At 41.1% G+C, this 512942-nt stretch overlaps 3 protein-coding genes and 1 long non-coding RNA gene across 22 annotated transcripts; 3 read left to right on the forward strand and 1 right to left on the reverse strand.

Annotated features, from left to right (window-relative positions):
* The first annotated feature begins 78923 nt into the window (after window positions 1-78923).
* MBNL1 (muscleblind like splicing regulator 1) lies at window positions 78924-274859 on the forward strand. 17 transcript variants are annotated; one of them, XM_054040206.1, is made up of 13 exons: window positions 78924-79240; window positions 121435-122378; window positions 236622-236792; window positions 238171-238263; window positions 245114-245146; window positions 247445-247645; window positions 254184-254441; window positions 255655-255708; window positions 256516-256669; window positions 263631-263666; window positions 264382-264476; window positions 267946-268020; window positions 271400-274859. In XM_054040206.1, the coding sequence occupies exons 2-12, from the start codon at window positions 122205-122207 to the stop codon at window positions 268000-268002; spliced, it is 1326 nt and encodes a 441-aa protein (XP_053896181.1). In that variant the 5' UTR covers window positions 78924-79240; window positions 121435-122204; the 3' UTR covers window positions 268003-268020; window positions 271400-274859. The 17 variants fall into 17 exon arrangements, with proteins under 17 accessions (XP_053896181.1, XP_053896195.1, XP_053896194.1 ...); XM_054040220.1 differs by lacking the exon at window positions 121435-122378 and adding an exon at window positions 165847-165878 and having other exon boundaries at window positions 78928-79240; XM_054040205.1 differs by lacking the exon at window positions 78924-79240 and adding an exon at window positions 87827-88040.
* Window positions 264483-434198, reverse strand: LOC128843405 (uncharacterized). The gene is made up of 3 exons (XR_008446261.1): window positions 434082-434198; window positions 382900-382975; window positions 264483-266733 (listed from the first exon to the last, which is right to left on the reverse strand). It is a non-coding gene; the product is annotated as an uncharacterized LOC128843405 (long non-coding RNA).
* Window positions 352058-386075, forward strand: LOC128843404 (uncharacterized). 2 transcript variants are annotated; one of them, XM_054040222.1, is made up of 5 exons: window positions 352058-352102; window positions 361814-361981; window positions 365576-365741; window positions 383665-384639; window positions 385569-386075. In XM_054040222.1, exons 4-5 carry the CDS (start codon window positions 384090-384092, stop codon window positions 385745-385747), a joined length of 729 nt encoding a protein of 242 aa, XP_053896197.1. In that variant the 5' UTR covers window positions 352058-352102; window positions 361814-361981; window positions 365576-365741; window positions 383665-384089; the 3' UTR covers window positions 385748-386075. The 2 variants fall into 2 exon arrangements, with proteins under 2 accessions (XP_053896197.1, XP_053896199.1); XM_054040224.1 differs by lacking the exons at window positions 352058-352102; window positions 361814-361981; window positions 365576-365741 and having other exon boundaries at window positions 383281-384639.
* Window positions 434199-469424: 35226 nt separating the features above from the next.
* On the forward strand, window positions 469425-479260 carry P2RY1 (purinergic receptor P2Y1). 2 transcript variants are annotated; one of them, XR_008446268.1, is made up of 3 exons: window positions 469425-469884; window positions 471203-472542; window positions 475974-479260. XR_008446268.1 is itself a non-coding variant. In XM_054040284.1 (2 exons), exon 2 carries the CDS (start codon window positions 471273-471275, stop codon window positions 472362-472364), a length of 1092 nt encoding a protein of 363 aa, XP_053896259.1. In that variant the 5' UTR covers window positions 469425-469884; window positions 471203-471272; the 3' UTR covers window positions 472365-479260. The 2 variants fall into 2 exon arrangements, 1 of the variants encoding a protein (XP_053896259.1); XM_054040284.1 differs by having other exon boundaries at window positions 471203-479260.
* The last annotated feature ends 33682 nt before the right edge of the window (window positions 479261-512942 follow it).

The raw sequence follows: 512942 nt of genomic DNA on the forward strand, positions 1-512942 counted from the left end.
TCAATTGTTCTCCATGTCCACTGAAGCACAGACAAGAACTAATGGGCTTAATTTGCAGCAAGGGACATTTAGATTAGTGTAATGGGGGGCACTCACCTCTCACAAGTGCCCCCAGTCAAATGTGTATTGTGACAAAGTTCCTCCTCTATCTTGGTGGGTCCTGCGCTTATTGGCGGATTTTCTCACCTCAGAGATTCACCATGTGGGTTGGGGAACAGCCCAGAGACCTTCCCCTCTGGAAGAACCCACAGTCCAGGTCAACTGGGAGGAACCCGGGCCCACCCTCTACTCTTGGTTCCAGCCCAGGGCCCTGTGGACTGCAGCTGTCTAGAGTGCCTCCTCTAACAGCTGCATGACAGCTACAACTCCCTGGGCTACTTCCCCATGGCCTCCTCCAAATACCTTCCTTATTCTCACCACAGGACCTTCCTCCTGGTGTCTGATAACGCTTGTACTCCTCAGTCCTCCAGCAGCACACCCTCTTGCTCACAGCTCCTCACACTCACACCACAAACTGAAGTGAGCTCCTTTTAAAACCCAGGTGCTCTGATTAGCCTGCCTTAATTGATTCTAGCAGCTTCTTCTTAATTGGCTCCAGGTGTCCTAATTAGCCTGCCTGCCTTAACTGTTTCTAGCAGGTTCCTGATTACTCTAGTGCAGCCCCTGCTCTGGTCACTCAGGAAACAGAAAACTACTCATCCAGTGACCAGTATATTTGCCCTCTACCAGACTCCTGTACCCCACTGGTCTGGGTCTGTCACAGTATATACCTGAAGTGTTTCTCTATTTCCTCTGCTCACAGTGCAATTAGCCGCTGTGCTGGTCAGGTGGGTCTTCGGTGACTCAGCCCTCCGGCCAAGTCACACTCCGTCCATGTGACAAACAAAAACCCCTTCTGGGGTACACAATCCAAAATGTCCCCAATGTCCTGCAACCCTCCCTGGGCTCAGTCTTCTAAAACAGTCCAATAGGACTCATCACGGTACCCTCGCTTGGTCCAGTAAGTTGCAAGGCTCCTACTCTGGAATTGAACAGTACCCCAATGGCTTCTTCCCTGGGGACTCCTTGCCTCTACTTGAGTCCTCAGTGACCCCAGCCTTCCTGCTGAGCCACCCCTCTTGGGCTCAGTTCACTGATCACAGCTCCCTGTGGAGCTTCCCTGGGATGCCACAATTCTAATTCCCTTCCATAGGGCATAGCCACTTCCTCCAGTTGCTGGTGGGGAGAACCTGGTCCCACCCACTGCTCCAGGTCCCAACCCAGGGACCCTTTAAGTAAGCAGCCTTGTGCTGCGTCCCTTCGGTAATTACTGCTCTGTTTCCCTGGGCCACTTTCCTGTAGCCCATCTTAGTTGAGTTCCAGCAGCCAGCCAGGAACTATTCTCTTGCTCCCTTGATCCTGGTCAGGAACTATCTGCTTTGGCCCTTGCCAGGAGCACCTCTTGCTCCACCAGTCCCTGCTAGCAGACTGAACTCTCTGGCTCTGCAGCTCCTTTTATATGGGCCTGCTGGGCCCTGATTGGCTGCTCCCTGCAGCCACTCTAGTCCTCTTGGAGGACTTCTCTACTGCTCTTTTCCTGGGACAGGTATAGCAGGACCCTGTGGCCTTCAGCAAGGGGCCTGTGGGCCTAGTCCACCCTATCACAGTTAGTTAGATATTAGGGAAAAAAATTCTAACTATAATGGTAGTTAAACTACAAAATAGGCTTCCAAGGGCAGTCTTGGAGTCTTCATCATTGGAAGCTTTTAAAAATACGTAGGATAAACACCTGCTAGGGATGGTCAAGGTCCCTTCCAGCCCTTCATTTCTATGATGCTATGATCTGCACTAGCTTTGTGGGACTGGCTAGGGTATGGTGAAGTCTTGAATAGGTCCTGGCACACAGCATGGCTTGAGTCCGTTCCCCCCCCCCCCCCCCCCGCATCTTCCCTCTCCCCCCACTGTTTATGTAGGAGTCTCTAGGTTCTGGAGAGAAGTGCGCTCTAGTGGTTACAGAACCTTCTGCCCGCTTTTTCCCTAGTATGTTCTCCTTCTGTCCCATTCCCCTAGGCTGCACCCCCCCACAACCTGCCCCTGACACCCCCCCCTCCCACTCCTCACCCTTTGCATTCAGGTCAGGCAATTCCCTCCTCCTTCTCTTACACCACCACTACCACCGTGTCTGGGTGCCAATAGAAGGGGCATTGAGAGTAGATGAGAAATAGTCTCCCTACTCCCTTCTGGTGCAGTTGGGAGGAGCAATTGCAGGAAAAGTCCTGCTCAGTCCTGGGCTGGAGCACATGCACTGATCTCTGTGGGGGTAGAATGTGCTTAATGGAGAATCACAGGAGTTGTCTAGTGTATAGGGGTCAGGGCCATGGTTTACTGCTGGTGCTGCTCAGGGAATGCAGGCAAACAATAGTGTTTTCTGTGTATTAGTGTGAATAGCTGTTCCTTCTACCCTCTTCCTCCACTCATCCTCACTATAGACAGTTAAAAGTTAGTCCATAGTTCATATGTGTAGCAAAAGAGTGTGTATGTAGAATGTGTGATGGCAGCAGGCTTTGTGGGATCTGGTGACATTATTCAGATTGGTAGTTGGGAAAGAAAAGGATTTTTATATTGGATTGGCTTTACTTATGTGTGCTGCATTGTAACTGAGTACTAGTGGTAGATTTTCTGAGGGAGCTGCTTGTGGAAAGTTTTAAGACTCTGTGAGAATAAGACTAAAGGTTCAGTCTGTCCCTAACCATCTCTATTTCTGCCTCCGCGACTAAGCCCTGAGTGGTAAGAATCACTCACAGGGGGGGGGGGGAAGTGAGGATTTTAGAGCCTGAATTTATGGGGTGCTGATGGCTTCAGTCAAAATCTGTATGAGCTACAAGTGCTCAGCACCTCTCAAACTCAGACCTTTGACTCTTAGATTCTGATTCCATTCATATGCCTTCTATAGCTGTTGTTTACTGAAGTTCCACTATCAAATGCAGTAGTTTTTATTTCGTACTCTTTAAAACTGTGCGGTAATTCTTGCGCTTTGTGGTGTGGCTAAAGTGAATAATGGATCAAAGAGAGAGTTTCAAAGTGAATAATGGATTGTAGGTTTGGCTTATGTTGAACAGAGTGCTCTGACAGATTTTTGCTCAGGATTGTGATGGGATACCAATAGATTTGTTCTTGTCACGCATTGGCTAATGGGATTCTGTCCCTATATGTTTATAGTTAGCTTAAATATGCAACAGTGCCACTAAGGGTGGGTTTTTTTTTTAAAGCAAAGAATTTAGGCTGTGAATTTGTAGTCTGAGCGACCATCCTCTGGAGACTGATTACCATGGTAATCTTACTGGGAACTGCTGGCTGAACTGAAATCAGAAGGAAAGATCAAATACTGGCTCATTCTTCATTTAATCATTCAGTCCTTTTGACTTTCACATGGGAGAGTGGAAATCTAATGTGAAGTTTGGACGGGGGGATCTTTTTATGAGAACAGACAGGATTTTTTTTTTAAATCACCGTGTACTTAAGAGGAACTGTTTAAGAAAACAGAGAAACAAATAGCAATTCAGAGGTTTCAAGCGAATAAAACAGAAAATGTGGTGGCAGCTCCATTTTTTCTTAATTCCTTTTCCTACAGTTGGTAAACTTCACTATTGAAATATGATGATCCCCTATGAAATGTGATCATCTGGACATTTAGGAAGCTGGTGTGCAGGGAGTTTTCTGTGCCGCAGACTATAACTGTTTTGTAGCAGCTGTCTGGAAGAGCAGCCTTTGGAAGGAAGTCCTCATGGGAGTTCAACCTGTTGTAGAGCCTGATGCACACATCAGTGCATTCTAATTAATGATACTTTGGGAATTAGAAAAAAAGAGGCATTTTTATATTTTGCTGAAACTCATGTTACTTGAGACTGGACTTAAAATATCTTGTACATTCATTATTTAAATATTGAAATGTAATTCCTTTCAACCATACAGTATTGTTTACCATAACATATAAATATTAGATGTATGTTGCTGTCAAACATATGTTAACAAGTCCATCTATTTCTTATTCAAATTCTCCTTGTCTGGACGATTATTTGAATGATTTGCTCTTTTTTTCCATTTCAGTTCTAGTTCTTTATGTAAGGTGTGAGTGCTGGTTACATCCATGTTACCTTTCCTATATGTCCGTAATGTCCCAGGACAGTCTGAAAGTATGAATTTCTAGTGAAAGGCTTTACCAATTTTGATATAGATGGCGTCATTTATTGCACATCCTTAAGTTACAGACTTTCAATGTCTTGCAGGGTTTTTTCATGAAGCCATCTGGTGTTCTGTGACTGCTTTGTCTGTCTGAGTCCCCACAGATAACTCATTTGCTCACTTATCTAATTTCAGCCAATAGGACTGCAGTATGAGAATATAGGGAGACAGTTCTGAGTTACCTGCCATCACTCAGCTGTGAGCTGAGTTGTTCTTAGAGAGGCAAGGGGGAGAAGAGAAACAGTGAAGAAAAGGGGGGATGGTTAGAATGCTCCAAAACACCATTCACAAACATTGACATTCTGAATGGCTAGTTGGTTTGACCCTGGTCATGAACATGTATGTGAATTGGTGTTATTCACTGAATGTTTGGGGGATAGCTGGTTTTCATACAGATTAGTGTGTCTATTAGCACACAAATAAGAGCATCTACTATTCATTCTGGTCATCTGCTAGTTGTATTGTGATACTTCTATTTAAAACTTTTATCATCCAGTCAGTGAACAGAAATAAGACCACATGATTTAGGTGACCAATCACAACAATCAAAGTGCAAATGAACAGTGTGCTAAATGCCCAAAGGCTGAAAATTGTTTGCAGAAACTACTCGTGAACACTTAAGGTAAACATACATCCATAAACATACATCTGTTCAAATATTACTCACAAACAGAAAAAAAAAGTCTAGATTTGTTGGAGGGTTCTTTGTTTTTTGTTTGCAACTAATAGTTTCCTAAGTCTGTCTGAATGTATTGCAGTAACATTAGAGTAAGTGTTACTGTTATTACTAAATTTACAAATTATTCTGCTTCAATATGTGTTTAACACTTTTTCCAAAGTAATGGTAAGAGTGTGTGTGTGATGTGAGTCGTGTTCTCTCTCTCTGGAAGTGTTAAACCAGCTGGAGAGTAAGTGAATGAGTAACAGGTGTAATGGTGTATTTGCTTATTTCCTCTGGCAATGAAATGGGTTACAGTATTGTCTACAGACAGACTTAGGAAACTATCAGTTGCAAAAAAACCCACCCTCCAACAAATATAGACCTTTCCGCCCCCCCCCCCCCCCTTCTGTTTGTGAGTAATATCTGAACAGAGCTGGATTCCCTGAATGTATGTTCACCTCAATCAGAAAGGCAGGAGGTGGGACGTGTGTTCTGACATGGAGGGCATTATTCCTAGAAGAAAATGAGTGGGAAAGAATTAGTATATTTATTTTAGAATAATAAAGATGAGGTATGTACTGTATCTGTAGAATGCACTCTGACATTATATTTAGGGCCCTACCAAATTCACAGCCATGAAAAATAACTCACAGACCATGAAATCTGTTTTTTTGTGTGCTTTTACCTTATACTATACAGATTTCACAGGGGAGACCAGCATTTCTCAAAGTGGGGGTACTAACCCAAAAGGGAGTTGCGGGGGGGCGAGTTGTAAGGTTATTTTAGGGGGGTCATGGTATTGCCACCCTTACTAATGATATTTAATGTTTAACTTGTGACCTTTTAAAAGGGAATAAATACTTGTAGAACAGATGCCTGCTGAGGGGAGAAATAGCTCATTGACCAGTACATAAACTTCTCACTTCCAATGCCGTGGGTGAAACTAAATGCTGTGGTCCAAATCTATTCCCTAGTGAAGATCTTCCCACATTAGAAAGAACACTCCCAATTTGCAGCCCCTCTTCAGGAGAGTCCCAGTACTTGAAATAACAGGTGTACGTGTAAGCCGGGCAGGATTGAGATGCCTAGGCAACAAAATGCAGAGAAGCTTGTATTACCGTGCCAACACTATTTCTATTTTTGCAGTTAGGATTATTAGCTCAGGGTTTCAAGTACAACCGGGGGGGGGGGGGGGGGGGGGGACGGACTCAGGCAGATCTAAATCCCCTGTTCAGTAATTAATCCACTTTATTTATGTATAATGCATATAGACTAGTCTTTTCCTCTGTGCAGTGCTGTAGGAAAAGTAGGCTTGCTGGACATATTTAATGTTACTAAAAGTAATGTCTTTTTAATATGAACTTCAAGTTGATAATGGCATTTATCATACCCTTTCCACATTTGAAACTAGATTGTTGGTCACTTATTTCTTTATCAGTCTTTTCTTGTATTCAGTTTTGAACAACTCACAAAAGTCTGAGGCATGCTATTAGGCTGATTGTTCTGTAGTTTTTACAATCCGGAGTGGTGGTCTTTTTAGGCTATGGAAACACAGTGAGATTGTAAAGTCTTCTGGCAATTCCGTTGTCTCAAACATATCCTTCATTAACTCTGACACGTCTTTCAAGCTGTCATCACCTATGCTTTTTAACAATTCAGCTGGTGTTCCATCACAACCTCATGTTTTTCCATTTGGAAGTCTTTTTATTTCTGCCATGATTTCTTCATGCATTATTGACTGGCTTATTTGATACATCTCTAGTTGAGGTTTTTCAGGCTTATCACCACATAATTCCTTGATATAGTCTCACCATCTCTTATTCTTGTCTATATTCTTGTCTGTCAAATATTGTCCATTTTTGTCCTTAAAGGTCATATTGATCACCTTTCTTCTGTAATTGAAGGCTCTTATCTTATGATACATCTCATTTTGTTTGTTCTCTTTATCCAATGATCCAATTATTTTGCATTTAGACTTTAACAATCTGCATTTATTCTTTACCATTTTATTTAGTCTTTGGTATTCCTCTTTTTCTGTTGTTGATCCTTGGGCTCTTTCATACCTCTTTCATATGTTGACATCCACCTGCACTGATAACTCAGAAGACTTGTGACAAAGTCATCTTGACCTCTCCAGAATGTCTCCCTTAGTGACATTAATTTCTCTCCATATATTGGCTAGCTTCCCAGGTTGATTCAGTCCCCTTACATTCCGATCCCTGCAGTTGCCAATTTCACACATACGGCAATGCAGGGCACCAGTTCATGCTGAGGACCACTCAGACTGCATAGCAGTTGAGGAATACTAGGTCAGGTTATAGTGGAATAATTTGGGGCCAGTACTGCAAAAGGGCCCCAAGAGTCAAGTTCAGCCAGTTTTTTTCAGGTTGGAACCTTAGTCTTTAGCCAAAAGGCTTGACCCACAAGGCAGCAGGCATTTTGAATGGTGGCCTGCACTTGGCTGTCACAATACCATATTTGGACACTTGTGGCATTTTATAGGGGCAGCAATGCCATCTGCTGCTCCACCACACCCTGTTAGTACTTCCGTCAAATTGAACTTGAAGGTCATATTAGAAAAATCAATTGAAATGGGGAAAACCGTATACTTGTGTTTTTACTGACTTCCAAAAAGCATTTACCAGAACGTTCCACTACAAATTGCTCTCCATATTAAATCTGTAAGGATTGATGGAGACAAACTCTGAGTAATAAAACAATTATACTGGAATCAGAAGGCAATTATAATGGGAGATTGAGAGGAGTGAGACTAGGGCCATGTACACACTACAAACCTACGCTGACCTAAGTTATGTCAGCATACAGCTGCCACAGTTAGTACGTTATACAAAAAACGAGTTTTGTATGACACTGATCATTGTTTATGAAAAAAGTTTTTCAAAAGGAAACTCACTGTAGCAAGAAGAGGGAATAAGCTTTGCATAACTCCTTAGAATAGCTTTCACATTGCTTAACACAAAACTCATGATCTGCCTAGGAATCAAAATGAACACTGCCTTAATTATTGTATGTCAGAAACTTGTTCCACCATCTTGGAAAAACATCAAGGAAGAAACAGCTATCTAACTGAGCGGCTTACTGCATATTATAGCATTATTCAAACCACATGGTTTGTCACTCATGTTACCATTTTCTGGAGCAGCATTTCCTGGGATGAAAACTCTGTATAACCCTTTGCACTTACTTAGTTGTGATCTTTATTTTTATAAATTTGGTGTTTCACTTCATGCCCTGAAAGTGCAACATGCCACATACATTTCTTTGTTTGTTCTGGTAGATGTGTTGCCTCAATCTAGTAGGAATTTTTTACGTTATTTTGCTTCTGCAAAAACATGGTCAATGTTTAAACAATAATTAAGGCATCACTATGTATAGAATTCTGTTTGCGCTTTAGGTCTAATGTGTCTTATTCTGACTGTTCATTTTAGGTGGGCTTCCCTTTGATTAGGCCAAACAGTCCAAAACAGTAATTGAGCTTATAACTGAATGAGGGATAAACATTTGTCTTTAAAATACAGGATCCAAAAGCTTACCCATCATTTATATGATCATGAAATACAATGAATGTGTAACATTTCCCCTACTTCTCATTCCAATTCATTACTGTTGCATCAGTTATATAAAGCCCATTAACAATGCTGCAGTGAATACACTGTACTAAACCAATGTGTGTGTGCAACATGTTTTACAGTTAGGGTTGTGGCATTTGGTAACCTAGGACAGGTGCATCATTTCACAGCTGGCTTTTCAGCTGTGACATACTTCCTTGGCTACATCATGCTTATTTCTTTCTGAGGAGCAGGGTACATGTCAAAAAGTGTTGCAGTCCCCTCCCAAGTTTTGTAAATGCATTTTAATTCAGTTGATATTCCTCATTTCCAGTTGTGATAAATGAAGGGGGTGGGGGAAGGGGAGCTCCCTTTTATGGACCCAGCCAGCTTGCTAGATATAAAATCCCCTCTTAGTAGCTGTTCTCTACTTGCTTTACCTGTAAAGGGTTAAAAGGCTCACTGCAATGCATAGGTAAAAGGAAGTAAGTGGGCACCTGGCCAAAAGAGCCAATGGGAAGGCTAGAACTTTTTGAAATTGAAACAAGACTCCCCTTTTGTCTGTCTGTCTGTCTGTTGTTCTCGGAGAGAAGCAGAGACAAGGCTGGAACTATGCGGTAAGAAGCTTGGGGCCAGGTATGAAAATCATTGGTATCATATCTAGAAACTACTCATTTGAAATCCCAGATATGTAAGTAGATCAGGAAATGTCTAAGAAGACGTGATTAGGTTTATCTCCTTTTATTTCTTTATGACTTGTGGACTCCTCTGTGCTAATCCCAAATGCTTTTGTTTCCTTGTAACCTTTAAGCTGGACCTCAATAACGTTATTCTTGATGCTTAATCCTTGTAAGTGGTCTTTTTAAATCTAGCAATAGATTTCCAGATGTATTTTCTTTCTTTTTGTTTTAATAAAATTTACCTTTTTTTTTTAAGAACAGGATTGGATTTTTGTGTCCTAAGAGGTTGTACACATGATGTTTAATTAGCTGGTGGCAACAGCTGATTTCCGTTGTTTTTCCTTTCAGCTCTTCCCCGGGGGGGTTAAGGGGCTTGAGGGTACCCCACAGGAAGGAATTCCCAACTGCACCCCTGGGTCCTCAAAGGGGTTTTGCACTTGCGTGGTGGCAGGATCTACCCATCCAAGGTCAGAGAAAAGCTGTAACCTTGGGAGTTTAATACAAGCCTGGAGTGGCCAGTATTAATATTTAGAATCCTTGTAGGCCCCCACCTTCTGCCCTCAAAGTGCCAGAGTGGGGAATCAGCCTTCACACCAATGCATGCTGTTCTGAAACTATTAGAATCATTATTACTTCTAATTTATATTGTTATTATGTACAATAGTTATCTGTTACTGACTTTAAAAAACAAAACAGACATGGCTGAGAGTGATGCTCATTATCTTATGTTTCAACAATTCCTTAGAATGTCACAAATGCACATGATATCCCAAATACTGTATTTTGCATCTGAAAGTCTGAGCTAGCTGGAAGCTCTGTATAAATTGCACTTAGTCAGATGGCTATAATCAAAACCTGACCAAATTTCCTTAGTTTTGAATTTCAATGAGAAGATGAATCTTGGGAGAGGATTTGGACTGGTCTGCAGACTCAGCCCACACTTAGTACACTTCCTATGTAGCCCTAGATCTTCTTCCACCCTACAATCCAGATGTTTCTGGTCAACACTTGTCTCCCAAGACATCACTGGATTAGGGAGCGTGGCCTACTATGCCCTCTGAAGATGTAGAATGGAATAACAAACCAGCCTGTTGTCTCAACTCTTGGAAACCTCTGGAGATTAAAGGTGGGAGTAGCAGATAAAGGATTTTTTCACTCAGAAGATGGCGCCAAGTAGGTGAAGGAACACATGGCCAGATGTCAAGGAGAGGTGTGTGTGTGTTCAGACTGGGCAGAGCGCAAAGAATATTAGACAATAGTACAAACCCTTGTCTGGCTTGAGATTTCAGGTCTAGTGCAAAAAGCCCTGATTTAACTTTTCATTGAGTTCTTGCATACCTTTAATCAAATCTTGGTATTCCATTTTGTAACCCGAAACCAGGACAATTTCACCTATTGTGGAATTTTGTTAAGAAAGTTTGTTTCTGGTGTAATCAGGACACAGACATATCATGCTCTTCAGCAGATGCATGCTATCACAGGTTGAAAAAAATATAGTAATTGGAGAATGGTCCATTAGCAAATGATGCCTTTCTGTACATTATAGTACTCTGACTACCCTTTTTAGTAAGGAGTTCTCCTGCCTCCCACTAGTAGTAAGGTTTTGTAGTTATTAATATTTTTAAATGGATGGGAAAATAACACGTATATATATATATATATATATACAAAATAAACATTAGAATTTTTTTCTTGACTTTTGAGGTATAAGAGTCAGTATATTAAACTGTATAAGCTGGAAGAGAATCAGACAGACCTAGATTAGATTTTTTTTTTAAATTATCCTAGTACAACATGCAATGAAATATTGGCCCCGGAAGGTACCAGATTGTATACCAGGTACAGCGAAGTACAAGAGTGGGGTGTGGGAGGCTTCAAAGAGCTTTCAGCCTCACTGCACCCTACCGTGCATCCAACTGTTTAAGGGATGCGGAGGAAGTGGAGCCAAAGCTCCCTGCCCACCCCCCACTCCCCCTCTTCCCCCCCTCCCGTGCACCACCCTGTGGAACTGCATGATCACAGAGAGGAATGCATGATGCATCTTCCTGCGTAGTGGTGCACCATGCGCTCCCTTTGTGTGGCTGGGAGCTCCTGAAGTTACTCTGCCTCTAGGAGATCTTGTACTATCCCCAACATGGACCTGTATATGGGCATAAGTGAGGACAGAATATGCCCCATTGGGGCAAATCCTGCTTACTTAACTCATGTGAATGATCCTATTGATTTTAAGTGTCCCATTGACCATTATCAAAATGTCAGAGCAGCCTTTGCATATTTTGGGTGGGCTTGCAACAAAGTTGTTTCCTCTCCACAAATGTAATTAACTTTTAATTTAGTGGGGTTAGTGAATTATCTTGACATTTGGGTAAAATCAGACACGGACTTTCAACTCTTTCTGAAACTAGTTTCAAAAGGAAGAGGTTTTTGCTTAGATCAGTGTTTCCCAAACTGTGTTCCACAGAACACTGGTGTTCCACATGATGTGAATAGGTGTTCTGTGAAAGATTCTTGCACTTGATTTTTGTACTACGCGCTTTCCAGTTAGAAATTGTTAGTTCAAGTTATTTTAAATTTGTATTTTTTTGCTTTGTTTTATAAAATAAAATATATTTGCACATAAATAACGCAATTTTTTTACTTGAAAACTAAACAACTACAAAATAATATTATAAGTGTTCCGTAGTAGGCTAAAATGTGTTTGGTGGTCAAAAAAGTTTGGGAAACGCTGGCTTAGATATTTACTGTTTATATCAAATAAAACAGGTTTTAGCTCCCAGATGTCTAGTTCCTGTTGTGCGCTTTGCGGGAATCCATAGGTTAACTCCGTGGAACTTTATAAATATGCTCAATGGTGTAGAAAACATGGAGGGAGCTGCTGTCTCAGTACTAAGGAGTTTGCAATCTGAATTCAACATAGTGTCATTCAAAAAAAGGAATATTATACATACATGATGCATTACCTGGAAACAAAGACTTCATGCAGTCAGTAATTTTTGTTTATATTTCCCAGTGATTGGGGATTAAAACTGAAAGGGATTCTACTATCAAGAGAGGCCCCCTTCATGGGTTAGTTAACATCCTAAGTTTCTGTGGTAGACATCTCCTTTTATGCGGTGAAGGAATACCATGTTTACAAATCCTTGGGTTTATGTTTAATTCAGTAGTGGTTATACAGTAGGCCAAATCCTGTTTGCCTTACCCAGTGAAAGTTAGACCTTCAGCCTTTGCATCATGTCTGTTTTATGCATGTGTAATATTGTCTTTGCTTGATTTTGCATTAAACTTAACTTTAGACTGTAAATTCTTTGGGGGAGGCACATCATGATTTGTCCACCACTGTGCACATTTTGGGCAGTCTGTGAATAATAACCTAACCCACATACTAGATGTGATCACTTCCCTTATCCTGCAGCTACTATAATTCTCCTTCAAGAATGCAATGCTGTTTCGTGATTATGGTAAATAGGAATCTTTCTCACTCTGTCCGTAGAGCTCACAGCCAAGTTGTTTCAAGGACAAGTGCTTACAAGGATGCTTCCAACTTTTTGTATTCCTTATGGTGTTGCATAATACTGTCTATCAGGTCATCAAGCTGACATCATGACTATTCTCTTCTGTTCTTGGATGGTAAGATAGTTGTTCATTTCATCAGAAGATGTGTTGAGCCTGTACCTAAGTTTGTTACCCTAGTTTTATAACCTAATCTAATGCCCTAAGCAGACAAATAATAAAATCATATAGATTATAGGTGGAAATGAACTACTAGAGAATCACTATCTTCTTAGTCAAATATCAAAATGAATCTTTAAAAGATTTCAAATGTATTGCAATTATTTTTCAACATGTTTTAGTAACTGTCTCTCCTCCATCTAGCTAAATAGCAGTCATTTTATATTTTGGATATTTGCATGCTAATTCAACTTTTAAACTGTTCATTGTGTGCTCTTTTCAATTTTTTTTAGCAACTTGTAGTTCAGAGATATCCATAAAAGATAATATAACAATGAAATAGAAACATCTTCTGGGATTAAAGCAATAAAGTAATGTAAGCCACACCAGTGAAGCCATTGAAGTTGTACCAGCAGAGAATTTGGCCTGCAGTCAATAATATAGCTCAATAACTTTTTAAAATCTGTTTGGGAGAAGATTTGTTCCTTATGGCATCAATAGAATATTATTCTAATATTGTTTGCATAAACTTAAACACAAGTGTCTTAAAATTAGTCAGGAAAATGTTTTCATATCTTTGCCAATGAATCTTTATAAGTTATTATATACATTAGCCAAACAAGAATATTCCTGTTTTTGTAATCTTAATTGGTTTTAAAACTGATGTCATTGTGTATGAGCTCTCTTTGCAAGCAGCAAACAATTTCCTTCTCTTTTCACACAAACAGATGTGGAGAGTCCTGCTACTGTTGTACTCAGAACTCATTCAGTTATTTTTTTCATAGCAAGCAAAAAAGATGATTGGTATCACAAACTTCCTGACAGGGAGACTTCTAATACTATAGAATAGTCTTCCAAGGGAAGTTGAATAAGTCCCATTCCTGGAAAATTTTAAAACTAAGTTGGACAAAATACTACATAAGAAAAATTCCATTCTGGCAGGTGTATTGATTGGGTGGCCTAACGGCTCTCAGTGCCAGTCCTACAAATTTTGACTTACAATGAACAAAAAGTTGAAGTAGTGAAGTGCCAGTTCCCCTATGCAAGTGATCCCTCTTAATGATATTAACCTCCAATTTACACCCCTGTTCAGTTAGTTATTAGCCTCCTCTTGTGTCATGAATCCCTCCAGGACTCCTTAATCTCTCCAGGACAAATTCCACCCCCATTTCTTCCCCCTACCCACCTCCAGCCCCTGTTTTCCAGGATGCACTCTTTTTCCCATTCTCCCCTGTAGCTGCCTTCCACCTCCATCTCTCCTTTGGCCCCCAATCAACTTCTCCTTCCCTCCCACCCCACTACACCCGTCTCTTTGCCTTCCCTCTTTGGTTTGTCTCAAAAAGCCCTTCCCAGTACACTTTCTTGTACTCGGGGAGATCTTACTGTGTAGCTTAGGGTGGAATGACTCTGACTCCTGGGAAGTTAGAAGGAGCACAAGGGGATGAACGCTTCCTGATTCCACTACTTCAAGGGGCAGAAATGCTTAGAAGTGTTGCTGTGCTAAAATGTGCTGCAGAATAGTGAGGAGCATGAAGCCTTGCATTGCAAATACAAGTTGAAGGTATGCACATTTGAAGTCCAATGAAATGTCCCATCAGAGAAATGGAAGAGAATTAATTAGGAAACACTAACAAGGGCTTCAGAACTACTGAGTGACTGATAGGTATTGGAATTGTTATATCTTTGCCTTGATCTTTTTTGAATGACTGCTTTGGTTCCCTCATTGAACCTGTGAAACTGATGTATAAAGACTGCTTAGTTTTATCTTTACTTTAAGATGTATAGGCTTTGTGTGCATGCCTACCAAATACAGTGATTCAGTACTAATGTGCTAAAAATAATTCATAACTACATTATATTCCTTTACTTCTCCAGAATTTCTATCTATCTATCTATATAAAATATGCCCACAGAATGTTATGTAAACCTGTCATGGGAGCTTCTTACAGCTCAAGGACTAGTTAAGGAGAGACAGCAAGTGATGTTTATGCAAAATTTCTCTCATACAATAGATTCCTTCTTAATTGGAGGAGAGATTTGGGTTTTCATAATCCTACATTAATAAACAAAGCTACAGGAAGACTCGGTGCCCAAAGGAGCTCTCGCCACTCTGCAAGTGCTCATAAGGTAAGTAGTATAAACATGAATTCTGCAATTATAAAGTGATGGGGGGGGGGGAAATGTTCAGGGACAATTTATTGGAGTCTTGAGGGAGTTGCAGGTTGCTGATGGAACTCAATCTCTTTCATCTCTTGGTCCTAGGATTGCTACCTATTGTGACAGACCCAGACCAGTGGGGTACAGGAGTCTGGTAGAGGGCAAATATACTGGTCACTGGATGAGTAGTTTTCTGTTCCCTGAGTGACCAGAGCAGGGGCTGATCAGGACATCTGGGCTTTAAAAAGGAGCTCACTTCAGTTTGTGGTATGAGTGTGAGGAGCTGTGAACAAGAGGTGCAAGGAGCTGAGAGTGAGAGGGTGTGCTGCTGGAGGACTGAGGAGCACAAGCGTTATCAGACACCAGGAGGAAGGTCCTGTGGTGAGACTAAGGAAGGTGTTTGGAGGATGCCATGGGGAAGTAGCCCAGGGAGTTGTAGCTTTCATGCAGCTATTACAGGAGGCACTCTAGACAGCTGCAGTCCACAGGGTCCCTGGGCTGGAACCCGGAGTAGACGGTGGGCCCGGGTTCCCCCCAAACCTCCCAATTGGCCTGGACTGTGGGTTCTTCCAGAGGGGAAGGTCTCTGAGCTGTTCCCCAACCCACATGGTGAATCTCTGAGGCAAGAAAATCCGCCAACAAGCGCAGGACCCACCAAGATAGAGGAGGAACTTTGTCACACTATCCTAGTTCTGATGGGGCTACCTTGGCAGGCTGGTCATTAAAAATATCTCAAGAGCCAGCTGCGAGGCATCACATTACACTGCAACACAGTTGTCTTTATATCACACTGTGCCAACTTTGTCCCGGGGGTGACATATAAAAAATGACTGTTTGGCACACAGCTGGCCACGGGAGCATCACCCTGAGATATAGAAACACTATCGATATCTTCTCCTAGGCCTGATATAACTATTTAATTTAAATTTAATTCCTCCCACTGAACTGTATAGCAGGAATAAAATCTCAATTACAAAGCGAGTGCTGGTGTTTTCTTCTTGCCACTTATTTCAGTGGGGAACAATCAAATGTCAAATAAATTACATTTCCAAAAATAAAAAAGCGAACAAATAGAAGATTGCTATTTTTCATCCTCTGTGTATATATACTGGATAATTGGATGTGGAAATCCCAATGTAGTCATTACTTTGCTACTTCACAATCTACATGAGTGGAAGTAATATAAGGAGAAGGTAAAATAATACTGCATCACTTTAAAGATTACTCTTTGGCTTCTGGAAATTGAGAGAGAATTTAACTGTTGGCCTTTAAAGGAGGCAGAGCTGTAGAAGGGACAGAATAACTCACAAGGAGTTTGGAAGGGCTGTTTCAGACAGCAGTTGTTGGCTTCACATTCCCTTGTGAAAAGGGACCAACAATTCTCATCCCGTTTTTCCCATCAGTCACAATCCTGCTGAAGTGGGTGAGGAAACGCCCATCCACTTCAGAGGGCTCAGGGTTTGACGTTTAATGCCAGCCAACGTTCTTTGTTCCAAGACCAGAGTGCACTTAGAGGTATGCTGATTCACTGACCAAAAAACTTTTCCTGCAAAACCACTCTGTTGCCAGTGTAACTGCGTCTACACTAGGGCTTTTGCTAGTGTGGAAGTGTCATTTAAAACAAAATCACACCCCTAACCAAAATTATTATACCGGTAAAAGTTTCAAGTATAGACCTGGACTAAAGCTCATGAACATTGTGCAGCAGCCACATGGAGCTGACAGGAGCATTCTTAAGCAGGGTCTCTTAGTCCACCTTTAAGGGGCAATAGCTTGTGAATGCCTTGCAAGTAGTGTGGAAAGTGCCTCCTCCCTGTGTGAGTGCCATGGAAAGTGGGGACTCATGTCTAGGAATCCAAACAGGGAGTCTGGTAACTTGCAGGCAGCACTCACCCATTCTGTTTACCAGGGGATGTTTTTTCATATGGAAAATCTAAATAGTAGTAACCCCTCTGTAACGAAGTATGGGACAGGGTAATGGACCTGAGGGAGAGGCTCTCAGGCCTATGCTTTAAAAATGTAATGTAAAGCGCTTCCCCTTGCTCAGTAGCTGAGCTGTAGATTGGTGTAGTCTGAGAGAGGCTGGAGGAATGAAAAATGAAACTGTGTTCTTTTGGGGATGGAGCCACCTGTCTCCAGCTTTAGGAGGGACTGGCACTGTTGTGTGAGATCTATAGCTGCCTTCGTGTTTTTTCTTTTGACTTTGACCATGTATTTTTACCTCATTTATTGTGAATCCCCTCCACCTGCCACTGTTAAAATACTCACCAAGAATATCATGTGGTACAATATTGGCGTTGTCATTTGTGTCTCATGTCAAATATAATTGTTTTGGGAAGGAGGCTTAATCTGGCTGTGTTTATAGCATGACTAGGACAGTGGGGTCTTGATCCGGACTGATGGCTTTGGTTGCCACAGTAAATTAAATACTAATGTTCTTAAGAACTGTTCTAAGCTGCTCATCTTTCACTAGGGACAGTGGCAGTTACCTGAGCAGCGGAACTGGTCTGGTTCTGCTGCACAGTGGAAGGCAGGATTTCAGAGGCTTCACTGGGAGTACATACCTCTTTGCCTAGTGTAGAGCATACCATGCTTTGGGCCAGGCTCAGGGACTGACTGACTGCTGCTTTTTGTGGTGTGGGGGGGTCCTCTTATGCTGTGGAGGGGTGTGTTAGGGTCCTGAGGTTAGTGCAGCTGCAAAGACTGTGTAGCCTGGGAAAGGAAGGATTCTTTCCTCTCCCTCAGCCCATAAGGCATTTCCAGTCACCTAACCCTGCCACTCAGGCTGTGCTCTGGGTAGTTTGTTTCCCCCAAGCTAAAATTAAAACTTTGCATTTTACTAATCACTGTCCATAAGCAGACATGTCTCCCTAATCTCACAGTAAAATTACCCAGTCCCTACACAGAGCACAATGTCTCACAGTATGCAACTCTATGACATGGGGACAAACTTCCAATACGAACAGGTCAGGTTTTCCCCACTAAAAATATTTCCCTAGGTATATATACTGTGACATAAATATTTTTGCTCATAGGCCCTGATACTTCAGCAATTATAGGCATTTGCTACAATACATAAAATCCGTTATGCTCGTCCTTTTTAAATGAACTCACTAAATCTGCCCTGCAAACTAGTTTAATGGAAACTACATAACTCTGGAGAATGTTTGTTTGTGTATCACAGTAGGAGAAAAAATATTACAGCAATTTTTTTTCAGAGAAATCTATTTAGTTTGGGTGAGAGCACCCTTTAAAAAGAGTGCTCTGATTTTTATCACTTTTTAAAATGCCAGAAGCCTCAATATAATTCACTGTAGGATAACTTTTTTTGAGGTTAGAATTGCAAATCAAGAATCAAATGTTAAACTTTATACAGCAGTCCCTGCTACCACATAATAATATGCAAGTTCTTTGGATTTTTCCTTGATACAATTTTCAACTCAGCTGTGACCATCCTTTCTAATAGCTTTTGCAGGAAGTGTTGATTTTGATTTTGCAGGAGAAATGTGGGTTTAGAATCCAACAGTGAACTATTAAACTTAAGGCGCATCATTATGAATGCTTAATATTTTGTAATGTCAGTGGACTATCTGCAACAGTAACTATACCTTCATGAATTTAAATCTCTCCATAGAGTAAAAATAAGTTTTGGATTGAGTGAGCTCACTTTGCATATTTTTCATTATTTATTGCTCATAAGAGTGTACAGTGTCATTTTCACAAAGGTGTCTTGTTCAGTTTCTAAAATAATATTGCACACTCTGTAAACTGTTGTTCCAAACCTGTGCAAATTGAGTTTTGTAGGACACTGTGTTTCTCTTACAGCAGTCTCAGCATCATGTCCTTCAATGCAGTTGCTGTGGGTTTTTATAAATATAGCCACATTTGCCTGAGTATTGTCACTGCCTCAATCATGGCTGCAGATACTATGACAATATCCTTTTAAACTTCTTTTTAATTTTAGGGAGCCATTTTTTTTCTTCTAGACTAATTGACTTTATTGTAACTGTGCTGCTCCGTGGATTTAGAGTAAAGACAATGGTAGTCTCCCTGTTCTGTTCATTTCCTTCTCCCATTCTGTCTTCATGTCCTCTTCCATGTTGTCCCCTGTGCCTGAAACAACTTCTGTATCCTAGCATGCTGTGCTCCTTCTCTCTCATCAGAATCCTCCTCACAACAGTCTTCTGCTGACACATCAACAAATGCTAACCTCCCTCTGCACATGCCATTGTCCTCTCAGGATTGTATCTTCACCCTTCCTTTCAAAAGAATCCCTGCCTCTCACATGTACTACAGTGCAATTTTAAGTTATAGTTCTCATCTGTGTTTCCCAGTGTCCGTCTCTTTTTTTTTTGTCGGATCTGCCTGTCCTTTAGTCTGTAAAATCCTGTCTCTTAGCTATGTCTTGAACAGTGGCAAGCAGCATATATCAGTTCTTTAAAAATGCTGATAATATATTTTGCAGGATATTATGGGCCTTAGCTACCAAACAGGAGAGGTTGTTACTACTTAGAACTGGTTGAAATTTTTCCATCAAAACTTTTTTCAATAGAAAATTGGGTTTTTGAGTAAGTAAAAACTTCTGTGGGAAGTTTCTGCTTTCTTTTTTTTGGTTACCAAATGATTTTTTTCCCAGCTTTTGATTTTTCAGTGAAAGTCAGTTTTCTGCAGGGGAAAATGGTCATTTTCCAATCAGCTCTATTCCTCCTCAGTTCACCACCTTCTAGCTTTTAATGCAGCAAAGTTCTTCCCAACCATCCTCCCTCCCCTGAACCTCCTGAAAGCCACTTTCTTTTACTGGTTTTTCTTGTTTTGTCTGATGCATTCTGGGGAAGATAATGATTAAAACATATTTCACTTTACTAGTCAAAAACACCACTGTAGTCTACTATCTGACAAGTTTCATGGCATCTGGCTTATTCTGGTACCTGGTGCTGCTTCTTTGTCTGACCTCCTTCCATGTGTTCTTCCAATTGTTCAGCAGTGACTTTTACTTCTAGATGTGCTTTTCAAAGGATGGAGGGACAGCTGTGTGCTCTAATTTTTAGTCTTAAATCTTCTCTACATAAAGGCTGTATTGCCCCTTCTTTAGCCCATCTTCCATAACATTCTCATCCTGGAAGAATCACATCTGTATTGTCCTTTATTCTGTTAGCATCAAAACCCTTATTTGTCTATTGATTTTCCTGTCGAAGCAAAAAGGGCTGGAATTATCTCATTTATTCTGAAGGACAAGGTGGGTGAAGTAATATCACCCCCCTTGTCTCTCTCAATATCCTGGGACTAACATGGCTACACCATCACTGCAGACATTTATTCAGTGGGCACGTGAGTGTGCTGTGCCTTTCTGAGACTCACTAGGTCAGTGGCTCATCTGGGGCATTAGTAGATGGTATTATAACAAAAGCTGCAGTGTCTGCAACAGTGGCTGATAAGTCTGCAAAAAAAATTTTTTTTTTACATGGTTAGGTTTAATTTTAATTATCCAGCTTTTTTGTTTGCAGCTTGATTCTGACAAAAAAAAAAAAAAAAACTCCCCCAAATTTACCATCTGAAATGCTACATCAACAAAGTGTGAAATGGGGGTGATTTTTTTAAATCACCCACTTCAACACCTTCCCCCCAATGGCAATAGACTAGAAAAGCTTTAAAAAACTGCCTACAAGTGAAAGGAGAGAATAGGATTTGGCCAAATCTCCTGACTAAATGTAAGTAAAGGAGATATGACCCTTATTTTAACCTTGAATTAACATTTTCATTGGTAGGACACTTCGAAAGAGATCCTGACTTTTATGCAGTAAGATTCTTCATTTATATTAGAATTATAATGAATCTGGTGCAAAATTACCCGTCAGCATAATAACCAGTTTCTTTATTTTATCAAAATAGACAGGATTAACTTCTAGATACCTAATTAAATAATAAGGCCAAAATTTTAAAAAAGGAAAGACTTTGTTCATGCAACTTTTCCCATGCAGTCATTTGTAATTAGGTAAACTCTGTCTGATTTGTATGAACAAATGCAGCTTGAACACACAATTTAAAATGTTTGCCCTTTCAAATCTTTGGGGTGCAAACTTAGAGACAACTTTTGAAAATTTTGGCCCACATTTGTATTAATAATCAAATATAAATACATAATGTTCACCTACTGGTATTTTTGTTTTATGTGGTCAGATCTCCTGAAGAGGTGCGCAAAAAATAGTTGAAATATTTAAAATAAGATGTAACTTTTGCCAGTCTGAGCTATGAATTATGAATGAAGAGGTGACTTTTTTTCCAAAGCTTTTCACAAGTTTTAATCACTGTTGCAGTGATGCAGAAAAAAACGTATGCACCCAAAAGTGTCTCCATTGGGTGCTTTCTGCTGCCACACAGTCTGTCTTGTGCACTAATTATTTCAGAATAAAGTGATTTTTTAAAAAATTCTGTCATAGAGTACCCACATGGGGAGCTATTCTGGAATAGCTGTTGCAGAATACTGTATTCCACATGAAAGATTCTGGTCAATTTCCTTGTGTAGACAAGCCTTAGTACTGGAGCATTAATATTCTGCCAATACTTCAGTGTGAATTCCATTGAATAACATTGAGTTCTTGGGGTTTTTTTAAATCCTTCTTTTCTGCAAGGCAGAACTCTTCAGGAAGGTTTTCCTGTATCAGTAAAGCTTACAGTGACCTTGAATTCACGATCCGTAGTAAATAAAACCAAGCATACTGAGTGTTAAACAGCACTTTTACTGTATAGCATGCAACTTGGATAGTCAGATAGAAGTTGCACAGAGAAGAAAAAAGTTAAAGCAACTAACAGCAAACTATAAAATTTTCACTATGCTTTTTGGATTAACATGACACTTACAATACTTCATTTTATAAATACTGTGTATAAAATGTCATTTCTCTTTTCAATGTTTTCTTCCTTTTTAAAGTGTCTTTTGTTCAGTTTACTGTTATCAAGCACACAATATTTTAATGAACTACCTTATATTATAAAATGACAAAGGAACATAAGGCCACAAGTGACTAACTTTGGCTAATGGGAACTTAAATTCTACCTCTATAAGAAATTATATTCTAATTGCAAAAATAAAAAAATATATATTATATTTGGATGATGTGACTTGCTGCTGTAAAAACATTGACAATCATGAATTAAGAGACTCAGCTCTCATCTTCCACATGAAAGTCACAAGTGAGATATGAATTTGACATCCAAGCTAAGAAATTGTAGAGAAACAAGAAATCAAGTAGAAATTCAAATTTCTTGTGTGACTCTTGCAAGGAAAATATGAAAGACACTTTCATAATGAAGTGACTTTTTGCAGAAAAAGGAGTTAGAATATTAATGACATGTATATCCAAGTCAATATGACTTCAAAGATGAAAATTTATATCTCCCTAGAGAGAATAGTGCCATTATTATTCTGAATAGGTGAATAAATGTTTATGATGTACTGCATGAAGAACAAAGGAAGGGAGGAAAAAGGGAAATCCCCTACTGGTAACAAACACAGTCCTAAACAGATTGAGCTTTCAATATTTTCAATATCTTCTAGAGTAATTAAATGTATAACTTGTTGCACGTTACAAACCATTACCGACTCTATAGACCATTCCATGACGTGCTAAGAACCTCTTGAGAAATGACAAATCACCTTAGCCAAAACTGTCTTCATTGGGAATTCAATTCTCTCAGTAAGCCATCACTTTCTTTTGGGGATTGGACCTAAAGATAGTAATATCATAGGGGCCCAGGGTGAAATCCTGGCCCCATTGAAGTCAATGGTATTTGCGCCATTGTGTTCAGGAGTGCCACATTCAGACCCCAAGACCATACATACAAGGTACAGTAATTCTAAGACAGTCCAAGTCTGAATTAGGTTACAATCCAGTTTATGATGATGGCATCACAGTATTTCAGTCTTGCTAAAATGGCATTAGGACAAGAACTACTGGGAAACTATACACCAGTCAGCCTAACTTAGATAGCTGGAAAGATACTGTAACAAATTATTAAACAATCAATTGGTAAGCACCTAAAGGTTAATAAGTAATAACCAATATGGATATGTCAAGAATAAAGCATGCCAACCCCTCCTGATTTACTACTTTGACAAGAGTCCTGGTTTAGTGGGTAGAGGGGAAGCAGTAGACTTGATATATCTTGATTTTAGTAAAGCTTTTGACAATCCCACATGACAATCTCATAAGCAAACTAGGAAAATGTGGTCTAGGTTAAATTACTATAAAGTGGGTATACAATTGGTTAAAAAAATATATTCAGTAGTTATCAATAATTTGCTATCTAACTGGGAGGATGTATCTAGTGGGGTCCCTCTGGGATCTATCCTGGAGTGGGGAGTATGCTTATAAAATTTGTAGATGACACCAAGCTAGGAGTGGTTGCCAGCACTTTAGAGGACAGGATTAGAATTCAAAAATGACCATGATAAATTGAAGATTTGGTCTGGCCTGAAATAAGATGACATTCAATAAAGACAAGTACAAAGTACGATGATTAGGAAAGAAAAATCAAATGCAAAAATGGGGAATAACTCACTAGTCAGTAGTACTGCAGAAAAGGATCTGGGGGTTAGAGTGGATCGAGAATTGCATATGAACCAATAATGTGACAGTGCAAAAGGCTAATGGGAGTGCTGTCCATAAGACAAGGGAGGTAATTCTTCCACTCAGATACTCTTCAGATAGAGTATTGTGTCCCGTATTGGGTATATCACTTTAAGAAAGATGTGGAGAAAGTCCAGATGAGGGCAACAATAATAATAAAAGGTTTAGAAATTTGATCTATGAGGAAAGGTTAAAAACTGAGTATAGAAAAATGTAATCTAGTATGAAGAGACTGAAAAATCACCGGACAGAAGCTAGTTTACACCATAATCAACAGGAAGCGCTAGACATATTGTGGCATAGATTCCAGATGCCAACATACAGACTTCCACGTGAAATTGTCAAGTAGAAGCTAGTGTGAGGAAATGAGAGCTCCCCAGAAACCTTAAGAAGGACCCTTAGCAGGTAGGGCAGAATAGTACATCTCAATGCCATGGAGCAAGGGAAGCAGCAGCAAATGACAGAGAGGAATGGAGGAAGCGATCTTCTGCCCTCTGTACCAAAATTGGCATGCAAAGTTTTAAAAAAAACAAAAGCATAATGTCACGGTAACTATGAAAACTGGGCTATTGCTTCTTACATCTTAAATACAACTTGGTTTCTAGGAAAGGAAAGACAATACAAAACATGCAAATATCTGTATTTTCCTTTGTAAAATTTTGTGTATTGTTTTATTTCTAGCAGAAACATAATATCCATTTTGGCCTTCAACTAATGTCTCTGCAAAACAATTCAGAAATAATGGAAAATGTGGATCTTATGTGTATTTTTCCACAAATTTAATTTTTTTAAACTACAGAACCTGTGTTTTGAAGATGGTTCCCCAATGTGTGAGTTAAACCAATGTAATAAACAGTTCCCCATCTTTTCCTTTCCGCTCCTCCTTTTGGGTCACTATGAAGACACAGGAGCTATGCCATGCATAGGATTGCTCCTTGCCCATCTTCCTATCAGCTGGCCAGCACTGCTAAATGCTTTCCCGAGCAGCAGCAGAAAGTTGTATACTGACCCATTTGGTGTTATAATACTGAAAGGAACCTGAATTGGCTCCACAAAACTCAGGATGGATGAGTCTGGTGGTCTTGCCTTCTGTTTTGTTTTTCAGCAGAAAACGGTGGCATTCCATTTGGCACTTCAGAGATGAATACTTGATTCACGGGGCAGCACTAGACAGGTACAAAAATTAGCAGTATAACATATGCAGATTTGTGCTAGAAAGTTTTGGAAAAGATTTCTGCACAATGCTGCCAAATGATGCCCACAAATGCATGTAGTAGCTCCCATTGAAGCTAAAAGTAGTTTTGTACATGCACCCCAGGGTAAGATCTGGCCCCAAATTAGACCTTTGGGGGCTAAATTCCGCAGTCTTACATTCTGTGAAATTTCATTCTCCTTAATGGGACAGCACAGGGGTTTTTAACACTAGGCTGAATTTGGCTCACGATCTTTAACTGCTGTTTACATTTCAATAAGAAAAAGGTTAATATATTAAAACACATGCTTTTTGCTAACATTTATGTACCTTAATATATAAAATTACTACACATACTTTCTTCTTAGGGGAGGGTTATGAGTAGCATCACTCTAGTCCTTCAGTCACTAAGATTTTCTTAAGGAGGGACTTTTGTACTGAGAAAACACAACTATACCTTACCTGAAACCAAGATCCACTCCACTCTGAGGCTTCCAGGTCCTGGTTGAGGAAAGTCACCTCCCAAGTGCCAAGCTAGGTTCCAGGAAATGAGCATCACCACAACCAAGTTTGGACCCACAAAGTCAGCTCCGTCCCTGCCTGTTCTGGTTCCATTAATTCAGCTTTGTTGCTACCAGGTCCAGCCCTGCAAAGCCAGCTCCAATCCAGGTCCTATGTATCTAGGTGGGAAAACCAAAGCAAAGCACAACTCCTGACTTGAGTCCCTACTTTCTTGCTGAATAGTCTACTACCCGTCTACTACCTTTCACAGTTTTTCTCACTTACTTAAATGCACCATTTAACATCCCTTCCAAAAAGAGCAACCAAACAAATGAAACACTCTACAGAAATGCACTGAGGTGAAATTTTAAATTAAGCCTGCTACACACAGTTTTTCCTCTTTCTTCTATAGGCAGAGCAGAGAGATTCTTTTCCTTTTAAGACTTTTTTTCTCTGGAGCATACATGTGTAGTCTTCTCTGCAGTTCCTGTTCAGAGCACTGAGGATAGGTACTTAGAGGATGAATATATTTGGATCCAGCTATTTAAGAGTTAAAAACAAGACTTCTAAGGGCTGGTCTTCACTATGGGGGATGCTGCTGCAGTGAAAACCCGCTAAATCGACGGCAGAGCACTCTCTGGCCAACCCTGGTACTCCATCTCTCCAAGAAGAGTAAGGGAAGTTGACCGGAGAGCGTCTCCCGTCGATGCAGCGCAGTGAAGACACAAGGGTAAGTCGACCTAAGATATGTCAACTCCAGCTGTGTTATTTACGTAGTTGGAGTAGCATAACATAGGTCAACTTACCCCCTGTAGTGAAGACAAGCCCTCAGTGAGTAACTGCCTCTGAACTAAAATGAGAGAAAAGGAATTGTATTTTGCAAAATACCTGAATGGATAACATGATCCTGTCTCTAAAGTTTTGGAGTGCCAGAGTACTAGTTTAACAAGGGGGGCTTATAGTAACTGATCTTGCTAGACACTTTTTTTAATGTCTATATCAGGGGTCGGCAACCTTTCGGAAGTGGTGTGCCGAGTCTTCATTTATTCACGCTAATTTAAAGTTTCACGTGCCAGTAATACATTTTAACATTTTTAGACGGTCTCTTTCTATAAGTCTATAATATATAACTAAACTATTGTTGTATGTAAAGTAAATAAGGTTTTTAAAATGTTTAAGAAGCTTCATTTAAAATTAAATTAAAATGCAGAGCCCCCCCGGACTGGTGGCCAGGACCTGGGCAGTGTGAGTGCCACTGAAAATCAGCTCACGTGCTGCCTTTGGCATGTGTGTGCCATAGGGTGCCTACCCCTGGTCTATATCTTTACACACACCTTGACATCTGGGTGTTTGGTCCTTATTGACATAACATGGTTACAGGTCAAAGTGTAAGTATTAATCAAGTTTATGAGGCAACAGATTTATATTTTTCCTGGAGAAGCAGTAAATGCCATGAAAGAAAACATTTCTTACATTTGCAAAAGTATATAGTAAAGCTGAATATGGCAAAGAAACTTCAACACGTCATTCCTCAATGTCTTACATTTCAGTTGAGGGTGGAAAGTACATTACTTAGAGTCACAATCATTTACTTGCTAAGCTGCTGAAAAGTCTGAAACACTACAAAATAAAATTATTTTGTTTGGCTTAAGCTTTCCTACTAGCAGCAGTCAAAAGTATAATTTACTCCATTATCTCAAGAAAAATATATTTTGTCTTCTAAAAAACTAGTGGTTAAAAGAAGAGTACAGGGGCAGAGGGAGTTATGTAATTTGGAGGCAGCATAGGCAGAATGGAAGAGAGTAATACTGGATGATCAACTGCGCAAAAAAGAATGAAGTCCCTCTAAAGGTTTTTATCTACCCAGTAAATCAAATTTCATGAACACTGCAACCATCTGTCTGATCTTGCTATGTCAGCCCAGTAACCTTGTCTACTGAAACCCTAAGGACATATGGAGATATAGAAGTTCACTTAACAGTTCAGGTATTTTGAGTCAGGCATGCTAACTATCAACAGACATGATTAATAATGTGTAAAATGCGTGTGAAACCAGTAGTTCAGGGCAATTCTTCCTGCTAGAGAGATACCACTTAATTTGTTATGCAAGAAGTCTATAATTGAAGTCCTATGACAAAGGTCTCACCACTAACATGTGAATAAAAACCAAATTATAAAGAAAACCATTCCTGATTACCTATTTTTATTTAGAAGCACCACAGTTCAGAAAAAAGATGTAAGGAAGTACCATTATCAAATAAATGGACAGGAACGTAGTCAATGCAGAATCATGAAGGTGTGAAAAGTTTGGTGGAGTCATAAGCCCTTTATTGCAGGAGATGCATAGTCCTGCAATAATATGCAATTTGTTGCTGTAGTTTTTGTAGTTCATTTTATAGGTTCAAATGTGCATTCTAGTTACCGAAGTTTGCAGTCTTTACAACTGGATATGGGGAGTGAATTGAAAATGGCAGACATTAGATGAGTCTTCAGCAGGGCCTGTTAAACCTCACAGTTTGGCCATAGGACTTCAGAATAGACTTCAAATAATAGCACTACTTATGTATCAAGTAAACTTGTGGAGGACATGTGCTTTAGTTTTTAAAAGACAGTATTTACTCTCAGTGACCAGACAGTGGCATCTGAAAATATGATTTTCCCCTTTTCTAGAGCAGGAAATAAGTATGGCAAACTAGTTATCTGTTTGCAAATGTTGATTATTTGTTGGTGACCACTCTATCTTTATGGGTTTTAGGTAGGTCCTACATATTCAGTGGTTATTAAACATCTTCTTAAATTCTTGGTAACTGAGACTATAGCAGTTCTTAGGTAGATCAGATTTGGACACTCAGTATGTCTATGCTGCAGTTAAACACCTGTAGCTGGTCTGTGTCTGCTGACTCAGGCTTACTGGGCTCAGGCTACAGGGCTGAAAAACTGTGATGTAGACATTTGGGCTTGCCTGAACTCTGGGACACCATGAGGGGGAGGGTTCCAGAGCCTGGGCTCCAGCCCAAACCTGAACATTTACACTGCAATTTTACAGCCTCGCAGCCTGAGATCCACAAGCCCGAGTCAGCTGAAGGGCCAGCCACTGGTGTTTAATTCCAGGGTAAGACATATCCTAAGCCCCATATTTTTAAAAGCACATGCACAGAGTCTGTGAGAACAGACATGTGCACCTGACTTGTGTGCACACAAGTTAGAGTTGTGCTATATAGATGCATGCATGCACAAAACATCAACTTGCAGTTTTGGGTTGCCATTGTGCAAATGTACATGCACACTTCTGAATATCTGGGCGTAAAATTCTTGACCATGTTTATTATAACAATAGCTTTTAAACTTGAAGTGAGGACTATTAATTTATAGCAGAACACTTTTTTTAAAGTATGTTTTGCAAACTATAACTGCCCTACTGGGAATAGGGGCATGTGGTCTCTTACTTAAGTTCAAAGGCTAATGTTATTGAAAATAAGAAAATAAAAAATACTTTCTTTATTATACACACACACAGCAAGAAATGCTGCCTACTGTAGTTTCTGTGGGAATATAGTGTTATCAAGAGATTAAATCTTTTTGCCAGTGTTGCACTTTAAATGCAGCCTCGTGTAAAGTTTAAACTATGATCGTTGTCTTCCCTGCAATAAATTCAGCCATATATTTTGCTATTTTCTACACTAGTTATTGGATAAAATTTTTAGACGTGCCCAAGTCCTATTTTCAGACATGACTTAGGCATTTAGGGTTCCAAGTCACATAGGTGCTTTTGAAGATTTTATACATAATGTTGTTGTTTTTCTCCAGCAATAGTGTTTTATACTTACAATATAAAAGGAGGTAAAATGGAAATACTTTTAAGACACAAAGCATGCCTTTGCTTTTTCACACACCTTCCATCAGCATTTTCACTTGTAAGTTTTTATAACTGTCTTTGACAGTGAAAGTGTTACACATTTTTCATAATGTTGAAACCTGTTCACTATAGATGCCGTGCATTGGAAACTGTGTCAGGAACTCCTGCACGTAGTAATACTGGGTACTTATACAGGCCTCTCTGCCTTTTGTATCAGTTGACTTGAATTTGCATGTTTCAAATGTTTGACCTCTCTTTATATTCTTTGCAGTTAGACTTGCTTATATCCATCTCCATTGAAATGCACTCTTCACAAATAAGCCAGATGCTCTAAGTTCTCTGACTACATTATTTTTCATTATATTCTCTTTTTTTCTTCTAATTAAGATTTTTTTTCCCTTCTCAATCAATCATCCATTATATTAGTGCTTAAAAAGCTGGGGATTCAGCACTCATCCCTGCGGTGTTTCACCATTAACATCTTCTTGGCTTGATACATTCTGTGAATGACTGTTCATGACGATCTTGTCCTCTGACCAGTTTTTTAGTTCAATTTGATGAGACACCTTTTTATTTATTCTATGAGTCTAGACTTAATAAAACGGATTGGTAAATTTAAAAATTCATCAGTCCATTCAGAATATCTGTATTGTATCTGCTTCCTCTCCCCTCCCCCGCATATCCCCATTATCTACCCTCAAAGTTCACAGAATTCCTGAAGTGTAGTCAGGCATGACCTCCCTTTCCTGAAACAATGTATTTTAAGAAGTGCTTCCATAAGTGTTATCCCCAAGTGACTTAGTTAAAATAAATATAATCCTCTCTTAGCTCCTTTTTGTTGATGTTACCACAGTTGTTTTTCCAGTCACATTTGGATAATTAATATCCCCCATGTTCCATGTTTTAGCCTTGGTACAGACTTTTCTTGTGTACTGTCCCAGGGTAGACCTTGGAAATATGTAATTGCTTCACATTGTTATCCTCCACTTTGTCCTCTGCTGATTTAGCACAGAAAGTATACTTTTTCAAGGTAGCCTAGAGAAAAAATGTAATTTCTGTATAAGTGACCAACAATCTTGCTATGTGCTTTGTAAAATGTTTGCTTAAAATCATGAAGAGAAGATGAAAATGCTTTAGTTTATTTTCTCCCATCAGTGAAGACCAGAGTTTGCTTTACTTACTCAGGTTGAGTAGTGCTTTACTATGTATGTAATACAATTTCAAGTCTCTAAATACTGACTTTTTAATGGCAAATACTGTATGTTTACTGTTGTCCTTTACTAGAGGCACTGTATATGCTCATGTACCTCTCTTGTGGCTAGTCCACAGAGGCTATAAACTCGAATTACTAAACCTAACAGAGATTTTCTTTTAGTTTCCTTTAGTCACTCATAGGGGTCCAAGTTACTGTATGTGAAAAGACATGGCTGTGAAGCTCATATGTGAGCAGTATACTCGCAGACTTTAACATCTACATGGTTATAGAATCTTTAGAAACTTGATGACTGTTACAAGAAAGCAAGGCTGTATGAAACTGAGTTTTCCTCAAATATCACTATGTCTCAAAGGACAGCAATCTGAAAGAAGAAAATTGGAATCCAGCTCTTTATGTTGAGGAGTGCCCTACTCAGCAAGTAATAATTGTAGGACTGACCTTGAGAGGTCATCTAAGTATTCTATACACCATCCCTGACAGGTGTTTGTCTAACCTGCTCTTAAAAATCTCCAATGATGGAGATTCCACAATTTGCCTAGATAATTTATTCTAGTGCTTAACTACCCTGACAGTTAGGAAGTTTTTCCTAATGCCCAACCTAAACTGCTGTTGCTGCAACTTAAGCCCATTGCTTCTTCTCCTATCCTCAAAGGTTAATGAGAATAATTTACCTCCCTCCTTCTTGTAATTACCTTTTATGTACTTGAAAACTGTTATTATATCACCCATCAGTCTTCCCTTCTCCAGACTAAACAAATCCAATTTTTTCAATCTTCCCTTATAGGTCACGTTTTCTAGACCTTTAATCATTTTTGTTGCTCTCCTCTGGACTTTCTCCAATTTGTCCACATCTTTCCTGAAATGTGGCACCCAGAACTGGACATAATACTCCATCTAAGGCGTGGAGTAGAGTGGAAGAATTACTTCTTGTGTCTTGCTTATAACACTCCTCCTAATACATCCCAAAATGATGGGGGTGGGGGTTGTTTGTTTTGTTTTGTTTTGTGACAGTGTTACACTGTTGACTCATATTTAGCTTGTGATCCACTATGAGCCCCAGATCCCTGTCTGCAGTACTCCTTCCTAGGCAGTCATTTCCCATTTTGTGTGTGTGCAACTGATTGCTCCTTCCTAAGTGGAGTACTTTGCATTTGTCCTCATTGAATTTCATCTTATCTACTTCAGACCATTTCTCCAGTTTGTCCAGATCATTTTGAATTTTAATTATATCCTCCAAAGCATGTGCAACCCCTCCCAATTTGGTATTGTCTGCAAACTTTATAAGTATACTTTCTCTGCCATCACTTAAATCATTGATGAAGATATTGAAAAGAACTGGACCCAGAATTGATTCCTGTGGGACCACACTTGATATGCCCTTCCAGCTTGACTGTGAACCACTGATAACTACAGTCTGGGAACGATTTTCCAACCAGCTATGCACCCACCTTATAGTAGCTCCATCTAGGTTGTATTTCCCTAATTTGTTTATGAGTAAGTCATGCTACACAGTATCGAAAACTTTACTAAAGTCAAGATAATTCTGCCTTTAATTAAGGCAGCAACAGCTCCATGGCTTCCAGAATCTCAGCAGTTGTCTGAAGTAAGTACAGAGCAGAGGCAATCACATTGAAGCTTTTCACTAGGATTTGTTGTGAACTTGGAAAATAATATCTTGATCCTGTTAAAGAAACTGATCAGTCTGGGTGTCTATTCAATATCCAGCCTGTATCTAGTTCCAAGCATATATTTCCATGGTAGTAGAATAACTAATAGCACACATGGGTTCTACTTCTGCTCCTTTTAGTGGAAAATTTCTACAACTTTTAAAGATAATCCCATAGCTGCTAGAGCTGGGTCTGCTTTTACTGTTGTCTACTGGTGAAAGGTTGTTATGATAGTGGAAGCTCAAAATGGAGACCTGAAAGCAATGTTTTTCTAACAAAACAGTGTCAGACTATCTCTGTTCTAAAGGGAATCCCTCTCCAACCCTAGAAAGAGAAATCTCACAGGGAAATTCCAACACACTACAGTCACTACTCTGAGAAGCTGTGGACTGATGGCTCATTAGGAGACAGCTCTGGGATCATGGATTAGAAAAAAGAGGAGCTGTCCTTAGCTCCTCTCTGGCCTGAAAGGTAGAGACACCACCACCGTTTTCATCTGGAAAACTCTACTGGTGTGTCTTCTATCAAGAAGTAAGTTGGGACCAGGAGCTGTACAGTAGTTCTGAAGGTATCTGCTGTCGTGGATAGAATTTTTCCTTAAGTCCTTGAGACTGACACATCTGCGGGTAAGAGAGGGATCAGGAAGACAGGATCAGTTTCCAGAAGCTGTTGCTGACAGTGTTCTTTCAAAACATGAGTATTCCAGCAGACCTTAAATGCATGTAGTGTCTAGAGAATGGATCTGTTCACAGTAAGTGCTTACTCTAGCACATGGGAAACTGCTGCTATTGATAGATCAGGAGGGCGGCAGACCTCATGGTCTGAAGTTAAAGCCATCGAGAATAGCAGAACAGAAAAAAAGAGAAGCGTTAGCAAAGAAAACAGGCTGTGGTTCAAACATGCGGCCACGTCTGCCCAACATGTGGACGCATCTGCAGATCACTCTTCGGTTTACTTTCGCACAAGACGACACACTGAATAAAACTGACTCTCTTATGTCTACGATGATGGGAGACTCCAACCATCTTTAGACTGAAAAGAGAGATTCCATAGCAGGTTCAGAGGGACTTTGGTCTATGAGTTGGAGACGGAATCTGTTTTCCAGTTGCAAATGCTAACATACATGATCCCTTCCCAGTCTTTGATCCATAAAGTGCAACAGAAGGTAATTTTTCCCCTCCTACATCAACTATTCTGGTAATGAGTGTAACATGGTATGCAACTGCTCTTGTTACTACAACCCTTTGAATCTTGAAAAATACTGTTTTCAACCATTAATTTGAATCTCAAACAAATGTTGGATTCATGCCATATTACTATTCCTTTTTCGTGATCATTGTATGTACAGATTTTGTTGGCTTAGATATTTGCAGAATGGTTCTTCTTCATGAATGCAATCCTGGCCACAGTGAAATCAAGGGAAGTTTTCCATTGACTTCCAGGAGGATAGGATTTCACCCCATATGAATACCCATATTTGCACAGAAGCAAAGTTATTTATATCTGAACAAGAGTATTCACTGTTTGTTTCCTATTTGCTATTTATTTTTCTCCTTTATAAAAAGTCTTCTAATCAGGGAGCAAAAACAGCCTTGTGACTTAGGTGACCAATCTGCACAATGAATAGGAGCTGAAATGACTAGTTCACAAGCAACATATTTAAACTATCCAACCAATAGCTACGAATAACAAATAAAGTTGCAGTATTCAGATTAGTTTGTGAACAATTTGAAAATGCCAAAACAAGCAACAAATATAATAATGAAAAATTTGTTTAACTAGAAACCACCCACATTTGATGTTAAACAGCAGAGATGTAAATTACACAAAACAATGTGTCAAGTGGGAGTGCAATGATGAATATATCAGCAATGTTTACGGTCTACTTTTTTGAGGAAAAAAATATTTTAGGAACATAGTGAGTGACATAAAAGATTAGAATATGAGTCTATCTGATCCATTTTCTGGCCACCAACATGAGTACCTGATACTTTAGGAAAGGGTAGCCCCTCCTGAAACCACAGTATATTCAGACAGTTGTATAGTATTATATAGGTTTTGATGCCTATAGGATGTAGGGAAGAGAATATTTCTTTCCCAAGCTCTTCTTGCATGTAGACACTTGAGGAAGAAATATTTTTATAATCTGAAAACCATCTTTATGACTCTGCATTCTTGTGATGTGAGAATGATAAACTACCATGAAAATGGGGGAAATTTTCAGAAAAGATCATTTACAATATATGTTAAAACAGTGCCCAAAACTACAGCATATGCTTGTTCACCTGAACACAATTCAGGAAAGCGCAAACTGTTCTTACAATGCTGATAGAAGTAGTACGGATTTCAGCTTTGAACAAAGACTATCTCAAGCAGTCGGGGAAGGCAACATAATAGTGATGTGAAAGTGGTCGCTATTGTGCATTCTCCATGTGCTCAGCATGATCACAAATAGGCTGCAGACAGGGCCAGCTTTAGGCACCAGCCAAGGAAGCAGGTGCCTGCAGCGGCAAATCTGAAGGGGCGGCACTCCGTCCGTTCTTGGGGCGGCGCTCCATCCGTTCTTGGGGCGGCACGCCGTCCGTTCTTGGGGCGACACGCCGTCCGTTCTTGGGGCGGCGCTCCATCCGTTCTTGGGGCGACACGCCGTCCGTTCTTGGGGCGGCACTCCGTCCGTTCTTGGGGCGGCGCTCCGTCCGTTCTTGGGGCGGCACGCCGTCCGTTCTTGGGGCGGCGCTCCATCCGTTCTTGGGGCGGCGCTCCGTCCGTTCTTGGGGCGGCACGCCAACTTTTTTTTTTCTCCCCTTCTCCGGCAGCACTTCAGCTTTTTCTTTCTTCTTCTGCGGCAGTTCAGTGGCAGCTTTTTCATTTTTTCTTCTTCGGCGGCACTGCTGCGGCTGTTTTTTTTTTTCTTTGCTTCCCACTTGGGGCGGCAAAAAAGGTAGAGCCGGCCCTCGCTGCAGATGCCAGAGATAGAGCTGTTAATTTCCAGTACAGCGTATTGCTATATTTATGCAGCTCCAGGAACAATGTTCTTGGATGCTCTCTCTCTTCTGTGGGCCACGTACTAATAATCTGGTATCCTAGCACTTCAAACCAGCTTCTCCTTTGGGGCACTCATACCTGATGGCAGTGTCATCATTACCATGGTTGCTGAAAGATGGGCCTTCCAAATCCACATCATCGTCATCAACATCATAAAAAATATTTTACTTGTTAAATTCAGTTAAGTGGTGCACAAACTGTATAATGAAAACCAGGAGGTTTCCAAACATCCATTAATCAAATCAAAGGCTTGAACTGGTATACAAAATTATCATAATCCAAAACCCAACATCAGTTTTTTAAAAAGTGCATAAAATGTAGACATAAAAAAGAATTTAAAAAGTTTTCATTTAGAAGGATGTCATTGATGGATTTTTACACACATTAATGAGAAGAGCTTTCCATACTTGAGAGTTCTTGACTCCGATCTTCAAGATTATATCCAAGTTGTGAAGGATGGCTAACAGCAGGATGTTATCTTGTTAATTGCATGATGGTATATGAATCTAAAGAGGGGAAGATGAATCCTACCTATGGCTAACTATGTCAATACATGTTAGCAGGAACCACTGATCTCTACTCAGTTATGCACACCTTCAGTTTCATTTTGAAACTTACTGCAACTCTAACAGAGACATTTAAACTGTTCTTCAAAGAAGTTATAGTATAACATATCTTGCAAAAAGGATTGCCTGTTGGCAAGTATAAGGGTAATCCAAACCAACCTCTCTTCCAATCAGTTCACAAAAATCAGGAATTATACACCACAAATAAAACTGGACTGATGGTGAGAGAATTTTTATATGAATGTTCATAATCTCCCCCCTTCTTGTGTCTATATGTTAAAATAAATAGTCATAGAACATCTGATGTATTCTACAATGCTTAAATCTTTCCAAGTGCAATAGGTTTGAACTTACATGTACACTTCCCCAATATTTTAAAACGATGGAATTTTACATCAATGTCATTACAGTTGACAACTAAATTATATACTTCATGAAAAACATACCATCAAAAATAGTATTATGTTTTACTCATAGCAGTTCTTCAAATCATTGGAACAAGGTCCTTCTGCCTCAACTCTGAAGTTGTCTGTGTTGAGCTGATCCTTTATGCATCTATTAGATGCACCCCTTCACTACTCCACTATTCCTTCTGCAGCTTTTCTTTGGCTGAGAAAGCTGCTTCTTTTTGTCTTTCCTTTCAGAATAACAAAGATTTCCCCCCTTTTTGGATCTTACCACCACCACTGTGTTCAATGATTTAGACTAACTTGGGTTTAAGTTAGGATTAGATGCTAAACACTTGGTTGCCAACAAAAGTTAGTCACAATAAAAAACCCGAAGCATTAAAATAAGATGTAATATGACCATTTTAAAAGGAGGCCAAATTGTTGTTAAATGGCAGATAAAGGCTCTATAACTCTAAATAATATTTATAGCCTTGGACTGTGATTTCGTGAGATCTCCTAGCTAATCAGGGTTGGGGCTGGTTGGGCCTTGGTTGGGAGATCTCAAAGGATAAAACAAGGTCAGATCAGTATTAAATCAACATCCCATTTGGGCTTGGAGGCACTGTGTTGTTAAAGATGTTATCTTTTCAGTAAGGGGTGTTGACCAAGCATGGTCTCATTAAACCTCTTTCAGAGTTTGCATTTTTGAAGTATCTGTGCTGCAAAAAGCACTAAGAAAAGAAACATCCTTGCATTTCCCCACAACCCCATTCTTCAGATCATCTATCTAGAGAAAACCCAACTTTTTAATGCAGCTTTTTTCAAGGAATAAAACCCCCAGTTTTTAGAATAGGAAAGCTGCCCAGAATGCATGATTGAGAAGTGTATGTGAGATCTAGTGTGCCTCCATGTACTCTGTATCATCTTAAACTCTTTTTATTCTTAGTATTCTGGCTTTTGGAGTTTTTCCAGTGTCAGTTTTCTGGATAGTTCCGAACGTGTGTAGCAGGGCGGTTACTCCATTCCTGGGATAAAAGGAGTGGCCAATCAGGGCACAGCTGGCCCTGATAAGAGGGCTGTGAGTAAGGAGCCGGGAGAGTCTCACTCCTGCCATGGTGTGAGAAGGACCTAGCTGCCTGGGAGAGACAGGGTACCTTCGGCAGAGCAGTGTTGGGGAAGGGGCAGGCTGAGCTGGAGAACTCAGGCCTGGCTACCTCCCAGGATGAGGCCTGGCAGGAAGGCCTAAGGCGGTAGTGGGGCTGCAGGGAGACAACTGGGCTAGAAAGGCAGCAGGTCCAACCCACTTGCCAATGATGAGTGGCCATTATAGATTGCAGTTTGCCCTGGAGAAAGGGGGCTAGATGACAACTGGCAGTAGCCACTGAGGCAAGGTGGGCATAGGGGGAGGGGGTTCCCCTAGAAGGGGAGACCCAGAGTGTGGAGGCACTGCTGTGGGACAGCACCCCAAGGTAAGGGGCACTGGGGTCCGCGAGGGACATGGGGCCAGAGGTGGTGGAGATGAGGAAGCAGGTACAGGTAGGGAGAAACCAGCCAGCAGGAAGTGCTCTGAGGCTGGAAAGAGCTAATTCCTGGACTACCAGCAGGAGGTGCCAATCCTGTGAGTCGGCAGTCGGTTACAACATGGAATCTCCAATAAGAAATCAGGCAATGCCAAGAGAAGCTTTGAAACCAATGTTAGAGACATCAAAGAAGGCTTCTCTTGCTCAGTCTCCTCTATTTCACATGCAACCAGCGTGGCCATGGGTTTTGATCTCAGTTCTTCAGGGACTTTGCATGTAGTTCTTGTGTAGTCCATGAGTATGATCAAAGCTCCTCACAATTTATTTTAAGCAGGGTGCTGATTACAGAAATGATCAACTGTGTAAGTAACCTGAGAGGCAGCATGAGGAGCAGTGAGTAAAGAATACTGGCATTTCTAGGGTTTTCTCCTGATCTTTCTCAGCACAAGGGAAGGGTTGGGGAGGAAGAGAATATAGCTAACTGGGCAGATTCATCCCTGATTTACCACTGTTTTCAATGGAGTTACACCAGAGATTGATTTGGTTCCTTGTAGCAAATATGTGAAACAAATATTGCAACACTTAGTCAGTGCAGTGCACCAAAATTATGCTGCATGCCTGCATCCCTACTCAGTGATGAAGCTGTTCTCATGCTCTTTGGGAACACTGAGTGAAGGAGATTGCTTCTAGTTAAGGGTTTAATTCAACTATTACCAAAATGTTGTCACTTCTGCATATGTGTATTTGACACTGTAGTGAGTCGGTGTGGCTCCCCTCCTGCCCAGAAGAGGGAGCCCACGTGCCGGCACCAGAGTGGGTGGGACCACCACCGCCTGTCCCCGCCCCCCGGAAGTCAAGGGGCGGGACAGGAAGTATAAAGGCCGGCCGCCAGAGCTCGGTTGGCGGCCAGCCACCACAGGGAGCAGACGTGCGGCCGGGAGCTCCCGGCCAGGAGACCGTCGAAGACCCTAGCTGGCCTGAGCTACCCCGGGCCCGCTACGAGGAGGAGCCGCCGGAGCCCGTTCACGCCCGCCACTGGGAGAACCCCTGGGAACCGAACCCCGCTAACCCTGAGGGTGAGACTGGACCCGAACCCCTCAGCCCCTGCTGCTATCCAGAGGAGCCGCCTGAGGACCATTGGCCGGACTTCCCGGCAGAGCTACCAGACTTGCCGCCGAGCCCGGGCAGAGAGGAGCCCATGCAGGTGGACTGGCCCGATCCCGGCGCAACGACCGAGGTAGGCTGTGAGGGGGAGCACGGAAGTAGCCCGGGGGTAGCCGACCCCGGTCCGGCTGCAACTGAGTGTGAGCCTATGTCAGTGTGTTGCGGTCTGGATACCCCACTGACCAGCAGCGGCAGCAACCGCTGTTAGGGCCCCGGGCTGGAACGCAGTGGAGTGGGTGGGCCTGCGTTCCCCCCTGCCACCCTCCGTACGGGTGGCAGGCTTCCCCCTCACCCAACGCTCGGCTACAGAAGCCTGGGCCTTGAACTATTTGCTCGCTCAGCTCCCTGCAACAAGGGCCTGAGCTAACTGTGTTTGCCCCGCCCTGATCCAGGGCCTGGGCTCTGAACTATTTGCTCGCTCAGCTCCCTGCAACAAGGGCCTGAGCTAACTGTGTTTGCCCCGCCCTGATCCAGGGCCTGGGCTCTGAACTATTTGCTCGCTCAGCTCCCTGCAACAAGGGCCTGAGCTAACTGTTTGCCCCGCCCTGATCCAGGGCCTGGGCTCTGAACTATTTGCTCGCTCAGCCCCTGCAAACAAGGGCCTGAGCTTAACTGTGTTTGCCCCGCCCTGATCCAGGGCCTGGGCTCTGAACTATTTGCTCGCTCAGCCCAGCAAGCAAGGGTCTGAGCTAACTGTGTTTGCCCCGCCCTGATCCAGGGCCTGGGCTCCTGAGCTTTAACAGTGGTTGCTCCGACTCTGCACCAAAGAGCCGGAGTTTCAGGACTAACTGACTGCTTATTCCCAGAGTAGTGAGTCGGTGTGGCTCCCCTCCTGCCCGGAAGGGTCGAGCCCCGGCTAGGACCTACTACAGACACCTTTAAAAATGTTGTCCACTGTTGATAAAAGAATAACAGTTCTTTCAAATCAGATGAAAAATTCATGCTGTGAAAATACAGCTTCTGCTCAGAAGACACTGATTGCCCTAGCTATTAAAGATAATAAAACGTGGAGCAGCAGGGTTGACAAATTAGAAAACAGAGCCAGGATCACAAACCTCAGACAGATTGGCGTGCCAGAAGGAGAGATGGTTGTTTTGAAACTTGGACGAAGGAAATACTGGTACAGTACTGTTTCTTTTGGTAGATTTTATTTGGTACTTTTATCTAGGAGAGCTGAATACAGGAAATAATTTCACCCACCCTCTTCCCAAATTGTTTTAATCATCTTGCAAAAATGTGACTGTGAGCTACAGAATTCAAAACCTCTTAAGTAGTGGGCAGTCGGGAATTCAAAAGTAAGAATGTTGGGATCTATCAAGGTTGCATACCTTCAGAGCTGTCACCAAGGAATGTTGTCTCAAGAGCTTAATGCAAGGAGACCTCATGGCTGAGCTTTTAAAAAAATGGCTGATTTTTGAGTGCCTCCGTTTCTGGGTGCCCAATTTGAAATGCTTTTAAAGGGGCATTTTTTGAATAGGAAGTTGTCCCAGGTCAAGCACACAAAATCACTAATTGCTTTTTTAAAATCTTGATATGTATTTTTATCCCTTCATAGGACAACTTACTATTCCTGATTTTTGGATCAGTCAGAGATGCCCATAATTTTTTTTTCTTTATTTTCTATGATCCATGTGTTGCCTTCATGCATCTTCAATTTAAAAAGAAAGAAATGTACTCCTAGTCGTATTCTTCCTCCATCCTATTACATTTGCCTATGAAGTCTTGCTTAATGCTGTGAGCTAATGGTATTTTACACAATGAATTTCCTGTGGTTAAATATAGGATATGAAATCAACTTTAGTTCTTGCTATTAGAATATTGCATATAATTTGTATATGTGGATATATTATATGAATACTAATATTTATATGTCAAATATACAAATTATGTTTTAACAATTCTTCCTATTTAATTTCTTGACCTCACTGTAATGATATTCACACATTTATTATTCTCTGTAAACTTTGAGACTCCAATAATGACAGAATCAAGTAACTGGGCTTTCAGATTGGCCACAGGAAACCTCAAGTGGCTTCAGCTTTGGGAATTAGAAAAACAAACAAACTTCAGTGCACAGAAACAGCCACCCTCTCTAGAGCCCTACGTTATACACCAGAAAGCTTTTCCAATATTCTTTACACTTCTATCACATAGTATCTCCATGCACCTAGTTGCCTGTAGTTTTTCTTCAATGGATGTTTACTCCTGTGGTCACTGTTAAGAAGTCAACAAATACCACACAGTGCTATCTGGGAGAGTGTAGTACAATTCATTAGGAAAGGTACAATTTCAGAGTTCTTTCTAACATCCTTGGCATATAAAGCAAAGTTCAGGATGATCTGGCAGCAAATATGAATGCATAAAATGCTTGTGATAGGTGTGAGGCTTTGGAAACATGGAATATTCAAAATCTACTGTATTGAGATGTGACCCAATGCTATGGACACATGGAAAATTCAAAGAGTATTGCATCACTTTTATAAATGTTATATGTATTTTATGGGCTTTTTAGTGATTATATTCCTGGCTCAATGGATGAGCTAACAGGTGTGTCCTGCAGGAATTCAAGTCAGTGGGAAGTAATTAATGCAAATTCCCAATGCTGAAACAATGCAGGTAACAAATTTTCTGAAGTTGTGCCCCCTGGTTCAGGAAGCCTAAAAGTACAAAGGACTTGGAACTGTATAAAGTAAGAGCCCTGACCTGGTAGAAATGGTCTGACACTTGATCCAAAAGCGGACATGAGGATGTGGTTTGGGCTCTCAGTGGAAATACATTATTTTAGCAAAATAGTGAAAAAACTTCAGAAATAATTGGGGCAGCAGAAAGTTTTCTGCTGGTGGCTGGAGTTTTCATCACCAGACTCTGATGTTGAATGTACATGCTATTGCTCGGCACCAGTACGGTGGGCTGGATTTAGTCATTAAGATTTTAATGTGTTCTACCTTAAAAGACAAGGTCCTGCTGGCAAATAGCTGGAATATATCTTTGTTTTTCTCCCCATGTAAGCCCAAGGGAGCATCAGTTTACACCCTGATTTGTGTGACACTTCTGAGGTTCCAGAACACTGTGTGGGAACAGTAAATACAGTTCAGCCTTCTATCAGGTTATGGTCAGAGGAGGAGTCTATACTGTGTTGCTTTCTACACAGTAACTATGGTATGAGAAGGTGCTTAAACTTACAAATATCTGTGTGAAGGAGGAGTGGGCATATTTTCAGAGCTGTAAGTGCTTATGTAGGCTCATGGCTGAGAATGTGCTCTGGTCAAAATCATCTTGGTGTGGTGGTAGGCCGGTGTCAGGCTCCCACACCACTTAAACCCTGTGGTGGGACTGAGCAGGATAATGGGCTGCTGACTGAGCAGCAATGCAGTGGGACCGCTGCACTTCATGTGCATTATGAATGGGCTCCCCACACTTCTTTGTGTCTGTAGTAATTTATGCCCTCCTGCCACCGCCATCACTGCCACCACCACCACACAAGCACATATACCGATTAAAAAGAAATCAACATATAACTCTCACTAAATATTAAAAACAGTAAGGCATTGATTCAAACAGAGCCAATGATCCACTGTAATAAAAGCAAAAACAAAACTACCATTATGGTCGATGCTTACAATTAAATGTGCACGCCACGTCATAGCAAACAGATTCTCGTACGGATGGCAACAACTTTGTATAACGCTATGCAAGCTTCACAGAAATCCATCAAAATGCACAGCACCATCTAAAGTCATATGCACAGCGCCATCTGAGGATCTGATATGTCTGGAGCTTTACTAGTTATTCATTGCTGTGTAAGCACATTAAGGTTTTTTTCCTAAAGCTTCTCATGCCCTCCCCTCCCCCGAATACATTCTGGGCTCCTCCCAGGGGGTGCCTGCCCCCCAGTTTGAGAACCTCTGGTTCAGGTCATTACACTTTGACAAAGTGGTAGGGTATATGAGCCCATTTGCAGGATCATGTGGAATGTTTAATTACAAGTTACATCTGATTACAAAGCAGTCTTTGGAATATATTGGTTGGTTGGTTCTGTTTGAGTATGTGGCCCTTGATAAAAGCACAGTTTCTGTTTTTCTCGTTTTCCTTTTTCCTTGATTTAATAATGTTTTCATTATAATGTCAGCTCTCTCTCTCTCTCTCTCTCTCTCTCTCTCTCTGTAAGTATGTCTACACGTGCAGCGGTGCTGCTGTACTGATGCAGCTGTGTCACTGCAGCTCATCTGGTCTATTCTGACAGGCGAGAGCGCTCCCATCAACATCATAAAAGAAGCTCTCCTGTCTACACAGCGCTGTGCACATGAGCGCTTATGTCGGTGTAACTTATGTCTCTCAGAGGGGATGGGGAGGTTATGCACACCACTGAGTGATATAAGTTATGCGACAAAGGTGTAGTGTAGACATAGCCTGAGAGAGAAAAGTATGAATGAGAGCTATTTGGCAGGGAATTCAAATGAGAGTTCTTCATTGTTAAATTATCGAAGTACTTGAGTGATGTCAAATCCTATGTGCTGTTGCATAGCTTAAATGTTCTTCTGTGTGACTGTATTTGCCATGAAACATCACTTTATTGCCACATCACTGCCTACAGGTGGCGTGATCCAACGTAAGTATTTCTTAGTCCAATTAGGTGCTTCTAGACTGGGATGAATTAGTCCGATTTTCAGAAGCACTGAGCACCTACAGCTCCCACAGAAGTAAATTTGAACTGCTTGTCCTTAGCACATCTGAAAATCATGTTTGTTATTTATTATTTATTGTGGAGGGGATGCGTAATCCTCAAGATTTATCTCCCTATGAAATATTATTTGAAGAAATTACTTTTGAACCTCAACTAATATGACTGTTGAAATCTAGGATAACAGTTATTCCTTGAGTAGAATACGTATATCCAGTGCTTTTAAATTATACCCTACAAATGCAAAAGAAGAAAAATTAAATTCTGCTACTGTAAAAATATGAATCACATATCAAAATACAGCAATTTAGCTGAAATACCTTTTGTCTTTGACAGGAATATAAAATTACCCTCATGTGAAATACTTGACAAATACCAAAACCAATTTTAAAATATTCATAGGAAATTAAAAATCTGACAAGTGTTTTGATCAACAGTAGATGATCATGAGGTATGTGCTAAGGCTTCCAAGTTGTTAATGTTAGTTGGTAATGGCAAACTATTGGTAATGGCCATTTCCCCCCCTCTCTCTGATGTCCTCTATCAAATAAAATGAATAGAGATGGGGATCTCATTCTGTTTGCTTGAAGACTCACAACTTCTCTTGATTTATGTGAGAATTTTGGTTGTTCAGGATTTTGATAGATGTTAGCTATTTAAGTTCTTGAAAAGAGCATCATAGATTTTTTTTTTAATGCATGTGTTTGGAGGACATTTTACAACAGAGAATAACAATTTCAAGATAGGTCAAGATCTGGGTCTAATAGGATTAATGGTGTAATTTAAAGCAATGAAAAGTTAGGAAGTGAGAAGTTTACTTAAGATACAGGCAGTCATTAAAGGGGTTAAACACCAGTAAGCTGGGTTGGAAGAGGCAACACACTAGAAATGTGTTGCAAACGCACTGTTGAATTTATCCTCATAAAATATAAATTCCTCATTTATCCTCATCAGCGAGACTTCCAGTACATATTAGTTTGTAAAGTAACTTTATGCTCTGGGAGCTATTTGCATGGATGCGTCTAAAAATCTCTGGAAATATGAATTTGGTTCCAGTCATAACATTACAAGACTTTATTTCAAGCTCATAATAGTAAGCTTAAGTAATGTCTAAATATTTGGATTAAACCACAATATCCTATTTTCAGCTATGAACTATAAACTCTAATACACGGATTCCTCCTGCAATAGCATAATTATTCAGTAGGACTGTTCTATACAGCTTTAAACTCTGCTAGCTATAGCTAATATTAAAACATAAGTTGCAAAAAGAAGTAGGGTTTGAATTCTACCCTGCTGCAGTATTGGGGCATTCACAGCAACTTAACTCAGCCATTTATCTGGCATCTCTGGTTTGAGTGGGGTGTGCAACTTAAGTGTGCAATTATATTCTGCCTGTAATGTTTGAAACTTTGTCTTTTAACTTTGGTGAAACACTGAAATGTAGAATTAAGTGAAAATTCATTCAGTTATAATGACAAAATGGACCCGCAAAGATCGTTAATTGCTTACTGGTGAATTCTGTACATGATATCAGAACTCTGAAAACCTAGTATTCAGTTTTTGATCCTGTTTTCTTGTAGGCATGTGTTACTTTCATGCAGAATATGTAGTTTTAAAAATCTGTCAAATTAACATTTTATAATATTGTACCTATTGCTTTCACATGGCTCACACCCAATTTTAAATCTGGAGATCTAGGGCTACCGTTGTGCCCAGTTTCTGCAGGGACACAGACTAGAAGAGATTCTTTGCACTCTTTCCTCTCCCTTTCCTCCTCGGGAACCTAATGTAAAAATATCACAAGGTCAAGTATCATTTCACTCAGTGTCTTTTTATTTATTTTGTAATAGTCCCATCCATTCGAAGTGCTAGCTGACTTCTGGACAAACACTTCTGGATTATTCAAGTGGTTAATCGCTGTTTTGCCAAAAAGAAAAGCCCTGCCTCCTCATTCTTCAGTAAATGAAAATATCTTCTCATGGACAGAAACGTTTCATTGCACAAATAGTCTTCCATTTTTAACATTCATGGAATTTGGCATGAGTTGCCTAATATCAAGTCTAATAGCAAAAACCTAGTTTAACCCATCCAGTATTCTGTATTGGGTTCACAAATCCAATACTAAGCTTTATTACACTAGTACTATGTTTGCAGCTGTGATTTCCTCAATTGTTTTATAGACATATCTTGTATGTTTTCCCAGGAACCTGGTTGAATTATAACTTTCTTTAGATGTCTACAAGGAAGAAAGATGGAGGAGAAAATACTATCTGTATTAGTTTTGTTTATAAGAACATTCTTCGGCTGTGGGCCAGAAAAATATGCAAAGCCGTCTACCTTATGTATAAATGACTGTTTTGGCACAGTGCCACCTAGAGTTGTGCAAGCATAGAAATGGAGGTATGAAAAATATTCATTCCTAAATCAGGTGCCTTAAGAACCACCTATCCAAAGAGGAGAATGCTGCTTACATACTTTCCTCAGAGCAGTTCTAATATGCCTGCTAGAACTTTCTCAGACAGTAGAAATTTAGGAATCTTTAACAGGAATGTTAAAGACAAAGCTTCAAAGATTTGGCATAGATTTTGTTGGGCTGAAAGTTCCAAGATGTGTTTTGAACTAGTTGGACCATTAGTTCTTGTTGTGCTCAACTGACTTTTCTTGAGGTAGCACTTCCTCTGAATAACTGACAAGAGTAACAACTATAGTCCTGGAAATGCTTTATCAGTGCAGCAGGAACCTTACAGCCAATGGGAGGAGTAAATTCAACTTACTGGATTTTTGGAGTGGTGTCCATATTGCCTCGGGCTTTGACAATTTATACTTAAAGCCCAAAGCAGCCTTCTAATATTTTGTAACAGCTCAGTATGTGATCTCTGAAATACAAAACACCTTTCTGAAGTTACCCACTCAAATACCTGGGTATTGTTTTGTTAAAAACATTTTTACAATAAGCATATTCTTTGTCAAATTAATGGAAAGAATAGCATGTGGTGGTGTGATTAATGCCTGTATCCTCAGGCATATGCACTAGGAGGTGGAATTAAGATTCCTCTGACATGACTGACACTGGCTCCATTCATAGCCATGAACAAATCAAGAAGGGCCTGACTGAGCAAGGTCCTTAAGCATGTGCCTAACTTTAAGCAGGTGAATAGTCACTGAAGTCAATGGGATTTGCATGATGATGTGCTTTTTCTGAATTGGTCCAAATTCTGCCATCAGCACAAAGAAGAACTATCAATTTGCACTTGAGGACAATTTGCTCTTTCAGCCAAACTCTCCATCTGTAAAATGGGTAGTTATTAAATTAGCCCCAATAAATTATGACAGGCTTACTATACCATGAGACATGCTGAAGGGCTGGAGTCAAGGTTCTGCTCCCCCCCGGCCATCTGCATGTGGGAAGAAACATAGCAGCTCTGCGCAGTACACAGAATGGCACATAGACACAAGGGAGTAAGTTGGTGTTTTACATCCCCTTTATTTCCTTGCACTTGTGTGCAGGAGAGGTCACAATCTGGCCCGCTGTTGTCTGTGTTTTGTGGTTGGTTGTCCAAGTTGCATAAGAATGGTACTGCTCTTTAAAAAGACAAATACTAAATTACAAATAAAAAATAATGCAGATATGACACTAAGTTTTAGACAAATTAAATTTATTGATGAATATTTTCATAAATACTTGGCAAAAGTGCCAATTGTCATGACTAACTAATATGATTGCAACATTCATAACAACTGAACTTGAGGGTTTTACTTGCAAAAATACTTGTGAATCAGATTTTCTGCTATTCAACTAGCTCTTGTAATGGGCTCATAATATCTAACAGTGTTTCAAGAATGTTATGAGCATTAATTACTTACTGTTTGTAAAGCACTTTGAAAATAAATGCATAAATGTCAGGTATTAATGTTGAAGATGATCATAATGTGTCCCCTTCCTTGAGGCCTTTTTATATGGTTAACCAGTGGGGTGAGGTGGGGGGAAAATTTCCTCCTGGACTTGCCAACTTTACTCCTTAACGTTTTACAGGGTCAATTTAACACAATATACTACCTTTCCCAGAGTAAGCATCCTGGATCTACAGTTCTCCTAGACTCTCCTGATTTATGTGTAAGAGACTTTGAAAATCCACGCCTTGCTTTTTTTGCATCAGCATAGGATACTATCACCAGGCCATTATGTTGGACTATTATTGAATTTGCTGATGAAAAGTAATTTCTGTTGGTCACTTTTCTAACACATATTACATACTTTTGGGTACTTTTTAAAAATGTATTAATGTACTTTATAAACTAATCCACTCTGTCATTTTTAAGATATAGAGGTGGAAAACAGTGTCTGAAACCAGAACACTGCCCTCTTTTCTGAGTTTTTTAAATAGCAAATTATGTAAAATTATTATTTCAACTGAAGCTAATTTATTATTCATCCAGAAACATTTGTGTGTGCTCGGCTAGCGACACATATAAGTGAAGAAAACAATAGATGAGCTTTGGCATTTATACAGTGGCCAGAACACTTCCAACTTTGGCAAGAAAGTGCTTGCTGACTTTATGATTAAAACCAGACAAGAAGAGATTCCACAAGGATAAAAACTCATGGCACTCTATTTAGGAAATAAAAGAAGGCGCAGTAAAAATAGAATAAAATGCATCGGTCATAATCGTAGTTGAACTCCCCCTGCTGGACACTCACCAGGTGGCTGTATTTCGATTCCAGCACTGGACCCTGTGTGCTTAATGTGCAGGTACTGGCTTGACCTCTCAAGCTCATTCCCGCATTGCAGACTCCCTGTCTGGTATCACTTCTAGGGCATGGGACCCTGGCTGCACTGGTCATGCAACCTCCCCAGCGTTCCACATTTGCAGGTTCTCTAGATTATAGTTTGACCCTTCAGGAACATGTGATCGTTGGAGCAAGTAACACACAAAGACTTTGCAGAGAGATTTCTAACACAAACACACTTTACACATAGCCAAATCACAAGTGACTTACCCAAGGAAGATAAAAACTGCACACAAAACCCCTGCTCAGTCTCTTCACCACTATTAAGTGTTCTTTGGGATTTAATCAGTGTCTTTTCAGGCTCCCAAGACCCCCCTCTCTTCTGTCTTTCCTCATGCCCAGTCTTGCCTTCTTGTTCTGGGTGGTTAGATTGCTACCAAGAGTAGGCCTTATCCTTTTATATCTTTCAGTTCCCTCTGCCATGTGACCTTCCTGGTCAGCCTCAAAGTCTTTACCAGGTTATCTGCTGCTTGTTTATTGTCCATCTGGACTGTAAAAACTGGTTTCTTGCGGCTTTGCCCAAAGTCTTTAGCATACCCATTACATTGCCAGGCAAAGTCAGTCCATGGTAACAACCCTTCATTGCTCAGCATTGTTCACCTTGTGTCAATACCCCTTGGAATTTCAGTTCAGTATGTAGGCAAAAAGACAACAGGGAAGGCATAGGACAGTCTTACACATGAAAGATGCTTACAAAACAAAATGGTGTAGATGCCTACAGAATATACTAAATCAGGAGTGGCCAAACTTACTGACCCTCCGAGCCACATACAATAATCTTCAGAAGTTCAAGAGCTGCAAGACACAAACAGCCTGCCCCATGGGGCAGCACCTGCTGGGGTGGAGGACTTCTGCCCTGATGCCTCCTGCGGGGCTAATGCCCTTAGACCCCTCTCCCTGCAGGGCTGAGGCCCCTAGTTCCACCACCCTGCCACAGGGCAGATGCCCTGAGCTCCAGTCTTGTAGCGGAGAATGGGGGAGGGTGCATAGGGGTTCTGGGAGCTGCACTTTAACTGTAAAAGAGCCGCATGCATCTCACGAACCACGGGTTTGGCCGCACCTGTACTAAATTGTCACAGCATAGTTTTTATTAAATCACATGTAGAAAGACCCTTGAGAGACTTGGTGAAAGATGGATGGAGAAATGTCTAAATAATGGTTCTCCGTGTGGTTAATGTGAACTTGAGAAAATCATTCTCTGTTAATAGAAAGTAAGTAAAGGCATATGTGAGTTATCAGTTTTGCTGGCTTATTATACTGGAAATCATTTTCTAATCTATCTTAAAAGCATAGATGTGTGTGGGGAGTACATGTCAAAAACCTAACCAGCTTAGCTAATGAATTGCTGGGTGAATTTGGGCAAGTGATTTAAACTCTGTATCTCAGCTTCCCCCTAATAATAAAGGGATAATGATACTCACCCACATTTGCAAAAAGCTATGGTGCTTTTCAAGTGAAAAGGTCTACACAAGAGCTATGTATTACCTTTACTATCTATTATCTAATCTAATGCATCTGATCTTTTCTAGTGTAAATATATGTTATGAATTGCCATAAAGTCTAGGCACCAATCACAATTGGCTCGCTTGTGCCTAAGAAGTCCAGCCCTGCAATGGGGATGTTTGCACCACGTCAGGGGAGTTCAAGGAAGAACTGGTCCTTATGAAGGCACAACACCTCATTGAGCTTCTTAGTATGTAGGAGGGGTGCACAAGCTACATCATCCTTAAGGACAGGGCTTACATTCTTATAGAGCAGTGGTTCCCAAACTTTTACAGCCAAGTCAAATCTCTAAAATGTCAAATCTCGCGAACCCCCTCCTAAAAATGAATATTTCCAGGGATTTTCTCCTTTACCTGAGTATAAATTATAAAAGCAATGATCTTGGAAATATAAAATTTGTTTTTATGACATGCTTATTACACACTATTTATTATTTATCATTACAGTATTTTTATTACATTATGAAAACAGCAACACTCTTCCAAGATCTCACTTTCGTAGCTTGTATCACTTTGAATAAGCCTGTTATAAGACAAGGCTCATATGTTTCATCAAGGAGTATCAGATGTGAAACAGCATGAAGATATTTAAGAAGCTAACTCAAAGAGTTCCTCCTACACAAGCATTCAGGTCTTGAGCACTCCAGGCAAACAACGCACGTTACAACAAAGCTTAAACTTGTTCTTCATAATAATTTTAAAAACAATACTAGCTGCCTATTTAATTTTAAAAAAGCAAAAAATATCCACCTCCCTTTCCATTTCTTATAAGGAGTCTTGAAGTTTAAATCTCCTCAGTGTGATAGATATGCTTGCTTTGATCTGCTTAGCTCTTGGAAGTCCAGGGGCTCCGGGCTGCTGGCCCTGTGCCGGGGTCCCTAGGGACAGCTCTGTCCGCCATTAGGGAATTTTTCCCCGAGAACCCCCTGTAACATTTCGTGAACCCCCAGGGGTTCACGAATCCCAGTTTGGGAACCACTGTTATAGAGTATTTCCTGGAGCTACCCACATTTCCTTCCCACCTCCCCCACCCCCATGCTATAAAAACTCCAGGGGGGGGTTGAAAATATTTAGCGGCGCTCCACCTCTGGATAGCTCCAGATGAATTTAAGGCCTGCTTAAGAGGAAATGAATAGGATGATAAGCAAAAGGTCTCCAATGAAACTTGTGTGTATGTGTGTGTGAGAGAGAGAGAAAGAGAGATGAACATTTGGCACAGATCTTCAACAAAGAATTAGCTGATAGCTCATCTAGACAGATTTTGTCAAGCAAATTGAACACTTAAAAGCTAAGTGGTATCTAACTGAACATAATATGCTGTGTAACAAGATATCTACTGTCAGTAAGATGATATACTGAATGTATCTCTACTATATACTAGTGATTGGCACCAAATTTTAAGTCTAGAATATCTGAATGGTAAAAGCCCAAGTGCTCAGGCTTCATGTCTGTTTAAAATCAGTATTCAGTATAATGTAAACAAAGTTTTTATCAGCTCGATAAGGCTGAGTAGTAGTAATAATGCAGTATCTGTGTTTGGTAAAGTACAGGGTACCAACAATAACACTGTTTCTGGCTTCTTTAAGTAAGAAGAGCATCTGTTAAGTATTTTGGATAGTAACAGACATGGTAAGGAAAGAGCACTTCAGAAAGTGGATACCAAAACTGCTTGGCTAAAAGATAATCAGTTTTTTTTTATTTTCATAATTTCACTTTGCATAATCCCATTCCTCTGATGTAATTGGTATGTTGCAGATATTTTGGATACTCTTACTGAAGAGTAGCATGGTCATGTGTAAGGCCATTTTTCTGTGCTGAGTGATGTGTTAGCAATAAAAAAAAAATACAATTAAAAATTAAAAAAACTGCATTAAAATAAAGTTTAGTGTCTGATGGAATTGAACATGGGAAATTCAGAATACAGACTGTCAATGCTACCTCACTTTGTCACACTAAGGTATTACATCTAGAGCATATACTTTAAAACAGTACCGCCAACTCTTCTGTGTCTCTAATAAAGCTACGTTACCAAGGCATTTATGAGTCAGTCTCCAGATACATTTTGAAGAATTTTTAAAAAATATTTTGGTTTATTTACTAAATGCTCCAGATAAGTAGAGTATAAGGGGACAGCCAAGATTATCTCTAAAGTCAATAATCTTTGTTATTTTTTTCTAGGTGCTGAGTTGTGAACATACCAAATATTGCCAGTTCCATCCTGCTAACAATTTTTGAAGGGGCCATTAAATCATCTAGTGTGACCTCCTGTTTAACACAACCCATAGAAATTAATCCAGTTATTTTTATATTGACCCCAGCTTCATGTTGCATCCTCCAGTGAACATGGAGACTAGCACCCAAGAAAGAAAGAAGGTAACTCCCATTTTGTTTTCAAAGTTGCATGTATTTTAACTTTTCTTCTTTTAATATCCTTCTCTAATATCCTACAGGGCATTAATAATAATGGGCCAAATCCTAAGGTCCTTATCCAGTTCCTGCTACATCATAACTTAGGCAAAACTCCCATTAGAATCAATGAGAGTTCTGCCAGAGTGAAATTTTACTTTATTTTTAAAATTAGGCCCAATAAAATCTCATTTTTTATGAAGTGCCTTTCCCCAACTGGAAGATCCCTAAGTCCTAAACAAGCTGCAAATTACTTTACCCTCATTCCCAATGGGATGGAATGCAGTAGCTTTTTAACAACCTGTAGTGACGCTACACATGAATAAAAGAATTACCAAAGAATTTTTAATACTCTGGAAAAATATTGAAAAAAAAGGGGCACCTGACTTATTTATACTGATAGGCTTATGTGCGGCAAAATGAATGCCGATTTATTACAGTAAACAGGAGCCTATGTCTGGGGTCAATGGAAACTTTTTTAAACATCTTGCATAGTTTGTTTGAGGGCCCAAATTTATCATCATTGCACTGACTATCAATAAAAAATAGATACGTTGTCCAAAAAGAGGGGGGGAATGTATAATGTGTGCAGAGAATTTCTAATGCTGAAATAGGGATAGTAGAATGAAAATTTTAAAAATTGCCTCAATGCATAGCAAGTAGTGACATTTATTATCAGGGAAAGAAAAATGTGGGAAGCAGAATGGCTCAGTGTTTCAGCTTCTGCATATTTCTTTTCTCGTAAAGAAGGACAGCTAAGTATTCTTACAAGAACACTCTAGCAAATCACACTACATTGTTAATCCCTGATAATGATTTCCCATCAGTAATCCTGTGTGGTTCTGTATCAGTGCCACTATGTATTCTTTTTATTGTCTCTATTTTCCAATTATTTCACTTTGTCTGAATATTCCCCCTCTCTCTCCCCCCCCCCCCTATTTTTTGTTTGTTTGCATAAGTGTACCAGTTCAACTGGTGGCATTTATACAGATACACTTGAGGATTTCCAACAGGACAGCATCAGGAATTAATATTATCCAGTGATTTGTTGTTCTGTAGACCCATTTTTGCAATAATATTTGGCTGTCCTATGTTGAAAAGGGAAGAAATATGCAGAAATGTGGAAACATTCTACTTATCACATTTTTTAAACTTAATTTCGTATTTCTCTGGTAATAAACTAGGCAAATGGATCTCTAAAGACTAATTCCTTTTTATGGCAAGTAACCATGTCAGCTTTAAAAAAACAAAACAAAATAAAAATGCTACGTTTTTTTTGGGCAGGCATTTTGATCATTTTCCTGTTAAAGTGTTTATGTCTATCCCCTGACACTATAGCTCCCAAAATACCCAAATTTTGGCACAGAGCATGGATTGCGTTTTGTTCTCTAAACTAGTGAGAACAAAAAAGGAAGAATATGTCTAAACATTTAGTTGTAATCATCTGTATAATATCCTTTGTTGATTTTCCAAACAAAAGGTCATCTTCTCCTCTTGATCTTTGTGTAGAACTCCTGTTGAGCTCAACAGACATGCCACAGATGGAATGAGGGTAGAACTTGGCTATTTACACAAATATTTGTTAAATGACATCTACGGTAGCAGTCAAAAGACTTTGAAGTACTTAACAGTATAAACAATTATCCTAGAAATATTGTGTTACTTTTGCTGCTGCAGAGAGTACTGTACAGTGTGCAAAAGCATGTATTTCAGCCTGGTAAAACATTTGTAACAGAAACTTAAGCTGTTCAACATTAGCTTGCTAAAGATTCATCACAATCTACCAAAACTCTCCTATTCAAGCCAGGACGGTGCAGAGAGCCATAAAAGGGAAGGAATATAATTTCATTTGCTGGCTCATACTGCTGAAATGCTAAAATGAGAGAGTAACAGAAATTGTTTCTGCCAGATCAGACAGAAGGAGTGTGAAACAATATATACAAAAACATGTAAATTAATGTAGCATTTTCTTTAGCTGGAGTGATAATGCTATTATCATGAGACCTTTTGAACTTCCACATTAAAAAAATATGGTATTCTCTCTCTGTTACTTTTAGTTGAAAACACTTGTGTTACTTAGAAGTACATTTATGTTCTGTACATGAAAATGAAATTACATTATAATATACTACAGGCTTTTTTTCACTTTAAGATTATACTTTAATTCTGACGTTAGTGTCAGTTTTCCTCATCGACAAGAATTATGCTTACTAGCAATATACTATTGTGTGAGGTCCTTTAGTCTTACTATACATTAAATGCCATGTATTTTATAGTAAATGTACTTACACTTACTCTGCTGTTGTTAAAAGGCAATAAAACACTGTTAAAGTGATTCAACAAAATCAGTATACAAATTACTGTTGTGTTTTAAATTATGATAGTTAAGATCCATTAGCAAACATCTTGTTTCTTGAAAATGCTGTATATAGAAATAGTTGCTATGTACTTTTCAGAGTGCAGCTTACAGTTTTGCAACAAAATTCTTTGTAAGATTTGATTGATTTGGATCACATAAAAATAAGGTCCTGTGAAGCCAGGGAAACACTATGATAAAATGCGAGAGCTTTTAAACAGAATATAACATTTACTTATTTTATTATTAACACAGCAGCATGAACACTTTTACTTAAATATTAGAAGTGACTAATAACTGGCTGGGTACAATGTCATATCATGAAGTATTTTGTTAGTATTTCTAAATGTGGCTATTAAGCTATTTGTCACTTACACTCTAATTACAATGTAAAAATCTATTTAATCCCTAAAGTACACAGCAGCATATTATTTTACTTGTAAAAATAAAAAGTCAGAATGTTTGACCAGACATGTTTGTATTTAGTTTTTTAAATTTTGTATTTACTCTAAAGGGGAATGGGCAGGGGAAGGAAATGCTGAACGTTACATTTCAATACAGGCGTGAAATCCAAAGTATAGCTGTTTAGTCAGTGTGGGCCATGTGCTGCCCTGGGCTGCATGGATCTGTGTGTGTGTGAGAGAGAGAATAGAGAATCTTTTTCTTCCTATTCCTTCCCTGCAACATCAGGACACATTTATTTCTGAGTCCTCAGGAGATCACCAGGATGAGTGCAGCTCAGCTTCCATGATGATTGATGCATAATGATTCTCAAGGGTTGTCATTTGCCAGTTGGGGAGGAGGCCAGGTCCCCAGCCAACTCCACACTGGTGTTAGGCAACTGAACACTAATCCTGTTAAATAAGGAAATAAGGTACATGCAATATTGTGTCATTCCTACTCCCCTTGGACCACCTTGGCTCTGAACTCATCCTGCCTTCTATAAATATGAAGCCGGTAGTACTCTCTTTCCTGCCTCCTCCACCTTGTCCCTGTACATCTATTGGTTAAGGGCCTATTGTTAACTGGAAGAGCTGTAGAGGGAGGAAGCTGTCCCTTAACATTGGGCCAGATCACCCTTCTTGTCATAAAATTCTTGTGAGGGATCTGGAGAAGGAGTCTTCTTGAAGAGCCACTTGTGGAGGTCCTGCCACACCATCCATGATAGGAGAGGGAGGGCAGGACTTGCCACTGTGACCTAGTGTGTCCTCAGGGAGCAGCACAGATTTGAGGGCATATATTGAAGCCTGGAGGCAATGTACTCCCACACTAGGTCAGACCCCAAGGATTTTCCATGTTCATCCCCTCTTCCTTAGCTATGGCAGAAAAACTACATTAATGCCATGCTACCAGAGATATCATGGCTGACGCTAGAACTTCCTGGAGGGGGCCTGAAGGTGCAGGCTGTATTTCTGAGGGTACTTTCAGAACAGTAACTCATAATGTCCAAGAAGTACCTAACAAGACTGTAGCATGTTAATTCAGATCAGTTACTTCTAAATATGTATGTTGTTACCCATTATTGGCCTAGTATTTTGGCTAAAGAATAACTTAAAACAGAAAAAAAAACACAACCTCTGGCATTTGGGGTACAAAAGCACCTTTATTTATCCAATTCCAGAATGAGTCTCTAAATGAAATTAAGTTATTAGAGCATGAACAGATTCCCCAAATTAACTGATATGATTCATCATACTCTGGCATATGTTTTAGCCTCTGGAAAAACTGTATAGTATTCTATGCAGGGAACACATGAATCTCACATGCAGTTGTGTGTGTGTATAGACCAACAGAAGACTTTTGTTTTCAACATTGATGGTTTATTAGTATTATTGCTCAAGTAAGTGTTCATCTTATTTTATTTTTGTTTGTTATAATTAACAGTAGGATATTCCTAGCATGCAAAATAGGTATTTAACTTCTTTTGGGCAGGGGGAAATTCGAATAAAATGTGACAACAGAAAATATTTTTATTATCTAATATCATGCATTTTTTGCTAGGCTAAAAGCTGTCTATTGAAATGAACTTTCTACCCATCATATATCCAGGGCCTGATACTTGGAACTCCTTATTCATTTATTTCTTGGAGAATATTAAAACTTATTTAATTTTTTTTTTTTTAAATAAGGTCTCCAGGATTTGGCTCGTTGTAACCATTTTAGGTGCTTAAATGCTAGAGTCATGAGTTTGGTACAAATGGACGGGTAAATAGCTTGATATTTGTTATACTTTTGTCATATTCTTTCCCTTATTTAGTAGCCATATGAAAGCTGTTCAGCAGTTGTAGAGTATATTGTTTATACTGGGGCTTTGGCTTAAATGTACTGGATGACTGAAGAAGGCTGTAAATTTTAAATTGTTAGATTAGTGGACATGAACATAAAAAGAGAAACAAGCATGAGATACTTTTCTCTTTTTCCTGCTGATATTTCCTTTTTAGAAGGGCCTATGAAGCTATCTCTAATTAACATAACCTAGTGAAGCTTTTGTGATAGATTTGGTATATGTCTGAAAAGAATGTTATTTTCGCCAACCTAAATCAGTACTTGGGAGCAACCCAGAGACTCTGTTAAGAATTAATCTATCCACTACTTATTATGTTAACTCTTCAGAGGATAAGTGAAGATGTGTATGCATGAAGTTTACCAAAGAATATATTCTCTAGCAACTAATGCTGGTGGAGAGTCTACCAAGCTCTTTGTTGCCTAAACTAGTTCTGCTATATTGTAGGCAAAATTCTCTTTAAGAGTCTCTTATGAAATTGCAATTGCAAAAAGTAGGCTAAATGTGTGCAACTCAGAATTACATATTGTGGTATGTTTTGTGCAAGAGATGGTCTACACATCCATATTTGTCCACTTCTGTTAGAGAATTTAAGTTGCAATAAAGACAAATATGCAGCCAAATATGGGAAATGCATCAGGTTGGGAAAACATTTTCTGTAGCCCGTAAAAGTTCCATAATGCTGTAACCAAACTTTAATTGCTAGCCTGGATTATCCATTTGGCAGAAAAAGCCATAGTAGGCTTGTGGCAGCATCCACCAGGCAAGTCATTAAGAATTAGAGCTGTCCAAAAAACTTCCAACCATTAGAAAATGTGAAAAGGTGGGAGGGGGATGAATAAAAAATGTTTGTGAATTTTTTTGTTGCAATTTTCCACTCCCTCCTCCATTTCCACTCTGAACTAACTCTAGTGGAAATATATACATATGTGAAACATAGTTTGACCGTTTATTATCATTTCATCAATAAGTAATTTCAGTTATTTTCTCTGTGGTGATGGCAGGAATCCTTCAGTGTCCACACAGATGATGGTTATTCTGGACCAGTTTGTTTTCATGGTTTCCCTGCTTATTGTGGGGCCATCCTAGGTGGTTTTGGCACAACTCACACAACTGGCTACTCTGTATTTGGAATGAGATTGGCACTGGGGGAACCCTTGTTGTGGATGAATCATTATCCCCTGCAATGTGGGCTTGAGAGGCATGTTTCTGCCTCTTTTGATGGTCTGCTCTTGGAGGCTGAAGAACCTTGGGCAATTCCAGGTAGCTGTAAGGAAGAGTACGGTTCAGTCTTCTGACCATCCTATTCATGGTTTAGTAGGACTGTAAAATCAACTTTTGTACTCCATTGTTGATACCGGGCCCTAAATGCTCTCTCCGCCAACTTCCGCCTTAGCAATCATCGTAGTTCATTGATGATGTGATGGATGAAACATGAGGGTCGACATTAAGGGTAGTAGAAATTTTGGGATTAATCTGATTAATGCTAATGAAAGGGATTAAGGAAATAAAAAGATAAGGATATGAAATTAATGATGTCTCTAAAATCATTGAGATACTGACATTTTTTACAATTTGTTTTTAGCAGGAAAAATAAAAGATGTAATGAAGACCTTCTAAAATAAGCTAATCATATTAAAGAGATATGGAGGGAATACTTGAGAAACTCAGACCTATCAGAAACATATCAGGAGGGCTGGAAAATGTGCATTTCAGTCTGTTAAGGAAATTTGCCAGTGAACTTGCTGAATCATTAACAATAACTTCTGAAATTTTATGCAGAACTGGGCAGGTGCTTGGCTGCAGAAAAGCAAATATAGTACCAATATTCAATTGTAAAAAAGAAAAAAGGAAAAAAATGATCCTTATCTCTAGTAAATTGAATTCCAGTCCCTAGTAAAATAATGGAACAAATATTAAGACAGAAAAAATACTAAAGTATTAGGGGAAAATGGACCCATAAGCAATAAGCAACGAGTGTTTATAGTGAACAATTATATCTGCATTCTTTTCAAGCATTTGATATTGTCTCATGAAATCCTACTTACAAAATACGTGTAATTTGCTAAGGCTATGAAAACTTGCATATAGATTAAAAAGGGAATGATGGACCATAAACCATGGCTAATTATCAGTGGATATTCAGTATGGTGCCACAGTAGTGTGGGCTAGATCCAACCCTGTTTGACATATTTATTCATACTCTGAAAGTGGAGGGTTGATGAAATTATCAGATGATACTAACTGGGTAGATACTGCAAACACCAATGAATACTTGTGTGTTGGGCCAGGAAGATTTGAAACATGGAGAGGGTAACAAATTAAGATTCAGCTTGAAAAACATAAACTAATATATCTAAGGGTAGATGATCAGACACAGATAGTCCATGGCAAAGAGAAACCCACTGTGATGGGGGTGTATAAACACCACACTGGTTAATCATGGGTTAACAGAGCCTGAGTCCATTAGGTGGTTGTTAGGCATAATTAATGAAGAAGAAGAGAGAAGTCTGGGAGACATGAAGCCTGGAGTTTGAACTAGAGGGTCCTGAGCCAGAAGGACATCTGGGTGGCCAGGGGTAATGAAGCCTGGGCTAGGAGGCACAAGCCCAAGAGACTGAAATAGTAAAGCCTAAGGGGTGTTTGGAACTGAAGCTTGAGAGACTTTCAAGGAGAAAGAGAATCATTCTGCAGTCACTCTTTGGGGAAGTAGGGTAGTAGGAAAGACTTTTGGAAGGAAGGCCTGCAGGGTGAGGAGGAAGCCTGGGGAGGGAAGATACAGGATTGGAGCAAGTTCCGGTGGCTGACTCTGGGACAAGGGTAGGAATCGGATCTGTGGGGAGAAGCTCTGGGAAGTGTTGGTTTTTACAAAGAGACCAGGAAGGGGTGGGGAGAAAGACCTGAGGAAAGGCTAATGGCAGGAGTCCAAGCTGGTAGCAGCAAAGTTTCTAATACAGCAGACTTTGGCTACTCATCTCAGGGTCCCTGGATTGGAATCAAGTGTAGACAGTGGGCATAAGTTCCACTACCTTCCGCTGGGAAGGTGGAGTGACACCCCCCCGATGTAAGGGGAGAAGGGCAATTCAGAGCCTGGAGAGAAGAGTATAAAGATCACGTGGTCCAAAGTCGGAGGCAAAAGACTTGGCACAAGGTCTTAGAATTGTTTGTTGGACTCTTGTTTCTTGGATTTTATTACCTGAGAAGGGGTGAACTTCAACATGACCCGGACAGAGGGCCACAGTCAACAGGGGCTCTAGAGAGAAATCAGTTGCTATACCACTCCTGGCCATTAGGGGCCTTGCCAATGGTGAGTCAACCTTTCTACATTGGTTTGGAAAGCAGCAATTCTGAAACAGATCTAGGGCTGATAGTAATCACCAAGTTAGATATTTATTTGCAGTGCAATAAGGCAGCCAAAAAGGCCAACATGGTTTTTGACTGCATTCTCAGGGCATGTGGCAGTAGGCAGGTGAAAGTTTCTCCTCTGTACTTACAGGGGAAGGGTAGCTGGAATATTGAGTTCTGGGCACCACAGAACCAGAAATATATTAACAAATTGGAGGGAGATCAGAGAAGAGCAAAAAAAAAAAAAAAAAGATAATGGTTAGCAGGACTGAGGAAAGTTTACAGGAGTTAATATTTAACTTGGCTAAGCGATGACTAAAGGGGAACATGAAAGCTATCTAAAAGTATATGAAAGATTTGAACATCAAAGATGGAGAAGATTTATGTAAGTTGTTGCACGGGGGAAAACTAGCAGTACAAGTATGAAACTAAAAAAGGAACTTTTAGACTGAATACCTGGAAATACTTCCTGAATAAGATGTACTGAAATGTAGAGTAATTTCCTCAAAGAAGTCATGAAAAGCCCATCATTTGGCACATCTAAGACAAGACTGAACAAAGCAATTGAAAGTGTACTCTAGGAAACAATTGTTCTTGGCATCGGGATGCCATTGCTTAATATATTTTTGGATAGCATCTTTAATATCTATGAATCTAGGGTTCTAATTTCAGCAGTATGTAATTGGGCTGCCAGAGCGGTGTAAAGGGACTTTGGTGTAAAGGAGAATGAGGCCACTAAATGGTCGAAAAGCTCTTCCTCGAGAAGTCTAGCAGCAACAGTGATGTTGTAATAACTAAACAGTATTCCTCAGGAAATAATAAATATGCATTTGTTTGACAATCCATTTGTTTAAAGTCCTTGGGATTTCAGAGAAATTAAAAGAAATAAATCATGATTTCTCAGAAAGAATTTCTAGGATTCCTGGTGCACTCAGAAATGATTACCCAATGACAGAGAGAGAGATAATTTTAGAGAAATGTCAGACAATATTGCAGTTTGAAAAGAGTATCTCAATGGGAGCTAGCTGTTGTTGTGGGTCAGATACTGTTGTTTTGATACTAATAAATACCTAAGAGACAGATTGCTTAGTATTCTTACCAGTCTCTCTCATAGCATCTTAATATTAACAGAGCCCTTCAACATTTACTACTGCAACTGCAAACAATAAATATAAATTAGAAAAATTCAGTGGCTTGGAATTCACAAGCCAATTTAGTTAGAATATCAGACCAAACGCATTATCTTGATTTCACCTTCTACTTACCTTCTCCAGTATTATGAAGAAATAGATGCCTCAAAAAAAGGCTGGTTGCTGCTTTTAAACACTACACTTACAATGGCATTTGTTCAAGGAGTAAAGTAGTCTTGAGTATAAACAGATTAGAAGTATTAGCTGTTAGGAGGGGTTTCAGTCAGTTCCTGCAAAGCTCCCTCTAGCTCAGAATCCATGTGCTGAAAAACAGTAGTCACTATTTAAATTGTACATAGAATATACCCAATTCCTTTGTCTCCAAATGCTATACCAATTGAGCTAAAAGAAAATCTCCAATAGGTATCAGTGGCAGTAAGCAATTTACCTTCTAAAATACAAATCACAAGAGGGCAGTGGTTCTTACAATAATTGACTTTATGGTATGCTTTCCATCTAAAGATCTCAAAGCTCTTTACAAATATTCACAAGTTACACATTCCTCTCATTTCAGCAAATCGTATCCTTGACCATATGGAGTTCATAAGATTCAAATCCCACAATTGAGTCCCAGTCTGTAATAAATTAGATGCAGATAGCTATGGTATAGCTGATGACTATGATATCTATATAGGTATTCGGCACATGGAATTATGAGAATGTGGACAGTGCAACAATTACTTAAACAAGAAAAGGCGGTATGAGAAAGTTCTACTCTGCCCCCAAATTAGTGTTAAAAATTCTGTTTGTTTTTTTTTTTAAATAAAATCACTGGTTCCTGCTATCAGTTCACTTACCAATAAAGGAAAACTTTTTTCCTAATTTTGGGTCTGCTTGACATGAGATGGAGCAGGAAGACAAAAGCTGTTGTCTCGAAACATTGAGATGAAAATGATTGAAAAGGGATGCTTTATCGCTAGACTGGAGAGAAAAGAGATTATCCATATGTTTCCCACATTTCCTCTCATTCAGATAATTGTTTCCAAATTAAATCAAGGAATCCCTTCTCTTTTTTTTACAAAAATTAAATTAAACAAGCCTCCCTAACTAATTGTTGTTAATTATTGGTGCATAAGTGGAGAGAGTCAGAATACATATAGACTGGTTTTTAAAAAGCAGAGTTCAGCGATCGGACCAGCACACAGCACTCAGTTTGGTTTTTTTAAAGAAAATACTAAGGACATTGATCTATCTATTAAGAACAGGAAAAAAATGAACAGTCCAGGCTCAATTTCATGCTGGTGATGATAGGCTGGGTTTTTTTCCCTTCAATCCTCATTGAGGGAAGAGAATTAGAAATAAAACAAGTTACAAAGAATATTTGCTTAGCTCTGACCATTTACTTCATTCAGAGTCAAGTTACATTATTAACTCTGAAACCGTGCAGCACTACTATTTTTTTTTACTGTTTAAAGAAAAAAAACACTGAAAATTCAACATATTAACTTGTAATTTGAGCACACAATTGTTCTTCCCTTTTTTTTTTACTGTCATGTGAATAATCTCTCTCTGATCCACGTTTGTGCATGCTCATTCTCTCTCACATACCCTCCCCTACACATACACACACTGAATATTAAGCTTCCGTATAACGTATATTGGGTTACATACTCTTCCTTGTCTACGCTAAGAAGCTACTGTGTTGTTAATCTGCACTTTCCAAAAGATATCAGCTAATTTCTTATGTGAAAAGAGATAGAACTGGTTTCTGTATTTTACCCTCAACCTGGCCAGCAAAGTTGATTTTTGCATTTAAGTCCAGAAATATCTTCTGTATTCAAAAAAGAATTTCTTTTATCATTTAGATAATGGGTCCTATATTTCAGAGAGAAGTTAATTTGCTTCTTTTTATATCCTGTGGATTAGACTGTCCCTTTACAGCACTGCCGTGGTGGGTCCAAGGCTGGTAGAATTCTTTTGGGGGAATTGGGGCCATGGTGGCCCATGTAACATGTTCTCCCCACACCTAGGACCAGGCTTACTGACAAGGGTAAAGGGAGGTAGGGTCATCCATCATCCCTCCCCTTCCTAACTGCTTTGTGGAAGTTAGCACCAATGTTGGCATAAGCCTGGAGCAATCCTTGCTCCCTGAGCCAAAGTACTGGAACTGTGTCTGGCCTCTGTGTGGGGATGCAAAGGGTCAAAGGATTTTTGCCATTGTTCCCCAACTTGCATGCCTGTGTAGGGCCAGGCTCAGAATGTGTTTGAGTCTATTTTTAAGTAAGGATTCTCGTCCTACTGCAAAATCTGGACCCTAAGGATTGGTCATAGGCTCAACATTATCAAAATGGCCTTTCATGGAAGCCTGTATGATATCTTCCTTTGAGGTGCTTAGGTACTAGAGTGCGGCACTCTTCTTTACTGATGTGGGTTGAGCAGTATATTGTTGCCTGTGATATATGTAGGCAGCAGGGGGTGCCAGAGAGATTCCTCTGCCTCAAGCACACACAGAAACAGGTGCTAGATGTGTAGTCATGTTGCTTAATGCGCTACTGGAAGGCGCTCAAATACTAAGGCAATGAGCGGTACAAAATGTTTAGAAAATAGTATAGAAAAGCACCAGATGGGCATCTCATAGGACTGATTTTTCTCTTACACCATTGGAAATTGGGCTTCTCCAGTTTTCACCAAAATCAGTAGGGTTTTGCACATTGATGCCTGGAACAGTCCCTGAAATTTTGATCAGAAGTGGTATTCAAAAGTTGTTGCATAACAGACAAAGTGAGTTGCCATTGAGTTATGTGTGGGGCCTTGCTTCACTTGTCCAATTAAAGTCCTGATCCTGCAAGCTGCTTGACTCATCCTGAGGATGCTCACTGCCTGCCAACTCCTATTGAATTCATCAAGCAGTGGGGATGCTAAACACCTCAGAGGATTTGGCCTTAAATTCAGATATTCAAGAAACTCCCAGCTGTGCTCCCTCCATATTCCCTTAATTGTGTTGGAAGTGAGGAAACTTAACTGTGTTTCCTTAATTTCTAGTTTGTACCATTGTTATAACATATTCTGATGATGTTTTAAGGGACAATATATCCTTAACCATGACCCTGTCTTAAACACTTTTGTCTGGGAATTTGTACATTACTGTGGGCATATTGTTCATGCATGGCTGCTGGTTATACTCATAAATTATGTTCCATACAGCAAACGATTTAACAAGGCCATGTCATTGCTTTTAGTACCATGACAACAGAGCATCAGGAAGTGGAAAGAGGCTCCGGGGTTGAGAAATTTGTGGTAGCAGAAATGTTAATTTAAAAGTGCTTTTGGTATGCCAAGGCCCTTCACTGCTAACACTGTCCAATGATAAATGAAAGGAAAATGCATATTATTATATAGCAGTTTATAAGCATTAAAACTTACAGCACTAGAACTTGATTTGTTTTCCAAGGAAGATATTAGCAAGAATATCCTGACGTCAACTTCCAATGAGATAATCTGCCTTATAGACATCATTCTGTGGTACAACAATCCTAGCAGACAACTAATTTTTTGAAACACGTGAGTGATAACAAATAGGTAGGTTGGAAAATGCTATGACACACAGACAATGACTTGGTGTTACATGAGTAGTGATGTTGTAAATTAGCAGCCAGGTAAGGAAGAGAAATCACAACAATTTTTTTTTTTTTTTGCTCACAGAAACTGAATACACAATACTTAAAGACCATGAAATTACAGTTAGGGATTATGTCAAGCAAAGAAATGTTTAAAGAATTGAAGCTTTTGATTTGTTTTGTGCATTTCATAATGATGGAATATTGAAAGAGTATAATTTTATGCTGTCATTTAAGAGGCACACAATAGAATTAGGGATGTTGGGGGTGAAAGACAAACTGTAATGCAGGTATGTTCAGCTTTCTAGTTCTCTCTGGCCAAGTAACCTTCAGAGATGTATTGGATTCAGAAGTATCACCTATTTGGCTTTCATCGGAGTCAGCTTGTGATGATAGTTGCTACTGCTGATTTGTGAGGCAATAAAAATAATAATAATAAAAAAAGATGTGGGAGAATATAAGCCACTTACAGAATGAAGAAAAATGAAAGCATATAATATGACCTTGTTTTGATGCTGTTAGCCTTTTTCTGTTTAATTTGGACTTTTGAATTGGTACTTCTTGAACTGGCTTAAATCTGATTGGCTTCAGCATACTCTGTGTTTCCTTACGGAATTTTTCAGTTTTATTTCTAGTTACTGCTTGGGATGTGCCATGCTCTGTTTTAGGTTCTATTTTGTTCAGAATTAAAATGTTTTTTTTCCAGAGATTTCAGTATCATGTATGTGCAGATAATATCCCGTTATACTGTTCATACTGTAAATACTCTATAAGGAAGAACAGGAGTACTTGTGGCACCTTAGAGACTAACAAATTTATTAGAGCATAAGCTTTCGTGGACTACAGTCCACTTCTTCGGATGCAACCGAAGAAGTGGGCTGTAGTCCACGAAAGCTTATGCTCTAATAAATTTGTTAGTCTCTAAGGTGCCACAAGTACTCCTGTTCTTCTTTTTGCGGATACAGACTAACACGGCTGCTACTCTGAAATCTATAAGGAAGATTATTCTTATGCATTATATTTGTGTGACTCAATCACATTTTCTTAACAAAAGCAATAATGAGTTACTCCCCAGAAATAAGATTGCAAATATTGTTTTTATTAGCTACCTTTGGTAGTTCTTTCTGTATTCCAGATATTGCTTGTGATCTTGGAGTCGTCGTCCTGGTCCATGGCTAAGGCTCCTACATGCTACAGTGATACTACTACTAATAAACAGAATTGTAATGCTACTACCAGGTATCAATGACAGTATTTAGGGTCAGACATGATTTCTGTAGGGGGGATCCTTGCTAAAATAAATAAAGCAAATCAAGCCTCCACCTAAAAACTTTCTCCTTAGCTTTAGGTACTTGCAATTTAAATCTTTTGGTCACCTTGCCAGGTGTTTCTTCCCCATTGGCAAACACTCAAGAATTCCTGGGAATATAAACCATTACTTTTTATTTGGGAAAACATAATTACCATATATTTACATTAAAAAAAAATAGCAAAACCCCAGCAATGTGTTGGGCTATGACCAACCCTACACTCCCAATTATTAATTGCCCAACTATTGAGGCCCAGAATTCTTATTCAGAAGACAACCCCACATACCTGAAACTTCATTCATTTATTCAATGGTGGTCAAGTAGGCATCATGGGGTGGTTGCCCTATGGTAGTTGTCAGCGAATCTTGTACCACTAAGTCCTGCTCTGACTTGCGGCTACCCATTCTGTTCTCAGAATGTCAGCTGCACCAGCAACTGGGTCCAGTTCCACAAAGTCAGCTCTGCTGCAGCCAGTCCAGTCACACAAGGTCAGCTATGCACAGGAATCAGAATCTCTGGATAGGAAACGCAGAGCAACTCAGGACCCCAGGGTGAAGTCCTGCAGGTCTTATAGTTGAATATGGGTTCCTTTCTCAGCCAGAGTCCACTACCTAGCTCAGGGTGACCAGTGAAGGGTATGTATTACACAATGCATGTACCCTTTCATAAATACATTCACATTAACAAATTATTATCATTCATAAAATCATAACATAAACTCCAGATCATGCAACACAACACACTATATGCAACTGTAGGTAAGCAAAATTGTATTTTATAAAAATAATACCTGCCAAGAGCTTGAGTTTCCTCTTTCTTATATGTGGGGGATGCAGACCTGACCTTCTGAGTCTGGGATTTACAAAAAAGATTGACAACCCCTGAAATCTAATCTTTGAGGTTTGACCAAGTGGTTTATAGACTGAACATCTCAGTCTCTTTAGATCCATGAGGTGGAACAAACCTGAGGGTATCAATATAATATGTTATATCAGTTTGCTTTTGTACATCTCACTAACTGTTGAGTTCACAAATATCTGCTTTAAAGTTGTTGTGTTCATATAAAAAGATCATACTCACATGACTTTTAAAGCATAGTCACATGACTTTTAAAAAATACCCTATCAGTTTCTCCCTTACTCCTTAGAATCATAGAATCATAGAATATCAGAGTTGGAAGGGACCTCAAGAGGTCATCTAGTCCAACCCCCTGCTCAAAGCAGGACCAATTCCCAGTTAAATCATCCCAGCCAGGGCTTTGTCAAGCCGGGCCTTAAAAACCTCCAAGGAAGGAGACTCCACCACTTCCCTAGGTAATGCATTCCAGTGTTTCACCACCCTCCTAGTGAAATAGTTTTTCCTGATATCCAACCTGGACCTCCCCCACTGCAACTTGAGACCATTGCTCCTTGTTCTGTCATCTGTCACCACTGAGAACAGCCGAGCTCCATCTTCTTTAGAACCCCCCTTCAGGTAGTTGAAGACTGCTATCAAATCCCTCCTCATTCTTCTCTTCTGGAGACTAAACAATCCCAGTTCCCTCAGCCTCTCGTCATAAGTCATGTGCTCCAGACCCCTAATCATTTTTGTTGCCCTCCACTGGACTCTTTCCAATTTTTCCACATCCTTCTTGTAGTGTGGGGCCCAAAACTGGACACAGTATTCCAGATGAGGCCTCACCAATGTTGAATAAAGGGGAACGATCACGTTCCTCGATCTGCTGGCAATGCCCCTACTTATACAGCCCAAAATGCCGTTAGCCTTCTTGGCAACAAGAGCACACTGTTGACTCATATCCACCTTCTCGTCCACTGTGACCCCTAGGTCCTTTTCTGCAGAACTGTTACCTAGCCATTCGGTCCCTAGTCTGTAGCAGTGCATGGGATTCTTCCGTCCTAAGTGCAGGACTCTGCACTTGTCCTTGTTGAACCTCATCAGGTTTTTTTCAGCCCAATCCTCTAATTTGTCTAGGTCCCTCTGTATCCGATCCCTACCCTCTAGTGTATCTACCATGCCTCCTAGTTTAGTGTCATCCTCTTTCTTATATGGGGGGGATGCAGACCTGGCCTTCTGAGTCTGGGATTTACAAAAAAGATTGACAACCCCTGAAATCTAATCTTTGAGGTTTGACCAAGTGGTTTCCCTTTCCCTCGCAGTATTAATTATTAATGACATTTGCATGAAAAAAGGATTGTTCTTGGTCAGGAGTTGCTTTTGCTGATTTTTGTTTTGTTTTGTTTTTGCCTTCTGAAATCATGCTCCTATGTATGTGATACAATATCTCCACAGCAACAGGTCACAAACAGAGCACTATGACTTCAAGTGAGGAACATGTAGAAATCACTGATGGGCTGCCAAGCAGCAAAGATTTTGTTTCAGTATGAACACAAGGCCAAATGTGAAGCTCTTGACTGGAATGTAGTCAGTCCTTTTTCAGGTGAATTTCCACTGAAGACATTGTAAGTCTGCTTGGGTAAGAAATGCTGTGCCTGCAGTACCAAATCCTGACTTCTGCAAAATGAATTAAATCCCATAAAGTGATCTGCGGAAGAAGAAAAATCAGGTGCAGAACGCTCCTGAAAAATATCCAGTAAGGGTTAAATTCTGAAACCCTACTCAGCACCTCATTGTTCTCTCCCCGTTTGTGCTTGGAGGTGAAAATTACTCCACAATAGTACAGGATATCTATTAATTACATTCTTCTTAAGAAATGAATGTAGCATATGTGAATAGGTGTATGCATGTATACATTGAGGAAGGGGGGCAAGAGTGCACTGTTTGTTTTAAATAAGGATCTTCAGGATCCAGTCAGAAGACGTGACTTAAACAGATTCATGAGCTAAAAGAAATGTTGTCCCTAATGACTGCATGAAATAGATAGGGTTGTGTTTCATTAAAAGACAGTAGCATGAGGTATGGGCAGAACAGACAGGAGTACTTTGTCACATCTTTTTAAAACAGAGGTGCATGATTAGATTGGATTAGTGTGTCAGAATATAAAAGTTGTTCACCTTGCTGGGGCTGCCGTTTGTGGGACAGATGGCATTTCTCTCCCCTCTCTTCCTCTCCCTCCTCCCACCAGCCCCATTCCCTCTATTTCTCCTTGCAGTTATCTCATGGGCTATAATTTGTGCACCACTACATTGTCTTTTCATTTTGTAGCTGACAATCTAGTATCAAAGAGCTTTAAAATCTTTGGGTCAGGACATGCCTACACTCACAGGTTGAATTGGTATTTAGAAACTGAATTAAATTCTGGAGTTGTGGAGTGCCATTTAAAGTGTGTGTGTGTGTGTGTGTGTGTGTGTGTGTGTGTGTGTGTGTGTGTGTGAGAGATTGGGGAGCATAGATTTGCTCCATGCAGTACGCTGCCTCCACAGTCTGATCCTCTTCTTCCACTCTCAGGTGACCCCCCCACCATCAACAGTCTGATGACTCTGTGCCCCTCCCCACCCCCCCCACAGGTGTCAGTGCAGGTGATGGGGGTTAGGAGTAGTTCAAGGCCTCTTTGCCTGTTAGCTTCCCATGAGGCCCTACACCCACCTCGTCTCAGGAGCCTCCCTCAGCCCTTGAGGTAGAGGAAGCCTCCCTGCAATCATTGACACACAAGCCCCTGCCTTTCCCCTCATGAGTCACTACCCCTACCTTACCCCCTCCCAGGAGCCTGAGCCATTGAGGAGGGCCCCCTACTAGCTCTTGGCTGGAGCCCCTGCCTCCTCCTTACTCCTCCCTGCTGGCGAACCTTGGGTCCGTCTGTCCTGCTTCTGACCCCTGGCACTGAGAGGAGCCGGAGGCTCAGCCACCGTGGTTTTGGCACGTTGAGGGCCTGTCACACCAAGTGGGACCTGGGTGCTGCGCCAGCAGCGCTCCCAGCCATGTGACCTACGTTCTGTAGTTAGAAGATTGCTGCATGGCTGCTGGTGTCACTGGCATGCTTGCCATTTATGGTTTCTGGTTGAAATGTGCCGGGGGGTTGTGTTTTTTTCCACCCCCCATAAATGTGAACATTGCAACTGGCAACACACAAGGCCTTAAAAAAAATGGGTAGGCTGGTCAAAAAGTGGGAAGGTGGCAACTCTCAGTGCTTAAAAGTGGTTAGGCCATGGCACAGGTGGCCCCCCTACTCCATGGGAAATGAAATTGGTACAGCCCTCTTGTCTGGATGCTCTTAAGTTGATTTGAATGCCTCATAATGATTTAGCTTAAAACATTAAAACCAATTTAAGAGTGTCCACACAAGGAGGTTGTACCAGTTTAACTAAATCAGTTTCTATGCTGGTATAATTGTACTGCTAAAGCTACTGTGACATACCAGGGTAGAATCCAGACCAGTGGGGGATTGGGTCACCTCTGCCCTGGAACCTGGGGTGCCTTGCTGTTATAGCCCCCAAACTGGGCTGCTCACAAACAACCACTAGCATACAGATCACTCCAAGATGTGTTTGTGTAACTGCAGCCTGCTAGTCACACCCTGGCTCTCACCAGTCTGGGTTATACTGCAAGGTGACCCCAACACACTCCCAGTCCTAGAATTTCCCCGAGAAATGTATGTTTTGTACTGCCCAGCCCTCTCCTAGACAGTCCAAATATATTATGTTCATTATTCCTTTAAGGGAATAATATACACTAACCTATTATCTTAAATACAGTTGCCAAGACACTTTAATTTAAACACACTGGATTAGATAAAATCTCTCTTTGTAGTTAATGAACTTGTTTTACTGTTTTAAATGAATACAAGTAATGAGACATAAAAGTCAGAAATAGTTACAAGAAAAATAAACACTTAACTAGTGCGTAACTCAGAGGTTCTCAACCCATGGCCCAATCTGCTCATAGCTGCGGCCTATATGACATCCTCAGGGCCATACAGGTAGTGTGTATATATATTGTGTGGATGTAGCCACATAACTCATAGAGAGCTGCAATGGTAAATAGGTTGAAAACCACTGGCCTAACTGAACAAACTATATTAGATTCAAACAAAATTTCTCACCACATGCTTCTAGCAGATTACTGACCAAACACTTTGAGTCAGGACACCTCCACCAGAGTCCAACAGCTGTTTCCTTTGTCTTTTCAGGTGGAGAGAATGCAATGGTCAGGGAGACAGACAGGGGTGCATTGGTGTATATGACCCTCCGTTTTATAGTTTAAACATTTCCAGCTGAGAACCAAGAGACAAAGAATCAATGTGGAAGGATGTTCCCTGATGTTTTTTTTCCCCAATCTCTTTGAGCTTTCTTTGTTTTCCCTTTCTGCTTTGATGACTCTATATACTGCTTAAATGCAAATTAAGGCAAGAACATATTCCTTTGTTTAGGACTGATTTGTTTGCCAAATTCTGCTGGGTGGGGTTATGGGGTTTGGAACATGTGTTAATAGCATCATACAGGGGAATCTTGCAACTCCATTTATACTATTTCCACGCATATTTTATCAGGGTAATACTGACTAGCAAATTATGAGTTGTCAAATGATACAAGGCATACCCTGTACAAAGATTATTACAGTAGTTTGTAGGGTGTGAAATGAATATAGGGGTGTATTTAATCACAATTTCACTGATATAACCCCTCATGTGGGTAGTGTTATTCCAGAATAAGAATGTCCACAGGGAAGGTTACACTGGTATAACTATAGTGGTATAATTATAAAGGTAGCTGTACCAGGAAATTTCCCTGTGTAGACAAGCCCTTTAGTTAAATCAGTACCACTTTTGTGTGTAATCAAGGCCCTAATCCTGCAGACTTTTCCCCTGCACATAATCTTTTCTCATGCATGAAATGTTGTTGAAGTTCACGGGACTATTTTCATTAGTAAGTTTTAATCCTGTGATAAGGTTTGCAGGGTCAGCCTCTTTGTTTTCTTGTTAAGTAATTAGCAGTCGATAACCCAATTCGTGTTCTGGAATTGCTGTTTTTATTACTTTATTTAATGGATACCCTTCTAGGATATATAGTCTCATGAGGGTTGCAGAACTTAATGAGCACTTCTAGAAACTTTGTTGATTCAATGCTGGGTTTTGGTATGAACTGTACATGGAGAAAATACCAGGGATTAAAGGGCTCTTTAATTTCCAGCCTGAGATTCTTGTTGTGCCTCCCTTTGTTAGATTACAGTCAGATAAATGTGTGCTTTATTTCTAATTTGAATTTTTAACGGTGAGGGTGATTAACCATTTGAACAAGCTCTGAAGGGAAGTGGTGGATTCTCAAGGTCTTGAAGTCTGCAGATCTAGACTACTGTAGATGCATTTCTGAAAAGATATGCTTTGGTCAAACACAAGTTATTGGGTTCAATAGAGGAGTAAGTGGATTAAGTTCTATGGCCTATTATACACAGGAGGACCGACTAGTTGAACTAGCTGGTCCCTTCTGGATTTAAATCTGTTAATCTATGTGGACATCTACTTCCTGGAACTGCTTTTCTTAAACTCCTACTTTTCAGAAAATTCCCAACAAGACAAGCCAATTGGAGTAACTGGAACATAATTTATACAGAAGGGAAAATCTAGAAGGGCTGACTCTTCAGTGGTTGCACACTGCTTGAATTTTACACTTGAATTAGAGCTGGGTGAAAAAATTTTGCGCTAAACTTTTTCTCCCCACAAAAATGTGGATTTGGATTGACTGAAACAATTCGTGAATTTGGGTTGAATTAAAATTGTTTTGGTAAAAAAATAATAATAAAAAACCCAGAAAGAAAAACATGTTCTGATTTTCTTCAATTTGTAACTCCTTTCTGTTTTCGAATTTTACCGCAGTATTTTTTTTAAAAGATTAAATATAAAACAATCTTTTGTTTTGGGATAAACAAAACATTTTGTTCAAACTAAAAAAAAAAGAGGGGGGAAACTGAATTTTATCAGTTCGGCCACTGAATTGAAAAATAAGTTATTAACACAGCCCTATTTGTAGACAAAATCCATGCTGAAAAATGATGCATACAATAAGTTATGTTAGTGCATGCTCCTTGAAAACCATGGGAATACCTGTGTGAGGAGTGGCTTTGAACCTCTGTGCTGGCATATCTTACTTATCAAGGCAATGTGTAGTACCTTAATAACAGGGGGAAAGATAAGAGTGTACTGAACCAGACAGTAGTGATCAGGAAGGGGGGAAAAAAGGAAATCTCAAACTTGGTGGCCTACTTATCTTTCAGTGATTGTAAGGTGAAAGATTAGACATGAAGTGTCTTCTTTGGAAGTGTCCTTTGAGATAAGAGCAGCATGCTGAGACGCTGACATACATCAGCTGCCCATACCCCCTTTGCAAGCAACTCAATAAACTCCAGGTATCTAAGATTTTTTGTCATTACAGATCAGTCCAGTTTGCCTCTTAAGCAGTTCAGCTTAGTGTTCAGCCCGACTATACAGCTTTCTAGGATTTGCCTACCCCAGTGGGCTGCATATATTTTCACCTTGATAGGGCCCTTTATTAGGTAGTATAGAGAGCTAAAAAAGGAGAGCTTAATTTAGAAAAAAAAGGAGCCTCCCCGTATTTAATTATAGAGTCAAACCCTAAACTCATAGTCTGACTCTCTTCCAAAGTCTGTACTATAGGGCAGATCCTCAGTTTGTATAAATCGGCCTAATTACACCAGCTATGGAGCTGGCTAAATAATTCTGAGTAGTTCTGTCTTTCATTAACTCCTGCTATACCAGGCCTGTTAGAATACCCAGGGATTATTCTCTTTGAACCTGATCCTGACCACTGAAGACTCTCATTGACATCTGCAAGCTTTGGATCAGACGCTTAAAAGCAAATTCAATATATAGGAACTCCTTGCTTAAAGTCGTCACGGTTAACGTTGTTTCGATGGTAAGTTGCTGATCAATTAGGGAAGATGCTCTAAAGTTGTGAAATGCTCCCTTCTGACATCATCGTTTGGCAGCCACCTGTTTTGTCCACTGCTTGCAGGAAGAGCAGCCGGTTGCAGCTAGCTGGTGAGTGGTTGGAACTAAGGTGGACCAGCGGCCCCCCCTATCAGCTCCCCACTCCCCTAAGTTCCCTGTGCAGCAGCTGTCTCTCCCCCCACTGCCATGTGCTGCTCCTGCCCTCTGCCTTGGAGCTGCTCCCAGAGACTCCTGCTTGCTGTACGGGGCGGTGGGGAAGGGGGACTAATGTCAGTGTGTCTCCCCCTCCCCCTGCACCTCACTTACCCCATCTTCCATAGAGCGGGGGCGGGGGACATGATGGAGGGAGCTTCTAGGCAGTAGCTGCCCTCTCAGGTCTCAGCAAGCTGATTTAATTAACAAGGCAGTGTACTTAAGCCTGGGGTCAGCTACTTAAAGGGGAAATGGGCATTTTTTCTGTCATACACAGGGTGTGTGTCTCCTTCAGTCCTCCCTCCTTTCCTGCTGCCTTGTAGAGTGTTGTGAGAGTTAACCCATCAGGGCTCAGTCAATTGCTAGTTCATTTAGCAGTAAGGCATTCACTGGGAAATATCCCATCCTTTGACTCCTCCACCTCAACCAAGCTCCACAATCATCGTCACTGTGTACCAGTATTAAATTGTTTGTTTAAAACTTATACTGTACTGCATGTGTGCGCGCGTGTGTGTATATATATATATATATATACATTTTTTTCACCAGACAAAAGACTATATTATAATATATATATAATATAGTCTTTTGTCTGGTGAAAAAATTTTCCCTGGAACCTAACTCCCTCATTTACATTAAATCTTATGGGGAAATTGGATTCGCTTAACATCGTTTCGCTTAAAGTCGCATTTTTCAGGAACATAACTACAACGTTAAGTGAGGAGTTCCTGTACCTAGTGGAATGGGTAGGTACAGAGGGTCACATTTTCTGCTGATATAATTCCATTGAAGTCAGTGGATTTATGCTAGCAAAAAAATTGGCCAAGAGCATCTATCTAACTATTTCACTGTTCACAAGAGCACAATGACAGAAATAGGAAGGATGGCCAAAGATACTTTAACAGTTAAATTAATCAAGCTTTTAGTGATATAAATATAAAAAGATACACGGTATATAGTATTTTTCATGCAAGTCAACACCCTCTTCTTTTTCAAATACATCCTAACAATCCCCCTTTGAAAAGCACATGAATAATAAAGTTTAAATAATAAAAATAATAATTTAAAATAAAACAAAACCCATCTGCCCCTCCCCCACCATCTACATTAGGACTTTTCATTGTGTTCTGTCTTTTAGACTGTAAACTTTTGGGACAGCCTTTATCTGTGTGCTTTGTACCATTTTTAGCCCATTCACAAAATCAATAATAATAAGGGATCTCTAAGTGTTTCACTTAAATAATTATGTCTCACAACTTAAATAGGAAATATTTAACATCATCCGTTGTAAACAGCAGTAAACGGAGGCAGAGAGAAGTTTTTTGACTTGCCCGAGGACACAAAGAGGAGCAAAAGCCAGGGCTGCTGACTCAGATCCAAGCTCTGACCATTAAACCACATTGCCACTCAAACATGTTTTTATCAAGCTTCTTTGTTTGTTTAAAACTTATACTGTACTGCATGTGTGCGCGCGTGTGTGTATATATATATATATATATACATTTTTTTCACCAGACAAAAGACTATATTATAATATATATATAATATAGTCTTTTGTCTGGTGAAAAAATTTTCAAATCTTTAAAAGATCCTAACATTGTCAATGTGACGATATATAGCTTTAATAATATTTTTTGTTTGGCTTTGTAACTGGATGGATGCAAGTTTGTAAAGCGTCACCTGATTTTCAACAGTGAAATAGAAAAACTGTGTAATACTAGATGCCAACAATCTAATACTTTGAACCTCCCATCTCCCGAAGAAACCATTGTCTTGGACACCTAATCCTTTCAGAATTTACAGTTAAATCCCTCTACCTGTGAAATAAGAGCAAATATTTATTATAAATGCATTGTGTGAAGAAGCCTATTTATTTCTACTGTACAGACTACATATAATTTCTTGATAACAGGTACTTGAAGTAAGGCATTCCTAGCACTCAAAATATTGATAAAACCACCTGCAAGGGTTAAAATAAAGCTTATTTTCTTCAAGTAAATAGGACTTCATGGAGTTCTGTTGAAGGTGATTCGTCCCCGATTTCTCTTCTCCTGTTCTCCTTTGGAGACTCTCCTTTGGAAACTTTCCCTTGGATTTCCCCAAATACCCACCCAGGCTGTTTCCACGGCATGGTGGGGATTTGCACAAATCATAATTAGTTAATAACAATGTGGATATGCTTCCTGACCCCTTCCCCATGTGCAACCCCCAAGGCACTGGTTCTGTGAGCACCAGAGGAAGAGGGAAATGGTGCAACAGAAGTGGCATGTCTTATAGCCCATGTTTTTGGCCCTCTGCCTATATCTTGGATCTCAGTTTTGCTGGTTATGAATGACTAAAGTCCTGTGGCTAAATACCTGGACGAACTGACTTCTTCTAATCACAGACTCTGCATTTAGTGATCCCTTATGCAACATGATTCTTTATTGAAGCTAAACCCAATTTTTTTAAAAAAGAACAGATTTCAATCAACACATTCTGCCAGGAGATCAGGTTTTGGTATGTGGGCACATGTCTGCATGGCGGGAAAAATTTGAACTATATTATGGATTTTCATTCTGAATATTCCATTTATTATGGTATCTTATACCCCCAATGGTCAAGCGGGGAGCTCATGTGCATGAGCCTTCATGTAACAAAACCAGCATTCTGACATGGGAGGGCTAGGGAGAGAGAGACACAGAAATGTGAAGAAAGAACAGGTCCTTACACTGCTACTAAAAAAATAAAAATAAAGCACATTTGTGAACTGGCATTCTTGAAGGAGGACAGCTAGGCATCTGTTTCCTTCTCTTCTATCTCTATAATAGCCTTGCCTCCCTTTCTAGTTTATCACTTAGGTATTTACACTCTGCTCACCTCCATGGTATCTGTGGATGGGGTGAAGGAACTTCAGCCTGGTGTCCCACTTGCCTGACGCAGGTGATGGCTCTGTTTTGGAGTTATGTTCCGAGTGCACAGCCCCTTATATTCAGCTATGGAGACCAAGCATGTGCCAGGTCTTCCAGTCATTGTCTTCAAGAGCCTGTAGGCAGAGGCTATGGTTTGGCAGCCACATAGTTATTATGTAGTTGCCTCTGATGATGATTGATGTATTTGTATGATAGCAATTAAGGAGTCCCAGCCAAAGGCTCCATTGTGCTAGGCACTGTACAAACCCTTAATAGAGACAGTCCCATCATGAGCACAGTGTAATTAGGAAAGACTAGCAAAGTGAGTCAGTTTTATAATCCCCATTTTACGGGACAATGAGGAGCAGAGAGATGTGACCTGCCCAAGGTCACATTGGAAGTTTGTGGCAGAGGCAGGAATTGAACCAGATGCCTCAGTCTCAGTCTAGCACCTTAAACACAAGACCCTCCTTCTGTGTATGTGGGAAGTGTTTTCTACGTCAGGTTATGTGTAGTGCTGAGCATCTTCAGAGCGATGCTAGGATGCAGAGATCCAGCCACCGCTACACTCTACTATAGAATGCAACAGGATCAGAATTTGGCAGCTGTGTTGCCATCTGCAAACCAATCACCCTCACTTTCACCTTACCCTACAAGGCCGTAAATCCCTCCTACTGGATGGGAGAATGTTGAGGAAATTTAGCAAGGAGAACCACACAAAATTCCCAATGGAGTGGTCCTTCCTCACACCCGTCCCTCCAGATTTTTCCACATGAGGCCAACATCTGGCTCTGTCATTGAATGATTGTTTATTGTACTGTGTATTCTTGCTCTGGAACTCAGCATAGCATCATCATTTTAGGTAACATCCCCTTGCACTTGGAGTTTAATTAAAAACTCTGTAGTTTTATAAACCTACTTAGTGACCAAGACATTAGATTGCCTGTACATATTATTTCCCCTTTATAAGTAAACAATAAATATTTGCACATGTTTACAAAGAAACAATAGTTTTCACATCGCTCCATATTTTTTAGACTTTAATTTTTTAGAATTAACAGCATTAATTTTGTTAACTCCAGTAATTCATTAGGCTGCTGTCCATCTACTTGTAAAAGTCTTGTAGAATTAGGGTGACCAGATGTCCCAATTGTATAGGGACAGTCCTGATTTTGGGGGCTTTTTCTTATATAGGCACCTATTATCCCCCACCCCCATCCCAATTTTTTACACTTGCTATATCTATGTAGAATTCAAGAAGTGAATTGATAAGAGTGATGATCAGTTTATTCAGCTAATTTTATAATGTCTCAAATATGGCTGCTATACAAAAGTTTGCACTGGAAGTAAGCTGTCATTTGTGCAGGAAGCCCAAAGACTATAGTAGCTGTAATACAAATAACAAAAGAGGTTTTAATATATCTTGCCTGCAAAAGTCTTTCATATTTAAGACTTTGCACCTGCCCTGTGATGTTGGTAGCTTAAGCAGGGTGAAATGATAGTCTGTAGATAGTAGCAGTTTCAGTTTTGCAAGGCTTTATCGGTTGCTAACAGACAGCTCTTCAAGAGGAAGGAAGTACAAGACCTGAGGACAAAAAACAAACAACCCCCCACCATCACCACCAAGTTTCCAGGAACACTTGTTGATCTTGCCAGGCAGGGCAAGTCTGTCTTTTAGACCAGATGTCAGTCGTCAGATTAGCAGTTAGGCCAGACACTAAACATTTTTAATTGGTAGATTTTAAAACACAAGACCAAGAGATCGTTCTTTTAATGTGGACTGTACATGTTAAGTTACAGTAGCTGCTTTAATTAGGGATGTGGCTTAAAATACAAAAGTACTTCCTCTAGCGTCTTTTTTTTTTAATAGCTGGAAGTAATTTTTGGTTCTTTAAAAAATACATATGCAAACCACAGCCTGTTGCCATGGCTACTACTGTATGCTAATGTGAATAGCTTATTTCACATTCTTAAACCTATAGGGTTGGGGAAGCATAATTATTCTGGTCTTTCACTATTTCCCCTTTAGCTAGGCCACCATCCTTCTACTGTGAAGAAAGAATGTTGTAATTAGCCCAGAGTGCACAGCAGAACAGAGCTCTTCGAGGTGGTGGTGGCTGTGTCACTGTATTATTTAAGCAGCTTTAAGACCTAACCTACACTTGAGGCAAAACAGGTAAGACCTGAGCTCTCCCATGCTTATTTGATTGTGTAAGTTGACATTAGAATTATGGAAAACTCTACTAAGCTTTAGTAAGTAATTCTGGAAGTAAGTAATTCTGGACTGTTTGTATTGACTGGAACTTTGTCATTTTGCATCTTGTGATTTATATTAACTGACTGAAGATTTTAATAATAATTTATTATAGAGACAAGAAATTGGCACTATCTGTTTGGAAAAGAAACTTTTTTTGATGTGAAAACTATAGCTAACTAAAAACTTATATTCATTTTTATATCAGAACTGAAAAATTTTACTTGTGGATAATCTGTTTAAATTATATTTTCCAAACACTATTTGCAAATGAAGTCCTGCTCTTGCCATTTAATTCCTGTGGGCAGAACCGGACATCCATGCAGAGTCCATTTGGGGTTCTGGACAGGCAAAGGGGCCGCCTGCATGATCTGATTAAAGGATCCTGGCTTAAAACAAACAAGCAAGAAACCATTTTGGTGGCTTTTTCACTGAGCACTATTTTTTTATTTCCCTTGTATCTTACTTCTCTCGAACTCTCCAAGCAAGTGTTCTGATGTGTTTAAACCGATGTGCTGACTGTTTCACAATAGCTTCCACTTTTACTACTTAGTAATAGTATTTGGAGTATAGTTTTATATTTAGGATGAGAACATAGTTGCCTTGAGGTATTATCATAGAGTTATTTTATTCCTCCTTTTCCTAATGGCGCTAAATCCTGCTCATCATTCCTGTTGACCCTAATGATTAAGTGGCAGGAATAAGGTAAGCAGGAGTTGGTATGAGATGTAGATACTGTTCCAAGTACATTTGTAAAATCTAATATAAATTAAAAAGACATTAATCCCTTGGCACCTGAGCTCCTGATTTCCTGGTATGAAAGATTTCACTGCCAATGAATGTCCCACCAGTGTTTGGTGATTAAATACTGTGTTGGAATGAAGCCAGAGTCCACCTGGGCTGAACTCTTGCACTTCTCATGACAGGAAGTCAAACTAAATGGAAGTGGACCTCCTGTTTCTGACAGCTGAATTCCAGAACTAATTAAAGAATAATAAAGAAATCACCACAGAGAACCCAAGGGATATAGTGTATAGGATAATTATGCACTCTAATACTGATAGGGTGCACTTTGCTCATTTATATGCTTGTAGACTAGTGGACATTTGTCTAAATATTTTACTACTTTAAAAAATTAATTACTGTTTGCCACCAGTTACTTGCAGATGCAGTTTATGTCATTTAGATATCTAAGAACCTGCTTTATGGGTGCTGGTCAGACATTGCTGAAAACCAAATCTTAATTGTCATAGTTAACTCTTTAAGCTGAATATGTTTGTAAAGAGATAATCAGTGTAGACACCTGAGCACAGGAGTCATGTAAGAGAAACATGGGCAATGAAGTATTTAAATTGTAAACTCTTTGGAGTAGGAAACTTGTCTTCATAACTGTCTCTTTCTAAAGCTCCTAGTATTCTGTTGTAGGATAAAAAGTAAAGAATTAAAAATGAGGTGAGTCGTGTTCTTATACCAGTTTGTAATAAAAGTGTGCAGGACTGCATTGAAGTAGATCCAGAGACAGGAGTGGAAGAAGGACACAAAGGAGGTGGTTAGTCATCATGGGGCATTAAAGGGGAGTGAGTGAAAAGACACATGAGTAGCGAGGTAAACTGGAGCAGAATAATTGCCAACTTTTGAGATGTTGGTAATAAGATAAATAGCTGGGTATACCCATCTTAGTTACATTTAACAACTAGATATTTCTTGATTTATATTAATATGTAGATGAAACAACAAATGACAGTCAAATGTTCTATCCAGATTTCATATTGTAGAAATGGGACCAATTAGTTTACTTCAAAATAATGCATCCAAAAGGTGAGAAAACTGCCTCAGTTTCTAGACAAAGTTTTTATACCATAATATACAAAATAAAAAATAGTGCACAGATCTAAATTAAGCTTCTTCAAGACACTGGTATAAACAGGTGTTGTAACTTAGTTGGAAAATAAACAGTCAGAAAGCATGCACTCAGCAAGGTTTTTTCCTCTCAAGTGATCATGTCAGCTTTTATAATGATGTCAAATAAACAGAAAAGAACAGAAAACTCCTCAACTAAGCTTTCAAGTTCTAGAACCCTTGGTGTAGTGCCTGACCTTCCTGAAAGCACTCTGCTTCCAAGCAGCTGCTCTGATAGACCTTCATCAGAGCACCTTGGAAAGGGAATTAAACTGAGATTAACCCCTTATTTACCAAGGATCTGGTTATGCTCCTGCAACCTATCACAAGGAGTAAATTAGTACACATCAAAAATCTAAAGGAAAGAAGCAAAGATGAATTATCAGTATTAGTGACAGGACCTACAACAGAAGGTAAACTCTTAAGAGAGCAGAAGGAAATAGGATTGGTTGAACAGATCGTGTTATTGGTCTGCGAGAATCAATACAGCAGAATTCCTAATCAAAATTGAAGAGAGTGAGCTAACAAGGAATATATGGGAAAATAAGAAGACAACCTATTGAGTACCATTGAGAAAAAAACAGTACTCCCAAGTCCTGCTAATTAATCAGAGAAAGTAGCAAACCTCTTTGGCTTGTGCAAAGAAACTGAACGGAAGTACCAGGAGGAAGTTGTTTTACACAATGATTTAAAAATTTCAAAAAGTCACGAAGGGTTAAGATATGCAAATAAATCAAAAATGTATTAAACAGCTGCTGAGTTACCACGAGAGGAGCTATTCTTTTCCATTTATAAGGTTGTATGAAAATATGCTCAGGTCAATTGGATCTGAGTTATAACCAGCACTGGTCAGAATGAGGAAAGGAAACGCTGATGTTCAAAGGAAAAGGCAGGGGTGAGACGGGCAAGTCGTAGGTGATGTACAAGGCAGAGGAGCCAGCTTCTCCAGCTCATTTGGTGGAAAACTTTTCTAAGGATGAAGCAAGTCATCAGCAGCAATAGAAAGGGGTACATCAAAATGAGATTGCTGTGGGCTTTCAAAGTTTGAGACCTAATATACTCACTATGCCCTATGGGTACTTTCGTATGACTTATCCATGGATAGTCCATGGGAGACACCTCTGGATCCACTTCTTTTTTCCTCAAGCAAAACAATATTGGTCACTGGCACCCCATACTGAAGAAAAGGGACAGAGATGAAAATAAATATATGGCCCTGAAAATGGGAGATTGCTCTGTGAAAGGAATTCATCAGGGCACCACTGCATGACCCACAAGGGGTAACAGAATCCAGCTGAGTGTGTTGCTGTGGTAACCAATCACTTCAAGTCCACAGAATCTATTATGGGGTTAAAATTCAGAATAGCAGGAATAGAGGAATGATCAAAATGCAGAATAAAAATCATCAAACATCATACGATACAGGTGACAAAGTCATTCAGAAAGCTACTCATCAAATTCTTCCAAATAAAAGGAGGATAGGATGGCTGGTACAATAAAAGGCACTGAAAGGCACTCAAAAATGCTGGGGAAAAATGTAGAAACATACCCACTACATGTTATAATAGCTGAATTGGTCTAAAGTAATGACCTGAACCTTCAGCCAGAAGTAAGGACCAGACCAACATTACCTAAAATGATATTTAAGGACTGTTAATGATTTAAACCAGCAAAACTAGAAAAATCTGCGTTAAAGCAGCCACTTTGTCGGGGGGTTCTGCCTACAATAGATATTGCTGCAGTCTCAGAATATCATAATATAAATTCTGATGTGAGATTTAGTCATTATTGAGGTTTGTAATTTACATGCATCGACAGAGTTTCTTTTGTTCTATTTTTCTTTATTTTAAAGAAACAAAGTTTAAGAAATCAAATTCTCTTCCTTTTCCAAGACTTTGCCATAACCATACATAATAAGTTTACAAAGACCATTCTATTACAATAATGCACTATACGTATGTCTTTGAGTGTATACACACTTATTCTTTTATATATATTTGATAAATGACTAGACAACCTTCTCCAAAAATGGAAATTAATAGACAAATTAAATAGCATTACGTAATTTTAAAACAATAATCATATAATTAAAGCCTTTACATTTTAAAATTGCAAGGCATTATAAAATATAGAAAATATGGCCCTGATTCATAAAGCACTTAACACCCTTTGTGTGCATGAGCTTAAGCACTTTGCTGGATCAATGATTATATAAGTTTATGCATTTAAACCATTATGGGATACTTTTGTTCTGTTTTTACAAAAAAACACCCTCTGAAAATCCACTAAAAATCCCCACTACGTAGGGCCTGATATTCTGCTCATTGACAGTTTTGCCATAGACTTCATTAGAAGTAAGATCAGACCTAAAGTGGACCTTAATATGGCCCTGCTGATTTTTAAATCCCTGAATGGTAAGGAACCTACCGATATTAAAGACCTTTGCACTCTGACTCCACCTTCTGTCTTTGACTAATTGGCCTATCATTTAGTTGAGTGACAGAGACTGTAGAGATACAGAAAATGTTATTGTACTGGCTAGAAGGTAAACGTTTTCTAAATTGTTCCCAGTGGGTTTGAAAATTGGGAGAAACAAAGGATTTTTTTAAAAGTAAGTTTTTAAAAAAATATATCTATGTATCCATTTAAAATGAGTCAGTCGCAATCAGTAAACAGTTGCAATGTTTTGAAATGAGTTGCTAAACAAAATGTCATCAGGAAGAAGTGAAAATAGCTTTGTTTTTTCTAGCTGGAGCATGATTTTTAAATTGGTAGCAATGCCAAAGTTAAGATAAAAGATTCTACCATTGCTTTATTAAAACAGTAATTTGTTTAAGCAAGGAACTTAAGAACACAACTTACCTGAAGCATGCAGGTTAGTTATGGAAACTACCTAAAAATGGTACCCTTTTTATTTTTAAGTAGCCTATTATCTTAGAAGAGCTGGGAATGGAGTAGGATGCATGTCCTAAAAAAGCAGTGCAGATCAAGGAAAAGGGTAAAGCTGCATAAGATTCCTACCTATGTGTTTGCATCTTAAATACCATTGTGATGGGCAGATTAAATGGATGGCTAGATGGGCAGAGTCAGGGCTGGCTCCAGGCACCAGCCTGGCAAGCAGGTGCTTGGGGCGGTCGCTCCGGAGAGGGGCGGCACGTCCAGGTATTCGGTGGCAATTCGGCGGACGGTCCCTCACTCCCGCTGGGAGCAAAGCACCTCCCGCCGGGAGCAAAGGACCTCCTGCCGAATTGCTGCCGCAGATCGCGATTGCGATTGTGGCTTTTTTTTGTTTTGTTTTGTTTTGTTTTGGCTGCTTGGGGCGGCCAAAACCCTGGAGCCGGCCCTGGGTAGAGTGTGAATCACCTGCATAACTTCAGCTGGTTTCCCTCTTTCAAAAAGTAAGTAAATGCCAAAAAATCTGGAGTGGAAATTTTGACATAAAGTAGCTTTAAGTTATGCCATGTATCTATAGTTAATTGTGGGTGGTGCCAGAAGAATTCCTGGGTTTGTATTTATCACACCAGCCCTCTGCCCATCAAGAAATACTTATTTACATATCCATACAGTCCAGTTTTCAGAGTTAGACACCCAATTCCATGTTTGGACATTCAAACTGGCACTGAAGTTCCTTATGGCTTTGAATACATGCTTCAGAATGAGCCACCATGATCCAATTACACATAAATAATATGGGGAGGAGTGGAAATCATGCCTTCCTTTGAAGAATCATGATGAACTTATGCAATGGCCCCTATATACTATGATGGTGGGTGACTTAAAAATGAATGCAATAATAAAAATAGCTTCCTAAGGCCTGATCTACACCTAAAACTTAGTTTTAAAGAAACTGGTTATGGTACTCAGGTGTGAATTGGGTGAGATGTAGTTAAACTCATAGACTCATAGACTCATAGACATTAAGGTCAGAAGGGACCATTATGATCATCTGGTCTGACCCCCTGCATGCTGCAGGCCGCAAGACCCTTCCCTGGACTCTACCGTTGAAGTCCCCAATCCTGTGTTTTAGTGACTTCAATCGGCTGAGACCCTCCTGCTAGTGATCCCTGCCCCATGCTGCGGAGGAAGGCGAAAAACCTCCAGAGGCTCAGCCAATCTACCCTGGAGGAAAATTCCTTCCCGACCCCAAATATGGCGATCAGTAATACCCCGAGCATATAGGCAAGAGTCAAGTGGTATTGACACAGCTAGGTCAATGGAATAATTCTATCAAGCTACCACCTCATGAGGGGGTAGATTTACTACAGCAATGGGGAAAAAAACCTTCCGTTGCTATAGCAAGTGTCTATAGTACAGCACTACAGTAGCATAGTGTAGACATATTTTGTGTTGATATGAGCATCCAGGTGTGGAGCTGGGTGCCCTAAAATAGACATTCATGTTTGAAAATTGACTCCACAGTCAGTCAGACACTCAGACATTTTTATATTTCACATACAATATGTGTGATACTGCACAAGCCACTTACATTAAACTCTCTGGGTGAAATGTTACCCCCATTGACGTCAATGGCAAAACTCCTCTCGACTTCAAGGGTTGCACCCTTATTGTGTGTTGGTAAAATATGACAGTACACAGCTTTGTGAAACAATGCTGTCATTGTATTTTAAACCACTTGGGGCTATATAGTGTCTGACTTTGTGCAAGTACATAAAGTTTGGAAAGGTTCAAAAGGAGACTGATGCCATGGTGAGGTTTAAGTTAATTTGTTGGGCCCCATAGCCCAGGTTCTAGTTTGGATGCCTGAGGTGTTGGAGTAATCCTTGGGGTATTTAGTCAGTAGCTGTGGCATGGCTTATCTGCTTCTTCCATGGCTAGTGGCAAAGAATGAAGTTGTAGCTTTTTTGGTAATAAATTGATTCTCTGGTGGCATAGTCAAACTAATTCTGCAGTAACTAAGACCCTGATCTATTCAGGCAAATGCTTGTGCAAATGTGGAGATCTCATTAAATCAACTGGACTCTGCATAGGAACAGGGACCAGCCACATAGATTGCTGTGTCAGGGCCTTGCTCTCTTTGCTAGAAATGGTCAAATGGCAATATTCATCAAATGAATAATTTTTTGAAATCCAGGAAATGTTTCAAATACAATTTTAGAGGAGTAATTGCTTTCATTATTCATCTTACTTACTCTTTATTCATGCATGGGGTAGTGGCACCATTGCGCTATTTCCTGAAACCTAGGTGCAGTGTATTGACACTTGTAGGTAGTGTTACTCTACAATATCATACAAGATCACTGTAAAGATTATTTTTCCTTATCTAATGTGCTGTTCCCTACCCCAATATTACCTGCACTTGCTCTCTTCAGGAGCTATGGAAACACCTAGCTAAGATCCAGTGGCCCAGAAATAGAAGCATACACAGTGCTCTTTATTCACACTGAGGAAGGATCAAAAGAACTCTTAGTGGAAAAACAAAAATTCACCTTCACCTTGACTCTAGATCTGGAGTTGGGTGACCATTTTTCCTGCTTCACTGAATGTGGAAAGAAATGTGTGTTTTATCTCATTAGAATTACATTGTTGAGTTTTCGGGGGGAGGAGGGAAAAGTGTAACACCCACATAGACCAACATAAAAAGGATTTAAAAAACATCATAAGTACAAGCTGAATTAAAAACTCCAGGCCAAATCAAAGTTTATAATGACTGGTAATTTTAGGGAGAAATTGGGCTTTTAGCTGGATTTTTTTGTCATTTTCCTCCTGAATTATTGAAAGGTTGGATCACGGACACACTATGAGTTAGAAAGTGTGTGTAGTGGAATACAATAAGGCTAAGGGTGTGATTATTTAAACAAACAGAAATTTTTTTGAGCCCTGGAAAAATACAGTGAAATGTTCCTGAGACTAGGAAAAAAGGATAAAATCTACATCTGCCATTTTTAAAGTTTTTGTTGTTGCCAGAATCTGTAAGGTTGGGAATATTTAACATTATTTGTTTGTGCAAAAAATGTTGCATACTTGCAGTGGGTACTCTTACATACATTTCCTGTAAATTTGCAGAGCTGAAGCCAATTGGTTGCAACCGAAAGACAGTCTTTTGCAGACACAGTGCCTGTGCTTAACTAATCACATTGGTACGCTGTACAGTGAATTTTAAGCAGCAGCAATTTACTAAGCCGGGTAAAGTCTGAGAGCTTGGTTATATTCTGCATCTAACCTTCAGTCTAACCTTGCAGCCTGATCCTCACTGTGTCTTTGAGAATCTTTTTAAAAAGGGATTTACTCATAGTCTGAACAGACGGTCCATCGGAACAGTACTGTGCATGTGTCACATCTTCACTATAGTTCAGAGGTTATAATGTTTTACATATAAGATGGAATATACCAACACTAGCTTTTAGGGGATGGTTTTTATCCAGATACCTTTTTATACCACATTTTTGTGACTGTTCTGCCAAGTAATGCCAGTCTGCAGTGGCCCACGGTTATGTATTTGTGTCAGTCCCTAGTGTTTCACGAAGGCAAAACGCTGCAGTAGCATGAAAGCATTTTTTTTCCTTCCCCCTTTGCATTCTTAAGGCTCGACAAATACGCCCAGTGCTTCCTGGTAGGTTTTGCTGAATGGGGGAGGGGCAGTGCAGGCAGCGACGGAAACCAGACATTAGAGATAAGAGTGTGCACAGCTCTATGCAACAGTCTTTTCACTGCAGCTGAGTGAGTTGTGGCTATCGTCATGCTTCTGTGACAAGGAACTGACAAGTTCACTTTTCCAGTCTTTTGTCATCTTGTAATAATGAATCCCACAATGCCTTGGGCAATCTGTCCACAGTCTGGTTGCCTCTGAAAAAAAATGTGAGAGGTAAGTTTCCATTTCCACAGTCTGTCTCTCTCTCTCTCTCTCTCTTAAATACAGTCTTTATATTTATTTATATATTTTCGCTGTGCAAAATGTAGCTGGCTGAATGAGGAAGTGAGATTAGGCTTTCACTGACTTTCAGTTTATCAGGCGGGGGCTGGGTTACCACGGTTTATGGTTTCATATCACACACCATCTATAGCTAAAAAGAAAGCAGTGGGTCGCAGTTGCAGTTCTGCTTAAAGCAGCCTCTTCCTGTGAGTGTTCTGCACGCCCTGTCAGATCGCAGGGGGTTTTGCAGTCCTCAAAAAAGAAAAAAGAAAAAGGCGGGGGAGGAGGAAGTGAGAGAATAGGAAAAAACAAACAAACAGGTGCATATAAAGTGTCATAATCGCTTAATGATCTTTGTTTGAAGGGAACACAAGATGGAACAGCAGGGGCTCCTAATTGCTTGCAAAGATTTTTCAGAGGGAAAAATTCTCATCACTTCTTCTCAGTCTGCCCTCTAGCTTGCTTTTCATATGGGCCAAATATGTTCAGGGAAAGGTTAATTCTCTGCCTACTGCACATAAATTACGCATGACATGTTTAGCTGTGTTTCCTTATATGGAGAGTGCTGTATTTCAGTACAGTATGTCTTTTGCCAAGTTTGCAGGGTGGAGGACGCCCTGCATAAGAGGTTCTTTTAATTTATTTATTTATTTATTTATTTATTCTGTTTTGTAGTGCGTCACTCAAACTGTAAGAAAAGTGAGTGTGCACACTGGTGTACAGGAGCTAAAGTTCGGTTTGCATAGTACCATTCACTAAGTGTGAAATAAACTTTAAAAACTATTTTGATTTTGATTTTCATTCAAAGAAGGAAATTATGAGGCTTGTTTTCTGTTCAGGGGCTGGAAGTTAAGATTAGCACTATGCCATAAGGAAATATTTTGACACAAAATTCTGTAACAGTAGCAACGTAATTCAGTTTAATTTTTTACCTTCCAACTAGTTTACTGTCATTTGGGCTGAGAGAATCTAATGGAACCAACTTGTACTTTGAAGCTCTGAAGTCCCATTGAAAATAATGGTGCTTCTAAATTGTAAATTAAACAGTTACATCATTTGGTCTACCAAAACTGAAATGGTAGGAATAGCTGAAAAGTTCAGTAACTGTGTGTAGGTATATAGGTACATGCATACAAGTGCACATTATATCTATACAGCAGCATATTAATATATATAGTGTGCATATGTAAATATAGTGTGTGTATGTATTGTAAACTCATACATACCTAAATGTCCTGGTCATATTTAATAAATACATGTATGTATGTGTACATATAAAATTATTATAATCCTTTGAAAATTATCAGGTAAAGAAAAAACTTAGATCTATCCAAGTTATTTCTAGAACATCTGTCAGTGCAATATATGTTGCCAACATAATGGATAAAGGAAAATCAGTTGACATAATTTATTAGGACTTTCAGAAAAAAATCTTTGACACATCTCAAGGGGCTGCTAAGGAAATTAAACAGTCATAGGATGGGAGGGAAAGTACTGTTGCAGATTTGAAATTAGCTTAGAGGTGGAAAAAAATTGGAATAAATGGTCAGTTTTCAACATGTCAAAAGGTAAACCATTGCTTTTTTCAAGGTTACATACTAGGGCTATGGTAGTTTAATATATTATTAGTGACCTGGAAGAGGCAGTGAACCATAAAGATACAAAGTCTGCAAATGACACAATTTAGGAAAGACTAGAGAAAACTGTGAAGAACTTCAGAGGGATTTAATAAATCTAGGTGAATGGACTGCACATTGGCAGATGAAATTCAGTATGGTATTGTTAAATGTACATTGAAAGGAACAATTTGAATCATTCACACACTTTGAGGTTCTAGATTAACCATAATGACTTTGGCTCAAGACCTGAAGGTTACTGGGTGAAAGCCTTTGTTCAGGATGCAGTGATTGTTTTTTGACCAACAAAACAAAATATTAGGATGTATAAATAATGGGCTAGAAATATTATAATGACATTTTATATTAATCAGTGATGCACCTTGACTGGGAATTGTGTATTTGGTCCTGGCCACTTTACCCCAAAAGCATGTCACAGAAGCAGGAGAGGCAAGTGACAGACAAATGATTGGAGGCACAGAGAGACTTCTGTGTGAGGACAGAGTGAAAAGATTCAGTATTACTTTAGACGGAAGATTAGTAAGAGAGGACATGATACAAAATAATGAATGAAATAGGGAAGGTAAATTGGGTTTTCCTTTACTAAGAACATGAGAAGAAATAATCATCGAAATGGAAAAATTGATAAAAGGAAACCCTCTTTTTACACAATAATAATTAACCCGTGGAACTTATTACTGCAAGATATGATTGAGGCCAAGAGGTTAGTAGAATTCAGAAAAAAATTAGACACTTCTATGGACGATGAGGACTTACATGGCTACATTTGATAGAAAAAAATCTCCTGTTTTTAGAAGGATTAGGAAGAAACTTCACCTATGAGCAGGTTATTGGGATTTATTTGCATTTTCTCTCTGGTACTGGCCACTGTCAAAGATAGGGTCCAGCACTGGGCATTCTATTGGTATGAAACAGTATGACAATTCCCATGTTTTTTGTAGATGACAGTGAAAAGTAAATTGTATAAAGTGAATAACTGCTTCTGCTGCCATTTAAACCAATGGCAGAGCTCCTGATTTCAGTGGAAGTAAGACTGGACCCTATCACATTTAAAAAAAAAAAAATAGTGTCAGGCTACTCCCTTTTAGAGCAAAATACATAAGCACATACATTATATATGCAATGAATTGATGGTAAATCTGTGCACGCAAGCTCAGCAAACACAAAACCTAAAGTAAATGTTTATGTGATTATTATTTATTTAGTTGTTTGTTTATTTTTATGGTAACATCTACAATGGGCTAGACACTTTGCAGACAGACACCCAGATAACAAAGCTTGGTCCCTCCCCCAAGGAGCTTCCAGTCTAAGAACAGAAAGACAAACAAGTAGACAGGTTAGAAGAAAATGGAACAACAAATAAAATTATATGCTGTGTAGTTGTAGCCGTGTTGATCCCAAGATATTGGAGAGACAAGGTGGGTAAGGGAATATCTTTTATTGGACCTCACCACCTTGTTTCCCTAACAAATAAAGTTATCATAATATGCACTGTAGTCTGTATGGCAGAAATGGGTCTTCAGGAGCAGATGTGTTCAGGATGATTGTCTTGTACTAAGAAGCAGATGAGTTGGTGGACAGGGCAGGAGAATTATGTGGGGGTTGGAAGTCCAGGAAAAAATCCACTCCTAATCCACAGGTGAGGCCAGGCCTGCTCCAGGGTTTTGGCCGCCCCAAGCAGCCAAAAAAAAAAAAAAGCCGCGATCGCGATCTGCGGCTGCAATTTGGCAGAAGGTCCTTGCTCCGAGCGGGAGTGAGGGACTGTCCGCTGAATTGCCGCCAAATAGCTGGTCGTGCCGCCCCTCTCCTGAGCGGCCGCCCCAAGCACCTGCTTGCCAGGCTGGTGCCTGAAGCTGGTCCTGGATGAGGCATAGGGAAATGCAACAGCTCATAGCAGAAACTGTGCTTTTTGGGGAAGTTCTATGGTTTGTGTTATATAGGAGGCCGGACTAGATGATCATAATGGTCCCTTCTGGCCCTGGAATCCATGAAACTCTATAGTTGCTAAGATAGCCTGTAGGCTGGAATAGAGGCCATGGTCCCTGTACACCTTCTCTGTGGGTGCGAAATTCTTGATGTAGTCCTATGTGGAGTATAGGATCATGTCCAAGAGGTGAATATAGCTGAACTGCTTAGTAATAGTGGCTATAATATAATTACATTTAACATATCTAAAGGGTAAAATACAAAAGAAACCCTTCACAGTCTCATTTAACTTAAAAAAGGGAACTACACAAAAATGAGGAGGCTAGTTAAATGGAAATTAAAAGAAACAGTCAGAAGTAAAATGCCTGCAAGCTGCATGGAAACTTTTTAAAAACACCATAATAAAGGCTCAGATTAAATGTATACCTCAAATTAAAAAAAAAAAAAATCAGAGGACCAAAAAATGCCACCATGGCTAAATAACAGAGTAAAAGAGGAAGTTAGAGATAAAAAGACATCTTTTAAAAATTGGAAGTCAAATCCTAAATTGAAATGAGCATAAACTCTGGCAAATCAAGTGTAAAAGTATAATTAGGCAGGCCAAAAAAAAGAATGTGAAGAGCAACTAGCAAAAGACAAAAAAACTAACAGCAGTTATTTGAAGTACATCAGAAGCAGGAAGCCTGCTAAATAATCAGTGGGGGTCAATGGATGATCTAGGTGCTAAAAGAGCATTGAAGGAAGACAAGGCTGTTGCCCAGAAGCTAAATGAATTATTTGCATTGGTCTTTATTGCAGAGGATGTGGTGAAGATTCCCACACCTGAGCCATTCTTTTTAGGTGATAGATCAGAGGAATTATCCCAGATTGAGCTGTCAATAGAAGAGGCTTTGAAAAAATTGATCAATTAAAGAGTAATAAGTCACCAGATGATATTCACCGAAGAGTTCTGAAGGAACTCAAATATGAAATTGCAGAACTACTAACTGTGGTATATAACCTATTTCTTAAATCAGCCTCTGTACCAGATGACTGAAGGAGACTTTTTTTTTTAATGGCTCCAGAGGCGATCCTGGATATTACAGGCCAGTAAACTTAATTTCAGTGCTAGGCAAACTGGTTGAAAATATATTAAAGAACAGAATTATCAGCAACATAGATGAACATGATATGTTGCAGAAGAGTCAACACAGCTTTTGTAAAAGAAAACCATTTCTCACCAATCTATTAGAATTCTTTGAGGGGGTCAACAAACGTGGGCAAGTGGAGATAGTGCACTTGGACTTTCAGAAAGCCTTTGACAAAGTCCCTTACTAAAGGCTCTTAAGTAAAGTAAGGAATCATTGGGTAAGATGGAAGGTCCTTTCATGGATCAGTAACTGGTTAAAAAATAGGAACAAAGGTTAGGAATAAATAGTCAGTTTTCACAGTGGAGCAAGGTTAATTGTGGGGTCCCCCAGAGATCAGTACAATCATAAATGATCTGGAAAAGGGGGTAAAGAGTGAGCTAGCAAAGTTTGCGGATGATACAAAGTGACTCAAGATCGTTAAATCCAAAGCAGATTGCGAAGAGTTATAAAGGGATCTCACAAAAGTGGGTGACTGGGCAACAAAATGGCAAATGAAATTCAATATTGATAAGTGCAAAGTAATGCACATAGGAAAACATAATCCCAATTATACATACAAAATGATTGGGTCTAAATTAGTTGTTACCCTTCAAGAAAGATCTTGGAGTTATTGTGTATAGATCTTTGAAAACATCTGCTCAATGTGCATCAGCAATCAAAAAAGCTAACAAAATGTTAAGAACTATTATGAAAGGGAGAAACAATAAGAGAAAATATTATAATGCCAGTATATAAATCCATGGTATACCCACACCTTGAGTACGGCATGCACTTCTGGTTACCCCATCTCAAAAAAGATATGTTAGAATTGGAAAAAGTACAGAGAAAATGACAAAAAATGATTAAGGGTATGGAACAGCTTCCATATGAGGAGAGATTAAAAAGATTGGGACTGTTCAGCTTGGAAAAGAGACAACTAAGGGGGCATACGATAGAGGTCTAGAAAATCATGAATGATGTGGAGAAGATGAATAGGGAAGTGTTATTTACCCCTTCACATAACAAGAACCAGGGATCACCCAGTGAAATTAATAGGCAGCAGGTTTAAAACAAACAAAAGAAAGTACTTCTTCACACAACCAGTCAACCTGTGGAATTTGTTGCCAGAAGATGTTGTGAAGGCCAAAACTGTAATGGGGGTAAAAAAAGAAATAGATGATAAGTTAATGGAGGATAGGTCCATCAGTGGCTATTAGTCATGTTGATTCAGGGATGCAACTTCATGCTCCAGGTGTCCCTAAACCTCTGAAACTGGGACTGGACCACAGGGATGGATCACTTGATAATTGCCCAGTTCTGTTAATTCACTCTGAAGCTTCTGGCAGTGGCCACTGTCAGAAGACAGGAATCTGGGCTAGATGGACCATTTGCCTGACCCAGTATAGCTGTTCTTAGGTTCTTATAGTAGTTTGTGGCCAGTATAAGGGTGACCACAGTGGCAACATTGCTACCTTTTCTCGAGTCATCGCCAGAAATCCCTCTTCATGCACATCCCTCTCCGCACCTTCACAGAGGTGTTCTAGAGACCAGCTGTACCACATTTGGGAAGTGCAGAGGCTCCCTTCACTCCTGTTTTGACAGCTGTATTCTCCCATATAATGTAAAGTCAACAGTCTCTCATCCTATTATTGTGTATTTGTTCCTATTTCCAGCTAAACTTGGGAAAATTGAACAGTAAAATTTGTAAAAAATGAAAATATATATTTTTGTAGCTGACAAATAATTCAGGCTTAATTTGGTTTTCATTTCAGTCAAAGATTCAAATTGGTTTTTATTTTGCCTTTTATTTTCCCCTTAAATGATAATTTGTTACTTAGGTAAATTAGAGACCCTCCACAACTAGAAATTCTCCATGTTATCCTGTTTTGAGTCTGTTTTTAATTTTGTCCAGTTCTGTAGCTATAAGTAATAACACAAAAAAAAAGTGCAGTTCAGTGTGTGATCACTAACTAACACTGAATAGTAATTAATATAAAAATCAAGCTGTAACCTAGCCATTATTCTGCCTAGTGTAGCGAGAGTAAGGACTGAATCAGCAAGGAGGCTAAATTCCCTTTTCATCTCCTACACATTGAGCCCCACCAGAACACTGACCGGTATTGGGAGGCAGCTTGCACTTCTACTGGCTCTTGTAGTACATGTTCTGTGAATAAATTCGGGGCTTTACCCTCTTCCATCTTCCATCCCTTTCATGAGCATTTAAAAATGTCACCCTTTGTGGAGGAAGGGAGGGCCATGTTTACATGCACTTTATATTATTCAGTGGAATCCATCCTGCAGAGCAGGGAACTTCTACTGGACTGATAAATGTTAAGGCCCTGGGACTTTAGGTAGTCCGGGTTAGTAGTTTAGCAGTAGCACTCTTTATTAATGCTTCAAGGCTTGCTTGCTCACTTGCACTGTAGATCCATGGAACTTAGAAGCTTTTAAAAGTAAACTTGATCTACAGGAAAAGGGGATTGATATTTGCTAAATATGTGCTTCATGTTAGACAATCCTCCAAGGAGCATTGATCTGTGAGAATGTTGCTCAGAGGGGCCTCTGAAAGTCCAGGAAAAACAGGGTTTATGGACTAAAAAATACTAATCCACAGAACGGAGAGGTGGGCAAGATGTAATTTATTGTCTGCAGCCAGAAGGAGAATAATTAAAGAGAGCTCCATGTTTTCTTGTTTTGTATGAGGGTATAGCAGCCAGTATACAGGCTGAACACCTCCTATTCTCTGTTTTTATTTGCTTACAAGTACTGCTTGAGTTCTGCTTCTGGATAGTTAATACAGAGATGGTAATAACACAGGAAAGACCTATAATTAGGAGGATGAGACTTTACACCTCTTGATGACCACAATAGTGTATGATTGCTACTTAGAAGCCCTTTGGAGAAAATACAACTGTCATACTCCTAAAAGAGCTAAAGCCAAGACAATCATATTAATTGGTATAAAAATAGACGTAGCAGTAAATATTCATGCTCTTCAAAGGCTTAATATGTGTTTTCCTTTGCTTTATGTATATTTTAATGAAAATGCTATGAAGATTGCTGTAAAGAAATAATTTTACTGTTAGCAAAGGCCAGTGCATTGTGATGAAACTGGGGAAAAGTCCTTTCTTTTTTTAAAAAGATCTTCTGTGATCTCTAGATGTTATCCAGCTTGATGCAATTTTATTTAGTACTGTGTATTTTCATTCCTGTAGTACAGTGGCATTATAGTATAATATCAAAGAATGGGTCCAATCTCACAATCTCTTGTTCCTTCTGAGTAACGGGTCAGTGGAAAGGGCATAATGAAATTTTATCTATGCATGCGTTATGCACTCAGATACTGTAGTGAAACCTATCTGTCTATTAGAGAGAGGAGTCTGAGCTACAAGAATTGGATTGCAAAGTACTAAGATATTCAGATCCAGGATTTTGATTTGCCCAATTATAGAGGTAATAATGGTTAGCCATGACATTTGGTTTCCATAACCAGGCACAGATTCAAATCCTCTCTCCCTGCCCAGGTTAACCATGTTCAGATCCAGGATTTTACATGCCATCTCCTATGTTAGTGGCTAGAGGGATGACTAAGAAGCTTCCCCATGCTTACATGGCTGCTCACATTACTCGTCTCTACATTTTCTGCTCCCTGGGGACCATGGAGACTGCTCACTGCTTCTCACTGATACAGACACATTTTAAAGTTATTTTTCTAAGTAATTCAATAAGAAAAACAACATGAAAAGAACATTTTCTTTCTATTAGGGCCATGATTACTTACCAAAGGCATAAGCATATGTCTTCTCTTTTATTGCCATCTTCATGACATTTGGCATCTGTTCTGCCACCAATATACAAGTATTACTCCATTAGTGTCAATGGGAGTTTGTGCATTTAGTAAGGGGAAGAGCTGAACCCATTACTGCTATATTTGGTTTGTGATTCAACTTTTAACATATGTCTAGTTGGTAAAGGATTATAAATTGAAGAGGTGAGGATTTTGGCACGACATGTCACCCAGGAGTTTAGTTCCTGTTTTTGCGTATTAAAATAAATAAGGAATACTAGCTCTTGCCCTGGTATCAAACTTCTTTTACCAGCAGTAATCCGCCCAGGACAGCAGTATGTGGGCATCTCCTTATTCAACATTTTGTTTAAATACTAAGGAAACTGACTTATCTATTTTTAAAATGTGTGCTGGTTAATGCTGGTAATGTTTTTCTGCTGTTCCCTGAGGCATCTCTGAAATGTTCATTCATGTTTTCAAAAGAAGCTGTCTTATTACACAACATATGTCTGTAACAACTGTCAAACAAACCCAACCATTTCAATTGTATATGGTTCTATAGCATATACATCAGTGATTCTGGGCATATATGACTCCCCTTGAAGTCAGTGTACATTAGGCCATTAGTGGATAGTTTCTGTGAGTCCCTGTATTTATTTGGTTATTGTTGTAATTGTTCAGTGTACATCAAACTCATGATAAAATGCAGGGATGTATCAGGAGAATTATTTTTCCACTGAGATAAATTATTTTTAAAAAGTCTACATAATGTCTGCTTCTATATCTCTGAAATATCCCTCAAATTATGTTATATGCTACATTATCATTACAGAAGATTGCCTGTAAAGTCTGACTTTAGTGCAGCACGCTGGGACAACTGTATCTTTAAAAAAATATAAAGTTAATAGTTTCCCATATATATAAATGCAATATTTCACATTCAGTAGAAAACACAAATAAATAAATAAATTAGTGTTACTGTTCTAATTATAGCTTGTTTTCAATGGGATGATTGCTACTTGCTTTTAATTCAAAACATCATTAGCAAATTTAAAAGATAAAAACATTTCTAATGTCATTAAAATGTTAAGTTACTTTACTGTACTGTAAGATTAGTATAGGGCTGGATTAACCCTGCCTGACTTAAAAAAAACAAAAACTGCAGAAGTGAGGAAAAAGAGGGGCAAAAATTGACACTTGTTCCCTTAAAATGGAACAGGTTGGACAGGGCTATATGACTGCCAGCCATCTGTTCTACAGTGAACGTATCCTCACATATATTAGCAGTCACTGAGATGCTTCTTCAGTCTAGTCACCCACAGTCTCCCCTGGCAGCACTGATTCCACAGGAGCCATATTGTTACTAGTCAAATCACCCACAACTTCGCATTAGCAGCTCTGAAGAGAATGTCTCAAGAGTTAATGCTATGTCTGTATGCATATGCAAGAGGTCAGCTGGGGAAGTGGAGGCTGGATAATTCTTAGCTACTCCCTTTAAACCCCTACTCCTAAAGTCTTCTGGAGACTGATCTTCATGGTGCACTTGTGGTTGGCAGGAGTGGGCAATGCAACAGAGGCAGCATTCTACCTCCTTTCCTACTTTCAAGAGGAATTCAGCTTGAGTTGTGTCTCCTCTTTATGGGATTTGGGGGAATTTTGTGCCATAGGGTGGCCTGATCCTATGAGATTTGCGTGGCTGCACCCTTACATTCTCACAGAAGGTCTCTAAAGGCAGTGGAGTTATCATCTGTTCATACAGATATGTTTTATGGTTGGGCCCTTAATAGCCAGTTTAAACAATGTTAGTTCTTCTGACTGTTGAGGCTCTTACTCATTGCCAGAGAAGCGTAAAGGTGCCTTAATGTAAATGAGAATTCAGCCCACATACCTTTGAATTGTGTGTGTGTATATGTATGTATATGTTTATGCATTTATATATTTGAGATTTCAAGCTTTGGTCTGTGATATACAGAAGGTCAGACTAGATGATTTGGTGCCTCCCCTCCCCCAATAAGGGATTCATAGAAAATTAATATTGTGGGACACCTCCAGTGTAAAAGCAAGCTGGACATAATTTTGTATTTGAATCAGAACCAATTTTAGCATGATAAATTACATGGTAGATTTGATTTAAATCATGATTTAAATCACTAGTCAGGAATACTCGATTTAAGCATGGATTTCTACATAAAAGTGCATTCTTGTTGGTTGTTATAATCTTAATACATATTCTTCACAACTCAGAGATAGATGAGACCCAAAATGGATCTCTTTTACGGCCTGCTTCCATTATAGGTTTTCCCTTCTAGTGAGAGAATGGTATGGTAGATCTCAAATCAACAAAGGCTACACTCAGAAAGACCACAAGACTTCTGGAATATGCTGCTCAAACCATTTCACTTTTGTTTCTGCTGCCTGTCCCTCCCTTCTCACATTTATCTCCAGACTTCTTCCCCTTGTCCAGATCTATTCCGCCCCCAACAATCTTCTATTCATTGAACTTTTTGAAACTTTGCACTTTTAGAGAGAGGTAAGGGACTGACTCTGTGTACACAAATTTGCAGAGGGACAGTAGGGTTGAGGTCCATTATTTCTCACCTCTGTGCACTATTTATTTATTTAAAAACATTTTTGCTGTTAACAAGCATGTTATCTCTGGAGACACAAATCCACAGTTTGAGAACTGCAAAACTAAGCATCTCTGATGGTATCTTCTAGACCAGGAGTCGGCAACCTTTCAGAAGTGGTGTGCTGAGTCTTCATTTATTCACTCTAATTTAAGGTTTCGCGTGCCAGTAATACATTTTAACATTTTTAGAATGTCTCTTTCTATAAGTCTATAATATATAACTAAACTATTGTTATATGTAAAGTAAATAAGGTTTTTAAAATGTTTAAGAAGCTTCATTTAAAATTAAATTAAAATGCAGAGCCCCCGGACCGGTGGCCAAGACCCAGGCAGTGTGAGTGCCACTGAAATTCAGCCATAGGTTGCCTACCCCTGTTCTAGACTGAACACTGAGTCCCATTGGGTAGATAGAAAGATTAACCTAAATAATCTATACAGAAGCTGTGGAACCCCATAAAATTGGGTCCCTAATCCATGAACTATTGGAACTCATTTACAAAACTTTTCTTAAATATTACATGAATATATTCTCATACTATAGAATTAGAATTTATAATCCCTATTCCATGATGAGATAGCTTTGAGCTATAATGTATCTTATTTAAAACTATCTTTAGATAGTTTTTCTCCTCAGAAAGCATTTTATCAAAAAAATCCGATTTAAATTAAAAAAATCAGATTTTTTTTATTTTTTTTTAAATAATTGATTTTTATTCACCCTTATAAATTAGTATCCGAAAGCCTAAAATCTGTATTTTATACAACTGTACAGTTTAAAATATGAAATGCAATATTAATCCTGAAAGTACTCAGGTGCCATACTGATGGCATTTATTACATCCATTCATTTATGCAGACAGTAGTGATGCTTTTCTAGGTGTATGGATGGTAATTTACATTTGAATATGTTCAATATTTTTTTCTGTTAGAAGCTATATGAATGCTTTATTGTCTGGCAGTGTGAGAAGCTTCTGTTGCAAAAGGACCCTTTCCCTGGTCATTAACATTAAATTTATAGTTGGGTTCTGATAAAAGTGTATCAGTTACACTTTGATACACAAAATGAAGTTTTTTAACAGAATATGCACTGATTTTTTCTTTTAACTTACTACACCATGTTTTCTATATCTTGTAGTAAGAAGTTTAGATTTCATGTGCCAAAAGATTAATAGACTTAGCAGACCTGTCTGTTAAGCTTAGTGATGATAATGTAATAAGTCAAGAAATGGTCACAGATCATTTGGTGAAGCAAAATATGCATCAGAGTTGAATTCAGAACAGGCATATTTTGAAAGACAAATCAAATGTTATAACTAACATTCCCTGACTTTGCTAGCTAATCATACATTCATATGGTCTACAGTGCTTGAATAGGAACTTCAAAAGATTCATAGTGCGTTCGATATGCATTTAATATAGTGAAGATAACTTTCAAAAGTATTCCGTCAATTAAACACATGTGCAAGTCCAAGTGGTATAAATAGGAATTCACATGCCTAGCTTAGGACCATACATAGCCCTTAGTTTTTACATTAGGCCAGTTCCTGAACTTCATAAAATCAATATAGAGAAATCCTGAGGCCCTTAGTCAGGCAAGCTGTCATTGACCTTGGTAGTTCTATATATTTGTATTCTACTATGGACTTCAATAGGAGTTTGCTTGATTTTAAAAAGTGAATAAAACGAGTTATGAATTGCATTCATTATCTGAACAGGTAAGAATATTTACTAAGGAAAGTGCTTTACTTAGAGGGTAAAACTCCTACTAGCTTCCCTGGGAGCAGGATTCGGCCTAGAGCCTAAAAATGGACCATATTCTAAATCCTGGAAAGTATGCACATGCTGCTTAACCTTAAGCTTGTGAATAGATTTCAGTGGCACTACACACATTAACAATTAATAATTAATCACATAATTAAGTGCCTGTCTTGGGGCTCAGAGCGCTCAGCATCTTGCAGATTCAAGCTCTAAAATGGTTCATGATAATTTCTGTCAGAAATTAATAAAAACATATAGACTATGAAGGTTTTGAAAACAGTCCACGGAGTATCAACAGCTTCATAAAACATAGGCTGAATGCAGATGATTGCTTCAGAACATAAACGTTTTACAGTGTCTGATGTCTTCTTGCATCACACTCCAAAATTAAACTTCAAGGTCTAGAATAATAAAGTAGCAATAATTCAGTCAAGAGATCCAATCATGTGTGGTAACTGACCAAAAGGTTTACTTCAAACCCTACTTAAATTAACTTTTAACACGGGGTTATTCAGCGAAGCGCTGGTCTTTGAAAGGGACAGCAGTTCAACTAGTTTAGGATAGTAAATGGAATGAATTTCATAGACTCAGTTATACAGATCACCAGACTAACTATCTAATTTTATAGAGTTTAGCAAAATTGACACTATTTCTCAAGAGATGTAATACTAAGTCTTGAGATTTAGCACTTCTTGCTGAGAGGTCATCCCCAAGTTCTGAGTCCACAAGGCTTTCATTTCAAATATCTGTATTGCACATTCTGTGTGTGTGTGTGTGTGAGAGAGAGAGAGCGAGAGAGCGAGAGAAATACAAGTTGTGGCTCCATAGTTAAGGATGAGTTGAGCTTTTCACTTAAAGCAAGTGAAAAGCTCAACGCTATATGATAAATGAAAATACATCTTTGTATCCTCAGAATTATAGCACTTGCTCTTTGAGAATAAAATGAATTTTGTGAGAATATACAAGTACATCTGTTAGTTTGTTTACAAGTTAAAATTAATTAAAGATTGGTTAATTAAAGATTGGTTAAAATTAATTAAAGATTTAAGAAGTGTAGTACCTGGTATCAGACCTTTTGTTTGTCCCTAATGATCTTAAGAATGGAAGAACAGAAACTCTTCAAACTTCCCATACAGTTAGAATTCAAAAATAAAAAATTGTGCATAGCGTATGTTGAAGAATTTGTTTAGGATAACTGGTCATTTTTCCCATTATATTTTTGTAACTGAAAGATTTTCCTTCAGCACAAGCTGAGGAATAAGAGTCTACCACACAGAATTTCACAAAGAACTGACCTTTTTAAAAAATAGCTACCATCTTCCATTGTTCTCAGTGGGACTAAGGTATAAACTATTTTTAGCAAAGATGGCCATTGTCTCTGTTCACCCATTCGATGGGGTCTTTCTCTCTGTTTCCTGACAGCAATAGAGGCTGCCATCTTCCCTAAGGGACCTTAGCTTCACTTTTATTCAGAACGATGGGAAGCAGTGGCCATTTTGAAAGAGGGTATCTTAACCGAGGTAGTTTATAGCTTCAATCCCATTGAAAACAATACAGTAGAACTGTACAGTAGAACAATACAGTACTAACAGTTCAGGAATGGAGGTTTTTCATAACTCTGAAATGTTTGTAACTCTGAACAAAACATTATGGTTGTTCTAAAAATTTACGACTGAACATTAACTTAATAGAACTTTGAAACTTGACTATGCAAAGGAAAAATGCTGCTTTCCCTTTATTTTTTTAGTAGTTTGTTTAACACAGTACTGTCCTGTAATTATTATTATTTTTTTTTTAATCTCTGCTGCTGCCTGTTTGCATACTTCTGGTTCCAAATGAGGTGTGTGGTTAACTGGTCAGTTCGTAACTCTGGTGTTCATAACTCTGAGGTTCTGCTGTATGATGATGTTGGCAATTTAAAAAGAAGGCAGTCCTTTGTGAATTATCTGAAGTAGATTTTGCGTACCACCTTCTGCTGAATTAAGAACTTTCAGTTATGAAAAATGACAGCAAAAATGACCACTAATTTTAAATATTTCTTTTTCAAAACTACCCATTAATCAAATGACTTGAACTCTGCCCTGTAATGACACCATGAAATGGTAGGGGAATAAAAAAAGTCTTTAAAAATCAATTTAATCCAACCTGGGACCACAAAAAATAAGATGTCTTAGTTAAAATTATATTGTTATTGCATTGTATCAATGTAAGTTATTTGTACTGACGGCAAAGCTAAAGTTATTTTGGGTTCCCTAACTGTGTATTTGCATAACTTAACAGGAATTCTTTTATGTTTAACTTTAATTCTGAATTTCTTGGGTTCATAATGTTAATTTTTTTTATTTTATGAATACCACATTCTTTTAGTACATATTATTGATATGTACTCTCAATCTTAACCCAATTTCAATGTAATTTTTGGTTGGGAATATATATGTGTATGTGCATGCATATACATATATATGCATATGTATTCGTACACAAAATGTATTTCTGTGTTATAAAAATATTTAGTTGTGGACATTCTTCTTGCAAATAACATCATGTGCCATCTGCTGCGTCAGCTCTGAAAAATAGAGCAAATCTATCTGGAATTTGCCCAAAACAATCTGCAAAATGTTCTAGAGAGGTTGAATATAGTAATATAGAAAATAGCAAAATCCAGAAATAATCCCACCAAATCATAGAGGGTTATCCCAAACAGTCCTGCAAACCATACCACAAGGTTCCATAGCGTTTCAAAGTTATGGCTTTGAAATTCAGTGCATTTGGGGAATTAATCTACATGGTACATAACTACTTTACAAAGGGCCATTGCAACTTGTCTGAGGTGTCTGCGGGTGGTATATGTCACTGGGCTTTGCTCTATGAGAGGTGTCTGGGTGTCATCTTTGCTTGTGGTAGTTTAAGCTTGACCATCTGAAGGAGAGGTAAAAACTCACCTATGCTACCAAGGTGGAGGAGAAAAGAGCTATTTTCCCTGTTTGGGAGTTCTGAAAAGAAACTGCCGTTCCCTGCTGCTCCCTCTCCCCACTGCTGGTAGTCTGTGAAATTTGTTGTGGTCTCTGCCTACTCTTCTCACCCCATGCTGGAGCTATTATCAGTGAAAGAACAGGGGCTATCTCCATCTGAGGCTACGTCTACATTACGGGGGGGGAGAGGGGGGATCGATTTCAGATACGCAAATTCAGCTACGGGAATAGCGTAGCTGAATTCGACGTATCTGATCCAACTTACCCCGCTGTGAGGACGGCGGCAAATCGACCGCTGCGGCTCCCCCGTCGACGGCGCTTACTCCTACCTGGGCTGGTGGAGTATGCGCGTCGATTCGGGGATCGAGACGCGATAAATCGATCCCTGAGAGATCGATTTCTACCTGCCGATCCGGGTGGGTAGTGAAGACAAGCCCTGAGTCATAAGAGGAGAAGTTGGGAGTCTGACTGTCACCCTGCAGTTGTTATGATCTCCTGCCAGTGGTGTCATCAGAGCTTTGATCTCCCAACCACTCTCTCAACCAGGATGTGAACTAAAGATTGAAAACTGAGAAACTCTCTCAGAATTGACTAGCATATTAAAATTAACCTAAACTGGGGCTTCACTTTAAGAGAGGCTTCACTTTTCTTACACATATGTGTGTGCTCCATACTTAAAGTTGATTTTGTTTTTAATCTGGACTACTTTATGGAGGTGGAAGAATATGAATATAGAAATGAGTGCTCAGTAACACCATTTATAAATAACTCTAGCTTAACGTATTAACAGTAGCACTGTCTTTGCTATGAGGCAATACAGTGACGCCTGTTTCAGAATAAAGTATGCATTTCTTTTAAAACCCGAATAAATTGCTTTAGAAAGAAAAGAAGTTTGCTTTATTAATTGGGTCTAGATGCATCACATTCTTCTACAGTCTTTAAATTCCATTTTTCCCAGGGGTACCATAGAGTGCTGTTTAGGCTTCAGAAGCGTGGTGAACCAGGCAGATTTGTCAAGTTTTCCAAGGAGATTGCCAAGCTCGAGGCAACAGTAATTAGGCCTGGGCTCACCTTAAAAATATATGCTACCATTCCAACATTTTGTTTAATATTCAGCTTATGAATTTGGGTATAATGGCCTCTTTGCTTTAAGTTCTATTCAGAAAGTTTACACCACTCATTTTCATTGATGAGTGCCTTGGCATTTGTCTGATGACATGCACTTACAGTCTGAAACTTACACTGGCTATTTCAGGCAAGGTACCACTTTACCCATGCCATTCAGTTTCCAGGGAACAAAAGTCCAAACACAGTGATAAACACAGAATGATTTACATATGAGAATAAGTAAAAAGCAGTGTTTTGCCTAGGGATATATGAAGCTGCAATGAACTAAATTTTTCAAGTATTTGGAAGTCTACACATAATTCTTTCTTTTGTATAGTTAGCTTTAAAAAAAAATCTTCTTTTATACATAACCTTTTAGGGAAAATCCTGCAACCCTTAGCACTTACTCAAGCCAAACTCAAGCTGAGTTTAGGATTTCATTCATAGTGCAATGAAAAATAAATGGCAGTGAATCAGTAACAGTAATAAGATAGTATATGATATAGGTAAAAAAATAAAAAACACCTGACAAATCAAAGAAGAGATTAGCGTTTGCTGGTTCTAAAATGAACATTCTTAGTTTGTATCTCCATTGAAGGAAAGACTCACATTGACTCCTCTGGGTGTTGGATCAAACTCCTATATTTTATAAATAGCCTACCACGCTGTAATAAGAAAACTTTTTTTTTAAATAAATGCACCATTATTCTTTTTTCCAGAAGAAATAGAGGACTTATTTCTGATCTTTGTTTTTTTTTAAATAGTTAGTGAAGGCAAAAATTAAAGACTCTGACCCTTTTCTTGTTTTGTAAGTACTGTAGCACTGGCAGAATCAGTGTTTAATGCAGAGTTGCAGATACTTTTGCTATATTTTAACTTTGTTTTTTTGCTGTTTAGTATTCTGTCTCTGAGTCTTCCACAGTCAAGATATGTACTAAAACCTGCTTTGTTCTTGTTCAACCTTTTCAGATAGTATTTAAGAATACTCCACTTTCCCGTGTCATGCTTAAGATTGCATAAAATTCCATTTTTCAAATAGCAGTTTTTTAAAGTTGAGAGAGTGCAAGTTCAACTGGATTTATACTGAATAAATTTAGTGTATTGTTAAGTTTCTCTATTTTCCACAGTTATCGTTCCTAAAAAAGTTATCTTTTAATAGAATTTCAACCGAATATAAAAGCTAATTTCATTTTTCCATAGGGAAAACACTATGGAAAATTTGATAAATATAGCAAGTTAGACAATAGGGAGTGCAGGTAATACTTTGTACTCAGTGCAGATTTCTTCTAAGGCGCAATGTGACCTTTATAAAAATGGGGTGAAATATTAAGAACATTAATTGACAATACTGGAAACTTTGAAATTGTTTAGTTGAGAATCATTTGATGTTTGCTTGTCTGAGGGCCAGTTGTGGTGCTTGAACATGGCTATAAAGAACATGGACCCACACTCTGTCAATCTGTTCAGCAGAGAATCCTCTATTGAACAGTAATGCAGGTGACACCATTTTGCAATGGCTTCTTGGAAGAAAGAGGTTAGAGATGTTATATACTTAAGATGCCCTTTCCCACCATCTATTCAAAATTAAGCAAGACATAAATCTCTTATAAGAGGCCCTGATCCAGAGCATTTAAATGTAGGCTTAGCTTTAAGCACGTGAGTATTCCCATTCAGTGGGCTAAAGGCCCAGATTTTTAAAGGTATTTAGCTGGTGCTGTGCTCAATATTGCATTACTAACTGATTTAGGAGCCTAAATCCCTTATTTTAAAGGGATTTGGGCACATAGGAGCCTAAATCACATTGACTGTCAGGGGATTTAGACACCATTGCAATGCTGAATGCAACAATGCCAAAATCTGGTCCTAAGTGCTTTTCTGCATTAGCATTTTAAAATGCTATCTTTTCAATTATTTTAATAAATCAGTCTAGCCAGGAACTAGATTGCAAATGGCATAGAACATTAACAATATTAATAAAGTTCTAATAAATAAATAATACTTTAATAGTATTTGTGTAATGTAACCTTTAGTTTTTAGATATTTCTTTCAAGTTCTTTAAATATATTTGATTTCTATGCGTGATCCTATGGCAAGTTTACATTAATGAATATAACTTTAGATGGCCCATTTCACTAAGAAATGTGGTAAAACCATATTTTATATGAAGCTGCAAGGACCATTTCTTCTGCAGGAAGGGCCTACATCTATGTTACATTAGGGTGACATGCATTGTATCTTGGTTGTTGACTACAAAAAAGATTACCTACAGAGTATCTCCGTGGAGAGGGGGAGAACACAGTTTGCTTATGTCTGTCAAAAGACAGGCTGTTTGGAAACAATGTCTTGGTGTTATTGAGACCATGAGAGTCTTGGGTACAGGTATCCTGCTTTAAAGCAAACTGTTGGTGAGTACTGTTACCAGGGTCAAACGCAGCTATGTGTCAAAATGATGAATTCCAAAACATAACTTGTCCTGAGAAATAAACAAGCAGAAGTGACACAACAATGCTGTTGTATTCAATTACAAGGGATGCAAAGATGTAGGGAAAAAAGTGGGGGGTGTTCCTGTTGGTTTTGCCTGAGAAGTACTTCTGATTGAGCGGGATATTCTGATCTGAGCGATACTCTGAGAAGCTCAGAAGATAGTTCAGATGGCTCCCAGCCATACTGCTACCATAAATAGATCAGTGCAGCTGGTTACAACCATCCAGATCCATAACCTGGAAATGGCTGTTAGCAGAGACCCGGAAGGCACAAGCAAGAGATTTTGTGTGCTTAATAGTGACATGGGGGTGGGGAGGGAAGGTGTTGGCACTGGACTTTGCCTTCCACTGTGCTTTCCCTTTCTTTTGGTACATGCTTGATTTATTAAGGAGTGCAACTTAAATATAGACCAACTTCCAGATATGAGCCTAGCGGTGATTTTGTGTAATACACAAATGATGTGGGTCCAATACAAAGTGATGTTTTGCTCCTCAAATAATTTTATATGTATACATTTTATATTGCTATATAATAAATATAAACGTATTAATTAGCCATATCTCTTCCTTTTCAAACTAAAGTGGCTGAGTCCTGATGGATTGAGTCCTATAGATTTTTCATCTCAAAAAAGAACAGTTCCATCTCTTAGTTCTTTTGTTCCTTATCAGTGTTGACTAATTAGGAGCTTTATCCTGACTCCCTAAAATTCTTAGACCCTGATCCTGAAAGCACTTATTCATATGTTTAACTGAAATCAGTGAAACTACTGCTGTTTTCAAAGTTAAGCATACTGTATAATAATGATGCCTATGTTTGGACTGAACTCTGTTCAGCCAATGGAAACTGATATTTAGGACTGTATTCAAATATCAGTAGCCTCTCAGTATACCTAAGAATCAACTAAAGGAAGTTTAAAAACCAAAAAAGTCATATCTAGGCTTTAGAGTCTTATACAAATGTTGATTTCAGAATCCCAGTAATTTTTTATTAATCCACAAATAGGATTTTTAATATGCCAGATGGGTATATTTAGTACAACTAACAAAATAGAATATATGATAATGAAAGTACAATAGTTATTGTAATATACAAGATATTCTACTTCAGACATTGTCATACTTAGAGAAGTTGATGTTTTGAACTAAAATGCATTCATCCCCATATCCTACCCTACCACAGCTGCTGGGGTAAATTTCATTCAGAACATTTAGCTGTGTGACTCCTGTTAAGGTTAATGGGAGTCATACAGCTATATATATATGTCCATACATTAAACTGAAAATGTTTTGCACTGACTTAGTGTGTCCTATGTAAAAAGTTCCAGCTACTGAAATGTTTGCAGTTTTTAAAATTGAAACAAATACACCTCTACCTCAATATAATGCTGTCCTCGGGAGCCAAAAAATCTTACCGTGTTGTAGGTGAAACCGCGTTATATCGAACTTGCTTTGATCCACCGGAGTGCGCAGCTCCGCCCCCCCAGAGCACTGCTTTACCGTGTTATATCCAAATTCGTGTTATATCGGGTCGCGTTATATCGGGGTAGAGGTGTACATCAAATGGGTATAAAAAGAATGTAAATAGTACAGTATCCAAGAGTTTTATAAGAGCTGGCAGAGGAGCTTGCTGGGCTGGTAATGCCAATTTTCAATAAGTCTTGGTTACAGTCTATAAGTATTTACGTGGGAAACAAATATTAATAATGGGCTGGTCCGTCTAGCAGAGAAAGATATAACAACCCAATGGTTGGACTTTGAAATTAGACATATTCAGAATGGAAATAAAATGAAATTTTTTAAGGGTGAGAATCATTCATCATTGGAACAATTTAACAAGGGTCATGGTGGATTATCCATCACTGACAATTTTAAAATCAAGATAGGATGTTATTCTAAAAGATATGCTCTAAAATTAATTTCAGAGTAGCAGCCGTGTTAGTCTGTAGTCCACGAAAGCTTATGCTCTAATAAATTTGTTAGTCTCTAAGGTGCCACAAGTACTCCTGTTCTTCTTTTTTTTGTAAAATTAATTTGGGGACATTCTATGGCCTATGCTATACAGGAGGTCAGACTCGATCACAATGGTCACCTCTGGCCTCAGAATCTGTTAATCTAGTGTCAATATTTCATTTCAGTTTTTAATTTGAACTATGAACTACAGTACATACATATTATAGTATGAACTACAGCTGCTGAAATACTGGTACATATTAGGGATTAGGATCAGACCCTCATGGAGGGCAGATTACAACACATCTGCCTATAGTTCTGTTGCTTGCATCTTGCTCTGAATCATCTGGTGCTGGCCACTGTTGGAGACAGGATACTGGACAAATTGAGCCTTGGCAATTCCTAATATTCTACAAATACTAGGGTTTTGTTTCAATATAAGTGCGTTAGCATTGGCAAATGCTAAAGCTTTGAAATTGGTCTGAATGATTTGTTCAATAAATGCAGCATAAATTCAGCTTGCACCGGTTTGAACAGCCAACTAGTTTCTCCTGTTTTCAAATAACTTTGCTATATTTTGGCAGGATCATATAGTTGCTACAGTATTTGCCCCTTATTCTTTAATTAAATGCCCGGACTGTTGAAGATTCTGTTTTTATTTTGGGAGTGAGCAGAATGTGTTACATTGTATTTGTTAATAACCAAATTCAGGCCCGTTTTCCTTTTGCCTTCAAAGCAGATGTAAAATAAAGCTGCCCACATAAGAACCTGTGATGAATCATCACTCTTGCCAGGACCGTTGATCATGTGCTATGTACTAAAATGTTTTGATGACCTCTGGTCCTGACCTGGAAGGCCACAACCAGGGAGGACCAGAAGAGCATGTGAACTGTACCACATTTTGAAGACGAGGAAGTAGTACATATTTGTGTAATTAGATTCCTGAATTTGGCTCATTACAAAATGTAAAGGAAGGGAAAAGATGTATAGGTTTCAGGTAGGCTAGACAAGTAGCCCATTGAACCTCGGGTTCAAATTCCAACTTACTTGTACATCAAAAATAAATGTTTTTGGTGGTCTCATCCAAGTCTCTAGTTCATAACAATATCGCCATACACAACTTGGCACAATTCTGCAAGACTGGAATATGCTGATTGGCACTGGAAAAGTGTGGGTGTTGCCAGGTGCATTAGCAGAGCTATGTGGCGAGGCTTGCTGGCTCGAGCAAATGCTACTAGCAATAAGTACTAATAGTAGTAGTATTTTTGACATTTATATAGCATAATCCAGTGGGAACCCAGGGTGATCACCTCAGGATCATTTTGCCTCTTACTGGATTGCAGCCATTCTGGGATGAAACAAAGCCATTCTGTGCAAACGATGCTACATGGCAGCCCTTTTAGGAAAGGGAGTTGAGAGCAACATATTCAGTTTCAACTAAGTGGGGACATTTGAACAAGTTGTTCTAAATGAAATTTATATATTCGTTGATGAGCACTTAGATATTAGCAGATTTTCTCCTGTGAAAAGTAATATTTTAAATAATTATAGGGGGTCAGAATCTTGGTGTTACATAACATCCAAATGACAGCATCCCCAGCAGCACTTCATCCTCTAGACCGATGCTAGGGTATTGGTTTAATTCTGTGATAAGGGAAGCTCCTATTAACTATAATCGTGCAGGATCAGGCCAAAGGTTGGGGATTAAGGGCTTGTTTACATGGTGCCTTAGTCCATACCCACCAACTCACTAATCTGCCTGTGTGGACCCTCCTGGTACACAGTAAAACTTCCCTATTGTATGTTAATGTAGTGTTCTTTGAAACGGACTAATTTAGAGAAATTTTAGTGCGCACCACAGGGTCCACATGGGCCAGATAGTGTGCAGCATGCTAGTGCACATTAGAATTTACATCACAGCTGGTGTGCACAGGGTACTGTGTAGACAAGCACTAAAACTCAGGTCGCTTGACTCTGTGCTGTAATTGCTAGACAAAGCAGTTGGATGGATGTCCAACAGTTCCAAGGAAATGCTTTGGTTTTTCTTAGATCTCCAATACTATTTAATGAAAGTTTTGCTATTTTAATATAATTTTTTAAAGAATTTATAGTGGAATGCTATTTTTATATGTCTGCCTCATATGACATATTCAGATGCATAACTGTATGTCATTTAAGGGCTGACTGGTTATGTTCCATAATTCTCTATACACAATTGTTATATTTTTATATCTTGGTAATTTGCTTTTAAATAATGTTGCCAATAAGTTCTTACCTACCACCAAAATTGGTCTTAAAAATAAACCTGATTGGAATTCTGTATGATCAAAATGATATATCTAATGGACTTCAGTCAGACTGAGTAAAGTCATATATGTATGTAAATGTTTGCAGAACTGGGGCTTAAGGCCTCAACACAACACACATTTATGGATGAGTAAAGTTACTCATGTGAATTGTCCCAACTCAATGGGACTGCTCATGCGCATAAAGTTACTCACATGCATAAGTATTTGCAGAATCAGGGGTTAAATGTGTACAAAAATCACTGCACCGTTAAATGCACCTCTGTGGTTGGGAGCACAAGTGTGGTGCAGACAATCAGAATATGGCATTCTGTGGGAAAAGATAAATTCTGGACCAGCACACTTGTGTGCAACCTTACTGTTATGAAAAGATTGAAAGGATCATTAATGTCCAGATCAGACAAGACTTTAAAGGCAGATTCTTATTTTTTGCAAATAAATAGCTCCATTCATTTGAATAATCTTATCTTTTGAATCTTAAAATCTTTATATTATAGGGCTATGGTAATAATTCCATAAGTATCTATTTACAGTGAACCTCAAAGTTATGAATGCCAGAGTGACGAGCTGACCAGCCAACCACACATCTCATTTGGAACCAGAAGTGTACAATCAGGCAGCAGCAGAGACAAAAAACAAAAAACCCCAAGTACAGTACTATGTTTAAACGTAAACTACTAAAAAAATAAAGGGAAAGCAGCATTTTTCTTCTGCATAAGTTCAAGGGTGTATTAAGTCAATGTTCAGTTGTAAACTTTTGAAAGAACAACTATAATGTTTTGTTCAGAGTTACAAACAACCTCCATTCCTGATGTGTTCATAACTCTGAAGTTCTACTGTACAGTATCTATTAAAATACCAATTTATGCCCTGCTCCAACTTTCTGAAAAAAAGCTTTTTGCCTACATTTCTCATATGTGCTCTCTAACCAAAGGAGGATCTGTTGGTATAAATGGATGGTTGATTAGAAAAGATAATTTAGATATCCTGGATGAGAATTTGAAAAGTCTTCCAACTTTGTTTTGTAATGATGTATCCTAAATCGTTTGGCTTAAGGAGAACTTTTAAGTGTACATTTGAGGTTAATCAAACATGTTTTTGACATGTGAGAGTTTGAATAGTCAATGGATTTTTACTTCTTGAAAAGCCATCTACCTTTTTATGTTACAGCATATCGCTTAAATAGAGTGGTCTAAAAACTTCTTTTGTTTTATACATTAGTCCCCATGAGGACAAAAAATATACAATTATTTTTAATAAGATTGGGTAAATAATTTCAAAATTATACAATCTGACAGTTTGAGACTGATTTTGGTAATGTCTCTGAGCTCAATACCCAGTTTAAGGAACTATTTTTTTTAAACAAAAAAATTAAAAAAATAAGAAAGTTCCCAAACACAAGCTTTAGTTGTTGAAGTTCTGAGAATAATTATCAGCATGCAGTAGTAATTAAAAACAAAACAACAAAACTCCGTCTGTTAATTTGTTTTGTAAATGTTACTTGTAGCATGGTTTAAATCCCACTATGCCAAGTTGATACAAAATTCTACATGATTTACAAAATCAAGTGCATATTTATAGGGATTGAAATATGGATATGGTTTTGTTGACAATACGTATGCACCTTTTACATATTAAGTGAAGCCAAATCGTGTATTTGTGTTTGATATGTATGTAAGATCAATAGAAAAATAGACTCTAATCTAACACATTCCAGCATGCCGTTACCTGCCCATATATCTTACAAGTTGGAAGGGTGTAGTAGAAGTCAGTATATATGCCCTTCTAGTTCAGTTGTACATATTTTTATTTTTCTATTTCATCTGATGCTCTGTTGTATGCACTATAAATTAGATGATATTATATGTGAATGTGTGTGTCCAAAATCCCAAATTTTAGAATACGCTCAGATATGTACAATAGGATGAAAAAATTGTTTAGAGTTAGGTTTTCATTTTTATTGTGAAGTTTCGTATTTATTGGTATAGTAAGATTGTAGTTGCTGTTTGAAAGAAAAAATACATTTTGGGCTTGTGCAGCATTACTTTTCATGTTGAAAATAACATTAACTTGTATAAATTAACATTAAATAGTATAAATTTAGAATAAATCGGACTACAGGAATTGTACAACAGTGCCAGAATGGCAATTATAGTTAAGAATGAGTTCCCGTTTTTATTGTGAACTTTAATTTTGGGGATTGAGTCCTAGAAAGCTGCTGATTAAGACTTACTGTAAAGAAAATGTTCATGGCTGAATTCAAGCAAGTAATTTTTGGGTTGTAGAGTTTCAAAAAGAATGTTTGAAGCTGCCCTTGGTTTCACATTTATCCATTCTTTGTAAGGTCACTGTCAGTGCAAGGTAAATTCACAGTAATAATAAAACAATACGTTCAAACTTGGGTGCCTTAAATTAGGGACCTAAATCCATAGTTAGGCACTCATGTAAAAATGGTTTGATTTCTAGGGTCTCATAGGTTGTGAAAATACTAGAAACATTTATTATCCGTTGGCCTGATACAAAGTCCTCTGAAATCAATGAGAGGTTTTCCATCATAGACTCAGAGTCATTAAGGTCATAAGGGACCATCATGATAATCTAGTCTGATACCCTGCACACTGCAGGCCATTGAACCTTGCCAACCCACTCCTGTAATAGACCCATAACCTCTGGCTTAGTTACTGAAGTCCTCAAATCATGATTTAAAGACTTCAAGTTACAGAGAATCCACCATTTATACTAGTTTAAACCTGGAAGTGACCCATCCCCCACACTGCAGAGGAAGGTGAAAACCCTCCAGGGCCTCTGCCAATCTGACCTGGGGAAAAATTCCTTCCCGACCCCAAATATGGTGATCATTTGGACCCTGAGCATGTCAGCATGACCTACCAGACAGACACCTCAGAAGTCTCCCCATCTCCAGCTGTTAGGGATATTTGCCACTAGCCAGTTGCAAATGGGCCACATCCCATTGTAGGCAATCTCATTATACCATCCCCTCCATACATTTTCAAGCCCAGCTTGAAGGTAGTTAGATTTTCTTGCCCCACTGCTCCCTTTGGAAAGCTGTTCCAGAACCTTATTCCTCTGGTGATTAGAAACCTTCATCTAATTTCAAGCCTAAACGTGTTTGATGGCCAGTTTATATCCATTTGTTCTTGTGTCAACATTGGTTTATAACTTTAATAACTCCTCTCCCTGCCCGGTATTTATCCTTCTGATGTATTTATGGAGAGCAATCATATCTCTCCTTGGCCTTTGTTTGATTAGTCTAAACAAGCCAAGTTCTTTGAGTCTCCTCTCATAAAGTAGGTTTTCCATTCCTCTGATCATTCTAGTAGCCCTTCTCTGAACCTGTTCGAGTTTGAATTCATCTTTTTTAAACATGGGGAAACAAGAATTGCGCACACTATTCCGGATGAGGTCTCACCTGTGTCTTGTATAATGGTACTAACACTTCCCTGTCTCTACTGGGGATACCTTACCTGATGCATCCTAGGATTATATCAGGGGATCTCAAACTGAGTGTTGTGGGGGGTCACGAGCTGTCAGACTCCAACCTCAAACCCCACTTCATCTCCAGCATTTATAATAGTGGTTAAATATAAAAAATGTGTTTTTAATTTATAAGGGGGGGGGGAGAATCGCACTCAGAGGCTTGCTTTGTGAAAGGGGTCACCAATGCGAAATTTTGAGAACCACTGAATTACATTAACTTCAAAAGGCATTGGATCATACCTGTGTGCCAAACAAAAACTATTTTACATTAAAATTGTTTCTAATATAACATATGTTGAATTGTATATTTACAATTCAAACTGACTAAAGTATGGAACCTGATTCTGCAATCTTCCTCCTGATAAATTTAGTGCGGAGGTTGTCTTCTAACTCAGGAGAGTTAATATGGGGTCATTTTGTTGATGAATTCTCTTATAAATCTTGACTGTTCTCTTTCCCAGCCCATTCCCTTGTGGATGATAAGGGCTGAAAACGATATACTTGAAATCATACTACATCCGAAAAGCTTCGAATTCAGAACTGGCAAACTATGTTCTGTTCTCAATAACAATATTTTCCGTAATGCCAAAATGAGAAATGTGCCTCTTAATTTTTCTAGGACCTGATGCTTTGTGGGTCTAGTGAGAACTAAAATTTCTACAAATCTAGACCAATCAATGCCTATCAGATATGTCTATTTTCTAAGAAGTTCTGATGTTATTCTTTTGGTATTGACTTTTCTGACAATGTTGTGAGTATGCGAGTTGTATCTCTCTGGTCATCCAGCAAGACTTGTTTACTTCAAAATTTCAGACTTAGAAAGAGCACCAAGAATAACTTCAAGTTCTGTGAAAGAGCACACTGAAAACGCATGTTGTTCGCTCTATCAGCTCTGAAATCTGTGGCCAGTTTGATAATTAGCCTAATTTTTTGTTTTCACTTAATCTTGTGACATTGCTATAATCACATCTCTCACTTGGTCCATGATGTAATTATTGCATTCCTTTCACATTTATTGTTTAGATATCTTATTGGTAATCGTTACATTAGGCAGTGATATTTTGAAAATGCTATAATTTGGTCAGTTTTTTATATTTCTTGATTTAAATTGGGACTAATTTGGCAACTGCAAGATGTGAGATTACATTAACAATGTAAATAATATATTAATTTTACTCCATTTCCCATTCTTACTAGAATCATTGTCATGAAGATAGATTCATGTTGCATAATTCTGTTCTTGCTGACAATTATCATGACAGTGAGATTAGCTTTTCTTGCTTCTTTTAGCCCAAAATAGTGTAACTCACTACTCTAACCCTTTTTTAGTGTTGGGCATTTTGATTGTGTCTGGCCTGTACATCTGTTTCTATAAGGCTTCTGTAACTGCAAATGGAGAAAACAGGAATGTCCAGCTACTCCAATTATAGGAAGAGTCAAAACAATGGCTCCCTAGGGAGTATTTTTCAGTATAAATAAGGCATTCGTATTCAGATACCTTATTCCTTTGACAAATTATAATGAGAATTGAAAAATACTATATCGTTAATCCAGTCGTATGACACTTCTTTGTAACAGTAATGAGAAGTGATAGAAATTGAACACATTCAATCACAAACTGGAAATCATAACTGCATGATCCTCTTCTGTGTAACTTTAACTTTTAAGCATTTTCAGTTACCATTTGAATACTTGTTTTGATTTGTGACGCTATTCATAACCATTTGCATTGACCCAGTTCAACAGGCAGTTAAATCTGATCAGTTTCACTTGAGGAATGATTTTTCAAGGATATGATATTTTCTCTCCACATATGTATTTAAACCTCTCCAGAGAAGTACATCTTTTATTTGTCTTTATTGCATTTCTTTAGCTTGCATCTGCTTTTTTAAAGCTGGCGTGTTCATATTTTTCTTTGGTTTTCATTTAAATTCCGAATAATTGATGAGCAAAAAACAACAACAACAACATTGCCAAAAAGTAATGACTGTTACAGACCGGCAATTAAAATTCAGATTTATAGGTGAAGTGCACATCAAAAATGAGAAAGCACACCCTTTTGTGCTGAATGCCCTAATAACTGGCCTCTAAGGAGCTTCACCACAAAAGTCTAACTCTTCTTCCCTGAAGCTACTGTGGTATTTCCTGATTAAGTGGAGATAGCCTGGAAAGAGTCATCACAAATATGTGAAGTCTCATTGCAGCCATGCAGTCCTTTGGTATTTGAAATTTCACAGAATGATGCCTTCTTGGATATCTTCACTGAACCAGAAAATACCAAGAGAATTTCACATGGAGGGGGAAAATAGCTTGGAAGGTTTGGTAAATATATTTTTGCACTGTGCACCGTCCCCCTATCCCCCCGCTTGTTTAGTGGAGACATTCAGCACATAAATTTGGCCTTAATTTGCTCTTTGTTTTTGCTTTGCAGATTATTTTTAAGACTGACTCTGAGGGCTGTATTTTCAAAAATATTCATTAAATTCTATCCACAAGTAAAACAAGTAATTGTACCAGTAAAATGTGCATTTCTACCAGTACTATTTGACATTTGTATAACACCTTCACTCAGAAGATTTACAAACATCAATGAATTAAGTCTCATGATTCCTCTGTGAGAGAGAAAGTATTACTACTTTCATTTTACAGATGGTAAGATGAAGAACATCAGTGGGAGTTTTACCATTGACTCAGTCGGGCCAGGATTTCATCCAGAGAGATTAATATAAGTGGTTTTCCCAAGATCACACAAAAAGTTCATTACAAGACCAGGAATAGTATCTCCCAACACATATCTCCCAACTCACAGCCCCGTGCTTTAGCTGCAAGATTATCATTACTCCGTTATTTGTGCATGCAAAACGGTACTTTCCTGTGCAAATAGCCATTTGCATAAGCAGTTGCCCATTTTTCATGTACAGATGCATATTTTCCTGCACACTTACTGATTTGCATGTGTCCTCTCATGTTTCAAGGGGGGCAACTTAAGCAAGTAGTTTTGAAAACATGGCCCTTAGTCCCTTTATAGTATGGCATAAATAGTATATCAGCTGATGTTCTAATACACCTCAGTATTTAGGCACAAATAGTTTGTACTATGGGTATTATGTTAAATAGACAAAAGCAGGAAAATTAATAGTTGGGGCTATATCACATCTTTAATATAACTTGAGGGGCACCTGTCAACTGGATCTACAGCATTTTGGCTCAAGCATTTTTAGCTTTACTCCCATATGTAATACTGAGACTGAAATGCCTCTGATGAAATATCACCATAAAATATTATGCTCTTCCATACAAGACTATCATAACACGATGAAACATTGGCAAATCAGTTGTCGGCAATAGATATGCAAATTGATAAGGCAATACCATGTCAACTTGATTAGGGCCAAATTCATCTACCATAAAATTGTGATAAATTGGGAATACTCTCAACATATGTTATTGGCCCGATTATCAAAACCTGGCCTTTTTTTTGCACCCTCAAGGTCTGAATGGAAATAATTGCTGGCACAAGGTTGCATCCAGGGTTGTTTGCCCCTGAATTTTAATTCGGTTGGACATCTGAATATTTAATGCTGCCCACAGAAAAGTTACCTCGATGGATTTGGTCTACAACACATGGCAAGCCTGCTGAGTGTAGATATATCATAAATGAAAATTGTGTCTGCGGATAATTGTGTCCAAAATTGTTTGCATATTTCTGGTTGCTTGTACAAAATATCGTCTTGGTTAAGAATGCGCTGAAAAGCAAGCCCTATTTACAATTGAATTTATGGGGTATATCTTTTAGTCTCCAATTCAGTTTTATTCCCCGTCTATTTTGGTATGCTTAAAACAAACTAGCCCACCACCACCCACTTCCTTATTGCTTTGCAACCATGCTAAAGTGACAAGCACTGTTTCTAGAGCTCCATTTCTGCTGATGTTGTTAATGATGCTAATGTAGAAAGAGAAAAGTCTGCTGTTTATGGGGGTGTAGCACTAGAAGCATAGAAGTGTGCCGTTCTGTCACCTAAAAGAGATTGGACAAGTGTAGGATGTGTTAGGGCTCATGCTGCAAAAGAAGATAATTTAGAATTGAGTTATTTGCAGGACCTTCTTTTGCCCTGTGTCCCATTAAGTCATTTGAGATCAGCTGGGTTGTTCTTGTTCACTGTCAGTTTGAATAGGACTAGGGGCTAGGTCCCAGTCAGGAACTCATTTCCTGAGGATGTCAGTTGAAGGCTCTCTGAAGATGTTTTCAGGACTTGTCTTCCATATTTAACTTAGTTTTTTCATGGTCATTGTAACTTCCTCTGTTTCTGTATCTCCTAATTTGAGAAGAGGGAGAGGGTTCCGTTTATTAATTGAATTATTTTTATATTCAGCATCCAGGTGTCTTTTTCGGAGACTGACTCTTTATAAATTATTTGAATGCTCAAAAGATCATCTGCCATCTTGGATTTGCTGACGAGGAGCAACTCCTAATGTCCATTTCTCAAAGTTTCAAAGTTTAGTTTTCTAATGCAAAACTTGTTTAGCATGGACATAAGGTTAAATGGATAAACTGAATTTTTCCTCAATACTTCTCTTTTTACTGACCTGCAGAATAGAAACGAACAACCAAACTGCTGAGTTACCATATTAGTATATGAAAGCTTGCAGTTGTATACAAACAGTAACATGTTTTTGTAATATCTTGCAATATGCAGTTTTTTATTAATGTTATGGCAGTCCATAAAATAAACTCAGACAATAACAAATGTAGTCTTATGTCACTGGAAGCCTAGCTGTCTGTTAAAACAGTAAGATACTCATAGTAAATAACTATAGGTCTTTTCCCAGTAGAACTCAGAGGTCATTTGAATAAATAAGCATTTCATAGCCTTCAATACAAGCTTTTGTCTTAAAGGAAGCACTAATTAAATCCTGGGAAATAAATATATATTTCATTTAAACTATGAAGATTGTGCTTGAAACTGTTAAACATCAGGAAATAAACTTATGAATTTTAATGTGTTTTTGTCTATAGCAAGACGTGCTGCAGTTGTCTTGATTTTATGAAGAATAATAATAAAATCATCAAATTATTCTGTCAAAGAATGTCATTTCTGTTATAAGGAAAAGTTAGCTGTTTCCACAAAGATATCATTTGAATATAAGTTGCTCAGAGGTGCAGAGTTAGAGGCATATACGTAAAGCTAAGACCAGCAGGCATCAGCTCACGCCACCACTTTTATTTAGAGGAGTGTCATTCTGAAGTGCATCATGCTGCTTAAATCAAATTCTGTGATTAATATTTAATGTGTCTGTGATGGAATCACTTTCTCCCCTGAGGTTAACTTACGTTTTGCCAGACATCCTGACAACACTGCAATTCTTATATTCCCTGTATGACCTGGGCTTTTCCTTGAGAAAGGTCAGAATAAAAGGTGCTTTTGTTCATATCTAGCCTGCCGGTGATATATTGACAAAGTGTCTGCTGGCTGAATGGAATAGTTTTACAGTATTAAACAAGTGCTGATTTCTGTGGAGAGGCAGGACTTATGGTTTAGAAGGAAGTGAATTGGTTAGGTCAGGAGAATGTACCATTTGTGAACTCCCCCTTTCCTTTTATATTCATGTGTCGGATACAGTAGACGGTACGCTGGCTGTGCTCAAGGCAGAACTGGAGAGAAAGCAGCTTGAAAGTAATCTGCAGTTTGAAAGCTTGCTTTTTTCTATAGGGATTCTACAGGCGCTTGTGCTTGTGTTGGAGGCTGTTTTAAAACTAACATGGTTTAATCCACTAACTGCATGTTGGGTAAATTCAAAACCCACATGCTCGTCCTCTTGCAGTGGAATAAGTCACATCTGATGGACATTTTCTGTGCTTATAGCATAGTAATGAACGTCTGACAGGCGCGACCTTTCATAAGACAGCCCACACTATTGGCTTTCTGCCCAGAATATTGCTGCAACACTATCTGTGATTGGTTATCTCTCTATCATGCATTGCTTCACAAGGGAAAACGGCCCCTTTTTTAATAAATCTACGATGGCTGGCTGCAATATGCTACACTGTAAGTATCTTGTGTGAAAGAGACAGACAGACTATAATTCTGCATAGTAGTCTATGAGCACATGGCAAGGCTGTTATGCTGTGGGACCTCAGTGGAATGCTGCTTGGTAAATTTTAACGTATTTGTTTTTTCTACAGGTTGGTACTAAGAAGTGCCTTTCCTGACGTCTCTGCTGCTTGGAACCGCTTCTAGAGCAGTCTCTGCTTTTTGCCTTGCTTGCTGCCAGCTAGACTGCGACGACAGCACATCCACCCTCCACCTCTAGCCCAGACACCCCCATTTCTACTTACAATCAAGAGAAAAGCTCTAAGTATCAGGCATTGCCCCAGGCTGCTTTAGTATAAAAATAAGTTTGCTGAAAAAGTAAGATATCTTCTGCCAGAAAATCAAGGAGAGAAAAAAAAATTCTCGAGTGTTGCTCTAAACTGCTGCATCTGTCTATGCCAAACTAATCAATACCGATTGCACCACAAAACCCAATTGCAAATTCAGCTGTGTTGGAGATTACCTTTCAGACAACTTTACTGAAAGCAGCTTGGAAATTCTGTGTCAAAGGGTCTGCCACGTTTTCATGCTTGCATTTTGGGCTCCAAATTGGCACTCGGAATGGGTTACTGAGAGCACAAGGCTAGTTTCAGGCCACACTTTTTAACATTCATCTTACTTATGAACCTAGCATTTCTTTTAAGTACAAAACCTCTTTCCATTAGCAGTTTCATGCTGTGAATTTCTAGTTGGAAACCTTTTCTTTGATATTGTGACAACACAATTTTACATGTACTTTTAAAGTAGGGTGTGGGGAAAAAAGTATTTTGGAGGTGACATTTTCATCATTTCCAATCTATCAGTTTGGCTGTTTGTTTGTTTGTTTCACTGAAAATTTTAACTACCTGTAAAAAATCTAAACATGGCTGTTAGTGTCACACCAATTCGGGACACAAAATGGCTAACACTGGAAGTGTGTAGAGAGTTCCAAAGAGGGACTTGCTCACGACCAGACACGGAATGTAAATTTGCACATCCATCGAAAAGCTGCCAAGTTGAAAATGGACGAGTAATCGCCTGCTTTGATTCATTGAAAGTGAGTAAATATTATATTATTTTCAAGGATAAATAGTTAATGAATGAAGCAATTATAATCGGCAGAACCATAGCGTCTGGGAGATATGGATTGCTGTCTGTGCTAGTATGGAGATTTATGGCTTTTTTATTGCTGATTTGTTGGTTTTGTTTTTCTCAAGGGATGGGGGAGAGGAGAATAACGGGGAAAAATTGTAACAGAGTTCGGGCTCTCTGGAATTGGTGTGGTTACAGTTACTAGTTCCTTAACCCTAAATTGTTATTGGTCTGCAGCTGGTGTAAAAAGCAGCATATATTTTGTTTAGAAATAGCAAAGTCATAGTAGAGATTCTTTTAAATAAATAAATAAGTAAAACAGACTGGAAATGCAAACCATGTGTTCTAAATGATGATTTGTTGTTGTCTTGTAACTGCATGTGGATTGTTGCTGGCTCTGGACAGTAGGCAGTGCATTTGAGATTAGTATTTTCCTTCATAAATTAGCATGGCTACTTCTGAAAGCATCTTTTTTTTCATTTTTTGGACTTCCATGATTTTTTCCTTCCTTCTTACAAATATAATTATTTAATGAAAGAAGTGATGCATTCTTTGGAAAACTTAACTGAAAGCCAGGTATCTCCAGTCATGCAAGGACAACTATAACAGCGAAGTTACAGACTTACTGCCACTTCCAAAAAATATATGCTAGGTACACTGTGTAAAGGATAGGACTGGTATTTTCAACTATCTCTAGTTTCAGGGGTCCGTTGTGAAACATACAGATTTCCAGCTCCTTCTTTTCATTCTTTATTAATTAAATAATCCCAGACTTTAAATAGCCTGCCCACAGACTGTAACTTAATACTGCACAGAGTCATAAATCAGAGGCTGATAGAAAAATTATGTCTCTTTGTTTTCTCTAGAATATAATATTGCTGCCCTTAAAGCCAAATCCCAGGAAGGGGAGCAAAGCCTGAGTATACCGGCATTGCTGTGGACAGAAATGTCATGGGCTGAAGGAGGGAATGTTCTGCCTTAGCAAGAAGGCCTTAGTAGGCCAATTGTATAGCCAAATCAGTATCACAGCTAGAACAGGGCAGCAAATGGTTTTCCCATCCCACCAAAAATTACGAGATTTCAACAAGTTTTCTGGTTCCAAAATGGAACAAAAAGTCAAAATCTTGAAAATTTCTGTGAACCAAAAATTCTAAAAAATGTGGTTCAGATCAATCAAGCATTTTCATATAAATAAATTTGAAACCTTTTGTTTTGACTGTGGCCCTTTTTAATGTAAAAACTGTTTTATTTTTCATATAGCTTAAATTTTGAGATGAAAAGTAATTTTGATGCGGCAAACAGGATTTTTATCATTTCTAAAATTTCAGAACAAAATATTTTGACAATTTCTAAGCTTTTTTTCCAAAATGTTTTCAAGTTGAGAAATTTGTCAGAATAGACCCTTGTCAAAAGCCAAACTTTTCATGGGCAAATCGGCATTTCCCAATGAAAAACATTTCACCAAAAATTCCCAATCAGCTCTAGTCAGAGCTTTGTGGCATTTAGATAGCAGTGGATACAACATACTTCTTCCTCTATGTGGTAGGCTTGATCTAGTGCATATGCTCTGTGCATGGGCTTAGTCCCTGCCACCATGATGAGCCAGCTCCATTTTCTGCACTTGTGGTGAGTTGTGAAGCTCTATTCTTATTATTTTTAAAAAATATTCATATTGTAACTTAGATATCTGATATTCAGGTTTAGCTCATGGAACTCAATAAAATGCCTCGATATAAAAGAACTTAAGAATTGAAATTCATTTATTGTTAAAACACCATAACTAGCTACAACATCAACATATAGTTTAATTTCTTAGCTTCTACTCATTTGACTGTGCAAAGTTTCACATCCCCACTCCTGGGTTGCTCCACTAGTCTTAAGTTTAAAAAAGAAAGTTTAAAATACAGCAGGTTCAGAAAAAATGTAAAAAGACTGAAAATGAGACTCCAGCGTTCATTAAAAACAAACCATTGAAAACCTTAATATGGTTTACAATAGGAAGCTTCCGCCAAGTCCATTATAAATCAGCATTGCCACCAAAGAACTGTGATTTCCAGGTTAGAGAAATACCTTAAAACGTTCATGCTTAAGGCAGCAGTCAGGCCAGAGGAAGTGTGTTATGGGGGATAAGGCATAGCACTAGAAATCAGGAAGCTATTCTATTCCAGGCTGTGTTACTGACTCATATTACTTTGGGCAAGTCTCTTCTCCTCAGTTATCCTTTCTTTGTAAATTAGATAATTATCTCCTTTGTAAAGAGCCATGAGATCCAGGGGTGAAAAGGACTAAGTATTATATGACTCTGTGTTATCATTTCAAAATACTAGGTGGAGGTGATCATTCTTGTTGACCAGGTGGAGTCATTAGAGTTGAGTGGGTTGTAAACTGGGGCAGAATTTGTTCCAAATATTCTTTTACCATTGAAAAATATACTATTTAATATGTAGGGCCCTACCAAATTCATGGTCCATTTTGGTCAATTTCACTGTCGTAGGATTTTTAAAATGGTAAATTTCATGATTTCAGATATTTAAATCTGAAATTTCACAGTGTTGTAACTGTAGGGGTCCTGACCCAAAAGGGACTGTCGGGAGGTTGCAAGATTATCATATGAGGGTCATGGTATTGCCACCCTTATTTCTGCGCTGCTGCTGGCAGTGGCGCTGCCTTCAGAGTTGGGCTACCAGAGAGCAGCAACTGCTGGCCGGGAGTCCAGTTCTGAAGGCAGAGCCGCCACCAGCAGCAGCACAGAATTAAGGATGGCATGGTATGGTATTGCCACCCTTATTTCTGCGCTGCTGCCTTCAGAGCTGGTCCCTCGGCCAGCAGCTGCTACTCTCCAGCTGCCCAGCTCTGAAGGCAGCAGCGCAGAAGTAAGAGTGGAATGGTATGGTATTGCCACCCTTACTTCTGCGCTGGTACTGGCAGGGTGCTGCCTTCAGAGCTGGGTGCCTGGCCAGCAGCCACCACGCTCTGGCCACCCAGCTCTGAAGGCAGTGCAGAAGTAAGGGTGACAATACTGTGACGCTCCCCCTACAATAACCTTGTGTCCCCCCCATAATCACCTTTTGGGTCATGAACCCCAGTTTGAGAAGCTCTGGTGAAATCTGTATAGTATGTAGTAAAAGCACAAAAAAGACCAGATTTCAGCAGGGGGGAGACCTGATTTCGTGGTCCGTGACACTTATTTAATGGCCATGCATTTGGTATTGCCCTATTTACATGTTTACATCTGTTAACCCCAAAAGGCTTGCTATGGCCTGAACTTCATTCTGCGCCCTGGTCAAAGCTTTGTGCTGAACGTCTCTGCAGGTGTCAGATGGAATACAGCACCAGTTCTGTAGCTCCGTGGCCATTATTACCACCTAAGAGAGTAGACCAAACTGCATTAGTAAACTCACATATAGTGTAATCTGGCTAGTATATGTTTTATAAGCAGATAGTTGAGATGTGGTTAAATTAGATTATTCTGACAAGTGCATGAAAATCCCATTGGCAGTTTGAAAATGAAATATAGTTCTTTACTGAATTCCCTGCCCAACTCAACTAGCAGCAAAACACCTGCATTTTTTGTGTGTTTATTGGGCTAAAAAGGTACTGATTATTTTGGATTTTTCCCCCCAAAATCACAATTCCTATTTGTCCCGTGGACTTTTTAAACAGATGTAGTAAAATGTAAACTACATGCTTTATATCCAGATTTAAAACATTTAAATAGTTTCATATATACTTAGTATTCTTACTCTTTACTAACACCTCAGTGTCTCTAAAAGCTGACTATAAAACCATTAACCTTTAAATAGCTATAGAATCATTAATCACCTTATCAATGCATATAATAATAATAATAATAATTAGTAATGAACAATTATCTGAATAGCTCAAATTATATATTGGAAGTAGGCCAGAACATTAGAGTTATGGAGTCTTGTTAGTAAATTGGCAATAAATCTCTAATTCATATGATTTAAAAAAATTATCTGACAAGTACCATAGTATTTTAAAACCTTGTAGCTTTCTAGCTTGTGTGATGAGATGTGCGCTAGGTATTGCAGAATTCCTGTAGTGCCTGTCTGTAAGAGTATTTGAGTACAAGGTGGATAGAGCCTATGTACTTTTCTATATTTAGAACATTAGACAGGCAAAGCAAATATTTTCTATCGGGACCCCATGAAATGGCAGTACCATTCTGCTGTGCTGTTTCAGACTTTGGCCACACTCTCACGTGCCTTACATTTAATATACTGGAGAAGAGTTTCTGGCTTCAAAATTAAAATGTAATTCATTACAAGTAGTAAAAATATTAAAGAAATTGTACATTTATATAAAGGAAAATCGTCTCTGAGTTGTGCCTTTTCAGTTTAGACAAAAATGAGTTTGTTTTGATAAATGAAAATGATAGATGTCTATATTTGTGGTTAAGAGAGAATTAGAGAGCCAGTCCTGAGACTGTTTCCATTGCTGTCATGTGACTACTTCTGTGATTAGGGGCTTTGAGTAGTGGTCTCCAGTGTAGGAAACATTCAATGTATGCAGTGAATGTTGGTTCACTATTATTAAAACCTGCAGTTCTTTTTAAGGCAAACTCCCCGTGATTTCAATGGACTGGGTAAGAACTGCAGGATTTGGGCCAAATAAAAGATTATCCTTTTAATGCTAATATTCGCCACAGAAGCTATTGCTTTGCTGATAAATCTTTGGTCCCTTAAGCTTATAGCATTTCCAGGATTTGCTACCTCATACTCAATATCTATATCCTGATGAGATATAAAATGGGTTTGGGCCTAAACTTGCCTTCAGCAGATGCAAAATCATGAGCAATCATATTCCCTTGTGACTATTTTTCTCTGTTTTTCTTCTTTTTTTAACATTTTCAGTAAAAGTTAGATGCTAGAAGGTTCAGGTATTCTTGCAGTGTTTATAATCTATATAGAATTTTTAATGGTATAGTTATGCATATGAGATCCATAGATTACACAGTATTTTAATGCTTAAGATTACACTCCATTGTAAAGACACCTCTTTTGCAATATGAACTCTCAGACGCTTCATAAATTCATAGCAATGTTCCACTTATTTACTGAGAAGCTTCAAAATGTTAGAAGTAATATTTTGACTTTGTAAAATATATGAATTCATTATGGATTAATCTGCAGAGAATCTCAATTTTCCATTGCCTGAGAGATGGAATTATTAATTATGCATATCTCCACTCTTGGTCTCCTTAAATTAAAAAGAAAAATAACACTTTTGGGGCCTGATTTTGCACTGGGTCATACCAGTATAAACTCACAGAATCAGGCCCTTATTTATTGATTTGAGTATAACATACAAAGAGAGAGAATATCATTGCCATATACAAGTTAAGTATCAGAGGGGTAGCCGCATTAGTCTGAATCTGTAAAAAGCAACAGAGAGTCCTGTGGCACCTTTAAGACTAACAGAAGTATTGGGAGCATAAGCTTTCGTGGGTAAGAAGTGAGGTTCTTACCCACGAAAGCTTATGCTCCCAATACTTCTGTTAGTCTTAAAGGTGCCACAGGACCCTCTGTTGCTATATACAAGTTAGTTACACATTTCTTTGCCTTCTTCAGTATACATCTGCTAATAGCCTAAGCTTCCAATTGGGGGAAAGAAATTGGAAAACCAAAACAAGCAAATGAAGTGGGAAAATGGGATGTGAGGGGGAAATAACCCACTTAAAAAAGCACACATAAAAGTTCCACTGTGGGACTATCAGTGGCATTCAAAAATCTTACCAGCTAACCCAGACAGAGTTATAGCTCAGTAAGGCATGTTTCATATTAAATTGTTAAGCTCTACATCTGCAGGAAGACATTAAAATATTGCAATTATACATTTACACTGTTTCATTTATAGAGAATCTAAATGGAAGAAACTCTGAATAGATGCAGATACAGTAGTAAAGAGGAAAACACTTTCTCATCTGAGAGAAATCTGTAAAGACACAAAATAAAAATATATTAAAAAAACAGTCTTTTGACAGCAAAAGTTCACATTCATTGACTTTTATCCAAAGTTAAATCTTCATATGAGGGATCAGGAGCAGCCTCTGAAGCCTCTGTCCTTTTCTGCTGAACCAAAATCTCTGCTTTTTCTACATTTCTAAATACAAATGTCTGGTTTCCAACGTTCACTCTTAATTTTGCTGGATACAACAAATTACATTAAGACCAACACCTTATATCTATTGTTCAACTTTAAAGAAGCAATAACATCTTTTCGTTAGGACTGAAGAATAATGATAGTAGTAAGGCTAGAACTCAATTCTAGAAGTAGCAAACATTAAGGAAGTAGTACCTCGTGTATTTGTTAGGAACTTATGCATAACTGCCAGAAATTCACATAATATGAGGACAGTCTGTGGAGTCTTAGAATCAGTTGATTTCCTCCCTGATAGTCTCCTGGCTAAGATCAAGATGACTGATCTACAGTCCTACTGGCATTTTATGATTTAGCTTTTGCTGAAAATAAACTTCCAGAATATTTATTGTTTGTAGGAAAATCAGCACTTCACAAATTCTTATTCATGGCGTTATTGTCTAGCTCATCTGTTTCATATGGCATGACTTTGTTCTCTTTGGGCAGAGAACTGAAAGTCCCTTATGAAATGGCACAGAAGGTTTGGAGTTCACCTCATTGTTCATGTTCACGCAATCACTGGGAGAAAACTTTCACTTGTTTCCTATCTGTGGTGGAAATGGAATCTTACTAAGTAACTAATCTTTTGCAGAATAATTCTAGGCTTGTTTCAAGTCAAACTGTCCAGCCTCTCAGCTGGAGAGGAAAGACAGCAGTTCCCAGTTCTCAAAGGCAGTCAGCCCTCTTGGAGTAAAGAAGGCTTCCTTGGAAAGCAATTAGTTTATTCATGAGAATCCTGCAAGTTTTCTCTGCTTCTTCCGCCCTTAAGTCACTTTCAAAGTGGGGAAAAAAAGAGGAAAAAATAAAATTAAAGAATGAGTGGAGCATCTCAGAAGCATGTCTGTGCTCCAGTCCTGCTGGTGCCACCTTTACTTTTAAAGAGGACTAGAACACATTAGAGCTTAAACTATACAGGTTTTTCACAAATGCTAATTGTTTGGCTGTGTCAATTGCTGTACTTAATATATTGAATATAGTTCTCTTTCCTCTTCTAGTAGAATTTTGTCATAATGCCTGTGGGAAATGAGTTGATGGTCTCAAGTTCTTAGTGGGCACATGTCTGCCTCACTGAAGCCATAGCCATGCTAATTAGCAAGCTTATTGGGCGTCGCAGCAGAGAGGCCAAAGGATCGAATGCTCCTAAAGATGGAACTGCCCTTTAGAAGTAGCATGTTGGCAGGGTTGTATGTGGAAGTTTTCACTGCTAGTGACTGTACTGGACCTGGTCTGTGGATAAATAAAGCATTTCCATCTTCCATGCTATGAATCCAGCTCCTTTCACCAGCACTATATTTACTTAAATGAAATACATTTAAAAACAAAATTAACAACAGAGATTCCATTACGCAGACTCAAATTTTTGCTTTTTTATGGACTTGCACAGCACCATTTATTTTCACAGAAAATTATAGTGATGGCAATAGAGAAATCTGTATGCAATATTGACATGACGAATATTTCACAACTCCCATGGCACCGCTATCTTCAATGGGGAATTTCTAAATGTTATATTCAATTTAATAGTAATTATAGCTATGGATTTGTAGTAGAATGCAGGTCCTCAGATGTTGGGCCAGGCCAAGCCAAACATATAGAGGAAGGAATAATCTGATTTTAAAATTATGAATGATAAAGTGTCAGTATAATGGAGCCCAGCTATTATATTAATTGCAGCAGTATTTCTGATTAACATATTTAATTTTCTTGGCAGCTCAGGATTAAGGGTAAATCAACATTAAGCTTCATTTTAATTGGTGTAATAATGTCACCAATATAAAAAGCCTCTGAATTTTATCTAATGGGAAAACTAAAGGATAAATCCTTCTCTATGTGCTCAGCCCAAGTAAATCCTCTGGATGCTGGGGAGTTCTGTGGAGCGCAGGAAGGGGAAAGTCTCCTCCTTTGAAACTGCAGAATAGTACTGGAGTTGCTCCATAGCAGCCACTCCAACCTAAGGGCTGAAGTAATTTCAGTGAGCCTTGGACTCTCGCTTCAGTGGGATAAGAAACTGGAGTATCAGCAGTGCTAGTGGCTCCCCAAAGACCCACTGTGTCATGCACTTGCACTAGAAGACACCCCCAAAAGCTGCTAATTTACTTTAATCGCCACTTAGTAGACCTCAGCCAGAACTTCCATTGGGCTAACGCGTCAGTAGAAGTTTTGCTGTAGTAATAATTTGCCTGTTTTGACCCGACTGCCTGTTGTCTGAGCAAGATCTGTTAGATCAATTATTATCCCTTCGATATTGGGAGGTAGGATTTCCCAACGTGCTATGCTGTGGCAAAATTCATTGGCATCGACATGGGAACTCCCAACCCGCTGGTGCCAAGGGGTAGAACTGATAGCTGAAATCTGATCCCAGAGAAATAGAACTATTTTTAATTTGTGCTGAGTCTCAGGATACAATGCTGTTATGCCAATGCAGTTAGACATGTTAATGGATATACGTCAAATATAGTGGAGTGATAAAGAGGCTCTGTTTTCACATCTTGTATTTTTCATCATAAAGTTTCAGTATAATTTTTTTCGTGGTTAGTGAGAATACTAGACTAAGGGCACTCTTTGCCAGCAGTGAAATCTGGCATGTTTAATCCGTAAAATATATTCAATATTGTTTTCTAAGTATAGTCTGTCACAGAGTTTCCTGTGATGCTAGAGGTGGTATTGATATTCTGATTGGTGTCATTATTGGTAATTGAAGGAGTTTACTTAAAATGTTTAGACAAGGTAGCTCTTTGAGCAATACAGAATGTCTAAAGGGTCTAGTTGTGCTAGTGGCTATGAAGTGCTATATAGGCTTTAAGGGTTTGAGCCTGTTGAAATCTGTGAAAAGACCCCCTTTAGCTTCAGTGGCCTTTGGCTCAGGACTTAATTTATTAAAATAATATAGAGTCAAGAAAAAATGATAAGAATAAATATTTGAAAAATTTCAATTGTTTGGGAAGGTCACACTATTAAGGCCAAGTGATTCCACTGGGATGACTCATACTTAAAATTAAGCACATGTGTAAGTATTTGCAGGACTAAGTTTGTAAAAGGGAAAAGGCCTATTGATAAAATGGCATTTTATTTAATTGGTCATTTTGTACTCTAATAAAAGTAAGTAAGTAAAGTAAATCTATGTATTTATGTCTGAATATTGGTGACATCACAGCAGAATTTGTGGAAGCGTTCGTGATCTATTGCTAACTTTGAGCACTCAGCAGGTGAACTTCCAGAGATCTGCCACACATCATCCATCCATCTCCTTGCTGGTCATCCTCTACTTGTTAACCCTCCACCATTTCTTTCATAATAGCTTTCTCAAGGTTATGTCCATCTCTACGCCTAATGGAAACAAAGTACATCAGTTTGCATCTGTTGATTTCTGACATCAAGGTCTGTTTTTCTCCAATGATAGTTCTAACTGAGGGATTAGTCTTTTTTTTCCATCCAGGAGATATACAAGAGTCTTAGCTAGCACCACATTTAAAAAGCTTCAGTTTTTTTCTTGCCAGCAGCATTAACTTCCCACAGTTCACATCCATAAATTGCTATGGAAAAATTTAGGCTTTTCACCACTCTCACCGTCATAGATTTTGACATGCCATGGTTTTTCTATTCTTTCTTTAAAGGAGCCTGCAGTTGAGTGAGCATCCCTAGTCGTCTTCTGATTTCTTTGGAACAGCCTCCTTGGTTGGATATATATGAACCCAAATAATTTAATTCAGCTACTGCCTCTACAGCTTATCCTTTGCTAGTGATGTACACTTGCATCCTGTTTTTGTTAGTCATGTCAATGTACGTGCATTTGGTCTTCGTCACATTCAGGAATACTCCTTATTCCTCACTAACTGCTTTTACAGACTCCATCATTTGTTGCATTGCTTCAGTGGCAAAGAACATCATGTCATCAGCATATCTGATATCGGTTAAAAAGTGTCTGCCAATGGAAATCATAATGTACCATAGGGGTGGCTTTAAATTTTTCCCCTCAGCTCTTTGCCTTTGATGGAATTGTTGTCAAATGGATCCAGGTGTAGCCCAATCAGAGCTTTAAGGAAGCCAAAACTACCCTGAGGTTTTAACTCTTAGCAATGATAGCCTACATCCACACTGTGATCTAGGTGTGTGTTTCCCAGCTTATGTACACATGCTCACACTAGTTCTCATTGAGCTAGCATTAGTATAAACAGTAGTGTTGTCATGGTAACACGGGCAGCAGCAGTGAAAGCCTGCCGGCTGTAAACCTACCTGAACCCCATGGGTATGTACTCAGCACAGCTAAGCCATGCTGCTGCTGCCCATGCTACCACAGCTACACTATTTATACTCGAGAGCTATTGTGAGAGTGTGTACCTGAGCTGGGAATTACATGCCTAGCGCATAGTGTAGACACAGCCTTACTTACTGTTTTTGAGGTTCCCCATGTATACAGACTTCCACATCATCCTCTTCTCTCCCCAAAAGGGATTGCTTCAAAACAGAAAAGACAGCATCATCCATTTTAAAAGCTCAATTAATTATACTTGTTAAACAGTAGTAGGCAACATCACCTTCGACTGAATTTTTATAAGTGTATTATACCACATTTGGGAAAACTCTAACAGGTGCCTGTATGTCAAAATGTATAATAAATGCTATTATTCCTTGCACAATGTATTTATGCTAATAATATACTTCCTATCCATACAGTATGCTATAATATATCTGATACAAGGTATTTAGGCTGTGGATCAGTTTTCTGATTTAGGTACAATAAAAAAAATTCTCTGGCTGCAGTGCTAGGAAAAGGCTACAAAGCTCCTTCCAATTAGATCTTTCAGAGCCTGAATGGCCTGTCACAGGTTTTTCACTGCACAGAAGCCTGACAAATTTTTAGCTGTGTGTAAAATAACTACTGGTATAATGGTTCAACGCAGGCACACATTCTGGCCCCATTCCAGAGGCCAGAGAACAAGAGAAGACTCATTTAATTTAAAGCTTAACAAATTTAAAATGCATAAAATAAATGACTCTTTTATAAGATATATTCTATGTTTATGGGGCTCGCTGTTATTGTTGAGACCAATAGCTTTAATTAAAAAAAATTAGACACTTAGGGCCCATTTCTGTTCTACCAAAGAACAGAATTTAGCCCTTACTGTATCAGCTGTTACTAGTTCAGAATAGATTACACAGAGAAATAAGGCAAATTAAAGTTTGAAAAGCTTCTTGGCTTTTCTATCATTTTCAATTTTCTGCATAAGCACTGATATAATCAGAATTTAGAACCAACTTGTGATGGATAAATTACATCCGTAATTCAGTTTATGTGTGTTAGTGCATATTCAAAAGGTAATCTGCATTCAGATATCTCTGCTTGTCCAATACGCTGTTAAAATCTTTGCTACATTGAAATGAGTCAGGTGAAATCTCTCAGATTTATGCAGTTATTATAAGTGCACAGAAATATAACTGGGGCTGAAAAAAATCCTTGTCTTATGAGCACTGAATGAAGAGACCAAATACAAACTAGCCTACGCCTGAACACTACAGGAAACAAAGGAATCTTATCCTTCTAATTTATTACATATTATTTTTAGTGTTTATTGCACACTGTTAGTGTACATTGTGCTGTACAGAATGTAAAAGTAGATACTTCCTCTTTACAGTCAGCTCTGACGATACACTTCTGCTATATATGCCCAGGATGTCCAGTCTCAAAGTGCTACCTATTTTTATTACAAAATACAAATTCCTTTTTTTGGGTGGAGCATTGATGAACCGTTGCATAGAAAAAGTGATTTTAAGGGTTTATTTAAAGATGGTCATTCAGTGCCCTAGAGGCACAAGTTCCAAATGTAAAGAGATGCATGGAAGAGAATGTGAAGGAGAGAACTGGCGGTAGATATGATAGAGGGATTTATGAGGTCAGCTTGAGTGGGAAAGATATATTAGGAGAGATGTGTGCAGGGACAGAGTTATCCAGGGTGTTAAAGGTGAGTACAGGAAATTTGAGTTTGATTTGGGTGGCAAAATGCTAATGAAGGGAATTCAAAGAAAGGAATAACAAATTCAGAGCCGTGGGAGAGGAAAATTATTTCAGCAGAACATTTTGTATAGGCTATGGCAGCTGGGATGAGCTGAGATCTGGACAGGCCTGAAAGAAAGAGGTTTTAGTTGTCACAGTGAGAGAGAATCAAAGTATGTACAAGATTCTTATTGGACGGATTTATCTTAAGTAGCTCCCATGGGCCTTGTCTTTTTAATTGGTAGGATTATGTGTTCCAGAATAAAGACATTGCCCCTTCCAAGGGAAAAGGAATTGAGACAAACCTCCAAGAGAGTAACTGAAGCACACTCATATTTTACATTTAGGGCTCTGTTAAGAGTTGTCTGTGTTTGCGTAAAATACCTTTTGTTGCTTTAGCCTGAAACAGCGTCCCTTTTGTCAAGTTAAGTGGAATCCAATTAAACTGAAGGGTAGCTCAGAGGAACTCATGATATGGTTTATTGGACAGATAGTTCTCATGTTAATAAGCTTTTATTGCACTGAGATCAATGTATGTGTACTACAGACTGGTAATAAATAGCAAATATATATATCGGTACAGTGCAACCAAAGCCCAAATCTGTAGAGCTTTTTAGGTGACTGGACTAATATAAAAATGCTGTTTAAAAGAACTGTATCAAGTGGTTTCAGCTAAAAGCCTGGCTTCTCTTAAAATAGTTATAAATAGTGACAGAACTGTAACCAGATTGTAAGGTGAATTCCAGCTTTTCGTTACTTTGAAATCTAGAGAAAAAATAGCCATTCTTTTTGTGGTGATTACATCAAAATCACGAGTTGAACAGGGCTGAATGGTGTTAACTGTTGCTGGGGGGAAAAATGGAGTTAAAAATCTTAAGATCATCTTTTCCAGCAAGGCTATTCCCAGGTTGCACACCAGACCCTAGTGCACATTCCTGGCGTCTTTATTAATTATATTGATGCACAAACAGGAGTTATTTGTGTTTTATGCAGGGTGGGTAGAACAATATTTGTCACATGGAAAATAACAAATTTGAGGAAGGTAATTTAACGTTTAAGAAGAACATAGATTATAACAGTGACAAGAATTTCCTTTTTAATGTACACAAACATTAAATAAATTGGAGGGCTAGAAATCCAGCTAGGATACAACTAAATAGTTAAGAAAATCAGTGTACTCACCAGGGAATTAGGGATTTAGGGATTATTTCAGAAGAATAAGGAAAAAGTCATTATTGGATGGTTAAAGTGAAAACCTGCATCCAAAGATAGGATAGTGGGATCGATCATCAGAGTTACTGAATAAAGATCAAAACAGTATTTATTGACCCTGGTTAAACTCAGTCTCAAATATTGTATTTAGCTTAAGTCATATTCTCACAGGATCTGAAGGGTAGTGTTGCTCTGAAAGGTTGCTGTGTCAGACAGCAACCTGAGTTGTCTTAGATTTGAAAAATGTCTGTTATCAGTATATCTTGCATCTGAAGATGGTGATCTTGTTCTCACAAAAGAACAGCAGACTTTGAGGTAAACTGATTAAAAAATAGTTAAATTAGTCAGGAGTCGATAAAGCAGAATGTAGTAAACTGTCTGGATGATTACAAAAATGACAAGGCCCAATTTAAAACCCAGCCATTTTTTAATAAAGGGAATTCAGGTAGAATGTTCATTCAGACTGTAATAAATATATGTGGCCTGGTTTTGCTCCTATTGAAATCAATAGTACTTTTGCCATTGGGTTTAATAAGAGAAAGATTGGGCTACACTGCATACATTAGCATAGAAGCCCAGTGAAGCAAATTAAATAAATGAATTTAAGAGACAGCTAGACATTTATCTGAACAGAAGAATGGTGGAACGGTACAGTGTGCAAATAGAGAAATGAGGCCAAGATTGTACATACATAGGAGTGGCCAACCAAATGGCTTTTTCCTATTTAGTAAAAGTACTTTTGTCCTTAGAATACAGTTAGGGGCCAAAAAAAAAAAATCATTGTGAAAATGTTGCACACCTGCCTTTTCTGGCACTATTACTTTTCTTTTACAAATTCACTTGGTTGCTCAGTTTATGAAATCAGAGACTAAGATGTGTGAGATTTCACTTGAATATTACCTTCCTAAAGCCTTGATATTAACTGCCAAGCAAACTTAAAGTGTACATGTGGTCAGCTTAATTCTATAGCATGTTTTGTGTTCAGAAATCTTAAAGTGATTCATGCTACTTTGAAATCATTTATCTGTCCACCAAGTGCAATTTTAGAACTATACAACCTTTCAGACATTCTTTTCAGAAATAGGTGTATGGTTATATTTAACCAGTTAGAGACACTTGTAAAGGTTAGTGTTTACAATTCTTTGGTCACCGGTCACATATGACAGCTACATATATTGCTAGCTGAAAGATATGAGTTAAAGTAGCTATGAGTAATTAAAGCATTTTAATGGGAGCGGTTTGTTGAATGAGTCATGAGGCGAATGTATCGAAGGATAATTTGTATGCAGCATTCATCAGTTCCTGTTTTAAAAACGTCTGTATGTTCGACTGTAGTATACAACCAAGTAATACAAATGATGACTTAAAAGATGAGAATAAAGCTGTTTTAAAATGATATCTTATTTGGGTCTAAAACACTCCTTGAAATGATAGTACAGAACCAGATCCTTAACTGGTGTAAATTGGCATCCTTTGGAGTCAATGAAGCTAAGTGAATTTAGCTCAGGATCACATGCACAGTTCTGAATATCAGATGTGATCTAAAAACACATTTTTAAAACCAAAAGGTATAAATCTATCTTCAATTTGAATGGGATATCATTTGGACTATAGATGGTTCTGATTTTAAATTTATTGCAAAAAAATCTTAAATGAATACGACTTCAGTTATCCAATAAATTCAATTATCCCACATTCCCTGGTACTCAAAATATGTCATAAATGTTTGTTAATTACCATGAACATTTATTTAATTATCTGAATCTTAATTATCCAAATTTAGGGACTAATCTTGGGTGCTGGGCAACAGAAGTTGTTGTTATTTAATACTCATATTACAGTAGTTCCAAAAAGCCTCCGTCAGGATCAGGGCCCCATTGTACTACATTTTTATACAAACATAAAGAGATAGCACTTGTCCCAAATAATCTGCAATCGACGGCATCCAGTCCTGAAAGCATTTACACATGAGAGCAAATTTACTCATGCAAGTAGTCTCATTGAAGTCCCTAATTAATTAATTCAGTGGGATTACTCACATATATAAAGTTATTCATCGGCTCTAATGTTTGCAGGATGGGTTCCTTGGATATTTAGATGAACAAAATTTGGCTATAAAGAGTTTTCTTTAAAAAAAAAATCTCTGCACAGAAGGAAAAAATGTCATTTACAGTTGCTGTGCATAGAATATTGAATGTACTAGATCTGTTAACTAAGTCTTGTGTTTTCAGCATCTTTAAAAATCAGAAATTGTTTTTTATCTTATGTTCATTGCAAAATAAATTCAACTAATTTTCCTTAAATCTGGATTTCTATAACTTTTTATATATTAACAAAGAGGTCCATAAGAGAGGTTTTTAAATTTTATTTCAGGATGCAAAAAAAAAAAGATTTAGAGTTGCTTATAGTTTTCATGTGCCTGTACTTAACTGATCCCCCTGTCAGAGTTGATTAAAATACTGATGTTCTGATAATGCCAGCCCCCCATGTGTGTGTTCCAACAATTTTCAATAAAAGCGGACAAAATGAATAAATTTTGATACTGGATGAGACATAAGATGCAGGGGAAGAGGGAGCTGATGAGGAAGCTCGGTGAATCACTTTGAAACCAGAGCAATCTGCACACTTGTCAGTTAGCAGTTATTTGCAAATGTATTCTTACTGCAATTGTGGGAAAATACAATCAAACTGGAAGCTGTACATTATCTAAACCAGAGAACTTGCCTCATAAAAATGGCTGGGTTAATCTTTTTAAAATCCTCTAGAAGGAATATTTTATGTGTTAACTACAGGCAGACAAAATAATGGTCTTTCCTTTTCTCTGTATTTTCCTGAGTCACAGTGGGCTCATACTTCTTTTCCATTCCATGATGTTGTATTTCCCCACCAAATCACCCCTTTTCACTTTCCATGATTTAGCAACAGAAGGACTGATAGTCTGCAGACTAAATACTGGTTCAGGACCTGTATATGGACTTGGCCTAGAAGAGCAGAACTTCCATGGGAAGGTAGATGAGGAATCATCTCTGCAAGCTCTGCTACCTTTGGAAGAAGATATGAGCACAATCTGAAAGTTCTGTCTTTAAAAAGGGTAAAAGCCTGGCTATATCTGTGTGGAAAGGGGGAGTAGAGGATGGGTGCTGAGCTGAACCTCCACTTCCAAGCAAGGCACTTAAGAGGGAAGCACAGTACTAGGGTTTAGCTGCCTGGTAAGTGGAAGCTGGATCCAGATCAGGTAGTGCAGCGTGCTGACTTAGGTGGAGGATCAGGAGTGTGAGCAGACCAGGGAAAGACAACTGTCCATCGGCAAGGGCAGGCTGAGTGCCAGGTTGATCTGGTGGTGAGAACCAACACTTCTGATGTTGGACAGAGGGCTGAGACAGTGGAGGGCTGCTGCTGAAGATGTAATAATTACTAATAATACCTAGCTTTTATATAATGCTTTTACAGATGTGGAAACTGAGTTACACACAGGTGAAATGACTTGCCAAGGTTGCCTGGCAAGTAACTACTGTTATACAGGGCCTTCCATGAACTGAATCACCAGCACAACACACACATGTCTGTCTGTCTGTCTAATCTATCTATCTAAAATGTGGTATACCATGCTCACATCCTACGTGTATCTGACTGCTCTCTCTCACTCTGCAGTGACCTAGTTGTTCAAAGAACATAGGCGCCAACTTTCCCCGGCGCCAGTGGGTGCTCACGTCCCCCTGGTCCCATTCCAACCCCTTCCCCAAAGTCCTTGCCCCAACTCCGCCTCCTCCCTGCCCCTATTGGACCCCTTCCCCAAATCCCCGCCCTGGCCCCACCTCTTCCCTGAGTGCGCCATGTTCCCCCTCCTGCCCCTCCCTCCTAGTGCTTGACACGCGAAACAGGTGTTTTGCGGCGGTAAGCGCTGGGAGCTAGGGGGGAAAAGCGGGCACATGGCACGCTCAGGGGAGGAGGCGGTGGTGAGCTGGTGTGGGGGGGCGGGGCATTGAGCTGCCGGCAGGTGCAGAGCACGCACCAATTTTTCCCCAGGGGTGCTCCAGCCCCGGAGCACCCAAGTTTGTATAGAATCCTGGAACAGCTGAGAAATTTGCAAATAAGAGGCTGTCCTAATGAAGTCCCAAACCTGCACATTTTCTCAGTTTTTAATAAGTTTAGTTTAGGATGGAACAATAGGAGAGTATTTACTGTGCTGCTTTTAACTGAGAACATTTTGCTATTCAAGTACCTATCTGTAGTCATATTGTTGTTAGTACTTACTATGTTCAAAGTATTATATGAACACAGACTGATTCTACTGCCATTTGAGTCATAGCACGTCTCAGGATTGACCTCAGTGGGAGCAAAAGCACATTAATTATGTAATGACTTCTCACCACTGATCTGTGTAGTAGGTTATTATTGTTAACTCCATTTGACTGAAGGGGAAACTGAGGAATAGAGGTGAAGTGACTTGTCCAAAGCCACACAGTGAGTCATTGTTAGAGCTGTGATTAGAAATCAGGAGTTACTGGTGCCTGGGCCTGTGCTCACACCACTAGGTCAGGCCTCAGTTTTTATTCCTTTAAGTTTTTTGAATCACTGTTAGTCATTTGTGCACAGAAGAAGAAGGATTTGTGGAATAGAAAGCCCACAAAATTTGTGTTTGTTACATTCTCCTCTTTATCGTACTTCCATCTGTGAAAACTGCAGTCATGTTAGTTCCTGGTGCCCTTGGACAGCCTTAATTACAATTAAAGCAAACTGCTGTTTGTGACTCTATATCCCATGCAAACCCTGCAACTCACAGTCTCCAGCAGTAGGATTAAGGTGGAAGAAACAACTCATTGTCAAATTCTCTCATCCCACGTAGTAACAGAAGTGGAAAGGGAGGCAGCTCATGATCTGATTTCTCTTTCTCCGGCCCTGGGAGGCCATGTATTTTCTTATGGCCCTGCATGTGGTAAGGATGATCCTGGTGCTGATCTAAGAAAGGAAGAATCTATTGTAATGCTCCTTTTGCACTTCTATGGTTGAAGTTTTGCCACATTTCCATGATCAGCTCCTGTTTTCAGGGTATTGCATTTTAACTTTGTTGTGAAAAGGTTCCTGTGTGGCAATGAGTTTGCAGGCATGTTTCTTTATTATATGGAGCACTGGGGAAGGAATACTGTGTAGAGAAGTCAATCATCCAAAGCCCATTGAAGTCAGTGGGAGTAAGAACATAAGGATGGCCATGCTGGGTCAGACCAGTGGTTCATCCAGCCAAGTATTTGGTCTTGCAACAGTTGCCAGTGCCAGATGCCTCAGAAGGAATGAAGAGAACTGGGCAATTATTGAGTGATCCATCCCCTGTAATCCAGTCCTAGCTTCTGGCAGTCAGACTTTAGGGACACCCAGAGCATGGGTCCCTGACCATCTTGGCTAATAACTACTGATGGACCTATGCTCCATGAATGTATCTAATTCTTTTTTGAACACAGTTATACTTTTGGCCTTCAGCATCCCCTGGCAACAAGTTACACAGATTGGCTGTGCATTGTGAGAAGTAGTAATTCCTTACATTTGTTTTTCATTCATGGAGCATAGGTCCATCAGTCATTGGGTGACTGCTGGGTTTTGTATTGGGAGAAAGGGTAAATAACACTTCCCTGTTCACTTTCTTCACACCATTCATGATTTCAGAGACCTCTATAATATTCCCCCTTAGTCATTATTTTTCTAAAATGAAAAATGCTAGTCTTTATAATCTCTCTCATATGGAAGCTGTTTCATACCCCTAGTCATTTTGTTGCCCTTCTCTGTACCTTTTCCAATGCTAACATCTTTTCTGAGATGGGGCGACCAGAGCTGCATGCAGTATTCAAGGAGTGGGTGTACCATCTTTTCATGTACTGTGTATATATATCTTCCTACTGTATTTTCCACTCCATGCATCTGATGAGGTGGGTTTTAGCCCACGAAAGCTTATGCCCAAATAAATGTGTTAGTCTCTAAGGTGCCACAAGTACTCCTCGTTGTTTTTGAAAATATTAAGGAGGGTTTAGTCTTGTACTTAATGCTGCATTCTCTTGTTGGAATATATTTGTATGCCAACTGAAATAAAACAATATAAAAATTATTTCAGAAATGACTACCTTGTAATATTGCTCGATAGTTTCTGATGTTTTTAAAAAAATGTAAATACCTGAGTGATTACACTTTAAAACTGGCTCCTAAAGCAATTTCTTATGATAAAGGTTTCCATTAAACATTTTCAGTATTCACAGTAATAGGAATCATTCAGGCCTATGGGATAAATACTAGGCGTCAGATCCTCAGTTGATGTAAATTGTCATAGCTTCATTGACTTCCAAGTGATTTCTTAAAGTCTATTGATTTGAAGTCAGTGTTGTCAGGAATTGGGGCCTGCAACAGAGCCAGTCTCTGGGCAACCTAATTAGTGCAGCTGGCCTATGGTAGACTCCTTGATTGGTTCTACTGCCTGGTTGGTTGGAAGAGTCAGCACAGTGGCTCTTAAATCAAGGGAGCAGCAATAGTTCAGTGGTTGCTCAAAGAGATTTGCCCATGGCTGTGATTGTTCCTGTGCTAGCTTTTCCCACACTGCTCCTACCTTGGAACCGGTCCTGCTCTTGCCTTGCCTCACTCCAGATAACCGGGTCCTGAGCTTTGGCTTTGATTTCCTGACTTCAGACTCTGGCTCTGACCACTTGGCCTGGCTGCCCATATCCTGGTCACTGACACAATGGACCTACGGCAATTTAAACCAACTGAGGATCTAACCCTAGAGCTGTGTAAAGCTCAGAAGCTTTGGAGAGGTTCTTTAGGATCTTGTTTAAATGTTCTCTGGTTTGATCGACATGTGTTTGCATCCCTCAACTTTGGCTTTCAGTTTTAGTTTTGAACAAACCCCAACTTCAAAGTTAAACATTAAAACGAAGCCATCAGGTTTTTCCTGGTCTTGGGTTCAGAACCGTGAATTTCTTATTATTTGGATGCAAAATTATAACAAGGCCCAAATTTGGTCAAATATGGGCCCAAGTTCACTTGAAAGTATCATCAGCCTTAAGTGGAACTTCCATTTAACCTGTTCTGAGACACGTTTGTGGTTTACGATTTTGTTGTGAATATTTTGCACATATGTTACATTTGTTAAATGCCGATAGTGTGAAATTAGGCTTTGATATATGGGTACACATTATTGCATTGTTTGTAAGGGGTATGTGCGTGAAGGTAGTGGTTAATTTTACTATCTGTGCAATGTTTTACAGGTACATAATCATATGGCAGTAAGCATACTCCAACCTAAAAATAGTTGTGTGTTTGTATTGTTACTTACAAATCTACACGTTGAAGCGGATGGGTGGCTGCTCTGGGTGGCTTACTGTTTTTTCTAACCGTATTCATTTTGAATATCGTTAGCTTTTTAAAACTATATTTAATTATCTTTTGGATATTGGATTTATTAGTGTGAAAAATGCAGAAACTAATTGACAGCATATGAATAATAGCTATGCCAAACATTGTAAAACTCTGTTACAAAATAATTGGAAACCCAGAGCTTTGGGCTAAAGATGCAAACTTGCTTCCAGTGAGTCAATAGCAAAACTCCCGATAAGAGCAGAATTTGGCCCCTGCTATCTCCTTTTCATTGTTGATGCTCAAGATAAAGTAATAAAATATGTTTAGTTTTCAAATACGTATCTTAAAACAAGGCTCAGAATGAAAAACAAAACGTTTTCATCATATACACCTCTACCCTGATATAACGCTAGGATAGCCATAGTGAGGTCACAGCTGCAAGAAAAGGCCGTAACCTCATTGTAAAGGGTAAATTATAAGAAGCAGTCCTGGCAGTCGCTACTGTCTGGAAATCTAGCAATACCTCCACCATATGAACCTCCCCAACAAATGACAAGTTGTAGTTAATCAGGAGCATAGGAAATGGTTGCAATTATACCATCTAGTTGTTTCTCATCTAGCTATTATCTCAGTCTTAATCCAGCCAGCTAGCCTTTATTAATGCCTCATTCTTAATTTGACATCAGATAAATCAAACCACTGCACCTTTGGAGGAGATGGAGATAAACTGCCTGTAATCAGTATACCTACAACTCCACAACCTATGCTTTCTCATTAATAGCCCCTTCCCAATGATCCCATTAAATATTGCATTTAAAATGTAAAAAGTTAATTATACAAGTTTATTTCCAACTTTCACTGTCACACACAAATACCCAATCTTTATCTGGGAAGGTGAGGGGAAATCTTCACAGCCCTTTTAATGACGATAGAAGGCAGTTATACAAAGATAGCAGTGTAATTTAGGAAAAATAGTGTCTGTGTAGTCTTAACAACTGGAAATTTACAATTGTTTGGAGTAGAAAACCTTTACAAGAAGCTCCCTGTTTCCTACACAGTTCTGTAGTTAAAGCAGTGTTTCATCAGAAACCGTACAAAGGTGTAAACAGAGCCTGGAAATACAATGATGTAACCAGTCTATTTCTTGCATGATAATTAATACTTTATATTTTTTAGGAATGGAGGAACCAATCAGAATGAAATAAAATCCAGATTGTTTGTTATATGAGCTTTCAAAATATGTTTTAGTTTTTCTTTTCATTTTGTTTTGCGTTGATTTAAATTTTTGCACTCCCATTTCCTAGATATGTCCAAGACTAAAGGCCAGATCCTGTTTGCTGAACTTATTTTATCAAAGTCAATGTGAGTTTTTGTGAGTACAGTATGACAAGCAGGATTTGGCCCTGGAAGTGGAAAAAAAACACCTCTGTACAGAGGCCCCGGGCAGCCCTATGAACCAGCTGTCTTCTAATAGTGAGATTTAAGTTGTGCATAGGCTTCATGTTAGTTGTCTGAATTAGGAGGAATTTTACCCCGTGAGAGAAAACTATTCTTATTGTATTTCCAATGTAATTGAGAATGGGAAGTACTATAATTTTCACAAGGTAACTTGTCTGATTTCTGGATTAAAAAGTTTGGAATAAACATCAGTTAAGCATCCATGTTTGCCTGTTTAAATGAGCTGATTTTTTTCTCCCAGATTTAATGCTTGTCATTAATATTTTCCTACTATTTTGTATTCATTGTTGCATGCATTAATTCTTGGTATTTGCAGATTGGTAGTTCTGTGGTTTACCTTACAGTTTAACCAATTTAAGCTTTATTAGTTATAAAAACAAGAGCAGCTAGACATGTTAGTCAGCAGAGTCAAAGGATTTTAGGGACCTAGAAGTATCACTGTGAATTATTGCATAAATAAGCTTAGCTTCTTGCATTTGGAATCAGAGTAGTGGATTCTCATTCTCAACCTGAAATATGTTTGTTGGATAATTCATCTTATAAACCTTTTTTATATAATGAAGTACAAGTTTCTTTAAAATTGTAGTCTATGTGTGGCACAAAGCCAAGACTAGCTAGAATGCAGACTGTTTCTTTCTCCTCTCTGAGACATTGTGCGCTCAGGACACAATGCAGGTCATCGACACAGTAGCTTGCAGATCGCATTGCAGATGTAGACACCTACAGTAGTCATTGGATAAACAGATATTCCGTTCTCTTGTACTCAGCTCCTTTTTGATATATTAGATATATTTGACCCAAGAGGTATTTAAACTAAAGAAAGACAAAATTGAAAATTGCATGCTGATTAGTAAATAAACACACTTACATCATTGTAGTTTATTATAATCCAGAGTATATATTCTGATCATTTCTTAGTCTTTCTTGTGTTTGCCCGATCAACCTTACCTGGCAATCTGTTTCATGTTCTTATTGTCCTGTGAATGGAACAGGAATTCTCCACACATCTGGTCTGACAAGAGTAACGAGCTTGATGCTCATCTATTTTTATTTCACACGACAATTTTTTTAATTTTTTGTACAAGGGCTACTATCAAGATATTTTTCAGAATTTTATACTTGATTCTCTGATTCCAGTAATCCTTAGGATTTCAATGTGGGGATCTCTTTCCCTTCTCTTTGTCTCATTCCGTGTGTGTGCATTCTTGATACAGTATTTTTTTGGATTTCAGTTGATTTCTCTTGGTACAGTTACTGACATTTTCTGTTTTGTGTACATGATCCTCTATTTCTGCAGCTGTTCTCATTAACACCAGCACAGTAGCAGTTTCTTTCTTTGCATTAAAAAAGACAATGTATGGCCCAATTCTGTTCCCAGTTACTATGCTTTAAATGAGAGCAGAATTTGGTCCTTGTGTTTTTGAAAGATGTGGGATTGACAGCCTTTTGAGATGAAAGTTATTATTCATGGAACAAGTACAGTATGGGTAAGAGCAGTGGCATCCGTAAAGCATTACTATTACCGAATGTAGTGTATATTTATCAATAATATATGGCATTTTATAGCTTCAAAATACTCTGTAATATATTGCTTGTAATATCGCTACCTTCTCCTGCATCCTGTAAAAGGATACTCCTTAGCACTTTGTCTACTGGAGGAGAATCTCCACCAAGACATGTGAGGCCTGTGGTTTTGGAGTAGAAGCAACTGAGCTCTCTTATGATCATGCTATCCTGAGTGACCTTCTTGTGTGGCGATATGATGACCATGAATCACTAAGACATGTAACATCATGAATCTTAAGACCCCTGTACTTCAGTTTCTGTGGCCTCTCTGTTGAGACTTGTAATGATTGCAACAGGTACCAATCAACTTATCTAGGTTGTGCATTTGTTGTGTTTTCGTTGCTGACTAGTTGGCTTCCTTGCATTTGTATTTAAAGGAATCCTTCAGGGGTATCTTTGCCAGCTGGAAGGATCTTTTGCTGAAGGGTTCAGAAGTGTTTGCCTAATTCCCAAATTTGAAAAATGACTGCTGCAAGAAGTGGAACAATATTACTTTTCACAAGATTTGGAAAATGCTTTCCGATTTGATTGATTTCTGTGGAGTAATGGAACTAGGTCAGCTGTCCAATACTGCTTATGTCTGAAAGTCTTTTCCCCTTTCTTTTTTCCTCCCCCTCCTTTTATTTCTGTTCTATTTATACAGCTGTTCTGTATTGATCATTTGATACACAGTCCAATAGGTTAACTGTTTTTTGTTATGTTTGTTTCAGTGGGCTTGAATCAGGAGTGTGTGTGTGTGTGTTGATATTTTAATTATACGAATTGTTATGGTGCTTTCAGTATGTTAATAGTAACAGACCTTGTGACCACCAGTTGGAGGATATTGCTGTAGGGACTGATTCTTTCAACACTTATTAATGGACGTAGCACTAACAGTCTGAAGTCTCAGCTTCAGAGCTAGAACTCAGGCTGGACAGTTTAGCCATTTCTTTATACAGCTTGGGCCTTTGATCTCCAGTCTTCAGGAACAGGTAGTCAGCAGATAATGACCCACTTCTCAGGGCTTAGCTTCAAAAGGCTGGGTTTTTGCATAATTGGAGGAGGGGAATCTGCATTAATGTCTTTAGATATTCTCCAGGAAATCCACTTAACAGTTATTCTCACTAAAGTCGCTGCTTCTCTGCAACATTTCCAGTATAGTCCTTTGAACTCCCAGGTCTCACATCTGTCACATCTCCTCCCTAGAGGTTACACCTAATCCTGGCCTGCACTGATACATAACCATTCATTTAATACACTGGACCTCAATGTTACTTAAACTTAAATCAGGTCTCCCAAAGATGTGGCAGGACATTGCCTTATCTGCCATACTCAGCACTACAGTTGAGGCCAGATTTTCAGGAGCCCAGAATGTCAGCTGCTGAGCATTTATGAAAATCTGACCTTTATTAGGTATCTAAATTGAAGCTGACCTCTCTGAAAATCTGTTCCTATTGGTGGATTCTGAACACTTGAAAATCTGATCCTGACCTCTTTGGAAAATGTGGCCTGTGATGTCTGTTTCTGGCTGTTGCGTAAATGCCAGGAGTAGAGATTGTCAGAGCCTGGATACCAAAGGTCAGCTCTCCTGTTGCAGGTACAGGATACAAAGGCACTAGACAGATTCCTGCTACCCAGGGGTATTTTTGGTGAGTGATTATATACATGTGAGGAGAAAGGGAGAACTGGATGTTGGTGTACCGATGTCATCTTGTTCAGCACTGCCTCTGAAGCCCCATACTGCCTCCCTTCCTTTCACTGGAGGAAGACATGAAGCTTCCGGGGTTGTACCAGACAGTACCAGTGCCTCAGCCTGATGCACTACCCCGTCTTCATTCCCTACTTAAAAGCCTCTTATAGAACAATAATTGTTTATAAATGGTGGATAAGACTTTTGCTCATTATAACTAAAAGTTCACCTATACGATTTTCAATATAGCAAGGTTTTAGTATAGAGAGATCTTGCTCACCTTGTCTTTCTGTGGCTGGCTCCAGATATGGTAAAACAATATACAGTCCCACGAGGAAGGAGCAAAAGGCTATTTCAAGTCTACTTTATTTGAGTTTTATGCTCAGAATTGAGCATTTCTCCTTTCTCACTGATGTGTGTCCAACATATTAAAGGAGAATTTAGATTCTTAAAAAGCAAACATTTGAAATGCTTTCCTGGGGCTCATCCCAAAATGCTGACGGTCTCACCTCTGCAACTTTGATTTCACCTCACACACAGCCTGTATACAGAGGAAAAAATTGCATCTCAAATGAGATCACAATACACTGATTCTCATTCTGAATATTACTTCTTGTTTCATCAGCTCAGTTGGCTCCAGCACCTGGAAAACTTTTAATTTCCCACATCTTCGTGGCAGAATATTTTAAGCAAGGACTATCGAAGCCTTTAGGTTATAGAAAGCTTTTTGAACGTATATGTTCTATAGATGATATCAGCAAAGATTGAACATCTTTCTTCGTTGAATGGTGAGGAGTAAAAGAAAGTGTTGAAATGTCTTGTAGTGAAATGTAAGCTACACTGTTTGTATAGACTCCACCTCACCCAAAATGATTGCCAGTGCTACCCAGAAATAAATCTTTTCCTTTCACGCCATTGCATTCAGGTTTTTGATTTGTCTATCTGATCCTGAATGAGGCATAGTGTTCCATAAACAGTTATCTGAGAGGGCCTCATGTTTCTAGGCCTCCCTACATCTTTATATTTGGCCTGGGTATATCATAGAAAGAGTGACTTGCAAGTTCAATGTGTTTAGCAGAGTTCTTACTGGCTCAAGCTGAGGGAGGCTCCTTTTTGGCTAATCAGCTAGAGCTGTTGTCTGCAGAGCAGTAGAAAGCCAGTTTCCGTTTTGGCTGTGGCAGAGTGAATGTGGGCTGGAGGGGGTGGTGGTTATAACAATCTGTGCACCACCTATGGCCAGGGTTGGCTCCAGGCACCAGCCCACCAAGCATGTGCTTGGGGCAGCGCCTGGAGGGGGGCGGCCCGGCGGGGCCCCGGCCGGGCTCGCCGCCCTCCTCCCGGCGCTCCGGCTGGTCGGGGAGAGCGGAGAGCCGCAGCGGGCTCGCCGCCCTCCCCGCCAGCGGAGAGCGGAGAGCCCCAGCCAGGCTCGTCGCCCTCCCCCCGGCGCGCTGGCCGCCGGGGAGAGTGGAGAGCCCCGTCCGGGCTCACCGCCCTCTCCCCGACGCTCTGGCCGCCAGGGAAAGCGGAGAGCCCCGGTCGGTCTCTCCGCCCTCCCCCTGGCGCTCCGGCCGGTCAGGGATTGCGGGCCCGTGGCCGGGCTCGGCGCCCTCCCCTGCCGCGCTGGGGTGGGGTGGGGGTGGGGGTGGCTTTTTTGCCTAGGGCGGCAAAAAAGCCGGAGCCGGCCCTGCCTATGGCAATATATAAACACCAGTAATTGGCTGTCTCACTCACGCATTCCAACCAGCAGTTGAAAAAAAACCCTCCTAAGTAACAGGAGTAATAACAAATTGTCATTACAATTAGGGAATAAGTACAGAAATTCCTGTGCACCTGCAAATAGATATTTATTAGCAGTGGATTATTTTTCATACTTTCTTAGGATGACAATAGAAAGTTATTAATATAATAGTACAGTAAAAATAACACCTAAGTGAGATTTTGCTTTCTGATGATATACGGGTGACTACCTATTGGTTTATTATTGCTTTTTTATTTCTCAAGTCTTGATACGGCTTCTTATTTGACTGTGGTTGAATGGCATTTCCAATTATTTGGTGTTTGTGTAAATATTTCACTCCTGTCCACAGGCATTAATACCATAGGATAAGTATGAATCAGGAGATTAGTGATGACTTATGCAGCTGTTCACCTCTACATCAACAGTTCAAATCCAGCCAAGGTGGTAGTTCCCAAAAGATGTTACCAACTGCTGTTATAGGTCAAGTGGGTAGTTTTTTAGGTACAAAAAATACCTCCACAACTGTTAGCAGCCTCAGCAGTAAGCAAGGGGCTGAATGGAGTTGCCGTTCTGGCACATTCCATGGTTTTCCCCATGTCTCAGATCCTTTCCCCTTCTATGTTTACAAAATCAGTCTAGGTAGCATGGACTGGTTAATCTTCACCTCTTTCTGTATAAGTCTCATGTTCCCCACCTCATTCAAACCAAAGAATTTGTAAGACCCTGCAGAGGGTAAGAAGTTGCATCCGTCATTTACATATCCCTTCTACTCTGCTTTTGAGGGAGACAAATCCTGAGGTCCTTACACAGTTTACATACATTTTACATCAAACTACCACTGACTTCTTTTTCTTAATAAATACTCATCAAGGAAGTCAGTATTTGGTTTTAAATGATCATCCAGCTCAGGGCTTTTGCCCCAACTATTCCCCATACCTATGGCTGCTCTGAGGTGTGTATTCCTCATTAAAGGACCTAGCCCAGTGATAGACAGGGACTTGCTGGCCACCACTTTCCACAGCTCCCATTGGCCGGGAACAGCGAACCGCGACCACTAGGAGCTGCGGGGAGCTGTGCCTGCAGACGGTCAACATCAGCAAAATGTCTTGCGGCCCGCAATCAGATTATCCTGATGGGCTGCATGCGGGCCGCAGGTTGCCCACCACTGACTAGCCCCTCCTGAATAGGGCAGTGGATAGCCTGATGATCTAGATTTGTCAGCTAGAGATGCTCAACAGGTTTAGCGTTCATGCAGATGTGTTTCCTTATGGGGAATGTTGCTGTCTAGGACACTCCATGTTACAGCTCTTACATAGTTCTGGCTTTGTTTCCTGATTAACCACTGTACATAGAAAATGTAACAAATATGATCTCTGTAAATAAACAGCTCTTCTAGCAACAATGCAATTTCTTATTCATGTTCACATGGCCACTTCTCCAGCCCCACCCATCAATTAAAAAATGCTCTTTAAGCATCTTCCACTTCTGTTTGTTCCCCTTTCAAAAAAGCAGCAACTCTATTATCCACAAATGGACAAAAATATTTCAACTTTCAGAGGTGACGCTCTTTCCCCCCTCTCTTTGGAACAAGCACCATTTAAGGTCCAGTCCAAAAAGCCAGTGAGACAAAGATTGTTTTATCATTCTGACCACCTTGTCAAAAATCTACCACCCATCTTTTGTGTAATGTACAGACAAAACATTGGACACCTTATTTACAATTTTCTATGGCTAAACTTGGTCCCTTAGTTGCAGAAAAGTCTACCAGCTCCATAATAAGTGTGAGTATTAGCAGAAGAGATGTAGTTCTGGTATTGCTGAGGGAACCTCTACCTAAGCATTTAAATAATAATCCAGAAACAATTTATTTACCTTGAGATAGGAGCTCCATTTTTATAGCCAAGACTATTCAGAAACTTTGTAATCAACAGTAAGAAGATAGAGGACCTGTAAAACCAGCTGATGTCATCTTGTGTTCTGAATTATAATTACACTGCCCTGGTATTGATTTTCTTTATTTGCATACCATAGCTTACTGTGGAATTTTTGTTCTTCTATTTCATTATCATTCAGTTTTATGTAGCAAGTAAGCAAGGCTGAATCAGTGGTGTAAACAATGAAAGGATACAAAGGATGTGTGTTTACAACAGCAGTACTTGTTTCATATGGTTTAATTAGTCAGGGTAGACATCTGTCCTATGGCTTTATCTTTGTAAAATATTGATCCAAAAACTGGCAATAAGGTCTGGAAAGCACTTAATATAGGAAATCACTCTCAGGTCATGTACAAAACTGTAGGAAGATAGAAAGCCTGTCAGTCAATCTGAAGATGAGCTCTGTGTAGCTTGAAAACTTGTGCCTTCCACCAACAAAAGTTGGTCCAATAAAAGATATTACCTCACTCACCTTGTCTCAGTCAATCTGACTGCATGGCTGAGTACAGTACGTCCCGTTTCACTGCAACTTTAAATTGTGCAACCAAAGAAAAATAAGCTTGTAACAAGAATTTCTGCATCAGTATCAATAGAAACATTCTATATTAGTAACTTTTTAAAAAAATAAATTTTTAATGATTAGGAGCAGTGAACTGATATCAATCTAAGGCAGCAGTTCCTGAACTTTTTATTAAGGCGACATACCAACTTCATTTTGTCTTTTTTGGGGACCCACCGTTACCCCATAGCCCCCTTGCTGTCACTCTCCCAGCCCTGCCCCCTCCTGAATTCCCAACAGGCCCTTCCCTCCCCATGTGCTGGCCGCAATCGCTAATAGGCTGCTGTTGACTGTGCTCACTGGCTCCAGCCGCTTCCTCTGCTCTGCTGCTGCCACCTTGATCCTGCTCCCCACGCCATTGCCTGCTTCCCTGGGAAAGTGAGAGCATGGGAGGCCATGAGCACCTCCAGGCTATGCACAATCCACATAGACCTTTCCTATGACCCACTGGTAGGTCATGACCCACCATTTAGGAAACACTGATCTACGGCACAGAATTATGTAACAGCGCTGGATAATTAAACTGAATACATATTTTACTGTTTTATGGTGAAGCTAAAACCATGTTAAATCCCCACAGACTATATATTACACTAAAAATAAAGGCCGAATTCTACTTTCTTCATAAGTACCCCCACTGAAGATGATGGAGATACTGGTTGAGATATACCCTACTAACTGAGAGCAGAATCTGGCCCTTAGAGTTAAGCCTGAGTAAGTAGGCATTTCAAATGTGTGTATATCCTGGCTCAATCCACATATGATTCCCATTGCCGTTAGTTGGGGTCACACATGCACATTGAGGGGAGAATATAGCCATAGGTATATCTGTCCTGGGCACCGCAGGAAGACAACAAGGTGCCAGGAATGTGATTTAACTAGGCTGGAGCTTGAATAAGTTAAATATCTGGAACTATCTGGCAATAATTCATCCAATCTTTGCACCACCTGCTGCAAGACTGCCATAAGCCCCCCTCCCCTCCCAGTTAACCTGGCTCCAGTGCCATTGCTGGGATTCCATCACCCTCCCCTTGTCTGAAGGTTAAGTGGAGAGTTGGGAAAAGGGGATTGTCTCCTCCCTGACAGAGTGTTAGGGGCCCCAGCCTGTTCCCCGCCTTCTTTAGGAGATGTCATCCTCTAATTTCCTTCCAGTTCGGGTTTGTCTGGGAGCTGGAACCCCTATTATTATTCATTTATTTATGTGTATCAAACAATTACCTGCACTGGGCACCTGCCAAGTTACAACATAACTTCCCTACTGGGTCCCCAGGCTGCTGAGAGGGAGGTGAAAACCCACCCTACCCTGGCCCATCTGTCAGGGAGGAAAATGTCCTTCCCAGCCCTAAGGAGGTAACTACCATGATGACCCCAGCCAGCGCCGGCTCTAAGCACCAGCATTCCAAGCATGTGCTTGGGGCGGCACTTCTCAAGGGGCGGCATTCCGGCCCTTTGGGGGCGGCACTTTTCAACGGGCGGCACTCCGTTGTTGGTTTTTTTTCGCTCTGGGCGGCAAAAAACCTGGGGCCGGCCCTGACCACAGCAGGACTCAAAATACCCAGCCCTACTGTAATCCTAAGGCAGGGGAGATGGGTGAAGTCCTTAAAGGGAGCAATTACTTACCTTTCCCCCAGCCCAGATAAAGCCCCCTCTTATTCTTATTCTTAGGCTGTGGAAGGGACATTAGCAACCTATACTATACCAAGATTCAATAAAATGAGGTAAGAGAAGATCTTGAGCTTTAGCTCTGAATTCGCTTGAATGTGTAGTTATAAATTTGTTTTCATTTTAAACAGTTTTGTGGTTTGATTTTTCTTATAGATTTTTTTTTCAATTAATTGCTGTCTGATACCCAGAGCTCCATTTTTATGGTGCTTGGAAGATGCTTGGCAGTGAATAGTTTTGGTTCACCATCACTGCATAGAACTTTGATGTGATCCTTTGTAAATACTCTTTCTAAGCCGTTACCAGATGTTGTGTCGTGCTGAAGAGTGGAGCCAGTATAATGAACCCATGTCTTTCAGTAGGTCTGTCACTATGAATGTGTGCATGGTGTTCTAGCCAATTTTAGATGTTAATGACTTGGGTGTTTAACATGTATTTATTAATATCAATAAAAGCTCATCCCCATTACATCTAATGCTGGCAAAGTAAAAAATGACAGCAGAAATTTAAATTCCTTTAAGTTAAATAACCAACACTTTCTATTAATTGATTTATTTGTATGAGCTAAATGTTTTAACACTTTAAAATAATTTGCTGTATTCACTTTGAATGTGCATTCTTGCTAGGAACTTGGATGGTAAGTGTGAGTCCAAAGAAAATAGTATGCTGGTAATGAATGCATCTCTAAAACAAAGAGTTTACAATAGTAACCCTGAAAAACTGTAATGTATAGTGCCAATAGCTTTTAATCTCTGGCCACTGATTCTAATCCAGCCCATTTGGTTAAATATCCTCATGACTGAGCTATGTGTTGTGAGTTGGCTGTTTCAATCCAGTTCCTTACTGAGATGGTGTCTACACCAGAACCACCACTAATTGGGGTCATTATTATTAGTTTAATCAGAAAGGCAAAGGATTGAATTAGATCCGAATCTGAACTACTCACTCACTCCTGGAGGCAGTTGCTCCTGAAAAGGGTTGAGAACTTTAGGTGACGTTTGTATTGACTGAAATTCTATGAAGGAAGTCAGACACATAATGGTCCCTTCTAGTCTTAAAATATATGTGGCCAGATGCTCAGCTGGAGGATTGAAGCCAATGAAGCTGGGTGGGGAGTGGGACTGTAAGGCTATATCAACACGGTAGCTTATTTGCAAGGATTTCCCACCATTGTTAACACTGGTACTGGGAGAAGCAGAAACCCTAATGGAGGCAAGGTTCCTGTGGATGCCAGACTTTTTAACATGGTATTGTCAAAGTGGGCTGATTTTTGCACAGGTTGTACCACTACAATATTGAAATGTTTGTGTTTCAAACAATGCAGATGAACGTATTTTTAAAATTCCCAAAAGGAATGATAAATAAATAAACGCAGTAAATTTATAGAAACACTGAGCTTGTATTTGTATAAAACTGTATATTTGACAGTTTTTACCCATCATTGGCCTTGTAAATACTGTACTCTTAAATGCAAAAAATGAAGCTAATGCAAGGATGAGGTTGCCAGGTTTACTGTCCTCTTTAGTTTCAGAGTAACAGCCGTGTTAGTCTGTATCCGCAAAAAGAAGAACAGGAGTACTTGTGGCACCTTAGAGACTAACAACTTTATTAGAGCATAAGCTTTCGTGGACTACAGCCCACTTCTTCGGATGCATATAGAAAAATCACAGCCAGTGTGGAACCGAACATCCAACACTATCTGTGATTTGGGGGGCGTGTCATAACTATAAAGGGAAGGGTAATAGCTGTCCTGTGTACAGTACTATAAATCCCTCCTGGCCAGAGACTCCAAAATCCTTTTCCCTGTAAAGGGTTAAGAAGCTCAGGTAACCTGGCTGGCATCTGACCTAAAGGACCAATAAGGGGACAAGATACTTTCAAATCTTGGGGGGGGAAGGCTTTTGTTTGTGTTCTTTGTTTGGGAGTGTGTTCGTTCTCGGGGACTGAGAGGGACCAGACATCAATCCAGGTTCTCCACATCTTTCTAAACAAGCCTCTCCTATTTCAAACTTGTAAGTAAATAGCCAGGCAAGGCGTGTTAGTTTTCCTTTGTTTTTCTCAACTTGTAAATGTACCTTTTACTAGAGTGTTTATCTTTGTTTGCTGTACTTTGAACCTGAGACTAGAGGGGAGTCCTCTGGAAGAAGTGGGCTGTAGTCCACGAAAGCTTATGCTCTAATAAATTTGTTAGTCTCTAAGGTGCCACAAGTACTCCTGTTCTTCTTTTTGTCCTCTTTAGTGTTTTTGTAGTACAAATATTTTATTATCGATGCTTTTAGCAATCACTTTTATAAACTTAGTATCAGAGGGGTAGCCGTGTTAGTCTGTATCCACAAAAACAACAAGGAGTCCGGTGGCACCTTAAAGACTAACAGATTTATGTGGGCATAAGCTTTCATGAGTAAAAACTCACTTCTTCAGATGCACCTTAAAGACTAACAGATTCATTTAGGCATAAGCTTTAGTAGGTAAAAAACTTATGCCCAAATAAATCTGTTAGTCTTTAAAGTGCCACCAGACTCCTTGTTATTTTGATAAACTTGTTATTCCAGTATGGTAGTTATAATGAGAGACTACGTGGTTTCCCAGTGAACTACTCTTTCTGATTTAAATCTTTGTAGCTGTATCTCATTCTTATTGTTCTATCCTGTGTCCATTATATACCTTCAGGGGCCGTCTTTTGAAGAGCATAATGGCCAGTGTACTACAATATGTTTTTGTGGAATAGTTGCATTAGGTGAGGTCTTACTTGGCAAAGTGAAAACTCCTCCTCTCTGATTTATTGTCTGTCCCTCTGGCAATGCAACCAGCTATTTGATTTTACCACAGCTGTGCATAGCTTATGGCGTAGAGGGTGAGGTTTGAAGGATTGTTTATTTAGTCAGTAAGCATGTATTGTATATCAGCATTAGCAGACATTTGCCAGTTAGGCTTTTGTTTCTTGATACATTAACCTTCATTTATCTATGAACTTTTCCATAATTGTGGCCTCATTTCTTTCTTAATCTCAGCTATGTATGCTTTAAAACTAGTGTTTCTCAATTTTAAGAGTCTGTTTCCTTCCTGTTACTTGTATTTCTGATTCCCACTTTGTTTACCACTGAAATCTGAATCTAGATCTGGACAAATCTTCATTATATTAATTTTTAACTAGATATAGAGTAATTGTTAGGCATGGTGAAGTCCGTCTTTCTCTAATTTCCAATTGTTGCTTTATGATAGACTGTTCTTCTTCTTCTTCTTCTTTTTTTTTTTTTTGCATTATTTGCCTAGCAGATAAGCACAATTTATTGGAGAAATCTCTGGTCTGATGTTCATAGATTTTTTTTTTTTACTTCCATAATTTTTTAACGTTTATTTTTCCTTCTCACATACACCTAGCCCTTCCATTTACCAAACGAGAGTATATGTTAAATGCTAGCTTTGTATCTTTGATCCTGTTCTTTTTTTAAAGATTTGTTTCTGCTGCCTCTTCTATCGGTTACTGTACGTATCAATAGTCTATACTCTGTAAGTCACTGCACCTTGTATCTTTGAGGCTTCACAAATTTAAAAGATTATCTGACTATTTGCTTTGATTTCACTTCATTTACACACACACACTACCCTTCCCCCCCAAATTCCAATGCTTGTGAGAAATACCTGTTCAATTTGATCAGTATGTTGCTTGAGACCCTTTTCAAATCTGTTGACTTTATGAAAAAAGTAGTGTCCGGCATGTTCTCCAACTTTATCAGCTGGGGTTTGGTCTAAATTCCACTGTTTGAGCTACACTAGGCCTACCTTAAGTTTCCTTTTTACTTTTATTTGCATAAGATACTCTTCATCCCGTCATGAATTATTTTGTATTGTTGCTGTCTACTGCATTCCAAGATTGAGTCAAGTGATTTATTTGTATACTGTAGTCTATAAAGCCCTTTGGAATTATTTCAGATTAAAGAATAATGATATCTCATTTGTCATATATGATTCACTTTCTATAGCTATTCACAATAGTTTTGGATGTTGCTGATACTCAGTAGATTGCATGAAGAGATTGTGTTTCACCTATAGAAATATGTTGCTTCCTCAGTTCTTCCATAATCACTATCCTAGTTAATTCCAGGGTCATTGAAATTTTCATAATTAAACTTATCTCTTAATTAACACGATAGCTTATTTCAAGGCCTCCTTGATCTACCTTAGTATTTCCTGATCTGATCTCTTATTTTCCTCCAAAATTTGTCACTTTGAGTAGCTGCTTGTTTTTTACATTGATCTAGGTTTTGTCTGTTGTACTACATACAATACAGCATATCATCCTTTTATTTTTTTTTAATGTTTCAGTCAGTCTTTAATCTGTAACAGCACACTTCCTTCTGTTCTGTTTTTGTTTATCCCTCCTATAAATTTTATGTTGATGTTTCCATATGCCAGTCAGGTACCCTTTTTAGCTCAATTGAGTTAGCCCAATTAGTTCTTATTAGGGCTATCAAGTGATTAAAAAAATTAATCGCGATTAAAATCCCGCTAACAATAGACTACCATTTATTTTAAATATTTTTGGATATTTACTACATTTTCAAATATATTAATTTCAATTACAACACAATACAAAATGTACAGTGCTCACTTCATATTTATTTTTGGTTACAAATATTTGCACTGTAAAAACAAAAAAAATGTATTTTTCAATTCACCTCATACAAGTACTGTAGTGCAGTGGTTTTCAACCTTATTTTCTGGCAACCTAGTTGAAGAAAATTGTTGATGCCTGCAACTCAACGGAGCTGGGGATGAGGGGTTTGGAGTGTGGGAGGGGGCTCAGGGCTGGAGCAGAAGGTTGTGGGGGGGGTGAGGGCTGCGGGGTGGGGCCAGGAATGAGGGGTTCAGGGTGTGGGAGGGGGCTCTGGGCTGGGGCAGAGGGTTGGGGTGCAGGAGGGGGTCAGGGCTCTGGGCTGGGGGTGCAGGCTCTGGGGTGGGGCCAGGGATAAGAGGTTTGGGATGCAGAAAGGGGCTCTGGGTTTGGGGGGGCTCAGGGATGGGGCAGGGGATTGGGGCACAGACTTACCTATGGCGGCTCCTGGTCAGTGGCGCAGCTGGGATGCAGAGGCAGGCTTCCCGCCTGTCCTGGCACTACAGACCGTGCTGCGTCCCAGAACCGGCCAGGAGTAGGTCCAGCTCCTAGGTGAAGGCGTGCAAGTGGCTCCATGCGGCTCTCACCCACAGGCACCAACCCCCAGCTCTCATTGGCCGGGAGCCGGCTAATGGGAGTGCAGAGCTGGTGCTCGGAGCGGGGGCAGCGTATGGAGCTCCATTGCCCCTCTGCCTACAAGCCGGACCTGCTGGTGGCCCCTTCTGTGGCGCAGTGTGGTGTCAGAACAGGTAGGGACTACTAGTTTTTACTGGCCAGCTGCCAGGGTCCCTGGGTGCTGAGCAAGGCGATCCAGTCAGGGCCGGTGCAAACTAGGTGGTTGCCTAGGCGCCAAGATTTGGGGGCACCAAAAAGCGGTGCCCCCAATTTTTTTTTACAGTGTTCCTGGGCTGGGCTGCGGGAGGCGCGCTGACACATGTGGCTCAGACTCCCTCTCCCAGCGCAGAGGCCGCTCCACTTCTCCCACCTCCCAGGCTTGGGGCACCAATCAGCTGTTTGGCGCTGTAAGCCTGGGAGGGGAGGAGAATTAGAGCGGGGGTGGTGTGCTCGGGGAGGAGGCGGAGCAGAGGTGAGCTGGGGTGGGGAGCTGCCGCACGGCTCCCTGGAGGGGGGGAGCTGGGCAGAGAGGGGGGAGCTATCGCGAGGGGGGCGCCTGAGGGCGGGGAGCTGCCACAGGGCTGCGGGGGGGGGAAGGGGGGGGCAGGGTGGAAGTTTTGCCTAGGGCTTGAAACTTCCTTGCACCGGCCCTGGATCCGGTGCCTTGCATTCCGCAACCAGTATTGGGTCGCGACCTGAACTTTTAAAACCACTGCTGTAGTGCAATCTATTTGTCATGAAAATCAAACTTACAAATGTAGAATTATGTAAAAAAAATTGCATTCAAAAATAAAACAATGTAAAACTTTAGAGCCTACAAGTCCACTCAATCCTACTTCTTGGTCAGCCAGTCACTCAGACAAACAAGGTTACAATTTGCAGGAGAGAATGCTGCCTGCTTCTTGTTTACAATGTCACCTGCAAGTGAGAACAGACATTCACATGGCACTGTTGTAGCTGGTGTTGCAAGATATTTACATGCCAGATGCGCTAAAGCTTCTATGTCCCTTCATGCTTCAACCACCATTCCAGAGGACACGCTTCCATGCTCATGATGGGTTCTGCTTGATAACGATCCAAAGCAGTGTGGACTGACGCATGTTCATTTTCATCATCTGAGTCAGATGCCACCAGCAGAAGGTTCATTTTCTTTTTTGGTGGTTTGGGTTCTGTAGTTTCCTTATCAAAGTGTTGCTCTTTTAAGACTTCTAAAAGCATGCTCCACACCTTGTCCCTCTCAGATTTTGGATGGCACTTCAGATCCTTAAATCTTGGGAGTTTTCACTTTGCCAAGTAAGACCTCACCTTGTCATAGCTACTTTTAGAAATCTCACATCAGTACCTTCTTTGCATTTTGTCAAATCTGCTGTGGAAGTGTTCTTAAAACGGACATGTGCTGGGTCATCATCGGAGACTGCTATAACATGAAATATATGCAGAATGCAGGTAAAACAGAGTAGGAGAGATACAATTCTCCCCCCAAGGAGTACAGTCACAAGTTTAATTGATGCATTATTTTTTTAACGAGCATCATCAGGAATGAAGCATGTTCTCTGGAATGGTGGCCAAAGCGTGGAAGGAGCATATGAATGTTTAGAATATCTGTCATGTAAATACCTTGCAACACTGGCTACAAAAGTGCCATGCAAACACCTGTTCTCAATGTCAAGTGACATTGTAAATAAGAAGTAGGCAGCAGTATTTTCCGTCAATGTAAACCAATTTATTTGTCTTAGCGATTGGCAGAATAAGAAGTAGGACTGAGTGGACTTGTAGGCTCTAAAGTTTTACATTGTTTTGTTTGAGTGCAGTTACATAACCAAAAAAAAATCTGCATTTGTAAGTTACACTTTCATGATGAAGAGATTGCACTTCGGTATGTGTATGAAGTGAATTGAAAATACTATTTCTTTTGTTTATCATTTTTACAGTGCATATATTTGTAATTAAAAATAATATAAAGTGAGCACTGTGCACTTTGTATTCTGTGTTGTAATTGAAATCAATATTGAAAATGTAGAAAAACATCCAAAAATATTTAATAAATTTCAATTTTGATTAATCGCACTTATAACAATAGAATAGCGATTAATTTTTTTTTAGTTAATTGCGTGAATTAACTGCAATTAATTGACAGCCCTAGTTCTTATCTGGCTTTCAGCACTTGCACTTCCAGTTCTGCATTCTTGTTTTAAATACCTTGCTTTCCCCTCCCACTTCTCTTTCCCTCTAGCTTTCTCTTTTGTTTTTTTTCCTTCCAGAAATGACTAAGCTTCCTGTTATTCCACTCCGTCAATTTTTCCCCCAATATTCTTTTCATGTTGAGCAATATTTATTTGCCAGCAGCTTCCTTTGGAGTTTTCCTACTCTGTCTCCGTTGTATTTCTGCTCTTTTGCCAGTTACTTTTTATTATTAGCAGACATTATGTCCATGCCTATGTTACTCAATTGAGCTCATGTCCCAAAGTGAAGAAGAAAAATAATAATCTGAAATTATTTTTCTCATAAATTCACTGTCTGTCAGAAAAGACTGTCAAAGCGTATTTTCGGAAAACTCAACTTTCAGTCTCCTGAAGATATACACTTTGCATTTTAATATAACAGATCTTTCATCGTCACTATGTTTTATATACTGTGTCTCCAGTGGGATTACTCAGATATGTAAAGTTACTTGTGTGGAATAGTTTGCTGGACCTGGTCCCCAGAATGCAACTATGGAGTTTCTACTGTGCATTCTGAACTTGCTATTTTCAGCGTTAACCATCTTCAGGACTTTACGGAAGTCTGTGTGTTGCTGAACTTCTTTTTTTTTCTTCTCCTGGCTGCAGTACTCACTTTGTGTGGAAATTAACACCTTTTAGCCTCTTAAATTATTATAAAACCCTGGTATTTAGTAAAATCCTTGTCACAACTATAATAAAAATTAGATTTAGCTTTCTGAAACATAGAGCTGATCACACGAGATTTAAACTAGGAACTTAATCACCATAAGCACTTCTTTGCTAAAAATAAGAATGAAAGTCTCCTCTGCGCACAAAAGATCTCAAGCCTAAAAGCTCCGAGAATTCACTCAAGCTTTCTCCACACTGGAAAATTCTTTCTTGGTGTAATCCAGCAGTAGTTGAAATCAATGACAAAATTCCACATTGTTAAAAGAGAGAAAGACCATCAAGGACAAGCTACAAAAAACAAAGCAATAATCAAGATACTGTTGATGAACTGTAGTAGTCAGAAAAAAAAACAGAGAAACATCTGTAGCTAGAACTGAAACACATAATTTGAACTACGTGTACCTCTGTGTGGCATTAATGAACCTTTGTGAAACTCAGCATGTCTTCATGTGGTTATGTATCCCATAAATTTTGCTTTAAGTTTGGGGTTTCAACAAGCCCCAAAACTCAAAGAAACATCTGAATTTCCAGCTGGTTTGCATCAAAATCAGATGCAATATAATGATTTTTGAGGTGTGGTTTTGCTGTAGAACCAGAAATAGGCCCACGGTTCAAACCCCATTTTGTAATAAAACTCAAAATCGAATCGATTTTAATTTACTTGGGAACATTTTGTTTAGACACGAAAAGAAGACTACTGTCATAAAATATCTTCCAAAATATTTGTACACTCATTTAAAATACATTTTTGAGAACAGTATGTGCACAGAAAATGTAAACATAGCACAAATGTATGCATATAGTGGAAAGGAGCCAGATTATCAGCACCACTCCAGCATCCCAAAGCCAACTCATTCCAGCAGCTCAAAAATAAGTTTAACTAACCCCTCTTTTGTGGAATCCTTGGGATTGTGTAGACCCACCATAGATGCTGCTATATACCACTCCCCTCCCAATGGAAGGGTTGTGATCAGTTGAAAGGACTTGTGGTTGGAGCATCTCTATGCAGCCATGGGCAGTCAATATAGTTAGAGCAGCCCCGGCTTAGTGCAGATCAGTTCAAGAATCCTGGTGCCAAAAATGTGTTGTAAAGCCACCTTTGCCCTCCTTCTGCTTCTGTTCTTGTGAGCACTGTTTATCCCTAGATTTAGCAGATTTGCTGATAGTCCCTGGAGAGCTGGCTGGTCACATGGTGCTGGCTGCCCTCGTTTCCAGCTGCTCCTGTTGATGACCAGGCTATTCACTGCAACAAAGAATTGTGGAGGGCTGTAAACAAGCAGCATCTCTGATAGAGGCAATTGCTACATAAGAAGAGAATAGGAAACAGGAGATGCCCTGGGACCAGTGGGAATACAGCTGCCAGCCACGAGTGGGATAAGACTGTCCAGGTATGGAAGGAATGAGGTAGCCAGGCAGGATGAGTAAATGGAGAAAAGTACCAGATAGCTGAAGAGCGTGTCAAGGAAAAAAGGGATTCCAAGTGGAAGGAACGTATGTGGAGAGGGAAGTAAGGAGAAGAGGACTAGTTGGTAGTGAAACATGTGCAAGAGAACAGGTGGGAGACCAGAAGAGGTGAGAGAGAACAGGATGAAATGCTGAGCATTGCATTAATAACAGATGCATGTTCAACATGTTTTAAACATTTTGTATTCCATGTAATCCATTGATATGGTTGCCACAGGGATGTTATGGGAGGGGAGATAGTCAACAAGACAATCTCTTTAAGATGTGGTCCATTCTATGAAAAAAATTGAGAAGCCCTGATTAGCAACAAAGGGTAAAAGTACAAATGCCTGGTGAAAAGTACATAGCAGGTGGTCAAAGCAAAGTACAACCAGGAACTAATAATGTTTTTATGTACAAAAGAAAAAACCTGGTGTCTCTGCCTGTAAGAAAGACTTGGGCATATTTTGATTTAGCTCTAAAATCACCAGCATAAATCTGGCCTAGATTGGTAGTGACTGAAAGTTGATACTGTTTGATAGCTGGGTTCCATGTGCAATGAACTGATAGCCCAGTCCAGTTCTGTCTGATAACAAAATCATCTACAGCCTTAATTGGCCTCAATTGGCACCTTCGTTGGCAATCTCAGCAAAGTCGCCGAAGACTGAACTGGGCATGGAGACTAGTGATGGAGCTTGCTGATGCTGTCCCTTCACCAGAGGGATTACTCTCCAAAGCTTAGTCAAGCCAAGATTTGACAAAATAGCTAAGCACATGCCTATCTTTAAGCCTGTGAATTCCATTGACTTCAGTAAGTCTGCACCCACACTTAAAATTAGGCATGTGCTTAGGTACTTACTCACTTAGAGTCTCCATGCACACAAATGCCTTTTGATACCAGGGGAAGTTTCAAACACGTAGATGGAAGAGACTCCCTAATCAAATTTACAGTTAATTGCTTTGGAAAAGCAAATGTGCCTGCCATTCCGAATGTATGTTTACACTAAAATCAGCAACAGCAAATAACCTAAGTAAAACAGGGCTGTTTGGGGTAATAGTATAACACATGGGGGAAGAATAAACAAGTTATTTTTGTATATTAGAGATGACCGTGGATAAATGACTCGTGGCTCTGCTTTGCTCTGCTACTTGTGACTTATGCAGTCATCCCCAGCATGTAAAAATAACTTTTTTATGCTCCCTATTTTGTGCAATCTGTATTACAAGATAATTATTTTCTATCACAAATGTTATTTTGTTTATGTTTTACTAACTAAATTAACACTGTTAGCGTGATCAGACGTTTAAACTGTGCTGTTACTGCACAGTGTGGGGGACCTGTGCCACATGACAGAACAGACTCCATTGGCTCTACAAAGAATTCTTCAAATTAGCTAAGAAGTTCCATAGACTTAATGCAGAGAATCACATTTGAGCACTGTTCAACCATTGGAATCCAGTACTATCTTCCAATTGATTGGACTGTCTGCTCTCTAAAAGGAAATGCTCCAAATCATTGTTTTCAGCAACATGCTTCAGCATGTAGTTAATAATATATGGACAATGAAAGTTAGAATAATACTGCAACTTCATGAATAAGCAAGATAACGTAAATGTTGAAAGTGTGCCTCCTTGGAGTTAACGCAGTCTGGGGTTTACGTTACACAGCTGACGTTCATTCACCTACTCCCAGCAATAAATTCTAAGTGTATTGATATAGTTAATTATGCATCAAATACCTATCATGCCATTTCAGTGCAGCTAATGGGTGTGGTTGGTACTCAGCACTTCTGAAAATCAGCCCACTTACCTAGGAGCCTAACTGCAAATCTTAACCTGAATTCATTGACTATGAATGGCTATAGTAATATTTAAAAACCCAGTTTACGAGTTAAACAAAAGGAAAATCCCATATTGAGAAGTTTTGTAGAATTTAATAGCAAATTAGAACTTTCTTAGAATGTTTAAATTAACCTACAGAATTTAATAGATTATTTGTCAACAGCATGATCTTCAGTTTCTATTGGCTTCCTTTCTTTTTTAATTCAGTAGGACTTTTTCATAAAGGAAGTGAGTGTTTTAAACATGTTACAGCTTCTTACATGGAGATCACATTTTAGATATAATTTTTATCAGTGTTTTGCTTACACAGACATATCTTTCTTAATACACATTTTCTACCTGGCTGCATAAAAGCATTTGCCTTCACGTTATTCGTTGCTAAGCAAGCTAAAATATATGCAGGTATATCGTTCAATTTTGGCTAGAGTGTGACTGACTGCAGATTTCAAATACAATCAGAGGGAAACACCCCCTTTTGACTATAAAAGGTAATAGCACAAGTCCTTGTAATTTGTTATTTGTAAACTTATCAATAGCTGTTCTCTGTAGGGATAGTAACCAAGAATGCTTTGGCTAGCATTATGCAAGGAGCTGCCTCCCCAGAGTCTGCTCCGGCTTCTGCTGTTGCTGCTTCCATTTTTGCTGGCCAAGGAAAAGCTGCTGACTTGGCATCCTTTGCAACTGATAGTATTGCAAATATTCAAGACATGAGTAATGGGTGACTTCTGGATCCTTACCAGAGCAAGAGGAAGCCGTCTTCTATCTACTGAAGGTAAGGAACAGAGATAGCTAATGGATGTTGGTGAGTGGCTAGGGCTTATTGAATAATAGGCTGGGGAAAACATCCAGACTCTGTGGAACAGCTTTTAGGGTCAGATGGAAGGAAGGAAGTCAAAACAACATCCCTTAAGCTTACAATTCTCCCTTCCTTTAGAGTGTCCTAACTGATGTTACACAATCCCATCTGGGACAATTTTAGTTACATTTAGGCAAACTGGGTGAAATCCTCGTCCCTGAAGTTTTTAACTGACATCCACAGGAGTGTTGCCATTACTTCAGTAAGGCCAGGATTTCACACACTGTCTTTATTCCTCACATAGTTTACAGTAAGCTGCCCAGTCTGTATTTCTGTTTTTTTCATTCAAACAAGTTATGATCTAATACCCTGAGACTAGATTATCCTAACCTTACTCACTATAAGAGAGCTGTACTTTTTTAACTAATCCCATTGAAATCAGTGGGTCTATTTGAAAAGTGCTGACCTCTTTATGGTGAGTGAAGGTCACAGACTCTGGCCCATAGGCATGTTCTTCCATCCTCGCCCTTTTCTGTAGCAATTTCTTTCTTTCTTTCTCTCTCCTCCATCCAGCACCTTCCCTTCCCCCTCACTTTTCTTGTGTTTTGCTGTCTTGCACATTCTTTCAATCCTTCACTCATCCATGTCCATTACTCCTTTCTTCCCTCTCTGGTCTTCTCTATCCCCATCAGTCCTTCCATCCTTTTCGTCTTGTTTTTTTCCCCCCTTTTCTCTGTAATTTTCCTAGCTTAGTGATTAGTTCTTCATAGCCACAAAGCTAACAGGCTCAGGAGACTTCAACAATTAGGTCCTTGTTGCATTTCTTACCAGCTCACACCAAGTGGAACCGGATCTAGCTCCCTGCATTTCCTAGTGTGCTCTGTTTCCCGGTGTCTTAGCACAGTCCACCACCTACCCTCTCGTAACCATCACTAGCTTTCTCTGCCTCCTCTCAAGTTTATCTCTCACACTCTCTTGCCTAGACAAAATCACACCCATCAGCCTCTCCTCCCAGCCAAACATCTAGGTTGCTTCATCTTTCCTTTTCTCTTGTTGGGAGTGGGTGTGTGGGGGAAAGGGGAGCAGTTAAATAGAGTCTTACCCAGGCTGCCCATAGTGGCCCCTGAACGGAAGAAACAGGAGGAAGCATTGCATGCCTTTGCCTTTTGCTTCATAGCTATTTCACAACCAGGATTTGTGCCTTAGAGCTGGGAACAAGCTGGAAGTGTTGGTGAGTGTGTGTGGCTCACCAAATTATGCTGTTTGTATCATGCAAGCCAGAATTGGGGAATACTTCCCACACCTTTTTATGATTTATAATTGATATAATTGTGATGATGCCTAGAGGCCCCATTGTGCTGAGCACTATACAAACACTTACCAGAAAGACAATCCTTGCCCCAAACAAAAGCTTTCAAAATCTAAATAATTTTAGGTGTGTGTGTGTGTGTGTGTGTGTGTGTGTAAGTAAAATGAAGAACAAAAAAGAATTGTTTGCCCCACAAAAAAACTGGTAGATGGCGAAATCTTTTCATTTATTTTATCTGAAAAGTTTCCTTGAGAATTCTTACACATGATATATTTAGATAACCTATTCTTCAGTTTTTTTCTAAAATGCATTTATTCAATACTTTAAGTAAAATCCAATCTTAGCCATGATTTACAGTAAGGAGTAAATCTGTCTCTGAGTCTTACAGCACTGTGTGGAACATAAAGGTCCAATAGTGCACATGCACACACCCACATGAAAGAGGCTAAAGCCATGTTATTGTTTCACGTGCAGTAGGAAGGACACAAAAGAGGAACGATGTTTGGTCACAGACAGCTTTCTTCTCTTGCACATTAAAGGAGGAATACAAGTCCAGTTTTCTGGCAGCGCAGTCTTTTTTCTTTGTATTATTGCCATTGGATTTTGTGTTCAAAAACACAGAATTAAGCTTTTTTAAAAAATTAAATGAGGAAAAACTAAAAAAAGTCAAGGAGATTTATTATAAAGCTCCGTAGCCAGCAGCATTTTTTTTTCAGTATAAAATGAAGGGGAAAGGCTTCAGAGACACATTACCAGCTTCTGCTGATGTTGCAGCACTGAAATATGACTTTAAAAAACAAAATGTGACTAATTTATGGACAACTATGGGCTTTAATCACAAGAGTAATTCTATCTCATATGTTCAGACTACAAGTTCCTTTGACTTCAGTGGATCTGCTTGTGTGAGTAAGGCTTGAAGAGTTGGATTCACAATGGACCTTGAATATAAAGGGACCATTAGTTATCCAATTATAGAGCCACCAGGGGCGGCTCCAGGCACCAGCGCAGCAAGCGCGTGCCTGGGGCGGCAAGACACGGGGGGCAGCCTGCTAGTCACCCGAGGGCGGCAGTCAGGGGGCCTTCGGCAGCGTGTCTGCGGGAGGTCCGCCTGTCCCACGGTTTTGGTGGCAATTCGGTGGCGGGTATGCCGAAACCGCGGAACCAGCAAATCACCCGCAGAAATGCCGCAGAATCCGCGTGACCGCGGACTGCCCGCAGGCATGCTGCCGAAGGCCGCCTGAATGCCGTGCTTGGGGCGGCAAAAACATAGAGCCGCCCCTGAGTGCCGTGTGTGTGTGTGTGTGTGTGTGTGTACAAAATTGCAAGTGCACAATTAGATGACCTATTTTACCAGCCTACTGGACTGTTCCTCAAGTGTTTTGTCTATAGCAAACTAGGTACTTTTAACTAAAGCAGCTCTACTGAATAGACATTTACAGATGTAAATAGATCCATGTGAAATAAAAAGAACATCAGCTGCTCTCAGGTTTTCTGAAGTGCTGCAACCTACAAAACAGTGAATTCTTGGCACAGCATGCAAATGCTGCAGGGATACTACAGAGTCTATAAAAATTGTTACATAAATTTCTTATCTTTGCAACTGAAATGGACAGTGAAGTTACTACTGACTCCAATAGGATCCCACTTACCGTTCTGCATTTGCAAAATAAAACAACTTATCTAACAGTTAATTCTTTTTATGGTACTTTTTATATATTCCATTGTTCAGTTTGATGATTATGATTCTGCGTGGAAGAGTTCAGATATCACAAAGCTGCTTACATGAAGTTTTCCAGTGGTAGAGCTAGTGTGGTGTTACGTACATTTCAGTTTACATCATTCCTTTTCACCTGGATTTGCTTTGTTCTTTCCTCAAGGACTCTCTTGAATTAATTTAATTAGCATGTTCATTGTTCAGACAGCTGTGGTAGAAATCACTGTAGGCTAAAATGTTCTGTTGGATCTGTGGGGCTCCTTTTGAAGTCAGTGGGAGACGCACACCCAGACTGGAGTAAAATGTGGCCAATGAACATTCAGTGTTGCTGTTAAATACCTCTTTATTGGTCTGGCATCCTTGGAAAGAAGTTCTAATGCTGTCTTTTTCAGAACTAGATATTTATGTTTTGGGCAAAAACAGAATTGCTCCGATCCATCCAAATTGTAGGAGACCCATAGGAGAATTAACAGGGTTTTACAGCAATTCAAATGAATAGAGGAACTTTAAACCAGTTTTTATTTATAGATCCATAAAATAACCCAGTACAATGTCTCTAGTGAATCTTCGCTATCCAATATAACATATACTTCTTAACACTCAAAGTCAAAAAGCCAATATTTTCAGTGCATCTCCTGGTTTCTTTAACCAAAGCATGGCAGACCAGTGTGATCAATGTCTGCTTTGTCCCTGATACATTTTAAACAAGTGACTAACTTATAAAATACTGAATAAAGTTGCAGTTTGCTCCTAATACAACAACAGTAAGGACCAAAGGCTAAAACAGTGGGAAATCCAGTGTGATCCAGTGTGTTTTGCAACACGATGTATTCCTTAACGTACAGGCATGGGCCAGGATTCTAATATTTATACCAACTAGCTGAACTGTTCATTCAGGTAAGTAGAAGGTATACATTAGATTGATATCAGCTCATGTAAAGTCTGATGCATGCTAAACTGATTCTGCTAAACAATCTGGGAGTGCTGCATTGTTAAAAGCTATGCTGCATAATTCTTAGGACCTGGTAATATATACAGATCTACAATGACTTAGAAATCTGAAATAGATCTCTCTGGCTTACTCCTTAAGAAGTTCATTACTGTGAGGTATCTGGTCATTTAGGGTGAAATCCTGCACCCACGGATGTCAAGGGGAGTTTTGCTGACTTCAGTGCAGTCAGGTTTTCACCATCAGTGCTTAGAGATTTGAATCCCTTTACCTCAAAAACAACAAAAATACTCAGCAGAATATTTTCCTTCATTTATTACAATGTCTAGAAGACTCAGACTTTTTGTTTTCTTTCTGGTAATTTTAATTTGTGTTTCTTTCATTGAATACAAAGTATGCTGCTCAAGATGAGGTATTTCTTGTGAATCAACCAAAATGTGAAATTCAATTGGCTACATATGAGATCTGCCTTCTAAAGAGAATGTGGGGACTGAGTATGTATTGTAGTACCATAACAATATACATACGCAAAATCAATGCTTAACATGAAATAGTACCCACATGTCTTGGTTGATTTGGCTGTCTCATCATAAGGCACAAATCAACTCCCCATTCAGAATTCCAGCTTGTGAGTACTGTGTCGTCTGCCAGTTTTCATCCTATATGTTTTTAATCACTAATGGCTATATTACTGAGACACCTTCCTCTCTGATATGGGGTCATCTGTAGCTGTCAGCAGCTGAAGTTTGTACTCACAATGTATGAAATTTGTATACTTCCTCAATTCCTTTCCACTTGCCAAGTGTTTCTTTTTCTTCTGTCTTTATTTAAAAAAACATGTAACCTTTTTATATATGTTAATGGTCTCATATAATTGTCGGAGACAGAGCTCATGACAGTTTTCTTTGGCTAAGATCCTCCGAGTTGCTGGGATGGGAGCTGAGCAAATCCATTGGGGGAGCTAAGGATAAGAATAATTCATTTCCCCAGGCTGAGGAGTATCATCTGAGGTGCTGGATGGAGCCTTCTTCTTTAGCTGGAGTAGGCTCCATTGCATACCCACACCCTGAATGGAGAACTGGAGGGTTTGTACAGCAGCTGCTGCCATGCAGGAAGCCCACATATAGCTGAGCCAGGCCGAGTGTGCATGCTACTTATGTGTATTCCCATCAAGCTCTGACCGCCTCCCCCTTGCTCAGCAGAACAGCATTGGCCCTACTCCTTGGGGAGAAGAGGTGAGAGATGGATTTTGGCTTTAGTGAAATAGTCAAAGCTTCATAATTAAGAGAAAAAAGTGTCATATATAAAAATAAAAGCTGTTGGCACACTGCACTATAAGGCAGATTCATGATTCCTGTCTGTCGCTTTGATTGGTATTTGATACTGATCATCAGAATGTTAATTATTAACCAAATTAAGCCATTCATTACTGGAAATCTAAAACATCGGTCTGGCTTCTATAGTTCATCAGCCCAGGTTCTCTCTTTACTTCTCTCCCATAGTACGTGATATCTCTGAACTGTTACTTAACTTTGATAACTTATTTCATGATGCATAGCCCTTTTCTGGAAATAAGGCACAAAGGATCAGATTCTTCTACTTTCATACAATCCCAGTCATTGTAGTGGAGCTGCACAGATGTAAATTAGATCAGAATTTGGTTTTGATCTTAGGGCTCAAATGTGTCATGAGGTCACAGCCCCATGCTGGGGACAGTGACAAAGTGAATTGCTGCAGTGTTAGCTCAAAGACGCCTAAGGCACAGTGCCTCATGGAGTTCTCAGGAGGCAAAGTCACCTCATCAACCTTCAGAACTTATGTACTTTCCTCAGAATCCTGTCTGCCCCCTGCCCTTCCCCACTCCAATACCACAGGTAGCCAGAAGCAGTCCATCTGCTTAAAGGAATTCTGGGACTGCAGTGGTGCCCAGCCCCTCTCTGCTGCATAAAGGGTGAAATATTCCTTGTGCCCTCCCCAGTGATGTACCTGCTGCAAGGGCTGACTTCCTTGGGTTTTGCAAATCTGTCAGCTAAATCCAATGGAAAATCTTACATTGAGATATGATATGTGGGTTTGTAACATACTCTGAGCAACTCAGATCCCAATATCAAAAAATGGATTATCGTGGTCTATAAGTGTATTATCTGTGATAGATGACATTGTGAATTTAAAAGCTTTTTCAGATAAGCCCCTGGAAGCCAGAATAAAAATAATTGCTGGCACATTTTTAAAGTGTGAGGAGAAGTTGTATTATATGGCATGCTTCCTAATGAAATGAAAGGTGAATGTGTGTAAGTGAACATGTTGCTCTCTCTGGATTGGTTGCTGCTTGGATAGGATATAAAGATTCTCTACAGTTAATGGAGGTCTTCCTTTAGCTCAAGTGGTAGTGTTCTGGTTTTATTGGAGATGTAGGACTAGGGTTCTAGACCTGCCTGTGCTGGTGTGTGCAGTGTATTCCAGAGGTGTAGTAGCCTCTCTGTAGTTAAGGTTGAAAGCAGGATTTCATTTTATATGGCCAATTTTGGATTTCCTTTTCTCTCTCCCATCTCCAACAAAAGAGAAGGAAAAGATTAAATCCTTATCCTTTCTGATTTTAAGAGCTGAGTCTCATTGACAATGTATTCTGGAAATTTTGAATAAATTGAACATGAACTCTTCAAGATTAAAAACCTTAAAACTGGCTCCTTTTTAAAATGCTGGAAAAGTCGCTAATATTTCGGTGCGTCCCTCTGTTTGTCCAACAAAATCACATTGCAGCGCAACACTGGAGACAGGTGGATTTTGACATTGTCACACGCAGTAACCGCTTTCAGGGATGTAAACAATAGAACGTTTAGGGCTAAAGATGGCAGCCCCCTTATCTTGGTGAGGACTCACTTGCACAAGTAGTCCAATTGACTTCAGTGGGACTACTCCGCTAAGTGCTCAGCCTGAGAACAATCCTGCCCTTAAGAGATTGCCATTGTTTGAAAACTAGCCTTGATTCTCCATCATTGAAGCTGATGGGAAAAAAATAAAAGCCCAAAGAAAAATATTCTATGACAGCCATTACCATTGATAAATTCCTACACCAGCCAAAGCAAAGGTACTGGACTGCTGTATTGCTTGTCCTGGGAAGCATAGGGACTGCATGATTGCTCAGCGGGGTGGCACCCACAGAGCAGCTGAGCATAATCTAATCTTAGATGAACAAATAATGAAAAGGCAATTTGAGGCTGGTTTGTGTTGAGCCCCTCCATTTCCCCTTCAAAAAAAAAAAAATATTTTAACACTAAGCAGTGAAAACAGAAGCAGCTATTTCTGGCTGAAAGCATTTTCTTCTGAACAATACAAAGTTAACTTACTTATTGAAGCTTCTTCAAGGAGGTGGTGGCACAGTCACACATGTTGCAGTTTAATGCCCTGCAAAAAGTGCTGCAGAAAAGCTCTTGCCCCATCGATTCCAATGAGTTTTAAACGACTACTTTGATTTATTTGTCTCTTTCTTTGTCCGCTGTTTCCACTAAAGGACAGTAGAAAGTGAGTCGAAAGCTATTTAAGCACAGAACCCAAATATAACGCCAGCATAACTAAAAAGGATACAGACTTTATCAATGATGCATGTGCTCTACTTTAAGGTAAAGTATTATGTAGTATAGTTACAATGGGCTAAATTAATCTCTGAAACCCTGTGCAGTTATACCAGCAATTAATTTGACCTATGCATCCTATCTAGACCTTTATTAGATGGCTAAGTATCTTGGGGGGAAAAGTCCTCCGATTCAGTCAAATCATTTTTATGAGCAAACTGAATTACCTTAATTTAACCACAGTATCAGTAGAGCCATGCAAATCGGCGGATATCCACTTGAGATCCGTGGATCAGATGTGGACAGGGCTCTAAGTATAAGCAGACTGGCATAAAAGGGTTAAAATTTTAGCATTGCTGAGCCCAGAACACAAGTTGTATGTTAAAGTACAAAAATGTTTTACAGTGTGTTCCGAATAATTATTTAGTTGCCATGTGTGTGCCGGTACAAGTGATACCTATTTGGCTATTCTGATGGACCTAGAAGCACTATTTTTCTACTATAATGCCAGAGACACGGTCTGTGTTTCCGTCTCCTGAGATTTCTCCCCCTTTTCCTCCATATTGGCTGTTTTCAATTTACTTTCCAAATACAGTATGTGCGCTGTAATTAGGTAGCATGTTTTGGATGTTATTGAAGCAATATGTTTTCAGCTAAGTAAGTTTACTTTTTTGTAAAATTTCTTACACATGTGGGTGTTTAGCCACCTGAGTGTTCTTTGTTTTCCTAAAAATATACTCAGGTCATGTCATTCTATTTCAGTTCAGCAGTTTAAAATACATAGTGATACCCTGCACTTGGTGGGGTTTTATAAAAAGAAAAATGTGTTGGATTTATTTTGTCTACTTGGAACTAAAAATGCTAGCAAACTCTCACACAGCTGTGAGGAGCAGAACTCATATTTAATTGGACACTTCAATTCTGTTGAGTAATGTTTCTTTTAAAAGTAGGAGATTAAGGTTTCTTTTTTCAAAACGACTTCTTTTTGAAGAGTGAAGTTTTGGTAAGAGATAGGTTCCTAATATTGAGCTTGATTGTGAAAGTCTTGTGTGCATGGAATGTCCATTAAATTTAAATGGGAGTTCTGCAAAATGCAGTGTGTGTAGGATCTGATCCATTGTCTAATTGTCTTTGGTATTAAATGAATATAATATAAACAGTGACTTCTTAGGACATTTTATACGGACTTTCAGCACATGGCTTATTTTGTAGCTAAACGAATCTGAATGAAAGCACCTATTTGTTTTTCCAGGTAAAAAGAATAGTCTGTGTCCTTGAGCCACCTAGATTTATGTGCAGGGATTCATTTGAACCTCTATGCATTTGCTCCACAAAAATTCACACTTCCTTTGAGTTTTAGACTGAAACAAAACTGGAATCTCAAAGGCAAGCAAAACTCATTAGAAAGCACCAAGTTTCCCTGGTTTGGTGCTAAAATTGTGTGACACTGGATTTCTACTGGCTTCAGTGTGAGATTCACGAATTGGTTCAGATTTATTTGAATTTGGGCTCAGGTTCATTGGAATCTTTCAGTGAACTTGAGCTAAATTTCATATTTGTGATATGCCCCAGAACCAGCCAAGCGTCACATGCTTTTTGTGTTTATATCCCAAGTTTCCCACAGCTCTGTCCTCTCTCACTCTAGTTAGGTCACAGCTGAAGATGAGTTGGGTTTGCAGTGCGTTGATAGCGGTGTTGAGAAAGCTTGCACAATACCTACCCCATGTCATGTCTATTAGCCCTGCATTTTTATGAGCACTGAATTCATATAAAACACCCTTTAGCCTACACAGAGAATTTCATAAGATTCTGAAATATTATACACTTCTATAAAACTCTATATGTGACTGTTAGGACTATATTGAAATACATTTGGTCAGTCTAAAATCTTTGGGGGATGAGGGAGTGTTTATGCCTGGCTCTTCCAATACAAATGGGAAGTGTGGTCGCCCTGGGTTTGGGGACATTTATATGGAGCAGAGGTCTAGCATTACTTAGATATTGTTGTTTTTGTCCTTTTGATCCAGATCCTTAACTTTCAATAACTGGATCATAACGTATCAGAAATGCACATGTGATTTTTGGGTTGGAGAAAAGAAACTTTTCTGACAATTTAACTGTCTTTACCTACAAGCAGACTGTGTAGCCCAGTGGGCTGCAGCTTTTGACAATAGCAAATTGAAGCTGGGCCTCAGGCAAGAAGTCCCTTCCCTACCCTGAACCATTGTACAGTATGATCCCCTACACAGTTGTGGAGTCAGCTATGCTCATTTCCTGGGGCCAGCACAATGGGTGATTCTGACCCCAGGATTGACTACCCATGCCCAGGCAACGAGCCAGTATGGTATATGGATCCTCAAGTAGTTGCACTTTCCTCATCATGAGTAAATGATGAGGCTGTACTCTCTACATGTTAAGCAGGTTTAACCCATTGCTTTGGCACAATGAGCCACTTGATTCATCTGCCTCCCCAGCTCATGCTCTATTGACAGCCCTTAGCCGCATCCTCAAACACACATCTGCCTGGACCTCACACATCCCAAAGCTCTGTCTGTCAGATGCACGTCACTTGGATGGAATAACTCAGTCTGCTATGATACTGTCTAACTAGAGGCAAGAACTAGCCACTAGCCTTTTCTGCTGATTGGTTATCTTCCTTCATCTTCCAGGTGCCTGAAGATAACCCTCCAAAATCCACACAGGCCACCCCAACATCATCACAGAGAATGCAACCTAACTCAATCCAGTATTGCCTACAATGGGTGCTGGAACAGATCTTCAAGCCACCTTAAAAAGCCATTCTTGAAGATGGAGTGGGGCCATAAGATGGCACTGTCTAATAGGAGAGCCAAGGGTTGTGCTCATTTCACAGCCAACAAACCCTTCCACTAAGGGTTGAGATGAGCACAAGACAGCTTCTATGCAGGATGTCATGCAGTCCCATGTTCTTCTGGCTGGCCAAGTATCTGACACTGTAGCGGCAGATTCAAGTGCTGTCTGTATGGAGAGTAGGAAGAGGCTATTGCAGAGGCAGCAGGGAAGGAAACGGCCAAGAACACAAATTGACAAGCAGTGTGGCACAGGTCTGGCAGGGTGCTACTGTTCCTATGCCATTCATTGACCTTATAGAAACTGCAGCTGAAGACCATGAAACTATAGCTAAAGACCATGACCAAACTCCTATTGAATTCACTGGGGCCAGGATTTCACCCTACAAGTATTTACAGTACATGGCAAGAAGGAATAATAATAAGCATATATGTACTGCTTTATAACAAGTTAACTAATGTAAAGCTTACTCGGATCAAAGTCCTGGTATTAGAATGCCAAAACCCAGGGCAGGCACTGCTGTTACGCAGCAGATAAAAGTGATCATTTTTGCTGTTCCCTGTTGATGCATATTAAAATCATCTCCCTTTTTCCCTATAAGAGTCCGCCTGTTCACAAACACAATTGATCCTTCCAGCTGAGATGTGCCATCTGCATCAAAGTGCAGGGTTGTGACCGTTTGGATTGGGTAAAAGATGCTTTCAAATTCTGAATGAGATTTTATATTGCTTCATTGGAAAACACAACAGAATCCTTCAAAACAGGCTTGAGATACTTAAAACAGCTCATTTGAAATTAGAGTATGTTGAGTGGAACTTTACTCCAAATGAGTGAGACCTGCAGGTATGCTACACATTAAGGGCCTGATTCCACCAGGAGCTGAGTACCTCCTGTGAGGTGCCGAGAAACCTCAACTTCCATTAATTTCAATGGGAATTGTTGAAGGTAGGCATCCACTAGGACAGAGCTCTGCTGGCCTAAACCAAAGATCACTGATGCGAACAGGAGTCTCCATTATCTTTAATGAGCTTTGGATCAGGCCCTAAATGTTTTCTATATGGTTTTGTTCTTTTATATAGGAAGTGTAGTTCCAGTGGTTCCAATACTAAACTTAAAGGTTTTGCACCCTCGTTCCAAGTTAACTTGATAAGCCTCTGCTCAGAGCAAGGTGCTACAGGATAAAACAGTCCATTTTGCGGGTAACTGGTGACAGGAGTGATAGGAGTGGCTGCTAGGGTTACCATACGTACGGATTTTCCCAGACATGTTCGGCTTTTTGCTCAAATCCCCGTCCGGGGGGAACTTCCAAAAAGCCGAACATGTCCGGGAAAATGCCGGCATCCCTGCCCCCGTCCCCTGCTTACCTGAGTGGCTCTGGCAGGCTGCGAGCTGCAGGTGGATTCCCCACTGCAGGGGCGGCTGCTGCTGCTCCCCCCAGACACCTCAGCTCTGTGTAGCTGAAGAGCGGAGCTGCCCGAGCGCTACAGGCTTCACGGTTTGCTGGGCAGCCCCCAGATCTCCAGACCCTGTGCCCCGGGCCAGGCACTTCCCCAGCGCAGCCGGAGCCCGGGAGGGGAAGCGCCCGGCCCGGGGCGCAGGGTCTGGAGGTCTGGGGTCTGCCCGGCAAACTGTGAAGCTAGTAGCGGTCAGGCAGCTCCGCTCTTCAGCTACACAGAGCTGAGGTGTCTGGGGGGAGCTGCAGCCGCCGCCGCTGCGGGGGAATCCGCCTGCAACTCCCCCCAGACACCTCAGCTGTGCAGATGAAGAGTGGAGCTGCCCCAGCGCTACCGGCTTCACGCTTTGCCGGGCAGCCCCCAGACCTCCAGACCCTACGCCCCCAGCCGGGCGCTTCCCCTCCCGGGCTCCGGCTGCGCTGGGGAAGTGCCCGGCCCGGGGTGCAGGTTCTGGAGGTCTGGGGGCTGCCCGGCAAACTGTGAAGCCGGTAGCGCTCGGGCAGCCTTTTTCGCGTGGCTGGGAGGGAGGAGGAGGGGAATGCAGGGCGCTCAGGGGAGCGGGCGGAGTTGGAGCAGGGCCGAGGGTGGGAAGGGGCGGGGCAAGGGCCCCGTGGAGTGTCCTCTTTTTAAAAACCTTTAGTATGGTAACTCTAGTGGCTGCAAAAGTGGTTGTGAACATATGCAAAAGGCTCACTTCCGTGAATTTTTAACTCTCAGAAATGCCCGTTTAGGAAAAGTATTTGCCTGAGAGGGGAATATTGCCAGGAACAGGAAATTAGAAAGCACTGAAGAAAGGAAGTATAAAAGCCAAAGGTAGCAATGGGTGAGAATTTAGAGCCCAATCCTGCCAGATGCTGTGTGCCTGTTGCAAAGTGTTGAGCCTCCTCAACTTGCATTGCCAGCACCTTGCAATAGCATTGGGCCCCAGGATAGCAGTAAGTGCTGATCTTTCTACTGCAGCCATCTGTATTGCAAGAGCCTTGTCATTGACTTTCATGGCTAGACATTTTGTTTGTTTATTTTTAATAACTTTTCCCCACTGCCTGTTTCTACTTACAAGCATTAGAAATTTGGTTCTCTTGAACGGTTTGACTATGATTTGAACATGCAACCTGAAGCACCAATCCTGCAAACTGCTGTGCACGAGGAGACCCCTACAGCTGCACAGAGCCCTCCTGCCTTCATTGGGACTCCACGGAGATCTGCCAGTTGAGAGCAGCTTGAAGATTGGGGCTTCAGGTTGCATGTTCAAATCTTAGTCAAACCGTTGGGGCCAAGCGAGAGTCGTACCCCAGGACAGTTTATATTTGACTGTTTCTGTATAAATTATGCTGTTCCATGCAGGCTGAAAATTTACACCATGAATAATGCATAAGTTGCAGTGTAAACACTCAGTGTAAACACTTTAGTATCAGGTATAAACTATTGAGAGGATTTAAAATCTGTTACAGAACTTGAGATACTGCAGTTTTCAGAACTAGAAAATAACACTATCAAATACACAGCAAGTTTTAAAATCGCTACTTGCTAGGCAAGGAAACAGAGAACTTTGTAGTTTTTATTTGGATTATGCTAATAAATTGACTTGGCATGTTCAGGACTCTATTATATGCATGGTTTCAGTCAGGCCCACCGACTGCAGTTCCGGGCCCCTGCTGGAGCCCAACGAGCTGCTGGGTTCACTCTTCTGGCTTCCACATGCCTGCCCGGCTGCCTTGGCCGCCGTCGGTACCTCCCCGCGCATGCGCCGACTTCTAGATTTCCCAGGGTGCTTGACCCCCCGCTCTGTCCTAGGCCCCTACCTCCAGTGCCCCACTCCACCTCTTCCCATCCCTGTTCTACCCCCGAGGGCACCCCATATACAACTGGTGCCTCCCCATAGTGGGGGGGCACTATCTAAAGGGCAGGTCACGTGCCCAGCCCAGGGCCACCGCGCTCTCCCTGCCCCATGTTACCTGCAGGGGTGGGGGCCGCTTTGTCCTCCGGCTGCATCTCCTGGCATGTTCTGTCGCTCTCCCTGGCGGGCAGGAGCCCAGGAGGAAGCCGCTTTTAACGCCGGTCCCTCCCGGTCGCTGTTCTGCAGCCCTGCCCGGCTTGGGAGGAGGCGGCTTCCGCTCCCCACCCGGGAAGCAGCAGCAGTGGTGGCTGGGGGTCCCAGGCCCTTTTAAATCGCCCAGGCCCCTGGGCAAATGCCCCCTTTGCCCCTTCCTTTCAGCAGGCCTGGTTTCAGTTCTGTTGTATCGGCTTGTGACTGGCAATGTAGACAGCTGTGCTTTAAATCAACTTCTGTTAACTAAAGGCCCAAATTAAAAAAAATAATAACTGAGCTTTAGATTTAAATAGCACTCCATGTATTGGGTGAAAATGGAGAACAATTTGTCATAAAGTTATTTTTTTAACAAAGCTGTTAATTCCACGTGCAAAAATGTATTGTGTAATTTTGAAAAAATACTTTCTGATTTGCATCTTACGACATATAGTAAAGCATAAGATTTCAAGCTGTATCCTCATTTTACTCAGGGCTTGATCCTGCTCCCATTCAAGGCAGTGGGAGTATTCTCATTGACTTGGATGGGAGAAGGATCAAGCCCTCAGTGAGGTTATTATAAAATATAAACATGTACATCATGTAACAAACCAAATTGCTTAGGGGCCAACCCTGAAAGGGGCTGAGCACTTCCTGTTGACTTTAGTAGCAGTTTGAGGTCTGATCCTATAAACATTTGCTACCAGAAGTAATGCTCATTACTATCTGTAGTATCATATAAATCCAGCGTTACTTCTCCTGGTAGTAAGAACTTCTTCCAATAGTAAGTGCCTACAGGATTAAGCCCTCAAAACATTGAGCATGTTATAAGAGAGATTCAGCAAGTTTCATTTTTAGATACCCAAACAATAACCCAGTAATTACTCTACTGCATAAGAATCAGTGTTGGGACTGTTAGTCATCTATTTTGTCACCTATGGCAATAACATGAAACATTTTCCGTTCTTACATGGCATGCCCTGTTAGCTGATCAGGAACCCTTTCTCATGTGCCTCCCTTTGTAAATTTCTGGTAATTTTTTTATAAAAGTCACTTACATGCCAAAGACATCTGCATAAGTAACCTGGTTTCTGCTATACTTCCACATTTTCCCTTATTTGAATTATGTAGCAGTGTGTTAGCGTTTTCTTAATTGAATACTAGGTATACAGTGCTCTAAGATTTTCAATATCTAGAGAAGAAAGCACACATTTTGGCACACATTGTAGCAAGAATCATAATGCAGTTTAGATTCCACTGTTATTTTGTCTCTGAGAAATGTTATGTTTCCTGCTCAATTTCCTTTGCTACATTAATTCTACATGCATTAACTAGCAGCTATTACTGTAGGCACTGAAACTAAAAATACACCTTTAACTCTTTCCATGAGTGAAATAATTAATATTAAATAATTTGTTTGTCTTATAATTGCTGAAAGATTTTTGTTTTGTTTTGCTCTGTTTCTTTGACTGGCTCTAGTCTGAGCTCTTTCTTCACTCAGCATTTCTTTCCAAAATGCTTTGTGTAATTAAATAATACAACAAATGAGTTAAATTATTGTTTTGTTTTGTTTTTGTTTTAACAAAGGAGTGGGAGAATAAGAAATTAAGAGTTACAGGCAAAGAAAAATTGGATTTCCCACAGGGATATGAAATGAGATGCAGAGTTATAGAGGAAGAGAGTTACAGGAAGTCCATTCCAGACAACAGGAAGGGGAAGGCTCTCATGCCAAGCAATGGCAAGCTAGTGTGTATTTTGGCGGGAAAAGATTGAAATGGAGAGACAATGAGGAGCCTAGTATTAGAGGCATGATCCTGTTGAAGTCAAAAGGAGTCTTTCCATTGACTTTAATGGGACGTGTATCAGCTCCTTTTGCGAAGATCTACACTCCTGCTCTGGCCCCTTTATGCTGGATAAAATGGCTGAAGTAGTGTAAAGAAGATCTGGCATAGGAATTGGGCATTATAGCTTCAGGCTGATCTCCTAGCTCTGGTGTAGAATGTGTGCTTAGGCATAGGAAGAGACTATTACAACAAGATAGGCTCCCAGGACTGTGTAAACTATACTGGGGGCCATTCCAGCCCTGAGAGCAGCCTGGAGTCAGGTGGGTGTAAAGGTGGCGTAAAGCCACCATAGCCCGTCCTTGTCACACATTGTAGCTCCGGATTCTGTGCTGTGACTTACAGGCAAAGCACAGAATTTCACCCTAGATGAGCAGTATGAGAGGTAGAGAGAAGCGAGGTCTGTTGGGTAGGGAGGAACTGAGTCTCTGGAAGATTTAAAAGTTATGGGCCTTCTTCCAGAGTTGTCTGTATTTTAAAGAAGCCTCATTGAAGGCACAGGAACAAACTATCCCGATGTGCAGAAAGAATAGTAAATATGGCAGGCGACCAGCTTGACTTAACAGGGAAATCTTCGGTGAGCTTAAACACAAAAAGGAAGCTTACAAGAAGCGGAAACTTGGATAGATGACTAGGGAGAAGTATAAAAATATTGCTCAAGCATGCAGGGGTGTAATCAGGAAGGCCAAAGCACAGTTGGAGTTGCAGCTAGTAAGGGATGTGAAAGGTAACAAGAAGGGTTTCTACAGGTATGTTAGCAACAAGAAGAAGGTCAGGGAAAGTGTGTGACCCTTACTGAATGGGGGAGGCAACCTAGTGCCAGATGAAGTGGAAAAAGCTGAAGTACTCAATGCTTTTTTTGCCTTGGTCTTCACAGACAAGGTCAGCTCCCAGACTGCTGCACTGGACAGCACAGTATGGGGAGGAGGTGAGCAGCCCTCAATGGTGAAAGAACAGGTTAAGGACTATTTAGAAAAGCTGGACGTGCACAAGTCCATGGGTCTGGATCTAATTCATCCGAGGGTGCTGAGGGAGTTGGCTGATGTGATTGCAGAGCCATTGCCATTATCTTTGAAAACTCATGGTGATCTGGGGAGGTCCCAGATGATTGGAAAAAGGCAAATATAGTGCCCATCTTTAAAAAAAGGGAAGAAGGAGAATCTGGGGAACTACAGACCGGTCAGCCTCACCTCAATCCCTGGAAAAATCATGGAGCAGGTCCTCAAGGAATCCATTTTGAAGCACTTGGAGGAGAGGAGGGTGATCAGGAACGGGCAAGTCATGCCTGACCAACCTGATTGCCTTCTATGATGAGATAACTGGGTCTGTGGATATGGGAAAAGCGGTGGATGTCTTGACTTTAGCAAAGCTTTTGATATGGTCTCCCACAGTATTCTTGCCGGCAAGTTAAAAAAGTATGGATTGGATGAATGGACTATAAGGTGGATAGAAAGCTGGATAGATCGTCAGGCTCAGCTGGTAGTGGTCAACAGCTCAATGTCTAGTTGGCAGCCGGTATCAAGTGGAGTGCCCCCAGAGCTGTCCTGGGGCTGGTTTTGTTCAACATCTTAATTAATTATCTGGATGATGGGATAGATTGCACCCTCAGCAAGTTTGCGGATGACACTAAGATGGAGGGAGAGGTAGATATGCAGGAGGGTAGGGATAGGATCCAGAGTGACCTAGACAAATTGGAAGATTGGGCTAAAAGAAATCTGATGAGGTTCAACAATGACAAGTGCAGAGTCCTGCACTTAGGACGGAAGAATCCCATGCACTGCTACAGGCTGGGGACCAATTGGCTAAGCAGCAGTTCTGCAGAAAAGGACCTGTGGATTACAGTGGATGAAAAGCTGAATATGAGTCAACAGTGTGCCCTTGTTACCAAGAAGGCTAACGGCATATTGGGCTGCATTAGTAGGAGCATTGCCAGCAGATCGAGGGAAGTGACTATTCTCCTCTATTCGGCACTCGTGAGGCCACATCTGGAGTATTGCGTCCAGACTTGGATCACCCACTACAGAAAGGATGGGGACAAATTGGAAAGAGTCCAGCGGAGGGCAACGAAAATTATTAGGGGGCTGGGGCATATGGCTTATGAGGAGAGGCTGAGGGAACTGGGCTTATTTAGTCTGCAGAAGAGAAGAATGAGGGGGGATTTGATAGCAGCCTTCAACTACCTGAAGAGGGGTTTCAAAGAGGATGGAGCTAGGCTGTTCTCAGTGGTGGCAGATGACAGAACAAGTGGTCTCAAGTTGCAGTGGGGGAGGTCTAGGTTGGATATTAGGAAAAACTATTTCACTAGGAGAGTGGGGAAGCACTGGAATGGATTATGTAGGGAGGTGGTGGAATCTCCATTCTTAGAGGTTTTTAAGGCCTGGCTTGATAAAGCCCTGGCTGGGTGATTTAGTTGGGGTTTGTTCTGCTTTGAGCAGGGGGTTGGATTAGATGACCTCCTGAGGTCTCTTCCAACCCTAATCTTCAGTGATTCTTCTGTGAGTCCTACTCCTTTTGAAGAGGATAGCATAATTCCCATTTACTTCAATGAGCATAAAATGAGTCTGAAGGATAGTTTTGAGCTGGAAACGGTTGGGAGGCCAGTAGAACTATGACAGTGGTTGTTGATGGATTTCCTGTTCACGTGTATGTGTGAGAAAGCAGGGAACAGCATACTGCACATTCCTGAGATTTGGGACTAGGGGAGGCTGTAGAGAAGGGAAGTGCAGTGGTTAATTATGTTTAACTTTACAGCAAATAAAATATTCGAGAACTAAAAGAAAAATAATAATCAGCCCCACTGTTTTAATTACAAACACTTGTCAATAGGAATTCAGGAAAGAACCTAAAGTTCAGATACAGTACATTAGTCACAATCAAACAACCATCAATAATTAGTAAAAATAGCTGGATTTTGTTACAGTCCACAAAGTATCTTGACTAAAATGACAAAGACAAGCATTCCACTTTTACGAATACAAAAAGGTTTTCATAATTAAGTTTTTAATTGCTCTGACTTGATCACTCAAGGACATTTTCAAGGACAGGTCCTTGCTGATACCTCCTTTGATTGCAGACAATGGGACAGAGCCTCAGCCCCTGCTAAAGCTACTCACTCCTTTCCAGTGACTCAGGTGGGCGAGGAGTAGGATTGTAAAGGGCTAGAGCATACAGCCAAAATAACTGAGAGCAGCCCTGAGACTCAGAGCCACATGTGTAAGCTTGCACAGCTGAGGATCTCATCTAGCCCTCTGTTCATAGCCAATTACCACCAGTGGCTACATCTTGCTTTCACTGACTTCCATGATAGTAGGATCAGAGCTGTAGACACTTCAGTTGCCAAAATGAATATATGCTATAATAAGAATATAGTATAAACATTTTCAAGCACTGGGAAATCAAAATATGGACAATTACATAGAATTATCTTAAAAACTGCCTTCAAATTATTATTCTTATAAAAAGTCATTTCATAGGACTGTGCAGAAATGCAGGCAAGCACAGCTGTGAGCTTAGTTATAGCATTATAGATATAAAATTGTTGGAACAACATACAAATAATGAGCTACAAAGCTTAGAGGGAAATTCATTTTATGTATAATTAAAATATCAAATTATTGAAAAAGTATGTTAGATATTTTAAAAGGGATCCTTTCTTTTTGGAGTTAATCCAGGACATTATCATCTATTTATCAAATGACTTCTATTAAAAAGGAGCAGTGCATTTTGCAACTGTAATTCCCTTTGCATTTATTTGTGTTCTGATACTGTAATTTTCAATGTAATGACATATCATTGCCATAAAATCACACAAGGTATTATATGCACCTTAAGGGTAGGGGAAAATGTTTTCCCCTTTTTAAATAAAGAATTAACTATATATGGGGTGAGTAATTCTTTCCTTTTCACCAGACTTTGTTGTAAAAATTACAGCTCAAGCTCTGTATATACATCTTAAAGAGATCAGTCAAACACTTAAGCCATGTCAAAATATATTTTAATCATTGTTCATAGAGCAGAAGGGTCAAGCCACTGGAAAGAGCTGCGCTGAAAATACAGTTGTGTTGCTTTTGCATTCTTTTAGAGCCAAATCTTTTACACATGTGAATAGTCCTTACTCATGCAAATAGTGCCATCAAACCTATAAGTGTTATGGGCCTGATATAGGGCCCTCTGAAGTCAATGGAAGAAATATTCCCATTGATTTCAATGTGCTGTGGCTCAGGATAAGAGTCTGCAGGATTAGGTTCCATACTGTGGTAATTGTAGTCCCTTTAGTTGGCTCAAACAACCCTTCCTTCCAGTACCAAAACAATAACATGTGAGTCTGAATAAGCATGAGAGGGACATGGGTGTAAGTGCATGGTCTAGAGAAGCCTGCAGGATATGCGCATTAATTGTTGTTGTTTGCTGCTGTTATTATTATTAGTAGTAGTATTTTATTATTTTTATTATTATTTATTTGTATTATGATAGCATCTGGGAGCTCTAGTCATGGACCAGAAACATGGACCTATGCTAGGCGCTGTACAAACACAGAACAAGAAAAATATGGTCCCTGCCCCAGAGAACTTACATTCTAAGACAAAGATAACAGAGGGATGCAGATGGACAAATGGAGGAATACAAGGAAACAATAGTGGTCAGCATGATAGGCAATGGTCTCAAGACACCAGCAGCCTTAGTTAAGGCATCGACATATTCAGGTATACTAGCAGTCTTCTAACAAATGTATTGTCCTGCTTGTATTCACCCAAAAAAAAAACCCCATAACTAAATAGTGTAGAGAGAATATATATCTTTGAAATGGAAACTTTTTGTTTTTTGAGAGGTTGTGAGGAAAATGGGATGAGCAAATTCTACTGTTCTGCAGATACATTCACATATGTAATGTCAATAAAACAGTATGTTTTGAAGCATATAAAGTAAGCACTGAATTATGCCACTGTCAAATAGAAAAGTTTTGAGCGCCAGAGAATTTATGTTTTGGACAGACACACAGTTTTTTTAATATTGGAAAAGCAAACTGAAACTGGTAGACAGAGAAGGAGAAGGATAGTTCCAGGGACTGGCAATGAGTTTTAGAGTTTTTGACCTCTAGGTCAGAAATTTATACCTAGCATAGGACAGAAGTGACTGAAATGCAGTCATCAAATGGCTGTTCATGGTTTATTTGAAATATATCTGTGGCCTCAGTCTAGTTCCTCTTGATCCATTTAGGAGTGCAAGTCTCATTCAAAGCACTTAACCACTTTTGAAAATTTCACCTCAGGTATCCAGATTGCCAAACCATTGATCACAAATGGCTCCAATTGATAGCGGTGTTCTCAGTTTCAACAGAGACACCAAGAAGTGAGAGGATTTGGAAACTGAACTCTTTTCTGGTCCTGGTCACCCCGTTCCCCCCATTCAGGGTTGTAGTTATACTGGAAAATCTGAAGTCTGTGCATTCTGTTCAGAGAAGAAATAATGGCCTTTTCCAGGGCATCAGCACCTTTACTAAGCATTAAATTAACGTTCTTTTTTTAAAAAATTGAGGATTGGACCCTAGTACCTAGTTATGTAGTCAAAATGTTAGCAACTGACCTTCCCAGCCCCCTTCACATTAAGGGAATGACACAAAGGGACCAGAGTGAGTGATCAGCCACTGGCCCAAGGTGTGGCATTTGTTAGTTTTTCTGAGGTGTATATTTCCTTTAAGTATTGTTTATTATGAGGATTACATAATAATTGTCTGTGTTGCACCTGGGCAATATCGCCAGGAAGGGAAAGATTTTATAAATAAATGGTCAGACTGTGATACTGTTACTTATGTAGAGTGATGAATGGAACTACTCACAGAGTAAAGCACTACTCAGCGTGAGGAAGGATGTCACAATTGGGTCCAGAATTCTAAATTTTACATATGTACATTGCAAACTGATTTTTTAAATCATACAAGCAAGCTTTTTTATTTTTAAACTAGCAGTTCAGCTTTAAAATAGCCTCTATAATAGAGAATTCTCCAGTGTATTTATACTTGGGTGAGGATACTAATTATCCAATTCAGATTTCCATGACAACCATCTTACTTTTGTCCCCAGGTAGAAAAGACCATTTAAAGTGCCAGTGCACAACCAAAACAAGCTTAAAATGTTATAGTACCTCATTTATGTATATATAAACATTTTTAAAATAAATGACCCTATAAGACAAACTTTTAAAATGTACACTCAAAACAATGAATTCCTAAGCTGTAATGGCATGCTTTTTGGAAACACCTTATGGCACAATAGCAACTTGACACTGGTGATGAGTTTCAGAGAAATACCTAACACATAGACATCTGATATATAATCATTATATACTGACTAAATTAGACGCTTCTCTTCTTAAAGTATAACAACTTCAGAGGACTTTAAAATATGATTGAGCTGCTGCTGGAGGAGTATAAATATACTCCTGGAGGTGTATAAATAAATAATGATAATATATATATTTTAAATTGTATATGTGTATATAGATAGATACATTAAATAGCAAATATAGTATAATCAAGATGCACACATTACCTAGGGTTTGAGCCAGTGTTCATTGAAGTTCATTGAAGGACTGGCATTTGTTCCCTTAAAGAAATGTAGGGCCTTGCTTTTGTAACCATATGCTCCCTTCTCCTGAGCAGGGAGCTCTCTTTCATTTGTTTATAAAGCACCTAGCACAATTGTACTAATAAACAACTTAAAATACACATCTCCGAAACACCATACAGTATCCATCCTTTAAAGAATTATTTTGGGCACCGTACTGTAGAACTTCTGTATTTTCCTTCATGCAATACTGAAGCTGGAGAAAAGTTGCCCAAGTGTTAGCAGCATTGCAAATGTGCTCTACAAAACATCCGTTAAACAATTGCAGTCAGTTGGAAATGACAGTTCAATTGCCTAGTACAGATTTTACTCATTTTCTCAGAACTGTTAGTACCTTAAAGGAAGACTAAGGACTAAGTAACTAATTTTCAAAGCAGTTGACTATTTCATGGTTAACTGGGTTGAGTCATCCGCAGGGAAACTGTAGACAGTAGACAGAATTGTTGATAAAATAATCCACAGTACCTGCAGCTGGCTTAGCCTTGCACAGTGGTTCTTTGTTCAAACCCTCTTGCTGGTCTGTACTGTGCAAAGCTTTAATGATAAATGGAGTAAATCCCTCATGTGTTTTACTCAATCTTGAAGTACTCTCACTGCTTTTACTATTAAAATGATAGTTCTCAAATACATTAGGTTAAGGATCATATGGATTAGTAGAGATTGCTACCAAAGGACTGTATGGCTTTAGGATTATTTTTCTCTAAAAAGTATAACATGGAACCATTTTCTAGAGAGTTATTTGGAAATCTGTATAGTTTTCCAATATTTGCTGTCATTATCCACGTGTGAAACTATACGCATAACTGTTGGCAAAATAACCCAACCTGACAAATTGCTTTTGGATTTTAAAAGTAGTAGGGAACTGGATTTTCTTACTCACTAGAGACGTGGAACATTGAAATCCCACATCTCCTGCAGGACTGGATGTATTTTGTTGTTTGTTTGTTTTTTTAACCAGATTTTTTTAACAGTAATTCAGTGTTATTCAGTGCAAATCCCCTGCAAAATTGATGTCATTTTAAAATATCAGGACTATAAATCTGAGATGATATAAATAAGTCCAGAATTGATATTAAAATCTACTAAGGGGTTAGATAAATATTTACATTTTCAAATAGGTAAATATTATTTGAGGCATTTTTAGAATGGTTTTGAAAGGAGGCATTTAATTGGCTGGTGAAGATTCCTCCTATATGTTACCCAATATAACCACTCAGGTTGAGCCTACTTTAAACCAATCACTGAAAGTCCCATTACAGATACTGTACAGACTAGTACTGCCACCAGCAAAACTCCCATAGAATTATTAATACATGTATGTTTCTTCATAATTATACCCATGGTCTAAGGGCTCTGTTCTGTGAGCTACTTGAGAGTACAGTGGGAGTTGGAGGTATTCTTTGTTTTGCAGTATCAGGTTCTGAGCAATTATACTAGGTGATAAAGGGATCAGACCTGCAGTCCGTACAAAAGTGGCACTTCTGTTGACTACAGTCGGTGTTTTGCCTAAGAAGGACCAAATGATTTGGCTTTGTGTTTCATGAGAGGAACTGAAAATATAGCTAACATGCCTACAATCGTGCTAGTTTTAAATAGATGAAAGGGAAGAAAAATAATGGATTGTCCTGAAATATAGTGTGGACCACGAATATTTTGAATAATTGACTTAACTAAAAAGATGCCAAAAGAAACTTCTAATATGTCTCCAATACGGAAGGAAACCTTTTGTATTTAAAAACCCATAAAGATTGCATTCGCAGTGGAATCCTAACTGTAATAAAGATTTAATATTTTTATTTACAGCATATTAAAAACAAACAAACAAACAGAAAGATGTCATTAAGTGGTCACTTTAGTGTATTTTATGGTTAACCTGGTTATGAAAGGATGTACACAAATAATGACACAATATAAAAATCATAAGTGAATCTATTTAACTATTGTAACAGAGATAATAGCATGACAAAAATGTGAGACAAACTATTTTAGCAAATTTGCAGACTAAACAAGTCTGCTCTTAACAAATGAAGTATCTGTCCATTCAGTTGTATGAAAATGGTTAATTCCATGTTTGATATCTAAATATATTGAAATATTCCTGTATTTTACAATATGGAGTAAAATTAGGTTTTCTTATCACTGGGACGCCTACACAGCCTACTGTTTTATCTGATTTTATTTCATGATTACATGGGCAATGTTCAATTATTCATGTTTTAGAAAATATAGTTGTAGCACTGCCATTATTTTCTCTGCAATGTGCCTTATATCAGGAAGAAAGAGAAATTATTTTGCAAAGATTGAACTAAAAACAAATTAAGATTTTAAATGGGAGTTCGGTTCTTATGCGTTGCAAACAAAACCCATGGAGGTAGATTCCTGCAGAGCTCATATTCCAGTGGAATTTAAGAAAACTCACCTACACAATTGATCATATTTCAAAGTAATGTGACATAATTTATCACGATTGGTGAATAAATCACTTGTCCTTATCAGAGGACAACCAAAATATATTTTGAATCAAAGACACAGATTGCTTTTCTTATATACATTGTGACACCCGTACGTGCTGGTGTCAAGCTGCGCCACCATGGCTTCCACAATTGATGGCAGCTCCCACTATCAGAACTGGGTGGAAAACAGTTTTCTTGTCCTAAATCAGAATGAAAAATCAAAATCTCAAAAATGTTTATGTATCAGAAGTAAAAAGTCCCCCTGCAAAATTCAGTTCCAGTCAGTTGAAACCTTTCATTTTGATTTTGATTTTTTAATTTTGATTTTTTTTTACTAATAATAACTTAAATTTTTAAACAAAAAGTTGTTGTTTTGAATCAAAAAGCAGATTTTTTTAAACATTAAAACAGAACATTTCAAAACCTCTTTCAGTTTTTTTTTTTCAAAATGGGAAACTCATCAAAATGGACCCTTTCCCATGACAAGTTTCAGTTATGACAAATCAGCATTTTTGACAGAAAAACATTTAATCACATCGTTCCTGACCAGGTATACCCACAGCCCACTTTAAATGGCACGCACACTGCAAAGGCTGTATTTCTGCCCTGAGCCCCATGGGAATAACAGGCAGGAGTGTCATCTGCTGCCTTCCCCTTCCCTCTCACACAGATTCTTGGAGCTAGAGAGCACCCTCTATGTGGCTCAGGAGAAGGGAAATGCACAGGTGGGCAAGATCTACATGTGGAGTGGTCTCACAATTCACACATACAAGGGACGCAATCTGGTCTACAGCTTTGTCAATCTTATTTAAACAAATTCCCAGTGGCATACCAGACAGTATAGCTGGCCAAGAAGCTTGAAATGATGTGGGTTTCAGGCAGGGCAAATCTTGCCATCCCACCGTTAATGTCCACATTGGCTGAGTAACAAATACAGGTTTTGAGAAGAAATTTTTCTTTTATCACATTTTTAGAATGCATCATCTCAATAACTTACATTAATAAAACAGTGAGATGCTATTAGGTTTCTGTGTGATGGATATAAATTTGTGTCTAATGTGAGTGATCTACTTTGCTAGATACAGTTGAGTTAGTTATGTTTTCTGTTAAACTTGCATAACTCTCCAGAGATCTCTAGCACAATATGGCTGTAATGCAGAGCAGAATTTGTTCCTTGGTTTTTAAGGAAGTATCAACTGCGTAGCACTAGCAAGCATGAGCTACTCTTCCATGCGTCACAGAAACCTGCTTTTTCTCATTTCCAAAACCTGCATTTATGGAGGCTGTAACCTTTGCAATTCCTGCTTCACAAACTGAATTTCAATATTAATTTATTTTGGAAATGTATTCAACATTACTTTACAAATATCAATTTTTAAAGATTTTGAAACTACCAAATTGCTATGAAAATGAGAGCTCAGAAGGCAGAACAAACAAAATTCATCCCTGGAGTTAATGGAGTCACCTGACGGATGAATTTGGCCCACTCTTTCCAGTCAGGTATGTGCTAATTTGTTCTTGTTCAAGGTAAAGGACTAGGTACACTAAAGCTGTTGTACCAGTCAGGGATCATTGTCTCAAGTGCCTTGCATTTTTCATTGGAATGGAATGGCTCCTAGAGCCGAACTAACCTGATAAAAGCAGAAAGCTCCACAATTATAAATACATCATGGAACCATATAGCCTGTTCAAAATGGGGGAACGGGTGTGGAGACACCAAAGAAATACATGCATGATTTGTGAAATACTCAATGGATGCATCTACCTTTTACTCACTGGGCTTTAGGCATTAGCTTCTGGAAAAGGACAGTTTAGCAGCAGGCTTGGACCTTGAGCCTAGAACTATCTTCTGATACATCCTGTGAAGTCAAAGGGAGTGGTGCACACATTGGAGGGCAGAATTAGGGCTTCATTGCAAGGGATGACGTTCATTTTAAGAAACATTGGGCCAAATTTATTCTTGGTGAAACTCCACTGAAACCATAGAATCATAGAAATGTAGGACTGGAAGGGATCTTGAGAAGTCATCAAGTTCAGCCCTCTGTACTGAGGCTGGACCAAGTAAACCTAGACTTTTTCCTGACAGATGTTTGTCTAACCTGTTCTTAAAAACCTCCAATGAGGTGGATTCCACAACCTCCCTTGGCAGCCTATTCCAGAGCTTAACTATCCTTTCAGTTAGAAAGTTTTTCCTAATATCTAACCTAAAACTTCCTTGCTGCAGATTAAGCCTATTTCTTCTTGTCCCCATCTTAAGTGGACATGCAGAACACTTGATTGCATTCCTCTTTATAACTGAAAACTCTTTGAAAACTGTTATCAGGCCCCTCCTCAGTCTTCTTTTCTGGAGACTAAATGTGTCCAGGTTTTTTTAGCCTTTCCTCATAGGTAGGTCAGGTTTTCTAAACCATTTATCATTTTGGTTGCTCTGCTCTGGATTCTCTCAATTTGTCGACATTTTTCCGAAAGTGTGGTGCCCAAAGTTGGACACAGTATTCCAGCTGAGACCTCACCAGTGCTTAGTAGAATGGGACAATTACCTCTGTGTCTTACATGCGACACTCCTGTTAATGCACCCCAGAATACACCTCTACCTCGATATAATGCTGTCCCTGGGAGCCAAAAAATCTTACCGCATTATAGATGAAACCGCATTATATCAAACTTGCTTTGATCCAGCCCCGCCCCCCCCCCAGAGCACTGCTTTACCGCGTTATATCAGTATTGATGTTATATCGGGGTAGAGGTGTATTAGCCTTTTTTGCAACTGCATCACATTGTCAACTCATGTTTAATTTGTGATCCACTATAACCCTCAGATCCCACTCCATCATACAAGTCATTAATGAAAATATTGAATAGTACTGGACCCAGAACTGGCCCTGGTGGGCCCCCATTAGATACGCCCTTCCAGTTTGACAGTGAACCATTGATAACTACTCTCCAAGTTTGGTCTTTCAATCAGCTGGCCAATCACCTGATAGTAATTTCATCTAGACCACATTTCCCTCGATTAATAAGGATTTCATTCTCCAAGGCTTGCACTTTTCCTGAGTACTAAATTCATAAAATTAATTCAGAGAAAACAACGTATATAAATATTTTAAGCCCGTTTAGTGGTTGGTATAACTTGCCTGGCTTTTCTCTGAGCCATCCCCAAAAGGGAAAACGGCATTTACAAACAAAGCAAGAATCTTCCTAAAATACACAGGTGAAAAATAAATGGAAGTTATTCAAGATTTTTAATTCAGTACCATTACTGGTCAATATAGACACTAAATTACTTTTATAATGTGATGATCTCTGGCCATAGCCTGTAATTATTTTTCCACTATATTATATGCTGATCCAAATTCAGAAATGCTTGCTTATGTTTTTTATATCTGTTTATACTGGTATAAATTTGGGTCATGAATGTAAAGCGACCCTCACTGGGCAGCAATAGCACAAAAAGGCCCTTTTTTTTAGCCTTACTAATAAAACATAAAATCCTTCAGTAAGGAAAAAATATTAAATCAATTATTGAAATTTGGTAATAACATTGCTTAGCTCACTTAATTGTATAAATGAGAATAGCTGATTGCAGCTTTTCATAGCTAAAATAATGTGTTGTGGTGGTGGTTGTTTTGTTTTATTGTGGATGGGATCAGCTGGTTGAAACCCTGGCATGAGCAAGCTGTTCATAATGACATACCTTAAATAAAACTGAACAAACCCATTCTTTCAAGCAGTGTTTCTGCACTGCAGCAGAGCACAAGAGTGAACTGAAATGGTGAGAGTCTGAGCTGGGGTAATCTGCAAGTCAATCATGCTTAATTGGCCTAATAAATAAAAACACTACCTCAATTATAAAATTCCTACCAGCACTGTCATGTTTTCATTGATTAGTTCCTTCTCATTTACCCAACAGAGAGACAGTTTTGCATCAAGAAGTGACATGTTTTGGATACCATTCACTGCCTTGCAAAGCAGAGTTACTAATTATAGTAACCTCTCTTTATTCAGTGGTACTTTAGCAACAGAGTGAGACTAGCATGACTTTGCGAAGCAGTTAGCTCCACATGTTATATCTTAACTGAGAAAAGTTAGGAAAATTCTTTGGGGGGCAACTATTTGCTATTTGTTTTAAGCTTAAATGAGACATTAAGGTCCCAGTTCAACAAAGTAGTTAAACACACACCCGGTTCCGCTGACTTTAATAAGACTTTTTCTCTGTTTAAAATTAAGCACACGCTTTGTAGGATCAGGCCATTGTGCTCAGCACCTTGCAGGATTGAGTCCTTGTGGCTGTTAAACCCCCACTGACTTCATTTAGGTTGCGTTGGATATAACAGCCTGATCCTTTACTAATGAAGTCAATGGGAGATTTTCCATTGACTTCAGTGGCATCAACATTGAGTCCTAAATGAGCACAGATTTTAGCCAGGCAGGATTAATCAGTGACTGAGGGTAGGAGGATTTAGCCTCATAAAAATAACAAAATTTGCTCAGTTTAAAAGCCCTTTAAAGGCAGCTTAATGCCTGCTCCTACTGAAGTCATGCAGACTTCCATTGACATTCCTGGAAAGTAGGATTTGGCCTGATGTGTTGTGCTGTATCTGCTGAATGTCTATAATTTTTTAAAAGAAAAAGTTTCAGAGTAACAGCCGTGTTAGTCTGTATCCGCAAAAAGAAGAACAGGAGTACTTGTGGCACCTTAGAGACTAACAAATTTATTAGAGCATAAGCTTTCGTGGACTATAGCCCACTTCTTAAAAGAAAAAATAATTCTTGTACAGGATTTCTTCAATTAGTGTCTCTAAATAAGTGTGCAGGCACTAACTGTATGGTTTTGTTTGGTTGTATTTTGGGTCACTTAGGGGTTGAACTCAGCTGTGCATGGCCTTAAATAAGTGCACAGGTTGGGGGCCTCTGTGCAAATGCGGGACACAGTGGCTGGATTTCTAGAAAGCACAAAGAGAACACAGTTTGAGCCAGTGCTTGATCCCCAGAATTGATGGGGAGGTAGCAGGGGAAGAATTTCTTACTCCTTACTGCTGAGATTCAGAAAAGAATAGCTTAAAGGTGATTTCCTGCTTCTAGGGTCTTTCTAAACAAGGATGGTTTACTGAATTAGGGTCTAAAGGAACAATAGAACCCTTACTGTTTACTGAAGGAATTTACTGAATTTATATACACGTGTTAAAATCAATAAAGGCAAAAGTTATGTTAACACTTTTAAACCTTGCATTGTTAACACTGTAACTAATGTATTGGTTTTGTGCCACAGATTTGTAAACTGGTTCAAATATCTTTAAGAAAATCTGTATGTTGCTATTTATCTTGTTGTACCAATCAATAGGTATTATTGCATTTCTGCAATTTTAAAGAATTACAGGGCTATAAAAATCAGTTTCAGTTGTGAAATTCTCAGGGCCATCATCATAAGTCAAGAACTTTGAATTTTGTACTTTTCTTTAAGAACAGAATACATACATACTACAGCACCTTCATTAAAATTCGGGGGGGGGGGGTTGTCGGTTTATTAGTTTGGGGGTTTTTAGGTCAAAACTGTTTTCTTCTTTTCTGTGGTGAAATATATAACACTATATTACAGCGTTAGACTCCTTTAAAAGACATAGATTTAAACTGGTGTGAGGGTTTGAGAAAATCAGTCTGATACGCAGGCCCGGGATTTTTTGTTTTGAGGGGTTTTTTGTGTTTTGTTATTTATTGCTTATGTTAAACAGTTTGATTTTTAGAGAGAACTTAAAGTCAATGAAAAATAAAAACAAGGAAGAAGTTAGGGCTACAAGAACTTCATAAAGTAGAGTAGAACTGATTATAAAAATAGCCTCTGAAAAAAGATTCTTATTGATATATTGAAACATATCAAATAAATCTCCCTGATAAAAAATGAGGAATCCTTGTGGCACCTTAGAGACTAACAAATTATTTGGGCATAAGCTTTTGTGGGCTAGAACCCACTTCATCAGATGTATGAAGTAAAAAATACAGGAGCAGGTATAAATACATGAAAGGATGGGGGTGCTTTACCAAGTGTGAGGTCAGTCTAATGAGATAAATCAATTAACAGCAGGATACTAAGGGAGGAAAAATAACATTTGAAGAGGTAAGAGATGCCCATTACAGACAGTTGACAAGAAGGTGTGAGTAACAGTAGAGAGAAATTAGTATTGGGGAAATTAAGTTTAGGTTTTGTAATGACCCAACCACTCCCAGTCTTTATTCAGGCCTTATCTGATGGTATCTAGTTTGCAAATTAATTGCAGTTCTGCAGCTTCATGTTGGAGTCTGTTTTTGAAGTTTTTTTGTTGAAGAATTGCCACTTTGAGGTCTGTTATTGAGTGACCAGAGAGACTGAAGTGTTCTCCTACTGGTTTTTTGAATGTTATGATTCCTGATGTCAGATTTGTGTCCATTTATTTTTTTGCATAGAGACTGTCCGGTTTGGCCAATGTACATGGCAGAGGGGCATTGCTGGCATATGATGGCATATATCACATTGGTAGATGTGCAGATGAACGAGCCTGAGATGGTGTGGCTGATGTGGTTAGGTCCTATGATGGTGTCCCTTGAATAGATATGTGGACAGAGTTGGCACCGGGGTTTGTATCAGGGTTTGGTTCCTGGGTTGGTGGTTTTGTTGTGTGGTGTGTAGTTGCTGCTGAGTATTTGCTTCAGGTTGGGGGGCTGTCTGTAAGCGAGGACTGGCCTGTCTCCCAAGGTCTGTGAGAGTGAGGTATCGTCCTTCAAGATATGTTATAGATCCTTGATGATGCGCTGGAGAGGTTTCAGTTGGGAGCTGTCTGTGATGGCTAATGGCGTTCTGTAACTTTCTTTGTTGGGCCTGTCTTGTAATAGGTGATTTCTTGGTACCCTTCTGGCTCTGTCAATCTGTTTCTTCACTTCACCAGGTGGGTATTTCAGTTTTAAGAACGCTTGATAGAGATTCTGTAGTTGTTTGTCTCTGTCTGAGGGATCGGAGCAAATGCAGTTGTATCTTACAGCTTGGCTGTAGACAATGGATTGTGTGATGTGGTCTGGATGAAAGCTGGAGACATGTAGGTAAGTATAGCGGTCAGTAGGTTTCCTGTATAGGGTGGTTTTTATGTGACCATTGCTTATTAGCACTGTAGTGTCTAGGAAGTGGACCTCTTGTGTGGACTGGTCCAGGCTGAGGTTGATGGTAGGGTGGACATCGTTGAAATCTTGGTGGAATGTAACCCCATGGGCATATACTGTTTGTATATTAACAGGTCAAATATACATAATATATAGCTGCTATAAAGGGGTCTGATTTTTTTGCTAGTCAAGAGCAGACACACTCTTGAGCTTATGAGGTAAGCAATGGGATTACTGTGCATACAATTGTTGTATAGAGAAACATTTTCACTGACAATCCTTTTCCTTAACAGGCTCATTACCTGAGCCCAAATCAGAATCTTTATCCCTTCCCTAACCCCAGGCTGAGCCATTATCAGGTTCCCTGCCTTTCTCCACAACTAATGTGGCTGGAGTTAAAAAGGCAAAGGCACTGTAATGTCCCAACATTCAGCACTTCAGTGTGTAACACCTGCTGCAAGTTCTTAAGTTCTTGCTATCTCAGCAGCAGATTGTAGTCTTGCACCATCAACAGAGAGTGCTCTATGGAATGTGCTGCAGTCTTGTACCAATGGGACTATCACTCAAGACGAGAGGGTAAATCAGTCCCCATACCCATTCATTTATTTCCATCTCTGCAAAGACAGCTACTGAAAGGGTCAATTAGTGGCCTTTGATATTCATTTTTGTTCCTTGAGGATACCTATTGAAGTCATTTCAGCCAGGTCACCAGAAGATAATGACTTTCAGTCACTGTTGACCATGTGTCAATGCTAACAATCTGAAACAATCCGAAACTGAGCACCAGATTCAAATATTTTAAAAAGAAGAATTTTAATTGTTCCTTTCTGACTTAATCCATGCTCCCACGCAGACAAAAAAAATTGCATTCCTAATGAGATCATGATGCAGTCATTTCATTTTGAATCTTACTTTATGGTTTCAGTAGTTTCCTTTGTTCCTGCAATTGGAGCCATTCAGTCTCCTTACTAGGTGATGTGTGCTTTGGAACAACTTTTCATTACCAGTTGAATGGGCAAGCAACAGTTTTAAGATTATTATGAGGAGGGGAACCTATTAGGTAAGCAGTTGTCTGCTAGCAATCCTAGACAGAGTGATACGCCAAAGTTCGACTCATATAAACAGCCTTCTGCAGCTCAAATTTAAATGTCATCTCTGAGTTGTACTGCAGACTATCCCACAATTATTCTCTTATGTCACCTAAGGCTCAGCCCTGTAGTCTTCACTCATTCACCAGTCCCAATCTCTTGAGTTATACCTGAGTAAAGACTGTACATCTTGACACTTTGTTTGGTTTTTACAGTGATATAAAGTGTTCACTATTTGACAGATGTGTCCTCACCAACCCCCGCTACCTCACTCTTTCCCCTTCGCTCAGTAACATACACAAAGATCTTCATGGATGTGGAAGTATTATCTTGGAGCTAAACTAAAGCATAGAACGGGCAATCAGGAGAGGTGGAGTCTGTTCCCATTTCTGTGACACACTGCCTATGCTTCCCTCAACCTCTCTGTCCCATTTATAAAAGGGGTTAATAATACCTCCCTATCAGGGGTTTTCTGAGTCTTAAGACCTGATCCAATCCCCACTGATGTCAATGGGAGTCTTTCCAATAAATTCAATGGACAATGGATCCGGCCACTGATTGTTAATGTTTGTAAAATACTTTAAAATTCTCTGAGAGAGATGAGGTAAAACATGCAAAATATGATCATTATTAACATTTTTTCTTTTCTGCCTGTGTGAGATATTATACTCTGCAAAAATATCATCTTCCTGTTTTCCACCTGTCTCCATAAAGCATAGTGTGATCATTCATCTGAAGGGTTCAGTAAATTGTCTTGTTATGCTACATTTATTTTTAAGTGGGGACATATCTAAAGGTTACGGAAGTAGTTAGCTTATAGTTTATTATTATTATTATTGGGAAATGCCAAAATCTGATATAATTGGGGATATAACTGAAAGTGCAAAATCAAATTAGAGTTTATATGAATAATAATGAACAAAAAATACTGCTTTCAGTTAGGAAGATGAACAAGCTCTTGAATGCCATCTTCCAGTCATTCTCTGTAGATTTTCTATTTGTGATGAAAATGAGTAACATGAAATTCCTTACTTAGTAATGTCACTTATTTTGGTTGATGAGTTGTTAAGGAAAATTATCTGCAGGTAGGGCTTCATATTTTTGCCAATAATTAACAGAAATAATGTGCTACCTTACAGTTTAGAGACGGCAGTTGTGCCTCTGGCATCCATTTTAGGAATATGAGAAGTGTCATGCCATAGAACATGGTAAAAAGTAATTTAAGTACACAGATACTATTAGAAAATAGCTCATCACCATTCTGTGATTTTATGCAGCTACCATAAAATAAACAGTCGTGTGCTACTCAGTTTCAGCATTTAAAAAGAAAATATTCCGCAAGAGCACTCTGTGAATAGCTTTGCCATCATGCTGTGAAAACATTTGTTTCGAGGAAATTTACAATACTGTACTATTTTTGTGGGTTATTCTTTTTTTAAATTCTGAGTCTACATTAATCATCAAATTTTTTCCTTAATATTTCTCCCATTATTTTATCAGTCCTTCACATTTCCCTCTTTTCCTTCACTCTTTGGCTAAGGATTTAAGAACTGATTTATGTGCTGCTGATTGTTCAAACCCTTCACTGGAATCAATGGCTCAGCATCTCATGCTTGCAGGGTGTGTCTATGGCACAACTATGGTGCTGCTTCTGTGCTACTGTAAATGCCATAGTGTAGATGCTTCCTATATCAACAAAAGAGTTTTTCTGTCAATCTAGGTAATCCTTCTCTGTGAGAGGTGGTAGCAAGGATGATGGAGGAACCTACACCTAGCTGCAGCTACATCCGGAGCAGGTGTTAAGTTGACCTAACTACAGAGCTCAGGGTGCAAAATTTGTTCCAGCCCTGAGCAACGTAGCTAGATCATCCTAAGTTTTAGGTGTAGACCAGGTCAAAGACCCTTATTGAATGGAGTATTTGCCATGAGCTCAACTGATGTCCCTGGGGCTTAAATCAGAGTTGAGTTTAATCAGCACAGAGTTGGGGAGTATCTGAGAAAATATATTTTATCTAGCTTCCTGTCATTTTTATTCTTCTGGTGTGTAACATGCCATGTAACATTCCTGCCAACTCAGAAATTCTAAAAGCCATGAATGTTGACAGGTTATAAAATGCAGCTTGTCTGTCGAGTATGTTAATGAATGTACTAAACATGCTATTTAGTATGTTTTCCAGTAATTCAAGCAGGATCCTGCAAGGTTCTGAGCACCTCTTTTCAAGTGCTGATCATTGTCAGCTCCTGAGAGTTTTTGAAGGCATTGCAGGATTAGGTTCCTAGTTATTACAAATAAGAAACTTTCTTAGCTTGCTTAGTCCAGTAAAAGCTATCACCTAGAACCTCATGGTCTTCCCCCCCACGCCCTATTTGACTACTGGATGTGTATGATCTGCTGTCTCCTCTTGTTACATCAGCAGAAAACAAAAAAGTTCTGAGAAAAAAAAGTCTGCTGGAAAATGTCTGTGCAGATTTCTGCGTGCTGTGTCAGAGACCGATATCTCAAGGAGTCAGCAACAGCATTGCGAGCAGTATTTTCTCAGCTCTATTATATATTATCAGAGAGCAACACTACAGTCACTCAAGCCTGTCGAGGTGACGGATCCACAGTGACAGCTCCCATATTTGCTTTGATCAGCTAGCCCGGGGTGTCAGCTTGAGATCAGAGTATATAGGCTGAAAATGGGCAGGATGTTATTGTCAGGGAAGTGAAATTGATCTGTCATTCACTGGACAATTTAGATACAATTTACCAAACAAGAGAAGTGTGTATAGGGTGGATCAGAATGTGGTGATGATAATTGTGAAAACAGATGAGGTCTTGAAGGGCTTTTTGAGCTGTTAACAAGACAGCTAGACTGCCACATCTATCATCATCCACTCTCTTTTAGGCTAGCAAGTCCTTTGACTTCTTGCACATCACAGGAGAGTTCATTTTAGTTAATGGAGAAATACTTTTCACAGAGAGAAATTAGTTGGTTTGAAATATTTCCTATTTCTGTTTTGCTAATTCATTTTGCTAAACTGAGGCAGCCTCAATTGTTTGTCTACACAGTTGGAACTGTAGCTGAGTTCCAGAATCCTGATAAATTATCTCCAGTTACCAAAGTGCTCCTTTCTTAATTGGTGCAAACAATACTGAATCAAAATAAATTGTCTGCAAGAATATTCAGTATTACTAATACAGCCAGTATTACTAATCTTAATAATCAGATTCAGTTGATTTATTTTTTAGGGGTTATTACTGTCACCCATGATTCTGAGGAAGCTTTTGGAAGTACAGTATTGTATTTCAGTGATGGGACCAAAGTTTCAGTCTCAGCCCTCCACTTTTGCATGTCCAGGTACTTGCACCCACTATATTGGGTATGCATCTGTTTTCATTACTGAAGGGTCATTGGCATGTAAAGATCACGCAGCTGGTCAACATAAAAAAGTTAAGGGACAGATCTCTACAATGTTATGTTAACAGTATAAAATCATACATTTGCATCACAGTGTCTGATCTATTACATGCTTCCTGCTTGGAAACATGCTTTTTAAATCTGATCAAATGCTCCCAACTGGGCATGTTTCATCACATTAGATAATAGAAGTCCCTTAAAACAGTGGTTCTCAACCTTTCCAAACTACTGTACCCCTTTCAGGAGTCGAAATTGTCTTGCATACACCCAAATTTCACTTCACTTAAAAACTACTTGCTTACAAAATCATAAATAAAAATACAAAAGTGTCATAGCACGCTATTACTGAAAAATTGTTGACTTTCTCATTTTGTCTGTATGAAATTTTAGTTTGTACTGACTTCGCTAGTGCTTTTTATGTAGCCTGTTGTAAATCTAGGCAAATATCTAGATGAGTTGATGTACCTCCTGGAAGACCTCTGTGTACCCCTGGTAGAGAACCTCTGCCGTAATATACAGGATGAGTGATCATGCTCTCAACAAAGAATGCTCACTTAATCAAAATCTCTTAACATGAGTAACAAGTTTTTGTTGTCTTGAATTTGTGTGAATTCATTGCTCATGAGACTAAGGCTGTCATCACTCCAGGCAAAGTGTAGGTAGGTGCTGGGAGTGCTCTAGTCATAAACTGAAAAATCCATGCCAGTCTAGTCCTTGGCTTCACTGCTGATCTTGCCAAACTGTGTGCTGGTTTTGTGATTTTAACAAAAGGATGAGGTCTCCAAACCCATTTCCCCTTGAGACCCTAATGCAGAATTTGAACCTAGATCTTCTTCAGTGAAGAAGCCAGTGCACTGAGAACACACGATACCACCATCCTTGTGCGCCAGACACATAACTAGGATAGGTTAAATGGCATTTAGGAGATGAGTGCTCAACCTTTTCTCTCTGGAGACCTGAATTCACAATCTGGATTTAGGTCACAGGTCAAAATGACTGTTTGGAACATCCAGATACCTGTTTATGGGTCTTACAAAGTAACCACGCTGTTTGACACTGGAAGTAGTGTCCACTAAAGAGAGGCCCAGGACTGGAGTAGTAGATGTGTTGCTGCAAGTGAGGTCTAAAGTGCATCAGCAGAGCTGCATAGGGAAATTTGGACATTGCCTTCCTTCACTCTCTCTTATTCATTCAATTGTTGTAGGTCTCTTACTTTAATGACAGTCTTCAAAAAGGTTCTGTGCAGAATGACATAGGCTTTACTTGTGCAGGGGCATAGCACTGATAAGCTTTGAAAATGCTAAATGAAAGGAGGGATGTGCAAGCAGCTGGATACCACAGGCTTTGCACAGATGTGTTTCAAAACAAGTGAAAACCGAATCAAATTCCTCTTCAGAGATGACTGAGGTTAGTCAGTGATTTACTGTGAATCTGTCTAGAGATCCAAATATGAAATACTAATTGCAAAGGAAACAATGGTAACTGCAAGGTGATATCATGTTAAATAAACTATTTCCACTGTGGGCCCAGTTTTCAAATTTAGGCAGCTAAACCAGGTGCTCTGCTTTCATACTTAACTCCAAACAAATGCTTGTTTTGTATGCCTCAGTGCTCATTTACATGCAAAAATGTGGGATTTTAGCATCCACATTTGAAAACTAAGCTCTGTGGTTCCGATTCTGATCTTGCTTACACTGATTTTGCACTAGCACAGATCTAGTCATATAGCTGATGGCAGTGGAATTTCTCCAGGTTTACGCCAGTATACATAAGTGAGATCAGTGTCATTTAAAATAGAGGGAACTGGCAAGTGTACAGGATTCTCTGAAAAGCCTCACATGGGGCACAGCTCTGTAGCTATTCCATGGTTAGTGGTAAGGATACTGTCTTACTCCATATCTGCCCAGCACACAGTTGCTCAGACTGGATGCTGACCAAAAGAGGTGACCCCAAAATTTTAAATACAATAAATATTGATACAATTACTATTTCACACAGTATTCAGCAAGTCCTGTATGGGCATCACTGAAGAGACTCTTCTGGGATGAACACGTTTATTTTCAGTTACATTCAGATGCTAAGAGCTTACTAATATCAGTTGTTTCAAGGCAAGGGCTGTTTGTGAGGGTGGTAGAAGGGGGCTTGCAGTGTATAAAGCTAGCTCTTAACAGTACATTGGTTCAAACCCCGCTTACAGCCAGAATTCTTTATAAACATGGATGGAAGAGGCGATAGATGGTTGAGAGGCCCTACCTCCCTAAAAAAAATTCTGTTGAGCCAAAATTACTTAAGCAGTTATGGACAATATACTCTGTGAATGTTGATGAAATAAAATGTGTTGTAATGGATGATTTGAATAGTATTGTGACAGACTAGACCAGGGATCAACAACCTTTGGCACTTGGCTGGCCAGGGTAAGCACCCTGGCTGGCCGGGCCAGTTTGTTTACCTGCCGTGTCTGCAGGTTCGGCTGATTGCGACTCCCACTGGCTGCGGTTTGCCGCTCCAGGCCAATGGGGACGGCGGGAAGCGGCGGCCAGCACATCCCTCAGACCATGCAGCTTCCCGCCGCCCCCATTGGCCTGGAGTGGTGAACCGCAGCCCGTTGGAGCCGCGATTGGCAGAACCTGCGGACGCGGCTGGTAAACAAACCGGCTCGGCCAGCCAGGGTGCTTACCCTGGCGAGCCACATGCCAAAGGTTGTCGATCCCTGGACTAGACCAATATGACACTATTTTTTTTCTTTCTCCTCAATTAGCTGGAGAGTAGAAGCCTGAGCTTGGGTGAAAGGTTCCTGACCCTTTTTCTCCTGCAACCCCAAAGGAAAAAGTACATCCCCAGGATGAAATAAATATTTATTATGAGATTTTGAAGGGTGTATGTATGGTAGTAATTGAATGATAATACTTGTAAAAATATTGAGGAGCATCTGCTAAATGAATTTTTATTCTATGGAGAACAAGAGCTCTTCTGAGCTCCTTGACCTAAAGATATTTTGAGAGTGGTGTTATCTTTCTTTCAATAAAAAGGATGTCACACAGGGTGGCAGGGTTTTGCTATTGACCCTCCCTGTTAGCAATTGCTAAAAGAACCTTGCATAAAGCTGCTGAGTGAATTCTGCTGACTCACTGTGGCCGTAGAGGCCTGTAACTCCATCAGGCTGTCAGGAATATGAATGCTATTCTCTGCACAGAGCAAATTTAGGGTAACCAGGTGTCCGGTTTTTGAACGGAAAACCCAGTTGAAAAGGGACCCTTCAGTCAGCACCACCAACTGGGCCGTTAAAAGTCCGGTCATCAGTGCTGCAGCAGGCTAGTCCCTACCTGTCCTGGCTGGCACTGTGCTGCGCCCCGGAAGCAGCCAGCAGGTCCAGCTTCTAGCCAGGGTGGGGAAGGGCCACGGGGCTCTGCATGCTGCCCCTGCCCCGAGCACCATTTCTGCATTCCCATTGGATGGTTCCAGGCCAATGGGAGCTTGGGGGGGCGGTGCCTGTGGGTGAGAGTGGCGCATGGAGGGGGAATGTAATGAGCAGGGGGCAGGGCCTTGGGGAAGGGGCGGGGCTAGGGTGTTCGGTTTTGTGCGACTAGAAAGTTGGCAACTCTAAGCAAATTAGGGTCTGGAGCAGCAATGTCTGAGCAGGGAAATCTTTGCAGCAGACAGCCTTGGGAGTATTACTTTGTGGTGGTGTTTTTTCAACTAACAATACAGCCAAAGCACAAGTAGATGGTAAGATTGGGCTATTTATGGACTGTCTATGCTTTGTTTTTAAAGCACAGTGGGAACTCCACCTGCTCACAGAGATCCAGAGATGGGGCTAGATTGTGCCCTGGCCTAATGTGGATGTGCAGGGCAGTTGACCCACTCTGTACTACTGTAATTGCAGCTCCAGGCAAACCAAATGCTCCCCGCATGAGGAAATGGGTGAAGCCGTGGCTCAGTTTCCCCTTGCAGGCAGGCCAGTGGACCTGGCAGGGGAAATATGCTGTGCCCTTTAAAGGGCTAATGTAGATTACTCCTTGTCAGTGCAAGAGGAGAGCACCAGATGAATTGTGTGTCAGTGGGATGTCCCTGGGAAACAACGTCCCCAGGGGTTACTACTCAGGCAACTCAGCTTATGTAACACCCTTTACTCAGGGCTTTGCCTGAGGCTAGTTCATGGTTAGCATGAATTTTCTGAGTTGAGTAAAAGAGAGATTGTGCTTGAGACTTACCAGAGTAGTTCAGTTACATAGTACAACACATTAGAGTAACGGAATGAGAGGGGATTTATATAATCTTATTTACTGAACAGTAGGCTTAATGTATAACAGAATAGACAAATATCAGTGTGAAATAATTTGACCTTAAATCCTCTTAGCTGGAGAGATGTAAACCTACAGTAGTTTTAAGCAAAGTCAGTAGGAAACCTTCCCCTGCTTCAAAGAAATCAAGTGGAGCCTTATCTGTACCAATGCAGAATTAGGAAAGCAACGGTCTTCCAAAACTCTGTTTTCTTCTGCCAAATACATGTACTATAAAAAGCAAGACTCATTGTTTATTTCTAGCTCCCCTCAATTAAAATTGATCAGTGCAGATTAAATTTCATGCTAACCTGCCTGAGCAATTAGTGCGAGGGCACAGTTTGGGTCCCTGGTATATAGGCTGACTGCAGTTAAATTGTGATTGCTCTGAATGTACAACATGCAGCGATAGCAAAAAATATTTACTTGGATACTAGGAAAAATTATGGTAATTGGATAAATTAGTTACTCAAACAGGGAAAGCATAACAGCGGATAATACCGGAAAGGAAATGAGGGCCGCAGTGCAGAGGCACTCTGGAAATGGGAAGATGAATGGCTAGAGGCCATGTAGGTATATTGGATAGGAGGTAAACCATTGCATGGACCAAAAGAGAGAGAAACTGGGAGAGGGGAAGATTCCCAGGAGGAATTCAAGGGACAAGAGGTCAGTTATTCAACATTCTAAATGAGTGTAGCGTTCATAAAAGATATGGACTGATTCCACTGGAAACTGAAGACCTCTGATGTACTTATCCACAGATCAGTTTCATACAAACAATCAGCTGTGCATATTTTCCCATAATGTCATGCCAGTGTGTCTCAGCCTTGCCCTGGAAGAGCCATTTCTAAGGAGGAAACGGTAATTCATTCTCCACTACACATTCATTGCTTGGCCTCTCTACTGAGACTGCCAAGAAATGTGCCTAATAGTGCCAATTATGATAGTGAGTTTAGTTTTTTTTTAATTTGGACACTCTCGCTAAGAACTGATCGTAGTCCAGCAATTCCTTACATGTAGGCCACAGATAATTAGGTCACATAGGCCGCCAGGTATATGATAATGAGACTTTAGGCCACCACTTCTCTGGGCAAGAATTAAATTCATGCTCCGCAGAAGGAAGGCTCCATATCTTTGTCCATCTCCTGAGTTGTCCAGCCCTGTAAAGCTTAATCCCTTTAACTAAATGAACTTGAAACAATATTTTCTGGGACAGAGTAGTGAGTTTTGAAATGGAATACACACATTTCTTCTGGAGAGGAATAGATGAAGTTTGCCAGTAGGTTACATCTTGAAGCAAGCAATGGGGGAAGGAAGATTTTTGTTTACTGGAGAACAGAGGATAGACTCCAAAGTCCAAGAGGAAAAGCTGACAATAGTGATAGAGTATTCAAATGTAGGTGTGTAGTCTTTTGTTACTCAAGTTTTCCCTACGGGCTCTCTGCAGCTCTTTCAGTGTTGATTTCCGCATTTCGTCTCATTGTCTCTTTGAATTTTCCTTTTGCCTCTAAATGGTGCAGCCAATGCGTGAATGGTGCATCCTTAGTCCATCTGTACTATCAACTACAATACAGTCCATGGTGCAGTTGATGTGTTCCTCTTAATAATCCTAAGTAGGGCGAATGTTTGTGCCACCTCTCCTCCTGAGCTTCTCTTAAAGAAACATTGCTTGTGTAATGGAGGAATGTAATAGAAAAGGTTGGATATTTAACACATTTCCTAACAGTGTAATGGAATAATGTGTTATTGAAAACTATCAAACTTACCCTGAACATTATTATCCTAGGAGGAAGGCAAGATGGGTGGAAGCTATGAAGGAAGAGCATTTTAGGATGCAACTAATGATGAACAACAGTTCAAAATTGTATTAGAAGGTGACCCTTGTGAAGCTCTCTTGAATATTTAGAGCCTTTGTAGTAGCCATCTTATATCTATATCCTTTGTTGTTGTTCTAATTATTGACGTATTCACAGCAGAAGGAGCACATTTGTTGCACAGGAAACTCAGATAATATATGATAGGAACTCATCTGACCAGATTTCTGGTAGCGAAGTAGCTATTCTTCTGTGTATCTCTGCGGAAAGTGGATAGTAACTTTGGCCCATATACTTTCACCTGCTGTTGGAACAAAGCTGCAGAGAAAACCTGTTAGGGATCTGCAATGGAGGACATTGTCCTGTTCTCCACAAGACTATCTTTCTGTCTGCCAAATAGGCATCTGACCCATAGGCAGGGCAAGAAAATTAGGCAGGTTAGCAGTGGGGAGGAGCTTGCAGTAGCATGTTTCCTGTCAAAATTGTGGTAGATCAGCATGCAAAATCAACAGAGATTATGCTGCCTGAAGCAGAAATTAAAAGGAACCTGTTATCTGAATTTTGACCATGTTAAAAGTAGATTGTAGGGTTATATTTTACATGAAGTAGTTCAAGTATGTTAACACAGCATTTTGTGTATTGTAATTCACAAGTATAAATCTTAAAATAAGCTTCTGCATCTTTAGTCCATCTGTGCTATCAATCACAGTACAGTCCATCATATTGTAATAGATTGTGTGTGATTCTGCTAGATGGAATCAGAACCGTGAGTCTTGTGGGCCATATACAGCTAATAGCTAATGGAGATTCTACTTTAGCTCAAATGCTAAGGGCCTTTACTTTTGGAGAAGCAGGTTCTGAGTTCTATCCACGCTAGCACTGTGATTTTATGAATGGCTACGTTGTACAATGTAGCGATAACCATGAAGTATCTAGGGGTAGGTCTGCATTGCAATAAAACACCCCATGGCTGGCACATGTCAGCTGATTTGGGCTTGGGCTGGAACCCAGGCTCTGGAACCCTTTGATGGGGGAGAGTCCCCAATCCCAGACTTCAGCCTGAGTCTGAACATTTACACTCCAGCTTTATAGCCCCACAGCCTGAGCCCTGCAAGCCTGAGTCAGCTGACACGGGCCAGCCATGTATGTTTTATTGCAATGTAGACAGACCTCAGGTGGGCACAGATTAGTTATATTGGCTTTTGCTGTGCGATTTGAATTCCGTTGAAGCCCAGATGCGTGCGGATGAGCTTTGGCTAAACTAAGGGAGTATGTAAGACCTGGCTATTGAATATGTATATCTCCTACCCTCCGTTGAATAGAACCAGAGCTCTTCAGCTGTTTGTCGTAAGTACTAAAATATTCAAGTATTTAGAGTCTATGCTTTTGGAGCAGGAGCAGGAATTCTACCAATATGAAGTTCCAAGGCAGCCTGTTTTGCTACACTAATTTGTTACACTACTGAGTGTCACCATTGACAAATATGCAGCAGTTTTTAATGAGCAGGATTTTTTTTTTCTTTTTAAGATTATGGGTCTAATTCTGTCCTCAGTTATTTTGGATTTGCACTGGTATAACTAAACATGCTACTTTATAAGGAAACCAAACATAAAGTAGGACATATTATATATTTGCAATTGCTATCTGATAAGATTCCAAGTTCACAATTTCAAGGAAACTTTGAACATACACACAGTAGTATTTGCAGCACACTCAGTTACATGTGGAGAAAAACATATTTATGCATGACTATTGAATATATCTGTACACAATTATTGTGCATATCCAAATGCCCTCTGCACATACCAGCGTGGAATTTTGCACCTTCATATATTGTATTTGTATTTTGGGAGGTGTGTCTTATTTTAATATATCCAACATTGATGAGGATTTATTATTTTAGAAAAGATATTATTTTTGTAGGAAAAACAAAAAAAAATCCATACGTCAGCTTCCCCTGTTCGTGTATCTACAAACTCCAGCTCCAATGGAAATGCAAGGGAAAAAATGGGGGTGAGTAGGGAAATGAGCAATGGAAAGATTTTTAAAAGCTGTTATAAATGAGCTCACTGTATCCTTTTAGGTTTACAAAAATAAATTAAAGCAAAGATATTGTTGTCATCCACTACTACTGGCTAACAAAACAAAATGGCTGTAGTTTATTTAGGGTTAATATTTTTATGGACTCATATATGGTTACCCAAAATATATAAACGCCTGGTGCATGTAACAAGCTTTATTTTTCTCCCTGCATTTTTGTTGACTTGAATCGCATCTGCTTAAAAAAAAAAAGTTTAAAAAGCCCTCTAGACCTTCATGATGCTAATGCTGGTATTGTACCCCAGAACTGCAAACTAAGGGCAAGATCCTGAAACCCTTCCTGCATTTAATAGCACCTTAATTTCTAACGAGTCCTGTTGACTTCAGTAAGTCAATAAAATCACTGGGAATGCTGGAAAGTAAGGTGTTATTAATCTGGCCCTAAAATATGTAGGTGTGGGGATTTTTGTAAATCTGTTTCATACACACAATATTTCTTTAGCCAAAAAAGGTGTGGCTTTTGGATATTTGCCTTGCTTTGGAGTCAGATGCATGCCCGCTTACTCACTGAGAATGGAATTTGTACCTTTCAAATCAAGCCAATGTCAGTAAAATACATTCAGATAATTATTTTTGTTTAACTAAAAATTCATTTTGAAAATGTATGCTCAGAAGATCAGGGACATCAGAACAACTGCCACAATAGTAAAAGGCTAGCAATTTATTATTATTAAAAAAAAGTTTTAGATTGTATTCTCTGTCCTCTACATCCACAACAAGAGACGTGTTTGTTAAAGTGCTTTTCTAGGGATAGCTCGTGGTTTGAGCATTGTCCTGCTAAACCCAGGGTTGTGAGCTCAATCCTTGAGGGGGCCACTTAGGGATCTGGGGCAAAATCAGTACTTGGTCCTGCTAGTGAAGGCAGGGGGCTGGACTCGATTACCTTTCAAGGTCCCTTCCAGGTCTAGGAGATAGGATAGGAAAGGAAAGCTATCTTTGGGTGTTTTTGCCTCAAACAAATCGAGGTGTCTAACCTCTTGGAGAAGGGTTCATGTTTTAGCATGATTACGGTTTTGAAGAGGACTTTGATAAACTGGGCCTGATTCTGATTTCACATATGCTGTTGTAAATCAGGAGTAGCCCCATGGAAGTCAGTAGAGTTATACTAGCATGAGTGAGATTAGAATCAGAGCTAGTGTCTTTTTAGCACTGGAGATCAGAAAATATGTATTTCTATTCTCGATTTTAAAATTGTTTGCCTCCTTTGTTCTCCAGATGAGCAAATCAATCAGCTTTTTCTTTCACGGGATTAGTAAAAAGAATATTTTCCATTCCAATTGACTCAAACATTTACTTGATTTGGTTAGCATTGTTTTTCCCCCAAACGAATCTCAACACAGAGTGGTAGGCAGAAGGGAGAAAAGCAAAAAGAATAATGAAGTATATATGATGATAAGGCATACCAAAAGAGATAAATACCAGGCAGCTATAATGCAGTTTATTTGGGTTCTGCTTGATAGCATTGACCTACCATACTAGAAGTATAGTGCAGAAATATGAGAAACAAAAGAGTGATACCAGTGTGAGTTTCCCATGGAAACCAGAAATCCAATTTCTACTTAAAAAGCAAATTGGGGAACGTGTCAGTGGAACAACTTCATTTTCCATATTAGCCATTCTATGTCCTGATGCAGTGTAAGTATATAACAGTGGTTAGTTTAATAATAGTATTAATGAAATTTAATTGCATCTAATTTGATATAATGATACTGTGATAGTATGAACATCTAGTGAATATAAGAAACTTTTTCATATTTTTACTTTGATTTTATAGTATAGGCTTTTAAATACTAGAGGATAATTTGTCTGGTTTCTCTCACCAAGACACAGAAGCATAAATGGTACATGAACTCTTTTGATACATAATACCATTAAAGATGCATAAAGATTGTAGTAACAGTCAAAAAGTATTTACAGAAATTAAAGTGTGATTTCAGGAGAAAGCCTTTTTAAAATGTTTAATGGGCTGATTCTATGCCTATTGAAATATATAGAGGTTTTCTCATTGATTTCAGTGGTAACACTAATGACCCTAAATGTTGTTATATGCAGGATAATATATTTAACCATAAGATCACAAAGCATTAAAGTGGGGGAGGGGCGTAAAATCTAGATTTGTACTGTTATAATTGAGAAAAATACTTGGCCCACATTTCCATTTACATTTGTTGCAATTAGGAAAAGAGGGAAGTTCATGTAGGATAGGTCAATCAATGGCTATCAGCAAAGATGGTCAAGGGTGCAACCCCATACTCTGTGTGTCCCTAAGCCTCTGACTGCCAGATGCTGGGACTTGACAACAGGGGAGATGGATCACCTGATAATTGCCCTGTTCTGTTCATTCCCTTTGAAGCATCTGACACTGGCCACATCCTTATGTTCTTCTGGACTTTATTTCTACTTCTGCGAACAAGGGGATATACAGTAACTCCCCACTTAACGTCTTCTCGCTTAACATTGTTTCGATCTTACGTCCCTGCTCAATTACAGAACATGCTCCATTTAAAGTTGTGCAATGCTTCGCTATAATGTCATTTGGCTGCCTGCTTCGTCCACAGCTGGCAGCCCCCCATCAGCTCCCCTACGCCCCCCCCCCAGTGCCTCCCGCCCGCCAGCAGACCCCACGGATCAGTGCCTTCCTCCTCCTCCCCCCACCTCCTGCCCGGGGCAATCAGCTGGCTTGCAACGTTGAGGAGGGAGGGGGGAGGAGCGAGGAGTCACGCACAGGCTCTCCCTCCCTCCCCTGCCTCCCGAATGCCGCAAACCAGCTGATTGCCATGGGCAGGAGGCAGGGGAGGGAGGAAGGAGCCTGCGCACCAAGTCCTCGTTCCTCCCTCCTACCTCCTGAACACTGCAAGCCAGCTGATTGCTGCGGGCAGGAGGCAGGGGAGGGAGGGGGGAGGAGTGAGGACGCAGCGTGCGGAGTAAAGGGGCGGGAGGGGGGAAGAAGAAGCAGGTTAAGGGTGGGGGTTTGGGGAAAGGGGTGGTGTGGGCGGGCCGAGGGTTGCAGAGTAGGGGAAGCTGCTGCTGCTGCGCAACGTGCTTCTAGCTTACAGCACCTTCTGCCTCCTTGCCTGCCTCATCGTCTCCAGTGCCAGTGGGCTGGGCCTGTGTGGGGTAAGGCGGGGGCACTTCCCAACTATAGTACTGTACTGCACTGTATGGCAAAAAAAATTTCCCTGGAACTTAACCCCCCCCATTTACATTCATTCTTATGGGGAAATTGGATTCGCTTAACATCGTTTCACTTAAAGTCGCATTTTTCAGGAACATAACTACAGTGTTAAGTGAGGAGTTACTGTACTTGATAGATCATGTCCTCAGCTGGTGTAAATTAACATAGCTCCATTCACTTCAGCATTTTCGATGCATGTACACCAAATGTGGACCTGTCCCAATGTTCTCTAGGATAGCTCCTCTCTACACACAATACATTTTCTTATGCAAATGACTGAACTGTTAGCATAGCCAACTCATATGATCTATAGTACGTATTAAAACCTGTTGCTAAGGCAACAACTCTTAATTGGAGAATTAGCATGCCAGCAGCCTGTTTTCTTTGAGTACAATGCTATATTAAGAATCTCAGATAAAATGGGAAGGTAGGTTTTTTGTGTGTGTGCGCATCATTCTTTATGTACAAGATGTTTATGGTCAGGGACTTGTTTTGCTAATAATTTTACTCTGTGTACTTGGAAGCACTGCACATTGTTTCAAACTAAGAAGAACCCAGTTCCCAAAACTCCTTACTGAGTGAAATAGTTCTCCCTCAAGTGAATAGCTCCAGTGGGACTATTTGTGTGAGTAAGATTTTGCTGGATTGGACCCTCTTAGTCTAAACTTACTCTAGCAACCTGTTATATGTCTAACAAAATACACAGAATTAGTACAGACACTTCAGACTGTTCCCTGAAATTGTGTGAATGGCTAATTGAGTTTCTCCATATGAGCAAAAGAAGTTCAGCCGAATACCTTAGGGAAAGAACAAGCGTTTATTCAAATAATGTTTCAGCCCTTAATAAATAGCATATTTGTGCTCTTTAGTTCTCCTATGTCCGTGAACATCTGTAGAGATACTTTAATGGTACAGAGTTGGTTGATTTATGAAAAACAAGAAGCTTTCCGATTTGCTTTTTATAAGCAATAGTTCTTGAATAAACACGGAGCAGAATGTTATAGCAAGTATTCTGTAACTTGGGGTATGCTACTGCAGTGTTATAAAAATAGCATAAGTAAACAGACCCAGCAGGCAGGCGCAGGCGCATCTTACTTTTAAGACCTTCCCAGGCCAAATACAGCTATGAAATGTGTTCTTATATATGACTATAAAATAAATATTGCCTAATTATAGCAGAATAAATAAATATTACACATTGGATACTCAAGATTATCCTGTTTAAAATGAATGAGCTGAGCTGTGTTTTAAGGTTGCAAAGCATACAGTGCGCCAGCTTGCTGTTTATTTTTGCTGTTTTTATATCACTGCAGTAGCAAAACCTTATATGATACTAGCAGTAATGTTATGCTTTGTGTGCACTCTACAGTGTTTACAAAATGAAACCCCATGACTGTGATCTTGTGAAATAATAATCCTCATCTAGAGGTGGATCCTCTAGAATCTGGTTTAAAAGGGAAAGCTGTGCAGAGCACAAATGGAAAGCAGTCACTCAGGCTTTTCTCACTTAAAAATTCCCACATTTATCTTTATCATTTATCTTTGTAATGAGGCATTATCTCCATTTGTCCAAGGTTGAGCAAGGTCAGAAAGGAATTTGCTTGTTTTCTCCATTTATCATAAACTCTGATATACAGCTTAGAGATGGAAGAGATTTACTAAATCATCTAGTCCCTCCCTGCTAATGCGTGATTGTTTACATCTGTACATTTTCTGTTGTGTTATCCAGTCTAGTTTTAAGAATCCCAAGCAATAGGCTTCCACCTCTTCCATGAGGAGATGACAACATAGACTAATGGAGCTCAGAGTCAGGGTGTATTTCCTGATGCTTATCCTAAAATTTTCTTTTCTTAATTTCATTCAGTTGTTCCTAATTATACTTCTGTGTACCACTCTACATAAATCCTCTGTAATCTTAAGTTTTACACCTTTAGTGTATTTGTAAATGGTTACACACTTGTTCTGTTGTCATCTTTCCCAGCTCTCTGTATTTTAGCTCTCTGAGTCTTGCCTCAGAAGTGATTCCATCCATGTGATACTTGTCTTTTTTTTCTAAGCTCTTTTAAATTTATAAAATTCATTTTTGGTAATGTAGTGCTCAGCGCTGAATGCAGTGGTCCAGGTACAGTCATTCGGGTGCCACTTAAAGAGGGTCTGTTACCTTCCTGCAGCGTGACAGTTTGTCTGTGGGCAGTCAGTCCAAAACGGCTTTGGCTTTTTTTTGCATCCAGTTTGCACTTTGCAAACTCATGTTTCATTTGATAATTCTGAGGTCTCTTTTAGCATTACTAATTCCCAGATTTTGTCCTCTTTCGAATGATCCCCTGCGTGTTAGCTTGCAGTTTTCCTAGCTGAATCTAATGGTTATTTTTGGCCCTTGCTTCTAAATCATACAAGTCCCTTTGTATTATTGTTCTGTCCTACCTGATGTTTGCAAATTTCAGAATGCCCCTTCACATATCCCCAAAAAAGATAAATAAATAACCACACATTTATCTATCTATAAACTGCTACCAGCTAAAAACATACTTAGAAAATAATGTTGCCGTGTACAAATGATTGCAGTATAACCTCCTCCCAGCGAGGGCTACTAGAATACAAATAACATTAATGAATAATAATAATAATAATTAATAATATATCTATATTGTAGGATAGATTCAAGGCAAAAAACTGTTATTACTAGCCTGAGCCATGCAAGAGAATGGGGGCCCAGGAACTGGGCAGGGTAGCTGGAAAGGGTGAATGAATAGACTCTGAAGTGGACTCTACCACTCCTCTGAGCCAAGAATGATATTTTGTACAACTTGGATGACATTATTGTGCAGTGTGAACTCAAGCTGAGCTCATTTCTGTACAGGACAATGGGTTTGATTTGTGCTCGAAGAACCCACACTACAAACCTCTGGCAACAGTAAGTTTGCCTGAAAAATGTGGGTGTAATGGTACAAAGTATATGTAACCCCCACATACACTCTGCTAAGGGAGTTAAGCCTGGTGAGTACCCCCAATGTGGAGTGACCAGAGGAAAAGGGGGTGGGGCCAGTCCAGCAAAAGATGGGTTGATCTAGCACAGTGGTTCTCCACAGAGGGTACATACCCATGGGGGTACACAAAGCTCTTCTAGTGGGTACATCAGCCCATCTAGATATGTGCCTAGTTTTACAATAGCCTACATAAAAATCATCAGCAAAGTCAGTACAAACTAAAATTTCATATAGACAATGACTTGTTTATCATACTGCTCTATGTACTATACACTGAAATGTAAATACAATATTTCTATTCCAATTAATTTATTTTATAGTTATATGGTAAAAATGAGAAAGTCAGCAGTTTTTCAGTAATCGTGTGCTGTGACACTTTTGTATTTTTATGTCTGATTGTGTAAGCAAGCAGTTTTTAAGTCAGGTGGGGTACACAAGACAAATGAGACCTCTGAAAGGAGTACAGCCACTAATCTAGCAGAACTCCGGGGTAGCCTCTGCCATGAGACTCTTGTGGCACTCAGGTGGCGTTTACACCTGCTCTCTGCTGATGAAATCCCTATTGGAGAGTGGCAGAAATGAATTTCTGCTCCAGTATAGCTGTTCCTGTGAGTACAGATAATTTGTACCCACAGGACTGAATGAGCTGTGATATCAGATTGCTAATTAGAACTCATTTTTTATATCAACACACAGGGACTGCCAAGAAAGTTTTAATAAGAAGCCAAGATCATCAGCATGATCAATTTGCTATTCTTCCCTTTGCAATTTGAGCATACAGTGCTAGTACATTTTTAACTTTTTGCCCCACATGCATCTAAAGGGATGTGTCTGAACAGTCTGTACCTTATCCAGTTACTGAAAACAATAGATGTTTGTGAGATTTTGGAGCCATCTTTAAGGCCTGTGTCCATACTTTACAAACCTGGGTATCTAAAAGTCTCCTAAATAAAAGCTTTAATTTAGATGCTTAAATATGGATTTATTCACCCAAGTCTGAAAATTTTCATCTGCATTTACTAAGTGGCCTCAACCCAGCCTCTAAGCTAGTGGCAAATTTTTGGCACAGACTTATTAAAGGAAAGATAGGGAAGCAGAACTAGCAGCCCTCTGGGTCCCTCTCAAATTTAAGTATATGCCAATATATGCCAGAGAGATAGATGCCACATTTAAAGGAACTAGAATTGATCCAGTCTGAAATGATTCATTAAAATCACATAGTGGGAGCAGGGCCATTTGGGTGCCATTAGTTTATAAATCTGAGCCTGAGGCTGGTTTCAGCAGTGAGATTGCTGATATAATCTCTGTTGCTCTAATGTTGTTTCAGGGAATATGAGGAGGATTTATAACTGCCCTTTGAAGATTTTTACATGACGCACAGTTTTGCAAAAGCAACCTGTGGCTAAACGTAGGATGCCCTTGAGTCTTATGGTACAGTTGTGATAATATACAGCCTGCATTGTAGAATCATTAGTGATATATATTTTTGTCGTCTAGGGTAGCACAGGGACACAGAGGGTTCTGTAAACACTGAGCAGGAATTGTTTTCTGTTTATGATGCTGTTAAACAGATATTGATATCTGTGGATATTCCTTGAAACATTCATTCAAGAAAAAAGGAAAAGCTTTTTGTCCCCATGTTACAAAAACATGGCTACAATTGGCCCCCTTGGTGGCAGTTGCAGAAGTGAATGGCAGGTTTGTTTGCCATCAAACGTGAAAATCAGCATCACTTCTAAACTTAGTGCTGGTTCGGGAAAACAGCCATGTACTGCATACTGGGAAGCATTGTATATTAAAGGAGGAGAGAAAAAGCACGAAAGGGGGAAGGAGTTGATCCAAAAGAGAAGGTTGCACTTATTTTTGTCTTTTGTGTGTGTGCACGTTTAGAATAGTCAGGCACAAAAGCAAAGCCAGCACTTATTTAGCAGATCACCCCACTCTTGCAGACCTTGGCAGCGCTATATGAGCTACATTTTCACAATGAGAAATTATTATTGGATGATTTCTCCGAAGCACTTAGGTCTTGATTGTTTTCTTCCTGAACCTGGGCATGCTCGTCTTCTTTCTGCCTCATTGCAGTGTTTGGCAAATACACACACTTTACTGAGACCTGGCCTGGAAAATCCCACTCCTAATGTTTGATTTCTCCTTTATTCCTCCTCCAGCTGGGCCAATCCAGCTCTTATTGAAGTTAATGAGAATTTGTCCATTGACTTAAATTGGAGTTGGATTGGGCCTCTTACAAATACCACTAGCTTTCAATGCTATAATGCCTTTGCAACTGTTGACATTATTGCTCTTTTCATCAGGGGTTGTTTTGTGTGTGTTGGAGATGAGTTAGATTATTTTTAGCTTGGCATGTGAAAATCCAGAAGGAGCCTTTTTCTCATCTTCAGCATGCTCTGGTGTTGGAAGGACAGTTTATTGAGGTTGCAGTTTTCAGTGATTCGGAAGGGACACTACTGGATTGTACTGAGATTGTCTAGCCCACATTTCCTGCCAGCCAAGGCTGTTTCTTAAACACTGTCTTATGGTGTAGACTGCCTAATTATGGATTCTTCAGAGGTGCCTCCTCACTGCCTCAAAACAAAAGTCAAATTCTTCAGCCTCATTTTGTCCATATTGCAGGCTGAAACAGTGACTAAACACTCCTAAAAGGAAAACTGCACTTAATAGAGAACACAGTTTCTGTTTCTAGGCAAACAGTGTTCAGTGTTCAGTGCACATATTCATAAAAAAACCAGACAGCACAAACTTGTGGTTGAAGTACAGGGCTGTAAATCAGGGGATCTGGGTTGTATTCCCACTTCTCTGACTCATGTTAGTAGGGTGCTCTAAGACTAAATTAATGTTTGTAAAATGTTTTGAGATCCTTTACTGTCAGGCACTATAGAAATATAAAGCATTATTAAGTAATGCTGGTGGGATATAACATACATAAGGAGCAGTAACTTTATTTTCTCCACCCCAAAATATATTATCTTTATTTTTAATATTCAGTTATTTGTAAGGGGCATTTGTGGCCTGTTGTTCACCTATGGTTCAGAGCAAGAGTTTCTGAGACCACTTGGGTATGTCTACACAACAAAGAGAAACCTTAAGCTGCGGGGCTGTTTCATCGCTGCATAGACTTCTAGGCTTCGGCTGGAGCCCAGGGTCTAGGACCCTGTGAGGTGGGAGGGTCCCAGAGCTGGGGCTCCAGCCCACGCCTGGAAGTCTACACAGCTATGAAACAGCCCCACAACCTGAGCTCCGCAAGCCTGAGTCAGCTGGCATGTGCCAGCCATGGGGTTTCTTTGCTGGGTAGACATATCCTCTGAGAACATTACTAGTCACTCACTAGGTTAACAACAGATCTACCCTTTTTATTCAATGAACATCAGTGAAGAAATGAGATAGAAATATTAAACTTCAATATTTACATTTCCCGAATACAAGATTCCTACTGACACTCAGTGGTGTCAGCAGAGCTGCCTCATGGCTGGCCCCTCCCATTCTCCCCAGACACTCATGAACATTCCTGGCCTGGTTTATCTAAGGACAGCTTTGGTCTTGTCTGGCCTGTCTTGAACAACCCTTCTGGTGCTGTTCCCTCAGAATGACATTGGCATTGTCCAAAATCTGCCCTTCACCAGGTTGCTTGGGTGGGATAGAAGGAAGTATTGTTTATGTACGTCTTGGAGAAAGCATAATGGGCCATAGTTTGCATTCAGATATGCGCACTCCTTTGGCCTTGTAGGAATCTAAATTAGTAGATACACATAATATTAATTTAGCAACAAGCCCTGTGATTGGGGGGGAAAGCAGTAGATGTGGTATATCTTGACTTTAGTAAGGTTTTTGATACTGTCTCGCTTTACCTATTCAAACAAACTAAGGAAATACAAACTAGATGAAGCTACTATAAGGTGGCTGCATAATTGGTTGGAAAACCATTCCCAGAGAGTGGTTCACAGTCAAGCTGGAAGGGCATATCAAGTGGGGTCCCACAGGGATCAGTTTTGGGTCCAGTTCTGTTCAATATCTTCATTAATTATTTACATAATGGCATAGAGAGTACACTTGCAAAGTTTGCAGATGATTCCAAGCTGGGAGGGGTTGCAAGTGCTTTGGAGGATAGGATTGAAATACAAAATGATCTGGACAAACTGGAGAAATGGTCTGAAATATGTAGGATGAAAATCAATAAGAAAGGAACAATCCATTGCACAAATACAAAATGGGAAAGAAGTACTGTGGAAAAGGATCTGGGGGTCATAGTGGATCACAAGCTAAATATGAGTCAACAGTGTAACACTTGCAAAAAAAGCAAACATCATTTTGGGATGTATTAGCAGGTATGTTGTAAGCAAGACACGAGAAGTAATTCTTCCATTCAACTCCGCGCTGATTCTGGCTGCCAATTTTAGGAAAGATGTGGACAAACTGGAGAAAGTCCAGAGAAGAGCAACAAAAATGATTAAAGGTCTAGAAAACATGATCACTGAGGGATGATTGAAAAAAATGGGTTTGTTTAGTCTGTAGAAGAAAACACTGAGGAGAGGACATAACAGTTTTCAAGTACATAGGTTGTTACAAGGAAGAAGGAGAAAATTTGTTCTCCTTAACCTCTGAGGTTAGGACAAGAAGCGATGGACTTAAATTGCAGCAAGGGCAATTAGGTTGGACTTTAATAAAAACTTCCTAACTGTCAGGGTAGTTAAGTAGTAGTATAAATTGCCTAGTGAGGTTGTGGAATCTCCCTCACTGGAGATTTTTAAGAGCAGGTTGGACAAACACCTGTCAGGGATTGTCAAGATAATACTTAGTCCTGTCATGAGCTCAGAGGACTGGACTAGATGACCTCTTGAGGTCCCTTCCAGTCCCACAATTCTATGATTCTACTAAAGTGAATCATATTTAAGAAATGGCTTCAATGGGATTTTTGTGCATGTATCTGTGTGGATTCTTTGAACTTTTAAAACAAGTCTTAATTGTTCCAACTTCACCCTAACACATCTTTCACTTGCTTGGAAACCTTTCCTCACAAATAGCACTTGATTATTGAGGAATAAGCAAACATATATCCAAATGCTATAGCAATGGAGAGGTGGTTCTGTAAAGTGGCTTACACTGAAATGTGGTCTGTGAGCTTTATGGACCGGATCCAAAACCCACTGAAGTCAATAGAAAGACATGTGGATTTCAGATCAAGCCCTAATTGCATTTACATTATAACCGTTATCTTCTCTGGTCAAAGAACAGGCCTTTCCTGTTTACTTCAGCTTGAATCCCATTGATTCTTTTCCTTTCTTTTCCCCTTACTCACACTCACAGTAAAATACTAAGAATACTGAGAAAATTATAACATTTTAAATAAATATTTTTCATTTTTACCAAAAAATGAGGCGAGGCGAGGCAGACAGACAAGTTGAGTAAAAAATAAATAAAATCAGTTCTATACTGGTGGCAGGTACAGATATTTACTTTTCTGTGTTTTTTAAATTAAAATTATGTCATTATGCTATAACTAGAGCTGGCCAGAAAATGAGAATTTTCCCTGTGAAAATTTTAACAGGAAAAAAGTCCATTCAAAATGTTCATGTCAGAAAATAATGGTTTTCCCACTAGATAATTTGAAAAGTTATGGAAGTGTGGAAGTCTATTTTCTGATTCGTTTCCAATTTTTTTGCCCATTGGAACAGGTACAAAGTGTGGAAAAATGGGCTTTTCCCCACTTTCTGACTGTTTTCCAACTGGAAAAAAAGAAGTCAGTATTACTTCATGATACAAAACCCTGAGAAAAGTTAGGTATTTCCCAACAATTTGAAACAAACCTATTTGTAAAATATAAAAAAAATTATTTCCACCTCAACAGGGTTTTGGGTTTTTTTTAAATATGGAAAATTTCATCATAAAAGCAATTTCTTTTGTGGGGAAACATTTATTTTTGATAAACCCAATTTTTCAACTAAAAATATTTTTACTGCCATTGTTGATAATGATAATATGCAACAAAAACCTGTGATTTTTGTGTGTAGGTGATAGCTTTTATAACTAAATGGATCAAGAACCTATTCCTAATACTTTCAGCTCTGCATGTTTGTTGGCTTTTTAAAAAAATTCTTAGGAAATTATGCCAGGCCCAGTAAGGGTAGAAATAGGTCAACAATGCCATTTGCTCTCATGTAGGATTCTATGATAGGTGCCTCTGGCCATTCTGGGTCATTCTCGCCTATGGTTGAGCTTTGAATTGGACTCTTCTTCCAGATCTCACCGTGTGGCTGTTGCTGTCTTTGCAGCTGTTCCTGCACGTGCCTTTTCACAGGGGGGCGGGATAGCTCAGTGGTTTGAGCATTGGCCTGCTAAACCCAGGGTTGAGAGTTCAATCCTTGAGGGGGCCATATAGGGATCTGGGGCAAAAATCTATCTGGGGATTGATCCTGCTTTGAGCAGGGGGTTGGACTAGATGACCTCCTGAGGTCCCTTCTAACCCTGATAATCTATGATCTATGATTTATTTGATGCTTGTATTTCTGGCCTGGATGCAAATCCAGCTCCCTTTGAATGATGTCATCTTGCCTATGTGCTCTAGAATTGCTAGCAACACCAATCTTGTGCAACTTACGTTTGGGCAGCATGGTAACTTCTGTTTTTCTCTCTCAATAGTAGTAGCACTGTTTGCTATATTTTTTGTCCCAGTGCAAATGAAAGCCATACTTAGGAGAACGTGCTTGCAGGGCCTTATCTCCCACTGACTTAAGTCAATGGCAAATCTCCCACTGACTTAAGTTAACTGGCTGTTAACAGGCATAAAGTGAAAGACTGATGTGGACATAAGTACTTTTTTTGTTTCAAGGGCTTAGTATGTCATTGGGTTATAAAACCAATTCTTCTGAGTGCCATCCACATCTCCTGGGAAGTGTGTTGTGGAGAGAGATGTCAGCTTTTTGGCCAAGTGCCACTTATTGGTGTTAAATGGCATCTCGTAGGATATTGTTGAATCTCTGTGAGGAAAGAAAATGAAGTGATTTATGATGTAAAAAAAAAAAGGGTCAATCAATGTCAATATTTCAGTGTTATATAGAAAATATATTTCCTCTTCCAGCCCCCACTCATAGTCTTCTTCAATTCTACGTAAGTCAGGTATTTAAACACTAGCAATTATGTAAATATACACAACATGGGCCTGATCCAAAGCCCAGCCAAATCAATGGGAATCTTTCTATTGACAGTGGGCTTTGGATGAGGCCCTTCTATCCTGAGAAGTACCAAATGCTCTCAACACAAGTCCCACTCAGTGGGGATTGAGGGAGCACAGTGTCTCTCAAGAGTTACTCAGCCTCTCACAGGATCGAATGCTTAAGGGCCATAGTTGCAGCATCTATTGGCCAAGATATTATTCCTGATAAATCAAGGCTGTTACAATGAACTTGCTTTTTGTGGGATGCATAAAGTAACCTGCTCCTAAATCATCTGTAACTGTAAACATTCAACAAAAGCATGCACTCCCTATGCAGGGAGGTGGGGCAAGTAACGCACTCAGCAATTGACTGGCGACTTGATTTTTTCCCTCCCCTTTAGCATAATAAAATATACAGGACAGTGCCCAAGTATAACATTGTAAATACACGAGAGAAAAGCAATTCTGCAGTGGTATCATAGTATTCTCTTGTACTGGGCAAATGCAGGCCAGCTACTTCTAATCCCAGTCACCTACTTTTGCCAAGGCTAGACAGTTTAAAATATTGCAGACATAACGCTGCCCTAATTTAATGACACTCAGGCTGGTTGTTTAGCACAGCCTGGGCTTTCAGCCTAAATGTCGTTGATATGATAGCAAGAGAAAAACATCATGTGATAGCCGTCTGTGCTTTCCCCTCTCACTTTCACATTCCTACTTATTAAGATACATTGTTGCCATGGCTGACATTACCAGGGCTCACAACATCGCCATATTTTTTATCTCTTGTTTTAATACATATTTATGAATAGTCTGCATAGAAAGTCTAATTACAATATCAAACATTTCACTATCTTTGTAACACTGTTGTCAGGAGTCAAGCACTTTGAGTGTTGTAAAGTGGTGTTATAATATGGGTAATCCGGTATATGGGAGCCAAATTACATATTGTGATACAGTAGCCTTATGGTTTTATGAAAAATTACTCAAGGATGGTGAAATACCGTATTTTGACCAACTAACATATATAGTGCCTGTGTTTTAACTATATGAGTAATGTAAATTGGCAGTAAAATCTGTCTAATTGGTTTGCTTTATATGCTGTTTTTTGGGGTGTCACGTTGTCTAGAATGGATCAAGACTGTGAGTCCTACCTCAGGGTAGATTGTCAGAAAAGGGCAGACACCCCAAATTAGTGCTATGTTCTATAATTTGATTTCACCAAGCCAGTAACAAATGTGAACATCTGGATCACTGTAACAGTCTTACCCTGGAGTCACAGACAGTCCCTCAGATAGAATCTCCAGTGTATCATGCCACCTAGACAAACTGGACTTAGTGATAAATGGTCAATCACACACATCAGGTTGCTTCCAGTCCCAAGAGACCAGTCACTTCAGATCAATTGGTAACCAATAACAATGCCGGTAGCCAGTCCTGGAATAAACTATCTAAAGGTTTATTAATTAGAAATAAGAGAATTATTTACAGTTTCAAACAAGCAAACATAGGGTAGGAGGGCTATCTCCGGGTAGGAGCGATAGCTCAGTGGTTTGCGCCTTGGCCTGCTAAACCCAGGCTTGTGAGTTCAGCCCTTGAGGGGGCCACTAGGGATCTGGGGCAAAATCAGTACTTGGTCCTGCTAGTGAAGGCAGGGGGGCTGGACTCGATGACCTTTCAAGGTCCCTTCCAGTTCTAAGGGGTAGGATATCTCCATTAATTTTGACAGAACAAGGAGCAATGGTCTCAAGTTGCAGTGGGGGAGGTCTAGGTTGGATATTAGGAAACACTATTTCACTAGGAGGGTGGTGAAGCACTGGAATGCGTTACCTAGGGAGGTGGTGGAATCTCCTTCTTTGGAGGTTTTTAAGGCCCGGCTTGACAAAGCCCTGGCTGGGATGATTTAGTTGGGAATTGGTCCTGCTTTGAGCAGGGGGTTGGACTAGATGACCTCCTGAGGTCCCTTCCAACCCTGATATTCTGATTCTATGATATACACACAAAGGAGTTACCATCTAAAGAGTGACAGAGCTGTAGTGATCTGTCTATTCAATGTATCTTTTAGGGCAGACCCAGGGGGGACCTCCTTGGGATCTTTAGCTTCAGTTTGGTGTCTCTAGACCTGTCACAGTTCAAACAGCAAAAAAGATGAAAAATCTTCTCATCAACTACTTTTATTTCCCTCTTCCAGCATTGAAAGCGATGAGAGGAAGCCTCCTGCATATATACTCCTCCAGGGTGCGATAGGGCCATTAACCATTAATTCCCTATTAATTCCCTATCTGATTTTGATAGTCCTTCTGGATGGGCTGGCGTGGAAGGTCAATTCCCATGCCTCAGTTCACAAGTTCAGAGCAAATATTTTCAAAGTTATAAAGCAAAATGTACATATTTTCTTATAACACGGAATACAGACATTATAAGTGTGATTAATGTATGCAGCAACTGACAAGCATTTCACAGATTCTAAATATTAAATACATTCTTATAAGACTAAAACCTATTCTGAGAAAAACTAACATATGTCAGAACTGGTCTGGTCTCCAGCTATAAGTTTGTCAGTTCTCAACTAACACCTGCAGTCTGGGCACGAGCTGGCATCTGGCCTGCCAGTGTCACAGCAGTGCTACCGGTATTCCTTAGCATGAATATGTTTGCTAGTTGCCTAACAGTAATTTGACCTCTTCCAAACTTTGAAAAGGATGCAACATGATTAGATATGTTAAGTTGCTAATGCACCTGAAATGTGATAGCTTTTCTTTGGAATAAACATAGCATGGCATCAGTTATAGAAGAGTTGCCCTTCCCTCCTAGACAAATTTCTTTCTTACATGACTTTTAAAAGTCAGATTGTAGCATTGTTTTGTATTATTTAATCCCAAATATATTTTAGTTAAGAATAATGACTTTGCATGGAGAGGAAATGTGCAGAAAAAACATTCATAACTGCTGATACACAGATGGTATCCTGACTCAGGAGATGTTGATTATTATGGCCAGATCCTCAAGACTCAGCCCTAATGGATGAGAACATTTGAGTAATAAACTTGGTTAAGATGCATGTATTCTGACTTTTCTCATGCTGCATATTGAAGCACCGCTATGCTTACATTCCAGTAGCAACACCATAAATCAGTTCTTTGCCTGACATCTCTGCTTGTCTGTAACATCTGAGGACAGAAGGAGGGGGAGCTCTTTCCCGGTAGCTCCTCATTTACCGTCAAATGCATGTTGTTGAAGTATTATAATATCCAAATTATCTGTCTGGGCAGATTTTTCAAATAACAGGAAATGTCCGGGGTTTTTGCAGATCAGAGGCTGCGGCTCAGAAAGAGCCCCGATTGATCCGCTTCCCAATTGGTCCCTCCCTAGCATCTGCAGTTGATTGGTCCATTCCCCTGCAGCTACAGCTGCCAAATCCCACCCACCCAGACCCCAGCTCCCAGCCCTGGAGGGGGAGGGGTCCTGCAAGGAGGTGCCGACTGACGGCTGTTGCTGTGTCCTGGGTTTGTGCCAGTTGCCCTGCCACAGTGAGTATCCCCACCAACACTGTCCCCCACCTCCATTAAGTACCCCTCCAGCTCCCCCAATTGTACCCCCTCCATGCAGTGTCCTCTTTTGGGGAACCTGAAATATGCTAATCCTACTGAGACTAGTGATGCCATACATCCCCACCACCTCCTCCCCCTCTTCCTATCCCCTCATGTCCTCTTAGAGTGCCACAGCCATTTACATCAGAGAGCTAAATGTTCAGTCTCATTTATGTATAACATTCCAGATGGCAGCTATTAACCTAATTCTTTTCCAGTGACAGTCTAGATTGTAAAAGAAAGGACAAAATGACACTGCATTTTGTCTCAAATATCAGAATTGTATCTTGATATTGCATTATATTTCAAATTCTGCAAGTCAGGTTCCACCAACCAGTGTTCTTCTTTGGTTATGTGATTATAAATATAATACAGCCACGTTTGCCTGATGTGTTCTCGGGGCATTTGATGCAAGTTTCCTATGATGGGGTCTGCCAGGCATTTGATGAGGTCCCAGAGCATTTACTGACTCTCCCTCTCTCTCCTTTGGCATACATCTGTCTCTTTGGGGGTGGCAGGAATTAAAATTAAAGGGAGCTTGCTTCAAGACACAGAAGTGGTTCAGGTGTGTAATGCTCCTAGTGGTGATGCAAGTGCATGAGTACCAACCTCGGGGCAGATTGTTAAAAATGAAGGCACAAACCCCTAGTTGGTGATGCATTCTAAATTTGGATTTCACCAATCAACTGCACCAAATGCAGACTCCTCAGGCACATTAGCAGCCTTAACACAGGAGTCAGAGAGAGTCCCCTTGGGTACTCCAGTCTGTCTTGCCACCCAAGTGAGCATATCTCTGTGATAGATGGCCCTTTACATGAAGAATCACAGCAACGTTCAATTTAGTCCTGATCTCAAAGGATCAGTAACTTATCCCAGGTCAGTTGCACTTTAGGTCTCACACCAAAGACAATGCTTGTAGCCAATTCTGTAGTAAACTATATGACGATTTATTAAATAGATAAAGGAAATTAGGGAGTTGTTTATAAGATTCAAGCAAGCAAACATAGACAAACCAATGAGTTTACAGTCTAAGGTTTCAAAAGGAAATATAGGTTTCTATAATCAGCAAGCTCTTTTTGACCTTTAGGGATAATCCAGGATAGGCAGCTGGGGATCTCTTGCTTATGCCTGGAAACACCTTGTCCCTGCAGAGTCCAAGCAGCATAGATATACCTCATTCCTTTCGTTTGGGGTTTTTATCCCATCCTGCCATGTGCTTTGAGCTGCAAACTTGGCTGATGGGAGGAATCCACTTGCATCATTCATCTTAATGGGGAGGAGTGCAGAAAAAAATAAGTCTTTAGTTCTTTTGTTGACAATTCCTTCAGTTTCAGTTGTAAGATCCACCTATAGCCTGTCAAGTATTGATGGACTTCCTCTTTTGAAAGGGGAAAACAATTTCTGTAGAAGAGCCGCTCTTCACACAAATTAATGTCCCTCTCCTGTCTGGTGATTCATACAGTCACAGAGGCTCACAATACAACCGCTCAAATATTATGTTACAATATGGAACACAAATATTATTACAAGTAAGATTAATGCATGCAGCAACTCACAGTCATTTAATAGAGTCTACAAAAAGAAGAACAGGAGTACTTGTGGCACCTTAGAGACTAACAAATTTATTAGAGCATAAGCTTTCGTGGACTACAGCCCACTTCTTCGGATGCATATAGAATGGAACATATATGCATCCGAAGAAGTGGGCTGTAGTCCACGAAAGCTTATGCTCTAATAAATTTGTTAGTCTCTAAGGTGCCACAAGTACTCCTGTTCTTCTTTTTGCGGATACAGACTAACACGGCTGTTACTCTGAATCTAATAGAGTCTAAACACTAAACATTTTCTTAGAATGCTAATATTTATTTTATCAATATTTACCTACAAGTGAGCTAGGCAGAGTCCAGCTATGTATCTGTCAGTGTCCACTTGGGACATGAGGACCTTGGCATGAGCTGCCAGCATCACAAGGTGAACCAGTGACATTTCCCTCTTTGTAGCTCATCTTTTAAAAATCCCCCATAAAATGGAAGGAGTGAGAAAGAGACCATGAAAATCTATAGGGAAAATAGGAAAGTAGGAGACTAATCTGTGTCCACATTGTATCTGTGAATCAAGTTCTTTTTTAGTCTAAAATGGGGTAACTCAAGGAGTGCTCATACTGTAGTTTCACTTTACTCATTTGACAGTAATTAAGTCTGATTTCTACACTGCTTCAGTGTAAAATGTCATCTTTCAGGCAGCTAGTAAAGATCTGTGATTTTTTTCTGTAAGTCATTATCAGGGATCATTAACATGGATTTTAATATAAAAAAGTTAGAACAAACTAAAAATGGTCCAAAGGTGCTGATTCTTTTACAGAACATTACAACTTATATTAAATATGATTGGAAACTCATGTACTGAAATGAAATTGGTTTATTTGTGCAAATTTGATTTAAATACCTGTCCATGCTGTCGGTGTGTTGCTAAAACATCAACCAGGATCAGTCAGCTCGAATGAATCTTTAAAGATTAAGGGCCATATTCCCTCCTGAGCCAAGATAGCTTGGTACAGGAGAGTGGGGGATGGGAGACTTCAGGTTGCTGATTACAACTACATGATTCTTAACTTCTCCTGACCCGTCTGACAAATATAGCAGCCTAAGGGCTGCTCTATACTTCTGACAGCTGGCTATAGTCCCTAAGGAGCGGAGCTTTGTTTCATTACTGGCTCTTCCCCTCCCTCCCTTGACCTAGCTCTGCCCTGGGACATTACAGTTGGCACAGGAGCCAGCCCCACCAGCTTTTATGCCTGTTGGAAGTTCCCATCTGCTAGGGGAATTCTCAGTTTAGTAATCCTGGTCAGATTCTGGCTCCTTTGTGTTACTTAGTGTCAAGGAGCCAGACTGCAAACTAGAATCTGGCCCATAATCATCTGGAAATGTAATAGCTATGCCTTCCCTTTAAGACTTTGAGAATTATGCAACTAATCCCCACAAGCACTATCACTTGTTGACTTAGGGGCAGATGTTTGAAGGTACTTAGGTGTCTATCTCCCATTTATTTCAATGGGAGTTAGGCACCTAAATACTTTTTAAACATCTGGCCATTGGACTTTAGAGTGAAAGTTGAAGTTATGTGGGGTGATGACATTACTCCAGCTTCAAAGGTGTATCAGAACTGCTGTAATGTCATAGGCTCACAGGAGTTGAAGATTAAAAAGACCTACTAAACCAATTGCATCCTTCTGCACATGCACGACATATAGTCCTGTGCAGAAGGATGGAATATATCCGATTTGAGGGCATGTTTTTTTCAGCTGTATTTATAGCAATGTTGAAAATTGAGATTTATGTACTCATTTTATGCTTGAAATAACAAGCTAAAATTCAACACTTTGCTCATTTATGGATTTTTATTTTTTTATTTTTATGTTTATAATGTACCTCCCTCCCTCCCTCCCTCCACAAATCTCTAATATTTATTACGTAGGATTTGATTATCACATAGTATCCTAATCTTCATTTGAAATATTAAACTGGGTCCTCCAGATAGTCAGTTTCAAAATGCTACATTATTTGGTCAGATTACACACACAATATTTCATATCTTGTCTACAATGGTAATTGTTGCATTTTTCTCCATTAACTGCACCCTGACTTTATTTTTTTTACCTGCAGTTGACATTTGAGGATATATTGCAAGGGACAAGGACACCATCCACAGCTTACTATGTATACCATTGGCCTGTTTTTTAAAGTTTTAACAAATCTTTAACTGTTTGAGAGCAGATGTTCTCAGCTAAATTGTCATCTGCCTTAATTTGATCAAACGTATTCTGTCACTTTGACAGTCTAACAAGGAAATCCTTTTATTCATAGTAGAATCATAACACTACATATAGCCATTAACTCAGACTTCCCCAATTGCCATTTAACTGTATCACACCATTATGGAGAACAAGGACTAATGGGCTGATTCTGCTTTGAGTGGACTGACTCAGGTATGAGTCCATTGACATAAATGAAGTTAGGTGGCTTTGAAACCAGTATAAGTGATAACAGAATCTGGCCCGAGAGCTTTAGACCCTGATTCTAGCCCAGACGCTGCCCTTATACAGCCCCACTGACTCCGTTTGTACTCTGGCCAAGTGCAGGGATCTGTGGCCAGCGTGTCTGGCACACTACAAAGATGTGTAAATAAGAATCTCACAAAATCTTCACAATGGCTGGAGATGTACCAAATGCAAACTAGCAAATCAGTTACACTTACATAGTATAGGACAAGAAGCAGGCCATGCATGGGCCTCTCGCTCCAAATATGTATGCTCCAGGGATTGTTTATGCCAGAGGAATGAAGCCCCTGACTGTGTTCATTAGAGACCAGATCCTCAACTTGTGTAAATTGGCACAGCTTTATTGAAGTCAGTGCAGCTATGGCACTTCATACTAGTGGAGGATCTGGCCTTAAAGCTCTCTTTGTGTGCTTCACCACTCACCCTCCATTTGCCCCTTCTTCTACCTAGCTCTCTATCACCACTGTATCCTGATCTGTAGTGTTGTACTAAAGACCTGCTACAGTGACCTTTTTTGTACATAAAAGTACAGAAGTGATTATATGAAATTACTTACTGTGAAATTAATTACTTTTAACATGTGAAGAACCTACAAGTGGAGCTTCTTTTCGGCTTGCCTGCCTTCTCCATTCTCAGAGTTGTATGTATTCTTACTATCCATCCAGAGTTTCTAGTCAGATACTAAAGTGGATAATGTAGCTCGCTGGATTGGAGTCCCCTCCCACCTATAGGAGCCATGCTGCTGGGGAGGAAGGAATCAGAGAAGCAGCTTAGAGCAGCCTTTTCTTGGGAATGAGGGTTCCTTTCCCGGGGGATTCCCAGGACACAAAGGGATAGAAGGCTGCAATACGGTACTCTGCTGCCTTCAGGATTAGTCCAAACTTTCCTGTCTGAGGAGAAAATTGCAAGGAAACTGTAAAATTTAGTTTCTGGGCTTCCCAATCTTTGTTCTGTGACCTTTTTAACCCTTACGTCTTTATTTTTCTCAACACTCTTTTAAATTTTTTTTTAAAAAGAGTTAAAACAACATTGAGTCAGACTTTAAACTAATGAAAGAAAGGAGGATTTCATAAAGTGACTCAGCAAAACAAAGCTGACACATTGCAGTCCTCTAGCCTAGCTTAGGTAAATACTCACTGCATCACAGCCACGGTCTTGTGTTTAATGCCGCCCATATATTATGTCTTCTAGATAAAGCCATGTCCTGTTGTAGCATTAGACAGGATTATCTCTAGGTGTCAAAGCTGAATAAGAAATCTCTCACTTTCCTACCACCCTAGCTTGCAATTTCAGATTAGAATTTCTTTTTGGAAGAGGAGAATTTTATTTGGTTTTGGATGTGAACTGTCTTACAGATCATCACAGTCTTGTTAAATTTCTGCAGTTTTTAGTTAGATACGATACTTGGCCAGTCAGATCCTCCTTATGGTGGCTTGGAACATCATGAGGGAATTATGTTATATTTATGCCACAGCGTATGCACTGTGTAGATACATACATTCTCTGTGTGAGATCTTCATTGATTAGATGGCTTAGCAAAACATATATATTGAGATATACCTATCTCATAGAGCTGGAAGGGACCTTGAAAGGCCATGGAGAGTTGCTTTCTCTGCCTACATATGGATGGTCAGGGCCTACAGCAGATCCCAGGAGATCCATGGGACTTGGGGGCCCCTTGCCTTCACTAGCAGGACCAGTTTTGCCCCAGATCCGTAAGTGGCCCCCTCAAGGATTGAACTCACAACCCTAGGTGTAGCAGGCCAATGCTCAAACCACTGAGCTATCCCTCCCCCTCATCATTGAAGGAACTTTTTTTGTGGAGATTGTTAAAAAAAAATGCAGTCCATAAGACAGATATAATATAATTTGGGGGAGGGGAGTAAGTAAATGTTGAATATTAGGAAATACCAGTTTTTGCTATTTAAGGATGAGACGTGTTCTTCTATGAGATGGACAGAGAACTCTAAAAACGTCATAAATGTCATAAAATTTGATTTCTTCAATTTGTTCAAATTTACCCTTGAGTGCATTTAAGAGTTCAGGTACAATGTAGGTACATTCTTAATATAGCCTTCCATTCATGTGTTTCAAAAAAGAATAACAAGATATTTTTAATATTAAAGTGTATATTTTGGGGCTGCAAAATGGCCCTGCAAAGTCTGCATTCTCAGTGTCTCAGCCCAATCCAATTGCCTTACGTAGGGGTGAGGCTAATGGAAATGATGGTGGACTGTGTCCCCCAGATCCACATGCAGAGGGGATTCTCTGAGGCATGGATTGTCTCCTCCCATCTGGTAAGCAAGGTCAGCTTCCTACAAGGAATGGCCTTCTTTCCGACTTCAGAGAGGGCTCTCTGCTCCTGCGATCTCTGTGAAAGACTGGGATGGAAAGAGAAAAAGGGCAAGGACTAGGTAAGCCAGGGGCAGGAGTGTCCCACTCTGTCTCTGTGGACGTTACCTGGAAAAGATAATATAAACTGGGGCTGGATTATCTGGAGCTTTTCTTTAGAGCCACTTCCATTGTCTCCTGCTCCTCCCCCCAAAAGGGGTCCCTAGGGCAGCTATAGCTGGGGAAAGCCCCTGCAGCAGTGTGGCTCCAAAGAAAACATGCCACGGAGAGTTGCTTTCTCTGCCTACATATGGATGGTCAGGGCCTACAGCAGATCCCAGGAGATCCATGGGACTTGGGGGCCGGCCCTGTGACTCATTCCAAATAGGGGTAAACCACACACCCCCAGCAGAGCAATAAGGGATGAACTCCGTTGAAGGGATTCTCATTTAGATTTCCTCCATCTGATCCCCATGCCACAGGTTTTACTGTGGGAAGGGATACTCTGGGGAATTTGCTAAGGCTGTATTAACTCCCACAGCCATTGTGATCCCTGCTGAGGGTATGGATAGATGCAAAATCGGGAGGTTGGGAGCATAAGTTCTTCTCCCTCCAGACAGGTCCACAGCTCCTCATCATGGAAGTATTTTTGGCTTTCTGTAGCAAGGCATCTTTTCCCTAATATGCCTCAGCCTGTCACAGAACCATCGTCCATGACCTTCTGAGGACTGCTAGCTCAAAAAGCTACAAGTATGTCTCTCAACTTGACCAGCGAGATAGTGCTATTGTTTGTTTAGTACCTGCATCTTCATTTTTTCTGTATATTTGTGACTGTAATAAATTGGTATATATGTTTATCCATCCTTGCTCTGGATAAACAGGATTCAGTAGATTGAATCTTGTAATGGAAACTATATTTCACTCATGGAAATGTTCTAAATAATTATAAACAGGTGCTCTGAAATATACATTTTAGTGCAGTATTCTTTAGAGTGACTGCAATGGATACATAACCCCAAAGCAATTTCAAGAATTATGTAAAATCCCATTATCAGATATACTGAATTATGCAAAGATCATTGAAATGCCAATTGGCTCACTGTGAAAATGAGGTTCATATATGTTGAGCTGCCAAGAGTAGAAAAAGATAGGTAGAAAAAAAAGTTGTTGTTTTTTTTACTTAAAAAGAGAGTTCAAATTAGCTTTGTAGTTTTTTTGAGCAAAATTCAGTATAAGGTCAAACTATATTGAGTTAATTTGTTTCCTGAAAAAGCAAAGCTAGGCCAGATAAAAACAGCTTAAATTGAGGCTCTGTTTTTCTGTCTCTGCTCCTGCTTTGATTCATTTAAAAGATTAAGGGAGGAAGCAAAAACTCACAGTTTAAGAGATCTGTTCTCCCAACAAAAGATTTTATTCTCCTTGTATTTTTGTTTTTTCAGTTGATTTAGTGTCTCAGAGGAAGAACGGGCTTCATTGTTGAAAGTTTAAGAACAGTTATTGCATAGGGCTTTTCAATGATGATGTTTTCTAACCTCAGTGATATGAAATGTAAAAGGGATACCATCTTAAAAATCATACTTCTCTCTGGTAATGTTTTATCTACTGTTGTGATATGTGTTGTTACAAAAATTACTATAACAGAGATTTACTGAGGGAAATTGTTTTTCCTGCTTTTCAGTGTGTTTACTTTGTGCATTTGGCAGCATTTTGTGTGTACTCAGTTTTATTCTTTCTCCTGTATATTTAGTAAACCCAGCATTTTCCAAAGTGACCTGTGATTTTAGGTACCACCTTTTTGGATGCCCAACTCCGGAAACCTTCGGCCTAGTTTTTAGAGTGTACCGCTTGCACAGTTTCCAGTGACTTCAGCTGGAGCCATGAGTGCTCAGCACTCCCAAAAACGAAGCCTCATAGTTTCACAAGCTGGGACCCCAGACTTTAAGAAAGGCACCCAGAAATCAGAGGTCACTTTTGAAAACATTTTCTGAAGTAATTTTCCTTTGTTACGTGTGGGGTCTTTCATACAGCACCAGGGAAGAGAGAAACAGTTCTGAAATAACAAGCAACGTTGTCTTCTTAGCAGGGGGACTCTGGGGTAGGTGATGTACCTGAAATTACTTCTGCCTCATTTCTTAAAAAATGTAACTGAAGTTCACATTGATGCATCCTTTTAATCCAGACAAAATTAGCATGTCCAATTTATTGTATAGAACATGCATATTACTGCCACTGTTGGTTTCTGCCTCTCATAGATGGTGTGTGCCACTTCAAAAAAAATGTATTTTATATGATAACCTTTTCCTTTCATTGCTTCCTATTCCCCTTATTGTAATGCAAACAAATCAGTCTTTAGCATGTTGAGAATAGTACTTGTACTTTCTTGGGCTCACTTCTAAAGTTGGACTGTACTTCAGTAGTTGGATGTCTGGCTGTATAAACTTTTGCCAATGTGGAGACTTGTGGAGGCAGGTCTGTGGGTTACATTAGTGCTTTGACTAGGGCATTTTTAATTGAAAAAGATTTTGTAACCACAGAAAACAATTAAGTTTTCTTTTTAAGGAACAAACAAGTTTTCTTTTTAAGGAAACAGCATTTCGCTCACTTTTAGCAACAGTGGTTCTCTGAGAACATGCTGTAAAACATATAGTTTAGTGATACTACTTTAATGCTATCATTCTTTATTTGTTGTTGCTCTTATAAATATTTGGTTATCCAAAGAATTAGCTGTTTTTTCTCCCTAGATCTTTGGTTTCTCTTGTTTTGTAAGTGACATAATGAAGGTAGATATTCCTGTGGCTGTTTTAACACCAGTTATGCTCATTTCTCCTATGTTTAGGGTCGATGCTCAAGAGAGAACTGCAAATATCTTCACCCACCCCCACACTTAAAAACACAGTTGGAGATAAATGGACGCAATAACCTGATTCAGCAGAAGAACATGGCCATGCTGGCCCAGCAAATGCAACTAGCCAATGCCATGATGCCTGGTGCCCCATTACAACCTGTGGTAAGCATGTTTTCAACTCTTATTTATCAACAGGACAACATAGTGAAGAGCCACAGATAATTATAAAACGAGTTATTGCAAATAGACTAAGACTGATGATATAAGATAGCCAGTATCAGATATCTAGTAAGATGCCAGTAAAATTTGGCATCAACCACTAAATGATGGAGAAATCAAATACAATAAAATGCCTTTCTGTAACCATTTTTAGTGCTTTATTTTACCTTGTATGAACTGTACTTGGAATAATATTATTTCTTGTTTTGTTGATTTAATTATGTTAATTTTAATTTGAAAAAATGTATGTCCATCCAGAGTGCCAGCAAAATAGATTTCCTTTGCACAGTTCACATGCTATAGGAATTTTAAAATTACTACATTTTCACAGTACGCTGTTAGACAAAGTTCAAAGCTGGCAGTTAGACCTGTGTGTTTAATGTAAATTTGACATGCAAGGTCAACACATCAGGCTTGTCAGGCAGAAGGATCAGTAAATTAATTCCATTTTTTAAAATGTCAATAATAAGGAAAACCTATCAGAAATCTGTTCTCTGGTTACAACATGACCTAATCATTAATACATATTGCCTGTCCTACTTTTCTGATACCTTGCTTAATATGCACATGGCAGTGTATCACGTAAGCTGGTCTCCAAGGGGATGAGTTAGTTTATATTGCTGCAATGATCCACAGCTCAGTGTATATAAATATGACTGTCATCAGCCAACTATATACATACGCAGTTGGGGAGTTGAACCCACAGTGCAGGACACATCGCTGATATAATTCCACTGAAATCAGTTGAGTTAAACTGAGGATAAATTTGGCCCCCAATCCTTCAGGTCCAAGCCACTAACTCAATTACTGGAGGGCACCAAAAAAGATGAACAGGACTAGTGTGTTCTATGCAAAAAAGTACATTAGGCAGTCCACTGCACTGCCAGTTGCAGGAGTTCTTTTATTTCATACATAGGGATGAAGGGAGGTAAAGTGATAGCCTATGAGAAGTGAATGGATGGAAAACGCTACATCTGCACTTTCCCCTGTTTGTTCCCCAAGCATCCTATCTTGGTTGTGGGTAACTTGATGAAATAGAATTCACCCTTGGATACCTTCCTTTTGCCTGTTTCCCTAGCAGACTGCATTAATAATTTGTGATTTTCTTTTTAACTTGATTTTTATTTTAAAATAATGTAGTAATAATTTAAAATTCCTAAATGTAAAAGTAGAGACATTGCAAAAATCAGAGCAGTAGCAAGAACTATCATAGTTGTGTAAAACAGTTGCAAGGTCCCACGCTTGCTGGGTTTAAAAATATCAGTAATTTTTAAAACATATTTTAATTAGTTAACTCAATACAATTATTATTCTCTCATAGAACTATATGCCTCAGTCATTCCAAAAAAGAGGGGGGGAGGGATCTCCATATTACATCGACATTGATACCAATTATCAATACCATACGTTCAAGGTGAGAAAATATTACATTTTAATTTTTGCTGTGTTGTGATAGGTCTTTCTTCAAATTAAAAGTAGTACTAGTTAAAGCAAGGAAATTAAGTAGACTGACAACAGCATACTAACTCCAGAATGTTAAGGTACCATACTAACAGTGGAGATGACATAATGTTATCAAAGTATAACCCAGACAGTACTCTAAGATGTGGGCCTACCAAAGGCCTCAACCTGTGAGTTGGTGCACCCTGTCTTTTGCTTGCTTTCTAATATGAAATAATCCCATTCTTTGTACCAATGAACTAACTCAAATGAAGAATATGTCTTGTGGGTTATATCTTCAAAATAGCCCCAAACTGGTCATCCAAGTTTTTGAACATCCAAAACCATAGATTTGTTTGTGCAAATCCAAGTTTTGGACCGTGCAAGAACTTGGCTGTGCAAGTTTAGGATGCTTTGGAAAAATATTGTCCATAACACATAATTGATTTGTATAATGCAGTATAACCAAACACAGCTTCCACTTGTCCTTTGCTTTGCACATACTAATGTATAGATGCTAGAGTTAAGCTGTAATGACATTTCTATTTTAAAACAATACTAGAACAATGATTTTCGGCAAGATAAACAAATGGAAGTAACATTTACTTTAATATTAAAGTTGGTAGGTCAAGTTCTGCCTTTTCTTACATCCATGCAGCCCCAAATCGGGAGCAGAATTTAGATCAATTTATTTTAAAGCATAGCACAAAGCCTTCTGTTTGTGTTCCAAAAAGCCCTTTATTTAAGGGACAAAACTCTTACATGTGCAATTTTGGTATGTAATCACTTGAGTGCAAAAACAATAGAATTTATTTTTTTCAAAAGCCATGTGCATTCAATATGTGCATGTACAATAGGGGGTTTTGATGCACCAGCGATATTGTCTGCAAATGGATGCCACTCTAATAATCTGGCCCTAAAATTGTTTAATGGTTTCCTGAGCATAATTGAAACAGATGTTATTACAGAGTATTGTAGGAAAAATATATATGATCCCATTTGACTCTGGTTCTTGTTGCCTTGTGTTCTGTTTACTAAAAATCAATAACAAATGATTTAACAAAAGCGAAATAAACTAACTTAGCGAAGAACCTGAAGTGAGGAAGTAAAGTGATAGGATCAATTCAAAAACCATACTTCTGTTTGACAAACATTTTTAATTATTTTTGATACCAGAATTGGCTGTGAATACTATAACTGGAAGAGATTAGAGAAAAAACATTTTCTCTTTTTTTTTCAGTTTATTTACTTCATTCTTTTGTCAGCCTTTATGTATAATCTATTTCCTCTGATATAATCCGTTTCCCCAAGCTGAAGAGATTTCATATGCTTAAAGTTAAATATGTGCATAAGTATTTAAAGCACCAGGAGCTAAAATTATAGTTTTTAATAAAACTTTTCTCAAAGTGCCATAGAATCTTTGTCACTTCAAAACAAAACTGCTTCAGTGCTATCAGTGAAACATTATTTAGATTTTCTGTACATTAACAGTTATTGTGAACTTTTTATACACACAGGCCAGCATTTTCAAAATAGCAGTCTTAAATTGGACTCCTAAACCCACATTTAGGCAATTAAGTGTGGATTTTCAAAAGCACCTAGGTGACACAGGAGCACAAGTTTCATTGACTTCAAACTAAAAACTCTGATGGAGGAGTATATCCTGGTCGAAGCACTTCAGCTTTCTTGACTGGTGGAAGTTCAGTATCTTGGAAGGTGGTGTAGGTTACAAATATAGCATGGACTATTGCTTATCAGTTTTGTGTTTGGGTTTGTGTTGTTCTCACAACAAGGATGTTAATGAGGCCCTGGACTTGTCTTTTTCAGCACAGATGAGCATTTAAGTATGAAAAACATTTAAATAAAAAAGTAGGAAGACCGGTAGACCCCTGCAAATCCACGGACATCTACTTTCTATCCGTGGCCCTTTTTTTGTGGATTGGATGTGGATACGAGTTTTGTATCTGTGCAGGGCTCGAAAGACGGGATCATTAAAAAAAATTGGCAGGGGATTTAGGGACAGATACTGAAATTTCATTTATGAAATGACTAGATTTCAAGTTGATGCACCTCTTCAATGTACTAAAACAAAATTAAAATACCACATCAGCTTAACATTCCCGATCTTAAATTCCTGAGCCTTCCAATTCAGCCTCTTCTCTCACTTCTGCTTATTTGCATTTTCTAGAAACTTTTGCTGCCTGATGGATAGAGCTGGGCAGTAAATTGTTTCTGACAGTTCAGAATGTCTCCCAGTTCTCCACACCCCACAATTGCCAATAACCTGGTAGTTGTTAGAGCATTCACCTGGGACATGGAAGACCTATGTTCAAATCCCTCCTCTAAATCAGGTAGAGTACAGATTTGAACTCAGGTCTCTTCCAACCCTGGTGAGTGCCTTAGCCCCCAGGCTATTGGCTACTCCAGAATGGGTAAAGGCTTGCATGTGTGTTTTCACTCTCTCATATATATTTTGACCAGAAAGTCCCATACGGGATCCGAGAGAGCTTTCTTGATGAAAGTTTCAAATCTGGAACGTTCCCAAGATCAATTGCAGAATCAGCATAGTCTGACCAAAAAAAATCTTTTGTCAAAAAATTCCTGACCAGCTCTACTCCTGAATTTCTGAAAAATGTAATAAACATGAAAGAGATATTCTGAAAATACTGTCACTTTAACACCCTTCCCCATCCTAATGCAAAATGCATACATCTATGGAGAACGCTCAGACCAAGCAGAGGGTCAGAAGCAATGGTTCAACAGTGCTGAAGCATTGTCTGTCCAATAGCAGTATTTATTCACTGCTACCCCTCTACTGGTGGCAAAGAGAAAGGTAACTTCAAATCTGCATTTGGGCATGTGTCAACTTTTAATAGTTTTTCTTGGCAGGCAGGGAGGTGGGTAGGATTGAGCCAGTGAGCAGGTGACCACATCCATCAGGCTTGAAAACTTGAATCCTGCACAGGATAGTTCCAGGCCCTGATCTAATGCAAACATTTTGGAGAGTGGGAAAGAGAAGAGGGGATATAAGCTTCTCCAAGCCCTAAGCAGTGTTTATCCTGAGCCTCTGAGTCCATCTCCTCTGTTTCTTCATTGTGTTGATGGCTAGTCCCTAAAGCTTATGTAACATTTGAGGGAAGTCTAGCAGGATAAAATACAACAGGCTCGGTCCCACTTTATGAAAAACAACATTTTAAGGTGGCAAAATTCTTCTTGTGTTTAAGCCATGTTAGAGTATAATCCAGGAAGATACCTATTTTTGTACTCTGTATGTCAAGACGGTCCGCGGTACATAGGATAGCTTTAGAACACTAATAGCTGAGGAGAAATCCAGGACACAGTCATCCAAGGTGGGTCATCATGGGTGTGGGGGAGGAGTTTAGCTACTGTAAAATTCATGTCCTACAGATAATCATATCTGTGCAAAGTGAGTAAAAAGTATTATTAAAATTAGTGCCTAGAAGCTCCAGGCAGGATTGAAGTCCCATTTTGATAGACACTGTACAAATACATAAGGTGACACAGTCCTTGCCCTGAGGCGCTTACAGTCTAACTATGGGTACGTCTATACTACCCACCGGATCGGCGGGTAGTGTTCGATGTATCATGGATCGATTTATCGCGTCTCGTCTAGACACAATAAATCGATCCCCAAATCGATGCCCATACTTCACCTCATCAGGAGGAGTAAGCGGAGTCGACAGGGGAGCCGTGGCGGTTGACTCGCCACTGTGAGGATGGCCAGGTAAGTCGAACTAAGATACTTCGACTTTAGCTAAGCGAATAGCGTAGCTGAAGTTGCGTATCTTAGTTCAACCCCCCCTGCTAGTGTAGCCCAGGCCTACGTGTAAAACACTGCTGTTTTGACTTGCTTACATTTTACATGGGTAAAGTATGTCACTGCACAAGGCTCAACACAGTGGAGAGTCAGAAAGAACCACATCTGCAAACCCCACAGATATATACTAATTCTTCTTTCAGCCTTCTCAGGGCATCCTCCTTGTACTTATCAGGATTGCCTAAGATTCTTAAATTAGTGATTTGTGCTTGTGAACCAGGCAGAGCCTCTAGCCCATGAGTGCTACCAGTGCTGGGAACAAATTTTGCTTCCAGTGAAGTTTCAGTGGGAGCAAGTTTGTGCTGCCAACGCCCTGATATTGTGTATGGACCTGAGGGTCCACTGCTTATACACTGCCAGAAAGTTGTGTCCCTTGATTTGACTATAATTGTCAGCCAACGGTGCATTCTATAAAGCTACCTGGGAATTTATTCTAAACTGTGAAACAGTGTGAAGTTTTGATCATGGATCTCTCTTTCATTTCCATCCTGCTCCCCAGCCAACCAGCTGCTGGGACCTTATCCTCCCCCCCACCTTGATTGAGGGTGAAGAGATGGTCTGTAATGGGAAGTCTTCAGCAGCATATGCCAGTACCTTTACTTTCGGAGGCTTGTTGATTAAAGAAATCCCCTTTTTGTTGTTAAAGTAATAACTTAATATTGCAGGCACAGGTAGCAGCTACTGAAAGCTATATTATAAATTGCCTGTCTCATAACTTTCTCAGATTCCTTTTTTATGAAAATTGCCATGTTTGGTTTCATTGTGGAGGTGTTGGGGTTTTTTGTTTTGTTTTTATGTTGACAAGTGAGCCAGTTTAGCCCATTCTGAATTATTCTAGCTTGCGAACACATTTCATATGTGTTCTGATCAAAACTGGCCATTTTGTATGTGTATATTAGAAGGTTTCTGAACTCTTTATTAGCATGGGTTAAGGACGTGTTTATTAAGGATCATTGTACTAAAGCCTGTAACATTTGCAAGCTGAATAGGGTTCAAGGAACCCAGTGAGTTGCAGGCAGCTGTATTGGAGCGTGTTGGATTACAAATGAGTTTATCGTATCTACAGATCCTGGAATGTATTGGCATAAACAAACTCAAGTCAAATAGTTCTATGTTGTATTTATTTACTTTTGCTTTGAGGATCCAAGGAAATTAAATGTAAACATAAAAAAATAGAAATAATTTAGTACCAAGATTGGAAAAATTAAGCTCTCAAAAGTCATGAAATTCCCAAAGTAAAGGTTATTCATACAATGTTAATGCAGTCTCATTATCCGGCTTCACCAGAAGGAGGGCAGGAGACACTGGATGTGGTTTAATTAGGCCGCAACTTTATTATTAACTGTCTGGGGGTACCCAATAGATAAAAGTTTTACAGTGCAGATGACTCCATGATCATTTCAATAGTTACCCAGGGGCTTCTGTCCACCCACCCTCCCCGTCCATTCTGCTCCGCAGCCAACTAGCTGCTGGGACCTTATCCTCCCCCCACTTTGATTGAGGGTGAAGAGATGGTCTGTAATGGAAGGGTGGCTGGCTCCCTACTATTGAAGCCAAGAACCCGCAATGTTTCCGTTCCTTTAACAAACGCCTCCTTTTAAATCCCTTACCAAGTCATTTATCTGATCATTGTATTCCTTCCCTACAATCTTGCACCTATGCACTTCCCCCTTCCCCCTTCCCCCCCCCCGCTCTTCCAGCCCCCTGGGGGGAGGGGGAGAAGATGAGTCAACATCCTCATGCTGACCTGATCTGTGTCTGCAGCAACTTCCGCGCCTTTGCCCTTAAAGAAGTACACAACTTCCCCTGACAGGCTAGACAACGGCCCCCCGGCTTGAGGTGCGGTGCGGTCATTGTCAGATTTTGAAACATATTGTGGGTGCAAATAGTTGCAAGAAATATTTTGTCCCTGCTATTATTTGTATGAACAATTTCTGTTGCTTGAAGATCTATCTACATGACATATAGGCACAATGAGGGGTTTAGATATCTGGGCAAAATTGCTGTTTGAAGCCACAAAATTAGATGCATAAAGAGAGAGGCCCAGTTCTGCCTGAAAATCAAGTCTTCCTGTTTTCCTTGTTCACTGTAAACCTTAATGTATTTATTGTTTGCTTTTAATGTTAAGATATATGGGATATGTAATGAGACCAATTTATCCTTGTGGGTGGAGCTGTTTGGAAATTTTTTGTCGAAATGTTTTTTCATTGAAAAATGCCATTTTCATCATACTGAAATATTTTGAAAAAAGTGTCTATTGTGATGAAAATTCCCATGGAACAAAATTTCAAAATAAAAAGAAAAATTTCAGTTTTTAATTTCATATTTTTTAATTTAATTTTTTAATTTTAATTTTAATTATTTAATTTTTTTTCATTTTTATATTATGTTTATGATTTTACATTATTTCACGACCAGTCCATAGTACTCTGTGTCAAATTGTCAAACTGTTTCAGTGCAACACAAACAGACAATGAAGGAAGAGCTCTGTGTAAGCTTGAAATCTTGTCTTTCACCAACAGAAGTTGGTCCAGTAAAAGCTATGACCTCACACACCTTCTCTATCTAATATCCTCAGACCAACATGGCTACAACAACACTGCATAGTATTATGTCCACTTTACAGATGAGAAAATTAAGGAATATCATTATAAACCAGTGGCTTCCACAATAGCACACAATGAGTCAGTAGCAGAGATGGGAATAAACTATAGGAGTCCCAACTCCCATTCCTCTGCTCTGACAAACTATATAACCTCCTTGCCCACAAACCCCTCTTCTGACTTACTCTGGATTGTACTAAATCCTTGTATAAAGGATTTAATGAAATGTTCTCAGCAATAGAAGCTGAAGCTTTGTGGGAACCCAAGGAGTTTCCTTGACTTGCTGTGAAGCAATGTTTTGCCTCTACCTTGTATCCCCTTCCCTCAATTTGTTTAATTACAGAATGTGAATTAATATTTTATTTCCATTTATTTTGGCACAGTTACAAAATGTCAACTTTTTCAAAGAAGTTATGGTTTGTATATTTTTTTACCTTGTTTCTGTATCATACTATCAGATACTGTTTATGTTGATCAACCATATCATAGTTTATTTATCTTGTTTAATCAGAAACAATTAGTACCAGGTTTTGTTGGATATATTTCCTATATTAACTACACATAAAGTTTATGGAAATATTGTGATAGAAAGGAATGAATAAACTGAAATCTCAGGGACCTGAAGAAAATAGTTATTATAAGTAATACACACTTATTCTTTGGAGAAATCTTTGGAGAAACTTAGATGTTAGGCTTAGTTTTTAGAGTAGAAAAATGGACAAATATTTCTTTGCATGATAATATATATATATAATCTTCTGTGTGTGCAGTTCTCAGGTGTAACAAAAATGGCCTCAGCTCATCTAGGTAGCAAAGGTGGCTTAACACCATCTTTACCCTACTTCATCATGAGGCCAGCTAAGAGATAATTTAGCCTTGGTGTAACTGAGAGCAGTCTCATTGGTGCTGTAAGTTATGCCTACTCTTAATGGTTCTCTGGGGCTCCTGCACTGTCTGAGAATTGCTCCCATCTTAATGTATAGAGCTGGATTTACACACCACCTGGGAATTCCCCAATCCAGGGGAAATGCTGTGCTGCCTGCTTATCGCAGCTTTAATTCACCTTTGCACCACGAGAGTGCAAAGGGACTTTAGGCTGGGTCAGTATAATTAATTATTAATCTGATACAACAAATGTATACAGCACTTTGCAAAGTACCTGTAAGACAAGGTTCAGAATGATTTGAGGCTGCTTTTGTAAAATCAGCTACACTTCTCATTGCAGTATATTCCTAATTATCTAAATAGAAAATGAATAGAAAAAATATTATTTACCCTATAGTTGGTATATTGAGTTGAAGGAGGGACTCTTCTAGCCATACATTGCTATCCATATAGTCACAGCACTAACTGGCCAATCCTGTTGCTTGATCTCTTTTACTAATTTTTCCATCTACTAACAGTATATTAATGAAAAGTACACTGTACATTAGATGGAATTTGTCAAAATGAAATTAATCTGCTGCTACTTACACTAAATTTGCCTGATTCTTTGCTCATTGACGTTGATGAAGATCCAGAAACTTCAGAGGATTTACTTCCAGTTTACACCCCCGTGCTTTGTAAATGGTCTTTGTATATATTGTCCCCTTGTCCAATGTTTAAAATGATATTTTTGGCTCCTGTCTTGCTAAGCACTTGAGTCATTTCTTAGAGAATACAAAAACATATACTTGTATAGCTTACCTGGCTAAGAGAAAACACAATCGAGAAAGAGAAAGGGAGATCCGTTAGGTGTTTAGGTACATATTCATTTGTAGCCTAAGAATACAGGTTTGAAGAGCGCTTTCATGATGCATTTACCAGCTATTCTACTCAGATATCAAAAGTACGGACTCTGGGTTAAATTCTGCTGTCAGTTATACTGATGGAGCAATTCCTTTGAATTCAGTGGAGCAGTAGAGTTACTTCAGTTTTACACCAGTGTAACAGCACAGAATTTGGTCTTACAGTCGAGCTTCTGCACCCTTTTAAGTTCTCCTCGCAATGGATGAACTTGAAAGAGCCTATGAAGGCTTCAGTTGTTGGCTTCAATATCCAGGGCACTGAGATTGTTCGTTTATTTCCTACTGAATATCTGGATGGGCAACCTGCTTAGTTTTACCAAAAAGAATGGTTGTTGTTGCTGTTATATTCTGATCTTGGACCTCTTTTATGCTGGTGTAATTCCACTGCCTTACTACCTATTTACAGTAGGGAAAATAAAAGGAGAATCTATGTCGGTGCTGTTTAACAATGACTGAATGTAAGGATGCCTTTTCTCACCCACTGAGATTCCTTTCTCATTTGTGGATGTTTGTACACACTTCAAACATGCACATGAGGGTATCTGACATCACAGTTGTAAGATGCTTTTCTTACACGGCCATGTGGGAGTGCTGACTTGTGGCCAGGCTGCTGAAGGGGTGATAGAGTCAAAGGTCAGTCGTACTACTGTCACGTGTCATATGCATGTCATAATTACCCTTTACAGACAAAATGAGTGGGGAACTTAAAATTGAATTCCCTCTTAATGGAATTTTTACTAAATGAGTATATTAAGATTCCATATATCTGCTGTATATTCCTTAATGTTTTGTTTGTATTAATAGCAAAAATACACTGCTATCATGGGTAAAAAGACAGCCAGAACCAGCCACTTTAGAGTATATGGTAGAACTTAATATATTGACTGGTATAAACATTAAATAGTTGTTTCTTCTTTTTTTTTCCAGCCAATGTTTTCAGTTGCACCAAGTTTAGCCACTAATGCATCAGCAGCCTTTAATCCCTACCTGGGGCCTGTCTCCCCAGGCTTGGTCCCAGCAGAGATCTTACCAACTGCACCGATGCTGGTTGCAGGGAATCCTGGTGTCCCCGTTCCCGCAGCTGCTGCTGCTGCTGCACAGAAATTAATGAGGACAGACAGACTGGAGGTAGGAAGTAATATGCTTTATTTCCTATTATTAATCTTATGCATTAGTCTCCTGCATCTTCAATTCTGTGCTTGTGAAGGAAACTAACTAAACACATAAATTACAATCCAGATCAGGGATGTGCACAAGGCCGGGGGAGGTGAGAAGGCGCGGGGAGGCCCTGAGGCTGTGGTGGGTGAGGGAGAGAGCGAGAGCCTCCCGGCCCTGGGGTCACAGCAGGGGGAAGCAAGATCCTCCAGTCCCCAGGAACTGACAGCTCCTCCAGCACTGAGCCCACACTCAGTGGGGTCACAGAGTGAGCTCCTCCAAAAGTGGTCAAATTTAAATTCCTGCGCATGCCTCTGATCCAGGCAGTTAATACGATGACTTGATAAAAGCCTCTGAACAGATTGTGACATGACCTTCATGCTATAACTTCATAACACATACACTTTTCTCACTAAAACAAAAGCAAATAGGTACCACTCAAACCTTTTAAGATTTGCTAAACCAAACACAAGAGTAGCAGCACCTAAGAACTATGTAAATGGGTGTGATGGATAGATATTGATAGTCAGGACTTGGTATAATGATACTTTAACTACCTGTATAAGAGATCTTCTTCAGCTTCTAGATTTCCTTTCTGGGTATATACTGCTTGAATTCCCTCAGAGGCCTCCTGTTTATCTTTTGCTACAGCCCTAATAAATTCTATTCCTCTGTAGCTGTTCTTCTCCCTTGCCCTGAATCTTTTCTTATCTAAAATGCCTGACAGTGTTTTCGACACCTTATGATGTCTGTGGCAACACAGGCCCTGAGCCAGCACTGTGCTGCAGACTGTCAAAATATGCTGAAAGATGGCTTTCCACCTAACCGTAGTTATCAGCATAGTCTGCAGGCTGGTGTTTATAATCCCAAATTGCACAGACTTGATATTTATAATTAAATGTTTAGAAAGGTTAAAAGACCATGTTAGCAACCTGTCATTTGCTTTGTTGTTCTGTTTCATGCTTTTAGTAGGGTATTCAGATACTGTGGTCCTCCCCTAAAAAGGCAACATTTAGCCATAGTTATCACTCAATGATATCTGTAACCCCAATTGTTTCCTATGTTGTGTAGTAACTTTGACAAATGAGAACTTTTTAGTACCAATTTCTACATTCGTTTATAGATAAAAAAAATAAATCTGTAACTCCCAATCCTGCAAACCCTTAATCACATGATAGATCTTTAATCACACAGGTAGTGTGATTAAATTAAGAGAGACTGATGTTCATGTAAGTTAAAATTTGGGGAGTAGATACTCAGCTGCTGTAAATCAATTTACACCAGTTTTGGATCTGGCCCTTCAATAACAGTACTTGGAATAAATGTGAGAGGTAAAAATGATGATCGCCATTCCAAACATTTTAAAATAAAGTAATTCATAACTTTCTTGCTTTTCTGCCATTTTTGGGACCTGCATCTGGAGGAGATCTGTCTCCTTATATGGAAATTAATTCCCTTCCCCAAACTCATCTCATGATTGCTAAATTGCAATTTAGAAAGTTGCAAGTTAGAAGCAATGTAGAATATCATCCAGAGTGTCATCACGCTCTGAACATTTCCCAAGCTTGTCTGAACTATAATAAGAGTTTAGATCACCACAGTTTCCTCTTTTGAAAGATCACTTCACTTCCCTTTTTAGAGACTTATTTCTTTTCTTTGTTTAGGGGGAGAGTTTTCAGAAACCCAGTCAGATCACTTGTGTAGCAATTTTAGACCTATTCGTGCATTGTTGACTCTTCAGTTACTTCCAAAACATCAAGGAAGGTTTTCTTTTGATGACTTTTACATCACAGTGGATACTTGCCAAGGATGAATTAAGACCAATGAAGATAGGTAAATAAACAATGCAGGGACCTAAAATGAATCTCAGAGAAGAGAGTGCTGCCATGGCAATTATTTTAGGATCTCCTTCAGAGTGCTGGCTAAGATCAGCTGATCTACTTGGTTGTGTCATAAGCATGCTGCACTCTTTTCACATTCAGGGAGTTCCAGAAGGCATGGTGCCTTAATGGCACAATGTGACCCATAACATATAGGAAGCTCCTGAAATTTGGAGCTAAAGTCAGTGGATCTTCAAAATGGGGCATTTGGTCAAAATGTGCTTGTTAATGTTTTTATGAGATTTTTGTTTAAAAACATTAGCAAAGTGACAAACCAAATTCTTCTACAACAGAGTGCTGTTCTCCTCCCAGAACACCAAATGGCATTAACCAAGAGCTAAGAGACATTTTCAAAATTTAAAAAGCCCCAGAAAGCATCTGAAAGCAATAAACTTTAAAAATGGCCAAGCAGGTTTCCTTTGAACTTTGAATGAAAAAAGAAAAAGAAAAAGGAAAGAAAAGTTACGGCCAAGTTACAAACTCCTGGAAATAGGCATTGGGACTTAAGAAATTTCTCATTTGTCGCAAGTTTCCTGATGGAAAATATTAATTATTTGAGAACTTGTCCTGGATAGGTCTTCACTTTGACCTGAGAAAACTTTCACAACAGAGGAGAGAGCAGAGCTTCTTTCCCTCTGATAACATTCACTTGTGAAGTAACACCACCATACTGATGGCCCTTCTCAAAAGTTACATGGATGTTGGTGTTTCAGGGAGTCCTCTTGGGAACCTTGGACAGTTACATGGATTACTCACATTTCAGCCACATCCCCCATATTCAGTGGCACAAAACAGGAGAATCCTGTTCTGAAGCAATGGCCATTTGAACCAGAGCTTTTACCTCTGTCCCTGCTCAGTTCTTCACAGGTCCCCACTCATTCCCTGCCCTTGGAGCTTGCAAGAAATAATCCTCTACCCCTCGCTTCAAGTCTACTCTCTGCCTTCCTGTTCACGGATTCTTCTCCACCTTTGCTGTCTGTTACAAATAACAGCATTACGGCCTGCTTCAGCAAAGCATTTAATTTTTATATGCTCAATTTAGTGGAAGTAAATTCCTTACCAGCTTTTGCTAAAGTGAAATAAGAGTGTCTACAACATAAGGGTGTTGGCTGAATCAATTTAACTAAACAGTTTTTAAACTGATTTAGTTAAATTGCTACAATTTTCTTGTGCCGCCAAGCCCCTAGTTACATGTCTGTATTAAATCAGCCAAGAGACACTTAGGAGTTTTTGTGCTGTCTGCTTGCAGTGGAGCTACTGTTGCGTTGATCTGAGTGGAGAGATGTGGTGAAGTTCAGAATGAGAAAGCAGAATGGAGGAGAAATGCCTGGAGGTGTCCCTGCCTTCTCAGACTGATTAGACAATTTTGATATGCCACAGTTTGTTCTGTTGGATTCAGGGAGCCATCTGTACAAAGGAGACTAGCTATTTGTGTTAAATGGAAAATAGGATGTTGCTAGTAATTCTGCTTCCTCTGCTATTTTCACTGCTCCTGAAAGCAAACAGTCAGTCTGCTAGTTAAGCCAGTTTTCTGTCCTTCCAGTGGATTTGTTGAGACATTTCAAGACAGTGTTCTTTTTTTATCCAGGTGCTTCCCATCTTTGGATATTTTTGTTTTGTTTTGACTGTGATTCAGACTATATCTGAGTTCACTTAGTGGTTCCTCTACAATTATATACTAACCTTCCCTTCTCTCCTTCACAAAAACAGAAACTATTCTTATGGAATCTGATTTATTCTTCTTGTAGAACGTAAGGACATGAACTTATTTTGGTCTGGCTTCTAGAATATCTAGCTTTTGCATGTGAACACTCAGGGGCAAATCTTTCCTAGTTAGCACCTTATTGACTATAAAAATGCTCTGCTGACTTGTAAATCTTGACATGTCTTTGATCCTACTCAATGAAAAAATGTGCTTTGTCTGTACGGCATGTACCTGGCTGTTCTTTAAGTGAATTTCTTAATATCATTTGAAATTATATGATTATAGACTGGTTTCAGAGTGGTTCATGGCTTAGCTCTCTGCCCTTGGCATTGTCCAGTAAAAAAAAAAAAAAAAAAGACGGGATTTTAGGGTCAAAACTTGAAAATTACTTGTTCTGTTTTCAATTTTAAAAGTATATTTTCAGAAGTGTTGTACTACATTGTTCATTAAGTTAACACACATGCTCTAGGAAGCTTAAATTAAGCATGTTCTATACCTAAAAGCTTTTATTCCTTTGATTACATTCCTAAAAGAAAATTAAAACTATCTGGTTTTAAGACAGATATAGAACACAACTGTATGCAATCCATAGGAGTCCTTGAATCAATGTGAATATCCCTGCAATAAAGCTGATGATTGTTACTAGTAAAAGGATCAACTTGAAATGTTTTGGAGGTTTTGTTTGGTTCAGCTAATCATGCAGAAGTTTGGATGTTTAGCTAGATTTAACCATACCAGTCAGTCTGGAAATCAAGATGGAGATTTCATGAGATTAAATTTTCCCAGGAGATTTCCAATATATCATACATTTAGCTGAAAATACCTTGAGTAGAAGCCTGCCCCTCTCTGTATTTCTGCTTCTGGGCCTGGCAGAAATCAGGAAGTAGACAAGAACATGAAACAGAAAAGGGAAAAGCAAGGAAAGAGTTGACTGAACTTTTCTGAATTTCAAAAAAGTTTGTTTGGTTTCAGTGTGGATCATTTTAAAATTTATCCAAACATTGCAGATCTGGCTGAATTGATGCATCGGACTCCTTTGAGCTACTGCTTCTTATCTGAGAGAGAGAGAATTTTCTCATGACACAGTGTTTTTTATTGCCAGAAAAATGTAATCCAGAGATCATTGTAGATTTTAAGGGCATAGGTACCTGGGAGATCTAGCATAGCTGTCACAGTGAAAAAAATACAGCATTTTTTACATTTAAAACATGCTGTAGGTTGGTAAAGTCGCTACTCAGTGTAAAGAAGCAAACAAAGGGAAACTATTAGATATAGCCTGACATCATCACTTTGGTAGAATAACCGCCTAAATATGAACATAAAGATAAAGAGAGTCTCATTTGTGGCCTTGACTATGGAAATATGCGAGACACACGGATGGGCAAATCTGCCCCCAAATGGAGGACTTTCCAAATACCTCTGCGACAATGGCCAGACAAAATGTATGCTCCGAGCTGGCAAACTCACAATAGTGCTGCTATTACCCTCTAATAGAGCCACTTGCTCAGTTTCATGAGCTGTAGGTAGGAGTCTTAGATGACATCTGATTGAGGTTTTAAGGAGTACAGAGAGTTGAAGTGTAGCCGGAGAGCTAGTGTAGATGAAAATCAAAGAACACTATTTGCGTTGTTGTAAGGATCAGAACCAGACTTCCTGAGGAAATGCTAATGTTCCAAACTCGTTGGCACCCACCTTATAAGAAAATTGTATCTGTTATATTAGTTTTGTTCAGTGTGCAAGTTTACCTGCTTGTGAACCTTTGCATTTTCCAAAGGGTTTTGGAAGTTAATATATAAAACTCATTGCTGTGATTATTATTGGTCATGATTTGTAAAGAGTTGACAATAAAACTAAAGTTTGAATGTAGTTCCCTTAAATTTAGGACTTGCAAAGTTAGTGAGAAATAAGCCCAACGTTTTGATGCAATAAATGAAAGGAGGTTACCACTTAGAGAAGTTACTGTTCTATTAGTGGGGGTTGTACATCCAGTGAGGGATTTTCGTAGTTTTTGGTATCCAATGGAAGTTTTTGTAATTGGAACAACTAGTCAGGGTGTCCATTCTCCTGTGCCAAAAGGAATATCTGGATTTCTGGTTCTTTAAGCTTTTGTTTTGATTGTCAGGAAGACCTCTGAATGCTTTGGTTGCCCCTGTATTGTTTTTTTCTAATGATTACCTATCTACTCTTAATCCTACATGGGATAAAAAAGGGGGTTGGTTAGCTGAAAGACTGTGGAACATGAGGGAGGTTCAGAAAAAACAGACTATTGGTTGTTGTGTGTTTTTGTGCCCTCTTGTGTTAAAAGGATGGAATAGCTGAGAGACTTCATTAAATGCTGTATTTCTATTGATGCTCATTGCTGACATAGCTCTATGTAAATATATATAAATGATAGAGATAATAGTATGTAATGCATTGAAGCCAAAAATGTAGCTTGTGGGATTGATCTCAAAGGATTAGGAAGGTCATTTTGACAATAATTGTACATGTTTAGCTTAATAAAACAATCCTTAACAAATAGTTCACTTTAGAAATGTGTTTTACAGTGAAGTAGTTTTGACCTTGGCTTATTGTTTCAATTATCATTCAAGATTAACGTCATAAACACATTTTTTCAAAACTAGTACGTGTTGATGAATTGGACCAAATGTAGCCAATTATAGAAATCAATGGATTTAGACTCTCTGGGCTTGATTCACCTTTACTCAGACTCTTTTATACCACATTGGCAGTATAAAGGGACCTCTAAAATGAGTTCAGTATGCCAAACTTCAAGGCCACTTTGCGCTACCAGTTTTTGTTTTTGAAAGAGTTCCCTGAGATTGCCGACTATATTTTACACCTTCTCTGTGATCACTTTTCTCAAGTCAACAATGTCGTGTGATGCCCAGGCACATTAACTGGTTTTCATTTAATGATGCTGCAGGTATGTCGAGAGTATCAGCGTGGCAATTGTAATAGAGGAGAAAATGATTGCCGGTTTGCTCATCCTGCTGACAGTGCAATGATCGATACCAACGACAACACAGTTACTGTCTGCATGGATTACATCAAAGGGAGGTGTTCACGGGAAAAGTGCAAATATTTTCACCCTCCTGCACATTTGCAAGCCAAGATCAAGGCTGCCCAGTACCAGGTCAACCAAGCTGCAGCTGCCCAAGCAGCAGCTACTGCAGCTGCCATGGTGAGTCCAGAAGACACCTTCAAAATGTAACATTGATGATAAAAAATGATTAATTTATTAACTATTCTTGCTGAAGATATGTTTGTTCAGGTATCCCATTCACTACACAGTGTAATGAGCTTTTAGAGCATGTGATGCCAGATCTACTCTTAAATAGTTTCAGACTTAAAATATTTTACTAATTTTTGGCAGCTGATGTATACAGGGGTGTGTGTGTATGTATACATACATGTGTGCACTTCTATGTAGACTCAAAATATGTATCTATCTATTTATATAGATAGATATAGATAGTGTGTGTGTGTATATTGCTATAAATCTCCATTTATAGGGATCATTATTTCTGTCTTTAAGTATATCCATATAAATTACCATTAATGGTATTCCTGTTTCTACACTAAACTTCGTTTTCCTCTTCTTTAATCTTGGGGGGGGGGGTTTACCACCAGTAATATGCTTAAAAATTACTTAATTTAAAAAATAAGATCTGAAACTACTTAAGAGTAGGTTTTCAAGCAAATAGACTGTAACATTATTTGAGGGAGATTTAATCATATTTTGTTCATCTTAAATATTATGGTGTGGATGAATAATTGCACAATTAGGGATGCTTGAATATGGCAATTACATGGAGTAGGAAAACATTTGAAGGTATTAGAAATTAATACAAACAGGCTATTTGCTAAAATGTATTCTTAAAGTAAATTTTTAATGTGATCTAAAACTGATTTTAATGGGTCCAGTCTTTGTTCCTTGCTTAGCTGTTAATATTGTCCTATATTTTTACATAACTACATGATGTGACCATTAAAATACTACTTCATGTAAAACATGGTTTGATATCCATAGCATAGTACAATGAACATGAGAGAGGCCTTTTTCTATGTTTGTTTATGGATACTTGAGCAAAAATACAGAAGGCAGACTCTCTTTCTCTCTCCTTTCACTCTTTTCTGTTAGATTATCTTGTTTGTAATTAACTACATAGAGGTTGTATCCTCACAATAACAACTTAGTAGTGCCTTTATTGTGCATGCTTAGTCTTGTTATTCGTTGTATATGGCATTCCGATGATTTGTTTTTTATTTGTTTTTTCTCACCTACCCAAAAATGCACTGCTGCCCCCATGATGCACCTCTGCTTGCTGTTTATGTTAATGCGCTTGAACCCCACTGGCCCATTGCCATCATGTGCTCGCTGCCTGCTAATTAAGACTCAGTCGGCTGTCAAATCACTGAAGCGACCCCTCGAGGCAACCTTTGACCTGGTACTATGACCTTTCACCTTTTAGCTTGGCATGTAGCTTTATTGTAGATACACTTTTTTTTATTAATTTGTAAAATATTGAAATACAATGGAAAACTGAGTGTGGTTTCCTGTTCCAATTAGTGGGAAAGAATACAATATACACATAAATGTATATGCCAAACAAATGTTCCTAAAGCGCAGCAGCCCACATTCAGTTTAACCACCTTTTAGAATGTTGTAAATGTTGTAAAGTACTTTGAGGGCATTAAAAAAGTATTTATTACTGTATTTTTATGTATCTGTTTGCTTGGCATGGCTTAGTGATATTCTTATGTAGATTTAACATTTGTAATGCAATGTTAAAGTACCAGCATGCTTTGGTACATTTTTGCATGTCTAGTTAGACTTTGGGAACTGTGGGTATAATTTTTAATATTATCTTATCTGTTTCATTCACTCTGTGAGATTACTATTAACATTGCTTTTATTTGTCAATCCTCATGGAGCTAGCAGTGCAGCTTTCTTTTTTCCCAATATTGTTGCTTCTTACTGAAAACCTGAAGCTTTATACAATATTTTAGCACATTACTATAACATAGAGCTCCAATACATTTACTTATACTACTTTATTGTTAGACTAAAGTAATGCTTCCTTTTAAAGCTATTACCTTGCCTTTTACTTGGTAGTTAAGTCTGCTCTGGTGCTTGCTTGCTCATGGATAAACATGGTGCTGCCTGACTCTTTTTTGCCTTCTACTGATTTTTCTTTTTTCTTTTTCTTTTTTCGGACTGGACTTTATTTTTTTTATACTCATCCACCGTTCAGGGAATTCCTCAAGCTGTACTTCCCCCATTACCAAAGAGGCCTGCGCTTGAAAAAACCAATGGTGCCACCGCAGTCTTTAATACTGGTATTTTCCAATACCAACAAGCTCTTGCCAACATGCAGTTACAACAGCATGCAGCCTTCCTCCCACCAGGTAAGTATCTCTTTAGTTTTTGTAGAGCAAAATATGCCACAAAATTAGTGTTCAGTGTTTGTAATAAACTTCTAAAGGTATCTGGATTGATAGTCATTGATATATGCACAGTTGTAGTAGGATGTTTTTTGCTTAGACTGACGAAAGGAATTAAGGGGTGTTTGTGATCAGGTAGGGATCTTGTAGAATGCTGTTTCTGTGTATGCTTGTCTTGGAAGCTGGGTAGATGTTCTCCAATCTAATATGAAAATCAATATTTTGGAAGCACATGATCTATCATTTCAAAACAGATTCTGAAATCTGTTCTCTTCTTTCTCTTTTTCCTAATTAATACTTTATTACACATCTATTGAGCTATTTTGTATTATTCCTTTTTGCTGTAAGACCCCTTTGCCTTAACTTATTTAGCAATAGTACTTCTGAACCATATCACTTTGTAAAGGGTGAGGTTTTGAATTTTACTTAGTGATCATGAAATGCAGTTAGATGGCATTACAGCTAAACTAATATGGAAGCACACTGAAAGTGTACCTGTAAAAGAAATCAGACACCAAACATTTTCTATTAGTTTCAGTGTGAGCAAGATAGAACCCTCAGTTGTTTTTAGTCAAGAATGATAAAATGATACCTAATATTTTAGTCTGATTGTTGCAGAGCCCAAACCTGCACTCATTACTTCTAAAGAAATCTCGCTGCAGTCAATTTTTGTTGCATAAAGTCTGCAGGATTGGATCTATCATAAGTTTGTATCACTACTTGCTTCATAAAAATCCATATTTCCACTTTGTTTAAAACTCTGCTATAATTGTTTTAGTTAAATTGTGAAAGGCAAATTTTAACGGCAAAGAACTGGCATTTTAAAAAATGTAGGTAACAAAAATGAGAACACTGGCTATCAGAAACAGAAAAATCATTTCCTAACTATTTTGACGTGTTTCAGCCACATCAGCATGATTGACTCTTACCGCTCCATTTTTGGTGGTGTGGTCTGTCATTCAATCAACATGTATACATGTAATCTACATATATGGAACAGCTACTTGACATGAGGTATAACTTCTCTGGAGCCACTGAAGCCCATTTGGCATCTAGGGTCTGATTCAAAGCCCATTGAAGTCAATGGAAAGACCGGGAAAGACATTGATTCCAGTGACCTTTGGATTAGGCCTCTAATGCACATATTTAAAAGAAACATTTAAAATGTATTTACATAGTAGACAATCACAGTCCATCCTGCAGGCTTCGCATATTTTAAAAGCTCCCCTGATCTTGGTTAGTGCTGTGCATCTCTGGTAAGGAGCCCCTCAGCTTCCCTTAAATCAGTGGGGGTTTGGCACCTTGGCACTTTCAGCCCCCACAGAATCGGGCCCATTACCATCAGGATCATTAATGTCATTTGTATAAATAAAAATGCAGTTGCATCACATAACTGACAGGGAATGTCAGCAATTAAATGGGGCCTTTCTCGGTCCTTACTCAGGCAACTTCATATTGAAGTCAGTGGGCATTTGGCCTAAGTAAGAACTTCAGGACTCATTGAAACTCCATTGGGACTCTGGAATCTGCATTCAGAGGGGACAGGCTAATGGTTTCAGGATTTAGCCTGCACAAGCTATTGTACCAATTCTGCTTTTCATTTTTTTATTAAAAATTACCATTAAGGGGCAGACTAGCACCCTTTTTAGTTTTCCATTGATCTGATGCCTTCACAGAAACTTTAAAACAACATTATTGCCCACTAAAATAACACTTTTTACTTTTCTGTGTGGCCCCCAGTTTTTATGGAGTTAAAATTAGTTTAATTCTTGTTTGTGCATCATTATCATTAGTGAGGTCAGCACAGCTGTGGAAATGGTATTTTTCAATCAATTTCCAACGGAACCAGGAGGAGAACTTACAGCATATTTTTGGGAGGTTCACACAACAGTCCCAGTCCTGAGAGGTGTTGGATGGTCTCAAGCCCATTGTCTTGACTTCACATGGAGTTGAGGATGCCCGGCACCTCCCAAAAGGCACTTGCCACATTTCAAGATTAAGTCCTTTAGTGGGAGTCAAAGGGGCTCAGCACCATTCAGGATCATGCCCCAAAGAGTAATGACTGGGGTTTTTTTTAATTTCTTGATGAAATTCACCAGAGAGAAGAGGCCCCAGAGGGCAAGACTCTCTCCAGGACTTGTACATTAAGGATGTATGTGATCTGGAGGCCCTTAGATGGGCCCTCTCATCTGGGCTGAATTTCATATTTGGCAACAATGTTGGATTTGTGTTTCAAACACACCTAGACATTCCCTCCACATTCTAGAGCTCAGATTCAGCTGTCTTGCATGGAAAGGTGCATGGAGGGAAAAAAGAGGATACATGTAGTACCTAAATCTCCAGTTGCCTCCAAGCCCTGTCATGGTCAGAGCTGCACCCAGACTCCTGTGGGACAGGGTCTGTTGGGAGTGCGATCAGAGCATTTTAGCATCCATCCCTTGTGTCTCACACAGATAACTACCCCTACCTTCACAGGCTTTGGAAAGTGCATGCTGGAATGGCAGCTCTGCCACCCTTTAAACAGGTGCCGCACATGCTTCCCCTCAGGCCTGGCCAGTGTGAAGGATGAGGCCAAGATCTTATTGCTCTCCAGCCTTTTGTCAGGAGTTGACACCAGTGGTACTAATAAGGAGCAGTGGTAATGCTCCCGGTGAAAAGAACAAGAGGGTGAAGGTTCCTGGTGCTCCCTCACTTTCACTTAGGCACAGAGCAACTCACAATCTAGTCCTTAATCTGTACCTGTTTAAAGTGCGATAGGCCAGAATCCAGCTGTAATAATTAGGGCCCTGCCAAATTCACAGCCATGAAAAACGCATCACAAACCGTGAAATCTGGTCTTTTGTGTGCTTTTACCTTACACTATACAGATTTCATGGAGGAAACCAGTTTTCTCAAATTGGGGGTCCTAACCCAAAAGGGAGTTGCGGGGGTGGGGGGTCACAAGGTTATTTTAAGGGGGCCGCAGTATTGCCACCGTTTGCAATTGCGGAGGCAGGAGAGCGGCAGCTGGTAGCCCACCAGCAGAAGTGAAGAAGTAAGGGTGGTAATCCCATATCATGCATCCGTATTTCTCGCTGCTGCTGACGGCGGCTCTGCCTTCAGAGCTGGGCTCCCAGCCAGCAGCCACGGCTCTCCAGCTGCCCAGCTCTGAAGGCAGTGCCACTGCCAGCAGCAGCTCAAAAGTAAGGATAGCAGTACCGCAAACCCCCCTATTCCTCCTCCTCTGGGAACTAATTTTGCTCCCCTTGAAATATTAATGGGAGCAGGAGCAGGCTCCGTAACACTAATTCTTCATTCAGATTGAAGCACTCCTGTTCTCTACTGATAATCTGGTCTATGTGGTGCTTTCTAGATTTAACTGAATAAAAAAACTGAGTGAACAGCAAATCAGAAGTAGGAAACATATATATAATGAGGAAAAGGAACTGCTTAAAATCCCAGTGAAAACAGAGTATTCATCAAAATTACTGTATTCTCTCTAAACATAATTTATCTGAGAAATTATAATCAGTTAAATTAACACATGCTTGAAATCAAATGCTGCCTTGTGCTGCAAAGCCAAGGAACATTTGAACTAGCAAATTCACTATTCATACATTCTTATTAGTAAATCAAAGCTTTTGAAGTCAAGATTAATATTAAAGGTCATAGCAAAAATGTTTTTTATTATTGGCAAGTGGGTCCTACTGCATTATGTCTTCATATTTGCAAGTTATTGCACTCTAGCTAGTATTTTCATTGCTGCCTTATGTTCATTTGCTGCAAATCCCTCTCAAAACTGTGTGTACTGGTTATAACATTAATGATGATGATAACGCAAACTAAAATTTAAGGTGAAAGCTTTACAGTTATATTTCAGAGAATCATTACAAAAAGCTAACTCTTGTTTTCAGCATGTAGACTTAATTATGCATGGAATGATGTAATATACTAGGTATAATAAAATATGTAAAACATAATAAATAGGGCATTTGTACATGTCTAATAACATAGAGTGGCACAGCTTTCAGTTATACTCATGCAACCGCATTGACATCATGGAGGTTGTGTGGGTGTAATTGAGAGCAATGTGTTTAGCACATAGTTTGTAGTGCAGGGCCAAATATTGGGCCACATATTCGCTCCCACAAGTAGTCCCATTGACTTCAGTAGCAATTCACCTGTGAGTAAAGCAAGCAGGATGAGGCCTTTCCTTTAAATAGCCCTCCTTTTAAAGATCTTTCATGAATAATTACATTCTTTTTTGTTTAATAGAAAGAATAAAATAATTAGAAGGATTAATGATGCCATTTCTCCAATAACCTTAAATGTGTCTTCTAGTAATAACAGGCATTAACTTCCATATTATCCCCCAGCATTAATTATATTAATAACTATTTTATTTCACCAAAAGACCATGGCTTTGGCATTGTGCAAGCCGGGGCAACATGGCTTATAAATCTATGCACCACATAGCACAAGCTAGGAAGATAACATGCATCACCATTCAGGCGCAATACTTTCATTTTGTTATTGCCATATTGTATCCAGGTAATAGTGTGCAGTGGTGTTGTAGCTGTGTTGGTCCCAGGACATTAGAGACAAGGTGGGTGAGGTAATTTCTTTTACTGGACCAACTTCCGTTGGTGACAGAGACAAGCTTGTGAGCTTACGCAGAGCTGAAGAAGAGCTGTGTGTCAGCTCGAAAGCCTGTGTCTCTCCCACCAACAGAAGTTGGTCCAATAAAAGATATTACCTCACCCACCTTGTCTCTCTAAGGTAATAGTATAGCTCCCACAGACAGTGTCATTCAGAGTCTGTTTCCAGTTTCATATGATCCCCATTTTCAGGACTTCATTATTTAATTTATTTTAATTCATATCAGAGTAAAATTATCTAACAATATGATTAAATAGGGAAGAAAGTCTTTTTAAAAAACTTTCAGTATGATGGAACATGAAGAATTGGGCCCTTTGTTTATAGTGCTATAATTTTTAAGCTTCAGGTAAGAAACAAAAAACATGCAAATACTGATTTCTCAATATGGAGCTAGCTAAAATAAATGAGATTGCCAAAGTACTGGAATTTGAAAACTGGCAGTTGGGCATGCCTAAAAATGTAGTGCTTCTATTGACATTGATGTCTCTTTGGAGAATTCATTTCTTATTAATTAATTATTATACCTCTACCCCGATATAATGCGACCCGATATAACACAAATTCGGATATAAAGCGGTAAAGCAGCACTTCGGGGTGGAGGGGGGGCTGCGCACTCCAGCGGATCAAATCAAGTTCGATATACCGCGGTTTCACCTATAATGCAGTACGATTTTTTGGCTCCAGAGAACAGCGTTATATCGGGGTAGAGATGTATTTATATAGCACAAAGAGAGTGACAGGCTACAAGATTCTCTCTCAACTGAACAATTATCTAAGTACTATTGATGTTCTACTATGGTCAATGGGCCCACAGACCCAACAACATATGGTCAGTAAAGGTGTGTTCTTCAGTGTAGAAACAGTGCCGGTCAAGTATGCTTAGCTTGTGCTGGGGGCTATGTGGGAGACCTGCACTTTTTATCCTGTATTTAAAATACAAAATAAATAATGTGAGGAAAATCAGAGTTAAAGCTGACACTTCATCTTCAGCTTACCCCACAGTGTCTACATATTGTAAATAATACTGTATGCAAAATTACCACTGCCCTTACTACAGCTGGGCAAAAATTTAGCAAAAAATGCAGATTCGGGTTGACCAAAACATTTGCAAATTGTTCCAGTTGTTAAAAAAGAAAAAATCAAAATGTTTGTTTAAAAGTTCAAAATCAAAATAAAATGCTTCATTTCAAACAAAACATGTCATTGGACCCAAGATGAATTATTTTTTTATTTTTTGGAACTGCCAGTGAACTGAGAAACCATTTCTTCATACAATCCTAGTCCTAACACCTATGCAGTACCAAGACACATGAGATTCCTCTAGAGGGGTTGGAGGAATAAAGGACACAAGACTAACCATGGGTCGAACCATCCCTTCCTATGGGAAAACCCACATAAGGTAGCCCTGAGTGGAAACTCCATGAGGATCCATCCCCTCATGTAGTCCTTCTCCCCTATATTCCGCTGGCCTGCTACAAATGTGGTGGATACTCAGAAGAACTGCTGGGGGGCAGGGCCATCTGCACAGATTCCCTGCCCTTCCACACCAGCTCTGGCCCCTGGCAGGCCCCCCACAACTGTCTCTGGCCCCATCTCTTCCTGGGACAACTGCAGAAAAGAGAACGTTTCCCTTAGCCTGCTCCAACTCTCAACCTGCGCACTCTCCTCAGCAGCATCAGAGACTGACGGGTTTAGGCAGGGAGAACTCAGTGTGGAGGATCCCCTGTGCATATGGATTGGAGAACGGGTGAAACAATCCCACTCCTTCATTCTTTATTATCCTGCATATCTCCATATAATCTTAGTGCTAGGATTAACATAATTTTGGGTGCTGGCTTACCCTGAGAGTGTTCAAGATAAATAACATGTTTGATCATTTCCTCTAATCTTAATAAAATATAGATTAAAAGAAATATACATTTATTTTTATGCTAACGAAGTTTGTCAAAAAGATAAAAAATGAATGAGATTAAAACCGAATTTTGAAATAAGCCTCTAGACCTTTTCTAGTAATATTTTATAGACAAATGAAGCTATATAGAAATAAAGGCAAACAAAATGTACCAGCACACAGTTCAATCAGCTTTTTTCTTCACTTAAGACTAGTTCTAATTGATCACTGTGCTATTGTATGATTTGATTGTGCTGACAGTTACATGCCACTGTTCCCATAATAACAATTTTTCTTCTTTGTTCAAATGAAATTTTCTAATTACACGTGTGATGGGTTGTTTTAATTCTTTTCCCTTTTCAAATCCACCTTCCTGTTGCAATGCATGATGGGCAGGCTCAATATTGTGCATGACACCCGCTACAAGTGTTGGTAGGTGCCAGCTTTGTTTCTTGATTATCTTAAACCTGTGGTGCAGCTCACAGACCCTCAAAATCCACTGCTAGGTTTTAACTTACAGCTCTTGTGCCAATCCATTCCCCCCACCCCCATCACACCCTCTGCACTAACACCTGTCAATTAAATGCAGTTGTTTTATTTAATTGACATGGACACCTAGAAGTTGGATAGTAGTGTTCTGAATTGCACATTTTTCCTTGGTGGATTTTGATTGGACTATGAGTTTGTGTTTAGAAACTATCTTGTATTAAGTAACATACTGTATCTTACTATAGAAATATAAAATATACTTTCATTCAAACTGATTAATTTTTGTGTGGTAGATACTTGGGTTGGATTTTCTTGTTTGTGTTTTTGTTTAGACATAAAAATGTAAACATAAGGACATTTTAAAATACTTTGGTTGATTTCATATTGAAACAATTGAACTTGTTTGTTGATTTTCTTGATTTGATGGTAACAAGCATTTTTCCCTTTTTTTCCTCTTTCATTTCCCTTTCTCCCCTTCTCCCTGGAATGTTGTCCTGCTTTGCACTGTGATTGCATGTCACTCGCTGGCAATGATGTCTCGTCACATGGCTTATTGCTATGATAAATACCATGCTCAATTATTCTATCACATGTTGCCATGGTTCCCATACTGCTACACTCTTCTGTATGTTGGCTTATATGATTTTCCTTCCGAAAGTTCCCATGGTGCACGGTGCTACGCCAGCCACTGTGTCTGCAGCAACAACATCTGCCACAAGTGTCCCCTTCGCTGCAACAGCCACAGCCAACCAGGTTTGCTAATTTACAGCTTTGTTCCTTAAAAACAACTTGAAATTGGTGCTTTTCCTGAGCATGGGGGTTCTGATTTTACTTCTTGTTGGCCTACACATTCTCTCTAAGAGCTGTAGCATAGCTTAGTAAGCTTTTGTCCAGGCTCAGAAGGTGCTACAGCTCCTTTTCTGATGCTAAAAATATTTTACATGAGACTTTCTGATGCAGTCTTGACATTTCATAGGCCATGTAGCTTATTTATCTTTTCATAGATCTAAAGAGACAGGCATAGTACACAGAATCCAATTTTTCTGTGCACATAAAGCCTGCAGTTCTTTTGCATGCAAAACTCTGGTCAAAGCCAGTGGGAGCTGTGAGTGGAGGGATTACAGGATCAGGAATTTAAGAGTCTGGACATGTTCTGAATCTCTTCAAAAAACAAAACAAAAACATTTGTGCTTACGCCACCCAGAGGCACACTTGTAAATCTTTGTCTTAACTTGTGAATTAGTTAGGAGAGGCCTCATTAATTTTATAATGGACAAACTTTAACTAACTGAATGGCCATTATAAACTTGACTAAACTCTTTCTAAACTACCACCATGAATGTTGATGCATAAAATAAGGATGAAAATAAATGCTTAACAAGCTAAACCGGAAGTTAAACTTCTCCTTGCACTGCCACAAACAACGCTGTAAAGATAAATGTTGTGGGCCACATTTACATGGGTGCATCTCCCATTTACTCCAGAGGAAACTGCACTTACATAAATGAGGATGGAATTTGGCCTAGTGTTTTAGCTCAATAGATTGATGTAGTATAAAACAACTGAATTTTTAACATAGTTGGAACGTTAAATGTAAAGAATAAAAACATTCTAAAGACCATTTCCTTTCTCTTTTATTTAAATCTATCCAGAAATAAATTTTATAAGTCATACTGCAAATTTAGAATTCAGGCACATTATCATTGTGCTAAAAACATAGCACCAAATTCTGTGCTAAAATGCAAGTAGTGCTCTCAATCAACTCACTGGGAGGCCACAAATGCCTTTACGGTGTTTTTGTTTGTTTTTAAAAATGTCCTTAACTCAGTTTCCAATTTTGTGGGGGATGTTTTGCATTCACAATTAATTGCAGAAGTAAATGCTAGTATTTAAGGCCAGGATTTTCAAAAGTGCTTAACTTTGACCTAACTCTGCTTCAATTAAACTCTGAGCACTTTTTAAAAATCCAATCAGGTAGTCGGAGCTCTGGACAGTAGTACTTGTGCCTGAAATCTGTTGCACCTGCAGGCAACTGCACTTGTAAAATAGGATGCTAGTTCTAGAAATCAGGAACCTGTTCCTGCAAAGTGTTGAGTGCTGTACATTTTTCATTGAGAGTTGAGAGCTCTGAGCCGCTTACGGGGTCAGGCCCCGAGCCTTAGTATTTGCCCTGGAGTATCCTGTCGCTTGCTATGCACCACCTTTTTTGCTAAGCCAACTGTAAACTCTTTGGTGGCATATACAGTAATTGGCATCTTAGCCATCATACCTGAAAATCACACTGGTATAATGATTTATAGGTGTGCACATCAGATTCCCTTGTGTTATTTAGATATTTAAAAAACCCAAACAATAATCTGGTCAGTTTTCACAGAAGCTGAATGTAATTTCTCACCACATACCTCTTTTTGCTAGAGGAAAAAAAGACTTAATTTTGTTTTTCGGTGAGTAACTAAGTCTCTCACAGATTTAGCCCAGAATAAGAATAATTTAATATCCAGGAATACTCATGGAGAAGTTATCATTCTTGCAAATAAGTGTCAGCCAAATAAATCTACTGTATGTCAGACATATCTTAACAGCATGAGTCATTTACTGCACAATTCAAATAATTTTGATTGTATAGCCTGCATACCCCTAAGAATTGCTGGCGTGAGCAAAACCACAAAATGCCTGTTCTTTATGTGAGGTACCACGCATTTGCCCAAAGAGATTGTAGGGAAACTTTCTGTTGCACAATGACCATTTCATGCATATCCTCCCTGGACCCTCATAACACACTTCAGTAAAGTATTGCAGCCAAACCTCAATATATACATATATAATTAATATATGTATATAGTATGTAAGCAATGCTGAAATTGTTTAATGCCACACAATGCAATGCGCATGCATGCGGAAGGTCTTAAGATCTGGCCCTTCATCTTCATTGACTGGTGTTGAAGGTCCTTGGTATGTTTCGACAGCACTATCCCTGATGCTTCTACACAGTTGGGTGCAACATCTTCTCCTGCAGCAGTAGACAAAATGGTATGAGAAGCTTCATTATGCTTGGAGCACATTTCTGTGCAAGTTGGCAATGCTGTAAAACTGTATAAAGATGACAGGTAAAGAGAGGGCATTAGAGGTGGAAAAAAAAAAACCAACCGCTAAAAACATTGAATTTGTTTTCGAGAAATATTTCCACCCTCCCTTTCTTTTGCAGGTTTATGTATCAAACTTATTAGCTGATGGGAAATATAACCTGTATGACTGTAAATAGCTGTTAATCTTGAAAAAATCAGTATCACATCATATTGCAGGGCTTGTTTTTCTATACATAAATGCGTCTTTCCACTTCCCAGTCCTGTTTGTGATGAAAGTTTATGTACAATTCCTTTAACATTTGTAATTCGATGAAAACACAATACTGTTTTCCCTCATTGATGGCCCTATTCTGCAAGGCCTGTGTATATGCACTCCCACTGACTTCAATCTATATGCCACCCATTGGAGGCTTGCAGGATCGGGCTCCAGAGAGATGGTTGACTTGTGTGCTTCTTTGCTACTTCTAAATATTATCTTGTGGTTTTAATTTTAAAAAAATACTATGGAAAATGAGTTGATAAACTTTAGGAGCCATTGCAAATTCTATTGACAAAGGCCAACATTTTGAGGCTTGTTCACTAGTTTGGGGTGCCTTCCTTTTTTGGTGCCAAACTTTGACACTTTGTACCACACTTTTATAGGGGAGGAGGTTCAGCTCAGCTCAACTGTGGGTCTTCACCCTCTGTGAAAACAGCGTACAAGGTATCTTAAGTTTGGCACCCAAAAATGGAGACACCCAAAGTTAATGATCACTGTGCAAAATTTAGCTGAAGTTGTTTAACTGTAGAGTTTATTGTTTCAAATGAAATACCCAAATCACAAACTTTGTGTAGGCCAACAAAAAGGGCTCTTCTCAATTACTGCACTGCATGAACTTTTGTAGATTTTAACTTCTCTTACTTTCTAAACAAACAATAATACTTATTTACATTAGTCAAACAGTACTTACCACAATGTTTTTCAGTTTTAAGTTGCTACTTTAGCACTTCAGTTTACTTTAACTTATAGTATAAAGTCCACCACCTCACAGCTGATCCCCACTTTTCTGAACCGTTGTTATGTTCTTTAATAAAATGTTCTCTCTCTTGGTTGATTCGTTGCACATGTTATTCATTGTTTACGTTTTTACCTATAGATACCCATAATATCTGCCGAACATCTGACTAGCCACAAGTATGTTACACAGATGTAGACATTTTGTCATCAAACAGTAAGTTTACAATGTATTGCTTGCATAGTTTTCATACTCTCTTTGTGTATGTGTATAACTTGGCATTTTCAGGGACATATTGGATTTTAAAAAAATAAAAGTTATGGAAAAATGTTATGAAAGAATTGATATGGGTTTCTTTGACATTACTCAACTTCTGGCACATGTCAGTCACAGTATTCATATAGAAATGATTTTTAAAAAATATTACAGAAACTGACAAGTGTGTGTGTGTGTGAAATGAGTTGGTGATTTCAATCTACCCTAGTCAACAAAATCACAAGGCTGCCACATCTGGCATTAACAATCACCTTTGCTGACACTTTCAGCAGAGGCCAAGGGTCAAACAGGCAGAAAGCTGAACTCCCCTCTTCCCAGAAACAGATCTCACAGATTCTGTACAGCAGCTACTCAGTAGCCTGTAATTTACAATACTTACCAGAGTTCCCGCCACTCTGCTTTTGCAGGTGATGTACGTGGTGGTGGAATCAATAATCTCTTTCCTATCTCACCTGCAACCCAACCCTTTCTGCTAGCATATTTGGAGTTTGTGCAGAGACTCTTTTCATAATGTTGAACGGTGAGGAGACCATTCCTCAACCATTAGGCTTAAGTGATGTTGAGAATCTTGCTTCCAGCCTTCTGCATTTCACCTTTAATTATGTGATCTGCTTCTTAAAACATCAGCCTCCCATTTTCAGGGGGCTCAGGATGTAGCGAACTCAGTTTCTTTTTATCTGCCCTGTGTTTGTCCCCTCCAAAAGATACAGCAGTTATCAACTTTAAATTAATGCTGTTCATACCCCAAGTACATGAAAGGCCTTTTGGGGAGGGGAGGCCCCAGGTTGTTAGCACTGACACTCACTGTGATGGGGCACCAGTATTTGCTCTAATACCCCCCACTTTATTAACTGGAATTGGAAACCTGCAGGAGCAGGAAGTGTCATGTTAATTACTGTTGACTCACTATGGCAGGTATAAGGAGGTGGAGTCTGATAAGCCAAGTCTACCCCAGTGATTTAGCAATAATTGACCTGCAGCTCCCTGTAAGGTTCCAACACCTTCTAACAGGGTAAAGTAACTGGAGAATGCTGCCATCTCATTCTAGTGCCATCTTGCTGCCCTGCTAGGGAAAGTAACCCTGGGACCAGTCAAGCTAGGGGGGAGGGATAGCTCAGTGGTTTGAGCATTGGCCTGCTAAACCCAGGGTTGTGAGTTCAATCCTTGAGGGGGCCACTTGGGAATCTGGGGCAAAATCAGTACTTGGTCCTGCTAGTGAAGGCAGGGGGCTGGACTCAATGACCTTTCAAGGTCCCTTCCAGTTCTAGGAGATGGGATATCTCCATTATTATTATTATTATTATAAGCTTAGAATGGGGCTCATATAGTATTATTTTGGAATGAACTCTCATTAATAAAACCAGAGTTTATTAAATGAGAATTTAGGTTTTGTTTGAGACTGGACAGAGGCACCACTATCTCTTATGCCCCGTGGGCCATATTTGGGACAAGTCTCTTTACTGAGAGTTGCTTTAGAAAGACCTATTAAATTGCAGTGTCTGCTAAGCCAGACTCTGTAATTGAGAATGAGAATTTAATCATCAGCCTAACTCAGCCTGTGGCTTCTCTTGAGTGCAGGTTGCCAAATTATGATAAATTATGTGTGGTATTTTTGTGAAATAGGTTACATAGTAGAGAGAAGTCATGCTGAGAATACAAGCTCAATTTCTACTTGCATATGTTTGGCTTGAACTACAGTCCTAGATATTATGTTTCAGATCTTTATAATTTAACCTTTCTTCACAAAGAAAGACTTTTACTTGACTTTACCTGTAGCGATTCCCCCCCCCTCCCCCGATCTTTCTATGATGAGATTCTAGTTTAAATTTATGATTTGGGCTGTTCTTTTTTGTTTCTGTCTGATATAGTATCTTATCCAACTACACTAGGCTAACTTAATAGCTGCAGCAAGTAAATATAGCTCTTCACTCCCACGCCCATCCCACTACAGAGGTACTGCCTACTAGTCAGGTTCGAGCTGTAAATAACTTATCATTCACTATGGCCAAGATCCTCTGTGGTATTTAGGTACCTAGTTGCCATTTTTATCAATGATTTGCATAGCCCCTTCATTGTAATCTTTCTTCAGCAGAGGAGAAAATTTATTCTTGACACTAGTTGATGATCAATCCTGAAGGAAAAGGATTGATACCCCTTGTAACTTTTATCCTAGCTGGAGTGATTTCAGATATTATTGTAGTCATAGTCCAGTCCTTTTTAAAAAAATTCACATTAAGCTATTTGCCTTAGCATTATCCTACAACAGTGACTTCCACAGGTTAATTTATTATTGCATTTAAAAACTACTTCCAGTTATTCCTCTCCCCTTACTTGTCTCCTCACCCAATTATATCATCTATTTAATTTCTCCTGATATAAAACACCACCTCCCCTTTCTCAGTTTCTACTTTTATTGCCATTCTCTGGGCCTTTTCTATTTCTGCTATGTCCTTAATGAAATGATGTGCCAAAACGGAATGCTTTATTAAGGTGAGAATGTACTATTGATTTAATATATGGAATCATACAAGTTCCTTATTATTCTGTTAGGCCAATTTTTTCAAATTTTCAAAAGCACCTAAGTGACTTAGGCCCAAAGCCTCAGGCACCTAACTCCCAGTGATTTCAATGGATTTTAATCCCTTAATGGCCTAAATTCTATTTTCAAAACGACAGGCACTTAAGTGTTTATGTCTCTGGGAGTCACTGGGACTTTGGCTCCTAAGTTGCTTAGGCACTTTTGAAAATGTTACCCAAAAATCTTGGTCCCAACAAAGTCAATGGGAATACCGTCTACTGACTCCGTATACTCCAGTGGGACCAGGAACATGGCCCCTAACACAAAGCCAGTAAGTGAGTGGTATATTGTTAATCCTAAGATTTTACAAGGTAGAGGAGGCTATAAAATACAAGAGTTGGGGTTCTCAAACGAGCCGTCAGCCTGCACCCGCAAACCACGCTTCTCCTCCAGCATTTATAATAGAGTTAAATATAAAAAATGTGTTTTTAATTTGGAAGGGGGGGTTGCACTCAAAGGCTTGCTGTGTGAAAGGGGTCACCAAGGCAAAAGTTTGAGAACCACTGTTCAAGAGCAACAGGATACAATTTTATTATACATGGTCAATATGTATATTATGTCTAATATGTCTGCAAAGTAAAACTTTTCTGTGAAGAAATTATTTGAGGGACAATCCTGTAGCCTTTTTGTAAGCAAAATTCCTCTTGACTTCAATGACAGATTCGCCTCATGTTGAGATTGCTTTAAGGAAATGAATGAAAATGCTAAATTCATTTTCTTTCTGCCTGCTTCCCTTTCTAGATCATACTAAAGAGAAAAGGACAGTGTGCTTGGATAGAGAAAAGGACACGAGCATTAGCCATAATGTATATACCGTCAAGCCACACACAAAAATTCCCTCAGCAGTAAGACATCCACATACTGCATGTTAACAAGATGAAACGACAACTTGGAAATCCACTGCACACTGTTGCCTATATACTTTGTACATTTAATTGATATTTGTGCTGAGGTGATCTTATTGTCTAAATCTACAACATTGTCTATCTTTTCTAGCACAGAGGTATGCCTATATATTTAAATATGCATACATAGTCTATTTCCTACATAATCATATATGTCATCTTGAAAAGACAGACTATGATGTAATCATAAATCTATTATGTATTGGTACGTCTGTAGACCAAGATATAATTTTTTAAAGTAAGTTTATTTCTTTCAAGGTTTACAAATAACAAAGGTGCACCTTGTATTTAAAATTGCCATTATAGATGAGAGCGTGCATGCACAGTAATTTTTGTTTAAGAGTAATATTTTTAATGTAATAGATTGTAAGAAGTGGTAAGAGAGGTATCTGACAGAGATGAATGTGCCAAGCAAAACCACAACTGTGTATATTTTAAAGCACATCAATGGCTTTAAGTACCATGTTGTTAAGGATTCTCATGAAGTGCCATAGACTGTACATCAAATTAGAGTATTATTTCTGCAGTGTTATTTTCAGAGCCACATTTTTGCTTATTTTGTTAGTACTATTCAGTCAAAGGCACCATTCTGTTTCAAAACCAAAGCTGTCTCAGAAATGGCCGATTCAACCTAAAATAAAAGTAGACAACAGAAAAACCAACTATCAGTACAGATTAACGTAACACATACTGGACATATAAATATATATAAACTATTTTAAGGCATTGTAGTGTAAAATTTATGCATATTATACTAAATAACTCAATATACAAAAGGGAAAAGCCATTTCTGAGACACACAGTAACAAAAATGTTTGAGGAACTTATTTTGCTTCTATTTATAGCCTCTGTCAAAAGTCAAAAGACTATAAATGCTTTGCAGAGATGAATTTCACTTTTGCTTAAAAGTTTCATCAAAGTCACACTTCAAAATAGTGACTCTAAACAAAGAAGAAAGAAGCACTGACATCAGATGCATGATAAACCAAAATATGAAAAAACTGAGATGTTAATTAGCATAGAATTGGGTGGGTTAAATACCTGGGTGAGTTTTGTGATTTTTTTTTTTTTTTGGTTCAGATTAACTGCTTATAGCCTTAGAAAGCCTTTACAAAATAATAATAATAAAAAAATAGATGTGCATTCAAGTTTTTAAGAATGGATTCATCCAAAGGAATTCCTTTTTGTGGTTTGGATGTTGCAGTTAGTAAAGGATATTTTTGCTCTGTTCAGCAAACTGCTGAAGTGGGGGCCAGGTCACTGGTAGTATAGCATGGAGTGGAAGAAGTGTGAGTTCAGTTATAGAACTTTCCATACTTCCAAGTTTACTGCAAGTTTTTATGCTTGAGAGAGATGCTTTCTAGTATAAGAATGATGTGTTGATTTTACTGATTGTACTGTACATCTATTAAAGCCTTAGATTATTACATTACGGGTTAAAACCCATACCAATGTAATTTCAATCGTGTTAAGAAAGTATAGATGACTTCACATGTTATTGTAGTTACTTACATTACAGAATATTACTTATTTTTCTTGTTAAAATGTAGTTTTTATTTCTTACATTTATTAGATCATTTTCATTTTCTATTACCAGTTGAATACCATTTCAGTTTATAGAATTTTGTTTTATTAGACTATACTGATGACTTTTTCAAAATACAAAAAAAAATAAAAAAATTAAAAAGTAGGTTTTTTTCTTCATAACATATTCAGTTTTGAATTTACATGTAGTGTCATGAGTATTTGTATTATTGTTAACTAAATGATTTATATTTTACTGATTTAATATTACAATGTAAGAACGTCAGTCATTGTTAGTTCTTGTCTAGTTTTCATTAAAAGAACAAAGATCTTTTATATGGATATCTTATAATTATATAATCATTGCTAAGTAAGAAGTTCAGTTGTTGCTATCGCAACAATCCTGGCAGACAATTGAATAATATTTTGATGATTTATTTTGTTTGTAATTAGTTATTATAAGAAAATCTAGTTCCTAGATATTAGAATAAAATTTATTTTCTACTGTATCCATTTCAAATGTTAAAATATTGTTTAAATATTTTTTGAAATCCCTGAATATCAGGCCTTGTTATAAATAAGCTGCATAATCAATAGATCAAGGGACTTTTTGTTGATAATCCAAATACTCAAAGTTTACGTAACAAGAATTAAAGCGTGTGTGCAAACTCTTGAGGGTTGATTATGCTGCAGTTTAGCATGTGGGAACGTATAGAGAGAAGGTTGACTTTTTGCACTTCTGTATATAGTCAAAAAAGAGAGAAACCTGTATAATAGTAAGATCTTATTTTGAATAAAAATGTCTATAATTACAAGGAGTTTTGTTAAGGCGAATAAAATGACAGGCTGAACAAAATTGCTTGCAAAAGTGGCACAGAGTTAGCACTCCATACCCCTTCAAAAAAGTTGCTTTGCTTTATGTGGACAGCTTGTAGTTTGCCAGGATTTTTTCAGCTGGAAAGATATGCCATCCTTCCAAGATCTCATGACTGACAAAAGCTCCACTGGTTCAAATCTGCCTGAAAATCATTACTTTAAAAAAAAAAATTAAAAAAAAGCAGGTACTTCAAACCATCAAGGTGAAATCATGGATTAAATATTCCGTACATTATTCAAAAACTACTGCATGTTTAAAGTATCAAAAACAAAAAAAAAATAAAAAACAAAAAAAAATAAAAAACAAAAAAAACAACCAACAACTATATTAAGGATATATTCTATTCAAAGCCGTTTCTGACAATTTCAGTGGTTTATTGTTCACAAAACAAAAATCTTCAAAACGGATATTGACTTTCACAAAAATTAAATCATGAACAGGCAAACCAAACAGCACACTGTAGCTGTAGTTATGTGATTATTTTTTATTGTAATGGTCCTGTTCTTTTAGCAGGTGAAAAACAAAAACCTATCAAATGTTACCATTTGAATGAAAAGCACTCAAGAAACCATGTAATTACATAAGCCAAAGCTGAAAATAAAAATGATTAGGCCATTATTTTATCTGGAATATTCAATATTCACACTGATTAATTAATAATGTTGCACTTACTTGCAACCCTGCAACTTTCATCTGCTGAAAGGACAGATGTGCTTGGTTTTACTATTATGTAATCACAGACTTACTTTTTGCTTGTAGTTGCTGCAAATTATGTACTCTGTCCTGGGCTGCAATTTGTTTCCATGCTTATTTTATTATTACTGCTATAGTTGACCTTGCTGTATGGAAAAATAAAGTGAAATTGCCCTAATAAAACTTCTCTTTCTTAATTATATTTTTCTATTTCAGATTAAAAATTACATTTGTTTTGTTTTGTGTGCATTTTTAATGGATTCACACATTTTTGTCCAAGGGGGATTATTTAAATGAAAAAGATTCTGTCTGCTCTCATATTTTTAATTTACAGTGTACATCATATTACATATGCAATACAGACCATGAAACAGTCTATTATATCCAAATCAGACATTTGCAATCCTTTACAGACCTGTCCATGCATTACTGAACATTCATTTTCTGAGTTCCTGACTTCATAGATTCATAGATTTTAAAGCCAGGAGATACTGTTTTGATCATCTGATCTAACTTTCTGCATAACACAGGCCAGAGATCCTTACCCAGTAAGTTCTGCAAAAAGCTCATAACGTCTGGTGGAGCTATAGCATATATTTAAGAAAGATATCCAGTCTAGATCAAAGAATTCCAGTGATGGAGAATCCGTAATTCAGAAGTTCCAATAGTTAATTACCCTCATGGTTCAAAATGTACACCTTATTTGTGTATCTTATTTACACCTTATTTGTGTAGCTTCAGTTCACAGGCGCTTCATAAAAGCAAAATATTAAAAGTAGATTATTTCCCTAAAGAAGGTTATTTCTGCTTCCTGATAATTATATTTATTCAGGGAGGCAAAGTATTAAATTGTTGAGGATTTTGTCCATTCAGTGTTGTATACATTGGAGACATGAAGCCATATCATGCCAATCATTTTTGAGTAGCACACCCCATGGGAAATTCTAATTACAAATTGATGGTATTATAGAGCACTGGTGCCCCCAAGAAAAATACCAACAATGTCTTGCCAGTTACCCACATAAGGGCAAATCCTAACTGTACCCCTGCGGGACCTTCCAAACTCTCATTTTTAATTAATTTGGTTTGTTTTTTAATTATGTGACTTTTTGGCACCTGGGAACGGGGGCTAATAGGACTGGCTACAGTCAAGCAGAATGTGGCCATTGCCTGCGGAATTATCACCACACTTAGCTCAGCTGCTACACCTCCATCTTAACTGCAGAAACCCTCATCCGAATCTGGTCATGTATCACTTTGGGATGTGGTCTGGCCATTGTCCAACAGGGCTCCATCTTGCAAATAGATTCACAAACAGAGATTTCCACTCCCATGTGGAATATCATTGAGGATCCATGTGTAAAATCTATTTGCAGGATTCCACTCTCTGCCTCCCCCTTTACCCCCCATTCTGTTTGTTAGCCGTCCAACCTGTGCTATGCAATGTTATATTCATGTTAGTTCCAGGATATCAAAGACACAGGGTGCATGAGGTAATATCTTTTACTGGACCAACTTCTGTTGGTAGGAAAGACAAGCTTTCAGCCTACACAATCAGCAGACCTGAAGAAGAGCTCTGTGTAAACTCAAAAGCTTGTCTCTCGGTCTCCAGCAGCAGTTGGTCCAATAAAAGATAGGCCCTCACCCACCTTGTCTCTCACATATGCTGGCATTTGAAACTGTGTGAAAGGTGAGTTATTTTACCAACTATGTTGTTTAGCCCTGTATTAAAACTCCTGTTTACTCAATGCCTAAGTTTGGAAGTTGCAGCTAAAGGCAAGAGATTCAAAGGTTCTAAGGCCAGAAGGGACCACTGTGATCATCTAGTCTGACCTCCTGTATAACACAGGCCATAGACCTTCCCTGAATTAATTCCTGTTTGAACTAGGGCAGATCTCTTAGAAAAACACATCCTGCTAATTTTAAAAAATCACCATCGATGGAGAATCCCCCACAAACCTTGGTCCATTGTTCCAGTTGTTAATTCTCACTGTTTGAAAATGTGCGCCTTATTTCTAGTCTGAATTTATCTAACTTCAGCTGCTAGCCATTGGATCTTGTTTTATCTTTGTCTGCTAGATTGAAGAGCCCATTGTCAAATTTCTGGTTCCCATATAGGTACTTACGAAGTGTGGTCAAGTAAACACCCCTTAAGCTGCTTTTTAATAAGCTAAATTGATCACTATAAGGCATGTCTTCCAATCCCTTTATTGTTCTCATAGCTCTTCTCTGAACACACTCCAATCAATCAACAGCCTTGAATTGTGGACACTAGACCTAGACACATTCCAGAAGTAGTTGCACCAGTGCCAAATACGGAGGTAGTATAACCTCTCTACTTTTACTGAAATTCCCCAGTTTAAACATCTATGGATTGCATTAGTCCTTTTGGCCACAGCATCATATTGGGAGCTTACATTCATCTAATTATCCATCATGATATGAGGCCGCACATGGGTACTACTTGGTCATTAGTGAGCAACAGGTTACCTTCAGCTGAGCTTCCCTGCTCTCATTATACAGGTGTTCAGGGCAAAAGCTATCACAGTAGTTAAGGCAAGAAGAGTATGGGCTCGTACCTGGGTTTATAGGACTGGCTTGAGTCCCATGCTGGGGGAGTTTTCTGTTTACGTTCTATTCGTGTTAACTGATTTTATTCTCTCGATCCCTGGAGGAAAAGACTTGATGCTCTGTGATTGGTTTTGCTCCTGCCTAGTCAGCCCACCAGTTGACAATGCTGATTTCCAATGAGTGCTCCAAGAGGGCCAGTCAGTGAGTGTTTAACCGGTTCAAATACAAACTACTTATACCTGTAACTCTAACAGGGTGGCCAGCCCATTTAAGACCCAGGTGGCTTGGGGCCAGTCAGCCTGCTGAATTAGCCCTTCCCTGCTATGTCTGTGTAGGGTTTGGGACTTAAAAGGAGGAAAAGGCATCAGAAATGGAAGTCCCTGGGCAAAGCTACCAGTGGAGGGGGAGAGAAGGCAGGTAAGTTATGCTGGCTGAGGAAAGGTGCTGTAGGGACTTTTCTGTAGCAAACCCTGAGGAGAGAAGGCAGTCAGAGAAGAGAAGAAGTCCTAAAGATTAACAACAGGGGGGCTGGCCTCCAGAGGAAGGCACTGCTCTGTAAGCAGAGTGGGGAAAAGACTGTGTACAGCTAAGTTGGGGTGAAGCACCGACAGAGGGTTACTTTGGAGCCTGAGTTGGAAGAGGAGCCCAGATGGGGCAGACTCCCCTGGCTGGGGAGGAATGTGGGGAGGTGGCAGCTGGACAATGAGACAGGCCATTGCCAGTGGGAGCCTGTGTAAAGTAGGGAGTTGAAGGCGGAGCCCAGCGGAGCAGGAGACTCTTGTTCTGATGTATTGGAGTGGGGACTAAAGGACTCTGTCCCCTTGGAAGGGGTTGAACACTTTAAAATGGCTTCGCTGGACAGCATCTGGAGTAAGCCAGTGATGGTTGTGGGGAAACTGAGGTAGTGCTGCAACCCTGGGTTTTGCTGAGCGTATTTGCAATTAGTGTGGTTGGGCAGAATGTAATTATTTAGTAACTCTAGAAGCAGAGGGCCTGGTTCTTAGCTCTGCTATGCCAGTCTTGTACTGAGGCAAATATAGTTACCCGACAGGGCCTGATGCTGATTAATGGCTGTTTTTACACAACTGTAATGCCTGTATGTTCAGTAGAGGTTACACTAACCTAAATGAGACCAGAATTGGGTCTATAGGGCTTCTGTAGATTGTGCTCTTTTACTGGAATCAAATGTATATAGCAAAATTATGCTTCCTACTTTTATAACAATGAGCACTTATATAGCACATTACAAACCAATGCATGTTCACAGCATTATGCAAACATTAAGGGACAAAATCTGCTCTCGGTAGCAGTAAATTTCATATACACCATAATGCTGTCCCTATTTTTATAGCTAGCATTGATTGACCGAATTATTGGATGTGAGGAAAAGAAGTGCTCAGAAGATAAAGGTAAGTGCAATATATTATTTATTTGAATGGCAAGAGAACCTTGGAGCCCCAGTCATGGACCAGGGGCCTCATTAGAATCATAGAATGTCAGGGTTGGAAAGGACCTCAGGAGATCATCTAGTCCAACTCCCTGTTCAAAGCAGGACCAATCCACCGACAGTGTTTTGTTTAACCCCAGTTCCCTAAATGGCCCCCTCAAGGATTGAGCTCACAACCCTGGGTTTCGCAAGCTAATGCTCAAACCACTGAGCTATCCCTCCCCTCTGAAGTCTAGTCATTAATATTTTACATTTGTCCACTCTTCTAAACCAAAGAGGGAAGATAACCAAGGTGTAGCGAACAAGGGGATTGTGATACTCGGAATACAACATGTCAGTAGAAGTGCTAAGTGAAGCCAAAAAATTGTTGCCATACAGCAATTCTGACACTAACTGCCTGTAGCGCACACACTCCAGGTCCATGTGCATTGCCCTTCCATAGTTGTTTGACAGATATCCCGTTTATAGAGTGTTTCCTCTCTCTTATATGCTGCTCTGTCAAGAGCTGCCATGTCACTCAGTCAACTGCACCAGTGCTCTATCCCAGGAGGTGCATTTCCAGTGGGGTAGTGTCAGATGATTTGGTGGCTTGAAAGAATGAGGGTTCCTGTGAGATTCAGGTTGGCAGCCCTAGAGATAAACTAATCAGGACTTACCTTTTGTTCCAGCCAAACTTTAATTCTGAAGAGTACCTCTGTCTTCCCAAAGGGTCCTGATTTTTGGACAGCTCCATCACAGCTGTAACACTATTTAAAATGTATAGAGAGGGCCCAGAAGTAAACCTGGGAATTAGAATTCCTTCTACAGTCACACTGAGGGACACAGGATAGGAAAAAGTTGTTTAGGGGTTGGAAGGAAGGGAAGGGTATGTACCCATCTTGTGTGCCAGTTGTTTGGTTGTATTAGTATGAGTTACATAATATACATGGATGGATGTAGGGAATCCTCCATGACCACAACACTTAAACATCTCAACTTTGGACATACAGACTAGAGAGAATTTTCTGGTGAATCAGACAGAGGCTTCTGCCAAGTGGTAGCCAATTTCATTGCCTGGCAGGTCAGTTTCTCGAAGAAGAAATTTGTATCTTGGCATCAGGGAATTTTCCTAGTGTAATTTGCTTTATTTACAGTGAGAGCAGTAGATGCCTGAAACAGCAGTGGTCAAACACCTAGGAAATTTCTCCTTCTAGGAATTCTAGCAAAAAACCAGTACCTGGTTTTCCCACTCTGCTCTAGGTACTGACTCTAGTATGAGAGGTTACATCACAAACCCTTCTCCTGTTTGCAACAAACCCCCAAAAAGAAATTGTAAAAGAAAACTAACAATAATATAGCATGTCTTCGGAGACTGAATATAAGAAAAAGAATTTGTAAAACTCTGTGGAACATTGCCACCTGGTGACTTCTGTCATAATAATATTATGCCCACTGCTTTCCCAGTGCTGTGTGGTTAAGATTGGCAGGGAGATTCCTAAATCCTGATTCCATTTATACTGAAATGCCTCCATACTTATCCCCCTACACCTGTGACCTTTATTGAGGAAGGGACATACTGATGCAGCAGGCCTGACATGCTCTCCAATTTTAGCAAACCTGGGGATTCCAGGACTGCTATTGCAAAACACGACCAAGGTGATTGACTAATAAAGGTCTAATTTGTAGGAATAGCTAAAATCAATCTCTTTTGGAGGGTGGGGTGGGGCATACAACTTGTAACTGAACATCAAATGTTTAAAAAAACCATCCAGACTAAGCATGAATCAAGTCCAAATTTTTGATAGTTAGAATGAACATTAAAGAATAAATAAACCAACAGATTCCACTCCTCTTTGCTGTTCTGAGGCTTTAAGAAATGAACTGAAATCCCTCTTGTAAAATAGAACTGTACAAATATGGATTACTGCAAAACTGCTTTCTGCTAAGTACAGCTTTCCTTTCCAGTTTGAGATGTTCATTATCTCCAATATGAACACTGACGGGGACAGTACTACAGAGAACGACAGGTGTTGAAATGGAAAATTACTTGCCATAGGCAGCAAACAAGTAATCACAATCTTACCCTTTGTTCTGCAGACTTATAAATGGAGCTCTGATTTTTCCAATCTTTAAGATGGCTTATGGGCATGAGAGAATGCTGTACATACAGGGAAATCACTTGAGCACAATCATGATGGGATTGTTTGTTTTTAATCAGACACTACTTTTTAATTTTGTAATAATCAAAAAATACATTTACCTATAAATGATAAGTGATTTGTTAAATATTTTTAAGGACTTGTGAAGTTCATAAAGCTGCAATATGCTTTTTAAAAAAAATCTACTGTTTTGTCTCCATTGCTAAAGTAGCTCTGACTAGCATAGAGTTCCAGTAGATGTCAGTGTTGGAATTTGGTGAGCTCTGGGAATCTGTCCAAGCCCAGTGCCATACTAAACAGATGGACAGTGTAAGCAGTTCTTAGAGCATCACCAAGTAGCAAGGGTATTTGGGAAAACCTGCTTGCTGAGGGACTTCTGGAATGCATGCTACCTTGCTAGATCGTGCCTTTGTTTTAAACAGTGAAACATCATGTGATTGTATTATAAACTCCTCTTAAATGCTGATGGTGTTTCCTTGCTATCTGAGGGGGTATCAACATAAATGCTCTTTTTTTTATTATTATTTTATTTTGCCTCATCTCTATAACACGCATACTGAATTTGTGCCCAGAATGTAATGAAGAGAGAACTTTGAGCCTCCTAAGGACTTGAAGGGTTTTAATGACAGAGTTTTATGCCGATGCTCTAAACAAAGATCACAGGTCATGGATGTGAGTTAAGGAACAGTGTCAAAATCAGAAAAGCAGCGGTCCCTGTTAGAAAGGAGGAGTTTAACAATGTTTATACTAAAATATTTGTTTGGCTGTCTTGGACCAGATTGTATATTGGTGTAAATGTGAATGAATTTGGGTCAGGAATCTGTGCTTAAGAGTTCTGCTTGGCCTTGTCTTTCAACTACTTAGAGATTTACTTCACTCTTTATGGCATTATTGATAATCCTACAGTATGCTACAAGACTATTTTCATAGCTGTTATTGTGACAATAGGCAGCTCTTCAGTGATAAAAATGTTGTACAAGCCTCTTAGCTGGTGGCACCACCAAGGATAAGATGATTGTGGGGGCGGGAAGGGGATTAAGAGTGCAAGCAATGTATCATTTGAAAATAAGAATTGTAATACAAATTAAGGGCTAGATTCAAGGCCCCACTGGGATTCGCAAAACCCCTGCTAAGCTGCTCTTGAAACCTGTAGGCACAAACAATTGCTCACTGCTTAAACTTTTGCAGTAAAAGTTTCCTAGGCACTTATGTTTTGACCACTGATCATGTGCACTGTAGCCGCATGGTAGGAGTCTGGACACCTAAGCCCCAGTGCAATGCACAAACTGGAGGAAGATTGGTATTGGTGGTAGAGTTATGGGAGGAACACCTATCAAGTAAGCATGCTCAGACCTCACCTACTGTTTTGGGCCCCTATAGGTGGGCCTACCCAAAAAGGCCAGGTGGGAGGATCACTCCTTCACAACTTTTAGCCCAGTGGTTAGGATACTCAGCTGGGTTGCAGCAGACTCCCAGTTCAAGTCTAGGAGAGAGGAGACTTGACAGGTACTTCCACCTCCCAACTGAGTGCTCTAACCACTGGGCTCTGGGATCTTCTGATGTGGAGCTCCTTCAATCTCTCCTGTTGCACTGTTGATAAATAACAAAAGAATCACAGAGCCAGAGGGAGAGAACAAGCATGGGTGACTTTGTACCCTAGTGATTAGAGCATTCACCTGGGATGTGGGAGACCAAGAATTCAGTCCCCCTGCACCAATCTTTTATTATTATCCACAGTGGAACAACTTCAACAGGAGAACCAAAGAGAGTCCGTCCCCCCCCCCCCATATCAGCATATCCCATAGCTCAGTAAGTAGGTCGTTCACCTTGGAGGTGGCAGATCCCCGGTCAAATTCCTTCTTCCATTCAGGGGCAGAGGGGACTTGAACTGGGAGTCCCACGCATTCCAGGTATGTATCACTAACCAATTTGGGCCGGGTGCTGATGGGGTGTGTAACATGAACACTGATCCATGCCCCCCCAAAGACCTATTTGGAGGAGGGATTCATCTTTGTTTCAAAAACAAGTATCTTCTTCCTCATTTAAAATAATAAGAATCCAAACATAATGGGCAGAGATCTTCAGCTAATGTAAATCAGTGTCACTCCAGTGACCTCTGCGGAACTACCCTGGTTCTCAGTAGCTGAGAATCTGGCTTTAGCAGCCAAATTCTGCTCTCCTTTGCACCAACATTAATTCAAAATAACTCTCCAGTGGTTAGTGGAGCCACGCTGGATTTATACCAGAGTTACTAAGAAGAGAATTTGGCTCTATGTATTCACTTTTTTCCTTCCTGGGTGATTACTGTGACCTGACAGTTCTGGCATAACTGGGATTAATACCCTAATCTGCTGATTCTCTGTAAATGGCTGTGTGAATGAATAAACTGGACTCCTCTTGTTCTCCACAGACAATACACAGCCTAGGTAGTGTCAGTGCAAATTTACCCATACTGCTCTGCGGTTGTGCCTTAACCCAGACTTAGGGGAACCACTTCCCTGTTTGTGCACATGGTGTTCTATGGGGGGGCACATTGGACACCTTTTTCTTTCAAGCATTGTAGTTGCCGGGAGTAGAGGGTGTGAGTCACGGTCTCTCATTCTTATACCACTCTCCCCTCTTTGAGGGTTACACCCAGCTGGGGTGCAGGTGACAAGCAGTCTCTTGTGCATATGAGACTTGAACTGTCTCTGTGATTAAATGTAAATTTCTTATTCACACCTTCCCCCGCCAGAGAATGGCTGCTTAAGCAAGTGATAGCCCTTAACACTTGGCTAGGGCCAATGTCTTTGTCTCTGAAAAACTTGTTTGTGTGTGTTACCCAGAATTACAGCATATTTTAATAATTATCATAGAGTAGAATCTCATAACTTCACAAATATTTCAACAGAATAATGATATTCAGCAGATGATAACTTTTCAAATGATATCTCAAAAGGCATAATTGTACAAAATGTATCACAGGCTTGTAAAAGTCATGAACAGAATAGTGTAGACCATCGCTACACTACTGCAGGGTGGCAGTATGATACACTGAGGATGACATAAGTTAAAGAAGTTATTTTCATCTCTATCGGCTATTGGTGTGACTCTTCCAGCCTCTCTTCTTTCCTACCCCTGTCCCGTCCTCCCCCCCGGCCCGATGATGGAGCTGGCTACTTGTCAGTGTAGGCATATCTCTTTTTCAGTTGGCTGTTCTACAGACTGCTGTAATATGGGCCAGTCAGTCATTTATGTGTGTGTTTGGGGGGGACGGGGGACGGGGGGGAGGAGGGGAGCTGGGGGTTTGTTTGCGACTGTTTGCCATTTAAAACAACAATAGTATCAAGGGTACTCTCTGTAATTTTGGACACCAGAGTATAAGCAATTAAAATGTTAGCATGCTGTACTGTTGCCAGCTGTTCAGTACTGGTTTTAGGCCACTGAAAACTTGTCACTGATTTAATACACTGCCAATCATAGGATGGAAGGGAAATCAAACATGGATTGCACGCTTTGTTAACAAGTCCTGTCCATCTTTCAACAATAGAAGAAAACGTTGTTAGTTTAAATCTTGATGGAGACTGAGTGGGCTGTTTGGGTACATAATCTCTGCAATTTCTTGGAATTGCAGAAGTAGATGGTCAATATGCTCCAATACATGTTCATGCTGTATCCTCCATGTGTTGCAGAACTTGATTACTGTCTAATAACTCATCTTCCTCACCTGACCTCCTGGGTTTAGCAAATACTTAAATAAAGTTCCAACTCCCATGCAACTCTGAGACCTTTCCATTTACTTCAGTCAGAGTTGGATCAGGTTGAATGAATACATGGCACCAAAGAGGCAGATAGGACCATTGAAGTTTAAGATTCCAAAACAATTAGAAGTTATTTCAATCCGAGTGTGACAGCTACCCTGTCTGCTCATCTTGAGTCAACATGTATTAGTCAATAATGCTTCTTTATGACACTGACTTAGAAATCTCAAGGTAATTGGAAATTTAGCAGATAGTGACGCCCCACCTTTCATTAAGAGTAACGGTACAAGTCTGATATTTGTCCTACTTTTATGTAGCCCACCTCATCACAGCAATTCACAACTCTCGCAGTGTGTTGGCAAATCTTTCTTCCTGGCATCTGGGTTCTCATCTTGTCAGTAGCAAGATTATAGTTCAGACCCAGATGGCTAAAAGGCAGTATACACATAGCAGATTACCATACAGTGCAGCAGAAGATATACATACTCTTTATCATAACCCCTCTTATTTGGGACAGACTATAAATAACAGTATGTTAATGTAAGCACCAGAGTCAGAAGATTTAGAGGAATGGAGCTCTCTGCTCCCTCTAAAGGGGAGAAGAAGAAAAACCAGGTCTGGCCAATTCTCTTTCCATGAATTATAATGTTGCTTACCCACAATTCCGCCAACTGAGTTTTGTTGCTTAGTTTGAAATTTTGTTTCTATTCTAGATAAGAGTATTATTACTGTGCTCATGAAAGGGAATGGGAATTGTACAGGCTATGCTCTGGAGTGAGCGGGCCACGCTGACTGAATGGATAGTGAACTTTGGCTTGGCAGCAAAATCCACTCTGTCCTGAAAGAGAAGGAGAAGGGTGCTGGGCTAGAGACGAGGGTTCTAACCCCCGGAGCGAGCATGCTGTGTAAGGATTCTGTTTTTTGCCTTGGGATGTCCACCTGGCAATTCTGTGCCCAGACTCAAGTAGCAAAATCACTGGTGCAGAGTGAGCTGATACTAGCCATTATCGGAGATGTCCAGTCATGTCTTTATATTAACATAATAGTCAAAACATGGTTTAGTTTTTTATAAAAAACTAAAGAGCCACTACTATTTTATACTCCTTGATCTAGAAAATAAGATTTCCAATCTGTAGTATGCAATTTTTTTCAGCATTTGCATTTCATGAGAAACTCTGAACATATTTATTTTTTTTTTTCAATCTGAATTGGAATGACAGCAAACTTCTAAATGTCCAAATATCCCCTGGAACAGAAATTCCATGTTTTAACCTGCTCTCTTTTTAGACAGCAAAAAGGATGGTGCTAAAAACTGTCATGCTGCTATAACTTTAGCACCATCTAGCTAACTCCCACAGTAACTCATTCCATCTGGGCAGATGTAGGCCAGGAGAAGAGGCAGAACTAATATTGGGTTTGGAGGATGGGATTGACTGGAGATTTGGGGGGAGGAGAGCTGTGGGGATGACAGCTCCTGCAGCAGGGGCCAACATCCGCTTGCCCAATAAACTTTTGCGAGTGGCAACACTGTCCATGATTTTTGGGGCATCTGACTCACGGTTTTTGGTAGTTAGTACTACTGCAAATATAACATTAAGTAGTATGCTTCTCAAGTGTCATTGCAGTACTTTGGTCATTACAGTTCCATACTCTTCAGTCCATTCTATGTAACCATCTGCCATAAATATGAAAACATTGGCAATAATGTATTGCCAAAATAATTTTATTTTTTAATTAGAAAAATACCCTTAATTCTCAAAGTATTTCCTGACTGGGGGTCCTCTGGCACTTTTTTTTTTAAGGCCAGAAGGGGCCACTGTGATCATCTAGTCTGATCAACTGCACAGCAGAGGCCATAGACCTTCCTTGAAATAAATTCCTGTTTGAACTTACACTTACAAGCCCTGATTCTCCAGGGCTGTTGAATCTGTCGGGTATATTATTCTGTTTCATTGTGACTGCAGTGGAACACCACAAGAATGCAGCAGCCCGTTCGGGAGTGCAGGAAAGCACTGAAGCAGCTAAAACACTTGATAGGGGGCACATAGCACCTCAGGGGATTAGTAATTGGATATGGAGTCTTTCACTTCTAGGTCACTCATATCCAGCTCAGGAAAACGGGAGCCAAAGCCCGTACCATCCGACAGCTGTTCAGTGGCTTGTGTCAGACTGAAACATGCAGCTATTTCCCAGTGGACATCTGTCCCCATCACACAAGCTACCATTACAAATGGTACTAATTGGCACTCACCCTGATACGCAGTAGAAAGAACAAGGATTAAATGAGCACGAACTAAACATATATACAAAAGCACAAAGAGGTACAGTCCATGTATTCCCCTCCCCCCCCCCCCCCAAGGAGCCGGGGTACAAACTCAGACTTGGTTTGTTCCATAACTTCAAAGGGGCTTAGGCCATGCTTCTCTCTTCACCATTTCTTGTTAGCTAGCTTAGGCAGCTCTTGAGTCAAATCACTGGCACTTGTAAATCCCATTCCTTGGCACCTAAGTCTCCCCATGCACTGTGTAGGGAGACAGGGTGCCTAACTCAGACTTGTGAATTCCACCATGGTGCTGAGCAGTTAGGCACTGCAGTCCCCCTTGTGAATTCCACCCTCAATGTTTGTTGTTTTCCCTCTTTCCTTCTCTCCTTCCAATTCTCCTTTCTTCTGCTATATTCTGTCCTTTCCTCACTCTTTGAATCTCTTCCTTCTCTTTGGCCTAAACCCTAATAATTGTCCCCTCTTGACTAACTCCTTCTCTTTTCCATGGTCCCACCTTTCACCTCCTATCCACACCCAGGCTCCTCTTCCTAAAATTCCAACCATACACAACCCCACATCCCTGCAACTTCTCATTCATAAGCTCAACTCAAGATAGGGTTGTCACACTCAAACCCAGCTACAATGGATCGACACGAGGCACTGGTTTGGACAGCAGCAGTGGGAGTATCTTTCTCCTCCAAATGTAACTATAACTATCCAGTTAGGCCATGCTCTGTAAATACTCAATGGAGCCCAACAGTTCTGTCAGACACCAGTTTCTTGACCTGCATAGTTACTTATTGTACCTGTGCATATCTTTGTTTCAATCCTTCAGGTGATGAGGTATTTGAAATATTTAAAAAAAAATCTGAATGATTTACACAATAGGTGGTAACAAACACCAAAATATAGAGCTATTTCACAAGAGGCTGAGGTGGCAAATACTTTCCTTTTACACTGGGGAGTTGCAGTAGAATAAAATAGCAAGAAATCGGCATGAATCAGGTTGGGTGAGTTGCATGGAAAGGAAAGGTCACACCACAGTGGCATCCTTTGGTGCTGTATAACTGTGCCACTGTCTTATGAAGCTGCAATGTGGAATCTTGCAGCACGTAGCCTGGCGGGGGGGGGGGGGGGAGGAGGAGGGGATAGTAAGAGATGAGCAGTCCGGACAGTAATTGTTCTCTTTTTCAATCTTTGGCATAAGAGGGCACCGTATATAGCTGGGGAGCCTTCCACGGCAGTGGTATTGTCAATTTCAGGAAACGTATAGCAAGAAATCAATCATAAGCATGTTAAAGAACAGGAGCTAGCACCAGTAGACTTTAAAAAAAAAAAAAAAAAAGTTTGCACTGATTTAATGTTACTGTACAGAGGGTCTCCTGGGACATATAGGCCTGATTTTTTTCAGATGTGCTGCACACCCACAAGGTCATCTGAAGTGGGTGAGGCAGCAGGTGCTGATTACCATTGAAGATCAGGCACATCATGTCTATAAAGCTGCTCCCTGCTGCCTTCCCTCCACACATCTAACCTAAATGCGTGCATTCAGATTGAAATTTGTCTGTGTGTACCATAATCTAATTTAAGATAAAATCTAAGCCCAGATTCTCACTGCATCATATTTCCACTGAAGCTATGCCAGTTTATGTTGGCTGAGAATCTTTCCCTTTTGCTTTGTTAGTACCCGGTAGTACACTGCAAAAATCTGAAGTGGCTAGCAGCTGGATAACTCCCCCAACTTCAATGGCAGCAGGGAAAGGTCCCTGTAGGGGAGCTGCCCAAACAGCCCAGTAGGAACATTTCCTATTGGTTCCATAGAGAGAGAGCCAATCTCCCCCCCCCTCTTTTTTGTAGACTTCTTATAAGAATCAGTGAATTTCCATAATAGCATAAATGTTCAGCCAATGCAGAAATGAGAAGTATACCCAAAGCACAACTGTAAATCACTGGATTAGTGTGGGTTGTGGTGTGTGTGTGTGTGTGTGTGGTTTTTTTTTTTTTTTTTAAATCACTAAAGGCTAAATTATCCAGATGAATTAACACATCACAGGAAAATAGCCAATAAATGGAGACCCAAATGTGAAGAAATACTATGGTAATTTTAATGAACTGTATATTACACTATTAAGCCACAGCCAAAAATTCACTATAGTCAACACACCAGCAGGGTGGAGCAAAGCGTCCCTTAATCATACAATATCATCAGCATGTCAAAATAGCCAGCTTGAAATTTCAGCGTGAGTATTTCATTCATAAATTCCTGTGATGGGTAGAAAGAAAGGGAGAAAAAAGTCCAAGCACTTTGGCAAACAAGTTGTGGTATCTATTGGAAACTTATACTGCACTTAAACAAATGCATGGTTCCCTTTAAGAGCAATAAGACAATTATGGGATGGAAAAAAACTGGTTAAGCCCTTCTGACAGATTTTTGTCATGTTAAGTTAACATTCTCTGTAAGGTGGGAGCTATGTATTTCATTAGACCAGGGGTAGGCAACCTATGGCACGTGCGCCAAAGGCGGCATGCAAGCTGATTTTCAGTGGCACTCACACTGCCCAGGTCCTGGCCACCAGTCCATGGGGCTCTGCATTTTAATTTAATTTTAAATGAAGCTTCTTAAACATTTTAAAAACCTTATTTACTTTACATACAACAATAGTTTAGTTATATATTATAGACTTTTAGAAAGAGACCGTCTAAAAAACGTTAAAATGTATTACTGGCACATGAAACCTTAAATTAGAGTGAATAAATGATGACTCGGCACACCACTTCTGAAAGGTTGCCGACCCCTGCATTAGACGTTTCCTTTCAGATACCTGCAGCAAGAACTAGGGTTGCCACCTTTCTATTGCTGGCAACTGGACCCCTGAGGCCCTGCCCCTTTTCCACCTCTTTCCTGCCAAGGCCTTGCCCCCATAACTTGCTGCTCTACCCTCCCCCTGTCACTCACTGGGTTGTCTCCACCTTCTCTCCCCCGCGCCCCCAGAGCTGGACCACCTCTGCTCCAAGGCTGGGGTGAGAGCTGCTGCAGCCTGACAAGGAGTCTGCCTGTAGGTAGAAGGCAGCCCTGGGTTAATGACCAAGTGCCTCCCCCTGCCCCGTGGTAACTGGATTGCCATATAAACCTAAATAGAAGCCCATTTTACTGTGGTCCATTCAGAGGCACATTCTACCCTGGGAGTCTTTTATCTCCGTTATCTTGGTCCTAGTTATGTTCTCAGATGCTCAGGATTCTCACTTGGAGTTCATTTGCCTCTTATCTCTGTGTGTATTATTCACAGGTTGAGGATCATTCATGTTTTTCCCCCACACCTCATTGTAGCCAAACTGCTAAAATGGCTGGCTCATATAGTTCCACTAGTTAAAAAGCCTTTTCCTCTGTGATTTGAATGTGGTGCTGCTTTCCTTAATGGACCCTCCTTTTGAAACTCATGTTCATTATGTAAACTCTATAAAAATGGCATGTAATGGCTATTACTTCCTCTTGCAGAGAGTGAAATACAGGCTTTGATGGTGGGCCCCTATGTGATGTATTTCCTAAAGACAGAGTTACCTAAGGCCACATGCTAAATTTGTACTGAAAATTGTTTTAGGATTTTCATTTACATAGATTTATCTTAGTATATGTCCTTCCCAAACCCTGTGACTCTCCTGTGGAGACAAAGCTTCATATCTTTGATGCTCTTAAAGCTACATCCTTTTGCCCTTCTAGAACAAAGCCATTTCAAAATCAGCTGCTTGTTGTTGGTAATAAATCCAAGGGATGGGGTGTTTCCTCCCAGAGGCTCTTGAAGTGGGTTTTGGATTGTATTAAGGTCTCTTATATAGTGAACCAGCTAACTCTCCCCTCCCAAGTTATGGCCTACTCTATTAGGGCTCAGGCAACACCTGTACTTTGTTTTAGGTGTGCCCCTATTTCTGAGATTTGCACTTCTGTTCATACACTTACCAATCCTTACTCCATCACAGCTTCTAGATGAAATGCCCAATTTGGCACATCTGTACCCTATGTTTGTTTAGATTGGACTTCTATCCCCCCACCTCCTTATAAGGCAACTGCCGGTCACTCACCTAGAGTGACATTCATGTGGACAAATACTTGAAGAGGTTACTTAAAGTAACTGGACTTCTTCTTCAAGATGCTTTTGTCCACACAGTTCCAGTGACTGCCCTCCTTCCCACTAACGCAGAGTGCTTACCTGGATGTCTGTATTATTGAAGGCAATGAGCAGTCACTGGGAGCTGCTGTGCCCCTTACACCAACAGGAGGGGGTTAAGAGGGTATACAGGACACATGCACTGCCCCAATGGACACTACTGGCAAAAAGAACCTCATGTGAGGATGCACACACCTGCATTGGGATCCATGTGGACAAACGCATCTCAAAAGACTCGGTTACTCTAAAGGAACCTCTCTGCTACTTACTTGGGCTCTCTCTACCATTCCTAATCCAAAAATATACTTGTTTTGGATATCATTTTTTAATCTATCATAACCTTTGTTCTGCCTTACTATGAATGCTGGCCTCTTCTTTGGCTACACCACTTAGCATTAGAACTAGTGGGACCCACTAGGGCCTAATTTTAAAGTTCAAGAATGGGCCCAGTACCTTTTATGATGCATGATCAAAATAAATTAAAGCATGACCTTTCCATTCCTGATGGCTGCTTTCCAACACTGTCTGCACCCTTCTATAAAAGCTCATGGGTCACTTTATCTAGTATTACTTGTAAATAACCTGGCTCGGCTTTACTGGTATTATCCTCCTGAACTATGGGTTCTGCCTCTCTAATTTTTCTCAGCTCAGTGCAGTCAGTCACCAGACACATTGCTTTAAAACTTATCTGATGGTTTTCTTTCCTAATCTCTATTTTCATGTCCCTAGGCATAATTCCAACTGACCTTCATTTTTTGCCTCTTCTTGTTAAGCTTTTGTTCAGCTTTGATTCCTATTTCTTCCCACTGAATCTCCTCACCAGTCAGACATACATTTCCCTCTCAACAAAATATCCAAGCTGTGGTAAAGTTTTTGTAGCCAAGAATATTTACATGCCCAGCTGAATGTGAAAGTAGGTTTATACACATCCTCCCCTCCTCCCAAATGACAAATATAATAATAGAAACCCAAAAGATTACCAAGATGAGAGGGACAAAGAGCAATACAAATCTGCAACAAAACACAGCCTCTCAGAGGGGTAAACACAAATGAAGAGAAGACAAAAGTTACTGGTAAGGTAACTTTCTGGGAGCCTCCATACTTTTATTTCATTGTGCTGCTGTGAGTAAACACAGGCTTTCAGCAAACCTTCATGTGCTTCCTTAAGGTTCAGGAAGTTTTGGCTGTTAATTAACTTCTGCAAATGTTTCACAACTTCTGAGTAATCCCCTCCACCACCACCCCCCCCCCCCCCAGCACGGTGAGCTTCCGTTGGCCTTGTGTTATATTTTGATGGAGAAATAGAACTCAAAAGTTCCCCCTCCTTGAACTAGCCCAGCCCTGACATGCACACATGTGCTTTCTCTCTCCTTCCCAGCTTTTGCCGTCTTTGGGGGTAGGCCTGCCTTCTAGCCTCTTCTCCCCCCCCCCCCCTTCCACTGTAAGGGGCCCTACCATTTATTCCACTCCTACTCCACTAAGTGGCCTGTAGGTTTGTCATTTTATGCAACCATAAGACTTGAAACATGCCCTGTTGCTGCTGCTATTTGACTGTGCTGTTAAATGTGCTTGGGCTGAGATGCCCCACAGTGCAACTCCGAATTGCCCTTTCCCAGCTGTTAGCTACGCAATGGAGTTCGTGTCTGTCAAGTGACAACATCAGCATAGGGAGCTGGAGTATTTCCAGTCATGCTGCTGCAGAGAATGGGGATAAATTGGCTGCCCCTCCCCACAGGAGATTATTTTCTGAAGTATAATTTTGTGGAAGGATAATAAACATGTATCAGGTTTGATCTATGATAAATTCTATTGACTAGGTCAGTATAACCAGTACAATATTATAGCATGAAGCTGTTTGAAGAAAATCCTGGTTTTATGCCATGAGGCATCCTGTGGTGTGGAGTGCAGGGTGGCTACAGTGTGTGTGGCCAGATAGAATTTCCAGTGTGAGGCTGGGACCATTCCAAATATGCACTCCTATATATTCTAGCAAACAAGATTTACAGACATATGAACCATTTTGCTGCAGGGCCCTCAATGTGAGAAGGAAAATGATGAGACTAAAGACCCAATAAGCAATTGTTTTTTTTTTTCATAATTGTTATATTTACGTGGAGTAGTCTGGAAAGCTAACATGGCACACACAAAATCTTTCAGTGCAACCCCAACCAGTGGGGAGTAAGTCTCTCTATTCAATGCATTTTGAATACAGCAGCACTTTTGAAAATCCCTGTAGGGTGCCTATTTGCATCCTTAGGTGCATAAATACCTCTAAAACTCTGACCCACAGTGTGTCTGGTTCCCAGCTGACCAGTGAAAATCTATTGTTTTCCTTCCCTACTTAACACTGACAGCCCCAGTCACTCTGCATTCTGGAAGGATGATGGACTGATTTGCTTGGAGCTAAGTCAAAGGCTATTGTCTGGGAAAATTTTTAGAAAAAGAAACAGTGGTACATTCAGCTGAAATTTTGACTTCTACTTCATGGGGGAGAATTCTGCCATTCTGATGAAGGTCGACACTAGATATTTGCTGGTTAACCATCTTTAATTCAGGAAAAGCCAAGAATGGCAGTTTTTATAATTGCCATCTCCAAATATCGATGGGTTGCTTATTAAAAGCTTGACAACTAGTTTGAAAAATGGAAACATACTTCACTTTGTACCAGGTTACACTTATTTACACTATGCAGTGTCATGAGATGTAACATACACCGCAATTATCTGTTACTGTGCAACCTGGGTAATTCCCTGGGCAGGGAGGAAAGTTGGCCAATCTAACACAAACAGCTGTAAAAACAGGACTGTGTGTCCTTAATTTACACCTATTTCCCATAAGTAGCGCATTTCTCATGTGTAAGGTGAGTGTTTGTTTATTTCCAAATAGCCTATTAGGAAGTCAATGACTGTACACTATTAGAAAAGTATCATCTCCTGTTCACTTCAACAAAAATATTTTTGTCAATGCTGCGATTAGTCTTGTGAAGTAAGAAATATTCTGAAACATTCCCATTTGACTCACTTGGTGTGGGATAAAGTTCTAAAGCAGTATGAACATTCTATGATACATGTTAGCCATCTTTTCTGGTAGAGTGTATAGCCTATGGATCCTGTCTCACTTACCCTTTTCCCCACATGCCAATCATCAACTGAGCAGATGACCCGACTCGTTAAAACTCCAAAAGGAAAAAACAAAACAAGGTAACTTATTCTTCCCTTTCTGAACTCCGATGTCCACTTATAGGTGGCAAATGAAGATAGGTGAGTCCTTTCCATCTCTAACGCCTGCTAAATCCATTCCAGGCACTTGCTGGAGACAGAAGTTGTATTGCACACTAAATTGTGGAGTGTTTTTTTTTTTGTGTATGTGTGCGGTTTTTCTTTTTTTCTTTTTCATAATGTTCTATATTGGCTTGTAGTGCATGGTGCCATATGATAGCGCACTAACCTTTCACTTCTGGAGGTCTGACTCTAAATCTTTTTTGGATAACAAGCAAAAATGAATGCAGTGATCTATACATATTCCAAAACCCAGATGTAAACTGGTATGAGTATCAGCCATACTATAGTCCACAAAGGCCTTGGACTAGAATAGCAGTGGGATTGTAGGTTAGCACTGAGCTGTATTGGCAAAGATGTATTGGAAACTTGCTCATGCTTTAAGTACACCAGGCTATTGGTCCCTTTGGGCAAGTCTACACTACAGTGCTACGTTGACATAGCTTCAGGGCATCTGGTGAAGAAGCGCTATGCCAATAGAAAAGCGTCTCCCATTGGCATAATTACTCCACCTCTGGGAGAAGTGGAAGATATGTTGGCGGGAGAGATCTCCTGTTGACGTAGCGCCAGTATAGACAGCGCAAAACATGTGTTGCTGGGGGGACTAAGGGGCTTTTTCACTCCCCTGAGTAAGGTAAGTTAGATTGACTTAAGCAGTAGTGTAGACCCTAACTTAGATTCATTACCTTCACCTTTTAATTTCCTGAGCAGGAATAAATTTATTACATCAGAAATGCAGTATGGATCACATGCTGGAGTCATAAAAAGAGCACAAGGAAAAGGATGGCTTGGCCTAAAACATTTAGGGTTCATAGGGTCTAGTTGGGATGAATGTGTACGAAAACCCAGTAACTGAACAGCTACTGTCACTTCTGATCTTTTAAGATGGGTTGTTTTCAGCTTCTCATTTAATAGGGTATTTCTGCCTGAGGTCAGAAGACCAAGAAGTATGACAATGACTCAGTGAGCCACATACTATAAATACTCTTAGCCTTTCTCCACAAAGTCACTCCCTTCACTGCCTTGCCACATATACAATTGTAGAAAGCAACTGTACAATGCTTTAGCAGGCACTGTACCAGTCACTTGTATAACTCTGTAAAGATGGGGGGGGGGGGGCGGAAGAGAGATCATACTATTGTTATCTGAAAGGGGGGAAAGATTGTGATTTTATACTTTTTGGGAGGTAAATTGTGTGTCAGCTAAAATGCTTCCAGCTATGAGCTATAGAGTTAGGCCATGTGAATAAGCAGTAGCAACCAGACTGTATGTAAGGCAGCAGGGCAAAGAAAAATAATGCTTATACAGCTCTTTGCAAGAAGTATTATACATTTTTAGTGACTGGATGCCACTGGGCCAGCTCAACTCCAAGGTTAGAATTTGGGAATTCTGATTTTTACATGAACCCCAAACTGCAGTCCAGATCTCACTATGGATCCAGCATCTGAACCAAAATGAAGCTGGAGGGTATCTGGACTTGGAATTCTGGTTTGTGCCAATTACTAAATATATTTTGCGTGTGACATAAATGGGGAAATATTTAAGAAATCAGATACTGCACCTGTGCAAGCAAGATTATTATGGGTAATATTTAAGAGGGGACACGGATCTATACTCTAGTTTCTTAAAAGCTAAAAATCTTTGTTTAATTTCAGGAAGGACTCAACCCTGCACTCTTCATTCTGTCACTACCTAAGGAAACCTCTTGAAGACAATAGTTACCAGGTTTTCAAAAGCTCAGTGGGCTGGGTGCTGAGCTGTGCTGAAAATGTGGCCACATGACTCTCAATGGGAGTGGCTGGATGCTGAGTGCTTTTAAAAGCTGGCCCTTCTTTAGTTGCCAAAATGGGAGCTCAGTTTTCTTGAAAATCTGACCTTGAGTTTTGCACGAGTAAAGACTGCAAAAGTAGGCCAAGGTGTTTATTTGCTGAGTACTTCAATGGTATTTACAGCAATACGTGGTGGTTTTACTCAATCCAATTTACTCACCCTTCTTTTTACTGATTGACGAAAGGTTTAAAAAAAGTTCATACTGGGCCAATAGGTGCTCTCACATACACCCTTACACCGCCAATGACTTTCCCAGGGATGGTCAATTAGCGGGACCAATGCTCTAAGCCAGTATGGCAAATCTTCTAGTCCTATAGTTAAGCTTTACATTCAGAGCCCTGGTCTACACTATGAGTTTAGGTCGAATTTAGCAGCATTAGATCGATTTAACCCTGCACCCGTCCACACGACGAAGCCATTTTTGTCAACTTAAAGGGCTCTTAAAATCTATTTCTGTACTCCTCCCCGATGAGGGGATTAGCACTGAAATCGACCCTGCTGGGTCGAATTTGGGGTAGTGTGGACGCAATTCGATGGTATTGGCCTCCGGGAGCTATCCCAGAGTGCTCCGTTGTGACTGCTCTGGACAGCACTCTCAACTCAGATGCACTGGCCAGGTAGACAGGAAAAGCCCCATGAACTTTTGAATTTTATTTCCTGTTTGGCCAGTGTGGCGAGCTGATCAGCACAGGTGACCATGGAGTCCCAGAATCACAAAAGAGCTCCAGCATGGACCAAACAGGAGGTGCTGGATCTGATCGCTGTATGGGGGAGACGAATCGGTGTTATCAGAACTCTGTTCCAAAAGACTAAATGCAAGAATATTTGGAAAAAATCTCCAAGGGCACGAAGGACAGAATTTTCAGTTTGATATTGGATATCCAAGATGTCTAATGTTGTGAATCTTTGCTCAACATCTCAAAAGTGAGGGTGCACAAGTTTGTGTAGTTTTGTGTGCATACAAACATTAATGACCACAAATACTCTGCTCTACACGTGCATATAGATGGCAATGTGTGTGCATGAAGGAGCTACTCGTAAATTGAAAGATGCAAGAGTGTGGTTTCTAGAGCCCTGTCTACACTACGATAAAAGGTATATTCTTAACACATTATAAAACCCTAGAATAGAAAAGGTAAGTTTTAACATGTTAGCTGGTTGAAGAAAACCCTACAGTAACTATTTTTAATATAAGTACAACTTGCCTTTTCTACATTAAAAAGCCAACATGTTAGCAACACACCTTTTTCCTAGCGAAGGCAAGCCCTCCTGTATGTGCACATTTGCAAATCTCTCTCTCCTCTTCCTCCCCCCACCCCCCGTATGGATTAAAGAGTCTCTTCCAAATATTGATTGATTTCAGAGAATTAAAAACAGGTCTCTGCTTTTGATGATTTCCTGGCTTGCTAAAAGCCTAGACGTTGTGGAGGGTGCTAGGGTTTTGTGCCCCCCCCCCCCCTCCATTTAAAATGCAGTTTTCCTTCTTAATTGAACAGAATAGTCAAACAAATACACAATCTTTCTTTAATGTAATTGTAAGTCTATAATTGTCATCCAGATGATGGGAGAGTGCTTCTAATAAGTGGCCCAGTCTAAAACTTAGAATCATGACCATTTCTGGTATGTCAGAAAATCAGTCAGTAATGAACTCTCAAATGATTTTTTTCCCCCCACTCTCTTTTCAGTACTTGCCTAATTCATATTTAGAGACGAATACCAAGCACAATAAAGAACAAAGAATGAGACAGCACTAGACAATTCTTTTCCCTTGAACTGCTTTTCTTAAGCTACCCTAAGACTGGAAGAAAGCAAATGTGACACCAATTTTTCAAAACAGAACAGGGTGTCCTGGCAATTACCATCCCATGACAATTTCTTTTCCTAAAAATCTCAAGGCACACTTATGATTTTTTTTTCCCTAATAAAATATCCAGGACTTGATTCAGTCTGGAGGCACAGGGTGAAGTACAAGCAACTCTTGAACCAGTAAGAGTAAACTACAGTATGGCAGTATATTTTTTTCAAGGGCCTTTAGGGCTAAAAAAACATAGCACAATATTATCTTAAAAGCCTGCATGAAAATGTAGACGTGTACATATGGCCAGGAGGCCTACAGGAGCCATTATCCCCTGTGCAAGGGAATGGACCATGCCAGTCCCTACACTCACTGGACTGCTGGGACAGCTGACTTTACGCACCTCTGAAGATGATGATCAGAATCTCTGCACTGGGGATTTCTCTGCACTCGGGATTTGGGCAGGGATTGTGCCCGAACTCTCCTAAAACTAGTGGGATTAGCTCTACACCATCCCCATGCAAGGCTGCACCATAAGCCATAGAGCTTTTTTAGGGGGGCAGAGGCTGGCCCGAGACTGGAAAGAACTAGCGCAAAATCTAAAAACCACCACAACCCTTCTGTGCCAAGTGACAGTGCTGTCATTAATACAAACAGCACAGCACACACATGCATGCACACCCAGTTTGAATGTATATCCTTTTAAATATTTAATAAAAATCACACTTTTCCCCTTAAGGAAAGGAACTGAGAAAGAGATAAGAACCACATATGCTACATGTTAATTGCATCAGTTAGAGCCACTGGACTGCATTCAGATACCATGGTGATGGCTGCAGTATAAGAACAAAATAGGACCCAATCCGGCTTCCAGTGGTGCCAGTGGCAAAACTTCCATTCCATTTTGCTGATAGCCATACAGAAGAAATAAGGCCTTTATGTATACATGCGAGTCAGTGCAACCTCTGTCCTGAGCAGGATGTGGTCCTGGCTCACTCAGCTCAGCAGAGCTGTCAGTCTATTCCTGGTGCCCAGGAATCTGAAAACCCTCCCTGTTCTCAAGTCCATGGGGGGCTAGCAGGGGAATTCAGGCCTTCCCACTCAACTGGGTTCCAGCTCGGGGCTAGACAAGCAGGACCAGGGTTTGCCAACTCTGACAGTGCCCGAACTTCTTCCTACCTTCCCTCAAGCCTCTGCAGGCTCTTCAACCTGTAGGTCCATTTGTCTTCCTCTGCGATTTTTGTCCCTGGGCAGCTCTTTAGCAATTTGCTGACAGGAGTTCCTTTCTCCAGCCTTCTTATTCCTCTGTTAGCAGCCCCTCTGCTTCCCAGACCTTTTATCCTCCCAGCTGCTGTGAGGTTCCCAATCAGCAGTGGCTGGCTGTGCCTGTATTAACCCTTTGGTTGTGGGGCAAGTGGTGTGTGTGTGTGTGTGGTAATACATCCCATGACAATATACTACAGAGAACGCTTTCCTCATAGCTGTGGTATACAACAACATGGCTGTTCTCTGAAGATAGACATCCGCTAGCAGACAAACAGTTTTTGATCAATCCACTCCACCCATGCTCTAACTACGAACATTTTGAAAATAGCAAGTTACTGTCCCTCATATGATACAAGTTCTGCCACTGGAGCATTTCCCAGTCCTGAAACTCTGTCTATAGGGATATACTTCAAGAATACTAATATCTCTTTGATTCGTTTGAAATAAATTACAACTAATAGGACTGTAGTTGTTACTACTTTAAAATGTTCCTACCAAAATTATCTTTTAAGTCTTATCTTTCTTTTTCTATACAACAAGAGCCTGATTATTATTTTTTTTAATTTACACTAAGGCACCTATACACTGCGGTGGCAGTATGTATACTTTACACCCACTTTCAAGCCCCTTTATTCTGCCAGAATGCTGCAAAGAGGCCTCAGTGTAAATGAGAATCAGGCCCTAAAAGTTCTTGTTTGTTTTTTTTTCTTCATATTTTACACTAGATGATCTCACTGGTCCCGCTTTGTCCTGTGAATTCCATCTACCGCCTCTTTTCTGCTTTAGAATGGTGAAAATACTTCAAGCACAGAGTTAAAAGGACTTGATCCCAAGGTTTTCATGAACAAAGTGGGGGAACTTTGAATTAAATAACTGTTCTAGCTACAAAAGAAAACCCTCTCATGTGCCATTGTTACTCAGAACTAGCACTAAAAACGGACTTGAACAGAGTTTTGCAAATCTTTCATAGAGTTTCACAGCAGTTATTCAAATCCCACCATCATGTTAACTTTCACTGCTTCAAAAGGGTTGACCGTTTATATATAGTCTTGATTATGATCATGTTTTCACTGCAAGTTTTATTTGCTGTTGGGGAGGATTGTTTCCTCATAAAATAACATACCGGAAATTAGTATGGTGTGTATATAAGTCCTCGCTATCTTAGATGTCAAAAGCATGTGCTAAGACTCCACTTCCTGAAAGGATTGTGCCACTAGAACCAAGCATGGCATATGCAAGTCTGTTAATCTTGTAAACCTAGATCATCTGCTATTGTTTATAAAAGCAAAAACTCATAATAAAAGTCTAAAATGACACAGAAAAAGAGACCAGAGCATGGGGGGAGCGGGAGCCAGAATACAATATGTTGCATATATGCTTTATATCTTAAAGCTTTTGTTCTTCTAAATTTAATTCCTTATGACTCTTGAGTTCCCAAAACTTTTCTAGGTTCTGTAATCTGAAAGGATGATCTTTCCTGATTTACACAATAAATGAAAAATAATGTATACAGTACCATCACACCACAAAACTTTAACAGACAAGGTATTAGTAGGCAACAATGCTACTCCAACTTCAATTGTCAACAGAAGGGAGTTTTTACAGAGTCCTTTACACAGAGTCCTCTACAGCCAAGCGCTGAGGTACAATCGCATCTGCTCCAACCCCTCAGACAGAGACCAACACCCCCAAGATCTTCACCAAGCATTCGCAAAACTACAATATCCTCACAAGGAAATAAGGAAACAAATCAACAGAGCCAGACATGTTCCCAGAAGCCTCCTGCTACAAGACAAGCCCAAGAAAGAAACCAACAGAACTCCACTGGCCATCACCTACAGCCCTCAGCTTAAACCTCTCCAACGCATCATCAGTGATCTACAACCCATCCTGGACAACGATTCCTCGCTTTCACAGACCTTGGGAGGCAGGCCAGTCCTCGCTCACAGACAACCCGCCAACCTTAAGCATATTCTCACCAGCAACCACACACCGCATCATAACAACTCTAACTCAAGAACCAATCCATGCAACAAACCTCGATGCCAACTCTGCCCACATATCTACACCAGCAACACCATCACAGGACCTAACCAGATTAGCTACAACATCACTGATTCATTCACCTGCACATCTACCAATGTTATATATGCCATCATGTGCCAGCAATGCTCCTCTGCTATGTACATTGGCCAAACTGGACAGTCACTACGTAAAAGGATAAATGGACACAAGTCAGATATCAGGAATGGCAATATACAAAAACCTGTAGGAGAACACTTCAACCTCCCTGGCCACACAATAGCACATGTAAAGGTAGCCATCTTACAGCAAAAAAACTTCAGGACCAGACTCCAAAGAGAAACTGCTGAGCTTCAGTTCATTTGCAAATTTGACACCATCAGATCCGGATTAAACAAAGACTGTGAATGGCTATCCAACTACAGAAGCAGTTTCTCCTCCCTTGGTGTTCACACCTCAACTGCTAGCGGAGGACCTCACCCTCCCTGATTCAACTAACCTCGTTATCTCCAAACTGATTCTTGCCTGCATATTTATACCTGCCTCTGGAAATTTCCATTACATGCGTCTGACGAAGTGGGTATTCACCCACGAAAGCTTATGCTCCAATACAACTGTTTGTCTTAAAGATGCCACAGGACTCTCTGTTACTTTTTACAGATCCAGACTAACACAGCTACCCCTCTGATACTTTACACATTGTAATTCATCTTAAATCAACAGTTTGGGCTAACTTTGGGAAATGCTGTAATTACAATAAAAGTAATAGAGCATAGAATAAAGTATAGCCATGAAAACAGGCATGCATCGGTAACAATCTTGCTTTGATTGTCAGTCTTCATTTTGCAGCACTAAATCCCAGTTGTACATAGTAATATCACCTGTACCCAACTCTGACTGTTGGGGAGTGTTATACCAGCTGGCGACACTATAAGGCTATTGGATAGTCTGCTCTTTACCCCCAGGGGTTTAACCAGTGCTTAATTCTATTTCTTCCTGGTACCACAAAACAAATGACACCAAAGGAAATGAAAATATATTTCATTGTGTTCTAATTTGTAACTAAGTTTCAAGGAGAGAAAATGATGAATCACAAGCCTTAGGAAATGTTCTTAGGATAATCTAAAGAAGCTGGACTCATGCCTTCAAATATACCATCTGAAGATAAATGAACATTTGATGGACTATGCCAGACTGCCTTCCAGGTCTTAAATTATCTCTGAGTACTATGACTTAGATCACAGGTTCTCAATCTTTTGGGGCTTGGGAGTGGGATGCACTTGGAAGCCCTGAAGGCCTGTCATGACCCAGTAGTTTAGTGCAAAAAAAAAAAAATCTGGGTTACTAAATATTTTTTTGCCAATGATATAATGTACACATTAAAATAAGTGCTAAATACAGTACTTACAAAGTACTATATTTTAATATTTCATTCAATGAGTAACCTGAGGTTGCTTCTCTTTGAGGCTTATCAAAGTTTGGTTTTGATAATTGGTAATTGTAGCCAGTGCAATCTTAAGGTCATGCTCAACATCCAGTTTGTTCCTGCTTTTATTTTTCAGTTGATTGAAGGTTGAAAATCCTTCTCTGGAAGCATGAAGGGACATATGAATGTTTAGCGCATCTGGCACGTAAATATCTTGCGATGCTGGCCATAAAAGTGTCATGCAAATGCCTGTTCTCACTTTCAGGTGACATTGTAAATAAGAAGCAGTCAGCAGTATCTCCTGTAAATGTAAACAAACTTGTTTGTCTTAGTGATTGGCTGAACAAGAAGTAGGACTGAGTGGACTTGTAGGCTCTAAAGTTTTACATTGTTTTGTTTTTGAGTGCAGTTATATAACACAACAAAATCTACATTTGTAAATTACACTTTAATGATAAAGAGATTGCACTACAGTACTTGTATTTGGTTAATTGAAAAATACTATTTTACAGTGCAAATTTGTAATCAAAGTAATAATATAAAGTGAGCACTGTATACTTTGTATTCTGTGTTGTAATAGAAATCAATATATTTGAAAATGTAGAAAACAGCCAAGAATCTTTACATTTCAATTGGTACTCTATTGTTTAACAGTGCGATTAATCATGATTAACTTTTTTAATCTCAGTTAATTTTTTAAGCATGTGAGTTAACTGCAATCGATTATAATTAGGGCTGTCAATCTTTCATATTGTTTTTGTGTGTGTGAATTTCAGGTAGCATGCCTTTAGCTGCTAATGTTTCCCTGTGTAGGAAACAGTGGTTCCCTGCTGCATTAGATACTTTTGAAAGGATTCTTTGCACAATTCCTTAATGTTTCCCCATCGCTGAAAGGGCTCCACCAGTTGTAACATCAACATGCTTTGTCCAGCTCAGGGTGACCAGGTGTCCGATTTTCGACCAGAACACCTGCTTGACAAGGAATCCTGGCGGCTCCGTTGACTGGCCGGTTGGCAGTACTGTGCAGTGGGGCTGGCAGGCTCCCTGTTAGCCTCTGCACTGCACTTCTCCCAGAAAGCAGCTGGCATGTCCCCCACTCCAGCTCTTATGCAGCGGGGCAGCCAGGGGGCTCTGCACGCTGCCCCCACCCCAAGTGCTGCCCCCACAGCTCCCATTGGCTGTGAATCAAGGCCAGTAGGAGCTGCAGGGGTGGCGCCTGCGAATGGGGCAGTGTGGAGAGCAACCTGGCAGCGCCTCCACATAGGAGCCGGAGGGGGGACGTGCCGCTGTTTCTGGGAGCTGCTTGAGGTAAGCACTGCCCGTAGCCTGCACCCCTGACCCCCTCCCCAACCCTCTGCCCCAGCCCTGATTTCCCTCCTGCCCTCTGAACCCATCACTGCCAGCCCAGAGCACCCTCCTGCACCCCAAACCCTTCATCCCCCACCCCAGAGCTCTCATCCTCCCACAACCCAACCCTCTGACCCAGCCCTGATACCCCTCTGACTCCTTGGTCCCACCCCAGAGCCCACACCCCCAACCAAATCCCTCATCCCCTCCTGCACCCCAGTCCCCTAAGCCAGCCCGGTGAAAGTGAGTGAGGGTGGGGCCTCGGAGAAGGGACGGGCCTCAGAAAAGGGGCAAGGCAGGAGGCAGGGCAAGGCTTTTGTGCAAGTAGAAAGTTGGCAACCCTAGTCCAGCTCAATCCCACCAACTGCATATAATTATTCGGTGTATCAACTATATCAACAGTAGTCGTAGAATAGGCATATCCATACTAAATAGGTACTGTGACAGGGTCAGGCCAGATGGCTACAAGAGAGTGGTTGAAGTTAGATACATTAGTTCCAGGTTAAGCAGGTCCCTTTTCCCTGGGTAAGATAACAGGGACTATTCCAGAACACTCAGGAACTTTCTAGAACTAATTAAGGCAGGCAGGCTAATTAGGGCACCTATATCCAATTGGGAAGCTGCTAGAATTAAGACTAATCAGGATACCCTTAGTTTTAAAAAGGCTCTCACTCCAGTTAGTGGGGTGGGGGGGGGGTGGAGCTGGGAGTGGGAGGATGTGCTGCTGGAGGACTGAGGAGTACAAGCGTTAACAGACATCAGGAGGAAGGAAGGTCCTGTGGTGAGGACAAAGAAGGTCTTGGGAAGAGGCCATGGGGAAGTAGCCCAGGGAACTGTAGCTGTCCCGCAGCTCTTTCAGAAGACACTCTAGACAGCTGCAGTCCACAGGGCTCTGGGCTGGAACCCGGGGTAGAGGGCAGGCCAGGGTTCCCCCCCAAACCTCCCAATTCCTGATCCAGCACAGGAGGTTCCCCCAGAGGGGAAGGTCTCTGGGCTGTTCCCTGACCCACATTGTGGATCAACAGAAACTGCGGGGATTGCTCTTACTCTTTTTTTCCCCCCACATTGGCCAGTGATGAGGGTTATCTGAGTGAACAGCAGATTTGAGCCACGAAAGTGGCCAAACTGAGGGCTACTGTGAATCTCTGAGGCAAGAAAATCTGCCAATAAGCACAGGACCCACCAAGGTAGAGGAGGAACTTTATCACAGTACTATTCTTGAATATCATCATTCCATACATGCCTTGCGTAAGACAGCAAAATGCCACGGTTTGCTACATCTGTAGAGTCAGCTAAGTGAAATAATCACTTACTCAAAGAAACAGAAGTTAGTCCAATAGAAGATATTACTTCATCCATCTTGTCTGACTCAAAGACAGTCAGTTGTTTGCTGTTTGTCTTCTGAAATATCACAGATCTTTCTCCATATTATGAGGAACTGTTTTTTCAACTTTTTAGCAGCTGACTTATCCAATAATTCAGTAGAAGGTAAAATTTACTGCTCAAAAAAGCAATTGTCTATACTTTCTTACATTGAGCAATGTGGTGTGCAATAAGGTAAGAGGCATGCAGTGCTTGCTCCTGGACAGTATATCCATGTTCAAGAATCTTTTATGACTTTTTTCCAAATCGATGCTTTTTGATAGGGGGGGAAAAATCAACTTGCTTGTTTTTATAGCTTTGCCTTCAAATGCCTGCATAATTTTGATAGTTTTAAGCTTTTTGCACTTGACTGCAGGTAACACACTATAGTCTGTGTTTACCCTTTTGGTCCTCACTAAATGAAAACTCAAACTTTAAGTAAGCAGGGTGGCACCTCTGATTACATTTCTTATGTTGTGAAGAATTCCCCATATCACTGCTACTTGAAATAGGACAGGTTTTGTTTTTTTTTAATTTCACTGACTACATGGCTTGCTTCTCCACCGTGAAATTACAGCAAAATGATGGAATGTTGCATTTGAATGGCTAATCACAGGCACCCACTGCTGTTCAATTGTCCGTTTTACAGAGCTTCTACTGAAAGAACCACAGGCTCAAAATTGCAGACATTCCAAAATAACGGCTACAATACTCGTATTAATTCAATGAATGGCCTTTATCATTATTGTCCAGCCAAGAGCCAGCTCTGCAGCAACTGAGACGCTGGTAGGGGGTAAGCGGGCTCTGCAAACACCCGCCCCCACAAGACCTTCCCCTTATCCTCCCATGCAACCCTTTTGACACATTCTGGTGACACCAATTTTGGGTCATGACCATCAGCTGAGAAACTCTGTCTTAGATTGATCAATCCAGTGGGATGAAGACTAGTGTAAGAGGAACTTTCATGCTAGGCAAACTTGAAACAGCAGAATATTGATAAAACAAGCAAATATCTCTGCCAGCTATTTTGTGTCCCACTCGCTATTGATGACGTGTGCCTGAACCAGATTGGGCTGTAAGGGAAACAGTTTCGTTCAGCATTATCTCCCTTACGCTCCCTAACTCCTCTTTGGTCTGTAGGCTTCTCCCCTAGATTTGCCAGCCACACCTAGGGTGACCAGATGTCCCGATTTTATAGGGACAGTCCTGATATTTGGGGCTTTGTCTTATATAGAGTCCGATTACCCCCCACCCCCGCCCTGATTTTTCACACTTACTGTCTGGTCACCTTAGCCACACCCTTTGCAAATGCTTTAATGAGAGAGGACAACTCCATCCACAAATGAGATTCTGTCACATAGGAGGGTTCCAGAACTCCTTAACCTTCAGAACATCTCTGGAGATTGAGCGATTCTTGCCCCCATTGGGGTGGTATGCATTACTTCTCCTTTAAAGTAAGATTTATTAAAAATAGAGAGAAAATGGTAATAAAACAAAGGGAAGGGTTTGAATAATATACCTCAGGGTGCTTTGCAACACCCAGTGAAGTAGACTTCCCTTACCTTATGAGGGGCAATGGGGCCTAGCAAACAGAGCAATGGACTGGTATTCAGGAGAATGGGTTCTGTTTCTGGCTCTGCCACACGTGTTGAGTGGCCTAGGGCAAGTCACTTCTCTTTATGCCTTTTGTTTCCCCATACTTACTTACTGCCTTCTGTAAAGTGCTTGATTTCAACGGGAGATAGGCACCTACATGATTTTTGAAAAGCATATCTTTAGGCACCTAAATATCTTTAAAAATCTGGCCCCAGGTTCCTCTCTGACTATGCCCTGGTCAACCTGACAGCCTGTTATCAAAAGGCATCTCTCGTCCTTGCCCAACCTGGTTATCAAGTCCTTATAAAATGTTAGACTTCATTATCATAGCCGGGTGAAGTTGCATCAAATTTTCCACAAGGAGTGTTTGTTCAGAAGTACCTTTGTATGCAATTGGGTGAAATGTAGTTGTAGCCGTGTCTGTCCCAGGATATTAGAGAGACAAGGTGGGTGGGGTAATGTAATATTTTTGGTTGGTCCAGTACCAGATATATCACCCACCTTGTCTCTTTGATATGCAGTTGGGAGCATTTTCTATACAATTTGAGGATGAATTGTGATAGAGTGTTCAGAAGCCAGCTAGAGGCACCAGTGAAGAACCAAAGCATTCAGTCTGTGACTGAAATAAACTGCAGAATTCAGGAACTGGAAGATTCTAGACCTAGACAGGCTCCAGGGTGAACAGAGGGAGCTTAAGAAACTGGAAATTGAAGCAGCATATATGACAACCTAAATATTGATATTTTGAATATCAGAAGAAAATTGCGGGGGGGAGGGAGGGGAGAGATTATATACACACACACACACCCCAGTTCCCCCTTTTTCCAACTATCTCTAAGTAACGCTGACAATTCTTCCGATCCACTGTCTGCTGAAGTCAATTGACTTCCGTCAGAGCCACATTAAGGCATAGACACCATAGGCTTGCGCTTAGGGGTCCGTCACGTGAGCACATCAGAATCAGGGCCGGCTCCAGGCACCAGCTTCTCAAGCAGGTGCTTGGGGCGGCGGCTCCGGAAAGGGGCAGCACGTCCAGGTATTCGGCGGCAATTCGGCGGACGGTCCCTCACTCTGCCTGGGAGCGAAGGGCCTCCCGCCGAATTGCCGCCGCAGATCACGATCGCGGCTTTTTTTTTTTTTGGCTGCTTGGGGCGGCCAAAACCCTGGAGCCGGCCCTGATCAGAATGTCCTCTTTTCTTCCAAAAAAGTCAAGTTCTAGCCCTCATGGTTGAGAAGAAAAGCTTGAAAATGTTTCATAGCATTTCAGGCTATGAAATGCTATCTGAGGCATGAAGTATCTTATGCACCCCCTTGGTTGTTCTCTTATAACCAACTCCCCTGGGTTTAGACACAACATCAGCTACACTTTTCTGAGTCATTTCTAGACAAAAATTATGTTCCCTGTGACCTAATATGTACTTGTTACATAATGTATGTGAGTATAGCATGACCATGGAAAAGGACAAACTGACGTATTATAGAGTTTTGTTGGACCTTTATCATTGTCACTGTTCATAGGGGGGGGAAATCTTATTTTGAATAGACTGACATGGGACATTAATGTTAATCTTAGGAAACTGGGTTACTTTACAGTATTTGCATTTCATTGGTAAGTCATAGGAATGTTTGCCTGCTAGATAATAATCAGATAAGAATATGAAAGAGAGGTCACTGACATTTTCAAAATACCTTACCTTTTTAAATCAAAAGTTCAGCTAAAATAGTTTTCTATGCTTTGCATGCTAAGGAAGTGTATCATCAATCTGCTAGCTAAAAATCAAACAAAAAGACTGATAAAATAACCACAGGTTAATCCTAAAGTATGCTACATTTTCCCCCTGAAGTTTGAAAAGGCTTCTGTTTCAATTTTTTCCCTTTTAATGGCAGTTATAATTCCCACTGTGCACTTAACAAAAGTTTTGTTTCCTGTTACTTTGTGGAGGAGCTCACTCCTAAAACTGCCTATGGCACCTTCATTTTATACTGAAAGTATTTTATTTTATACTACTATAAAATATATAGTATTTTATACTATTTGCACAAGATCAGACGCAGTGCTTCCAGACTGCCTTAAATGAATAGACAGTGTAACATTTTATCACTACAGAAGTCATCTGCAGCTAGACAGACTATTTTTAAACCTTTCTCCGTTGAAGCACTTATTTAATAAATCGAAGATATGGCACTCTTTGAACCCACTTGCCTAAGGATTCCAGCATTTCAAGCCTCAGTAATTCTGATTCAGCTGATATGGGACATTTTTCTCCAAATAAAGTGTACAGGTATTGTAGGGATACACAAAACACATTTTTTGTAGTTTCATTATACAAAAACAAACTAGGTCTTAAAGTGCTGGCTTTTCAAGTATATATTTAAAATTCTGAGAAGCATGAGAGAGGTATTGACCTGTGGTTCTCACTCACCAATGCAGTTTTAAAGCATTGCTAGTTTTCTAAAGAGGATTTTATCTTGTACATAGTTCATGAGGGTGGATGTATTTTTATCCTGCTACTGTTCATATCCTTTGTAACTGTTTACATTGCTATGGCCAATCACTTTTTTTTTGCACTGTCATAAGATATGCATTTCATATATGGTACTCCTGAGCGATTAACTAGGTAGACATGAAACTTCCAAGAACCTTTCCAGCAACTCGCTGTAGGCATCCTACTCACTTAAATGAAGATCCCTACTGAGGGATCATTGAATAGGTGGAGATACTGGAACAACTGCAGAGATTTCCAAAAACTGCTTTGGAATTATTTAAGAGATGTATTCTTAATTAGTAAATATTTATTTAGATAAATTAGTATACAATTTATCAAAGAAGTTTTCCTTTCAGAGAAAAAATTAATATTGCAGACAATCTCTAGTCTCTTGGTCTGCTAACTTATCAGCAGTTCTAGGATATTTTTCTTAGTTGTCTTTCAATAGAAAGCCCCCAAAATCACAATTTCTCTCCAAATTGTCCACAATTTACTAGTGGCCCTGGCCAGGAAAAAGGTTTTAAATTCATAATGGTAAAATGTCTATGCAGTTACTAAACCAAGAATAACTGAAGTTAATGAAAAGACTGACAAGATGCAAACAAAGGTGGGTGGGGGAATGTTAAATCCATTATTTTATTTAACTCACATTCTTGAACTTAAATTCCACCACCATTCCATGTCACAATCTACTACCATGCCTTGATATCCTAAGAGAGCTAAAATGTAATGTAGGAAAATGAGCACTGTCAAGAAAGGTGTACTATAGCACCTCTTTAAACTAAGTCCAAATTTGGCCACAATTGTGATGCTAAATGAAAGATGTCAATTATAAACATAGGGCCAATTCAGTCATGGAATGAAAAGGAACAATTCCCATAGAGATCAAAAGGAGTTGTACTTGTATCAGAGTTGAATCTAACCTATGAAAAGTATCAGTAAGTTATTTGAAATAGGTATCATTAGCAATAATGTTTATTTTTGACTCATTTATGATTGTATGTCACATTCGTAGATATCTCTGCTGATATATTCTTACATTTTCTTAGCAGCCTATAATGCATATACAAGGCCTGATTCTTTTGTACGCTAAGACCAGTTTACACCCCTCTAACAGTGTCCAGTGGCTTTAGAATGAGCATACGTTATATTTATACTCACTGCAAGATCTCTTTATATTGCCAGAGCACTGTAAAGGCACCTTAAATTCCAGCCCTTAATCTTTATGCAATACGCTTTCATATGGAAATCCATTCTCAAAAGTAAGTGTTGGAGCTGTGCTTCAGTTTTATTATTTTCTATAATGTAAAAGTCAGTTTGCAATGAGAATCCAACTCACCTTAAAATCAGTCAGAAACTTATGCATAATTCACCATGCAATGAAGGTCAAGTAGAGAATAATATACTTTATAGGTCTCTACTATATTTAATGCAATACAGTCAAACTTGGTAAACAATCAGTTTTCAAACTCTATTTTTGTTCAGAAACACTTCCATTTACTTTAGTGGGCTTGAAAGAAGCCATTCAGGGATAGCTCAGTGGTTTGAGCATTGGCCTGCTTAAACCCAGGGTTATGAGTTCAATCCTTGAGGGCGCCACTTAGGGATCTGGGGCAAAATCAGTACTTGGTCCTGATAGTGAAGGCAGGGGGCTGGACTTGATGACCTTTCAAGGTCCCTTCCAGTTCTAGGAGATGGGATATCTCCATTAAATTAAAATATTAATTAAGTGAGGTACATATGTTATAGCATTGATCAATGGTTTATAGGTTTGAATGCTCATGCATACAATGAATAAGTTAACAAGTTTTTTTAAATAAATGCAGCTCTAGCAGAGATGAATATTTTTCTCATGAACTAGTAAATTAACTACCCAACTGAGTTTTGATGTTTATTCCCCAGAAGTTAAGTATCATATGAAAAATTGAGGTCTTATATTAATTACAGGGTAGTGCCATGCATAGTGGCCAGAAGTAATATTACATGAAGACATAATTTTTTATTGGTGACTAATGAAATATCATGTTAAATCAGTCCTGTTTCCTTTCCAATGCACCTTTCATGTAACCCGCCTGTAGAGATCTGTACAGTGTTACTATACAATGCATATTCTAATTATATTTTAGAAGGTGTGTCATATTCCGTTCAAGTTTAGTCTTGAAATTGGACAGATTATAAAATTGTAATGCATAAAGATATCAGTTCAGTAGCTAAGACATAGCATGCAAATGCAGGATTTATAAAACAGATGAAAAATACCTACTGAATCTGAACAAAGCTTTATCTAGCTAGATTTGTCGCTCCTCCTGGTGCTCAGATTCCAGCTTAATTGGCCAGAAATGCCTTTTTCCATCTCTAATTAGCCAAAAGTAGAGCTGGTTGAATACCAGAAAAAATGCTTCAAAAATGGCAAAATTCATTGAATATGCTATAAGATCATAACTAGCCAGGAGACTGCTTGCTTTCTATCAGATGTGAATCTAGCCACTGTGATCCAAGTGCAGGAAAGGTGACTGCAACACACTCAGCCTTCAGGGTCAACCCCAGGTAATCTAGCATGTGGCAGCTCATTTGCTGAGCGAGGCACAATGATGGGAATAGTCATTCCAGAACACCACTCCCTACACTAGCTACTTAATACACCCAGTACTGTATAGCTCTTTAGCCCTAAATAGCAAAGACTTGGCTACATCTGTGACTTCCTTGCTATTTACAACAAGAATGCTTCTAGGTTTGTCCACCCAGAAGTTCTAGCTACAGATTAAGATGCATCTGTTTACAACAGTGTTTCCTAAGTAACCAGATGATCACTCACCTGGACAGAGGAAACAGAGCACATGAGCAGCTAAATTTGCAAGACAGGACAAGAAATTGGGGGGGGGGGGCATTTAAGAGCACAACAAAGCCACCTTGGGCTTGATTTTCCAGATATGCTGAGTTTCTACAACTCCCATTGACATCATACTCAATACTTCTGAAAATGAAGTCCATGGTGATTCAAGCGGAGCATCCAAACATGGAGGCTCCAGATATCAGTAGCTATTTTTTAAAATGATGGCCTTTGTCCTTTTTGGAAGGCATGCATTCTTTTCTGAAAAAAGTGAGGCACCCAGAATGCCACACAACACGCAGATGAAATATGTTGATAGTAATAAGAATTAGATTATTTTTTTTATAAACCTTATTTGCATTCACTTATTTTTCTTATTAGTAATTGTATACATACATCTATCATTTCCTTTGAGACTCACCTTGCTTAAAAGTACAAAATATAAATCAATCAATATAGCAAAAGATGTCCCAGTACTACAGTAATATAAAGCCCAGAAATGTCTACAAGTAAATAAATACTATGAATGGGCCTGGAATCAATTACTGCATGATCTAGTGATTATCTGATTGCTGCCTTCTGAAAATCTATCCAAGACCCTATTAAAAATGTTAACTAGAGTATACTTCCAAAAAATATTGCTACCTGTAATCCGTCTGCCCCACAAATATAGTCATAGGCCAATTATAAAGCTCCTCTTCTAAAACTTAAAAAAAACCTTACCTCCTCCTCCCTCCAAATAGAATAAAACACAAAGCATATGACTTCAAGGTAGAATGGCTTGAATTATATAGCAGTTCTGCCAAAAATCATAGTAATATTCATAGATTCTAGGACTGGAAGGGACCTCGAGAGGTCATAAAGTCTAGTTCCCCGCCCTCATGGCAGGACCAAATACTGTCTAGACCATCCCTGATAGACATTTATCTAACCTACTCTTAAATATCTCCAGAGATGGAGATTCCACAAACTCCCTAGGCAGTTTATTCCAGTGTTTAACCACCCTGACAGTTAGAAACTTTTTCCTAATGTCCAATCTAAACCTCCCTTGCTGCAGTTTAAGCCCATTGCTTCTTGTTCTATCCTTAGAGGCTAAGGTGAACAAGTTTTCTCCCTCCTCCTTATGACACCCTTTTAGATACCTGAAAACTGCTATTATGTTTCCTCTCAGTCTTTTCTTTTCCAAACTAAACAAACCCAATTCTTTCAGCCTTCCTTCATAGGTCATGTTCAAGACCTTTAATCATTCTTGTTGCTCTTCTCTGGACCCTCTCCAATTTCTCCACATCTTTCTTGAAATGCAGTGCCCAAAACTGGACAATACTCCAGTTGAGGCCTAACCAGCACAGAGTAGAGCAGAAGAATGACTTCTCGAGTCTTGCTCACAACACACCTGTTAATGCATCCCAGAATCACATTTGCCTTTTATTTGGCAACAGCATCACACTGACTCATTTAGCTTGTGGTCAACTATACCCCCTAGATCCCTTTCTGCCATGCTCCTTCCTAGACAGTCTCTTACCATTCTGTAGGTGTGAAATTGATTTTTCCTTCCTAAGTGGAGCACTTTGCATTTGTCTTTGTTAAACTTCATCCTGTTCACCTCAGACCATTTCTCCAATTTGTCCAGATCATTTTGAATTATGACCCTGTCCTCCAAAGCAGTTGCAATCCCTCCCAGTTTGGTATCATCCGCAAACTTAATAAGTGTACTTTCTATGCCAATATCTAAGTCGTTAATGAAGATATTGAACAGAGCCGGTCCCAAAACAGACCCCTGCGGAACCCCACTCGTTATGCCTTTCCAGCAGGATTGGGAACCATTAATAACAACTCTGAGTACGGTTATCCAGCCAGTTATGCACCCACCTTATAGTAGCCCCATCTAAATTGTATTTGCCTAGTTTATCGATAAGAATATCATGCAAGACCATGTCAAATGCCTTACTAAAGTTTAGGTATACCACATCCACAACTTCTCCCTTATCCACAAGACTCATTATCCTATCAAAGAAAGCTATCAGATTGGTTTGACACGATTTGTTCTTTACAAATCCATGCTGGCTGTTCCCTATCACCTTACCACCTTCCAAGTGTTTGCAGAGGATTTCCTTAATTACTTGCTCAATTATCTTCCCCGGCACAGAAGTTAAACTAACTGGTCTGTAGTTTCCTGGGTTGTTTTTATTTCCCTTTTTCTAGATGGGCACTATATTTGCCCTTTTCCAGTCTTCTGGAATCTCTCCCGTCTCCCATGATTTTCCAAAGATAATAGCTAGAGGTTCAGATACCTCCTCTATTAGCTCCTTAGTATTCTAGGATGCATTTCATCAGGCCCTGGTGACTTGCAGGCATCTAACTTTTCTAAGTGATTTTTAACTTGTTCGTTTTTTATTTTATCTGCTAAACCTACCCCCTTCCCATTAGCATTCACTAGGTTAGGCATTCCTTAGACTTCTCGGTGAAGCCCGAAACAAAGAAGTCATTAAGCATCTCTGCCATTTCTAAGTTTCCTGTTACTGTTTCTCCCTCTTCACTGATCAGTGGGCCTACCTTGTCTTTAGTCTTCCACTTGCTTCTACTGTGTTGATAAGTCTTCTTGTTTCCCTTTATTCCCGTAGGTAGTTTGAGTTCATTTTGTGCCTTTGCCTTTCTAATGTTGCCCCTGCATTCCTGTGGTGTTTGCCTATATTCATAATCTGTCCTAGTTTCCATTTTTTATATGACTCCTTTTTATTTTTTAGATCATGCAAGATCTCATGGTTAAGCCAAGGTGGTCTTTTGCCACAGTTTCTATCTTTCCTAACCAGCGGAATAGCTTGCTTTTGGGCCCTTAATAGTGTCCGTTTGAAAAACTGCCAACTCTCCTCAGTTGTTTTTTCCCCTCAGTCTTGATTCCCATGGGACCTTACCTATCAGCTCTCTGAGCTTACCAAAATCCGCCTTCCTGAAATCCATTGTCTCTATTTTGCTGTACTCCCTTCTACCCTGCCTTAGAATTTCAAAGTCTGATTTCATGATCACTTTCATCCAAGCTGCCTTCTACTTTCAAATTCTCAATGAGTTCCTCCCTATTTGTTAAAATCAAGTCTAGAACAGCTTCACCCCCCCCCCATAGCTTTTTCAACCTTCTGAAATAAAAGTTGTCTGCAATGCAGTCCAAGAATTTGTTGGATAGTCTGTGCCCTGCTGTGTTATTTTCCCAACATATATCCGGATAGTTGAAGTCCCCCATCACTACCAAATCTTGGGCTTTGGATGATTTTGTTGGTTGTTTAAAAAAAGCCTCATCCACCTGGTTAGGTGGCCTGTAGTAGACTCCTAGCATGACATTAGCCTTGTTTTTTACCCCTTTTAGCCTAACCCAGAGACTCTCAACACTTCCGTCTCCTATGTCCATCTCCACCTCAGTCCAAGTGTGTACATTTTTAATATATAAGGCAACACCTCCTCCCTTTTCCCCCTGTCTATCCTTCCTGAGCAAGCTGTACCCATCCACACCAACATTCCAATCATGTGCATTATCCCACCAAGTTTCAGTGATGCCAACAATGTCATAGTTGTATTTATTTATTAGCACTTCCAGTTCTTCCTGCTTATTACCCATACTTCTCGCATTTGTATATAGGCATCTAAGATACTGGTTCAATCTTGCCTCCCAGTTTTGCCCTGACCCTCCTTTCTCTCTGCCATTATAGCCCACACTCCCTCTTGTTTCCGACCCATCTCCCAGGTCTCCACGTTCCCCACTTACCTGTGGGCTTTGCTCACCTGTCCCCGTCGAACCTAGTTTAAAGCCCTCCGCACTAGGTTAGCCAGTCTGTGTCCAAATAGGGTCTTTCCCCTCCTCGGAAGGTGAATGCCATTTACCCACTTTCATATTGTAATGCCAGTGTCTCCTTCTTGCTTTGGATTGAGTCCCAGGGGAAAGTGGATATTATGTTTCTCACATGAATAGTGGTGCTCCACTTTTATGTTTCTCACATTCCTGCTCCAACATAAGTCAGTTGGGGACAAGGTCCCTTTAACTTTACTGGGACAAGATCCAGCCAGTGTCTTAGAATTCTCTGGAGGCAGCACCCTTATGCATACAATAAAGAAGAGCTTCACAAAGTCCCTACCTCTGTATGAACTGAGAAATCATCTGAAGGTGGCAAAACCACACAATAGACCTATGCCCTTATTGACGGGGGCCTATTGAGGTTTACAGAGGTGCTAAGTCTTAAAAAAAAAAAAAAAAAAACCATCATGTCATTCGTCCAGTATAATCCTGCAGGTTTATCACTCGCTGCAGTGTTAACAAGGGCATTTTCCGAAAGGATGAATTCTGGAATATTCAAATTGTGAAATGCTAACAAAACTGGCACATGCCCAGTAACAGTAATGATTAAATAACTAATCGGAAACAAATTCAGATCTTGGTTAATTGAGTTAATATCAAACCTCATGTAGTAAATCAAAATGTGACACCCACAAAGATTTGTCCAGATTAGCCTTTTGACTGGGGATTCTGGGATACCAGACTGAACTTTAAAGATAATTTATCTGAATGAGAATTCCAGTTGAGTAAATCACAATTTAGTTTTAAGGCTCAAAGAAGGAAAAAGCTTAGGAGTCTTCCCAAGCTAGAGAAAGCTGGACAGATGTCACAGAAATACAAACCAGTGACGAGTACCCCTCCAACAGAACTCTGGCCTTCGCACCCTTCAGAGCTCATTCATGTTGGCATTTGCCATACATACTTGAGTTTCATTGGGAGCTGAGGAGAGGAGATCAGACTGGTGTGTTAGAGATGTATACTGTCAAAGAAGACTTCCGTTTACTTTGTTCTTTTGTCTCACTTTGTGGCTAATTTTCAATAAGACATCCCCTGTTGCAGGGCCGTCCTTAGGAGCTACGGGGCCCTACGCAGTATTATTAAACTGGTGCCCCTATGCCTGATGGCAGCCTAGGCTTGCAGCCTGGGGGGGTCGGGGGAGGGGAGAATAAGGCAGAAAACTATACCGAGCTGCCTGGCTCGCCTCACGACAGTGGAGAATCACATAGAGACCCCTGCACACTCTCCTTCACGGAGAATGTGCGGCGCCGGTGCATTCAGCTCTGTGAATACGGCCCCTGCCTAAGGAGACTGTAGTGCGTGCTAGGTGTGCGGGAGCTGACCCGCTCTTACCTGCTGTCATGGGCAGTGGGTGAACCTGCCATTTGGGGAAGCTAGCTCCCCTGCCCATACTCCACCCCAGGCCCCGCCCCACCCCACCCAGGTCTCCCTCCTGTCTCCCGCTTCCCTCCCCCACCCTGCTCACCCCCTTCCAGCCAAATCCCTGAACCCAAATGAAGCAAATGACATTTGGAAAAAAAAAAAAAACCCACACACCACTTCTGCAATTTCTTTCTAAAGAAAATGAAGCATGTATTCCACTGCGTGCCAGCTGGTGAAGATTGGACATGCAGAAGGTACTGTGACAGACCCAGACCAGTGGGGTACAGGAGTCTGGTAGAGGGCAAATATACTCATCATGGATGAGTAGTTTTCTGTTCCCTGAGTGACCAGAGAAGGGGCTGCACTAGAGTAATCAGGAACCTGCTAGAACCAGTTAACCTATTGGGATCCAGGAAGTGGGCGGGCAAAGTCTGCCCACTGCTAAAGGGTCCCCCCCAGCCTAAGGGGGGGTCCACAGGACCTGGAGACCAAAAAGTTACGGGGGACAACTAATAAGAGAACAGGGACAGGAATGAGGTCAAAGGGTCAAACGAAGCAAACCAGATGGGGACACAGAGCAGAGAACCTCAGACAGTGCCCACTGCTCCTTGAAGGTGTCAAGGGAGCCAGCGGACGCCGCCCAGAGGAACTCTGCCCAGATACGTGAACGAACAGAGGATCTGAAATAGGCTCCACAGTCACAGGAGACTCCATCGGCCAACCTCCTCACTCTGGTTTTATAGATGGCCAGTTTCGCTAGGGCCAGGAGTAGGTTGACCAGGAGGTCCCGCGACTCTGTGGGGCGACGGATAGGGAGTGCATAAATAAAAAGGTGAGGAGAAAAGTGCAACCAAAATCTTAACAAAATAACAGTGAGGAGCCGGAATAGGGGCTGCAGCCTGGCGCACTCCAGGTAAACATGCGCCAGAGTTTCCCTCACGCCGCAAAAGGGGCAGGTGTCTGGGATAGAGGTAAACCACGCCAACTACATGCCCGTGCTCACAGCTCCGTGAAGGAGCCGCCAACCGATGTCCCTGATGGGCTTCGGGATCAGAGCAGAATAAAGGCTGGCCCACCGGGGCGCCTCACTTCGTATTGGGGCAGGATGCGAGGGTGAGGACATGAAGAACATGGAGCACGAGTGTGTATAGATGCTTTCTTGGCACGGTCCGGAACAGAACCGACTGCAGATCGTGCAGCCGACTCATGGCGAAGGGATGTGGGGGGGGGGTGGTTGGGTCCATGGGGCAGGGGCCCAATGAAAAAGTCTGGAGGGCTCAGAGTGGAGGGTGGGCGGGGCATGCCCTCTCGCAGGACCCGGTCGAGATAGTCCCGAGCAGTGGGCGGCAAAGCGGCCCTCACCTCCTGAAGTACGCGCTGGGGAGTACGAGGTCTGGAGAGCCCCATGCGCTGAGCGAGCATCAGGGGATCCAGCCAGTCTCCCCGTCGTAGTCTAGGAGGTCTCAGATTTTGGTGACTTCTGCCAGGACCAACCTCCGGCGCACCATAGGGGACTCCGCCACCAGCACACGAAGCTGAGGGTTGTGTAGCAGGGGCTCCACAAGGAGATCTGCCCCCACGGTGGCCGCCACGGACCTGGTCACTGAGAACAGTTTCTAGGTCCGGAGGAGGTCCTGGTAGAAGACCGGCAGCCCGGAGAGGTCTCACGGAAGACCTCTCGGATGGAGACAAAGGAGCTGCTGGTCATATCGGAGCCCTCGGAAGTGGCGCAGGAAGGCGTGCGCCAATAAGCTCCATGCCGGACTACCTGCACCATAAAGGAGCCTCTGCAGGGCCTGGAGGCAGAAGACATGGACCTGAGCATGCAGACACTTCAGGCCCTGCCCTTCCTCCTCCAGGAGTAGATGGAGAATCCCCACAGAGACCCAGTGCAGTCCTGGCTAAAAGAACTCAGAATAGACGTCCAGAGGTTGGCCAGGAAACCCGGAGCTGGGACAGGGCATTGAGCCAGTACCAGAGCATGGACAGGACTAGTTGATTGAGCACCAGTGCTCTCCCTCGAAGGGAGAGACACCGGAGCAGTCCTGTCCATTATCGGAGCTGCTCCGACACCCTGCCCTCTAAACCTAGCCAGTTCTCCGGTGGAGACGGATGCGTGGCAGAAAGGTAAACGCCGAGATAGAGCAGCGGACCTGCGCTCCACCGGACGGCCTGAAGCGCGGGTGGGAGGGAGCTCGCCTGCCACCCATCCCTACCACCAGGCCAGAGCTCTTGACCCAGTTGACCCGGGCGGAGGAGGCCGCCGAATAGATGGTCTGGCAAGCCTCCACCCGCACCAAGTCGCCCGGGTCCTGGACCACGAGGAGCACGTCGTCGGCGTATGCCGACAGGACCAGCCACAGCTCCGGCTCCCGCAGCACCAACCCCGTCAACCTCCTATGGAGGAGACAGAGGAAGGGCTTGATTGCTAGAGCATACAACTGGCCCGAGATGGGGCACCCTTGACATACTCCTCGCCCGAAGCTGACCGATTCGGTCAGGATCCAGTTGAGCCTGACCAAACACTCTGCGGAGGCGTACAGCACCTAGAGAAAACGCACAAACTGGGGCCCGAAACCAAACGCTCACAGAGTGCCCAAGAGATACCCGTGGTCCACCCTGTCGAACGCCTTCTCCTGATCCAGGACAGGAGGGCGAACGACAGACCATCCCTACACCCGAGTTCCAAGAGGTCCCGGACCAGATACAAGTTGTCGAAGATTGTGCGGCTCGGGACAGTGTAGGTCTGGTCTGGGTGGATCACATCCGCCAGCACGGACCTTAGCCGCAGTGAGATGGCCTTTGCTATGACTTTATAGTCCATGCTGAGGAGCGAGATGGGACGCCAATTCCGTAAATTGCGGAGGTCCCCCTTCTTCGGCAATATGGTGAGCATGGCTCGCTTGCACGAAAGAGGGAGGACCCCGCCCTGCAAGGACTCGGCCCAGACGGTGACAAGGTCTGGGCCGAGGACGTCCCAAAACACGCGGTAGAACTCCACGGTCAGCCCGTCCATGCCCGGAGATTTATTGGTGGGCATGTGGCGGAGGGCTTCCGAGAACTCTGCCAGAGTGAGAGGCAGCTCCAGCCAGTCTCGGTCGCCCACGCTGACCGTCGGGAGTTCATCCCAGAGCATTCTGCAAGCGTTAGGATCGGTCGGATCCGGGGTGGAAAGGCCTGCGTAGAAGGCCCTGGCCCTCCCGCACATTTCCGCCGGATCCATGAGGGGGGTGCCGTCCTCTGCTAGAAGGCAGGTGACGTGCTTCTTGGCCCCCCTCTTTTTCTCCAGGGCGTAGAAGAAACGGGAGCTGCAATCCATCTCCCGAAGGAGGCGGATGCGGGATCGAACAAAGGCACCTCGGGCCCGAAGGTCCTCGAGGGTCTGGAGCTCTTCCCGCTTCTCCCGGCACGCTCCGCAGAGGGATGGATCACTGGGGCTGGCAGCCAGACGCCTCTCCAGCTCTAAGACCTCCCGTTCCAACTGCCCTATCGCCGCATCCCTCCGTCGGCTGGTGCCCCGGGTGTAGTCACGGCAGAAGAGCTGGGTGCGCACCTTCCCCAGGTCCCACCACCACCACACCGAGGGAAAGGCACGCCGCTGCCCTCGCCAGGCCAGCCAGAACTCCCGGAAGGACGCCACGAAGCCCACATCCTCCAACGAGCTATTATTAAAGTGCCAATAGGCCGGCCCCAGCCTCTCCGCACAAAGAGAGGCTGTCACGGTGGCTAGATGGTGATCTGAAAAAGGGGCTGGCCGGATGCTGGAGGAGTGGGCCCGGGAAAGATGGAAGCGTGATATATAGATGCGGTCCAGCCAGGAGTGGCGCGATCGATGGACCTCCACCCGGACAAAAGTGAATGTCAAAACATCATCCGGGTGGTGGTCGCGCCAGACGTCCACCAGGGAGTGATGTTCGACGATCTCCCGGAGGACATCCGTGGCGGCCGGGTGCCACTCGGTCCCTGAGCGGTTCCTCGAGGATGGCGTTAAAGTCCCCGCCCAGGACCAGGCACTCGCGAGGATCTAGGTGCCGAGGAAGGCGGACACCTGCTGATAAAAACGCAACCTCTCCGGGCCTGATGTCGGGGCGTAAACGTTGACAAGATTGACCGCAAGCCCCTACATGCAGACCCGGAGGTGCAGCAGGCAGCCCGGCACAGCCTCGGCGACCCCCAGCTCCTCGGGCCGTAGGTCGGGGGAGAACAGGGTCGCCACTCCAGCCGTACGAACTGTGAGGTGGCTAAAATAGACCCTGTTCTCCCCACTCCAGCCGCCAGCTAGCTTCAGCGGCCGGATCCATATGGGTCTCCGGCAGGAAAATCACAGAGTACCCCCGCTCCCGAAGGAAGGAGAGCACCTGGCTCTTGGAGACCCATCCTACAGCCCTGGGTGTTTAATGTTGCGAAGATGATCGGTGCCATGAAGAGGGCTGGGGGGAAACCTTGCCAGCAGAGACACTCACGGCCTCCGTCGGGCCACACAACAATCCGTGACCTACCCCATAGGCGATTAAGGAGTCACGGAAGAGGTGGACCCGTTGGTAAGCCACGGTGGCCTGCCTCCCAGTCCTCTTACCCTCCCCCATGAGGGCCCTCGCGGCCCGGAGGATCTGATGGAAATCCCCCCATCGCTGGAGTGCAAGCTGTGCCTTTTTGGTGGGGCCTTTATCTTTCTTTGTGCCCTGGCCCTTCCTGCCGACTGGGGGGGCTCCCCCAGAATCAGAGGGGGCGAGGGATGTGGCAGCAGTGGAGGTCACCTCGTTACCCGCCGCTGCCGGTGCTCCAGCAGGGGCGGTAGCAGGTGGCTCAGCAGCGGCAGTTGAGGTAGAGGCTAGGGGGGAAATGGTGGGGCGGGTGGAGGAAGGGCAGCAGGATCTGCCCGAGGGATCCCACTTGCCTTGTCCCCTGCCATAATAAGGATGGGGGAAGACAAACACCGGAGGGGGGCAGGAGAGGGGAAACAGGTCGACCACTCCTCCCCGCTAGGCTGTAGGCAGGGGAGGAGGGCGCCAAAAAAGGGGGGGGTGGATAGGGGGCTATCAAGGGCTAGGGGTCAGTCACCGACTCAGGGAAGGTTTCCGGCTCCTCTTGTTGCACCAAAGAAGGGGGGGATATAACAGCATTGGGGGGGGGGTGCAGTGAGACAGGTTCAAACTAAAATGGGGAGGGGCACAAGCGCATAGGAGGGAAAGGGCTAATCAGGGCAAGGGGACCGCAGGAGGAGGGGAACAACCAGGCTGGGAGTGGGGCAGGGGAACCACTGGGCTAGCTTCAGAGGCTGGGGCAGGTCAAACAAAGGCTGCAGATGGAAAGGGCAGGGTAGGCAAACAAACTGGAGCTAGCGAGGGGCTGGGGCAAGGGAGAGGGGCAAAAGGCTGCAAGGGGCCAATGGGTAGGTAGCAGGGGCAAAGCTGGGGGCTTGCTGCAGGGGTGAGGGGGTCAGTCCAAAAAGGGGGGGCACGTGCACCCACATGCGCTTGCAACAAAAAAGAAAGTCCTTGGAAGCTGGCTGCTGTATCAGGCCCAATGGTGGCAACAGGACGTGGCAAGCCTTGGGGAGCAGCTGAGTCCCAGAGGCAGGAGCCCAAGGCAGATGGTGAGTAGCCAGTGGGGGTGGTGGAGGGGGCAACGATAATGGTGGTGGTGGGGGGTCGGGGGGGGGGGGACACAGATGGACCAGGCTCCACGCCACACCCCCTGAGTCTCCACAAACACAGTCTAGATCCCCACCACAAGAGCACAGTTCAAAATTTACTCAGTCCGGGAGGGCCCCTCTACGGTGGTCTGTAGAATTCCTACGCGCTCCCCCACTGGCAGATGGTCCTTTTCTTCTCCTCAGGGCTCCAGCAGCTCCCCAGCAGCAAACGCAGCAGCTCCTGGCGGCGGTCTGGTGGCCAGCAGGAAGGACTCTTCTCAGGTGGAGGTGGTGGTGGCATCCCCAGCAGCAGGAGCAATGGTTGGGGTCTCTCCCTCCCCTCCTCTGGGGAGTGGGCCAGCAGGCCCCCCCCAAGGGGCTGTAGCTAGAGCAGCAGCACCCAAGGGTGTGGGTGGGTCTAGCAGCCAGCCAGCAAGCAGGTAGCAGAGAAAGAAGAGGAGGAGCAGCCCCCTACCTCCCTCCCTCTCTCCAGGCCAGAGGACTACAGGAGAGTGATCTATTAGTCTTAGGTTAGACAGGGTTTCTGTTCCCTGAGTGATCAGAGGCTGCACTAGAGTAATCAGGAACCTGCTAGAACCAGTTAAGGCAGGCAGGCTAATTAGGACACCTGGGCATTAAAAAGGAGCTCACTTAAGTGTGTGGTGTGAGGAGCTGGGAGTAAGAGGTGCAAGGAGCTGAATGGGAGTGCTGTAGTAGGACTGAGGAGCACAAGTGTTATCAGACACCAGGAGGAAGGTGTTTGGAGGAGGCCATGGGGAAGTAGCCCAGGGAGTTGTAGCTATCATGCAGCTGTTACAGGAGGCCCTCTAGACAGCTGCAGTCCACAGGGCTCTGGGTTGGAACCTGGAGTAGAGGGTGGGCCCAGGTTCCCCCCCAAACCTCCCAATTGACCTGGATTGTGGATTCTTCCAGAGGGGAAGGTCTCTGGGCTGTTCCCCAACCCACATGGTGAATCTCTGAGGCAAGAAAATCTGCCAATAAGCGCAGGACCCACCAAGATAGAGGAGGAACTTTGTCACACTACCTAATTAAAAGCACTAAACTTGGGAATAAAAAATGTTGGTCACAGGTTTTTTGATATGCCCTGAAGTTTATCAGAGATTTATTTGCAAAACCTTTGTAGTAAGGGTGAGTCAGCTGTTGTGCTGAATACAACATTAAATATTATGGAATACATGATGCAGCTCTTCTGTTTTACATTTTCTTAATCAGTATTTTTAAGCTGATTTTATATTTTAAATGTACTCTTAAGCCCTCATACAGTAATCATTCCTGATTACTACATATTTAACTCACTGAAACAAAGACATTATTTTAAATTAACCAGTCAAAGGTTTAGTGTGTTCATAAAGATAAATTTCCACTGAAGTGGAGCTTGCATGTATCTGCAGAAATAGATTTAAAAATGAATGACATCATATAAATCAACCTGTGGCTTCAATGAAGCCTTCAGTGATCAGAGGAAGAAGCAAACTCTGAGATGCTACATTGAGGGGAGAAAAATATAAGGTATCCAAGTGGTTTGTACCTGTTCTGAGAACAGTAGCTATACTGCCATGTGTCATAGTGAGGTATTTCCTTAAAATCTAATGTCTTTGATAGAGCTCCCAGCAGATTATAATATATATTTTTCTGCAAAGAGGTGTGATATGTTTTTGTCTTTTTGTGACCTTTTATCTTTTGGCAGGGAAAAAATGTTCTTCTTTGCCCTGTGCCAACTTGCTTGCATATAATATGTTCTGAAGATCTGTACTTGTAAGTTAACTTTCCCACTGAAAAATATTGTAATTATTAGAAAATCTAATGGTAGCAGATGTTTAGTTTGAACTTCTGGTGAATTTGAATCAAAGTTATAAAAAATGAATTGAGAATTTGGTAATATTTACCCTATAAATTTTATCAACGTGGGAGTGAATAAGACCAAACAACATGTAACAATACACGGTTGTCACTCTTAGTTACTGGATAACTGCCTATCAGATATGTGTATTGTGCCAAAGTTCTAGGGTTAAATGACCGTAATAAATGAACTATCTAAATGGAAAAGATCAATGAAAGCCATCAAGAGTTAACAGCACTTGAAAAGGAGCAGCTCTATTCATTTAAGAAAAATATGCGGTTGAAGTCTGAACTTGCAACTGACTTGAAACAGACTTTTAAACAGTCTCTTAATGTCATGGTGAGTCATATTATTCAAGTATTACTTGTAAATTTACCATCTACTCCTTAATCTTTTTGCAAGATCAGCTTGCTTAATTATGCAAAAAAGGTGATCCAAGCCAGATCTAGGCAAAATATTGTGATATTTTGATTTTTAGCAGAGATAAAAATGCTCTGACTTCTGTTATGTTCTCAAAGCCAAATCAAAACCTCTTGATTCAAAATACGGAAACAAACATTAATATTTATGCATATGTTTTTAAATAAATGATTTGGTCTACTGGGTTAAAAAGCTCATTAAGGTTTTTAAATGCAGATCCTTTTTGGAGTATTTGGATTTGATTCCTGGTGCCACCGATGAAGTTAATATTATGCATTCAGCATCTAGAGCAGGAGTCGGCAACCCGTGGCACGCTAGCTGATTTACTGTGGCACGCTGCTGCTGGCCTGGGGTCCCCGCCGTCAGTCCCGTACAGCCCACTGCCAGACTGGATGGACGGAACCCCGGGCCGGCAGCTAAAATCCTGGCTGGCAGGGGCCGGCAGACGGAACCCCGGGCCGGCAGCAGCTTGAGCAGGGACAGCGGCCAGGACCCCGGCTGGCAAGGGCCAGCGGACGGAACCCCAGACTGGCAGTGGGCTGAGCAGGGCTGGCGGCTGGGACCCTGGCTGGGAGGGGCCGGCAGACAGAACCCCAGACCAGCAACAGGTTGAGCGGCTCAGCCTGCCGCCAGCCTGGGGTCCCAGCCGCTGGTCCGCTCAGCCTGCTGCCAGTCTGGGGTTCCATCTGCCGGCCCCTGTAAATGTAAAATGTATTACTGGCATGTGAAACCTTAAATTACTGCGAATAAATGAAGACTTGGCACACCACTTCTAAAAGGTTGCCGAACCCTGAGCTAGAGTTTCTAGGGCATGTCAGTGTTATAGCTTCCTAGTAATTGGAGCTATCTCTCTTCACCAAGCTCTAGTTCCTGTCTTCTGCCTGGTTCTATGCATCCAGCGGTATGGGAAATGATCACAAGGTGTGCATGTATGGGGGTGAGGACAGTAACAAAAGAGGAAAATTAACAGGTATGCCAGAAATGCTATGTGAAATAAGTCACTTGCTGGGTATAGCTTTTTTAAGCATTTAGTGATTCATTACATTGAATATTAATGAGCATTCCTCAACTCTACAGCCTTGCTCATACTTACACACATGATTACTATACTGTATTCTTGTCCAAAACTAACATTGAAACAAAGGGGAGTTTGCTGGAGTAAGGGTTGCAGAATTTGACGCTGCAGTGGGCCTGGGACTCCTGGTGAAGAGAAGTTTTGGTTTTTTTGTTTCAGTTTTTTTTAACTGACACTTGCAGTGTCTGAGACACAAAGGTGGATGAGGTAATATCTTTTACTGGACCAACTTCTGTTGGTGACAGACAAGCTTTCAAGCCCACACAGAGCTCTTCTTCTTGCAATGTTTGGCATGTTGCAGCAGGGAGCCTCTGGTTCCTCTTCTAACCTTGGAGCCTCTTCCTCTTTTTTTCAGATCTGGCCTCAGGGAAAAGATCTATGGTGGGGCTGTTATCTAGTCTTGCATGTGTGGTAGCTCAACAGCTGACTGAACAGCCAGGTCCATCTCTTCTACAATATCTAAACAATGACAAGGTGATAGGAGCTCTCCCCCAGACCCCCCACCCCTGCCAAGAGGAGAAGCCGTAGCTTCCAAGAAGGGATCTTGCTGCAGCCATAAACAAGTGTTTAAAATGAGGGCAAAATGTGTGATTTGTAAAATCGGTTTTCTAACCTAGGGACTTAGAAACTGCCATGCTAGAACCGTTAATGAATTCACCCTGTATGGTATCCTATCTCTGGCAGTGGCCTGTATACCGGATGCTTAAGAAGAAGGCAAACAAGCCACCCCACACCTCAAAAAAGCAAACAAGCCCCAAAACAATGGAAAGAATGAAAGAAGCAGAATTCCCAACATGCTTTATTTTAGCAACGCTTCCATGGTCAGGCCCAACAGGCCATATGCTCTTGAGATCTGGCCCTTTTGCATCATTCAGGGGCTTAAATGAGCCTAACAGAGAATTTCCCTATTGGAGAAGAGCTCTTAGCCAGATCAGGCCCTATGCCTCTGCTCCATCCTACCTGGTACTAGGAACCTGGCATATTGGAGATGGGAGGGGGAAGGACTTCACTGGTGTGATTTCCATTAAAGACCCTATGACAGTGGTGTAATTTACCGCTGCCCGGTAGCAGCTCTAAGCATCACCAGGGCCCAGCTAGACCTAGGAAGCTGGTTAGAGCTTCTAGATTCCTAACAACCACTCTCCTGCAGCAAGCAAAGCTCTGTCCCCCTACCAGGATCTCTACACCTTACTTCTCTCTGAACCCTTAATACAAGATAGCTAAGAGTGGGCATGCTAATCCTCTAGGTGGCTTTGAGTAGCAATTTAAGTTCCTAAACCTACTGGTACTCCACTTCTCTTTACTACACAAAGAAACTCATCTGAGTTGCTGCATGGGCAGCCATGCTGGATAAACTTAACATTGTAGACATTCATTTATTTTTTTTATTTTCTGCTTTCACTTCCTACACGGAATAATTATTTTGTAAAAGTAATTTACTGCATTCATCAGTAATGAGTCTTGATTTTACTCTAGGGAAGTGTCCACTGAGACATAGTTGATTTATGCAAATGTTAGATAATGCATGATCTTAAACTCAGAATTTAAACTGAAAGCACTGGAGAGGCACCTCATCAAAAGCCCCTTGACATCAAAGGGAAGACTTCCCAGGCTTTGGACCAAGTCCTTGAACATTTTTGGCTAATCGTGTGTGCTGCAGTTTTGCTCCTATTCAGGAATGTTTTTTGGAAAAGTGATATTTTTACCCGCTAGAAAAATCTCATGTGTTCAGTAAATTTAATTGGGTTCCAGTGGAGTCTTGACTGGTTTATTAGAGTCCATTTAAAATCCATGCCAATCTCTATCTTCCTTTCCCCTTCACCTAATTAGCATTACAAAAGTTGGACTACTTTGTGTTTGTCCCCTCTATATTCTCTCTACTCACCACCCCCAGCTTGCTATGTGAAAACCCCCACTCCTTGTCATTCCCTTATTTTTGTTTAACCCAAGATACCCCTCAAATCTTTTTTCCCCTTGCCATGACTTCCCCAAAGGTCTGCCTCCACTACAACCTTTCCTCATAGTGGTGAGCTGAGTGTGCGTGCATCTGCCAGCATACACTGAATTCTGGGAGGGGGAACAGCAGGTTTGTACTCCTCCATCTTGCATGGGATGAGCTGGAATATCTATCTTCTTTCATCTTTTCACTTCATCTCAGGTTCTGCTGAGGGAAGGAAAGCTGCATCCTTTTGTTATTGCGCCTCCTACTGATGCCCCCACCTACAAATTGCAGGGGGAAAGGAGGCATGTACTTCCTATCCCCCCCTTTATAACTGTCAATCCAAGTGCTGTTGACAGAAGTTCAGGGAAGAGAGGACTCTTAGGAGTGTTGGCATATAGACATTGTCCTTAGTGTCTCATGGATAATTAAAACTGCATCTTGTCTTTCTTTCAAATGCAGATTCAGTTGAATTATTGAAACTGGCAGACATTAGGAAGCTACTTAAGCATTCACACTCACCTAGCACATAGACTTCCTAGAACCACAGCAAACATGCAGATTGATTTTGTAGGGATATCACTTTGATCTCATTTTTGGAAGAGAAGACTGGACCTTGACTATATTAAATCAGTTCTATGAGATAGGCGTATCTCCATTTATTATTATTTATTTATTTATTTATTAGAACTACTGGTTTAATACCCATTCAGCTGAAGTCAAGTTACATCTTGAGTCTATCACTTGAGAAAAGTAATAAGATAGAATGTCCTGGATTCTTGAAGGGAAGAAAGATATACATTTGGGCTATTTATAGGGACTCTGTCAAAACTAGTAGACTCAGAGTTTGACCTCCTGTACCTTTCTTCTTGCATGTGTTTGCAAAGTTCCTGCAGTTCTTTGTCCTTATATTTGTACTAGATTTCCTTTGAAAAAAAATTATGCATAAAGATTATTTCATTGTACATACACATTCTGTTCCTGGGTTAAAATCACTCCCATATATAACAACTGGGCTGGGCTGGGCAGTGCCTAGGAAAGAGGCAGGCCTTAGCAGCCACATAACATCTGAATCCACTGAAGGCAACAGCTATAAAGTACTTTCCCTTCACTCAAAACATGAGTAGCTTCTATGGCTTTATAGACTTTACAGAAGACCCACTGAGCTTTCATGGGCCAGCAGCTATGGAGACAAATATGTGTAGAATCCAGTCCTGTATTATATCTAGGCAGCCCGGGTTACAGAGTCCCAGGCAGCCCAGTGGGTTACAGAGACCTCCTATCAGAACCTTTTTATCCTGTCCCCCAACTGCTACAGCTGTGAGAATATAATTTAAACCCGCAAACTAGACCCCTGAGATGCTGGATGGAAAGCGGGGGGAGGAGGGAATCCACCTAGCAATTTGCAAACTTTGCCATATGAGAATTCCCTTCCAGGCCCCAAACAAAGTTAAGAGACTAGCCTACCCCCTGGCATAGTGCCAGATATAACTCACTAGATAAGGGTGGGGCGGAACAGTCAAACTGGCCACTGGCCAGCAGCAAAAGCAAATAGAGCACAAAATGGCCACTTGCCAGAAGCTAGAGCAAAGAGAAGCCACCCCACTCCCTGGCAGCTGACAGCCAATCAGCCAGCCCCGATGGCTCTGCAGCTGAATGGCAGCAGGAATGGTTGGGACAGATAAGTCCTCCCCCAGCCTTGCCATTTAGGGTGGAGGGGGAAGGGAGGAGGAAATAAGAAAGAAGCACCCTTCCATGTCCCCATATGTACATGCTGCAAGAAGGGGGAGGGGGAACCAAGGGTAGCATGTATTTCACTACCACACCTATTCTTATTTGGGATCTCTCCCCCACATACACACACATGCACTTCCAGCTGTATGGGGGCGGGGGGAGTGTAGCAGTGTCCCTATTGCCTCTGGACTCATCCAAGACACGTGCCGGCTAGTGAGGGAAGCATTCTTTTCTGAGCGCAGTGGTCAGAAATGCTTACTGTGACAATCCTTACATTGTTATCCACAGATGCGCACACTCACTCTGGGGATGGCCATCTCTATAAGAACCTGGATGGATAGATGGGACTTTGATAGGAATGCTGAACTACCTCTTCATGCTTTAAGATCCAAAGGTGAACACCTAACTGAACAATGTGGGGAATCTCTGTTAGGAGTCCATTTGGAGATTTCTGCCCTCCCATGGATTTTTTTTTTCTGCAGGAGGGGATGCTCCAGCCCATGGGGGACTACTATAAACAAATTAGAATATACTTACAAGCATGAACAATACAAACTCTTTCTAGGTTGTCAGTATTTCCATAACCAACCTGTATTGTATTGATTTTACCAAACTGTGTAACTGGGCGTACATCATGGCTTGCGGTGTATTCTCACAGCATTTACACATGAACCAGCCCTATCTGATCATGTAGTCTATCTGCCTGCCACCAGAGGTGTGCTTCCTACATCACAGGTGTTAGTGTGTGCACCAGGCTAATTTTAAATATCCTAAGAGATGGGGATGTTCTCACATCCCTTTGGAGACTTTTCCATACCTAGATATATCTTACTATCAGGGTGCTTTTCTTGATATTCAGGCTAAATCATCCTTTTCATAATTTCGGTTGATTGCTCCTATTTAGAAGTTCTTGACCTGCACTACCCTGTGTAACTCCTCACTCCTTGGTTTTACTCTCTTTAAATATTTGTAGACTCACCATTCTGTCCCTTCCTCCTCCCCCTCCCCCACTTACTCACTCCTTAGCCAAGATAGACACATTTAGCTCTCTTAATCGCTCCTCATACTGCAAATCAATCCCTTCAGCCTTTTTGGCGCTTAATTGATCTCCCAGGATTTGTCAATATCCTTCAGGTTAATGGTAGTGCCCAAAAATGAACATAATATTCCAACTGTAGTTGTAGAGGGCTAAATGGGATCATATAGGCACAGCTGTGAATTGGGGACAGCATAGAGCTGCCTGACTTTGGGGAAGCACATAGGAGGCTGAACAACCACTACTAGGAGTCTGTGGGGTGCACTTTATGCTCCTCTGCACCTGGCCAACTTTCCTGAGTGGCGCATCAGGAATAGCAGAATCATAACCTTGCCTGTCTGTACCAAACCACATTTTCCACTCAAGTGCTACTCAAGCTTTCCCGCTTTTCACTTTTTCTGTCAGAGGTTACCCGAGAAACATGGTGACTTATATGGACAGTGGGGTGGTGGGCCTTTTTTTCCACTCAGTCTGAGAGTGTAACATTCGTGTACCTACAGAAACAGACAGGGAATGGTGGTAACATCTCATTCATACTTCTACTCATTGGCCTCAGGTTTGGGTAGGGCTTTTCTATAAGTAAGATTTAGAATTTGGCAAGGTCAAAGAATGTTTGGTGTTGGTTTTCAAGAGATGACACTGATATGTAGGGCCCTACCAAATTCATGGTCAATTTCACAGCCAGGGGTTTTTTAAATGGGTCAATTTCATGATTTCAGATGTTTACATCTGAAATTTCACAGTGTTGTAACCATGGGGGTCCCGAACCAAAATGGGACTGTGAGGGGGTTGTAAAGCTGTTGTATGGAGTAGCAGGATTGTCACCCTCACTTCTGTGCTGCCTTCAGAGCTGTGTGCTGAGGGCAGCAGCTACAGAGCTTCCTGCAACAGGAGGAGGCTTCCAGAGGTGGAGCTGAATCTGATCTCCCCATGCTACTGGGAGCGCCCCAGCCAGGGGCTCCTAGATGCTAGTCCTGGCTGGCTGGGGAGGGACAGGACTGGCTCTTCTCCACACGGCTGCTCTTGCAGGGAGATCAGACCCACCTCCGATAGCTCTGCTGGCTGCAGGAAGCTCCAGGGTGGGACAGCAGCCCCAGAACTTCCTGCAACTGGAGGAGGTTCCCAGAGGTGGAGGTGGGTCCAACTTCCCCCATGCTGCCGGGAGCACCCAACCCAGGGGCTCCTAGCTGCTAGTCCCGGCCAGTGGCAGATTGTGTGTGTGTGGGGGGGGGAGGGGGCGGCGGGGGGGGGCACAGAAAAATGGGTACCCTGAGCCCCGGCAGGAGACAGCGTACCACCCTCACTTCTGTGAAACCCCAGGAGGTGGGTCTGATCTCCCGACCAAGAGCAGCCGTGCAGGGGAAGGACGACTTCTATCCCTCCCTAGCCTGGCCTGGACTACCAGTTAGGAGCCCCCCGCCTGGGACACTCCCAGCAGCAGGAGGAGATCAGATTTCACGGGAAAGGGCTTATTTCACGGTCTGTGACACATTTTTCACGGCTGTGAAATTGGTAGTGCCTTGCTGATATCCAATGAGCTGTTTCCCTTGCGTGTTTTCATTAAATTTATATGACGCATCTATTTGTACAGGGGGATGTTTTCATTCACAAGAGTGTTTTATGCAAGCCGTTTTAAGTGAAATGGATGTATTTTTTCTTATACCAATTCACAGTGTAGAGGGCACCCAAAGGTGAAATCGCTACTTGTTTGTTGCAAAATAATAGCATTAAGGAAGCTATAATTAGTTTAGTGATGAGCAGAAATAAATTTGTCCATAATTGAAGGCTATTTCACTGTATCTTCCTTTTAATAAGTGCATGAATATTTGCTTTGTTTCTGGACAGGATATTATGCAAATGAATTACAAGTCTCTTACCTTCCACAATCTATTTTGGTTCTGATGTTATTATCACTTATCTGAAGCTAAAGAATGAGATGGAATTTATATCTGTTATGAACAGCATTATGTGAATTGTTAATTGGTGAGGCTTAGCGCTAATTTGCCTGGGCTCTATGTGCCAGGTAATTTTTTAAGTAGTTGTATATTCTTTTCATTACAGCCTTGTTGAAGACAGAGTTATAACTCAAACAACACTAAAATTAAAACTCAGTTTTTGGGAAATTGCTTTCTTGCTGCCCAAGGGACAAGCTACAGTAGTAGCATCTTCTAGACAAAATTTGGCACATTATTTAGAAGGGTTTGCTCTTCTTAAGGTTTAATTAAAAGCCTATTGGAAAGCAAATAAAGAGGCTTAGTGGTGTGAATCTCTTTCCACTTCTTCATTCTCAGCTAACAGCTGTACAGGAGCAGTAAACAATGTCTGGACCTCAGTTCTGAAGTTCAGGTGTGGAACCTTCACTAATCTTCCACGGGGAATCAGAGAACCTGAATTTTGGCTAATTCTTCAGGGCTAAAGGAGGTAACATCTTTGTTTTTTTAATAACATAAGATTCTAGCCCTTTTTGTTGTGGTGAGTGAATATTTTGTTATGGTGGGTTTTTTCTCAAAAATCATAGGTTATTCAGAGTCTCTCTTCAAGGCTGGCTTTTTTGGGGCCTTTGAACAATAGCTGTGGGTCTTTTGTGTTCTGAGAGAGCAATAAATAAAAATCCTTGACTCTGAGGAGGGTGGCACTTCTAGTACTAGGACTGACACAGCTTCCCTTCCAGCATCTAGCTGACTCGGACAAGCCACTCTGGCCTCTAGGCAAAGCTCAGTAGTATGTAATGAAGTATGGTCCTAGTGTACTAAGAACAACAATGCAAGACAGAAACTTCTCTGTTCTAATCCTGGCTCTGACATTGACTTCCTCTGTGGTCATGTCACCTAAACTTTTTTCCTAGCTGTAAAGAGAGACGAACAAAGAATATAGGCCATATTTACAGGATGGGGGTCTCAATCCCGGGAAGCAGAGAATCTGAAAAGGATTTGGGGGTTGTGTTGGATAATCAGCTGAACATGAGCTCCCAGTACAATGCTGTGGCCCAAAGAGCCAATCCGATCCTGGAATGTATAAATGGGGAATTTTAAGTTAGAGAAAAGTGTTCTTACCACTGTATTTTGACACTGCTATGACCATTGCTGAGATACTGTGTCCAGTTCTGGTGCCCATATTTCAAGAAGGAAGTTGATAAATTGGAGTGGGTTCAGAAAAGACCCACAAGAGTGACTAAAGGATTAGTAAACATGCTTTATAGTGAAAGACTCAAAGAGCTCAATCTATTTAACTTAACAAAGAGAAGGTTAAAGAGTGACTTGATCACAGTCTATAAGTATCTACATGGCGCCAGTGCCGGGTTTACAATGGCTCCAGTGGCTCCATGGAGCCGGGCCCATGCTCATGCTTGCACTGCGCCCCAAGACCCCACTGGCTCCCCCCGCCCACCACTTGCTTCTCTTGGCCTGCCCACTGGCTGACCGAGGGCTCCTCTCTGCCCCTTGGCCCCACCCTCCGCTCCTCTCAGCCCCCTGGCCGGACCCCAGTGCACCTCCGGCTCTGCGCAGTCTCTGCTTCTCACCACCTGTGGGGCCCCACCTGTCTCCCCAGAGCTGAGCTGCCTGGGACTGGTGCAGAATCCTTGCCAGTCTCAGCCAGGTGTGTAGAGGGGAAACAGTGTGGAGGGCTTGGCTGGGCCCCTCCATGGAAATATGTCTTGAGGGATCCCGGCCAGGGCAGGTCCTGGCCTGGCTGATCACGCCACTCCCAAGGGGACGGAGTGATTCCCAGCCCTGTCACCTCCCACCTCATGCTCCAACACACACAGATCCTCCCTGCCCCTTCACAGCCCAGCACTCCCCTCATACTTCCCACAGACCCACTCCCCCAAGCCCTGCCTCCTGAGTCCCGGCCACACTCACCGGCAGACAGTCAACTCCCAGCAGGGCCGGTGAGTGTGGCCGGGACTCGGGAGGCAGGGCTTGGGGGAGTGGGTCTGTGGGAAGTATGGGGGGGAGTGCTGGGCTGTGAAGGGGCAGGGAGGATCTGTGTGTGTTGGAACATGAGGGAGTGGGGCTTCTGTGGGGGGTGCTGGGCAGTTGTGGTGGGGCTGTGGGCAGGGGTGGTGTTGTGCAGAGTGCTGAGCATTTGTGGGTGGGTCTGGGGGGGCAATGGACATATTGGGTCTGGGGGGCTTCTGGCCATAGGGAGTCTGGGGATGTGTGGGGGGAGGGGGACTGTGTGGTGTGGCATGGGCCTGTCCCTGAGGGGAAGGGGCACGCTGGCAGCACAGCGCCGGGCAGGCCACTGTGCGTCTGGCAACTGCGGGTTTGTAAATAGTGCCCGGCACTGGGTGGAGTGGGGCTTCACCTGCCATGCCATGCCCCATTGCCTCTGCCTGGCCCCTCGCTCTGGGGACTGACCTTCCTGCACCATGCTCTATTGCCTCCATGGGGGCCCACAAATATGTTTGACGCTGGGCCCACAAAAGGTTAATCTGGCCCTGGGTACAAATATTTAAGAAGGGCTCTACAATCTAGCACAGAGAGGTATAAACATGATCCAATGACTGGAAGTGGGTGGAACAGAACAAAGGGGGCTGCAATCATGAGAAATCCCCTACCTACCACCTCAGCTGGAACAAAGACTGTACCAGGGGGAAGGATTGTGCCCAGTCTGTGATAGAAGCTTATTGAAACATCTCTGAGGGTGAGATTTTATCTGTATTCAGCTTTCTTACTGTATTAGGCTGTAGCAAGGCGGTGGGATACCTCACAGCCCCGCTGACGGCCGAACCTCCCCTAATACCAATGTGGGCGGAGCCACTGGGTCCGGCGCCCGCCCCTCTGAGGTCATGGCCCCGAACCAGAAGTATAAAAGCCCGCCTGCAGAGCTCAGTAGAGCCCAGGCCGGCGGAGAGAGCAGACGTCTGTGGCCGAGCTCCCGCTTGGGAGACAGCCGCAGGCCGCGACCAGCCTGCTGACTCACCGGCTGGTCGAACCTACCTCTCGCCCGGTACCCTGAGGAGGACTGGCCGAGCCTGCCCCATGCCAGCTACCCCGAGGAGGACTGGCCGAGCCTGCCCTGTGCCAGCTACCCTGAGAAGCCAATGCTGGTGGAGAGCACTGACAACACTAAGACGGCCCAGGTACCATACGAGGGGGAGTGTGGAAGTAGCCCGGGGGCAGCCGACCCCAGTCTGACTGCTGCACTGCCAGAGCCGATGTCAGTGTTGCGGCCAGGATCCCCACTGACAGCAGCGAGTTTCCGTTGCTGCTAGGGCCCCAGGCTGGGACGCAGTGGAGTGGGAGGGCCTGCGTCCCCCTGCCACCCACTCCTTGGGTGGCAGACTCCCCGCTTTTGCCCTGACCTAGGGCCTGGGCTGCTACAAACTCTTACTCTGACCCAGCCCCTGCTAAAGGCCTAGGTTACTGACTGTCTATTTGCTTGCTGCCCCGCCCTGCCCTAGGGCCGGGACTGCTATAGACATTGCCTCAGCCTCTGTGTAGCGAGGCGGTGGGATGCCCCGCTGATGGCTGAACCCTGGCCGAGACCTTTACACGTGGTACCAGAAGTGGGGAGCTCTTTCCCAGAATGTGGGCATGAGCCAGAAGGGGTCCGGGGCGGGGAGCGGTCCCCCACAGGAGACATGGACTTAACCAAGCTCTTCACGCTCCTGACAGAGAGCCAGGAGCGACAGCAGGCGGCCCAGCTTCAGCAGCAACAGCAGCAGCAGGCCGCCCAGCTCCAACAGCACCAACAGCTCGTCCAGCAGCTGGGAGCCCAGCAACAGCAGCTGATACAGGACCTGACTGTGCAAAACTGGGAGTTCCAGCAACAATGCTTACAGCAGTTGGCAACAGCCCTGCCCCGGCACACGGGGCCCCAGCCAGGAGACCCGGATGGGGCTCCCCGATTCCCCCTGCCTGTAAGACTGACAAAGATGGGACCACAGGATGACCCCGAAGCCTTTCTGGTGACCTTTGAAAGAGTCGCGCACCGTTGCCGGGTGGGCGCAAGACCAGTGGGCCGCCCTCCTGGCACCATACCTGACGGGGACGGCGCAAACGGTCTACCGGGGGTTATCCACGGAGGATGCAAGAGACTATACCCAGGTAAAGGCGGCCATTTTAGACGTCCTAGACATCAGCCCCGAAACCTTCCGTCAGCGGTTCCGGGCTCTGTCCTACACACCGGGTGCTCGACCCCGGTTGGTGGCCCAGGAGCTGAGACCTGCGTCAGTGATGGCTACAACCCAACAGACGGAACCCCGAGGAGCTCACTGAGCAAATCCTGTTGGAACAATTCATCCACATCCTCCTGTCACGGGGGAGGACTTGGGTCCTCTGCCACCGGCCTCCAACTGTAGCAGCCGCCGTCGCCCTCATGGAGGACTTCCTGGAAGCGGAAACCCCGGTCAGGCCAGGTATGCGGGGCCACCCTCCAGGGCTCGATCGCCCCAACCCCAAGAGATGGGTGAGCACCTGAGCCGAACCACGGAATCCCCCGTGGAATCAGGAGCCCTGGTATAGACGTCTCAAGGGTCCCCCTCGGCCTGCCCCCACGGGGCCTGAGACCAGGGCCGGCCGTGGCCCGTGGAGTCCCCCTAGGAACCAGGGGGGAAGCTCAGCCTGACCCAGGCTAGCCGAAATCGGGCCCTTTTTCTCCTGTGGGAAGCGTGGGCATCTCCAACGTGACTGCACTGAGATGGACTGCAGCTTTGGGCACGTTTGCACCGGAGAGAACCGTGCCCGACCGCCGCAGGCTGCGAAGGTCACCGTGCCCGTTGTTGTCAGAGACTGCCAGACGTGGGCCCTGGTTGACTCTGGCTGTGTACAAACCCTAGTCCACCAAAGCCTGGGCTTCCCTGAAGACCCCCAGCTGGGGAACATCCTATTGCAGTGCATCCATGGTGACGTTCGACCTTACGCCAGGGCCCGAGTCCCACTGACCGTTGACGGAGTCACACGGACCATGGTGGTTGGCCTGGCCCCGTGACTCGCCTATCCCATGATCTTGGAGCGGGACTGGCCAGAGTTCCTGGGCATCCTTGGTTCCCATGGGCAGGAGAGCCCCGATATCACCACCGCCTTGGAGGGGGACTGCCACGAGGACCCCACCGAGGAGGCGGAAGAAGTGGGACCTCGGAGCCAGGAAGGCGTGCCTAAAGACCTCCCACTAACATCGACATGACCTTCAGATCGGCACGGACTTCTGCCGAGACCAGAGGGAGGATCTCACCCTGAGTTGGGCGTATGAACAGTTGGCGGTGGTAGACGATGCTCTGATTGATCCCGTCCAGGCCAAGGTATGGCCCCGGTTTGAGCTACGACGTGACCGCCTCTATCAGGTGGACCGAGATTCCCGCACCGGGGAGGTCCAGAGACAACTGATGGTGCCGCTGTGCCACCAACGAGCGGTGATGAAGCTCGCCCACGAGGTCCCTGCGGCCAGGCACCTGGGTCAAGAAAAGACCCTCGCCCGGAGTCTGTCTTGTTTTTTCTGGCCTGGGGTGCACCAGGAGGTGCGAAACTATTGTAGTTCCTGTCCGGTGTGCCAGCTCGCTGCTCCCCCATGGACGGCCCCGGCCCCACTAGTCCCCATGCCCATTATGGAGACCCCTTTTGAGTGGGTGGCCATGGATTTGGTGGGACCCCTCCTGAGGAGCCGGGCCGGGTTTCTATACATCCTGGTCATAGTGGACTACGCGACCTGCTTCCCCGAAGCCGTCCCGCTCCGGAGCATCACCACAAGGACCATTGCTGACGAGCTTGTCAAGGTCTTTGCCCACGTGGGCTTGCCCCAGGAGATCCTCACCGACCAGGGTACCAACTTCACCTCCCGGTTGCTGCGGCAGGTCTGCAGAGTCCTTGGGATTAAGCAACTACGCATCTCTGTGTACCACCTGCAGACTGATGGCCTAGTCGAGCAGTTCAACCGCACCCTGAAAGACATGTTGCACAAGTTCTCCCCTGAGGACCTGCGCCGATGGGACCAGTTGATCCCACCATTGCTCCTGGCTGTCCGTGAAGTACCCCAGGCCTCCACCAAATTCTCTCCCTTTAAGCTGCTATATGGCCATCGTCCGAGGGGACTGCTGGATCTCATGAGAGAGACCTGGGAACAAGCCCCGTCACCCACGCAGGGCCTTCTCCAGTATGTCCTCCAGCTGCAGGGACGCCTAGCACAAGCCAGAACCCTATCTCGAGAGAATTTGAAGGCCGTGCAGGAAGCTCAGGCCCAAACATATAACCGAGAGGCCCGAGTCCGTGAGTTCCAACCTGGTGACCAGGTTCTACTTCTCTTACCCTCCAGTGAATACAAACTACTGGCTTGGTGGCAGGGGCCATATGAGGTGATCCGGAAGATTGGGCCGTTCACCTATGAGATCAACCAACCAGACCGCTGGAAAAAAGTCCAGCGGTATCACGTCAACCTCCTGAAACCCTGGCGGCAACGGGAAGGCCTCTTAATTAATCCCTGTCCACCAAAGCCCGAGTTAGGGCCCCGGGTTACACCGACCGAAGACGTCACCACACCGCAGCTCAGAGAATCCTTGACTGTGGAACAACGGAAACAGACCAGGTGCCTCCTGCAGGCGTTCTGTGGGGCGTTCACTGCCCAGCCGGGCTATACGACCCTCATGTACCATATCATTCAGACGGAGCCAGGGGTGGTGATCCGAGAGTCAACAAGACCCCTACCTTATCGCATGCAGCAGGTCATCGAAGAGGAAGGCTGAGCGATGCTAGAGCTGGGTATCATTGAACTATCACAAAGCGAGTGGCGCAGCCCAGTAGTCCTGGTTCTCAAACCAGACGGCACACAGCGCTTTTGCATCGATTTCCGCCGGGTTAATTCCATCTCGAAGTTCGACGCATACCCCATGCCTCAGGTAGATGAGCTGCTGGACCGTTTAGGCAAGGCCCGCTTCCTCACGACCTTTGACCTAAGCAAAGGGTACTGGCAGATTCCCCTCGAACCCATGTCACAGACGAAAACTGCTTTCGCCACTGCCACGGGGCTCTACCAGTTCACTCAGATGCCCTTCGGTCTCCATGGTGCCCCCGCGATGTTCCAGCAGCTCATGGACCTCCTCCTTCCTCATCGAGAGTACGCGGGCACGTACCTGGATGACGTAGTCATTTATAGTGACCGGTGGGAGAACCACCTGGAGCGTGTAGCGGCTGTCCTGAGGTCCCTACGAGCCACGGGGTTAACCGCCAACCCAAAGAAGTGCCGCATCGGGTGGCAGGAGACCACCTACCTGGGCTACACGATTGGAGGGGGACAAGTGAAACCCCTTGTCGGAAAGGTTCAAACCCTAACGGCATGCCCACCACCCACTACGAAGCGCCACGTACGCCAATTTCTGGGGCTCGCGGGTTATTACCGGAGGTTCATCCCCAATTTTTGCCTCCATTGCTGCTCCCTTAACAGAGCTCCTCACCAAAACCAGTCCCAGATGGGTGGAATGGACCCCGGAGTGTGACAGCGCCTTCCAGGCCCTCAAAGACTGTTTCTGCCGCGAACCTGTCCTGTACAGCTCCGACTTTGACCAAGGGTTCGTCCTCCAGACCGTAGAGCCCAGGCCGGCGGAGAAAGCAGACGTCCGTGGCCGAGCTCCCGCTTGGGAAACAGCCGCAAGCTGCGACTGGCCTGCTGACTCACCAGCTATCCCAAGGAGGACTGGCCGAGCCTGCCCCATGCCAGCTACCCCGAGGAGGACTGGCCGAGCCTGCCCCGTGCCAGCTACCCCGAGGAGGACTGGCCGAGCCTGCCCCATGCCAGCTACCCTGAGGAGGACTGGCCGAGCCTGCCCCATGCCAGCTACCCCGAGGAGGACTGGCCGAGCCTGCCTCGTGCCAGCTACCCCGAGGAGAAGCCGAGCCTGTCCTTCGCTACCTACCCAGAGGAGCCAATGCTGGTGGAGAGCACCAACGACACTAAGACGGCCCAGGTACCATACGAGGGGGAGTGTGGAAGTAGCCTGGGGGCAGCCCCCAGTCTGGCTGCTGCACTGCCAGAGCCGATGTCAGTGTGTTGTGGCCAGGATCCCCACTGACAGCAGCGAGTTTCCGTCGCTGCTAGGGCCCCAGGCTGGGATGCAGTGGAGTGGGAGGGCCTGCGTCCCCCTGCCACCCACTCCTTGGGTGGCAGACTCCCCGCTTTTGCCCTGACCTAGGGCCTGGGCTGCTACAAACTCTAACTCTGACCCAGCCCCTGCTAAAGGCCTGGGTTACTGACTGCCTATTTGCTTGCTGCCCCGCCCTGCTCTAGGGCTGGGACTGCTATAGACATTGCCTCAGCCTCTGTGTAGCGAGGCGGTGGGATACCCCACAGCCCCGCTGACGGCCGAACCCCGGCCGAAACTGTTACATAGGCATAGACTTGAGTGTTTTATTTTATTTTGTTTGGTAATTCACTTTGTTCTGTCTGTTATTATTCGGAACCATTTAAATCCTACTTTCTGTATTTAATAAAATCACTTTTTACTCATATTTAACTCAAACTATGTATTAATACCGGGGGGGGCAAACAGCTGTGCATATCTCTCTGTCAGTGTTATAGAGGGTGAACAATTTGAGTTTACTCTGTATAAGCTTTATACAGGGTAAAATGGATTTATTTGGGGTTTGGACCCCATTGAGAGTTGGGCATCTGAGTGTTAAAGACAGGAACACTTAAGTTGCTTTCAGTTAAGACTTCAGCTTTGGGGCACGTGGTTCAGATCCTGGGTCTGTTTTGGAGCAGACTGGCGTGTCTGGCTCAACAAGACAGGGTGCTGGAGTCCCAAGCTGGCAGGGAAAGCAGGGGCAGAAGTAGTCTTGGCACATCAGTTGGCAGTCCCAACAGGGTTTCTGTGATCCAACCTGTCATAGGAGTAGTAGAGAGATTTGGCGGGGGATGGAGGAGACAATGGAATGCAGAAGGGAATAAAAACGGGAATGAAGGAAGAAAAGGGAGCAAGGGGGAAGAGAATATGTAAAATGGGAGAAATGAAGGGGCAGATCATAGTTTTCAATTAATAAAAAAATGAGGCAAAGCTATTCTGCTTAATAGAGGGGAAAAGAAACAGTTGATAGAATTGGGGTGAAAGTAAAACAAATGGTCCAGAGAAGGATAGAATGGGACACTATGGGAAAAGTTGATTAAGAAATGGAAGGGGAGAATGAGAATAATACATTCAACATTTAGACTTGTGAAAATGATGCATTTATGCCCCTGTATTTTATTCAGTTTCCATAGCAGATGTCCTCACTCTTTGTAAGGTTGGAGAAGAGGGATGGGCTGGCTATTTTCAGCTGCTGTGTTACATAATACTGCTGGCTAGTCCAGATTTTACAGTTAAAAATTAGAGACAAGGCAGAGAACAGAACCTAAAATACATAACCCTCATGACAGCTGGAAACAGATCATTTAATGGACTCCTAACTAATTGGAATAATTGATTTTTTTTTAATTGCTATCTATGCACAGATCCCAGCACAGGCACCTGGACTTCATTTTTTCTGAGGAGTCTGATGATGGCCTAAAAATACCACCCTGTTATACCCCATCCCCAATATTAATGGAGCCAACTAAGTTTGAGGTAACGTGACAGAAACATCTCACTGCCCCTTTCCCAAATCCTAAAGCCAGTCCAGCGCCTAGTGATATGATAGCAGTTGACAGGCGTTGTTTAGTTTGTGTGTGTGTATGTGTGGGTTTGGAAGTCTAGGGAAGACCACTAGATATTTAGCTGGGTAAGTACAACAAAACTGCGAAAGACTAAACTAGTTTTTGCAGATCCTGCCCTCTTCTCTCGGAAAGTTATTAATTTTGTTTTATAGCTTGTTTGTGGGCCATACTTCTCCTGAAGGGGTCTTGGCAATATCCGCTGCAATGAGTGAAAAGAAATGCAGATAATACTTTTTCTGTTTGGATATGGTGGCTTGTTTATATCTGAATTAAATGTAAAGTCACTAGTGCAAGATTTATAGCACTTATTAGTCACAGAGGCTGTGTGTGTGTGAGTATGTGTATATATATATATATATATGTGTGTGTGTGTGTGTGTATATATATATATATTTAGTGTTGTGTCCACTTCTTGTGAAAGCCAGAAAGATATATATCTATTTTTTTCTGGCTTTCACAAGAAGTGGACACAACACGAATAAGAGTCCCAGTGAACATAATAAGAGCTTATTTAAATATGATGAGTCAAAGCCTAAAGTCTTTCTAGGGGAGTTTGCTTCAATAAGGACTGAGTATAAACTGTGTCTATGTGAGCTGGGAATCATACCCCTAGCTCCAAATGTAGACGTAGCCTACCTATACGGTAACTCTTGACATTTCATTTTCTTAAATAGGAGAGGATGTTTTTCTAAAGATATTAAGACCAGTGCATTGAACACTGAACATAATGAGACAGGCAGTTCATAGCACAGGGTAATGTTCCTGTGCATAGCAGGTGACTGCTGGATGCTTAAGGTCACGCTGGCTGAAGCAGTGGGCATGCTGGAGGCATTGCACATCCATAACACTTACCAACACTTGAACAGATGAAGACAATAAAAAATTCATAGACTGACGGTAGAAAGAGACTTTCATCTCCAGTGAAAATGTTCTGCTAACTCGAGCTGCAGAATTTATTAACCAGAGTTTCAGATTCAGGTAAACAAGCTTCTGTATAAAATTGCTCTGTTTATCCGTATCAATCGCTGTGTCCCCAGTGTTGGAGTTTATTGATGAGTGAATTTTAACATTTGTCACATGATCAACACCCCGCTGGTTTCTCAAATCATAGATTTATTTTGATTGTGTGACTTCGTTATTCATTAATTCTTCTGCTCATGGAGCATGGAGTTCAATCTTTGGATCACCTGTTTCCACAGAGCCAGGTCTCCTGCCATGATTGCAGCCTGCTCTACATTAAGGCTGAGGCACATGAGGCTATCCATGGAGTCTTCTCCATCCCTCTTTTTGTTGGTTCCAACATACAAGGCTGGCATGCCGAGCAGATGACCAAGCCACCTGAGCGTGCATTGACTCACTTGGGAAAACGTTGGAGGCTGGCTGGTCCGACGCCTGACATCCTCATTTGTAACGTGATGAAACTATCATATGCCTTCAATATGTCAATACTGTTTCTTGTTGAAAGCACTCAGCTGGTGCATTTGCATCTTGGTGGTGGCCCAAATAGGACCATACAAAAGGACAGAAGCAGCTGCTGTTTGATAGGTACGTATCTTAGCCCAAGTTGATATGTGGCGTGGATGCCACAGAGGCTTCCAAAGAGCATGCATAACACCTGTAGCCTTCCTCATTTGAAGTTTCATGTCAGCAAGGCAACTTCCCTTCTTGGTGATAACAGAGCTAAGATACTCAAGTGAGTGAACAAATTCAACTTCTTGTCCATTGATTACGATGGGTAGGAGTAGAGGTCCATCAGTCACTTTCATAAGTTTTGGTCTTTTCCTAATTGACTTGAAGACCAAGCTCACTTGCTTCTTCTGTAAATATATTCAGGGTATCAATGAGATTAGTTCATGAAGATTGTAACATAGCCAAGTCAGCCTAATGTTCCAGGTCTGTTATGCAGAAACCATGCAGTACCAGCCCCAGTATGTGGCTAGTAATGGCTTCCATCATTCAGTCAATAATGGTCAGCGCCACCCAGAGGATTCAGGGAGCCTGGGGCAAAGCAATTTTGGGGGCCTCTTCCATAAAAAAATGTTGCAATATTATAGAATACTGTATTCTCGTGGGGGCCCCTGCAGGGCCTGGGGCAAATTGCCCCACTTGCCCGCCCCCCTTACCCTGGTGGCCCTGATAATGGCGTTGAACAGATCAGGGGCAGTCATGAACACTTGATGGATGCCACTGTTGTACTCACACCAGTTAGACCTCCTAGTACATGAGGGGCCACAGCTCTCATTTTGGCAGTGCATTACTAACTATGTGAATAAAGCACTGTATTTGAGAATCTAACTATTTATGCCATTTTTATCAGGTATGTCATCTCTATGCAATACAAAGAACAACTGAAGCAATTTTGGACTGGTAATGCATGGGATTAGCATGGTTAATTATGCTACTTTAAACTTAGTTTTGGATCAGAGTGGGTTTGGAGATAGAATAATGTAGAAAGAGACCACAAACCTGAAAAACGGAACATTCTACATTTATACACAATGGATGTACCTCCACATCTAATTCTTCATCCTGGTAGGGTTTCCAGAGAGGAAGGATTTCCAGTTCTCTGGTAACGAAATATCAGTCTGGGCTATTGTAAGAGTCTCAAAGATGCAGATAGTTTTTATAGGATTCAGATACACTTTAAGGAAAGATAGGGCAAAACCCATATGCCTTTCATAGTTTTCCATGTTCTTTCATCTTTGGTCATCCTATTTCAGCTCAAGGTTCACATTTCAGGCCAGTTTGAATGTTACGCTTACAGATCCATGAATATAAATCAGTGCAAACAGCTTACTGCAGACAGTTAATAAACCTGCATTCTCACACTCAACAAAGCAATGCATGTGCACTGTGACAGAGATAGCAAAGCACAAATGGGTTAACTTGTAAGTAAACAAGTGTTTTGTTGCTGTTCTTGCAATTTGATTGAGAGTATCTAGAGATTAGATATTTTTCTTAATGTCCCAGCTGCTGGAGGCAGGTGATTGTGGGAGAACCTCAGTGTTCATTTAAAAATAAATGTAAGTTTCAAGCCCTCATAGTTGCAGAGAAAAGCTGAAAATGTGACCTGAGTGCATCCTATTGACTCAAAACCCAGAAGGCAAATTAAAAGAGCCAAATTTTTGTATGTATTTATTTTTTAGAAACTTTTATGCTTGGGGTTGGCAATACTAGTGCTTGTTTATTACATTTCTCATGTTGAGTGTATCAGGTTTTGGGATGGGAGAACCAGTTCAGATCCAACAGACCCCTTCCTTATTACCTCACTCACTGAAGGCTGCTCAACTGTATGTTGTCTGCCAATGGCCCAAAGGGGCTGATTCTGAAGCTGGACACAACCCTCTTTCCTGCCACCTTTCCCCCTGCATGAACACCTGGGATGGGGTTAGCATAGGAGCCATTACACTGGAGGAATACCTTGCAGTGAGATGGATGATCCTCTGGCTGGCCATGCTAGTTTTAGTGTTGCTTTGCACAAGCTGCGTTGCACAAATTGGCTGCAGGGCAGCCTGGGATTTGGGCCATAGAGTCTAATTATTGGTACCTGAATACTGTGGTGATGGAGGCTAATAACCGTGATAGACACCAAAGAATATAAGCTGACTTGCAGCAGGATGGCCTCATGGCTATAGAAGTGGCCCGGAAACCAGGAAATATGGGTTTTATCCCAGCTCTACCACATGCTTCCCGGGTGAAGTTGAGCAAGCCCTTTAACTTCTGTGTGCCCTACTTCTCTGACAGAGGGTTGCAAGGCCTAATCCTTCATATTGGAAAAGCAGCTTGACCATGGCAACGTTTTACTTGTTGGGAAGGACTGATGGTTATTTCTGCCTAGTAATAAGTTAAGCAAAACAGTTCAACGAGTAGCTTCCTCTCCATTTCTGGATTCAAAGCACCTGCTTTCATTCATCCATTCAATCCTGTGGGCCCCTTGGTGTAACACAACTTCTGCTGATTGCCAGACAACCTTAAAATAATTGGTGGGCATGCATATAAACAGCAGCACTGACTCAGAGCTGGCTGTTTCCCTATCTAATGGACAACTCACATCTGTAGAATCTTTCAACAACTACCCTATATACTTATCAAGGGGCAGGTGATTGACAAGATAGACTATAGTTTGGCATATCAATTCACATCCACATAGATGAAGCATAACTCAATTTTGATATCAGGAAGATTTTCCTCTTCACTGGACATAGGAAGAACTATGCTGACCTCTTGAGTGGCTGTTCAGCTGTCTTGCTCTTTATCTCAAGGCTGTCTCATTTAATGCATTACCATTAATTACTTGAAAGGAATGGCAAAGTATACCATATTTGTGTGGCCTTTTGCCTATGCCAATTTGTCACTGGGAAAAAGCTAAAACCCAGGATAAAGAGATTTCTACTAAATTTGTTATACCAGGGCACAGACTGTGGGTTTTTAAATTCCTGGCTACTCCCAGATTGCCAGGTAGCAGCAGTTGCCAAGACTGTGGGCTTACTCTCCGTACACTCTGCTAAGCTTTGCAAGAAAAATGCACTTTTTTCTTTTGGAAGTGGATCTTTGCTACCATTATATATGAATTTGTCGCTTTGGGACTAGACTAGACTAGACTATTGCAACACAGTACATATGAGACTACAGCACAAAACCATTCAGAAAGATATGCACAAAGATCATACTACCTGGTGCTTAAAGATTTGCACTGGCTGTCACATTAATTTCTACACTGAATGTAAACTGTTGGCTTTGGTGGTCCTAAGTGGTTTGGACTGTGACTGGAGAGCCTTCCTTTCTCCCTGTGTGACACTGTAGCAGTTGAGATCAGAGGCAATCGAGCTACTAGCCATTTGGTTTAAAAGAAAGGTCCTAATTCTCTCCCTGAATGATAAGAGTACTGTCATAGGCTCTGGAACTTGTTCCCTGCCTTTGGTCCAACAGAGTCAGATTCCCTAAACTCAGGGCATGTTGCAAGGTACATTTATTAGGCTTTTCTGGAAGGGCTGGGGGACTTGGGGCAGCCCATCATGGGGTATTCGTTTTACTATTTATGAAGAAGTCTTCAAGTCCTATTGGGTTATTTGTGATACCAATCTGAGTGAGAGAGGATATTTAGTAAGACTGGCTGTTGTGGAACTTGTACGCATCTGCAAGAACTGAATGGAGGCCCCTTCAAATACAACTGGATAAATTAAGCAAATTAAATCTAGCTCTGAATCCCTTCACATTTGTCAGCTTGCTTACCAGACAGCTAAAATATTAGCTGGCAGCAAAATCCCCCTGTCAAACATTTTGATTTATTTAGGGAGATTTGACATATGTAATTAATTTAGTCACCAAAATCAAGGGACTTATTGGTACTGCATGTGTATGCTGATTTCCTCCAGCTGAGCCTTTCTTTCTGCACCTTTTATTATCTTCCCTAGGACACCAGATCCTGCAGGATCTGATAACTCTCAATAAAGTCCATGGGAGTTGCTCAGAGCCTGCAGGGAAAGTAATGGGATTAGGCCTGTCTTTATTTTAATACCTGGGTATGATTGTTTTTTGGTATCCATGTCACCCATCTTCCTTTCCTCTACATACACACACGGACACCTTATATAGATAAATCTCTACAGCCTCTAATTTTGCCTTGACAGTTTATTTCTGATGAAGGTTGAATGGTCACTAAATGGGATTGTATTTGAATACGCATTTAAGATAATCAGTTTGTTTAATTTCCAGCCCACATGCAAACAAAGTATTCCTTGCTTTGTTCAGTGAATTTTCAGGGGCTTCTTTTCTGGACATCCTTTTTCCCTGAAGGGTACAGAAGCAGTTGGCTGATTATTTTTTGGCTGATGGTGGTGAAAGGAGCACAAAGTATCTCTCTGATATGTGGGCAAATTCATCTGTTACGGAATCCATATGAAAGTACTGATTTTCTCTGGTTCAGTACTGAGAACTCAAGTGGACTCAAGACAGATTCTCATGTTCTTAGCTAGAACATAGCTTGAGATGACTCCCATGTGCACAAGTGGTTACTAAAACTGTTAATGGCATGAATTGTTTGGTATATAACTTCTGGGAAGGGTTTTAAAAGACATAACCAGCAATCATTCATTTCTAGGCAAGTACAAGTTATACATGTTTTTCCAAACTGTCTCAGGCTGTCATGTCACACTCTAGAAATATGGTCTCAAAGTATGAAAAGCTTTCATTAGGGGCTGGGAAATCACTAATATTATGTCTGTTTTTATCATTTTATCAGTAATAGGAAAAAAATCTTGCTTCTAAAATGTACGTGTGAAATGTCTTTTATTTTCAGTGGTGGAAATGGGATGCCTTCCAGCAATCTAGCAGTTTCCTCTTGCCTTTTTGTAATGCTATCCAGTATAGGACTGAAAAATGAAATATCTTTCTACTGCATGATCACCTTTTATTTTTCTTCTGAAAAGGAAAGAAAATAAAAGACAGCAGGTGCTGCTGATTAAGGTGCTAGCCTTTTATCTTTGGAGATAGATAATTGCATTTACTTTAAGGCATGTGTAAATATTTGTTGGATTTCAGTGTTTGAAACCCTAGTGAATCAACGTAATAAAAAATGGTTAAAAACGGCTAAAGGAAGCTACCTTCGCTGAGCAGATTATGGAGCTCCCTGGCTTTAGCTGTTTCTCCACATGTACATAGCAGTATTCTAACAGATGTCAGTCTTCATTTTTCACTTTTACCAAATCCACTTTGTAGAATGTAACTGGAACCACCTTGATTGGACTCAGACTTCTCTGAATATTGTAGAAGCTAAGTCAGGTCAACGCCGACTCTGATAAGAATAGGTTCTTTGAAGATGATCAAAGCAGTTGTAAGAGCTGGATGTTATATGGCTGCATAAAGCATATGCATGCAGATGATGGAAGCGTTCCTGGATTCTATTCAAGATACTGCTTATCATAACACATACGTGATAAGTTAGGGCTATATATGTTCCATTCTCCATACTGAATCCCTAATTCAATTTATTTCCCTCCTAACTCAATGGTCCTGCCAATTTACTAATAGTCTGATGCAATCCACATTAAAATCAATGGGAATTTTTCCACTAACTTCAAAAGGATCAGGCTCCAAATGCAGAAAACAGTTTATTAATGTGTATATCATGAACTATGGCCATGCTGCAACAAAAGAGCCAACTGCCTTTCAGTCACACACATTTCTTTTCCTGAACCCAATGATCAGGTATACTGAATGACAAATAGTAAGGTTGTAAGCTCAGCAATTCCACAGACTGGCCAGGCTCCTCCCAGATGAGCATAACTTCGTAGGGACATGAGATCTTTGGCTTAGACAGCAAATGAAATCTACTCCTGTAAATTACGTAACCTGGGGCAATGAAAATTCATAACTACTCTAATTAAATAAAGTTTAGGAAATATCTCTTGAATCGTTTTTGATTTTTTTTCATAACTCAGTTGCACCTGAAATGAAATTGGTTTAGAACAGACGGGGTTTGCCTCTGCTGAGTCCCTAGAGAGATTTATTAATGATGGGCTTGAGCCACAAAATATATATTTGGACTCGAACATTCCTAGTTTGTGTTTGGATCTGAGATTTTGGTTCCCATGCATTTTTAATTGTTCTATTCTTTCCCATTTGTTTAAATGGGAAAGCAGAATGTGTGAAATGATTATAGTTATTGGATTTTAATTTTTCATTATAAAGTTTCCAGTGTCAATTTGGGACACAATTCAGAAGAAAAGGGACATTGAGAAAATGTGCCTTCTTTTGGTCATGCTCAACGCTGCCTTTAATGCTACCTTAGATACAAAGGTGACAGCAGCCTTAGAAATACCTCAGACAGATACCATGGGCATTAGCACAGTTTCCAGTGGACAGTAGCAGCAGTGTTCGGATTCCCTGGGATGCCTGCACAGATAAGGAAAGATTCTTCCTCTGTTTGTTTTGCTTTGGTTGTATAGTGCAATGGAGATACACATTTCATGTATTAGCAATGCAGATTTTTAATAATAGATGAAATGTGCCTCTTGTTTTTAATTTAAATCAGCATGTAGTGCTTCTTACCTGAAGAAAAACTAACAGGAGAGGTTCCTCGCTTCCCTATGGCTAGCACTGCTGATCAAATGAGCTAGAAAACAAAAGACAGGTGCTCCCACAATGGAAATATCTTTTAGCCATAAGCGCTATCAATAGCAAACCCTCCTGCCTAAGATTCCAGTGACAAGCACCCCGATAGCTTGCCCACAGGCCAACCCTATCCAATGTGAAGTACTGAAGTCCTACATACTGTTCTACAGAAGGGGCCCCACAAAACAGGACATGCAGGAAGAATGGTCCAGTGGTTAGGGTACAAGCCTAGCACATAGGAGACCTGGATTCCATTCCCTGCTATGCCATAGACTTCCTATGTAACCTCTGTCAAGTCACTTAGCCTCTGCATACCTCAGTGCTGTATCTGTAAAATGAGGATAATATTTCCTTACCTCACAGAGGTGTTGTGATGATAAATACAATATAGATTATGAAGCTCTTTGAGATCTATTGATGAAAAGAGCTATATAAGATAGGTATTATTACTATTATAAAACCTGCAGAAACCTCTGTAAATATTCACAAAATTTCAGCTTCACTGCAAGAATGAAATCCAGAAATGTCTTCCAGCTTTCATCTTCACACTGCCTTGGCAAGATGTTGTAATACGTGTGTCCAACACAGATTTTTGTTAATTTCCTCATAAACTTAATGAAGTGCATTCCATGCTTTACATGTTCAAAGTTATTTCCATAATTGAGCTTTAATATGCATTGCACATATTCCATTACACTTACACTGCTTGATTTTGAAATAACCACATGCAATTGCAGAGATTACCATTGTTGGCAAATGATACCATAGCAGATATTGTTTAAGCCACACTTTCACATACTTGACACTTTCTGCAATGAGTGTGTTGATACCAATAAAATAAGCAACTCAAATTTGAGATGACTGTTTCAGATTTACTACTATGGTTCATGCAAATATTTGGATACTCAATGCTCATTAGTAAGTGTAACCACAATAGGAAATTGTATAAGATACGTATTATATACAGTCAGAATTCTCTTGACTATTTTAGTTACTATCGCTTTGCTGTTATGGTTTATACAGATATTACATCCAAAAAAATTATGTTAGAAGAATGTTAAGGTTGAATCAAACACTCAAAAGTTAGGAAATGCTAGAGCTAAGGTAGTTCCCGCAATCTTAATTGACCTGTCGTGCATATTCATTCTGATCAGTCTTTAATCTCACAATTCCACAGAAATTTTCCCTGGCAGCCCGAAGGAGTAATTGTCCAGTTCAGCCCCTGCAGTCCTAGGATGGAGTATACTCATCCAGGTCAGTTGGAATCTTTAAAAAATGTTACTGCCAAACTCTAAGAAGTCTCTCCTGAACATGTGCAAACAGATTTTTTTTTTTAAAGAGACTTATTATAATTTAGCCAACTTTAGGTAGAGTTTCACAGGATTAGCAAAAAGACAAAGTCTCTCTCTTTCCCCCCCTCGGCCCCCAATCTTAAATCCTTTACTCCAAAGAACAGAGATGGTAAAGTTTCTCAATGAAAAGGTTATAAGAATATTTTTAACATGGGGGCAACGTATTTTCCCCTAATCCCATTCTTCAAAACAGCTGAAATTTTTTAACTGAAATGTGGTTTTTTTTTGTTTTGTTTTTTTTAAAGCTGCCTTGGGAATACATGTCGCATAGAAAATTTCAATCTGACTGGGCAAGAATTTGCCCCCTGCTCCCTGAATTTTTCTAAAATGGCACCTGGGCACAGAGCCATACACCAGCTGCCCAACTTGGCAAGTGCTTCCCTGACTGGTGTTACATAAGCCGGGGGGGGGGGGGGGGGAGGGGAACAAAACCCTGTTGAGATTAATGATGCTCAAGGCTCTCATTACCTGGGTCAAAATGGGAGAGCTCACAACGTTTAGTAGTGATCATGTCACTTTTTAATGTCATGCAGCAGTAAGAGACAGTGTTTCACCCCATGATTGTAGTACATGGCATAGGGAACGGAAAGAAGAGGCATTTGAGGGGATTTATGACCTCACAATTGGCTCATAAATGAGTGCTCCATGAGGTTCCACTCAAAGGTGGAAGAGCCAGATGCCACCTTTTGCAAAGGAAAGGCAGCTGCATTCCTGTTAGAGCTGCTCAGAAAAACTACAGTTGGTGGTCCCACGTTCTGTCAGGATAAGAGGTTTAAGCAAAATGCTTTGCAAAACTGGGTCAGTTTCAACAGAATGTTGTTTCAGGGGGAAAAAGCAAAAATTGCAACATTTTTTGAATGAAATGTTGAAATTTTTCATTTTGAAATGACTTTTTGTTTAAAAAAAAGTTACATATTGTTATATTTTCTTGACTCAAACAGCTAAATCAAAGGTCAGAGTCTTGCTGGTTGTTGCAGTTGGGAGTAGAAACTGATCATGGAATCTGGTATTTTCTTTGACCTAACCTGGTCAGAACAATACCCAGTGGAACCCTCCACCCCGCCATGGTGCTAGTTTCTGGGCAGATTCTATTAGCCCTTGTTTTAGTTGTGGGCCCTTAACTGTCTCTTACTACTACCTTAAGTGAAGAATGAATTCACACATCACTTTCAATGAGGTTTTAACTGAACCCATAACAAGGTTTAACCCAGCTCATAACAATATAATATAAAACAATTTATAAATAGTTGGAATCAAAACTAAATGTTTTTTTTTCCAGATTTTTTCCTTCACAAAGAATTTTATCATGTTTGTTCCAAGTCAGAATGAAGCCATATTTCAAAATTCTTTGCCACATGGAACTTCAGCCACACAGCTCTGTTTAGCCACTGAATGAAGGCAGCTGTGGGGGCACCAGCCATGTTGAGCTAGGGAGTCTGAACATGTTCAGAGCCATAGTTGTGTCTGGCTGGAGAGCTGCAGTATTCTCAATGTCACTGTGGCTCTCCAGCCTATGCAAGGCTTTGAGATCATACTCCACCTTTCCAATGATGGAACAGCCCCTTCTCAGAATGGGAAGAATGGAGGGATTTTTCCACTGCAGATGGGCCACAATTTGATTTTTTTTCATGGACTTTCCCCTCCCATGTTTTTTTAATTTGTATTATTCTTACTAGTAGTATGTGCACAATATGCTCTGCACTGGGCAACATACAAGTGATGGCAGTCCCTGCCCAAAAGGATTTACAGTCTAATAAAGAAACTGAGAATATGGGATGCACTGAGAATTTAGAGGGTTTTGTTTATTTACTTTTAATGTATCATTTCCTGTTGGCATTCTAGGAGAAATAAGTTTTAAGGAAGGACTCCACTATGCATAGAAGGCTGGCTTTCAAAATGAGGCTGCGGGGTGGGGTGGGCATGAGTATTCACAAACTATCACACACAAATTCTGGGGTTTTAATTTTTTGCTATGGAGTTGGATTAAAGGAATGCATGGGTTCAACGTACATATTTATCTATTTTCATGGAGGCATTTGAGTGTAAATCCCTATAAATTAAAAACAAATCTGCACTCCATAAAGCGTGAGTAATCAGCTTTAATTTACCTTTCTAACGAATAGGAACAACATTATCCTGTAGCACAGTAATTTCTCAAAACGTCACCATCTCTATTGTAAGATGTAGCGTCAAATTCAGACCTGCTGTAAGGAGAGGCAGAAAGTAGATAGCTGGGGAGACTGTACCTACTGTCTTGTTCACATGCAGAACGGCAGGGTACAAACTAGCCCTTAGTTTTTATTAAGTCCTTATATACGTACGTGTGTGTGCATGTTCATGTGCATGATTAAAAAAACACCCCAAAATAAACACGCTCTAATTGATGGCAAAAAACACAGCCCGGAGTGTAGAGTCAACATTTCAAAACATTAGATACACACACACACACACACACACACACACACAGAGCGTGCACACAGGCAAGTGTGCAACTTCCTCTCAGTGGAAAGAATCCACTCGTATAAGTAGCTCTGTTGAAGTCAATGGAACTACTTGTCTGAGTAAGTGTATTCCAAAGTGAGCAAAGGTTACTTGATCTAGTTGCCTATGCCGTATAGCCGACAGGGTCATGTCTCAGCTTGGCCTAGCATATAACTTAACAGGTACATTTTCTGTCATGAAAGAAGTAAAGCTGCTCTTCAGCTGTACTTATCTGCTTCCCTTCAGGTGTCCAAAATGATCAAAACATTAGCATACGTGCCAAGTTTGCTACTTTCTGATTCATGGGAAGGTAAATTTGGCAATTCTCTGTTTCTTAACCAGTTTTCTTTCTCAGCAATTTAATCTCTTTCTCTTTCTGCCTTGCTTTAAGGATACCAAATCATAATCCAGGCAGTGGGCTGTTAGTTTGCAAACACATGTGTCAGCACCTAACAGGTGCAAACAAAAGCAACAATCTTTCACTGTAAATGCCAAGTAAAGAGTAGAGTACAAACACTCAGAAGACATAAACTCTCACTAACCCACTCCCTTTGTCTGTACTTTGACTAGTTCTGATTTGTCCTGTTATGGCCCATTCCTACAACTCCTACATAAACTTCTGGAAGGCATCTCACTGATCCATGAGATTACTCACAGGAATGAATGTTGCAGAACTAGGCCTCTAACCCTCTGTCATACCTGTTTAAAGCAGCAATATATTAAAATCTCCCACTATGTGGTAATTAGTGCCTCTTGGGGACAAATCACATGAAGTTCTGAGTGCCTCCTGGGAGGTGCTGAGCATACTCAACACGTCATGGGACGGGACTCGAAGTGTCTGTGCTTCTTCAGCTTTAGTTCTGACCTTGTTTTCTTTTTGCTCTCTGCTGCATTTGAAATTATCCTGCCTCGCTTCCTATCAACGAGCTGGTGACTGTAATAAAGGTCTCTCTCCTTGATGCAACCACAAAGAAAAACTCATATCACAGAGGGGAAACCTTTCTGGTGCAAAGCAGAGGACATCAATTAGATTGCAGTACACAGCTTTTTGTTTGGAGGAAATTTCTCTTATGAGATTCTACCTGCTGCGAGAGAACCCAGGATCAGCAATCATCAAATACAGACAATGGATTTCAGGAAGGCGGATTTTGGTAAGCTCAGAGAGCTGATAGGTAAGGTCCCATGGGAATCAAGACTGAGGGGAAAAACAACTGAGGAGAGTTGGCAGTTTTTCAAAGGGAAACTATTAAGGGCCCAAAAGCAAGCTATTCCGCTGGCTAGGAAAGATAGAAAATGTGGCAAAAGACCACCTTGGCTTAACCATGAGATCTTGCATGATCTAAAAAATAAAAAGGAGTCATATAAAAAATCGAAACTAGGACAGATTACAAAAGATGAATATAAGCAAACACCACAGGAATGCAGGGGCAAGATTAGAAAGGCAAAGGCACAAAATGAGCTCAAAATAGCTACGGGAATAAAGGGAAACAAGAAGACTTTTTATCAATACATTAGAAGCAAGAGGAAGACCAAAGACAGGGTAGGCCCACTGCTCAGTGAAGAGGAAGAAACAGTAACAGGAAACTTGGAAATGGCAGAGATGCTTAATGACTTCTTTGTTTCAGTCTTCACCGAGAAGTCTGAAGGAATGCCTAACCTAGTGAATGCTAATTGGAAGGCGGTAGGTTTAGCAGATAAAATAAAAAAACGAACAAGTTAAAAATCACTTAGAAAAGTTAGATGCCTGCAAGTCACCAGGGCCTGATGAAATGCGTCCTAGAATACTCAAGGAGCTAATAGAGGAGGTATCTGAGCCTCTAGCTATTATCTTTGGAAAATTATGGGAGACGGGAGAGATTCCAGAAGACTGGAAAAGGGCAAATATAGTGCCCATCTATAAAAAGGGAAATAAAAACAACCCAGGAAACTATAGACCAGTTAGTTTAACTTCTGTGCCAGGGAAGATAATTGAGCAAGTAATTAAGGAAATCATCTGCAAACACTTGGAAGGTGGTAAGGTGATCGGGAATAGCCGGGCATGGATTTGTAAAGAACAAATCATGTCAAACCAATCTGATAGCTTTCTTTGATAGGATAACGAGTCTTGTGGATAAGGGAGAAGTTGTGGATGTGGTATACCTAGACTTTAGTAAGGCATTTGACACGGTCTTGCATGATATTCTTATCGATAAACTAGGCAAATACAATTTAGATGGGGCTACTATAAGGTGGGTGCATAACTGGCTGGATAACCATACTCAGAGAGTTGTTATTAATGGTTCCCAATCCTGCTGGAAAGGCATAACAAGTGGGGTTCCGCAGGGGTCTGTTTTGGGACCGGCTCTGTTCAATATCTTCATTAACGACTTAGATATTGGCATAGAAAGTACGCTTATTAAGTTTGCAGATGATACCAAACTGGGAGGGATTGCAACTGCTTTGGAGGACAGGGTCATAATTCAAAATGATCTGGACAAATTGGACAAATGGGCTGAGGTAAACAGGATGAAGTTTAACAAAGACAAATGCAAAGTGCTCCACTTAGGAAGGAACAATCTGTTTCACACATACAGAATGGGAAGAGACTGTCTAGGAAGGAGTATGGCAGAAAGGGATCTAGGGGTTATAGTGGACCACAAGCTAAATATGAGTCAACAGTGTGATGCTGTTGCAAAAAAAGCAAACGTGATTCTGGGATGTATTAACAGGTGTGTTGTGAGCAAGACACGAGAAGTCATTCTTCCGCTCTACTCTGCTCTGGTTAGGCCTCAGCTGGAGTATTGTGTCCAGTTCTGGGCACCGCATGTCAAGAAAGATGTGGCGAAATTGGAGAGGGTCCAGAGAAGAGCAACAAGAATGATTAAAGGTCTTGAGAACATGACATATGAAGAAAGGCTGAAAGAATTGGGTTTGTTTAGTTTGGAAAAGAGAAGACTGAGAAGGAACATGATAGCAGATTTCAGGTATCTAAAAGGGTGTCCTAAGGAGGAGGGAGAAAACTTGTTCACCTTAGCCTCTAAGGATAGAACAAGAAGCAATGGGCTTAAACTGCAGCAAGGGAGGTATAGGTTGGACCTTAGGGAAAAGTTCCTAACTGTCAGGATGGTTAAACACTGGAATAAATTGCCTAGGGAGGTTGTGGAATCTCCATCTCTGGAGATATTTAAGAGTAGGTTAGATAAATGTCTATCAGGGATGGTCTAGACCGTATTTGGTCCTGCCATGCGGGCAGCGACTGGACTCGATAACCTCTCGAGGTACCTTCCAGTCCTAGAATCTGTGAATCTATGAATCAGTCCAACAGACCTTGTCTTGTAGAAAGCAAACAGTTAAACTTAAGCGGAGAAAAAATTCCTTGACCTATATAGCTTACGTCAGAAGTTCCCTTTGACAGGTATATACAGCCTTCCTAAATCCTCAGGAAATCCACTCCAATTGCCCCACTTTCACAGAAAGAATGGTGTTAGGGTTCAAAAACTGACCTGTCGAGAGTGAGGAGAACTGAGAGTTACAAACCCCGATGCCAACTCTGTCCACATATCTATTCAAGTGACATCATCATAGGACCTAATCACATCAGCCATACCATCAGGGGCTCGTTCACCTGCACATCTACCAATGTGATATATGCCATCATGTGCCAGAAATGCCCCTCTGCCATGTACATTGGCCAAACCGGACAGTCTGTACGCAAAAGAATTAATGGACTCAAATCTGACATCAGGAATCATAATACTCAAAAACCAGTGGGAGAACACTTTAACCTGTCTGGTCATTCAGTGACCGACCTGCGGGTGGCTATATTACAACAGAAAAACTTCAAAAACAGACTCCAACGAGAGACTGCTGAGCTGGAATTGATATGCAAACTAGACACAATCAACAAAGGATTGAATAAGGACTGGGAATGGCTGAGCCATTACAAACATTGAATCTATCTCCCCTTGTAAGTATTCTCACACTTCTTATCAACCTGTCTGTACTGGGCTAGCTTGATTATCACTTCAAAAGTTTTTTTTCTCTTACTTAATTGGCCTCTCAGAGTTGGTAAGACAACTCCCACCTGTTCATGCTCTCTGTATGTGTGTATATATATCTCCTCAATATATGTTCCATTCTATATGCATCCGAAGAAGTGGGCTGTAGTCCACGAAAGCTTATGCTCTAATAAATTTGTTAGTCTCTAAGGTGCCACAAGTACTCCTGTTCTTTTTATTGATTTCAGTGGTAGCCGTACTGGACCACTGCTCTGTGTCCTTGGGTAATCAGTAAGGTATTTCAAATTGGGCATCCAAAATCAGAGGCCACATTCGAAAATGTTGACTTTAATCTTTTCTGCAACTCAATATTTCTTTCTGTAAAATGGGCATCATACTCACCCTAATTTCCAGGGGGGTTGTGGAGACTTATTTAATTAATATCTGTAACAGGCTTTGAGAACTACAAAAGAACGTCACTGCAGAAATGCCAGATATTATTATTGAACTGGGATACTATGGTGATGGGCACAAAGATCAGCTTACAATGCATTTACTGTAGTTAAAATGGAATGAATAACTTGTATTAAAATAATAGCACTGCATGATGTGATTACAGTGTAAATAGTTTCCTGTTTGCTTCTTATGGTAACATCTGCTGCACTTAAGTCAAAAGTGAGGACTTTGTGAAACTACTGACTAGAAGACAGTATTTCTGACAAAACCACTCTCTAAGTGAAAATTTTTGTTTGGCATAATGCTTATGCATGACATATGCTTAATCCTTCACCTTTTCCAACCAAAGTGTAATTATTAAAGACCTTGCTCTTGTGGAAGGATAGCTGTTTAATTTGATATCATTCACAAAATCACTTAGATGAAGTTTTGCTCCTTTACATAGTGTCTTGACATCATTTTATGGGGATGTTTTGGTGGCCTGTAATGGGTAGTCACTGCCCTGCCTCAGAAAGCTTAGACGATCAGGGATTAGCAGACATAGGCAGAATGTGGGCAAGCCAACAAGGCACACTTCTTACAAAAATATACTGCAATTTTATGGGTCAGTCATTTACAAGATTAAGGCTAGGACAAAACACATGTGGCGACCTTTGCTTCAAAAAGGTCTGGCACTCCCATGCTATGAAGCAGGGACAATTTGGCAAGAGGTAAGGATGGCCTTTAGGTAAAGGCTGTGCCTTTTGCCATCCCAGGAAACCTTAATTTTGTGAATGCTTAACTTTTCTTCCTTAACCTTAATAATGTTCTCTCTCTCATTCTCTCTCTCTCATTCTCTCTCTGTGTGTGTGTGTGTGTGTGTGTGTGTGTAATATACATTGACATTTTGGTTCCTTGCTTCCAAGTTTATTAGCTGGTGTTTTACAAGCTACAATGTTGTTTTTATCGGTGATTTCCAGAACTTCCTTTCCTTATGACTCTCACAACCTCATTCCCAGAATATTTCAAATTTTTCAGTTTCTTGAATCCATTAACATGCTGTGCTAGAAAGCTATCTGTTTTTGTTGGTTAAACTGGACTGTCCTTTTGTGGTAGCAATTATCCTATGACAAACAATAGAAGAAATGACAACTGTTCATTATTCTTTTTTCCCTTTACAATGGTTTGTAACAGTAAGCTCTGCAGTAGCCATTATTTGAGGATACTGTTTTCTAGAAATCTTTGACTTTCTCAAGTCTGGTATATTAACTTATGAAAATTTCTTCTATCATGGATAGTGTGGCTGTTTACAATAATATTGGGCTAAGTCTTCATTTGCACCCTGTGCAACCTATTTGATATCAATGGGGTTATGCAGGATGCAGAATTTGACATATGAATGTAAATCCGTTGTCCCAATTCTGACAGAAGAAATACTATTATTGCATATATTTTACCCCCTCTCCTCATTGTAATAAGAGCAAATACAAGTACTCATGCTGGATAGAAATTTGTTCAAGTTAAATAAACACATGTTTTTCCAGCAGCAAAGCTTTTGATTCAGTTTTGAATGGGATCTGGGAGAAATCTGTGGGTGTCAACAATTTCATGTCTTATCATGTTTGAAAAGCAATATACCCTGCCAAACAAGTAATATATTTCTGCAACAAGTTGTCTGTCTAGCACATCTGTACACTACAAGCATGAGCATATTACATTTGCACTGTATTTAATACAGTTCTGAGTACACAGGACTAGAACATATCTATGGACCAAGTTTTGATGCACTGTTTCATATTTAATATCCATTTATTCCATAATTTGACTCATTGGTTTTAATGAGACAACTTGTACTATAAGGAACTGTTCAGTATCTGAAAGCATATCACAATCTAACCCTTACTGATTAACATCAGTAAAGGTACTGTTTAATCAGTTATGAAATACGGTTGCATCCATATTTTTTGTCTGTGTATATAAAGGGATAAATGAAGGACAGAACAGTTCCCCATAGGTTCATATTGGAGTTTCCTCAGCACATTGAAAACTGAATTCATGTCCTGTAGTGGAGTTGGCTCCTTGACAGGAGAGAAGAGGTTGAACAGGCCTTTAACAAACCTGTTAGTGGTTGGGTGAGTGAAGACTGAAAAACCCTTAATGGCGGGGAAGGGGTGAAAAGCTGTGATGGCAACGAGGTGAACCTTAATGGAGCTCAGTGATAAATCTGTGTTTTTTATCAGCAGATAATTGAGAATGTGTGTCAGACAGGACTAGGATGACCAGACAGCAAGTTTGAAGAATCGGAACGGGGTGGGGGGTAATAGGAGCCTATATAAGAAAAAGACCCTATAAAATCAGGACATCTGGTTACCCTAGACAGGACTTGAGAGGAAGTATAGATTGGTTGCTGCATCAAGCCTGGAAGCGCTTCCGCTTCTACAAGTAAGTTTTCCTTGTGATGGGTTTTCTATTGTTCAGCAGTACTGTTTGTACCTCTGGGAAGCAATATCAGAGAGCTAACTAGTAGCCATACCTTGAAGTGAAGTGCTGAGATGTTGAGGTGGGTGATGAATCCTGACTCTTGGGTGAGGAGATTCACTGTTAGGGGAAGGTGGAGAAGCAGTTGTAGAGATACGAACCAGCTCTGGGAACCACTCCTGTCTCGGCCATGATGGTACTATGAGGATGTCTACTAATTTCTCCTGTTCCAACTTGTTTAGGACCTTGAGCAATAAAGACATCAGGGATTAAGTGTATAGCAATACATAAGGCCAAGGAATGATTACGGCATATCCCATCGAGTTGCAGTGATGCCCTCCCTTCAAGCAGAATTATCTGCATTTCTAATTGGACAGCATGCAAAGAGATCTGTCTCCAGATGACTCCAGGTAAGCCATATCTTTCGGAACACCTCGTTGTTCATCTCCCACTCAGGGTCGATGCCAAAATGCCTATGTTGTGTTCTGTAGTCCAGGTAGATGAACCGCTGGGATCTGGATGTGGTGTAATATGCACCAGTTTCATCGTTTTATGGATTTGGTACATAAGAACTGGGATCTTGCTCCTTTATTTAGATTGATGGAATACATTGTTGTTGGTTACTGGAGTCTCCCATCATAGTCGACATATGAGAGTCAGTTTGTTTCAGTGCATCTTCTTGTGTGAATGTAAACCGAAGAGGGATCCACAGATGTGTCCACATGTTGAGGAGACATGGCCGCATGTTTTTGCCACAGCTGGTTTTCTTTGCTAACACGTCTCTTTGGGTTTTTCTGTTCTGCTATTCATGATGGCTTTAACCACGGACCAACAGATCCGCTGCCCTCCTCATCTGTTGGCAACAGCAGCTTCCCATGTGTTCAAGTTGACTTGGCCAGCTTTGAGGTGAGCTTTGAGAGTGTCCTTATCATTTTCATTGACCGCCCAGCATATGTGTTCCCATTTTCAACTGTCCATAAAATATGGCTTTGAGGAGTTGTGTATCATCCATGCGTACGAGGTGACCAGACCAGTGAAGTTGTGGTTGCATGATAAGGAATTCAATGCTTGTCATGAGGCACTGGTCCAGGACTTTGATGTTTGGTATCCTGTCCGACCACTTGATGTGACAGATGAGATGCAGACAGGTCATGTGAAAATGATCTGAGTGCTTCAAGAGCCTGCTATCAAGTGTCCATGATTCGCAGCTATAGAGAAGACTGCTTAACGTGATTACACGATAAACAACTAATCTTGGTATGAAGTTGAATGCCTCTCACATTCTACAGGCGGTGACAAAGTTGACCATAGGCAGAACTGGCTTTAGAAATGTGCTGCATGAGATCATTGTTGATCATGGCATTATTAGACTAAGTGCTGCCAAGATAGCAAAATATTCTATTGGGTTAAGCAGTGTGTCATCAATTGCAGTTTTGGGGGCAGAGTGCATTTTTCGTGGAGCAGGCTGGCAAAGCACGTTGGTTTTCCTGAGGCTGATAGAGTCCAGATTGATATGCCAATCTAGAAAAGCAGGTGATTAAATGATATGTGCTACAAATACACAGTCATCAGTAAAGAGGAACTCCCTGATGAGCAAATCGATCACTTTAGTGTGAACACAAAGATGCTGGAGACTGAAGATGCTGCCATCAGTGCGTAATTTCATGTAAATACCTCAGTCATGGTCTTTAAAAGAATCTAGCACCAGAGCACCCAAGAGAATGGTAAAATAATGTAGGTGCGAGCACATGGCCCTGCTGACCACTGTTCATGACAAAGAGAGGCTCTGATGAAACACAATTTTCCAGCACTCTGGCCAGCATTGCTGTTGTGGAATGAGTGCAAGATGGTGATGATTTTGTGCAGGCAACCCAATTTGTGCAAGATCTGCCAGAGACCCTCATGACTAACAGTGTTGAAGGCCTTCGTTATCTACAAATACTATATAGAGATGCTTGTATACAGTGCTGCTCTGTTATCCAGCATTATTCTGATCAGGTGGCCCTGATGTGGGGTAGGAAGTGCTGGCAAGAGTAACAAACTGCTCTGGGCATTAATATGTTTATATGGAAGATTGCCTCCCAAGGGGCCCATTTGCCCTGAACTATGAAGTTTTTGCCCAGTCTGCTAGGGAGGAATCTGTAGTGATGATCTTCATGGGAGGAAGCTGCAAGAATGAAACTCACACACACCTTTTGTGGATCCTTCCACCAATTTAGAGAATTGAGGATCCTCTCACACATTCGGACACCCACTTGGATAGACTGTGCTTGTTGGGGGTGTAGCCTGTTCTCAGCCAGGCTTGAAGATACTGAAAGTGTAAGACAAACATACCCACTGCCATGTGGCTCAGAAGTTGCAGGTGAGCCTTTGCCGTGGTTTGCAGACTCAGTTGTATTGTTGAAACGATGCTGGCCATTGTGGCAAATCTGTCTTTGGGCAAGTATGTTCTCATAGACTCATAGACTTTAAGGTCAGAAGGGACCATTATGATCATCTACTCTGACCTCCCGCATGATGCAGGCCACAAAGCCGTCCCAACCCTTTCCCTTGACTCTGCTGTTGAAGTCCCCAAATCCTGTGGTTTAGAGACTTCAATTAGCAGAGAATCCTCCAGCTAGCGATCCCTGCCCCATGCTGCGGAGGAAGGCAAAAAACCTCCAGGGCCTCTGCCAATCTACCCTGGAGGAAAATTCCTTCCTGACCCCAAATATGGCGATCAGTAGAACCCCGAGCATGTAGGCAAGATTCTCCAGCCAGACTCTCATTGTCCATTATACTATTTACCAGCGATGGCACGCTGTTCCTTTGACTAAAATCACGTTATCCCATTAAACCATTCCCTCCATAAACTTATCTAGCTTAATCTTAAAACCAGACAGGTCCTTTGCCCCCACCGTTTCCCTCGGAAGGCTGTTCCAATATTTCACCCCTCTGACGGTCAGAAACCTTTGTCTAATTTCAAGCCTAAACTTCCCCACGGCCAGTTTATATCCATTCATTCTCGTGTCCACATTAGTACTGAGCTGGAATAATTCCTCTCCCTCCCTAGTATTTATTCCTCTGATATATTTAAAGAGAGCAATCATATCCCCCCTCAGCCTTCGTTTGGTCAGGCTAAACAACCCGAGCTCCTCGAGTCTCCTTTCATACGACAGGTTTTCCATTCCTCTGATCATCCTAGTGGCCCTTCTCTGTACCCGTTCCAGTTTGAGTTCATCTTTTTTAAACATGGGAGACCAGAACTGCACACAGTACTCCAAATGTGGTCTCACCAGTGCCTTGTACAACGGAAGCAGCACCTCCTTATCCCTACTAGATATACCTCGCCTAATGCATCCCAAGACCGCATTGGCTTTTTTCACCGCCACGTCACATTGTTGACTCATAGTCATCCTGCGGTCTACCAAGACCCCGAGGTCTTTCTCCTCCTCTGTTACTTCTAACCGATGCGTCCCCAGCTTGTAACTAAAATTGTTGTTAGTATGTTCTGGCAGAGGAGGAGTCCAGAATAGCCCCGATGAAGTACAGGGAATAGAACCCTTTTCCAACAAACTCCAGTGGAACAGGTTCAATCGTCCCTAGTGTTAGGAGGAATTGTACCTCCTGCCTCAAGAGACATTCATAATATGGGTACCTGAAGAGGAGCATGGAGGACAGGAAGGAGTTGAACTGGATGGAGTAGCCTTTAGAAATCACCTCCATGATCTATCTGTCTGAGGTGATGAGCTCCCAGGAAGGTAGGAAATGGGAGCAAGAATCCCCAAAAGGATGGAGGGAGGAAAGGTGCAGTGTAGGATCCAGGGCAGGAGATAGTTCGTGACTCTCAGCCAGCAGGTCAAAAAGGTCTTTTTGAAGATGTCACTGACTGGGGAAACGCTGCTGTAGAGGACAGCCCTTTCTTAGTGAATCTGGGCTTCAGTCAGTCTCATGGGCTAGTAGTAGACTGGGTGACACTGTTGAACTGTCTGCAATCTACTGTATTGTTTCTTTGCTGTGTTTAGACATCCAGAGTCACAGTGTCGCCTGGGAGTCTTCAGTGCATGACTACTGCCATAACCATGGGACGTGCAGCTGTATTGATTGCATCAAACGAGACCCAGAGAGCTGCTGAGGCAATTGTCTGGCCTTCTGTTATGAGGTGTTGAAATTGTTCGCTTGGATCCTGTGGTAGGTGCTCAATAAAAGATTAAAACTTTGAATAGTTTGCAAAATCAGGGCTTAGTAATTGGCTTACTCTGAACTGCAAAGAGGCTGCAGAGTAGCTCTTGTGGCCCAGGAGGTCTAGTCATTTCAGCTTCTTATCACATAGCGTTGAGCAGGACTGACATTAGTTAGTAAACAAACATCCTCAACAACCAGGGAATTGATTGTAGGGTGGAAGAAAAAAAATACTCCAAGCTTCTGGGTGGGATATTGCAATTTTTGTCAGCCCATTTACACATAGGCGGTATGGTAGCTGGAGTTTGCCACACTGTACAAGCTGGGGCCAACAGAGCATGGTTGATGGGCAAGGTGATTTTTCCCTGAGGAGATATATGAAGGATGTCCAACAGGGAATGTTGTGGTTCCTGCATCTCCTCAAATGGAATTTGTAAAACTCCACTATTGGTTTTTATAAAGTCTTGAGTGGTATTTCTTCTTCCTCAGCTGTCTCTTGCTCCCCTCTGTGAGATCTTCCTGTAGAGCAGGACCTAAGTGGGGCAGTTGTTGCTCCTGGTGTGCCCTCTTATGAGATGGGACCTGTAGAACTGGTCACATAAGGGGTCCACAGGTTCCAACAAGCCCAATGTGATAGGACAAAAGGGAAGGTTTCCCCCCAGGTTGCTGAGGGTATTTCCTGCTGGGAGTTTTTCCTCTGGGTGTATCTCAAGGGAAGGAGCCTGGAATGAAAAGGTGGAGGAACCTTGTATAAATACCTTGGAATCAGATGAGGCATCTTTCCCCATGTCCATTAGAGGGGCAAATAGTGTCAGCACCAGTGGTTGAGTCAGTACCAGGTACAGGGCCCAGAGAGGTCCTATAACTGCATCTGTACTGGAAGCTGATACTTGGTTGGCTGGTGAGACAGTACCATAGGATGTGTTGGTACTGGCTGGAAACGTCTCTTGGTACCCTTGAAGAGTTTGTGTAGGGCTGGTGACCATGTTGATCCTGGAGAACAAGTCACTTTTTGAAGATGGTAGGATTGGAGGGTAAGTAGGCTCAGGGAGGTGAACTGTACCAGTGGATGGTGTCTCTTGGTACCCCTCAGCAATGGTGATTCAGGCTCTTCCAGGATTAGGAGCTTAGACAGTACCAGTGATCCTGGACAGGGGCCCTCAGGAATCAGTATGTCAGGTGGTACTGGAGATCAGGTGTCAAAATGAAATCAGTGCACCCTTCTCGGCTGCCTACAAAGATGGTACAGATGACAATTTTGGCTTGGCTCTAGAGTCCTTGTGTTTCAAAGGCACTGAGTTGGATCTGACACCAATGCCACTCTAGATTGTTGAGCTTCTAAATACATGTGTGGTCTTCTCAGCTGTTGACATGGTCATGAAACAGGAGGGGATGAGAGCTTCAGGGGTACCCATATCAGGACATGAGGTTTCCTGAGATCCAGACCAAAAGGGAGATTTTCCTCTTCTCGTATCCCATTCTGGGGAATTAGGTCTTTTCTTCTTGGAGGGTCTGAGTGGTTTTAAAGGGTCGTTGCTTACCACCACAGCAGAAATGGCCACCAGAGCTCTCTGAGCAACCAAATCCAAGGTTGTTCAGAGAGGTATGGAGAGGGGTGGTGGGGTGACTCGGATCCTGTGGGCCTCAGAGAGTGTGCCATCAACAAGAGTTTTAGTCTATCCTCCCTCAATTTCTTAAATCTGCTTTTAAATCCTGAGCAGATCTTGCATTTGGAGGAGATGCATGTTTCTCCCAGGCAGCGAAGGTACCTTGAATGTCATTCACTGGAGAGAAAAGACCTGTGGCTGGTCTGGCAGAGTTTGAATTGAGGAGTCTTGGGCATAACTTGTACTCAATGCCACGGATCAAGGCCAGAATAAAAACAAAGGATCAGATCAGAAAAACAAAAATGGGAAGGGAACCCCCCAGCAAAAATTGTGCTAAATCACGGGGGAAAGGAAAGAAAATACCAAAAGAACAAGAAAAAAATAAGCAAGAGAGATATCAAGGTGCATGGCTAATTAAAGGACACCACATTGCTCCATCTTGAGCTACAGGCAGTTGAAAAGGAACTGGAGTGGCAGCAGGTCTGTCCCTCTCCCCCCAATATACCCTCATACCAGAGCACAAGGATATTTAGGGGACAGGTGTGGACCTGCAGACATTGCTGATGAAAATCTCCTATCAAGAGTGTATGGGAGTGCACACACCCTGAAGTGGAGCACCCACAGGGACACAATTCAAAGGAGAACTGGCACGTATTGTGTTTAGTAGGTGGAGCTGTACATAATTGCCATAATGTTGCTGATCCTATATTCCTTGGCTAACTTGCAGCAACAAGATTTTGTGTGTGGGACTTGTATACAAAGATTCATTGGTAAAATTCCCCTTCTAAAAAAAGCCTTTGGTGTTCAAAAACAGAACAACTAATCACATTCTCCTCAGATTCTGAGTCACTGACAACTACGGTAGGTATAAAATTGCTTTGGATTGAGTTGTACAGGCACAAGGAGTACCGTAGCACTCAGTCTCTCAATGAGCAACACCTATTGCAAGATAGTTCTTGTCATTTCTAAAACCGATCTTGGTCTTTTAAAGATTTTCGGTGAAAGAAGAGGATATAGGGAAGATGGTGCGCCAATGTCACTGACTTTCTTAAGTCCAGGGATATCAACATCCTATTCACCAGAAATGATTTTTTCAATGGACAGTGGCTTGTATAAAAAACAATTAAAAGTGAATGTTTGTAAAACTTCTGGGTATTTGTTTTAACAAAGTCTTTGTTGTCAGACTCACCAGTTCTAACTTTGTTTCTTTTTAATTAATTTGTTAGCTTATTTTCTGCTGCCCAATGCAAACCAGACACCGTCCTTCCTCATGCCCCACAGTCACCAAGTATTTTCCTGCAGGGACTTTTGCCTCTCCTTCTTCAACTCCTACTTCTATCCTGCAATCAGAGGAGTGACTGCACCTCAGGTAGTCATATCCACATGAGCTTTAATCTAGCTAAAAATAGCAGTAAAGACACAGCAGCGCGAATCCTGGCACAAGCTCGCAATGTGTGTATGTACCCAGGGGTGCAGTTGGGCTTGTACAACCTGCACTGTGCTGCCACGTCTTCACTGCTGTTTTTCACCGCAATTGCTAGATTAAAGCTCGTTCAAGTATTCCTAACTGCACTGATTGCAGTGTGGATGTAACTTGTAGGAGAGCAGTATCTGAGGTGTGTCAGTTAGCCTGCCTCATGAGAAAATGTGATTGGATTTGGAGAGGAAAGAATTCTCCCAGTTGAACCTTATGAAATAACAGCTCAAATAAACAGAGGAAGGAGAAAGCCAAAACTGCCCGTTTGAAATAGGTGAAAAGTTTTGCATCTGAAGTGAAGATGATAAATGGGTGTACAGCTGACAGCTTTGCTTGAGTACTATAGTTCCTTGTGCAACATTTCACTGAAGAAAAAAATAGCTTATAAAGCCTCAAACCTCATATCCTTGATTCCAGAATAACTTTTTCCAATGGTGAATGAATAAGATATTTCACAGCTTCCATTAGCTAGCATTGCCAAGAGCCTCACTAAACTATTGAAACAACTGGTTCCCTTTGTATAAAAAAAAAGGGGCGGGGGAGAGACAGGACAACCAAGTATAGGGGTGAAATTCTAGTCCCCTTGAAATCCATGTGACTTTTGCTGTTGTATTCAATAATTTCAATGAGGCCAGGATTTCCATTTAGAGATATGACAACTTTCTTTTTTTCCCCTTGGGATTTACCAGATACAAAAGGGTGACTTTACCAACTAATATGATAGTAAACGTGTTAAAGCACATGTAGACGAGCTGCTAAGTGGTGTTTCAAATAGCATTAGCTATCTGGAGATACAAACAGACAGCACATGTGAAAAACTTTCCTTGTCTAGACCAGATTTTAAAATATTAGCTAAAATATATTAGCTAACATGTTTCTAATAACCTCTGTTTGATCCTAGCCTGGAAGGTGAATAGACTCCCATTTTAATCTGCCGAAGCCTGAGATCAGGATTCTGTGTTACTTCACTAATGCTTAAGGGCCAGATCCTTGGGCAATAGCACTCAGGGAATATAACTTCAAAATCTTAATTAATCTTTTGTAGTGCTAATTGGACTAAGGCCTGGTCCAACTCCCATTAAAGTCAAAGGATCAGGCTGCCAGTACTTTACTCTGAAATATGTCCTAATGACAGCAAAAGGGCTTTTTGTAGAGTGCAGCGAGTCAGACTGACAAAGCCCCGGCTGGGATGATTTAGTTGGGGTTGGTCCTGCTTTGAGCAGGGGGTTGGACTAGATGATCTCCTGAGGTCCCTTCCAACCCTGATATTCTATGATTCTCCCAAGGTCAGGACCTGACCTTGGGAGGCAGGCCAGTCCTTGCCCACAGACAACCTGCCAACCTTAAGCATATTCTCACCAGCAACGATGCACAGCACCATAACAACTCTAACTCAGGAACCAACCCATGCAACAAACCTTGATGCCAACTCTGCCCACATATCTACAGCAGCAACACCATCACAGGACCTAACCAGATCAGCTACAACATCACCAGCTTATTCACCTGCACATCCACCAATGTTATATATGCCATCATGTGCCAGCAATGCCCCTCTGCTATGTACATTGGCCAAACTGGACAGTCACTACGCAAGAGGATAAATGGACACAAGTCAGATATCAGGAATGGCAATATAGAAAAACCTGTAGGAGAAGACTTCAACCTCCCTGGCCACACAATAGCACATGTAAAGGTAGCCATCTTACAGCAAAAAACTTCAGGACCAGACTCCAAAGAGAAACTGCTGAGCTTCAGTTCATTTGCAAATTTGACACCATCGGATCAGGATTAAACAAAGACTGTGAATGGCTATCCAACTACAGAAGCAGTTTCTCCTCCCTTGGTGTTCACAACTCAACTGCTAGCAGAGCACCTCAGCCTCCCTGATTGAAGTAACCTCGTTATCTCCATACTGATTTATACCTGCCTCTGGAAATTTCCATTACTTGCGTCGACGAAGTGGGCATTCACCCACGAAAGCTTATGCTCCAATACTTCTGTTAGTCTTAAAGGTGCCACAGGTCCCTCTGTTGCTTTTTATGAGTCTATGATTTGGCCCAGATGGAGCATGCTATCCCATCTCATACACTGCGTTAGTGACAGAGACATTAGCTATTACAGGGGAAACACGGAGTCCTTGCCCTCAAATATTGGCAGAAAAATAAAATAGGAACTGATTTCCACCTGTCTTTAAACATTCTGGTCAGCAGAAACAAGGCCAACCTCTGCCCTCATTTACACCCGTGTAACCCCATTAACAGTGGAACAATTCCCACATAAATTCCATTAAACACCTGGATACCAGTTACTCTGAAACTTGTCAAAAAGCTTTGTTTCACTGCTCTACAGCCAAAATGCTTCTGAAATAAATGTAGTTAAACTTTACTAATTCTGGGTCACTGAGAACGAAAATTATGCTTAAAATTATTGATTGGCTCTAGTTTTCAAGATATGCTATTGGGTCAGTATATACGACCCTTGACTTGGGAATGGCGGAGGATAAGTGAGTTATAAAGGGAAGGGATCTCAATTTAAACCAGAAATGACTAAAATACATCTTTGACTGGATCTATGAATAAATCTATGACTGGGTTTGGACAGTACTTGCTTTTTAGGCAAAACAATGAATGATGCAATCTGAAGCTGGTATTGCGTCATACATGATATGAATTGCATCATGTTATTCCTAGAAGTCATGGATGATGCAATCATAACGAAGCTTACATCACTCTGCTGAACAAATTGCCCTATATCAGCTCTAGAAATCATACAGTGTCATGCTTTCTTATTTGTCAGTGTTTGATTTTACAAAGGGACACATTTCTGTTTAGTCAAAGTGAGCAGAGATGCCTCGTACTTGTGTGAACAGTGCAGATAACTTCTGCTATGTTTGTGGTGAAGTGACTTTTGCATCAAAAAGCGCAGAATAACCACTATGGTTAAGAAAGCCTATTACCTTTATTTTGGCTGCAAAATTGGAGATCAGGACAAGAGGTGGGCCCCACACATATGCTGCAACACTTGTGCAACAAATCTTCGCCAGTGGTTGAACAGGAAAAGGAAATCTATGCCTTTTGCATTGCCAATGATTTGGAGAGAGCCAATAGATCATACCAGCAATTGTTACTTCTGCATGGTGCTTCCAGTTGGGAAAGGTGTGTCAAAGAAGAAAAAGTGAACTGTGCATTATCTGAACATTCCATCAGCTATACGCCCAGTACCCCACGGAGAAGGACTGCCGGTTCCTGGTGCACCAGAATCATTCTCACTTGAGTCAGACGAGGAAAAGGAAGAGGATGAAACTTCTGGTCCTGAATCATCAATGTCACAGGACCCACATTTTCTCCCATCCTCCTCCTCTGAACCACACCTCATAACACAAGGTGAACTGAATGACCTTGTCAGGGATTTGGAGCTACCCAAGAGTAAGGCAGAGCTGTTGGGCCCCAGACTACAGCAGTGGACTCTCCTGGCAGGTGATGTTAAGGTTTCCATGTTCCGTGACCATCAAAAGGATCTTGTCCCATTCTTCTTCATGGAAGGTGATCTTGTAGCCTGCAACAACATCGATGGTGTGATGGCAGCCCTCAACATCATTCACGATCCAGATGAGTGGAGACTGTTCATTGATTCATTGAAGATGAGTCTTAAAGCTGTTTTACTGCATAATGGCAATGTTTTGCCATCAATTCCAGTTGGTCATGCTCTCCATATGAAGGAAACCTATGGCAACATGAAACAACTTTTGAGGTGCATAAACTATGACCAACATCAGTGGCAGCTTTGTGGCGATTTGAAGGTTGTTGCTCTCTTGCTTGGTCTGCAGACTGGATACACAAAGTACTGCTGTTTTCTCTGCGAATGGGATAGTCGTGCAAGAGATTCCCACTACATCAAGAAAGATTTGCCACTCTGACAGTCATTGGAGCCTGGGAGGAAAAGTGTTCAGCATCCACCACTTGTTGAATCAAGGAAGATTTTGTTACCACCCTTACACATCAAGCTGGGTCTGATGAAGAACTTTGTCAAGGCCATTGACAAAACACAAGCAGCTTTCAAGTACCTCCATGGAAAATTTCCAAGGTTAAGTGAAGCTAAGATAAAGGAAGGTGTCTTTGTTGGTCCTCAGATTCGCGAACTTCTTCGAGATGATGCATTTGACCATGCACTGCGTGGCAAGGAAAAGACAGTATGGAAAGACTTCCAGTTAGTGGCAATAAATTTTCTCGGAAACAACAAGGCAGACAACTACATGTTGTTGGTGGAAAACCTCCTCAAGTGATACAAAAGCCTTGGTTGCAACATGTCACTAAAGATACATTTTTTGCGCTCTCATCTAGATTTTTTTCGACCGAACTGCGGAGCAGTGAGCGACAAGCATGGTGATAGATTTCATCAGGACATTGCAACAATGGAGATACGCTATCAGGGCAAATGGAGCCCATCAATGCTTGCAGACTATTGCTGGACAGTGACAAGAGATGCTCCATTTAATGAATATAAGAGACAAGCTAAGAAGCGCCGAGTAGACACTGAATAGGACTAAACTATGTACATAATAGTTTTTTGCCTTTTGTTTCATAATAAATTGTATTTATATAACCCTTTTGCTGATTTTTAAAGTGTTACATAAACAGGACAGGTGAAATATTATCATGTAAAGCAACCATAAACACATGAAAAGACCTAGGTTTACAATTTATGATTAAAACTCTACTATCTACATAGACATAATATACATAGACATAAAATGTAAAAACTTAAATATCTTAGAAACAGTAGCCAATCAGTTGTTTTAATTGTCATATTTGAATTCAGCACATCAAAATACATAATAAATAGCACATTTTATCTCTGAAGCAGACGACTTCTCAAAAATTGTAGACCAGTGTTATTTTTTAAAAGCTCCTCAGTCCATTATTTTAAGCTCATTTTCTGACAAATTACTGTTTGTCACACAAGCCTGCTGTATGCTAGGTTTTGTGCTCTCAAGATGATGATTACTGCAATGCGAACACCTAGGTTTATGAACTGCACCTTCATGAGGCAGGTTTGGCATCTGTGCAGCTTAGCCAGAAGAGAGTTTGAGGGAAAACAAAGGTAAATGGAATCTGCCCACTTCTCATTTGGGGAATATGGAATTGACCCACTCCTACTCTCCTGCGATAAGCAAATCCTGGCTGTGTGGTTAACTTTGTATGTGAAAGTGAGTGCCAAAAATGCATTTTAAAGGCACTTCTGATTTTCACCCCTAATGTCATCCTAGCCTAAATTCAATTCAAAAGAAGGGCATCTGCACCCCCTTAATGCCTTCCATGCCATTGCCTTGGCCTGGAACCAGATTAGTTTTCCCATTTAGTTTTTTTGTTTGTTTGTTTACCACTACACCACTGGACCTGGGTCTGACTGTAAACTTCATCCGACTGGAGGGCCTGATGGCAACATGGTGGGGCTACTTGTGGTGGGGTAGGGCCTATAAAATATTACAATGTTGCAACTTTCAGAATAAGGTGAGTTTAGGGTGCCTCAAAACCCTAGTCCCCACTGCCTTGTGGGTATTCCTTGGTTGGACTAAACTAAGGGACATCACCCTGACAGAAACGTGCCTTTGCTGAGGCCTTGGGCAGTCAGCAGTAGCTCTAATCTGTTGCTCTCTTGCGGAAGCTACAATCATTGAGGCACTGAACATCTGGACTCTGTCTGGCCTTCAGACTCTGTCTCAATGGTCTAAAGGGGGGATGGTAGGTCTAGGGCAGCCTCCACTCCTCCATACTCTTGCCTAGGCATACACATCAAAGGTCTTGATGTACAGCTCTTACGCCTATACCAGGATCAGTGGTTGCCAATGACACCACTGGACTTTTCTTCATAAATTACCACAACAAATTGCCTCATTGTCCCTGCATCTCTAATGCATATTAAAGATCTTAAGCTAGATCTTGAAAATTACTGATATTCACGGGAACCAATCGCCAAAGAAGTTTTGCACTGATGATTTCTTTAAAAAAATAAAAATGATTTCCAAAACAATTTAGAAGTTTCATTGTGTTGCATGAAGTTACCTAAATGTAAACTGTTCATCCAGACCTGCTAATCCAGAATACCAGCATTAGCTAATGTCATATCTGCAGGAAAAACTGAGTGCTACTGACCGTATTGTAGCTGCACCTCATGTTACTAGAAAATATTTTTCATATTTTCTTTCCTAGCAATAGTTTAACTTCATATTTTACAATATACTGCCTTTTAATGGATGGCTGATGACATTTAGGAAGCATTTTAAAGCATACAAACTACAGGAATCTCTCTATGTAACTCAAAATTCCAGGAAGTTAGGTGTGGTTGGCTGGGAACGTGTTTCTAACTGACATAAGTAACCTCAACAAAATAAAAGAGAATTATGTAATATACCTGACACGAAAAGAAAAGAAACAGGCCTAATTAGCTTGACAGAGAAGTTTGTATTACATTAAATGTTTAATGCATTTTTAAATCACCAAGCATGACAAATTCAAACCGGCTGGAAAATAGTCTTGCAATTTACACAACATTGGGCAGTCGCTGTTCTAGTCCCTGAATTGCCACAGACCTCCCAAGTACTTGCAGGCAAACCAGGTGCCCTTTCCGAGCCCCTGTTACCCCATCTGTACAAAGGGGTTATAATATCTACACCAAAGAAGTTTTTTGAACCTTAAGCTCACAATATTTATGAAAGCTCATTGGTGATCTTCCACTGAAGTGCAGTATTGTAATAGTCATTAACTAGTCCTTTTCCCCCCCTCTGTAGCGTTCAAAGTCCGTTATAAAGGTGAGTAAGCATTATCATTGGCATTGTACGCCTTGGGAAACTGAGGCACTAAGAAGTTATGCCCAGCATTTTCAAGTAAGGATCTCAAAAATAAGACACTTAGGCTAAAAAACAATGAGGAGTCTGGTGGCACCTTAAAGACTAACAGATTTATTTGGGCATAAGCTTTTGTGGGTAAAAAAGCCTCACTTCTTCAGATGCATGGAGTGAAAGTTACAGATGCAGGCATTATATAATGACACATGAGGAGAAGGGAGTTACCTCACAAGTGGAGAACCAGTGTTGACAGGGCCAATTCAATCAGGGTGGATGTAGTCCACTCCCAATAATAGATGAGGAGGTGTCAATTCCAGGAGAGGCAAAGCTGCTTTTGTAATGAGCCAGCCACTCCCAGTCCCTATTCGAGCTCAAATTAATGGTGTTAAATTTGCAAATGAATTGTAGTTCTGCTGTTTTTCTTTGAAGTCTGTTTCTGAAGTTTTTTTGTTCAAAAAAAGTTACTTTTCAATCTGTTATAGAATGTCTAGGGAGGTCGAAGTGTTCACCTACTGGCTTTTGTATGTTACCATTCTTGGTGTCTGATTTGTGTCCATTTATTCTTTTATGTAGGGACTGTCCAGTTTGGCCAATGTACATGGCAGAAGGGCATTGCTGGCATATGATGGCATATATAACATTAGTAGAGATGCAGGTGAATAAGCCCTTGATGGTGTGGCTGCTGTTGTTGGGCCCTCTGAGGGTGTTGCTAGAGTAGATATGGGGACAGAGTAGGCAACGAGGTTTGCTACAGGGATTTGTTCCTGGGTTGGTGTTTCTGTGGTGTGGTGTGTAGTTGCTGGTGAGTATTTGCTTCAGGTTGGGGGGTTGTCTGTAAGCGAGGACTGGCCTGCCTCCCAAGGTCTGTGAGAGTGAGGGATTGTTTTCCACGATAGGTTGTAGACCGTTGATAATGTGCTGGAGAGGTTTAATAGGGTTACCATATTTTGTGCCCCCAAATGGAGGACACTCCACAGCCCCCGGCCCCGCCCCCAGCCCCGCCCACACCCCCGCCCCAACCCCGCCCCCTCCCCAAAGTCTTCGCCCCCTCCCCTGCTTCCCGCGAATATTTGATTCGCGGGAAGCCTGAAGCAGGTAAGGGGGGGTGTGGGGGGAGGAGGCGCGGCCCAGGCTGGCCCCCCGGCGTTTCCAGCCTGGGTCGGCTCGGGCCCTGGGGTGCCGGCCCTGGCCGACCACCCCCGGCCCGCCCAGCACTGCCGGCCCCCGACGGCCCGGCGCACCCCCCCGGCTCCCGGCTCCCCGCCCCGCGGGCTCGGCTCCCCGGCTCCCCGCCCGGCGCCCGGCTCCCGGCTCCCCGGCTCCCCGCCCCGCAGGCTCGGCTCCCCGGCTCCCGGCCTGGCTCCTGGCTCCCCGCCCAGCGGGCTCGGCTCCCCGGCTCCCCGCGGGCTCGGCTCCTCGGCTCCCGGCCCCGCGGGCCTGGCTCCCCGGCTGACCGGCTCCCCGGACCCCGGCCCCGCGCCCGGCCCGGCACTGCCCCGCTGGTTCCCAGCACGGCACCATGCCCCCGGCCCGGCACCATGCCCCCGGCCCCGCACCGGCGCCGGCCCCGGCCGAGCACCACCGAGCCCTCCTGGTTTTCCCGGACATGCCCGGCTTTTGGGGATTTCCCCCCGGACGGGGATTTGAGCCCCCAAAAGCCGGACATGTCCGGGAAAATCCGGACGTATGGTAACCCTAGGTTTAAGCTGGGGTCTGTACGTGATGGCCAGTGGTGTTCTGTCATTTTCCTGGTTGGGCCTGTCCTGTAGTAGGTGATTTCTGGGTACCCATCTTGCTCTGTCAATCTGTTTCCTCACTTCCCCAGGTGGGTATTGTAGTTTTAAGAATGCTTGATAAAGATCTTGTAGGTTTTTGTCTCTGTCTGAGGGATTGGAGCAAATTAGGTTGTATCTTAGGGCTTGGCTGTAGACAATGGATCGTGTGATGTGTCCTGAATGGAAGCTGGAGGCATATAGGTAAGTATAGTGGTCAGTACGTTTCCGGTATTTATGTTTAAGTGTTTATGTGACCATCACTTATTTGCACTGTAGTGTCCAGGAAGTGGATCTCTTGTGTGGACTGGTCCAGGCTGAGGTTGATGGTGGGGTGGAAATTGTTGAAATCCAGGTGGAATTCTTCAAGGGCCTCCTTTCCATGGGTCCATATGATGAAGATGTCATCAATGTAGCGCAAGTAGAGGAGGGCGCTAGGGGACGAGAGCTGAGGAAGCGTTGTTCTAAGTCAGCCATAAAAATGTTGGCATACTGTGAGGCCATGCAGGTACCCATAGCAGTGCCACTGACTTGAAGGTATAAGATGTCCCCAAATCTGAAATGGTTGTGGGTGAGGACAAAGTCACAAAGCTCCGCCACCAAGCGTGCTGTGGCCTCATCAGGATACCATTCCTGACAACTTGTAGTCCACCCTCATGTGGAATATTGGTGTAAAGCGTTTGTACATCCATGGTGGCCAGGATGGTGTTTTCAGGAAGATCACCAATGCATTGTAGTTTCCTCAAGAAGTCGGTGGTGTCTCGAAGATAGCTGGGAGTGCTGGTAGCGTAGGGTCTGAGGCAGTGATGAGCTGCCAAAATCTTAACAACAGGTTCCCCACTGGGTCTTCGGTGGCACTTCGGCGGCAGGTCCTTCACTCGCTCCGGGTCTTCGGCGGCATTTCGGCAGCACGTCCTTCAGTGCCACCGAAGACCCGGAGTGAGTGAAGGACCAGCCGCCGAAGTGCCACCGAAGACTCGGAGCACTGCCCGGTGAGTACAAGCCCCACATGTTTTTTTAAGTGTTTTTTTTTTTTTTTTAGTCATCCCTGCCAGGGCCCTGTCGAAACTGTTCGAATCGGGCCCCGCGATTCCTAAAGCTGGCCCTGCACATCGGGATTGCAAAATTGTATCGGGGGCCGGGTAGGGAAGACTGTGTCTCCCAAAACAGCCTGTTCCCCTGCATCCAACCCCCACCTATGTTCTGCCCCTGACTGCCCCCCTCAGAACCCGCAACCCAACAACCCCCCCCGCTCTTGAGACCCCCCCCCCACCCTAACTGGCCCCCAGGACCTCCTACCCAACTCACCCCGCTCTCTCTCCCTTGACTGCCCCGACCCCCCCATCCACCACCACCCCGACAGACCCCTGGAACTCCCACGCCTACCCAACCCCCCCCCCGTCCCCTGACAGCCCCCACAGAACCTCCACCCCCTCCAACCACTCCCTGTTCCTTATCCAACCCCTCCTCCCAGCCCCGGCCCGGACCCCTTACCATGCTGCTCAGGGCAGCGTGTATCGATGCCATGCGGCCCGCTGGAGCTGCAGAGCCGCCCAGGAGTGGTCCAGAGCGCTGGCGCGGCACTCTGAGGCTCTGTGAGATGGGGGAAGGTGGGGGAGGGGCCGGGGGAGCCTCCCCTGCCGGGAGCTCAGGCGGACCGGACAGGACAGTCCTGCAGGCCAGTGTAACGACAGAAAAACCTCCCTCTTTCAATTGCCCACCCCTTTAACAATCAGTTCTAAACTGGCTTCTAAATTTAACAACCGGTTCATGTGAACCGGTGTGAACCGGCTCCAGCTCACCACTGGTCTGAGGAGAGATTCCAAACAGCCAGTTAATCCTGCTGTAAGAGTGCCGATGCTTGAGATGATGGGATGTCCAGGGTTTCCAGGTTTATGGATCTTGGGTAGCAGATAGAATACCCTATTCGGGGCTCTGGGGGTGTGTCCGTGTAGATTTGTTCCCATGCTGTAGCCGGGAGTTTCTTGAACAGATGGTGTAGTTTCTTTTGGTATTCCTCAGTGGGATCAGAGGATAGTGGCCTGTAGAATGTGGTGTTGGAGAGTTGCCTGGCAGCCTCCTTTTCATAATCCGATCTGTTCATTATGACTACAGCACCTCCTTTGTCAGCCCCTTTGATTATAATGTCAGAGTTGTTTCTGAGGCCGTGGATGGCATTGCGTTCTGTATGGCTGAGGTTATGGGGCAAGTGATGCTGTTTGTTCACAATTTCAGCCTGTGCACGTCTGTGGAAGCACTCTATGTAGAGGTCCAGTCTGTCATTTGTAGTGAACAAAGAAAAAGTTTTGTAGTGAATTTAACACCATTAATTTGGGCTTGATTAGGGACTGGGAGTAGCTGGCTCACTACAAATGCAATTTTCCCTCTCTTGGTATTGACACCTCCTCATCCATTATTGGGAGTGAACCACATCCACCCTGACTGAATTGGCCTTGTCAACACTGGTTCTCCAACAAGCATTGATTGCCGCAGCGTCAATCCTCCAGTAAGTGTAGACAATCACTTTTGTGCTTCCCCAATCAATCCAACTGGTTCAACCCTGACATAAGCAAAATATTTATAGCAGTGGCACTCTAGTGAAGACCTGCTAAATCGGCCGCCGATTGCTCTCCTGTCGACTCCTGTACTCCTCCTGATTGAGAAGAATAAGGGGAGTCTCTCCTGTCAACGTCAAGTAGTGTGGACCCCGCGGTAAGTAGATCTAAGCTACGTTGATTTCAGTTATGCTATTCACCTAACTCAAATTGCGTAGTTTATATTGACTTTTCCCTTTAGTGTAGACAAGGCCATAATCTCTGCTCCTTCTCACTCAGATTCTGCTCAGAGCACAGCTTGGGACAACCCAAGACTGCAGGCCATAGTGTTTGTCCAGAAGTCTAGCCTAGAACCCATTTACTGTTAAATTGGAGACAGTTTGGAGTGGGGTGACCAGACAGCAAATGTGAAAAATCAGGACAGGGGATGGGGAGTAATAGGAGCCTATATAAGAAAAAGACCCAAAAATCGGGACTGTCCCTATAAAATCGGGATATCTGGTCACCCTAGTTTGGAGACTAATTACACTGGCCTATGAAAATTACAATAAGTAACAGCGAGTGAGGATCTGATAACAAGGAGCTGATCCCACAAATACTTACTGCTGGGCATAGTATCTATTACCATGAATTGTGCCATATGACTTCAATGAGACTGCTTACAGAGTAAGCACTAAGCTTGGTGATACATGCAGGAGTAGGAGCCAGTTGAATGAACAAAGTAACCACGTTCTAGACAACACAAACCATGAGCTACAAAAAAGCTGAGGTATTTATAATTCTTAACCTGTGGTACTAGGAAGATCAGAAATAAACACAGAACAAAAAGGCTTTGTGTGGAACTGGAGCACACAGAAGTTGCTTTATCTTTTGTTTGGCTTACCCTCAGGATAGGTCTCTGACTTGCAAACATGGTCTTTGAATGACCAAAGGGAGTTGTCACTTGTAAAGCAAAAACTGGCTGTTGCAGTGGCTGGCTCATTACAAATCCGAGTGATTTATATGCATAACACCATGTAGCTCTGGTACTAATTGTGTATCACATTGCATTGCCAGAACTGCCAGGAGACAAATGGTCCAGATCTCTGGAGTGCTGAAGAGTGAATTATGTGAGAAGAGAAACTGAATGAGTCCTCAATTGGACTAATAATTCACCAAGTCTGTTCGGCTCATAGATTGTTTACCTAAGTTGTAGCTGAAAACAGCCTCATTAAATTTGCTTTAGGCAATGCAACTGAAGGTAGTGTAGGACCATGACTGTTATGTTTTGCAGCTAGCGTGTATGCTCTGGGCACGAAACCAGAAGCTGAATTGCAAACTGAGAACCTTTGCCTTAGACTCATGTCAGCCTTAGAGTACAAAGGAGGTGAGGACCAGCCAAAAGTTAGTGTCAAGTTACAATATAGCACGTGGAAATGTTCCAGTTTCATTGTAAAGTAATAGACTAATATGAGGTAACAGAGTTACGCTGTGGAGTTTTCTGATTTAAATGACCATTAAACAAAACAGATATATAACTATCCTTCTCAATGTCATGCAGTGAGTCAGTGGCAAGTTGCTGGACAGAATTTAAATATTTTTTTTCCCTTCTGGTCCTCAGCAATAACTGCTAGACCCATCTGTCCCTGCCAACTAGGAGTCATGATGTTCTGCTGAACTGCAGCTGCCTTAAATCTAGGGTAGCTCTGATGCAATACCAGCATGATGAAGTGGAGTGGAATCAATTGCATTGACTAGAACTGAGATGTCACAAACAGATGCTCTGGGTGTGTAGTTTAGCCCCATGTAGTAACAAAGAGACACTTTCTGTATTTTTTGTTTCAATATTTTCTATTTCAATTCATAATGTCCTATGGCTAGAGTGTGTCAGGCCAGAGTGTCTACACATGAAAACTAATGCAAATTACAGTAGGGTGTGAATTTCAAGTGGGAGGGTTAACTATTCCTGTTTAAAGGAGTAAGGCACTTATTTCACAATAACTCCATGTGTAGCAGCTCTTTATCAGGAATAGCTATACTGGAGTAATTCCCCATGTAGACAAGCCCTTATTTGGCCACACAAGGGAGTAAGGAAGAATAAAGATCTGGTTCATCTCTGTTCAGACTGTAACTTTGGCTGCAGCGTGGAGAGGATTGGAGAGTTGCCTGGTACTCTTCATTTGGAATAAGTGGGTAGGAAGGGGGTACAAGAAGGAAGCCTGGCTAAAACTCCCACCCCATAGCCTCTCCTCACTTACTACCCCGAGTAACCAACCCAGGTTACTTTGACCTTTGCATACATTTTTGCAAAATTTAAGAACAGTTATATTTGGACAGACAGTGTGAGTTGGGTAGCGGAAGTGTGATGGAAGAGTATATGGTCGTGCAGAATGCGTCTCCATTTCCAGATATCATGGGGTCCATAAATGGTATATAATTTTCTAGAGAAAGTAATTCCATTGTGGGGGGAGGGGTTCAGCTGGACTCCCATGGAAAAAATAGTTTCATGTCAACCCAAAATGAAAATTGTACAAGTTTTTTTTACTAAAATGAAAAAAATTTAAACAAAAACATTTGGTCAAACAAAACATTTTGTTCAGCTGAAAACAAAACATTTATCTTCCTTTTCATTTTTTTTTAATTTAAATAAAATTGAAGTAAAATTCTAAATGGAAAGTTGTTTTGAAAATGCTGAAATGAAACATTTTGATTTTTTGTTTAATCCCCCCCCCCCCGCCCACCTCCCAACTGAAACAGTTCAGCAAATTTGACATGAATTCACAAACCTGAATCTGCATTTTTTGACCCAAAAAAGTTCTGGCTGAAAAACTTTACTGATCTATAGTCACCTGTATTTATTATTTGAGGGAGAGTAAACCCTAACAAGAGATGGCAATAACTTGTAAAGCGACTTTTAAACAGCTACTCACCGGGGAAATATCATGGCGAGACTTGCCTGTAGCCTGCCTCCTTGGCTGAAATCTGTGCTTCCCTCCTTCAATAAAGCTGTAATGAAAGAGGAAAAGAAAGAAAATCTTTTAAATAACCATGTACTAATTGCGTTCAGCTCCATAGAGAGAAATAACAAAGGAACACAGCTGGGGGAAATACAAGTAAACAAAAGCTATTTCATATTTGACATTATCCTCTGTGGGGTTTCATTTTCCCCTAGCCAGAACATTTGTGAGTCTGAAAGAAAGAAAAGAGGTGCTTGTTGCCAAGGGTGGTGGTTTTTTTGTTTTAAAAAAAAAAAAGCATGACGATGAAGAAAATAATTGAAGTATCCTGAAATCCTTGTTTGGTAGCTCAGATTCACCAAAGAGTCTTTAGCAGAGCAAGCGGGGAATTGCATGTATTAAAGATAGTTAAATCGCCAGCCTCATTTCCATGTTATCTTAAGTAAGCTAGAAAAGGCATGTTATAATATAGGCTAGGAAGAAAAATAAAAACCATACTCAACTCTGGATCCAAGTACTTAGTTCCTACAGATGTCAATTAGAGTTTGACATGCAGATCTAGGGTATTACATGGTCCTGAGAGTAGGAGGGAGGGTTTAAGTGAGTTCTGGACACTAATGAAACTTGCATCATACATTAGCATGCTACATCCCTTTATAATAATGCTTATCTTTTATACAGCACTTTTCATACTTAGTGTTTTACCAGTCTGGATAAATATCATTATCCTCATTTCAGATGGGAAACTGGAGCATGGATAAGTGAAGTGATTCGCCCAGGCCTGGTCTACACTACGAGTTTAGGTCAAATTTAGCAGCGTTAAATCGAATTAAGCCTGGACATGTTCACACGGCTAAGTCCCTTTTTTCGACTTAAAGGGCCCTTTAAACCAGTTTCTTTACTCCACCTACGATGAGGGGATTAGCGATAAAATCGGCCTTAGCAGGTCGGAATTGGGGTAGTGTGAACGGAATTCGACGTTATTGGCCTCCGGGAGCTATCCCACAGTGCTTCATTGTGACCGCTCTGGACAGCACTCTCAACTCAGATGCACTGACCAGGTAGACAGGAAAAGCTCCGCGAACTTTTGAATTTCATTTCCTGTTTGCCCAGCGTGGAGAGCACAGGTGACCACGCGGAGCTAATCAGCACAGGTAACCGTGATGGAGTCCCAGGATCGCGAAAGAGCTCCATCATGGACCGAATGGGAGGTACGGGATCTGCTCGCCATATGGGGAGATGAATCAGTGCTAGCTGAACTCTGTAGCAGTAAACGAAATGGCAAAATATTAGAAAAGGTCTCCAAGGCCATGAAGGACAGAGGCCATAACAGGGACGCACAGCAGTGCCGCGTGAAAATTAAGGAGCTAAGGCAAGCATACCACAAAGCCAGAGAGGCAAACGTAAGGTCCGGGGCAGAGCCGCAAACATGCCGCTTGTACGCGGAGCTGCATGCCATGCTAGGGGGTGCAGCCACCACTACTCCAAACGCGTGCTTTGACTCCATCAGTGGAGAATCACGCAACAGGGAAGCAAGTTCGGGGTACGAGGAAGATGAGGATGAAGACAATGAAGATATCTCACAGGAAGGAAGTGGAGAAACAGGTTTCCCCAACAGCCAGGATATGTTTATCACCCTGGACCTGGAACCAGTAACCCCCGAACTCACCCAAGGTGTGCTCCCAGACCCTGAGGGCACACAAGGGACCTCTGGTGAGTGTACCTTTGTAAATATTACACATGGTTTAAAAGCAAGTGTATTTAATGATTAATGATTAATTTGCCCTGCCAATCGCGGTCAGTACAGCTACTGGAAAAGTCTGTTAGCATGTATGGGGGAGCAGAAATCCTCCAGGGACATCTCCAGAAAGCTCTCCTTCATGTACTCCCAAAGCCTTAGCAAAAGGTTTCTGGGGAGGGCTGCCTTATCACGTCCGCTATGGTAGGACACTTTACCACGCCAGGCCAGTAGCACGTAGTCTGGAATCATTGCATAACAAAGCATGGCAGTGTATGGTCCCGGTGTTTGCTGGCATGCAGACAACATCCATTCCTTATTGCTCTTTGTTATCCTCAGGAGAGTGATATCATTCACGGTCACCTGGTTGAAATGGGTCGATTTTATTAAGGGGACATTCAGAGGTGCCCATTCCTGCTCTGCTGAACAGAAATGTTCCCCGCTGTTAGCCACGCGGTGGGAGGAAGGGGTGAAGGGATCATCCCCGAGAATTGGGTGTGAGGGGTGAGGGGGGTTAGTTGGGTTTGTGCTGCAGTTAACCCAGAAACCGCAGCCCTTCCTTTTACATTGCAAACTAATTTTAAATGGCCAACCCAACGGGTGCTTGGTATGGGAAATGATGGCTCTACTGTTTGAAACCATTCCCACATGTTAAGAAGGTTAAAAAAGCCAAAAGACTGTGGCTTACCATGGCTGCCTGCAAGCCGAAATCTGTTGCCTGGCACTGCGTGAGTGATCTCTCACACCAAACCGACAGGCCCTCAATATAAGAGGGAAAATGCGACCTTGTAACGAAAGCACATGTGCTGTGTAATGTGAACGACAAAATTTAACGTGAAAGAGTGTACCCATTGTTCTCTAAAATGTGTCTTTTCTTAACCACCTCTCCCTTCTCCTCCACCAGCTGCAAATGTTTCTCCTTCGCAGAGGCTAGCGAAGATTAGAAGGAGAAAACAGCGGACTTGGGATGATATGTTCTCGGAGCTCCAGATGTCCTCCCACGCTGAAAGAGCACAGCAGAATGCGTGGAGGCAGTCAATGACTGACTACAGAAAAGCTCCGGCTGCTGGAGCATCAAACTGATATGCTCCAGCGTATGGTTGAGCTGCAGGAAAGGCAGCAGGAGCAGAGACCGCTGCTACAGCCCCTGTGTAACCAACAGCCCTCCTCCCCAAGTCCCATTGCCTCCTCACCCAGATGCCCAAGAACACGGTGGGGGGGCCTCCGGCCACCCAGTCACCCCACCCCAGATGATTGCCCGAGCATGGAAAGGCTGGCCTTCAATAAGTGCTAAAGTTTTAAAGTTTTAAACTGCAGTGTGTCCTTTTCCTTCCCTTCTCCCCCACCCCTCCCGGGCTACCTTGGCAATTATCCCCCTAGTTGTGTGATGAATTAATAAAGATTGCATGAATGAGAAGTAACAATGACTTTATTGCCTCTGCAAGCAGTGCTCGAAGTGGGGAGGGGAGGGTGGGGTGGTTGGTTTACAGGGAAGTTGAGTGAACCGGGGGGGGGGGGTGGAGGGTTCATCAAGGAGAAACAAACAGAAGTTTCACACCGTAGCCTGGCCAGTCACAAAACTCATTTTCAAAGCTTCCCTGATGCGCACCGCACCCTGCTGTGGTCTTCTAACCGCCCTGGTGTCTGGCTCCGCGTAATCAGTGGCCAGGCGATTTGCCTCAACCTCCCACCCCACCATAAATGTCTCCCCCTTACTCTCACAGATATTGTGGAGCGCACAGCAAGCAGCAATAACAATGGGGATATTCTTTTCGCTGAGGTCTGAGCGAGTCAGTAAGCTGCACCGGCACTCTTTTAAATGTCCAAATGCACATTCCACCACCATTCGGCACTTGCTCAGCCTATAGTTGAACAGGTCCTGACTACTGTCCAGGCTGCCTGTGTACGGCTTCATGAGCCATGGCATTAAGGGGTAGGCTGGATCCCCAAGGATCACGATAGGCATTTCAACATCCCCAACGGTTATTTTCTGGTCCGGGAAGAAAGTCCCTTCCTCCTGCTTTCGAAACAGACCAGAGTGCCTGAATACGCGAACATCATGTACCTTTCCCGGCCATCCCACGTTGATGTTGGTGAAACGTCCCTTGTGATCCACCAGGGCTTGCAGCAGTATTGAAAAGTACCCCTTGTAGTTTATGTACTCGGTGGCTTGGTGCTCCGGTGACAAGATGGGGATATAGGTTCCGTCTATCGCCCCACCACAGTTTGGGAATCCCATTGCAGCAAAGCCATCCACTATGGCCTGCACGTTTCCCAGAGTCACTGCCCTTGATATCAGCAGGTCTTTGATTGCCCTGGCAACTTGGATCACAGCAGCCCCCACAGTAGATTTGCCCACTCCAAATTGATTCCTGACTGACTGGTAGCTGTCTGGCGTTGCAAGCTTCCACAGGGCTATCGCCACTCGCTTCTCAACTGTGAGGGCTGCTCTCATCCTGGTATTCTGGCGCCTCAGGGCAGGGGAAAGCAAGTCACAAAGTTCCATGAAAGTGCCCTTACGCATGCGAAAGTTTCGCAGCCACTGGGAATCGTCCTACACCTGCAACACGATGCGGTCCCACCAGTCTGTGCTTGTTTCCCGGGCCCAGAATCGGCGTTCCACGGCATGAACCTGCCCCAGTAACACCATGATTTGCACATTGCTGGGGCCTGTACTTTGTGAGAAGTTTATGTCCATGTCAATTTCCTCATCAATCTCATCACCGCGCTGCAATCGCCTCCTCGGCTGGTCCTGGTTTTGCTTTGGCATGTCCTGGCTCTGCATATACTCCAGGACAATGCACGTGGTGGTCACAGTGCTCATAATTGCTGCGGTGATCTGAGCGGGCTCCATGATCCCAGTGCTATGGCATCTGGTCTGAAAAAAGGCGTGAAACTAGTATCTGACGGAGGGAGGGGCAAGTGACAACATGGCGTACAGGTACAGGGAATTAAAATCAACAAAGGTGGCTGTGCATCAGGGAGAAACACAAACAACTGTCACACAGAATGGCCCCCCCCCAAAGATTGAACTCAAAACCCTGGGTTTAGCAGGCCGTTGATTTCACGGAGAGAGGGGGAAGCAAATGAATACAGAACAAATCTATTTTTTACATCTTAAGCTGGCAGTCAACGGTGCAGTATGACTGATAGCCCTCGGCATCTTCTGGGCGCTTGGCAGAAAATAGTGTACTAAGACTGATAGCCATCATCGTCAAGATGGTTCGATAGGACTGAGCATGTTTGCCCAGATGCCCATGATTGAACTGCAATATGACAACAATGGATATCAGTCTTAATACACCATCTACTGCCAAAAGGCAAGGGGCTGCTGCTGTGTAGCAATGCAGTACCACGTCTGCCAGCACCCAGATAACATACGGTGACGGTGAGCTGAGCTGAGCTGAGCGGGCTTCATGCTTGCCGTGGTATGTTGTCTGCACAGGTAACCCAGGTAAAAAGGCGCGAATCGATTGTCTGCCGTTGCTCTGACGGAGGGGGAGGGGCCTGACGACATGTACCCAGAACCCCCCGCGACACTGTTTTGCATCATTCAGGCATTGGGATCTCAACCCAGTATTCCAATGGGCGGTGGAGACTGCGGGAACTGTGAGATAGCTACCCATAGTGCAACACTCCAGAAGTCGACGCTAGTCTCGGTACTGTGGACGCGGTCCGCCGACTTAATGCACTCAGAGCATTTTATGTGGGGACACAAACAATCGGCTGTATACAACCGATTTCTATAAAACCGGCTTCTATAAATTCGACCTAATTTCGTAGTGTAGACATACCCCCACTGTCACTGGGTCACAGCAGATCAGCAGCAAAGCTAGGAATCGATCCCAAGTTTCCTGATATCCAGCCACCTCACCACGCTGCCTCCCACTTTGTAACAGGAAAGTCCAAGATGGCTGATAACCTTTCAAGGGATTTTTTGAGCCATTCTAACAAATTTATGATCCAGGGGTGAAAGACTGTTCTCAAAAGCCAGGTGAAGAGTTCTGGAATCAAAGAGCTGAAGAAGAGACAGGTTAAAGGTTGCAAATTCTAAGCAAGGTAAAGTGATGCAATATGAAAGGTCCAAAAGTGCAGCCTGTACAGGACACTGCTCTTGATGAAAATAAAGTCAAGGTCATTCATGATAATTGCCGGAAAATGGCAAACAAATCAATTATTAAAAGCAAATCCTGATTCAGAAAAGGGCAGTCATGAGTTACTGCAGCCTCTTCTAGCATATATCGCTCCTAAGGGTGGTTTGTAAAGACTTGGTAGGGAGACGCCCCTCCTGCACATTGTAAAATGGCAGCTAAAGACAGAGACGAGGTGCTGTAATTGATAGTGGTACTGCAAGGATTCAGAAGGAGTCTTTTAGTGGTTCGCATGAAATTTTGGCATTGCTTTCAGACTAAGGTGAGCTGGACTTTAAGGGCCAGATCTAACTCCTCGTGACTTCAATGGCGCTCTTTCTGTTGTCTTCAGTGAGAGTTACATTGGGCCCAAAGAATCATTCTCAACCTCACCCCGCTCCACCCTTTGAATCCTTCCAACTACTTTCACATTTCTCACTACATCCAGTTGAAACTACATGTCCTCACCTATAAGGATCTTTACAACTCAGCCTATGCTTATTTAGCTGCTCTTGTATCTCAACAAGTCACCTCCTGATTCCTCTGCTTCAGTAATTATCACAGTCTTATTCAGCTGCTTGTCTGCTTCTCCATCAAGCAGCCATGCGTTTTCTTCCATGCCACTCTTGCATCAGGGCATACTCTGCCTATATTGACCTGTGAGTCCACTACCCTGTTCTCCTCCAAACCTCTTCTCACAAAGCAACAAAAAAAAAAAAAAAAAGGGGGGGGGGTGAGGGTGGGAGGGGATAGAAACAAATATATCCTGGCTTGTCCTTGACTTTGCTGTATGATTTCTGTCTGTAAGCTGGCATCTGATCCTGACTCTCCAGTATCCTGACCTGGCTTCATTCTGCCTGCAACATGGTGCCTGACCCCGATGTCCTAGCATTCTGACCTGGCTTGCTCCTGACCCTGCTATTTGACCCCTGATCACAGCTTAGTAGGTGACCAGGGCACAGTGGCTGCCTGTGACCCAGCCCTGACAAAGCAGACTGGTATTTTTCTTAATCATGGAAACTATACACGCACATACTAGCTCACACATGTGCTGTACAGGCTCATGCATGTAGGCCTTTTTACAATGGCACTCTTCATGAAATCTGACCACATTACACTCGCACTGCTACAGCCCCACCAGTACAAACTGTACTCAGGCAACAGTGGGGGAAAAAAGCCAGCGGCTGCTCTTCCCTAAAGCACTCACTGTTTGTACCAGTGGCATTGCACCAGTGGTGAGAGACTTTCTAGAAATTGCCAGTGTAGATGCAGCCATGTAGACACCTATACTGATCCTGCTTTCCTTAGTTATGTAAAACTCCCATGGAGTCCTCCGTCAAGAATTAGGGTCCAAAAGTGAACAATCACTGAAACAAGTATAAAAAATGAGAGAGTGCCTAATTGTTTTGATGGTTGTCTTTAACTTGCTTAATCGTTCTTCCAGGCTGAGTGAATTTAAGTTAAGGGAGATACTTATAATACTTCAAAGCTAATTTGACAATTGTGAAGAGATTCAGACAGTGTTAGCTAAGGGATACATACAGATGGAATTGGCAGGCTTTTTCTTCTAAAAATCAATGGCTGGCTCATAACTGTAATGCATGTATGAAAGTCTATTAAGTTTCTCCCTCTATGTAATGCTCAGCATTTTCTCTGCACATTTATATCTTAAAACCCCATTAGCTACCCACTGCACCTTGCTACAACAGGCATAAATACACTGGGGGATTATCTTTAAAATGCTCACAACACTGGCCTTGATCATCGGGTTAGTGAATTTCATCAGTGTGTTCCAAAATGTAGGGCAGGTAAAAACAAAAATAAAAATGTGCCATCTGGAGCTAGTCAAAACGATAACAAAGCTGTACCCCAATCCTGGGGATTTTGCTTAAGTAAGGCCTGCAGAAGTTGGCCTTTGTTTTTTTTTAAAGGGGATCTGAATTACTTAAAAAAAAAAAAGCAATTGTATTCACTTGCAATGTAATAAGGAGTACAAATGCCTAATCTGTTACATTATCATTTTGTTACTTTTATAATGGCTTCTCTGATAGAACAGGATGGTTCAAAAAAAATCAAAATAGTTAAAAATCAATTGGCCTCAGGAAAAATATTCACTAGCTGTTTTCATATGAAAATCAGTCTTTGTTCACAAAGTGACTCAAACACACAGGACCTCTTACTAGAATGAGTTAATCAAGCATTTAGCAATCCAGTTTCATAACAACATCTGTGTGAATTCTAAAAATGAACCACGCTACACGACATGTACAGAGTTCTTATTTGCAAAGCTAGGTGAGAAAAATGTTTGGATTGGTGTTGACCAGAACTAGAAGTGTTTCTGTGTACTGAAAAGAACACCTAAGTAAACAAAACACTATCCTTTGTTTAGAAAACACAGGGACTGTTTTCTGTACCAAGTCATAGACATTGTAGAGAGTGGTAGGAAAAAGTAAGGACTATCTTGCCATGCAATTTCCTGTGAAAAAAATCTGTATTTTGCTTCAGACAGTGTTAACCCATGAATAAGGAGCATTTTCAGTTTAACCACAACTATTTCTCCCCATTTTAGCATGTTCTACCTACTCGGAATCAGATACTTCACAAAGTGAAAAAGGAAAGGAACTGACAAGAGAAATAATAACTGATGGCAGCAAAACAGCCCTTTAAATGTCTGAAAATGAGGGAGTCTCCCCACTTCAACTCCACCCGATCCACAAAATGATCCAAAACTGCAGTTTTTCTCTCTGAAGTGGGACAGTCAACTTAATGTGTTCGCATTTCCTATTCATCAGCATGTATCCCCACATGCAGCCTTAATAAATGGTGGTGTGTAAGGAACCCGCAGGTGATGCCGCAGCATCCAATGATAGAATAGAGAGCACCTGCCTAGTCTCACCACATCTTGGACCTTGGAGTATGGGCAGGTTTTTGCCACATACACAAATTCCCTGCAAAAGCCACCTTAGAATTGTGCTGTGTGGTGTACAGTGAATGTTCATTCTCCTGTGTGTCTTCCCCTCAAGCCACCTTGTCTAGGGGAATTTCACTGGTTCTGCTGAATTTGAGGCCCTGACAGTCCTTAATCAACAACTGGCTGATTCTTTTCTGTTCCAAGGGAGAAGGGCTCTTATGGCAATTTATTCACATTTGTTTGTTTCCATAATCTTGCCATGTTCTCCTGTTGAGAATCAGCAGCCGTTAAGAACCCAAAATCCAACATAAATTTCCATCTCTGTGCAATTAAAATGGCATAGTTTAAAAAAAATAAGTACCTCAACCACATTCTGAAATATCATAATATCCCGTTGACATGTGGATGCTCAAGGTTCCTACTCGGCAGGTCCATGAACAGTGAATCACACCCAGATAACGTGGAAAAAAGAGATGTATTTTGTGGGCCAAATTTTCAAATGCATACAGAGTAATCAGATATTCAGAGTCTGCATTTAGATACTTAAATTGTTTCCTGGATTCATAAAATGTGTGGAAGTACCAATCACAGGAACTAAATGCAGGATTTGGATATCAATAATCTGACAGCCACTTTTGCAACCTAAGCAGGCAGAAGGGCTCATGTGTGTTTCTAGTCTTACACAACCAGAAAGCATGTAAATTATAATTTTTTGTAGCAACCTCTAGTTTAAAAACCATTTATTGCCGACATGCTTTTAGTTTCACATGGTCTTTAACTAGGGTTTTCAGAGAACACTTCAAATGGTTTAGCTAAGTGATGCTGCAAATGCAATATTTAGCATCAAGTTGTGACAGTCATAATATAGTAATTTTTGTGACAATTTGTCATTGTGATTGATATAACGAGGCATAACTGCAGGCAAAGCACAGTACCAACTGTGTAATTTACCAAAAAAAAAAAATGTTTTGGAGGAACATATCAATTGTCAAGCCTGCTGATGTGATGATTCATTTAATTTTTGTTCTATGAATTGGGAAAGGCAGGTAAGAGATATCGCTGTCCTTTAGAACCATTAATTAATATAATTAATTTCCACTATATCATGAGACTACACCTTGCACAGATTTTGCACATTAATTTCCACTATATCATGAGACTACACCTTGCACAGATTTTGCACATAACTCCCTGGTTTGCATATGTAGTGTGATAGACCCAGGCCCATTGGGTACAGCAGAGTAGTTGAAGGCAAATATACTGGCCACTGGATAAGCAGTTTTCTGTTCCCTGACTGACCAGAGCGGTGGCTGATCTAGGTTAGGCTAATGAGAACACCTGATTCCAATTAACCTGCAAAGCGTCAGGTGAGGCTGTTAAGCTAATTTGCACACCTGATTAATTAAGGCCCCTCTGAGACTGTAAAAGGGCTCACTCCAGTCAGGCTGGGGGAGGAAAAAGGAGCCAGAGAAGAGGAAGTATGGCTAAAGGGCTGAGTAATGAAGATACTCCCAAGTCACTGGAAAGGGAGTCCTAAGGTAAGGGTGAAGAAGGCATTAAGAGAGAGAAGTGGGAGAGCTGTGGGGAGGTGGCCCAGGGAACTGTAGTAGCTCTGGTGGTGAAAGGTTGGCGGTCAACAGCTGCTGCCACTAGGGTCCCTGGGCCAGAACCTGGAGTAGAGGGTGGGCCTGGGTTCCCCTCAACCCAACACTACAGAAACCTCTCCTAGGAGAGGAAAGTAGGCCCCTGTCCGGACAGGAAGCTAAACTGTTCTTGAATAAGCCTGTAGGGACAAGAGAGACTGTGGGAAGTTCTCTCCCTAACCTCCTTGCTGGCTTATGATGAAAAGGGCTCAGTAGACTGCAACCCTGGTGCTAGAGACAGAAGGGCTATGTGAGGGTCACAGTGAGTCTCTGAGGCTAGCATAAACTGCATAGAAGCATGGGACCCACAGGGACAAGGTCAGAGCTCTGCCATAGTAGCTAAGGGCTTGTCTCTATGGAGAGTTAGAATGTGGCAAGCTGGGGTATAAATCTATGGTTTTCTGGCCTGTTGTGTGCTAACTGGCCATGTGGAATCTGCTATCATGCACTAAAAGTTTGATGTTTCAAATAACAGTACATCTGCAACATTATTAAATAAACAGGAAAGTAAACAAATGAAAGAGGAGATGAATGTAGTCTTTTCAGCAAAGAGTAGCTACAAGCATGAGCCACCATTTCTCTTGACTGACAGACCCCCAAGGTCAAAGTGGCTATACATCCAGGCCTGGGTGTGTTTGGCTCACAAGTGACATTCAAACCCCTTGAGTGGATGAGGGCTGACGCTGAGGGAGATTCAAGGGAGTCTGCCTGTCTGTTTTGGTCACAGTGGCACATAAATTGCCCAGTTCTGGAAGGCACGTGTCACTCCTCACCTACCATCCCACCTCAAATAGCTAAATAAATGTCTCCCCCCCCCCCCCCCCACTCACCCCCTGCAAAAATTACATCTGCCCCCAAAGGTGTCATATAACGTAGTGGAACGTGTGGCAACCCGACTGTAATTTTGGCTTTCACAGAAAGATGAAAACATCATGGTTCGTGTCAGCATCACAACATATATTTAGTAACTATGTGTCAATAAAATCTTGCCCTAAGCCAGGTCCGCAAGCGTGTGGATGGGAGGGAAGACCATGCTGAAGGGAAAGGCAAGTGTGAATGGCCCTCAAGCTGGGTGAGGGGAGGAGCTAGGGTGGATGCAATTCCTTCCCTCCTGGCCAATAAGAGAGCTCTACAGAATGACCTTTGGAATAGCTGACAGCAAGCTGAGCTGTGATTGGTTGGAAGAGGCAAGGAGCACCTCCCTGACATCCATCCTAGGAAGCCCCTGTTGATGTACTGAATCCCCGATCTGCCCCAATCCACTTTTCATTTCTTTCTCTGGGGCTTTGCCAGCCAGCTTCTGCCCCCCAGCAGAGAAATGACCAACTGTAGGAGACTTTCATCTCTGTACACCACACTCTGGGTGGACTTGCTGCCACCAGGCTGAGAGCCTTGGGTCCCACCAGGAGAATGAACCAGACTTTGCATGGACAGCTTACTAGAGCTGTATGAAGCTGGGTAGATTTGGATTGAAGAAGCCCTAAACTGGGCACTTTTTCACATGATTTCAGGTATCCCACTAATGGGTCTGAATTGTGAGGTCCTGAGCTTCTTCTGTGAGGCGCTGAGGTTGCACCTCCCATTAAAGTTAACAGCCGTGAAGGGCATTGAGCACCTGGCAGGACAGAGCCCAGTAAACATGTGCAGCTCTGCTGTATATAGCTTTGTAACTTGGCTGTGTTATGGATTAACTGATTTATGGATTAAAAAGAGAGTCTAAGGATTCCTAAGTAGGTAGTGAGACGGCTGTAAATAAAGCCATAAGCAGACTACTGTCATTGGCTCCAACTGCAATCATTTTTATATAACATTTATCAGTAAACAACATGGCTGAGAAACGCATTACATTTATACAATCTATATAAATACAAAGACACCTTAAAATCAGTTAAAGCATTGAAAGAACAATAAAACAAGGCCTACACTAAATTGAAAGACATTTTTAAAACCAAATCCTCACCTGATTAAGAGAGGGCACTAGCCCAAGAGCCTGTGGGAATGTCTGGTCTTTGAAACAAAGGGATCATAAACACTGTCTATTGCAACGTGTAGCGTGAGAAGATCACACAATTGAAGGCTTTACATTAAACTACTATTTCAAAGCTATTGGTCTGTTGGCAGTTAGGAAGCTTATGCAACAAGTATTGCGCTGTGCTGAGGTAAAGAACAATGCTGACCTTTCCATGAACGTAAATGTCTACTTTTGGTATCCCTAGCATAGGATCTAGAGAAGAAAAAAACAAGGAAGTTGGCAGCCTTCATATAGTGCATACCTTATATAAATTAATGTGTTTTACCTGTTTACTATATGTACAGTTATACATTTTAAAACATCACACCCATTAATAGATTTAGTTCTAGTTTAACTGGTTTTAAGGTGTTGTTGTTAACTGATAAGTTGCAAGACAACTTTGCTGCTTTACAATCAGTAACCTTTGAAAATAGGAAAACCCCAAGAGGCAAAGAAGACATTGTGCTACTAGGTCACAATTGGTAAGATCACACGGTAGGTATTTGTGTAAATATAAAACAAGCAATAAGAGTTCTGCTAACATAAGCTTGGGTAATTAATGAACCCCACTATCTCCTGATGTTCAAAGCTGGAAACAGCTACCGCTATTCCACAATGATTCTGGTTCTGTGCAACCTTGTCTGAGTTTTGTCCTGGCCTGAATTGCTGATTTTCAAGATTAGATTTACATCCTATTTAAATATGAAGCTTTTTTCAGGGTTTAAAGAGAATATCTGAAGCCTCTATTGGAAAGATAACGTGGAATATTACTGCAAACTTTTTTTGAACGCCTTGGCTTAATTTGTTATGGCAGCATGGGAGAAATAATGTGTATGATGGACAATAAAGATACTGCTGCTCTAGTCCATTTGATTCTCTTGCCCTTTTCTTGTTACAGAAAGTTGGGGGGCGTGGTTGCAGTCCCTTTTAAGTCCCTTCAAGGTTCATCTCTTATCCCACAGTCCTTTTTCTTTTCTCATTCTGTATACATTCTCTGCTGGACACTTCTCCCCTATAATTCCCCACCTCATAAACATTCTGGTCTGCAAAAAAATCATTTGTAAATTATTGTGCTGTGATTATGGGTGGCCTCCTCTAGTGATATTGGATAACCTGAAAATGGCTTTTCATTGGCAACGCTAGGATTTTAGGCTTAAAGTTAAAACTACTCCCTTAGCACAAAATGTTTTTTTTTTTTCCCTGCTACTTCTGATTAGACCAATCTTGCTGTGAGTGTAACATTTTTTCCACAGCTCCAGTAATACGGTAATAGACTGTGCCTCTAAACCAGCTGCTCACTTATTTTTTTTCAGCTGCCACTGAAAAATGCTGTATAATTAGGAAAATCTCTAACAAGAAGCACAAACAAATCAGAGTCCATCATTAGGCAGAAAGAGTCTGCGCTCTGCATTTTGCTATGTTTTTATTAAATTAGAACAATGAAGCAGAAACTATGCAAAGGAAATCACAAGTGCTCTGGAAAGGCCTTTTAAAAAAGAAGAGCACCAAACACTTTGGAAAATAAATTACTCTTAAAATCAAATTGGAAATAATAAAACCTTGAACCGGTGCTATTCTAATTCAACCTTCAGTAATAACACATAGTCTTTAAAGCCTGAATCGGGATATTCTATATAAGAGAGAAAATGGTATTCCAAATAATGCACTAGAAAATAAACCCTTCTGATTTCATTTATTTTGGAATGATTATCATTAACTAATTTATCACAGCTCTAATTTTATCTGAAAATGTAAGAAATCATCATTTCTGACCACCACTTCGCTATGCTGGACCTTCTCCAGGACACGCTGTATTAATAATCACCCTGATAAAGAAAGGAAAGGGGAGGAGAGGGACTAAAATAAACAAGAATGGGCTTTTCACAGAAAATAAGTTTGTTACTTTGCATTATAAAATTTAAACAAAGCTTTGTAAATGGTAGCCATCTACAAGAGGGTTAATACCAGAAAAGGGTGTGTGTAATGAAACAAAGCAAAAGAAAACTTATTGCTGACCCTTGGCAATTGTTCCCGGAGATCCAAGCCATTAGCCCATGTAATAGTCTTCCAAAGGAAATTCTAGCAGACCCCTTTCTTGAGTCTCTGTGTGCTAATGTATCATACAGCTTCTATGAATTCCTATTCTTGTATAAAGATGTCTTGTAGACATGTCAGAAAGCTCATTTGTTCTATCTAATCTGAGTTTTATACTGCCCTCGATCCCTGTAATACATGAGCAGTAGCGAAGTCCCTAGAAGACTTCTTGGAATCCCTGGCATTTCTCCCTTTAGAGGGTTAGCACTTTCCTTGGGGTTTGGAGGGAGGAGGACTAATGAAAAGATGAAGCTCACCTGGACAGGAACAGGCAGGGTTTGTATAAAAGCCAGGAGGAGGGCTGCAGTCACTCTTTGTGAGGCTAGGGAAAGAGGGGAGCTTGGTCTGGAGAGAAGGGCAAGGAGGGTGGAGAAGGAGTCAGAGAGGCAATGTAGGAAGCAGTATAGGCAAACAGTAGTGGGGGGGACAGTGCAGACCTTAACTGCTATTGTAGGGTCCCTGGTCTGGAACCTGAAGAAGAGGCGGGGTCTAGGTTCTTCTATCTGCTGCTGGGGAAGTAGCAACACTGAAGGGCAATGAACTGGAAGACTGGCTGGGATGGCTGGTACAGAGAGATGTCAGTCCATCCACCCCAGCAGGGGACAATTACAAAGACCTGGCTCAAGGCCACAAGCCATGACGAGGGAACCAGCGTGTCTTGAGAGCGACAAAGTGAGCACCCTGCAGGAAAAGGTGTCAGAATGGCAGCTCTAATCCCCCATCACATATACAAGGATGTGCTCCAGTGGTGAGTAGAGCATCTCCTCATAGCAATCTTTCCCATGTTTCAAGGGAGAAGGTACTGTTCAGATCTGGGGTTTTGATTCAGAAGCACTCTTAGGCCCATCACACAGATTTTCAGAGGAATCCCCACACAACAAGTTTATCTTCAAGAAAGTGCCATTTTAAAGTCTTGACATGATGCTGAACCAATGGTGGATAGGGCTGTGTGTCGGGGAGGAGAATAAAATGTATGTGTGGGGGCAGAACTGACTGTGTGTGTGTGTGGTAGGTATGTATGGTGAAGCAGATTCAAATAGGTGGTGGTGTTATGTTGGGAGTGAGTCTTTTTGTGCTGGGCAGCAGAATTAAATGGCCTGTTCTGCAGGGAAGCAGCAGAATTAAACAATCTGTTATGGACTTCAGAACTAAAAAGATCTGCGCTCCCAAATTTATGCTAATAATATACACTTAGCCAAACTTCAATTCTACTGCTTCTTGTTGGATGAAGTGGGCAGGTATGGAATTACCTTTTTTTCTTGATGAACACAAACTGAATTTTCTTAATATTTGTTATCTGTGGGGCACTTTGCTGTTCACCCATCAGTACCTCATATCACCAGACTGACTCCCATTACCAAGTCACTCAATGCTGAATTCCTAAACCCTATATATTAGTCTTCGACATGGCATTGCATCGAACATCCGTAGTAATATTGTGAGTTAAACAGTCTTTAAAAAAATTGCAAAATTTTGGGTCAGAACCTGGCCAGCCACTTCATAGATCTGTGGGTGGGAGGAGGAAAAGGTATGAGGAGCTTCTCCCTACATCTTTCTCTCCTATGCAGGACTAACCAGAATCCTGATGAGTATAATTCCGGCTCCTTTCTAGGGTCCCTATGGGTGCTTCTGAAAGGGGCAAATGCAAGGGCACAGGTATGACGCCCAAGAAATACACTCTTGGCAAGGGTGGTGCAGCTACTGTATCATTATGTAGTGCCTGGATGACTGAAGAAGGAATCTAGCACAGTCCACAATTCATCCCAGGAGTCATAGCTGCTGTACAACTCCTCTATAGCCCAGTTCTACTATGCATGGTGGCACCCAGGGCATAAACTAGTCCTTTAAGTACAAGTTTACTAATTTAGAAAAAGTATTTTATACTTTAGCATCTTTGTGAAAATGCTAAATTTTGAGTGGCTGCTCCAAAAGCTATTAATTTCTCCCCACCCCAACCTGTGATTCTTATACAATTATTTGCCTGTTCACATAGTCTTATCCTAGGGAAAGAGCCTTGGAGCTATTGATGTATCACAGCCCAAACTCAGACCTGATGTACATAGTTTGTCTTTTGGAGAGCTTGGCCTTGGCTTGAATTTGGCATGTTATCTCAAGGCTGAGTATTCCTCTGAGAAATGTTAGTAAAAACTGCTGACCGTGCCTGCTAGGCTGCCCATCTGTGGCTAAATATTAATTGCTGCTGACTGGTTGAACCTGTGTTTAATTTTCAAGTGCAGGTAGCAGGCAGCATGTCATCCTTTGTTTTTCATGCCTCAATATGCACTTCTATATCGTTCTTGGTGTTTTCTCTGCATTACATAAATTTGGACGGTTGTACTTAGTAGTAGTTCAGGATCACTTCTGCATGGGTTTGTTCATCAGCTTGTAAATTTCAATGAGTAAGCAGAGCAGAAATATGGGTTGTATATAACAAAGCAGAACATGAGAGAAACTTAATTTACAGAACCAAAGGCCTAGATTCACAAAAGTACTTAGGTGACTAGCAGTGGCATCAATGTGGTTATTTCTTGGTGTCCTCTCTCCCATTCCCCAGCAGGAACCCTGTTCCAGTTCCCACTTGTTCCCTCACCTTCCCACAGGGACCTGGGGTCTCCCTTGGTGGGGGAGTCTCTCCTTTGTCTTACCCACACTGTGTATAAGCTGGTGCTGCCAGAAGTCAAATTCTCGGCGGACTCCCCTGCTCTCCACCATATTTGAACTGACTCCCCTGGCACCATTTGGCTGGGCAGCGCCTCTGGTTGGACTTCAGTAAGGAGGATTCTACCTGGCCTAAACTAAACTTCAGGAAAGATCATCCTCAGCAAGTTCACACTTCATAATGTGAGGGGGCCCAATCTGTTCTCTGCCAGATTTGAAATTGCATTAAAGTTTTGCTATCAGCCATCCAATTTATGAAATCCAAAATGATTTTCCACTGCTACTTATTGAAATGAACATTCATTTCATTTCCCCAACATGCCCAAAGAGACTGTCATACCCAATGCTGTCAATTCAATCTTCAGAACTGAGAATAAGTTCTGGCACACTGTTCTAAGCCTTTACCAAACCCACTTTTTACCAGTCCAGATCTACACTACTGATTTTCATCTTGGGCAAATCATCTATGAAAAATGACTCTCTCATAAGTAAACTTCCATAGTTAAAATGTTGTCAATTAGTTCCCAGGTTGTGTGTAATATAGGCTAGTTATACACTTACAAGTAGTCAACATTCAGAAAATCACATTCTAAAATGTGATAGTCACACAAATTACATCACTGAAAGTCAGCAGAATTTGGCCCTAAATCTCAATTTTCAGCATCAAACTACCCACTGGATGGCAAATGATTATAGTAAATGAGTTCAGGCTATTCTGTGATTATAGTTTAGAAAGTTTTTCAAAAATAAAATAACCAAAGTGCGTTTATAGCATGTAGCCTTATAGTTCATCTTCAAATATTATGAAGGATGTTAAATAATTTTGGATGTTCATGGTATTTACAGTATAGTAGCAGCAGATGTGACACTATTGCATAACAGGGAATTTTGGATGAATGGGGTATGAATTATTGAGGAAAACATGTATTCTAATAGTACAGCCATGGAGAAATTAAAATAGAACTGGTACATAAACAGACTATTTACAGCTAATAACCTACAATTAAAGCAAACTGCCACTGGCTGTCAACCATATGTGACTAACTTAGACCCTGGAACCTTCTGCATCTATTTCCATGGCTTTTTGTAATAATTTTGTGGCCAAATCCTTAAACGGCTATTTAAAAATACCCCTACCAAATCAAAATGCTCCAGTGCATACACAAGTGCTCCCCTCGCCTCAGGGAGAGGATGAGAGAGAACGAACCACCCATGACAGATATTTATCATGATTAGAGCATTTCTGGAAACAGCTTAGATTCTTCAGTGATGTGGGTGGTATAAGAACCTATATTGAGTAAAATGGAATCCTAAGACACATGATTTACCAGTGTATTCTACATGGTCTTCAGTGGGTAAGAGACTTGCTGTTTCATCCCTTGGCATGGAACAATTAAAAAAAAATCTTGCTCTTCAGAACTTGTCTTTAACAGTAATCTCCTATGGTGTGCCATACAAATCACATTAAAAGCACAAATTGAGCAAGGAACAAAGTTTGGAATTTTTGTGAAGTGTTAGAAGTTTTATGGTGCTGGGCATCTTTTTGGAAGCTCCACATCCTCCTGCCCAAAAGCGCAAGGCCCCCTTCTGCTTGAGCATCTCAAAAGGAAGATCACAGCTGTGAACGGTCTGGGGACTAAGTCATTTGAACAGATTCCATGCATTGGGGGTAATGATGCACATACATATTAGCCTATATGCTGCTCAAAAAAATCTTGTCCTTGCACACCTAGCATTCCTATGCATCAAATCTTGTTTCTGATTTCAGTGTAACAAGTCCATGGTGATATAGTGACAATGAAGAAGTCCTATGCTTCATTCCATGGCCATTTGGAACTTCATCGTGGTAGCAAAGTAAATCCATTGTCTAGTTCATTTTCCAATACTCATAAAAACTTTGCTTCCATTCTGCTTTCTCAGCATTCATTACTTCTATGGCTGACCTATTGAGCGTTGTCCCTAGACATGTATTGGTCAAATACAAAACAGTCTGCAACTATGGATTCCCCTTTGATATGGTGATATCCCCAGGGAGGATGAAGATGGTAAAAGCATCATAGGTTGCAGTGTTGGCATGGGAAGGCTTCTCCCCACGCCATCAGTCAAGTGGGTGTCAGTGCTCATGGGAGGGGGGGAATGGGAGAATCACAGACAAGGGTCAGATAAAGTCTATTTATAGAGTTCGCCATACTGGAAGCAATGAATATAATAGGAGGAAAGGGGACTTCGAAGTGCATTTTGGTCACACTTTTATTTTGTGACGTAATTTTAATTGCTAAAAATACAATTGAAGTATCTTAAACTTGGATGTCCACTGCTCTCACTTTGGCTAACAGATTGAACTAGCAGTGCTTCCTAGTGGTTAGAACAGTGGAGTAGGAATTAGGATGCCTGTTTCTATTTCCCACTCTGCCCACCTTTCTCTGACGCTGGGTGAGTCACACAGTCCTTTGCCTCAGTCTCCCCACTGAAGACAATGCAGAATACCTATTTTTGCAAAGGACTTTTAACATCTATGGATAAAAGGTTCTTTGTACCTCAGGTGCAGAGAAGCATTATTAAGTATTGTTGGGCCCAAAGGCTCAAAAAATGGACTAATTTTGCACGTGAAAAATGGCAGATGCTAGCAATTGTGCACACAATCACTACACTTGTTTGTGCTCACTGCATTTGTTTGCACAAACAAGTGTTTGCCTAGCTACATTGTCTTTGGCCTTTAAATTCTGGATTTGCTTGGTATGTAAATTAGAAATACTTAGTTTTTTTTTCTGGGGTGGGCTCTTACCATTTCTTAACTCTGTGCTTGATCGGACCTATAATGAATTTATGCCACCAAATATTTCACTTAGGATCAAATGTGCAAAGATTCTGGGCCTGATCCTGCTTCCATTGCTAACAATTGGAGTTTTGCCTTTGATATAAAGGGAGCAGGAGCCCAATTCATAGCCAGATAACTGTAATGAATGCATAATTACAGAAAGGAACCTCCACTAAATTCAAGGAAACCAATCTAATTGTATGGATTATTATATGGATGGAAGGTTATGCAATAAAATGTTAAGGAGACTGTAGTGAGAGCTCCTTGTCCATGTTCGTGTTTGATTTTTGTGATGCTGAAAGTCTGATTTGAGAGTTTAAAAATGTGGGTCTAAATTGTGCCCAGCCCTGTGCAAGTACATGGAGTCAGGAAGGAGACCTGCCAGGAGTCCCCCATCCCACCCTAGTAACCTTTGCAGTGTCTGGGCTTGACCGGGGTTCCCAGAGTACCAGAGCTCCCCCAAAGCTAAATTTCAAGCTTCAGCACTAGCTTTCCCAAACTAAGTGGTTAGGGGATAGAGCTATGGCCCAACCTGCCCCTCCTGTGTGCTCTCCATACTAGACCTGCATGGAAAGGAAGGGCATACTGTACACCCTGGCAAAGGGTGGCACAGGCACCATGTTCCACCAGTGCTCACTGGTGCTCCAGGAGTCATTGTACCTGCATCGGGCAAAATGTCTCTGGGAGCTCCTGCTGGATGAGTGCACCTACACCACGTTCTCAGTGGAGCTGTACCTCAGAGGCAGAGCATAGCCCTTAAGTTATTTTTGAAAATCAAACCAGTCAGTACAACTATTTTAAACAGACAAATACACTGGAGCATTCATATGTGCTCTAGAGCCTGTGATGCCTCTGCAGCTACTTATTCAGGGGTTATATTTAAAATGAGAGTCACTGATTCGAGGTGTAGCTGTGGAACACAGAAGAAGGCAGACTTGGATCTGGTTACAGTCAGAAGCTGCGAGAACAAATGTCAGCGATGGAAACTGACACTTTACAAATATAGGAATGACAGCATAGGCACTAACACAGGAACTGCATGTCTGTTACTGGTTGACGTGAGTTTGGAAGATTCATGGAAGAGCTGAAATGTTTACTATTGAAATAAAGGCCAGATATCAAGGTGAATATTTAAGAGGACACGTAATAAACACTGAAAGACACCAAATATGATTAATCTGCTTGGAATAACCGACCCAGATCCTCTGATCAAATTACTGTCAGCACTGCTTAAAATAGCATTGTCAATCTCTGGACTGGTTTATTTTGAGTAGTGGTGTTTAACGTTGCAGTACTACATATGTACAGTTGGTAGTTAGGGCTGTGTCAGAAAGAAATCTGCACTCCCTGGGGTTTTATAATTATAGAAACACTCATTGAAATTGTTGGGGACCTTAAACCAAACTTCAAACTTGAACGGTTTGAAGCGGAGAGGTCTCAGGGGTTGGTAACAGTGCATGGTGCATTTAATTTCTATGTCACCTATTTGAATCTAGCCTGGTTGAGTAAGCACTGAAAGTTGCTACCATCTGGGGACTTCTTCTCCTTACAATCCCGATTTCACAGTTGTCCATTTTAATACCTAACTGAAGTTACTGACAAATTTAAAAGTTGCATGACCAAAAATTTTCCAATAGGCAAAAAAAATCAGTTGTTTAACCTCAATTTTTTTTTTTTTACTTTGATGCCTCTACAAGTTCTTGCTCACAAGTTCTTGCTTAACTTTGCTAATTAGGGTAAAGACAGATCATTACCATGCTATACAGCTGAAATTACTTTGAGCATTCGCTTACTGTGAAATTCAGCAAATATCTATCATCCAGACTTGTCGTGTTTCATAAGAACTTGACATCTGGTCATAGGTAACATTGGATAAGTGAAAATCAAATAGGGAAATGATTTTAATAAAATATTAGTCTATAGAAAGAGGCAAAGAGACTAGGAAGGTGTTATTCATATAACACTGGTCTACAATTTTTGAGAAGTCGTCTGCTTCAGAGATAAAATGTGCTATTTATTACGTATTTTGATGTGCTGAATTCAAATATGACAATTAAAACAACTGGCTACTGTTTCTAAGATATTTAAGTTTTTACATTTTATGTCTATGTATATTGTGTAGATAGTAGAGTTTTAATCATAAATTGTAAACCTAGGTCTTTTCATGTGTTTATGGTTGCTTTACATGATAATATTTCAACTGTCTTGTTTATGTAACACTTTAAAAATCAGCAAAAGGGTTATATAAGTAGTTTTTTTGCCTTTTGTTTCATAATAAATATTATGTACATAGTTTAGTCCTATTCAGTGTCTACTCGGCGCTTCTTGGCTTGTCTCTTGTATTCATTAAAGGGAGCATCTCTTGTCACTGTCCAGCAATAGTCTACAAGCATTGATGGGCTCCATTTGCCCTGATAGCGTTTCTCCATTGTTGCGATGTCCTGGTGAAATCGCTCGCTGTGCTTGTCGCTCACTGCTCCGCAGTTCGGTTGAAAAAAAATCTAGATGAGTGCAAAAAATGTATCTTTAGTGACATGTTGCAACCAAGGCTTTTGTATGCATTGAGGAGGTTTTCCACCAACACCCTGTAGTTGTCTGTCTTGTTGTTTCCGAGAAAATTTATTGCCACTAACTGGAAGGATTTCCATGCTGTCTTTTCCTTGCCACACAGTGCATGGTCAAATGCATCATCTCGAAGAAGTTCACGAATCTGAGGACCAACAAAGACACCTTCCTTTATCTTAGCTTCACTTAACCTTGGAAATTTTCCACGGAGGTACTTGAAAGCTGCTTGTGTTTTGTCAATGGCCTTGACAAAGTTCTTCATCAGACCCAGCTTGATGTGTAAGGGTGGTAACAAAATCTTCCTTGATTCAACAAGTGGTGGATGCTGAACACTTTTCCTCCCAGGCTCCACTGACTGTCAGAGTGGCCAATCTTTCTTGATGTAGTGGGAATCTCTTGCACGACTATCCCATTTGCAGAGAAAACAGCAGCACTTTGTGTATCCAGTCTGCAGACCAAGCAAGAGAGCAATAACCTTCCAGTCGCCACAAAGCTGCCACTGATGTTGGTCATAATTTATGCACCTCAAAAGTTGTTTCATGTTGTCATAGGTTTCCTTCATATGGACTGCATGACCAACTGGCATTGATGGCAAAACATTGCCATTATGCAGTAAAACAGCTTTAAGACTTGTCTTCAATGAATCAACGAACAGTCTCCACTCATCTGGATCGTGAATGATGTTGAGGGCTGCCATCACACCATCAATGTTGTTGCAGGCTACAAGATCACCTTCCATGAAGAAGAATGGGACAAGATCCTTTTGACGGTCATGGAAACCCTAACATCACCTGCCGGGAGATTCCACTGCTGTAGTCTGGAGCCCAACAGCTCTGCCTTACTCTTGGGTAGTTCCAAATCCCTGACAAGGTAATTCAGCTCATCTTGTGTTATGAGGTGCGGTTCAGAGGAGGAGGATGGGAGAAAATGTGGGTCCTGTGACATTGATGGTTCAGGACCAGAAGTTTCCTCCTCTTCCTCTTCCTCGTCTGACTCAAGTGAGAATGATTCTGGTGCATCAGGAACCCGCAGTCCTTCTCAGTGGGGTACTGGGCGTATAGCTGATGGAATGTTTGGATAAAGCACAGTCCACTTTTTCTTCTTTGACACACCTTTCCCAACTGGAGGCACCATGCAGAAGTAACAATTGCTGGTATGATCTGTTGGCTCTCTCCAAATCATTGGCACTGCAAAAGGCATAGATTTCCTTTTCCTGTTCAACCACTGGCAAAGATTTGTTGCACAAGTGTTGCAGCATATGTATGGGGCCCACCTCTTGTCCTGATCTCCAATTTTGCAGCCAAAATAAAGGTGATAGGCTTTCTTAACCATAGTGGTTATACTGCGCTTTTGTGATGCAAAAGTCACTTCACCACAAACATAGCAGAAGTTATTTGCACTGTTTACACAAGTATGAGGCATCTCTGCTCACTTTGACTAAACAGAAATGTGTCCCTTTGCAAAATCAAACCCTGACAAATAAGAGCACGACACTGTATGATTTCTAGAGCTGATGTAGGGCAATTTGTTCAGCAGTGTGATGTAAGCTTCATTAGGATTGCATCATCCATGACTTCTAGGAATAACATGATGCAATTCATATCCTGTATGATGCAATACCAGCTTCGGATTGCATCATTCATTGTTTTGCCTAAAAAGCAAGTACTGTCCAAACCCAGTCATAGGTTTATTTATAGATCCAGTCAAAGATGTATTTTAGTCACTTCTGGTTTAAATTGAGATCCCTTCCCTTTATAACTCACTTCTCCTCCTCCATTCCCAAGTCAAGGGTCGTATATACTGACCCAATAGCATATCTTGAAAACTAGAGCCAATCAACAATTTTAAGCATAATTTTCGTTCTCAGTGACCCAGAATTGGTAAAGTTTGACTACATTTATTTCAGAAGCATTTTGGCTGTAGAGCAGTGTAATGCCAGAGATGTACAGGGCACCATTAATCAGTAATAAGAAGAACAGGAGTACTTGTGGCACCTTAGAGACTAACAAATTTATTAGAGTATAAGCTTTCGTGGACTACAGCCCACTTCTTCGGATGCATATAGAATGGAACATATATTGAGGAGATATATATATACACACATACAGAGAGCATAAACAGGTGGGAGTTGTCATACCAACTCTGAGAGGCCAATTAATTAAGAGGAAAAAAAACTTTTGAAGTGATAATCAAGCTAGCCCAGTACAGACAGTTTGACAATAAGTGTGAGAATACTTACAAGGGGAGATAGAGTCAATGTTTGTAATGGCTCAGCCATTCCCCGTCCTTATTCAAACCGGAGTTGATTGTGTCTAGTTTGCATATCCATTCTAGCTCAGCAGTCTCTCGTTGGAGTCTGTTTTTGAAGTTTTTCTGTTGTAATATAGCCACCCGCAGGTCTGTCACTGAATGACCAGACAGGTTAAAGTGTTCTCCCACTGGTTTTTGAGTATTTTGATTCCTGATGTCAGATTTGTGTCCATTAATTCTTTTGCGTAGAGACTGTCCGGTTTGGCCAATGTACATGGCAGAGGGGCATTGCTGGCACATGATGGCATATATCACATTGGTAGATGTGCAGGTGAACGAGCCCCTGATGGTATGACGGGGAATGGCTGAGCCATTACAAACATTGACTCTATCTCCCCTCGTAAGTATTCTCACACTTATTGTCAACCTGTCTGTATGGGGCTAGCTTGATTATCACTTCAAAAGGTTTTTTTTTTCTCTTAATTAATTGGCCTCTCAGAGTTGGTAAGACAACTCCCACCTGTTTATGCTCTCTGTATGTGTGTATATATATCTCAATATATGTTCCATTCTATATGCATCCGAAGAAGTGGGCTGTAGTCCACGAAAGCTTATGCTCTAATAAATTTGTTAGTCTTTAAGGTGCCACAAGTACTCCTGTTCTTCTTTTTGCGGATACAAACTAACACGGCTGTTACTCTGAAACCTGTCATTAATCAGTAATGTGTTCAAAAAATAAAACCTGTGAATGGCTTGCAACTATAAACCACATACAGTATATTACAAGACAGAGAAGTGCATGGAAAGCTTTGTAGAAGTGGCTTCATAGGTGCTGGAACTAAGGGTGCTATCGCACCCCCTGGCTTGAAGTGGTTCCCTTATACACAAGGTTTACAGTTTGGTTCAATGGCTCTCAGCTCCCCCACTGTACCAATTGTTCCTGTGCCTGAAGGTGGCTTTACAGAAGTCCTTGAAAGAATGAAGGGGAACTTGGGGTTTGTTCCAAAGCCCATTGAACTCAACAGTAAGTAGAAAGAATCCCCTCAGGTTTGAGATCAGGCCTTTGGTGCTCAGTAATTGGGATGCTTCGCCATGTTACTTTCCCCCATCTCTCCCGGATCCCACACCTGCTTTCACTCTGGATATTTATTTTGGAATATACAAGACAAACTTGGGTGGAACACAATGGACCAGATGGAATGTGAGAGAATGGAGATGCAGCTGGGGTGGGTTGGATTATTTGGAGACCCAGGCATGAAGATGCACTTTCTAGAGCAGAGCTAACAGGAGAAGGGGGACCATAGGAATGGTGGGTAAGATGTGGAGAGTGCAGGTGGACAAAAGTCAGAAGAGTGGACACAGACACTGACTAGGACTAAATTGCAGAGCTTAATTCATTTTATGGCAATGCGGAGCCTTCTTTAATTAGTTAACTTGGAAGCCCTGGGCTGTTCTGTGTCATAATGTATGAGCTATGCCCAATAGTTTAAGATGTATGCGGTGATGCAATACTTAGCAGGGGTGATTTCATGACACAGAAGATAGGATTAATCCCTAGGCTTGTGCAAAGGCAGTGCAGGCCCAAAAGTGGGTGGTGCTAGCTGAGGGGCAAGGGTGAGGCCAGACCAGACAGGGATGAGTTAATTCAGCACATGCCCTACATAGCCCCTGCTAGTTGAGGTGTCATGAAACTCTAAAGAGAGAGTGTCTACTGTCTTCCCAGTGAATCTCCTCAGGATGCAGCAGGCCAAGCTGGCAAAGGGAGATGTAGGGCATACTCTGGCTGTCTGATTGCAATCGTGTGCACCATGATTACCACCACTGCAAGGAATCCAAAGCAATTCTAAACTATGGCAGAAACTTGTACAATAAATACACTAGTATTTTGTAATGAATTTGCCACAGCAAAGCTAGATTTTGCAGGACATGTTCATGTGTTTTGTTTCTAGTGCATCTGATTAGGGGGTTCCTTGCCAAATCTGAATAGCCCCCAGAACACATGAATTAGTGCAGCTGCTTGATATGTGCCAAGAAAAAGCTGCTTTCATCACTATGAAGAATAATGACTTTAGTTAGGATGCATCTTCCTTCCAGGAGCTCTATGACTATATCTACAGTCTGCTGTCTATGCTAAAATAAAGTTAATAAGCCTGTGATTGCTATGCAGGAATTGATCATCGTTCCTAGCAGTACAAATGTAGGCTTTCACAAATTAGAAAATATATGGCTTTTCTTTCTGCAGCTTTGGATTAAGGAATTTACTAAACAACCTATTCACAACTACCCATTATGCACTCCTCCATAATTGGTGCTGAAACAAATGACTCCTATTACTTCTGGGGAAATCTTGTGCCACTGCGTGTATGCAGAATTTGTCCCCTGCAGATTTCTTTGCTTCCCTCGAGAAAAATGACTTCTGATAGGGAAGCTGCAAGAGAAGTTGTGTGTCCCTCCCCAGCGGCAGGGGCATGTTGTTTCAGGCACCTGGAGCAGCTGGTGGAGAGGTAAATCACTGCAGGGGAAGTGGGGGTCTGGGGACACTCCAGCTGGTGGCGCCTACCCTGTGGCAGGCTCAGGTGCTAGTCCTGGCTGGTCTGGAGGCAGGGGAGGATGGGACTCCTTCCCCTGCAAGGAGGGGCCAGGGCCGGGCCACATCAGAGCCACCCCCAGAAGCCTCTCCCTGGCTGAAGAAAGCTCTGCTTTCTGTCCCCAGGGCTCCTCAGTTGCTGGAGGGATGGAGTCACTGTATGGGGAGCTACTTCCTCATACACCCAACCCTGTGCATCCAGACCCCCCTGATCCTCACCTTCCCCCCACAACCAGAACCCTCCAAGTCCTGGCACCAAAACCCTTCCCCCTGCATCCAGCCCCCCACCCCCACCCTGATGAGCCCACCACCCCTGCACCTGGACTACTGTGATGAGCCCCAACCACATTCACCTGGACCCCCTGGAGAATCCCATTCCCCCTGCATCCGGTACCCCACAATGACCCCCCATGCATCCAGATATCCCCCATGCATCCAGATCCCCTACTGAGCTGCCTGCACCCAGATTTCCCCACATCTGGATCCCCCTCCACACTAGGATCCTAATGGGCTGAGCTTGCTTGCCCCACATCTGGATTGAGGGCAGGGGCGGCTCCAGGCACCAGCGCACCAAGTGCATGCCCGGGGCGGCAAGCCATGGGGGGAGGCCTGCCCGTCACCGTGAGAGTGGCAGTTAGGCTGCCTGCGGCGGCATGCCTGCGGGAGGTTCAGCAGCGGGTACGCCGAAGGCGTGGGACCGGCGGACCTCCTGCAGGCGTGCCACCAAAGGCTGCCTGACTGCTGTGCTTGGGGCGGCAAAATACATAGAGCCATCCCTGACTGGGGGCTAAGGCTGTGTGTGTGTGTGAGACTGTCCCTCTCACTTGCTATCTTGGTGCACCTAGCATGGAGGGGCAGGGCCCTGGTGTGTTTCTGGGGCAGGCCTGGCCCTTGCACTGTATTAGGGTCAGGTGCAGCCTCAACAATGAGTCAGTGTTCCTGGGAGAGTTGGGGTGGGGGGGCTGCAGGGTGATCTCCCAACTCTGTGAAGCCAGTGGACTGTGCTCCCCACTGCCATGCTGGAGCCTCCACATTTATTTAGAGACCAATAACATTTACAGAATTTTAAAGTATTGTGTGCAGAATTTAAAAAAAAAAAAATTTGATGCAGAATTCCTTCAGGAGTATTCTGACAGCGAACTCAAACATGACAGCTTCCTTACTGCATATTTAGTGACACTGTTATTTACATGCAGTGCAATATAACACTTATTTCAAGCCTACAACTTACTGTTTTTGGATCTTGCAATTATGTGGATGCTAGACGTGAGCATCCATATCCTCACATTCCACCATCCTCACTTGCAAAATCCACAATGAAACAGAATTCAGTGGGCAGCAGGGCTGCCCAGACGTGGGGGGGGGGGGGAGGGGCAAGTGGGGCAATTTGCCCCGGGCCCTGCAGGGGCCCCCACGAGAATATACTATTCTATAATATTGCAACTTTTTTTTATGGAAGGGGCCCCCAAAATTGCTTTGCCCCATGCACCCTGAATCCTCTGGGTGACCCTAGTGGGCAGACAAATAGGCCCAGACCCTTCCGCTTATTCCTAGAGGTTAGATACAAACTAATCCTCTGACAATCGAAAATACAGCATGCAAATCCCAACACAAGTTTCTCCTGTCTAGAATTCCCCAATCCAATGGAGTCCCTGTATGTATCTTTTTAAACTGGAGCAAGTAGATCTTTAATACAATCAGTGGTATGCAAAGACCCAGAATATATTGCCACTTGGAGAATCTGTCATGTGAATACACTACAGCTTTCTATAAAATGAAATATTCTTAGATGTGTTCCATTTATGTTCAATATTCCCATCTTCCTGTGCCTATTCATTATGGGGCTGATACTGTGATATGCTCAATACCTGCAACTCTTTCTTGTTGTCACATGGAGTTGTGTGTGAAGAGCACCTGTTAGGAACAGGAAAGGTAGAAAATGTCAGCATGAAAACCCTAGAATCATAGAATATCAGGGTTGGAAGGGACTCAGGAGGTCATCTAATCCAACCCCCTGCTCAAAGCAGGACCAATCCCCAACTAAATCATCCCAGCCAGGGCTTTGTCAAGCCTGACCATAAAAACCTCTAAGGAAGGAGATTTCACCACCTCCCTAGGTAACCCATTCAAGTGCTTCACCACCCTCCTAGTGAAAAAGATTTTCCTAATATCCAACCTCCCCCACTGCAACTTGAGACCATTACTCCTTGTTCTGTCATCTGGTACCACTGAGAACAGTCTAGATTCAGCCTCTTTGGAACCCTCTTTCAGGTAGTTGAAAGCAGCTATCAAATCCCCCCTCATTCTTCTCTTTTGCAGACTAAACAATCCCAGTTCCCTCAGCCTCTCCTCATAAGTCATGTGCTCCAGCCCCCTAATCATTTTTGTTGCCCTTTGCTGGACTCTTTCCAGTTTTTCCACATCCTTCTTGCAGGGTGGGGCCCAAAACTGGAGTTGGAGTACTCCAGATGAGGCCTCACCAATGTCAAATAGAATGATCACATCCCTCAATCTGCAATGTCCCTACTTATACAGCCCAAAATGCCGTTAGCCTTCTTGGCAACAAGGACACACTGTTGACTCATATCCAGCTTCTCATCCACTGTAACCCCTACGTCCTTTTCTGCAGAACTGCTGCCTAGCCATTCGGTCCCTAGAAAACCCAATGATTCAGGGTATGTCTACACTATGAGCTAGAGGTGTGATACTTTCACTAGCTCTCATCGAGAGAGGGAATGTGTACATGAATAGGGTAATTACACATCCCTAGCTTGTAGTGCAGACATAGTGTCCGCTGTCATGGCAATCTGAGACTGCCAGTGCTACCTCTCCGAAATGGGTGTGTGTGGGGGGGAAGAGAATTGAACTTGGCTGGCTGAAGGATGTGCAAATGAGCTTTTCCATCTTGTCTACTTTGATTGTAAAGGAGCCAGGGCAGGGGCAGTCGTGTGTGTACAATGCCCAATAGACTGAGTTCTGATTGTCACTGGGGGTTTGAGGCACTACAGATGTTTATAGAAAGTAATAAGGAGTCTGGTGGCACCTTAAAGACTAACAGATTTATTTGGGCATAAGCTTTCGTGGGTAAAAATCTCACTTCTTCGGATTTGGGCATAAGCTTTCGTGGGTAAAAATCTCACTTCTTCGGATGCACATCCGAAGAAGTGAGATTTTTACCCACGAAAGCTTATGCCCAAATAAATCTGTTAGTCTTTAAAGTGCCACCAGACTCCTTGTTGTTTTTGTAGATACAGACTAACATGGCTACCCCCTGATACTTGATATATAAAGTAATAACATTCATTGGCTAGCACTTGTCTGGGAGCTGCATAAAAAGTTTTTTCCATCAGTCTGCACTGGTGGAAACCAGGTTCACAGAAAACAATTAACAGGTAAAATATTCTTATTCAAGGCTGCAGGATTGAGCTCTATTTATTTAAAGCTACACTTCCATTCCTCATCCCCCCCTTCTATTATGTCTCTCTCTGAACCAAATACTTTTCTTCCAATGTGAGCCTCTACTTTTTACCCTTGATTAGTTTTTGTGCCTCTTTCTTAATCATCTGTCTCATTCTTGATCTTTCTCATTCCAAGTGCATTTGTTGCTAGTTGGTAAACCTAAATTAATGGTTGCCCAAGGGTAATCTCTGAACATTTTATTTCCTCTCCATGTTTTCTCTCCATTGCTTTCAGCTTCATCCAGCATTTTCTATATTCTTAGAACATACATTCTTACACACTTACCCGAGACTTACCCCATTAATGGAGTTACAAGGGCTTGAATTTGGCCAGATGTCCCTGTAGAACAGAAACTCTCCTCCACATCTGCTAGTTCCCTTGGAGACTGACAGCCTGGCACCCCTAGGAGTGGTAGGAATGGGGAGGCTACTTGCTTCATAAGAACAGCCCAAGATCCACAAGTTAATATTCATTTTGCATTATGAAAATGTAAAGCACCACATAGGAGGTAAATTTCATTTTACTTTCCTAGCTGGAAAAAGAAGTATACACCTTCCAGGTCTAGCTGCAAAATCAAAGATCCACTGAACTGAAAATGTTATCTGAACATTCATTTCATCACCACCTTAAACGTTCATTTCAATTTTCTTTTAAAAATTAGCAAAGGCTGTTCAAGGGGTGTTGAGTCATATTTATTTTTCTGAACTTGGTTTGTATTGTAATTTAGATTTCACTTATTGTTTTCCCCAGCCATATTTTAAGTCCCCAACACTGAATTCCTCTCCACAGTATGTCTGCTTTGTCTCTTTCCTTTGTTATGTGTCAGGTGTTTGTAACTAGGATCTTCCTTTGGGGTATTGCTTTCTGAGCTCGAAGTACTATTTTTCTGGGAGCGTTTCAGAACATGTTCTCCTGGGCCTTCAGTTTTTTTTAAATGATTGATATTTGCTCTTCACTATCCATCAATTTGCTTATTTTAGCTGATAGCTCCTGTTTGCTGGCTTCTGTGAAGATTCCTTAAATATGAATCATGCCGTCCTACTCTGCTCTAATTTAATTGAGCAGTGATGGAAAGGTAAACTGTATGCACACAGCTACTTCATTGAAAATTATCTACACCTGTGTGTACAGCTGTTTAGGTGTGCAAACATTCCAACTGATAGCAAGGGTGGGAAGCTTTAAGGGTAAGAGGGCCAGTGAAGACACTGGTATATAACGTATAGCACAGTTCCACAGCACGTTATTATACTGTTCTCAGAAAAGAAACCCTATTCCACCATTGTTTAAATCACTTATTAGCCACCATTGCACCAACAACCATATTTTAAAATGGTTGTTACTAGAATAGGAACTAAATGTAGTGTGGAGTGGACCAATATATCACATGCACAAGAACAGCATGATGTAGTCATGTTGTCATTCTGCATGCAATCTATTTCAAGGGAGAAGCAAGCCTGTAGCTAGACCAGTGAAATTATGACAGGAGCAGAGAAGATGGAGTAGGAAAAGACACTGAAAAGAGCATTTTTAAGTGATTTCATGTCGGTGATTTCATGTCAGAGGCTATGAAAGGGGAGAGAGGGACTAGTCACTTGAGAATCCATCCAACACTTTGGAAATGTCTGGCTTTTTTAGAGGTGTCAAAACATAGGAGGAGGAGGTGGTGGGAGGGGTAAGTACGAATAGATCCCCCTTCCCACAATTATCCTTTAAAGTGCTTTTATATCTCTTGCCTTGGAGACCACACTGACAAGCAAGGAAAAGGAGCAGCTTCAAAGGTTTCATTTAGTTTTTAATATATTTCTGTTTTGCTGGTGGTTCTCCCCAGATTCAGTACCCTCGAACTAACTAATGTTGCGTATGAGGCACATTTTGCCCATGTATTTCTGGATGTTTTAATTTGTACTACATTAGAGAGTGTATGGGAGGTAGCGACAGATAGAAACAGATTTATGGTAATTGCTCAGGAACAATGTCAGCTGATCAATTTGTTCCTCTCTCATTGGGCATTGAGCCAGATCTCTGCATCAGGTATCTACCCCATAAAAGAAACTTTTCTATGAAGACTCATTTTTATGCCATCTTTTCAAATCAGTTGGCACTTATTGGTCTCCTTTTTTGCTCTCCTACCAGCCTCACAGGAGCGGGAATTAATCTTCCAAGTATTTCTCTAATCAGTTTGAGTCCTTTCTTTTCAACTACAATTTCAACAGTCACATGGCTTTCATATGTCTCCTTTCTGCATTCCCTCTATCCACTGTATGGATTCTTACCATACCTACCTGTGCACTGACTGCCTCGCTGAGCTGATCCCCATAATCACATTTTTGTATGTAATACAACCCTTGGTACATCTGAACTAACAAAGTAGTAGGGAAGGGTGGAGGGAACCAGGCCTCCCTAGGATGCCAGTCTCGAAGCTTTGCTGATTTAATTAAGAACTTTATTGAACTGCATTTAAGTGACCTCGATTTTTAAATTCCTCTTTCCTGGCAGTAGCAGCTATTTCCTTGGCCTTGGAGCCACCACAGCAATAGCTCTCTCCTCAGTCTTGGCCCAGATAATGTTTTCTGTGCTGCTTCAGATACAGTCCTTATGGCTACACTTCTTTCTTTTCCCTCTAGTTCCACCTTCTCCCACGGAGGGACTGTCAGAAAACCTAACTCGCCCACAATCACTGAGAAGGAATAAGGCTTCCAACCACTCCTCTCCCCCCCCACCCCCCCCAGCTTCTGATCCCATCAACAGTAAGTTCATTTGAAGTTTGTGGGCAAGTCCATCCTGTCCTCATATGTCATCAGAGTACAAATAAGTGTACACTTGATAGCGTCCCAGGTTATAGTAAAAAAACTTTTTTTGTTTAAATCTAAGTTGTTTGCCTCTAAATTCTGTTTCCCAATTTCACCCCTTCCAGAGTGGGAATAAATTTGAATCTGCAGAACATACTCTAATACAGTAAGCACTTGCCCCAGTGATAATTTTAGTACAATAGCAAAGCCATGTATCCTGAAAAACTCCAACTGGTATAAAATGTAGCAGTATCCCTGAGTGTCAGCACTGGTCACCATGAACACTTCATCCCAGAGCTCCACTTTCAAAACTAGCTCTTTATCAGGGCTGCCCAGAGGATTCAGGGAGCCTGGGGCAAAGCAATTTCGGGGCCCCGTCCATTTAAAAAAAAGTTGCAATACTATAGTAACATGTATTTGGAAATGTAAAAAATAACCAGTGAAATACATTCAAAAAATAATTTTTAATAATTTGAAAATACACTAAAATTATTTAAAAACATTAAATGCTTTAATGGTATGTATACATTTACAATTACACAATGGGCTGTTGCTTGGGGATGGTGATGGTTGGTGCCAATGGGCTGGCGCTGCCTGGGGGTGGCGCTACTCTTGCCCAGGGCTGGGTGGGGAGCTGGGCTCTGGGTTGGGGGGTGCCCAGCTCAGAGGGCCTGGGCTTGGAGGCTCGGAGCTGGGGGTCAGGGCTGGGCGGGGGGGAATGGGGTCGGGGGTTGTCCGGCTCAGAGGAGCTGGGCTCGGAGCTGGGGGTCAGGGCTGGGGGGGGGGAATGGGGTTGGGGGTGTCCGGCTCAGAGGGGCTGGGCTGGGGGGGGGATGGGGTCGGGAGGTGTCCGGCTCAGAGGGGCTGGGCTCGGAGCTGGGGGGGGTCAGGGCTGGGGGGTGTCTGGTTCAGAGGGGCTGGGCTCGGAGATGGGGGTCAGGGGGATCCAGCTCAGAGGGACTGGGCTCGGAGCTGGTTGTCAGGGCTCGGGGGGATGGGTCGAAGGGTGCCCGGCTCAGAGGGGCTTACTATGCCGCTTACCCCCTCTCCCAGAGCCTCAGTGAGCCGCATCCAGGCGCTCCTGCTGCTCGGTGTGCTGGGGCTCATAGCCCCACCCCGTTACCATGCGGCTCCGAGCAGGAGGACCTCAGGCCCTGCCCGAGCTGCAGCGCTGTCCAGGGCCGCTCCTGGACGCAGCGCGCTGAGGCGCCGGGGGATGGGGGAAGGCAGAGGCAGGGGGGCCCCTGCAGGGCCTGGGGCAAATTGCACCACTTGCCCCCCCGGGCAGCCCTGCTCCTTTTTGAATACAGAACCTAGCTCAGTCATCCATTGGACTGGCCCTGGATTCCTCCAAGATTGACTCTCTTTCACATACAACAGCTATGATCCATCAGTGCAATGTAACTGTCAACCAGTAGGCAGGGCCGGCGCAACCCATTAGGCAACCTAGGCGGTCACCTAGGGAGCTACAATTTGGGGGGCAGCGACCGCGGTGGTATTTTGGCAGTGGGACCTTCTGCCGCCTCTGTGGGGGGCGGCATTTTGGGGCGGGACCTTCCGCCGCCTAGGGCGGCAGAAAAGCTGGCAGCGTTCCTGCCAGTAAGAGGTTACTTGTGGGTGGGAGACAGAACTTCCACAGCATCTGGACCTAGATTATGGAACTCACTCTCAGATAGGTGACCAGATGTCCTGATTTTATAGGGACAGTACCAATATTTGGGGCTTTGTCTTATATAGGCGCCTATTACCCCCCACCCCATCCTGATTTTTTTTCACACTTGCTGTCTGGTCATCCTACTCCCAGAAGACTTCAGAATAAGCACAGACGTACTTTAGTCTCCTGCTTTTTGTCTGTCTGGTCTATATAGATTACAAGATATTTGGGGTAGGGACTTTTAAGTGTTGTCCAGTGCCTAGCACAATAGAGCCCTGATCTCCTATTGCCTAGAGGGTGAACTTTCACTACTACTAATAAAACAGTAATGCATATTAATAACTTTACCAGTCAGAACTAAATGCCAAACTGATTGATTTGAGTTAGTTTTCTCTCTCAGTTCTACACATTTTAATTAAACAGAAAACCCTATAAATTTATCAAGCTATTTCTCCTACAGGCTGGGAAATATTTAAAAAGGAGGAGGGAGACTTGCAGGTTTTTTTTTGTTTTTTAACAAAAACCTATTCAAGGTGTTTAGATATTGCAGTGATGGTAGCTTGACTGATTATATAAATAGATGATAGCTAGAATCTCTTTGTGGTGACGGAGTAACATGAGTGGGGGAGGGAAAGGCAAACTTAAGTACAAGGAATATTGGCATTGTATTTAGGGAATTAATGACATCCTTTTCCTGCCCATATCTTTAATGATGGGTTTTTATGGTTAACCTGCTCTTTTAGGTACTGATTCTGAAAACATACTTTTCTCCAAATATTATATGACGATCAAAGCCTTGTTTACATTAGACTCTGGGATTGACTATCCTTCCATGTACTCTAATCTGACAAACACTTTTGTACAATTTTCAATTAATGAATATTTAAAAACTCGTACTAGTGATGGTGGCTATATAAGCTGATAGAAAGCCAAGGCTGTGTTGAAATGTTTATTGCTAGCAAGATGCTAACACAATTTTCCTCTCCATTGTAGACAAGAAAAAAACATGCTATATTAAGTGTTACAAAGCCATGCCATAGCCACCTTAGATTGTAAATAGACTATGTTGTGGGATGCAGCCACAACACATCTGTACCCTGACATGGTTAAAACAGAACCGTGTTCTCAAACTGTGCTACATCCTGATCTGGTCGGAATTGTTAGGTCCCATCTATGCTGTAAGATGAATCTGCCCAATAGGCTACCCTTTGTCTAATCTGTTGTTTCATCCATAACCTTGCTACATTAAAGCATGGCACAGGCCAGCAGTATTTTTTTTTCCCACACCACAAACCTACTGTCTCTTGAACAGCAGGCTTGCCTTACATGAATCTGTGGTCGGAGGGAAAACTATCAGTAACTTCCCCCAAAGTTCTCTGCTGAATCAGAGCCTAGGGCACAATTTACTTTGTTCAATTAATTTTAGACACTTGCCATTGTTATTACTCAGTTATTGATACAGCAGAAGATATAACAAACAATAGGCATCAAGTCCTGTGAAAGACCAAATACTTCAGTATATATCTTTTGCAAGATCCTGTTTTAAAAAGTCTGTTACATATGTACTGGAAGCTAAATTATACAAACAATGCCCTAAACAACAAATAGAAATAACTGAGATAAACAGCAGAGTTAGTAATTTATGAGTATAGATTAAATTAAGAGTATTCCATAAAATTAAAAATACATTACTCCAAAAGGTTAATGCACACAGACAGCCTTAGAGAACTAAAAGGAGGACAAAGAATGAATGAATGCCAGTATTAGCAGATTGTTATAATGCATAAAACAAAGTGATGTACTGTTTCTCCTTTATAGTATTGCTGAAGACATTTTTCTCTCTAAAAAGTCTGAATATCCCTGGAGCCCACAATCAGTGATGTGAAACCAGTATTTTAAACAAAAGAGCCCACAAGAATTGTCCACAGCCTGTGCTAGCCACTACAATTGTTATAGGAAGCAGCAAAACACTTTCATTTATTTTCACATTCATAAATAGAAATGCTTTCTCACAAGTATAAACAAAGAGGGAGAAAACACCACTTGGCAAACCAACTTCATTAAGTGCAGTTGCTGGAAATGTTTATACATTACTCCATATAGTTTTCAGGAGTAATGTTGCTGAACATTGCACCATACTATCTTGTATCATTTGTAGACCTTGTACAGGAATCCAGAAGTCTCCTCCTGGTTGTTGTTGTTGTTTTTAAACATACCTGTCATTTGGTGCAATCGGATCTATTCCAAAGCCCCAGAAAGCATTTTTATGAGCTCTTGGGTAAGCTATCTCTGGCAGGGAAGTCATCCCAACAGTCTCTTGAATTGTGCAACATGATTTTAACAAGGAGCTCCCAGAAAGCCCCAAGAGATCACTCCCAGCACATCACTGTTCAATATAAACAACAAAATGACATTGCTGCTGTTGCTAAATGTGCTCTAAATAATTGAAATTCAAATTCAGTGACTTATTAATTCAGAATTTTTTATTCCAAGCATATGGTTAAAGAGTTGTCAAATGCGAAATGCACACACTTCTACCTGACCCATAGCTAATGGAAATGACCTAGTAGCTGTTCTAGTCCATCTCGCTGCCAGTTTTGAATTGTTCCCTGCAGTAATTGCTCAAACAGTCTCACCCATGCTGTTAATCAGGCACACTCTACTCCCCAATGTCAGCACATCATGAATTTAGCAGCCTGGCTTGCCTTCTTTCACAATTTCCAACACCTTGCTATAAAATCATAGGGGATCCTGTCCAAGAAATGCACAAACACTTCAGATTGGTATTTGTTGGCTTCATTCTTGCTTGAGGAAAATCTGAAATACCCCAGAATGACTTGTGTATAGACGGCAGCTGCCACAGTGTCTTCAGAGCTATGCCCTCTGTTCCAAAGCACAAGGGATAACATCTTCTTGACACCCAAAATAAAGAACTCTGGTCTTTAGCCTAGGATGTAAAGGGCAAACTTCCAGGACAAACACTGGTTACCTTCAGGAAACTGCGGTCAGGAGTAGAAGGGAAAAACAGAGCACCTGAGAAATGTGAAAAGGGGTGAGAGAGAAGAGAAAGCTGGCCTTCTGGAGTATGGAAGAGGGGTGATAGAGCAGTTGGGGCCATGTGGAAAGGGCAGGAAGACTGGGAGAAGAGGAGAATAGACAACACAATGTTAGATATGAGACTGCAGAAACAAAGTGGGCATTGGGAATCACTGCCCTAAAATATGGCATTCTTTATTTTTGGTGGCTCCCACCCTGTTTGTGATAGACCTAGCAAAGAGAAAAAAATCCTGTCACAACCGTAATCCTGCGCTGCTGGTTCAGGGATGAGCAAGGTCATGCCCTCTCATCTCCTTGGAGCAGGGGAAGTAGTCTGCACTTCCCTAAAGGGCTGTCTAAGATGCATAGCCCCTATGCACCCAGGCAGCTCAAGGAGTGATTGTGACTTCGCTCCCTGTGCTCCCCAGGGTGGGGCAGATCCACACTGGCTGATTTGGGACCTGATGGGGATAAATTAGAGGCAAAACCTCTTACAATTGTTTTTAACATTCTTCCCTCCTTTGGAGTATTACGTTGCTGAGGAGAGGAGGACAGGGGTATTGCTCAGATTCAGAAGCAGCCTTGTTGAATAGTACTCAGGGAATATAACTTCAAAAATTTTATTAATCTTTTGTAGTACTAATTGGACTAAGGCCTGGTCCAACTCCCATTAAAGTCAAAGGATCAGGCTCTACTAAATAAAGGACCAGTATCTTTAGATGGCAGATCTAATCTGAGGTATGTTTGTTTGGCGAAAACCCAGATTAATGTAAAATGTCAATTGATAATACCCTATTACAAGTTTTTTGCTTGTTAAATATTGTGTATATATTTGACTTAGTTTACATAAGAGAGAACAAAAGGCAAACTTCATTAACCTAAATGGTTTTCAGTGGCTAAAAGTGAACTGCAAAATAGAAAATTCGAACACAGATAACAGAATATTGTTTGTGCCATCTACCACTCCTTCGTAGAGGCATGAAAGAGGTCTCAATATTTTCTCCCCCATGGTTTTGTCTTCTTAATGGTATTTGCTATTTCTAATATTTATAGTGAGTGAGACCTCTAACAAAACAGTGAACCTCATTCACCACTGTATTATTTCATTTTTATACCAACATAGCACCACTGGCTTTAATGGTGTACTGCTGTCAAAATAGAGTAACGCAGTGATGAATAAGGCCTAAAATATTAGACTATTTGTATACATCATGAAGAAGAAGTATAGGGCACAAAGATCACGTTTACATCCACATTCTCTCATCTTTAAATTCCCTGCTGATCAAAGGTCAAAATTAGAAAGTCTTTATGAAGATCAAAGGGATTATTTTTTAGTGTTCTCCTTTCATGTGAACCTTTTTGAACAATTTACAAAAGGGAAAAAAGTATATCAGAGTGCCCCCTCTGACAAGAAACCATTGTTTTAGCGGTAGGGCAAAAAAACTCTTTTTTTTTTTTTGTCTAATTTTGTGTGGCACATAATGCCATTTCACCAAGAATTCAGTTATCAGGCCTTTCAGTCAGACATCTCTCTTGTGAATGCTAAGTTCACAGTTTTTTTAGTTTAAAAACAGAAGGCCCATACTGGGACTATCAACTATTAAATACTGAACACTGCATTAGGTATGTCTAAGAAAAGTTCTTGGCACACCCAGACATCCTAGTCATGAAGATTTTGTATGAAATGGCTGCTGTTTTTAAGATTCCTGAGACCTGGTTTCTTTAGTACAAATGCATTAACTAGCTGCTGAGCAGTAAAGAGAAAACTGTGCATGAATATTAGACCAAGTGGAATCCAAAGAATCACCAAGTCTGGACAATGCCCATAAGCATTAGGATTCAGATTTCTTTTTAACTTTTTTGCTGTTCCCATCCCTTTTCCATCTTGTAACTCCAACTGTTAGTATTCCTACACACTGTTTGAGAACTAATTAAAATGTTCATCAGTCAAGGGAAAACTGGTCTGTTGCTTTCCATGTAGCTGCTTAAAATGTATTTGCATATGATCAAAAAATGTTAGGACAGGGTAGCCAAATGAACCATCAGACCTCTGCCATGTGGTTTGTGTGTGCTGTCCTCCATTAATATTGAGGTGCAGCTTATGGGAACTACAAGTTTTAGATTGTGTTGATCCAAGAGGGCATCTCATCTCAAAATGGAACATTATTCGTACTTGTAGTATTAATGTGCCACACCTACATGTTAACAATGAGACAGCAGCAATTTACTTCATTAAATGCAAATGAGATGTGGCCCATAAGCCCCTGGCAACCAATCTTAGTCACGCTGCTGGGAGCAGGGGAAAATCCCATTGACTTTGACAGCCCCACTGTTACCAGATGAGCAGATTTTAGGAATACAGCATTAGGACCTCTTCATTCACTAAACAGAATGAAAATGAGAGAAAAGGTTTAATCAGATAATACATTGACTACTATACTGTGCTAACTACCTCATTTTCTTTTACAGCAAATATTTGAAGCATATAACTGCATTTCTTTTTAACTTACCTTATAAAACTATAAGGTAAGTTAAAAAGCCATGCAAGTGGATCAAAAAATTCAAAACAGGGTGTTAAGTTTCTGTTTAATCAGTTTAACAGTCAAATTGGGACAAAGCTAAACAAAAACTGTGTAATTTGAGTTTAATTAGAATTTACCCTAAGGTTTTGCCATAAATCACAAGCTAGAAAATCATTTGAAATGGTGCAAGGTTATGTCAGATTACTTGTGATTCTAGAGCAGGGGTAGGCAACCTCTGGCACGCATGCTGAAGGTGGCACGCAAGTTGATTTTCAGTGACACTCACACAGCCCGGGTCCTGGCCACCGGTCCGGGGGGCTCCGCATTTTTATTTAATTTTAAATGAAGCTTCTTAAACATTTAAAAAACCTTATTTACTTTACATACAATGATAGTTTAGTTATATATTATAGACTTATAGAAAGAGACCTTCTAAAAACGTTAAAATGTATTACTGGCACGTGAAACCTTAAATTAGAGAGAATAAATGAAGACTTGGCACACCGCTTCTGAAAGGTTGCCAACCCCTGTTCTAGAGAATAATATTGAATTATTTAGAACAAAATATCTCCACTTACAAGAATAAAATAAGACCCTGAGAGCCTGTTTACATACTCTTATCTAACTCAGCAAATCTAAACTTAAAGCAAAGTGTGCATGAATGTATTAGATTACCCCTACTCGGAAATCTAATTCAGAAAATGCAGTGTGCTTTTTTCTTCTGCAACATGATAGGTCATAGTTATTAACAAAAATTGCCACCAATACTTGTGGGTAGAAAATGTTTTTATTTAGAAAAGTGAAATTTAATTCTTAAGAAAGGTAGAGACTGCAGTAATCTAGCTATCCACAAGAGAAATAACAGGGGCAGAGATGTTTCAAGACTGACCACCTCTGCAAGCAAGTGAGCAGTACAGTCCATGCTCACTCAAGGATCAACCTGTTGAGTTTGTCAGCCTGCCTGCCAAATGTGGGGTTTTTCATAATGTGGGCATTTGTCTGATGGGAATTAGTTTTTCACACATGCCATCAAACTGCACTCAGATGGCAATAACTCCTAGTCACAAACACATTGTAAAAGACTACAGACTTTTTCTACTGAACAAATCCCTAGCCTTTCAGCTGTTCCTGGGAGTTAAAAAAACAAATTCTCCAGAGCCCCTTACTGTTAAAAACTGGGATTAAAGGAGTATGGGACAGATCCTCAAATTGTCATTCAATTGAAGTCAGTGGAGCTAAGCATTTACACCAGCTGAGGGTCTAAGTTGTCATATTTTAAACATTATATCTTGAATATGTTCAAATGTAAACTGTATTAAAGTTTAAAACATCTTAGGGTGATGCCAGAGAGAGAGCAAACAAGAATTACTCTATAGCATGGTGGACACACTCCCCACATGTGGTAGATGCAGGATCCATTCCCCCATCTCCAATGACTCTTTTCATAATAGAACAGGACAGACTGAGGGAGCCCCATGTGAGAATACTCCCTACGCCTATGGTTAGGACACACTTTAGCCTCATCGACTAAGGCCAGAAGGGACCATTGTGATAATCTAGTCTGACCTCGTGCACATTGCAGGCCACAGAATCTCACCTGCCCACTCCAGTAACTCCGCCAGAAGTTAGGTGTCTATTACAGATGTCCTCAAATCATGATTTAAAGACTTCAAGTTACAGAGCATCCACCATTTACATTAGTTTAAACCTGCAAGTATCCCATGCTGCAGAGGAAGGTGAAAAATACCCTGGGTCTCTGCCAATTTGACCCAGGGGGAAAAGCCTTCCTGACACCAAATATGTGTCTCAGTTAGACCCTGAGCATATGGGCAAGACCCACCAGCCAGACGCCTGGGAAAGAATTCGCTGTAGTAACTCAGAGCCCTCCCCATCTAGCATCCCATCACCGGCTGGTGGAGATAGTTGCTACTCGCAGTCACAGATCAGTACATGCCATTGTGGTCAGTCTTATCATACCATCTCCTCCATAAACTTATCAAGACCAATCTTAAAGCTAGTTAGGATTTTTTGCCCCCACTCCTTCACTTGGAAGGCTGTTCCAGAACCTAACTCCTCTGGTGGTTGGAAACCTTCAATTCATTTCAAGCCTAAACTTATTGATGTCCGTTCATATCCACTTGTTCTTGTCAACATTGGCGCTTAACTTTAATTCCTCCCCTTCCCTGGTATTTGTCCCTCAGATGTATTTATAGAGAGCAGTCACATCTCCCCTCAGCCTTTGTTTGATTAGTCTAAACAAGCCAACCTCTCTGAGTCTCCTCTCACAAGGTAGGTTTTTCATTCCTCTGATCATCCTAGTAGCCCTTCTCTGCACCTGTTCCAGTTTGAATTCATCTTTAATATGGGAGACCAGAATTGCACAACTATTCCAGATGAGATCTCACCCACACCTTATATAATGGTACTAATAGTTATCTGTCTCTACTGGAAATACCTCAACTGATGCGGCCTAGGATTGCATTAGCCTTTTTCACGGCTGCATCACATTGGCAGCTCATAGTTATCCTGTGATTAACCAATACACCCAGTTTTTTTCCTGTTGCTTACAACTGAAGTCCCCAGCTTATAGACAAAGTTCTTGCTGTTAGTCCCTAAGTGCATGACTTTGCACATTAAATTTCATCCCATTTCTATTACTCCAGTTTTCAAGGTCATCCAGATCTTTGTATGATATTCCAGTCCTCCTATATATTGGCTATCTCTCAACTTTGTGTCATCCACAAATTTTATTAACACAATCCCACTTCTTGTGCAAGGTCATTAATAAAAATCTTAAGATAGGTCCGAAGACCAATCTCCAAGGAACTCCACTAGTAACCTCCCTTTCAATATGACCTGTTGTAGTCTCCCCTTTAACCAGTTCCTTATCCACCTTTCAATTCCCATACAAATCTCAATCTTCTCCAATTAAATTAATTTCCCATGTGGAACTGTATCAAATGCCTTGCTGAAATCCAGGTAGATTAGATCTATTGCATGGTATCAAGTATCAGGGGGTAGCCATGTTAGTCTGTATCTACAAAAACAACAAGGAGTCTGGTGGCACCTTAAAGATTAATAGATTTATTTGGGCATAAGCTTTCGTGGGTAAAAACCTCCCTTCTTCAGATGCAAGAAGAAGTGAAGTTTTTACCCACGAAAGCTTATGCCCAAATAAATCTGTTAGTCTTTAAGGTGCCATCAGACTCCTTGTTGTTTTTGTAGATCTATTGCGTTTCCTTTGTGTGTTTAAAAAAAAAAAAAAAAAAAAAAAAAAAAATCCCGTTTCCTTCTCAAAGATCACGTTGGTCTCATTTACCTTTTGTAAAACCATGTTGTATTTTATCCCAAATACCATTTTCTTCTCTCTTAGCTACTTTCTCTTTCACAATTTGTTCCAAGAGCTTGCATACAATTGAGGTCAAACTACCAAGCCTGTAGTTTCCTGGATCACTTTTTTCCTTTTCTTAATAATAAGACGCGGCAGATTTCTGTTCAAGTCTCTTGTCCCCTCAGGATCAGAGGGGACTTGAACTCACTCACCCACATCTTGGGTGAGTACTCTAATCATTGGACTCAAAGTTATGAGAGAGGGCCTCCTGCTTCAGCTATTTTCTGTGAGCTTGTGTTTGGGGTGCAAACCAGTAACGGGCCCTCTAAACATGCCCTGCAAGTGAGTTAGGCAAAGGAACACCTATCTTCCCCTCGTTAATGCATTGCTCTGGGGCTTAAACATCTGGATGCCTAGAGTGACGCTGCAGTGCATATGCTGAAAGACAGAAATGTAGGCACCTAGTGAGCTTTTACTGCAAAAATTAAGGTGCCAAGTGAGTTTAGGTGCCTGCAAGGTTTTGTGAATCGAGTGGGGCCTGATTCTGGGATTTAGGCACCCAAAGTAGCAGTTAGGCACCTAAATCCTTTTGTGACTCTAATATGCTGTCTCTAATAACTTAGTATAGCCTAACTGCACTGCTCTTAACTTCCTGTCCTTACGAATATAGTTATAGTAAATATTCTAACACTGATCATCCATCATGCATTCTTACATATAGTGCTGTATATGAGCACACTTTTAATATTATTGGCTTTGCCATGACAGTGGACGGTAAATTTCCCTGACAAATCCTTTGATCTGGTACCAGTTACTAGGTATTTAGAAGTGATCACAAAATGGATACATTTGCAGCTTTAAGTCAGGGTTCCTTCCAAATTGGATACATCATTATATTTAATCTATATCACCCCCTTGATGTGCACCTAAAACTCCCTTGACTGCCACCCTAGGAGCTAACAGTATTCCACTTTTGGAGAAGAAGAAAAATCTATCAAATGATGGAACCTTAAAATAACTGACCCAGATAACACAAACAGCAAGTTAGCAACTCAAACAAAGACTTATCATCCTGCCTCATAACAGCAACTCAAATTCTGATTTTTATTGCATGTCTATTCTCTTGCTCCATTGCAGGGTCTGTATTCATAGCAATGTGGAAGAGGGAAAAATACTTAGGAGGCCAAACTGAAGACAACTGAATTGCACCCTCTGGGCAACATCCTACTTACCAGCTGTGAATGTATCTTGTCCTACAATTCCACTCTAATTCCAGATTATAGTACATTACTCTTATTTCAAGAGTTTTGAAAATACTCCCTTGGGGGGAGGGATAGCTCAGTGGTTTGAGCATTGGCCTGCTAAACCCAGGGTTGTGAGTTCAATCCTGGAGGGAGCCACTTGGGGATCTGGGGCAAAATCAGTACTTGGTCCTGCTAGTGAAGGCAGGGGGCTGGACTTGATGACCTTTCAAGGTCCCTTCCAGTTCTAGGAGATGGGATATCTCCATTATTTATTTATTTATTTATAATAGACAAAAACAGAGGTTTATCCACACCATCTGCTCTGGCTCAATTATTACACTGAATAGCCTTATGCCATGAGTTGTCTCACTGAAGTCAACTGGAATACTGACAGAAAAGGTACTACTCAGTGAGTATGGGTTTCACTACATAGCCATTAAATAAGGATATCAAAACTCCCTTGATGCTTTGCCAGGCATAGGTCATGAGCAGCCACTGCCTTCTCTTATGAACAGTGAGGATAAATACAGTACACTTGTATTCATCAGTGTACATTTACAGAGAGTCGTCTATAGAACTGGGTTACCTGTGCAGCTGCCCAGGCATCTGGAAACTAGAGGGGAAAGATTAGACGCATAGGATAGTATTTATACTCGCTGCTTATACTCCACCTTTTACACACGTACTTCAACACTATTATCAGACTTCCTGTTTGTTAAAGAAAGATGCAGTCAGTCTATTGTAAGTGATCGGGGTTATATAACTCATCAGAAAAGCTGACTTGCTCATACATGCCTGTGCACTCTGCCAAGAAAGAGTGTGAAGGATCTCCAAACAAGCTACTGGGCTAAAATTAGCTTATATTTGTTGCAGTAGGAAAACACTGTGTGTTCAGATGGGAAAACAATCCACTGAAGCTAAAGATTTAAGGGCTGCCTCTGCTTATTTTTAAAGGACACTTGCATTTAGAACCTGTCAACGTGGACAATATTTTGAAAAATGTCAGACTTTACAAATCAAAACCCATCTTGTAAAGGATTCCCAGCTGGGCAAGGGTGTTACCTGCACAAAATTCTCTGTTACTCACATGCTCAAGGGCACCCACGTTTACCCGGTTCCTAGGCCTCAAGGTGTAACCCTCTTAATGTAGGCACCTAACTTTACCCCTTCGTGGGCTCTGGGCAAATACCCTTTCCCTGTGGACTCAGAGCTTAATCTTTTGCAGGTTTATGGGGTCTTTTACCACTGAAAGAGCCTTACACAGTAATATACTACATAACCTCTATTTATAAACAACCACCAAAAACAGAATGCACACACTACACATACATTGCTCACCACTCCCAATAAGACAGATGAACGTTTCTTGATGGCCAGTCAGGATCAGGTCCATCTGGGGGACTCCAATTTCTGCACGGTGTCATTGGCAGACTGTTGAGGTCTGGCAGCTCTGATCTTTGGGGATGTGTCCTGGAGTTGCTTCCCAAAGAACTTCCTTTTGAACCCCAGTTTATATAGTGAAATTTGAGTCCTTTTTAGCTGTACCTTAACCAATCATTTTACTAAAATTTTACTAACCAATCCTAACATAGTGTAACAAAAATGTCTAATCAATCCTATCCCACCACCTTACATAATTAATTTTGCTAGGTGTAAATGAATTAACAGACAGAAACAATTAAAGAACCAGGCAGAGACCATACAGATAAACAATAGGAAAGTGGGAACCATAATGACAAAACAATAAAGAAATCAGGATTTCACAACCACAACAATTGATAAATGATTTCTTGACAGATAGGATGCTATCAAACTAAGTTTTCTTTAACCATCATAAAATCAGTTTCTTTATCTGGTGATAGTGGGTGTGGTTAGGACGGGGTCTCCTCCTTAACAGCCTGATGTTACATTGTTTTAACGTACTGTAGATGGAATGTGAGGATGTGACTTCCTGCTTCTCAGCTAATGGCTGCTGCTTGGTTGCTCTTTTAACCTGGCTGGAGACAAAGGCTTTATCCTTACAAGGGTCCACTCACACAGATCTCTTTGCAGGACGAGGGGAAAAGCGTGCATTATGAATAGAAGTGACTCCCTGAAAAATGAAGGCTAGAACAAGAGGGCCCAATTCAGACCTTTGGAACTGCAGCTGCTTACTCCAGGTCTGAATAGCAAAGTTCAGTGAAACTTGCAAACTTGTTGGCTTGTTAAACAATCCCTCCTTTCCCTTCTCCGCCCGCCTGATTTTAAACCAGTGTTATTTTAAATAGGATTGAAGTGGGGTGGGGGATGACACCCTTCTAGTTAAAGGGGAAGCCTGTGCTATGTATTAGGGACTGTGACAAACTGGGACTGTTCTTACTGTGGTCTTTAAATGCTGACAGGGGAGTGTGGCTAGGATAGTCTGCATTGGGGGATGGGAGACTGACCGATGGAGAATACCTGAGCATGTAACATGAGAACCCAGGAAGGGGTTAGAGGCCAGGTGACACCTTTGCCCGGGGAAACTGAACAAAAGGCTGTGGGAGGGGTCGCTGAAGGGAGAGTTTTCAGGAGCTGGCTGGTGATATGGCCGGGAGGCAGACGGGGCTCTGACCTCCCAAGGGGACTGGGGCACCCTGGGACCACTAGATGGACCTAACTGAGGGGGGTCCTGTTGTCTGTGCCTGCAAGACCAGTCTTGGACTGTATTCCTGTTGTCTAAATAAACCTTATGCTTTACTGGCTGGCTGAGAGTCATGGTGAATCGCAGGAAGCAGGGGGTGCAGGGCCCTGAGTCCCCCATACTCCGTGACAGGGACAGAAGAGTAACCCAACAGCTACCTTGTCAAAGGTGGGTCACCCTTTAGAAAGGAGTGGCAGGTAGCTGCACCACCCTAGGAAGTAGCCCCAGGGAGAAATTCATAATTCCTCTGCTGCTCTCCTCTTGCTTGGAGGTGGGGGATCAGGTCAATTATAAACCCCAAAATAGGGCACAGATTGGCCAGCAGGTGTGAGGGGGTGTGTGGCCCTTCTCTCTAGTCCTTCTCCACCAATTTGCATAAAAGGGAGGGAATCTGAAAAGCAAGGGCTGAGTGTCACACTAGACCAGGGTCTCAATCTGGGGGTCAGGACCACTCGGGGGTCGTGAGGTTATTAAATGGGGGGTCACGAGCTGTCAACCTCCACCCCAAACCCTGCTTGCATCCAGCATTTATAATGGTGTTAAACTTTTTTACTGGCGACCCCTTTCACACAGCAAGCCTCTGAGTGTGACCCCCCCGCCAATAAATTAAACACACTTTTTAATATATTTGAGACCAGGACCAAAGATCCAGGGAGGACTTATTCAGCTGAGTAGAAGAGTGGGAGTGGGGAAACTTGCTGCCCTTATTCCCCTGCTCATCTGAGTAAGACAAGGGCACTATCCAACCCAGTATTTTGCATTTATATTTTGTTTGGATGTTTGCTCTCCGCCTCACATTTGCTGCTTTATCCCCACACCGTCCCTCCTTAATGGATCATGAAATAACTGTCAAGTCTGAGTTGAATTTCTGAGCTAAGTTCAAATGTAATAGACTCTCATCGTCCACAAGACCTTATGGTGCTACAACCCTGTCCTACACCCCATCTTTTGAACCTCATCTTGAAGGCTCTTGGGTTACTCCATAAATTATTGTACCCAGGAGAAATATGCAAATTTAAATGTAGCAAAATGACAGAAGAATCTGGCTACAATTTCCCTGGTCTTGCAATTGTCACTCATTGTTAGTAAGGCCTCTAGAGGTGTATGCCTGACGCATGGAAAAACAGTAACCACTCAAAGCAAGTGTATGTCTGTTAGACTGCTTAGTTGAACCTAATGTGCTGTAAAAGAAAGCTAATGCTATTATAGCCTCTTGCACTCCAAGCTGCAAGCAGTTTATGGGAACTGGCACAATATGCCTTGAAGCAAAAACAATTCTGTCCTACAGAAATGAAGGAGATGCACATCCCCAAAAAACACTGGGAAAACTCTTTGTGTAGCAAAATTCATGTGACCTTTCAGAGTTTCCCCCTTTAACCAGAAGCAGCTGGAGCAGTTTTCAACCTTTAGTTTTACATTACTTATTGAGATTACAGGTTTCTATGGCTGTCATAACTATAAATGGAAGGGTAACAGCTGTCCTGTGTACAGTACTATAAAATCCCTCCTGGCCAGAGACTCCAAAATCCTTTTCCCTGTAAAGGGTTAAGAAGCTCAGGTAACCTGGCTGGCATCTGACCAAAGGACCAATAAGGGGACAAGATACTTTCAAATCTTGGGGGGGGGGAGGCTTTTGTTTGTGCTTTTTGTTTGGGAGTTCGTTCGCTCTTGGGACTGAGAGGGACCAGACATCAATCCAGGTTCTCCTCATCTTTCTAAACAAGTCTCTCATATTTCAAACTTGTAAGTAAAAAGCCAGGCAAGGCATCTTAGTTTTACTTTGTTTTCTCAACTTGTAAATGTACCTTTTACTAGAGTGTTTATCTTTGTTTGCTGTACTTTGAACCTAAGACTAGAGGGGAGTCCTCTGAGCTCTTTAAGTTTGATTACCCTGTAAAGTTATTTTCCATACTGATTTTACAGAGATGATTTTTACCTTTTTCTTTAATTAAAAACCTTCTTTTTAAGAACCTGATTGATTTTTCCTTGTTTTAGATCCAAGGGGGTTGGATCTGTATTCACCAGGAGTTGGTGGGAGGAAGGAGGGGGAATGGTTAATTTCTCCTTGTTTTAGATCCCAGGGGGGTTGGAACTGTATTCACCCGGAGTTGGTGGGAGGAAGGAGGGGAATGGTTAATTTCTCCTTGTTTTAGATCCAAGGGGGTTGGATCTGTATTCACCCGGAGTTGGTGGGAGGAAGGAGGGGAATGGTTAATTTCTCCTTGTTTTAAGATCCAAGGGGTTTGGATCTGTATTCACCAGGGAATTGGTGAAGGTCTCTCAAGGCTTCCCAGGGAGGGAATCCATTGGGATGGTGGCAGCGGACCAGAGCTGAGCTGGTAGTTAAGCTTAGAAGTTTTCATGCAGGCCCCTACATTTGTACCCTAAAGTTCAAAGTGGGGAATACAGCCCTGACAATGGCACAGCAAACTTAGGAGAACCCGGTCAAAAGAAGTGACCATGCCAGGGATCGTCATTGTCAGAGAATCCTTGCTGAACGTCAGATTTCTGGAACAGATGGCTAAATATTGAATTTCAGGCTAAAAAAGTAACCAACGTATATTGGATAATTTAGTTCCTTACAAACAAACAACTTAAACAAAACTTCAGGCCAGAATCTAACACTTTGTTAGAACCAAAAACAAATAAGCCTTTGCACCAGAGGAAAAAGAAGCCAGTGCAACTGAAATAAGGGGATTTGGGATGTTCATCAGAGCTGTCTCCTTAGCCTATCATTAGAAGCCAAATATCACTCCTAATGGAAAATGTATTTCTAGTACAATAGCACTGAGGGACCCCATTGTTCTGAGCACAGTACAAGCAGGTAGTGAGATACAATCCTCACCACTTCCCAAAGATCTGTCATTGCTTAACCTCTATAGAAAACTCTTCTGCCAATATCAGAGACTTGGCTGTAAATTAACATGGGTCTTAGCCCTGCCTTGGCCACCTTTGCTTTCAGAGTTAGTCCTCCTAAAAATCCTCTGACACCTAAAGAAAAATTTAAGACTGCATTTCTTCTGCCTGGGAGAACCAGAATTCAACACACTAACCTGTAACAGCTGAGAGATAATCAGGAGCTTAAATTCTTTGGAAAACACTTTGAAGGTCTGCTCATAAACAGCTCTGCTGTCCATTGTGACTGTGGGAAGACCCTGCAAGCCAGTCAGATGTAGGGATTAAATCCTAGTGATACAGCTCAGATGTAAATATCCTAATGTGAACCCATGTAACTTCTTCCTTTCTTGAATTTCCCTGTCCCCCACTGAACTTCTTTCCACTCCTAGTGCACACAACACCCAACTGTGTATTACATCAACCATTCGTTGTTCACATGATTCCTTTACCTGTTGGGACAGGCATAGTTTTTATTCTTCAGTCACAGTCCATTTAAAGTGTCAATTTTAACTGTTTCTTGGACTCCACATTTAATTTTCAAATGTTAGAAGGAAAGTTAATAGAAAGCAAAGTTTGTTCTTGAGTTTTGTTTGTTCAAGACTCAAAGATGCTGTACTTGAAACAGGAGAAAACCTATAAGAGTTAGAAAAGTAATCCATAACTTTGAATTCAAACCTTCAAAATGTTGTGATTCCCCTCAGCAGCTCTACCCTCTGTCTATATAATCATAAATCAACAGCAGCAACGAAACCAAAGAGTGTACATACAGGGCTAGGTCTACACTGGGGATGGTGCAAATTTACCCTGCCTATGCTCTTGTGGACGGTGTAGCATGATCCTCCCTGATCCCAAGAGTAGGGGCATGGTCTTGCCTCCTCCCAAGACTTAATCTTTTTGGCTCACACCTTTGAGATGAGGTGTGGATGGAGAAGCCTTTACACCAGTGGTGCAAGTACAGTGGTACAGTATGGTACGTGATACCAGTAAGATATTTATAGCTGGTATGGTGTACCAGAAAGATACAAGAGGAGCCTGCCCCCAGCCATTCCACGCAGCTGCAGCTACCTGCCTGGAGTTTGTACAGCAGCCCCACTGGAGGACAGGGCTGCGGGGGAGGCACGGGGCTGGGGGGCAGTACAGCAGCCATGGGCGGTGAGTTCTATGGGCCCATGGTGCCTGGGCACCAGGAGCCTGGCTCTAGCACTGTCTGAGACCAGGTCTCTTCCTCGGCCCAGCCTTCCGCCCTGGGCATCCCAATCCCACGCGTCCCCCAGGCGATTTAAACAACCCGGGGCCCCATCACCACCGGCAGTACAGCGAACTGAGTGGCTTCCTGCCTGCTTGCTCCACGTGGCTGCCGGCCCCTCCCTGCAGCCCCTGGGTGGGGTAGGTCTGTGTCCTGCCCCAAGCGCCCCTATGGCCAATGGGAAGCTGCAGGGGTAGTGCTTGCGGGTAGCAGCACATGGAGACTCCCGGCCCGCCCTGCTTAGGAGCCCCGGGTAAGTGCTGTACCCCCTCACTCCCTCCCAGAGCCTGCACTCCTCAACCCCTCCTATACCCCCACCCCTTGCCCCAGCTCAGAGCCTACACCCAAACTCCTTTCCAGAGCCTGCACCCCCTCCCTCCACACCCCCCCATCCCCAAACTCCATCCCAGAGTCTGCACCCCAGACCTCCTCCCTCAACCAAACTCCCTCCCAGAGCCTTAGGCAGGTGGGGGTGGAGTTTGGGGGGGGCAGGTTCTGGGCATCACCAAAAATTCTACAAATGTGCTGCCCCTGACAGCAGCCATGCTTGAGGAGCTGCCAGTGTGGGGCTGCATAGCAGCCCCACGTTTTGATTTTCTCCTTGCTCTGGTTCCTGGGAGAGCCCTGTAGTTCAGGGCTCTCCCAGGAACCACAGTGATGGAAGGAGCAGAACATGGGGCCATTGAGCAGCTCCATGCCATCAACTCTTCTGGCGCAGCTGTACTGCCCCAGCCCCGCCCCCAGCCCTTCCACGCAGCTGCTTCTCCCGAGCTCTCCTGCCTGGGGTCTGTACAGCAGAAGTCTCCAGCGCAGTGGGAGGAGGACAGAGCTCCCCTCCGACCCCCAGGTAATGTGGGGTGGATGTAGATTATGGGGAGGGGTTGGGTAGAGTGCAGGTGCTGGGGGTGGGGTGGAGGCATGTGGGGGGTCACGTGCTCCCTCCCATGTCCCTCCCAGGAGTGTAGCTTACCAGCATGCAGGGTCGGCTCCAGGGACCAGTGAAGGAAGCAGGTGCTTGGGGTGGCCAATGGAAAGGGGCGGCACATCCGGGTCTTCGGCAGCAATTTGGCAGTGGGTCCCTCAGTCCCTCTCTTCCTCTTAGAGCTGCCGCCGAAGAGGAAGAGAGGGAGCGAAGGACCTGCCGCCGATTTGCCGCCGAAGAATGAAGCGGCACAATTGAGCTCCCGCCAAAGTGCCGCAGATCAGCTTTATTTTTTTTTTATTTTATTTTTTTCGCTTCGCCGCTTGGGGCGGCAAAAAAGCTGGAGCTGGCCCTGCCAGCAAGAAATGATTTCTACTTGCACCACTGCTTTATACTGTCATTTTGCAAGGAATGCAGTTATGCTTGGCCGTGCACAGAGGGTACAAGGGCAGGGGAAGGCCCCTCGCACACCCACATGAGGGCCAATGGCAATCCCAATACCTCTTTTTTTTAAAAAAAAATAGGCTGTCTCTATATTCTGTAACCTTTTGTCATTTGGCAATTATCTGTGTTCACCCAAGAGCTTTATAGCTTGTATAAAGAGGAGCCATTCTGCAAATGAAGATACCACTAAATAGTTACTTTCAACTATTGGTCATAGACATGTCAGTATCTTTTACTATGTATGTGTGTATATATATCTCCTCAATATATGTTCCATTCTATATGCATCCGAAGAAGTGGGCTGTAGTCCACGAAAGCTTATGCTCTAATAAATTTGTTAGTCTCTAAGGTGCCACAAGTACTCCTGTTCTTCTTTTTGCGGATACAGACTAACACGGCTGCTACTCTGAAACCTATCTTTTACTAGTTATCCTCCATATACTTCTTTATAAACAGCTTAAACCACTCATAGCTTTTGGGCACATGCGCACAAAAGTGGAATTCATTTCCCTCACCCCAGCCATGTCATGTCACTGATTCAGTGGGTTCTCACTGGTCCATGCAGTATTTTGCTGTACTTCATAACAAAAGGACTCATACTTTGTTAGTGTAAGGAATGGAGAAGAAACAAATTTCCCTATCAGCCGCATTACTGCTAAGACTCCATTGAACTATAACAATTCTTCCGGTAAATTAAAATTTAAATAAGTACAGAAGTACTGTCACAATATACTATTCCACAGACTGAGCCAAGTCGTAGACACTTTGTCAGCTTACTATAGTCTAGCCAAACCCTGGGCTCCATTTGTAGCAAAGAGGCAATACACATAGCAAAGTGTGCTTAAAATGCATGGGGACACACAAAGTAGGTATGCTTTTGGGTGTCTGGCATAGTCACAGTTCCCCTGAATGTGGTACACTTTGCACCTAGCAGCAGCCTAAGATACTGGTTTGGTAATAAGTCAAGATGCTTTGTAACAAGGTAAGATGTCCTGATCAATTCCCATTGAAATGATGGAAAGAATCCCATTGATTTCAAGTTCAGTTGGATCAAGTCCCTAGCAAAAAATGGCAATGGGAGTCGCAATTGCCCCTACAAAAATGAATGTGTGATAATTAGGGCTGGGCAAATGGATTTTTTTAGTACACTGACAATTAAAAAAAATTGTTTTGGATCAAATCAAAAATGAAATTTGGAAGTTTTGGCAAATCAACAAGTTTTTAAAAATAAAATTAGTCCAAGACTTTTTTGTTTTGACCCAAAACAAAACATTAAACTTTTCATTTCAAAATTTCCTTCCTTTTTTTTAAAAAAAAAGGAAAGGTTTTTTTTAATCATATCTAAACGTTTCATTTTGAAAATGTCAGAACAAAAGATTTTGGTTTCTTGAGTTGTTTTGGATTGAGGGAAAAATAAATTAAACGAAATCAACACAAATTCCCAAAAGTGTTCACATATCACCAAACTTGCATTTTTCACTCAAAAATATTTGGTTGGAAAATCTTCACCTCGCTCAAGTTATAACTTCAGATAGAAGTTTCACTGTGGATAGTGATGAAAATAAGTAGCATAAAACAAACTTAAGTAAGAATTACAAACTTTGGGGTGGAGGAAAGTGAAACATGTCCGGTGAGAACTGAAGTCACCACTTCTTGATGTGACCTAGTTCAGGTGAGGATGCTGGCTATTCACAGCCAGAAAATAGTTACTCCTATAGAGCAGCTATGGAGGCCCCTCCAATTTGTTCACAACATGCTTCCCTATGAACAGTGATCATTGAACCATAGGAACATAGCCAGACTAGAATCCTAAAAGATTACCATAGCACACAATCTCAGAAAGCTTTATTCTATAATCTTCCCTAATAACCCCAGCCTGAAGCCTACCAAAACAAATTAAACATGAACTGGCTATACATTCTCAGGAATGACTGTCTCAAATTACCCCTTTTCCCCTTCCTCACCCAGAAAAACCAAGCAAGGGGCATATTTCAAAAGGTGCAGAGTAACGATACATAAACTCTCCCACACAGCAGCTCTAGCCTTCTGCAGTCCCTCTCCACACAGCTCTGCCTTGCCTTACTTTTGGGTAAGGTATAGACCCTGCAACTTACTATTTTCCGCCCTTGTATCTAGTCTCCAGTACAGGTGGTAACTAACAAGCACTCTCCCTCCCTTCCTTTGGGTTCTTGGATTGATGGAGGATTGGCAGGATTTCTCCCCACCACCCTTTTTTATTTATTTATTTATTTGTTGATCCATGCATGGCTTGTAATGGTTTTCTAGAGGACGCCCTACTATTTAGAGAGCATGTGTCCCTATGGCCTGCTCCTCAGGTTATAACTCCATTTCACTAGTGGAAGTGAAGGGAGCCTGGATGCCTTAATGACTAGCTATGCGTGGAATTAAGTCTCTATTTAAATTAATAGGTACATGGTCTAAGTCTACCTACAAGTTTTCTTATCTTAATCAGTGTACATCTTCCTCTCCTTCTGTCATTTTTACTTCTTTTCTAAAGAATCAGGCTGAAGGGGTTTTTCAGATCTTTGTCACCTTGTCTCTTTTCATTTAGAGATAAGGAGACAGACTGCCAGTACAAATACCTACACTGCTTCATGAGGAGGGAGCGAAGAGCAGCCATATTTCATTATGTTCCCTCTTATAGGCACTACACTAGGATAGCCTGAAAAAGCAATACAGAAGGAAAACAATAAAAAGTGCTCAGTGATTCACTATCTCCCTTAAAGTAATCCATTTGTGGCTTACAATAATGATTAAATGTTACAACAGAAATGGGCCACAAATAGGAAGCAATTATTTCAATTGATGGATAAATTAAATCTCCACTATCTTTTTTTCCTTATAAATCTGCAAGAGTCATAGGAAATGCACCTTTTGTTTTTAACATTCTCTATTGTGCCTGATCAACATTTCCTGAAAAAATTATGCAAGAGGAAACAATTTCTTAGACTAGCATAATTATAGGTTTGCTTTAAGTCTGATTAACCTGGTTTAAGTGCCTCAAGTTTTGCGGTATATACTTATATAAGAAAGATCTTAAGTAGATAAGCAAAACTTGAGGCACTTAAACCAGGTTAATCAGACTTAAAGCAAATAAAACTCAGCTGTATTTCTTCCAATCAAGATCCTGTATAAAAACCTTTATTTTTAGCAATAAAATGGCCTTAAGCAGGATGTGCAAGTGAGAAGTACATGATGAGTTCCATTCAAGAATATGCAGTATGGTTATTGTGTAATTCTGACTTTGCTGTCAAGTCATGCATACTGTTAAATCTTAACATGTCCTCTCCCCTGCTGAAATTGTAAGAGGCAGCTAAAAATTACTATTTGTTTATAGGTAAAAGATCAGAACACAATGTGTATTTTAATAATTGAAGGTCACTTCATTAGACTATTGCATGGAAAACTACTTATGTAACTGAAGTAGGTAAAGGATTACTGAAGGTTTCAGCATATTATGCTAAATATTTAGTATATTTAAAAAGTGAGTAGTAACAGATACAGAAGTTATTACGTACAGTGGCCCAAAGTCATTCTTGGTCCCACTCCTAAGCCAAATTCATCCTTGGAGGTTTAGGCTGTTTTCTTCATATAGTGCATATTTTACAAAGATGTTAGTAACGGAGTCAGCTGTCTCCCAAGCACCCCCTCATAGCCAGAGGTCACTCTGCAGTGCCCTGCCTCTGTTTTCCCCTGTTCGCTCTTCAAACTTAAAAATGGTTTTGTCCATTCACGTCCCTTCTTGGGTGCTGCTATAAGTTATCAAACATTCAAACTGAAGTTTTCAAGTCATCCATTCTCCTCAACCTCTCCTGCCTGTTGTCTCACTCCTCCAGTTTCTCTGCTGAAGCCTACTGCAGCCTCTTTATTTCACTGTGTCTTGGGCGTGTCTACACTGCCCCACAGTGCAGAGAACAGGGGATACGAATTGCACCACACATCAAAGTGTAACTCTTCTGTGTGGATGCTGCGGGTGCAAACTTAAAGGTCCACAGTGCCCATGCATGGGAATTGCAGTGCAGCACTTTGGTGCATGCAGCATAGACGTGCCCTTAGTCCCAAGTTTCTCTGCTGGAGACTACTTGCTTTAAGCCCCTTCTGTACTCCTCTGAAAACACTTTATTTGCAGGGTCAAAATAGTCCGTTACCAGAGCACAAGTTTATACTCCATTCTGGACCGGAACTCCCTACGTGCCAGAGTGTGCCCTGCAGGAGCCTGTTGCCCACCGTGCTCCTTTTTCTTTACAGTCCACTGACCTTTCTATCCTTCAGTGCAACGTCCTGCTGATCTTTGTAGGGAAACAGCTAATCTACTACAGAGACACACCTGGGTTAATCAGAGTTAGCTAGCCACATGCCCTCTAGCCTTTAATAGGCAAGCCACCGTGTTACAATGTGTGGTTGTGGGTGTTTTTGGTGCCTTTACAAAATGCATCTGTTGAAAAGACTTTCACAAACAATGACTGAAAATGTTTCGCCAGTTCCATACTGCGTGTAAGTTGGGTGCCATCCAAGGAATTACACAAAGGATGAATTTGGTCCTGGGTTACTATGAGCCAGATCTTCAGCTGAGCCTTTTATACTTAACTATGCAGGCTCTTGATTTTCCATCTGAATAAATTTGTATTTCTTCTACACTTTCACTCCCTTTAAAAACTTTTTTTTTAAATGACCAATTTGAAACATGCTATGCGCAAATTAAAGAAATGCTTCCTACCTCTGAACACCCCATGTTTGTTTTGATTGTAAGTCAGTGCAAAATCAGTCATTAATATTTTAGGTATTTCTGTGCAATAACAAAAGCACCCACCCATGTTTGAACTCTAATAGGAGGATTTTCCCCATTTCCCCAGATTGTTTTAGAGTCCTGGGATTATAAAAGGATTATTAATACTAGTGTATATTTTTAGTACAGGTTCCGGAAATAAATCCCTAAAGCACCAATTTTAAAAGCTGGATGCTAATCTTTGAGAACTCAAATATATAGTCACTAAGGGGCTGGAAGGCTATAATGCAGTGCTGTCAATTGACAGGAAAGGCAAGTACATATGGATACACGTCTACAGGAGCATGTGGGTGCTGCTTACATCAATTATATATTTGGTATGTTTAGTTAACCACTTCAATTAATGGACAGAAGACTGCCAAAGAGTAGATTAGACAGGATTCTTGGGGGATCTGAGCCTAATGGTCAGAGGAAGCCCAGATGGAGCAATAACACAAAAGCAGTGTAATGGGCAGTAAACTCAATCATTGCCAGGTCAATTGGCCTTCCTCCCACTCCTGTGTCCTAGGCTTCCTAATGTGGGAGGAATACAAGAGTTTATCTGTGGGAGGAAGAGGCTGTGCAGGATGGCTGAAATTTTTTTGGAGGGGTGTGTGTACAATTAGCTATAGTCATATCTTGCATTAGTGTCTTCAGTGCATTGAAGCCCATCAACTATGCTTTTACTCTTCCATAATGAGTTCATCATGCCAGCATAAACCATACAGAGTAGTTTTTAAGCAATGCAGCACAGAATTGTTTTGTCTCCACATGAAAGTTAATATAGAACTAGTTATTAAATTTTTCACATTTAAAGTATCTAATGAAGAATATTAATAGAGATTATCTAACTTCATAGATCAATAGGTGTTTTAGGTTGTCTCTAATTTCTAACAGGCATTTCCCTCTCCAAGCCAAGATTTCTTACAGGACATTTTTCTAGTCTCTTGTCCAATCTAAAATGTTCTGAGCAGTGGACCTCCCCTCCTTTCCACATGAGGGAACTCCCATGCAAAGTGACTCACTCATCTAAATTACTGAAAACGAGCCCCAAACAAATAGATGTGTGGTATGTCTTATAAGACCTAATTAGACCCTCGAACTGAGAATCTGAACAGTGTGGTTTGTGTAGGGTTTAGTTCAGACTATGCCTGTAGAAGGAGGTCTGCTGTTATTTCCTACCTAGATTTTCAGCTACCCCATCTCAGGACATTGCTTCCTCAAGGATCTTCTAGGGGAACATCAAAGGGATAGATGGGTCCCTCTACACCACCCCTCAAGGAATGCTAAATGGCTTTCCTCTTCTCAACCCTGCCAGTTCTTCTGGGAGTTGCCTTGCCTAGCACAGGATTCTGACTTCCAACCTGGGAAGGGTTTTCTGGTGGGAATGATTTTCCAGATGCATGTTTCCTACCTTTCCCATAGCCCATGAGGAGCAGCAAATGGGCTTGAGATGGCGTCTTATGGTATAAAAGAGGCAGGAGTTGCTGCATTGGTGGTCTCTGTGGGGGGACCCTCAATTTTGGAACCCACTCCCACCCACACACCTCTTGCCCTGAAATAACCTTGAGTGGCCTATCACTTTACCTCTGCTTCTGAAGAGGAAGGAGTTTGATAAGGGCTCATGGTTGGGAAGGAAGAAGTTCTGTTTGGAACAATTTTTTTGTAGTTTGAGAACTAAAAAAACACCTTTCTTTTCTGATTGATCTGATTAGCAGCTGCTGACTTGTTTTCCATTTGGTGGTTGTTTTGTGTGTGGGTGTTTTTGTTTTGTTTTTCCCAATTCTGGTAAAGGTCTGGGCTAGGTGCTTTTTTTGGCATGTTTTTATACGTCAAAATATAAAAGTCCTCCACAGAAAACAAAATGTCCTTGTGCTATACAGTCCCAGCATTACACTGGGAGTGGGGGGGAGGGGTGTGTGTGCACAACTGGGAGGCATGGTTTAAGGGTAGCCCTCAGTAGCATCAAGAAACAGTTATTTGTTATCCCCAGTCCTGGATCAAATCTCAATGGAGTGCAGGCCAGGCAGAGTGACAGGGCAGCTGCCTGCAGCAATTCAACACAATGCTTAGTGCTAGAAATGTTTTTTGCAGTGTATATCTGGTATTATAAACTATAATACAGCTTTTCCTTGCCATTAGTGGAGCTGTATACAAATCTGCTCTCTGGCATAGGAAGAACACCACTTGGGATATGTGCATCTCAGAAATACAAGACTACAGAGTGACTCTGGGCTAAGTTTATCATTGGTGTAACTGCACTGGACACACACCTGGGATTAATTTGGCTTATTCTATGCAGAATATGTAGGGAAAGGAATTGAACTAGTAGTTAGAAAACAAGCTGACTATTTGACAGGGATACTCCATAAGCAATACCAAAAGAATCTGCTAATATAATGGGTGCATAAAAGTACAAAACACTGGCCCAATTCAGAAGTACCATAGCTTGTGTCAAATGAAATAGGAAATAAAGTGCAAATGATAGCCGGAGGAAAGATTGGGGGAGCCTACCTTCCCCAAACAAAAGATGAAAACAGTTAACTTTGCTGAAGATAAATGGGTTACTTAAGGGGTATTTCCATTACTGGAAGTTTGAAACCGTTGTAGCCCACCTGTATGATCCCTCTGCTAATCTTTGTGGATGAATAGTCCTTTTGGTCCATCCAGGACAACACATTGTTCATCTACAATCTTCTTTTTCTGCCTCCTGTTCATCATCATCATCTTTCTCTTCCAGTGCCCATAAATATGCATTACCCACTAGACCCCTTAAAATGTGTTCTTCAAATCAAATCTCTGTTCATAAGATCTGACTAGTTTGCTGAGTTCCAATAGCTCCAGTACTTTTTTGGTAGTTACATGGTCTGATATCTTCAGATTTCTTGTATAATACTATAATTAGAAGGATTGTAGTTTCTTTTGAATGTCCATGTTTCACAACCATAGTTTAACACAAACAAAATGTAAATTTTCAAAAGACAGAATTTAGTCTTCAGAATTTGTTCTTTCAGAACGTCTCTTGTTCTTGCTATTCTGTGCTGACTTGAGTATCCTCTCTTTTGTAATGATGCTTCCTAAGTAGCAGTAATTTCTCATTTGCTGTAAATTACACAGCCATATTAGAATTTTGCATGTCTTCCCAAGATTCTTGCATACTACTATAGCTTGTCTTGTCAACTCTAACTATGAATATGGTCTAATCTCCATTAACTTCAGACCTTCTTTTGAATCAACCCCACACTGTCATCTGCATAACAAATGTTCATCCATTTAACTTAATACTGTCTTCTGTTTCTCCGATTTTAACTTCCTCTTGCTACAAGTGCTTGAATGAAGTCAGTGACATTCTACAACCTTGTCTCACTCCTCTCTCAATCTTAGATTTTCATTTTCATCTCACAGTTGCCTGCTGATTCCACTATAATTGTTTAATTACTTCAAGTTTGTATCAATTCATCCCTACAGATCTTAATATGCTGAGCAATTTGTAAGTTTCAGAGTAACAGCCGTGTTAGTCTGTATCCGCAAAAAGAAGAACAGGAGTACTTGTGGCACCTTAGAGACTAACAAATTTATTAGAGCATAAGCTTTCGTGGACTACAGCCCACTTCTTCGGATGCATATAGAATGGAACATATATTGAGGAGATATATATACACACATACAGAGAGCATAAACAGGTGGGAGTTGTCTTACCAACTCTGAGAGGCCAATTAATTAAGAGAAAAAAATATTATATCACTTCAAAAGTTTTTTTTCTCTTAATTAATTGGCCTCTCAGAGTTGGTAAGACAACTCCCACCTGTTTATGCTCTCTATATGTGTGTATATATATCTCCTCAATATATGTTCCATTCTATATGCATCCGAAGAAGTGGGCTGTAGTCCACGAAAGCTTATGCTCTAATAAATTTGTTAGTCTCTAAGGTGCCACAAGTACTCCAGTTCTTCTTTTTGAGCAATTTGTAGTGGTAGATTGTCACATGCTTTTTGGAAGTCAATGAAACACAAGTATACTGTTTCCCAGTTCCTCAGATAATTTTGGCCCATAGGTGTATATTTCTCAGCCTTTTTTAAAAAGGCATTGTGATGCACCCTAATGATTTTAGGTCTTACATTGGCATGCTTAAATGACAAATTCTATATCATATATGCAATGGGACTCCAATTGCTTATCAAGTAGTTTCAGAAGCAACAGTCTGAATTTTGGGTTAGAAAACTGTAAGCCTCTGCTCATTCATTTTTAAACAGAACTTTTTAAAATGTGTTACTGTGTATCCTTTGGTCACTTAATCCATTAGTCTAAACCTGCACCACCCTTAAGCATAAATTGTGAATGGTTAAACAACTTAGAGTTTATAATTTGTATCTGTTATACAATGAATATTTGCATAACTATTAAATATTGATTATACAATCATAGATCAAATATAAAATAACCCCACATTTATTTGAAACAATTTAAGGTACTTTGGATGTAATTAGGAGTTAAAGGATGTGGTGAAGGCAGGGGGTGATATTCCAGCAAAACTAAGTTGTATGGTGAGGGTGGGGGAGCCTTAAAGCTGTGCTGCTTCCCACCAAAACAATAGTTCTTCGATTTGTGGCTAAAACTGAACCTAGCGCTTCAGAAACTGCAGAATAAATTAATAAGGGCCTAACCAGTTTTCAGTCAGTAATAACACTCTTTCTTATATAGTACTCTTCACCTGTAAATCTCAAAGCACCACATAACCTTTAATGTGTTAGGGAAGTGTTATCTCATTTTACAGATGGGGAATTAACGCATAGAGAGGCTAAGTGTCTTGTCCAAGGTCACAGAAAGTCCAAGGCTGAGCAGGAAATTGAACCCATATCCTAGGCCAGTGCCCCAACCAGTAGACCATCCTTCCTTTTAAATACATTTCTTTGACTTACAGTAAAGTCATCTCTTCATTTCTTCTCCAGGATTGGGCCCTTAGTAACTTGTAGTTGATGTCAGTGGAAATTGAGGGTACTCAGCACCTTCCCGGATTGGGCTTTAAATTAGGTAGTCCAATTTAGGTCACAAAATTATTGCTGGGTTTCTGCATAAATGCTAAATTTTATTAAAATGATTAATATAGAGAAGGGAAGATGTCCGTTTAGATTCAAAATTCATAGGGGAAGAAGAGCATTCATAAACCACATGACTCTGCGTGGCGTCATAACATTAGCCTTCACCTGCCGTTGCTCTTTAATCCAGTGTGTTTATGCTCATGAATCAGTTTTCAAATTGATAATAAAGTGAATTTTTAAATAGAAACAAATAAAACTCTCTAGAGTCTAAACAGAGACTGGTATTTTCAATGGAGCCTTGAGGGGGAGAGACTCCATTCCCATTGCATTTTCAATGCGAGTTAGTGCAAGAAAAAGGACAGTTGGGCAAATAGGATAACAAACTTGGCCTCACTGTTGGAGTGGGAGAAATGTGGTGTTTGTTACCTGGTCACACTTTTAAATAAGTAAGGAGTGGCAGAGCTTCAGGTAAGGGTGAGAGGCTTGAACTTGAGTGGAAGAAGGGAAAGACAATAAAATGATTCAGAGTGGTTGACTTGGTCAGATCAATGGATAAGCAGTAAGGCGTTTGGCCTTTCATTTTGAATGGACTGAAGGAAAACCATATGAATAGTACAGGTCAGGGGAGGAAGTTACAATAATCAATATGATGAAGGAGGGAGGTGGCAAGCTAAAAGTCAAATTTAGGTTTAAAGATCAAGTTAGACCTGTCATTGGCACAGTTAATTTATGCTGGTCATTGTGGAGTTGTTCTGTCACTTAGCAAAAGTGATACTTTGAGTTAGTCCTTTATTTTCCCTCCAGTTCACCCTTTTTGGCAGTTTTTTCCCACTCCTCCACCCCAACTGTTGTCCCAGATAGATCTTGGCTTGTTTTTTTAAGGGTTAAAAAATCAAAAACAAAACACTAAGTGTCCATTATGCAACTAAGCAGTGAACCAATTAAGATCTAAGACTCTCCCCTCCATGGGCCCAGGCAGCTTAAGACAATTTTGCTACATGTCTCACTATAGTAATGCAAGACTGCCTTTCTTATAACAGTGCAAAAGAAATTTGAAAGGGCAGGGAAGGGTCTGAGAGTTCATGAATATATACATCTACTGGCTTACCCTTGCCACATAGACAGGAATTTAATGCACAGATCTTACATCAGTCCATTGACTCCTCGTCCTTGGGGAGCATACACAGTACTCTTCACCTTGGGGACCTGATTTTAATCAAGGGCTATTTACTTGTGCTTTTTACAGGGGTGTAGAATTTAGGCTTAAGTGGATGATCTATGCAACTGAGACAATTTCTGATGTACTCTTGCAGAAGTTGAACTGGCAAACAGCAACTGAATACATGAAGGCAAAATTTGGCACTAAATATATTTTACATCCTTTTGATTTCCTGTCATTTGCTATTTCCCATTGTGCATTTGCCATTCACAATAACCCAAAACCCTAAAATGTTGGCTAAAGTTCAAATGGATTATCTACTGTTTAAAAAATACACACAAAGTAATTTTTGATAGAACATGCTTCAGAGACTAGAGGCCTGATACACATAAATTGGTCACTTTACACCCCTGACAATGTAAAGTGGATGTAACTGTAATTTATGCCCCATTTAAAGGCCTTCTACACTGCCAGAGTAGTGTATGGAGATGGATAACAGTGTAAATGAGAATCAGAGTATATAATGGGAGTGGAGTAGGAAATCGTCTTCCCCTTTATGCCCCATAAAGGTAAAGCGTGTAATTTAACTAGCAGTATTTCAAAGAGCTAGAATAACTTGCAATTAAGACAGATCATGACATTTAGATTGTATTTTGTTGCTCCTGTGTCATTTAACTTATATTAGCAGGACCAACAGTACTAACCAGGGCCGGCTCTAGGCACCAGCAAACCAAGCACGTGCTTGGGGCGGCACAATTTCAGGGGCGGCATTCTGGATACCCCTTTTTTTGCTTCGGCAGTTGCACTCCCGGAGGTTTTTTTTTCTTTTTGCTTGGGGCAGCAAAAAACCTAGAGCCGGCCCTGGTACTAACAGATGTATTAACACTACATTCTTTCCTCAGCAAGCCTCGTCAGTACCTGTTATGGAATCATCCCTGATGTTCCATTAGGAATTATGCAATGGGTTCTAATCACCTCTTGATAGACCTGCATATCTCCCACTGACACTGGCATCAATGGAAGTCACATTCTCACATATGAAAGACTATTAACTCCCCTAGGGCCTGATCCTCCAAGGTATCTTCTACTTCCCAGAAGTGCAGAGCTCATTTGATTCTCATTTACTACGAGCCTGATCTTGCAACCCTTACTCACATGAGTAGTCCTTACTCATGCAATTTGTCCCATCTGAAATCAATGAAAACTTTAATGAATAAGGACTGCCTGTATGAGTAAGGGTTGCAGGATCAGGTCATAATCACTTTTCAAGAGGCCCTGAACACTTTGCAGGATTGAATCCTTAGTACTGGGAGATTGTTGTAACTCCTCTCTTTTGTCCTCCGCCCCTGTAGTTGGAAGTGTTCAGTGTATCCACTGCAATTGGAATACTTTAAGTGCTTGCAGGAGGTAGCTGGGAGTCCTTTTAGTACTGGTCTGTCTCACCTTGACAGAAATTTGAAACTTTTTGACCAACTAAAATGACAGCACTGAAACTATCAAGTGCATACACTAAAACCATAATCCTTCCTCATTCTGGTATTAATAAATATTGACTCATCTCTTTTTTACCTAACAAGTAACAGTTAACTAGCCATAAGAATTACAAAAACCTATGCTGTTAAATTAGACTGGCAGCTTTAAAAAGAAGTTAATTTAAATATACTTTAAATGCTTGTATACAAAACAGGACGGTTAAGTTTCCAAAATATCAACACTTTTTTTTTATTGCATGTGTTCAGTTTCTTTAGAGTTCGGTCACTATATATTTTGGTAAAGAGCACATCTGAGCTTCGAGAAGTTGCCAAAGTTTAATTATAAACTAGAGAAGGAACTATGGTTCCAAGAAATTTCTGTAGCTAAAGTGCATATTGTCCATAAAAAATAAATACTACAGCCTTTGGAAACATGAATTGCTTCATATTAGGTTAGACAGTTGTGGAAGGAGTGTTATAGTTTTAAATATACAATTATGAACTTTCACATTGGCATTGAAATATATCTTTGATGGAAGTTATATTTCAGGCTTCAGATCAGCCTCCTCTGGTCTGAAGTGTGTGTGTATACGTTCACATAAACACAAATTTGTTTATTTGCATTTTGCTATCCGCAAGACATCAAGTATCAAGGTCATGCAAAGTAGGTGGTAACAAAGTTCATTACAGTACAAAATGTTTATATATTTTGATGTTGATAGTTTGCCTCTTATATAGTAATATACCAATATAGAGACATATACTGTCCAGGGTGTACACAAAGTATAAGAACAGTGTTAACATGTACCCATATTCTGAGTAAATCTAACCCCATTCTTAGCTCTCTTATGCAATATATTACTTTTAAGAATCCCATATGTATAATTTGCATAGGACATTGTGCATAGTTGTCCATACCAGCACAGACAACATATCGGTAAATGCATATAGGGAATATGCCTCATGAACACTGCGATGCTTGTTTGCACAGAGGGCCTGGGAGTGACCGCCCTGCGGTGTTTCTAAGGCACCAGAATGGGGTGTTTTTGATACTGCAACATCTGAGAGTTAAGGTTGTTTTGATTGATGTGGAGTTAAAAATACTGATTATAGGTGGGTGTAGATTTGCACTGGAGAGACATTGTGGTTGCATATGGGGCTAGGTGGCCAGATCCCTCCAGATATTGAGGGATATTGTAATCCATAAACAATGGGTAACTCAGTCAGACACATGGCTCCAAAGAATGACATGAAAATCTTTGCAGTAGTGCTCAAAAAAGAGATAAGGTGGGGGTGAGAAATCATTCCTTGGTCAGTCCCAGCCAGCTGGACTTTACCAATGGGAGACAAGCAATGGCTAATACTATGTGGCTGTTCAATGTCATGAACTTTTAGAGGGGTTCTCGGTATGTTGGTTTTGTCACTCATTGCAGAGAGAGCTTCTAACCAGATTTAATGTGTACAGCTTTAGGAAAATTTGGTGTTGTGAATGACTCTTTGAAATGGATTCAAACATTAGGTAAGGATCCTTATAAATGGAGTGCTGTCCAAAGACTTAGAAAGAAGTTAGTAATCTGGAATGCACCTTTCCTCACTATTTGCCTTGATCCACTGGCCCATCTTATATTTATAAGGAAGGGACTTCTATTGTTAAGGCAATCTTATGGCATTCCTTTATGTGCGAACAACTACCTATTGTTCCGAATATGACCTGTCCATTTTCCTCCCACACTGGTCCAACTTCTCCAGATGTTTGGAAGTTATTCAGTACTCAAGTCAACCTCGATACATCAGAATAATACTGGCATCTTCCTGGTCAGTACTACATAGTTTTAGATAGCAGGTGTTCATATTGCACTTGGGCTGTTGGATATGTTTGCTGGAACTGTTCTTCCATCATTGCTGAACTTAGCCGTGGCAACCGTCCCTCTCCAAGGACTAAGCGCTAAAGCAGTTCAGTTACTATGTGTCATGCTGTAGCATTGCAAGTGACTAAAAAAGTTCTAGTCTCAAGTGACCGTCCTCGCCCCAGATAATGCAGGTGCAAACCACAGGGCAGATAAAGTTGGTGCTCTACTAGCGCTTGAAGTCTGCTGCGCTTTCTTCACTCTTTGCTTTCCGCTCTCAATCACCACTCTTCAGCCTCTGACATCCTGATGCTGGGCAGCCCTCCATTTGTAATTTATTACTTGCCACATCTTCCCACTTTGCAGGGTCAATCTGACCCTTCACTGCAGATGTTGGTTGGCAATACCCCAAGATATAGGATTTTTATGAACAGTCAAAAGTAATTAAGGGCAAAATTGCAAGGTCCTTCAATATAGATCCAAAGATTTTGTAGCTGAGAAGGCAACTCGAAGAAACTTCTTCCAAATGGGTTGTTTATCAGAATACTCCTGAAATGAGATACAACTGTTCTGTTTTGCAAGCAGTCACTGAAAATTACTGATAACCTATGACAGAGGAACAAGTGTAGAATACTTGGGAGGGTAGAAAACTGATATCTAGTTTCCATTGCAGTTGCAAACTAGTTCAGTTCTAATCTTTTTCTATCTTAAAAATCCAAGTGATTGCCTTCCTTTGAAAGAGACTTCCAGGGATCTGGGGGTTACTGTGGATCACAAAGTGAATATAAGCAAATAATGTGAAGCGGTGATGAGAGAGGCTAATATCATTCCGGAGTGTATTAGCAGGAGTGTCAAATGTAAGACATGAGGTAATTGTTCCACCTTACTCTGCATTGGTGAGGCTTCAGCTGCACTAGTGTCCAGTTTTGGGTGCCATACTTGAAGATAGATGTGGACAAAGTTGGGAGCCCAGAGGACAGCAACAAAATGAAAATTTTTTTTTTTTAGAAAACCTGACCTCTGAGAGAGCTAAAAAAGAACTGCGCATTTTAGGTTTGAGACAAGAAGACTGAGCAGTGGCCTGATAAGTCTTCAAATATGTTAAGCAAAGCTATAAAGAGGACTGTGATCAATTGTTCTCCATGTCCACTGAAGGTAAGATGAGATGCAATGGGCTTAATCTGCAGCAATGGAAACTTAGGTTAGATATTAGGTAAAACTTGCTAACTGTAAGGATAGTTAAGCTCTAGAATAGGTTACCGTGGGAGGTTGTAGAATCCCTGTCATTGGAGGCTTTTAAGAACAGGTTAGACCAATACCTGTAGGCATACTTGGTACAGCCTCAGCACAGGGGGATGAACTAGAGGACCTCTCGGTCCATCCCAGCCTTACCTTTCTATGGTTCAAGGAGAAAAGCAGTCTTTTTAATGAGTAACAGTGCAGTACTTTCTAGGATTTATTATTATAACCTCTGCTTCCCCAGTAGTATGTATTATTTGTAGTATTTGCAAACATAAAACTTAAGAGCTTTAAGTTCGAAAAAACCTTAAATCATTGAAATAAATTAAATTTGCCAGATACCACAGGTTAATTTGTATTAGTAATTACAATTTCAAACTCTTGAAAAACAAAGATGCTATTTTCACTACAGTAGCTTTAAAAAAAATTTAGCTAGTCATATATTTTTCATGTATCGTTTCTCCTTGCATATTCCCTAATGTTGTTCTTGGCTTGTGTCTAACATAGCAGTTAATTTGAGAGAGAGTGCAGGGTTGTGAGTGGGTGGTGGTGTTTTTTGTTTTGTTTTTTGCACGCTTATTGAGAGCAAGGGATGAAAACCAGTGCCAGATACTAATGGAGAGCTTTTACCTATGAGTGTAACCGAAGAAGTCAGCATCTGTAGAGAAATAATCAGGGATGAGAGAGCTGCCTGTCAGTCAGCCTGTAGGATTAGTTTAAAAAAAAAAGTGCATAGTGCCCTGGACCTACACTTCTCAATATATTGTTTAAATTTAAAGAAATAGTCACCAAGATGGACTTTTTAGGCAATGGACAGGATGCAGATTTGATTGATTTGATATTTTATGTGAGCTTGAATGGAGTCTAAAAAAACAAGAAAAGATTAATTTTACCCTCTGCTATAATCACCATCTTTTTAGATGTCCCCAGAATAAAATGGATATTGTAGATGGCCTCAGAAAATCTACAAGGTAAGTTTTGGATTGCTTAATTGCACTAAAATGAATAACTTAGTCCAAGACACTTTTTGGACTGGCACATGAAGGACACTATGCTGAGAGTGAATGACACCATCATGACTGGCATCTTTCAGTTCCATGTTAAAAATTAATAAGTTCCTCAGCTAAGAGGGTCAGGTAGAGAAAGAAGGGGGTTTGCTCCAGTCAGATTATGGGATGAAAATGTGATTAGGTTTTGTAACTGTTAGCAATTGGCCCTTTAGCCTAATGGTCTGAGGAAAGGCCTATTGCCAAGTGAATAAAACCTGTAGCACGCTTTAAAAACATTATAGTAATTTGTGTAATACTTACTACGAGTGGGAAAGTTTAGCTAATAATAATGGAAAGTTTAATTGCCTAATGTTCCTCATGACCAGGGCTTGGGCAGTCAGGCCTAGTGGTCAGAGCAGTAACATTCAGGGCCAGTAGTCAGAACAAAGCTGCATGGATTTCAAAGCTAGAAAAGTCCTAGTCTGACCTCCTGTTTTGGGGAAGTTCCATGGCCTGTTATACAATTCCTCGAGCATATCTTTTAGAAAAACATCCAATCATGATTTTAAAAACTGTCAGTAATGGAGAATCCACCGTGACCAGAGGTGAAAGTAAGCCGGTATGCCCTGGTGCGGTGTACCAGCAAGAGCCGGTTTGCCGTACCGGGGCAGCCCAGCTTCCCGAGGTGGCAATTTAAAGGGCCTGGGGCTCCCAGCAGTGCTGGGAGCCCCAGGCCCTTTAAATTGCCACCAGAGCCCCACTGCTAGAGCCCTGGGGTAGGGCTGCAGGGCTCTGGGGGCTATTTAAAAAGTCCGGGGCTCCCAATACTTCTACCACCCCAGCCCTTTAAATAGCCGCTGGAGCCCCACCGCCACTACTCCAGGGTTCTGGCGGCTATTTAAAGGGCCAGGGCGGTAGAAGCAGGGGAGTCCAGGGATAGTGGGGGGCTCCAGGGGCTATTTAAAGGGCCAGGGGCTCCAGCTGCCTTTGCCGCCCCAGCCCTTTAAATAACCGCGGGAGCCCCTCCGCTCCCCCAGGACTCCTGCAGCTATTTAAAGGGCCGGGGCAGTAGAAGCAGGGGAGCCCCAAGTCCTTTAAATAGCCCCCGGAGCCCTGGGCTGCTGCTGCTGCTACCCTGGTTGGGGGCGGAGGGGCACTTAACTTACAGGGTGAGCTGGGGCTGGCTCTGACTCCCTCAGCCACGCCCCTTCCGCTCTAGGCCCCGCTCCTTCCGGGGGCCAGAGCTGGCCCCAGTGTACTGGTAAGTCACTGGATTTACTTTCGCCCCTGACTGTGACCCTTGGTAAATTGTTCCAATGGCTAATTATTCTCACTGTTAAAAATTTACATCTTATTTCATGTCAGAATTTGCCTAGCTGCATCTTCCAGACATTGGATTGTCAGACCTCTCTGTTATTTAATAATGGACTCTTCAATCTATTTGTTCCCCAGAGAGACTGTAATCAAGTCACCCCTTAACCTTCTCTTTAAGATAAATAAATAAATAAAATAAATCACTATTCATTTTTCTAATCCTTTAATCATTCTCATGGCTCTTCTCTGAACCCTCTGCAACTTATCAACATCCTTCTTGAATTGTAGGCACCAGAACTGGACCTAGTATTCCAGTAGCAGTCACACTAGTGCCAAACACAGAGGTCAAATGACCTCTACTCCTACTCGAAATTCCCCTATTTATGCATCTCAGGATCACAGTAACTCTCTTAGCCACCGCATCACATTAGGATCCCATGTTCAGCTGATTATCCATGATGTCCCCCCAAATTTTTTCAGAGTCACTGCTTCCCAGGATAGACTCCCCCATCATGTAATTATAGACTACATTCTTTGTTCCCACATGTATAAATTTACATTAACTGTGTTTAAAACACAGTTTTCTTGTGCCTAGCTTACCAAGTTATTCAGATTGTTCTGTATCTGTGACCCATCCTCTTAATTTACTGCTCTCCAGCAGCGGCAGCCAGAGGTTAGGAACAGTGCTGAAGGTCAGAGCTGGAGTCCTGACTGAGGAGTTAGAGCAAAGGCTCAGGGCCAGATTCAAGAACCAAGAACCAAAGTCAGGTGGAAAAGTCAGTCCAAGTACCAAAGCAAGGTTCAGGACCAAAGCAAGGGTCAGGATCAAAGTATTCTAACCCCACTGGTATGGGAGGCTTGAATATTGCTATATTGCCAATTTGAAACATGTACAAACTCTCATTTGTGTCACTGATGGGAAGCTTGGTTCCATAAAGGTTGGGTATTGTATACCTCTCCTTGTGCACTATTCTAAAATAATAAAGGTAACTTGATAAATAAAGCAATCAAGCTTGACTACTCCCATCTCACTATTTTATTGTCAGCAGCTAAAATCAGACCACTAATCAATTGTCACCTTCATTTTTATATATTATAATCTCAGATGCTCAGCACCATGGTATTTATTGATCAACAGCTGAAATCCTGAGGATCTCAGGTCCTTAATTTAAAGTCAGCCAATTTGACACAAGAAGGTATAAGAGAGCAACAAATTAATCTGGATAGGATTTCAGGACTATATGATAGGTTCTCTTTGCCTAACTTCTGAATTTCTCTATTGGGTTCAACACTTAAAATTAGCCAGGGCATTGAGATTAATAAGGGTACTAGCCAAAAGTAATTAGGGATATCACTAACTCACCATTGTTTTATTCCATTTCTAATGTATAGTAAGATAATACTATTGTTATCCAAAGGTAAAGGACCACCAAGGAGAAAAGCAGAGACTAAATCTGCTTCACCTTTCCATCTGCCACCAACATATGTATCAGTATATCCAAGCTGTTGCTACTTAAGTCTTCTATTTGCTGAAGGAGACTTACCATGACAGAGCATTGGATATGGGCTGCTAAGTGTCTTGTGTGGCCTTTGAAGCATTTAGCACGTCCAGTAATTCATGAATTATTAATCTGATGTGCCCTGTACTACCTCACTGATTAACTTCTATAGATTAGGCAAAACAACATCTAAATCATGTGCATACATACACAAGAGATCTCTTAGAGCTGTATTCTAACAGTCTGCTTGCTCCTGGTGAACCAGAGAGAAACACTGGATATTGAACAGGACTCTTCTTAATTTAGGAATGTGGATGAAGACTTGCAAAGATTGCTTGACAGGACAATAACATCAAGGAAAGGAAGATTCAAGCAGCTTGAATCATTTATGGTTCATCTAGACTTACAATCTGGGTTCTCAGTGAGCAGAACACTTCCAGGGTGGTTAGTAATGAAAAAAATATCAGTGTTTAAAAACTCATTGTTGTATCAAGATTAATTTCACATAAGAGGGAACTTGACAGTACATTTTTGTCAATGTAATGGCATATCAATCTGACAGTCTGCATGTGATCAGCACTTACCTTCATGTGTTTGCTGATACTTCTGGATTGTAATACCAACTGCATGGGAGTATGGCTTACAGACCCATAGTCAATGAGTAGTTTACCTTCAGTTAGTAGTTTGCTTTCAATGATTACAATGAGGCCTGAGTAAGAGTCACGTTTGACTGGTTCATATTGTGGAAGCAGTTACAATAAATAGGCAGACACTAACAGTGACAGGTTTACAATTGCGCCAGTGGCTCCATGGGCTGGGCCCATGCTCAGAAGGGGCCCCGGCCTGCTCCACTTGCACTGCACCCAGAGACCCCGCCAGCCCGCTGGCTTTCACCCCCCACCCACCCACCACTTATTCCTCTCGGCCTGCCCGCCAGCTGGCTGAGGTCTCCTCTCCACCCCCTGGCTGGACCCCAGTGCACCTCTGGCTCTGGGCAGTCTCTGCTTCCCACCTCCTGTGGGGCTCTGCCTGTCTCCCCAGAGCTGAGCCGCCTGGGACTGGTGCAGAAGCTTGGCCAGTATCAGCTGGGGATGGGGGGGGGACGACAGTGTGGGGGGCTTGGCTGGGCTCCTCCAGGCAAATAAGTCTTGAGGGATCCTGGCTGGGGCAGGAGCAGGCCCTGGCCTGGCTGGTCATGCCAGTCCCAAGGGGCTGGAGCGATTCCCAGCCCCAGGACCAGCCCTGGCTCCACTGCTGGCTCAGCCTGGCAGACACAGTCGCCACCCAGCAGGTGTGGGGGAGCGGGTCTCCGGGGGGTCGGGGCGGGGTGTTGGGCTGGGAGGAGGTGGGGAAGATCTGTGTGTTGGAGCACTAGGGAGTGGGGGTTCTATGTTGGGTGCTGTGCAGTTGTGGTGGGGCTGTGGGCAGGGGGGCTGTGAACGGGGTGGTTTTGTGCAGGGTGCTATGCATTTGTGGGGGAGGTCTGGGGGAGCATGGGGCATAGTGGATCCAGCGGGGCTCTGGCCTTAGAGAGTTGTTGGGTGGGGCTGTGGGGGGTATGGCGTGGCATGGGGAAGGGGCATGCTGGCAGCACAGGGCCAAGCGGGCCAATGTGCATCTGGCAACTGCCGGTTTGTAAATAGTGCCCTCACACTGGGCTGGGTGGAGCAGGGCTGCCCCTGCCATGCCATGACCCATTGACTCTGGCTGGCCCCTTGCTCTGGGGACTGACCTCCCTGCACCATGTTCCATTGCCTCCATGGGGGCCCACAAATATGTTTGGTGCCAGGCCCACAAAAGGTTAATCTGGCCCTGGACACTAAGGGTGTATTCCAAAACCCATTGAAGTCAGTCAATGGAAGTTATTTCTATTTACTTCAGTAGGCTCTGGGTCACACCTAAAACTTGAGTTTAGTCGAGGCTGTATATCACCATCACTGACCTGGAGAAAAATGTGAATATAAAAAAAGTCTAGGGACCCCCTTCTTCTAAAATGAATCTATATGGTTAGGTAACCACACTTTGATCCTTAGTATTGATAATCACAACACCTACTATACAACACATTAACAGAACAACATGTTGTAATGTCATTATCCATATGGAAAAAGAATCCAACACTTTGACAACTCAGTCTTGTAACTATCAGTTAACTAGCTTATCTTGGTCCCTTTTATGAGTAAGGCTGAGTGTGTATCTTCTGTACTAGCCATATTGAACACACATCACTCATCTGTAGACAAATGGGATTATAAATGCAAGTACTAAGATTTTTGGCAAGATTCACCGTTACTATATTCACATCCTTTATTCTGAAAAATACATGCCACATGATACTTTTTTATCCCCCTGTTCCCATAGAAGTCATAAGCAAAACTCTCACTGGTAATTTGTATGTATACATTGGACCGTCACCATGTACTTTGCACTCCATCAGATAATATTTTATGGAAAAACATTCATCATGACATTATTTCTGTCAACACAATTGCACATGCTGAGCTTTCTCTGGGAAATATAATGCTCTGCTTGAGTGGATGCAATGTCTTTCATTTCGTTCAGATCAGCTAGTGTAGAACTCATCAGGAAAGGAAATGTCGGTATAGAATAGTCTCATTATAAAACCTTCTTCCCAATGTTTAATATGAAATTAGTGACCCCTTCCCTATTTCAACTTTGGGGTTCACTCTGAAAAATTACAATATGCTACACTTGTAACATTTGTGTCTTCAAGTTTTTAGTCTCCCTATATTTATTAGTACTGTCAAAAAGCTACTTAAATAAACAGCACCTGATCCCAATATTACGTTAAAGGTGAAATGCAATTGTTTTGCTGAAACTTAAATGTGTTTATAGAAATACTAAAAGGGAAATATAATTAGCACTCTAATATTGTTCCTTCTGACCCTCTGCCCAGTAGTGGCAGATATTAAGGGCCTTACAGGTCAGCTTTCCAGTGTAGGAGAAATCAGTGATACAGACTCTGGATATATTTCAAGAATTAATTGTTTTATTTACACCAGCCCTGGAATAGAGGTGATCAAATGGCATTTAGGGAATCCCTGCTTTCAGGAATCTCTGCCCAAAAACAATGCCTGGTTCCCAGAGAGCAACTCTGCCTCAAGAATTGACTCTAATCATAGACAGTCAGTGGGCAAACTCTCCTGCTGCTTACAGATACCCCTCCAATGATAACTTCCTCTACACAGAACCTTGCTTAATCAAGCTAAAACCACCACAGCATGTATACCTGTGACTGAATGTTTGCTCCTGTGGTTAGAACTTGGTGACACTCTTACGCATAGTCTTCCTAGTGACTTGTGCCGTAACAATATAACTTGAGGAAAATAATTTTTCCCGAGATCCTGAGGAATCTGAACTAATGCTTTCTGGCTCCCCTGCTGCTTCTGCATGAGTGACCAAACAACTACAGTGAAGGTAATTTGGTAGTCCCTTCTAAACACCTATTTTCAATGCTTGTGAACTCTTGAACACTTTCTTTGGGGGCTGAAGTTTATGATCAAGATCATCCTGACAGAGCTGGGAACTGAATTCAGATCTCCTGAGTCCTAGTCCAGTATATGAATCTCAAATACAACCTTCCTCACTCCTGCAACCCAAGAACTCCCATTGAAGCTAACTGACTGCAGGATTAGGACCCTTTTTATTACACAATAATTGGATATATTTGATGATAATCAGCATCATTGCCAAAAAGATTGTTTTATATAATAGAAAATGGACACGGTTCTGATGTGATGTCATACCATTAATTTATAATGTAGCTGTTTCAGTACAAGTGCATTCTTTGACTCTATCATTGTCAAAGATGTCCTTGGAAAGATTTCTTGATGATCAGATGATACGGCAGCAATGCTCTGCAACACAAAAATGCTTAATGTTTGTTTTTGGTGTTTGTAGCCAAACTTTCAGTGCTGCCCATTTGTACTTAACTGCACCCACAAACTTTAGGCATCCATTATAGGCAAATGACTATTTAAGAGCACATTTAATGATTCCTCCTGGGCAAATGAGTCTTATTTTCACTTCACACGTGTATCAGCAAATTTTTCAGGTGCATTTAAAGAGTTATGCTGAAGATATTGCTGTAGCTTCTGTCACCCAGTTATAGTCAAATATGGCAACAAGATCACCATTAGAAAAAAACAGAGCAGAGAAACAATATTTGCCTTGAAATAACCTGATCACTTCTAATGACACTACTTTTACCAGAGGTCACCCGAGCATTGCATTTCTCCTGATCTTTAAGTCCCATGTCTCTGTTCCAGCTGACCAGTATCCTAGACCCCGGCCGGGCTCTCTGCCCTCCTTCCGGCGCTCCGGTCACCGGGGAGAGTGGAGTTGCGGCGGGCTCGCCGCCCTCCCCCCGGCGCTCCAGCCGGTCGGGGAGAGTGGGTCCGCGGCCAGGCTCGGCGCCCTCCCCTGCCGCACTCCCCGCCAGAGCCGGCCCTGGGTGCAAAGCCCAGCTCTGCAAGGCAACACACAGGGGCTGTTTGTGGGTGCAGCAGGGTGGAGCTTGGCTGCTGAATGCAGCAGTGTGCTTACCACCATCACCCTTTGAAATGGGTACATTTGGCCAGGAGGGGGTATCCTGTAGCCCATAGGGTTAGCCTGCTGGCTGGTTTGCTATATTATATCATGCCCAATATAATTGATTTGTTTGTTTTATTATATTGAATTTGTAGCTGTGCGTTAGAGTATTTTATTATGTTTGGCAGTAACACAAGGAACCTATAGGCCCATATCCTGTATGATGAGGTAAAGCAAGTTAGCATATATAGTCAAGTATGTTTGTGACATTTGGTATAGATACATGGGCTAATGGTTACCCTTTAGATTTTGTTTACCTAAGTCTTTGTGTATACCACAAAGAACATGGAAGTAACAACCAAAAACCAGGTCAGTCCAGAAATAACAGGTTTGAGAATGAGCTAATTGTCATTAATATGTATGAATATATTATCAATATGCCAGCCTATAAAGTGCATCCCAATATTATGAAGATGATGAAATTAGATTTGGACATGGAAGGTTGGGCATATAGTGCTCAGGCCCTCTAAGAGGGGCAAACCACCATGAGGGTATAGATTAGCTTAGCTTTTCCTAGCTTTTTCCATTTTCAACTCGAGCATTGAGGCCATTGGATTCTTTTGGCATGCCAGAGGCGAGGCTGGTCCTTTGTCTCTTACCATCAGGTTCCCAAGGCGTGTGAATGTTAATCTAGGAAGCTTTTATAGAAAATACCACATGTAACTCCAGAACGGTATTATTTCCTTCTAATTCTGGGGTTTGGAACTTCAATAACTTTTCTGCTTATGTTAATAAGTCTCTAAGGCTGTATTTTTTCCTCTGTGTAGGTGTCCTTGCCATACATCCCAAGGGTTCTTACATAACTCTGTGTAGCCTGATTCTGGGACAAGAACCTTATTATCTTCTGATCAGATCAACTGGAGACGCATATCAGATACAATAACATTAACCCCTAAACATCAGGCAACAATCCAGTCATGGCTCAAGAGGCCACTGCCACTCTGTGGTAGTGTTGGGAGGCTTACAAGTAATCCAACTGGCTCCCAAGGGGCTGGATCGGCCCCAAAAGCACAATAACATTAAGAAATGGCTCTTTCTTTTGAAAATGGAAAGCAAGTTTTCTAACTGTATGAATTGCTCTATGGCTCTATCTGAAACTGCTGCTTTGCAAAATATTATAGCCAAATTACAAAATGGCATGACAGTTCAATTTACATGAAACAACATCACCAAACAGTTCTGGTGCTCATAACCAATATACACATTCAAAATCGTAAATGTAGAGAATGAGTAATGATGGCTCTGGGGAGTGAGTTGGAGTAATTCAGGTTATGTTCTTTTCCTACAATTTTTTGTTTTCACTTCTTTGTGTGAGCTAGTCTCCCCCATCCTTTTATGGGATCTGGTCCTGCATTCTTTACTCAGCCAAAATTCCCGCTGAGTAAATCCAGCCATGAACACATAGCTAATACAAATGCAAGTACAATAGAAACTCTTAACTACAACAGTTTTTTGAGTTTTTTTCAAATTTCAAAACTTTGTTCATAAACAATACAAATTTTGATTAGACAAATAAGATACAAATTTTCACAATTTGTTTTTCCATTATTTGACTAGGTTCTATTCCTATCAGTATAGATGACACAAACTCATTATAAATGAATAACAAACCCGATAATATACTTAATTCATAAAACAATACACACGCATTTATCCCGTCAGAGCTTCTTGTCCTGACCCCTGGGAACATAGAAGTGGTGTTATTGGACAGGGTAAATTTTTATCAGATAACTCGCTCCTCTTTTATATCTCCTCTGTTTGAGGGAACTCATGTGGAGATCACTGAGTCAAGCTAAAAATTGTGGCATTGTTGAGCATGCCCTGTCCACGGAAAGCCATGCATTGGAGCTGGTTTTAGAAATGTGGTTTTCAGCTATGCAATTTGCATAGGTTGTGCCCTTATTTATCTCCAGACATACTGGTGATGGCAACACGTGCCCTCATGATCTCAAGTCTCGATTATTATAATTTCCTCTTTGCTGGGTTATCGTGAGGCTGAGCCAAATGCGTCGATTGCTCATGGGTTAGAACAATCGGAATCATATTCAGCCCGCTTTGCGCTCTTTGTTTGGCTGCCCATTAAGTCAAGGATTTAGTTTAAATTAGCTTTAATGGTTTATAAATCTGGGGCTGTTCCTATTCAAGGATGTACTCAAGACCTCCTATTGGAGCCTTCACCTATGGATTTTGCGCTCACTTGGTGCTTAGGGAGTTCTGCCATCACACTTAAAGTTGGTAAGCAATTGAGCTTTTGTTGTGTTTCCTTACTCCCTCAGGCTGCCTCCTGAAATCCAGCTCATTTCATCTGTCCCTAAAAACGTATTTTTACATTACTGCCATTGATGTGGCTTTATTGTTTGTAATTTTGTCAAGTTTGAAGTGGTCTGTTTATTTAATTAAGTTGTTTTATGATCGCTGTTCTGTACCCCGAGCACTTTTTTGCTGGGAAGAGGAGTGCATGCTTTACAAATAACATTTTTAATATCAATAATAGTAATATATTAATTTTCACCCTGTTTTGTCAAGAACTGTCCCAGGCTTTCAAATCCTGTCCTGAATGCTTGCTGTTAGTCCTGGCCAACAGGCTGGTAATAAATAAAATCGTCCTCCCACTAATAGAGGCAGCTATCTGGAGTACACCACTTTCCCCAGTAGCTCATAGCTGATGCACGAAGAAGAGCATAGCTGAAAAGACAAGAAGCCGTCAACGACAGGCCTATCTATCCTGCACTAGAGCAGAAGCTGCCTAAATCTCCCTGCCCAAATCTGCTCCTGCTCAGCACAGCCATATTATGGGCACCAGCCCAACTCTCATACTGGGCAGAGACACAAGAGGTGTCAGAATGAGAAGCAATGACAGACTGTTGTGAAAGACAGGGACAGAGATAGAAGCTGAAGCATAGAAGACACAGGAAAGAGTGATAGACACAAGTAATCAGAATGGAGAACTTGAGGTCAGATTTTGCATTTTGTCTACTCTAACTTTGCTTAGAGTAGGGGAGGGGGCGCCAGGTGACTGCAGTAGACTTGCTCCTGGGACACTTGAAAATGAAGAGAGTTTTCATATCAGGAACCTCCTGGGGAGACGACCCCTCTGTCTTTCATACATTTGTATTGACCCTGGTATTTGCTCCAGCTGAATACTGCTCTGCAGCCTGTGTGTGTGTGTCAGCCACTACACTCAGCTTGTTGACATGGCATTGAATGTGGCCAGTCATATTATCAGTGTCTGCTTGAATTATACCCCAACCTCCAGTCTGTGTGTGCTAGTGCCCATAGCTTCACCAGCCCTTCAACAGGATGCCATTACTTTTACATCTCCTTGGATAGCTGTGACAAATGAAACCAACCTATTATATCTCCAGCTGACTACTGCCCCATTTTCAGAGAGGAAACAATATGCAGTGCCAGTTCAAAGGTCCTCATATTCAGAGGAGGAATCCCACTCCTGTGGACTGGGGTGTGACACCACAGCCGATTTCTCGACACCCTTTTATTATGGCAGCTTACACACTCCTGGACAAAAACGCTACTGGCCCTTTATTATGAACAGATGATCAATGCTGCCAGGGAGCTGAAAACTACCTCCTTACAGAGGGGAAGCATTGGGAAAGAGCCTAACACACTAGGTAAACGCAGATGTCCATCACTGCACCTGCTTCCTTTTTCACTTGATCACAGATCCTGCACCAGGCTCAACAGGCTACCCTCTGGCTCATCCAGAATTACCACAACAATGCACTGACTTGGCCTGGCTTCCTCCCCACGCTGTGACTATGGGGCAGCATTGCAGACAATAACTCATGTGGTGGAAGAGTGCCCAACATGACATGTGCATGGGGAAATGTATATGTCTAGCTTCCTTTGGTACAGAGGCTATCCTCTGGCTATGGAATCTGGACATCAAGCTCTGACATCTGCATAAAAAGGGAAGTCAGAATGAAAGGTGTGGGGAAAAAAGGAGAGACCAAATGGAGAGAAAATGAGGCAAGACAGAAATAGGACAAGAAAAATGGAAGGATTCCAGGGGCAAGAGATGTGGGAGCAAGAGAGTGGGAAGTCATAAGCCACTGCTCATCCTGGAGAGAGAAGGGGAATTGCTCTCAAAGATCCTGGAAGGAGGGGGAAAAGCCTCTCATCTTCCCCTTAAGGTGCATAGTGTAAGAATTAGTCTCCCCCCATCCCCTCAACTGCTCAAAGAGGCCTTCTCCAAGAAGACCACCATTGATAGAGCCTGTTGGGCCAAAGGTCCCTTTATTTAGAATGGAGGATCACAGGGTCTTCTAATCCTGATAAGCGTTCAGACTTCTGGATGTTTATCCAAAGTCCCCATCTTTGGAAACACTAAATGACTGAGGGCTTGTCTACACTACTGGCCGGATAGACGTATAGATATGATTAATTGACCGCCGATTGCTCTAGCATTGACTCGATACTCCACCTCAACGAGAAGCGCAAGGGGAATCGACTGAAGAGCGGCTCACATCAACAAACCATAATGAAGACACCGCGGTAAGTAGATCCAAGTACGTTGACTTGAGCTACATTATTCACATAGCTGAAGCTGCATAACTTATTCTAGAGACTATCAAGTGGGAGTGGGGAGGTGCTATAATCTCTGTATACAGCATTAGTAAGACTATTCCTGGAATGCTGTGTCCAGTTCTGGTGCCCACATTTCAAAAAGAATGTTGAAAAATGTGAAGGGTTTCAGAAAAGAGGTATAAGAATGATTCAAGATCTGGAAAACCTGCCTTTAAAGTGAGGAACTAAATAGATTGAGCTCCTTTAGTCTATCCGAGAGAAGGGTATGTACCAATCTGATCACAGTCTGTAAGTACCTATGTGAGGAGAAGATTTCTGATAGTAGAGGGCTCCTTAATCAAGCAGACCAATGCATAACAAGTCCAAATAGTTGGAAGCTAAAGCTAGACAAATGTACATCAGAATTAAGACCCAAACTTTTTAACAGTGAGTGCAATTTAACCATTGGAATAACTTACCAAGGGATGTTGTGGACTGTCACTTGGAGTCTTTACATAAAGATTGGACATCTTTCTAAAATATATGTTCTAACTCAACTAGTTAATGGGCTTGATTCAGGAATTACTGGATGAAATTTTTATGGCCTTAAAATCTATAAATCATAGTAAAATGACCTAACATTGACCAGCATACATACAAAATCTTCTAGTTGCAAGAAATCCTACCTGGAGGATTGTTCCCTGAAAGAAGACTTTGAAATGATGGTAACTATGGATTGACATGGGGACGGATCATGTCCATTAGCAGAATAATCCAATAGGGGAGGCAGAATCCCACAAATTTAAACCTGCAGCATTTCTGAGGTGTCATTTGTTCAGGGCTAATGTTGGTGTTCTGTAGAGTGATCAGGTGAATGTATATGGAGGTAGCCCCATCAAAACCCTCAAATGTCTTGTAGGTCTCACTCCATCTGAGTAGAGCAATATCCATCTGCACTAACTGCCAGCCTCTTCCAGTCCTCCCTGGCAATACAGCAACCCCAGGACCCATTACTCCCCCAGCTTGTGATCATGCCATATCCTCCATGGAGGTGGCAGAAGGTGCAAAGCAGGTTTCCATTGACAGTAATGCTGAATGATGTCCTTGCACCTTCCTTTTCTGCCTGTCTTGTAGGCTTATACCGTAAGCTCCGTTGAGGTAGGGGACTGTCTCTTTACAGTGTGGCTGGACAATGCCCAGCACAATGGGGCTCCAATCTAGGTAGGAATCTCTAAGCGCTCCCAGGGCCGGCTCTAGGATTTTTGCCGCCCAAAGCAAAAACAATTTTGGCCGCCCCCCTGTTCTTTAATTACCCCACCCCCAGCCCCGCCTCAACTCCGCCCCTTCCCCAAATCCCCAGGCTCTCAAGTCTGTTTCGCGCGCCGCGGCCGCTCGGGATCTCCCCCTCCCTCTCAGGTTTGAGAGCCTGGGAGGGAGGGGGAGACTCCAAGTGGCCGCGGCACGGGCGCCGCTTCTCCCCCTCTCAAGTCTGGGAGGAAGAGGGAGCAGCGGCGCGCGAAACGGCCGCTCGGGATCTCCCCCTCCCTCCCAGGTTTGAGAGCTGATTCGCGTGCCGTGGCAGCAGCAGCGAGGTGAGCTAGGGTGGCTGGGGCACATTTTTAGGGGCGGCATTCTGGCGGTCTATGGGAAATTCCACAATAATTTTTACAGTTAACAAATGGGATGATGCCTTGAAAAGAAGCCACTTGTGTTTTAGGGGAAGCAGAGCCTAATACCTTAATCATCTCTAATAAATTCATATTAAAGATTAATTTGGTGCACAGAATCTCAAACACTCATTGTTTATAAATAGTAACTTCCATGCTTTCTTGAGGAATATTACTACATACACTTCTTTCTTCCTCTTACATACTTGGGCCTATTGAAATCATGGCCCTATTGAAGTCAATGGAGTTTTGTGACTGGCTTCAGTGGGGTCAGGATTTGAGCCTCACATCCCTTTGATCACCTCTAAGTATGAGCAGAAAGGATGATTATTCTACATGAATTTCTTTATATTGTTATTGATACACTGTTAGTAATTGTATTTCCAGTATATGTACTTCAGTGCCATTATATTTAGGTTTTTTTAACTTATATTAAATAAAATTTTGATGTATTTCAGTCTTCAAGACTATTCATTACACTGACAGTTTGTCAGTGATGCAGGTTCAGAGCATAGCTGACGCCCTGTAAGCACTTATAGTATTTCAGTTATGGGTAAGAATTTTGAAAACATTTTCTTTTAATTGGTGGTTGTGGGACACTGAGTTAATGCACAGTTAATGCCTTTCCACCTTTAGAAGTCAGAACTTAAAACACTGCTTAGGTAACACATGACAATGGATTTTAGTTCTCACAGTATATTTGCTCATATTACTAAACTACAACTGTTTGGTATGATTCACAGTTTGCTCTAGACTGGAAAAGAGGGAAATTGCTGTCAGGCATGACGTCTGCTTTGGTCGATGTGTGTAGGAAGGCTTGCACGGCACCTACCTAACTAAACTATAACTGACTCTAACCAAAATACTGTGTAAATTTACTGTGCTAGATAGATTGATATTTATTATAAAACATTTATCACTAATGTGACTAATGAAATCACTAATAGTAAAACAATAAATAGGCAATTTTAAAAAACTTTTAGCATGCTAATAGCATTGCATTGTTTTTCCCCTAAAGCAACAATCCAAGTCTTTATTAAACTACAGGGCTGAACAGTTTATTTTATCCTCTTATGAAAGCAGTAATCTCATTCCTAAGCCAGCATGGTGGTTTATATATATATATATACTGTTTTGTGGGTAGGTTCTCTTATGGGAACACTGTGGTTATGAGGAGATTTTTGCTAACATTTTCAATGAGAGGATAACAATGAACAATTTTGTAAGATGAGACTATACTTTTATGGTACATACTATTCAGATGTTCCCTTATTTGGGATAAAATGGAGAGGGGGAAAAAGCTTTAAAGTAGTAAGTCTGTAGCTACTGAAATGTTGCAAAAGAGAACCAAAAAAACAACAACCCACCAAAATGTATAGAAAGCATAAGGTTCTATCACTGAGAAACAAAACATTGCTTAAAATTATATTTTTGTGCAACTTACCCTAAGAAGTGACCCGTTTAAAATTCCTCTATGCATTCATTTGTGTATTCCTGGAGACATAGAGCATTTGGATGGTTTCCCTGCTAAGCTTTCCCAATAAATTAGTTATGTAATTTGGAAAGACTTTCAAGTTTGAAAATTTTATACATAAATAATGCAAGAAATAGTAATAGTGCTAAATTATGGCTGTATTTCAAGTTAGTAGGGATGTGACTGTAGTATGTATTACATCACACACTTTACTAACACAGGAGCAAGAAACCAGATGGATGAAACCAGTGAATTCTGTTTTGTTAAGGAAACAAAATAATAACATTCTGACCTAGAAAATACAATGCAGGTTACTTTGGAAAAGTAAATGAAATGCTTGGTGCACAAAGTTAAACTAGAGAGCAACATACCATTTACTTCTAGGACCGCTGATACTGTGTTTTGTTTACTGTCGGTACCTGTAAATTATTTTTTTCCAGGCATTTCCACTGTAGACTAATACTTCAAAAGTTTCACTGAAGACAAAAATTACATATCTTTTAAGATGAATAAAGAGACTTTTAGAAGTCTCCGGGTCTTAGAAGAATCACAGATCTGGTAAGAATGAATCTGAATCTTTCCCCGATTGTCAAACAACCAAAGCATAAACAAAGTCAAATTAATTTTTAAATTTAAGGCAGCGCCTCGCAAGGTAAAATCTAAAGGACGACAAAAAAAAAAAAAAAAAAAAAAAAAAAAGCCCCATTTGTTTAACAGGGAGCCGTTGTCTGCATGTGTTCTCTCTACATCTGCCTCCTGAAAGGAGGTGTTTTGTTCCCACCTGTCCGAGTAGTTCTGTGCCTATGGGTATGTAAATGAGCGTTAGTGTGTGTGAATGAGTGTCAATGATCTACCTGTCAGTGCCTGTGAGGGTTTTATCGTATATCAGTGTGTGAGTCTGTCTATGGTTTAAGTTATGCATGTGTGTAATCGCGTTAAATAGAGCTGTGATAAAATGACACATGTTCATGCCAAGAATGCGGTTTATTATTAACGTAGATGTTAGTAAAGATGGTGTGTGTGTGGGGGGGGGGGGGGGTTTGTCTCTGCGTGTAACTATCTCTGTAAATGTGACTGCGCGGGGTTTCCGACTATGTGCAGCTCTGTATCTGTATCTGTAGGGATGGCTCTTGTTTGTAGCAGAACAACTCTCTGGGTGTCAGGAACTTCGCTAGGCGGTGCGTTCCCTTCCCACTTCTGAAAGCTACAGCCAGCTGGTCAAGGAAACTAACCATAACTGCTGGATCCTTCCCTGCTATCTCTCTCCCCCTCTTCCACCCCCCAAAAGCGCTCTGGGTGGCAGAAGGGAGGGTACGTGGAGCTGAGCTAACACGCGCCCGTCAGAAAGCAGCTTCTCCCGGAGCCGCTGCTGCGTGCTGCGCTCCGTCCCCTGTTCCCGGGCTTGGAGCCGAGGGGGGCCGGAGCGGAGCCGCGATTGGGCTGGGCCTGAGTGGGTGGCGGCCACTCCCGGCTCTGCCGCCGCCTAAGGAGGCTGAACTCTGCTCCTCAGCCCGCTCCCGCCTCCTGCTCCCTCCGCCCTCGCCTAGTGCCGAGCGGGGCTGCGGCGAGCCTTCAAGGTGGCACGGCGGGGACCTGCGCTCCCGGCCGGCGCGGGGAGTGAGAGGCACATGCCGCCCTCCGGGCGCCCCTTCTCCTGCCTTCCGGAGCGGCTGAGCAGGCGGGGGCCGGATCTCGGAGGAGCGGACCCGCGGAGCTGCCGGGAAGGTAGGCTCGCCCAGGGAGCGCGGCGGTGCCCGGGGCAAGTCGGCCGTCGCTTCGCCCTGCCCCGGCGCGCTCACGCGGGACGACACCGGCAGCGCCCACAAGTTTGGCGCGGCTGCCCCAAGCCCGCCACGGCTTGCCCCGTGCGCCGAGACGGGAGCCTGCCCCAGCGGCGGCCGGGACTCTGGGTCCTCCCCGCGGAGGGAGAAGGTGCCAGGGGTAGCCGGGCGGCCGGGGCAGGTGGAGGGAGCTGCGGGGCAGGGGGTCGCTTAAAGGGCCCCCGGGGCCGGGGGTTGGGGGTAGCCCGAAGCCTGAGGCGGATGGAAGAGCGGAAGCTCTGCGAGATTGCCCGGGGGAGGGGAGGCTCACCCCAAGGGGGCAATATAAATCACTGCTTTGGGCGGGAACCTGGAGCAGACTCCCTCTTCTGCCGCTGCCCCCTTTAGCCTCCCCTAGTCTGCCCTTCTCTTCTCCCCGTTAGCCTCCTTCAGCTTGTCCCCTTTGGGCCCATTCTCTCTCTCTTCTATTGAGCCCCTGCTCCCTTCTATGACCCCCTTACCGCCCTTGCCACAGTCAGCCCCTCTTCTGCCAGTTCCTAATCCGTCCATTGTGTGTCTTTCTCTCCCCCCCCCCTTTCCCTACTTTGGCTCCTGCCTGCTTCATTTCCCTCTTTCAGTTCCTGCCCCTTTCTACTCCCAGTGCAGTCTGTACCCCCATTCCATCATCTCCCCATCAACCACTGACAGCCCCTGATGGCCATCCTTGGGGCACTGGTGCAGCAGCCACTTCCTCCTTACCCTCATTGTTTCCTCTTTGCTCATGCCAGATTCATGTCAGCTGGGGTCTAGGGGAGTAACAAGGGAGGGAGAGGTGAGTTGGCCTGGCTCCCTGAAGACCACCCTGTTGTACCATAGCTCCTGGTGGCAGGGAGGAGGAGAAGGATCTGTAGCGGGACCCTGTTGACTCCCAGCAGCTCATCTGGATGTGTTAAATTCTAGCAGGGATGCTGGCAGTCTTCATTGGGAGTGAGGGAGGGTGCCTGTTTCATGTCCAAGTGTCAAGTATCAGAGGGGTAGCCGTGTTAGTCTGGATCTGTAACTCTTTGCTGCATGTCCAAGTGTGACACTTGGCAAGTTTAAATATTTAATAGAAAAAGTTCATGCCCTGTGCTAACCTAAACTGCGTAGAGAAAAATAATTGAATGGTTGATGCATAAAATTGAACAAGTATACATGGATTCTTCATCTGACAATGTTTGAATAAAAGCAACAACAAAAAATTCTAGGTTCCAACTGGGTCTTTCTTTGCCTTTTTGTTTTAGATGCTTTCTTGTCCCCCCAGAGACAGTTGCTGCTTTAGCCCCAGACCTGTCTGACTTTAGTGGAGAGATCATGACTGAAGTCCTCTTTTCAGCTGTTTTGAATGGGACTGAAACCAACATTCTGTCAAACACTGGCTGGACTCTGGGAAATGCCACTACCAAATGTTCCCTTACCAAAACCGGCTTCCAGTTCTATTACCTACCCACTGTCTACATTCTAGTCTTTATCTCTGGATTCCTGGGCAATAGTGTGGCGATCTGGATGTTTGTCTTCCACATGAGGCCTTGGAGTGGCATCTCAGTTTACATGTTTAATCTGGCATTAGCTGATTTCTTGTATGTCTTGACACTCCCTGCCCTCATCTTTTATTACTTCAATAAAACTGACTGGATCTTCGGAGATATCATGTGCAAACTGCAAAGGTTCATCTTCCATGTGAACCTGTATGGCAGCATTTTGTTTCTGACTTGCATCAGTGTGCACAGATACACAGGGGTAGTGTATCCTTTGAAATCACTTGGGAGACTGAAGAAAAAGAATGCTGTTTACATCAGTACCCTTGTTTGGGTCATTGTTGTAGCTGGGATTTCTCCTATATTGTTCTACTCTGGAACTGGGCTAAGGAAAAATAAAACCATTACATGTTATGATACTACAACTGATGATTATCTGAGAAGTTACTTCATTTACAGCATGTGCACCACTGTGTTTATATTCTGCATCCCATTTATATTGATTCTTGGTTGTTACGGACTAATAGTGAAAGCTTTGATTTACAAGGATTTGGACAATTCTCCTCTTAGGAGAAAATCAATTTACCTGGTTATTATTGTGTTGATGGTCTTTGCCGTGTCTTATCTTCCCTTTCATGTGATGAAGACATTGAATCTAAGAGCCAGACTGGATTTTCAGACTCCACAAATGTGTGCCTTCAATGACAAAGTATATGCCACTTACCAAGTGACAAGGGGGTTAGCTAGTCTCAACAGCTGTGTAGATCCTATTCTGTATTTTTTGGCAGGTGATACTTTTAGAAGTAGACTTTCAAGGGCAACCAGAAAAGCGTCTAGAAGAAGTGAGCTCAATATGCAATCAAAAAGCGAGGAAGTGACTCTCAATATTTTAGCAGACTATAAAGTGAATGGAGACACGAGTTTGTGAATGCAAAAGATTTGCAAGCAGTTGCAAAAAACAAAACAAAAAACTGTCCGTTTTTAACACAGTAAGATGCTCTAGTGCCATGACTGTTTGGGGAAAATCTACTGAACCGGCCAGCAACCTTGCTCTTTTTGTGTCGGGGAGTGTCTCATTTTGTGAGTTTAAGGAGAACTTAAGCAAAGTAAGTGTTTAAAAAAAAAAAAAAAAATTGTAAAGGCGGGGGGGGGGAAACGCATCAGATTTCTGTTTTTAACCTTTTTTTAAAAAAATGCTCACAATAGTATATCTTACTGATTGGGGTCAGATAAAATAAGACCAAGCAAAGCCCATAGAGGAAATAATAGTTTCAAATGTGCTGCTGTTATTAATTCTTTTCTCTTCATTAATAATAACAGATTTTTTAAAAAATAAATCTCCAAGAAAAATAAACTTCTTTTCTGGGCCTCTGTCCATACTTCCATCCATAGCCTCTTCTTTTACACTTACACTATAAAAAATTGTTTACATTAAGATCATGATGCAGCAATCTTGAACATTATCTTGTGATTTCTGTATCTTCTACTTTTGGAGCAAATGATAATATTTTGGTAGCTCAGTGGTGCCCTTTCTGGTTCTATCTTCGCTGAAGGCTTGATTCCTATAAGGATAGGTTCTAGGCCCATGTGTATTATGACTCTCACAAATTATTGTGATTGTATGTGAAAACTAAGGGTGAAATTTTGGCAATGTTGAAGTCAATGCTATTGATTTTAGAGGGGTCAGAATTTCACCCGGATGTTTCCACACAGACTGATGTCTATTTTGCTTTTTGTGCAAGCAGCTACCTATGCACACACAATCACAGTACATTTTGAGTGTAGATATCACCTACAAATTTGAGTACAAAAAATTGGTACTACATATCTAAATATCCGATATTTCAGTCCTTGCTAAAGTAAAACTCTCATTGTCTTCAATGGAAAGAACCAAATAATGGACCTGAATAAGGACTGCAGGAATGGGCTCTGCTTGGGCAAATGGCAGGACCAAATTTACAGATTTGGAAGAGGCTTGCTCTTTAGAGTTACAAATTTTGGCCAACACTTCACTGCGGCTCTGACACTCAGCATCTGATGCTGGAAGTTTGTGTGAATTCTCTTATGGTAACAAACTCTATTATTGAAAACACTTCAATTTTTATCCACATAAAAGCCAGAGATATTTGAATTATCTTGTATCAGAGGGGTAGCCGTGTTAGTCTGGATCTGTAAAAAGCAACAAACAACCTTATAGACTAACAGATGTATTGGCGCATAAGCTTTCGTGGGTGAATACCCACTTCATCAGACGCATGTGTACATGGATTCTTCATCTTCATTCACATGCATCTGATGAACTAGGTATTCACCCACAAAAGCTTATGCTCCAATACATCTGTTAGTCTATAAGGTGCCACAGGACTCTTTGTTGCTTGAATTATCTTAACCTTCATTTGGTACAAGCATTTTTCACTTTCTTATCTTGTGTGATAACAAGCTGTTTCCCAGGCAAATTCTTATCAAAATGGGTTAAAGAACAATATTTGTTGGAATCAGAGGAAAAAAAAAAAAAAGATAAACTTCAACCTTTTTTTTACTGTGAATAAAGAATTACTGTATCAACAAAATGTTGCAATACACTGCCAATAATTTCATGCTGGGGAGTGGGTACCTTCATAATTTGTCTCACCCAAATGTGTAAAAGGGTCACCTAAAATTGGGCAGAATAATACATTGTGTAATGCATCCGTTAGTGAGGAGTTGAACACAGACAGAATCTGTGGGGAACAAAACCTTATTTATTTCACATGGATATTGTTTGAAATGTGTCTGAAAGTATTATTGAATCTGGCGCACAAAATGGTGTGATATGTAATCAGTAAATGGTTTTAACAAATCCTCAGCCCCCACAAACTTTATACTAGGAATAAAAATAAACTATTTCTATTTTGCTTATTAATTTCCAAGGACTGACTACATGCAGAAAATGAATAGCTCTAGAGATCTCTTGACTACATTGTTAAGCAGCTTACATTCAGAAATATAAAACTACTTAACCTGCAAAAACTATTTATTTAACTTATTTATTGGAAGACTAAGTACAAATGTGAAGTGTTGTCTAATAACATTTTAAATGATTCTGTTTTTCATATTTTCATAATTGAGCATTAATGGAAAAAATAGAATGGCATGTTTGAATTGTTGTAATTGTACTCTAATGGAACATCTTTTATAATAAACTATCAGATCCAGCCCTGCAAGACATTTTGGACTACCATTTGCTGTTGATGTGCAGTCTACACATAAATTAAGCTACTGTTTAGCAAGCATAATATTTTACAGTAATGCTAAAAATCTCATTTAATCCTATAAATCCAAGAAAATGTAAAGCTAATAGAAAAAGTTAAGGCTAATGCTCCTCTTTGTGACAAAACATTGTTGAATGTACAGACTTTGGTTCTCATTTATAAGGCTAAGACTACCTTAAAGACCTTACGGTGGCACAGCTATATCGCTGGAGCTGAGCTGCTATAAGGTCTCCTGTGTAGCCGCTCTGTGCCGGTGGGAGAGAGCTTTCCCGCCGACATAGCTCTGTCCACACAGGCACTTTTCTCTGTGAAACTTATGCCATTTTCACTCCCCTGACTGACAAAAATTTTGCTGACAAAAGTGCTAGTGGAGACAAAGCCTAAGGCTCCTTTACGCTGCCAGAGAATGAGAATCAGCCCCACAGTACATAGTGTGTAACTATGCACTTATGAGACCACACTTAACTGAGACATGCACTGGTGGGCTTGGCAGATGAATTAAGGATAGTGTCAGAATGGATTTGCAGACTGTGCAATGAATGGGTTTTCATGGGTTTAAAATCATGTTATTTTTACAGTTTTGTGGTCTTTTTTCCTTCAATTAGGGAATAAAATGTTGCACTAATTAGGAATTTTTTGAAGCATGAAACACACGTACTCAATAGATAGTCAAGCCTCAGATTCAGATAAGTCTGTATTTAGATACTTTAAAAAAAAACATATAATCAACCTACTTTTTATTTTTTTAAATGTGTATCAAAGCTGTGCTAAACCATATTGGCTATTCATTAATGTATATTAGACCTTAAAAATCAAGAGCAGCAACAAAATTTTAGGGATGCCATTGTAACACATAGGTACAGCTCATAATGAGGGGCAGGGAGGATCTGCACAACTCTATGGGAAACTCGAAGGCAATATTTACCCTCCTTAAGTGGCAGAATGCCCGCCGCTCTGCTCCTTTATGGGGTACACCATTCTCCCTACAGCACACTGGTTTCCAAACATGGACTCCTGCTGTGCCTTCCACACAACAGTGGAAAGTTAATTTTTACTCATCTTGCCTGCATACACTCACTTAAAGAGACCAGCCCAATACCTCACTATTGTCCATTGTGGTAGTATTGTATGTAATCAGGATTATTTTTTAAAGGTGACTTGCAGAGGCAAGGCACCTCATTCCAGTATCTTTAGCCCAGTTATGCCCTGGAAATTTCCATGGTGCAGTTAGGAGGGGCATTAAGTACATTTTTATCTTAAAACTTATTCTATTTTCCTTCTTTCAGGTCCTGTGACATTCAGAACTACCAACAACCAGTACCACCATCCTATTCTGATGTGAGTCCCTGACATGCACCATTCTGAGATGACACAACTACCACTGAGTTCAGCTGGAACATGGAGCTGGTCCACAGAATCTCACGTTAAGTCCCCACCTTTTTTTTTTTTTTTAACAGTAATGTATTTGGCACACATTCTGCACCTCAGAGTAGATAGAGCTACTGCAAAATCATGGCACAGGATAACAAGAGTGACTCTAACTCAGTGCTCCAGCATGACTACTTTGTACCTGCAACATCACAGCATGGTGTGTGTTGGGTAATCACATCCGAGGAGGATCTGGCCAACTGTCGCAGGGCTGGATGTCATGGGACCAGAAATAAATTGTTTTCTTGCTCAGTGTGGCATAGCTCCTGGGGGAATTTGCCAAATATATTGGTAAACACTACTGCTATTTGGGATTTAATCTTATTAAAATGAATTTAATACTAGTGAAAGGTAACCAGCCTGATAGGCCTTGAGACCAAAGGACCCCCCTCCATCTATTCACAGCACTAGCATCAGCAGAGAAAATCCCCTAACATGCCTCTCACCACATCTCTCATGCTTACCCTAGTGGAACCACCTCTAGGTATGTGAGGAGAATACAGTTTTCATTTCCATTCAGACCTTTGCTGACACTGCTGAGAATGATGCCATTTAGTGACAATGATGACAGTGGGATTTTGGACTCAGGCAATCACCTCCTTACACAAAGTCTGCCTAACGGTACTGACTTAACTCTTTAGTGTGATGGGCCGGACTTGAACCTTGAGCCAGCTATTTTCTCTTGGCATCTTTGCTGGTAGTCTTCTAAATATACATTTATTTATTTAGAGATCCATAAAAGCTCTTGATAAACACTTTTTATTTAAAAAAAAAAAACACTTTTAAAGAAATGAATATTTGACCTAAACAGAGCTACAATGATCTATACAGAAACAAATGACTGTTCGTGGTATATTTGCATTTTATAGCTCCATGGGGTCAAATTTGCCTCATTTATGCCGAGGTGCTCCCAGGAGGGATAATGTTTAATACAAAACGAAGCAACTGTAATCTAGTTACTGTATGTGGGCTGTGGGCACTTTAGAAACTTCAATAGCTTGATATTTTGGCTATTTAAATTTGTTGTTTTTAAACTAGCAGGTTTGAGTCCAGTTTATACATTAGTAGCCTAATGAAAATTTAATTTTAAAGACACCAAGTGCCAAATTCTGCCACTGGATGCACATGAGTAACTCCCATTGAATTTAGGGATAGCTTCCCATGCGCATTTGAGGATAGAATTTGGGATTGAGTTATTATTTTATAGAACTATCTAATAAGCATGTTGTTATAGCTCAGTGGTTTGAGCACTGGCCTGCTAAACCCAGGGTGGTTGTGAGTTCAATCCTTGAGGGGGCCACTTAGGGAACTGGGACACAAAAAAACAACAACAAAAAACCTGTCAGGGACAGTACTCGGTCCTGCTAGTGAAGGCAGGGGACTGGACTCAATGACCTTTCAAGGTCCCTTCTAGCTCTATGAGATAGGTATATCTCCATATATTATTATTATTAAGGGTCGCATTACACCATTGCAACATTAAAACCCATGGTAGGGATTTTCCTATAGTCACTGAATCCTTCCCTCATGAGGAAAAACGGGATAACAGTGAAGGCAGGGGACCCAGGACCTGTACACCACAGCTCTGCCAAGGGCCAGTACTTCTCCCTTCTGGCAGCATGGCTTCTTAAGGAGATGTGGGGTTGCTACTGGTCATTCCAACTGAGCTTGTGCTATTTTTCCCCCTCTGTGGAGAAGATACAGTGCAGACCACAGGGTGGAGAATTAACTCCTGCTCCTTTTGCCCACTGCATTTCCACTGGATTCTGAGAGGCACATGCTATGTAAAATGGCTGTTCCTTTTATTCGCTCACCGCCTATCCCCAAAAGTGAGTAGAGTTCCTCTGGGTCCCAGGCACAGAAGAAGGGGAAAACATGCTATCCTGGCTTGGCTTACTCCCACTGCTTCTGGGGCATTTTTGCCCCATATTGCTTTAGTCTTTTATTTGGTCTCCTGTGTTCCTCACAGCCAAAGGAAGTCCTAACATCTTGCCCATTTTCCAAAAATGTAAATTAATACACATTAATATCCAAGCGTTATAGTGTCCACTTTCTGCCTCAAGTAAAGTTTTGCTGGATAGTCTATATGCTTCCCCATGGGGTAAATTCTACATGCAGTTCTCTCTAGACATTTATTTCATGCTCATGAGCATGGCTTCTGAGTACCTATGTGGGCACAATGCCATGAAATATATCTGGAAGTTCTAGAACTAATAATACCTAGCATTCATATAATAGCTTACATGTTCAGTGCGGTGTTATACAAACATTAAGTCCTCTCTAATGTAGGTAAGTATCATTATTCCTATTTTATACACAGGCAAACTGACACAGAGAGGTGAAGCAAATTGCCTATACAGTTAATCAGCAACAGAGCCAGGATTAGAATTTGGACGATTCTGACTCCCAAACCAGTGTTCATTCAGCTGACCATGCTACTTCTTGTACATGTAATTAATGGGAGTCTTGCATGCATGAATTTGACCGTCACAAGGAAGTTGTCTGAGAACCACTAAAAAATCCTTAACTACAGTATAGTAGCTTGACTTGCAGCGTTTTATAACTCTTACATTTGCTGTATTATTTTTAACTCCAGATGTTTTTGTCACCATTGATAATTTGACCACTTAATCTGTATCTGTTACACAATGTTATGTCTGGGATGTAAATTGTATTGGCATCATCATTTCAAACTAATATGAAGGAATAAAATGTGATTTACATGCTTAATGTTTTGTGAATTTGGACTACAGTGTGTTTCAAGTGCATATGTGAAAATGTTTATTTTTCTATAATTCTATGAGATTAATATTGTTTAGTGTATCCAAAATTTGTGATTAGTACTGCCATTTAATTTGACTTGCCTATAGAGACAGTGTTACTCAATATTTAAGCTTCTCAGGTTCTGTAGTTGATTTAAATCAATAGTAACTAAAAAAACTAGTTGTGCATAACTCATGAATAAAATGATTGTCTATTTTCTATAAAGCACTGTGTCATTTGCATGCAGTTTTTGTGTAAGGCATGGTGATAAAAACTGTAACTATTTTTAGTGACAACAGAACCTCAATGCAACCACCAGAGTTACTGGCATTGTACCTATCAACTTCAGACTAAATAAAACCCAATAAAATTATGAACACTGTTTTGCTGTCTTCTATATTATTACAATAAATTAAAAATTCACAAGATATTCCTAAAACAGAGGTACACACTTATGAGGGGAGAGGATCATTATCATTTGCAAAAGTATATAAATTCAGAAAGTTCTTGAAAGGCTCCTGTCTGGTCCACTGAGGTTTAAGACAAGTGAATAAATTATTATGCATGATTGTCAGTTAAAATATTTTATTCAATAGAGCATTTAATGGTCTAACCTACTTTCTAATAAAGAAAATACTTCAGTGGGTGAGATTCTGCTGAGAATATACCAGTGTAATTGAGATCAGAATCTGGCCTAATATACCTTGACTATCTACCAGTCTTACACACTGTATATTCAGTACAAAACCTCTTCATCACCTTCAATTTTCACCTACCATAATAACTGTTGTCATAATTCTCTTTCTCTCTCTCTCTCTTTCCATTTTGCTAACCTTTTCCCTTTCAGCCTCAGGTATGCATCTCTCCCAGTATTATAAAACATGCACAACCTTTACCTGACACTCTACAGTACATCACCCAGGATATTTAGATCAAAGGCCAAAATATCTCTCTAGCTCCTTTTTCTCTTTGTGGATGGCTATTGCATGCTGATTCTGCTGCAGGGTGACTACACATTGCTTTTTTAGGCAGCTTAAAATGTTAAAAATGAACTCTAATATTTTAAAAGTTTGAGGAAAACTATGCACAATGACAAAAATGTCTTGCTGTATTGATAACATTGTAGACTACTCAAGATTGCTCTTGTTCTTACTATGTCATCCCATACTTTCATTATCAGCAGGCAGCAGTACAAGATAATATAACTTCCTGCATTATGCAAAAAAACCTTTATATTATGTAGTTAAAATGTTACAGCTGTATACCCTCTTGGCACTCTCATGACTCCTGGAGATACTATGGCCTGGTTTAACCTCTGAAATAAGCTGGAGCAGACAAGTAGTCCCATTAAACTCAATTCAACCACTCAGCGAGTAAAGTTACTTACATGGTTATTTGCAAGATTGGATCCTAGTCAACAGATCGTAGTTTCTGTTGCAAAACTACATGCATAGATGGGCCCGGATCAGAATTTCTGATCTGAATGCTTTGGAATTTGTAGGAAGTTAGAGTCTGAACTTAGATTTGGATCTGAATGCTATGGTTCAGGGCATCTTCAATTATATGGATGTTTAAGCAACCTTAGAAATATGATGGAAAACACTTCCAACTTTGCTTTATATAATAGTAATAAATACTGATCTATCTGTAATAATGTTATAACTTCAGGCAAACAAGTGGTGCAGTTTTTATTAGAAAAGCATATTATTTAAAGTAAGTTTGATAGTGTTTTATAACATATTTAGCAACTTGTAACTAAACTTATAACTCTTTTCTTCCCTGCCTCCAGACCTGAGTAGCATCTTTTAAAAGTGAGCCAATTTTTCAATACCAAATGTAGATTCTGGTGATGTGGGAGTTAAGAGAAACATTTACAAATAGGAGTGGGGGAGAAGAGGTTGCTTATCTAGTGGTATAATTTTTTATTATTGTGTCCATTAAAGAAATGCAGTTTGGATAAATCTAGAGTTCAATAGGCCTGAAACTTAGGAAGGTGACATTCCAATAAGAGGGGAAACAGAAACAGTAGGTTAAGAAAATATTGTAAAATTATAAAAACTGTGCTTCTTAATGACCTCAAATCACCATCTCTCCTCCACTGCCTGTCCCACTTCTCTCTACTTCATACAAGCCTTGCTTCTCTGGGTCTCCTCTGTTTTACAGGACCTGCAATATATGTAAAGGCTTGTCCATCTGTCTCTCTCCTTTTGTTCAGACACAGCTAGGGTTTGACTTTGTCTAACAAAGGTGAAATTATATTATACCATGTGTTGAATAAGACCTAGTGTACACTGTATAGCAATGCACTCTGAAGGGGTGTGAATTCTAAAGCACATTATGTGCTGCGCACTAACTGGCCTGTGTAGACTTTGCTGGTACTCAATAAAGTTTCCTAGTGCATGTTATTATAGTGCTGCTGAAATAGTACTATGTTAAAGGGAGCAGCCTGCTTTCAGATAGCCTGCAGCAGAGAAAAACTATCAGATCACTTACAAGCCCAAGCTATTATTATTATTTGTTTCTATTATTGTAGCACCTTAGAGCCCGAGGCATGGTCCTGTACAAACACAGAACAAAAACATGTTCCTTGTCTCAAAGAGCCTGCAATTTAAGGTACTAATGATGCTCCTGAATACTGCCCAGCCTGATGACCTGTCACTTACCTGCTACCTCTTCGAACTTCTTTCGGTTCCAGTGCTTATAGTCTGGCCAACTAGAGCAAAATCCTGGAGCCATTGGATTCATTGGGAGTTTTGCCACTAACTTCAATGGGGCCAAGATTCCATTTACTGTCTTAACAACAAAATAGACATTAGATCTCAACAGGCAAATTCTGTTTGGAAGTTTTAAGCTACAGTATTTGAGTGGAACTCTCCGAGAATGTATTTACTATTCCTATTATCTGTTTGCACTACCATAGCATCAGCACCTCATCGTGCTAGGCACTGTACAAACAGAACAAAAAGACAGTCAGTCTTGAGTTTTATAGCTAATAGCCTGTCGTTCAGACTGGGGACATGTGGTACTGTATTTCTGTAATCTTTCTATATGACATTGTTATTCCTTTCAAATCATCCATCTTTTTAGCTTTACATAATATTCCATATTACATCTGAGTATTGTGATTCTCTAACTAATATAAGGTGTCATTCTACTACTTTCAAAAGCTCTCTATCTTATTTGACATCCATTAATGTAGCTCTCTCGCCACTACTTTATTCCATCTTCTTATTTGTATTACAGTAATACCTAGAGTCTCTAATCTGTTTGTGACTTCACACACTACAGATTTAGAATGGAAAAAGCATCCCTGCCCCAATGAACTTGCACCCTGAGTTTAAGAGAGGATATCGCAGGTGGGTAAAAGAAATAAATATGGATTGAGGAATGGTGGGGGTGTTTATTTAAATTAGTTACATGTACCATTTATAGTGTATTATTTTAATAGAGACAACTAAATAGATTATCTACAGTAGTCACTGTTAAGTGAAATAATGTTACGTCCTTAACATAAATAATGCTTTCTTACATATCACATGGTCGAAGTAACAATAAAATGGCTAAGGAGTATTGTTTACAAATCATGTATTTTCTTACATATAAAAACTGGTCTCTGCTAAATGACCCTAGACAATTTAAAGGATAAGAATGCTTGCAAGATGGGAAACACACCTATTATTATAAATCATGCAATACAGTAGAATTATGAAATGCCTAACTTACTACTGAACAATGTAATAGTACACATACTCTGAAGGATTTTCCAACCAGGAACCCAGATGCATTTTGTTGCTGCCTATATGTATTAGTGAAAAAGACTTGACTTTTCTAGAGCAGTCAACCAAAACTAATTTTCACTTTGTTATATTTTTCAGACTCTTTGTCAAATATTCTTAAGATATTGTGGCCCTGGAATTGTAGCATGTTAATTACTCACTGTAATTGAAGGCTGAAATAATTTCACAGTTTTTTCATCCATGATCAGTGAAGATAACTTTAAAAATGTCTAGGGAAGATTGTACTTGTCAAGCTGACCAAATACCCTCATTTTCTAGTTTCTAGGTGTTACATCTTATGAAATAAACATTAGTTTGTATTTGAAGACAAATAGAGTTTAACAACACTGATTCAGAATCTAGTTATCTTAAGTACCTCTAATTCTGCTATATCTTCTCTGAGACCAGGATAGTGCAGACTTAGGCCTGGTCTACACTAACCCCCCAATTCGAACTAAGGTACGCAACTTCAGCTACGTGAATAATGTAGCTGAAGTCGATGTACCTTAGTTCGAACTTACCACGGTCCAGATGCGGCAGGCAGACTCCCCCGTCGACTCCCCATACTCCTCGTGCCGAGCAGGATTACCGGAGTCGACAGGGAGCACTTCTGGGTTCGATTTATCGCGTCCAGACAAGACGCGATAAATCGAACCCAGAAGTTCGATTGCCTGCCGCCGAACCAGAGCGTAAGTATAGACAAGCCCTAAGAGGGGGAGGGGAGTGTCAGAGGAGGGTGATGAGAATGATTAAGGTATGGAAAAATGCTCTTAGGGCTTTGTAGTTCCTACTTTAAACCTCAAGGTGGTGGAACACTTGCAAAGGTTCTCTTGCACAGCTAAGTGATGGGGTAATTGTGCATGGGCATAGCAGACAAGGGGGTTGTGCCATTTCTGCATAGGTCAGTGCAGAGAGGGATTTGGAGCCAGGCTAGAGGATGAGTGGGTGTAACCATTGTTTCTAGAGCTACAAAACTCCAGTAGTTGCAGCCCCCATTTGTGGGGGCGAGGTACAGCTCTTATTGGAGCCCCGAGGCTAGACAAGCATCTGCAAAGATACCCCAAATCCTGCTCATAGGCTGCGTTCAATTTCATACTTTCCAGTCCCCACGTAGTTTCATCATTTAATCATGCGCACATTGTACAAATGGATGGTTGGAATTTCCTCCATAACAAAATATAGAAAATTTAAAGTAGATTTGTCTACATATAAAGACATTTTAACACAAAAACGAAAAATTAAAATGAGCTTCTCTACTTAGCTGCCAAAACCTTACACGTGGGGCCTGATTCTGTAGTCCAGCAAAGTTTTGCCTCGATGACCATAAACTCTTAACTCTTTTAGTATCTGATTCTGCGAGGTGCTCAGAGCCTTCAGCTCTTTCTGAAACCAATAGGAATTAAGAGTTTCAAGATGTGTATATTGTTTTCAAAAAAAGTAGCCAGGCAGAAGTTCTAGGGTGAAGATCTACATTGAAGCACAGCAAGACACATAGAGGGAAGTGGTAGGGACATTATTATTTTCCTTATTCTAAAAAAATTCCATGTCAAGTATTAAAAGCAACTGACTCTTTCTGTGAGTGTTTTCCATTGTCACATGACAGCGGGTACTTTGTACCTTGCAGCGGGCACTCACCAGATTGGTCCCCCAGGGGTCTGTCTACATAGCATTTTGGAGCGAGCAGGACCAAGCCTCCCTGGTTGGGTCAACAGACGTGGCTTAGCAGCTTGTGCTAGCTCTTTAGCTGTATAGGCAGTGCTTTGAAGTTGTGGCTCTGAAGGAGGAAGAGGTGGCTTCAGAGCCCAAGCTCCAGCCTGAGCAGCAACTTCAAAGTTACTGTGTATATACAGCTGTTTTTAGAGCACTGTTCTGTCGACCTGGCCTAGGAAACTTGCTCCAAAATGGTGTGTAGACGTACCCTAGGTGTTAATGAGACCATCAAGTGGAGCAGAGGAGATAAAAAACCACTCAGCTCAGGTCTTAGAAAAAGCAGTGTACATATGACACTTGCCATATATGGCACTTGCAGCAGCCACGTGTTGTATTTTTAGCTCTAATTTAAGAGATGTTCTACTTGTCAACTAAATAACACTGTTACTCTTCACCTGTACTGAACTTTTAGCTTATATTACTAGTTACTACATTAATAGCAGCAGACAGGAAGAAAGATGGATGAATGAGAGAGAGAGAAACTAGGATAAAAATAAGAATGGGAAAATAAAATAGAAATAAGGTTCAGATTTACCAAAGTTAATAAGTGCACATTCGTATCTTTGTAGGCATTGATGCAGTTACTTAGCTACTGGTGCTAACTGAAAATCTGATCCCAAATTGGCTTTATTTCCTAACAGTACTCCCCTCTTCCCCCCCACCGCCCAAAACAATGATGTTCAGCTCAGAGGCTGACCTCCAAAAACAAAAACAATAAACCCAGTTCAGTAGCCACAAAACATACACTTATTTTTCACTCACCATCACAAATTCATGCCCAAGGGTATAAATAGTAATTCTCCTGTGCAGGCACAGACAGTGGGTAAGAGGCTAGCACAGCAAACTATCTTGTGATTTTGAGAAAGTATCTGGTTTGAAACAACCCTTCCACCATGCAAGAAAAGCTTGTCTTGCTGGGTCAGGAGAAGTCTTAATCTTTGGAGCATTGCATTTCCACCTTTTAATTACTAATTTTGTGGACGAGATACTAAATTTTTGATCCAAGGTTGTTCTCCGTTCTCTCTCTCTCTCTCTCTCTCTTTCCTGGGTATTAGCTAGAAAGAATTATTTTTACGCCATCCATTAACTTTTACCTTCCTATTAAGGGGAACAAATACAACTTCTTCCACAGATGATGGATGTTCAGTCAACTAAAGAAGACTCTGCCCCTGTGATAGGATGTCAGGTGATGTTCCTATGGATATGGGACAAGTCTGAATGTTGTGGAGATTAGGAGTTTGATTCAAATCCCGAGCTCTGAATTTAGCCTTTTGAAATTGGTCCTTGGTTAGAGCCTAGGGTTGTCAACTTTCTAATCGCACAAAACCGAACACCATTGCCCCACCTCTTCCCCGAGACCCTGCCCCATCTTTGAGGCCCCACCCCATGCTCACTCCATACCCCCTCCCTCAGTCACTTGCTCTCCCCTACCCTTACTCACTTTCTTCAGGCTGGGGCAGGAGGTGTGAGAGGGGGGCGAGGGCTCTGGCTGGGGGTGTGGGCTCAGGGGTGGGGCCAGGGAAGAAGGGCTGGAGGTACAGGAGGGGGCTCCAGGCTGGGGCTGAGGGGTTTGGAGTGGATGGGGCTGGGGCAAGGGGTTGGGGCAGCTCCCAGAAGCGGCCAGCATGTCTGGCTCCTGGTGGAAGAGCCAGGAGACTCTGTGCACTGCCCACGCTGCTCTCATTGGCTGCGGTTCCCAGCCAATGGGAGTTGTGAAGCCAGTGCTTGGGGTGGGGGTAATGCGTGGAGCCCCTGTGGCCATCCCTGCACCTAGGAGCTGGACATGCTAGCTGCTTCCGGGATCCGCGCGGAGCCAGGACAGACATGGAGCCTGCCTTAGCCCCGCTGCACCGCCAACCCAACTTTTAGCGGCTCAGTCGGTGGTGCTGACTGGAGCCTCCAGGATCCCTTTTTGATCGGGCATTCCAGTCAAAAACTGGGTGCCTGGCAACCCATAAAGGAGCCAGACCTGGGAGAAGCCTATTTCCTACTATGTGTATGGATGTGACCAAACTGAGATCCTGTCCCAAGATGACAGATCTCCACAAACATAGCAGATCTCACAGGACTTCCAACATTTTGGGCTGAACTCTTGTGCCAACAGCTTGTGAAATTTTGTTGCTATCAGAGTGCAACTGAACCCTGCTGTACTCTCACACCTGAACCTGATCTGTACTCCAACACCATCTCCTTTGCCCATCTCACCTTTCTGAGCTCACTTTGAGGCAGGTCATGATAGTTCTCCTGTCCAAAGAGTTCATGTTTGATGGAATTCTTTCCTTGAAAGTGGGTGCGGTGATACACCCAATTTGGCATTCCACAGTCCTATGCGGAAATTCACCTGCAGCCATAGAAATAACCTGTAGCTTCTTAGGGCCTTAAAGGATTCCTAATGTGGTTTAACTTTTTTTTTTAAATAATTCCTTGCCTGAGTTAATAACTTCAATTATTAAAATGTAAAGAATTTAAACATTCTAATTTACTTTTCATCATTTATGATGTGGGTCCTATACTCACCCCCTGTAGAGTCCTTTCCTTCACTCCCTCCACAAGGAGGGCAGCATCAGCTGACCTTGCTTTCCATTGCTTCTTGAATTGGCTTATTTTTTGTTCTCTTCCAGACATAGGATTAATCTATTTCTGTTGGGGTGCGGGTGGAGAAGAGCGGAAGAAAGATACAGTGGGCAAGCACTGACTGAGCAGAGTTTGGCATCTGGAAAGGTGTGTGTGGGGCGAGGGGATAGCCTGGCTGGGGTGGGGGGTGAGGGGCAAATGGAAATTGCAGAGAAATAGTTATTTACAAATTAGTTTTGAACTTTTACCAGTTGCTTATTTGTTGTGTCTGTGTCTGTCTGTCTGTCATGTCTAGTTAGATTGTAACTCTTCCATACAGGGATGACCTCTTATTTTGTATTTTTACAATGCCTACCACAAAGGGGCCCCAATGTGATTGGAGTCTTTAAGCTCTATTGTAATACTAATAAATAATAATAATAATGTAGGTGAACTTTGTGCACCTCATCCAGTTTGATTGATGACAACTGACTAGTCCCTTTCACTTTCTGTTTCTCATGCATAATGCTGCAATGGCTGAGTCTTAAACAATGCAGGGCTAAAGTGCATCCACATTACAAGAAAAGATGTGGTGGGAGCATCAAAAGTAATAATACTACATTGTAAGGCAAAGCAAAAGACTATAGGAGATGAGGGTTCCCTCATAGTGTTTGTACCTATTCAGCAAGGAAATCTTTAAATGCAAAACAAAATACTTTTCATATTTTTCTATTAATATTGGGCTTTGTAAAACCTTGGTTATGTTTTTTTTTAACAAAATCCAAGTGCCTCATTCTGCAGTCCAACCTGAATAATATAGGGTATGCAAATGTATTATAAAACTTGAAGTTATTGCATACTTATTTCTGGTTTCCTTAACCTTATGCTTAATTATGCAAATACATATTTTCATTAGCCAGACCAAAGTACTAGTTTTAATTGGTGCCATAAAATTACAATTGTTCTATTTAATCAATTCATGAGTATAGCAAACATTTATTTATAGCCTGTTTCATTCTTTTTACAGCATTTGAATTTGCAGTTTGGAGGATACCGTACTCTACCTAAATTGTTTCTGGATTTATAGTAGACTTTTGTATGAATTAGTTTCAGTACATATTTGTTTCTAGTTACTATTTCTACAGCAATTACTTCCATGGAAAAGCAATAGTGCAAAACATAATTTAATGTATTTTTTGTCTTACAGCGTAACATATGGAAGCATGGAGCAGAGTCTAGCACAGTGTGATCAGTCAGTTCTCCACTGCTCTCCGGCAAGGGCTCCAAACACAGTTTAGAGGGTCTGGAAAGGCTGCCATTCACTTTAGCAGGCTTTATATCAGACCCTATTATTTACTTATCTAGAGTCTCCTAAATGCCCTCACCACCATCATATTTGAGAGTTTTAGGAAATGTACTAAGATGAACACAAGAAAACCCCTCTAATTTTCTTTCTCCTTGCTGCTTACTCTCAGGAGTTGGTTTTATTTAATTGCGTGATTTTGGTGGGATTTGTGGGAATGTTAGGTCAAAGAAGTGTGTGTCGGGGTCATTTTGTTTGGAAGGTGCTGAAGTTTGTGGTCGTCTTGGTCTCTTCTGAAAGTGAGTTTACAGTCAAGGGCCAGTTGCCAAGGAATCTCTCTCCTGTATGCACAAGTCTCACTTTTGAGTTTAATTGCTGCACTGTTCCAAGGGAACCCAGTTGTCATGAAAGGTCACAATCATTACAGTGAGATGGTCCATCAGGTAATTTGGAGGTAACCAGTCTCATGGAGGAATTGAAGATGAGGAACAAAACCTTGAATTTGAGATATTATTCAGTGGGGAACCAATGAAGAGGGCACCTTGGGTAGCACGCTCTGTGTAGCGGGTATTGCTGTATAAATGGGCTGCTGTGTTCTGAACCAAATGGAGCTTTTTAAATGAAGATAGTTTCATCCTAAGATACAATGTTTTACAAGGCTTGAGGTCCTGAGTGCCTTAGGTTGGTGTGCAGTCTCCTGGCATATCTGTTATGTCTTTTAATCTCTTTTCTTATACGGTTGCAAGGCAGTAACCACTAAGTAAACACCTTAAAAGAAACTACTCTGTTTTTCACACTTGTTCTGTTGCCATGTCAGTCTGTTGCCATATCTGTTACCAACTGTCTCATGACAGTTCTCTCCTTCCTTTGCCCACTTAGTTTCCCTTCCAGCATTTGCTGAGGGATTTTGTTACAAAACAGTCATCCTCCCCTCTACCAACAGGAAGGTGGGTATGTCTCTTGGTTGACGATGGCTCCAGTGATAAATACACTATGTCTCTACCACATGGAATTGAGAAGCCTGACTATTTGTCTTGATCCATTTATGATGTGAAGTGCAAAACTTGCACTAAGTTGCTGAAGTTCATAAAGTCAGAACAGATCAATGTGAATCAGCAGATTGTGTACTTCCTGAATTTCAAAGAACATCCCTCTGGTACTTGTTGGCCAGGAGCACTTGTGCACTTGAGTGGAAGTGCATTGGAATTTGTTGTTTGTTCTACCGAGATGTTTTATTATTTAGTATTGTTACTTTACTAATTTGTATTAGTTTTTGTTTATCACTGTAGCAATACTTTATTGCCTTGTGGGTCAATAATAGTTCCAAACTCTGTACAGACACCAGTATGAAGTTAGTGCTCAAGCTCAACCTATATTTACTGTAGCAAAATAGAAATATACATATATCCTTAACAGAGTAAAAAGATTATAAGGCCATCTGTCAGAAAACTAGCTGGTAAACTCCCTGGGGCAGGAACTGTCCTACTTTTACTTGTTTGCACAGCTCTGACACAATGGGGTGTTTGATTGGGATCCCCAGACTCCCTAGCCTAGTCTATGGTAATACAAATACTAAAGGAACAGTCATAATATTTAGTTAGGGGCTATAGTTTTCTAGCAGTATTTGGTGTTCCAGGGTTCCTCTTATGCAAGGTCAGGCATTGATGCCTGCTACTCTCTCTGTCATTCTTTCATCTCTTTCCTATTAATGTAAAATAAAGATGAGAAAACAGTTAAGAATATGAATCTCCAGAAGCATCACAACACCTCTGCTCTATGAATCTCCAGAAGCATCACAACATCTCTGCTCTTTCACATTCAATGTATTGCATGCGTCTTTATTCCTGGTTTTGCTATTGATGATACTCTTTTCACTGTCCAAGTACTACCCTATTTGATCTCAGTGGGAGTAGGCTCGAATCTAATGTTCTCATTTTAAAAAAATAGTTTGACTGAAGTTGTGAAACATCATGAAATGCCACTACATAGAAAGTAATTAAAACAGGTAGGATACGATAGATGTTTCTTAAGAAACATCAAGTAAGCATACAAAAATATAATGTAACAAGAGGTGCATATGTCAGTTGTTCCAATAAAGTATATTAGTAATCAAATGTGAATTCTTTTAATTAAAAAAAGATTAACATGCTGTACTTACCCAGTTTATTGATCTTAATCCTTTCCATGCTTATACTGAATTATGATTTTTTTAAAGACAAAATCATGTATATCTAACTATCTTAGATTAGACTAGACAGACTGACAGGCAGGGCAACTCCAAGTTAGGTAATTTTATTCCTCCACATCTTGTGGCGCTTTCAATGTTATAAGTTTTAATGTTGGTACTTTATTACCCCACAAGAAAGATCTTAACTCTGCATTTATATTTCATTTGGGTTTCAAAGGGCTGGTTACAGAAAGGTACATAATTAAATGGGTAGGCGAAAAGAATATATATTATGTTTTTATATATAAAGTCAAACTCTATAATAAAGTTATTTAGAAAACTAGTGTAAGATGTATTAATTGCACATTTATACTGATGGACTCAAATTATTAGGTAAGAAAAATTAAATGGAAAAAGGATGATCTGGTAGATTCTCCTCAATTCAACAGAATCCAATGAAAGCAGAGGCCCAGCAAAGAAATTCATCTCACTTGTCATGCTACTGTTACAGCTATCACACTGGAGACTTCATTTTTGGAGTCAGTTTAGAATTGAAATTGCTTTGGTCTCCTTGGAGCTGGGAGTATATTTCACTAGCAACCTACTAAAAGACAGAGTTGTCATCCCAGAGAAATATTCCTTTAAAAAGATAGTTTGGACAAAGCATCAGAAAACAGTGAAAAATCTTGCACTGGCAGAAGATAGACTAGGTAAATAAATGTCTTTTCAGTCTAGGATGCCTATGATGCCAGATTTCAGAGTAGCAGCCATGTTAGTCTGTATCCGCAAAAAGAACAGGAGTACTTGTGGCGCCTTAGTCTCTAAGGTGCCACAAGGACTCCTGTTCTTTTTATGATGCCAGAGTGAGTATTGGGATGGAGGCTCTTGCTTTGGAGTGAGAGGGAGATAGATGACAGCTACATAGTTAAAAAGATAGTTCTGAATTAAAGAGTGAATCAAGGTCTGAAGACTACCACCTGAACAAACGAACATTTAGACTGCTCTGGGGAAGTTCAGTCAGGAAGTTCTGCCCTGCCTTGTACATAGGCTCTTGCAAGTTTGAACCACATCCAGGGAAGTCCATGAAGGGACGAGAACCTTTGGAAACAAAATGCATGACTGAGAAAAAAAATTCTCTGTGATAAATTGTACAAGCCCTTTATGGGGAATCCTATCATCCTAGAAACACTCTGTCGATGTTCAACAATAAAAACCACTCTTTGTTCTTATTAAAAACTACAGGCTGACCAGTTGACCAGGCCCCACAGCTGGGTGTATACAGATCGCTTGTGGTTTTTCAGAATTCACCTATTGCTCTTGGGGAATTAAACTGATTTAAATTGAGTGTTCCCAATGCTAGCCAGGTCTCACCTATAATTGGAATGCCTGAAGTGTGTGTGGGCAGATGATACTCCCTCTCCAGCTTGTCTAGATCTAATGGAAAGCAGTTGATGCTTGTCAGTCAGCCAGCTATTCAGGGCAGATGTACTCCATTGCCTTAATGAGCCCATTAAGGAAACCTAGAATAAGAGGCCTATCTTCAGTCAAAATCAGGAAAGAGAGAAGGTGATCTCCTTTGAGACACTCTTGTCTCTAGCTAACAGAGTAAGCACATTTTAAATATTTTGCATTTGTTATTATGAGTTGTTGGTGAAATCTCAGAAATGAAGGCACAGCTGAAGTGGGCTGTATATACAGCCATATGCCCCTAGGTCTGAGGGACAGTCAGGTATCCCCACTCTGCAGCATATCAGCACATGGCTGTTATGCAGCTGCTACTGAGCTTTCCCTGTACCGGTCTTGTTTTGGGCTAGTGGTGTTGCAAATTTGTGGACCCATGAATGATATCCTGACTGTGGAGTTAGTGAAACTAGATCTTGCTGTGTGAATGTTTTAGTGCAGATCAAGTGCTGCATTCTAAAAATATGCCCCAAGGAAGGAGGAAGTGAAAGGGAAAGTGAGTTTGTAATCCTCTAATTCTTTTAGCACCCTTTTCTGTTATGTTCAGCCATCCCTTGCTTTGCGTTGTTTGAATCAGGCTCCTGAGCATTTTACAGCAAAGTTATTCACGAGTTTTGGATGAACCTCAGCTGGGAGAGGATTCATTTACCCAAAGTATATGCTTCCCTACCGGTATGTCTTTTGAGGAATGTCAGTACCTGGAAAACCTGTAGGTGTATATATAGCCTCTCCAGTTTTTAACTTATGATCATCCAGAATGTTGTTGATGATCAAGTTTAGATTGTACAACTGTCAAAATTCTGTAAAGCCCATGGTAACAAAAAATATCCTTTGATTAACTCTAACACTTGTTTGGCTTGTTAACCTACATGACCATTTTAAGAAAACGTGGGCCAGACTCTCATCTCAGTCTCTGGTGTTATATTAATATATATCCACTAAATTAAATTGTTACTTCACGTTTACCAGGTGCCTTGGTCTGTCCCTCTCCTCAGCAGGCCTGACTGATTAGCTCATCTGCTTTTCCCTACCTATCAGAAAGGGGGTTGTGGTAGCTTGGCGCCTGCAGTGGCTTGTGCTAAGAGTGAATACAGTATCCTAGCTACAACCCAGGATGAACTATAATGCAAAACAGTGTATTTGCCCATTTGTATAAATATCTGAAAAGATGCTCCCACTCCCCCAGTAGGATATATTGATGTACAAGCAGCCAGTTGCCACCATGGGATCTACTTATTTAAAGTACCTGAAACTATTTAGGTTTTCCTGCCATTTCCATTTGGTTGAGAAGTAGCAGGCTTGTAACTTTTCTTCACTTAAATTATTTATAATATCTTTCTCTCTTTCTCGCCTCCCCCAACAACACAAGAGAAGGTCACGGAAACCCCAGTGACTTCCAGGTACCCTGTGAATGGGAAAACTTCAAGGGGATACAGTCACACCTTCTCCCTGCCCGAAGACTTCACAGCTCTTTTAAAATCAGCATAAAACCCATTAGCCTGGATCCTGGCACTGGCCTCTTAGCTTACTAAATAGCATCAGAAGAGCCTTAGATTCTCAAATTACTGTTTGTTTGTTTTTAAACCCCTCAATATAACATTGTTCTCTCATTGAACCATTCTACTGAATCTCACACTACTGCCTTGTAAAGTAATATGGGTCTGTATTGCAGTGGTCACTGTGGATAAGTGTGAAAGGTATGGGAAATATTAGAAGTTATATATCATGTTGCTGCATGCTTTGGATTCCCCTAAAAATTATGAATCCTGAATTGTTAGTGGGAGCAAAAGTCAGTGGACCTTAGATGCTACTGTGACAGGCAGGAACCCCTGTGGTCTGCAATTCTACAGCCCTTGCATTAGCTATACAATCTCCCACTTGATGCAGAAATGTGCTTCAGAGTCTAAGCTTTCTTTTTTCTTTTTTTTAAACCTTGATAATTTTTTTTAGCCTTTCTGACTGCGAAGATAACTTTGAAAACAGAAACCAAACATAAGCCAAAACAGGCTTACCTTCTCCATCTGCAAGCAGCCTGAAAAAAAAGCTCTGAGAAAGTTAAGCTACCTCATTCATAACAATGAATTGTTAATGCTGATACTTGAAGGTTTAAAATGTTAATTCTTACACTACTGATCAGCTGAGCTGAAAAATGCAGCTAATAGGATTATCCCAGAATTCCAAGCTGCCTTCTATGCCGTCTACGGTGCTTGGTGATAGGTAATATAGAAAAATGATTGACACTACAGAAAGATCCCTGGCATGAAAAATCTAATGAGGGCAGGGAGAATTCATGATGTGGCAGCAGGGAAGCTGTGGAAGCACAATGCAATACCACAGACCAGCTACTAGAGGGAAGAAGAGTTTGGTGCTGGTGCCTGGTGTAGCACTATGCTGCAGCCTCCTCATGTCCAAGCTCCACAGGCAGCTAGAGATATGGTGGAGGGATGCCAGAACAGCTTCAGACATCTGAAAACATTTTGTACAGCCAGCTCAATAAGCGTTATCTTATGAGTGAGTTAGCAGTGTTTACTTCATAACTTGACCACAGCAGTATGCTTGCATACAGAATGGATTCTACCTCACTCCTTCAGACTAGCTACATCTCCCCAAACCATGCATATATTGGAATGCATGTTCAAGTGCCTGGGCTATGCTGGCTCTAGAATGGGGCAAATAACTGATTTTACAGTTTGCTGGCAGTTCCCCAAAATAAAAAAGAAATAATTCAGTTTAGCCCAAACTGAAACCAAACATCCCAAAAAATGTTGGCAAATCAGAAAAGGTTGACAAACTTCATTTCAGGTTGAATGAAATGTTTTGTTTTATTTCCAGGTGCTGTTTAAAATAAAAGCAAAGGAAATGAAGGGCTAGATTCACAAAATAGGAAGAAGCAGTTTCTCCCCTCCCCAATGATTTTTAGCAAAGAGATTAAGGTACTCACTTGGGATGTGTGTGATTCAGGTTCAGTTTCTCTCCTATACAGCAGGTATCTGACTTTGGGTCTCACACAATAGGCAGATGCCCTAACCACTGGACTATGGGGTCTCCTGCTGAAGTGGTTCTATTTTGTATAAAACACTTGAATAGTCAGGGGATCAAAGAGTGAGTGACGCTGTAGCTCACTGGTTAGGCTGCTCACCTAGGCAGTAGGAGATCTAGGTTTATGTCCTTCCTCCAGTGACTGTTTAATTATTTGTACAAAGTGGAACAGCTTTTACAGGAGAGATTGAGAGAGACCTACACCAAAAATATCCCATAGGCCATTGGTTAAGGCACTCACTGCATTGGGGAACACCTAAATTCAGATTCCTACTTCACATAAGGCAAAAGGGAGAATTGAACCTGGGTCTCTCACTTATCAGGTGACTGCCCTAATCCCCAGGAATAAAGGAGCCACTCACACATCCTCTTGTTATTTATGAATGCTGTTTAAGTTCTGAAGAGGGAAAAAAAGTTGTCAAAGTATTTTGTGAACTTGTGTAAAAATTCATGAATAGTTATGAGCCAACAGAAATTGCATGATTTGTCAAATGAACTATTCAAAAAAAATTCACCTAGCTCTTCCTGGCTCTGAAAACCACTTCCCCTCTGAGCTTTCTCTCCAGTTTAATTTCTGTGCAGTTAATATGCTTCACCTCCCTCTATGTCATTCAGTAGGAAGGGCAGATTCCACAAGTAATGAACCCCGCTAAATATTTGGGGCAAAATTCAGTGTTTTTGTTAAGTGCTAGTTTCTTCAAGAGTGTATGTGACACTTGGATCTAGAGGTTAATCCTACCCTCTAGGGTAGGGCATCAGTGAACAACTAAAAATCCTAACTCTAATTTATTTTACCATTAACCTCCATGGGAGCAGCTAAGATAGCCCTGAACTATTTTGCAAATCGCACTCCTAATGTTCTTTTGTTCCATCTACGGTACTTCTATGGCCCCCATCACCATAATATTTGAGTGCCTCACAATGTACATCTCCTCCCAACACCTTTGTGAAGTAGGGAAGTGCTGCTATCCCCATTTTACAGATGGGGAATGGAGGTACAGAGGCTGACCCAGCTCACACAGGAAGTCTGTGATGGAGCAGGGATTTAAACCCATTTCCTGAGGCTAGTGCCTAAACACTGGACCATCCTTGTTCTGTATACATCAGATAGCATTTAAATACAAATGAGAATACCATATAACAAACAACAACCCAAACTAAGTAATAAGACAACATGAATTCAATTCAATGTTGAATTCAAGTTAGGCAATTATTATTTTAATGGTCCATCTGCTCAGTTCAGTCATCAGCTGTGGGAGGGATTAGGAAGAGGGTTTAGAAGACTCCTTTTGTGTTTTATACAGGAATTTGGCAGATCCTCAACTGGATCTGTAAATAATAGAAATGTAGAACTGGAAGGGACTTTGTGATGGGATGGACTAGGCCCAGAGCCCCCCTGCTGGAGGTCTCAGGGTCCTGCCACACTAGTCCTAGGTAAGGAGCAGTGTAGAGGTCCTCCAATCAGGCTAGAGTGGCTACAGAGAAAGCAGCAATCAGGGCCCAGGAGGGCCCTATAGAAAGGAACTACATGCTTGGGGCGGCACCTTATAAGGGGCGGCCAATGTTGGGGTGGCGGGGGGCAGTCGCCGTGTTTTTGTTTTTGTTCGTGGGGCAGCGCTCTTCTTTGTTGCCTGAGGCAGCAAAAAAGTTAGAGCCGGCCCTGGTGGGTGGGCCACTGGGGAAGCGCCTACAATTAGACATCAGTAAACCCTCAGAAGGGGACTGAACTGTTGGGAGGCCCAGCTGAAGACTGGGGCCAAAACAGACTGAGGGCAAAATCATTGCCTCCAGGGAGGAAGCCCTGGGGGTACAGCCCGATGGCGGGGCTGGGACTGGTTTAAAGACTGTGGATGCACACAACCAGAGAGGGCGCTCATGAGAGGTGGGTGCTGACCTTTTACAAACCTCAATAAGTCATTTAGTCGAGACCCCTGCACTGAAGTCAGACTAAGTATTATTTAGACCACCCCGACCAGTGTTTGTCTAACCTGGTCTTAAAAACCTCTAGTAACAGATTCCACAACCTGCCTAGGTTATTTGTTCCGGTGCTTAACTACCTTTACAACAATTAGGAAGATTTTTCTAATGTCTAACCTAATTCTTTCTTGCTGCAATTTAAGCTCATTACTTCTTGTTTTGTACTCAGTGCCTAAGGAGAATAATTTATCACTTTCCTCTTATGTACTTGAAGACTGTTATAATGCCCCGCCTCTGTCTTCTCTTCTCCAGAGTAAACAAAACCATTTTTTTGGTAATTGTTTGTGTAGGTCATGTTTTCTAGACCTTTAATCATATTTGTTGCTCCCCTCTGGACTTACCCCAATTTGTCCACATCTTTCCTGACGTACTGTGTTCAGTTCTGGGCACCACACTCCAGCACAGGCCTTATCAGTGCTGAGTAGAGTGAAAGAATTACTTCTCATGTCTTGCTTACAATATTTCTGCTAATGTATTCCAGAATGTTTGCTTTTTTTTTTGCAACAGTATTACATTGACTCATATTTTAGTTTGTTCCGCTATAAACCCCACATCCTTTTCTGCACTCCTTCCTAGGCAGTCATTTCCCATTTTGTATTTGTGAAACTGATTGTTCCTTCTTTAAATTTGTCTTTATTGAATTTCATCCTATTTTATTCAGACCATTTCTCCACCTTGTCAAGATCACTTTGAATTGTAATCCTGTCCTCCAAAGCACTTTCAACCCCTCCCAGCTTTGTGTCCACAGATTTTATTATTGTGCCTTCTATGCCATTATCCAAATTATTTATAAAGATATTGAACAGAACTGGACCCAGGACAGATCCCTGCGGTACCCCACTCAGTATCCCCTTCCAGCGTAATTGTGAACCACTGATAACTATTTTGAGTGTGATTTTTCTAACAAGTTGTGCACCCACTTTATAGTAGATTCATTTAGGCTATATTTCCCTTGTTTACTTATGAGAGGGTCATGTGAGACAGTATCAAAAGCCTTTCTAAAGTTGAGATATATCACATCTACAGCTACCCCGCCCCATCCACAAGGCTTGTTACCCTGTCAAAGAAAGCTATTAGGTTGGTTTGACATGATTTGTTCTTGACAAATCCATGCTGACTGTTACTTATCACCTTATTATCTACTAGGTGCTTACAAATAGAGTGTTTGATTATTTGCTTCATTATCTTTCTGGGTACCGAAGTTAAGCTGACTGGTCTATAATTCTCTGAGTTGCCCTTATTCCCTTTCTTATATATTGGTACTATATTTGTCCTCTTCCTTCCCATCCTCTACAAGTTCTCAAAGATAATCGCTAGCCAGTTCCTTATGTATTCTAGGAGGTATTTCATCAGGCCCTGTGGACTTGAAGGCATCTTTTTTGTCTATGTAATTCTTAACTTGTTCTTTCCCTATTTTAGCCTCAGATCCTATCTCATTTACACTGAGGTTCACTGTGTTAGTCGTCTGATCACTACTAAGCTTTTTGGTGAAAAGTGAAACAAAAATATCATTTGACACTTTGGTATTGCTGTGTTTTCTGTTACTGTCTTTCCTCCCTTGTTGAGTAATGGTACTGCCCTACCTTCACTCTTCCTCTTGCTTCTAATGTATTCGTAAAATGTTTTCTTGTTACCCTTTATATGCCAAGCTAGTTTAATTTTGTTTTGTGCTTTGGATGTTCTAATTTGGTCTCCATGTGCTTGTGGGTTTTTTATATTCATCCTTTATAATTTGACCTAGTTTCCATTTTTTTTTTTTTTTTTTTTGGTATGACACTTACATTCTGTTCACTGAAGATCTGGTTAAGCCAGGCTGGTCGCTTACCATACTTCCTATCTTTCCTATGCATTGCAATAGTTTACTCTTGTACTCTTAATATTGCCTCTTTTAAAAAAAACTGCCATCTCTCCTGAACCTTTTTTCCCTTTAAACTTGCTTTCCACAGAATTTTACCTACCAACTCTGTGAGTTTGCTAATGTCTGCCTTCTTCAAGTCCATTGTCTTTATTCTATTTTCCCTCCTACCAATTCCTTAGAATCACAAACTCATCATTTCATGATCACTTTCACCCAAGTTGTCTTCCACCTTCAAATTCTAAGCTATGATCCCAATGATTGAGAATTAATTTGTGCCTACCTTTCATTCCTTAAAAAAGCTTAGTCAACACTTTACTAATTGTTCAAAAAATTATCTGCAATGTAGAATGATGTCAGAGATAATTTGTAAGTGGCCAGTAGCATAACCTAAATGCAAAAATAGTAATTCCACTACTACTCAGGAGTCAAGGGGGGCAAGGAGGGAGAGCAGTGGTACCTGTGGCAGAATTTGCAACCCCTAGGCAGTATCTCTGGGGAATATTGTTTTTAATTTATGAATGGTTTGGAACACAATCCTATATACTTTATGGGGGAGGGTTACCACAGCTTCTTCAGGTACCAAAAATGGTGGGGATGATTACCCTGGGCTAGTAAAGAGTTCCAGAGGTGTTTGCATATATTGGTTGAGTCTGGATTTTCCACAGACTAGGAAACAAAGGACTTCCGATATAAAAGGATGAGTTTGAACTGACTCAGGGCCCTCTTTCTGATCCAGAAAACAGAAAGGACCTTCTTCCTAAACAGGGCCCCAACACTCGCGGAAGGGTTGAAAAGACATTTACATACTAGGGCCCTATAACACCAATGGGTGACCTCTGGCAAGCTTTTAGCATGCTTATGGGAACTTCTAGTGTTTTTTAATGTTTTCCCTGTAATGCTTTTACCTTAAGAATAATGTGCTTGCTGAGGAAGCATTGTAACTGCTGGCAACAAAACTGTTCATAGCCCTTGGAGAGAAAGCAAAGCTGGGGTGTTGGCTTTAGGCAGACTGGCTTGCTGGGATATCACAGATTATGGCAGGGAGCTGTCCAACCTTTACACCCCCAGTCAGAAGGGAGCGGGACACGGGTTCCTGCTCAAAGACAGGTGACAGTGGGAGATCTGGGGACTCCTGGAGTGGACCATGGTTTGGGGGATGCAGATCCAGTTATCCCGAACCTGACAATATAGTGGCAGTATGTATGGGATCTATGACCATGTGAATTGCCATCAGTTCCAACAGCTTTGAAAGCAAGTACTATGGAAGGAAAAACTACAAAGAAAAAGAGGGTCCCAGTCTTTACAGGAAAAGAATAGCAAAAAAAGAGACAGGACCGGGAATTAAGAACCACTAAACAAACAGCAGCTGCTGAACTTGTCTTAGCAGCAAGATGTGTCTGCTACTGATCTGAAGGAACTGGAGCTGGTGGCCATACTGTGCACAGATGAACTGAGACAGGATGAGGCTATCCCTTCCAGATGGGGGGGCAGGAGAGCTCCCTTTTCCTCCTACTGAGCATTCAGGGGATGGAGGAAACCTGAGACCCGACTGGGCACACCTGGAGTGGACAGCAGAATACAGGTGCCGTTATCCTTTGGATAGCACTATGATAGTGCTAGACAGGCTCAGCTCGCTTCTGGCACCAAAACAATGCACCACTCACAGTAGATATCACAGATCTTCATAATTTGATCCTTTCTCTTCTTCCTGACAAACCAGGACGAAAAAGTAAAAGTATCAAATTTTTACAACCGCTAAAAATAATATTTTTTTAAAAGGTTTAGGTCAATTGAAACTTTTTGTGATAATTTTGATTTTTTTCCCTCTTTTTGTTTCAACATTTTTGAAAATTTTGTCTAAAAAAGCTAAAGTTGTTTTGACTTGAAAAATGGAAACTTTCCAGTTTGAAAATGTCACAACCGGATCTTTATATCAATTTTAAACTCTTTTTTTTTTTTTTTTTTTTTTTTTTAATTTTCAGGTCAGGAGATGTTACAAAACTGCCCCTGTTTCATGAATAGTTGGTTTAGGTTAATCAGCAAAAAAAGTTTGTTGAAAAATTTCTAACCAGCTCTATTCACAATTAACATGGATATAGGCTCTCCACTTTGAAATGTTGGCCTTTGTGTGTACTATGAGGCCAGGGCCTCAGCTGATGTAAATTGGCATAGCTTTGTAGTTGAGAATTGGGCCCTGTACATTTTAGAGTTTTCCATGTGTTGTAAGATACTGGGGAGAAAACTTTTATATTAATTGACTCCAAAAAGCTGTGGTCAAGAACATTAAAGTTGCAAAGCCAAGCACTCAGGAGACACAAAATGCCAGAATTAAGGTTGCCCATGAAACCTTAGTTCAGCACTTTGGTGCATACATATTATGATACAGTCTTATTACAGGATCACATTCTACTTTTTGCACAGATACCCTGCCTCAAAATATGCTACTGGATGTTATAAAAACCTGTAAATGAAATAGAACTAGAATATTCTCTAGATCAGTGGTGGGCAACCTGCAGCCCATTGGCCACACATGGCCTGTCAGGCTAATCCACTGGTGGGCCGCAAGACTGTTTGTTTACATTGACCATCTGCAAGCACGGCCGCCCACAGCTCCCAGTGGCCGCGGATTACACTGTCAGGCCGCAGGTTGTCCACCACTGCTCTAGATATTGACTCTAGCAGTTGAATATTTGAGCAGGTAACCTGACAAAATTTAATCCTTTTGTAGCTGGTGAAGTTGGTTATTTAAATTGGATTTTTTTCTTTGTTTGTTTCAACAGTCATTAACGAGCATCATTTTAATTATATTTTTGTATTAGGGTTTTCCCCCATGGTATCCACATCCTTCTGTTCCCATAATGCTGGATGGCTCTTACATGCTTCATTCAATGCAGAGATGCCCATGTACAATTGTGCAGCTCCTTTGCACCACACCAGTGGCACAAAGCAGCCAAAAAGCTGGTGGCTCACCCTGGGATAGAAGCAAAATTCAATGACATACAGTAAGCATAATGTAGCTCTTAGACCAACCATATCTAGTCTGAGGGCAGGGGCAGGAAAAAAGAGTGCAGCTGGGCGTTTTTATGAGCCACCAATCTATCATGTTGACCTCTTGGGGTTACTGTCAGCTGAAGTAATTCAGAGTAGCTTCACCAGGTTTTGGCTGGTAATAGAGCCACCATTGTACTATGCCCTTCCTGAACTGTGAACTCTTTACCCATAGCTGTGGATTTATGCAAGTACGGAATGCCTTGTGTTTCTCAGTGATTTGTGTATTGCACGTTTTTATGAATCATTCTACTGATCTTTGGAAAAACTGCTCAAGGCATAATTTAAAAAAAAAATTGAAGACTCATTAAAAATCAGCATATAGCAATATCAAGCCCTAAGCAACATGTTCCAGGTCACACAGGAAGTCAATGGTAGAGTTAGGAACTGAACCTACATCTCCTGATACACAGTCCTGTGCCGTAACCACAAGTCCTTCCTTCCACTTTATAAGTTGGCTATTTACGTGTCAAGTCTCTCTAATTTAGGAAGCTCTGGTGGCTATCCATCATCATGGTAACAGCACTCAGGGTAGTGTAACTTTTATTTCATAATTAAAATTTGTAAATAGAATACTTTTTAAAATTATAAAAGTGTTACTTTGGACATATAAAACTGTGTCCAAATTAAACACGGTGCAATTGTATGTCCTCGAAACACCTGAGAAGTGTATACAATGGAAAATGTATTTACTTCCTAATTGTATGGGAGATAGAAGGCAGTTATGATTAGTTGTCTGTCTGTTTTAAAATTTGGAGTGTTTGAAGATTCAAAGAGCTACTCTGTGGGCTTTGTTTGTTTGTTTTGTGTGTTTTATTTTATTTTATTATTTTTTTAATCATGGAATGGGCAGGTGTTCCTTTAAATCTCACTAATTGCCATTTTAAGTAAAGTTACCTTCAGCATGTCAGTACTATGAGTTGTGGCCAATAATAATTCCATCATGTCCAAATTCTTAATGTGTCAAATGCAAGATTTACAGCCTCACTTCTTTTTACAATAAAATCCACAGTATGTGTCAGCAAGTCTGATGCAAGAGTCTAGGTATCCTGATTTCATTTCTCCTCCTTTAAATTTTGTGTTGAAACGTTCTGCAGTTTGACCTATGGATAAAGAGAAAAATTGTGCATTTTTTTGGTATGGATGCTCCATATTGAGAAGGGGCAAACTGCATAGAAGTGACTCAGAAAGCAGAATAGCCAAGATCAGTGTGGTCAGTGGATAGACTTGTGAAGAAAAGATGCTCTGTTTCCTCACTGGGAACATTAACTTTACACTATTAGATAGGACAGTGCCTGTGTTGCAGGATTTTTCTCTAGCAGAGCACAGTATGTACTGAAAATTTCTCTGAGCTTGCAGTAAGTGAATGAAAGGGAAACTGTTCCAGAAAAGACAAAGTCGTTCAATCAGGCTCAAAGCAACTCGATCCGAAGACCACCCCAGAGGCACTTCCATCGCTGTCAACCACAGACACAGCCAAGGAACCAGCTTGTGCCAAATGACCTGAATATAATCATTCCATTGTTTGACTTCCTCTTGGAAGTGGTGGTTTCCAACTATCTCCTACACATGATTCTGGAAGCTGATTTGCAGTTGGCTGTGAAAGGAATGTGAACTCAGAGGAAGGTTGCAATTTCAATCCCCACTGGTGTTCACCTATTGTTACACTATGTATTTTTGTCTACATTTCCTGCATGTACTAAATAACAAATCACTATATTAGTATTGATTAACCTTAAAAAGACAAGTTAGATATTTTAGAGGTTTCAACCATACAGTATAACATAGAAAGATAGATCCACTAAATGGTGTAATAAACATTGTGCACACAACTGTAAATATGAACCCTTTAAACCAAAATTCACACACCAAAAAAAGGGACCTAACAGCAAAGAGGTCAACTGGGGTGAAATAACTAATTAACAACCTCTTCATGTCTTGAGGGAGCAGAAATCGTGTCTTGTGTGTCACTATGGAAAGTTACCTGTTGCTGACAACAGGTGTAATAAGTGGGTGCAACTGAATCAGTGCTGAACATGTTTTAATTAAATACAGACTGTTCAGAGGCCAGGAGGTGGTGCTGAACAGTTTATCCTTGGCTATCTATGTAGTTAAACAGTTTTCAGCAATCAGTTCAGCTGTCCCTATGACTGACGCTCTGCTTTCAGCAATGCATGATTTTCATAATAGCGACAAACCTTGTCTGCAAGGCACCAGGTGCATCAATGATGCTGGGCACCAGTGTGTCTTGAAATATTTATTCTGCTTTGAGGGCTCTTACCAGCACAAGAAGTGCAGGGAATCTCATTTGAAACTGTAGAAACTTTCAAAATGGAAAAGCTATTTAATTGTCACGCCTGTATAATTAAAACTAATTTAATAATGCTGCTGCCACAATAGGAACACTCATCGCTTCATATATGTCGGGTAATCGCTGAAAGCATTAGGTTAATTTCATGGTTTTCAGTCTCCCTGCTCTGAAGGAATCTCAACTAATGATACCTCCTTTGTGCTTCAGAGTGTTTGTTTATTTTTGCCACATTATGGAAAACAATCTCTAGAGGAAACTTGTCAACCATGGTGACTAAAACTACAATAAAACTGGCATAAATAATAAAACATTTTTGCTATAGGGTGGAGTGTGAATTAAGCTGAAGTTAAATGCACTTTGCAGAAAAACCACAAAATATCAAACAGGTAAAATTTAGGGCTGTTGCACGATTAATATTTTTTAGTTGTGCGATGTTAACAATAGAATACCATTTATTTTAAATATTTTTGGATGTCTACTACATTTTCAAATATATTAATTTCAATTACAACACACAATGCAGTATACAGTGCTCACTTTATATTTTTATTACAAATATATGCACTGTAAAAATAACAAGAAATAGTATTTTTCAATTCACCTCATACAAGTACTGTCTCTTTATCCTGAAAGTTGAACTTACAAATGTAGACTTATGTAAAAAAAAAAAAAACTGCATTCAGAAATAAAACAATGTAAAACTGTAGAGCCTACAAGTCCACTCAGTCCTTCTTCTTGGTCAGCCAATCACTCAGACAAACAAGGTTGGTTACAATTTGCAGGAGATACTGATGCCTGCTTCTTGTTTACAATATCACCTGAAAGTGAGAACAGGTGTTCGCATGGCACTGTTGTACCTGGTGTTGCAAGATATTTATGTGCCAGATACACTAAAGATTCGTATGTCCCTTCATGCTTCAACCCTCTTCCCGAGGACATACTTCCATGCTGATGATGGGTTCTGCTTGACAATGATCCAAAGCAGTGCGGACTCATGCATGTTCATTTTCATCATCTCAGTCAGATGCCACCACCAGAAGGTTGATTTTTCTGTTTTGGTGGTTTGGGTTCTGTAGTTTTCACATCAGAGTGTTGCTCTTTGAAGACTTCTAAAAGCATGCTCCACACCTTGTCCCTCTCAGATTTTGGAAGGCACTTCAGAGTCTTAAACATTGAGTTGAGTGCTGTAGCTATTTTTAGAAATCTCACATTGGTACCTTCTTTGCGTTTTGTCAAATCTGCTGTGAAAGTATTCTTAAAATGAACATGTGCTGGGTCATCATCCGAGACTGCTATAACATGAAATATATGGCAGAATGCAGGTAAAACAGAGCAGGAGACATACAGTTCTTTCCCCAAGGAATTCAGTCACAAATTTAATTGATGCATTATTTTTTTAACGAGTATCATCAGCATGGAAGCATGTCCTCTGGAATGGTGGCTGAAGCATGAGGGACATATGAATGTTTAACATATCTAGCATGTAAATACCTTGCAACGCCGGCTACAAAAGTGCCATGCAAACGCCTGTTCTCACTTTCCAGTGACACTGTAAATAAGAAGCAGTCAGCAGTATATCCCATCAATGTAAACAAACTTGTTTGTCTTAGTGATTGGCAGAATAAGAAGTAGGACTGAGTCAGTGGCGTAGCCAGGTGGAGGGAACAGGGGGAGCGATCCAAAAAAAAAAAAAAAAAAAGTGGTGCTTTTACTGACGGGGTGGTGCTTTTACTCACCCGGCGGCGCTCTGGGTCTGTGTCACCTTGGCGGTGGGACCTTCACTTGATCCGCAGGTCTTTGGCGGCATTTCGGCAGCGGGTCCTTCAGTGCCGCCGAAGACACCCGGAGCGAGTGAGGGCCCGCTGCCGAAGACCTGGAGCGCCACCAGGTGAGTAAAAATTAAAAAGGCGCCAAGAAATTGACAAGGTGCCACTTGTGCTCAGTGGGGGAGTGACCACTGCCCAGCTTCCCCCCCTACCCCCCCCCCAGCTACACTACTGGACTGAGTGGACTTGTAGGCTCTAAAGCTTTACACTGATTTGTTTTTGAGTGCAGCTATGTAACCAAAAAAAAAATTGCATTTGTAAGTTACACTTTCACAATAAAGAAATTGCACTTCAGTACTTGTATGAGATGAATTGAAAAATACTATTTCTTTGATCATTTTTACAGTGCATATGTTTGTAATAAAAAATAATATAAAGTAAGCACTGTGCACTTTACATTCTGTGTTGTAATTGAAATCAATATTGAAAATGTAGAAAAACATCCGAAAATATTTAATGAATTTCAATTGGTATTCTGTTATAAGTGCAATTAATCACGATTAATTTTGAGTTAATCACGTGAGTTAACTGCAATTAATTGGCAGCCCTAGTAAAATGATATAATGCATTATATAAAAGTTAGTAAATAAAGTAGCAACTGTGCAGATACATTATTTAAAAAAAGGATAGCAAAAATCTAGAGGGGATTTATTGCTTTTGGGAAGGAGGGGCTGTGTCATAATGAACATTAGAGGCCAAATTCACTGTTGACATACGCAGGTTAATTCCACTTCAGTCCATGAAATTGTCTGATTTACATCAGAAGTCTGACAATATGGGACTGAACTGGTCTAAATAACAAGGACGATATCAGAGTGACAACTGACAGAACAGTCTTCTATCACAGGAAGCAGATTGTGATATGGCCATATTCCCTTTGCCACCTTTTATTCTTTGGCCCAGAGTGTGAATCTGAGTTACTCAGATTGGCAAGGCGAGTGGGCAGGACTCCATTTGTGGAGAGTTGTTCACCAATCTCAGTGAAGGGGTTCACAATCTAACCCCCTGTGGGCAGGTGAAAAGGATGGATGGGGCTGACCCAGCTTCCCAGGGCACAGCATGGAGTTAGAGAGGGATTTCAGAGGCAAAATCCTTCCCTGCATCTCTCTCCCCTTCCTCTTCCCTCCTATCCCCCCCCCCCCCCCCAATAGCATGAGACTCAGCATCACTCCTACTCAGACCAACACTTGCCAGGCACGGCTTAGCTCTATGGGTCGGATCCATATCATGCCATATCTAGTTAAGATTTAATAGGAGGAATTGATACGGCTAGGAGCTGTGCTTATAACCTTTTTCTGTAGTGGCATGAGAGATGAAGGGAACTTTTTGGTTATTTTGTTTTCAGTTATTGTTAGTGATACCTATATAGGAAACTGAAGCAGAAAATTAAGAATTCTTTGTTAAAACACAAGAGATAAAATAAATAGATAAAAGATGAACCAGTGAGTTGTCTGATTAAGAAAAGTCTGGAATAGTTAAGTACTCGTAACTCTTTGTGTTTCCTTAAAACACCTACTTTAGCTTCCACCTGGAAGCGCCAGGAATGGGCATTGCTTTAATTCCAATCAAAATTAAAAGCTGTCCTCCTGCACTTGAGAAGGAAACTGTGTGGCTGGGACTGAGCTTTCATGGTCATTTACTAAAAGAAGCTTGGACCTTGAGACAAAGGAATTCAGTGAACCGGGTTGTTTTTGCTCTGATCTTGTTGTACTAAATCATCACTTTGTACGTTCTGTACACTGCCTGAAAGGAGAAGAATCTGTGTGTAGAAATAAATTCATTGTGGTGAGGAGCTATCTTGGCTGGAGCAGTAGCAGGCCTGCAAATCTGAGGCTGCCACTTCCCGCAGCTCCCATTGGCTGGGAACAGCGAAACGCAGCCAAATAGTGACTTGATACCATACTTATTGTGGGTAAGATTCATACTCTGAGATTCAACCTCTTCTTGCAGAGATGAGGCAGTGGGAATGGCCACCCTTCTTTTCCTGGGATTTAGGGAAGAGTCTCTGCAGAGTCAGGGTTCATGTTGGGTGAGTGAGAGGGAGCCAACCATACTTGGTTGGGAAGAGGCAGCCTGTGCAGACTGCTATGACTAGGAATACAGTTCCAGGCTGCATTACCACTGCTGTGAAATACTTTGATGAGGTGGAACCCCCACTTACAAAGAGCTCTGAAGAGAGACAGCTGTGGGTATGGGAGGCCCGGGTAGCAGAACCCCACTGGAGCTAAGCTATCAGAGAGGCCAGGGGCAATAGTCCCAGTGAGGAGGCATATGGTCTGCACATACAGATCCACTGGTTCTATAGTCAGAACATGGTTCATTAGGGGAAAGGCAAGGATAGAGGAGACAAATGCCTCCCCACTCTTGAAAATGAGTTGTGGGGAGGGGGGTAAACTTGGTAAGAGGATCCATTGTGGAATTTTGCTCTCCCTAGACCCATTTCCATTGGCATTTCCATAAAAGGGATTGATCTGAGTCGATATTTAAACAAAATATCTGTTTATATAATCAAAAATTAAATATTGACTTTAGTCAAGTAATTATTATAAAAATCTTTAAACACAGATAGAAGCAATGTGATCACTTCTTATTTATGCATTCCTTTGAACTATAGCTTTTATCTGCCTCCAGAATGTGTCAGGCCTTTTTTTTTTTTTTTTCTCAAATCAAAAATAAGTTTGTGTTTAACATTAAACTGTTTGTTGTGCTTGAGCAATACTGCTTGACGTACAAAATCTGTAGACGTATTTGATATTGACTATGTGATGATGATTGAAAGCTAAATTTAGTTATGGGAAGTGTTGTTCTTTTACTCCATATATAGTACCAAATACTAGTCAAAACTTAGTGTCTTTTCCTGTGCTTCTGCACAAGGCTATTTTTAATGAAAAAGTGATTTAAATCAGATTGTAAATCAATTGCTAACAGTTATCCAGAGGTAATGATATCCTGATTAATTATTTTGCAAGAAAAAACAGATTTTTGTTTTACTATAACATGAGAGGATGAGGTGGACACAAAATCAAATAGCAAGTCATTTGTTACCGTCTAAATAAGATTTATGGATCACAAAAATAAATTATCCTTCAGTGCAGTAACAAAAGAATTTCCACCTCTGAAACTGCTATTTTTGTCTCACCTGATGTCCCAAGACAAATGGGATGATGGTTTCATAGCTTAATCTCAAGTTAAATGTAGTTTATAGAAAGCAGCTTTCCTATCTCAGAAAAACATGACTCCTCATGGTGAAGTTCCCAGGCCAGCAAATCTTCTCTTATAGGAATAGTTGAATTAAGATAAATGAGACTACTTGTGTGAGTAGAGAAGAATATTCCTATGAAAAAAAGTTGTAGAAGCTGGTCCTTATCTGGAAGGCAACACCAGTCAGTAATACGGAAATAAATAGTTTGTGTTTCCAGCAGAAAACTTTAATTGGATGAACATTTATAGTGAATTAAAACAAATGGATTGTCTGTGCTAGGTAAAATTTAGAAAAAAAGAAAATTAAAGTCCAGGAGCCTAATTCTCAGATATATTACTGTAAATGTGTGTGATATATGCATGCACTATATGGAATTGCATATGGGGACATCTGAGCCATTTTGTGTAAAATAAGGTTGCGATTTTTCAGAAGAGAGTAGAAAGACAGCTGGAAAGACACAGACTATAATTATTCTTGTAATTTAGAGGCTACAACTGAGAGAGCTTTCTTTCCAATGTTGTTAAGCACAAAAAAAGGTCAAGATATTCAAGTATCCTTGTTTTATTTTCTTTAATTCCCTCCAGATTCTCAATAAAAGCCTCAGATTTGCAGGCCTGCTACTGCTCCAGCCAAGATAGCTCCTCATCACAATGAATTTATTTCTGTACACAGATTCTTCTCCTTTCAGGCACCGTACAGAAAGTACAAAGTGATGATTTAGTACAACGAGATCAGGGCAAAAACAACCAAAGGACTATCATGGTTTTATAATCTCTCTGGAAACAGGTGAGGGACAGGAACATGGAATTAAATGAAAAACTAAAATCATGAGGGAGGAAGAAAGATGATTTGCTTTAGATCTCCCTGAATGGGTATTTTGTATTTGATTCAACAAACATTCTCTCTATCCCTCCCTTTCTCTGTGGGATAGAGTTACAAAATCCCTCTGCTAAGAAAAACATTTTTGTTTTCTTTCTTCTGGCAAGACTATCATACCAACAGTGTTTAACCTTGCTGTGACCATCTTTATACACATTTCTTGATACGCAGACTGTGGAAAGTTTCTTTAACACTTTACTAGTGCCTAACATAATCAATCTGAGGCTTAAAAAGTAAACAGAAGATTGAAAACCCATTAACTCTTTCTCATTGATTTGTGCACTTGGTTTTCATCACAATGTTGTTGAAGAGTGACCACGAACTTTTATGTAAGTAGAGGTGTATTTTAGTCCATATAGAATAATCAGGTGTTTCTGTCATTATCAAGTATCAGAGGGGTAGCCGTAAAAAGAACAGGAGTACTTGTGGCACCGTAGCCGTGTTAGTCTGGATCTGTAAAAGCAGCAGAGTCCTGTGGCACCTTATAGACTAACAGACGTATTGGAGCATAAGCTTTCGTGGGTGAATACCCACTTCATCGGATGCATGTCATGCATCGACGAACTGGGTATTCACCCACGAAAGCTCATGCTCCAATACGTCTGTTAGTCTATAAGGTGCCACAGGACTCTTTGCTGCTGTCATAATCAAATTTCCCTGACTGGAAATGGCTACCTGAAAGTGAATATATCATCATACAAGCCATCCTTTTAGAACCACGTCTCTGACTTCCCCAGCACTCTCCTGATTTCACACATTAGCTTTTCTCTGAAAACCGGAAATCCTCAAATTTATTTTTCCTTCCATAAGTTCCTTGTCTGGAAATCTACTTGCTTATCACCATCTCCAGAACAGTGCCATTATTCATCCCTGCAGTACCTCAATCCTCTCTCTCTGTTGAAATTTTTATTAATCTTAATATTAGTGGTGAACATATTAAACTGGTCACTATATTTAATTAAATAACTGAAATGAGGCGCCCCATAAAAGGGCTTAACTTGACTTAAAATCATTATACAAAAGATTCTTGCAGCATCCTAATGAGTTGGGTTAACAGTCCAGCACTTAAAGACATTTGAGTGGGAAATTGTATTGCCTCACTGATACAGTAGTCAAGGTGGTGTGGTTAAACAGAGGTAAAGTTTCCTTTCAAATTTAGAATCAGAGAACTGGACGGGACCTCGAGAGGTCATCTAGTCCAGTCCCCTGCACTCAAGGCAGGACTAAGTATTATCCAGACCATCCCTGACAGGTGTTTGTCCAACCTGCTCTTAAAAATTCCCAATGATGGAGATTCCACAACCTCCCTAGGCAATTTATTCCAGTGCTTAACCACCCTGACAGGAAGTTTTTCCTAATGTCCAACCTAAACTGCCCTTGCTGCAATTTAAGCCCATTGCTTCTTGTCCTATCCTCAGAGGTTAAGATGAACAATTTTTCTCCCTCTTCCTTTTAACAACCTTTTGTGTACTTGAAAACTGTTATCATGTCCCCTCTCAGTCTTCTCTTCTCCAAACTAAACAAACCCAATTTTTTCCCATCTTCCCTCATAGGTCATGTTTTCTAGACCTTTAATCATTTTTGTTGCTCTTCTCTGGACTTTCTCCAATTTGTCCACATCTTTCCTGAAATGTGGTGCCCAGAATTGGACACAATACTCCAGTTGAGGCCTAGCAAGCACAGAGTAGAGCGGAATAATTACTTACTTACAATACTCCTGCTAATACATCCCAGAATTATGTTTGCTTTTTTTTGCAACAGGGTTACACTGTTGACTCATATTTAGCTTGTGATCCACTATGACCCCCAGATTCCTTTCAGCAGTACTCCTTTCTAGGCAGTCATTTCCCATTTTGTATGTGTGCAACTGACTGTTCCTTCCTAAGTGGAATACTATTGAATTTCATCCTATTTTCTTCAGACCATTTCTCCAGTTTGTCCAGATCATTTTGAATTTTAATCCTATCCTCCAAAGCACTTGCAACCCCTCCCATCTTGGTATTGTCCGCAAACTTTATTAGTGTACTCTCTATGCCATTATCTAAATCATTGATGTAGATATTGAACAGAACCAGGCCCAGAACCGATCCCTGCGGGACCCCACTTGTTATGCCCTTCCAGCATGACTGTGAACCACTAATAACTACTCTCTGGGAACGATTTTCCAACCAGTTATGCACCCACCTTATAGTAGCTCCATCTAGGTTGTATTTCCCTAGTTTGTTTATGAGAAGGTCATGTCAGACAGTATCAAAAGCCTTACTAAAGTCAAGATATACCACATCTACCACTTCCCCCCCCCCCCCCCCACATCCACAAGTCTAGTTACCCTGTCAAAGAAAGATATCAGGTTGGTTTGACATGATTTGTTCTTGACAAATCCATGCTGAATGTTACTTATCACCTCCTTGTCTTCTAAGTGTTTGTAAATTGATTTCTTAATTATTTGCTCCATTATCCTTCTGGGTACAAAAGTTAAGCTGACTGGTCTGTAATTCCCTAGGTTGTCCTTATTTCCTTTTTATAGATGAGCACTATATTTCCCCTTTTCCAGTCTTCTGGAATATCTCCCATCTTCCATGACTTTTCAAAGATAATTGCTAATGGCTAAGATATCTCCTCAGTCAGCTCCTTGAGTATTCTAGGATGCATTTCATCAGGCCCTGGTGATTTTAAAACATCTAAATTGTCTAAATAATTTTGACTTGTTCCTTCCCTATTTTAGATTCTGATCCTACCATATTTTCACTGGCATTCATTTAGTCAGTTTAGAATGGTTAACCATTTGTCTAATCTACCGATGTAAGCATATCATCTGGAAGCCACCTGGCTAGAGGAGTGTGCTTGACTGTGAGTGACAACTCAACAGCATTTAAGGTGTTTTCTGAGTTTTTACCCAGGCACACAGTAGCATCCTGAGGGAAACAGCCATGGATAGGAATATAGTCTGACTG

Source organism: Malaclemys terrapin, chromosome 9, assembly GCF_027887155.1.
Source record: "Malaclemys terrapin pileata isolate rMalTer1 chromosome 9, rMalTer1.hap1, whole genome shotgun sequence".
Classification (NCBI taxonomy): Eukaryota; Metazoa; Chordata; order Testudines; family Emydidae; genus Malaclemys; species Malaclemys terrapin.

What these genes read in the sequence shown, in the direction of transcription:
- MBNL1 (XM_054040206.1), top strand. Translation starts at nt 122,205, where the DNA reads ATGGCTGTTAGTGTCACACCAATTCGGGACACAAAATGGCTAACACTG. An exon ending in CCTGCTTTGATTCATTGAAA is followed by an intron (nt 122,379 to 236,621) that starts GTGAGTAAATAT and finishes TCCTATGTTTAG; the next exon opens with GGTCGATGCTCAAGAGAGAA. An exon ending in TCGAGGCAACCTTTGACCTG is followed by an intron (nt 255,709 to 256,515) that starts GTACTATGACCT and finishes TCCACCGTTCAG; the next exon opens with GGAATTCCTCAAGCTGTACT.
- LOC128843404 (XM_054040222.1), top strand. Translation starts at nt 384,090, where the DNA reads ATGGAGTCCCAGGATCGCGAAAGAGCTCCATCATGGACCGAATGGGAG. An exon ending in GGGCACACAAGGGACCTCTG is followed by an intron (nt 384,640 to 385,568) that starts GTGAGTGTACCT and finishes CTCCTCCACCAG; the next exon opens with CTGCAAATGTTTCTCCTTCG.
- P2RY1 (XM_054040284.1), top strand. Translation starts at nt 471,273, where the DNA reads ATGACTGAAGTCCTCTTTTCAGCTGTTTTGAATGGGACTGAAACCAAC.